At 41.1% G+C, this 576,716-nt stretch overlaps 4 protein-coding genes, 6 long non-coding RNA genes, 1 pseudogene and 2 gene segments (V, D, J or C); 7 read left to right on the top strand and 6 right to left on the bottom strand.

Moving 5' to 3' along the window:
* LOC103560896 (olfactory receptor 6E1-like) overlaps positions 1–998 on the bottom strand; it is a 1,221-nt gene extending 223 nt beyond the window's left edge. Inside the window, exon 1 of the mRNA XM_070586402.1 lies at positions 1–998. This exon is cut by the window's left edge and continues 223 nt beyond it. Coding sequence (XP_070442503.1) covers positions 1–884 — 884 coding nt within the window. The 5' untranslated portion in view covers positions 885–998.
* A 12,864-nt stretch (positions 999–13,862) lies between these two features.
* Positions 13,863–15,515, bottom strand: LOC103560895 (macrophage metalloelastase pseudogene; annotated as a pseudogene).
* Positions 15,516–44,369: 28,854 nt separating this feature from the next.
* OR6J1 (olfactory receptor family 6 subfamily J member 1) lies at positions 44,370–45,360 on the top strand. The gene is given in 3 exon segments (XM_008535234.2): positions 44,370–44,436; positions 44,439–45,026; positions 45,029–45,360. Coding segments are annotated over 3 exon segments (987 nt in total).
* A 3,801-nt stretch (positions 45,361–49,161) lies between these two features.
* On the bottom strand, positions 49,162–50,146 carry LOC139077765 (uncharacterized). The gene is made up of 2 exons (XR_011530217.1): positions 49,981–50,146; positions 49,162–49,446 (listed from the first exon to the last, which is right to left on the bottom strand). It is a non-coding gene; the product is annotated as an uncharacterized lncRNA (long non-coding RNA).
* A 6,605-nt stretch (positions 50,147–56,751) lies between these two features.
* On the bottom strand, positions 56,752–81,289 carry ABHD4 (abhydrolase domain containing 4, N-acyl phospholipase B). 5 transcript variants are annotated; one of them, XM_070586381.1, is made up of 8 exons: positions 81,171–81,289; positions 80,419–80,532; positions 65,438–65,526; positions 63,316–63,688; positions 63,006–63,160; positions 61,110–61,221; positions 58,958–59,144; positions 56,752–58,230 (listed from the first exon to the last, which is right to left on the bottom strand). In XM_070586381.1, exons 3-8 carry the CDS (start codon positions 65,475–65,477, stop codon positions 58,141–58,143), a joined length of 957 nt encoding a protein of 318 aa, XP_070442482.1. In that variant the 5' UTR covers positions 65,478–65,526; positions 80,419–80,532; positions 81,171–81,289; the 3' UTR covers positions 56,752–58,140. The 5 variants fall into 5 exon arrangements, with proteins under 5 accessions (XP_070442482.1, XP_070442493.1, XP_008533454.1 ...); XM_070586392.1 differs by lacking the exon at positions 81,171–81,289 and adding an exon at positions 80,972–81,147; XM_008535232.2 differs by lacking the exons at positions 80,419–80,532; positions 81,171–81,289 and adding an exon at positions 68,808–69,078.
* A 21-nt stretch (positions 81,290–81,310) lies between these two features.
* DAD1 (defender against cell death 1) lies at positions 81,311–99,910 on the top strand. Its single transcript, XM_008535231.2, has 3 exons — positions 81,311–81,667; positions 90,685–90,859; positions 99,671–99,910. Exons 1-2 carry the CDS (start codon positions 81,343–81,345, stop codon positions 90,813–90,815), a joined length of 456 nt encoding a protein of 151 aa, XP_008533453.2. The 5' UTR covers positions 81,311–81,342; the 3' UTR covers positions 90,816–90,859; positions 99,671–99,910.
* Positions 99,911–110,845: 10,935 nt separating this feature from the next.
* On the bottom strand, positions 110,846–550,952 carry LOC103543748 (T cell receptor alpha chain MC.7.G5-like). The segment is given in 7 exon segments: positions 110,846–111,400; positions 112,425–112,532; positions 113,434–113,478; positions 115,024–115,278; positions 183,958–184,022; positions 550,289–550,592; positions 550,684–550,952. Coding segments are annotated over 5 exon segments (735 nt in total).
* Positions 140,905–241,938, top strand: LOC139077692 (uncharacterized). Of its 2 annotated transcripts, none has more exons than XR_011530199.1 (3): positions 140,905–140,974; positions 232,424–232,582; positions 237,735–241,938. It is a non-coding gene; the product is annotated as an uncharacterized lncRNA (long non-coding RNA). The 2 variants fall into 2 exon arrangements; XR_011530198.1 differs by having other exon boundaries at positions 237,471–240,111.
* On the bottom strand, positions 195,469–202,754 carry LOC103560890 (T cell receptor delta constant-like). The segment is given in 5 exon segments: positions 195,469–196,441; positions 197,613–197,726; positions 198,089–198,154; positions 198,742–199,032; positions 202,380–202,754. Coding segments are annotated over 4 exon segments (534 nt in total).
* On the top strand, positions 259,918–268,366 carry LOC103560889 (uncharacterized). The gene is made up of 3 exons (XR_011530190.1): positions 259,918–260,550; positions 266,548–266,676; positions 267,437–268,366. It is a non-coding gene; the product is annotated as an uncharacterized lncRNA (long non-coding RNA).
* LOC139077633 (uncharacterized) lies at positions 351,595–368,773 on the top strand. Its single transcript, XR_011530192.1, has 2 exons — positions 351,595–351,726; positions 368,319–368,773. It is a non-coding gene; the product is annotated as an uncharacterized lncRNA (long non-coding RNA).
* LOC139084262 (uncharacterized) lies at positions 370,406–375,925 on the top strand. The gene is made up of 3 exons (XR_011541659.1): positions 370,406–370,545; positions 372,030–375,157; positions 375,728–375,925. It is a non-coding gene; the product is annotated as an uncharacterized lncRNA (long non-coding RNA).
* Positions 454,568–483,109, top strand: LOC139077740 (uncharacterized). The gene is made up of 3 exons (XR_011530203.1): positions 454,568–454,591; positions 482,825–482,892; positions 482,995–483,109. It is a non-coding gene; the product is annotated as an uncharacterized lncRNA (long non-coding RNA).
* Positions 550,953–576,716: the final 25,764 nt, after the last annotated feature.

Raw genomic sequence — 576,716 nt, 5'->3', positions numbered from 1 at the left:
ATGGTGTTGAGCAAAGCCACCACCTTGTTTCTATCTTCCCCCTGGTCACCCTTGTCTGACCGGATATACATGAAGATGCAGCTTCCGTAGAAGAGAGACACAACAGTGATGTGAGAGGAGCAGGTTGAGAAGGCTTTCTGTTTCTCCTTGGCTGAGGGGATGCACAGGATGGTGTGGAGGATGTGTCCATAGCAGGTGGCTGTCACGGACAGAGTGCCTAGTAAGCTGACATTGGCCACAATAAACCCAAGAAGCTCTATCAGACTTGTGTCTGCACATATGAGTTCCAGGAGTGGAAAGTTGTCACAGAAGAAATGATTAATGATATTGGGACCACAGAATGGCTGCTGTAATACGATGAAACTTGGAACAATGATGAGAAGGAATCCTGCCAACCACGAAGAAAGAACCAGCTGGACACAGACCCTTTTGCTCATGATGGTGGCATAACGCAAGGGATTACATATGGCCACATATCTGTCAAAGGACATCACTGCCAGTAAGAAAAACTCTGTGGTGCCCAGGAAGAAATAGAGGAAACTTTGTAAGAAACAGCCTGGGAGGGAGATGGTCTTGTACCCAGTCAGGATGTTGGTCAGCATCTTGGGGAAGATGACAGAGGTGAACCAGATCTCCAGGACAGCAAAATTGCGGAGGAAGTAGTACATGGGGGTGTGGAGGTGTCTGTCCATGAGGGTGATGACCACGATGAGGAGATTCCCCAGTAGAGTGAGGCTGTAGGTCAGGAGGAGCCCCAGGAAGATGAGCATCTGCAGCTCACAGGCATCTGAGAGCCCTAGCAGGACAAACTCTGTGACAGTGGTGTGGTTCTCCATGGCTCTTCTGATCTCTGCTGGAGATGGCCAATCAGAGGTGTGCAGCATCAGAAGTCATGATGTCTGGGGATCTGAGGACATTTGGAAGTGAAAGTCAAGAGGGATGAGGGTGGCATTTTGAGCTGAAGGAATCCTTTTTTTTCTGAAGGACATATCTTCCCCCCACTGACTACTCAAGCTTATATTTTTTTTTTAAAGATTTTATTCTTTTCCTTTTTCTCCCCAAAGCCCCCGGGTACATAGTTGTATATTCTTTGTTGTGGGTCCTTCTAGTTGTGGCATGTGGGACGCTGCCTCAGCGTGGCTTGATGAGCGGTGCCATGTCCGCGCCCAGGATTCGAACCAACGAAACACTGGGCCGCCTGCAGCGGAGCGCGCGAACTTAACCACTCGGCCACGGGGCCAGGCCCCCTACTCAAGCTTATTTTGCCGAGCTTCTGAGGGTGTCTGTCTCATGCTTGCTCCCGGGTGTGTCTGTATGTTAGAGGAGAAAGTGGTGATTTGGAGGTGGCCTTTGTAAGGTCTCAATCCAAAAATTATCCTGGCTTACTTTTTTAAATGAAACTTTTATTCCTAATTCCTTAATGCATTCTTTTGCCCCTAAGATTATCACTTCTTTCAATAGCTTTTACTTTTATCTCTACTCCAATATTGGGTCTTCTTTCATAAGTAGTTTATTTGAGGGTAGTAAACTTTTTGCTTAACTAAGCCATTCACTCCATGGATCTACATCATGAGGTAAACTGGCTAAAATAGACGCTATTTGCTGTTTCAAGATTACCTGAATCTTTGATGCCTTTTAGTAATATTTGGATTAATAAAAAGGAAAAATGAAATCTATGAGAGAAAAGAACAACACTCACTAATCAAAAAAAGAAAAATCCAAGTAATAGATGCATAAATAAAAATTCCTTAGTGGTAGTTTGGTATTCAAGGTTTTTAGTGATCTGTTCCCAAACGATATTTCCAGGTTCTTCTCTCATTACATCCTCCCATGGGCTCTAGATACAATAATATTACGACTCCTTGTGTTCTTTGGATTCTTTATCCATTTTATGCTCATGTTTTATGCACATGGTATTTTTTCAGCTTTGCATCATCAGCCTTTCAAATCCTATTTATCCTTTAAGTCTGTCTTCAATAAGTGCTATGATTTCTATGAAGATTTCTCTTCTGAGTGAGTGAGTCTTTCCTCTGTATCCCTCAATTTTATTATAGTTCATTTAATTTTTATCATATTTTATATTTGGTTTTCACTTGTTGCTCATTGAGTGAAAATTTTCTTTATTACTCATTGCATTTTCCACAGCCCTTAGAACAAGTTTTTTGAAAAACTTTGCTTTAATAAACATTTATTGAATGAGAATAACAACTCAAATGTCTGAGAGATGGATTTGATGGTGTTTGACACACAAGGTGAAAGGACATACTTAATGCAGTATTTCCTAGAGGACAGCAAACCTGCAGAGTCATATGCCAGTTAGTCTTAGGTTGATCCATCTGAAGATAGTTTGCTTTTCCTCATGAGAAGATGGAGATGGCTGACCACAAACATTCTCTAAAGGGAGACTCTCCATCTTTGAGAGTGTCTAGAGTTTGAGCTAGTAAATAGACAGAGGTCTGATTGGGTCTGCTAGAGTGCTCTCAGCAGCAAACCCCCCTAAACCCTTAAAAAGATCTTTTTAAAAGTGAGCATCCCTGAAAGTTTCCTTCCTTAAGCATCATCAACTACTACGTTAATTATCAGGCAGAGCTGTAGCAAGAATTATTTGCCAGTCGCTGGAGAATAAAGTTGGGACCCAGTTTAGGTATTTGAAATGAGGGAGATGCTGGAGGGTATTAGTGGGGAGAATGAAATGGTAAACTATATAAACTCTGCTTTTTCTTATGGTTTTACCTTCTTTTTGGTACAGCCTATACTATTCAAAGCCATTCCACAAGCTATCATTATATCTAAAATTTGTTGACAGTTACTAAGGTACACAAAATAGACAATCAGCCTCTGAGGATATAACGAGGGCTCTTCCCCTCAGGTTATTTCTAGGCTCAACATTGTCTAGATTCAACAGTAATTTGAAAAGGAAGTCTCTGCAGCCTAATCATTTGGTTCAAATGTGAGCCCAGGTGGCCAAGGAATTTACCTAACTCTTTCCACAACAGAAGCGGAATCCAACATGAATGTGATACCCGGAAACGTCATTAGGAGCAAATAGGATTGTATTATTTAGACAAAGTCCTGGGTTGGACACATTGGGAGAAAGATGGAATAGTGACTAAGATGAGGAAGAGTTGACTATGAGTGGGAGAGGAAGAAAAAGCTCTGGGTTCGTGCTGAATCATGAGCTTAGCTCTGAGAAAGCAATAAGAGACATTGTGACCAGCCCATGGATATAGCGCATAGACAGAGCTGCTGACAATCTTCTGTTTTTTTCCTGTTTCAAACCAGAGGTCAACAGCTGGGGGGCCTTCCAGATACAAAGGGAAGTGGGCCACTTCATGAATCCCAGGCATTTCTTTCTGTACCTCACATGCTTGATGAGTGAAAGGGGAGACTTGCTTGGCAGCCAGAGAGCCTGGACATGATTGCACTCCACCTCGATCATTCATTGCTTTAAGGGTCAGTCATGTAGTGCTCAGTGGGAAAGTCTCTATGGATGCCCTGGAGGTTTGTCCTGCCATGGCTAGAAATGCATAGCCTTCTGGGCAGTTCTAGTACACTTAGAAGGAGGGTGAGTTCTTCTCCATCTAAGGAAAAGCATTTAAAGTTTCACCCAGACTCGATGTTGTCCAGAGCTTTGGGTTTTCCAAGGGGAAAACAGAGCACAAGGTTGACAGGCAAAATTCCTCAATGTGAGTGAGTAACTTAATGGCTCTGACTGGATAAACGTTGACTTGCCTAACATGGACCCGGAGGGTGGGGCTAAAGTTAGGAATGAGACCCAGTGCGTGTGCTCAGTGTGCCATATTATAAAGGAATATATAAAACAGGTGCCAGGAAGAGGAGTGTTTGGGGAAGCCACTGCTGCTTTACCCTCCTGTGCAGTGACAAGGTAGAGATTACCCTAAAGGTCCAGGGTCAGGTGTCTAGCAGCCCCCTGGGAAGTCCCAGTCAGGCCATTCCAAATTACTCACAAGATTGCAGAAGATATTTGGTTCTCATGGATATTTCTTGAGGTTGCACTGTTGTCTGTGGGCTCTAAATGCAGATCTTATACTACTGGTGTGAGATGTCTCTCTCTCATGAATTTGATAGCATTCTTTAAAAACACCTCTCCTTTTCCATAGCGTCCTGAATGGTTAGCAGCATTCCCTGGGTAAGAGAATCGTTTCCTTGGACTTCGTCATCATTCAGCTCACAGGATCTGATGAGTCCAGAATGTTTTGAAATCTTCCATTTTCAGCAAGCTCATCCTGGAAAAAAACTTGAAAGAGTACAGTTGTCATTCAGCACAATCCTCCTTCATCCTCTTCTTGGACTAATGTGGGTGATTTTGACTGATAAAGACTTTTATTACATTCTCAAATTGGCCCCGTCTCTGTGAGGTGATATTTCTTCTGTAGACAGTATGGCTCTAAGAGACAGTAGGTGAGCTACTCCTGGAATAAACAGCTCTTTGTGGAGGTGACATCAGGGCTGAAAGATTTGGGTTGCAACTTTGTTTTCTTAAGGGAGCTACTGTTCTTCCAAATTTGATGGGGTTTGGGATCCCCGGAGAATTAGTATAATGAGCCTCACTCAGCCTCTTCCTAACTCTCTTGGCTGTTAACTTCCTACAACTTTGCAAACAAAAGTTTCTGTTGTTTGTTGAGATTAAGAATAACAGTTACTTTTAGTTAAAGTAATAAATCTAATTATGCCTCTGAAATTGGGGCTCATGTCTAATATTAGGCAGCTCTGTTGTTATATGGATGTAAGGAACCATCACAAGCAATATGGAACCTTGGCTAATCCTAGCCTGATCCCTACCTCATGATGGGGTCCTGGGGGGAAGGGACAAAAGAGAAGGAAAGGAAAAAGTTGAGATTAAAATTTTCTCCAGGTTTATTGACATATAATTGACAAATAATATATTTATTTAAAGTGTATGATTTAATATACGTATACATCGTGAAATGATTTACTTCAATGAAGTTAATTAACACATCCATCACCTCACACAGTTACCATTTTTTTTGTACGTGTGGTGAGAACGCTTAAGATCTACTCTCAGCAAATTTCAAGTGTACAATACAGTCTTATTAGCTAGGAACACCATGCTGTACCAAAGGACCCCAGAACTTATTTATCTTATAGCTAGAAGTTTGTAACCTTTGACCAACATCTCCCCATTTCCTCCACCCCTCAGCCCCTGGCAACCACCATTCTACTCTGTTTCTATGAGTTCAACTTTATATTTGTTTCTTTGTTTAGATTCCACATATAAGTGATAGCATACAGTATTTGTCTTTGTCTGGCTTATTTCACTTAGCATAATGCTTTGCAGGTTCATTCATGTCGTTGCAAATAGCAGAATTTTCTTCTTTTATATGGTTGAATAATATTCCATTATATATATATATATATATATATATATATAAACTATCTCTATATATACCACATTTCTTTATTTTTTTATTAAGTTAACATTGATCTTAACATTATATAAATTTCAGGTGCACATCATTATATTTCAATTTCTGTGTAGACTACATCATATTCACGTCCAAAGACTAGTTACCACCCATTACCATACACATATGCCCTGTCACCTCTTTTGCCCTTCTCCCTGCCCCTTTTCCCTCTGGTAATTGCCAATCTAATCTCTGCATGTATGTGTTTGTTGTTGTTGTTTTTATCTCCTACTTATGAGTGAGATCATACAGTATTTGACTTTCTCCATCTCCCTTATTTCACTTAGCATAATACCCTCAAGGTCCATCCATGTTGTCACAAATGGCAAGATTTCATCTTTTCTCTTATAGCTGAGTAGTAGGTCATGTTGGTTTATAACATTGTGTAAATTTTAGGTGTACATTATTATACATCCGTTTCTGTATAGATTGCATCGTGTTCACCACCAATAGTCTAGTTTTTATCTGTCACCATACATATGTGCCCCTTACCCCTTTCACCCTCCCACATCCTCTTCCCCTCTGGTAACCACTAATCTGTTCTCCTTATCCGTGTGTTTATCTTCCACTTATGAATGAAATCATGCCGTCTGGCTTATTTCGCTTAGCATAATACCCTCAAGGTCCATCCATGTTGTTGCAAATTGCACAATTTTGTCTTTTCTTGTGACTGAGTAGTATACCATTGTATATATACACCATATCTTCTTTATCCATTCATCTGTTGATTGGCACTTGGGTTGCTTCCACATCTTGGCTATTGTGAATAATGCTGCGATGAACACAGGCGTGCATAAATCTCTTTGAATTGTTGATTTCGTGTTCTTTGGATAAATATCCAGTAGCTGGATAGCTGTATCATATGGTATTTCTATTTTTAATTTTTTGAGAAATCTCCATGCTGTTTTCTATAGTGGCTGCACCAGTTTACATTCCCACCAGCAGTGTATGAGTGGTTCCTTTTCTCCACATCCTCTCCAACACTTGTTATTTCTTGTCTTGTTAATTATTATCACTCTGACTAGTGTGAGGGATATCTCATTGTAGTTTCGATTTACATTTCCCTAATAATTAGTGATGTTGAACATCCTTTCATGTGCCTGCAGGGTATCTGTATGTCTTCTTTGGAAAAATGTCTGTTCATATTCTCTGCCCATTTTTTGATCAGGTTGTTTGTTTTTTTCTTTTTGAGTTGTGTGAGTTCTTAATATATTTTGGAAATTAACCCCTTGCCAGATATATGATTTGCAAATATTTTCTCCCAATTGGTGGATTGTCTTTTCATTTTGTTCATGGTTTCCTTTGCCTTGCAGAAGCTTTTTAGTCTGATATAGTCTCATTTGTTTATTTTTTTCTTTTGTTTCCCTTGCCTGAGTAGACATGGTATTTGAAAAATTACTGCTAAGATTGATGTCAAAGAGTGTATTGCCTATATTTCCTTTTAGGAATTTTATGGTGTCAGGTCTTACATTTAAGTCTTTAATCCATTTTGAGTTAATTTTTGTGCATGGTGTAAGATAATGGTCTGCTTTCATTCTTTTGCATGTGGCTGTCCAGTTTTCCCGATACCAATTGTTGAAGAGACTTTCCTTTCTCTGTGTATGTTCTTGGGTCCTTTGTCAAAGATGAGCTGTCCATAGATGTGCGGTTTTATTTCTGGGTTTTCAATTCTGTTCCATTGATCTGTGTGTCTGTTTTTGTGCCAGTACCATGCTGCTTTGATTACTGTATCTTTGTAGTATATTTTAAAGTCTGGGATTGTGATATCTCCAGCTTTGTTCTTTTTTCTCAGGATTCCTTTGGCTATTTCAGGTCTTTTGCTGTTCCATATAAATTTTAGGATTCTTTGTTTCATTTCTGTGAAGAATGTCTTTGGGATTCTGATTGGGATTGCATTGAATCCGTAGATTGCTTTAGATAATATGGACATTTTAACTATGTTTATTCTTCCAATCCATGAGCATGGGATATCTTTCCAATTCCTTATGTCTTCTTTGATTTATTTCAATAATATCTTATAGTTTTCAGTGTATAAGTCTTTCACCTCCTTGGTTAAGTTTATTCCCAGACATTTTATTCGTTTTGTTGCTGTTGTAAATGGGATTGTATTCTTGAGTTCTCTTTCTGCTAGTTCTTTATCAGTATATAGAAAAGCAGCTGATTTTTGAATGTATCTCTTTGAGATACTGATTTTTTTCTTCTGATATATACCCAGAAGTTGGATTGCTGGATCATATGATATTTCTATTTTTAATTTTTAAGGAACCTCCGTACTGTTTCCCATAGTGGCTGTACCAACTTATATTACCACCAATGGTCAACAATGGTTCTCTTTTCTCCACATCCTCACCAACACTTACTACTTCTTGTCTTTTTTATAATAGCCATTGTAACAGGTGTGAGGCAATGTCTCATTGTGGTTTTGATTTGCATTTCCCTGATGATTAGTTGAGCAGCTTTTTGCGTACCTGTTGGTCATTTGCATGTCTTCTTTGGAAAGATGTCTACTCGGGTTCTTTGCCCATTTTTTTAAATCAGCTTATTTGATTTTTTGCTATTGAGTTGATTTTTCATGAGCCCAAGTATCTCTCTTGAACGCCAGAACCATCTATCCAACTATTTAGTGAGGATCTTTACCTGGACACCTTAAAGCCAATGTGTTAAAAGTGACTGGAAAATACACCAGAGATTAATAAAAGTGATCCTTGTTTCATGTGGTAGTTTGGGTGGATAGGGACAGGGTTGATGGCATGATTCCTTACCATATATATTTTTATGTATTAAAAAAATTGAATCAAGTGAATTTTTAAGAATATAATGATTGAGGGGCTGGCCCAGTGGTGCAGTGGTTAAGTTCACATGTTCTGCTTTGGGGGCTTGGGGGTTGCTGGTTGGGATCCCAGGTGCGGACCTATGCACCTCTTGTCCAGCCATGCTGTGACAGGCATCCCACATGTAAAATAGAGGAGGATGGGTACGGATGTTAGCTCAGGCCAATCTTCCTCAGCAAAAAGAGGAGGATTGGTGGCATATGTTAGCTCAGGGCTAATCTTTCTCAAAAAAAAATTTAAAAAGTTAAAAACGTTACTCAAAAAATAAAATAAAATGATTGATGAATGAAAATATGTGAATGCATCATCTCTCCCTCCCCCTATCCACTTCTACCCAAACTTTGCCTTCTTATGTAGTCTTGTTTATGTGAACAGTATCATCATTTCCTTGGTCACCCAAGCCAGAGTTTGAGAAGTGATCTTAGACTCTTTTCTCTCCTTCACCCTCTTACTGCAACTTCTGTAATCTTGCCTCAAAAATATCCTGTGAGTGAATTTCCTCCTTTTCCCCATCCTCACTGCCATTGCCTTAGTTTTGTCTCTTTTCTCTTTTATTTGGATTTTAATATCCTTCTCACTTTAGTTCTTCACATCCTGCTAGAGTGATCTTTTAAAAACACAAAACAGATTAGAATATTTTCTAGCCTAAAATCATTTGATGCCTCTAAATAACCTTCAGAATAAAACGTAAGCTTCCTAGTAAAGGAATATCCTTTTAGTCTTGGGTTCACCTACTGCTCTAGTTTCTTCTCTCATCTTCTTCTTACATAACCTAGTCTCCAACCACACTGCCTTTATCATGTTCTCTCTGGCTTCCATGCTTTTGCATATGCTGTTCTTCCTACTTGAAATGCCTTTCCAACCCTGGCAAAAATCATGTAGAGTTTTCCCTGGGAAAAGTTTTCTGAGTGGTTCCCCTCCTCCCCTGCCCAACCACATTCCTTTCATGTATAAATATGATTTCTGATATTCACTAAATACAATATTATCACTGTTGGGTTTTTCCTCTGTGTCTCCCTACTAGCTGGGTGACCCTGGAACAAATTCTAACATTAGGAATTAAATTGGATTTTTCTTTGTATTTCCAGTATCTGATGCAGTACCCATATGGTGGTATCACAATTTTAAAATGTTAACCATTGTTTTTATGGTAATTTCTTATGCTTCCTAGCTATTTCATTCCTCCCACTTGGGTGAGAAGACTGGGAAAGAAATGTTATTGCAGAAGGCAGAGTAAAGCCTTTTGAAGTTTAGGACTCAGGGCCTGGAACAAACCTGATGAATTACGTCTAGGCTTCTTATTTCCCGAGATCTGCAAAATAGTGGGAAGAGGAGACTTGAAGGGGAAGAAAGGATAGCTCTGAGCTGGAGGGTCCTTGGGAAGGAGCATTATACTCTGCCCTTTCCCAACCCGAGGCTGAGTCCAAGAGGGGAGATGACAGAACCCCACATAGGCTTGTGGGTCTTAAACAGAAAGCATTATGATTTGTTTTCTGGGGAGAGCTTGAGGCAGTGGCAATACCATAGAGGCAATACCATGCAGGCAATACCTGCACAAGGTTTCTAGGCAGGTGGGACCTTCGAGAGCATCAAAGAGTTTCCCAAAGCTCAGATAGGTACAGAAATAGAGTAACAAAGTCTATAGCACCAGAGAGGGGTACAGAAGTAGCAGGGAGAGCTGTCCAACCTGCAAGGGCCTCACTGATGAGAATGAGGAGTGATTCCCCAGCTACCTGTGGACTGATGACCTGGGGCAGGATGGGAGGATCCAGAAGAGACATGGGCAAAGGACTGGACACCTCCTTGCCTCCTCCCCTCCTCCTCAGAACTTAGACACAACACTGAAGAAAAGCGTACTGGCGGAGAACTCAGAATTGACTGAGATGTAATTTCCACTATCAGGTTAATGGGGCATCTAGGGAAATTAAGCTGAGTTTTAAAAATATCAAGAAAGTTAAATTTGGTGTACACATGAGTTCGTGAACTGAGATTAGTATTTGCTTTCCTTGGTATCAGATAGTGTTATAAATTAATTAACTAAATATTTATGTAAAATGTACAAGACATTTATGTAGAAGTACACATATCAAATTGCTATAAGTAAACTTTGCAATATAAGCGTAATTTAGATTATTAATCCTTTCTCAATAAAAATGTGGCAGTGTTCTCTTGCTCTGTGGGCTAGTGACTCTTGGTCCATTAACTATGTGGTATAGTGAAAAAGTCTCTGACCTTAGAGTCAGATAAACCTGGATGTGTATACCAGTTCTGCAGTCTGCTAGCTGGTGACCCTCATTCTCTAAGCCTCATTTTCCTCATATGTAATATGTATTCAATACGCATTAGCTTCCTTCCTTTCCCTTCTGATTTTTCCCACAATATCTCTGATGTGTAACTTGTGCATCTGTCATTACTATTATTATTAAATAATATTTATTATATTAATTAAATTATTATTAAATAAATTATCCATTTTTGTTTTAAATTTGTCTGTTGGTTACATCTACAACTCTAGAATAATATATTTACACTGCTGTTTTTTGATTTACCTACGTTAAGCAACATCTACTTATTTCCTTTTATGAAAGGTGAGTAATTTTGCTCACTTACAGTAACTCCTTTCCTTCTCAAACATCTCCTCCCAATTTTGTTATTTTTACTTTCAGTTCTTCTATTACTCTTGTATCTTCAATTGATATAAATCTCTGTCTTTTAACTCATCATCTCTGGACAGCATCTCTGGGCTTTCCAAGGAGAGGAGGAAATCCGCATCCCTCCCTTTTTCCCACCTCTCCAAGACTCTCTTTATGATGAGTTTTAGCAATATTTGTTGAGACTTGCTTTGTGATCCTGTCAGTGGTCAATTTTTGTAAATGATCTGTGCTGAAAGGAATGTATATTCTTTAATTTTTAGACATAGGGTTCTATATTCATGAGACCAAGCTTGCTAATTGTATTCAATTTTTTTACAGCCCAACAAACCTTTTGTCTGATTGATATACAGTAGTCCCGCCTTATCCACGGAGAATACATTCCAAGACTCCCAGAGGATTTCTGAAACCTCAGATAGTGCTCAACTGTATATATAGTATGTTTTTTCCTGTACATACATAGCTATGATAAAGTTTAATTTATAAATTAGGCATGGCGAGAGATTAACAACGATAACTAATACAAATAGTTATTATAGCAATATAGTGTAATAAAAATCATGTGAGTGTGGTCTTTCTCTCTCCCAAAATGCCTTACTGTACTGTACTCACCCTTCTTCTTGTGATGATGTGAGATGATACAATGCCCATGTGATAAGATGAAGTGAGGTGAATGCTGTAAGCATTGTGATGCAGTGTTCTGGGTGGGACAGTGGGCTGGCGAGATTTCATCACACTACTCAGAACGGTGTACAATTTAGAACTTATGAACTGCTTTTTTCTGGAATTTTCCATTTAATATTTTTTGGCCACAGTTGACCATGGGTAACTGAAACCATGGAAAGTGAAGCTGTGGATAAGGGGGACTACTACATCAGTTTCTGAAAGAAAAGTGTTAAAATCTATTATGATTGTGATTTATCAGTTACTCCTTGTAGTTCTGTCATGTTTTGTTTTATATCTTTTAGGGCTATGTGGATAGATGTGTACAGGTTCAAGTGTTTTATCTTCCTTCCTTTATCCTATGTAACAACCCTCCTATTCTTCATAATCCTTTTTTATGTTTTGCCTTAAATTCCGCTTAGTCTGATATTAATATAGCAATACCAGCTTTCTTCTGGTATATCTTTTTCCATCCCTTTATTTTATCAAACTTTTTGTGCTACTGTGTATTAGGTGTGTTTCCTTAAAAAGCTTATAGCTGAGTTATTTTGTATGTGTATCCATCTTGGGATCTCTATCTTTTAACTAGGGGTTTTAATATGTTTTATTTATTGCGATTATTTATGAATTGGAATCTATTTCTACTAAATTGTTTTGTACTTTATGTTTACCATGCTTTTCCTTTTTTTCTCCCATATTTTCTGTCCCCCTTTTCTTGTCTTCTATTGGATTGATCCAATTTTCTTTATTGTTTATCTCTGACCCTCATTTTTCCATTGCTATTTGGAAGTTATACATTTTGCTTATGTTCTTTTCGTAGGTACCTTAAGCTTTTAACATGCATTTTTGGCTTAACAACATCCTAAGTTAATAAATATCTTTCCTTTCTTCTAAACAATACAAGAACGTTAACACAGATCGACCCCTCCCCTATCTTCCATGTTATTATCAAGCCCCTTCTATCTTTCATGTCATTTTGTTTTAAACAATACCTACCAGATTAGTCAAAATAATTATTGCTTTTTATAGTTAATGTTTGTTTTGATTTACTCACATATTTACCAAATCGTTTGCTTATTATTACTTCTTGCATCTCTTTTCTTACGCCTAACTTCAGCTTTCTTCCTGAAGTAAATCCTTTAGCAGATTTTTCTGCAAGGATTTAAAAGTGATAAACTCTTAGTCTTTGTATGAAGATGTCTTTATTTCACATTCACTCTTGGGTGAGTGTTTTGCTGGATACAGACACAAAAGTTGGCAGTTATTTTCCCTTGGTTTTTTGAAGCTTTATTTTCATTGTATCTTGACCTCTCAGTTGTTGAGACTTCTGCTGTCAAATTGGTGTTCTTTTATCTTTTATCTCTGGTACTTTGTATCTTTAATGACCTGTAGTTTTACTGGCATAGGCCTAGTGAGGATTTATTTTTATTTATACTGCTTAGGATTCAGGGTGCTGTTAAAAAAATAAAATCTGGAAATTTATCAACTGTTATCTCTCTTTAAAAAGCTTATATATATATATATAAACTTTTTCAAAGATTTTATTTGAGCAAAATAATATATATATATACTTTACATAAGATATTAGAAAAGTCAACACAGACAACAGAATAAAATTACATTATCACCATAATTATATAATTTACTTATGTAGTACCCACATTTTTGTCATTTTTAAAGTTCTAGGTATAATGTATTTTTATTCCAAATGAATTAAAATGATATTCCTTTTTTTTGCTGAGGAAAATTAGACCTGAGCTAACATCTGTTGTTAATCTGCCTCTTTTTTTGCTTGAGGAAGATTAGCCTTGAGCTAACATCAGTGCCAATCTTCCTCTACTTTATATGTGGGTCACTGCCACAGCATGGCTGACAAGTGGCGTAGGTCTGTGCCTGGGATCCAAACCCGTGAACCTGGGCTGCGGAAGCAGAATGAGTCAAACTTAACCACCAGGCCATGGGGCTAGCCCCTAAAATGATATTCTTGCTGAAACATCTAATGGTCATACAAAATAATAATTTCTTAACTTTATTTAAGCCAGAGAAACTATTACAATTTCTCAGTTCAAGGATGTTAGGAATCAAGATATTCTCCTGGCCTTTTAAGATATCTATTTTCAAACTTAATAGTAGAGTTAAGTAAAACTTAAAAATGAAGGTTTTCAAAATCAAAAAATCTTATGTATTTTGTAGAATCACCTAGCTATATAATCATTTGTCTATGGCCTATAGATTTTACCTTATTTTATGATACATATAGCTATACGTGCTGGTATATATGCATGATACATATAGCTGTACATGCTGGTACACTGGACACACAGCAAGTATGCAATAAATACTTAATAAACTGAAATGAATTGACAAATACCATTAATTTATACCATTCCTAAGAACCAAACTTGATATTGCTTTTCAGCCTTTTGGTGACACAATGGGATAGGACATCATATTCAAGTATCTCAGACCCCTGGAAGAAATAGTCTTGTCAGTTATAATAGAAGATTGAATCAATTTATGCCCAATTTCTGGGAAGCACATGGTAATCAATTTGGAATAATTGGGGTCTATGTATTGTCTCTTCTCATCATACCTCCAGTATTGGTTATCTACAAAGAAGCAGGTCTTATAGAGAAGTGGGTTAAAAACAGCTCCATCAATTTTTTTCACAGAGTAGGGGAAGCCCAAAGAATGTATGCTCTTGAGATAGTTTGATTGTGATCTTAAATTGATGACTAACCAGTACTTAGCATCTTTAAAAAGAAAAACATCATTTCTGGCTCCAATTTCATAAGTGGCTTGAATGCCAGATGGTAAGATTGGCCATAAGAAAGAAATTAAACTAACACCATTCTATGGACTCTCAGAAAGCTTCCACCAGAAGAACTTGTTTTTAAAGAAAAAGATTTCATCTCCCTCTATAGTGACAGGATCAAAACTAAAATTGGGGTCACAGGTAGCTGAGTCTGTACTGTCAGGATTTGATGAGGGTTGCTAATTTTATGGGGCTCCATAGAGAGACTGAATGCCATGTATGTCATCAGCAAAGAGGTGAAATGTGTTGGGGTCAATATAACTGTGGGGGGGGGGGGAACATTATGGGCTTTGGATCATGGGAATAGCCAAGACCCAAGGGATGACCAAGCTCATGAACAGCAACTAGGAACAAGTTGTGTCTTTACAGCTTTCAGTCCAGATTTTAGCCTCATCAAAATGTGCGTCTCCTCCAATACCAGGTCCAAGTCCAAAAGCATGGGCTATGATTCCATTCCTATCATCAAAAGGACTATAGTGTCCATGAGCTCCAGGTGCAAATTATATCAATGTCAGCCTCGCCTACATTAATCTTTCTGAATTTCAGGGGGCCACATCACTCCATACTTGAAAAGCTTTCTGGAGACGTAGTCAACATCCTCAGGCTTCATATCCAGAATGTAATTGTTGATTCTATAGGTGGTAAAATGTTTCTTCCATACTGGCTTCCCTTGCATTATCCTGAAATTATAAACATCAGGCACTCCACATAAAGGTCTGTGCATCATGTCCAGAGTAGATGTGTCCAGTTGCCCCGTCACTTTTAGTCTCAAGAATTGCTGCATTTCCTGAATTTTATTCTCCATGAAGTTCCTATTGACTTTCATTTTTGTCATTGGAATTGTCTCCATCTTGAGGCCATAAAAGCTTATCAAGTACCTTTGAGCAAATACCACATAGCTTTCACTTGGGCTTGTATTGTTAGTCAGGGGAACAGCTCCAGAAGCAGCCACCTGCTGGACCAGTATCAATAGAAGAAACTTCATTCTAAACTTCTCCTGAAAGGTTTAACCCAATTTACTCTGTTCCTTTTCCTTTATTTGTTAACCTACGTTACATATATGCATTTTAAAAAGAATCACAAGGTCCTACAAGACTAATTATGAAAAGCAATAGTCTCTCTTTCTTCCAATGAATCCTTGTTTCACCTTTTCTAGTGGCAACCACTTTAAACTCTTTTAATATTTGTCTTCATGTCTCTAAATAATATGCTTATATTGCTACTTCTTGGTTTTTCAGTGTTAGGCATTATCTGTTGACTTTCTACCGTGGAAGATGAGAGTTTCACTCTTTCCTTCCCCTGCCTCCACCACACATATGTACCCTTCCCTTCCCTTGCACTTCCAATATATTTATATTGTAATTTTGGCTCAATTAATATTTGGTGTTTACATTATTGATGCAAATGCTATTCACAGTTTATTTCCTGCACTTTCTTTTGCTGTCCCTGGAATTAATACTTGTATTTTTTTTCATTTTCTTAGTTCATTATGTATTATCAGTAATTCAACCCTGAACTCTTTGCTAGTTGTCCAATTTTCTAGGACAAGTTATATAATTTGTCAAATATAAAACGTCAAATTTTATAAATTTCATCATCTTGAGTAAGCCCCTCCCATAGCCTTATGAACTGTTTCAATCTCCAGAGATTGCCTATATCTCTATATCTGGTTTATAGCTATCACCAACACCTGAGGATCTTCCTTTACCATTATTCTGTGGGTTCACTAAATCTGATTCCTGTCTCATGAAGTCCCATGACTTCATGTTTCTTGACTTCATTTGATGGAGCATATCGTCCAATAGCTGCTTGAGAAAGGGCACATGAAATGTAACTTTTTTTTTTGAGAATTTGTGTGAAAATATCTTTCCCTGGCACTGGATTGATAATTTGTCTGGGTAAAGAATTCTAGGTTGGTTCAATTCCTGCCAAGATGCTGAAGTAATATAACCGCAGCCTCCCTTCCTCAAGGTCAATAACAGAGGAATCAGAGAGGGAAAATACCAAGACTTGAAAAAGCCATAAGAAATTCCTGGCTTTCTGGGGATAAGGAGTGAGGGCAGTTTTGAACAGGTTTGGGTATGAGTCTGTGTGTGTGTGTATGTGTGTGGTGGTAGTGGCTTTGGCCTAGAGCAGGAGGCAGTCAGGCATGGTTGTGGGAGATTAAAACAGGAAAAGAAATACTTGAGTTGTGCTCTTTGCTTCTCCTTCACAATTATTCTGGTGGGCTCAGCACACTGGTCCAGATGGCGTCAAGAGTAAAATCAGGATAGTGCAGAAGCCCAGTGCTTATGAGGAGCTGAGAAAAACAGATGGAGACTCATCAACTTGAGGCAGTGGCTCTTTTACCTTTTCTACTCTAAATTCTCAAAGGAAGATCTCCCCTTAAAGCTGCTCATCACTGGAGTCAAGAGGACTCTATGATTTGAACACATGCTTTAAGGAGCAAGAAGGAAGTCCTAGAGCTTTTTAGATGCCTGGGGCTTTTCACTCTAGGTTTCTCCCACCTCCACCCTGAGCTTGTTGGGACTGACATAATCTGGGGTTCAGGCCTTCCTCCATATCGTTGCCTAACAGAGTAGACAACATCATTAGAGGACGATGAGCCAAAATATCAAGCCAAAATATCATTAGTTATCTAATGGTAGGTGACAAATTGCCCCAAACTTGCCAAGTTAAAACCATGATGCTAGTTGTTTCACATAATTTCTCGATGGTTCTGGCTCAGGGTTGTCTCATGATGCTGCAGCCAAGGTATCAGCAGGGGCTGCAGTCATCTGAAGGTCTGTCGAGCTGAAAGATCTTCTCTCATTTCCGGCAAGTTCATCCTGGCTGTTGGCTAGAGGCGTCAATTCCTTGCTGTGTGGATCTCTCCATAGGGCTGCTTGAATGTCCTTAGGACATGGTAGTTGGTTTCCTTCAGAGTGAGTGATCTAAGAAAAAGTAAGTTGGAAGCTGAAAAGACTTTTATGACCTATCTTTGAAAGACATACACCACCATTTCCTTGATATCCTATTGGTTATATGGATCAGCCTCATTCATTATAAAAGGAGACCATACAAGGGTATGAAGACTAGGAAGCAAAACTATACCAGGGAACTATAAAGCCGGTGGGATAGTCTAAACATGCAATTGGGCTTGTCAACTGTGAGCCTTCTTGGAGGTGGTCTGGCTGTTTTTTGTTTGAGGAATGGTCACTCAAGAGAAGATACTGAGTAGGTAACTGAATATGTGATTCTGAGCTGAGGGGGACAGATTGAGTCTGGAGACATAAATTTTAGAGTCATCAGTATAAAGGTGATTTTTAAAGCCATGGGACTGGATGAGTTCACCCAGAGAGTTAGTGGGAGATAAAGAAGAGGAAAGGTCTAGAAACTGAGCACTGATGCTCTTTCACGTTTTCTGCCCTCCAGTTCAGGTGGTGGTCTTCCCTGGAAAGATCCATACATAAAGACATCACACTGTGAGTATATGGTCATAGAGTATTTTCCGGTCCTTGAAATCTTGTCATATCTGAGGAAATTTTACTCCTCTGGCATGAGGAGAAATCTCTTTTGGTAATACTGTCCACTGTGTTGAATTTTTTTCAGAACATTAGGTGCCTTGATTGAGGTTGTTTTCTTTTTTTTTAATATGGTGGGTTTGTTGAGGAGTCCCAATTAACAGGGATAAAATCATAGGACAGTTTTATTTTTTCCAATAACTGCTTCCCAATTGAGATATGTATAACTCCTCTTTTCTAATAGGTCACAGGCTCTATAATATCTCATCCAGAGTCTATATGTTTCCAGTCACTTTTAGTTCTCAAATTTGGTGTTTAAGACTGAGTCTTGCTTAGTTTTAAATGCTCATCAGTTTAACCCTTTAATCTCAAACTCAATTCTGAGTTTTTTACTCGCAAAGGATCAGCCTGTTTTTGGCTCTAGCATCAATGAATTTAGAGTAGAGGGTGAGGAAAAGCAGTCCTGGCTTCAAACACCCCTCCTTCTTCATTCTTCTAGAAGCTAGATCCTTCTAGGGGAAGCAGAGAAGAGAGAGAAATCACTTGTTTAACCAGAGGGATTGCAGTCCTTTCTCTGTGGATTATCTTTGCTCTTCTAGCCAAGGCTGACTAGCTGTTGAAGGGCTCTATGTGGCAGGCATCTCATTGCGGACTCCTCAAAGGGTCCTGCAGCACAGATCTGACTCTGTTTTACCTCTTCCACCCTCCCTCAGTCCCCATCAAAGTCCATCCTTCTCATGGTCTCTTGCTGTTGAGTCCCCTTTGCTAGTTACCTTTCTTCTGGGTGGGATCCCACTACCTTCTTTGTATACTTGAACCATGAGAAACACATCCTTGCCCATCAAACAGCACTTGTGCAGGATGCCCCATGGCTGCACGCCCCCCAAGCCTTGCCTCTCTCCAAATCTCATTTCCCTTTAACACAGAGCAGATAAGTAAATTCACTGCGCAAGCAGAACTGGGGCATAGTGGGGTGGGGGTGGAGAAAAGGAATAAATTGCCTTTTTTAAGGTATCTCTTATGGTTTCAGGGAGAGCTAATACCCTTCCTTAAAGACCTAAAATCTGCTCTCTTCTCAGTACTTTCCTATTTAGACCTATGTATGTGTGCATGTGGATGTGGATGGGGTGATAGTCAGTGGTGAGACTTGTCTGCCCCAGTGCCTTCCAGTAAGCCCCAGGAGAAATCTGACGGGGCCCCAACTGTTGTTGCCTTCTTGAATTTAGAATATGGGGTACTTAGGGCATGTTTTAGTCAGCTTTTTTTCACAATTCTAAGACAATAGGAAAAATTCCACTGGACATCCTATTACACAACTAACAATAATCTATTACAAACTACTCTAAGCCAAAAGAAGTTATTCAAAGAGTATATACTAGTTACCTATTGCTGCATAATAAATAACCCAAAACTTAGTGCCTTAAAACAATAAACACATCTAAGAGTTGCTGTGGGTCAGGGATTCAGGAGTGGCTTAACTGGGTGGTTCTGGCTCAGGGTGTTTTGTGAGGTTGCAGTCAAGATGTTGCCTATAGCTACCATCATCTGGAAGCTTGACGGGATAGAGGATGCGCTTCCAAGATGGCTTACTCACCTACCTAGCAAGATAGTGCTGAATGTTGTCAAGAAACCTCCGTTACTCTCCATGTGGGCTTCATTCAGAGTGAGTAGTCCAAAAGAGAGCAAGTTGGAAGTTGTAATGACTTTTATGACCTAGCCTCGAAAGTTACCCATCATCATATTCTATTGGTTACATGGGCCAGCCCTATTCCGTGTGGTAGGGAAGTGCACAATGGCATGAATACTAGAGGCAAGAATCATTGGGGGCCATCTGGAGGCTGGCTACCACAGGGTACCAGACTATCTCCTGGATTCCATGGGGGGTTTCACAAAAGGCCCAAAAACTGAATTCTAGGGAAATAGAAAACCTATCTGCCTTTTTGCCTTTTTCTCTGTCTCTCCATCTCTCTCTGTCTTTCTCTCTCTCTCTCTTCCTTTGATTTCTTGGTCAACTGTCTCTACATCTGCTTTATTCTTTCCTCTGTGAATTGCCTTTTGCTGCTTTGGCTGCATCCCAGCAAACATGGCTGCCCGATTATGGCAGCCACATTCCCTGAGTGTTCATTCCAACTAATAAAATGAATAGCACAGAATAACTAGAATCAATGTCCTAGCTCCAAATTCTCAGAAGAGTCTGTTGTCTGTCCTGGTTGGATTAACCAGGGAAAGGAGGTCAAAAGGCATAAAATAAAAACATGGTCACAGCAGCCCATAGAATGGAGGATGGATTGTGAACTGGCAAACACCTCTAGTGTCCGCTATTGTGATGATGGACCACAGAGACCATGAGACCATGAGACCAAGAGACCATGAGAAGGATGGACTTTGGTGGGGACTGAGGGAGGGTGGAAGAGGTAAAGCAGAGTCAGATCTGTGCTGCAGGACCCTTTGAGGAGCCCACAGTTAGATGCCTGCTACAGAGATATCTTCTCAGGAGTATAAAATTGAACTGTGTCATAAAGTTCTGCAAAGATTCAGCTCTTACAAGGGTGACTTTACTATAAATTCTCTTATTAGATAGGTCTTTCATACAAGCATTTTAAATTCCTCAAAAACTTAGAATTTCACTCTTACTTCTCAATAATGTTTTGAGTAAATTCTATTCTTCAAACCAAGTTGTATAAAACCTGTTTTATGTTTATCTCTAAAATTCTATAAGACATTAGTCTTACAGTTCATACTTTGAGAAAATTCTGAAAGAATAGACCTCTGAAATGTCAACAGAGCCTGCTAGAAGTAATTTTAGAGAAAGATGTTAAGTTATCTCCTGGGACTATGTCTTGTTAGGACACTTGCATGTAGTAGGTTGGGACGCTCTACCTTGCTGTAATATCACAAGTAATTTGTAAGAGGTTTTCAACATTGTAGTTAACAGATCAATAGATGGAAACAGAGAAAACTGCTCAATCACAAAATTCAGTTAAATAAATTGTTTTCACTTCAATGAAGTCACAGTTTTTCTTCCACAGTGTGTTCTGCTGATGGATATGTTGAAATGAACTTGCAACTTGAAAAGGGTATCTTCTACGTGGTGCAAAACTTACCATCCCAACATTTGGCAGCAGGATAAAATGATGGTTAAGAGTTGGAGTCAATCATTCTTTAAGCTTCAGTTTCCTCATTTGCAAAATGGGGTGCCCTGGTTACAGTTACTGGGTAGCAAACCGCTCTAAACTTTGTGGTATGAAACATGGGTCAGGACTTCAGAAAGCCTTGCTGGGAAGTTCGCACTTAGAAGGTCTCATGCAGCGGCAGTTTTTTAAGTGGTGTTGGAACTTCCCCCAGAACAAACATCCTAAGAGAGTCTGGTGAAACTTGCAAGGTCTTTTCTGACCTAGCCTTCGAAATTATATAATATTCTGCCACATTCAATTGGTCAAAGCCTGCCCCAGTTCAAAGGGAGGGAACCTAGGCCCAACCTATTGATGGGAGGATTGGCAAGGTCACATTGGAGAAAAGCATTTGGGATGGGAGACAAGGTTGTGGCCATATTTATAAAATATAGTCTGCCACATGTAGATAATATTATTGCCTATTTCATAAGATTTTGTGAGTGTCAGAGGAGAAAAGTATTTAATATAGTACTTAATCAGCACGTAAGTACTAACTTAATTGCTTGATTTAATTAAGTGCTTGAGTACTGATTAAGTACTTAATCAACATGTAAGTACTTAATCAGTACTTAATATAGCACCTGAGACATTGGAAAAGTTCAATAAATGTTACCTTTATTATTACTCCAACACTGCCCTTTGGAGAATTTTTCAGTTTGAAGTAAACACGATTTTGATTTTCTGAATTATTTCTGGTTCTCAGATAAATCTGATTAAGATTAGACAGGTCAAGGCAAAAAGTACAAGTGGAATTGGATGGAAGTGTATTGTCGTTACCTTTGAAGTATCTTCCTGTCACTTTAAAAATTCTAAAGTACAAAGCAGCATTTAGCGTGGAACTAAAATGTCCCCAAATCAGGGGAAAATGCCCTGTGGCCTCTTGCTTGCTTCCAGATAATGGAAATACTTTGGATTGGAACTCACACTGGAGCGTTGGCCCCTATTGCCTCTGCCTTTGTTCCTTCACCATTAAATCGGTTGTAATGATGAAGTCAATGGAAACGTCCTTACAAGGTTTGCAGCACTGTTCTTCCTGTTCTTGAAGACTGGAAAAGTCACAGGTTTTCAGACGTGGTGAAATTTAGCAGCGGTAACTCTGCCTTCCCAAAGTGATTTGAAATGAGCATCCCAGACAATGAGCCTACCTCTGACAAACTCAGCTTGCGCTTTGTTGTCAGTCGTGATGATTTAGAATCTCCTCTTCTTGGCACAGAAATCGATGTCACAGCTGCACTAGTTTACCGGGCAAATGATGTTCTTTTTATCTGCCTTTAGCTTTGAAATTGTCTTCTTCTTATCATTGTGGGTTGAAGGACGTCTTTGTACCTGAACACTTTGATTTGAGGGTGATGTCAAACAGATTTTGACTCAAATAAATATTCAGTTGTGCCAAGAATTACAAATAGAATCTTGTGACCTTGCTCCAATCAGGAGAAGTGTGGAATGAATTAAGGAAAAATGTATTTAAAACAATATTTTTACTACAAAATAATTTATGTTCCTCATAGATTTTAGAAAATCCAAGCAAAAAGAGAAAAATAAAAATCACTTGCATTTTTATCACCTGGATGCAATAATTATTCACATTTTAGAATTGTGTCTTTTGCATACATATATTCATATACACCACAGATTTTTAAAAAATGGATCATGATGTACAGGTTATTTAGCATATGCATTTTTTTAAATAAAAAATACGATATAGTGTGGGGATATTTCCATGTCAGTAAATACAGAAAACCAATTTAAATTGTTTTAATCAGTCTCCTATTTGTCTCTCTGCAGGTATTTAGATTGTTTCCAGTTCCCACAATTATAAACAACATTATAAAGAATATCCTTGTACGCATATTTAAAAAAATTGTTTAAAAAATTATAGAAGTAGTATACAAATAAAAAAAAAATTCAAGGGCCCGCCCAGTGACGCAACAGTTAAGTTCGCACGTTCGGCTTCGGTGGCCCGGGGTTTGCTGGTTCGGATCCCCGGGTGCAGGCATGGCACTGCTTGGCAAGCCATGCTGTGGTAGGTGTCCCACATATAAAGTGGAGGAAGATGGGCATGGATGTTAGCTCAGGGCCAGTCTTCCTCAGCAAAAAGAGGAGGATTGGCGGATGTTAGCTCAGGGCTAATCTTCCTCAAAAAAAAAAAAAAAAAATTCACACGTTATAGATGGTTATAAAATGAAAAGTCTTTCGTCTTCCCCTAGTTCAATTCATCACAAGTATCTGATAATACTTTCTGACTGGGATTGTTCTCATGGGTATTATTTTATCTTTAATTAATATTCTTTAGTTCATTAAATCTTTAATTAACATTTCTGCCTTTATTAACATTTCTGCCTCATCCTTGGTTTATCATCCTTCAATAGTGTCTGTAGCTATATTTTGAAGGATGAGGAATTTATTGCTTTTACAGTAACTCCCAATTCCCTGACTCCTCCAACTCTAGACTGTAGTTAGTCACTTTTTGTTCGTGTAATTAACAATATACAATATAATTAAATTTCTACTCTTATTGCCAAATTTATATAGTGTTCCTAAATATCCAATTATCAAAGATTAATAGATTGGTATTCCTTCCATTTCTCCTCCTATGTCCTAATATTTTTAGCTATATTGTAATTTTGTATTGCCAAGATTTATAACATTTTTATTCTGCTCTATAACTCCAATTAAATTTTCATGTCTTGTCTGTAAGTTAATTTTAGAGATGGAAAATCAATAAACATTATTTCTCATATTACTGGATAAATATTATTATAGTTTGATCCCACCCAAGGAAAGAAATGTAATTCACGTCATTAAAACTTTGTTGCTTGAAGGAAAATCTTCCAAATGATAAGGTCTAATCAAAGATGAATCAAAGTTTTGTAGGTCTTGAATCTTATACAATTTGGGGGGCTGTCTTCAAGAGAAAAAATACAAAATTGCAAATACACACTGTTAGGGCCCATTCCCTTGGCCTTGGAAAGGTCTCAAGTGAGCTAGGGGCCCTGAAGCTTGTCTTCATTAGTTTCATAGTATATCTGCCTGTGGATCTCAACTCCATTTCAGCTTCTTTCACTTCTTACGGGTCATAGTCTGCTGCTGTCATGTACTGGTATCGTACGTCCTCTTTCTTGGTTCCCTTCTCGTTTCACTGGAATCCTTCTCTAGAATTTAATTTCAGTGAAACTCAATTGGTACTCCATACTCTGAGTGCTTGTGTGTCACATATGCATTTATTTTGCCCAAATCTGATTGATTGTTTGACTTGATTTGGCTTGATCGTTTAGAAATCTAAGTTCGAAACCACTTTCCAACTTGGAGGATAAACAAAAAACTAATAGAAATAGTTATTACCTTGGAGGCAGGTGAGTGGGGAAGGGGGCAAATAGGGGAGGAGGAGAGTGAGACTCTGAATACTTCTTTATGTAGTTTCTGTCTTTCACCAAGTAAAAGTATTCTTTATAAATGAAATAAATTAAATAAGTAAAAATACACAAACCTTTTCCCACCCTCAAAAGTTCGAAAATATTGCTCCATTGTCTTTGAGCGTTAAGTGTTGTTGAGAAGTTTGATGCCATCCTTATCCCTGTTTCTTCTGGTAACCTGTTTCCCACCTCCCCTCTGGGAGCTTTCAGGATTTCCTCTACTCTTGGAGTTCTGAAATTTCATTACATCAAGTCTAAGCGTGGCTCTTCTAAACATTAATTTTTGCCTCTACCTAGTCCATTTCCAAATGAAGACTCATGAAGTTCTGGGAGATTTTCTTTAACTATTTCTTAGAATATTTCTTTCCTGCCATGGTCTCAGTTTGGAACTTCTTTTAAACAGGTCTTTGACTTCCGGACCCATCTTCCCTGTATCTTAAATTTATTTTGGTGTTTTTGAATTATTTACTTTCTAGTCCTCATTATAGGAAATTAAATTTAATTCTGATTTCTAATTAAGTCTTCATGTTCATTTTATTATTCAGACAGTACAATGCCATTTTTTGACATTTGTATTTTTAGAGTCCAAGAACATTTTTGTTCTCTGACGACTCCTTTTTCCTCACAGACTGTATGCTTTTGTGGGTACCATATCTACTCAGTCATTTGCAGTACTGCATAAATTTAAAAAAATTTTTGGTTTCCTAATCATCTCAGATTTCTCCATGTTAGTTGCTTCTTTGTTCATCTTTTTGCCTCTATCTTCAGGATATTGATTTTTATTCAAATATCTGGGGGTACTTGAATTTCCAGTTATATTTATAGATAAAGGCTTTGTTAAATAAAGGTAGCTGGTGCAGGTTTTTCTCCCAAGTTGTTTAGGTTTGATTCCATAAAAGGGCCGTCCCTTGGATAAGGGGGTCAACCTTTGGCTCTGTAGCTTGGCTGGGTTTGTCGAGAGGTAGACTTCTCTCTAGGGTGGGAGGGTATGAAATAGGTAGGCCAGTGATCCACACATTACATTTGCCAAAGTGAAGATGTCTTTACCCTGGTGGTGATAGACTTCAGCGTATTTCACCCTCTGGCTGGAACTGCCTCTCTCTTGTCTTAACATTTTATTCTGGTTTGGAACTCAGCAGTTACCTGGACAGGGATACTGCTTTTCTCTCAGGTCTCACTATCCTCCCTAGTGGATCATGCATAGGTGATCCATAGATCATCCATTTCTATAGAGAACAGGCCTCCAGCTTCAGTGTAAGGGCGACAGCCTCAACTATTACCCTCTCTGTTCCTTGAGGAGGCAAAGGGAACAACCCAACTGCTCCAACTGTTCCAACTGTTCCCAGTGCCCTTTGTTTGTATGTCTGCCTAGGATTCAGGCAACTATGGGAAGGTAGTTTCTCCTACACCAGAGTGTGTTTGGGCAGCATTTTTTATTTTTAAAGATTGGCACCTGAGCTAACATCTGTTGCCAATCTTCCTCTGTTTTTTCCTTCTTCTTCTCCCTAAAGCCCCCCAGTACATAGTTGTATATTCCAGTTGTAGGTCCTGGTTGTGCTATGTGGGACACCACCTCAGCGTGGCTTGATGAGCCGTGCCATGTCTGCACCCAGGATCCCAACTGGCCAAACCCTGGACCTTGGAAGCAGAGTGCGTGAACTTAACCACTCTGCCCACCAGCCCTGAGCAGCATTGATTGACATTTATTGTATAACCAGTGAGAGTAAATATTTTAAATTTGTTTATTGACCATTTGTATTTCTTTTTTCTGTAAGTTACTCATACTTGATCATTGCCCATAGTATTTTGTTGTAGTATTTACCTGGGAGAAAATATTTTGTTTTAATTTGTAAGAACTCTTTATACAAGACTACGAATCAGAAATGAGATGTAGCTACAGATTCAAGGGAATTTAAAAGAATTATAAGAGCTTACATGGAATGCAGTGGCAAAAATATATAAGATTTTTTTAAAAAGATGTTTTTCTTACACAATATAAGTGATGAGTAACAGACATCAAGATGTGGCAGACTGAATATAGACCAATTAAATATTGAGGCTTGGAAAAGTGATTAAAGATTTAATATTGAAAAGGAGGCAGAACCAGATAGAGTCACGGCTATATTTTGTCTAATATTTTAAGACCAGATAATTTCAGTGTTATTTAAACTATTCTAGGTCATAGAAAAAGATGGAAATCTTCATGATTCATTTTGTGAAGCTTACATAACTTTAAGCTAAAACCTAAAAATAAAAGAAAAGGAGATAGAACAAGCTTGCTTTAGAATATAGGAGGAAAATTCCTAAATTAAATGCTAGTAAATAAAATCTGCTATTTATCAAAAGGATAATAAATCATGATCTAGAAAAATTTATTCCAGGAACACAAGTATGTTTGATATCAGGAAATCTAGCAACATGATCTATGACAATAACAAATTAAACGAAAAGTAATATGATCATATCAACAGATGCTGAAAAGTCATTTGATAAAATTTAGTGGCCATTCTTAATTTAAAAACTCTGTAAAAATAGGGATAGAATCAGACATCTTAAATATAACAAAAACCAATTACCAACGCACCAGTAAAGCTAATGGAAACATGGTTTCAATTAAAATTAGGAACCAGATAAGGATACTTGCTATCGACATTGTTATTTGATACTATCTTGCAGGCTTTCTAGGAAATACAATCACACAAAATGAAACAGCTGGTCAAGACATTGGAAAAGAAGAGACAAATACATTTCTTCAGGCTGGTAATATGATTGCATAAAACCCAAGAGATTGTAGTAAAATATCACTAGAGTTAATAAGGAATAAACAAATGGGAAAATAATATATTCACAAAAAGAATTATAGTAATAAGAATTATAAAATGCTTATTTTAAACAAGGAAAGTAATGTTTTTATGAAGAAAATTATTTTACACAAAACTTGGTCAAAGGGAAGGACATACCATGTCTTGGGAAATGTTAATATTAAAGCAGTTGATGCTCTCAAAAGTAAATCCAATGTAATTATAATTAGAATACTAACCTGTGTGTGTGTATATATGAATAGAGCAAACTTGACATTTAAATATAAGAAGAAATGCCTCAAAATAGACAAGGAATATTTTTTTGTGTGTAGAAACATTAAAAACTAGCAATGTTGTGGTCACCTCACATATCAGAAGGTACTTCAAAGCGACATAACAAATCAGGATGACAGTAACATAAAAATAGCGAGTAGATTGGTGGAATAGAATGGAGGATCCAAAACAGATCCCATTATGTATAATTTAATATACATGAAAAGTTGTATTGCAATCAAACGGGAAAATGAAGTCTTTTAATAATTGGCGATGGCATAGCTGGCTCTCCACCTGGCAGATACAGAGATATAAACTTCCTTTGTATAAACAAGGACTTTGTGGTTCTAGAGAGACAATTACCTTCTGTCTTGGTTATTTTGCTTTTAGTTGAGACTGGTGGAAATGAGACAGTTGTATTTTCTTTCAGCTTTTTCTTTTGATATAACTTCAGATTTACAGACAAGTTGTAAGGATAGTACAAAGAATTCTCACATATCCTTCACATGGATTCCCCATATGTTAACGTTGTGCCACATGTACTTTATCTTTTTCTCTCTTGACACATTTCTCTTAACATAGGTGACTTTCATATTTTAATTCCAAAATACAGTTTCTTTAAATATAAATAGGATCATATTACCCACATTTGGCAACTGATATTTTCAATCGGCAGTTTACATACATATGTGTGTATGTATATATATATACTTTATTTTTTAACATCATAAATGTTTCTTTTTAACTAAACAATTATCACATAAAATGATAAATGAATCTATTATGGCTGATAAAACCTTTATCTTATTGATAAAGCTATAATTTTACTTGAATACCACCTCCATTCCCAACTCTAAAAGCCTTTCTATGTGAATATATATTCATCTAACTCATTCTTTTTAATGGTTGCATAGTATTTCATAGGAAGATGTAACATGGTTTATCCAAATCCATTCAATGAATATGTTGGCTATTTCCTTTTTTTTTGGGTGAGGAACCTTCACCCTCAGCTAACATCTATTTACAATCTTCCCCTCCTTTTTTTTTTTTTTTGGCTTGAGGAAGATTAGCCCTGAGCTAACATCTGTGCCAATATTCCTCTATTTTGTGTATGTGGGATGCCTCCACAGCATGGCTGATGTGTGGAGTGGCTCTGCGCCTGGGATCCGAACCTGTGAACCCAGCCCACTGACGCAGAGTGCAGGGAACTTTAACCACACAGCCACAGGGCCAGCCTCCCATTTCCATTTTTAATGAAACCATTAACTATAATGTTGTAACATACATCTATCTTTGAGTACATATGAAGATATTTCTGTAAGAAAGGTTCTAGAAGTGGAACTATTGGATCAAAGTTATATACATTTTATTCTTTTCCATTTTTTTTTTTTGAGGAAGATTAGCCCTGAGCTAGCTACTGCCAGTCCTCCTCTTTTTTGCTGAGGAAGCCTGGCCCTGAGCTAACATCGTGCCCATCTTCCTCTACTTTATATGTGGGATGCCTACCACAGCATGGTGTGCCAAGTGGTGCTATGTCCGCACCCGGGACCCGAACAGGCGAACCCTGGGCCGCCGAGAAGTGGAATGTGCCAACTTAACCACTGGGCCACCGGCCGGCCCCTCTTTTTCATTTTTAAAGGTAACATACATGTACTATAAAACATCCAAGCAGTATTAAATGGTAAGTAGTGAAAAGTAAGCACATCTATTATTCCTGACACTGGTCACCCAGGAAACAGCTGTTAACAATTTCTGTGACTACTTTCAGAGGTATTCTGAGACAAGCATTTTATGCCATTGGTACCATATTATGAATGTTGTTCTGTGATTGTTACATATAAATAACAAAGATCTACATCATTCTTTTAACAGCTACATACTATTCCATTGATCTATATCTATATGTATATATCATAATTTATTTAACAAGTTCCTTACTGATGACATTATTTTTTCTATTCTTTACTATAGCAAATAATGTGGAACAGCACCTTTTTACATGAACATCTTGTAAATATGTGCAAGATAATCTGTAATATAAATTTCTCTAAATTAAATTGTTGAGTCAAGGAGTATCTAATTATATTTTGGATTTGTATAGATGTACCACAACCCGTTCTTAAACTGTTGTATCAAATGTACTCTCCAAAAGAGTATGAAAATAACCATTTCATCCAACCCTTGAGGGCACTGGATATACTCTGTTGGGGAGTACAATTTTAAATCTTGCTGTTCTAATAGGAAAAAATGCATCTTCTGTTTCAATATGTATTTCCTGGATTACTGGTCAGTTTGAGCATCTTTTCATACACTAATTGGTACTTTGCTTTTCTGTTTCTTTGAATTGCCTATTCTCATTTATTTATTTATTTGTTTGCCTACCAAAGTGATTAGCATGAAAAGTAAATCTTCCTGCCATGTTTGTCCCTTAGACACCCAATTCTCCTCTCCAGAGGCTTCCACAGTTAGCAATGTTTTGTGTATACTCTGGAAATACTCAATGCTTATATAAACATACATATTCTTTTTATTTAATAAACTTTACTGAGATATGATTTACATGCAATAAAGTCCATCCATTTTAACTATACAGTTGGATAAGTTTTGACAAATGTAACCATCATCATAATCAATATATAGAATATTTCTGTCACTCCAGAAAGTTCTCTCATGCCCCTTTGCATCAATCTCACCTCTTCTCCCTCTCATTCTCCCCACTCCCACTTCCACCCCACACCTGTCCATCCCTGAGCCCAGGCAACCACTAATCTGCTTTTCATCCCTGTGGACTACTTTTGCCTGTTCTAGAATATGATATAAATAGAATCACAGAACATGTACTCTTCCGTGTCTATTTCTTTTGCTCACCATAATGCTTTTGAAATGCATCTATGTTGTGAATATCAGCAGCTCATTCCTTTTTATTGTTGAATAGTATTTTATTGTATGTACATATCGCAATTTGTGCATCCATTCACCTGTTGATGGAAATTTGGGTTGCTTCTAGTTTTTGGCTATGATGGATAAAATGGCCATGAACATTCATGTATGTACAAGTCTGTTGGTAGACATTTGTTTTATTTCTCTTGGGTAATACCTAGGATTGGAATTGCTGGATTATATGGTAAGTGTTTGCTTAACTTTATAGGAAACTGACAAATTGTTTTCCAGAGTGGTTGTACCAGTTTACACTCCCATCTGCAACGTATGATATTTCTAGTTTTCCACATCTTCATCAACACTTGGTATTATCTGCCTTTTTCATTTTAGCTGTTCTAGTGAGTAGCAGTGATATCTCATTGTGGTTTTAATTTGCATTTCCTTGATGACTTATTTGCCTTCTGTATTTCTTTGTATGTGAAAAGTATATCCAGATTATTTGGCCATTTTAAATATTGAGTTATTTGTCTTTTTATTATTTAGCTGTAAGAGCTCTTCATATATTCTGAAAAAGCAGGAGTTTTAGATTTTGACAAAGTCAAATTTATCAATTTTTTATTTTATGGTTCATACTTTCTAGGTTCTATCCAAGAAATCTGCCTAACCTAAGATCATAAATATTTTCTTCTACATTTTCTGGCCTAAATGTGATGGTTTAAGATTTTATGTTTAGATCTATGATGCAGTTAAAGTTGTTAGTATTTATGTATGGTGTGAGGTAATGGTTGAGGATCATTTTTTAAAAACACTAATATCTAATTGTTGCAACACTGTTAAAAAGACTATTTTCCCACATTGAATTACCTTTGCATCTTTGTGAAAAATCAATGGGCCATATAAATGTGATGTATTTCTAGACTCTCCACCCTGTTCTATTGAATTATGTGTCTCTCTTTATGCCAATGGCAAACCGTCTTGATTACTGTTGCTTTATAGTAAGTCTTGAAATCAGATAGCGTAAGTCCTGAAACTTTCAAACATATATTCTTCAAGAATAAACAAAATTGCATAATAGTTTAAAAACTATTAGTAATCTTTTATTTTCAACTTAAGCTTGTTTTTGTTGTGAAATCTTATACAATGGAAAATTTCCATCACATATAAAAGTAGAGAAAATAGTCTGATGATTGCCCATGTACTCATTGCCAATCTTCAAAAATGATAAATTTTTGACTAAACTTGTTTCATCCATATGTTCTCCCCCACTGGATTATTTTGATGTGTATACCAGACATCATATAATTCCATCTATAAATATTCAGTGTGTATCTCTAAAAGCTAAGAACTTTTTTTCAAAAATCACAACCACCACACTATTATGACATCCGAAATTTAACAATAATTTCTTAATATTTATATTAATAACATATATTAATATGTGATAATAATACATATAATCTAATATAGCATGATAAGCTTAATATATTAAATAGGCTTTCATATTCCATATCCATATTTCCATGATTATCTTGAAAAAACTTTCAACAGTTTGTTTGGATCAAGATCCCAACATATACCATACTTTGAAACTTGTTGGTGTTCTCCTAAGACTTTTAAAATCTAGAGCCTCACTCTGTCCATCTCTCTCCTTTTCCCTTACAATGTATTTGTTGCGTGAACCAGGTCATTTGTCCTGCAGCATGCCCACCATCTCTGCTTACTGTTTGCATGCTTGTGATGCTGTGCAACCTGTTCCTCTGCCCCTCTGTATTCCCTGAGCACTGGGTGTTCCATGTAGAGGCTTACTCACATTCGGGTTTGATTTTTGTGGCAAGAATATTTCATAATGGTTGTATTCTAATTCTTTCATACCTTCTTTATTTAGTAGCTGCAATTACAAGGAGAATATTCATCAACTATTTGGTTATCCTATCAAGATTCTTCTAAACTTTGCAGAAAAGAGTCAATGAATTCTGGTACCCAGCTTAACAATTAAAAGCCCTTTGGGCTGTTTATAGCTTCTAAAGAACCACATCTGAACTCCAAGCAGGAATCTTTAGGGACTTCACTGGAAGATCAAATTTACTGGAAGTGATTCACAAATATCATTCATGAACTATAATTATCTTCTTCACTTAGCTGTGCCTCATGACTTCTCATATTTAACTAAACCCAGTTCACTATTCTTAACAAACTTTAAGGTATTCATTTAAAATGAGTAATGAAATAACAGTAATAATTTAACAGAATGAATTACGTTTACTTATTTATTTTTAGATTGAATAGCAGGAAAACAAGAGAGAAATCTGTCACTTCTATTTGAGAACACATTTAAATTTATTCTCATTTAAATCCTTCACCCTGGTTCATTAACCAGCTGTGTTTAATTTGAAAGCTTATAAAATTAAATTTCTTATCAGAACAGAACAAGGCGTTTATAATACAGCATCTGAATTTAAAAGTGTTTTTAGGTCCAAGGAGATTATGTTTAGTGTCTTTTCATTAGAGCTGAATTTCTATAGCTACAAACTGCATTTCTAAGACTACATAATAACTAATATTCTGGATGAAATTTAGATTTTTGTACGTGCAGGAAACTGAATCTGGAACTGTGTTGTGTGAGGAGAGTGGCAAGGCTTGAGATAGGCATGTTCCAACATAGCTCCTGGCAGACAGTGTGATTCTGGGGTCAGCCTCTTCCTGGCTCAGCAGCTTCCTGCAGCAGAAATGGCAGTGGGCCAGATCACAGCAGAGGCGCTCTGACTAAGTTCCTGCAAGTTCTCCCCAGGCCCTGTTCTTCCAGCTCTGCCAGTGACTTTGTAAACCACAAAAAATCACCTTCTGCTTATACCAACTTGAGAGATTTCCATTATCTGCAACCTATTTCTCACCAATAAGAAGATGATTGATTTTTGCATATTATTTTTGTACTCAGCTAACTTAATTTATCACTTGCAATAGTTTTTCAAATAATTTTTTGGCAGTTCCCAGTAAAAATTATATAAATTTCATCTCTTTTTGGTTAATTTCTTCCTCATTTCTTTTCAATTGCACCTCAGAGTGCAGATGATAGTGAAAGTTTTTGTGTTTTTTCTGACATTAATGGGAAAGCTTCTAGTCTTTCTGCCTTGAGAATAATTCTGGCTTTGGAGATTGGAGATATGTAATGTTAAGAAGATATTTGTATTTTCCCATTTTATTAAGGATTTTCTTTTTTTTAAAAAAAATTAAGAATGCAAGTTGGTTTCTATCAAAAATTTTTTTCAACATCTGTAGAAATGATCATAAGATGTTTCTCTTTTTGCTTATTCATGTGATGAATTATATTAACAGATTTCCTAATACTGAATCATTTTGCATCTGTCGAAAAATCACACTTGGTCATGGTATATATTTTTTTTAGTGCTTTACTGGATTCTTGTTGTTAATATTTTGTGATTTGTGTATTGATATTCATAAATGGGTAGTTTTCCTTTTTTGTACAATTTTTGCTTTCTATTGTTGATATAATGCTTGCTTTGTGAAAAGAACTGGAAAATTTTCCTATATTTTTTTGTGCTTGTACTCAGTTCTGTGAAATGATCTGGGTCTGGTGATTTTTGGAGGGGCCTATGTAGGGGGTAACTCTTTAACAACTTTCTTTCTTCTATGCGATTTCTGGGCTACTTGGTATATTTAAGTTTTCCATCTTTTCTAGGATCAGTTTTGATCCATTTCATACAAGTTTTCAAATGTATGTGGGTAGATGTGAGCAAAAAAATGAAAACATACATATATAAATAATTTCTGCCGTGTCAGGTTATTTCTTCCTTTACTGGTTGGTGTGTTTGTGTTTTCTTGTTTCCCAAAAATAAGCTCACTAATGGTTAATCTATTTAGTTGATTTTCAAAAATCAGTTCTAGAATTTGCTGTACTAGTTACAAAAATTCATTACTTTCTGCTTTTCTCTTTAATTCCTTCCTCCTAGTTTTCTTGGGCTTATCTCATTTTTCTTCTTATTTTTCTGTTGTTTCCTATCCTCGATTTGTTTATTTTTATTCTTTCTTGTTTATTAAAATAAGCATTTTAGGCTATGAATTTTTCCCTGAGCATTTATTTAGCTATATTGCATAGGTGAGGTAATAATAATAACAGTGGTGAATAAATCAGCCTCTGAGGAAAGTAGATTTTACAACTGTAAGTGAATGCACACAGTCTTCTGAAAACAAACATTTTAAACACATGGTTTCTTATAACGAATATTTTTAGTTTCAATGTTACAAGATAATTATCCTTGGAACTACTTAAAAATATCTTTTGATACTGTAGGAACGCTCTTTTGTTGATTGATTTAGACATATGCTCAATTCTGTAAGCACAAGGTACAGAAAAAGTACAGACTTAACTAAATTTTTGAGTAACTGATATTAAATATTTCTTCTAACTCTTTCCTTGTCTATCTAATACGATTAAATGGTTGGTTTAGGGCTTTGTTTCCTAAAGTATTTATGCAACAGTCTACCTTTCTTTCAAGGCACTTTGTTAAATTGTTAAGCAAGGCTTTCGGCTTTTGTCTTCAGTCACAATTTCTAACCAAGATCAAATTAATGAATATGGAGCTTACATTTTTCTGATTTCAAAGTTAGAATTATTTTAATATCTCACCATTGAGTATAATCATTAATTAGGTTTCTTGTGAATATTTGAAATTTCTTCCTATTTCCTGGATATTTCATCTATCCACAGAAGTATGGATGCTTACTTAGAGATTAAAAAATTGGATCAGGTAGTGGTTTTGGGTGTTCATTCTCTGGTATTCAAAGGTCACCATTCCCTTTGATGCTTAAAATCACAAGAGTTCAAGCCGGGATCCTGATCGACAACCGAAAGTTCAGTAGTTTACTGGATCCCCTCCTGTGAAATTCCCATAGGAATGCTTACATTTTCTGCCAATTTATGCTTTTCTATACATTTGAACATTTTCATAATTAAAAAATTGGAAAAACAGATCTATTTATATAATTATAGGAGACATCTAGGAATGCTACAGAAATGATGAAAGAAGAAAGGGAAGGATCCAGGAACCGTTTAAGGAAACATTCTGCTGCCTATTCTCTCCGATCAAAGGGAAGCCACCTCACCCCACTAGGTGGCCTCCACCGTGCTGGACAGAGAGTATCTATGAAGTTCTTAAAGACAATCAAGGCAAAGCAGCATGGTCTCCTACAGAAGACTATCTTTTGTTATATCTAACCTAAATATTTCCTGCTACACACCCAAGCACTTCTGCTCTCCATGAGGAAAAACTTAAGAAGGTAACACCTGTCTGCTTATAATTCAAATGGTTCCAGAGCACCCAGTGCAGTTTATCAGAATGGTGCTCCTTCTGAGAACAAGGCAGGGAGGGGCCCCAGAGTTCACAGAGCCCATCTCTTTACTTTTCTGGGAATAAAGAGTTCGTACCAACCTGGCACTTACTTACAAAACTATGGGGCTTTCCAAAAGAAACAGTCTTCATGACATTGGTTAGGCAAATTTCTCTGACAGTAAAAAGTCATTCACGTAAAAGATTAGTTGATGCCCACTATATCCAGAACCATACCGAGAATATTCAGGCTACTGGATAGTTTCCAGAGTGCCACGCACATAACACCTCGGGGTACAGGTTCTGGATTCTGAACTGGATTTAAAACCTGACTTTCCCATTAACTCGCTGTGTAACTTTAGAAGCAAGTGCCTTATCAGTCTCTATGCCTCAGACTCCGTGGTGGATTGGTTATCGTAATGACAGCACCTAGCTCATAGGATTTGCTTGGAGCATTAGAGACAACATATGTAAAGTGCTTGAAATGGCACATAGCGAGTGCTCAATAGGATTCATTCAGCTCAGCCATAGGAAGTCCCAGGGGTCCTGCTGGATTATCCTTCATCTACATTTAGGAGTAACATCCCTAACAAGGCATTGGTATAAGCCATTTTGAGAAGACTTTGTGACTCTATGTGCATCTAGTACAGGCCTGGTGTATTGGACTGTTTTCTGGTTTCTATGGAAATTTGAAACTTGGAGCCCCAACTATTGATCCATTGAGGGAAGCCGTCCCCTCTCTGGAGTGAAGTTGTGGGGTTTCTCTGGAGAATCGTTACAACACTGTGCTAACAAGGCCCCAGCCACTTCAAATCCCTTGACTGTTGATTGCCTTAACTTTAAAACTGGAAGTTTGCTCTTTTTTTCCCCAGTTGCAGAGCACAGTAAAACTTTGGAAAAGTTTAATGAGTCTGTTTGAGGGAGTCAGGGAAAAACAGCTGGGAAGGCCCTTCCAAGGGCTGGACCAGTGGGGTTATGACCATGGGCATTGTGTGGCTGTGATGGGCGGGAGTGGACCACGTTCCAGGAGCTGCAGGATAATTCCTCCTCTGTCCCTTTCCTAGAAGTCTCTGTCTGCCCCTGACCTCTTCACCCCCCCATGCTCAATGAGCTTTCTCCAGCCATAGTGGCCTCCTTGTTCCTCAACCATATCAACTCATGTCCACCTCAGGGCTTAGGCCCCATCCCTGTAGCCTCTGCTCGGTATCACCTCCTTACATAGGCTTTTCCTGTTCATCTTATGTAAAATAGACCTCCTTTGTCATACTCTGTTCCCTTACTCTGCTTTTTTACTTTTATTCATAACACTGCCTGATATTTTATTTACATATTTATATTTGTCTATCTTCTTATGAGAAGGGAAATTCTATGAGGGCAGAGACTGACCTGTTCATTGCTGTATCCCCTATGCTTAGAACAGTGCTTGACATAGAGTAGGTGCTGAATAAATATTTTTGGATGAAAATGAGAAAGCAACACACTTCTTGCCCAGAGGAGTCTGCATAAAGCTAAGTAGCCCTGGGGTAGGGGCAAAAGGAGAGATATGAGCATCATTTTGCAGGGGTTTCAGGCATAAGATGCAGGAGTGCCTTTTGAGAAGGGGTTGTGAGGCATGAGGAGAATGTGAGGCAAGGGTGAAACATCTACCAATTCCTGTCCTCTTGGGATGATTGGTCTCTCTCTGAGAACTAGCACCAGTTAACTCAAGATGTCTTCCGCATCTTTGACTGCTCCACTGAGATGAGCTTCACATGTTCTCATCCCTGGGTCTCAAGAATGGGACCTAAAGTGACATGAAGTATGGAGGATGGATACTCAAGAATATAGACTTGCTTCCAGCCAGACAGGACCAGTCCTTGTTTAAAGCACATCGTACACCTTTATGCTTTGGCTCTGGCCATTTCTCCTAACAGAAGTGTTCTCCCTTTCCAAGTGCTACCCCCTCTTCAAGACCTAGTTCAATTCTTCTTTTGTGAAGCCTTCCCAGCCATCATGGGGAAGAGCTAATTTTCCTTCCTCTAACTCCTTTAAGTCTTACTGCTCATACATTCATGACATTTGGCTATGAAAAAATGGGACAACTCTAGCAACTAGCTGACTAACTCTGAAGTCTTTGGTTTCTCTGGTGTTCAAAGGTCACCATTCCCTTTGATGCTTAAAATCACAAGAGTTCAAGCCGGGATCCTGATCGACAACTGAAAGTTCAGTAGTTTACTGGATCCCCTCCCATGAAATTCTCATAGCATTCGCTTACATTTTCTGCCAATTCCTACCAGTTCTGCAGTTCTGCTGGTCTTCTGGCTGTCTTGTGACCAGCTTCTCCAACTGCTACTGCTTTCCATATACCTCCTCACCCAAATGCAGACAAAGGCTCCTCTGTTATCTGTCCAACTACATCAGAGACCAGCTGTAGCACCTACTAAAGCTTCATCAAAAGCTTTGGGATAATAGGAGGGAATTCTAGTGTAGAAAAGAGGGGCAGAAATTCCATAGAATGAGATACAGGAAATTATTATTCTTAGAACCCACCAGTCATATACATACATAGGGTTTTTTTTTTTCTTTTATAGTTTCCTCATTCCTCATTCTACTGCCACATTGCCACAAAACCTACCTTCTACCATGTAGTGCCTTCCCCATATCTCTCTCTGCTCAGTCCCCTGCACAGTCCAGAATCCTGATCTGTGAGGCCCAGTGAGAAGGGAAAACCCCATTTTGGCCCCAGGTTCACATTCTGTTCTGCATAGATGGATCTCTTTCCACAGTATAAGTGATCTTAATGTCATGAAGGAGATCAGTGCAGTTCAGTATGGTCTTAGGCCACTGAGGACACTATTTTGGCTTTACTGACATAAAACCATCGAAGTGTTTTCCCCAAACAAACAAACGAAAAAGCACAATCTGTTCACAAAATTGAATCAGAAAATTGCTGGTAATTTAAAAATAACTTATCCTGGCTTCTAGATGTTACATTTTCAAAAGTATTGAGGTTTAAGCTCATTAGAACACTCCAGTACATATTATATTTTTTTCTCTAAATGTATTTTATGTCTTACAGAAATCAGCAGAATAGTGAAGCATCTAGGAGGAGAATGATGGTGTCATACAAGGGGAGGCCAGGAGACTCTGTTCAACCCCTTTGAAGAGGCAAGTTGTCTCTGGGGTTGGGTGGTCACATTTTGAGAGGGAGTCACACTAACAAAAATGTACTTGAATGATGGACATTTCAGAATGACATTATTAATTTGCATGAGAAATAGGACTGCTAGACCAGAAATGCTCAGCTCAGCGCATTCACTCCCTTTGCCCTCTTCCTCCTAGTCTGAACTACTTGCTGAGCTCTCTTTGACTTTTCGTAAAAGAAAAGTGTTTTTCCATCTTAGTCAGTGGATGTTTAGTCTGGAGAAGTCTTGGGAAGCAGATAGTACTTTGGAAAGATAAACATTCCTCTCTAGTCATTCTGCCTGTCAGGGGATAGGCAGTGATCTGCCAACCAGATGAGCTCAAAGTCATCCAAAAGAGCAGGGGTAGCCAATCCCTGGATAGAATCATCCTTCCTGGCACAGAGCTCCTGGAAGTAGGGACAATGGCAACCATGAGGTGTGCTTCCCTCCTCTGCCACCAGGAGTCTGCCATGAGCTGGAGAGGAAGGCAAGTCACCAACACAGCAAAGGTTCTGCAAGTGCTTGGGGCACTTGGCGACAACTTAGAAATGAGGGAAATGGATGGTCCCAAGTCAGTGATTCTTAACCTTTTTCGAGTCATAAAGTCATTTGAGAATTTGACTCTTCCCACCTCCCTCTCAATCTACATAGACGCACTCTTTTGCATATAACTTAAGGAATTTCCCAGAACACCCTGAAGTTCATCTATGAACCTTCTGCTTTAGACTATAAACTCCTGGAGAGCAAGGACTGGCCTTGTTCTCTGATGTGTGTCTAGTGCCTACTAAAAGCGTCTGAGATGTAAGTGTCAAGAGCAGAGGCAAACTTGCACTTGCCTGGCAGAGGCCAGGCCAGGTGTGCAAATGTCTGTGGCGTCAGTGTCTCAAGAGGCTTTGATAGTGACATCCCTATCACTATTCTTGGCATTTAAAGCCAGAGCTGATGCACTGTGAGCTCTTCACTTTTCTAACCCCCTGGTCCTGACCTAGTCTGGTGATCTGAGACATGTAGGGTCAATGGTAGTTGCAAGGAAGAGATGAGAAGTGACATTTTGAGGGTTCTCACATTGCTATCTAGTTTTTGCTGTGGATTTCCTATCAATTTATTCTAAATGCTTTTCTGAAGTCAATCATTTGGTTATTTACGTGAGTTGCATTTACTGAGCATTTTAGGGTCTACTGTGTTCCAGGAGGATACTTGATAGCTGCTAACATCCTTGAATCTAAATGAGGATCAGAATTCCAGTCCCTTTTTAACACCTGGTAAAGTCGTTATTTTAAATGCAAATTGGTATATGCAAATAGATATGAGGGGGCACTTCTCACCTTTGTTTGCTGCAGAATTCAAGGCACTAATGTGAGTGGATGCTGTGAGGAGTGCGCTCAGGGAGCATGCCAATGGTGCGAGGCTGGGGATTGGTGTTATCTACTCTTCCAAGCTGCACTGGATCCCCAACTCTTGCCCAGCCAAAATATGCTGCTGGTCTAGGTTAGTAATAGACATTTTGTCTTATTTTTTTTAATTGTCCAATGACTTTTTCTTCATTCTTATTCTTTATAACCTCTCCATAATATTTGGCACTGTTGACACTCCTACCGTCTTGGATTTCTCCTCCCCTGCATGATTCTGTTTCTGATGGTTTGCCTTCTGACTACTCCTCTTGTTCCCCATGGTGAATCCTTCTCCTGCCTTTTAACTGAAGGCCTTCGCTGAGGCTCATCCTTTTTTTCTCCTCCTTATACCCTTCTCCAGAGTATACGGTTCCACGTCCACTTGTTCACTCACTTCAAAATTAGACAGACATCTAGATGAGCTGGGAGGGGTTCATTCCACCTGTCAGATCCTGCAGGTCTAATGTGGAGCTCATTGTGGCTTTTGGTCAAGATAATTACTGCAGAAGATCCTAGGTGGCAGCAAAGCCCAGGTGAGCAGACCTGACATACAGAGGTGGCGCGAGGCATCCCCAGTTGAGGTGAGTGCAGAGCAGCCAGCCATTCAGCTTTTCTGGGCTCTCTAGAGGGGATGTATCTTTGCCTTCATTAAACTTCTTGATATTTCTGATACAAGGGAGTGATTTTCCACTGAGTGCGGTAAAAATTTCTGAAAAAACATATTTTGAGAGTTAAATGATTGTCTTGCACCCTCATCTTACCATTTCCAGATTTGGTGACGAAGCCCAGGTTCACCCTTTGTATCATTCTTCTTGCTTTCATAAACTTTGAGTGTATCTGCTCTTAGTAATTTTCATGTGTGTGCGTATATGTGTATGAGCAAGTGTGTCTGCCATGCCCAGGGGTCAGAGCTTCTCCCTCGGGCCATGACCTTTCCTCCTTCCACGTTCTTTCTTCAAGATCCTTGGCAACGATCCATGCAAAACATGGATGAAGCTTGAACACATTATGGTAAGTGAAAGAAGCCAGATGCAAAGGACCACATATTATATGATCCATTTATATGAAATGTCTAGAATAGGCAAATCCGCAGACACAGAAAGTAGATTAATAGCTGTCAGAGTTTGGAGGGGGTTGATAAAAAACGTTCTTAAATTGATTGTGGTGATGAATACACAACTCTGTGAATATACCAAAAGCTATTGATTTGTACACTTTAAATGAGTGGATAGTATGGTATGTGAATTATGTCTCAAGAAAGCTTTTAAAAAAGAAAAGGTCCTTGTGCAATACAGACAGAGTAAGTTGACTGGAATGGCATCCACATGACATAACTCCACTGAGGTGGGGGCAGGTCTGGGGACAGACTCCAGAATCTTTGGTTTGCTCTCTAGACTAATAGCCCAGAGCAAAGATCCTATGAAAGAAATTTTGCTCTCGTTTAATTTTTCCTCCATTTCTGTGATTTCCCTGAACTCAGGTTCCTTCATAATCTCTTTAAGATCAAGAGCTATTCAAGGGCAAGTACTTTCCTATTGTCTTCGAAGAAAATAAAGATTCCTTGGAGTCCTACCCTCAAGTAATAACCATTCTTAACAGTTTGGCATATTCCCTTTCTATCTTCTTTACATACACATGTTTATATTTTCTTTATTATCTTTTTAAGTATCAATTTTGATATATATCAAAGAATACATTTAAAATTTACCTAAATCTAGGGGCTGGCCCCGTGGCCGAGTGGTTAAGTTTGCGCGCTCTGCTGCAGGCGGCCCAGTGTTTCGTTGGTTCGAATCCTGGGCGAGGACACAGCACTGCTCATCAAACCACGCTGAGGCAGCGTCCCGTATGCCACAACTAGAAGGACTCACAACGAAGAATATACAACTATGTACCAGGGGGCTTCGGGGAGAAAAAGAAAAAAAAATAAAATCTTTAAAAAAAAAATTTACCTAAATCTAAATTATAAAGCTTGATAATATATTGAACACCATTAAGCCAATTACCCAAATCCAAAACTGATAATTTCTAATATGGATTCATCTCCTAGCCCACGCCCTGCCTTCTCACCCCAGAGGTAATTTTGCGGTTATCATTTCCTTCCCTTTTAAAATCATGTTTTATTGCACTTGTAAAATGCCTGTACAATATATTATTTAGTTTTGTTTGTTTTTAAGTTTAAATTTTATAAATCTTGTTGTGTGTAGTACTCTGGGAATGCCTTTTTTCTAACCTTTCTAAGATTCATCCTTACTGTTGATTGAGCTGTAGTTCATTTATCTTATTGCTGTAGAATATTCCATTCTGTGGTCATATCACTATTTATTTGTTCTTCTGCCTTTGGACATTGATCTGCCTTTCTTTCCTTCTTTCCTCCCTCCCTCCCTCTGTCTGTCTTTCTTTTTTTCGTGAACATTCTTGTTCGTCTTCTGGTGCATATGTGCAAGTTTCTCTACCTAGGAGTACAATTATTGGGTCACTGAACATATGAATGGTCACCTTTACAAGGTAATGACAAATTATTTTCCAAAGCAATTATATAAATTTACACTCCCACTGGCAGCATAGAAGAATTTCTATCAATCCACATTCTCTCCAACAATTCTTATTGCCGTATTTCTATTGTTTCACAATATAGTGTTTATAAAATATCTTGTTATTGTCTTAATTTGCATTTCCCTAATTACTAATGAGATCAAGCGCCTTTTTGTACATTTATTGGCTATATTTCTTTCCTCTTTAGTGGAATTCAGGTCAAATGTGTGGTCCATTTTTGTAGTGGATTGCTTATCTATTTCTTATGGCTTTTAAGACTCAATATATTACTTATATATTGTGATACTAAACATTTGTCCATTGTCTGTGTCACAGATATGTTCTCCCTGTTTGTGATTTGTCTTTAACTTTATTTGGGGGTTCTTTTAATAAACAGAAATTCTTAATTTTAATGTAGCTTAATTTATCAATATTTTCTTTTTCACTTAGCACTCTCCTGATCTTCTTTAATAAGTTCTTTTCTACCCTGAGGCCAAAAACAACATTCTCTTCTCTTTCCTTCTAAAAGTTTTGATTTTTACATTTAATTTTTTTGTCCATCTGGAATGGATCTTAGTGTCTGATATGAAGTAGGGAATCCAATTGTACTTTTTCCCCTTACACACAACCAGGAGGACCAGCTTCCTCTCGCCCCTGACATGTATCACCGTTCCGTATTTGTGTGGGTCTGTTTCTTGGCTCTCCATTTTGTTCCAAAGGTCATTTTGTGTATATTTGTGCCAATACCATCTTGCCTCAGTCACTGTAGTTTTATTAGTCTTGATATCTGCTATGGCAAGTCACCCCACTGTCTTCTTCTTCACCAATGTCTTGACTATTCTAGAACCTTGGCTAATTTACATTTTACCCCCAAATGGGGTCATATTACTACTAGTTTATAACTTGCTTTAAAAAACTTAATAATGTATCATGAATATATTGTCATCACATATTATTGTAAAATATAGTTTTTAACGACTGTATGATATGCTGTTGTTTAGATGTACCATAATTTATTTATTCCATCCTCCATTTTTGGGTATTTAGATATTGGATATTTTGCCAAATTTTCATTACTATAAGCAATTCTGTAGTGAATGTTCTTGTGGCAAAATCTTTTTAACATATCCATGACTATTTCCTCAGGATGGAAGTAGAATTTCTGAGTCTAAAGTTTTGCTCAACTTTAAGGTTTTTTGTAAAAATTGCTAAATTATTTTTTAGAAAACTCACAAGAACTGTGTGACAGCGTAGGTCTCAAGGCAGGCACCCTTGCTAACGGTAAACATTATAATTTAAAAAAAATTCTGACTTGATGGGCAAATAATTTAAAACAAGTTAAATTTGGATTACATATCTAATTTGGATTAACCCATTCTATGTTCATATTCTTCTAATGAACAGACATGGGGCTTCATACACTGAACACTCCTCGGTACTATCTCTCTTTGTTTTGTTGGGGGAACTGAGCCAGGTCCCCCAAGCCCATGGAGAGTCAGACTGCGATGGTGTCGGAGTTTATTTTGCTGGGATTTCCTCTCAGCAGGTGGGTGGAGTGCTGTTTCTGGTGCTGCTACTGCCCACGTTCCTGCTGACGCTCCTGGGGAGCCTGCTCATCATCTCCATTGTGTTGTCCTACTCCCGCCTCCACACCCCCATGTACTTCTTCCTGTGCAACCTCTCTGTCCTGGACATCCTCTTCACCTCAGTCATTTCTCCGCAAGTGTTGGCCAACTTAGTATCTGAAGATAAAACCATCTCTTTTGCAGGATGTGTCACCCAATGTTATTTCTATTTCTTTCTGGGCACTGTAGAGTTTCTTCTGCTGACAGTCATGTTGTATGATTGCTATGCTGCCATCTGCTACCTTCTATGGTACAGCATCATTATGAGACCTCCTGTCTGCATTGGGACCATTGTGTTCTCTTGGGTGGGAGGCTTCCTATCTGTGATCTTTCCAACCATCCTCATCTCCCAGCTGCCCTTCTGTGACTCCAACATCATTAACCACTTCTTTCGTGACAGCGGATCCTTGCTGGCCCTGTCCTGTGCAGACACCACTGCCATTGAGCTGATGGATTTTATACTTTCATCCACAGCCATCCTCTGCTGTATAGTTCTTGTAGCCTATTCCTATATGTTCGTCATTTGACAATAGTGTGTATTCCTCCTCCAATTGGAAGGAAGAAGGGTTTTAACACTTGTGCTTCTCACCTGACTATTGTCGTGATTTCTGATGGCATCACAGTGTTTATCTACGTGACTCCGTCCCAGAAAGAATATCTCGAGATCAACAAGGTCCCTTCAGTACTGAGCAGTGTTGTGGCTCCATTCCTTAACCCTTTTATATATACTCTGAGGAATGACGCAGCGTTGGGGGTCCTCAGGGATGTGTGGGTCAGGGTTCAAGAAGTTTTAGAAAAGAGGATGAGGACAGTGCTGAAGAGCAGATTGTCCTCTAACAAAGACCACTTATGAGAGGCCAGTCCCCCCCCTCTTCACCAACGTGTATCCATAATACAAATCCCCGGTATTAGAAAGAGAGGACTTGCCTTAGCACATGGGATCGTGAATGATCTACAGTGGAAAGAAGACTGAGCTTGGAGACAGGGTCATGGACTATGGCCTTGGTTCTAACTTTAACCCTGTGGCTACAGCTGTGTCACTGTGTCACCAGCGACTCTAGCCCTCAGTATTCTCATCTGAAGTGCGGCAGGGCTGGACGTGATGATCTCTGAGTCTCATCCGCACTGAATATTCTAATAATTGCAGAAGGGCTGTGCAGCATGTGTCTTATTGAATTCCCAACATGTTTGGCCCCATTTCCTCGTGGATCCGAACACAACTCTCCCATCAGCTTGGCACAAAGTCCTTCCTGGTCCCCTCTACATGGACCCTCTTTCCTTCCATCGTCCCTAGGGATCTTTCTAGGAATAATCTTCTTTATCCTCTGATCCACTGTCATATCGTATAATTCACTGTTTTTCTTCAGTGGACAAATGTAACGATTGTGGTGGATATATGTAGTCTGTGTTATTTAATAATACTGCTTCCTATAATAGAACACGTTCATAATATGCAAAATGCTCACATTTTTATGTAAGACATGGCCTTGTTCCTCAGCCTCCAACTGATGGATGCCTGGCCAGTGACCTATGACCTCTGTGGCTTTGCTGGTTTATATCTATAAACTATGCAAACAAATGTTTCATTTTTAAGAGTTTGAACTAAGAGATGCAGAGACTGTAGTAGACAATGGTGATGCTCCCCCTGGAAGCTCAAGTAGGCTTGATGGTTGGAATGGCCATTTTAGGGACTGTGTACAAGCTGCTGAGAAATGAGAGGAAACCAGTCTGTCTATCAAAAAGAATGAAGTTGGTGTATAGAGAAAAATAGAGAAGAGATAGATGAGTGCCACTCAGCTGCAGAGCCACACATGAAGGGCCCTCCTCTCTAGTGACTTCCCAGGCAGGAAGCTGGCAGTGTTTTATTTCCTATTCCTGCATTTGACGAGGTTTTTCTGTACCCATAAATCAAATCCTTTTTTATAGAGCTATTTTGAGAAGGCAGCCAGTCCTGGTGGTCTAGTGGTTAAGATTTGGCGCTCTCACTGCCAGAGCCCAGGTTCATTTCCTGGTCAGGGAACCACACCACCTCTCTGTCGGTTATCATACTGTGGCAGCTGTATGTTGCTGTGATGCTGAAAGCTATGCCACCAATATTTCGAATACCAGCAGGGTCACCTACAATAGAGAGCTTTCAGCAGAGCTTCCAGAGTAAGACATACTAGGAAAAAGGACCTGGCCACCCACCTCTGAAAAAATTGGCCATGAAAACCCTACGAATAGCAGAGGAGCATTGTCTGATATAGCGCTGGAAGATGAGAGGATGGTACAAAAAGATCGGGCAGGGTTCTGCTCTGCTGTACACAGGGTCACCAGGAGTAGGAGTCGACTAGAGGGTACTAATAATGACATATTTTGAGAAGGTGTTCATTTCTCATGACCTAAAAGCAGCTTGACTACAAAGCTCTCTCCCTGCACAAAGGGTAGCCCCTCCCCTTTTCTAGAAAGGGGAGGAACTAGAAAGATGTCTCTTTTCAACTGAACTCTTAGTCTGAGTTCTTGATACCCAAATACTGCCTGAGATCCTTGACTGGCACCATCTAGGCCTATGGTTCAGGTCAGTGCAAGCCAAACTTTTCAATGTCATCAGAAGGGCTGAGGTTTCCTTTCCTGTCCTCCTTGCCTCTAGCACTGCAGCATCCACTTTGCCTGAATTAACACCTGTGCTCCACTTGGAACTGGTCAGAAGGACATACACACACCTAAGGAAATTCTGTGGGTGCTGTGGAAGTAAACAAAGACCACCCAAATGAGAACGGAGGCTATTTATCCAGAGCTGGTGCTAGCAAGGGAGTCAGCCATCATCACTTGGGTTTGAGAGAGACTACAAAAGTAGGAAGGGATTTGGAAAGCTTTATACAAGAGAAGAAGGTAAGGTGCTGTGATAGGAGGTTTGAGGCATGAGGAAGCTGGAGGCAGGCTAACTAGAAGAGGGGCATCTATTGTGACTGGTTTGGGGAGCATATTTGGCTTTCTCTGATTAGTCCTGAGTTGGAAAGAAGTTGGTGAGGGGATGGGGGTGCAAAAACTAGGGAAGTTGGCAGGGCTGACCACGTCCTGACCGTCTGGGCTGACTGCTGCAGAGGTTGTGGGTTGGTTTCCCTGCCTGGTTGCCTCTGAGTTTGTGGGTCAGAGTTCTACTGCCATATATGGTCTGGCTGTTGTCCATTTGTCTATTCAGTGTCTCAGTTCTTATAGCATTGAAGGTTCTTATAACATTTAAAAATTTAAGCACATGGACAATCCTCCTAAAGCAGAGAACCAGAGTAATGGGTGGTGAAAGGTGAGCTCAGGTAAGCAGAGGTTAGTTGGGGGTTAGCAGACCAGGAGTGCGAGCTGCAGAAACCGAGGAGGTCTTGCATGTGCTGAAGACCCTGCTTCTTTGAGTGGACCCAAGCTCCAAGATTCAGGCCCTTTGACTGGTAGGGCCTGCCCAGGCACACTTGGTCCTAGAGGCAGCTTACTGTTGTGGTACATCTGGCAAAGCAGTTAAGGCTCTGAGGCCAGTCTTCCATGAGATTAAAGACACAGAGCAGGCGTGCAGGGGCAGGTTAGTGGAGAGAAGGAAGCCGGGGTTCCTCAGGTCGCTGAGGGGGCCTCAGAACCACATCCCCTCTGCTGGAAATGTTTCACTTAAAACATTTGGGGATTCACGACCCCTCGGTTGTCCTTTTCTTCTAGCCCCATGAATTCTTTAAACCACTCAGCAGAAGTTTCTGGGTTTGGATTTAAAAGCAGCAACACATTTCCAAGTTCCCACGGAGAACCTCGAACAAGCATTTCCATTCTCAGCCCACAGAAAACACTTCCTCCTTCTAGGCCTCTTCGTTCTTTGTGCGGTTGGTGTGCTTGTCTGTCTGTCTTCCCCAAGAGACAGCAAACACCGCAAAGGGCAGAACACTGGGGGTTGTTCATTGTTGGGTCCCCTACCCTTTTTCTCCCAGGAAACTGCATCAGTGTTTCTCACACTAGATACGCTCACTATTTACTAAATAAAGTGAAAATGTATGCAGTTTAGCAGTAGTCCTTTTTTAAAATGCAAATGTTAGCTTGGAGCTGGGTTGGGCCAATGTAACAGTTCAGCCCGTCAGTTAGGAGATGTGTAAAGAAAGGAGAGGGAGGAAGCCTGAGGGCACTGGGAGGGCCCCCTGGTGGTGGTGGTGGTGGAGGAGGTCAGGAAATGATAATGGGTTCAGATATGGGGATGAGGGCCAACAAATAGTTTTTCTGCCTGAAAACTTTGCCTTGACCGGTCTGTACTTGCTCCCACTTTTACACCCATTCCATTTCCAAGGCCAAATGGGAAGCGCTTTTCCCTTCCCTGAGAAGACAGAGCCTTAAAGGTGGCCCGTCGTCTGGTCCTAGAAAGCCTGGGGCTAGGGGAAGTGTGTCCAGTTGGTCTCAGCAGATTTCTCTGGTCTGTGATGTGACTTCCTTTTCCTAATGCATCTGTGGCCCCCACACCCCCATTTGCCTGCGGCCTCCGTTAACCCTCCCACAAGCCCCAGAGGGCTGCTCCAGGCTGCAGCAGGCAGAACCTGGGGGGTCCCCAGGCCTCCAAAGGTATATGAGGCCCTTGGACTCTCGGCAGCTGTTGGGGAGATATCATTGAAAACAAAATCCCCTGCCAACCCAAAATAGCTCTCCACAAAGGTAGAAGAGAAAGAAAACAACTTTACTACGGAGTAAGACTTAAATCAGAATGTGCTGGGGCCGGCCCTGTGGCTGAGTGGTTAAGTTGGCGCGCTCTGCTGAGGTGGCCCAGGGTTTCGCCAGTTCGGATTCTGGGCACAGACATGGCAGCGCTCATCAGGCCACGCTGAGGTGGCGTCCCACATGCCACAGCTAGAAGGACCCACAATTAAAATACACAGCTACTTATGGGGATTTGGGGAGAAAAAGCAAAAAAAAAAAGAATGTGATGAACAGCACAGCAGTCCTGTAAATAGATTACAAAGACAGAAAGAAGTCTCACCTTCTTATATAGCCAAACAGATACAACAAATTACATACATTTTGTCAAGATAAATAAGTAGTCCTCAAGTAAGAGGACTTGACAACACCATTTGTCACACATAGTTCATCATAGTTCATCACTTGGTAATTGGAGTGACCATTTGTTAGCTAACTGGCTTTATCCAAAGGAAAAATAAACTTCTCGAATCTTTATGAGAGAGGTAGTTTGGGAGCTAGGCGTCCACTCAAGTTAGATTCCCACCATCCTGCAGACACTGGGAGCTAGGAACGCTACCTGCCTTGGGGTTACATTTCAAAGAGATGGTTCGCAGGTTCTTAAGAAAGACCTCTGGGTCACAAAGCTGTCCAGAGGCTTAGTTAGCTTTTAAAAAGATTTATATGCATTTCAAAGAACTTACAGAGAAAGAATTTACAAGTTTTTCAAGTAAATGTCTAAGAAAAGGGAGACATAGAAGTCTCTTCCCTTATTTTCAACACAGAGAATTAAGCCTCTTACCTCTTTTTTTGTATCTGCTCTTGCACAGCTAGCCCTCTGGGAGCCCCGCCGGAAGTGCTGGTTGCTGCTACATGCTTTGTCAGTCAGAGGTAAATGTCTGTGCTGGACCACCCACGAAGCAAGGCAAGCAGACTTGATTCCTGCCTGAGGGAGCTCACCCCTAAAACTGACATCATGGACATAAATCAAAATTAGGATCACCTTTGACTGGAGAGCTTCTTGTTTTTAATCTTTAATTATAAAAATACACATTGGTTGTAAAATTTCAGCCAGGACAGAAGTGTATAAAATAAAACATGAGAGTCCTACCAGCCAATCCCACTCTCCAGCACCAAACATTTTTATGCTTATAAAACAGACATGTCTTGGGACCGGCCCGGTGGCGCAGCAGTTGAAGTTCGCACGTTCCGCTTCCACAGCCTGGGTTCGTGGGTTTGGATCCCAGGTGTGGACATAGCACCACTTGGCAGGCCATGCTGTGGTAGGCGTCCCACATATAAAGTAGAGGAAGATGTGCACGGATGTTAGCTCAGGGCCAGGCTTCCTCAGCAAAAACAGGAGGATTGGCGGCAGATGTTAGCTCAGGGCTAATCTTCCTCAAAAAACAAAACAAAGCAAAACATATATGTCTTTCTTCACATACACGTAGCTTTTGTTTTAGAAAAGTCGGATGGTATTATATGAGTTGTCTGCAACTTGATACTTTAAAATATCTTTCCATGTCACTACCTATAAACACAGTTTATTTTTAGATGTTGCTTTTATAACCAATGGACATTGAGATTTCTAGCATTTTGTTAACGGTGCTAAAATTTATTAGCATAAATTCTTACGATTAGGACTTATGGCTCATAGTATGTGCCCATTTTAAATTTCAGTACTAGATTATTTTGGTGGTCTGCCAGATTGCCTACAAAAATCTAGTAACAATTTCCTCTCCCACCAACATTGTGTGAAAATGTCCATCTTCCTCACCACTGGCATTACAAGATATTGCCAATCTTACAAATTTGTGTCAATTCTACATGTAAAAAATAGTATTGTTATTTTCCATTTCTTCTATAAGTAGTGAGATTGAGTATCTTCATATGTTCGTTGGTTATCTGTATATCTTCTGTAAATTGCTTATTCATATTTTTGGCCCTGTACGTCAAGATAAAACATTTATTTTTCTGCTGGATTGCTTCCCGTTTTCTGGTTGCTTGGTATAAGCTTTTTTTCATTTCTTATCAAAAGCCTTAATATTTTGCATACCCTTCGATGCTGGAATTTTACATCTGGGAAGGAAATCATTGGTTAAGTGGGCAAAAATGAATGTACAGAGTGCTTAACACACTGTTTATGATAGAAAAACATTTGAAGGGATTCTAAAGTCCAAAAATAGAAAATTGGATCAATATATTATGGCAAATCTACACAATGGAATACAGTTAAGAATAGTGATATATTTCTTATATTCTATATTTATTAATGTAGAAAGAGGTTTATAGCAATGAAGTTTTAAAAAAATTCATGAAGTGCTTTGTCAGTATGCTTTAATTCTGGTAAATATATATTTACCTGTAACAACATATATGTGTGTATCTTTATGTATGTACGTACGTGTCTATATATTCTGAGAATACATGTATACACATACATATATACATACATATGTATATATTAAAAATATTTAAGGTGGTTATTTTGGAGTAGTGTAAGTCTGGGTGGCTTTTAAAAAGTTCTTTGTCCTCCTTATTTTTTTATATTGAAAATATTTTGTTTACGTAAACAAAGGAGAAATGCCTCAGCATTGAACCTCCCGGAGCTCCGATCGGGGAGCAGTGGGACCAGTGAGTCGCGTCACCAATGCTGGGAGTCAGACCTAACATCGCGTTAGGTTTTTTGGCAGCTTCATCCTTTATTGCTTCAAACTGAGCTTCCGGTCCACCAAAACCTTCATATCGGTTTAACGTTTTCACAAGGACTGTCCTTGCTTTACTTGTTTGGTTCATTTTTTAGTGTAAGAGACTTGCTGTTCATCTCTGCTCGTAGTTTGATCCTGTCAGAAGGCAGCCGGTGAGCTGTGTTCTGATTGGTGAAGCCTCTTTTCTTCCTCAGCAGGAGCCTTTCGGATAAAACCAATGGAAATTCACCTTTGAGAACTCGCTGTCCCTTAAAAGCCCCGTAGGTAATTTTCCTTGGAACATTTTCAAATCTGACTTCTTGGAATCTATGAAAACTATGTCTGACCATCCTTCTGCAGTAATCTAGTAAGTGAAATTGTCAGCTGAGCAAGAATTTCCTAGGTGCTCTGCCTCCAGCAGAAGGAGACTTATCTTGCCTTGGATTAGTTTTGCAATCTGAATTTAAACAGCATCATCCATGTCCTCCACTTATCTTAGCATCTGTTCTCTACTCCTACCTGGTTTTATTTTCCTGTTTGTTTCTTCTTTCATCCCTATCCATATGCTTCCATTTTCAGTTTTTTTATTTTTGAATATATCTCTCCATTTATTTGTCTTTTTTTTTTTTTTTGAGGAAGATTAGCCCTGAGCTAACTACTGCCAATCCTCCTTTCTGCTGAGGAAGACTGGTCCTGAGCTAACATCCGTGCCCATCTTCCTCTACTTTATATGTAGGACGCCTATCACAGCATGGCTTGCCAAGCAGTGCCATGTCCGCACCCGGGATCCAAACTGGCGAACCCCAGACCACTGAGAAGCAGAACGCGCACACTTAGCCACTGTGCCACCGGGCTGGCCCCATTTTCAGTTTTGTGATTTCCTTTTTGACATATACACTACTGTTGAAACTTTAATTAGATCTGCTTCCTCTGAACTATCTTCCCACGGTCATACTCTAGTCATGAGTTCCACATCATTGATCTTCTTGTGATAAAATTCAAGATCCTGTCCCATTCTAGTCTTCTATAATGCATCATTTTCAGACTTTAGGGTTTTACTAAAATTAATTAAAATTACAAGGAAAAAAATCCCTGAAATTGATATGTTTGGCAATAAGAAATGATATTTCCTCCTACTCCCAAACAATCTTAGAATATCAGCATCTTTTCATAAAAGAACAATAGTTTAATCCTGAAAAAGTTAGAAAGGACATAATTTCAGAATTTGAAGATATTATTTATTTCATCATAGACCATGAATACTTAGTCTTGGACCACCTCCAGTTGCAGAGCTGTGTAGGAAACCATTGCTACCATACATGGTTTTGTAGTTTTTTTGAGGAAGATTAGCCCTGATCTAACATCTGCTGCCAATCCTCCTCTTCCTGCTGAAGACGACTGGCCCTGAGCTAACATCCATGCCCATCTTCCTCTCCTTTATATGTGGGACGCCTACCACAGCATGGCTTGCCAAGCAGTGCCATGTCTGCACCCGGGATCCGAACTGGTGAACCCCGGGCCACCGAAGCGGAACATCCGAACTTAACTGCTGTGCCACCAGGCCGGCCCCTGTTTTGTAGTTTTATTTGGAGGCTTTTCCTTGAAAATTTTAGAAGTACATGATGCCCATATTTTGTGTTAGTTACTTCATAGCTTATAGGAGACCCCAAAATCTTCTGTCACAAGTCACAAGCCCTCCCCCAAATCCTGTTCTTTGACACTACATTAGCTGTCAGATGTTCAGCCTCATGCTCTTTCTTTTCCAAAGTCAGACTCTTCAAACAGAGGAGATGAAGGATCACCTGCAACCCCAAGTCCTTCGGAGTCCTCTTCAGTCACTAGCATATCCCAGGTTTCTTCTGGTTGTATAATTTTAGTTGATGCTCATAGGTGTCAACTAAAATATGAGGTTGCCAAATTATAACAAACTCTACATCAGGCCTCAGAACACACTCAAGGAAGGAGCATCTAGACATTATCAAGACCAGGTCAACACAGGGCTCCTTGTATCCCTTTACAAAGAGCCACCAATCAAGAGAACCGGGTCTCATCTTCCTGGGTTTCAGGGAGGGCTCTGTGCATCTGTTGGCATCAGTGAATCCTCCTTAGTATTCTGTCTAGGAACATTTCATTCTCACAAAAGTGTCAGGCTGGGATTGTCTTTCCTCCTCAACCCTAGTGAAGAGCGATGTTTAGTAGGCTAAAGACAAAGACTTTTCTGGCATAATAATGCTGAACTTACGATGTGAAAAACAGTCATTATTAGCAAGTGAGGAGATGGTTTGTCTTGAGCTATTTCACCTGGATGGGGTTGGGACTAACCCTCAAAATCTCAAGTGTCTCGCTTGCTTCTGCAAGACAGACCAGGACCCTGAGGGAGGGGAGAGGAAGGGGGGCAGACCAGAGAAAGAGGACCCTGTATGAATTGAAATGTCATATGATGAGAAAAGTGAAGTTTTGCACAATTCATTGGACATTGTATTTGTTTTCAGCTAATATGATTATTTGCTATCTGGTCACAAACTGTACCTGCAGTTGTGGGCTTACAGCGTAATGTGTCAGAGTGGAGAGAGGTAGTCGTCAAGATTTCACCACCCTTTTGGCAGTGAATCCAGACTGCATTTTTAGCACACATATTTTGGTGTCTATTCCAAGGAGGAAGTTAAATTTAGCACATTTCCTGCTAGCCACTGAACAGCACAAGACCATCCCGGTCTTGGGTTATTCACAGCCCTTTATGTCTATCTGTGGAATCTCTCCTTGTAAACTGCTAGGACTTTGAGGAGCTTGAGTTTATGGTGTGAACTGTTATCACAAATCCTTAGAATTCACCAGGAACGATGTCAATTGGGTGGTATGTTCATAGTGATTTCTTAGTCCCGGCCCTGGGAATGTTAGGAATGTCCCAGTCAGATGGAGTGTGTGTAAGAGTGTGTGTGTGTGTGTGCCACCATGTGTCCATGTGGGCCTGGTAGTGTAAACAGAGCACTCTCTGTGACTTGCCTCAGATTCTTTTTGCATCTGCTCCTGAGGAAAGTGTTTGCATTGTGTGGGGTTTGGGAAAATCAGATCAGAATGTCGTGCAGCCTTCCAAAGAGAAGTGGTTCTGGAGCAAGCAGGAGATAAACTTTTGGGCCATAGGCCCTACTTCTCCACATGGGCCTTCTGGGTCAAGTGGCAGAGAGACAGGATCCCGTAGACGAGTGCCTGTAGACAGAGGGCATCAGAATCTTCTAGGGAATGTGTTTTAAATGCTGATGTCATGGTCAGACTCCATCCAGATTTACTGAATCAAACTCTGGGGAATACCACCCAGGAATCAGTATTTTAAAAATACCCCAGGTTGTTGTGTTATGTGAGCAGGTTTGGAGCCTTTCTCCAAGGGGGTGGTAGCGTCACTCAGTGTTGACATCAAGTCCTTTTGATTTTACCTCCTAAACATTTCTTGCATCTTTCTCCTCTGTGTGTCTACTAGCCACTGACCAAGTCCAAGCTACCAGTATCTCCGCCAGGACTGCTGCAGCAGCCTTAAAGTTCCCCTGCAAGGATTCATCCTCCTCCAATCTACTCTACAGAGCAGCCAGAGTGGTGGGTTCAAGTCTCAAATGAGTTTCTGTGACGCTCCCCACCCTACCCTGACCCTCACTCTAGATATTTCTTTCCATTGTTTTTAGGATGAACACAAGATTCTCCTCACGGCCAGAGGACCTGCAAGACCAGACCCCCACCTACCTCCTCAGCCTCATCTCAGAGCCACCGTCTCTGCTAATAGGCCTTTTCACCTGCTCCTCTCCACAGATGCTCCCCCAACCCCTTCACCTACCCTTCGTTCAGCCTCTGCTGTCATCACCTCTGCAGGAAGGCCCTCCTGACCTCTTCTGGGCAGCCCTTTTCAGTTGCAGTGTTATATCGATTTATAGCAATAATTTGATTAAGCATGTCTCTTCATGTAGAATGCAATTTCCCATGAAGGCAGGGACCCCATTTCTTCACAATTGTAACTCTGGTGTGTTGCATGCAGTAGGCTCTAAGTAATTACCAACTCCTCCATATGCCAGGGGTGGCAATCAAGCCATATCCAGTCCCAGAGAAGACGCAAGGTCCTGGGATGGGTCAGAGCTTTGTAATTATACCTAGGAATCCCATTCATTTGTTCATTCATTCATTCACCATGACAAACATAATATTCTGTGGAATTCTGGGCCTAGCTGGAGTCAGCCAGAGCACAGCAGGCCCCACTGGTAACGATCTGAGAACTTTTGAACACTTGGCAGATCTCATTTCTCTTTCAATCAAAACCAACATTCACTGAACATGAACTAGGTGCCCCTTGTCCTTAAGTAGCTTATGGTCTAGGGAGGAAAGACAGACGTTAAACAAGTGACCACAAGTTCATGAGTTTTACAAAGGGGCAGTTGAGTGTCCCATGGAGACACAGAAGAGGGGGAACAAGTCCAGTCTGGGGGGTCAGGGGAAGGCGTCCCTAACAAGGAATATTTGAGCTGAGACCCAGAGGATGAGTAGGAGTTAGGCTGTAGGGAACACTCCAAGTGGAAGCCCATGTAGAGTGAACTTCGGAAGAGAGGGTCATTTAATGGGCTACAGGGAGCACCCACTTCTGCCTAATTCTCCTCCTGTGAATTGGAGCTTGGCCCATCCACATTCCTCATCCACCCTCTGAGGGGGCTAGCTGAGATGGTCTGTGCTGACCTGGAGTCTGGGCTGGGTCTAGAGGGCAAATGCTGTGCTAAACGGGAGAGGGAGTGGCGAGGGAGCTGGTAGATCTCAGGGGCGCCTTGGGACTCAGGCATCACACGGGCTGTTGTGAATTCAGCACCACTCCCAGCTCTCCTGTCGGAGCAGTATTAAACAGCACCACCACCAGGTTTTTACTCATTTCTTTATTAATATAGAAAAGGAGCCCAAGGCAGCTAGACCAGTAGTACAAAGCACCAGGGGTTAATACTATTCTGGTGAAAGGGTTGGCTTTACAAAAGTGAAGGAACAGGCAGGAGCTGCCCTGGTTCTGGGGCCAGGCCCAGCCTATTGCCCAGAACCTCTGAGCAGCACCTGGAAACAGCCCCTGGGAGAGAGTGACAAGTAGGTTGGGGGCAGGATGAGCTGGAGACCAGGGGGACAGATGGCAGAGATGGAGGGCCAGGCAGTGAGAACCATCCTGTGGCTGCTGAGGACAGGAAACTGCTGGCTTGAGGTTCCCCACTAGACCGTGGGCAGGGGCTCACGGTGGACCTCAGCTCTGGGGGCAGGTAGAGAAACCCTGCAGATACTACATAGCATGGAGAATCCAGACCCAGCCCTGGGGCTGAAGGGCCTTTCCCTTCTCTCTCCACCAGGGGCCACCTTTGCTCCGTACTACAGGTGGGGCTTCAGGGCCCAAGGCACAGAGGGAGGCCCAGAGGCCTCCCAGTTGGGAAGAGGCAGAGAAGGAAGCGCTTGAGTGTCCCCAGCTTAGGCAGCCAGGACTGAGACACGGCAGAAAAACAGCACCCCTGTGAAATGGGGCTCCAGTCTGGGGCAGGGAGGGCTTACCCTCGGCCAGTGACCAGGGCCAGCCCCATGGCAATGGTGCCTGCCTTGAACCTTAGCAAATGGAGACTGCAGACCTGGGTTGCAGCCTTAGCTCTTCCTGGAACAGAGCTGTATCACCATGGGCCAGCCATGTGCTGTTCCTCCTCCATTAATAAGGGCTTTGGAGATGATCTCTCAGGTCATGGGAAGGACTCTGAAGGTCAAGGGAGCTCCAGGACCTGCTCTTGGTAGTTAAGTGGGTTCCCAGCAGACCCTGGATGGAACTGTCATGGCACAGAGGTCAGGGGGTGATGGAGGAAGATGTTCTTGCATGGAAACTACCCCCACAAACACTCCAGAGCTACGAAAGGCTGCTGAGAGTCTCTCCTGCACCCAGGGGAAGAGAGGCCACCGTCCCCTTGGCCCAGGGAGGGAACGTGGCTCAGTGCAATCTCTTCACAACTACCATCTGGGTAACAATTGGCATGAAGAGAATGGGGTGGCATTATGCAACCCTTTATATTCTTCTCTGGGGTGGGGAGCTCAAGGCCTCTTGTGGCTTCCGCCTACAGCCCTTAGTGTGGGGTGAGGAGTGCTCTTCTTCACTCTGGTCCTGCCCTGGGGACAGCCCAAGATTCTGCCTGGCTGGCACGTTAGTTGGTGAAGAAAGGACAGATGGGTGAGTAAGCAGACAGGGAGGTGAGAGCAACTCTCTGGCTTTCTCCTCTTCCTCTCGGGAGAGCAGCTCAATCAACGGAGTCACAGATCTCTTCTACCACAGCATTGAAGATGTGTGGCTGGTCTGCATAGACATGGTGCGAAGCACCCTCAATCTCCTGTAGAAAGAGGAACCCGCCAGTGGTGGGAACGCCCTTTACTCCAGGTACTGGAAAGCTGTTGCACCATTTCTTCTCCCTTAGACTTGCTTGCCTGTCACCCATGAGCATTTATCAGAAACAAGGGTGTACCTTTCTCCCCAGATCTTGGCTCTTTCCTGTGGGAGCCAATGAATCCCAATATCCCATTCTCCTTCCTCTATGGCCATTCACTGTATCTTGCCTTCCACAATAGCCCCACCACCAATCTGCTCATTTCATCCACAGGTCCGGTATACCAGGGCCCATTAGGCACCCAGCCTAATTAAGCACATTCATTAGCAAATGAGGGTGGAGGTGGGTAAGAAAAAAGGGAAGGTGGGAGTGTGGTAGGAAGGCTTCATGGTAGCCTCTACTATTCGCTCTCCTATTCATGACTCTGATTTTGGGTGAGAATTATAGGAGGGCTGGAGTAGCAGCATGATGTCTGGGCCTGGCTACTAGACAAGAACCTGGCTTTTAGCTGAACTGGGCAACACAGAAATAAGAAGCCCCTAATTATGATACTATAGGGAGCCAACCCTTTCAAACCCACTGCCTTATCCCAAACTGTCCATTCCTCTTTCCCCTCTGACTCTTCCAACACTCTTCTCTACCCCACGGCTCATCCATGCTGAGAGTCGATCAGCATGTGCTGGCATTCAAGGCACATTTCCACCCCAACCTGCTCCTCGGGTGGCCAACGTACCATGTCTCGGACATAGGAATCCGGCCGCTGCAGCTTCACCTTTTTCCCTGTGCTGGTATCTATCCAGGTGTTGGCCCCATAGATCATGGTGATGGGCACATCTTTTCGAATCAAGTGAATTCGCTCTAGCATGGGGCGCCGGGCCCAGCCAAAGGACTCCATCATGCTTTTGAATGCTGTCTCCCCACTGAAGAAGCAAAACAGGGTGAGGCAATTAATAGAAGAAACCTCGTGTCATAAAATGTCAACTTGCTGGTCTCTTCAGAGGCAGTATCTCTGTCAGCTTTGTATTCCTCTCAGAGCCCAACACCGGGCTCATTAAATGTTGGTAAGATTAGGAGATGGGACTGAATCGCCAGAGGCCTCTTGACACAGAAGAGTTAAGAGGGACGCACTTGTGAAAACTCCCATGACACTGAGCATTGCCCAAGAGTGCAATGGGTTAATGTTTATTCAACAAATATTTACGCGTCATACCCTGAGCTGAGTGCAGGGACACAGGAACAAGACAGAAGTGGGGCCTGCCCTCCTGTAGCTCACACTTTAGGCATTAAACAATGTAGCGTACACCTTAATTTTCTCATCTACAAATTGGAGAGGAGTTATAGCCACTTTATTAGGTCATTGTGAGGAAAATGAAAATATGCACAAAGATCCTAAGTGTAGGTGAAGCTAAGCAGGGTGGCTGCCAAATATTTTTCCCTGGCCAAATTCACGTTTTCCAAGGGAATAGTAAGAGTTACCACGAGCTTGTCAAGGTTACAGTTCAGAAACGCTCAGGGGTTATAACATCGTGTGATGGTGTTTGGTGGGAGGGGACTGGTTATCACTGATGTCATCTCTGCTTCTTCCAGCACATGATGACTTGCACGATGATATATTCTGTGGCTTAGTTTGGGAGGCCATTCACTATGCAGAACTACGTCTGGGGCTGGGGTACGTTCTGAGGAAAGGGCTAAGGTTGGGCCTGTGGGGCCTTAAGGGGGTATGAGACTGGCACTGAGCCCAGTGGGGGCTGAGGGACTAAGAACAGGAAGCAGGGGCCTCCCCGATTTGACTGCTGGCCGAGTTTCCATACCTCCGCCTAAGTGGGGCCCTTCGATAGCTGAGCTCATGAGGAATGTCGGTCGGATGGACAGTTCCCACACTGCCTGAAGGCTGTCTGGGTTTGAGGCTAATGCTCAGACAGCGCTGTTGGAATGCAAATCCCAGCCTTCTTCACAGCTCTGGGCTCAAACGGAGGAACTGGGCAGGCCTGGAATGAGGTAGGGCAGGGGTGCTGCTTCCTGTGACCTTGGCTCCCCTGAGATAACTCTCAGCAACTTGGGGCGAGGCCACTGCAGAGGCAGTGCCACCAAAGCGGCCTCATGGTATCAGTCACTGCCCGAGCGGAAGATTACCTCCCTGACTGCCCTGGCTCTCAGTTGCCAAGACTGCAGATCAGCAGGCTTGGTGGGCCTACTGTGAGCAGTCATAGATAAGAATGTCTCAAGATTCCGGGGACAGCCCGAAATCTCCAAAAGATAGGGAAGGAGTTCCTGTCCTAACAACAAGTATTTCAAGGTATGTATATTTAAATTTTAAAATGCATACTCTTTCAATCAGCAATTCTATTTGTAGGAATGCATTCTATAGATACAGTCATGTGTGTGCAAAGGAAGATGTGCAAGGAGCTTCTCTGAGGCACTGTCACATGACATCTCAGACAAGAAATAACAAGGAAATCTGGGAATTGCAGATCTGGGAAAGAGGAACACTTCAGAAGACTTCTTTCTTTCTTCCTTTGCTTTTATAAAAATGCCATGTTCGTTTCACTTTTTCAGTTAAAAAAAACACATTCTTTTCAAATATCTCCCAGACTCTTGCCCGTCAGGCTAACTGCATATCTCTGGGGAAGAGTAAGGGTCTCCTCTAGACACAGCGGCATGTTGAATGAATCTAGTATCTTCTCTATCCCTTTGTGCCTATCCCTGGGGAAGTCTCTGGAAATGATCAACTCTGCTAATGCCTGCGTTCCCCTAACTGAACGAGAGCTTTGTGGAAGAAGAAATACAGCACAGAATGATCCCGGGACAGTTCTGGAGTTTTCCAGCAGCTGGAGCTTTATCTCCAAACCCGTCCATCCTGAGCTGGCTCTGGGAGCTGCCCTCACCTGGGATTCTGTGCGTTGCAGTGGTAGATATACTCTGATATGGTATCGTCTTCAAAGAAGTCTGCAAACTTGCGCTTGAAGTCTGGTCGGAATCGCTGCACCAGGCCAGGCCCTGGGAGGGAACAGAAAAACATGCAGTGGCCAGTTTGGGTGGGGGAAGGACTCCTGCCTGTGTCTGCTTTTAACAACTTTAACCAAACATCATTTCTCCTAAGGGTTTGTTTGCTTTGTACGTTTAACATCATAGCGGCAGAAAGCGTGTGTGAGTCTTTTGGGAAATGCCAGATGATTACAAATGAGAGTCAGCTGGTGACCAAAGAATTTAGACAGTCTAATGTCACTGAGGAACCAGATTATGTTCAGCTCAATGAAGTCCCTAGATCTTTTCCTTCATAGATCACAAGCCCCACAGGAGTCCATGGTTGAGACGCTTTTCTTTTACAGTCTGAGCTATGTTCTCTTTCTCCCTAAGACCCTTATGGCCTATAATAGCTGAAGGTAGTGGATGAAACTCACACCTCCCGAGAGTCCTCTCATGTCCAGGCCTGTAAGAGAATATGAGTGAGAGGTAAACGTAACACTGGCATCTCTCACTTGGGGCACAGTTTTCGAGCAATCCGTTCGCTTCACCTTTCTCTATATAGTACATACACAAGCAGGAGGGCACTGAAAACAGACTGTAAAAATTGGGCCTATAGGTCAACTTCCGACCTCGCTCTCTCTTCTGGTCTTCTTTCTGTACGTGAGAAGCAAGGGGTGAGGGATGCACAGCTGGGATCCCGTGGGGCCTGGCCTCCTCCACAGCTGCCAGTCAACCTCCCCAACCATACTGGCTCTGATGCCCATGCATGAACCTGGCCAGATTCAGGTCCAGAAAAGGGACAGTGGTTAGAGAAGGGCCTCTCCCTGGAAAAGGATCAGAGAGACTCTGCTAGAGTTCCCAGTGCTGGGAGCTCTAAGAAGGTCAGCCCCCTGCACAGTTACTCTCCTTTGACACCTGTGTCTCTTGTTATCCTTCCTTTCTCCTAAAACTCCTAAACTTCTGCCTTCTACTCAAATGCTCATTTTTCTCTTTTATACAGAGCCATCTGTTTCTCTTGAAGGATGTAGAGAGACAACTCTTACTTAGGCATTAACAATTAAGTCATAATTGGCTACTGAACCTCTCTACGTATACATAAGTCATCAGTGCAAGATAGAGAGTCACCAGTCTTTTCCAGAAAGGGAATCTGCTTTTCACTTCATCAGAGTAAAAAGATCCCCAGAAAGGAAGGTGTGAAGGCAGAAGGCTGAGAACTACTCATTCTACTTACTCTGGCTTACTCTTCCCAAACTCCTTCCCTCCCTTCACCCACAGAATTTGTGACAGCCCCTAAGTGGTGAAGATGTGGTGTTTGACTGGAGCAGGGCACGGTTTAGAGGGGCCCGCCTGCCACTATGGGTTATGGCGGAGGCTCAGGTTCTGATATCTCCCTGCTGCAGGTGCTAGGTGAGCTGTGGAGTTAGGATCCAGGGGTGGCTTCCATGCTCAATCACCAACAGCTTGCCATAAACTGACACGAGCAGCACAAGAATTCAGTAGAGCAAGAGTCACCTGAAGGCCCCTTTCTCTCTCTCTCTGGGGGTCTAGCCAAGGCACAGAGTAATAGTTCTGCTCCGTCTGTCCCTTGCATAGGTAAGGTTTTCCCATGCAGCTGAAGGGGAAAAAAAGACCCTTGTGAAACTGCAGACCAAGAGATCTGGTCCAGATTAATAGCTTTAAATAACAACGCTAGGCCCTTTCTCACTTTTCATGAACAAGTAGGGTGGGGATGGTCGAGTCCAGATGCGGTGGGGCTTCTAGAAAGCGACAGCTTTGGTTTGAGGAGATAGTTTGTTTATCCGCAGGCTACTTACCCCAGGGCCCAGCTACTCGAAGAACAGCCAGTGGATTGGAACGCCCTAGGACAGAAGCCACAGCCTTTACCCAAGTTGGGGGTGCACGGATCTCACTGGGGTCAGTCGGTCGGAGGGGAAAGCCCCATGGGTCCACCAGGATGAGGTGTTTAACTCTAAAAAAGGAAAAATGAGAAGACAAGTTGCATTTTCTTAGAGATATCATAGTCCTTAAATCCCAGGAAGAAGAGAACTATTGGAAACTAATCCTGGAAGGTTCCCAGCAAGGCAAGGAATTAGGTCATGAGCGAGAGGGGTGGCTCCTCCTTACCTTTCAGGGTATTTGATAGAGTAAGAAGTGGCCAGGAATCCTCCCAAACTGTGCCCCAGGAGGATCATACTGGGGATCCCCATGGTCTCCCGCCATGTCTCTATTGAGGTCACAAACTCGTCCTCGGCCCCCTCTGGGTCCCTCGGGAATGCTGGCCTCGAGCTTCGTCCAAAGCCAAGCAGATCGAAGGTGTGCAGTGTGCGGCGGGCACTCAGTGAATCCATGTTGAGGATCCAGAGGCCCACGCCGCCCCCGAAACCGTGCACCATCACCAGGGGGGTGCGGTCCCTGAGCTCGGGGCTCACAGTCACCGTCCAGATCTTGTTCTGGTTGGGGAGGGACACATATCGGGCCAGGAAATTGTTCTGGAGACCTGGGGAGAGGGGAATCCAGGGCAGAGCAATAAGACTGTTTTCTGACAGCATCATCATTTTGCCTGGACTACCTTTCTCTGCATTTCCAAACCCTTCCTGACCTCCTTCACCCCTTTCCTTTCACAGCTCTCTGACTGTACACGCCAAGAGCTCAACTCCAAGCACAATTTGTAGATCACCTAGACTGTAGGTAACAAGAGGGACCATCTTATTCTTTGAGGCTCTTTGCCCAGCTCCCTGTGGACCCAGGGTGGCAGTGACGCTACTGATGCCAGAGTTCCTACATCCATCACCCTTGTGTCTGTGTGTACTTGAGGCTTAACAGATGGACAGAAATGGCCTCACTGAGGGTATGTGGGAGGGTAGTTTCTGACTAGAGTTGAGCCAGATGGAGCAGGTGAAGGGTGTGGACTGAACCACAGGCTTACTCCTCTTAGAGACAGGTTGAGGTGGGCAGTGGTTGCCCTGCTGGCATGAGAGCAGTCACGTGACAGAGCTGCCTGGGAGAAGTCCCCTGGATCCTGGATCCTGGACAGAGGCTTGAAAGCTGTGGCTGTCCTGCAGCTGTGCTAACTCAGGCCCATAGGAGAGAGGGCAGGGGCTGGCCCCATGGCCGAGTGGTTAAGTTCACATGCTCTGCTGTGATGGCCCAGGGTTTCACCAGTTTGGATCCTGGGCGTGGACCTAGCACTGTTCCTCAAGCCATGTTGAGGCAGTGTCCCATGTAGCACAACCAGAAGGACCTACATGTAGAGTACACAGCTATGCACTGAGGGGCTTTGGGGAGAAGAAGAAGAAAAAAAAACTGGCAACAGATGTTAGCTCAATCTTTTTTTTTTTATAATTTTTATTTTATTTTATTTTATTTTATTTTAGGAAGATTAGCCCTGAGCTAACATCTGCCACAAATCTTCCTCTTTTCACTGAGGAAGACTGGCCCTGAGCTAACATCTGTGCACATCTTCCTCTATTTTTATATGTGGGATGCCTACCACAGCATGGCTTGACAAGTGGTGTGTAGGTCTGCACCCAGGATCTAAAGCAGCAAACCCTGGGCTGCCAAAGCAGAGTGTGTAAACTTAACTGCTGTGCCACCTGGCAGGCCCCTAGCTCAATCTTAAAAAAAAAAAAGGGAGAGAGAGGGCAGCCATGGCTGGGGCAGTGGGTGCCAGGTAGGGAAGTTCATATGGGAAATAAGAGGAGACGTGGCCCAGGGGTCTTGTTTGAGCCATTGGCTGCTGCCGCTCATGGGGTGCCCTGCCCCAACATAATCCTGACATGAGAGCTGTTCTGTGGGAATCCCAAACTATTCTGGTAACCAGATAAGTGGGGGGCCTAAGTGAGTACAACACAAGGAATAGAATTATTAGAGAATACAGGACTGCTGGTCCTCGGATGGGAAGGTGGAAAATCTAAGAAGTGCTTTTGGGCTTGGAAGAAGAGGGAGGGAGAGAAGGTAGAAGGGCAGGAGAGAACGCGTATTTGCATGTGTTGTGTGTTAATAGCTGGTGTAGGGTTTGACGTGAGGTTGTGGGATGATGGACAGGGAGGGAGACACCGAGGAACCACTATCATAAAATATGGTGTTCTCTGTGCAAATATCGTCCCTCAAATCGCTGACCTCCCTTCCTCCCACCCCAAGCACTGTTAATCAGGAAACAGTGGGCTCAGTGTACCAGGCTCTGGGAAAATCCTGTATCCTCCTTGGGCCTCCTGAGGGAGGTGGACAAGTCGTCCCTTCTACTTACACTGGAGGATCCTGGCTTCCACATTCTTCAGCTGAGACATCGAAGTGGGTCGCCAAGTGGGCAGCCAGCTACTCAGCCAGCCTTGAGGCCTGGGACAAGGAGACACAGAGACTCATTGGCAACATTGATGCTCTCAGCCTTGCTGACAGTTACAAAAGAGCTATCAGGGTACAGGGTGTTTCCCAGGCCCAGAAGAACTGCCACTCTGGCAGTCAGCAATTCCCTTGCTGCCTGATAGACTGTTACTCTTCTCTGGTAAATGGCTACTAACAACAGCATGACATTTGTTTCAACAGATACTCAGAGCACCATATGCACAGCACTTTACAGTTTACAAAGCTCTTTCACATTTATTATCTCATTTGAGCTTTACAACCTCCCTTTGTTACTGGTTATCACATTGTTCAAGGAGATTACCGGGGGAAAAAGCCAACTTTTAACTACTATTTCAGGACTGGATGTTCCTTTAGGGTAGGACCAATTCCCATGCCACTTGCCTTTCTGGCAGGGCACTGGGTTTGTGAGTGTCATTTTCCAAGTCCTTGGAAGTACAGAGCACTGTGTCAGTGGCCAGTTGGGCTCTCAGGCAATCAATCAGTCCAGCCTTGAACAAAGAGGTAGGATAGGCAGGAAGCAGGAGGCAGAAGACCTGGGTTCAAGTCCTGCTATGATTTACTGACAGGACACAGGTTGCTTCTGGCCTTGTTTTCCAGATGATAAGATGAGTAGAAAGCTCACGTATGTCCTCACCTCCAATGGCATGCAGTAAAACAGATAAGAAAGTCCTCTTTTATATCCAGGGGACTTCAAGCCACTGCAGGTTAGAGGTTAAAAGAACGAGTTTGAGAATTTAAAAAAACCCTGGATCTGAGTCACAGTACTATAATTTATGAGCAGAATGGCTTTGGCCTGTTAAATAACCTGTCTTTGAGTGTCTAGATATGGAAGGGACCTCATTAGGTGCCTGGGACTAATGAGATGCTCAATGAATGAGTTTTTACTATGCCTTTTCTGTCCTATATGATATTTCTCTTTTCTTGAACTCTACCTGGATGAAGGGGATTACAAGATGGACACTACCAGCCATGGGAAGGGTCTGTGAACATCGGCATAGTCAAGCAGGGGCACAGTCAAGCAAGTGAGGGAATGAGGGGATCATCACCAACCCCTTTGGCACACACTGGGCATCCTGATACATCATTTGAAACACAGAATTTTAGATTAGGATGGTTCCTTAAAAATATCTAGTCCAGCCTCTTTATTTTACAGATGAGTAAACTGATGCCCAAAGAGGTCACACAGCTAGTTAGAAAAAGAAGCAGAACTAGAACCCAGATCTCAAATCCAGGTTTCTCTGTACCTCTCCTCGGGACATTCCAGCCTCAGCTTTTCAAGGCCATGCACAATATTCACAGCATATAAACACATTTTCACACTGGTCTCTGTTTTCTGAAAGGAGGTGTGACCGAAAGCCAGAAGGCCAGAGTTCTAATCCTGGCACTGCCACTGACCAGCAACATGACTTTGGGCCCATTATTTAGCCTTTCTGTGTTAGGGTTTCCTCATCTTTAAAAGGGAGGTGATAATAGTATCTAGCTCATAGGGTTGTTATAAAGATTAAATGAGTCAATGCATCTAAAACACCCAGCACATCTAAAATGCCCGGCTCAAGATAAACTCCCAATCAATGTTCTTTTTCTCCAGCTAAATCATAAGGGTCTATATTCCCAGTGTTTTGCAAGTAGCAACTCTCAATGACTGCTTGAGACTTGAAAGAAATACTGAGTTTGCAGCTGAGGGTGGTACGTCAATGGCTTTAGCCAGATGAGAGCTGTCAGTCTCAACCAATCCAATCCCAGACTCTGAACTCTGTAATGCTCTACTGGAATTTCTTGTAGGCTGGAAGCACGGGCACCAAGACCACGGAACTTTGCCCGTCTTAAGAGATAAACTTTCTCTCTAAATCATAGAGACTGTGACAAGTCAGACCATGACATCTGGACCCCAGATTGCCTTGTATCTGCCCAAAGCAGCACTCAGGAGAAATGCTGTCTCATGGAATAGCATCATGGGCTGCTCAGCAGCTACTCTTCAGGGAGAACTCTACATTGCCGATCTTCTTCACCAAAAATGCTACAGGTCAAGCACTGGAAATGGTGCCTGGCACCCCATCTGCTCAATACTATTGGGGAGGTGAGGGCTGTGGTGGGAAATTGAGACAAGGAGCAGAGAAGCCACTTAGCCATGCACTTAGCCTGGCCAGGGTGTTCTCTTTCATCTAGAGTGCTTTTATCCTGATGGGGGTAGAGGCAGAAGGGGTTCTGTGCTGAGTGAGAAGCCTGTCTGGACCTCTGTGATCTGGGACAGGCATCCCATGGGCACTGGCTTCTTCATTTGTAAAAAGGAGCTGAACTACCTGTATCTCTACCAGCGCTAATATTCTGTGTTTCCCTAAGTCATTGTAGCCATTGCAAATTTCCTCTTGGAGAAGTCATCTTAGAAAGCAAACCTCTCCTGGGCAGTTCCTTGAAGCCCAGGAAGCTATTACTGTCAATAATTGGTTTTCCAAGCTGCTGGTTCTGCAGCTCTGAAAAGAGGGAACATGGGATCCAGAAAAAGGCCCTGTTCTGGTGAAACCAAGGCTTGGCTGGGAGCTGAGTCATTCTCCAAGCAACTTTTCCTTGCTCCTATTAGACTCGGAACTGCTAGTCACACCACCTACAGGTGGCATCCCTAACCTGATGCCCTTGACAGAGTCGTAGCAAATCACCAAAGCCCTAATTCTGAAACCACAGCATTAAGGATATATTATGATGATGAAAAACATTACCAACTAGGATCGCAAGCTAAGTGTCTCGGTGGGCGAGAGCTAAAGAAACTTGCAAGCCCATTCCTCCAGACCAAGCCCAGCGCGGTGCAGCCCCCCCTTCGTCCCAGGCCCTCTTCTTGCCAGGCTAAGCGAGGCTCTTCCTGCACCCCCGACTACAGTCCTGGGGCGACTCCAGACTAGCAGACCTGGTTGCTACCCCCGCGCGTCCCACAAGCTTGCTTCGGGGGGATCTGAGCAATTACCACTAAATCCAAGCCCAGGGTAAAGCGACCAGAGGAGAACGAAGAGCGATCTGAAGACTAAAGTGGAAAGTCAGAATCACTGAGCTGCAGGCAAGCTTATCTTCCATCGCTCTCCTGGCTCTGCCGCTGCCTCTTCTGGGCAAAAGCAAAGCAAGCAAACGCAACCCCCAGCCCTCCCCTAAAGCCGACCTGAAAAAGGAAAGGCGGGAAGGTGTCTAAAACTGTTCCTCAGCCACAGACAGTCCCAGGATCATGGCCCAGAGAGAGAGACAGAAAGAAAGAGACAGGATTAACTCACTGCTGCTCCAGATCATCAGCCATAGTAAACAAGCCCTGCCGGGTCGAGCCAAACCAGCCCATCCCTCTGCCTGACGCCAGCACCAGCTGACCCAGAAGACGATAGGATAACAAAGTGGGGCGTGGCCAGCGCCGCCGGGCTGGGGGCGGGGCCCCAGGGCGCCCACGTGGGTTCTGAACCTTGGCCCGTGAGCAAGACGGGTATGAGCTGTGTCAGATGTGTGACATGAGTCCAGGAATGTCCCTGGGGTCTCAGGGTAGGACGGTAATCCTGGCCACACATTTGGGGGACAATGAGGGAGAGAAGTAGTACTGAAACAACCGAGTCCCTCACAGGAGCTCCATCAGCCTTCTGTTCTCTCATAATTAAAAAGTGACAGAACTACTCTTTGAGCCTCCTTATTATAGCTCACCTATAATTGATTCCGCCTCACCCCCACCCCGTGTCCCTTCTAATCAGATATTTAAGATATTTGTGGAGACAGCACCATTGGCTACAAAGGGCCTGGGGGCTTGTACCCCAAGTTGACTGCTGGATTTGGCAAATGAAAAACAGGACGCCTCAAGTTGAATTTCAGATAAACAACAAATACTTTTTTGGAATAAGTATGTCCCATGCAATATTTGTGACATAACTGGGCATCTCGTATTTTATCTGGCAACTGTAAACCTATGCGACATATGCCAACATGCAGTTCCTCTGTTCTGGAGATTTCCCAACCTAGTTCTCAGGGAAGATATGGCTCAACCCCAGGTCTGCCTCAGTTTGGAGAATCGCTGCCTCCCCTCCCCTCAGGAGGGGCAGCTGAAAGGCTAACCTACAAGGCTGGGTAGGCTTAGGTAGCTGGTATGGGCTGTGGGGGCATGGAGGCGGGTGGCTGGCTTAGTTCAGAGGTCCTGACTATACTTCGGGCTTGCTCAGCAGAGGAGCCAAATGTTGAGGCTGGATCCAGAATTTACCCGAACAGGTAAACAGGGCCTGTTGTCCAAGCAGCTGTCAGATTTTAGGTCATCCCCTTGGTTAGGTTAAAATGAGGCTGGGGGGTGATGGAGGGTGAGTGGGAGAATGCTGGTGCAGAAGGTTTGCCCAGGCATTTTTCTTTAGCCCTCCTGCAGAAATCAGGAGATTCTGAGGTTTCTTCTTTCTTGTAACATAGCATTAGGTGCCAGCCCCGTGGCTGAGTAGTTAAGTTCGTGTACTCTGCTTCAGTGGCCCAGGGTTTCGCCAGTTCAAATCCTGGGCAAGGACATGGGCACCACTCATCAGGCCATGCTGAGGCAGCATCCCACATGCCACAACTAGAAGGATCCACAACTAAAAATACACAACTATGTACCAGGGGGCTTTGGGGAGAAAAAAGAAAAATAAAATCTTTAAAAATATATATATAAACACAGCATTAAACTGATCTGATTGTCATTATGAGGGCTTAAGGTTTAAGAGAATGGGCATTTATAGAGCTTAGAGGTGTAGGAATTTATAAGATGTGGGGCAAAGTAGTAGAAATAGCAGAGGACCTGTCTCATTCATTCTTTCAACCAACTACAGTGGTCCTAAACTTCAGTGTGCATAAGAATCATCTGGAGGGCTTGTCAAAAATTCAGGTTTCCAATCCCTATGCTCTGAGATTCTAATTAATTTGGTTTGGCTTGATGCTAAAAGCTGCATTTTAAGGAAGCACTTCAGATGCTGGAGTTCAATGAGACTCACTGGTTAATAAGAAGCATGGTTTCTGGGGTCTGAAGTTTGGGTTAAGGTCAATCTTGGCTTTGCCACTTGTCCATTGTACGCCGTGAGTAAGTTATTTAGTGTCTTCTAATTTTCTTCCTCTGTCTTGTGTCTTGTGAGGATTAACCAAAATAAATTAACATTTAGTACATTTATTTATGCTAAAAATGTTACCTTTATTATTATTATCATCATCATTATTATTATATACCTATTCAAAGCCAAGCATTATGTTAGGCACTAAGAATACCATTATCAAAAGGAAAGAAATAGTCTGTTCTAGTGGTAAACATAGACTTTCTATCTGTTGCCACCCTAGGCTATTCGTCCCTTTGCAGAGCTGGCAACTTTGTACTTGAAGCTCAGCTCAAACCTCCCCCCTTCTGAGGCCTTTCCTGACCACAGGGTCTAAAAGAGAGCCCCCCACCCCAGTCACTCTTTCATTTTACTCTATCTTATTTTCTTCATAACACTTATGAAGTCATCATGCATATTTTTTTATTTATATATCATCAGTTTCCCTCCCCTGAAGCCTAAGTTTCGTGGGTGACCTTGTCTGTGTTTTTTTTTTTTGGAGGACGATTAGCCCTCAGCTAACTACTGCCAGTCCTCCTCTTTTTGCTGAGGAAGCCTGGCTCTGAGCTAACATCCGTGCCCATCTTCCTCTAGTTTATACGTGGGACGCCTACCACAGCATGGCTGCCAAGCAGTGCCATGACCGCACCCGGTATCCGAACCAGCGAACCCCGGGCCACGGAGAAGCGGAACGTGCGAACTTAACCGCTGCGCCACCGGGCCGGCCCCGACCTTGTCTGTTTTATTCTCTGCTTTGCTACCAGCACCTAGCACAGAGTAGATGCTCAGTACTTATTGGATAAATAAATGGATGAAAAGTCTAGTGAGGAGGCAGATATGTAAACAGTTACCTATAAAACAATATGCTGGGGCCGGCCTCGTGGCTGACTGGTTAAGTTTGTGTGCTCTGCTTTGGCAGCCCAGGGTCTCACTGGTTTGAATCCTGGGCACAGACATGGCACCGCTCATCAAGCCATGCCGAGGCAGCATCCCACATGCCACAACTAGAAGGACCCACAACTAAAAATACACAACTATGTACTGAGGGCTTTGGGAGAAAAAGGAAAAATAAAATCTTTAAAAAAAAAAAAAACCAAGCGAAAAACCAACATGCTAAGCGTCAAGGGTTTTGGGAGCTGTATTCTAAATTGTCCCATATAGGAAATTCCTGGCTATATCACTCTGAGACAGGGCAACAAAATCTCCCACTTTTCTGAAACCCTGTAAGATGGAGAACGTTTTGAGGAAAGGGTGACCTGGCTGGAACTGGTATTAGATAGATCTCCCTGGACCTCCCCTCAGGAGGCAGTGCAGAGAAGCATTTGTACTTTGTTTCTATGTGCCAAACCAGCTTTAGAGTAGAGGTTTCTTGCGTTGGGGAGGAAGATTTTTCCTCTACCTTTCAAAGGTTCTTTTGGCCAGTCTAATAATCTAATTGACATGAGACTGATTAACAGGAAAAAAACAAATTTATTTATTTATTTTGAGGAAGATTAGCCCTGAGCTAACATCTGTTGCTAATCCTCCTCTTTTCGCTGAGGAAGACTGGCCCTGAGCTAACATCCATGCCCATCTTCCTCCACTTTATATGTGGGACACCTGCCACAGCATGGCTTGCCAAGCAGTGCCAGTGCGCACTTGGGATCCGAACTGGTGAACCCTGGGCCACTGAAGCAGAATGTGTGCACTTAACTGCTGTGCCACTGGGCCAGCCCTGAGAAAAACAAATTTAATTTCTACATACGGGAACCCCATATACACGAGAGGTTCAAGGACAAAAAGGTAAAATGAGGTATATATGCCATCCTGAGCTAAGAAATGGGATGGGGGCGCTGGCCCCATGGCCGAGTGGTTAAGTTTGCTTGCTCCGCTCCTGCGGCCCAGGGTTTTGCCGGTTCAGATCTTGGGAGCAGACATGGCACCACTCATCAGGCCATGTTGAGGCGGCATCCCACATGCCACAACTAGAAGGACCCACAACTAAAAAAATATATACAACTATGCACTGGGGGGATTTGGGGAGAAAAGACAAAAAAACCCCACATTGGCAACAGTTGTTAGCTCAGGTGCCAATCTTTAAAAAAAAGAAAGAAAGAAAGAAAAAAGGAATGGGATAGGGTTCTGGGGCCTCAAAGGGGAGGAAGACAATTCACAGGATGATAAGAGGAAGAGCAGATGTTTGGTAATCAGATATTTGCCCTGCCATACAGATGGGTCACTCAGATAAAATTTATTTCTGGTAATAAGTTTCATTCTGGGAAAGACTCCCAATTTAAATTCTTCTAGGTAGCTAAGGGAGGGGCAAAAATTTCTCTTGAGCTTCCAGGGTCTCCATTGCCTTTAGCTCACAAAAATGCATATGCCAAAGTGGCACATTTTGGGGAGGCTTATTCTGAACCCCTTCACTTGGAAGTAGGAAACTTGAAGGTATGGAAAATGCCTTTTATAACCAAAGTTAACAGATCCCTTAAGGTGTCCCGAGAGCTGGGATATCTCAGGATTGGGCTGGATCTGCTAGAATTATAGAGTGGAGAAGACTCTCAGTGCCTGCTCTGGGCAGGCTTCTGGGGAGAAATGTAAGGTATTTTTTCCCCTTGTATTCAAGACAAGACACACTATGCACAAATATGAAAGAATACATCTTCCTTCTACCTACAACATGTGTGATTAAAGTATTAATATGGTCTTTATGGATGGAAACTAATTTTGACAAACTCTCTTTCCTGTACCTGTAAGTCACATTAAATATTCCAGAAGTAGGTGGAGCTGATAATCTGATAGCCCAGGCCTGGCAGGGATAGATCATTCTCTGGTTTCAAATGGGTGTTACTGACTTTTGAATGAACTATGAACAAGGTGTGACCTTTAGATTAAACACAGGAGCTGAGTGGAATAGTTCTAGAATTGTTCTATCCAATATGATAGCCACTAGCCACATGTAGCTAGATTTAAATTGATAAAAATTAAATAAAACTTCCTTAGTCACACTAGCTATATTTCAAGTGCTCAATAGCCACATGTGTCTAGTGGCTACCATGTAGTACCAAGTGCACAGAGACACTGTCATCATCACAGAAAATTCTGTTGGACAATGTTGCTCAAGCAGTGATGATTTAGGCTCCATGTTGTGGAGTGTTCTGCCCTCGGAAAGGACAATATGGTAGACTCTGTCTTGGGTGCAAGGGATGGCGTGAGACTGAGGAGTTCTCTTTATGGGACTCCCAAAGACTAGGAGGGAAGGAATTCAGAAAAACAAGCCTGCAAATTTGTTCTACTCCTTCAGGGAGTGCTAGGAGTTATGTTAGGATGAAAGGTTATGGACTCATTGAAAATATTTGTTGCTTTTGTGGGGGATCAGAATTGGCCACCCCAAAATGTGTCTCTTTCCCTTGCCTTATTTTTAAGAACAAAGACTCTGAAATAAACTTTGACCTCTCCCCTAACTGCCTAAAAGAAATTTGACTTAAAAGGGCTGTCTCCAAGAGAAGCCATCACCACAGATAACTCTAGGTATTGGTGGACTGTGAGGGTCCTTGCTAAGCCAATTCTTATCAAAGTTCTGTTTACCAATTATTTGCTTTTCCACTTCCATGTGAATTGCCTTCCTCTCCTTTGAAGTCTCAAACCACTACCCCCAACGCCCTCCTTTGTCTTTAGCTGAACATGATATTTAAAGTGACAGTTTCAGCCATTCTGGTGGCTTTTCATTCATTCATTCAGCTTTCCTGGGTTTCTCACATGTATACATGTTATAAAGCTTTGTTTGACATTCTCCTGTTATTCTGTCTCATGTCAATTTAACTCTTAGACCAGCCAGAAGGACCTAGAGGATAGAGGAATTCTCTTCCTCCCCTACAATTTAATAAGACTTAGGCCAGAAACTTGATACTTTAGAAATTTGACTTTGTGCTGTTTGCAATTTGATTTGTCTTAACATTTTCTTTCTGAAAATAATAACCTATTTAATCTGTTCTATTAGAAAACAATGTAGCTTTTCAACATAGGCTGGGTAGAATGGCTCCCGCGAAGAAGGGTGGCAAGAAGAAGGGCACTCAGAGATCCAGAAATTTGCCATAAAGGAGATTGATACTGAACCTCTTAATCTCAAGTACGTGTGCCTGATACACAGCAAACCAAACACTTAGACATCGATGCTTGGAGATGGAGAAAGATTTATTCGAATTGGCCAAAACGAGTAGGTGGGAGGCGGGTTCACTCAGATCCACCTCCCCAAGAACAGAAAGCAGGGGGTGTTGTAGAGCTAAGGGGCTTGGCAGGAGGAGCTTCGGGAAACAAAGAGGTCATTCCCTATAAGGCCCTGGGAAATTCAACGAGGGAGGGCTGAGGGCCACTGCAACCTCCCCAAAGGTGTGCTCTGTCTTCTACAAAACAATCTCACAAATCCTCTGGAAAATAAACTCGCCAATCCTTGAGACCCCTGAATCATCCCTCAAGTTAAACAGGAAAAACAGCAAATTGGTTTAATATCTACAGTAACCCTCAGACACCTGGCTTCAAGATGGGAACTCCAGATGTGCGAATTGACACCAGGTTCAACAAAGCTGTCTGGGCCAAGGGAACAAGGAATGTCCCACACCTATCCACGTACGGTTGTCCAGAAAACATAATGAGGATGAAGATCATCAAAAAAGCTCTATACTTTGGTTACCTATGTGCCTGTCACCTCTTTCAAAAACCTACAGTCAATGTGGATGAGAACTAACTGCTGATTGTCAAATAAAGTTAACTGCAAAAAAAAAACAACCAAGGTAAAAGAAAAAACGATTTCTTTTTCTGTACTCACACCAACAACACTTCTGACACCAAATATGTGAATTTTCCCACACCAAGCATTTTCTAATTCTCAGCAGACACCAACTGGATGCCTTACAGTTTAACTCAATTCTGATGCTAACTGCCTTGAGTTAGTGCAGATCCCACAGGTTAAGGGCTAAGTCCCACAAGACTGTCCCCTTCTCCCACTTCAGACACCATTTACAAGACCAGATTGTCACTTGTGCTTCTGACTGACTTGCTCTAAATTAGAGGTTCCCACAACCCCCTCCCCAGGTTTGAGAATTTGCTAGAATGGCTCACAGAACCCAGGAAAACAGTTTACTTACTAGATTACTGGTGTATTACAAAAGGATACAATTTAGGAACAACCACATGGAAGAGATGCATAAGGTAAGGTTTGGGGGAAGGGGCACAGAGCTTCCATGCCCTCTCTGGGTGTGTCACCCTCTCAGAACCTGGATATGTTCACCAATCTGTAAGTTCTCAGAACCCCTTTGGTTAGGGTAGGGTTTTTTTTTTTATGGAGGCTTCATTACATAGGCATGGTTGATTAAATAATTGGCCATTGGTGATTGATTTCAATCTCCAGCCCTTCTCCCCTTCCCAGAGATGGGGGTGGCGGGAGACTGAAAGTTCCAATCCTCACATTGCTTGGTGGACTCCTCTGGCAACCAACTCCCACCCTTAGAGGCTGTAGGGGAGGAAGACATTTCCTCTACCCTCTCTGGGTTCTTCTGGCCGGAGAATGAATTAAATTCACATGAGACAGAATAACAGGAGAAAATTAAACAAAGTTTTATAACATGTATACATGGGAGAGGCTCAGGCAAACTGAGCAACTCACCAAAATGGCTGAAGCCCCCATCTTAAATATCCTCCTCAGCTAAAGACAAAGGAGGATGTTGGCGGTGGGGGGAGTCAGTTACAGGAGGTTACCGGACAAGCAAAATAAACAGGAATAAGATTATTATGCAGATTTAAGTCCTCGCCTTCTGCATTGAGAAGAGTTTCTAGAGATAAGGTCATCCCCCCTTCTTCCTGGTACAGAGAAGAAGACACCTTTACAGATGGAGATTTCCTTTACAATGTAAATGTCTCTTACAAAGGGTAAGTAAATTCTACTTTTCAGTTGCTTTCCTGTCTGCAGTTATTAAAAGTAACTAGCCCCAAATAATCCTCATGCCAAAGAAACATATCTTGGGGTGGCCAATTCCAGGCCCCCACAAGGCTTTCCAGAAGTCACTTTATTAACATAAGCTCAAGTATGGCTGAAGGAGGCTTGTTATGAACAAAAGACTCTCCTTTCACCTTTATTGCTCTGGAGCTATTTCAGGAACAGGGGATAAGCCAAATATTATAAGAACAGATGCTCCTATTGCTCTTATCACTTAAGAAATTACAAGGATTTTAGGAGGTCTGTACCAGGAACCCAGGATGAAGACCAAATATATACTCCTTATTATATCATGATATGGAATTGAAAAAAGATGGAGTCTCTCCTGTTAAGGCACTAAAATGGAGCCAGGCGGACAGGATGAGAGGAGAGGAACAAATTCCTCCTTCAGGATGAACTCTTGAACTCCTTAGATGCCTGAAATGCATCAGCAAGTCTTCTCAAGGAAGATAAGATTATTGGGACCGAGATCTCATTCTTGTAAAGGTCATTTTCTACATTCCTAAGTTTTAATGGCTAGTTTCAACTGACCCTCATCCCATGACTACCTTGCACCTGAAATTTGTTAAAAAACATTGCTTTCTCTTTTTTTTTCTTTGCTTTTGTTAGCCACAACTATAAAACACTCCCTCTCCCTTCAATGGGGGGAACACAATTTGAGTGCTACTTGAATCTGTGTTCCTGGGCTGCAATCCTAATAAACCCTGAAGCAGCTTTTTGTTTAAGTTTCTCAGAGTCTACCTCAAAAGGTCAACAACAATGTCATATAAAGAGAGAAGGTTCTGGCCATGCTGGGGCCAAAGTTTAAAAAGTGGAACTGGCATAGGCTACAGTAGAGAGAAATAATAGGAAGGATCTAAAGGAGAAAGTGGAAATACAAGGGACAAGAATTGGAAGAGGGACTCTTCTTTCCCACGCAGAGATTTTCTTTAGAAGGGTCCTTTTCTTTGGAGGATTTGTGTTTCCTTTGATAAGGAATGTCATTTCTTACTGTAGAGAGACACACCGTAAAACCATGGCCTTTGCTCATGAGGGGTCCCCTTGTCTCTCCACTCTCCCATTGTTTTATGATGGTTGAGTTTTGAAGGATAGCAGAATATGCCACCCCTAAACATGCCACTTTAGCATAAGGATTATTTTGAGTTGAAGGCAAGTGAGAAGCAGATACAAGAAAAGCTCTCTGCCCTCCGCCTATTTGCCTAAAACCAGGACATAAATTTGTACAGGTGTCCCCCCATTCCTCTCTACCAGGAAAGACAGAACTCTAGATCCTTATCAGCCCAGAGAGAGCACCAGACATATTTACATAACAAAGTTTACTAACTAGCTCTTATTTTTCATTAGTTCTCTCATATATTTACCCTCCCACAATTATCTATGACAAGAGATTGTCACATTGAGGTATATGGGGTAACTATTCCAGTTCAAAACTGATTCAGCTTGAACTAGAAAGCCTGACTTATGGCCTATCAAACATACATTTTACATCTGCTTATCCATTAAAGAATGCCTCTCTTAAGATAAGAATGCACACTTCCCCTCCTATGCCCTATTGGTAATGCCCTATTGGTAATGCCCAGATTAGTCTCTTTCCTGACATCAGGATCATGTTGACTGCTAACTGGCAACTGCATACCTCTTTGAAATTTTGATGTAAATGTATCCTGGGTGTATTGAATGTATGTTCTTTGTTCTAAAAAGATAAGACTACCGAAACCTAGGCTTCTCCAGAATGCCTTCTAAGGCCTTCTTGGGTTATAATCCTCACTCTGGCTCATAATAAACTCACCTCAATTTTGATTTATAGGTTGGTTATGGATTATTTGTGTTGACAGCTGCCCTAGAAACTCAATGTCCTTTTCCTTTGTCTTGTCACTTCTCTAAAAATCTATTGCTTTTTTGTTAAGATGCTATATAAGCCCAAATTCTAACCACCCCTTTGAGTTACTCATAACTGAGTACTCCCGTGTGTGTGTGCGTGTGTGTGTGTGTGTCTGATGTATATGTTAATAAACCTCTGCTTGTTTTCTCTTGTTAATCTGTCTCTTGTCAGCTTAATTTACAGGGCCAGTGAACTTGAGGATAGAAGGAAATCAGTTTTTCCTCTCCATCAGTGTTTTAGTCATACAGCTCCTAAGATCTACTCTGACTTCAGCTTCAAATTATATATTTGATTTACCCTGAGAGCCATCTGCACTGCAGTCCCTCCATCTTTTGCATGCCCAAAATATTGAGGCTCTGAGGTTTGCCCAACTTTTAATTATTCAGAGTAACAGGGGAAGCAGACATAGAAATTACCAGGATTAATGAATCCTGGGCCAGCTGGTGGTGCAGCGGTTAAGTGCGCATGTTCTGCTTCTGTGGCCTGGGGTTCGCCGGTTGGAATCCTGGGTGTGGACATGGCACTGCTTGGCAAGCTGTGCTGTGATAGGCAGCCCACATATAAAGTAGAGGAAGATGGGCACGGATGTGAGCTCAAGGCCAGTCTTCCTCAGCAAAAAGAGGAGGATTGGCAGCAGATGTTAGCTCAGGGCTAATGTTCCTCAAAAAAAAAAAAAAAAGCAAACATTTACTATATGTCAAGTATTACGTTAGTGCTTAACGTTAACATTATCTCATTTAATCCTCACAGCTTTCCAATGATCCAGGTATTGTTAGTTATTTCCATTTTATAGAGAAGGAAATGAGGCTGTCAGACTAATTCATCATCTTGGATTAGTCAACTAATAAACAGCAGAATCAAGGTTCAAGCCTGCACTCTATCCACTCTGGACATGAATATATCATGTATACATTCATGGATATATCATACTCTGGACATGAATTTTTACATATATTAATATTCTGACAAACTATCGAAACTAAGGCTAGTATTAGCAATTTCCTATTGACACATCAGTCAAAAATGTTTCAATGATTATAGAATCATAAACTGAACACAGTACAAGGCCTTTTCTTGCTGTGTTAGTAGTCCAGACTAGGTGTTTGACTTTGCAGGTCTCAGAAAAAGATGCATTCAGTAAGTGAATCTGATGTTTTTCATCTCTTCTGCTTTCCCCCTTTGGGAGTTCCTGCTTAGATGCTAATGATGATAGTCGACCTCGATCAAAGACAGACAAAACAGAAGGGAGAAACTGCTGGAAAGAGCCTAGCTGACGGAATAGACTCCCCTAAGGAATCCACTCCTGAATGATTAAAAGGCATCAGCCCAGCTTTTAAAGTTTGAAGTTGAATACTGGTGAGGAAGCTACCCTCCTACTTGCTGATGAGGCAGGGAGAAAGGTTCAACTTGTCAGAGAAACTGATGCTTCTTGCCTTATTATATTCAGATAGGAACTGGCCTGGTTATTCGCTCTTTTTTTTTTTTCTCAGCAACATAAGAGTTTAGGCTGAACTTAAGTTCATATAGCAGAGCAAATCTCCATGGGTGTGAATATGAATACATCTCTTCAAATACATTGTAAATCTTTCTGAGGACATGGGTTATTCCTCTTCCTTCTAGAAGCTAAGCAAGGCTTTGCTCACCAGTACATTTGTTGAGGCTAATACAGCTTCCAGTTTAAACACAAATAAAAAGTGAAAATGAAGGAACGTTGTCGTTCACTTGCTGTTTCAGGAATTTTGCTTCAGTACCTAGGATGGTTCAAATTTATTAATAAACCTGGTTATGTGCAACTTGCAGCTAAAAGGTGACACGAACTAGGCCTGGAAGGTCAGATGCATGTGAAATTAAAAGGGTAGCAAAAGCCAGAAACTAAGGTGGACACTATTTTTTTAAAAAAGCTAAAATGCTAAATATAAGTAGCTAATCCTACTTTTAAATACAAAAGCTCAAACCTTCAGTTTCTTCTGCAAAATGAGTTGGAGGCGGTAGGGTTTGGACCAGGAATGCTCTTGCGGGCCTTTCAGCGCTGACATCCTGGATTATCACACCGGGTTCAAGATGTCAGCCTGGGAGTAGAAGCTTGCTAAATTTGATCACACACACTGTGCACTTTAATCGACTGTCCCTCTCCCCTTATTCTACCCTCCCCTTCCGTCATCTGCGGATCTTTTAAGACGGTATCTGATTCCCCTGAGAGCACCTACAATTTAGCACACCGTCGGTCCCGAGGACTTCAGGTGCTCAATAAACGTTTGCTGAATAAATAGAACACCTGAGGCCTTAAGTTCTACCGCGCTTACTCGTCAGCGCCCCTAGCGCCAGATCCCGAGTCCAGTTCAGGGCCCGGTAGTGGTCAAACTCCCTCCCCCTGCCCCGCTCCTCCCTCCCTCAATAACCAAGTCTGAACTGGAGCCTGCACAGTGATTGGCTGCTGTGGTTCTCACTGTGGGGGAACTTGATTTGCTCTAATGATCCGGGACAGGTATCTGCAGTCAGCGCCCTTACGAGAATTGGGGCCGAGCCAGTACTGAACCCCAGGAGCGCCAGGAATTGCCTCAAAGCAGATCCAAACAGTTAATCTTTGAAGATGCAGGCAGACCAAACAGAAACGGAACCCTCGGGTAGCTACGCTGTACGCTGTAAAACCTCTCCTCCTCTTCCTCCCAAAGTAGCTTGTTGCCAGAGCAACCGTGGGCGTACCAACCTGGTAGCGGAAACAGGACAAAAAAAAGTACACGTCTCCGGCCCAGGGACAAACCTTTTGCGCAGGCGCAATAGCTTTTTCGGGCTGTAGTTTGCATTCTGTAGATATATTCTGCGTCTGCGCATTAGTTGTTTCACCTTTGGCCTGCCTCTACGCCTGCGCAAAGTGGCAAATGGGAGGGCCGGAGCTGGGCTACAGCGGTGCGCATGCGCAAACACTACATCCGGTGTGGTGGTCGGGTCTGCTGGGAGTTTGGAGCGCCGGCCCGAGTACCGAACGAGTAGTCATGTCGGCGTCGGTAGTGTCGGTCATTTCGCGGTTCTTGGAAGAGTACTTGAGCTCCACTCCTCAGCGTCTGAAGTTGCTGGACGCGTACCTCCTGTATATACTGCTGACCGGGGCGCTGCAGTTCGGTTATTGTCTCCTCGTGGGGACCTTCCCGTTCAACTCTTTTCTCTCGGGCTTCATCTCTTGTGTGGGGAGCTTCATCCTAGCGGGTAATGACTCTAAGTAATCGCAATAATAATGTGTTACTTTGCGCTGCTTTTGTTCCCACAGTACTCTTCTCTTTTGTGTCACACCACCGCCTGGTGAAGTTATGAATGGAGCCTACGTTGCCCTCTTTCTGTGATGGGGAAATCGAGGCTCAGAAAAGGTTGTCACATGCCTAATGCCAAACATCGGCCTAGGACCTGGATTTAAATCTCTAAAGAAGCCACCTTCATGCTGCTGCTCAGCCTGGTGATCCACTTCACTTCATATGGGTCCAGGGGAAACTCCGTTCCGGCTTTCTCTTAGCTTTAACACACCTTTAAAGTTGGTAGACTTTTAAAACGGAAAACCCAACTCTGGAATATTTCTCTCACCTTGACCTAATCACTGCTGACCTTCAGTGAAGCATTTCAGTGAACAGTGTAGGAAATGTAAATATCGGTGCTTTGCTTGTTGAATCATCTTTTGCTTGACTTTGACTTTTATTTCTCCTATTATTTCTTGTGGATGAAGCTGTCTCACTATCCTGACCTCAGTTTTTCTTCACATAGTTCTGTTTTAGCTTTATTATTGTTTCTGATTCCCAGCATTTGATACCTTGTAGACTGCCATATTTAATGAGAACTGTCTCCACAAATTTTTGCCAAAATCCAACCTTTCTTGCTCAACAGGGAGTCAATGACTGCTGAGTCCAGGCTTGGCCCAGGGAGTGTTAGCCTGTCCAGTTTATAGGTGGCTGCCACAACACGGACCTTTCCAGGCGCTGGTATCACCTGCTCCATTGACTTTGAAAACATGCCAGAATTCATGTTTTTTTTCCAGCATGATCATCATCAGTCAGTCCATTAGTTATATTTTGAATCTAACACAAAGTATTACAGTAAAAGCTTTGGGAATACATCAGGTATATTGTGTTCCTTGTCCTCAGTGAATTTGCAGTCTAGTTGGGGCACAGACAAAATACGGCGTTAGAATTGTCTGGAGACTTCATTACAACTTTAAGTTATAGACCTATAGAATGCTTGTTACACATTCACATGACTACTTCAGATTCACACCAGAGATACTCTACCATCTCTCTTTCTCAGAACTTAAAATAAGCCTAAGGACTTAGTGGCTTGTGCACTAGGCTGGTCTGGAGTTGTAGAGTTAGCCTGTTGATTGGATGCTTTATTATCATCTTTGAAATTTGTCTTAGATGACCAAGATCTCGTTCTCTGTGGCGTCGTCCTGGCCTTCAGGAGTTGATATGTTACCATCATCAGACACACTCTGCTCTTTACTCTACACTCTCCCTCCCTCCCCTCAAATACTGCTCATGACTAAGAATTTTATTAGCAAGGCAGGAGAAGGAATCTTGAGAACCTCTGGTGAATTTTGTTTGATGATTTTTGTCTTCCAGATCTCGAAAGAGTAGGAGTAGGGCGGGGCCTGAAAGCTGATTAAGAAAAAGAAGGCTACTCCATGCTGAAGTCACCCTGGCTTCATAAGAATGACTCCTGAGGGCTACATGGGAGAGTGTAGTTGCTGAAGAGTGGCTGTGGACTTGAGTTGTAGATTATTAGTGTGATAAAGCCAGTTTTTTTTTTTTCAGGGGGAGATTCACCCTAAGCTAACATTCATGCCAATCTTCCTCTTTTTCTTCCTTTCCCCCCATCAAAGCCTCATTACATAGTTATGTATAGTTGTAAGTCCTTCTAGTTCTTCTACGGGAGCTACCACCACAGCAAGGCTACTGACAGAGGAGTGGCATGTTCTGCATTCAGGAACTGAACCCAGGTGGCTGAAGTGGAGCACACCAAACTTTAACCACTAGGCCATCAGGGCTAAAGCCAGAACGTTTTTTTGAGCAGATAGTTTTTCCTTATGCCAAATCCTGTTTTTGAGACAGTTGTGGCTAAAATTGAATTGGCAGACTCTTTCCCCTTCTCCCCAATGAGAAGCCAATGGCTTATCAATGAAGGGAATGCCTAGTGAAAGGGCGCTTTAATAGTGGAGTCAGTATGGGGGATTGGGATTTCCAAAACTGTTACATAACCAGTAATTAGGTCAGAGAAGTGAAAGTTACTTCTGGAAAAGAAAAGATTTATGACAGTTCATAGTTGTCACAGAAGGCACATTATCGTTTGCATTTCTTTGACAGCATCGACCTTCCTAAATCCTACTTCCTCTGCCATTTGTTAGCCCAGATCCTCACCTAGAGACTGGTTTTAATGGGAAATTTGAAATTTGGAGTTTATCCTTTGTTCAGATTCTTTGGAAGGGAAGCCTTGTACCTATTTATGGTGCTGGGGTTTCTAACTTCCCTGTGTTTTGTTTCCTATTGGAAAACCAGAGAGGAGGCCAGCTTGGCTGAGAAACGGTAGTGTAGGAGATTATGTTGAAGGATTAGGTGGTGCTGGATGCTAGAGTTTTGAGTGCCAGACCAAGGACTTTGAATTTTATACTTTAGGTAATAGGGAAACATCTAAGGATTTTTTTTTTTAAGATTTGAGTAAGGGAAAGACTTAAAATTGATGTTAGCATGTAGGATAAATTGGAGGGAAAAGTTCTTTAGTGTGGTTCCCTAATTTCTTTTTGGCAGTCTGTCTCCATTCCTTCTGCATGTGTTAATTTAGCATATGCTCTTTGGAAATTGATCAGTACATTTTAAACTAATGTAGAATGCACTACACTTTTAAAAAGCCTGGTGTTATTTTCTTCTATTCCCTCGTGGCTGGGACACTTGCCCATGGTTTCAAGAAGGAGCCAGAGGTAGAAAATAGCGGTTGAGAAATCTTTGGATCAACAGTGTACAGTATAGTAGGCTTTAAAAGGACGTCAGAGGTAGCGTATTTTTCTTCTTCCAGACAGATTTAATGTCCTCGGCAGCTGACTGTTTATCTTGTGGTTAGATGTCTCTAGAGGAGGACATCTGTCCCTTTTTCAGAGTGACATTCCAGGGTTGGCAGCCCTTCTAGTTTCCTTTTCTACCTAATGAAATACCTCTTTCTGCTCATTTAAAGTGCTGGTTAGGAGGGATAAGTGGAAAACATTAAGACTGTCTCTAGGGGCCGGTCCTGTGGCTGAGTGGTTAAGTTCGTGTGCTCCGCTGCGGTGGCCCAGGGCTTCGCTGGTTCAGATCCTGGGCGCGGACATGGCACCGCTCGTCAGGCCACGTTGAGGTGGCGTCCCATATGCCACAACTAGAAGGAGCTGCAACTAAGATAAACAACTATGTACCAGGGGGGATTTGGGGAGATAAAGCAAGAAAAAAAAAAAAAGATTGGCCACAGTTGTTAGCTCAGGTGCCAATCTTTAAAAAAAAAAAAGACTGTCTTTAAGTCTTTGATCTTGAAATCAGTTGTTAAGTCATTTCAGAACTTTGGTCTATTCTGTTCCCTAGCATGTACGAAACAATTTCGGATTAAAAAAAAAGTAGTTCTCCCTAGTTTACAAATCCAAAAGCAGTTTGAATTTGAAAGACAAGGAGGCCTAATCCAGAATGTTTTCTATCTCCTAGGAGCTATTAGGCTTGCAGACTGGGGTCCACAATTTCTTTGGGAATTATCTGTCAGATTTCTGGGCCTTTTTATCATCTCCCGTAACTGTGATCCAAGAGACTGGAAATTTGCCAACCATGTGCCGGAGAGTCCTGTTTCTAAATCTCTTTTTGTATCCATTGCTGCTACTTTATCCTCAGTGACTCCGGCTCTCAATATCTTTTATTTAGACTACTGTAATCTTCCTTACTGATCTTCCACCCTCTGGTCTCTCTCCTTCCAGTCCATCTTTCACTATATTTGTAGGTTTGATTTGACTTGCAAATCTGATTGCCACTACCCACATAAAATTTGTCTGTGGTTCCCAATGAAAAATTAAAATTTTTTTCATGGCATACATGCTCTTTCCTGATCTGGTCCTGTCCATATCTCCAGCTTCATCTCTTGCTTCTACCTGTTCTGTACTTTATACTCCAGCGTTATTGAGTTACTTGTTATTCTTTAAACATGCCATGTTGTCTCAAGCTGTTTTATCTTTGCTTGGCTGCCTGGAACATTCCTTCACTTCTTGGACAGCTCAAGTGCTGCTTCCCTTTGGAATCCTTCCTTGAGTCCCTAGCAGGTTTAGGTTGTTCTCCTATATTCCTGTTTCACCTCGTGTGTGTGTGTGTGTGTGTGTGTGTGTGTGTCTCGGAGAGCGAGAGATAGCACTTTGATATTGTGCTCTATTTGTTTGCATGTCTGTCTTCCCTCTGCAATGTGAAGCCCTTGAGGGTGGGGGCTGCCTTTCATCTCTGCATCCTTAGTGATTAACACTGTATGAGTTAAATTGTAAGCATGGCTATAATAATTTAAGGAATGCTGAGGAATTATGTTCCAGGTTCTCTGCCAGGGTACTGAGGATTCAACTGTGAAACACACAGACATAGTATCTAGTCTCTGTCTCTCTCTTTTTCTATCTAGGGAAAGATTTGCCCTGAGCTACCATCTGTTGCCAATCTTCCCCTTTTTCTTTTTTTCCCCTCCCCCAAGTCCCAGTGCATGGTTGTATATCCTAGTTGTATGCCCTTCTAGTTCTTCTGTGTGAGCTGCCACCACAGCATGGCAGCTGACAGATGGGTGGTATGGTTCCACAACTGGGAAACGAACCCAGGCTGCTGAAGCGCTGAGAGCGCTAAACTTTAACCACTAGGCCATCGGGGCTGGCCTGGTCTCTAGTCTCACAGAGTTTATAATCTAGTGGGAGATACAGACAAGTAAATATGGATATAGTGCTGTGATGGAGAAGTATTGGCAAGAATAGGAACACAGATGGGCAGTCATCCATGCCCAGTGGTCCTGTAATACTTTCCTGATACTTTTCCAAAATATACTTCATAACTTTTCTCTTCACTCTCTTCTATATTTCTTCTTTTCCTTTATTCTCACTCGATGATCTTGCTTTATCTTCTCACTAAAAAAGAGGTAGCCAGGAATCCTTTCATCCCACCAAGGAATCTCAGCAGCCCACCTGCACCTGTACCTGTGCTCTGACTTGCTTCCTGTGATGGTGGGTGATGTGTCATTCTCTTATTAAAAGTCAGTTCCTTCCCTTGTGCAGAGGATCCAGTCTTCTCTTGCTCACTCAGAGACTCAGCTTTTGCAGCCATCCCTCCATTCTCTGTCTCTACTGGATCATTCCCATCATACAAATATGCTCTAATAAGGTCCAATTAAAAAAAAAATTCGTTTGACCTCAGATACCCCTCCAGCTACCATTCCATTTCTTCTCTATCATCACAGAATTGCTTCAAAGAATAGTTGCTGTTTCTGCTTTCTTACTTTCCATCGATTCCTTAACTCACTCTTGGTGGTGGTCTATCCCCAGCAGTCCAGTGAAACTACTCTTGCCATCTTGCCAAGTCTAGTGGCCACTTGCTTCACCTTATCTGAATGCTCAGAACATTTAGCATTTAACATGGTTGGCTGCTTCCTTCTGCATAAAATACTTTCTTCTTGAGCACTACACTCTCTTGGTTGTTCCTTGTTCCTTCTCACCTTATTGGTTTTTCCTTCCTACTATTTGTGCTAGGTGCTTCTCTGTCTGAGAGCATGGTTCTAGATCCCTTTTCTTTGTATTTCTTCCATAGGTGAATTTAAATAATATCTATATAGCTACAGCTACAACATTTATATTTTTAGTTCTGACCTGTCCCCTGAATTCCAAATTAGTAAATCCAGTTGCCCACTTGACATCTTCACGTCATGTCTGATATGTGCACCTCTAGGTTGAAACTTCCTGCCCAGCTGTCCGCCTCTTCACCAGTCAGTACACAGTGCATTGGTTGAGTTGTTGAAGCCAAAAATTTAGGAGGTTTCCTTGTTCCCTTGGTTTCTCTCATCGCCCACATCCATTTCATCAGCAAGCCCTGTATTCTCCAAAATATAGCCTGATTCTCTTCACTTATTTCCATTTTTACTACCATTATCTGAGCTTTTGGGCTCCTGTGTGATTCTGCTCCTTTTTTTAACCCTGCACACCACTCTCCACATTTCAGTTCCAGCATCCTTAAAAAATATAAATTAGATTATTTTACTCATCTGCTCAAAACTCTGAAATGTTGTTCCATTGCACTTAGAGCTGCATCCATGCTCTTAACTGAGGCTTACAAAGCCCCACAGGATTTGGCCCTTGTCTCTCTTGCCCTTGATTGGTAGAGTTTGGTCAGTCTGATCTGTTATACCTACAACATGTCAAGATTGTTCTTGCTACCTGTATTTCTCTGCGCTCAGATCTTTGCATACTTGGCTCCTGTCTTTCAAATTTTGGTCTTACACAGCACCACCTTAGAGAGGCCTTCTGTGATCACTAAATAAAAAATAGCTTCCCAGTCACTTCTCTTGTTACTTTGATTTTTTTCATAACACATATTGCTAACTGATATTTCCTAGTTTTTTTTTTTAATAATTATATCCATTTTTTTTTCTTTTTTGGTGAGGAAGATTGGCCCTGAGCTAACATCTTTGCTAATCTGCTGTTTTGTATGTGAATGCCTCCACAGCATGGCTGGATAAGCAGTGTGTAGGTGCATGCTTCAGATACAAATGCACAAACCCTGGGGCCACTGAAGCAGAGTGTGCCAACTTAACCACTAGCAACAGGGCTGGCTGCTGTTTTTTTTTTTGTTTATTATATGTTTCCGTTAGATGTAAATTTCTTGGGAGCCAGACTTGTCTGTCTTGTTCTGTGCCATATTCGCAGCCCCTGAGTTGATGCGTGGCACATCATGAATGCTCAGTAAATATTTTGCTGGTGAAGGAACATTTAAGGAGATAGGTTAAATTAGAACTGCTAAAATGGAGGAGGGTGCCTCAGGAAGTAGTAGATGTTCATCTTTGGAAGTGCTCAGGGAGAGACTGAAGGATCATTTGTGGAGGAGCTGTTTGAACAGGTATTCTTTGCCTTTTTGGTAGCCCAGTGCATCTGAGGGATATGACACCCCTATCTATAACACAGCCTCTGGAACGTGTGTAATTCTCCACTGGGGATGGCTTACCAGATTCTGGAAGTAGTCTGTGTGCTTTGGAAACCTTCCCAGGTGACTCGTGGAGCCTCTCCAGCATGCCCACCCCCACTCCCTCTTGGGCATTTTGTGTATTGGTCTTTATGACCTCCAGACGACCTTTCCATCTCCATGGGACTCTGGTTCTTATGTCATCATTGAAATAACTTGGGGTACTATGATCATGATAATGAGAACACATCAATTCATTACCATATCTTCATGGGGAGCTTCTCTTTTCTTTTGTCCCCTCGAATTTCCCAAAACACTTCTCTACCCTCGTCCTCCACCCCAATAGCCACTGTTAATAGTTTAGTTTCTATTTCTCTCCATTTTTCCCTAGATCCAACTAAAACAAATGAGAAAATAATTGTTTTCTCATTAACTATATTTTAAGAGGAATATGGAGTGGAATCATTTTTTTGGCTTTTTTCACTTAATACATCTTGGATACCTTTACTCTCAGCCTATTGAGAATTTATCTCATTCTTTTGAGTAATTGCATGGGATTTCTTTGCATGTCTAGAATAATTTACTTAAATAATTCCTTTGATGACATTTGGTCTGTTTTCACTTTTTTTCAAGTTTATAAACATGCTGTTAGCATGTCTTTGTTCTGTAAGATAAATTCCTTAGTCAAAAGACCAAAACATTCTAAATATTAATAGCTATTGCCTGATGCTCTCCCAAATGGATGAACCAATCTGTACTCTCCACAGCGGGATTTTAGTTGGTTGCCCTTGCTTTAGTCAGTGTCCTTCATATTTTGAAGGGTCCAGGTGCCTGAAAAGATCAATGGTGCTTCCACTGTGTTTACATTTTAAGCATAATGAAAATTCTGTTGCCATGGTGATGGATTCTGGAGAAGTAGTTTGGTAGTTTACTGACTTTTGGGTTAGGTCTCAGTTTGTTGCCTTCTCTTGCTTAGTGATGGAATGGATACTAGCCCAACGTGAATTTGGGTTTTCTTAAGTAGTGTAATCATTATCACAGGCATAAAGATATTTCGGGAAAGTGTATTCCTGGAGCTTCCTTTTCATGTCAGATGGTGACTGTGGCTAATGTATCAGGTCGGATTCTTCAAGGGTATAGAATGTCACAGTGGAGAGTTCTCTGTCAAAGTTATATAGCTTAGGTCTCTTGCTTTTTTTGAGGCAAGCAGCTTTGAGATCAAAGATTATCTACAATTTTAGGTCCTTGTGGATAAGCATCTTATATTTATAATCTCTGCTACGTTATGCACATTCTGTTAGAAAGTAATTTTATAATGTTTTGTCATTCAGACCAGTTCCTTCATTACTGCCTCAGCTGCTTTCCAATCTAGGTACAATTATAAACTTAAATCGAGAGTTAAGAGAGTTCTGAAGATCTTTTGGTTATGTATATATTTTTCTCTGTGTAAGCCTTTGGTTTTTATCCTAACTCTGAGAAGTTGTATTTTTTTTCCTTTAACAAACAATTAAGAATGTAAAACTTTAGTGTACAACTTGATGAATTTTTAAATTCACCTATCTAGCCATCACCTAGACCAAGATATAAAACATTACCAGCACCCTAGAGGCCTGCTCCTGGCACCTTCCCACTCACCGCTCCTCCTGTGAAAGATAAAAACCACGATCTTGACTTGTATTAACATAGATTAGTTTTGCTTCATGGTAAGCTTTATATAAATGGACTTAGCATGTACTTTTTGTGTCTGGATTATGTTGTTCAACGTTCTATTTGTAGAATTCATGTTGTAAAGTTCTTTTTCATTGCTGTATCATATTCTATTGTACGCACATGCTGTAATTTCTCCATTTTACTGTTGATAGACATTTAGGTTGTTTCCAGTTAGGGGTTCTCGTGGGTATGGTTCCTGTGCATGCCTTTTGATGCACTTAGGCATCATTTCTCTTAGGGTAGAATTGTCAGGTCATAGGGTTGTCTGTGTTCTTTAGCAGTTCTATTTGTTTTTTACTTCTAGGTAATCATTTTTGTGTTTTGCTTCTTGTACAGTTTGCCTGAGAATACAGATCAACCCACAGAACAAAGCGGATTTCCAAGGCATCTCCCCAGAGCGAGCCTTTGCTGATTTTCTCTTTGCCAGCACCATCCTGCACCTTGTTGTCATGAACTTCGTTGGCTGAATCATTCCCATTTACTTACTTGAGGCTTTGGAGACTAGAAGAATGTAAGTGATGATCACAGCCCTTGTCCCATATATCGATTTTAGGAATGGAAATTGCATGGGGCTGGTTTTGATTATGGTTGGTAAGTTCCCACATTGCTGATAAGACGTTTGCAGAATTTTCCATTGGTCTGCAGGGTATGCATTAATATCATCATGATTCATCAGTGCTGCTGCTCTTGGTCGTTGCCTTCTCTTCTCACTGTTCTGCAAATCATTAAGATAACAGAAAATGAGAGTTTGCCTGTAGCTAATACATTAATTTCTGCACCAATAACTTCGTGAAAATAACTCCGAGATCTTGGAAGAGACATAAATTGTAGGTTTTGTCTTGAGATTTGCTGTATAATTTTTTTCTGATTTTGATCTCAGATGACTTAAATGCTGCACCGTTGTCCCCATAGTACCTAGTATAGTGCTTACACCTGATACACATGCAGTATATGCTGCATAAATGACTATGGCCATTTGCTAATAATATGTGCACTAAAGTGGAAATAAAACAGGCAAGTTGGATTAGCTTGGGAGAAGACTTTTAAAGTATAGGATGAGATGTTGTTTGGTTCATTTGCCATTTTTCCTTTTCTAGCAGTAGAGCTCATTTTTTCTAAGAAAAACTCATATAGAATCTCAGTAAATAAACACCAGTGGAGCTGGAGTTGTTTTGATTGACAGAAGTTCAAAAGCCCTCTCTGCTTGGTCTCTCCTTCATGTGTGGTATGACCTCCCCTCTGGCCCTCCCTCCCAAGCAGAATCCTGAAGCTCTAAGAAGTACGTGGTATTTTCCAAACTAGATAGCAATACTGTTATTTTATATGTGAGAAAACAGAGACCCAGAACAATCCACTGGCCTGCGCTGGCCACATAGCTGAGTGGTTGCAGAGTAGGGCCTCTGTCCAGTGGTGCTTTTGGCCCAGTGCTCTTCCAGGACCCCACGCAGCTTACTGATGAATGAATGCACTCTTTTCTTGGCTTTTCCACTACAAAATTTAGTGTTGCTGTTACTGGGTGGTAGAGAAAAGAGAATCTTAGGAATGTTATCCTGTTTTGGGGAAGCATATCCCAGGACCAACTGCCTTCTGTCACTTCTTGGAAAGCTGTCATTTTTGTACTAATCAGAAAGCTAATGCAAGAGTTAGAGCACTCATGTGCAAAGTGTATGCACTAGTGTAACAGTGACTATACACTCATGTGCAAAGTGTATGCAGTAGTGTGACAGTGACTATACTTCAGTTTCTGGCATGAATGAGTCAGTTACTTATAATGTTACATAAATCCTTTCCATTATTGATTCTGCCTCAAAAACAGATCTGTTAGTTCAGGTAAGGTTTCATTTCTGGTAGTGATAAGTTGACAGAGATGGTTTATTTCAGCGAAAAAGTTTGAGAACCACGTCTTTCTACTAGTCTAATATAACTGAACTCTTTAGAGCCCTGATCAGGACCTGAGTTGTCCCCCTACCCACTTGTGCATGCCGGTCAATGCCTTGTTACTGGGAATACAAAGAAAAGTAAAATGTGGCTCCTGCCCTCAAGAGTGAACAATCTCTAGGGGAGAAGGCATTTAAACATAGCGGTTAAAACACAGCGTAGTTAGAGGCACACTAAAGATCTGAACAGAGTGCTGTGGGAGTCCAGAGAAGGGAGCCCCTGTGTCATCTGGGAGCAGAGGCAGCAGACGACATGTCTGACCAATGATAACTCCTTGAGTACAGCTAGAAAACTGACTCACCATTGACCTTCTTACACTTGCAAATATCATGAGTACCTCTTTGCTCTCTCATAGTAACCTAGCTGGGAAGGTTGTAAGTCTTCTGATTGCCTTACTCTAGATTTCGGAAGTTATTTTTTCTAGATGAGTTATGTATACTTAAGAAGGGGACAGAGCAAACATTTCAAGAATATTGTCTAGGCTCAGGGAGATACCAATTCATGGGAAATTATTTTCTAGGGTTGTCATGATTGGAGGAGGAATCTGCTGCAGAGAGCTTCGTATTTCAAAATTATGACAAAAACAGAGACAAAAAAGCAGGCTCAGCAGAACCTGTGTACTGCAGACCATGTTAACAACCTAGGGCCACCTGTTCGGCTGCGAATTATGGGCCCAAGGTACAGCAAGATCTTCCAGTCCCAGATTGCAGTGTTAAATCATTCTATAGAGAGGATGTTCATAGAACAATCCTCTCTCTGGGGGACTGCCCAGGAGCTTTTTCACAGAGATCCTTCATTTGACATATACTATACTGTCCTGCTCTCAATTTTTTAATAAATGTCTATTTGCCCTTTTTATGTGATTCTAACTGAGTTTTATGTGCAGGGTGCCAAAACACTTTTAAAATAGTTTCCAAGTGAGTTCTCAATATTTATACCAACTCAGAGTAAAACAAAACACTGAATATTCTCCATACTTGCCAAGTATGTTGAGAGTTGGGTATAAAAAAAGAAGAAACTGTACTACTCTTGCATAATTTGGAGGTGACATTTAAAATCAGCAAAAAGCAAGTGGCATGGAGTTAAAAACATAAATTTATTCAAGGAGAAATATGGAAGTTAAGGATGGTGAGTGCTCACTGTGGGCCAGGTTAAGTGCTTCCTGTTCTGTGTTTTATTTTCAAAGTAATCTCATGAGGATAGCCTTGCTAATTCTATTTACAGATGAGAAACTGAAGTTCAGAGAGTCTTGCTAGAAATCTCATAACTAATAAATCTGATAATCCAGTCTGACTTGAAAAAAAATTTTTATACTCCATTTTTGCTTAAGATTGTTTACTATAAAGTATTTAACAATTGCAAAGTTAAAGAAATGTGTTTAAAAAGCTACCACAGTTATTTCATCACCGTCCTCCCCCTTATTACTTTCCTTTTTTTGCTTTTGTTGTGACGATTTAAAAAATACAGAAAAGTACAGAGAATAATACAACAAACACCGATATAGCCACCACCCGGAGTGAACAGATTAAACATCGTAGATTCAGCTGAAGTTCCTTTGAGTCCCTCTCCACTTCCTTCCCTCTGCTGTACGACTTGAGCTCCTTCGTGGCAAGTTTGTTCAGCCAGGACTATTGTAAAACCTAGATTTAGTAACACACCCTTTTCCAAACTTCAGACTTTGTGGTCTCCTGAAAACATGTCCAAAGATGGCAGTTTGAGAAACCCTGTGGTAAAGGGTAGCTGCTCAGTTGGTGGCACTGATTATAGGTGGCTCTCCCGGTGGTCAAGAATAGACTCATAATATTTTTTAGATTATCATAAACATGAAAATGCAGAAGTAAAAAATGCTGCTAGTGAGCTTCTGTGTTGGGAGAATCCATGCACACCTGAAATGATGATCAGCGTTTGGCGCTTAGGTGGCAGTAAATCTAATTTGAGTGAGTGCAGGGCACATACGGTCAGTAGATTTGAATATTTAAAAATTTACATACTATCTGTAAATATTTCCTGTTTTGTTTTTCTGCGTCTCTTTGTGAAATTCTTTTCAAAAGATGTCAGCTTATCTCAGGTGTTCTGAAGGGAAATGAAGAGAAGAGGGACCTAGCTATGATGGATCACAGTTTGGGATGGAAAATTCCTGATAACTTGGGCCCTGGATCCAGAGGGAAAGTGAACCCGGCACAAAGGGACACACTTGAGCTTGGAAGTGTGCTCTGCCTGGGGGAGATTGTTAGCCAAATGTTTGTGCTAAAGCCTTGTCAGTGTGCTTTGTTTTTATAATGGAAGCCACAGGTCTTTAATATTCATAGTGTTTAATCCTGGCTGGAGCAAGGGGGCTCTGGGGCCGGGCAGAACATAACTGACAAACAGTATTGTTCACAAACACGCAATTGCTGCTGGCATTTCGAATTCATCAAAGTACAGTGATCTAGAAAATTACCTCTGGAAGGGAATCTAAATATTATTCTTTAGGCTCTACTGCCACCTAGTGGACTGTACATTTCATAGGCTGAGAGAATGTGCTACAAAGCGTAGAGGTTGAGTTTGGGGGAAGAAACCACTGATACCTTTGTGATAAAACCTAGTTTCTTTCTAGTCACAGGAGGGCAGCAGAGGTCCAAGTGGGCTAAGAAGCTGGGTGGGGGTTGCTTTACATTCTGGCCAGAAGTGGGCAGTGTTGAGTTAGGCACCAAAGGGCACGCAACCTTCAAGTGTCCCCAGGGTTTTGTTACACAGGGAAGACTGTGCACAAAGACGCGGACTTTTCCCTTTATTTCCTTTTCTTGTCAGTTTAAGAGCTCCCCTTTTGGTTCACTCTAGACCTGTTTTTGCTCCCAACATGACCTCCCGTTGGCAGTAATCTTTAATTTTTGTTGAGGGGCTGTTTAGTTTTTATTTCATTTTCTCTTTGACCTTTCACTTTATATTGAGTTAGGTCTAGCCACCAAATGAGTTCTCAAAAAGGGAACTATTCTAAATTTGTAGAAAATATTTTCAGTTAAGCACGTTATAATCTTTTTTCAACACCCTTTCTCCCCGGTTAGAGGGCGAGATTAATTCTTTACCTATTACTCTTAAAATCTTGAATCTGCATATTTTATTTACTAAAAAAAACCCCAAAACGTGGCTCTCTAATTGGCGATTGATCTGTATTTTGTATTTGGTCTATTTAAAGCGATCAAAAAAAAGGAAAAAGAGAGATAATATCAAATAGATTTGTGTTTATGAAGTTCATTGCTGCCCTAACTCCCTCCCTTATTTTCTCCATCCTTGCCGTTTGGATGATTCCTGCTTCAAGCCATCTCTCCCCCAGGTTGCATAGGAGCGTCTTCTCAGGGCACCCGTGTCCTCTGTGCATGCCCTTAACATGGCACTTACCACATTGTTACGAAACTGTTCATTCACTTTCCTGTCTCTCCCACTGGACTCTTAAATTCCCTGAGGGGAGGGACCTCAGGGCTTAGCACAGAGCTAACAGTCACCGTGGGTGTTTATTAAATGAGTGTGTGAATAAATGGATCATTTTCAACTGCAAGAAAATGCTGTGTAAAATAGCTATGTCATTACTTAGGTGGATGCTAAGACATGGAAAGCGCTTTGGAAGAAAGAAGCCAAGGAAAAACTTCATACGAGGGGCTGTGGGGTGGGCACAAGCATGAGACTAGAAGTCGGATGACCTCCATTGTAGATATTGCTCTGGTGTTAACTGGTTGGATGGACAAATAAGCTTGCCTGTGAGGCCCAGTTTCCCCATCTACACGATGAGGGGATTGGCCTTGATGCTCGTGAGTCTCTTGCAGCTGTTAAAGCCTCTGATTAGTAGAATTCTTGATAGTTCCCATTGTGTTTGAGGAGGATCAGGCTGTTTGTGTGGATCCTCAGTTGAGCTTTGCTTTTTTCTTTTTTTCTTCAATTGTTGCCTTTTATACATATTATCAGATGCCCATCATCCATTCATAGGAAGTGGAAAGTTAAAGTGTGACTCTATAATAAATGCACAACGTTTGTATAAGCCCTTTTGCGAAACTAGACAACATTTGTGAAATGTTTTACAGTTGTCACCTTACCAGGCTTGCAGGACTCATACAGTCCATGTACACTTTGACACGCATTAATGCATGTGATCTTCATGGCCTGCCCTGTGATGGAGGGAGACAAATAGTGGCCTTCCCATTTTACACAGGAGGTAATGAAACCTTGGTGAAATTTAAGTCGACTTGTCTAGGCCCTGGAAGTAATAAGTGACTGAATAGGAACTTGATGACAGACATTTTTGACTCCAAAGTTTTATATTCCTTCCTCTTTATTATGTTCAAAGACTTTTGGATGATGAATATATGCATCTTCTTGTTAGAAAGTTTTCATTAAAAATATTAACGGGGCTGGCCTGGTGGCATAGTGGTTAAGTTCATGTGCTCCATTTCGGCAGCCTGAGGTTCACAGGTTCGGATCCTGGGCTCAGACCTGCACATTGCTCATCGAGCTATGCTGTGGAGGCGTCCCACATACAACATAGAGGAAGATTGGCACAGATCTTAGCATAGGGACAATCTTCCTCAAGCAAAAAGAGAAGACTGGCAACAGATCTTAGCTCAGGACCAGTCTTCCTCACCGAAAAACAAAACAAAACAAAACAAAACTTTTTTTTAATGGGCAAAACAAAAACTTAGGAGAGGTTGATAAGAAAGGTTGAAGACAGGTTATCTGAAATGTTTTTACAAAGTCAGTCATCTTTAATATGATCTGGAAGAAATGCAGGAGAATGCAGATCAGGAGACCTGACTTGATCCAGAGAGGGGGACCCCAGACCAGCAGTGTCCAGTAGAACTTTCTGTAACGTGGAAATGTTCGAAGTCTGCACTACCCAGTTCACTAGCCGTTAGCCACATGTGGTTGTTGAACATTTGAAATGTCACTAGATGACTAAGGAACTGAATTTTTAATTTTATTTAATTTTAACTAAGTTTAAATCGTCATCTCTGGCTAGTGGCTACAGTGTTGGACAGCACAGCTCTGGACAGAGCTGTCAGATTCTCAGGCTATAGTTTCCTCATCTGTAAAATGAGAGGACCAGACTAGCTGATCTTGAAAGCTCCTTCCATTTTTAGAAATATATGGTCCATGTCATCTAAAGTTGTATTGATTCAAATTGAGCTCTGAACGTAGAATTTCTGCAGAATGGTCTTTGATTCACATTTTCTCTATTTTCAGTTTTAATTTGGTGGCTAGGATCCAGGATGAGATGGATTTGAAGGAAAATCAGTAGTTGAGCATATCTGCTCAGTGCTAGTGTCTGAATAGAGACGGTGCTGGAGAAGAATACAGATTCCAAATAGAAATGACCCTGTCTGGCATTATCTTTTGTATCTATATGGAGAGTAATTATTTTTAACAGTTCTTTGTGTCGTGCCTTGCGTTCTTTTAAGATGATTAGAACAGACTGATCAAATGGTGCTGTCTTTTCTGCATGAGTGAGGTAGACTGAAGAAGTCATGCTAACTTTTCTCAGTAGGTGTCTTCCATTTTGCATGTCTCAGTATTGGGAGGAAATTTTATTAGTCAGTTTCCTGAAATCTTTAAACCCTGGTTAGCAGTTGAAACCATTCTTCTAAGCTGTTGAATAGTCCAATTTTGTTGAGCTAACATTTCAAAGAATCTTAGAGCCTCTGCTTTTAGAATACTGTCTGGTAAATATATTTTTGCTTTAAAAGAGGGGAGCAGATCTTTGTAAATAGAATTTTCTGAAAACCACTATCAAAGAGACTTTCTTTCATGAGTCATTTATGTTTCTAGATGGACCAGCCCCAATGTCTTAGTTTTTTTTTTTTTTTTTTTTTTTTTGCTGAGGAAGATTGGCCCTGAGCTAATATCCGTGCTTATCTTCCTCTAGTTTATATGTGGGATGCCTGCCACAGCATAGCTTGGTAAGTGGTGCGTGAGTTCGCATCTGGGATCCGAACTGGCAAACCCCAGGCTGCCGAAGTGGAGCATGTGAACTTAACCCCTGCACCACTGGGCCGGTCCGCATGTCTTAGATTTAAATATTTTAATATCATAGAATGTCAAAACTTGGCTTTTGTACTAAACTAAGATTTCTTTATAATTCTAAATGCGTCAAGGCTCTTCACTGAACTGGCCTTGTGCTGTAGTCCTCTCTCACCTTGGCCATTAGAACTGATGTGTTACAGTAGTTCATAGGCTTTTGTCAGTGTGCTTTAAGAAATTTGATGGAGTGAATAGATGTGTTTTAGTAGGTCTGTTTGTTCTTGTTTGGCACTGTGAACACTTTTTCTTCCCTGTTTTTGCTCTTTTACACATTTCTCACAATCCCACTGATGCAGGAATGTTCTGCAATTATGTGGCGTTTCTCTAAATACCATTGTTAGGGAAATAAAAGCACTCTGGCTGGAAGGCTAAGATCTTTCCTTTAAGCTCTGATGCTGGAATCTCCAGTCACTTGAACCAATGCACAGACTAGGGTGGTGCCCTTTCACCTGAAGGCCTAACTCAGCTCTTCCGAAAGCTAATGTTTCTCTACCTTTTTCAAGTCCTGACTCACAGAGAAGATTACAGCATTTCTATGGCACAGGGCAGGAAAATTGGCTGCTAATGGCTAGAGATGGAGGCCCTAGGGCCAAGGGGTCACTGTTTGGCCGCACCTATACTGGAGCACACCAGGTGAGCAGCTTTCCTGGGGGGCCTGGAAAGGAAGGCTGTGTTTGCGGGGCAGGGCTCCCCCTCACTACTCACAGCTCCCAGTCCCCTCTGACTCTAGCAGCAACGTGGCCACTTCTCTTGGAGTTATTCTCCACCTTCTTCTTGCCAAAAATAACCTTATCTTTACATGAGGATGAAATTATTTTCTGGTTCGCTCCTTTGTTAAATTTGAGATTGGGAATTTTTCCCTATTTTTTCTCTTGAATTCTTCCTTCCTCCATCCCCCACAGAACTGGAATTTAGTGCTTTATGAGCTCTCTAAATCCCGAAAAGCTCTTTAGGCTAAACTGCAACCCCCTTACCTCAAAGAGTTTGTGGGCCAGAGAGCTCAGAGTGACTGGTGTGAAGTCACGCAGCTAATTAATTGCAGAGCTACAGTTAGAACCCAGGTCTACAATTCCTACTCAGTTTTGCTGTGCTGTGCTTAGAATTCAGATTTGAACATTAATTTTTATGGATACCTCTATAAAATGTTCTGTGAAAAATACTTGCTTTATTCTGGTTGTTCTAGCCTGACTTAAATACTGTCCAGAATTTGGGAACCCCCTGTCTTTGTCTTTGTGGGTTTAGAATTTAGATTGAAGGATCTGGGGCCCTGTCTGTAGTATCATGAGACATTTTTAAAACCTTGGATATCTTTTCTTACGTTTCTGCTGCTTTCTTTTAGGTTCACTTTTTGATTTCCCCTGGAGAAGAGCTCTTGAGATGGCAGCTTGTTGGACACATGGATGTTCTTCAGATTTACGCTTGCTGCCGCCTCTGATTTGGTGTGCAGGTGGGGAGCCCAGAGAAGTTCCCTGGCTTCCGTGTCAGAACAACTTTGTATTGAGCATCTGTTAACACGACCTCTGCCTTCATTAATTGTAACCTTTTTCCCTCCACATTAAAAAGCTCCATGCCACTCCTTCCTATGCCTCTGGCTCTGTTTTTTGTTTTTATTCTTTATTGGTATTAAAAATCCTTTTTTTCCTTCAGTCCTCCGTGCAAAGCTCTTTAGGAGTTGATAATTTGCAACTATGAATCTGCTGCCGTGTTCTCATTAAGTGTATTTGGAGTTAATGACAAGGCAGTGCTGACAACCCTGGGAAACAGACAGTCTTTTGTCTTTTCCCTGGAGCTGGTAGTAATCCCTTAACTAATCCTTCAATTGTTACAGGTGGTTCCACTCTCATGACACAATGCATTCCTGGAACTGCATCATTAAGCACTTTGTTAGAAATGGAACTAAGTGTGTGCTTCCACATTTACATCTGTCTCAATATGCTTTAGTGGTGAAAAGTGAAATATGTATCTCTTAGGCAGTGTAAGCAGAGTGCAAAAAGTGAGGGTTTATTTATAGAATACAGTACTCTCCAAACCACCTTCACAAATATTCTCTCATTTTGTTCTTGCAATTATCTTAGGCGTTCCATTCCTCATTAGGTGAAAGAACGGAAGCTCAGATTTATAACCTGCTTAGTTAAGAACAGAGTGTGTGACGCAGCTTGGGTAGCACAAGAGGTCTGCTGGCTGAGGTCTAGGCACATTTATGTGTGTCATGCTGGCAGCCCCATTTCCATCTTGGGTGCTCTCTGAGAGAGAAGCTCTGTTGAGAATTCCACTCTTTAGGTTTAGCTGACTACTGAGGTGTGAGTTGTGCTCTAGAGCTTCTCCAGCTTGGCTGCACATCAGAATCACTTGGGCAACTTAAAAAGGAAATCTCAATGCCCAGGTCATACCCAGACCAATTAAATAAAAATCTTTGGAGGTGGCATCTATACTTTGTACAGCTACCCAGGTGACTAATGTGCAGCCAAATTGGAGAAGCACTGCTCTGGATTCTTACTACTGAAAATGTGGTCCATTGACCAGCGGTATTGGCGCCACCTGGGAGCTTATTTGAAAAGGAGGGTCTCAAGCCTCACCCCAGGCCCTACTGAAGCAGAATCTTTGTTTTAGCACAGTCCCTGGGTCATCCACAGGCATATTAAAGTTTGAGAAGCACTGATCTAGAGCAGTGGTTCTCAAATTTTGGTATATCTCACAGTTACCGGGGAACTTGGTAAAAATCTTGGGCCTCTGTGTTTGTCAGCTCTCTGTGTAACTGATACACCCTAAAGTTTGAGGACAGCTCTCGACCGGGAGTTGGCAAGCTTTTTCTTAAATGAATGGGCGTGGCTGTGTTCCAACAAAATGTCTTTTTACAAAAACAGGCTGTTGGTCCGTGGGCCGTGGTTTGCTATTCCTGGGGTTGCTAGGTCACTAAAATTATTGAGCAATTTAATTTGCTTTAAAACTTATATACAGGTATAGCTTTGTTAGGAGGCTTCTGGATTATTTTTAGTCTAGATAATAAACAGATATTTTGAATATAAAAACATCTGAACTTCAAGACAAATGGGTTGAAAACTGGGAATCAATAGTAATTTATCAAGGAAAACATTACAATTTTCAGAACCTTTAGTACGGGTTTTATTTAATGTCTCCCAATGATCTTGAGATTCATGAGGCAGATACTAAGTGACCATATATTGGATTGGTGGTTGTCTCGGAGGTGGTTGACCCAAGCCAGAGACTGTCAACAGAAACATTCATCTTTGGTGTGTCTTTTCACCATTTGCAATAGGGCAAATGCCTGTAGACTGTTTGGGGAGTCTTGAGTTTAAATTTAGTTAAAAGCTCATTACAAGTGACTCTTGCTTTTGTTGATTTGCTCAGTGGTTCTCAACTCTGTATATACAAAAGAATTAGCAGTGGAAATACTTCAAGTTTAAAAAAATGCATTGTCCCCCTCCCCCGCATTGAGTGTGTGATTTTCCCTGTGTATTTTTTTTAGCTGAAGTAGGTAAAGACATGGTAGATGGGAGGCACTGAAGCAGGATAGGTAGTGTTTTCATTAGATGCCTCTTCCTGCCTCTGGAACTTTCTTAATGCTCCCCGGCTGTGTTGTGATGATGCCTCCTCAGGGGCCTTACACGTGGGTGCTCAGTGCAGCGTGTTGAACCAGTGGATTTTGAGCCCTACAGTGTAGAGAGTGAGGTATATCCTAGCATTTCCTGCTGCCTCTAGCTCAACACCTTTATGGGGTGGGTTTATTTTTATTTTCTGTGCTCTTTTGTGGGGCCGGAAGCCATTTGCTGCAACCACTGTACATAGTCTTTTCCCTGCCATTCTTTGCAGTGGTGGGAAGCCCAGCCCTGAGCGCCTCCTGCCCACACATTTCCTGTCCCCTATCACATGGAAACCATCTCTTCTGTTTTCTTCTCTCAGCAGCCTATTCCTTTGGCCTCTTTGATCACATCCTTTCATCTTAGGCTTCAAAACACTTTTGTTATGATACTTGGGGAGGTCAGAGAGGCCTGCCCCCTGGTTTTGGGGGCTCAGCAAGCTAGCACTAGCTGGTTACCAGGGGCAGGGGTGCTTGTGCACAAACTTAGCGTGACCCGAGCATGATCTTGGTGGCTTGCAGCTCTGGGCGTCTAGACTAAAGTTTGAGTGCTCTATAACTTTCTAACTACTTTTGATTTAAAAAAATTTAACAAATATAAAACATGGATTGCTCCTGTGGGGGAAAACAACACTTCTCAGAACTAGGATCTCAGATGAGGGAATGAGAGAAAAGCAGGGGGAAGCTTATTAAGAAAGAAAGAAAAAAATGTTTGCTTCCATTGAGTTAATAGGTGGGTCTAAGCTTATTGCAAAACTTCTGTCAATGGGGTGAAAAAGAGGTGGATTTCCAAGCCACCAGAGAGGCCTGGTGTTGGAGAGAGCACTTGGCTTGATCGGAATGAAGGTGTTGATTCAAGAACCTGTTCTGCCACTCACTCTCTGTTAACCTTTTGTTTTGTCTCTAAAATTTAGCAAATAAATTAGGCACCTAAGCACTGTGCTACATATTGCATGGGATTGTAAAAGATACAAAAGGTAAGACGCAGCCCTTGCTGTCCAGGAGCAAGTGAGCTCACACTGAGTGTCTCCCATGTGTCTGGCGTGGTGTTAAGCGCTCGCCTGGTATTCACATTTCCTATCATCCCGAGAGGGCGGGAGGTGGTATTCTCCTTTTCCAGATGAGGAAATGAAAACGCAGTTTGCAAGTGTTAGGGTTTGAATCTTATTTCTGTCTGATTCCAAAGCATTTGGATTAGGCTTTGAATGAGATAAATACAGTAGTAAGCATGGGAATAATAATACTTCACATGTTGTCCCAACAAAATGTCAGTGAAAGTGCCTTGTTAATGTACCTGCTCTACAAATGCCCAGAACTGGTCCACACACGCTGCTCTTCTCCCTCGGCTGCTGGTCCAGTTTCACTGGCTTCCAGCTAGAGGACTGGTGGCCAGTGGCAGGTCTTCCTCTTTCCCTGGAGGAGAGAGACCTCCCTGGGAGCCCCCATTAGGGTCTGCTCTTCAGGCCTGCTCTGCCTTTTTAAATCCCAGGGATGACCAGCTTTGTTGTTGACTTTTTATTATTGACATTTTCACACACAACACATGTAGCAAGAGACTAGTAAAATCAATTCCCAGATACCTAATGTTCAACATTTTCCCCCAATCTAGTTGCAGGGTATTAATTAATAAGAGACATCTGGTAGGAGAGCTCCTTCTTGCTATTACTCCATTTAGTTAAAAAATAAATAGTTGAGTGCCCACTCTGTGCCACGTACTAGAGATACAGAGGGGATCAGAACAGACAAGTTGCCTTCCTTTCTGAGCCTGAAATTCTAGTTGGGAAGAGAGCCAAATTAGCACATAAATAGAATCCTGTTGTTGTAAGTGGAGCCAAGGAAGTAAAACTGCACAAGGTGACTGGAAATGGGCATGGGGAGGGAGCTGCTTCCACACAGTGGTCAGGAAAGACAGCTCTGAGCGGGTGGCATTTAGGCTGAGGTCAGACAGGTGTGGTGGAGTCAGCCATGGGACCAGCCAGCCGGGGCGCGTCTAGATATTACTTTACTAACTCTCACGGCCATATGATTGAGCAGTGGAGTTTGCTTGTGCAGAAAGTATTGCCTCAGGAGACTATTGGCATCAACAGCATTTATTGATGGAGAACCCCCTAAATGTAAGGGCTTTGTTGTGCATTCTGATCTAGTCCTAAAGAGGGATCAAATAGGTCAAACGGAGCCACAGAAGAGGAAAAGGAGGTCCAGGCAGAATACAAGACACTGGTCTTGGGGCGCCCTGAGACCCCAGTCTTTTCCTGCTCCTGCCTCCGTGATGGCTGTGTCTGGGACCACCAGGGACTTGGGTGTCCACAGTGCTTGATGGAAAGCCTGGGATCTGATTCTAGTGCCTATGTGGGCCCAGTTCACTGTGATCTGGAGCGAACCACCTCGCCTGCTTCCTCATTTGTGAAAGGTGGGGGGCAGCCCTCTGCCTCCTGCTTAGGTTTACCGTGAAGATCAGAGGAGATAATGTTTGTTCTGGTGGCTACAGACACAGGATATTGTTCATAAAGATCCTAGATAAGGATGTCGCCCTACCCATATCCCTCGGCAAATCACTGGAATAACTTGGGTCAGCAAGGAGAAGCGAGGCCGCCCTAGAGGTTGCTAAAAATAGCATCTTGAAGTCTCCACTGGAAAGAAGTCCTTTTTAAGGTTAACCCAGTTTCCTTTCATCAAGGCTGGAAGCATGAAATGGAGAACAGTTGCTCACCACTCTCTAAACCACATTCCTTCATCTACTTAAACTCTCTTAAGTCCTGCCAGCCTTGTCTTACATTTATATGCTCTTCCCCTAATATTTTCCTTTTTTCTTTTTGGCTGAATTTTATGTGGGTGGTTCAGGGAAAGGAGTGGACAGGCGCTCTCCTTTGCTTTTCAGTGGTAGTTTTGAAAGACTTTGAAAATGGGAGGGATCTCTCTCCTGGATCCTCTTGTGTTTGGAATGGGATCATGCCCACTTTTCCAAAGCAAACAGGGAGACGGGGCTCCCCTCTTCTCAAAGATGGTGAATCCCCCCCGGGAATGATTTAGGGTATCCTGGCCTGAGAGAAGATGGCTGCCCAGAGAAGCTGCCCACTGGAGGATGGAGCAGAAATCTGGGTTCATGCTTTCAGACCTTGTGTTCTGTGGGGGGCTCAAGGGGACCCTTCTGAGGGCAGAGAGGCTCCCAGAGGGTGAGAGGGGAGAGAAGAAAAGAGGGTGTTTGGGGATGATGCACTGAGAGGAGTCAGGGAGGCCTTGAGTGCTCTGGGGCCAGAAGTGTTGGCTTTTGTGAGAAACTTGGCGGCAGCCTTGCCAGTGCCTCCTGGTCTGTAATTTCCCCTCCGTCTTGCTCTCCCGGAAGCTGGAAGCAACAAAATGCACATGATGGTGTAACAAGAAGCTCTTGGGGCCTCAGGGAAGGGAGAAGTCGCCATCCACCTTGGGAAATAGCGACACCCTGGCGGGGGCCCGGAGCCCTGAGCTCACGTGGGCACTGACTTGGCTCAGCAGCAGCCCCACATTTATCTCAGCGTGCAGGGCCAGTCTGACCGAGCCCAACTGATCCGCGCGCCAGACCTCTGTTCATCTTGCTGGACATTCCCATATACGTTGCATTTCAGTTTACTGAGCTTTTTCACACCCATTATCACTTTCCATTCCTTCAACAACATTGAGAAGTAGGTGGGCTGTTTTTCTTTTATCCATGTGATTGATGAAAAATTTGGACTCAGAAAAGTTAAAAGCCCTAGGAGAGAAGGGGGGTGAAGCTCACAGATAACAACCCGTTCTCCTGACTCCTACCGGAGGACTCATCCCCAAAATATGATAATGAAATCTCCGTTGTGCAGTTACAGTCATTGATGCATCAATTCCATGCCCATGTACTCTCTGGACTGTTAGCAACTCGAGGACAGAAACCATGTGTGTATTTAATGGGAACAGCACTTTATTGAGATATATGTATATATAATCTACATTCACTAAAATGCACAAATCTTAGGTGTACAGTTTGATGCATGCTGACATGCCTGTGTAACCACCCAGACCACGATCCAGAATATTCTGCCATCTGGAAGTTGTCCTCATGCCCCTTTCCTGTCAATCCTTCCATGCAGAGGCATCTACTGTTCCCAATTCTATCACTGGTGAATAGTTTTGCCTGTTCTTGAACTTCATCTGTGTGGAGTCATACAGTTTGTACAGAGACGATTCCCCGAGAACCTGGTACAGTGTCTGGCACGTGGCAGGTATGCCATGTGAAAAAAAGCCTTGGTTCTTAAACCACCCCATGAGAGACCACTGATCCCATTGGGAAACTGAGGCTGAGAGTGGTTAGCGACCTGCCCAGGGCACAAAGCCAATGAAGTGGTGGATCCTGAACACCAGCCCGGGCTCCCCGATTCTGAATCCAAAGTTCTCTCCTGGCCCCCAGCCAGGCTCTCCCTCCCCTCCCTCTGGGCTCCCTTCTAGTGCTCCGTGTGAGGGAGCATGATGATCCTGGGCAGGTAGTGCCCCCTGCTGCCGGTGGGGCCTGACCCAGACCTCTCTCTTCCGTGGGATGTGACAGGATCACGCGGCCTGGAGCCCAGTGCAGTGACTAGCAAAGGGCTGGGGCTCCGCTCCAAGAATGAAAGTCCCCTGTCCTTTTATTTTCCTCTACAATGAGATTTTCCAAAGCTTTGGCGGCTTGCTTTCCCCCAGAATAAAGGGACAGGGAGATGAGGCCTCTTTGGTGGAGTGTTGCTGCCCCCAGGTGGCTGGCTGGGGACACCACCACAGAACAGGATTCCCTGCTGGGCATTTTTCTGGTCTCCCTTCTGTGGCTCCTCATACCCTGGTCTTCTGAATCCTGGTCTCCTTGGTCTCTGAGAGGCAGAGGTCCATCAGGGCCATCACCCAGCACTTCAGCCTCAACCTGGAGAGGGAATCTCCCTCAGAGAACCAGCCCCAGCTGTGTGTGGGGCAGATGTGGCCCCCACACCTCCTGGGGTGGTTGGTCTAGACATAAGCCTCAAGGGCCTGTCCTGCTCAAGAAGCGTTTAATCAGCTGAGATCAAGGTTTGATCGTAGGGCTTCGTTCAGAGAGGGCAGAGGCAGGCAGGGGAGGCTTCTCTGCATGGGGTGTGCACCACCTTCCGGGCCTGCTGCTGGGGCCCGCCAGCCCCTCCCAGCTTGGTGGCCTTCCTGTTGCACCTGTGGTCTGCGGTGTAACGGCCCAGCTGGCCTGGCCCCGGCACGTGGCCCAGGGTGATGCTATCTCGTACTCAGTATTTTTAACTCTTCTTGCAGAGGATGTGGCTTCTGCGGGAGAGCTTCAAAGGGTGCCCTATTTGCCCTTCTCAGCAACCCTGACGTCATGGAAATGAGGAGGGGCGGCCCCAAGCCCCCAGACACCTGGAGGGAAGTGGGAGACTTTTTCCACTTCCTGTCCTACTTCTGGCTACTGACTCAATGTCTGACCTGTTTATTAATTTCAAAATGTAGCTCTGCGTGTGATTTCAGAGGAAACCTATGCAAGTGTTTGTCTGGGTGAAAAGACGCCTGAAAAAACCAGGTCCCCTGACACAGAGGCAGGGCCCTGGCGGTCCGTAGCCCCCTCACCCATCATTGTGCTTATTAACAGAATGACAGCACTGGGTCCCCGTGCTGCTGGCTCCCCCAGGCCCACCCCTCAGTCAGAAGCTCTTCTTCCCACTCACTGCTCCAGGAGTAGACTGGAGAAGGGGTTTTAAGATAGGACTTGTGAAGAAAGTGAGGTGGGACATAACGTGACCTTTTGCCCTGGACCTTGTTTGGTTCCATGGAGTTGGGAGCTCTGAGTCCCGGGCACCCTGGGTGTTTTCCTAGAGTAACCATCCTCCAGGCCTTTTGGGTGAGTGCCTGCCTGGGACTGCGCTGGCCAAGGGGCCATCACTCAGATTTTGCTTTTCCTGACAGTTCTTGACAGGTTACCCTTAGCTCTTGGCGAAACTGAAATAGTGACTCACCTGGCCCCCTCCTCTATTAATCCACAGTTTCCTTTCTCTTGTGCTTCCCATCCCTCCACTCCCAATTTGGCTCCCTCCCCAGTGCCTAATTGCACTAACCATTGATTGTTTGCTTGTTGGTCAAGTGGATATTAACATCTGTTGTGTGTCAGGCACTGTGCTTGGCATTGCAGACACATGGAGGGACAAGGTACACTTCCCATCTCGAGGAGCGCATAGCTGAGTGGCCTTTCTTGCAAAGATGTTACCTGATAACTAAGGTGATGTCTGTGAAGGGCTTCACATGTGACACCAGGGGAGATGGATTTTATGGACAAACCAAGAAGATAAATGATTCTTCAAGACTCAGATGGCTGCCTCTCCAGTGGTGGGTCATGGCAGAGGGTCATGCTGTTGGAGCTGAAGACCCCACCCAGGCATTCCTGGAGTACATACTTGCTTGGCCTGCCCTTCTCTTGACTGGACTGTGATTCCAGTTATACTCAGAGGGCAGGTCTCTGGGCGAAGTGTCAGAGAATCCTCTAGAATCTTAGGCCTGGAGTCATGAGAAGTCATTTGGTCCCTTCTTCTGCCTCCAGGGCAGGCCTATGCTTAAGCCTTTTGGGGCAGGAGGGCGTCTGTCCAGAGAAATCTCTTCTACAACCGGTCCTGGAGATGTGTACCCCCTGGGATGGTGGGCTTTGCTCTTGAGGCCGGTCCCTACTCATGGAGATGGGGGCTCTTCAGGGCTCAGCCTTCCTATGGACTTGATGACTATGTCTCCAGGTTTCCTCAGCAGCCTCTTCCCTCCAGGCTGGAAAATCTCTGGTCCCTTACTTCCCCGAGGGGCTCTGCTGCTGTGGCCCAAGGCCAAGCACTGACCCTCCTAGTGGTCACTGGAACCCTTCCCCTGGGCCTCCTCACAAGGCCACTTTAATTCCCTCGGACACCCCAGGTGGGCTGGGGCCAGATGTGAGAACAGAGTGGACAAAGATGAGTGGAGTCTCTGCACCGCCCCTCAGCACTCCCACTTGCTCCTGGTCTGCCCTCCGACTCGACCCTGCTTGGCTTTAGGCTTAACAGCCTCAGACTTGAGGAAAGGTTCTTGCTGAGATGGAAGCACCTTTTCAGGCCTTCCTCCCTCCTTGGGTCTGGGTGGATCCCCAGCCGCCGTCACCACATCACCCCATATGTCCTCAGGCAGCCTTAGGGGTCCAGTGACCATGGGCCCTGCCCTCTGAGGGCCCCGGGCTGGCACGACTCCATAGCCTCCCTTGGCCTCCTTTGGTTTGGGCCTCCTTCAAGGTTCTTGGAGGTGTCTGTCTTTGGCCCCTTCACTGCCTTCCAGGGTCCCTGCTCGTGTCCCCTGCCCTCAGCCCCCATGTCCGCTTCAGCCTCAGCATCTTTGCAGGCAACTCTCAGGAACAGACCTGCCTCCCTGGCCACCCATATGTCCCTTGCCTGATCTTTTGTATACAGACCAGAGTAAATCACCAATTTAGGAGAAAAAGAGACAAACTAACTTTCCCTAAGTTTTTAACAGTTGATAAAAGCTTTCTCTATTAACCCTCTCTGGGGCATTTTCATTTATTATGGGGAAGAGAATGCTTTAATTAAAAGAAATTCTCAGTGGTGGCGTCTCTGGCATTGTGTCAGACTAATGAGGATGGAGTTGTGAGTTCTGTGCAGATGGCAGATCCCACCTTTGGGAAGGTGGTACCTGTCCTCCAATGTGGAGAGTGACCTACTGTGATGGGATTTCCTCTGAGACCTTTCCCTTTAGCGGTCTTTAAAGGGACTCATATTCAGGCTGCAGATGAGGTGGCTCAGAGAGAACTGGGGATCCTGTGACTGCCCTTGGTAGGGCTGGCCAGGAGATGGGCAGTTGTTTTTGGTTCTACAGAGGTCATAGAACCAGAGATGCATGGAGCTGGAGGCAGCCCCCAGTCCTACCTGACATTTTATAGGTGGTGAGTGTGCAGCTCATGGGAGGGAAGAACATGCCTAGGTCACCTATTGAGCTCGTGGCTCCATCCCTGTGAAAAGGAGCCAGAATTGTAGCTGGAAGGATTTGCATATTTCTGGCTGGTGTGGTCAGAGACACACAGGTGAACCGTAGAGGTGTTTGGGGATAGAATGCCCTCCCATCCCTGGGGAATTGGTAAGCAGTGGGCTTCGGTCTTGATTGTGATAATTGTGAGGTGGATGGCTGAGTGGTTTCTGAGGGGTGTTCCCATCGGTGTCCGTGACCCCAGGAAAGGTGCTCAGGCAGCAGGAGGTTCAAGAGAATCCTAGGGTCCCTGGGGAATCCCACCTCCGTCCTATGGGTGAGGACTGGAGACATCTACTCTCCTTGGCCGAGTCCCTGGGCTTGAGGGGAGAGAGCGCATCTCTTCTTTCCTCATCCTCACATCCAGGATGTTGGGAGCAGAAAGGCTGGCTAGGGTCACAATCTTCTCCCCCCTCCCCCACTCTTAGACTGGACGCCTCAAGGGGCTGGGCACTGGTTGGGACTCAGGCAGTGGAGGGGTGGGTGGTCCCCAGCTGTGAAATTGTGGGGCGATGCACAGTTTCAACAGGAATCTAGTCTGAAAGGAAATGTTCCTGAAGGGCCAGAGACAGTGGGTGGCATTTTGGGGACACTTGCTGTGTGGTCCCTGTCTGCCAACTACGGATCATTTCCAACCATGTACAAGGGCCTCCTGCTACGGGTGGCCCAGCAGTGTGGCATGAAAATGGAAGAGCAGGGACCCAAGTTTTTAAGTAGATTTGCCTGGCTCCCAGCACAGCCTTCAGAGTGGAATTTTTCAGAGGTTATTCCGGGAAGAGGTTGACTTAAGCAGCTTGTCGAGTTAGGCTCCCTCAGTGTCATCATGGACAAATGCCTTGGTTTCTTTCTGCCCAGCTAGTGACCAATGGCAAACTGAAAATGACCCCACGAAACCCAGTCAAACAGGAGCACAGTCTCTGCTCTTCCAAATCGCTTTTAATGAAGCCATGGGCAGCAGAATATACAATGTGGTTCACATACACAGCATAGCAGGGCCTAGATAATGAGATAATTTTCCCCACATCTTGGGAAAAAGGGTGATATGTATTTCTTTATGAACACTATTGAAAAAAATATAAACTTCTCACAACATTCTCCGGGAGCTAGAGCTCAAGAGAAACCATGGGGGATCCATCATCCAGTGGGAACAGAGGCGGTCTCTGGGGAGGGGCAGGAGTTCCTCCACAGCCAGGAGAGGCTGCAGCAGCCCCGACCTTTGCTGGGAATGTCAGGCAGTGACAAGCAGCAGTGAGGGAACAGAGGGGGTGGCAGCAGTGTTTGGCAGCTCTTCAGCATCTTGATCACAGATATCCTGTAGGATCCAGTTGGTGGCATTGCCAGTGGGGCCAGAGAGGCGGAGGGAGCCTTTTCCCCCTTGGGGGCAGAGGGTGCGCCTCTTTGCTTAAAGAGGGAAAGGAGGGGTGGCGAGGAGCAAGGAGTGAGGGAGCACTGGGCTCTCACATTCTTGGCGACCTGGGATGAGGAAGAACAAAAATCAGGCTGGTTACAGAGGAGCCCCAGGACGGTTAGGGATGTGATGGAGACACCTCTGTTTGTAGAGTTCTAGGAGCAAATGGACCCTGGGGTTCTTTTTTTCTTTCTTTTTTTTTTTTGAGGAAGATTAGCCCTGAGGTAACATCTGTGTCCAATCCTCCTCTTTTTGTTGAGGAAGACTGCCCCTGAGCTAACATCCGTGCCCATCTTCCTCTACTTTATATGTGGGATGCCTGCCACAGCATGGCTTGCCAAGCGGTGCCATGTCCACACCCGGGATCTGAACTGGTGAACCCTGGGCCGCCGAATTGGAATGTGCGCACTTAACCACTGTGCCACCCAGCCGGCCCCCTGGGTTCTTTTTGATGGTGGTGGAATGGGAGGCATTTGTCAGCAGGATGACCAGGGACACTGGGGGAGAAGGATGTGGAGGCTCCAGCCAGTAATATGAGTATAATATCTTCTTACTTGAGTGTAATGTCTCCTTAATATGAGTATAATATCTTCATATTACACCAGGTAGGACGTAATATGAGTATAACAACTTCTCGCCATATTGGGGGCAGAGGACATGAGGGAAGGAATTGGGGGCCCCTTTAGGTTTTGCAGTGAAAGGGATACAACAGAAGGCTTGGGTTTGAATGAGTCAGGGCCTGAGTCTTTCATCTTCTGCTCATTAGTGTGGGGCCCTTGCTGTTACTTGGCCTGTTTCTTCATTTTCAAAATGAGGATGATAACAACTGTTCTTCATACTTCGAAGGGGAGACATGGCTCAACTGAGGTGACCATTGTTCCCTGAGGCGTGTATTGTGTTACACAAATGTTGTAAACCACTGTTATTAACAAGAGGAACTCGTCACAGGGAAAAAAGGAGTTTGGTGGGCCGAGACTCAGGACCGAAAGCAAGATCCTGGGGGGAGGTTTGCTTTCAGAGCTTGGGGACCCACCCCAAGAACTTCACCGCCCCCCACCTTCCCGCCCCCTGGCTGAGATGCCTACTCACCTCAGCTAGACCACAGCCGCAGTGTCATGAACAGGTTAAAGCCGACCACTTTCAGGAGGAGGATGCGGAACCCAATCAGTGACAGGTTTTGGAGGTTGAGATCCATATCTGCAAAACGAAGGGGCCAGAGTGGGTTATGGATATACACACTTAGGGTCTGCACAGTCCCCTATGACACACCAGTGGCTTTCCCAAAAGCAGGGTGGGGCAGGTGGGGGTGGGCTTCAGCTCCTCGATCACCTCTCCCTTTGAACTTCTGTGCACATCTCCTCGTAAACATATGTATACATTCCTCCGGGGTCAACAGTATTTCATTTCAAAAGGAAAACCCCTGATATATTTAGTCCTTATTTTATTTCTGAGCCCCTCAGGAGATGGGGATGGGTGGGTGCTCAGAACTTAATGCACGCAATCCCTGGGGTCTGGGCCCCTTGGTGAGAATCTAGTGGCTGAGCCACAAGAGGGATGACTCAGTGAAAATGTCTCAAATGGAAATGAGTATGGGCCCAGAGTAGGTGGTGAGGAGTGGTGGGAATCCTTGAGAGGCAGGATCGCCACCTACATGAGTTCTGCTGCTTTTCTTGAAACAAGGCAAAGCCCTGGGCTCTGGAGGGAACACGTCCTCAGGACAACTTGGTTCATTTAGAGCTACAGTAAGCCAGTCAGAAATTTTGCAGCTGGGCCACCCAGAAGCTGTCTCTGGCTCTCCTGCCAGTGGAGCAATTGAAAGGAATACAGAGGCCTAGGAGTGAGTCATTGGTCTAGTAAAACCAGAGACTCATTCTTGAAATACTCAGAATGGAAAAGAAAATTAGAGATGGTGAGAGGAACCTGGGGATTCAAGAATGATCCCAGGCAGTTCTGAGCAGGGCTCGAACTGCTGTTCCGTTCCTCATTATTTCATTCCTAGATCCACAAATTCCTTCCCACCTCCCCAGTCCTGTCAGGGCTATTGTGGGTTCATTGCCTCCCCAAACCTGTGCCAAGCTGGGATAGACCCTTCTCTTACCTGTTTCAAAGCCTTTCTCTGTCAACTGGGCATCACAGGAATAGTCTAAAAGGAGAAACAAAGAAATTTTCTTAGAGTCCGAAGCGTGCTGACTTTCCCATGCCAGAGCTCCTAGGAGTTGGGCAGGTGAATGTCTACAACCTTTCCATGCTTCCTGTGGGAGAGATCTGGAAGGAACTTGTCACATATGGGCACCTGCTGGGGAGAGCTGCTGGCCCTGGCAGGACCAACACTCTGGCTTCTGGGCACCATTGCATGCAGTTGACAAAGACTGGTTGTACAAAGCACATGTTATGTGACCTGAGGCCATAAGGAGCCTGCAGACAGAGACCCTGCCCCGGGGCAGTTCCAGTCTGGAGTCCAATAGAAGCAGTAAGACACACGCAGTGACAAGTGCCATAAGGAGGAGGGATGCTTTCGTGTATTCCACAAAGGTTTGATCCTTGCACTCCAAATTTGTTCCTTTGTTTCCTCCATCTCAGTAAGTGGCACCATCATTGACTCAGCTGCTCAGGCATAAAATCCAGCCACCTTCCTTGATCTCCTCTTTTCCTTCCCATCCCTGCATGGTTCTACTGTTGAATCTCAAATAGTGTTGGCCACTCAACTCCCCAGCCACCACCCTGGCCAGGCTCCATCATCTCTCTGCTGCAAGAGGTTCCTTTCTGTTTCCTCTCTTGGCTTCTACAATCCATTCTCCACTCAGCAGTCAGAATGTCTTTTAAAAAAGTAAATTAGATGTCATTCCCTGCTTAAAGCCAGTCGAAATCTTCTCACTGTACTAGCATAGTAACTGCCCTCTCATGACCTACGAAGCCCTGTGATCTACTCTTGCTACTTCTTCCCTCCCATTTCCGACTGTTCTTCTCCCATTGTACTCCTGTCTCAGGCCTCCACAGGGTCCTCTCTCTGCCCTTGGCATGGCTGGTAGCTTCCTATCCTTCAAATCTCAGCTCACATACCATTTCCCCAGAGAGAACTTCCTTGACTTTTGTCCCTAACATGGCCGTTTCCTCAACTCCAAGTGAAAGCACATAGTACAGTCTGAAGTTCTCTAGATTTCTGCTTGCTGATGAATGGCTCCCCCCTCCCCCACCCCACCGGAATGGACCTTCCTCAGGGCAGACCCCTCATCTGACTTGTTTCCTCCTCTACTCTAGCATCTGGCATGTTGTACGTGCACAGTCCATGGCTGTGAATGAATGAATGAGTGACTGAGTGAGGTTAAGAGCTGGGAAAGATATCTGACAGAGAGAGAGAAACAAGGGGAGATATCTTGAAGAAGCACATTATAATGGGGCCTGGAAGAGGAGCAAAGGTCAAACAGCCCTGAGCAGAGGCAGGGAGGGGGGAACAGAGGTAGGTGAGACTAAGGGCCAATGCACTTTCCAGCTGCCTGAGCCTTGTCTGCTTTTTGCCTACGACATTCTGTGGCTTTCGAGGATGGGGGTGCCTGGTGATCAGTAACAAGAAGGGGCTTTGCTGGCAATTGATGAAGCTGAGAGTCAGAGCAGCTTTTAGATACTATTGACTTGGGCCCTGGGCACAACGAGGTCTCTGGAAGTGAGGAGACACCAAGGCTGCACTCACTTGAGCTGGAGTAGAACTTTATCTTGTTGAAGGTGTCATTGCATGTAAAGTCAGATGTCTTGCTCCAGGCCAGCATCCCATTGCTCTTGAAATTCATGACCTTCATGTCCAGCGTAGTACTGTTGAAGAAGAACACTCCTTCTTTTCTGAAATTCTCTTTATCTTCAGAATTAAAATCGGTGAATAGGCAGATGGAAGTATCGCTGGATTTAGGGTTTCTCAGCTGGTATACGGAGGGCTTCGGGTCCGTGATATCTGTGGGCCAAGAGGACCAGGGTTAGGAGATGATAATTTTCCATCTTTCCCCAACCCAGGCCTGAGTCCAGATGCCAGTGATGGGCAAGAGCAGCTGGCAAGTCACATTCTCAGGTTTTAGATGGGAAAGAACATTCTAGAAACCAGCTGCTCACAATGGACTGGGACTGAGGGACAGGCACAAGCCACAAGTCCTGGCCAAGAAGCCAGGTTGTCAGTGAATGCTCTTTGCCGGGCTCTGCCTGCCATTCAAGGAAACCAGAAATGCAAGGCCACTTAATGATAATGATAACTGGTTATTCTTCTACTTAACAGGAACTTCTTCAGAACCTCAGCAGGCCTAATAAACAAAAACATAGATTTGGCAGGCAAAGCAAGCATAGAAAAGTGGCCCAGCCCAGCAAACCATACATCTTGGAATCTGGGGTGGTCTCCCCGACTTAGTCTGGGTATTGACAGGAATTGGAGGTTTATGACAGGCTATCATTAAGTCGGAAAATGGCTCACGTGACCAGGAGATTTCTCTCATCGGTAAAAGTTTTGGATTAACAATCTGAATACCGGCGTCCAAGCCTGGCTCTACCGTTTACTAGGTACAAGGCCTTGAGCAAGCCACACCAGCTCCCTAAGTCTCAGGAATTTCATCTGTGAAATGGCGATATTGCCTTGTCCACCTTCCTAACCAGGATACTTTGAGAAACAAATGAGTTTCTCCATATAAAATTATATTTAATGAACTGTAAAGTACCAAACAAATGTAAGTAATTGTAGCTATGTGACTACCAGGATATTGCCATGATAATGTGCTACTGAGTAATAGAGTCAGTTTCTACTCTACCCCAGGAAGCAGGAGTTACTGGAGGCTCTTCCTTAGTGCTGAGAATCACTCTTCAGTGTTTCTGTAGGACTTTGTGTTTTTAATGTGACTTTCATTGTTTATTCGTTTAGACCTCCTGCCTTTAGAAGAGGAAGCGGAGGTTTGCTGGGAGGATTAACACATTGGGGCCACCCAGAGAGTTTACAGCGGGGCTGAGAGGAGAGCTTCCTGCCCCTGTGGTTCTCTGCTCCCACAGCTCCTCACCATGCATGCAAGGCTTCTCAGACCAGCCATGCACCCCACTTGCTGAGCCAGCCAGGGTGACCTTGGCAACGCAGACACTGAGCTGGACCTGAAACCAGGGAAATCAGCCCTTGGCATGGCCTTGAGATGCTGGGTCAAGGCAGAGTCGCCTGCGGGGTGGGGCTGCCCTTGGAACAGCAGAGCTAGGGTGGGTCTATGGTCACATGGGAGGGACATCCAAAGTTCTGGCCCCAAAGGATTCTGTCTGCTCCCCTCCAATCTCCACATACCTGGAGAGCTGACATCATGTGGGTTAAGGTCCTACAGCATAAATAGTTTTTTACTGGGAAGGGAGAGACGGGAAGCCATTTTGTGTCACCCAAATGCCCCAACGGATTTGTTAGTCATCTGTAGGAGTGGGGAGTGTGACATGGCTGCGTGTGGAGATGCTGAGAGAATGTGGCCTCAAGAAGAAGGCAAAGGATAAGGTGCCACCAGATGCAGTTTGGCCTTAGAGGGGAAAGGGAGTTGCTGTTGGGGCCAGATGCCCAACTTTGAGTCCTGGTTAAACATTTACTCAAGTCCTAGAGCCACTGGGTGCCAGACTGGAGGTCTTGACCACACTGTCCTGTATGATAGTCTTTAGCTACATGTGGCTATTTAAATTAAAACTAACCAAAATTAAATACAATTAAAAATTCAATTAAAAATTCAAACCTTTTTTTAAGAGCTCAATAGCCACATGTGGCTGCTGGCTACTGTATCAGACACTGCACATTAATCAAGCATTTCCACTGTCACAGAAAGTTCTATGGGGAAGCGTTGGTCTGGAGAGAGCAATGCCATGGAACACAAGGAAAGGGAAGGGGCTGAGTGTGCGACTTAAAATCCATCTTTAAGTTTGTAAGGGTGACTACCAGTGGCAGGCCAATTGTGGCTCAACTTTGCTAGTGAGAGATCAAAACGAAGTAGCAGTAAATGAAGTCAGAAGACTTGAGGTGATTTTTTAGCCTCTCTCAAGTCTCATTTTTACCAGTTGATACACTTTGGGCTTCCCCATCTGCATTTTTGCTATTGTTTCTCCCACCCAGCTTCCTTGCCTCTGATTTCTGCTCTTGCTCACCCTCTCCCTCTCACCCCACCTCAATCTATTCTTTGAGCTCTTCCTGTGAAGTAGTTGTCTAAAACATGGAGCTGATTGGATCACTTTTTGTTCAAAATAATTCAGGGACTCCTATTGCCTATAGAATGATGCTCAAACTTCCTGGCATGACATCCAGGGGCTGCCATGATGTGGAGAGCTGGGATTTCCTCTCTCAAGTCCTTTATATGCCCTATATGAGTACAGCTGCACCAGGCTCTTCATATTGGCTCCCTGGAATGTAAGCTCTTTCACAACAAAATCCTGTCTCTGGTTACTGCTGTATCCTTAGTATCTGCCACATAGTAGGTGCTCAAGAAACAATTGTTGAATAAATAAATGGGCTAGTGACTATAGATTTGCAAAATTTCTGCTTATTAGAATTTTTGGTCAAAACAGCTGGGTACTGAACCCTAAACTATTTTTTTTTGTCTGAAAATATGAAATGAGTCACTTTTAATTTGGAGGTCTTTAGGGATCCACTGCTAGAGCCCTGGGAGAAGAGACATCCTCTCCCACCTTAGCAAGATAAACACATGTTACCACTGATGATGTCTTAGAACGTAGCCTTAGAAAGACTGGATCAACTTTTTGATGTGGAACTTCAGCTGTTCTAGATCCTAACCTTTCATTTTAACTTAAAACCAACCACAGAAGGACATGTCCAAATGGTCTAGTGCTTCAGATCCCCAGGGGCGCAGCAGTGATTGAAAGCTTCCTTACCACTAAATCTGTGCTTTGTTGTTAAGTACTAGGAACCCAGAAATGTGACTCTGGGTCCCGCTGAAGCTCCAGTGAGTGTCAGGAAGCAGTGAGCCTGGGCTGACTTACCAGGAGTAATGGAAACTCTGGTTCCTTTGCCAAATTGAAACTGGGAGGCAGCATCTTCATACCACTCTCATTGTCTCCATTTTAAAAACCTTTAGGTGTCTCCTCCTCTGAGGGATGGGGTAACCTCTTTCAGAGCCCTCTGAGGAAGGAGAGGGGAGGTCCCTAGGCCATGAGCCATCCATGGAAAGAGCTGGCCCCTCTCACCTTCACATCTGGTCTGCATTTCTACGTTGGATTCCCAGTTTCCCAAGGCCTGGCCCTGGCCCTAATTGTCTGTATTTTGTTGAAGGCTCTAGCATTCCTTTTCTCTTCTGTCTAAGAAGACATCTTCTTTGTCTTTCTCTCCATCTGACTTTATTATCAGATGTGTTTACTTAGGTCGAAATGTACCTGCCTTGTTCATTCCCAAGATCATGCCTTCTTTCTTGTTGTTCCTTATTCCTGGAAGTCCCCTTCTCTCCTTTCTTTGCCCATAAAGATCTTACCTATCCTTCAGGCTCAATGAATCCTTTCTAGTGCGTGGAACCTTCTCCATCTAGGCCAACTTTCCAGCCAGGACCCTACTCCTCTGAATCTCTAATGTACCTATTGACAGCATCAATTAGGTAATGCTAAAGTAGTTTTCAGGTAGCTAAATTTACGTTAGCTCTGTCCCTTTGGCTGGTTGTTATAGTATTTGGGGACAGGTCAGACATTTATCTTAGCCTTCATACTCAGTCTAACATTTTATAGTGATGGCCACATAGAAGGCATTTAAAAATATCCATTGAATGATTAAAGTCAAATTTTAATGTATTTGATCTAGAGAAACACAGATTTTCAAAACTGATAGTGATGGTTTTTCCCTTCACAGAGCCCTCTGTAAGACAATTAGTTATAACACCCACAGTTAGCCTTATCATTAGTAATACTGATATCCCCAGGGAAAGGAATAGTGACACTGGCCAATGGGGTTACAAATGGTGCCACCCAGGGTGACTTACCAGCTATTATGGACACTTGAGTTCCTTTCCCAAATATGGGTTTCCCAGACATTCCTCCGGTACTCACACTGCAGGTGGCACCATTACAGAAACTCACTGGACCTACCTCCTACATCAATAGGAGAAGCGCTGATCTCCCAAGGACAGGAGAATGACACTGTCTAGAGTTAGACTTTCTGCTCTTTCGTGTTGAGACTTTGTCTCTGGTGTGTTCAATCCTTTTCCTCTTTCCCCATCCTACTGTAGTGCCCTGGGTTGGATGTTGTGATTTCAATAAACTAAGAATTCAGTAGAGCAAAAAGCCTTGTTCAGGGTAGCAGTATGTTGGATCCTCTTGTGGTAGATTCAGGACTACTTGCTCATCACCTGACTTGTGATCCTTAAGATCCCAGCCTAAGGATGTTTTGGAGCATTGAATAAAGAATGCGAGGATTTTCTGGGGATGAGTGGAAAAAACTGTTTGGGATCCTGCAGAAGCAAATACCTAGTTTTAATTCAGCATCTTGGACAAAGAAGAATTACCCATCAATGTTCACCTTGCCCTACTCTACTTACTTGGCTGGACTCTCAGTCTGGTCCCTGCTCCAAAGATTAACTTGTACCACTGTTGAATCCCACTGCAGGTAAGGTCTGTGCAATAGCCTTCCTGACATTAATGTGCTGGAAACCACCAGGCTCTGAGACCAGCATCCTAAAAGGCTCCCTGGGTCTTTGTTTCTTAGATCTTCTATTTCCCAGGTAAGCTGGTCCCCTGTCCCTTTATAGTAATATAAGCCTTAGTGTTGTAAAGCCTTGATACTAGTAATACTATTTTAGAAAGCTACCATTTATTGATTACTTGCTATATGCTGGGCATTGTCTCATATTACAGTGTGGTTATTGTCATTTTGCTGATGAGAAAGTGGAGATTTTATTAGCAGGAGAGGGTAGAACCAGACTTTTCTCAGATCTGCCAGCCTCCCAAGTCGTGCTATAAACCCCATTCTATCCTGCCTCCATACCTTGTTATTTCACATGGTGTAATTGCCATTCAGATAGGGGTCTCGGCCACTTTTACCCTGGGAGAAGTTCAAAACTCTACCAAACTACAGAGAGGAAGATGCTGGCGCAGGTATCCCCATACCATGCTCATTAGCCAAGCCAGGGAACTTAGCGACCTGCTGCAATAAAAGAGAATTTGTGTTTGCCATTAACTCATCTCTTTCCCTCAAGGACACTTAGCTAATTTCCTGAATGTTCAGATTATCTGGTGCTGATATTATTGGCTTCACTTGAAAGCACCGAGTATCTGTAACTCTTTTCATGTTTCCATAAATTATCCTGCTCAGATTTTCATTAACCCAACTGGCCCTTGGCACTTCTGTCTTTAATATGAGAAATGGGAACATTTTAAGTCAGCAAGAGAGCTTGTAGAAATAGAAAACAAGAGTTTCATAGGTCTGTGAATTTGCCATAAATCATTGCCCGTTTTCTCATCAACAAGCCATCAATTACTTTTGCCCTGGTCGTTTGTGTGGTCATACTCACACGGGTGGATGGCCAGCCTGGTCCCAGCTCCAAAGATCAGCTTACTGTAGCCACCAGATGACACACAATAGGAGGGCACTTTACAAGAACGCTAACTCTGGCAGGGTCAGCCTTGCCAGGGCAGCAATATCTTCTGTCCCTGCTTTACAGGCCCCTCCAAATCACACTTTCTCTTTCATGAGAGAAATGGCTGGCCCAATGAGTCCTAATTCCTGAGCTTCCTGTGTAATAACGCCGTGGACGTTTCCCTCATAGCCAGCCTTGAGCTGGTCAGGCTTTCCTGGAGGGTGGATGCTTATTTCAATTCCACGTGAAAGTGAAGGAGGAAAATTGGAAGAGTCTGGAGATGATCCAGGGATCAATTGAGAAATGAATCTTTAGGGAAAATTCATAGCACTGACAAGAGATGGAAAACCTTGGGTAGAGCTTAGTAATGGAATGGAGGCCTATGAAAGGCTCTCCTTCTAGAAAGTTGTTCTGTAATTCCTTGAGGGAAGAGAAAGAGAAAGACTAAAACTGCCCTAGGAATATTCACATAAAATTCACAAGGAGGACTGCTTAACTACGAAGGTTGTGAGAATCAGGACTGAGTTACATATGGGGCCCAAGAATCTCTTTCTCTGGAGGGTTCTAAGATTAGGTTTACACCCTTATGCGGAAAAAATTCCTCCAAAGTTTGAGAGTGGTTTAGACAAGTACTTCTTGGTGAGAATTTCACAAAACTCTAGTCCTTCTAAATTGCCCTGGAAAAAAGATTCTAAGCTCAAATAAGTTTGGAAAATTCTATATACTATATTTCAGTCTTGAAGAGTGACAGTGCATATTAGCATTTCAAATAAGGCTCTGAGAAGTCTTGTAGTAAAGAAATCCAGAGCTTCTCAAACTTATTTGATTCAATAATCTTTTTTTTCTTAAAACACCCATTGGAACCTATGCAGGTTTAGATATATATTCCTGGGAAGTCCCTTCTCTAGTGCCAAGAATTTAAAATTCTGTCCTAAATTTTAGCCTAATTTTATCCTTCAGTTTTCTGTGTTCTGAATGTATTTTTTCTCCTACCTGTCCTTGTGGACACAATTAGGGGCCCCACTAATGCTGATTATTTCTTTCTAATCATCATGAAACAGCTTCATTCTATTTGGGCAATTGCTGAACACATGGTCAGCTGTATAGCAAATTCTCCCACCACTACCAGGAATAGCTCTGGGGCAGATAATGGAGGCAGTCAGCATGCAGAACCACATCATCCCAATGCTTTGCAGGATTTACCTTTGAGAAACAATGGCAACTTTAAAAGCCTTTCCCAAATGTGAATTTATTGGTTTTCCTTCCACACCGCTTCCTACGCACCCTGGAGCTGTGTACTTCTAGAAGATTCTAGTCCTAATGGAGAAAAGTTTCTTGGGTGGTCTGTCAAATGGAGACATAGACCTCACATATTTATTATCAGACCTCTTTCCTTTTTGCTGCTAAAAACCCATTTGTGCTGATTTCCTATCCCAGGTATTGTAGTTCTTATGCCTCTACACTCTGGTTCTTGAGAAATATGATGGGTTTCAGGCTGTCTAAATGCAGCCTGAGCTGACCATGGCAGGGAAGAGACTTAGTGAAGTGCACAATAGATAAATACAGAGAACGTCTTCCCCGGAGAGATGGGTTTTCTCCCACCCACGCACATTTGGATGGATTCTAATCTCCCTGTTTTGAAGTCTAACAACTCTCTCTGTTGGAGAACACTTGCTACTGTCTAAACCAATATGTTCTAAACAGTTACTACCCCTCTACTCAAGCCTTCTCTGACCCTCCTAGCCAGAAGGCATTTTTTTCAACAATCATTTGTTCAGTGACACCTGTGTGCCAGACATTGTGCTGGGCTGTGGAGATGTAAGGATGGAGGAGAGAGGGTCCTGGCCTCACAGAGCTTATGGTGCAGTGTAGGATGCATGTAAGTACCAGGCAACTAGAAGAGGTAGGGCTTGTCATCCTTTCCGCTCCCATCGCAACTTGTCTGAACCTCCACTACAACATGGTGACACTGGGTGTAACTGTCTGTTTATAGGGATGTTTACCCACTGCGAGATCCTGGATGGCAGAGAATTGGCATTTTTCTTTCTTTCTTCCTCCCTCCGTCTCTCCCTCCTTTCCTTCCTCACATCTAGCATAGTGCTTAGAAGGTAATAGTTGCTTAGTAAATATTTGTTTAATGCAAAAGTCCTCTAAATATTTTAATTCATTTTTAATGCAGTCCTGCTCTCTATCTTCTTTTATTAGGACTCTTTCAGTTCTGTATGGTTCCATTCTCTAAAGTTTTTATTGTTTTAGTGCATTATTTAGGCTTTAAGTTCTTCCCTTATCTCTTGATTAGACGGGAGTTTACTGAGAGTTTGTCCAATGCCCAGGGTCTTTGGGAAGTTTAATTCATCACCTTTCCTGAAAACCAGATGGTAACAAAAATAAATGTTTTGGCATAATCAGTCACAATTTCTTTTCTGATAAACATCTTTAGTCTCAAATGAATCTAGAAACAGCAAAAGAGTCTGTCTCTGTAATGATGAAAAGGCCATTTCCCATTGGCAGTTATTACCACTAGGAAACAAACCACTATTGAGCCAGTGGCTGGGAATTCAAATTTCAAAACATTCAAACCTCATGAAGAAACATGAGAAATTAGCTCAGGAAGTGCAGATTCATCATCTAAGAAAGCAGAGTGGGGACTTTCTGTGTCTTTGGCTAGAGTCGAAGGTCAGGCACTTACTTGGATGCACTCGGAGTCTTGTTCCGCTCCCGAAAGTGAGTGCTCTGCTGCCTGTGTTCACACCCTGGTACAACGCAGTACAAATACTGCCCTCTGTGCCCGGGGCGGCTGCCCGGCCCCCTCACACGTTTGGGAAGAGAGCTTTTAAACAGCCTGCTCTATGGTTTTCATGATAAATTTTCTCTCTCTGGGTCACTTCATGCCCAGTAAACAGTCCCCCTAGGTTTCTCCTTCCCTCCCTGCCATACCTGCATCCTGCCAGCCCAAATCAATGACTTGACCCATCTCTTCAGAAAGGCAGAGTCCTATACCAAGGCTGCTATGGGCACCATGGCAAGAAGGCTCAGTATAGGCAAACCAAGGACCACACAGGTGGCCTTCGAGGTCTGGGGTCTTCCTTCACAGACTGCAGGAGGGATGGTGGTAGCAGTACAGTTGCATGGTTAACAATAAGGCCCTAGAGTCAAACAGATTAGAGTTAAACTCTGTCATTCCTAGCTGTCTGATCTTGGGAAAGTTACTTGCCCCAAGCCTCTGTTTCCTCATCTGTAAAATGGGAAGCTACCTAACATTAGGACGGAGGTGAGCAGTGAATGAGAACTCAGGTGAAGGACAGAGTCTAGTCACTGGTCCATGTCAGGCATTCAGTAAATAGTAGCTAATAATATGATGATTCCAAGCAATGCTTTACACTAAGGGAAAGAGATGAGGCTTCCTGCAGCCAGAGGAGAGTCGTCCCCACCCTGAGACCCCCTCAAGCACCCCTGCATGACTCAGCACCCTGGCTGGGATGCTCTCACTGGGACAGCCATCTCGTGGATCCAAGTGGAGGTGGTGAGAAAGAGTCTCAGCCATCGGCTTGTGGGGAAGGGCACACTCCTTTGCTGCCAAGAAGAAAGTCCTGCTTCAGGAACCTAACCAAGAGTGACGTCTTTTTTCTCAAAACTTGGGGACTTGTCCTCTGATAGCACTGTGCAAAACCCTTGTCCAGCACAGCCCCAATCATTTCATCGGACCCAACACACTAAGTTATTTCCAGACAACATGAATTCCTTTCACGACGGAGCGGACCACATCACAGTCTCCCTCATTATTGCATATCTTTCCAAAATATATTCTCTGTCTACAAAATATCCCTTGATCATTTCTATAATACTCACATGGATGAACAACAAGCCTGGTCCCTCTTCCAAATGTAAGGCCGTAGCTTCCTCCTAATCCACACAGTGAGGAAAGCCTTTGATAAAACCTGTCTCATGTGACCTCTACCGATTGCCCTGGTGGTTTTGGGGCAACAATCCAGGGAAACACTGGCTGATGCTCTCGGAGTTGTGGGAAATCTCCCACAGCTGTCCTTGAGCCCCTGAGCCTTGGCGTTGAGGGGTGAGAGGCAGTGATGGGAGCCAGGGGTTGGGGACTCACCCCCTTGGCCCAGAAGGGAACACACGTTCCTGTCAGCAGAGCAGTTGGGCAGCAACTCCCCAGTGCCACCACCACCAACCTGCCTGCTTGGGTAACGCCAAGGGTCTGACTCCATCCTCTTTTGTCAGATACAAGGGGCTTCTGAAAGGGCTGGGAGGATGAAGGGCAGAGATTTGATGTTACATTGTGCTAAAGCCATCCTGACCTCCTTTCCTTGAAGCTCTCCTGTTCTGTCTTTACCTTTCTTTAGCTCTTTGAAGCCGCCTGTTCCCAGCCTTCTTCCTGCCTGAGTCCCAGGGTTGGTTTGGTGCCTGCATATCCTTGTCTGAGGCCAGAATCCAGGCAGGATTCAGGCCCTTCCTGAGATTGGTGCATTTGTCCTTCCCTCTTTACTGCCCAGAAATAGGCCAGGGCACCCAAAGCTCTTTGATTCTTTTATTTCTAATTCTCTTGAATCAGACAGGGCCCTGCTTTTTACAAAAGCCTAGGACAGAGAAAAAAGTCACAACAGTTTCCATAAAATTTTGGAAAGATGGGAGGAACCAGAGATCACGACCCCTACTGCAGCGATGCAGAAGCTGAAGCTCACAGAAGTCATGGCCTGCGTTGCGGTCTTGAGCTGAGCTGGGAACTTAGTCCTCAGTTCCTTGGCCCGTGTGTGCTGCTAGCCCTCAGCTTACTTCACACTGGGCTTGAGGGCCACGTTAGCAAAGAGCTGTGTGGCTGTGCCAAGCTCAGGGTGGAAGTGGGGCTGGAGCCCTGACACTGCCCTGCACTACCTGCCCAGCATGGCCTTGGACAGATGCTTAGACCCTGGACCTCTGGCTCCCCCAGCAGCAGAAGCAAATGCTCCCAAGGTCCCTTCTAGCTCTCATTTCTCCTTCCAGCCTTTACGGTTGTGGTCCTCTGCTCAGTTTGAAACCCAGCCTCAGGGAAGAGTAGGGGCAGCTTTTCACAGAGGGCAGGAGTGTGGTCAGTAGAGACGCTGAGAGAAGGGAAGGGTGAAAGAAACAAGGGACAGGCAAAGATTTGGGACAGTGACCTTCTAAGAACCTTAGGTGTGGCATTGATGAATGACATGTCCTCCCCCTCCCGTGGAAATAAGAAGTTGTCCAGCACCAGGGATAGGAACGGGGTGGGGAGGGGTGGAGGAGGAGGGGGGGAGGGTCATTGTACAGAAGGGTCCCTGCTCACTTACTTGGTATGACCACCACCTGGGTCCCCTTCCCAAAAGTGAATGTTCCATAGTCACACTCTGGCTAAGTGCATTACAAAAACGTCCTGACTTTGCCCACCCTCTCATGGAGGACACACACCCTTCACTTTAAAAGCTGGGAACTGGAAAGGCTGATCCTATCATTTTCCCTATAATGGGTGCTATGAGGACTTGAAGGAGCCTCCCTAATGGGCATAACAGCACCAGCCCCCAATGCTACCCATTGGCCTCCATTTTCCTGATCACAGCTATCAACAAACATAGCCTCTGGCTATTGCTCTTCTGGGAGAAACAGAGTCTTTACAAAACTTTGTGAAAAACCTACCTCCTACATAGGCTGGGTGGGTGTGAGTGTTTCTAAAGATACCAGGCAGCAGGCGGGCATTTTCCCATCTCTGCTGCCACGCCTGAGAAGAAGGCACCATTTTCTTGGGGACAAAAGCAAAAACGTATTTTTCATTTTGCCAGAATGAGTAGGAGCAAGATCATTTCTAGCACGTCGTGCTGGGGCACACGCTAAAAACATGCCTCGGCGTGACTCAGAGTCACCGTGTCCTTTCTGGGGCTGAGCGAGAGTTCTGGTGACTCACACCTGACTCATTCCTGTTCCTCACCTCACTCAAGGATGCTTACTGCCCAGGGGGTCTTTTGTCCTCAGGAAAGTCAAACATCTCAGCAGTCTACCTGGGGAAAATACAGACAAATCCTTTTCCAGAAACTCAGGGGTGGAATTGTGCTTGATCTCTGCCAGGGAATACGGACTGCTCATCGTCACCGCTCCCTGTCTCCAGCCTGCAGGTCTCCCTGCTGGGTGCCAGGTCCTGGGCATGACCACACACAGCACCCATCTTGGCACATTCATATATAAATTGTTACTAGACTTTTAATATATGAGTGTTTTGTTTTTCTGTTAAGGCTGAAAGTTCTTGAGAGCAGGGGTCATATGTTACGCTTCTTTTTTTTTGTTCAAACCAACTATGGCCCTTGGCTTATTGATGATACTCAATAATCACTTACGAGTTGAACTGACTTTTACTGTGCGTGATTATTGGGACAAGGAGGCCAGTTTTGGGAGAGATTGAGGGCTAAGTATACTTTGGGTAAATGTAAGCTGCAAATTTTAAGTGCCTGGGCAAGGAAAAACCAAGAAATCTTTTCTAAAAGAGACACTCAGGAGGCAGTGTAAAATCAAAACATTGTGAGGTTCATATTGACCCTCAGCAGAGAGGTAGCAACTGAATGAACAAGTAAGGTACTTGACTCTAAAGGAAACTCAAACACTTTTCTCCTGTTGTCTTGACATTGATTCTCCTTAAAGGGCAAAAAGAATAATATGGCAGAAAATATATATTCCAAGTTAGCAGCATTGTTATGACCAATAATAACAAAATAGTAATAACAATAATATTCTATTATAGACCAGGCTAAATGCTACATATATAAATCTAAACCCAATATTGGAGGTAGGGCTACACATTTCTGAAGATCTTACTTACTTGGGCTGATCAAAAGTTGGGTGCCAGTTCCAAAGACAAGTTTATAGCCTGTGTTCACACACTGACATAACTCTATACAAAATGGTACCCTGTAACTGGGCCATAGCCTGGGATTCCTAAGTCACACCTGAGGTAGTTACTAAGCTGTTCTTGTGTCCACGTGCATACAGCAAAGGAGGAGGAGGCATATAATTTTTCAGTTTAGACTTCATTTTCCCAAGATGACAAGAAATAAGGCAGAACCCAATAGGAGAGCCTGCTTTATATACAGTGGATTATATAAAAAATGTCATGAATATTCAAGTTAAAAAAGTCATTCATATAATTACAGAGTTTCAGTTCTAAACAGGACCTAGAGTAGTTATATCCATCCACACTTAGTAAGTGTTCGGTGTATGTTTCCTGCATGAATGATGCTCCTGGATACTATCTAATGCAACGTTATCATTGCCAACTTATCTTCTCATTTAAATAGCAGACAAAACCATGCAAAAAAAAAAAAAAAAAAAAGAATGAAAACAGATGTCCCTTAACTGTAATACAAATCAGGTTATTTCACAGAACTTACTTGCTTCAACAAATAGTCTTGTTCCTGTCCCAAAGACAACTTTGAAGCCTCCAGTATTTCCCACAGTGATTTGTGCTTTCACAAAATAGGCCATTTCCTCCTCCTTCAATTTTTAGACCACAGCTGGAGAGCAGGTCCAGGGAGCTGATGGGAAGATGCTAATAATAAGGAGGACTTTTTTATACTCCCCTAGAAAATCCCATTTGTCTTTTTCCTGTTCATGAACATATCTCACGCCTCCTACTCACTAGAAGGTAAGTTCACCAAGCAGTAGTCACTGTTCTGTGAGATCCAGGGACCAGGATCCCCAGGTTTTAGTCCCAGCTCTAGTTCTCACTGACTTCATGATATTGAAGAATTCAACCAACATCCTTGGGTCTTATTTTCCTTATTGGAAAAATAAAGAAGTCTGAATTCGATGATTTCTAAGCTCTCTTTCAGAGCTAAAGTTCTATGATCTGGCCATGTCCAAAGTGCCCTCAACGTTGCATTTTTCTGTAACTCACAAATGAGTTAGGCAATTGCAGATCAGTTACTCTGGTGACTGGTCTACCCGGGGAAAATACAGACATAGGGAGGGAAAGGGAGAGTCAGAACCACCACGGAGTGGCTGCTGCCAGCTCCTCTCTTTCCTCTCCATTGCTCCCAGTAGCCCTTATACTTTTTGTTTCTTCATTAAAGGTGGAAGAGGATCCTTTGGACATTCAAGTCAAGATTTCCCAAAGCTCCGTCTCTAAGTCATGGCAGTATCTAAGAATAGAAAAGATAAATTCCACGTATTTCCTTCCTCATTGTGATTGGCATCATCTTTCATTTCTAAGTGAGCCCTGGCACAGGGTCTGTGATATAATGTAGGTGAAAGAGCAAGGCTTTGAGATCATGCAGGAAGATCCTCATTTGAATTTAGACCCTTCTATTCACTCACCCAGGATCTTGGGCAATAACTTCTCTGAGCCTCAGTTTCCTCTTCTGTGAAATAGCAATACTGCTCTCTGCCCCACAGAGCTGTTTGAGAATAAGCAATACCATACATCATGCACCTAGCATTGTACTCACACATCATAGGCGCTGAGAAGGCGGTTATTATTTCTAGGTTAGGTTAGATTATTGATTAACAAGGTTATTTCCTTAGGGTTACAGAATTTGTTTATGAAACAGCCATGAGTCCGTACTCTAGAGTCATGTAAACTCTAGGGTGGCATAGGAGTGAAATCACAGAACCACAGATTTTGAGTGCTTTGGCCCTCTCGGCTCACACTGGAGGAGTCTGAGGCACAGAGAGGGGCAATGACTTGTTCAATGTCACACTGCTAGCTGGGGCCAAGTCAAATCTAGAACTCTAGACTGAAACCAGAAGACCTGGCTCCTTTTTCTGCACTTCACTGACTCTTCATGAACCATGTTTAGTGTCCAAGGGACACAGTCTCCGGAGTGAACTCGGTATGGCTCACTTGGGGCACGGATAAAATGACCTTGAATATCCTCCCGCCAGTTTGTCTCTGAGTCAATGGCAGCGGAAGTAGAAAGGATCTATTAGATCATGGCCATGCAATTTTCTGCTCTTCTAGCTTTTTCCCTCTATCAGGCTCCATTTAGCTCAATTCTAGTGCTAAAAACTCTGATATTAGACAGAGCTTCTGTTAGCCTCATCTGTTGGGAAAAGTTTGCTAAATTCCACCCCAAAGAAAATATGCTTATATAGTCTTTGAATACTTTGACTAATTTATCTGGGTGCCACAATTCTTAATACTTCAGCACTAGATTGTAGTTAATTCTAAATAAGATACAAATGACAGCAGCCGGCCTGGTTGCATAGTGGTTAAGTTCACACTCTCCGCTTCAGCGGCCCAGCGTTCGCAGATTTGGATCCCAGGTGCCGACCTACACACCGCTCATCAAGCCATGCTGTGGCCATGCTGTAGATGTGTCCCACATACAAAATAGAGGAAGATTGGCATAGATGTCAGCTCAGTGACAATCTTCCTCAAGTAAAAAGAGGAAGATTGGCAAGAGATGTTAGCTCAGGACCAATCTTCCTCACCAAAAAAACAAACAAAAAAAATACAAAAATTACATCTCTATTTCTCCCATTTACCGTCACCAGAATATATTTTGTAACTACCATCGACTCTCACACTTACTCAGCTCCACTTTTAGCCAGGTGCCTGTCCCGAAGATGAATTTGTTTCCTCCTTCCCATGAGTCCCACAGTGTCTGATGCCTCACAATAAAGTCCCTTCTGTCACTTCACCCCTTTTCCTGGCTTACTCTAAGGAGTTAGAAAACACTCAAGATTTAAGATAGCTTTCCGACTTATTCATATGAGAAAAAATCTCCCCTTACCCCAAATGGAATAAATCCATAGGTTGCTGGTGCTAGGAGGCCAGAGGTCATCCAGACCTACTTTCCCATTTACAGATGAGAAAACTGAGGCCCAGAGGCAAGAGATCTGCTCTAAGTTACACTGCTAGTTGGTAGCAGAGACCAAAACATGGGTCTAGGGCCAGCCTGGTGGCGCAGCGGTTGAGTTCGCATGTTCTGCTTCTCGGCGGCCCAGGGTTTGCCGGTTCGGATCCCAGATGTGGACATGGCACTGCTTGGCAAAAGCCATGCTGTGGTAGGCGTCCCACATATAAAGTAGAGGAAGATGGGCATGGATGTTAGCTCAGGGCCAGTCTTCCTCAGCAAAAAGAGGGGGATTGGCAGTTGTTAGTTCAGGGCTAATCTTCCTCAAAAAACAAACAAACAAACAAACAACAAAGAAACCAAAAAAAAAACCATGGGTCTTTTTGATCCTCAAACCTCATGTTTTTCCCTCACCACATACTGAAGGTAGTGGGTCATTTGCTTTATTCTCTTCTTCCCTTTGGTCTGAAAACTTGATTTCTTCGGGTGTTTGATTTCAATTAAACAAGCATTTATCAGCACTTGCTTTGTAAAAGGCCCATATTAGACACTTCATGGGATATAAGAAGAGTCTCTGCTGTCAAGGATCTTTCAGTTTTAATAAGCAGAGCTTCTCAGTGATGAAAGATTTCTGGAGCTGTGTGTGTCACAGGTTGTCCAAGATCCCACAGCTAAGTTCAGGATATAGAGGGTACCAGGGGTGGGAGGGACGTCTGGGGAGAGACTGCAGTCCAGGCCTTAAACAGGAAGCCAGGCTATTTCTGAAGAAACCAGGTTTGTCCTAATCATCTTGGCAATCGTCTCTACTCCATTCTGACCTAGGGACTTAATTCTACTCTTATTTCCAACTCTTCTGTTGGCTATTTTTACTTTTAAAAGTCCTCCATGAAGGCTCAACCTTAAATTTATAGATCAACTAATAACACAAGGATGATGCATCCACAAGGCTAAAACACAGTAAGTACCTGTAGAAGCCTTAAACCAGATAAGGGGAAAATAAGGGCGGGATGGGGTCACCATTTACCTGGAGAGACTAGAAGCATGGTCCCCTTTCCAAAGGTGAGTTGGTTGTATCCTGTATTCACACTATAGTAAACGCCCATACACAAATGGCCTGCAGTGTTGGGCTTTTCAACCTCTGATCTACTGAGGGAAGGGGAAGGGAAATCATCATTTATGGAGAACCTGTTTCATGCCAAGCAGGTCAATAATCTACATGTATTATTCAGGCCACAGCTGCGCAATGAGCTTAGATATTATCCTTATCTTACAGATAAAGAACAAATGATCTGAGGCTAAGCAGGTTGAAGCAGAACTGCTACCAAAGGCATAAATAGCCTGGATGCACGAGACTTTTTAGTATAAGACAGATAAATCTTAGAGGAGCTACAAGAGAAGAACCCCCTTCCCTGTTTGTACCAGAGTGAGACTGCAGCTGTGTTGGGGTTAATTCTTTTGCCAGAACCAGACATCAGAACTCTAGTAAGAGTGATCCCCCAAACTCCAGCTCATCCTCCATTACACGATCATTTCTCGAGACAAGAAGACATTTTATCCTTAATCTTTCCATTATTTCTCCAATATTCCACTTACCAGGCCTGACCAGCACTCTAGTCCCACTCCCGAAGATCCATTTATAGCCTCCATCCTTCCCACAGTGTTTCCTAGTCAGCCAAAAACACCCACAAGTCCACACAGCCTTTTCATACCCAAGACAGGAAGGATATGGCCCTTTCTCTTACAAAGGGGCTACACCTTAACTTTCTTTTTACATTCCACATAACTCACAGGCCATTTGACTCAAATTTGGGCATTTATTGTGCAGCACTTAAAATGAGGTCTCTGTCTACCTGCATCTCTAGGTCTATCACCATCTAACTCATGATTTGCAACTCTATGTATCCAATCGTCCTTCTTTTGTCTCCACTACAGTTATCAAGTTTGAGATTCCTGCATAGTGTCTCTCCTAATTTTAAATTCAATCAGTCTGAAACTTCATGGAATAGCATCCAGATCACTATGAGTGACAGCTTCCTGCTCCCTCTAGTCAACTCATTTTGCAACCTCAGCGGCTCGGTGGTAGCCTTATTAGTTACTGGAGTGGCAACCTTGTTACTTACTCCTGCTCTACCCCCAAAGCTAGGTGTCCCTCTGATTAAGGGACACTCAGTCTGCTTCAGGTCTGGTAAAAAACACCACTTGTCTTCTTTTTAGTTCTTATCCTTTGCAGATCTACAGTTTTCTATTGACATAATAGGTAATGACTTTGCTTTCTTTTCTGTTAAGAAAGAACATGACTTGGATGGAACCATACTATTAGAATGTTAAAGGATAGATGAGGGATCCTTCTACGATCTCTTTATTTAAATATCCTGGAAATAGCCAAAAAAGACCTATTATAACCTTGTGTGATCCTAATGTTACAATCTGAGAGGAGACAACATAAGGAAGGAGAAATACTTGGGAATTTAGACTTACTTGGGGTGACTTGGAGCTTTGTTCCAGTTCCGAAGACAAGATTTTGGCTACCCCCAAATTCACACTGTAATGTAGGCCTTTACAAAATGGCATCCTTTCTCCTGCCATTTTCATTTGGGTAGCATTCAAGTCACTGTACTTCAGTAAAAGAGAGAGTGGTTTTTAACAACGCCTATGGCTATAGATTCACATATAAACAGCTATTTTACTAAGATCCTACATATATTGAAATAATTATATTACCACTCCTAGCCTTTTCTTTTTGTTCTGAAGACAAATAACATCTTACACGTGTATAGTATTCAACGATTTATAAAATACTTTACATATATTAGTTTATTTTATCTTTAAAGTAACCTATGAGGTGATATTAAACATTTTCTTTTTACAGATGAAGAAATTGTGGCCCAGATGCACTAATCAAGCCAGTCTTGGAGGAACTGGAAGTATTCAGCCAAACTTTCTGCCTTTTTCTTTAGGATCAGCTCTCTGACCGGGCTGTTTCAGTCTGTTATTTTTGGCTCATCCACATGCCTATTTTTCTCCACAACTAGATTCTTTTATCCTCTGTACCATTACTTTAACATTTCTTTCTACATCAGAATGCACTTAAGTCTGCATAAACCATTAACTTCTTGACACTTGGGCCCTACAAATACTGTAGTAAGTTCAATGGGCCTCAGTAGCCACATTAAGCCTCCGACTTTAGTGACATATTGTCTGCTTACTGGGTTTTACTGATAATCTTGTCCCACTCCCAAAGATGAATGTGTTATAAATCACAGCACGGTGCTGCCTGACAATAGTGCTCCAGCTACCTTGATAACAGATTAATGTGATTAGCATGCATCTATCCTCCCTCCTAGGAGCTCTGGCTGGGATTCCCCCTCTTTTATTACTGGAATAAAGACTAAGCCATGGAATTAAGCCTGTGAAATCTCATTTCAGGGCATAATAGTAGTGATGTAGGGGAAAGCCTGGGAAGAGTCCAAGTGATATTCTCTAGACAATTCTGACGGAGACAACTGTCAAGACAACTCTCTAGACAACACTTACATTCTTCAAAAAGATTTGCGAAATTTCACCAAGTAATCTTGTTTTACTAGCCAAAAGATATCAGCTCTGATCCTCATTTTTACTTAGGAATCAATACTTGTATACAATCTCATTTTATCAGTGTTTTTCAAATTGCTCTTATCACTGTAGGTAATCTTTCTTTCTTTTATCACTTTAATGTATTTTAAAAAATTTTGTGAGCATGGAGTGGAACATGGGATATAGTTGGAGTATTTGGGATGGGGGACAGCATCCATCTTTTTCATTTTGTTTTAGTGGCTTTCATCACTAAACCCCAATACTTCTTGAGTTAAGGAATGAGGACACATTTAGTCACCTGTGCAATATAAGGCTGCAGGATAAGTATAGGCATTATAATCAATAATAACCAGGTACTTACTAGGACTCACTGATACGGTGGTTCCTTTCCCAAAGATCAATGCATTTCCTCCCTGATAGGCACAGTGAAATGAGCCCCTGCAAATACTTCACGCACTTGCCCACTCACTTTACCTTGTATATCATTGTAAACAATGGAAACTTGTATTCTGTCCTTGCCCTTGGCAAAGAACTCAATGAGCTTTTGGTGTTTGGGTATGCAATGACAAAGCTCCGTTACTTTGTGAGAAGGAGGGTAGATGGTGGTAGGTCCTCCACTCACTCAATAACTGTTCACTGAACACCTCCAGGTGCAAGGCACTGTGCTAGGCACTGGGGATAAGGTGGAGAGCTGTTTGGACACTGTCCCTGTCTCATGGTGCTTACAGTCTAGGGAGAGGCACACATAAACAAATACACAGATAATACAATGTCAAGTGATGAGAGTGCATGAATAAAATCAGGCTGGATATTGGGACAGAGAACAACCAGGTGGTAGCTGTTTTTGGTGGCTTGTTACATTGGTTGGGCAGGAAAGGGCTCTCTGAGAAGGTGATGTCTTAAGTGGGGTCCAGGCATTGAGAAATTAATCATTGCTTCTATTTACAGATAAGCAAATTGAAGGCCTGAAGGATCAAAGCCTGGCTCCAAATCGCACAGTGTCAACCACAGACATGGACACTTAGATCATGCCTTCTCCCTGCTGAAATACTACATCTAGTTCTACCATGTAAATTCCTGGTCAGAAAAGATAATGTGAAACAGAGGGTTTTCCCAAGTGGCTTTGGGATGTTATCTGGGTAGTTGGAAACTGTGGAACTGGCTGTTAAGGGCATCAAGGTTATAAGAGGATGCCAACTGGAAGAGAAGGTGCTGGCATCTCAGAATAAGTTTTTCTGATGGAGCTGGCCACTGAGATGAAGAGACCGCTTCCATCCTCCTTCCCTATTAAGTTGGCAAATGATGCAAACTGTTACCTAGCAAAATGAGGCCTTATAATTAGGATGGAGTGGGCTTGGAGGGTGCTCTGCACCCCATTAAATCTGAATAAATTGAGAACATTTGGCAGTCTACTTAGATTTCCAAAAAAGGTTGTTACATGTCTCAATAACTAATCAAGTCCAGAATTCATAGCAATACTTACTAAGATTCACCTTTAAGATGGTCCCCCTTCCAAAAACCAGCTTCTGGGCGCTTGAAGACCCCACAGTGATCCATTTTACCACAAAAACCAAAGGGTGCTTCATTTTCAAACATAAGAATTCTCCCAGGGTTCTCTCACTTGGTTGAAACCCAATTCAACACTAAGCACATATTTAGGTAAACTCAAGAAAAGTCTTAAACTCACACACTCTTCAGAATGGTAGGGAACCTCAGAAACTATTTACTACAAGCTCCCAACCTCACACATTTATCTCCTAAGTAGTCTCAGGTTCTTGAAGATTTTCAGGGACAGTCTTGCTCACCAAATCTCATCTTCTATTTTCTCATAATTAGAAGGGTTCATTGTATATCCAAGTTCAATCCATTCTCTGCCATAGTCAAAGTCCATGAAGCTTGCTCACTCTCAGTGGAATTCATTCCAATTCTCCAATGGAATTTTTCATAAAATCTGACTTTTTAAAAATCATGAATCATGTGACTGCCCATACTTTTCAAGGAGATTTCATATATATTATCTTGTTTGACTCTTACAAAATCCTTTGAGCTAGGCAGAGCTGGAATCATAAGCTCCATACTGTAGATGAACTGAGGCTTAGAGATCTTGAGTGGTCTCCCCAGGCCCACAAGTTGGTGAGTAGCTAGACTAGGTTCACATTGTCTTTGGCCCCTAGATGAACACCTTAATGACTTATTTTGTACATGTTCCTATACTGATCATATCATCTTGCCTTTCAAGTATCCTTCCTTTCCTTATTCACTTCCCCAGTGAAAAAGACAATTTCATCACCAACAAAAACAATACTTCTCTCTTTCCTCCCACCCAAAACCCCAAAACTCCAAACAAGCCTCCAGCTTAACTCCTTTTCAGAGCAATGTCTTTTTAATCCTCACATGCTTTCTGTGAACCAGGAGATAAGAGTTACCAATATTTCACTTGCATTAATTGGGAAAAATGAGAGCCAGAGGAGATAAATCATAATGCTGGTTATAGAGGGTGCAGCCTGGTACGGACAGCAATATACTGAACCTTAGAAAATGTGGGTTGTTGCCCTGCTATTGTGACTGTGTTCAAATCACTTAACCACTCTGAATAAAATCACCCCTTTCCACCTTCCTCTGCCTCTCAAGACAATTAGATAAGAGATGTGAAGAAATAAGGAAAGTACCTTATTTTCCTTCTCTCTTTTTTTGTTTTTTTGAGGAAGATTAGCCCTGAGCTAACATCTGCTGCCAATCCTCCTCTTTTTGCTGAGGAAGACTGGCCCTGAGCTAACATCTGTACCCATCTTCCTCTACTTTTTATATGTGGGATGCCTACCACAGCATGGTGTGCCAAGCGGTGCCATGTCCGCACTCGGGACCCGAGCTGGCAAACCCTGGGCCGTGGAAGCAGAACATGCACACTTAACCGCTGTGCCACTGGGCTGGCCCCTGTTTTCCTTCTCTTAAGAAGGCAGACCCTAGAAAATATCAAGATAGCAATATCCTATATCCACACTAAATTCGTACATACATATGTGCTTATGCATAACAGCAAGAGTAAACATTTTTAAGGCAAGTTTGAGACAGATTAATTTAGACTAACACAACACATTCAATTTAAAACTGATAACTGGGCTCCTGCTTCAATGTTGGAAACAGACTTGTGGCTCAAGCGCCGGTACTTACTTGGCTTGACTAATACCCTGGTTCCTCCTCCAAAAGTTAGCTTGTTCCCCATAGCATTGGTCACACAGTGATTTGAGACCCAGCAAAAACCACAGGGACCCAGGACATCACACTCTGTAGATACCTGACAAAAGATATGTCCTATGGCCTTGGCAAAGTGGAGGGGTTATGATGTTTAGGGTAATCCTGTCTCCTAGCGCTGTCCCCACTTTATAGAGCTGGAATACTTTTAACCCGGCACTTATTTGGGTCTAGCACTTTCATCTATTTACTTACTTCTCTGCTTTGGCTGTTTGGACCTGGATCTGTGAGTAAGGATAGTAGCTCTCATCCACAATCTCATTCAGGGGCCTGTTTGGTCATTTTTAACCCACAAAGGAACCTGAGAATGGGAAGCCCAATAAGCTCAGGGAACCTTCAGCGTCGGGCTATTCATACATCCAGAGTGGAAATGCTGATGAACACACTCATATGCAGGTGTGCACTGTTAGGGTCTCTATATTCAATTTAGTGCCCAAGGAAGACCCCAAAGAGGAGGAGAATACTTTAGTCTTGGGTCCACCCAGACACTCTGAGCTGCTGTGTACTGTGGACCAGCACTGCTTTTCTTGGTCCAAGTTTCAGACCCTGATTCCCTATTCTGGAGCCCATCCATTGGTGAGGTTAGTATTAAGAAAGGGAGTGAGAAGGCTTCTTGCAGAAAGTTTACAGAGTATGATGGAGAGGTCATTCATGATAAGAAAGGAGCACGATAGTCAATGGAGCTTCTAACAAGGAAATGGCCAAGACTTATAAGACTCAAGAAAAATAAACCTTGTATACCTATCCTCCAATTTGGCATGCCCATTCTGGGTTGAAGGCCATATCCTTCCCCAAGTGTTGTGTGTGGCCCAGAGTGGGTGTTTTAGGATGTGGTTGCCCTTCTCCTTTGCCTTTGGTGGGATGAACACAGTCTCCTCTCAGATTTCAGGGTTCCTAAATGGGACCCTAGGTTATCCTGAAACTTCCTTCCACTTCCCCATTCCAGTCTACCTAAGGAGGGAGGGTCTCTTAGGAGGGGCAATACATATGTTCCCTTAGTTGCAAGTCTAATGGAATTCATTCATCTTCCTTTTCAATTTCTTCACAGTAATGTTTTCCCGGAGTAGAAAATAACCCACTCACCAGGCCACACAGTTAGCTGAGTTCCTCTTCCAAAGTACAGCTTCCCCACGCTTGAGCCTCTGTCGACACAGTGCTGGCCCCCTTTACATGAACCTGGCTCTAATGTTCTCCAAACACTTTCTCCCTTGCCCTAGGGGATAGGGTTGAAAATTCACCTCCATCCTCTTTAAGTGGCTTTAAATCTTTTTCTTGTGTAGCTGCCAGTCTAAGCTGGACAGCCAGTCCTCAGAGGCTATCTCTTAGGGGACAAACGGTCTGCAGTAACAATGGGCTTCCCACCTTCAGAGGCCCTTCCCATCAGAAAGCAATTACGCATCCTTTTGAGAGTGTTTAAATTGGAAGGAACTTTGCTTCCCTCGCCGTATTTCCCAGGATAAAAGGCCGCTCACTTACGTGGATTGTCATTATGTTCACATCCCTTTACAAAGCCGAACTTGTGAAAACTTGATAGACTAGATCTGTCCTCTGCAAAATCACCTCATTTCCCTCCTTCAACCTCTAGTCCTCCCTCCAGGCATTCCCCTTTTCTCTTCTTTCTTTATTTCTTCCTTATATCCTCCTTTATTTTCCCATTTACTGCACTGGGAAATCATACACCACCATCTTCTAGGCATAAAAATCCCAAATAACTGTTAGCTCATGAATAATTTGATGACCTATTTCTTTGGCTATCAAAATAATAAAAATAGAAGCATAGGTATGAGCTCACCTTTTCATCCTCTAAGCTTGAGTCATGGGATCTTAGCACTTAGAGTTGAAAGGGAGCCCAGAGATGAGTCAGTCCAATATCAAAAACGGCATAGAAATCCCTTCTATAACATCTCCTGGTTAGCCTTAAGGACTCAGCATGAAGATCTCCAAGGAAGAAGAGTTCTGCACTTCACAAAGCAGCCTTTCCACTGCAAGACAGTCTACTTGTTCAAAAAGATTCCATAGGAGGCTGAGACACGTCTTCTTTCAACTATTGGTTTTGATTTTTGCCTTCCATAGTAACCCCTTCCTCTTCTACACGGAGGAATATTTGAAATATTTGAAAAGCTCTTCAAATATTTGAAAAGAGTTATATCTCACCTTAATATAGTCCATTGACACCCCCTCTTATTTTTTTTAGGGATCTGAGATAATTTCAGGTAGTTAGCTTGGTTTTTATCTGACCATGAAGCCCATGCCCTCAATAAATTTATCATTGCGAAGGCATACCTGAGGAGGAGAGCTATTCTAGGGTGGAAGAGGGGGTGAGGGAGACAAGTAGAAAGTGTATAAAAGGATGTGATCCTAATGCAAACTGGGAAAGCTTTTTAGAATTTAGTTACCGACTATTGCACCTCCCAGGTGAAATTGCTCGTAATCGCACCCACCATTTTGTTTTAAAATTATTCTGACTTTCCTTTTTACTTACTTGCTCTTACAGTTACTGTGGTTCCTGCTCCAAAGGTCAACTTGTAGTTATATGCACAGTGGTATGTCTTCCTACACAAACCTCGTCAAGACCACAGTTAAGAGAGTGGGCTGAGGGGAAAGGCAGGCTGCCTCCTGGTCTAGCTCTATCCCCATGTGCTCTGAGCCCTTGGGTAACTATTTTAACCTCTTTCTGTTTTTTATCTTCACAGTTTCCTCATCCGTGAAAGTGAGGATGATAACATCTATCCCAGGGGATTATTAGGAAGGTTAAATGAGTTAAAGAATGAGAGGCATTTACACACATAGCAAGTATCCAATAAATGTTAGTTATTAGATTATCAGCAGGCCTATCTAATTCTTTTCATCTTTTAAAAATACATGTAATTTTAATCTGTCGTATCTCCTGTCTGAAATCCTAGACATTCATAGGTACTTTAAATTACATCCAAATGCTCTTTTGTCAACTAGTAAAAGTAGCAATAGTTAAAATTTGGGAATTTTCCTTATATAGGATACTATCCCAAGAGTGTGGTTGGTGGTTTCAGAATATTTACTGAATCATAGGATTTATTTACTACATTTAAATCTGTTTAAGAGACATGAGAAAAAGGAATGATAAAATGTTATGGGTGGGGACCCAAAACACGAAATAAAAGAACTCAAAACAATCCAGACTGGTAAGAGGGATTTAGATAATATGCTGGTAACTTTTTCTTCTAGACAATTACAACTTACTTGGCTTTACTCTGAGTTGGGTCCCAGATCCGAAGTAAAGTCTGTTATAGTTGTACACCATGTTTACTACCATTACAAAAAGTCTCCTGAGACTTCCTGAAAGGGAGGTGTGTTATCCAGAGATGATTAACCAAGTTAGGCCACTACTAACCCAACCTCACCAATTTTTTGCTCTTTCCCTAGAAAATTCAGGAACCAAAGTGAGGAATGAGCCAAGAGGACACATTCATTATCAGAGACAGGCAAGGTAAGGGCAACTGATTTTCTTCAGTGGTTTTATCAATTTAGTTTTCTGCTTGGGTTCATTCTTGTGTCTTCTGTGCTCCATACACACGATATTTGAATAAGGACTCTGCAAGTAAATGCTCTTTACCTTTTTCTTTTCCTAATTATAAATGAAAATTCTCCTCAAGTGGATGGGGTTGTGAGGAAAATCCTTATTCTGCCTTTGTTCCAGGGCTATCTGGAAGTTTCTTTCTCTGAGTCTGTACCTGGATCTGTGCTATGCTTGACAACATGACCTGAGCTTCTCTTAATGACATCCTGAACCACTTCAACTAGTTAGCTGTATTCTGTTTGCATGATCCAACAAGATCACTATATCCTATCTGTCAGAGTGTCTACATCATATAACCAAATGTACTTTAACATCCACATTGACACCCCCCACCCCTAGCCCCCACAATGAAACTGTACATTTTGGCTTTCTTTTTGCTTTCTGCCTGCATGTTCTCTGTAACAAGGGGGGGAAAAAGAGGACTTAGTGTTGGCTGTCGTTTGCAAGTCTAGATGAAACATTATTTATGGGCAAAATATTTTGCTGACAATTTCAAGAGAAAGGAAACCTCAGTGTCAACAGTTAGACACCCACACAGTTTGGATTTCAACAAATCTCAACAAATGAACACAGTTATGAGAAATAGAATAGAGGTGACTTCAGTTTAAGCCAAGTAATTATAATATTTATGCAGTTTTGGAGGGCAAGGGGCTTGCTTGTTCTTACTTGTAGAAATGATAATCAGTGTGTTACAGGAATGCATTGCTGGAAGGGCACCAGAGAGCTAAAGAAATAGAGCTTCATTTAAATACCTTAAATAAGCACCTTTGTGTTTGCCGACTTATGAAGAAATAAGCTAGAACAGGCTAGAAATGCAGCTGGCCAACTAGACTTGGTTTAAAATAGTTCCTGGTAAAACCATCTTGCAGCATTTTGTCTGGTTCTAGTGAAAATATTATGAGAAACAGAGGTTCCCTTTATGGGATCTATTATTCAGCAATGCTTCTAGGTTAGTGTAGCTTCTGTACTCATTTTCATCAACTCCTATTCCAACCTTAGCGAAAAGGTTTCTCCTTCCCTTTGGTGTTTGATAAATAATTCTCTTCTTACATAACCCTTTCAAATATGTGCTGTTAGTGTCTCTCCCCAACCCTCAACCCCAGGCCTAAGTTACATATAAGTACAGTGTACATTTATAGATTAATAAGTCAGTGAAAATAGTATTTAATCGTGGCAGCCTACCAGGTACAACAGTCAACTGGGTCCCGGATCCAAAGGTCAGTTGCCAGCCTGAACCAGAATAAGCACTGTGATATGCCCAACAACAAAAACCAGATCAAATAGGCCAGGTTGGCAGAGCATAGAGTAAAGAGTTGGCAATTACTTTATGAATTTGGCCTAAGTTATTGTCAATCTAGGTTTGATCTAGACTAACCAAATTGCCTGTCTACAAATCCTAAATAAATCCTTCTTTGTCTTTACAGTTCCATTTTCTTTTAGGGAAATCTTTGCTTTCCACTTTCTGCTGTAGAGTCTAAGCATCAAATGTATGCTTTCAATAGATATGTAGAGTAAGTGCTCTCTGATTTTAGATGTCAAACCAGCACTCACATCTTTTCATCTAAGAAGACTCACAAAGCTCAGGACAGAGAATATTTCTCCTCCACTCTGGGTGTCACTGTGTTATGCCACCAGGAAACTGCCCAGATCCTGAGTCCTCCTTAGACTGAGTCTACAGGATCTAAATGAGGTATAGAGTTGGTGCTATCCAGTTAATTTAGCCACTAGTTTGATATATTGATAAAATGATTTCATAATGACCAAATTATGAGGGAAATTGATAGTTTTCCACTTCACTTTTGGTCCATTTCTTTTCTCATGACTAAGGTGGTATCTATTGTTGATTTAGCTGCTAAAAGACTTTAAAACTGCAACAAAAATTAGTTTAAATATTTCCTAAGTTAGTAAGGATGGTCTAAAAGTGTCATGTCCAAGAAGGATCAGGATATGGATTGTCATATCCGAGGGAACAAATGGGATCCAATTCCAAGATGTAAGTTCCCTGAGGGCAATATCATGTTGAGTTTGTTCCCTGATCGGTCCCTGGTCTGAGCACCGAGCTTGGCATAGGGTAGGTGCACAAAAATATGTCAGATGAGTCCTGCAGACTCCTTATACTTCAGGCCAGGAGAATTAATGATAGAGACAGTTTTGGCAAACTGGAGACTTAAGTTTTAGTCTTAGCTGAGCCATACACACTCTGTGGGGCCATGTCAGCCTCTTCCCTGGGCCTCAGTTTTCCATAAATGGGGATAATCAGAAAGAATGATTTTAAGGGTTCTCTCTGCTCCATGAGGCTATGTTGTACACATTTTGGGCCTAAAGTTTCAGAAACAGAAAGTATCCCACAGTACTTATGAATAAAATTTTTTAAGTGATTTTCACACTTTGGGAGAGGCTAATCACAGTTATTTTGGTCAATGATCATTATTTACAAGGTTTTTCCTGTAAGTCGACATAATCTTAGCCAAAAAAGAACAGTACCTTAGAGGTTTGTTAGTCTTGTCACTAATTATTGTACAAATCCAGAGCTGCAGATTGTAGCCAATACCACAAGTAATCAGTCACACATCTTTAGTTCCACTGCATATATTCTGGGAGCCATTCCCAGAGACTCTCCTACACGGCCCGTTTTGCACCAAGATGTCAGATCCTAGCCAAAGAAACTTTTGTCCTCCTTCTATGTGATGCTCATACATACTTTCTAAACATTTTTCATATAGTATACAATTGGGGGCTAAATCAGCCCTTAATCCACAGACATTGTTTAATCCTGGGATACACTTTTATACTTACTGGGCTTCACAGATAACTCGGTTCCCTGCCCGAAGATAAGCTTTCCTCCCTGGTTATAATTTACACTGTGTTACACATCCTGTCAAAAACACATCCAATCTTCCCGAACACATTTCTCATCCTCCATCCACAGCAGCTCTCTCCCACGCCACAGCATGAATCATGGCTATACTTCTTATTGTAACTTTTTTCCTTATAAGGGGAATAAAGGACTTACACACGGGACTGATAGAGAATAATGAGAATTCCTATTTATACAAAAATATTTCTGTCCGAACTGATCTCTCATGTTTTCTTAATGGCTCTGGGTATTGCTGTTCAGGGAAATGACTTCCTTTCAAATATGTTTCTCACAGTCTCACCTAGAAATACTTGGCGCATGGGGGTTAAAATTAAGAGCAGGTGAGGCTCAAGGGAACGAGGCTTACCTGGGGTGACCACAACCTGGGTCCCAGCTCCAAAATTCAATTTCCCCCAGCTGTCAGTTGTCACACTGTGACAAACGCCTCTACAAAATGGCTTCCTCAGAGAAGACAGCTGCTAAATGAAGACAAACTGCTCATGGGGAAACAATCTTGCTACAAAATGAGGTAACTGTGTGATATGAGATATAAGCTTTTTTCCCCCCTTCTCTTCTAATTTCTCTTTTTTCAAGACATCAAGGATGATGTGTGCCAAGAGCTGCACTTCCTGGGCAGCAGAGCCAGAGGGTGGCACCACTGGGGTTAATGGAGCCTGGCTTCTGGCTCTCGACTCTGCAGTGATAAAAACCCACCACATCTAGGAGTTGACCTAAGGCCAAACCCAGTCCTCAGCACCACTGGAGCTCAGATTACAGCTGATTGCCCCTGCTACCCTCTCATTTAAATAACCTGGTGCTTTGAATTCATGAGTCTACTGGAAAAACTGTTCCAGGATCCCTGAGTTCTGTTCTACATCAATCACTGGCCTCTACTTGCCTCAGTTTTTAAGTCTATGCAATGGGGATAACTCTAGTGGAATCTCCTTCTGAGGAAGACTTGCCATCAGATGGTTTTACTTATTGGAAGTTTGAGAGGATGGACGGGCCCCAAGGCTGGGTTATTGGTGAGCTCCTAGTGGATTTCTTCCCCTCCACACTTCCCAGGGCTCCTTCAAGGATGAGGAAGATGACAAGGTACTGGGCCTTGCTGGGCTCAGCCTCTTTAATGTCCTCTTGACCCAAAGAGGCCCCCGTGGAAAAGAGAGCAGGTCTTTCTTTTGGAGATAATCATATTCAGTGCACACTTCAAATTATATGCCACTTACTTGGCTTGACAAGCAGCCGTGTCCCCTTCCCAAAGATCAAGGTGAAGCCTTGTCCTTCCCCACAGTGATTATCTCAGCATCAGAAACCTGCCAAGTCAGCTTTCCCTGACAAAGAGCCCTCCTGAGAAGGGAAAGCTCCAGTGTATTCCTCCACTGTTATTCACATAGGTCCATGATTTTCCTCCCTGAATAAGCCATCCCTCCCACTCCTTACTGTCCTCAGGTTCTACTTTCCTCTCCAACCCTGCTGCTGAGGTCACAATGGACCCAGGCCTCAAGCCCTTCTGGGTCACTCCCACGCTGAGCTCTGGGCTCATCTCTCCCACCTAACTGTACTTACAGGGCAGCACCGACAATCTGGTTCCATTACCGAAGATCAAACTCTGGCCATAGGTATTCCCACAGTGCCTCTGGGCTCTGCAAAAACTGTGTAGAGCTCCCCCCGACCTCCAACACACCCTACACATCTCAACACCACAAACAACCCAGGACCCAGAACCTGTGTTTTGGCTTTAGGGTGAAAAAGCCAGCCCATTTGTCCTGTCTAGTCCTGAGAACAAAGGGAGTTTGGGACACGCTAAGCAAAGGGGTTCCAAAACTTAACCCAACAACCCTGGTGTCCAAGAGGATGCAGCTCTGCATTAATGAGCCAGAGTTTTTTTTCACAGGGAGAGGCTCTGGGGGCTGGGAAGTGGTTTGGAGAGGTTCTCTCATTTCTCCTCCTGCCTCGAGGCGGGGCCGCGCTTCCATCACCCCTGATAGGAGGGTGTCTATCTCCTTTCAAAAACCCTCTAGAGAAAGTGCTCTGGCAACTACTCCTGACAGTTCATTTTCACTGTTCAAAAAGCTATTAGGAAGGTTTTAACCACTAACCTCACTCCTTTCTTCTTGCAGTATTAGCCACATCCTGTGATTTCAATCCTGGTGGAGCTGGAGAACACAGCCCTTCTAGCTTTTGTTTAACACATCCTTTCCCAGATTTAGATATATGACTCAATACCCACCTGACCCTCAACCTCTTTTCTTCAATATTAACTGCCTCAATTTGGCCCTATAGACTTTACTGATCCTCCATCTCTGGTCTGAGGCTATTTTCATTTAGGGGCTATTTTCAGGTGCCATATTTCTCATGAGCTTCACCACCCAGAGGAGTAGGACAATTTTAGGACAAGCTGCTCTTCCTTGTGAAGCTTCCGTCCTCTCTCTGTGCCTCTCCCTTCACATGGGGGAGCCCGCGTCTTGGGGTACTTTGGAGGAAGTCACACTGGGATCAGCTTGATGAGAGGGTGGTGCAAGGTTTCAGTTTCTGCTCCAAGGGCTTGTGTATAGCCTCAGGAGCTCCAGCCACACAGCTCTCTGCAGAAACATCTCTCCTGCCTCTGACACTTGGATGATTTTGTATTTAAATTAGCCAGGATTCTTTCTATTTCCACGTAGACACTTTCAAATCCCAGGTGAAGAATTTCATAGAACAGGCTGACATTCTCCACCCTCTCCACATGCCAGCTCTTTTCCTGATGCATGACAGAGCCTTGACAGAAGAGCCTGAGGGGCGAAACAAAAGCTCTCCTGTGTGTTGGAGACTATGTTTATCATTATTATTAATAGCTAGGGTTTAATGAGCTTTTTCTATGTTTTGAGCACTATACCAAATACTTTAGCTGTGTTATTTCATTTGATCCTTACAATAACTCAACAGGGCAGGTTTATTTTTATCCTCATCTTATGGATGGGGAAACTGAGGCTCAGAGACGTTAATTAATTTGCCCAAGGTCACACAGTTAGTAAACTTGTGGAGCCGGGATTCAAATCTAGATTTTTCTGTCTCCAAATCTCATGCGTAATCACTTGGGTTCAAAATGTCCAGAGATGACACATGGCATCTCAGAGATGCTGCGGAAGTAACTCAATGCTAAGTCTCACATTCAATGGCAGAAATTTTGTTCTCAAACTAGATACCAAAAATTCTAGTGGTTCTTTTCAGAGATCTAAATTGCAGTGTAGTGGGGGAGTGAAAGCCAGATGCAAGAAAGTACTTTCTGGCAGCAAGGGTTGCTCAGTTTTAGAATTAATTACAGAGAGAAGCTGAGGAATTCCCTGTCCTAGACCATCAGACGGAGCCAAAGTACATCCCATATGGCCAGGGAGTGTGCAGGGAAGCCTAGTCAGGGGTGGTGGGGGAGGACACTGGGTCCCCTCTGGAGGTCCTTCCTGACATTCTCATTGGCTCAATTATTGTTTATATCTCTCTTTCTTTGAAAAATGTTGTATATGCTCCTGAGAGCCCCTCACCATGAGCTAGAGCAAGGGGGTGTGTGCATTTGCACGCACATCTCATTTTAAAGCAGAGAAGGGAACCAATTCTCTTTGGCCTGGGGAAAGAATGTTAATAAAGAGCCCAAGCAGATCCTCAGGATTAAAGTATTTTTCAAACTAATGATTTGATCGACTGCCCCTAACGGCCCAGCCAAAGAAGAACACAACTTACTTGGCTTCACGGTGAGCGTGGTCCCGTCCCCAAAGGTTAATTTGCCTGCATTGGTGTTACACAGTGTTCAGTGCTATTGCAATAACCTTGACTGGGCCCTCTAGGAAGACAGGTGGAGGTGGAGGAGGCAAGCAGAAAAACAAAACCTAAAATGACTGCCCATGGCCAAAACAATCTCCTTGTGATTAGGTTAGAATGTGGGATGAATACTAATAACTAGCAACTTCTCAGCCCGATTCTATTTGCGGGATTTTTCTTGAAAGAATGGGCCTTGGCAGGAGCACCTCCTGGGAAATTCACTCAAAGTGGCTCCCGCTCAGTCTCCTGGGATCCTGTCTTGTTTGTTATTCCTGTAGGCTCTTTGTCTATTTTCATCCAATTCCTGCCTTTTTTCCCTCTACTTTCCCCGGACCTTCCTCCTCGTGGTGGTTCACATATTTTCTCAGGGAGAGACTACATGGATATGAAAAGCCAAGTACAATGCCCCAGGGAGTATATGCATTAATAACCTTGTTTTCCAACTGGTATCACGAACCACCCAACACAAACCAAGCAAAGAAAACACCACCTGTGTTTTGACAGCTTCTGCATGATGGAAGAAGGGTTTCTTGGGAAGAATAATTAGCCAGAAAGAAGAACTTACTTGGTGTGACCGAGAGTTTGGTGCCCTTCCCAAAAGTGAGCTGGGAACTCCCGACCCCAGAGTATGCACAGAGTTTCCTCTCTTTGCAAAAACCCCAAAGATGCTGAGAAAATCAAACCCCTCACAGCATAGGAGCAGCACTGACAAAAGCTCAGACTGTAACAATACCCAGATGACAGGCAAACGAGAAAGGCTGTTACAGAGGCTTGCCACGGGTGGACCATCCTGGAGTCCTACAGAGACCTGGCTGGATTTCAGAGGTCATCTAGTCCATCCTCCTGTCTTCAGCCAAGGTGTTCTCTGACCAAAGGCCTATCTCATCTTTAAGAAGTCTTGGGAAGGTGGCTTTCCTTTGCCAATAGCCTTTGCATTCAAGCAACTATTCCTTACATCTAATTGAAATCCTGCAAACTGCAGTCTGAGTTCTTTATGTCTGGAGCATCCTGCCTTGAAGACAGGAGAATTCATGTCAACATACTCCAAACAGAAAGTCATCACAACACACCTAACCAGTCCCAGTGGTCACCTTTGGGGAGGAAACTGATATTGAAGGAAGGGATCAAGGTGAATGTTGGCTTCATCCGTAATTTGAATCTCTTTTTGTTTTGGTGAGGAAGGTTGGTCCTGAGCTAACATCTGTTGCCAATCTTCCTCTTTTTTTTTTCCTTCCCAAAGCCCCAGCACATAGTTGCATATCCTAGTTGTAGGTCGTTCTAATTCTTCTATGTGGGATGCCACTACAGCATGGCTTGATGAGTGGTTCTAGGTCTGCGTCCAGGACCCAAACCAGTGAACCCCAGGCTGCCGAAGTGGAACGTGCAAACTTAACCACTCAGCCATGGGGCTGGCCTCTGAATTGTTTTTATAATGAGAAATTTTTATGTATTACTAAGACAGATTAAAAATAATAAAATTAAAGAGAAACCCACAATGTATTTAAAAATGGCTCTTGGATCTCAGACAAGCCTTCCTGTGCTTCCCCAGGCTAAGGAGTCTCAGGTTCTTTGTCCTAGGGTTTTGGTCTCCTGGGATCTGGGAAGGGAACTGGGTCAGGATGTGTGGTCAGAGCAAGCTGGACGCACAGGGCTAGGGTGAGGTACGTGCCTGCTCATGATTGTCTGGTTGGCTTTCGAATTATGTCGGAGTAACCTGCCCATCATCCTGCTTAGCACTAACTTCTCAGCTCCCAACTCAACTTTCTTGGCAGCACAAGCATTCCTAGGTACACTGAAAAATCATTTAAGGGAAGAAGCCATTGCTGATCAAAACTAGGGATGGCCAGGGATACTTACTTGCAATCACAGAGAGTCTTGTGCCCTTTCCAAAGACAAGTGGACTGTTTCCTGAATTCCCACAGTGATAGCCTCCATAACAAAAACTGAATGCCTGGCCCCAGTATTTTTCTGGATGTTTCTTCTCGTTAAATTTTATCCCTGGTAGAATCACCCAGAAACCTCCCCACTTAACTGTAGTTTTTGTTTTCCCTTAGCATATCTTTGCCTCCGTCTCCCTGATCCCCTATAGAATGTGGAATAATTAAGATGCTTCTGGCTTTGACTGTCTATTCTGCTGATAAGAACTTCCATACACGGAGATGTGGCCTAAGAATGTGCTTCTGAACCGACTGCAAACTTCCAGCTTATTGTTAGCCTGTGAAAAATATTCCAGAGGAAACCCCTCTCTGTGACCTTCCAATGAACTCTTATCTGTGCTAGAAATAAAAAGGAGGGGTTACTTTTCCTAAATGAAAAAAAGGATTCGGAAAATGACGCAGAATGAGAAAGCTCAACACAAGATGTTGCTCTTGGCTGACATGCCGTCTTTGTTGCCTCTGGCATTAAAGTAGCTCTTAAAGAAGTTATTTGCCACCCGTCCCTGGAACAAGAGAGGTGAGAAGCCCTGGGCGTCAGAGCCAGGAGTCTTAGCAGAGGCCAAACAGAGAAAAGTAGGTCTATTCTGAAGGCTAGAAGGAGAGGGGTCGTAAGGTAGGCTGTGGTCATCACCAAAACCAATCTCGTTGGAGCCAGAAATCACACCTGGTTTAACAATGTATCCAAACAAAGTCCACTGGGGACAAGCCTGGGGGAGACTTGAAAATGGACTTTGGACAAAGTTTCATGAATTTTTACTCTTCATAATACATAAATAATGAAAAAGATAATTGATATTTAAGCAGCAGAACACTGGCAGCAACTTTCCCAGCTCTAGGGGGGAGAGAATTTGGTTTTTGGCTGAGCTGTGGAAGGGCCAAGGACTGGGCCTCAGCGACGGCAGAAGGGCCCAGGACCTGGAGGCTACCCACAGTCTGAGACCCTAAGAAACTTTCCCCATCCAACACCAAAAACACTTTCAATTCAATGAGAGTCAATATCAGAAAATCACATGAACAACACTTACTGGGGAGAACATGAAGCTGAGTTCCTTTTCCAAAGATGATTTTGTTAGAACTTTGTTCACACTGTGATTGGAGCCACAACAAAAACTCCTAGTGACTCTTTTCCAGAAAGCAACACGTCCCTTGATGCATATTTCACCTTCATGGGACTTAGCAGATTCCCACACTGTCTCCTTTACTATAATAAACAGGCCTCATTATCTCTTCAGCCATCTTTCTCTGTGTCTCCTGGCTTTTTTGCTTGAATTTTATGCTGCTTATTGCAAAAGCACAGAGAGGAAATTGGATGACCTCATTTGACACTGGGAGTGAATTATAAAAGCAGCAATTCAACAAACTCCTTTGTGATATCAAACACAATTCTGTTACTGCAGGCAAAAAATGGCTGGGCAGCCAGCCACTGAGCTAGAAATCCATTCTTCAGAGCTCAAAGAAAGATGAGGGCAGTAACAGGCCATGTCAGACACACATCTGAATTTCCACCCGAGATAGAACTGCAATACAGAGCCCTCACTTCACCCTCAGTTCTGCTAGAGGAGTCATATCACCAGACCCCGAAGATATCTCACCTTAGGCCAAGCACAGGTTTGCTGCACTCATTATAGCCCTGCCCTAGCTGGGAGCTGTGGGATCATTCATTTTGGCCCAGAGGGATCCCAGTCCGGAAATGTTCTCTTATCACGGTCTATGGATATGATCTCTCACCATCAAGTGACGGAAACCTGATGCCATTACCAGCAGCCCAGGTCCTTGTTTGGCTCATAAAGAACTGAGCCCCACTGTCTTCTCATTGTCTACTTGACCCCCAAAATGCTCTTTGTCACAGTTGTTAAAAAAAGATTAACGTGAGTTGGTCACGTTTACTACATCTAAAGCAAATTTAGGGAGTAATCCAGCTTGTTTCTTTGACTTTGGGCATTTTCCACAGCTAAACCATTCAAAACTAGGCTACCTATTTCAGAGCTCCTTGGGTTGGTCATTCCACAGTCTCAATTATAACCTGTTGTGCTGTCTAATAACTCAGTCAGTCAACCTGACAACACCTATCTCTTAATATTATTTTTTTGACTGACGTTTGGATGGGTCCCTTTGTTCCCAAAATGGCACTGCAGAGGAACTGATGTCCCAGGTGCACCCCCAGGAATGCCAGGCTCCTGAATTCCTTATTTCCCTCCTTCCCAATGAGTATATTTAAAAAGTATTTACTCCCCATGGAGAATTGATCATTAAACAAAAATCTTGTCATCAAGCCTGCCATTTTATTTTACTCTTTCTTTTCAGGTATTTATAAAGCCATCTGGGATCGTCAATTCATCTCTGTATTGTTTCCTTCCCCCATTGCATTTGAATAGTAAAGCTGTGTTTTAGTGAAATTTGACATTTAAGGGACTAGATGTTAACATTTGTCAAAATGGGACGAGGCTTGGGTTTCCTATTCGATCTTTTAGAGTAAATACATATGCAGGCAAGAGAAACAAAGAAGATGTCTTATACATATTAGTAGCATTTAAAATGAGATAGATTGTCATTTTTAATAGAATAGAAGACAAGTTCTGTGGGCAAAATCACAGTAAACACACAAATCATTGCAGAATATCATTTAAGAGATGCTGTGGCTGTAAATAACTCATGGTCCCAATATCTCTTGAAAGAAGGAGAGCTGAGCTACTATATTAAAGGCAATTTGGGATGGTCTCATTTTGCATCTATTTATCATTATTGCTCTATTCTCAGCAATCATGAATGTTTCATGCATTTGCAAAAGTCATTTTTCAAAAAGTACATTTGTCTACATATTAAATTAAATCTCCACTAACTTCACAGGATTTATTTGTTTGATCAAATATAAATAGAACATGACCACTTACTGGGCTTTACCATCAGCTGGGTTCCAGTTCCAAAGAAGATTCTGGCATTGTTATTCTCACAGTATTTCCTGCCTTTACTGAAACCCCGAGTAAAACCCCACCAAAAACATGGCCTGGTGATGAGGGGGTAATTGGACTCTTGTGAATTTTTTTTGCTGTTTCTCTGGAAATTGGCCTTTTATCATGGGGAAAAGAATTGATTTTTCTAAATAAAGAAAACCATTTTTACTTTAAAAGACCAAACTTATGAACTTTTAAGACTCTTTTGCATTTCTAGGCTTAAATCTGCCCAAAGAATCAAACAATTTAACGACACTTGCTATCACACGTGTGAGCTCAGACTCAGACGCACAGGTCTGACAGGATGACGCATTCCTGGATCCATGGGGATGTTTTCCAGCTGCAGAGCCATCTGAACTCACATTCAGGCTCCACACAAACTCCACGGTCCTGTCCCCTACTCGCTGGTCAAGTTATTCCAAAGCTTTCTCATTGAGTAATAGTATCTATGTGGTAGCCTAGGAAGACATTTCACCAGGGGAGAGTAACAAAGGCAAATGGTCCTATCATTTCCCAAAGAAGTTCCATCATGGACTCATGATGTTTCAGACAGGCAAAGGTGGGGAGTTAGGACACACCATCTCCTACACTTTAAAAAAGTCCAATCCCGAAATAAATGGAAGAAGTGAACATTTTGTGTTATAAAAATGGTTGTATCCTAAAGGCAAGGATAAGAGCACATGAGAGGCCCTTTATCACAAAGCTGAGCACTGGCTGGGTTTCCATATACTCTAAGCACTGAAGAACAGAGAGAGGAGTGAGCATCCAAGATAGTGTGATACCAGGTCTTGGTTCAAAGCAGAGCTTGAGTGACAGAGTTTTAAGCTTGGAGAGAGAAGGAGGCTTGATCTCATCTCCAACATGACTGTGACTTTTTGATTCTTCAGATTTGAAGAGAAAGAGTTCTAAACAGATGTATGGGAGCAGTAGGTGTCCAGAAAAAACCAAAAGGACATATTCTAGGGAAAATGAAAGGGGAAGCATATGTAGGAAATATAGGGAAGGTGTTACTTGGGTCACAGTTTTAACACTGAACTAACCTACCTGAAGCCCCCTCCTTGCCCTCCTCTAGCCCCGGGCCAGTTTTTCCTGCCTTCTCAGTAATCTCTCCAAGTATAGCTCTGGAGTCTCATTTGGAGAAAAAGGAGATATGCCCTGTAGAAGAATGTTCTTGGACCACACAATTGTGAGAACAGGTTAGCAGAGGTTGTATCTGTACAGGTACAGGTAGGACCAGAGCTGATAAATGCCCTGGAAACAGGGTCATAGAGCAGAACACCTGCAGCATTGAGATGGGAATAATTTTCCCACAGTTTTTCTTCCTGGGATTTATCTTAACATAGCTCATTTCCCCTTCTCTGACCGTGGGGGCCCATCCAGGAGAATGGGAAAATTTGAGAGCCTGCCATGTTGTGGTAGATAAGGGATGACCATAGGGTACCAAGTCTACCTTCGGCTCTTCTTTTCACCAGAGTGGTTGTTACTTCCCACTTGCTATGGACACACAATCTCATTACTCACGTACTTGGCTTGACAGAAAGCAGGGTGCCAGTCCCAAAGACGAGCTTGTTTGCAGCACTCCCATAATTCACACAGCCCTTCAGAGCCTTACAATAACCTCAGGAAGGGGCATGGTGGGATGCGTGAGTATGGGCTTAGTTTTTCCAGGCTAAGAACACCTTGGTCCCACCACTGCAAAGGCATCCCTCCAGCCTCCATGTTCCCCTGACATGCCCTGATGCTGTCTTTTACGTTATGTCCTTGTGGGGCTTGTGCTAAGGCCCAGAACACTTGGTGATTCACCAGCAAGTGACTGGGAACTTTGCGGACATCTGCTCCCCACACGGCGCAGCAGCCGGAGGCAAGGATGTGGGAGAGCTGCAGACAAGCTACTTTTGACCCACTGGTATCTGACTGTGGCCCTTTCCCTTTTCTCTGAATTCGCTGTTCCAATGGAATGAGGCTGGTTCTATCTTAGGGAAAGAATTCCAAACATATCAGAGGGAATTAGACACTCCTTAGCAACCCACCTCTGCTTTCTTAGAAGGCTAGTTAAGCATTATTCATTCTGGAATCAACTAGACCAAACGAGAGTTAGTGGCTGACATTGCCTCTCCCTGGGAGTGAAAATCCCATTTGGGTCAACTGCATTGTCTCCGGCAGGCTGGATTATTCTTAAAAGTATAGTTTGCATGGGATGCTTCGTATATTATTCAACTCGTCTTCTCTCCCTCACAGTCACATCTCTAAAACTTACCTGGCTTTACGATTAGCTTGGTCCCAGAGCCCCAGATCAACAAATAGTTGCTATTCACACAGACACAAAGACCTTAACAAAAACCTTCACTGTCCTTCTGGGGAGCTTATTAGAGATAAAGCCCAGATAAGAAGTCCAGAGCAAAGCACATAAAACAATGTAGGAATATTGACTATTGAAGATTATTTGCTCATTTAATTACATTTGTTCCCTTGCGCATTATAGATTCCAGACACAGAGGATGAGATCGAATGACTAAACATCCAAAGTCAAGCCAGGTCTCTCTGCACATAAGGGAAGCATAATTCATCAACAGTTTTCAAATCGGAGAAGTTGAACTTGCTTCACCTTCCCTGATATTTTACATAAAAATGCAAAAGAGAGAAACAGATCATTTGTTTGGCGTCATTATGCATCTGAATCTCTAGTGTCATTTTCACTGCTGATAAGATTCTAGTCAGAACCATGATATTCACATCCAGGTTAAACTGATTTGGTTTACAGAGAGTTCTATGTGTGAGAAATGGCATCCTGAGGGAACATGGACCCAGGCAGTGAGAGGCGTGCACGACCCGTAAAGAGCCACAAGTTGGCACGAGTGGTCTGCAGTCCTGTGAGAACGTACAAAAATGAGGTGGCTGTTTATAGAAAACACCTTTTCAAAATCACTCCTTGGTTTCTAGTACTTACTTGGAAAGACTTGTAATCTGGTTCCAGCCCCAAAGATCAGTTTGTTGGTATTGGAGTACACAGTGATACTAAGGCTTACAAAAACCCCGTGAACCCAACAGGGCCCTCTGCCTTTATGTCTGATCCCTCTGCCCTTTCCTGTCACTGGCACCAAATAACTACCAGCAGCAAAGAAGATCTGGGGATACATTTAAAACACCGATGCAATGACACAGTTTTTGTTTTGGTTAAGTTTCATTTTCTGCAAATGTCTATGGTCTGTGCTTATTATGTTTTCAATTCACAAAGGTGACAGCTGAAGATAATTCACTCTGAGCAAATGGAGAATCTTAGCTCTAATCCCAGTTCTGATTTTTTTGACTTAAATTATCTAACTTGTCTGTGCTTTGACTTTTCTGTCTGTGTAATGTGTTTGATGATGTGAGACCCTGTTTACCTTATGAGAGAATGTTGTGAAGATAAAGGGCTGGTGGTGGTACCGTGGGTTACAACATAGAAATGCATTTTGAATAATGTAGGGAAAATATACTGGTTCAAGCCAAGATGTTAGTAACATGAATAGGAGGGAACATGTTGGCTGAAGTGTATTGTCAAAAAAACTAACAGACAGCTTTTTTAGTAAAAACTGAAGGAGAATATATCTGTCTTGTGTGTTTCTCCACAAGAAAGTTAGTGGACACAATCACTTAATCTGCAAGAAGAGTCAGGCCTGGAAAAGCTCAGCTGAATTTTGAGGGCTAAATGCCGGGGGATAGGAAGAAATGACTGTCCTTCCACAGCACTGCATGAGCATAGATTAGGTCCCCATCACATGCTAATTGCCCTTTGCTGTTGGCAGCATTAAATGAAACCAGTCAAAATTATTTTTAAAAATAAATTTGACCATCCTAATGGTCAAACTGGCAGTGTAGCTAGATCCAGAAATTGCACCACATCAGTGACTAGCCAAGAAATGGGGGGAAAAAGAATTCCTGTATATGATTTAAATACATACAAGCCCACAGAAATGAGAAAAGACACACTTACGTGGTGTAACAATCACTTGAGTGCCGGACCCGAAATGCAGCACACCCCCAAAGCCTGTCTGCCCACAATGGCTGACTCTACTACAAAAACACTGCCACCTCTTTGTGGCCACACGTCTTGAGTCCCAAGGTGGAAGCTACAGTTTCCAACGTAGGAGAGGATTCAGACACATGTATCATGAAAGCCATGGTATTCCTTATTCTGTGGCAGAACTTCCTCCAGAAGCTTTTCCTCATCCTGGCCCCAGCTCCAGCCTTCATGAAGGCATTTGGTGGCCCATGGTGGCCACCTCTGTGGGGGCTCTGTTAGAGCCCACCCTCAGGGAAGTTTCCCTCAGTTGCTGAAGCCACTTGAGGATCACTCAAGGAGCTAAGAAACTCCTCAGAAATACAACTGACAGTCTGAAGAGGCAAGTGGCAGTATATGGCGGGGATGGTGTTGAAGTGGGCATGGTCATCAGGAATCAAAGGAGAGAGAAAGGAGATAGACAGAGAAGGTAGAGATGGAAGGAAGAGACCTGGAGTGGAAGAGTCTAGAAACAGAAGTAAAAAGAGTAGACACACACACCAACAGCTGATGTTAAAATCTGTCATTCTCTGCTTTGTGAGAACCCCTGAATTCTAGGGGAAAGAACTGTTCCTGACACTGTCACTTGCCCTGACCTATTTAGTACTGTTTTACCTCTTATAATAACCTCTTACCTGCAGCCGAGAAGGCCAACACTACCAATGAAGACTATCTCCCTTCCTTATTTCTGTCTTGCAGAGCAATCTGATGAAATGTTTTACATGAGGAGGCACAAACCGCAGCCACAAAAAGATACTCAGAATCTGTTTCTCTCTTTCTAATTAGGCTGTCAATCTGTTAAACTAATAAGTCGCATGAAGCGTCTTAATCTCTTCCAAGGAAAGGAGTCATATAAATGCAAAATAGCAGCAGCAATAAGTCAAATGGCTTGCTGGGTATGTTTTCTTTGTGTGAAGTGATGCTGTTGAAGAGAAGGAAAAGATTTTGTGTGGAGAGGACACAGACTGGGGAAAAACACAACAGCATTTGTTTTTATTAGGCTGAGTCTATATAGCACAAAGTAAAACAGATCTGGCAATTATTTAGGTAATGTGACAGTCAATTCAGGCAATTTTGAACACAAAGACGCTTTCTCAAGGAAGTGCCTAAATATCTGGATCAGCTACAGACATTAATCAAATTAACTGGACAATCGTGCTGTGTAGAAACAAACTAACAAATGTGCCTCGAATCGCTTCTTCTGAAAGGGTTACATTTTATAAACGTAGCATTAAAACTGGTGCAATATTTATACCCACTCTCTGCATTTTGGCACTGCAATTGACATTTCCCATTTCTTCTTACAACACATCTTACATTTAGAGGCAGGAAAGTTAAGGGTGACCTTCTCCCTGGAGAGTCTTATCAGGTTAACACACGGAAGCTCATTTAGAAATGCATTAGGTGTCTGGGATGTGAGAGCTGGTCATTATAGATTAAGGGCTTTTTCTCAAGAGGTAAAAGACTTACGGGGAAGGATGGTGAGTCTTGTTCCAGTTCCAAAGACAAGCTGGTTTGCCCCATAATTAGCACAGTGTTTCTGCCCAGTACAAAAACACTTCGCTAAATTTTCTTCCTCTTTTTCCTCTATAAAGCTCACCAGGGGTGTGCTATACACCTTTCGACTCCTACTTAGTGATAACCTTTTAAAAACCATCCTATGGAAAAGGCTGTCTTCCATTTTTCTTAACAAAAAATCCAAATCACCAACATTCTCCCTTCTCTCCTCCTCACTTCTTTTTTTTAAACAAAAGTTTTCTTTCCCATGCTTGAAAGACAGTTTTCTCCCTGAAAGACAGTTCTGAGAATTCTACTCTAGTATATTATTATGTAAAACCATCTTTATTTTTTGTGACCCTCTCACATTTGATGTTGTTATTTCTTGAATGTCAGCCAAGCTTATATTCTCTCTGTCTTAGCCTAGAAATTCCAGACCCAACTCACCTCAAGTCTTGCCCCCCTTTTTGCCTCTAGCTTTTCTAACCCAAATGGGTTAGAAAAGACTCTATTAGCCAGGCTTTACACACATTCTACTAACATTTATAAAAGGAAAATAAAACCTACAAATAAGAGTCTTTGGTTAGAAGTTGAAAAAGCAGAGAATAGTACCCAAAAAACGAACACAGTGGGCAGCTGTAGCTCACACGGGGACACTCAGACCTACCTGGTTTTACTTGTAAGGTTGTCCCCTGCCCAAAGATGAGTTTTCCTGTGCTGCTAGAGTGACACTCTGATGCTGCACTTTACAAAAACTTTTACAGGAGATTTTTCCCCCTTCCTTCCCTCCAGTGACCTGACCTAGTAATGATAACTAGTATTTGTGGAGATTCATTATGTGCCAGCCACGATGCAAAGCCCTTTATAGCTATTAGCTCTTTTAATCTCATAACAATTCAGTAAGGTAGGTACTACTATTACCTCATTGTACAGATGACAAAAATGAGGCATAAAGAGATGGGGTAACCCGCCTGAGGTCTCACATCCAGGAAACAGCAGAGTTACGGTTTGCCCAGGCAGTTTGATTCCAAAATTCATGTTCTTAACCACTACACTATATCTTTCATTAGCCTTTTTTTTTTTTTTTTCTATTTTGGGTTCTTCTTAAAAGTGTGCACACTGGTAACACTGACAAAATAGATCCTTGATCCTGATAAACGTACCCTGAGCTGGTTCTCCTGAAAAGCTTACATTTCATAAACTTAACATCAAAACTGGTTCAATATTTATATCCAATCTCTTCATTTTGGCACTGCAATTGACATTTCTCATTTTTTCTTGCAACACATGTCTTACATTTAGAGCTGCAAAGGTAAGGGTGACCTTCTCCCTGGAGAGTCTTATCAGGTTAACACACAGAAACTCATTTAGAAATTCATTAATGCATATATCAAAGATATCTTTCCTGAAGCCCCTTGGCTCCACTACACAACTTTCCTTCCTCCCGCTGAGCTTTGCCAAGCCTGGAGCTCCACAACTGCCCTGGGAGCTAGCCCCAGCCAAAGCCACAGCAAACACTGCTGGGAACACAGTCTGGTTGTACAAAGCACAATTCTGAACAGGGTAGGTGGTCTCTAGGATGCTTCTGAAGATTCTTGGAGACAAGCATTTCTCAGGGGAGGGCAGAATTAGGATGAAACCAACTCCTCTCCTGTTATTCTAGCAAATCCACCATAAAGCTGTAAGCTAACAAGGACTGAGAGATGCAGGAATTATATGGCACGTTTGAGTCATTCTGGATAATCCATTGTGGGTCGAGATGTTCTCCAGGTCACTGGGATGGCCCTAAGTCCTGGTAGTTTCCAGCAGCACTTGACTTATCTTTGGCTGGGGGAAACAGTATTTACCAATGTCCCATGGTGAAGCTGGCACAGTAGGGACTAAGGAGGCCATGACACCTGATGTATAGTCTCATCTTCTCTAACTCTTAATGCTCCCTGACAGCTCTTTCTGCAAAAAACCAGTCTTAATATTCCAACTGCTTTGCTAGCATGCACTTCTGGACCCTTTATCTAGTTCTTTTGATTGAAGGGTAGGCAAGGGCTCAGCTTGGGTGGACAGGAGAAAAACACTAGCCATAACTGCACATTTTAAACATTAGGACTAAAAAAGAAGACAGTATCCGAGCTATTTCAAACTGCACAGACAGGTTTGAGAGAGTTAATTTGAAGACTTACTTGGATTTACTGCCAGACTTGTCCCCAATCCCCAAATCAGTTTACGGTTGTTGCCAATATTACACAGTCATAGAAAGCTTTACAGAAACCGACCAGGCTAATGTGTACTAGGAAATCCCTTTCAATTCCCAAATCCGGCTGGTGTGCTCCTCCAGCTGGGATCCTGGCCAAAGAGGCAGCTGAGAAGACTGTTTATTATCATGGTCAATTCACAGCATCGTGGGGATGGAAAGGCTCTTCTGAGGTTAAGCAGTTCATTCCTCCACCTCCAGACCTAGCTGCCCCCTGACCAGGCCAGTAAGGGGTGGTGCAACCCTGACCAAGGCGCTGGAGAAGGATTCTCCCACTCCAGTGCTCATCCATCCCCACGTTCAACATAATCACAATTGTTGACCCAAATGGATAAGACAGAAGGACAAGGAATCGATTATTCTCTGGTTCATTCGTTTCTGTGCCAGACAATTACATATGTGCCCGTTTTCACATGTACATATGACACATATGTACTGTATAATGGTTAGGATTAATGATTAGAATTAACATAAAAAATAAAATTGGGTAGAGAAAACAGCCCCCAAAAGAAGCTCAGAGCTATAGTTTCCTTTAGAAATTAGAGCATACATTATGGATTCAGGAGAGATACTCACAGGGTTTGACCATTAACCTTGTTCCCCCTCCAAATGTGAGCGTGTTGCTTGAATAAGCATTCACACAGTGATCTTCAGCTCAGCAAAAACCTCCTAGAAACTAAACTAAGTTTTCCCTAAAGATCTTCTGGAAGGAGCGATACCGTGAGCACAGAGAATATTAAGTAATTGTCACAGTAATAACCTGGCACAGAATCCTAGCACCAGCTTGGATTTCAGGACTGTTTCCACATTGGATAAACGAAGGATATTCTTTCTAAATGTTCTAAAGAAGGAGTTTTCCTACACAAGCCCAGAATACCCACTGCCAAAATCCTAGCTTATCCTCTGGTGTTTTAGATAACAATTCTCCAGGGATGCTGAAGATCCTATACCTCATTTGGACAACCTAGGAACAGTTCACGTCCAGGCAGCAAAGCCAAAGCAGGTAGAGATGTTGTCATCACAGTGGGAGAGATTGAGGGCAGCTGCCACTGCCTGCCTGGCAAAAGGGGTCAGCATATTGGTCCACTCCTTCAGGGTACTGAAGCCAGACACCCCTGGCCGAGGTCCAGCTCCTGGAACATCTAAGGGGAATCCCATCTTTTCTCATTCCACAAAGAGATAGCCACAGGCACTGGTCAGCCCTGGAATTCACCCTGACTCTAACTCCAGACCTTTTCACCCCCTGCTCAGACGGTCACCAGGAAAAGGACTTTTACCACTTTCTACCTTTGTCCTTGTGGAGACTTTTCCATTCTCTCTGTCCCTTTCTGGGGAGATAACACAACTCAAGGACTAAACTGAAATCACTCTGTTACGGGTGGCTTCTCCTATCCTAAGTGAGCAGTTTGAGCTTCTCTCAATTTTGAGGTAACTTGAAGGAAAATCTGAGACGGAAACTCCATGCACACTACTGCTGAGTGTACAGTGTGATCTCCTCCCTCTTTGCCCACTTCTGGAGACCTGGAGGACCAGGGGCTTAACAACCAATAATTAGGAATGGACCACTCAAGAGGGGAAACAAGAAACACGTAGGTAATATGGCAGCCCATGAGTTTCCTACTTGGATTTAGTCAGTGTTGTTTCTCCTCCAGAGAATATCTTCCCATAAGAGATCCCTCCTTCCCACACCCATTACAGAAGCAACTCCTTCCTGCCTACTTTGCTATTTGCCTGCTGGATCTCTTACCCAAGGATCCTTAATTTTTAAAAAAGGATATAATTTCTCAAATTCTCCCTATGAAATTAAGCCTGGTGACACCTGTGCTGGGTCTCCTGGCTAAAAAACAATTTCTTTCATGTATGCAACTGTTTTCAGTGGTGGGTTCATGGTGTCTGATTTATGGACACGAGGTACAGGTGTGGCATGCGCAAGCATTCAGCGGAAGTAGGTGTCCAGTTTGCCTGGAGCAGAACATTTGTGGAAGGGAATAGCTGGAAATAAGCTTGGAGAATGGAAAGGCTCAGATTTTAGAGAGCCTTAAGTGACGGGCTAAGAAGTGGACATGATGGTTCTTAAAATATGAATGCCCAGCTGAAGCATTGAATTGGATGGGGGAGCGAGACATAAAGAGGGTAGGAAAAGCGAGTGAAAAAAGTGGAATGAGAATACAGTTTTAAAAGAGCAAAGAACACAGAATTCCTATGTTTAGAGGAGTCTCTCAGGGTCTTAGGCTAATACGTTTCTAATGATAAATATGCTTTTTATGAAATCGGTGGTAAGTCCATCCTGGTGAGCCTCAGAGCTCTCCCTCACCCCCTGGTCCAGAGGAGAGGGACCCAGAATTGCCACTTCAGACAGCAGTAATTTTTGCTTCCATAGTTTATAATGAGTATTTTTAGCATCCCTTGCCCCTCAAACACCAACAACTTTTAAAATAAAGTCTATCTTGTCTGTAAAACTCACTTGCTAAAACCTGTAGGCTGGTGCCTGCTCCAAAGACGTATTTGTAGCTTCCTGAGGTTGTCACAGTGTTAGGTGGCTCTACATAAACCAATGTAAGGTTACTATTTCTTGGAATAGCTTTGCTGTCAACTAGTAGGATACCATATGTGCTTTTCCTGTTGGATGGTCTTGACCTCATGTTTTTCTAAAAGGAATTTACTTGGGATAACATCTCAGTTTACACAGAAAGTCTTCACTGCTTCAGTCAGGTCTGAGTTTGAAAACTTCCTCAATCTCAGGTGATGTTTATCTTAAGTGTGTTTATTAAGTAAAGAGGCTGTTTTAACAAACATATCAGGATTTAAGCATTTAAATGATTGTTGAACCCTTCAAGGTACTCCCTTTAGGACACTCAATGAGAGTCAGTTTACGAGCCATACAAACGCACCCATGACATTATTTTATAGTCATGCCTCACTTTAGAATCAAAATAGTACCAGTAACTAGCTTAAGTCCCTCCTTTATTCATAAGTCATGGCTCCGAAAGCCTTTTGATTATTAACAAAAATGAAGTCCACTTTCAAAAGATAAAGCCAACATGGATGCTACAAAAAGAATGTGCTGTGGCCTTTAATTAAGGGCAGGTTCAAAAGAGGAGGTGAGCAATGAACAGCGGGTTGAACTAAAGTGTGTGCCACTTCAAGCTGCGTGGTTTGACTGGGCCACTTATTTAAATGTATAAACTCTATTTGTTAACAAATCAGCCCCATTACCTTATTGTCATACCTGGTTCAGGCACAGAGGATTGTTGACACAATACTCCTGAAATGTGAGATGGCAGGCGTTTCTGCAAACAGTGTGCCTGCACGGAAAGCACCCCAGTTTCTATAATTCTAACAGAAAAAACCCAAAACCCAAACCCCACAACACTGAACTCTGCAAGTGTGGAGACAGCTTGTAAATTTTCAATATTGCTTTCTATAATCCATCTCTATTACCCGCTCCCTGACAGCTTCACAGCTCAGATAAACCTTCTGGTTTATCACAGATAATCCGGGGGAGGTGGGGACCTTCCAGGCACTGGGATTCTCTGTTCGTCCCGTGTGGTTGACTCAGGCAGCCTAGGAAAAGGGGTGAAGTCTGTGTAGGGAACTGGTCTGTCCCCGGGGTGAAGAATGGGGCTACTACTGCACTGTGTCTACTGCACTGACACATCAAATGCTGTCCTCTCTCCAGAGAAAGTTTTATGTTCTGCTACACTCCCAGAAGAGGACAACCATGAGAAGCCTGCAACTCCTGCTGCCCTCCCCTCACCCGAGTCCTCAGTCCACTTGCTGGATTTTTCAGTTCTACCAGGTGACAGGGGCATAAACTCGAGTGGGTCCTCATCACTTATCTGTTAAGGACACGCTTCCTCGGCTATACACTGCAGCTTTGGGAGCCTCCCTTTTCATCGGTTTGTTTCTGTCTCTATCACAAAGCTTTTCTTCCTCTTATCTCTGCCTCTTTCCCAAGCCTCAGCATGCTTTGTGGACCTTCGAGAAGCACTGACTGCGGTATTAATACAATTTATCAAACTGCTCATCGACCTGATAACCGAATCCAGCCTCCAGGGAAACATGTATTCATATCTTGCTCACACATCCGACATAGTTAACAACTGCACGCTAAATGAAGCAATTAAATTCAGCTTTGTTTCAACAGGTCCCACGGGATTTCTTTCCAGAAAGGATAATTAGTTAACCACAAGAGCTCACCGGGTGTGACCAGCAGCGAGGTGCCTTTGCCAAAGTTGAGTGCATACCCGGAGGTTGAGTCCCACAGTGCATTTTCCCTAAACAAAAAACCCCTTGCTGTAGCCACTCTGCCTCTCCTCCTCATGTGATCCACTATTAAATCTAATGTCTAAAAACTAATCACACAGCAGTCACACAGACTGTGGGTCATCCAGGGCTCTCTTCTATGAGGCCATTGCTGAGAAGGTCACCCACTCACCACAGTGAGGTGGGTGATCACTCCTGAGAAGTGCCATCCTGGGGAGGGGACCATCTTACATGTTATGAAGCCCAGAGTTTTCCTATGTCCAACCGTGGCAAGTGCCCATATGGGTTAGGACAGCCAAGGGCCTGGACCAGGAGCCAAGGGCCTGTGGGCTCATGGCTGAAAAGCAGAAAGATACCACTGAGAAAGGGGTTGGTAACTTTCTCCTCATTCACTCTGGGTCGTGCTTTGGTTGCACTCACTGATTTAGTCTTCGAGACCCCCAGCACTTACTTGGTTTAACAGACAGTTTAGTGCCTTTTCCAAAGATGAGCTTTGCTTGGCTGCCTCCGTAATTCACACAGTCAGATGGGGCCTTACAATAATCAGTGGGTGCGAAGGATGAGGGGAGACCGAACAAGTGAGATCACTTTCCCCTCTAGTGGAAGTCTCACCACCTTGCAGCCTCAGCGCCCAGCTCCTTGGCAGGGTTAAGACATTTCTCTAAAAATAGCAGCTGGCTGTGAAGATAGATCTGAATTTGATCTTAAACTACCAGTTTTGGTCCCAGAACACCAGGTTCTGATGGCCTGCTCATGCCTGAGTCACATGGGTCAATCGCAAGGTCAGGTAGAAACATACCGCCTAGCACAGGTGGTCAACATTGGGGTCAAAGAGCGGCTATTTTAAGAGCAGAGACCATGCCACTTTCAGAGCCATAGTTCTTACAAAGAATTACAGCAACAACAAAAATCCAATAAAAAACAAACAACAAAACACAACAAAAGAGCTGATTACACTCCTCTTGGAGAGGAGGGGTTCTTATGAGGAAAACCTGATTTCTGAGTTATTACATCTTTTTATTTTGTCTTATCATAGAATATGGTTTTGCATATTATTGTTAGCATTTCTATATATCTAGAGCCAATGAAGAAGCCAGTGAAAATTTCTACTCCTTCATGAGCTAATTCTCAGGATTGCCAGAATTCATCAACTAACAGACTTCCAACCAGCTCAGGCACAAAGAGACGAGGTGCGTCAATCCTCTTGGGAGTGTGAGTGTCTTAATCCCACTAACCCGAACAGAACAGCACTGCCACTCATTCAGGTCAGCTTTGAGATTGACCTGTTGCCCTCACTTACTTGGTTTTACGGTCAGCCTGGTTCCTGCTCCAAAGCGTAGGTCGTTGTTATTATTGCCACAGTAATACACACTCTAACAAAAACCTCCTGGGGAAACCTTGCAGCTAGGCTTCCAGCATGGCAGGGACAAGGAGGAGACACTGACTAGTACAAACAACACAACAATCCCATTCTCCTTTTCCTACAGGAGTGGGGCCATTTTGTCACGCTTCTAGGCTGTATAAGTAGACACTTCTCAGTGCACTGAGCACAGCTAATCTAGACCCCAAATTGGTACTCCAAGATATCTAATCACCTTTCAAGCAGGTTCCTGAACAGTGTATAAACCCATGCCACAAACAAACCATGCCCAAACACACTGTTTGTCTTCAAGGACCACCACGTATGAGGTATTGCCTGGTGGCATACTCCAGGACTTGTATATTTTGCATCTTAATTATGGGTTCAAAATACTCAAACTACTCATCTATATAATTTCATGCCAATTATCATGTAGTCATTCTGTAATTGGTAAATAATGAGACACGGCAGTGCTTCAGGGGAGAGGGATGGTATTTGATTGTGTTTTTGGAGGGTCAAGGATTTTGCTTTTACACCACTAGGGTCTCACACAATGCTTCCTCTTAGAAGTTGATTATGCAGGATGTTGAGCAAGTGTCCATGGAGTTATTCTCAAACAGTCCTCAGAAGGTCATGCTAGCCCTCTTCCTTCCATTTACACATATCATCCCCAAAAAGTTATCAGGACAAGCAGGACTGTCTATTTTCTATTTGAGAGCCTTTTCATTCTGTTGCCCAGAGTGACAAAGTCCTGACGATATATTAATTCCCAAACCCACTGTTCCAAAGGAAACACACAGAATAATGAAGACTGAAGGAAGCTCGAATCGGGGAGAATTCTGTTTTTACAGGTGGAAAGGGAAGCTTTAGTAATAGAAATAAAAATAACACAAATTCTGATTGAATGCAGGTATCCTCAGTGAGATAGTCTCCACTGAAGGAAGGAAGGACCATATCCAGCCAGGATATCCCCTCCATAGTACCTCCTATTTTAAAGGAACACACAGTTAAGTTACCTCATATCTCCAATTACGTACCAAGGGTGACCTTAAGTCTTGTTCCCATCCCAAAGATGAGTTTCCTGGCACTGCTAGTGGTTACACTGTGAGATGCTCCATAACAGAAACCTGCTGCTTGAGTTTCCATCTGCTCTCCACCCTCCACTCCTTACTCAGAGTTCTTACCATGACCTCTTCCCAGATGGGCAGCCTGAGTGAGCCCCCAGGGATCCATTTCCATTTCCAAACTCTCAGTATTAACCCCTATGAGGGCAGCAGGGCCCTGGCCAGATCCTTACTTGGCTGACACTACCTGCCTGTGGCCCTCTTTGGCCTCGACTGATCATGGGATGCTGTCTAGTTGACCAAGGACGATGAATTGTCAAGTTCAACTCCACAGGCATTGGGAATTGAACTCTTTGTCCTTTCTCTTTCTGGGCTTTATGTTAATGGAAATTTCCTGTCAGACTTGATGAGTGATGGGGCTCGGAATTCAAATGATTAATAACTGTTCTAATTTAAGGTCAGGCAGAGAAGAGGGCATGAAGACAGAAAAGGAGAAACAACCACACTTCTCTCTACACAGCCTTTTCCAACATTTCTATGAAAGTAATTTTCATTGCCAAGGTTCTGCTAACAAAGTGGCTGCACGTGTTCATGCCTGAGGGGTATCCTTTGTTTGCTGGAGCTCAGAATTCCCAATAATGGCCTTGTAGCCAAATGCAGTTAGAAAAGCACCCAGGAGTCCTCCAAAGCACAAACTGTATCACCTCCTTCATCTACACAGCTCAAAACCTCCTATGTGCTTAGGATGACGCCAACGATGGCGGTGGCACCAGAGGCTCATTAGCAGGGTTTAGAAACGTCCCCATGGAGACTGCATTTAGATGCCCATCTCCCAGGCAGAAACACTTACGGGGCTGGATGGTGAGCTGGGTGCCTTTCCCAAAGGTGAGTTTGTTAGTACTTCCTCCTGTATTCACACCGTGGGCCAACCCTTTACATAAATCTCTCTGCCAGAGACCCATGCCCTGAACCTCTGAGAACCTCTCCAGCTACTCTGAAGCCCACAAACACCAGGGAGAGCTTATAGCCCTGGCTGGTGCTACTGGTCACTTCTTCTCCTCCCTTGTTGCTGTTGTGAAAGTTCAGAACACACATAACCGAGGTAACTGGCCTGGAGATGAGGACTGACTGGGGATGCCATCACACAGCTACCAACTACCTCACTGTTGACTTCTTCATGAGAGTGGACATGACCACAAAAGTCTCACCATGTAGGAGAGGATGGGTAGGGTGGAGGCCCTTAGTCACAAATATTTAAAGGGCACGAAAAGATGCTACGGTTTGTCAATCTGGAATCTTAGATTCCAGGATGACTCAAATGTCAGGTAGAACGAATAATAGGAAAAGACATAAAGATCTCAATTTCCAAACCTCTAGTTATAAAATAAAGAAGTCATGGGGTGTAATGTACAGCAGGGCAACTATAGTTAATAATACTGTATTGCATATTTAAAAGTTTTTAAGAGTAAATCATAAAAATTCTCAACAAAAGAAACATTTTGCAACTGCATATATGATGGATGTTAGCTAGACTTACTGAGCCGTCATTTCCCAATATATACAAATATCAAATCATTATGTTGTGCGCCTGAAACTGATATAATGTTATATGTCAATTACACCTCAATTAAAAAAAAATCTCACATTTCTCTCATACTTACTGGGCCTAACTGATAAACGAGTCCCAGTCCCAAAAGTCAGCTTGTCTCCGCTGCCACTCTTCTCACTATTGTCAGCAGCTTTACAGAAACAGGGCAGACACCTGTCACAAGTGTCACCTCGCCAGCCTGCCTGCCCAGGCTTTCTCCTGACACTGATCCAGAAATCCCCTATGAGCCAAGCAGTGTACATCTTTTCTCACACCTCCCTCAGTCACAGTCTCAGGATCAATTTCTAAATTCCAAAACAGACTAAGGTTACCATTTTGCAAGTCTAGACACCCAAACAGCAAGCAGTGTGGTCCACAGAGAGGCTGACATCTTTTCAAAAATTTAAATTCTTTTTTAAAGCTTTGGTCACACTAGTTAGCTGGTGTGATTACCTCTCTCAAAGGCAGCATATGGAAACTCTTAAGTGAATCACGCTAATAAAGTGCTCGAGTTGCATCTGAAATTGCACTTTTTCTTTGTTTATAATCAAAGGCTTCTAAACCAGAAAGAGTCTATTCAATATGTCATGAAACTCAGGCTGGGATTGGGGTGGATGTGTTTTATACTCACAAGGCTTGACTCTCAGAATGGTTCCTGAGCCAAAGACTGGCTGGTTTCTGGAGTCACACAGCACCAAATTCCTTTACAAAAACAGCGCGTGGGCGTGGGTGTGTGTGGGGTGGGGTGGCAGCGAGCCAATTGGCCCTGGAAACAGAAGACTGTTCCATTTTGCATTTAGGACCTGCTGGTAATTGGCCAAGAAGCCAAAGACATTGGAATAATTGTGGAAACTTCTCAATGTGAGGTCAATTTTGTATAGAAATTGGCTTGTGTTTGCTCTTTGCTTCTTGGACTGGGATAAATGCTGCAACTCCTCTCTAGAGGGAACTCTCCAGAGGTTTGATGTATCTTTTCTCTCAGGACTTTTCTAGCCCTCTAACCAGAATTTTCTTTCATCTCATTAATCCTAACCATACCCCTTGTTCTAAACAATTCTACCCTGCTGTGATGTTCTCCAAATTCAAAATCCATAGCAACTACCAACCACTAAAAATTTCTAGAAGCATTGCTTGGAAACGAACTCATTAAGCTGGCTTCCACACAAAGTTTTCAAATATTTGGGGTTCTGAGTTGGTTTGGAGCCACTGACTGTCTCCTGCTGGTACAGCATTCTTACACTGAGTTACTCTTAGTGGCACAGGGGAGCCTGGCATTTTCCCCGGAAAAGGAACTGTAATACAGTTCCCTCAACACTTCCCGCTACTACGGCATCTGAGGCAGGAAGCTGACTGACCATCACCGGGTGCCCAGATCCTACAGCTCAGCTCTGCCACCGTCTTGCTTCGTAACCAGAGGACACTCTGAGCTCCCTGTCCCTGGATCCAGCGTGAGCAGAGCACCACTTTCCTATCCTATCCAGAGAGAGGAGAAGAAAAAGACTTTGATGTTTAAAGGTGCTTTATCCAGCCTAGCTGGAGGCGCTTTATCACGTAATTTGCGCTATAAAAGTCTGAGCCATCCAAATCCTCAATACACCCGCCTTTAATTTCTAACCCAGAAAAAAGAAAAGAAAAAAAGATTCCTCTCGGTGACGGGGTGGTTAAGGCAGTTGGGAAATGCAGACTTGGAAAGCTTCCATGCCTCTCGTTCTTGCTCTTTCAGGTGCTTTTCTTTCCATGTTGTGAGGTTGTCTTTGGTTACAAAGCGAATATTTTCAAATTTCCCACAGCTTTTAATTTCAGGTGCAAGAAATGTATTTGCCCCATGTTTTTTCACATTACCCTCTGTCTATATACTCAGTATATTTCTATATCTACCTATCCATTTATCTATCAATCATCTCTCTCTCTCTCTATCATCTATCTATGACATACTTGTTTTTAACAGTTAATTCTGTGCCTTGCCTAAACTGTAATTTACTAAATGCACATATGCTGCCATACTGATGAACTCCACTGAAAAAAACCCCTGAATTTTCCAAGTTTAAACTTTCCCCTTGATCAATGCTTAGTCTTCCCCTTGGTAAGCCTGCCCCACCCAGAACATCAGCTCTTAGCACCTTTCCAAATGCCACGGCCATCTGCAAAGAGAGATACACACTGGACTAATTTTGTAACATGATACTGCCTGGCATTCTGTCTGCCTGCCTCTCTGGGTCTCCTGGTTGACTTGTCTCTTTGATAGCCTATGTTTCTACCATTTCTTCCAGACACTTGCAGTACTCAAAGTTAAAATTTTCATACAAGATAAAAGCGAAGATGCAATCATTCTGTCTGAGTTCTCTCCACATGTCACATTAGCACATGACAGAATTTTGAATCATATTTTCTAGTTTTAAATTAAATATTCAAGACTAGAGTTCCCTGAGAAAACTCAGATATTTGGCTGACACCTATCTCTATCAGTTATGAAAAAGGACAGATGAAAATTCTCCTGTCTAAGCCTGCATGGTCTAGTATGACCTCCAGAATCTTACACAGGAGACCTGGAAATTAAAGAATAATGGATTTCCTGACCAAGGATGAAGCACTCACTGGGTGTAATAGCAAATCTAGTTCCCGTCGAGAAGGTTAATTTTTGGTTCCGTACTCAGACACACGGTGCTCTAAATCATGACAAAAATCATTGCTCCAAATTCTCCAAACTCTACTGCAAGACCCCCCACCCCCTAGTTCTCGTGAAGCCCCTGCTCACAATGCTTCTACAACATCAAAGCCACCAGTGGCCCTCTCCTATTTCCTGCTGGAACAACTGAGAGAAACTGAGATAAAAGACTATAATTAGGAGAAGTTTGACATGTGAAATCGGTTTTGATTTTTCTGCCAAATTTTACTTCAGAGAGAAGAACAGAAATCCTCTCTGTCTCTCCAGGTGCTCTCAAGGAATGGCTTGGGTCTCAACCCCTCTGGCATCTTTCTCGTCCTTTTATACTGTACCACATTTCCGTTTTCTCTGAAGTTGCCTCATCTCCCTTCTCTAGCCTTCTGATCCATTTTCTCTCTGTTGAGAGTTGTCCTTCCATTCTCTGCTCCTGTGGCCTGTGCCACCAAGGGCCAGACCTCCCCGCTCAGTGCAGATGTGAGCGGCAAGCTAGGGGACGGCCATGGCTGCAGACAATGCTGTCTGTCCCCCTCCCCCAGGGATTTTTGGGCAGAGACATAAAGACCTGTCATGGCATAAATCATTCTTGGGGTGGAGGGCAGGGGCGCTTTGCTATGTTCCAGATAAGTTACACCTGGAAACAGAGAAATAGAGTAGCAGACTTTTGGTGATTCTTTCTGGGGTTTAAAGGGTTGGCTCAAGACAGTGGTGGTGGAAAATCTTTTCGACTTACTTGGAATGACTGTCAAACGTGTTCCTCTCCCAAAATAGAAGTTCTGGTTACCAGTGTTCCACTGTGATAGGAAGCTCAACAAAAACCAGGCGGAACAGAGAGCCAGCGCTACACCTGGGGCCCACCCGACCCACCGACAGACAGGCAGACAGACTCTCTCTTTCCCGTGCAGGCGCAGGAATAGGGCATTAGTGGGAAGGAGGTTCAGGGCTTAGAGCAGCTGCAACCATGGTCACAGCTGTGACCGGCTGGAGGGCTGGAGGGAAGGAGTCCTCCTGAGAGGGGATTAAAGGGAAAGCTAATGTGCATCTCGTGCTGCTCGCTGTCTAATTAAAGGTATAGGCCCATTTGTTTTATGCGTGGGCATTTAAAACATTCTTTTTCTTTTAAGATTTAATTTCTCTCCTGATGATCATATGATTCTGAAGTGCATTTTAATTAAGTCTCTTTATTACATCTTTTGATTCTGGGAAGGATTTTATTTCTTTGTGAAATTTCTCGAACAATTCATTTTCTCTGGATTTACCCAGTGTGAGGCTCTGATCACCCCACTCCTTTCCAACCTGCCTCATTTCCCTACATCCCATTAAGCAGTGTCCATTGTCCATTGCCCCATCCCACCTTGTCCCCTCAGGTGCAGGGGGAGAACACAGGTTCGTGACTTGTTTTTCAAATTGCCACTTTCAAGTCTCAAGTTCCCTGTGCTACCTTTTAAGGACTAAACCTACATTTGTCATTCTTTGACCTTTTTTTCTGACCAGAGTTAAACTATCTTGATTCCAGCTTTGTGTCCTCAACCACCATGCCACCTGCACAGCCATTTAAGCCCCATACATGTGACTATAACTCCACCAAACTCCACAGGCAAAGTCACGGGCAGACTTACTTGGAATAACTGATAAGCTGGTCCCCTGCCCAAACGTCAGCTTGTTGTTGGCGGTTATCGCACAGTCATCCAACCCTTTGCAATAACTGACAGGTGGCGCTTAGAGATCTTAGGCCACAGTCTTTTTCTCTGTCACTTCAAGAGGCATCTCAGGGATTTGTGAGTGTGGAACCACAGTTGGGCCAGATTCTGTAGGGGACGTTGGAAGCTTGCTAGGAATGCGTGCTTCTCCACCTTGTTGTCACTATAATTTCTGACATGCTGCAGGTTTTTAAAAGCATCGCTGAGCTCCCTTCTTTCCTCCTCCCTCCTCTGTTATTCTCTTGTCCACACAACATCCCAATCTGTATCTCATTTCTGTCTTCAAGCCCAGCTTGGTGACACCAGGTCCTCTGGCACCATTGATCCGCCTTCTCTGAGACAGCATATGTTCGCAGGCACGCCATGATTAAAGGACCGGAAATGCCAGGCTTTCAGAAGCTGAGATCTGGGCTCCTTGCTCCTTATCGCTGGTCAATATGTTGTTCTCATTTGTCTGGCTAATGAAGAGCTGACCTTTCTAAGTGGATGCATTTTGCTGAAATCACAACTGCCAGAGAGCTAACAGCAAAAGCAGAGCTCTGAAGGCAGTTTTGGCCTTTCAGACCCCTCTGGCATATTTCAGTCAAAAGGATCCCAGACTCAAATGTCAATCTCTCAGCTTTGGCTCCCACATTACTGGACTTGAGGGAGCTCAACAAAAACTGGGCAATTTTGGTCCAACCTTCCCCCTGCTCATTAGAACCAGGTTTTCTTTGGAGGCATCTTGCACATTCAAGATACTAACAGCCTAACATTCAGCCTTATAGCAGCACTGGCACATTCTATCTTCACAACCCCCTGGTGTGAATTGATGCTGCCACTCAGTGGAGCAGGTACAGAAAGCGAGGTCAGATGACCTCCGCACACCCAGAACGGGGACTATCTGCCTGATGGCCTCTGCCTGCACAAAAATACGTGGACTGGACTCTCATCCCTTTGGCATGGGAGGACACTGCCCTCAATGAAGAGCCTAGGAAACAGTGCTCTGCAATAACAGTTGGAGTTATGACACCCTTCTCTCTGATGCTCAGCTCCCCATCTCAGTGTTATCAAGCTGCAGTGGAAGACATATTCCTACTTATTTATTTTTCCCCCTCCTGTCTCTCAGTCCTTTTATTTCTCATTTCTGAGCACACAAGGGGCTCCAGACTCTCCTTGATCCATTTCCATTTGACTCCATTAGAATCTCTGCAAGAAAGAGCCAAAAGGCCTAAAATGCAAAAATGCATGGGGACACTGTGGTTTGGGTCTCTCCAGCCTGCTTCAGGATTAGCCACCTCCCCTTTCCAAATATCGGCTTCTCAGAGCTGTCACGCTTCTCCCTGCAGCAGGAGCTTTACAACGACTGACAGAAGGAACTTTATGAATCTTAAAAAAAAACAGCCTGAGTTTCTCTCTCTTCCCGGCGGGGAGCAGCAACAAACTCACCAAAGGCAAATCTTTCTATCCGCTCTAATTATCAGCCAGGATGCAAGTTACCACGAGGAGAAAGGTATTAAGCCTGGAATCTGAAAGGCTTTGGAATTGATTGTAATCCCTTGCCTGGTGGTTTCAGCGATAGGAATGGACACAGTGGATGCGTAGTTCTTTCCATCCTTTTTTCCGTCTCTCTTTTTGCAGTTTTGCATCTAGAGAAGCAGTAGGAGACATGCAGGGAACATAGAGGGATTTGAAATAAGACCTCAGATTCCCATTCAGTTTTCATTTTTTCCCTCTCTGCTTTCATTTAAAACCCATTCTGAATGATTGCCACATACCTATTCAAGCTCTGCTCTCAGTTATCCCTCTCCACTGTGGCTGATACCAGCGGAAATGGACTCAGCTGCACCAAGAAGAATTCAAGACTGATGTTAGGAAGAACTTTCTGACAGGGAATGTACTGTTAGAAGGGGTTATTCACGGGAGTCACTTGGAAAGGGTGACCCCATGCCCCAAAGTTGGGCATCATCTCTTGAGAAGGCCCTGAAAGCAGCAAAGATTCATTTCTGTCTTTCCAGGGTCAAGGTCAGCAGAGGGCTAGACCTAATGGCTCAGGTTCCAAAAGAGAATTCATTAATATTGAGATTAAAGAAGAGAAAGGACCTTGGAGGCCACTAGTTAACCACAAGCAAGATCTGGTGTCCAGGCAACATACATTTCTCTCAAAGCTGATACCAGGGGTGAAATTCCAGAATTTCCGGTATGCTGCTGGGTCCTGTTACACTTACTTGGATAGACAGTCAAGATGGTTCCTTGTCCAAATGTCAGCTTTCCATAGCTGCTACCAGTGTTAGCACTGTAATGGAGACCTTTACAAAAACCCCGGGGAGACTGCTGAGGCTCACAGACACCTTCCTCTTTATTCTGGGGAGAAGAAACTCACGCAAAGGGGCCTGAATCTGTGAAGCTGAGTTTCTTCCCACCAAAGGTCAGAGGACCATTTCCACATCTGGTCCTGGGACACTGGCTTGCTGCCTCCTCCCGAGGGCCTGCCTCCCATCTTTCTCCATTTCTTTTGGTTTCCATCCTGAGGCTTACTGATTTCTCCTGTTCAGCATCTCTCTTTCTAAAGGTCTCATTTCCATTTTATAGCATCATTTTCAGGACAATTTCTCTGATCAGTTTTCAAGACATGTCCTCCCCTCCCTTCGAGGTGTCACACATTTCTGATGACAATGAATTGATTACAAGGAGACGGGAGGAGAGCATTCAGCTTTTTAGAGGCTGACTAGAATTAGATGAGGTTTAGTCTCTAGCTTCATGAAACATTCACTCTGAGCTTCCCTTCATGACCCAGCATAAGAAATGAAAATGATGGGCACATTTAATTGCGGCTTTCTTCACATACATGGCTTTTCTGTCAGTCTTGAACCTGGTGGAATGTTAGTAGGATCTCACAGAGAGTTTACACCAGGGCTTTGTTATGGTGATTAACTATCCTGGGCATTGTTCTGGGTTTAGCAAGAAAAACCTTTGTCCTGGGAAACCCCTCAATCCCAAGCAGACTGGGACAGCTGATCACCCCAGAGTCTCACTCGGGATGTCCTGGTCTCGCAGAGCAGCGCAACAGTCGTAGTGGCAGAGCTAACTGAGTCCCTGCTGGAGGCAGGCTTTTGCATATTTACTTGGAATTGCTGTAAATTTCATCCTTTGACCAAACATAGCTTCCACTGCTGACAGTCACAACCACAGGAAGCTGGGGGATTTCCTTGGCTTTGTCTGGTGGAGACCATGAAAGGTGTAAGGAGCAAGATTCAGGCGGTCTCCTTATTTGGCACAATGGCGATCAAACTCTATCTCCGAAGAAGATAAAAAACACGTATTTTAGCACTTCAACTGTTTTCACTGAATTTGTGCTAGTCTGTCTAGTCATCTCTTCAAGCAACCACTTATTAGCGAAGGGTCATAGCTTTAGCTGGCTCATCAACATGAAAAGGGTGAGAAAAAAAGGCTATTATTTAGCCATGATGTGTTCTTCTGCTGTAAAGACAGCAGTCAGGGATTCAAATGACCCTTCTCATCTCTTTCCTGTTTCACAGCATCATGGTTCAAAGAGCTCCCCATATCCTACTTCAGTCTCCATGGCATTAGGACATAAAATCAGATGCCTGCCCTCAGCTGAAGCCCTCAAATAGATGGCGCCAAAGTGTTGCTGTGGCAATAATCCCTGTGCTTTGCTGATTGAAGGAAAACAGAATTTAGTCATAGGTCTCTTGGACTTTAGCCTTGCCTTGTAGCCCCTGAAAATAAAGAATCCATTGAATGGAAAATCTGGCATACAATTACTGTCCAGAGCTGTGGAAGGATGCTTGCCCTGCACAGATATTTTCTTTGCATGGTTAGGCTGTCAAACTCCCTAGCCTCTTCAACACTATAAAGTATACGGGCTACAGCCCTCAGTCCCCTAAGAGGCCGACCACATGCTGAGAGGGGGTCCCAGCTTCTCCGTGCATTCTGGAAAACCCACCGAAGAGCCCTGTCCTAGTATATTTCCAGCGAGACATCAAAGATAAAATCTCCTGTCTGGTCCCTAGCTAGCCTCAGCTGTCCACCCTCTGAAAAGTGACATCCTTGAGTCTCCCAGGATGTTCATATGAATCCCATCAAAGCTTTAATTAACTATGGCCTCAGAGGCAACTGGATGCATGGGATTTAACAATATCATGTATTATTCATTGTTTCTGTTCTTGCAGTCACGTGCTGGTTCTGTCCCTGCTGAGCAAGGCACGTGTGTGCATGACAACCTCATGGCTAACCACACTGCATGTTCTTCAGACAGGGCCTATCCCAGAACATTCTGAGCTGTCTGTTACCAGGGCTGCATTAACTCCTTCAACACTGCATGCATTGTGTCCCTTAATCATTTACACCCCGCCCCCCCCCCCCCAGTCAATCTTTTCAAGAGCTTTCACTGGGCTGTGTTTCGCAATACCCTTCTCCCAGCGCTGCATCCTCTCCTAATCACAGAAAGCAGATTTGAATAAAGGAAACTCAACAACCAGGATACTAAGCTTATGTCAAAAGGAGTCTGGGGCCCTTCAACAGGTTTTTCCCATTTCCACTTCACCCAAATTTTATAACAAGTCAGTCTTCCCAGCATTAGTTTATAAGCACCACTCTCGGAAGCCCACAGCTTTTCACTTTTATATACAGCATTTTAAAACTTTTCCAAGTACTCACACACACATTGTTACCATTGTGGAAGGGTGGGTGTAGACTTGAAGGAGAGAATGTACTGCTCTGTTCTCATGACTCAGAGGACACGTGAATTTTTCCCCCTCTCCTCAGCTGAACTAAGCGAAGTGGCAGCTCAATCAATGAATTTGGTAACCGAGGAAAAAGGGGGGTTAAACCCACTGCCTGAGTTAACCAGTCCCACCCACGGAGACCTCAGTTACTGGACTGGGAACAGTTCCTTTAAGAGAGAGAAAGTCGAGGTAGAAGAAGGCAGGAAATCTAACTGTAGAATTTCCAGCATTCGTTAATGAAATTTCAGGGTCCCATTATTTCAGGAGATAAATTTAGGGGAGTTTTAGTATCTCCATCAGGAAGATTTATATTTGGTCTCCTGAATTTGCATAGTCACAATATGCCAACTTCCTCTCTATCTTTTTGGCAAACATTTCCTGGCTTTAGCTGAATCCCTCAGGATCCTGTATTCAATTTTTCTCCCTGTACCAATAATCTCGTTGAAGATGGATGATAGGAATGTTTTTGGCTGAAGGTAATTTAGCCTTTGTACAACGGACTTCTAATCTCTCTGATGGGGACCACATCCTCCGAGCACAAGCATTAGATTTGGAAACTAACCTGAGATGTTTTCGGGGGACAAGTTAATTTAAATCAGAAGAAGGAAGTGTTTTGAATCCATCCCCCACTCCCCTCAGGCCCTCAAACTTACTTGCATTCACAGTTAAGAGAGTTCCTTTTCCAAATGTCGGTTTGTAGCTGCTTCCTGCGCTATTCTCACAGTCAGGGGAGGCTTTACAAAAACACGACCAGGAGCCGCTCTTTGCAGAAGGGCCCTGGGGGTCAATATGGTCTTGATCCCACAACCCTGTACTAAACTACAGGTTATTTGATTACAAGCCCAGAAGGCAGCTGCTGCAGGTGGGAGCTGGGCTTCCACAGGGCGATGGAGCCCTGATAAATAAATGTTATTCATTTAAAATTTTTTTTATTGTTTTTCTTCTTTTTATGTCTATGATGCTGCCTTAGTTTTGGTAATCCATTTCTTTTTCTTCTTCCCTCCTCGTCTACCCCTGGCTGGCACTCACATAAGTTTCGACTCTATTGTACTTCAGGGCTGCTTCTCTGCATTTTATTGAAATTGCTTACATCAACTCACTAGATTCTGGTTTACAGGAAAATGATTGCAGAAGGAGAGGACAGGGAGGGAGTTTTTACAGGGACATGTTCAAAAGTAGAAGTTGGAGGGCTTTTTGGTCTTTCCCGGTCTGCTTCCCTCTGATGGACTAGGCAAAACCAGTACGTGCCCCTCCAGAGAGCTCATAGGACATGGCCCAGAAAGGAGAAGGCCCCATGTAGCTTCACCCTTTCATACTTACTGGGATTGACGGTCAGCCTGGTTCCTTGGCCAAACACCAGCTTCTGGCTGCCACCCCCTGAGTTACACCACAGCAAACCACTTTACACAAACTGCACTCAGGTCCTCTCTCTCGCCCCCTTGAGGAGGAAGCCTGATCTGCTCTCCTAGCACCCAAGCCTGCTGTGGACAACGGCCTGAATCTCCCAAGCCAGAGGGGTTTAGGACAGTGTCTCTTTGGGGCCGCCTGTTTGCTCCTCGACTGACTCTTTTAGATGTATACCAGATTTTCAATCTCTTTGCCAGTCAAATATTAAACATCTTTATTTCCACTTCACAGAATTTTAACTTTTTTTTTGTGGCTTTTTTTTTAAGATTTTATTTTTTCCCCAAAGCCCCCGGGTACATAGCTGTATATTCTTTGTTGTGGGTCCTTTTAGCTGTGGCATGTGGGACGCTGCCTCAGCGTGGTCTGATGAGCAGTGCCATGTCCGCGCCCAGGATTCGAACCAACGAGACACTGAGCCGCCTGCAGCGGAGCGCGTGGACTTAACCACTCGGCCACGGGGCCAGCCCCCAGAATTTTAACTTTTTAAAAAATTTCCTTTCTTTCAGCCTTTGTAGAGCTCTCCCTAAAAACAGATGGCTTTAAAGCATTTTTAAAGTCAGAATACACTAGGTCTCCTGAGGGAGGTTAAGCTGGCTTCCTCCTTAAAATTTCTCGTTTGCATCCTCGGGCTTCTTCTCAGGGGCCTAACCCATTGGGCTAAGATGGGAAAGGTTAGGGGGCAAGGCAGACAGTCCAGGGGCAATCCTGCCCTTTGAGACCTTGTCCCACACACTGACTTGGACTTATTTTGTGCTCACCTCCTTCCCCTCAACAAAGACATTATTGGCACTTGTCACCAACAGGGAGCCCTTCTCAGAATCAGTTCTAAAAGACCCCCACACATGTGCCCTTTAGTTTGAAAACAGACATGATTTCTTTCCTCTGCTCAGGGAAATTTGATTGAAAAACAATTTCCAATTTTGCAAAGTGAAGAGGGTTAGGAGAAAATCTCTTTGCCTCTGTTCTCCTCCCCTCTCCTCTTCAATAGTTTTAAACTATTTATAGAAACAGCCCCTTTAGGGTTAGAGAAATGTGGCATGTTTCTAATCTCTTCATCTTTTTTCTTGCTATCTATTTATTGCAGTCGTATATTTACAATCTAAATTTACATTTCATTTCCTTTGCAGAAGCTACTAATGTACTTTTCTATTACTTCCAGAACACTGTGTGCAATGATAAACTCTATTGAAATAAACCAATTTACAAAGAGTTTTTAGGGCTAGAGGTTGACATTTCTTTCTTCCCAAGATGGGTCTGGGGTGAACGAGTTATTATTATTCTTCAGGCAAGCCCAAGCTAGGGGCAGTCCAGCCAACTGAGCACCGAGGCTTGCCAAGCTGACACGCTAATGTCTAAATAACTATCTACTGAGCATTGCTCCTTGGGATTAATTTGGATTTTCTTTTTAATCTAGTTCCCAAATGTCATCTTCCCATCTTTTTAGCTCTTAGAATCTGTCAGGCAAAGCTTAAGGTAAATCTCAGGGATGTTTTTTGAATTTCAACCAGTATTTCATCTCTGTACACATCACGAAAAAAGTGCCAAAAGAAAGATGAAATATAACACTTTTGGGAGAAAATTTATAACATTTCTCTGGGAGAGATGAGAATTACAAATAAAAATGGAATTGCGTGTGCTTTTTCTAATGATCATTTCTAATATCTGGATGACTCTAAATGTCCAGCCCAATTTGGAAACATAGCATCTGACCCACCTCCTCTTTGGACTATAGTTAGCAACTGGACACACAAGTCAGCATGGAAATGCTTTTTTATCTCATGCTGTTTTAGGCATAAGGGTCGTTAGGAAGATCATTGGAGCTAGCATAATACTCACCAGGACATCTTGATTCTAGCCTTTCTAATGTGGATAATAATTTGACCATGAAAATAGAAGTTTTACTGTGAAAAACCCATTGGGAGTTGGTATCTGTTAGGAATTGTAAGCAAAAGTTAAACCCCAAACAATTGTCTGGAATGAGCTTCTGTTGTAGTAAAAAGAGACTTCCTCATGGAGCAAAAATTCAGCTACATTCAAGTTAGTTGAAATTGTTTTGAGAATGGTGGGCAGCACTCAGAATATGCCTCTGGGTATTACAAAATGGAGAGAAGGACCGTTATTGCACTTGGATTAGGGAATCCTTCTCTCACACTTCCCAGCTTAGTTGCCGTTTTTCGCTGAGGGGCACTGAAATGAGTGGGTATCAAAAGGGGCTTCTCTAATGCAGAGCTCAGCCAAGGCAAGGATGAAAATGTCCCAATTAGAAACGCAGCGCTTAATGGCGCCCTAGGGCGTGTTTTCAGAAGTTCATGGTCTTACTGTTTGGAATATCTGCTTTCAATCTTACCCTTTCCCTAAATATCAGCTTGAATCAATGTCAGCATCAGAAAATCTTACAGGGCTTTACTCAACTAGCTTGGCTTCAAGATTTTGAGAGATTAGACAATTCTTCTCCCAATTGTACCAATATGGAGGCTTAGGAAGACAAGGTAGGTGATATGAGAGTGGTCGTTCGGTTGTTTATGTCAGTAGGCTGCATCTCACTGTCTCCTTTTGGATCAGGTTGCATTATGTACCTCCTGCCTTGGCTATGGACTTTAGTCTAATTTGTTTTTCTTTTTCTCCCTTTCTTTTTAAATGCTTTCTGCCTCTACACCCTAAAACTTCAATTTCGATTCCATTTGTCACGCACACGCATCTCCACCAATAACAAAAACAAGCTTAACATTTCCAAGAGCTTAAAGGTGTTGAAGAAGCAGTCCTAAAGGGGCTCCCTCAGAGGCTGCCCTCATTATCATTTTCACCAGAAAGACCCAAGGCACCAAGCCTTCAAAGATGCTAATAACTGGGGTAATTCAGTGATCTCTCACTGAATTTCTAAGAGTAATGGATTATGTTTAGAAACAAGTAATCTTTAAAACATACCTGGTCGAACACTCAGAGTCGTTCCTTTTCCAAATGTCACTTTATTACCAGTTCCTATATCACACAATGACACGAGACTCTACAAAAACTCACCTGCCCAAACTCCCCTAGCTATCTACTTAAATGTTTACTTGTTATTCCCGATAAAACCAGCTCTTTATAATGAGGGTCTGGTGGTAGAGTTTATGGACCACCTGGGGGCCTTCGTTTTTTTTCTCCTTGCACTACTGTCACTTCACTGGAAATGTGCTGACATTCTCTCACAGCACGTCTGCTTTGATAAAACAGGAGTAGGAATTGCCTCCTCTATCTTACGGAGGAAGAAAATAGAGGCTCAGAGAGTTAATTGATTTTGATTTTCTCTTAGTTCCATGGAAAATTCCACCAATTATATTACGAAATTAAGCTTTCTAACAATCTGACTCCTTAGTCCAATGCTCCACTAGCACTGCCTTCTCAACTATTAGATAAAATAGCGTGTGAGAGTGAACGGCAGTGTCCCTTGTGAGGTGGGTACACACCAGCGGTTGTTTGAATTGGAATCCATCAACGGGGCTGCTGTGGTTTGGACCCGGGTTATAGAACAGAATGGACAATTTAGGAATCAGGGTTCCAGAGAGAAAATTAAAAGCATTAGTTATTCAGACTTACTTGGGTTAACTGTCAGTTTTGTTCCTTTTCCAAAGAAGAGTCTTTCAGATCCGCCTGAGTTACACCGCCACAGACTGCTTTACAAATACCGCCAAGACCCTTCCACTAGGAGCCAGGGCTCTTCACTCCCCCAGGGGAAGCACAGAGGTAGAAACACAATGCTGTGCGATTATACAACTGTATGATTGTTCCAGAAAAGGGAGAGGAACTATGGAAAAAATTTAATCAATCTTTACCTAATAGCCGGTTAGAATGTTGCCATTAATTAATTAGTTAATTACTTAACTAGCTCGTGGGCAGTTGTAGTTAATTTGAAACGGCTTAGGCTTGGGGTCAGACAGACTTGGCTTTGAAACCCAGGGCAAGTTCATTAACGTTCTGTGCCTCAGTTTCCCCACCTGTAAAGTAGGAGAATGCTGACTGCTTGGTGATGCTGTTGTAAGAATTAGGATATGTAAGTGGCTTGCAGTGGTCCTGTTGATCAATCCTTGCTTTCATTGCCGACAGCACACTTCTATAGGGATTCTTTTTAACAGCTTTAGAGACCAAAGCATCCATAACTTTTCCTCCAAACATAATCTCCCCATTAATAACCATTTAGCTCTGGAATCTGAGTTCTAAGAATTAAATTCCCAGTCCTCTTTCTTACTGAATCAATTCGAACAAGTTACTCTACCTTTCTGTGCTTCTATGAAAATGTAAGATATAAAAGCATAAAAAGTTTTCCTTTATAAAATAAAGTGGTGTTAGCACCTAAGCCACAGAGCAGGTATGAGGATTGAAAGTGATAACGGGTGGAAAGCAGGCAACACTTGGCCGAGCATATAGTAAGCAATTAATAAATCATCATTATTTTCCTTTCAAGAAGCCAAACACATTGTCAACATTTCTCTTATCACAATGACCTGAAAATCTAAAGATCCCTGGGCACTTCTCTTCCTTTAACTGATGAACGAGCAGGGCTTTGAGGGCAATAGAAGAGCTACCAAGTGGTTGGATGAGGGGGTTAAGTGATTTTGTGAGAATTTAGCAAAACTGTATTCAGCTGCATGGGTGCAGCTTCACCGTCGCACTGTCTCGAGCGGTGTGGAGAGGGTATCTTTTAGCCAGGCAGGACTTGAATATTAGCAGAGATGAGTCAAGAAGCCGCATCCACATTAGTTGGAGTAAAAACGATCTCAAATCACATTCAAGAAGAGGTTCAGTGCTCTCCTCTACTTACCAGGATTCACTGTGAGCTGAGTTCCCTTCCCAAACGTGAGCTTAGAACCACTGCTTTGTTGAACACTGTGCTGAGGGGCTTTGCAAAAACCTGTGGTGTCAACTTAATGAACCCAGCTTTGCAAAGCTTCCCAAGAACTAAAATTTTTCTTCAATCTCCAAGCCTCTAAGACAGGCTAAGTGATGTTGTCTTTTTTCCTGGTAGCCCAGAGCTTCAAGGCTGAGAGGTATGTCCAGAGACATAATTGCCACTTTGAGACACCAGAAGGTTCAGCAAGCCAATTCTGTCTATTCTGTGGTCCAAAGCAATTGCATATCTGATGCAATCTATCAAAGAATATAAACTCCCACTGGGAAAGAAATTAGCTCTGTAGAATTTATAGGTAGTGTTTGATGGTCAAGACATTGTGTGAAGACAAGACCAGCATTTTCACTGTGGCTTTTTCATCCCTGCCTCAGTCTGGAGATGGCTGTACCTTTCTCCTAATACCAAGTTCAGCTATTGTTCCTACTTGAGCTAGCTCCGACCCCTCCCAACAGGCATGCAATGATTTTATCTCCCCTTGGAACCCTGGGTTCTGTTTTGACTTCACTAAGTCTTGGATAAAGAGTGTTTAAGGTGCCTATGAAACTGCATGGCCAAGGACCATGATGTTCTCTGCCTTGGGTCTGGCCTGGTCAGAGCTATGAGCTGTCTTGGCTTTGCCCTGGGCCAGGCTCAGCTGTGTGGCCTTGAGCCGGTCATAACCTCTCTTCAGTTTCACTGTCCTCATTTGCAAAATTAAAGAGGTGACTTAGGTGGTCTTTAAGGACTTACTGAGTTGATGGTCTTTGATTTGATTCTCTGGATCTAATTTATCCAAAAATGCTGTACAAATCTTTTCCCCCAAGGTGTCTAATCCTCCTCCCCAATTCCTAAACAAAATGAAACAAATAAGCAAACAAAAGAAAAGTGGGTCTCTACTTATTATTTAGGGAAATAGAGCTTTCCAAGCCTACCGTTTGCCTTAACACTTGATCTTTTTAGAAGTTTGAAGTGAGAATTTTGGAACCAAATCCTCAGGGAGAAGTCTTCTTTCTCTGAAAAGAATTAAAAAACTAATCCAAATAAACCAACACCTTTGGCTGAAAGCTCATACTTACTAAGTTTCACTCTCACTTGAGTCCCGGTTCCAAATGTCAATTTCCTATTTCCTTCCTTCCCACAGGAGCTGATGCCTTTACATAAACTACCCACAGGAAAGGTGGTTTGATCTTTCAACCTCTTCCCACCTGACAAGGGAATTCATCATCTAGCTAGGAGTCTCAGCCCTCTGATTACCAGGTGTTAGATATGGAAGGGGTTCTGCTAACACTATGTCTAAAATGGAGATACTCACCCAAGCTTACAGTCAACTGGGTCCCCTTCCCAAAGGTGAGTTTCTCAGTGCCCTTCACACAGTGCCTGGGCTCTTTACCAAAAGCCCCTCTTAGTGCTGGGCTGAGACTTCCTCTTCTCAGACTGCAGGGGTCTCTAGTGTGATCAGGGGCGCAAGAAGGGGCAGCTTCGTGGGAAAGGTCATTTAGGGTTGCCTCTCTCCTACTAATGTAACTCAGGACACAGGCCATGAGGAGAGCAGGGCCAACCCTGTTAGGATGGTCCGAAGTTCTTCTCTGGCTTCAAAGGCATCTGAGACCTCCAAACTCCAAACACCTAGCAGGCTGTTTCTTGATGTCCACCCTGTTGTACAGATCTATAAGAACCATGGTATCTGGGGGTTTTACCACTGGTTCTGACCTATGGCAGGGAAGGAGAGCCCGTTGGGCATCAAGTCTATGAGGGATGCCAGGCTCTCTTTTCTATTATTAGAAGGACAAAATGTGCCACTTCTCCACTGTTGACTGCCGGGAACCTAATTTCAGAAATATCTGATTCTTGAAAAGCTTTCCCCCTATAGACTTTACAGATCAGGTCAAGAAAACTTGCAACTGGGAAGATAAACCTTCCCCACAAAGTAATGAAACCCATGCTAAAGCCAATCATAAAATAACATTTTTGATTACCTCGTGTTTTAGATTATCCATGTTGCTGTGCGCATTTTTTTCTGAAGCTAAGCTACATCCTCAGGGCCACAGTTATGTGTCTAGGTCTCAAACGTAAACCTGTTGTCACTGTTAATCAGTCTCTGGCCCATTGACAAACCTCCTCCTTCCTTAGGGCAATGGTGATGTCTTCTCAGAAACTGGCCCAGAGGATCTCTCAGAAAAACTGTAGGCACTTAGTAAATATTTGTTAAATTGAACTGCATTAAACATTTGTCTTTTGTTCCTATTCCTTAAGGAACACTCGACTATCCTCTGACAATTTTCAGATGAAAAAAAAATTAACTCTGCCAGATACTACTTGCTGAGTTTCATGATTCCTCTAGTCTTGGCTCCAAACGTCAGTTTCCTATTAACCCCATTCCCACAGGAGTGAGCACCTTTACAAAAACCAGAAGCGTCAGCATCGTTGAAAGGGATGTGGCGTCAACTTTGTTCTCTTTCCTCACTAGACTGAGACACTTCTCTGTTCCCCACAGGTGCCCCATCTTCCCTGGGAAAGCTTTGCCCTCCTTCTCACTTTCAGAGCCGAGATAGGCAGGGGCAGAGTAGATTTCAGGGATGAAGATGATAAATAAGATATCAAAATGTTATCACACTATGCAGAGCCTTCTTTTTTTTTTTTCTCTTGGCCAAATTGATGTTTTTTTCCAAAGGCTGTTTTTAGCACTCTCTCCCAGATGCAATAATAACTGGATTCCAAATTGGCATCTGGGCACGAACCTCCAGGCGCTGATGAGTCACACACATTGAATCAAAAAATTATGCTACTCCCCAATGAAGAAGTATGCTTTGTTTCTTCCCCTTGCTGGGCAATAAGGAGTTCAAGCAAAATACGCAGGGGAATACAAACTAATAACTTTCTCAGGTCAGATCTGTAGCTTTACACATTAGCATCCTAGAAGACCTGGAAGGGAACTTAGCAAGTGCCGGGGCCAGTGCTGTCATTTTAAAGATGAAGAAGCTGAAACCTCAGGGGGTAAATTTGCTCAAGGTCATGTAGGCAGGTAGAGGCAGAGCTGGGGCTAGAACTCAAGACACTTGAGTCCCAGTCCTGCTTTCTATTGCTTCCTTCCTGTGAGTCAGGAGAACAAGGATCTTCCTTGGGTAATCTCTATCCTTTGTGGCCCTACAGGCCAGCCCAGGTGGGATTATCTCTGTTAAACAGTGGGGAAGCCATACAAGGGAGATGTTTGATTTCAGTGCATAGCTTATGATTTTAGACAGAGATATAGAGCATCTTAATTTATTTTTAAAATTTCTTTCTTAGGCTGCAGGCAACAGCAATTGATAGTCGGGGAACTGGCCCATGAGATCCCAGGGAAGCCAAGAGAAAGAGAGAGATTTACAAATTTGCCCTTTACCAAAAGGATAATCCAACAGAGAGTTGGCTCTGATTACGTTTTCTCTGCAGGACTCATTATAGGAATGACATCTAGAGCAGGGATGGTGAATACAAAATGGTGTGGTGTTAGCTCCTGTTCTTGCTCCTGTGGCAGACCTTGGTAAAAGACACATCACTCTTTTCCTCTGAGTCTAGACGTGGCCTCAGGATCTTTCTTAACAGTGTACTCAAGAGCCATTACCGATTGCTAGCCCTTGGTAATTGAGATATAGCCTGTTTGCCCCCCACACCCTGGGGAGTAATTGGAGAGAAGACCCTACAGATGGCTTGAGAAATCTGGTTGACAAGAGTCAGGCCAGGCCCCACACAGCCCCGTCACGAAAGGGATCACTGACCTGGTTGGACCAAGACTGTTCTTTCCACAGGCTGCTCCAGAGGTGGCAACAGCAACACCATGGAGTATCCCTTCTTCCTCACAGCTTTCCTCAGATGCTGGCTCTGTAGAGGGCATTGGGCAACAAACCACCTTAGCGTTCTTCATACTTGTTCTTGCCCAAAGGGCGTTCAGCAAGATCTTTCCTCAAAACAGAGGTCCTGGGGGTGGAAGATGTCTGCCAGACCTTGGTCCCTCCCTGGCATGCTTCCTGTTATCCATCACCCCAGGTATGTCCTGGAGAGTCTTGGAATCGAATGTGGCACAGCAAGAAAGTGATGCAGAAACTCTTTCTCTAGACTACTCACTCCCATTACCACACACTCAGATGTTTCCAAGCTTTTCTCTTTTAATCACGTTGCTATTCTTTTATAAAAAAGGGATGCGTTTGTCCATATCCATCCAAAGAAAGTTCCCTACGTCTTTTACTATTACATTAGGCTTTTTGTTGACAGGAAAAATGCCCATTTACCCTTTAAGGGTGCTAACTCATATTTTCAAAGACAGTCCTCTGAGTGACTGGGGAGGATGGGCCCTTTGAGCCAACAGAGAAGCAGCTGTCATTCTCAGGGTTGAAAGGGGAATGGGAGCAGATGCAGCAGCTTTGACTTAAGTTGTGAACAAAGAATATTTTCCTCCCCTGACCTATTTTCTGTCAACATCCAGTGTGACCTATTTATGGAGATGGTCTAATTAGAGCAGCAGAGGGCGCTGCAAGGTCAAAAACAAAGCTGCCCATCTCCAAGGAGACTGGGAGAAAAGTTCCTTTTTTGAGTAATAGTGATCAAGATCCAAGCTGTGGGACAAAAGTGGCCTTGTTTATCAAATCCCTCAGATCCCACCATGCCCGGGAGCCCCTCTTAGTGGTAATTCCAGTCTAATGAAAGGCAGTCCAGGGCACTCTCTGCCTTGGGGAGCTGCTCAGGCTGCAGGAGCTAGAAGGTTTAAGGGAGATGGGGTAGAGAAATTCAAGGGCAATCCATCTATAATAGGTTATTAAATACTGAGAGTCTTTCTTATCCCTAAACTTTTGGGGTTACTTGGTCACACGTCGTAGTCTCTGATGAACAGGCCTGTTGCAGCTTTTGGAAGACATAGGACGGTGGGCTAGAAGCCTCATTTCTCATGTGCCTAATGCTCTTAGGGCCTTGGGAAGAGCTCAGCTGGCTCAGGTCTTCAAGGAGTGCAGAGCTCTACAACATACTTGCACATTGACAGCAAATTAAAGTGTGAGTCACTTTTTTTTTTTTTTTTGCCATTGATTGGTACATGGTACAACATGTCTTTTGCCAGATTTCACAACTTTGTTCTTTAGATTTACTCAGCATCTTTTTTCTGAACATCTTTGATGAGAAGAAAGTGCTCAGGAACTATATTCATCAGTTTATTTAATAAAAATGACAATAGCGACAGCGATACCTAACACTCCTAGATCATTCGCTGGGTGTGTGGCTTGTGTTAGTGCATCTAATTTTCCCACAGTCCTGTGAAAAAAACTACTATGATTATTTCCATTTTACAGATGGAGAAACTGAGGCTTGGAGGGTTTTAGGTTGTGTTCAAGGTCGCATGGCAAGTAAATACTGGAGCTGATATGAACCCTGGCAGTCTGGCCTCAGATCCCCACTCATTTATTTTTTTAATCCTCACAGTATTTTCTTAGGATGAAGGATCAATTTCTACTTTTAAGGAAATCTTCTGTGCTGGTATGATTTTTCTTCTAATTCTACAACAGTTTAGAGAGATGGAGTTTGGCACCCAGGATATACATAAAACAGTGGTTCCCAAACTTGAGCAGGCTTATTATTTTAAAAATTATTTTTATTTTATTTTTTTTCAATTATCCTATTCAGGTCATAATGGTTTACCACGCTGTATAATTTCAGGTGTACATTATTATTTATCAGTGTCTGTATAGACTGCATCATGCTCACCACCAATAGTCTAATTTTTATCCATCACTATATATATATATATGCCCCTTTACCCCTTTCACCCACTCCCCAGCCCCCTTTCCCTCTGGTAACCACTAATCTGTTCTCTTTATCCACATTTTTTTTTTATCTTCCACATATGAGTGAGATCATGTGGTGTTTAGTCTCTGTCTGGCTTATTTCTCTTGACATAATATCCTCAAGGTCCATCAATATTGTTGCAAATGAGACAATTTTGTCTTTTTTATGGCTGAGTAGTATTCCATTGTATATATATATACCACATCTTCTTTATCCAGTCATCTGTTGATGGGCACTTGGGTTGCTTCCACATCTTGGCTGTTGTGATTAATGCTGCAATGAACATAGGGTCTAGAATACCACTCTTAACCATGAAACTCTGCTGCTGTTCTGAGAACTGCCCTTCCTCAAGGGAGGTCTTTAACAAAATGTTGGAAGGACACCATGGTGGGGAGAGTCCTGACTACACCACCCCAAAGCAATCTCAGTGTCTGAACTTTCCATGTGAAGCATGAGGGAGAGGGTGGGTCCCTCTTTGTGAGGGCCTCTGAAACCCTCTTCTCGGTTCTTGAGTGTGGTCAGATGTAATTGAGGCTGTGCAGTCAGAAGAGGGGTAGCAGTTTAATTTGAAAACTGTTATTGCCTAGTTCAGGAAGGGAGCATTCAGGGAATACTTGATATATAAATGTCAAGCCTGGGTGACAGACAGGTTTAGAACAGGAACAGACACCCAGAGACTGAGTGCGGTCTTGCAGAGCCCATGGACATGGAAGACCAGGAAGTGCTGAAGTGGCCTTCCTCCCGCAGAGGGGCTGGGTTCCATTCAGAGGGGACCCCTGCCAGCAGGTGGCAGTGCAGGCCTGGGCAGCAGCTGCACAGGCGGGGCCGCCCCAGTTGCTGAACCTTCCTCTTCCACATCCAGGGGCCTAGGGATGCTCACGGTGGGACTTTGGACTGCCTGATGCTCACTTTTGGTATTCTTCATGACTAGGGTTGCCGGATAAAACAGAAGATGTCCAGTGAAATATGAATTTCAGATAAACAACGAATACCTTTTAAGTATAAATATATCTCAAATATGGCATGTTCCAAATATTCCTAAAATATTTTTTGTTGTTCATTTGAAATGCAAAGTTAACTGGGTGCTCTGTATTTTTATTTGCTAAATCTGGCAAACTTATCCAGGGCAATGATGAGTTTTTAAAAGTGGATAAAGTTGTATTTCTTTGTTCACAAATATTTATTGAGTGTCAGTTATGTACAGACATAATCCTAGGGGCTGGGACATATCATTGAAAAGATAAACCAGGTCCCTGCCTTCATGGAGACTCCATGATGGTGTGTGTCCATGTGGGATGGGAAGGGAAAGACAAATAACAAATGAAATGAAATAAATGAAATCTAATGATCTCAAGTAGTGATGTGAGGGAAAACAAGACAGATGTAATCAAGGATGACCCTGGGTGGGTGGGTGACTAATTCACCTGGAGTGGCCCGAGAAAGCCTCCTTGAGCTGAGATTTGTGAAAACCTGGAATCAGGTTTCAGGTAGCTAGAAAAGCAAGGTAGACAGAGGACCAGAAGGAAAGCCAGCTGGAGGGGAGTGAAAGAGGGAGGAGAGGATATGTGGGAGGCTGGACAGGAGGCAGTAGCCAGAACTTTTGTAGGTATCACAGGCCCAGGAAAGGAGGTCCAGCTGGCATCATCTGATTTAGATTTTATAATGACCTGGACTAGAGATTGTCCAGGGCCAAGAGCTGAGGAAAGGGGACCAGTTAGTGGGTTATTGCAGTAGTCCTGACAAGAGGTGGTGTTTGCAGGGGTTGGTGGCAATGGAGATGGATAGAAGTGGTGGACTAGAAGTGTATTTCCTGTAGTACTGACAGGACTTACTGATGAGTTGGATATAAGGGAAACCAAGGACTCCTGGAAACACTCCTCAATTTGGGGGAATGAGTTAGTCAGCCTTCTGTTTCTTAGCGGGTAGTGCCTCCCAAATGTTGTCATGTCCTGGCTTACACAGAAGACAATATTTGCAGGGCATGTGGCTGGGAGGGCCTGGCATCAGGGGCTCCAGCCACCCCAGGCTCCAGTGGCCACTCTGAGCACCATGTCAGCCAGCCTATAACCCACTCATAGCAGTTCTCCCATTGGGGAGCTCTGCCTTGGGGGAGAATTTTCCAGCTGGAGCCACGTATGAACTGCAAAGGGCCCAAGGAGAGAGGGAAAGTCATGTCACGTGAAGTGCAGGAAGCACTCTCAGGATCAGGGTATTCCCTCAAGCAGCAGAAATAGAAGATTCCTAGAATTTGGGGCTGGGAGAGATTTTAGGAATGATCTTGTCCAACTCTCTTCCCTGCCTCTTTACACGGAGGAGTAAGAAAGCAGTCTAAAGTTCTCATTCGTTTCTTCAGTATGACAAGTGCCTGCAGAGTGCTAGGTGCTATGCAATAGTGCCACTTGAGTGTGACCGTGGACTGGTACCCTGGTCTGTGACCAGAGGCTATGAAAATGGAGGGTAAGCCACTCTTATAGCAATTTGCTATCTAAGCACGTGATTGTTGGGCTTGCAGTTTCTATTTCTGTTTATTAAAGTAATTCATTTTCATTGTGTTTTACAAACGGATTAGTTCAAAATAGATTGAGGACTAAAATAACAATAGCAGCAACCATTTCTTGGCTGAAAACACTTGCCTCAGAGTCACAGGCAGGCCAGTCACGTGACTGTCAAGCCGCCCATATCCTCTCATTTCCCTCCTCCTCCATCCTGTCAGAGGTCCTGAGAGGGTCTCAGAGATCTCAGGAACTGGGGTTATTCTATATCCTCTGCTCTGATAAAAAAGATGATTCTTCTTCTAGGCTTCAGCTTTTTGCTCTTCTGTGAGTAGATTCTTAGTCTCCATTCTTCTTGTTCTGTAACCCCATTTCCCTTTCTCTGATCTTCAAAGTTTGGCCTCTTTTTCTTTCATACTTGGCTTTCCAGTTGTTCTCTGCCTTTGACTTTCACGTCTGTGTCCTTCTGCTGCCTCTGCCCACTGAGCTCCCTGGTGAGCCTGTGCCGGACCCAGTGCTGGGGCGAGCAGGGCTTCACTATTTTCTCGTTTCTTCTCTCCACAGCCAAGGATGTGATATGTAACGAAGTGACCCAGAGTCCCCCAGAACTGACAGTGGCCAGCGGCAATAAGGTGACGCTGTTCTGCACTTACAAAACAGCATACTCAAATCCAGATTTATACTGGTACAGAATCAGGCCGGATTATTCCTTTCAGTTTATCCTTTACAGAGATAACGCTCGCTCCCATGATGCCGATTTTACTCAGGGTCGGTTTTCTGTGCAGCACGGTAAGACCCAGAAAACCTTCCACTTGGTGATCTCCTCAGTGAGGACTGAAGACAGTGCCGTTTACTACTGTGCCATCCTTCCCACTGTGATGCAGGTGCTAAGGAAGTCTGTGCACAAACCCCTGGGCACAGCCTGACAGAGCTATCTTTCAGGGCAGCTCCTGTCCTTGGACATGTCATCTTTCTTCCCAGTCATTTTGTGTTCCAGCCTGGCCTTTAGAGGTGCCCTAACATGTCTGCTGAATAATAAAATGCCTGATCACATCCAGGGATGCACCCTGGCTTCAGATGGAGCGGACCGTTTCCCTACTCAGTGGGCTCTTGCTACCTGAGTGCCTCATAGCAGGAAAAGGAGAGCTGCATGTCTGAGGGATTATGGGCTTTGTGTCCCCAGCATCCAGGTGGCACCTGATACAGAGAGGGATGTGACCAGTATGTGTGGCGTGTGCTGTGAGGGTATCAGAATGGTGCCGGTGAAGAGCCGATCTAAGGAGAGACCATCAGAAGTAGCTTTATTTCAGTCTCTGTCATTTATCCATCATTGTGAACTGGTCTGTTTTCTTTTTTAAGAATCAAATTAGACACAAAGTTATTTACTTAAACAAAAATTTACCTAATTTACCTTTCTTCTGCTTCTTGTTGTGCAGGCACTTTATTTCTCCTGGATTCTCTTTGACACCTCCATTTTAGTTATTTTACTTGCAGAACTGGTTTTCTTTCACTAAAGAGCATTGAGATATTCCCAGAAAGTTGTCTGTCAATCTCAAAATCCTAGCTTCAAAATTGCTGCGTTTGGACTCAGTGATGTCTCCAGGGGAGATAATTACCTCCAGGGAGACCAGCTATGTGATGTCAAAATAGATACACCCTCAGCCCCTGGAATCGGCCCCTCCTTCGTCTACTTCTATTGAATCCTCTGTCATACAACGGATATTAGAGTGAGTAGATGTAATCTTAGAAAAAGTAGAAGGATTAGGCATTATTTTATAGGGAATAAACTGAAGCCCAGAGAAGTGAGAGGTGTTTCCAAGGTCAGATAGCTGGTGAACGACAGAGCCAGGGGTGCTGCGCTGCCCTTCTAGGGCTCTCTCCTGCAGCTGCCCCCAGGAGGCTTTATCAGGAGGCGGTTTGGGCAGCAGTTCACCTGGGCTTCAGAACAGGTGGTGAAGAGCAGTCACGATAGAGAGGATGGAAAGAACTGGGCGAGGGAACAAAAGGCCTTGGACAAATGACTCAGCCTCCCGGGCCTTCTGTTGTGCTGCCTTCTGAATGTGCAACAGTCTCCCCGAGACTTAAATGAGATGCTGCAGGTGAAAGCTCTGGAAAACTATCCACAGCAGGGGAGTCCCCAGACTTGAAGGCAGCTGCAATCCCCTCTGGCTCCTACCTTAAATCTTTTCTGGAAGCTCCTTTCTGTAGAAGAAATTCACGGTCCTGTAAAATGCTAGGATGTCTTTTTCTGATGAGCAAGGTGGGCCAGAGGGAGGCTCGTTCACATGCTAAACATAGGACAATCCTGAAGTTTAGTCCAGCTGAACTTCCATGCACCACCTTGCCTTCTTTTGAGGATGCAATCAGCTCTAGTAGAAGGAATTTGGGGCTGGCATTCTTTGATAACTTGGTTCCGCTCTAAGCGATATCCCTGCCTCGTTAAATGACTTTGGACAAAGTACGTATCTTTTGTGTGTGTGGGGCGGGGGATACATTTTTTTCCATCTGAAAAATGAGGATGTGATCTTTTTGTTCTTAGCAACTTCAGAGAAACATTCTAATGTGGCCCAAGGTAACAGATATGAATGTTTTAGGAACACAAGGTGAAGTTGTATGAAATCTTTTAATGATTTTTCCATGGATGGACCTGGCTTACCCATTTAGAATGTTCTAAAGCAGTTGACTCATAGTGTTACTGCCTCCTTTCTTTGGTTTGTGCTGTGAAGACATCATGTGGGAATTTGCAGATGGCAAAGGCAGGGGGAGCTGTTGGTGATGGCTGCTCTTTCACTTGTAACTTCATAATGCCCCACTTGACACCCCATGTTAGGTGCCGAGGAAACCACAATCCTGGGTTGCTAGAGCCCTGCTACCTGCATGGGTGCACCTGGGAAAAGCTGTGGCCTTGCTGAGGTGGAGTGGCAGAACTTACTGGCCACATTTGGGGCACTGCTGTTGTTACTGCTGTATCAGCCACAGCAACAGCAGGAAATGAGTGCTGAGTCCCAAGGCAGGAGCCTGTGGGCTGGGGGCTCAGGAAGCGGCCGTGTGACCTTTAAGCTCAGTATGGCTTTTGTCTGACTAACATTGAGCTTATGGGGCCCACTTTACCCTTGCGGTGGCCTACAATGAGTAAAGCCAGAGGTGAGGCACATACAATGCACTTTAATAAACGCAACAGGCAGCATTGGAGAAGAACAGCCAGAAAACTGTCAACACCAGAGGCCCAGGCAAAAGTCAATGTCCAGTGACTTCAAACTCCCAGTTCACAGACTGGTAGGCAAAAGATAGAAAGATATTGTTTTTACAGGGGAAATCTAGAAGTCTCACTCCTATCTCTCCCTCCGTAAACACTTGCACAGTGAGTTCTTGAAAGCAAGGCCCATGTCTTATCTATCTTTGCATCCTCAGCACAGTGCCTGGAACATAGAGGCAGTAATTCGTGTTTGTTAAATCAATTAAGAGAAAGGAGTGCATTTCCTCTGTGTTTTACTCTGCTCTCTGCTAACAGCTTGGGGAGTTAATTTAGATGAGAATTTAGAAACTCCATTCCCTACTTGGAGAGTATCAGGGAAGTCAAAGGTAATTTTGTTATAAAGTACTAAGACAGAAAGTGCTTTTGTGGACAAGATGCCAATTTGGGGCAAATCTAGTGCTGGATTGAGCAGAGCCTTTCATATTTAGGTAAAGGACACCTGCTCTCCTTCCTCCAGGGTCTGTTTTCCTCTTGGAGAATGGAGCTGGGAACCCGTTGGCTCCCACTTTCTACTTCTAGAGGCAAAAGAAAGTCAAAGGAACAAAACATAACTTTCAAAGCATATCAGTTGTAGGAACAAAAAAATGAGCCCCATATCCCTTTATATCTCTATATCCCTTTTTAAAGCAGCATAGAAAGCAGTTAGGACTATTAACCTCACTCCCCTGGACTTTGTCTCTCCACTAGGCTGCAGGATGAGCTGGGTTTGTTGCCTTCACAGGAAAACTGGTTTGGGTAGCAGTCTTTTAAGCAAGGCCGAGACAGGTCCACTTGAATCCCCAAGAAATTGGAAGCCTAGGAGACAGCACTTCTGTAGCTTTTGGTTTCTTTCAGGGAGTATAATCTTCTCATGCCAGTTAGCCTGCAAGTGAAGGAAAATTGTCAGAGTTGTTATAGAATCATAGTCCGTCAGTGCTGGAGGAAATCATCGCAGTCGTGTAGTCTGGGATGGCCAGTGCATACTGTGGCTGTACCATTGCAGACGTCACTAATCTATCGTGGCATGTTTCCCTTCTACACACGGCAATAGTTCAGCCGGTCAATATCAGGTTATCAATGTTGGCACAAATCATGAAACCCATTTGCTCTCCTTTAGTTATTCTTAACTCCTTTGTTTTACAGATGCAAAAACCTAGACCCAGAGAGGTGAAGCAACCTGGCTAAGGTAACACAGTGAGTTAGTGACAAAGTCAGGACCAAAACCCAGATCTTCGGACTCCTACTGTCATGCTCCTTTAATACAGCCATACTGCCTGTGTCCTTAGGACGGTTAGTAAAGAGTCACTTGTTGGGGAATGACTAGGTGTGCTTGCAGACTGGGTTGGATCAGTCCAACACTCCAAATCTAAGGCTGTACCCAGATCATGAGCTGGAACTGAGGAGTATTTAGGGTATTGGAGAAGGAGCTTCATAGGCAACCCTAGGCTCTGGTTTGAATTTCATGTCTAAGATTACCTGAAGAGGGAATGCAAGTAACAGGCAAATAACTAATGTCTCAACCTCTACTTCATATTCACCCTGAGTAGCTAGTAGTGGGCTGTTCACTACTAATGGGGGCATAGGTTCAACCCAAAGATAGGCTATCTACACATGGAGTCCTATGATAAAGGATTGGGAGCTGGCATCCTCTTTGTCTGGGCCAAGACAGATTCTGCTCCCAGTGAATATTCTTCAGATGAAGCTTTACTGATGGCCTTGCAAATAACCCATGGCCCCTTGGCCAGATAAACAACATATCAAGTAAAGAAAACTATTTCTCCTTATTTATCTCCCATTATTTTAGCTCATGGGGTGGAGGTGGGTTATTGGCTGGTATTACATTACACTACATAATGGGTTATGAGTCTGGCTTGAAATAAAAGGATAACAGGAGATGAGATGTTACCCTGAGTATCTGAAACGGCCCACCCCATTAAATCGCAATATGTCTTTCCTTCTCAGTGCTTCTTGGTCTCTTCCCATTCCTAAACTCCTTCTCTTCATGTATAGCATAGTTTGGGTGGAGGGAGAAATAAAAAACAGCTAATTCTTACCTTAAAAGAGAAATAACTTGGCAGTCAAGAGAAAATTGATGGCAACACTTTTGGCAAACAGCATTCGGAGCCCCAGCACTGTGAGGGACAGCATGTTCACCTTCTCGGCGTGAACTGTGGTGGGATGAGAGTGAAGATGTTGGCTTCAGCGAGAACCTAAATTCCCTTCCAGAAACTGGGCCCACAATACTGACAACAGCCTGCCCTGGATCACCACTATTCTTCTGGTCTGAAGCCCAGCTTGGTGGCAGACAGTCCTCAGAGACCTAAGGCTCCTGCTCACACCCAAATAGGCAAGCTTTGGAAAACTGTGCTTACAGCCAGGCAAGCTCTGCTAGGAGATTCAGAAGGAACCAACTGGGCTCAGATATGTTTTTCATTTTCTTTTGAAATCTGATGATTTTTGGCCCTAGCCGACAATTACAGAGTTTGCTTAAACTCTCAATTCTGAAGTTGGCCCTTTGATTTCAACTAACCTTTGGGTTCGTGGCAGATCTCTGAAGTTTTATTTGAGTTTTCATGTTTCATTGGTTCGGGATCACCTGGAGCAAACAGCAGTGGTCAGGGTTACACAGGCAACCAAGAGGCTCAAAGGATTTCAGGTTTTAACACTAGAGGAGACTTTAAGTAAGTAAACTGAGGATCAGAGGTGTGATTTGGTTAAGGTCATATAGCTATTTGCATAGTCAACATACTTCCTCTCCTGGGCTTTTTTCCTTATACCATGAGACCCACTTCCAGCTATGCCTCTAATTTGTAGGAAGAACTAGGATTCCTAACCCCATGATAGGGTGGGCTGACCTTTGTTTTGGCATCCACACTAGATTAGACTGCACATGGATTTTCGACTCCAGAATATAGTAGTAGGATAGTCATTAGTATGAAGGAGACATTGGTTGGTGAAGAGGCGAGATGAGGATGAAGTGCAGTGGGTTTCATCTTAGATTCCAGCTCAGGGATGCAGAGAATTCAATTCCCAGCCAATGACAGGCTATCGTTGGGCCTAAGTCTTGTGTCCAGCATGATGCCATATTGAGAATGATCTGTCAAGAGTTTACATGTCCAACTTCCCTTTCCCTCAACTTTTCTTCCCCACAATTCCAGACCATTGAGCCCATATATGACGTACCTGAACTTCTCTTTGACCTTCTTTGACTTTTTTCAAAGTACGTGGAGTTAAACCTTTCATTCTCATGTTGAACTAAACATGTCACTGAATTTGGATCTTCAAACTGACCAAGCTTGACAGCACTGTACTTCCCACTGGGAGAGACGACGATAGCAGGCTCAAATTCTTTTATTGTCTTGGGTGAGTCAAAGCTTATTTTTATATTCTTGGGGTAGAAATCCTTTACCAGACAAGCGACATTCGTCTCATTTTTCATGATGAAAACAGATGGTTTGGCAACAGGCTGACTCCCTGCAAATATAATCAGTTTATTTCTTGAGATGATTATTCATAACATGGGAGAGTTAAACAATGGTGTTTACCTCAATTCCCCTGGGGCCAAACATTACAATCCAGACTTTCCTGCATCCTGTTAGTGACATGGGCTTGTTAGCACCTTCATGAATGGATGGCCAAGGGGTGAAGAAATGAAAGGCAGTCAGTTTGGCTTCTAGTTAGGAGCTGCTAAGAGATATAGCTGGGAGCAGAGATGGAAAGTAACAACTACAAAGAAGCTTCTGGATCACCTGAGTTTCAGGTGTCTATGTTTTATTAGTGAATTCTCTGGACAATCGAGGTCAGGTTGAATATCTGTCTGCATTGGTTGGTTTATTTTGAATGCATGAGCCCTTGGAGGGAGATCAGGGCAGGTGCTCATGCTTTGTATTATGTCAGTTAAAGAATCAAGGGTCTGAGAAGGGCTACTATAACTGGCTCAAATGCTCTGAGGATGGCAGTGTTGGGGTCACTTCAGGGTGTCACGCCCATTTTATGGACTGGAAGCAATCTGCTGAAGTTAAGTGGTACATCTCTCTGCCTTTAGGTGAATCCTTATTCTTTTGTAAGGGCTTCCTACAGTTTCCTTTGAGTCTTTAATCAAAGAATAACCACTATCAAACTCAGGAAGTCCTCATTGACATAAAACTAGTTTAAGCCCATTTCTTGTTTTATTTTAAGCAGAAATGTGGAATGTTGGTCCCAATAATTGGGTCTCCTCCTGGCCTTTTTTCCTTTCACACCTCACCATGGACTGCCTCTGTCGGCTACTCTGTGTATGCATCTCTTTCTTTCCTTAAAACCACAAGTCTTCAAGTTTTGAGGGAAATAGTAATGATTCTTTCCCATTGCACCTTATTGAAGTTTCTAAACTGTGATAAATTTTGTGTCCACAGAGACTTTGATTCTCAGGCTACCTTTAGATACCCGCCGAGAAAAGAGCCCTGAAAACACCTGAAATCAGGAAAGAGAACCAACATGTGAATGGTGATGTGGATATATTTCCAATCAGAAGTTAAACTGGTGATTTTTCAATATTAATTGCTCGTGTGAATATGGCTCTTAGTATTTAAAAACTTAGGTGAGTTTGGCTTTTTGGCATCAAATTAAAAATGTTGAATTCCAGCGTACTTTTATTTACTATGGTCTACCATCAAGACATAAGGTATTGCTAAACAAAAAGTCTTGGTAATGAAAGTGTAAACAGAGTGATTTTTCTAGTGCTCTATCTTGAATCTGGATTTGGGCTTCAGCTGTGAAGCTAGTGGTAGTAAAGCTGGAGGCAGATCAGTTGGTATATCTGACTGAGAGGGAGGGATTTCTGGTGAGGAAGTTCCTGCTGGTCAGCACTTTGTAAATGGAACTTGGCCCACCAGGACTTTCCTGGGGAATTGGCTGTTCAGAGAAGCTCCCTCAGCATTACCGTGTTAATTCTCCATTTTTTTTCTTTGCTGGGAAACTCAGCTAAAAGACTGAATTCTGTTCCAGTCACTCAGGGTAGAAAACTCATTCCTTAGAATCTGGTTCCTTATGTTTTTGACCATAGCTCTAGACAAAGAGGAAGACTGGGGATTTTTCAAAGGGCTCTCCTGGAACCTGCTTTCAACTGATGTGAGAAAACCTTCATTGTTTTGTTTCCTGGCATAGCTGAAGCCACTGATAACAGACGCTGATAACCCCAGCAGTAACGGCTTGGAAACCACATGTTTTGCTCATTCACCTCCCTTCAGAACTGCCTCATTTCTTGCTTACTATACTGACTTTGGTTTGAGATGTATTCCAGTTGATTTTCAAGAGTGTTATGAATTTTAAAGAAATGAAACCAGTCCATTAAAGAACAAAAACAAAACAGTCCTATCTCCTTGGCTACTTAAGAGTATGACCCAATCCTAGTCTGATTTAGTTAGATAATTAAGGCTTGCTTGGGATTTTAAAATCTAAAATCAAAGGCAGTTGTCAATGATCACTTTGCTCTAGAGAGACTTGTTTTGAAGAAGTTGAACAATATAATATAGCTGACACGGCAGATGTCTAACGAAGGTCATAGCACACTTATGCTATTGAGCTCCGAATCTGTTAGTCAGCATTTCAGATAGAGCAGAATGCACTAATTTGGTAAGTAATTTTTCTCAGACCCTCTTTCTCAATTCATGTCTATCTGTTCAAAACAATTTTTTGAAAGCACAGTGTTTTATCAAATCCATTTTTTTTTAAACATTATACTTCATTTATTCATCCAAATCTCCTTCTTTTTCACAGCCCCGGCTCCCCCATTATCATTGTCATGAGGACTCAATAGTCATCCTCCTTTCTCTATGGTCAAATCCATTTTTTAGATATCATAGTAACCAAAGAAAAGGCTGTCTGACTCAACTGAACATTTTTCAATATAGTTGCCATATGCAACCTAGTCTATTTTATATTTGATTTAAACCAAAATTTGAAGTTGTATAAAATTTGCGCTATTGTAGTCCCAAATTTAAATTAAAGATATAATTGTTTATCTTTTGAGAATTTCCAGTCTTTCTTCTTGGTCCACAAAAGTAATTACATTTCAACATATATTTCAAAGTGCTGTTTGTATGGACAATTATTTTATTTTCAGACTTTCTCTTTTTATGGCTACCAATCCAATACTAAGGTTATGTGCTGGTAAACAATACAAAAGGAAGTGTCTACCTTTCCTGAACAGTCTTTCTTAATTCATAAACTTGGAAATGGTCTATGTTTTAGATTTTCATAGAGAGTCCTACTGGTTCCCTAAAAATTGCAACAACTATAACCCATGTCACTCACAATTTCAAGGATCTCTGCCAATATGGGATTTAATTTGAACACTGAAATATAAGTTTGCTTGATTACTCTGACCGGGTTAACCACCTCTCTCCTGAGTCTTCCAAGCTGCAGGAAGTTTGGTTTCAGGTTGCAGTGAGGCAGGCACACTAACAGTCAGCTTAGCCAAAGATATGCGCAAGGATGAAGCAACTTCCTGGAGCATTTGAGCCAAAGTGACCCTGCCACTGCCTGTCCTGCACCCATATACTCCAACTTTTAGTATAATTATTCCAGACCTCTCTGTGTTTTCTGAGTTGCTCTGAAGATTTCAGAAATGTGTGAGCTTTAGTTTTAATATATGTTTTTTAAAAATAAAAATAGTTACAGAGCTACTTCAGCGACTCAGCCTGATGTCTACTCTGACCCACACTACATCTATACTATTCCATCTCCTAGTTATACTTTCTCAAGTAACATAAACTGGATGGCAACCCCAGTCCCAGGACTCAGTTTATCCCTAGAAATATAGGGAAAAAAAATCAACTCACGGGACTCCACGAAGAGTTTGATGCCAGCTCCGAAAAATATCTGTCTGGTGTCCCAGGAGCACATTGTGATGATGCCTCACAGGTAACCATCCTGGGGCTGGCTCTGGGGCCTGGGCTAGAACATCTGTGCTCTGCCACCCCAGTCTGCATCCCAGCCTAGAGACCCCACAGCTCAGAGAACTACAAAGCTGCCCTTGATAAGATCAGGGGGCCGAGTGCATGGGGTCTCAGTGCCCTTTGAAGCTAATAATAGTTTAACTGTTGAATAAGGATGTGAGCATGAAATCTCCAGCTGAGGAGCACTGGGACAGGGGACAGGGCTGAGACAGAGCAAGAGAGAGGGTGACGGGTGACAGTTGACCAATAACTGCCTTCAAGATGGAAAATTTAACTCCCAGTTTCTTGGGAGGGCTCTCCAAGAAGAACACAATAGCTTGGGAGTAGGGATGGGGCACTGAACATTAACATTTTTTATAATGAATGTTAGGCCAAGGAGGGTTTAGATACAGGTCTTGTTCTCATATTCTGGTTCCCTTCTCTTGGGTCATATACTACTTTTTGATTAGAAATCTAATTTCTCCCCCATCACTCAGACTGAGTATCACAATAATAATGAATCTGCTTTCTAATTCCCTGAGACCAGTGAAAGACTTTCTAAGAACCTGAGTGTTGAACAAGAAATTGGTAGCTGACAGGGGGTCCCAGGGGTGCCATGTGTCATGGATTCAGGTCAGAGAAGCCAGTGCTTGCTTTGGATCACTTATTTTTGTTTTATAATTTATCCTGACTCTGGATCTAGATACAAGTCTCAGGAGGATAGAGTAATCATGTGAAATAGAATTTAAAGACTATATAGATTACTCTGTCTCATCACCAAAAATCAAGAGTCTAGGCCTAGAACTAGGCAAAAGGGAATGACGGTTGTATACGGCCATTATTTGCTGCCCAAACTTTATGGATCGGGGCCCTGATTTGAAATTCTCACTCCCCCTGCCTGAGCTTTGCATCATCATAGTACACTCCATCACTGCAGGAAGAGAAAACCAGAGAAGCAAGCGGAGTATGACGGGGGAGCGTGGGTCAGTGTCCCGGCAGAGAGGCCAAGCATCAATGTCATCTCTTTCTTTCTCTCCTAAGACTTTCAAAGGCACAACCTCAGAGATTCAATTCTAACACTGCAGATAATTCTGAATTTCAAGTGGAAATGATTTGAACGGAAAATGAAACACAGTACTTTTTGCTCAGATGCAATTTGCCCAACATCCATCAGGCTGCAATCAGCTATAAGATGATCCTGTTTCCCTCCTTCTTTTCATTGGTCTAGTCTCTCTCCCCTCAAAGATAATAAAACTCACCAAATTCCTCTATTTCCCTGGAAGCAACAGGCAATCAAGAACCCCTGTAAATTCATATTACCCCCTGAGAGGCAGAGACCATTTGATACCACCAGTCACTTTAAGGACTGTCAGATAGCCTGGCCACATTCACATACCTTTCTCTACTTCTTTATATTCTCTGAAATAAACAAAATCAAAATCTAACCATGTAAGGGGTCCTGCCTGCCCATTGGACTTGGCATTTTGGGAAGCTTCTGAAACACTATTCTCAGGACTGGTCCCAGTGACTGACTATTGGCAGCTACCCAAACTACCTGAATATAGCCCCTGGATCTCCAAATACTGGAACAGATTATCAGTGGACAATGTCTCCAGTAGAACACCAATAATTCTCTAGTGTCCTGAATGTATTTCTAAATTGGGTGTAGGCTCCTGAACCCCCTGCAGAGCCCTCAGAGTTACATCTAAAGGGGAGGAGAGCACACAGCTGCCCTTGGCAGACTTGGACGAGGATGGGACCTCGGGCTTCATTTAGCCTGAACCAGGCCTGTTGGTTTAATGCAAGATCTCAGCAAAAAGAGACAAAGGCTTGATTGGCTTTTGTCATCGGAGGGAGAGAAGACTGTCTTTTGTCTAACTCCTTCTTCAGTACATTTTTCTTCTTTCTATTCTTCCCTCTTCCCACACCCTGGCCATGACTCTCTTCCCTCATAAACAGTGGAGACACTCTCCTCACCTAGAGCTTGCCTTTTCCCTGGTCCCAGTCCCTGATGAGGGAGCCAGAAACCTGACTAAGGGTTTTATTTAGGCAGTTGTAGAAGACTTATCAATACTAGTCCTCAGAACAGAGTTTCCAAGCATACATAGAACATTTTCTTAAGAAAAATCTAATGGATTTGTCCCCAAGTTTTACCCTGACTGTTTGCAACAGCAACAACAACAACAAAGACACTGGATTTCCAATTTTGCCCCTCCTGACTGCCCAAGAAGCCCCATTCATTCAGGACAATGCTACAAAAACTCCAAGGCAATACACACGCTGGAGTAAAATGGTAAAATGCATCACTTACTTGCTTCCACGATGAGTTGAGTGCCTCTTCCGAAGATGAGCTTTTCTGTTGGACACCACCTTACACGTCATTACAAAAACCTTTGCCACCTATGTGCCCCCTGTCTAGTCCTTCTCTTTGGAAGGGGGTGGGTGGAGCAGAACAAGTGTAACTGGAGACACAGAACTTTGTAAGGGTTTCTGAGATCTAAGATCTATTTTGGCAGCTTGTTTGATGTGTGTTATCTTCTAAGTGTTGACATTTAAGGAAGTCCCTAGGTTTTCTGCTATTTTCTCCTCAACACACCATTACTTACTCCCAGATCTTGCTTCAGGATCATATTTTCTCAGGGAGAAAGGAATCATTTTCGCTTTGCTGAGACTTGCCAAATGGCTATTGTCAGCATAAATGTAATTATACGGCTCAAGTCAATCATAATGGACTATGCCTCAGTAGAGGTGGAAGGACATGATGGTTGGAGCAAGAGCCATTGATGCAAAAGACTTAGAGTCTATCCAAAGGATCATAACAATCGTAGATGACTATGATTTGTATAAGTACTTTACTGCTTACAAACAGCTTGTGTTTATGCTATCTCAAGAAACATTGTAACAAACTCCATGAGGTGATATTAGGTCCATCTTACAGATGAAGTCCCTGAAGCTAAGAGTGGTTAAGACACTGAGTGGCTGAGCTAGGCCTCACTTGCATGTCTCTGTACTCCAATTTCCATCCATTGAACCAGAGCAATAGATGATAGGACTGGAAGGCGCTTCGGCTGTCACTTGTCAAAATCTCTGTGGTCACACAAGGGCTAATTAATGGATGCATAGGGAGACTTTGGACTCTTTTCCAGTGTTTTTTTTTTCATTAAATCATAGCATTCCTACTGGGTTGTGGGACACTCACACCATTGGACTTTCTCGCTTTTCCTACTGAATTGCACCTAAAAATTGGTCTGGATGATAATCAAGATTGCAGTGTGTTAAGTTGGAAGCCACCTTGGAAATCATTCAGTCTAGTTAGGGGGAAACTAGAGTTCATGAAGTTAAGTCAAAGAGCTTGTCAGTCAGAGAGAAAGACTGGAATTTGGTCTCTGAATTCTTGGTCTAACATGCTCCCTACGACCCCTCACATTTACTAGATGTACTGTAGTGCAGGTCTGGTCATAGCCTAGATCTGTAAATGGGGAGCACACTGGTGTTCCGGAAGCTGGTTCTCTAAAGTTAGTCAGGGAGGCAGAAGACGATGGAAACTCTCCAGGAAGGACAGTGGATTGCGAAGACTACTGCAGCACTCACCCCACGCTGGATCTTATCAGAAACTCAGTTTCTGTTCCTTCAACCATCCCTTGCTAAATTACATGCTGAAGGGATTTTTCAACAACTTGAAAAGTGTTTCCCAAGCTAGTGACGTGGGAAAATATTTAACAGAGATAATTGCCAAATATAGTGGTCAAAAGAATGAAAAACGGGTCACTTATGTGGTTCTACCTCCAGATAGAGTCCTTTGCCAAAAATAAATAGATTTGGCATAGCTGATAAACCTAATCTAAAAATCGCCTTTCTTTCTTTGTACAGCAGCCCTTGTCCCGGTTGCTAAGTCACCTGATGCCAGCGGACGGGAGTTTCTGTCTCATCTGGCCTAACTTCTTTTCTCCTCAGTCTTGGGGCCATCCTTCAGGACAAAGCAGGTGACTCGTGTCAAACAGAAATCTAGGCTTTTGCCATGTTAAAATGGAATTTGTGCTCCGAAGGAGAGAGACTGGAAAGGAGTTCCTCAGTTTGATCAGGAGAAAAGAAAGGTGGAGTGTTGGTCATAGAGGAGTGGTTTGCAATCTTTGGGCTGCACTCAGGTGGGGCAAAGATCTAGTGCATTACGTACCCCACTCATTTCCACCTTCTCGAGGAATTCTGCTTCATATCCAGTCAGAGCTTTGCATCCTGGCCAAGGAAGGTGCAGCAGCCAGACTTCTTAGTATAAAATAGAATTAGAGTCTTGAGCACATTTTAATAACATATTCATGAATTTCAAATTTTAGCAAGCTTTAATGATGCACACTGAGAAGTGACAGGTAAGTTTGCCTCTGTCATATGTAAAAAATCAGGGTCTATGAGATGGCCTGTGGGTCACTCAGAAAAACCAGGGAGAAAATAGGTGTTTCCAGATCAGTTCACAGCCTATAAAGTTCTGCAGATCATACTCTGAGCATCACTAAAATGGACTGTGCTCCTCAGAGAGGTGAAGCAGAAAGAAAACCTGAAATGTAGTTCCCCTCTGTCCCTCACTGGCTGTGTAATTGTGGCCAAAGTCCTGAAGTTCCCTGGGCTTCCCTTGCCTCTTTTATAAAATGAGGGTAATATCTTCAGACCGGGAGGTTGCAAGATTAAGCAAAAGGGTGTAGATGAAGCAATCTGTAAACTAGAAAACTGTGGTGTGATTATTAGAATGTTTATCAGCCTTAGACTCAGAGAAAATCAGTTTTACTTGAAGCAGGAGGACTGTCACGACAGTAAGCTGAGCTCCCTGGGGCAGGATTGTGGGGAGGGGTTGCTGAGGGAGGGGGAATCCTGTTCCCTCCATCTTCTTAGGGCTCTGTGTGAGGCCTGGAATCAGGTTTCTGTCTCCCTTGGTCTTTTCTCTAGGTCAGGGGTGACCTCCACTCCATTCTCCAATCTTCCTGTTCGAAGCCAAAAGCTCAGGGCCTTACAGTGGCCTACAAGCCACCCACTCTGTAGCCCCATTACCAATCTGACCTCATTTTCAAATTCTCTCCCCATCACTCACTTTCCTGCAGCCACACAGTCCTCCTCACTGTCCTTCACACACCCCAGGCAGCACTTATGTCCCCTCTGCCTGGAAGTGCTCTCCCTCCGGAGAACTGCATGGCTCACTCTGTCACCCCCTCAGACCTCTGCCCAAATGTCACCTTTCCAATGAGGCCTTCTCTGACTCCTCTGTTAAAAATTGCACGCTGCTCCCTCCCACCAGTTCTCTTTATTCCCTGTCTCTGCTTTATTTTCCTTCACAGGGCTTATTACTGCCTAAAATACTATATATTTTATTTGTTTATTTAGCTTACCATCTGTCTTTTGCCATTACAGTGTAGGCTTCAGTAAGGCATGAATTTCTGTCTGTTTTGTTCACACTGATTCCCCCAACAGCAAGAAGAGTGCCTGACATATAGTGACAGCGACTTGCTACAGGTTACAGAGCTGGGACACAGGCTTGGCTCTGTAGGTTCCTAGCTTGCTCTCATTTCTATTTCCTTTTGCCCTATACCACAGCTGACTTGTCTTGTTATTCATTTATTCAGTCGTTTGTTCACTCATTCATTCATTCATTCATTCAACAAACATTCCTATAGTGCATTCAATGTATTTGGAGATACAGTAAGGAACAACTCAGAGTCGTGCCCTCATGGATCAAGGAAGACAGATGGCAAATGAGCATTTAGGTGGAGATGAGGGCTTTAAAAAGTAAATCAGGCTGAGGGGACTGCACAATGACAGAGGAGGAATGAGGAAGGCTTCACTAGAAGTGCCATTTGAGCAAAGACCTGCAGAAGGAGAGGGAGAAAGCTGCGTGAATGCCTGGGAGAAAATGGTTTCAGTCAGAGGGAACTGCAGGTCAAAGGCTCCGTTCCGGGAGATGCTCATCCTGAGTGAGAGGGAATGCCACAGATGGGAAAGCAAACGTTCTCTCATGGAATTTCAGAAACACGCTGATGATCCTGGGATGTTGTGGACTCTCTTTCTTGGGGTGATGCTCTGATCACTTCTGGACCCTCCTGAGTTTAGGGTCCCTCAGTGAGGGATGGGCCTTGCCTGGCTCCCCCCAGGGAAGGAAAATGCCTCTTTGGGCAAGTGATTTTGGTCTGTGGGCAGGAGCCCTTCCTTGGTGAAGGACGGTGGTGAGGCTGGAGGCTGGAAGGGAAACAGCCTAACTATTGCTTCAGACTCTGCAGGCAGCTTGGAAAGGAGCTCATTAGAGGCCTGAGGGGGAGGCTGGGCCAGGCAGGAAAACCACCATGCATGCCCCAAACTGTAATTCAGATAGAAGAGCAGAATGCTTAAGAACACTGATTCTGGAATCAGACGGATAACACAAATTTTGACTTTGCTAAGCTGTGTGATCTTGGGGAGCTCCTCTCAATCTGTAAAAATGCAGGTAACAGTGCCTAATTCCCCATGATCATTGCGAGAACTGAATAAAATGACATTCGTGAATAAAATGCTGAGTCCAGTGGCCTGATACAGAGTAGGCGCTCAAACAGTGCTAATTGATATGATGGTGCTATATCCTGGTACACATTATCCTAAGTCCACTTCATGGCTACTTTCATAAAGATGCTCCTGACAACTGTGACCCTTTTCTGAGCTCCTGTCATTGTCACAGTCAGTAGCACACATTTAGATTGTGGCACCTTATTCACCCTGTTTTGTCTTGCTTTCTGATTCTGTTTTATGAAGTTAAGTGGCATCCCCAGGTTTTCTCTATCCAGAGGGCTAAAAGGTGTGGTGCATTTAGGGCTGTGGGTTTGTGTAGATCTGTCTTGTTAGTTTTGTGCTACCTGGGAGCCCTGCAAGGAAGAACTTGAAAGAAGCTCCTGAGGAAAGAAAGCATCAAAAGGAAGAAGGCTTCTGAGAGATAAAGGCCCTGGGTTTGCAGCAATGCCTCTTCAACTCAATAATGGTAGGCTAAAAAAGAAGCCGCCGTTGAGAGATATTCTGGATCCTGACCTCTCTGGATTCTCCTTTACTTTCCATTTCAAAGGATTTTGGAAATGCACCAGCTCAACGTTTCCCACCTTCAATTAATCACATCTCCTTTTCGTTTTTTTGGTCATATCCATGTGTCATATAATTTGCTTAATAATTTTCTTTAAATTTGCTCACTTTTTAACTTAAAACATAATTAAAAGGAAACTTTAAATCCAATGGGTTTGACAACCTAGTTGTACTATTCTGATATCCATTAAAAGATAGTACAATTAAAACGAAAAGATAGTCTATCCACATACCATCTAAAACTGTGTGTTGACGCATTCCACACTTGGGGAAACACTGGAGTGAGAAATTTTAAAACCAATGAGGTCTAAAGGCAAGGGCCTGAATTAACAGATTTTTCAAAATGTTACTATGATTAAAAAAAAGTCTGAATTTCTCTGCCCTGACTCTGCTAACACACCTCTGGATCTCTATCTCTTTCTGGAAGCAAAGCCCCTGCCCCACTTCTCCCCATGGTGTATGAGATCTGACAATGCCTGGTATGTGTTCCTTTTTTTCCCTTCCCGCGCCTTCAGTTCCACGCCTCCTTCACATCATACACCTAGGACTGTCCTGTCCCCTGTTATTCTGAGAGGAGCCCACCCCATCACACTCTTCCACCCCACCTCTCTGGAGCCTTCTCTTATGTTGGAAAACACAAGCTGAATGCCAAGGTGTCTGGCCAGAGCGTGCTGTTACTTTTCTAGTAGCCAGCTCAGCAGATTGGGACCACTGACCCCATTGCTAGACTTCCCTAGGACCTCTGAAATGGAGTTTTGTATTTGTTTATTACATTCACTGGCTTAATACTAATACACACTATCTAACTGGAAGCTACTGCCACGTGGAGATTGCTCTTCTCTTTTAGCAAGGCACGGTTGATTTCACATGTCACTTAAATGGCACGCAAAGATGCATCTGTGTTGAGCACAATCCTTTGACACTTTAGCATTGATTCCTTTATCGGAGTTAATTAGTGAGAGGCACTATATCTCTGACTGAGGAGGAGGAACACATGATTCCATAGGGAACTATTCCTGGCTGTGTCCCACAGACTCAAGCATTTCTTAGCTGGAAGCCTCACACATTCACTTTGTTCTGCTTGGAATATGGTCTCACTGGGAACCAGAATGTTCCAGCTTCCTCGCTAGTAACCTAGGCTCCATTTGCAGCTCAAACAATTAGAAACAGATGTCTGGAACTGGTTCCCTTCTTCTGAAGAGAAATATAGCGACACCAGGGCCCACTTACTCTGGCCTCGCCATCTCTGTCCAGGAGGCTGGTTCAGTTTTGAGCTCTCCCAAGAGCGTGTGTTTGGCCCAAGGAAGGTCAGAGTTATGTATATCTGCAGACACCTTGGTAGAATTCCCTGGAATCTGATCAACATTGTTCCTGGTGAGTCCTGACCCTCCTCTGAGAGTGGAGCCAGTGACTCTGTGGTCACTAAAGCCTCCCCTGAATCCCATGGATTGGGCAGAATTTTCTGTTTCTCCTGAGCTGTGTGGGTTCTTTCACAGCCCCTAAGGTCTATTTTTTTACAGTCAACCCTGCTCCCAGTTTCTTTGGAGGGGATTAACCATAGTTCACATCTTCCCCAAAGTCCTCCTAGACACTATATTTGTGCTATTATGACTCATTTCACTTTCCTGACATTTCTGCCCCCTTAGATGGAGGATGCCTTAACATCAAAAAGCAGAAAAGTGAGTTACTTACTTGGTTCCACAGTCAGACGGGTTCCTTTTCCAAAGAAGAGTTTGGTTTCGTCACAGTACTTGGGGGCCTTACAAAAACCTCAGCACCACTCCCACGTTTGTTCTTCCTAATAGCTTTAGGACTGGAGGATCTTTCGGGCTCAGCTCCTGGAAGGATGGCACTTGTTGCTTGTCCAACTGGTTCCTGATGATTTAATCAGCAGCAGATAGGGGTGGATTTGCTTTTGGGAGGCTGTTTTCAGAGGAGTAGGTTGGAGCACATATTCCTATGGTGAACATTTCCAGTCCAGAACACTTCAGGATGTTCTTGAATGGTTGCTTCCTATTGTTTTAGACTGTTCTCACTGCCTATACCCACAGGTAACTCTCAGTCTTGGAAAACTGGCATCACCAAGGGGATGGGTCTTGGATCCATGACTATCCCAGAGTCAAGGCCCTCACAGTTACCAGTGCTACTTTAAGGGCAGGTAATGTGTGCATAACAAGAGGCGACAGGAGGATGTGAAGTACTGGTCTGGTATCACTGACTTGGGGTAGAGTCAGCATTAGAATGAACAGTTACGGCTGGTGATCGCCTAAAAACAAATCAATGTGTCTTTGAGTTCATCTTCCCAACTGCAAAGTGAAGCATTCAGGCAAATGTCTCTAGAGATTTGGATTCAGGAATTCTGTATGAGATGGCACATACAACTCTCTTTTGCAACAGAATCAACCTGAATCAAGCCAAAGAATGGTTTTTGAAGAAATGTCTTTTTGTAGTCCCCAAATGTGGTTATTGAAATGCCAGTTTCACCCGAGGGCAGCAGCTAGGTGTCACCTCTTCTGGTCACCTGCTGTGTTCATCCCCTGGGGCACGGTAGCCAGGTTGAGGATTTTCAAGGGAAATGCCACTTCACCCTTGCAGTTTTTGTACAGGGCTCTGTGGGTTTTGTAGCACTGTGATATCTACTCTCAGCCACAGTGCTGCTGAGTTTTACAAAAACCTCCCCTTTGTTTTGCCTTATGTGGGCTTTGAGAATCCCTGGGGCCGGATGTTTTCTCCAAGTCAAGCAGCAGCAAGATCAAAGGGTTTCCGCAGTTAGGTCAGGATAGACTCGCCCAGGTGCTTCTATCTCAGGCTCTTCCCCACTGGCTAGATCTGCCCTGCATTTTGCCACTAGAATGAACTTTCATAAATCATCACACCCACTCCCATCTGTGCTGTCTGGCTAGTCCACTCTCACATGGTTTCCACAGAGGAGTTCATCAGCTATCTGAATATGTCAGGTGGATGCTACATGCTGTGGGTCAGGCAGAAAATGTTTGTGGTCAGTGTAATTTCTCCTGTCACCTGCTCAGCTGCTGAATCACCTCTGCCTGCCCCACCTTACACCTGATGAGTGTTATGCAGTTTCCAAAGAACTTTCACATAAATTTAAAATGCTATTCTCTCCATTTACTCCCTGGTGGCTAAATTCAGGGCCAGCGGCCCATATGGTGCTTTGTGCTGTTCGGGAAACGCAACCCCACTGGGGGTGTGCAGAGACAGCCCCTTGGGTTCAAGCTTGGCAATCAGAGGCATCTTTGTGTGCTTTATAAACAGCTTCCCCTTTTCCACTTGGTGCAGCTCTGCATCAGGGCCTGGTCTCTGCCAGCGGAGCGCAGGCTGAATTTTAGCCCCACTGTCCTCTTGGCTGAGCACCCTGTATAAGGCACAACCTATGCAGCTAGACACAACGGCTCTGTGCAAATTCAACTGAAGCTTTTTATTTATATACTTGTTGGACCTTTGACTTTTCTTTTTGAATTACAAAAATTTTTTTGAGGTCATATTTTGTAATTTCTGGTATACATTATTATATGTTAGTTTCTGTATAAACTGCATCGTGTTCACCCCCAGTAGTCTAGGTTTTATCCATCACCATACATATGTGCCCCTTTACCCCTTTTGCCCTCCATCTACCCCTTCCCCTCTGGTAACCACTAATCTGTTCCCCTTATCCACATGTTTGTTTTTCTTCCACATATGGGTGAAATCATACAGTGTTTGTCTTTCTCTATCTGGCTTATTTTGCTTAGTGTAATACCCTCAAGGTCCATCCATGTTGTGCAAATGGGATAATTTTGTCTTTTTTATGGCTGAGTAGTACTCCATTGTGCATATATACCACATCTTCTTTATCCATTCATCCACTGATGGGCACTTGGGTTGCTTCCATGTCTTGGTTATTATGGATAACGCTGCGGTGAACATAGGGTTGCATAAATCTCTTTGTATTGTTGATTTCTTGTTCTTCAGATAAATACCCAGTAGTGGGACAGCTGGATTGTATCGTATTTCTATTTTTAGTTCTTTGAGAATTCCCCATCTATGTTCATCAGCGATATCAGCCTGTAATTTTCCTTTTTTTGTGTTGTCCTTGTCTGGTTTTCATATCAGGGTAACATTGATCTTCTAGAACGAGTTAGCAAGTGTCCTGTCTTCTTCAATAATCAGCAATAGTTTGAGAAGGATAAGTATTAAATCTTCTTTGAATGTTTGGTAGAATTCTCCAGAGAAGCCATCTGGTCTTGGACTTTTGTTTTTTGGTAGGTTTTTGGTTACAGTTTCAAGCTCTCTGGTTGTGATTGGTCTATTCAGATTCTTGATTTCTTCTTGATTCAGTTTTGGGAAGTTGTATGAGTCTAAGAATTATCCGTTTCTTCTAGGTTATCCAATTTGTTGGCATATAGTTTTTCACAGCAATCTCTTATAATTCTTTGTATTTCTTTGGTATCTGTTGCTATTTCTAATTTTATTTATTTGAGCCTTCTCTCTTCTTTTCTTAGCGAATATGGCTAAGAGTTTGTCAATTTTGCTTATCTTCTCAAAGAACTAGGTCTTAGTTTCGTTCATCCTTTCTGTTTTTTTTTTAGTGTCTATTTCATTTATTTCTGCTCTAATTTTTATTATTTTTCTCCTGCCTACTTTTGGCTTTGTTTGTTCTTCTTTTTCTAGTTCTGTTAGGTGTAAAGATTACTTATTTGGGATTTTTTGTGTTTGTTGAGGTAGACCTGTATTGCTATAAATTTCCCTCTTGGTACTGCCATTGCTGCATGCTGTAAGAGTTGGTATGTTATGTTTTCAATTTCATTTGCCTCTGGGTATTTTTTGATTTCTCGTTTGATTTCTTCATTGATCCAATGGTTGTTCAGTAGCATGATGTTTGGTCTTCACATGTTTGTGACTTTCCAAGATTTTTCCTTGTACTGGATTTCTAGTTTCATAGCATTGTGGTTGGAAAAGATGTTTGATAGGATTTCAATCTTATTAAATTTATTGAGACTTACCTTATTTCCCAACCTGTGTTCTATCTTTGAGAACATTCCATGTGCAGTTGAGAAGAATGTGTACTCTGCTATTTTTGGATGGACTGTTCTCTCTATATATCTATCAAGTCCATCTGCTCTAGTGTTTCGTCTAACGCCACTGTTTCCTTTTGGGATTTTGTCTGGATGATATATCCATAGATTTAAGTGAGATGTTGAAGTCCCCTACTATTATTGTATTGCTGCCAATTTCTCTCTTTAGGTCTGTTAATAGTTGCTTTATATACTTTGATGCTCCTGTATTAGGTGCATATATATTCATTAGTGTTATGTCTTCTTCGTGGAGTGTCCCTTTTATCATTATATACTGCCCCTCTTTGTCTCTCATTACCTCTTTTATCTTGAAGTCTGCTTTGTCAGATATAAGTATGGCAACATCTGCTTTCTTTTGCTTGCCATTTGCTTGGAGTATCATCTTCCAACCCTTCACTCTGAGTCTATGTTTTTTAGAGCTGAGATGTGTTTCCTAGAGCTCACATATTCTTGGGTCTTCTTTTTTTAATCCATCCAGCCACTTTTCACCTTTTCATTGAAGAATTTAATTCAATTACGTTTAAAGTGATTATTGATATAAGGGCCTAATACTGCCATTTTATCTCTTGTTTTCCAGTTTTTCTACATTTCTGTTGTTTCTTTTTTTTTTTTAAGATTTTATTTTTTTCCTTTTTCTCCCCAAAGCCCCCTGGTACATAGTTGTATATTCTTCGTTGTAGGTTCTTCTAGTTGTGGCATGTGGGACGCTGCCTCAGTGTGGCCCGATGAGCAGTGCCATGTCCGCGCCCAGGACTCGAATCAACGAAACACTGGGCCGCCTGCAGCAGAGCGCGTGAACTTAACCACTCGGCCATGGGGCCAGCCCCCATTTCTGTTGTTTCTTTTCCCTTGTATTTCTTTGTTTTCAGATTTTCACCTGAGCTAACCTGAGTTGCCAATCGTCTTTTTTGTTTCTTCTTCTCCTCCCCAAAGCCCCCCAGTACATAGTTGTATATTCTAATTGTAGGTCCTTCTGCCTCTGCTATGTGGGACGCTGTCTCAGTGCGGCTTAATGAGCAGTGTTAGGTCCATGTCCATGATCCAAACTGGTGAGACCCTGGGCTGCTGAAGTGGAGCGTGTGAACTTAACCACTTGGCTATGGGGCCAGCCAAGTATATCTTGGCTGTATATCCCTTGTATATCTGACTGCCATATCAGTTTGGTAGTTTTCTGTGATGTTTTCTCTCTATGAATTGTGGCTCTGCTTTGATTTTCTGTTTAGTGGTTACCATGAGGTTTGTATAAAAGGTCTCATGAATGAGATAGTCCATTTTCTGGTAGCCTCTTGTCTCCATTAGCCTAAGCAGATTGCACCTCTTTTCTCTTCCCCTTCTGAGTCATTGTCACAAATTATTCTTTTTTGTGTGTGAATTTTTTGACTACATTGAAATGTGTACAGTTATTTTTGATGCTTTCATTCCCTTTATATTTTATGTTATAATTGTTTGCTAGCCTATTCTGATAGAGAGATTCAATTTTCTGATTTTTTCTGTCTATTTATTTCCTTGCTCAAAGCTTTGTAAACCTTTGCCTTTTTGTTTCAGGTAGAAGGGCTCCTTTTTTCATTTCTTGTAAGGCAAGTCCGGTGGTAATTAACTCCCTCAGCTTTTGTTTGTCTGGGAAAGCTTTTATTTCTCCATCAAATCTGAAGGATAATTTCACTTGACAGTATTGTTGGCTCAAAGTTTTTGTCTTTCCATATTTTGAATGTATCATTCCATTCTCTCTTAGCCCGTAAGGTTTCTGCTGAGAAATCTGCCAAAAGCCTGATAAGGGTTCCTTTGTAGGTTATTTTTATCTCTCTTGCTGCCCTTAATATTTTTTCTCTGTCATTGACTTTTGACAGTTTTAATATTAGAAGCCTTGGAGAAGGTCTTTTTGCATTGATGTAATTAGGAGTTCTATTGGCTTCATGTACTTGGAAGTCTTGGACTTTCCTAGGTTTGAGAAAGTCTCAGCTATTATTGCTTTGATCAAGCTTTCTGTTCCTTTCTCCCTCGCTTCTCCCTCTGAAATATGTATAATCCTTATCTTACTTTTCTTAATTGAGTTGGAAATTTCTTCACTTGTTAAAAATCTTTGTTCTCTCTGCTCCTCCACCTGAAGCATTTCCATATTTCTATCTTTTAATTCACTAATTCTGCCCTCCATAAGACCTCTTCTATTTTTTATGGTTTCTACATTATTTTTTATCTCATGAATTGTGTTCTTCATATCCAGAATTTCTGTACAGTCTTTTAAGGGCTTCAATCTCCTTGGCAAAGTATTCCTTTTCTTCTTTAATTTTATCCCTGAGCTCATTGAACTGTCTTTCTGTGTTTTCTTGTAACTCGTTGAGTTTCTTGATAACTACTTTGAATTCTCATTAAGATTGTAATCTTCTGTTACTTCAGGTTTGGTTTCAGGAGACATCATTTTCTTTGCGCTCTGTAGTGTTATTCATGGTGTTTGATAAATTGATCCTCTGCCAGTGCATTTGTGGTAGTATCAGGTCACAGATTTCACCCACCACTGCTTGGGTGGGGCAGGACCTAACTTTTCTGATCCTGCATCCCTGCTGCTAGTTGTGTTGGTTGAGCTGCTCTTCATTTGTGCAAGCAAGGTATCAGGATAATGTTGGCTTCATAGAATGAGTTAGGAAGCCGCCCCTCCACTTCAATTTTTTGGAAGAGTTTGACAAGGATAGGTATTAAGTCTTCTTTGAATGTTTGGTAGAATTCACCAGGGAAGCCATCTGGTCCTGGACTTTTATTTTTTGGGAGGTTTTTGATTGCTGTTTCAATCTCCTCACTGGTGATCAGTCTATTCAAATTTTCTACTTCTTGGTCCAGTTTTGGAAGGTTATATGTTTCTAAGAATTTATCCATTTCTGCTGGATTATCCAATTTCTTGGTGTATAGCTTTTCATAGTATTCTCTTATAATCTTTTGTATTTCTGAGGTGTCTATTGTAATCTCTCCTCTTTCATTTCTGATTTTATTTATTTGACCCTTCTCTCTTTTTTTCTTGGTGAGTCTAGCTAAGGGTTTGTCAATTTTGTTCATCTTTTCAAAGAACCAGCTCTTGGTTTCATTAATGTTTTCCTATTGATTTTTTTAGTCTTTATTTCATTTATTTCTGCTCTGATTTTTATTATTTCCTTCCTTCTGCTGATTTTGGGCTTTGTTTGTTGTTCTTTTTCTAGTACCTTTAGATGTGATTTTGGATAGTCTATTTGGGATTTTTATTCTTTGTTGAGGTAGGCCTGAATTGCTTCCCTCTTAGAACCGCTTTTGCTGTATCCCACAGATTTTGGCATGTCGTATTTTCATTTTCATTTGTCTCCAGGAATTTTTTGATTTCTCCTTTGATTTCTTCATTGATCCAATCGTTGTTCAGTAGCATTTTGTTTAATCTCCACATTTTTGTGGCTTTTCTGGTTTTCTTCCTGTAGTTGAGTTCTGGTTTCATACCTCTGTGGTCAGAAAAGATGCATGGTATTATTTTGATCTTAAATTTATTGAGACTTGTTTTGTGGTCTAACATGTGATCAATTCTGGAGAATGTTCCATGGGCATTTGAAAAGAATGTGGATTCTGTGGTTTTTGGATGGAATGTTCTGTACATATCTACTAAGTCCATCTGGTCTAATGTGTCCTTTAAGGCCAGTGTTTCCTTATTGGTCTTCTGTTTGGATGATCTATCCATTAGTGTAAGTGGAGTGTTAAAATTCCATACTATTATTGTGTTATTGTCTATTTCTCCTTTTATGTCTGTTAATAATTGCTTTGTATATTTAGGTGCTCCTATGTTGGGTGCGTAGATATTTACAAGGGTTATATTTTCTTGTTGGATTATTCCCTTTATCATTATGTAGTGCCCGTCTTTGTCTCTTGTTACAGTTTTTGTTTTAAAGTCTATTTTGTCTGATATAAGTATTGCCACCCCCGCTTTCTTTTCTTTGCCATTTGCATGGGATATCTTTTTCCATCCATTCATTTTCAGTTTGTGGGTGTCTTTAGGTCTGAAGTGTGTCTCTTGTATGCAGCATATACATGGGTCTTGTTTTTTATCCAACTGGCCACCTATGGCATTTGATTGGAGCATTGAGTCCATTGACATTTAAAGTAGCTATTGATAAATATGTATTTATTGCCATTTTGTCACTTTTTTTTCTGGATGTTTTAGTAGTTCTTCTCATTCCTTTCTTTTTCTCTTCCTCTCTTCCCTTGTGGTTTGATGGCTATCTTTAGTAATATGTTTGATTTCTTTTGTCTTACTTTTTTCTTGCTTGTTATAGGTTTCTGGTTTGTTGTTACCATGAGGATCCTATTTAATATATCATGCATACAACAGTCTATATTGAGTTGATAGACTCTTCAGCTTGACCTCTTTCTAAAAGCTCTCCTTTTCACTCCCCTCCTTCCACATTATATGTTTTCCAAATCATGCATAGTCTCCTGTTTAGTGTGTGTCTATCCATTACCTTCTTATCATTGAAATATGTGATTTTAGTACATTTGTCTTTTAACCTTCATATTATCTTCACAGGTAGTTGATCTGCTGCCTTTACTATATTTTTACCTTACAAGTGATTTTATTGTCTGGTTTCTTGTTGTTTTGTTGTTTGATAAATTTTTTTTATCTCTATTTGTGGTCATTGCTTTCTCACTTAAATAAGTCCCTTCAGCATTTCTTGCAGATCTGGTTTCTTGGTGATAAACTCCTTTAATTTTTGCTTGTCTGGGAAGCTCTTTATCTCTCCTTCCATTCTGAATGACAACCTTGATGGACAGAGTATTCTTGGCTGTAGGTTTTTTCCTTTCAGCACTTTAAATATGTCGTGCCATTCTCTTCTCGCCTGTATGGTCTCGACTGAGAAGTCTGCTGATAGCCTGATGGGCTTCCCTTTATATGTCACCTGTGGCCTTTCTTTTGCTGCTTTTAGGATTCTCTCTTTGTCTTTAATTTTAGACATTTTGATTATAATATGTCTTGGTGTGGGCCTCTTTGGACTTATCTTGTTTGGAGCTCTCTGTGCTTCTTGAAACTTGGATGTCTGTTTCCTTCATCAGGTTAGGAAAATTTTTGCCTTTTATTTTTACGAATAAATTTTCTGCCCCTTTGTCTCTCTCTTCTCCTTCTGGGACCCCTATAATCCGAATGTTAGCACACTTGATATTGTCCCAGAGTTCCCTTAGACTGTTCTCATTCTGTCTAATTCTTTTTTCTCTTTTCTCTTCTGCTTGGGTGATTTCCTCTAGTCTTTCCTCTAGCTTGATGATCCGTTCTTCTGCACCCTCTACTCTGCTATTGAGTCCCTCTAGTGAATTTCTCATTTCCAGTATTGTATTCTTCATTTCTGATTGGCTTTTTAAAAAATATCTTCCAGTTCTTTGCTGATGTGCTCACTGTGTTCATCCATTCTTCTTCCCATATCTGTGACCATTGTCATGATATTTTATTTGAACCCTTTGTCGAGTAGGTTGCTAGTTTCTGTTTCATTTAGTCCTTTTTCTGGGGTTTTGTACTGTTCCCTTGCTTGGAAAGTACTCCTTTGCCTCCTCATTATGCCTCTTTCTCTGTGTTTATTTCTATGTATTAGATGAGTTGGCTATGTCTCCTGATCTTGGAGAAGTGGCCTTATGTATGAGATGCTTTATGAGGCCCAGCAATGTGCTTCCTTCTTGTCACCAGTCCATAAGAACCAGGAATGACCCCTTTGTGAGCTACTTGTGTCCTTCTGCTGTGGCAGGGTTGTTCCCACTTCAGGTACCCAGGGAGTCTAATCTTTCCTTCCCTGGCCAGTTGTTTGTAAATCTGGTTTGGGGAGCCTCATCACTGTTTGCTACAAAGTCTATCAGCACACTCCTATTGCAATTTTCCTTTTAATTGGGTTGGTACCCAGTGTAGCTGGTTGCTAGGTTCAGGGGCATACAGTTGTGATAGGCCTCAGGCCTACAAGGGAGCAGCAGAGGTTCTCAGCTGGGGTCAGTTCTCTTAGGAGTGCAGCTGAGTGGGGCTTGCCCTAGGCAGGGGGCACGCAATTGTTTCAGGCTTTGGAAGGTGGGGCTGATCCTTTTTATGGCTCTTTGTGAAGCACAGGTCTTCTGTCACTGATAAACCTCACCCCCAACAGGACCACATACACTGTCAACACAGTCCTGGTCCATGCATACTTCTCAACCCCCTGGAGCATACCCTGACGCTGCACTGCAGGGGCCCCCACTTCTCCACCAATACCCCCCACAGTTCATCTGGTCCACACGTCCTCACACAGGCCTTACCTTACAGAGGCAGACACCCTTACCTGCCTGTAGAGGATCAAGGCACCCAGTCAATGCAGGATGAAAAGTAGCCTGAGGGCTTGTTGTTAGGTGGGACCGGTCCCTAGGGTGGGTTGCCTGCCCTGGCTGAACTGGATTAAATCTGTGCTCTAGTGGGTGTGGCAGACCCCTGGGCTAACAGGCCAAGGGATGAACCTCAATGGCACCCACGAGTCTGTGTCAGCACACCTGGACCTGCTCAGAGCAATGGTCCCCACCAATGTCTCAGTCTCTGGAGAGGTCCCTCCTCTCACCAAGATGCCCCTAGAGCCCACCAGGTGAGTCTCGTTTCACCAAAGTACTGTCAGCCTTCTCTCTGGTGATTTTAGGTTGCTGCAGTGAGAGAGTTTGTATGTGGGCCCTTTAAGACCCGGGTCTTTTCGGCTTTCTGCTGATAGTTTTTCTGGGGGTATCCTTGCTGCAGTTAAAAGCCAACAAAGCCAGACAGTAAGACCCCCATCTCAGTTGGGCTGAGTCTGAAGAATGCTTACAGCAGTATCACCCCCACTCGGGACCTCACTCCTCCAGGGAGGGCTGCGTACCTTAGGGTGGCTCCTGCCTGGCCAGCTGAGAACCTCTGCTGCTCCCAAAGGTGGCTTTTTCCTCTCTAGCAGGAACTACTGCCTCTTCTTCCTTCATCAGGACTGTCCCTTGTTGGGGGGGTTCTTTTTATCCAGTTTTCAGTTTTCAATCCAGGTTAATTTTTCCAAAAATTGTTGTAAGTTGGTTCATGAGAGGAGGCGAGTTCAACGTCTGCTCACACCGCCATCTTGATGAGATCTCCTTATGTTTCTTTAATCTTTAATAGTTCCCTGTTCACTACTTTCCCTCCACTGTACCTTTTTTTTTTTCTTTTCATTGCTTGTTGAAGGGACTGGGTCTGTTGTCCTGCAGAATGTCTCACCTGGGTTTGTCTAGTTGTTTCTTTGTGAAATACTTTAACTTGTTCTTCTAGCTTCCTTGTATCCTGTTAGAACTAGAGGTTTGTTTAGGTTTAGTTTATTTATGTATTTTTTAGCAAGAACACTGTGTAGGTGATCTTGTGTCCTGCATCCTGCATCATGATGGACATGAAGACTTGATGAGGTTAAGATTGACTACTAGGATAAGACAGTGACAGAAAAATCTATCTTTTGTAAGTTACATGTCCCCATTGCAACCAGCAAGTAATCTTAGACCTTGAAATGTCTTAAAACATTTTTTTGGTTTGGAATTTTTTTCTGCATGATTTCTTGTGTGAAGCAAGAAGCTAGTCATATTTCTTCTTTCTGTAACTGTGAATGCATTCAGTCTAGTATACCAAAAAGAAATGCTATAAACTCATCATTATATGCTAAAAAATTAATATCAGAGAGAGTCTGATCTTTTAGAAAATAAGCAATCTGAGGATTGTATGCTACATTTCTGCACTAAAAATGAGACTTTCATTAAAAGAGCTATCTCTGGGTATTATTTATATTCCCTGAAAATAGGCTCTTCTGATTTTATTTTGAATGAATTGATGTATTCTGTCCTTTAAATCATAAGCCCAGTTATTATGGACACCCTGGGAGGAAGCTTAGGTATAGTTTTCTTCTCCTGTGTATTGCTTTGGTCTTCTAGATTTAAAAAGAGCAATTGGACTTGGTGTGCCAACTGGTGATTGTAATCCCTGGATGAAGGATTGATCCCTGTGCTCTTGGACCAAAATGTGCAGGGTCAAGAGAAGAGAGAAGGTGAGCCCAGGATGCATAAGCTCTCAGATTTATGGTATTAACATTGATTGATCCTCTGAAGTGAACAAAAATATTGCTTAGTTCCTGGAAATATCTTTCAAAAACGCATAGTTTGAGTGGGTAGGGATGAATTATGCCTTTTCTGTGGGATGAGGAGACTGCTTGGTGGCATTAAGTCAGAGAGGGAGATTCCTGACTGAAATAATATTCTCATTCATGCTAGGTCTTCCACCATCTTCAAGGACCAACTCAAGATTCATCTCCAAGAGCTCTTCCCAACTATCTCTACCCAACAATATTCTCCCTGCCACCATTGATTTACTTGCTTGTGACTTTCTGATAACTCAGGTTTTCTTTGTGAGGATCCGTACTCTTCATCACATCTTGGGGGCCATTTGTCCAGTGCTACCTAATAACAGCCTTATTGCCATCTCTACCCCCTCACTGGATAGTTTTCTCCTCAGAACCAAGACACATGAATTGTTAGAATTTTGGAATTCAGTGACAGTTTCACCTCATGGATTTGCTTCAAGTTATGACCTTTACAAAGACATTATTTAAAAAACTTGGACTCTAAGCATTTCACATTCCAAGGAGATGGAATTCAATTCACAACCACCACTTTCCAAGGGTTTGTTTTGTTTTATACTAGGCTTGAGCTCTTTGAAGGGAGGGATTATGAATATTTGACAGATGCGGGTTTCACTTCTTGTTCACCATGCAGTAGTGTGTGACTGAGTATGCAGGATCACAGGATCATTGTTTGTTCCATCCTCTTTACTTCTTCTGTGATATTCTCTTTTATATTGCACTGGCATGTTTAAGAAGTGTTATTAAAGTGCGTGGTTGGGATTATTTATTATTGATGACTTCGGTGATACTCGTTCACATTCTGAAACCATTGCGATAGACAATATGGAGTAAATCCCTAAAAGGAGGAGTCAATGGGCAAGAAAGCTCATGTATTACTTGTCCATGACACTCAGAGGACTCCTCCTGATGCTGAGACACACAGGGTGGATCACAGCTGGGTGATTTTGATCAAAGGCTTAATGCACTTCAACCTCTGTGGTACCGTATATCGTAGTCACGGTGAAACAGAGCAGTACAATAACTCTCTTCTTCTTTTTTCCCCTTCCTTGGCATTTAGCCATCACCACCCTCTGCCATCCGGAATACCTCAGAAATCTCCTTTCACCAATGCTGTTGTTGTGGTTAACTGCTATAAAACTCAGAGGCGTGAAATTATTACAATCACACAATCAGGAAGTAAACACTAAAAACCGAAAAAATTAATGGGCAAAGGGCAAAAAAAGAAAGTCACTCATTGATTAACAAACTTTGAAAAATGTTCAACACTCTAATAATAAAAAATGTAAATAAAACATTAACAACCATTTTTTTGGACAGATATTCAAGCAATCCTTTTGTTAAAAAGGGTGATGCTCCCAACGCTGGCAAGATGTTGGTAACAGTATAAATTGTTATGTTTTTATTGGAAGCCAATTAGTTAATATCAAGATGGTGAAAATATTTATACTAGTTTGAACAAATATTTCCAATTTGGCGAATTGACTGTGAGCAAATACTACACGTGTTTGAATATAAAGTGAGGTTTATTATTGTCAGAGAAGCCAGAGCCCCTGTAAACTTGGTTCCTTACAAAAATTACAAGAAACCATATTACAATACTTTCATGCAATTATTTTATTTTGCACAATTAAGCACAGTTTACTGAAGACATATTAACCTGGGATGATCTCAATCAATGCTAGCTCATGGATACTTGTGGAAGTCAGCTGATGAGATGAGTGAAAAATGACTAAGTAATTTAACAAAAACTTAGCAACCATTCTTGGAGTATGTCTTTGAAATTACAAGTATCCAATGTTTTTTAGACAAATATTTAAAAGAAATGTGGAGATCAAGAATATTCACTTACAGGGTAAATGTCAAAACAACAGTTCTAATGTTTTGTGAACGGATATTATGGTTCAAAAATGCTGTAGTGACAGCTTCACATGTGGTTTCATAACGTGCTATAATTCAGACAACTTAGACACAAGTGAGTTTTATATGCTCTGGAAAAACGTGTGATGATTTTAAAAAACAGCTCTATTGATGACAAATACATTGATTGGAGATGCCTGTGAAGAATTTGAATAAAATTTATGAACTATGAGAATGGAAAAAAGCAGCATATCAAAATTAATATACTATTTTATACAATATGTGATTTTAAATATGTGTGTGCAGCTCAATTAATATATAAAACAATTTTGAAGTAGAATTTGACAATTTCATCTACAATCCTAAGGATTGATGTGTTCAAGTTGGCCAACAATTTTATTTTTAAGTTTCTATTTGAGGAAATGGGTGCTTATTTTCAATTTTATATACGTATATGTAAAAATATATAAAGCTTTTATATATATAATTTCCTCATATACATATATGATAATTTTAAATAATGAAAAATTTATAAGCACAGACATGGATCACAGCAATTTTATAATAGAAAAAATGTAGAATCTGCCTAAATTTTCAGTGATAAGTGAACTGATTAAGTAAACTACAATACGTTCCTAGATACAATATTAATGAAGGTGTTAAAAATAATGATTAGCAAAAGTTTCTAATAGCATAGATAATTGATTGATTAATGTTAAAAAAGATATGAAGGTATATATGGAGTATTATTACATATACAGAGTATATAATAATCTATACATTGAAGAAGAAAACCAGGAAGGAATATTCCAAAATAATAACTGTGCTGCTTTTTGGTGGCAATGTTGATATCCTTTCAGAATAGAATTCTGTAGTGAGTTCCAGGGAGGAAAAGAGCTCAGGTCACTGAGTTCTAGCTCCCTGTCAATGTCAACAACCTTCCCAGTGGAGTCATCCACCTGAATGCACTCTCTGACAAGGATGTTTGTTTCACTGCTGAGCGGCTTTCAGCTATTACAAAGCTATTCCTGCTATTGTAATGAAATCTTTTTCCAGTTATCTTTTTCTTCCCCCTTTGGCCCCAGTTCGGCCCTCTGCTGCAGGCCTCTTTCCACATGCAGGTTAACGTTCTCTTCAGCTCTGTCCTCCAGCTGGGCCTCTTCCTGGACATGGCAAGAGAAGCGACTGCTCTGGAAGACTCCAGACTCTCCTTGTATGATCCACATTGAGCCTCCAAATTTAAGAGAGAACAAAGTTCTGTCTTTCATTTTTGGCACTATTCTTCAATCTTTGGAAATTCTGTCCTGGTTGCTTTAGTCTCTAGCTTATGGCATCATCTCTGTTAAAATACCATGCCCCTCCCTCCCACCCCAATCTCAGGAAAGCTAAAGCCTTCACCTATTTTCATGACTGACAAATTAGTATGAATTGGTTTCATGTCATTTCTTGATGTCAGGTTTTGACGAAAATAGAATGAAAGCAGACGAGGGATGTGATGGGGAGGGGGGTCCAAGGAGAGGGCACAGAAAGATGAGAATGGGGAGCCCGGATGACCCAGTTTACAGTTTGCAGAGGGCTGGCAGCTGGCAGCCTCCCTGAGCTATTACCAAGAGTTTGGATTATTCTATCCACAGCTAAGCACTTTTTTTGAGGACTCTGCAGGATTCAAGAATTCTGAACTCCTTGAATTCTCATATTTTCTTTCAGAGACTCTAAGAAAGCATACATCCTCATGCTGGCCTTTATGTTTTCTGGGGGGATCATTTAATATCAATTCAAGTGATAAATACTCTGAGTCCACATACGATCTTCCTTGGTACAAATGTCTTTGTTTCTCTCTTAGCGTTTTGTCGCTGCCTTTCCTATCTTTCTTATCTTTACTAAGTAGGCAGTGCACAGTAAGAGTCATTTTCTTGGGGCAAAAATATTGAAAGAAATCTACAGACTTAGGGAAAGCCAGGGTAAAATCTCTCACAGACAGTTGCAGTACCAGGATGTCTTTACAAGCCCTGACACAAAGTAGCAATGATATTTTGATCAGCAGAACCCCCATCACCATTGTCCTACTTGCGGAGAGAGGAAAGGTCCTTCTGCTCATGGCTTTGAATGTCTATTCAGTGTATGATCACCATGTGGGATTCAGAGATGGGCAAGGCAAGTGATATAGGAAGTCATTATGTCAAAGCTTTGGGTAGATTTGCACATTTTCCTAGAGTGCATGTAAAGTTGTAATACCTACTGTCCGTTAATTCACTTAACTCTCAGGCTTCTTAAATCTTAGCGGTAAAGTCAACCTTCTTACTTCCCAATAGGAAGCATTAAATCCTTGAAGACGCTCTGGAGAAAGTCTCTCATCTCTCTCTTTCAGCATGTGTTAGATGATTGATGGATCACAAGTACTGAAATTTCTAAGAAGCTGATTCTCATGCCCTTGCCTTGGTGGATGCTTCCTGGGTCGTTGGCGGTTGTGACCCACGTCTGCTGAGAACTGGCCCAAAGCCAGCAGCTTTTGTGTTCTGAATTGGAAATCAAATGTGGGGTGTTAAGGGAACAGGAAACACAGGATGTGAAGATTCTTGGTCTCTGGTGCCTCATAAGAAAGATGCATCTGTTGGATTAGGCAGCTGGCGAAGAGACTGAGTCAACAGCGTACATGAGCAGTTTCCCAGCACCCAGCTCCCACTCATCTCATCACTTTCCATCTCTGTTTTAGAACATGGGTCTTCCAGGTTAATTCGCCAATATATAGTCAGGTCTGGCTACTGGGATCAGTATGATGGCATAAACAATGTTGAACAAGGAGGCCCCTCCCCCAGATGTGGTGGAGATCATATGGCTTGTGGTATGGAAGCCAAAGAGCCATGGCAGAACCATCCTAAGCCCTCCTGGCAAACAATATATCCAGAGAGAAAGTCATTGTAGGAAGAGAGTCTCTCTCTTGTTTTTCTCATTGAAATAGAGGTGAATAAATCCTGGTGCAAAATTGTTTCCTTTCCATACAATCAATCTGCACTGATAGTTGAGTTTATTTGTGTGTGTAGGATAGAGTTTCAATTTTCATCACTGAATTCTCTATGCAGAAACAATGTACAGGAACTGGGAGAAATACATCCAAATGGAAATATGGGGTGATTAGAGACCTGTTTATACATAGCCCTTTGAGTCTTTGCATTGGAGACAGGGGAAAATTTTACTTTGGAGTCAGATTCACTTACTTTATCTAGAGCCTCCAAACTGACATGAGACTCTGTTGACTTGTGTCAGGTTGTGAGTAGACTAGGTCTGCCATAAATACATGGTAGAATGAGATGTGGTATCAGGAGAAAAAAGGAAACCAGAGAGTTGGAGTTGTCTAAGGTGACAGTTTCTTTCTTTCATCAAATGCATGTGATCTGGATAGCTTCCATTACAGTCGATTCCCTTGAATGCAAAGGCATTCAAGCATTTGTTCTGGGACTTCATAGGATCCATCTATCTTGTAGAATCAAAGATTCAGTTGTCAGTTTTTACAGGAGTGATATGTAGATAGCCCAACCTTTTCCAATGGAAAATTACAGTGATGAAGTAGCTGGACCTGGATTTAGGTAGAAACTTTTGAGTCTTTCTGAGTGAGGCACCTTCAAGTGGCATATTATCAGTGGAGCTCAGGCTCAGTCCCAAAATTCTGCTCATGGGACAGATCTCCAAGAAAAATGCCCAGAAATAGTGCAGGGGGTTTACAGGTCAGCATGTTTGGGTTAGGACTGAGAAGCAAAAAACAGGAATAGGAACAGAACTGCTTTACATCATTTCTTTGTTGAGATGCAAATAGTCTCAGAAAATAATTTTGGGAAGGTGTAGGGCTCAGTGCGATGGAGGCTTGGAGGAAGAACTGAGAGGTGGAAAGTTTGTAGAGTATCAACACTGTGAGTAGATTTCAAAGAGGAAAGTATGATTTTATAAAGTGGAGGCCAAATAATCAAGATTGGAGAAAAATATGTAGAAATAAATTCTGCAGAAGACACTAAGTGATGACTAGCTATGGAGTAATATGTCTGAGTTCAATTAGGGATACACAGGGGATAATCAGTCTGTCCTTAGCAAGTGGACACTTGTTTTTATCCATCTGGTCCATGGTGATTTAATCAGTTGCTGATAGAGATGGATTTGCTTCTGGGAGGTTGTTGTCCTAGGAGTAGTTTGGAGCACATATTCCTGTGGTGAGCGTTTCGAGTCCAGTACATTTCACAAAGTTTTCTGAATTGTTGTTTTCTATGGTTTTAGCTTGTTCTCCCCTCCTAGACCCCACACCTAACTCCTAGTCTTGGAAAACTGGCATCACCAAGGGGATGGGTCTTGGATCCATGACTATCCTAGAGTCAAGGCCCTCGCAGTTAACCAGTGCTGCCTTAAGGGCAGTTAACATGTGGATAACAGGAGGCGACAGGGGGATGTGAAGCACCGATCAGGTATGGGTGATTCACAGTATAGTCAGCATTAGAATGAACCATTATGGCTTGTGATTGCGTAAAAACCAATGAATCTGTCTTTAAGTTCATCTACCCAACAGCAAAGCGAAGCATTCAGGCAAATGTCTCTAGAGATTTGGATTCAGGAATTCCAAATGAGATCACACATACAACTCTCTTTTACAACAGAATCAAGATGAAGCAAGTTAAAGAATGATTTTTAAAGAAACATCTTTTTGTAGTCCTCAAATGTGTCTATAACATGTTGAATTGCCAGTTTCACACATGGGCGAGCCGCTAGAGGTCACTTCTTCTGCTTGGGTCAACTTCCTGGCACCCTTTCTGGACCACTGAGGAAGGAGGAATGGCTACCTGCTATGTTCATCCCCTGGGGCATGGTAGCCAGGCTGAGAATTTCCCAGGGAAATGCCACTTCATCCTTACAGTTTTTGTATAGGTCTCTGTGGGTTTTGTAACACTGTGCTCTCGTATACCCCAGTCACAGTGCTAGTGAGTTTTACAAAAACCTCCCCTTCATTTTTTCCTGTATGGGCTTTGAGAACCCCTGGGGCCGGATGTTTTCTCCAAGTCAAGCTGCAGCAAGATCAAAGGGTTTCCGCAGTTAGGTCAGGATAGACTCGCCCAGGTGCTTCTGTCTGAAGCTCTTCCCCACTGGCTAGATCTACCCTGCATTTTGTGACTAGAATGAACTTTCAGAAATCATCACATCCACTCCCATCTGTCTTTCTGGCCAGTCTACTCTCACATGGTTTCCATAGAGGAGTTTGTCAGCTATCCAAATGTCTCAAGGGGATTCTACATGCTGTGGGTTAGGCAGAAAATGTTTGTGGTCAGTGTAGCTTCTCCTGTCACCTGCTCATCTTCAGAATCACCTCTGCCTGCCCCACTTTACACCTGAGCAGTGTTATGTAGTTCACAAAGGTTTTCACATAAGTTAAAATTTTATCCTCTCCATTGACTCCCTTGTTGCTAAATTCAGGGCCAGTAGCCCATATGGTGCTTTGTGTGGTTTAGAAAAGGCCACTCTGCTGGGGGAAAGCAGAGGCAGCCCTAAGGGTTCAAGCTTGGCAATGAGGTGGCATCTTTGTGTGCCCAATAATGCTCTTCCTTCTCCTGTTGAGACTCCTCCACACTAGGGCTTCAGCTTGGTAGGCAAAGAACAGGCTACACTTTAGCCCCACTGTCCCCTTGGCCGAGCACCCATGTGCAAGGTGCAATCTGTGCAACTAGAGACAGTGGCTCCTGACAAATTCTACTGATGCTTTTTCATTTATGTTCTTGTTTGACCTCTAAATTTTGACATAGGCATCCCCTTTTTGAAAACTCTCCTCTGAGAGAACCAAGACACTGGTGTTGATTCGCCTTTGATTTTTGTGTTTATCACCGTGAAAACAAAGTCATACACAAGGCTCACGGAAAGTGACCTTATTAAATGTTAATCCTTAGAGTGTGAATTTTGTTGTTGTTATCCGAAGGGAGCAGGATTGAAAAAAGATTGAACTTCACACTTTCTCTGGAGGATCTTATCCAAATCCATGGCTTAATGGATCACAATTTTATCATAATTTTACTTATAATCTTTGTGATGATTCATTCCCACCCTACATACAACTGCATGCCTGCCCCCAAAACTCTAAGAAACTTCATCTCCATGTAGACTCTAACACTCTTTTGCTGATTAAAAAACCAAAAGACAAATAGGAAAAGAGGAGAAGAAGAAACGCTATGGTCTCAGTAACAAACAATGTAACAGGGGATGGCTTAGGGAGGAAAGCAGGACAATGTAGGCCTCATGGGGAGGGTGGGATGAGAATGAAGAATTGTAACTTGGTCTCTTGAGTATAGCTGGTTTTAGGTGCTAGTCTTTGAAATGGCAAGAGGTGGGTGGTTACTGTGTTGAATAATAAATTAAGCTTCTGATTAACCCCTGTAAGACTCATTGACTCCCTCTTGGCGCTGGTGTACAGATCTACACCATCAGATGTACATCAGATGGCAGCCATCAGAAACTGGTTTGAATAGAACAAGTTTTAGGAACACAAAGTTGGGAATGAAAAGGCAATTAAAATCTTGGGTAATACCAAAACTTAAACTACGCAATCCTGTGGATGTGGGACAGTGAATCTTACAATCCTGTGGCTGTGTTAGAGAGTTGGGATGATGAATCCTGATGAGAATACAGCTGCTGTGGTTCCCAAATTTCACTCTCTCTCTGCAACAGGAGTGCACCTCCACGTGCTTTGTCACATGACTTTGCAGGGCCTCCTACTACAGGAAGAGTATTCAGCCCACTCCATTGACTTTGGGGTTTGGCCATTCTTTGATCCAGAGAATGTGGTTAGAAGTCACAGTGTGCCAGATCCAAGCTAAGGCTCCAAGAGGAATCCCATAATGGATTTCCACCAACATTCTTGAAGCCAAGTCCAGCTGGCCTGTAGACCAATGAGCAAAAATAATATATGTTTGATGTTGTAAGCAACTGAAATTTTGAGATTGTTTGTTATAGATCATAATCATTGCAGAAATAGCCGATTCATATTCATGCTAACCCTAGGAGGGACTACAAGTATGAAATTATATGCTTAAAATTTTTGGTGGCTCCCATTGTCTTCAAGATAAAATGATATGGAACATGGTCTTTCACATACCTCCCATGCCTACATCTTGTACTTTTCCACTTGTTCCCTTAAACTCAGCTGCATCGAACTACTTGCTTCCTGAAGGCTCCATGTTCTTTCAAACCTCTTTGCCTTTGCTGTGTGATTGTTTTGTCTGAGATGCCCTTTACTTCTTCTATCTCCCAATTTGGTCTTAACCACCTCCTAAGATCCTGTTAATTTTCTGGTCTTAGCTTAGCTGTTGACTTCCCTGGGACGTCCTTAATGATGGTGTGGGGGATCAGAATTGGCTGCCCCAAAATGTGTCTCTTTGGCTTGATTATTTTTAAAAACAAGATTCTGAAAAATCTTTGACTTTCCCCCTAACTTCCTGAAAGAATTTAAGATAGGCCTGTTCCAGAAAGGAACTGATACCATAAGATAACCATAGTATAATGTAAAGTAGATGTGATAGGCACCAACAAGCCTATTTTTATCAAAGTTTTGCCTATTGGTTGCCCTGAAAGCTCTTGTTTAACAAACGTTTGTATTTTTATCTTCATGTAAATTGTCTTCCTCCCTTTTGAAGACCCAAACCACTACCCCCAACATCCTCCTTTGTCTTTCATTAAACATAGTATTTAAGGTGGTGGTTTTAGACATTCTGGCCGTTACTCAGTTTTCCTGGTTTCTCCCTTGTATACAGATTATTATACCTTGTTTGACTTTCTCCTCCTATTCTGTTTCATGTCAATTTAGTTCTTGGACCAGCCAGAAGAACCCAGAGGGTAGAGGAATTGTCTTCCTTCCCTTCACTTTCCTGATGAAGGTGGGATAAAACTTAACTGGCTGGATGCTGCTCACTCCTGGACTACTGCAACTGAGAGATCCTGGACCTCTGACAAGAGCTAACAGAAGGTAAGAGTTCTTACCACAGCAGTCTTCCAAACCTCTGCCTACAGAGTCTGGTGGATGCAAGGGTGGTGAATTTTCTTCCCTTTTCTAAATTTAGATTAACAGGAGGAAATATTGGTGATGCTAGGTTCTTGGACTCAGCAACTCTGGGAAATTAGGTTTGAGTGCTCATAAAAAGGAAAAACCACAGGGCAAGATGCAGGCATCTCTATAAGCCTGTTGTGTGAGAATATGTGCACAAAGTGAAAGCTGCTGCTAAGGGCATGTTGGAAGCCAAAGACTGCATAAATTTTATGGGCCTGGGTCAAGTAGTTAAGAGCCATTGGGGCACTTGCCACATCAGGAATACTCCCATGATAGGATAAGTTGGTCATGGAATGGGGTAGATGACACAGGTCCCCCAATAGTGTCAAGAAAATTTCCATGCAATGAGATACTCTATAAAACAACGCATAACCCTCTCCCCATTACACCTCTCTCCTAGGTATTAGTCTGCCTCAAAGAGACCCAAAGTTTAGCTAAAACTGTTAGGGTGCATATAAGGTCAAGTTTTTTGTTTTGTCTTGTTCTACATCTTGAGTGTTTGGCCTTGTGGCCTTTCTGGTCTCCCATCTGGAGGATGCCTATACAAGTGTGCACCTTGGCAGCCAGTCAAGTAGACTGGGGTTCTGAGATGTATTCTCTTTGTCTGGCTCTGTCAGCAATCAGGAGAGTTTGTCTTAAGGGGTCCCAGGTGCTTTCAGTAGGGGCCTTTGTTGCCTCACACTTTGTTGCTTGTTAATGCTGGTACTAACTATCTGTTCAATGAAGGTCTTTACCTTCTTAGACTATTTTTGGGAGTGAACTTTCTGGATCTTGTGATGGCTGCTTCTTTTGCACTCTCTTTTGTGTATGCCTCTCGTGTCCGTAGTTAAGCTATCAAGTCTTATTGGTTTGAGTCACTATTAAGATCCTACTGATCAATGTGGCCAGACAATGGATCATTTAAATTAAAAAACCTTCTAAATTGAAAAAAATTTTTTTAGAAAGCTCTCATCTTAATCATTTTATTGGTACCTATGGAAAGACCCAATTAAAAAGGAAGTACAAAAAAAAATGACTAGCCTTAAGACACTGACTCAAAATACAATTAAATTGAGAAAATGTAAAAGTGTAAGTGTTGATAAAATTATAAAGTTAGAAATTTTTAGGCTAATATCATATGAAGTGGTTATATCAACTTTTTGAGCATGCTTTGGAAATGGACTTTATGTCTGGCTGGGAAAGCTTCCCCTATCCAAAATTATAAGACCAAGACCTATTGATAAAGTCCTAATGAAAGCTATGATTAGAGATATAGGAGTTGATGAAATTCAGATGCAATTTTGTAGGAAAATTGTTACATTGATGGGCTTTATGTGAAGTGACTGCATCTCTTTTGCATGATTGTATTAGAAATGGTGTTGTGGGGATACACTTGGTGTCTCACTGGGGAATGTTTCCCTTCCCTGATTGTAAGACAGCATACAAATCTGCCCTTCAGACAATGTTAATTAAACATGCTAAAGGACATAGATAGAGTTGCCCAAGTGCACAGCATACGAGATAAAAACTAGAGGCTGTTATCAGGTGCTAAAAAAAACGACAATAAACCTCCTCCACACTCCAAAGTAAATTGGTCCAGAGTTAACTTTTACACTTAGAAAGAGGGCCTCCATTAAATGCTTTGTGAGGAATTTTAAAGGTGTGGCACATTACTCTGAAATTTTAAACAGTAGTTGTGGAGTCTTTGTGTAAATGTGTCGATATGTATGTTATATATATGTGATATTTTGCCTCTGGAGGGTATGGCCAAAATTAAGAGCTCTGCTTAATTGGCTTAAAGTAAGCATTTATATAAATTATTTCTAAATGTGATAGAAAATAATCCAAACGTCTTTCATGTTACCATGATATAAAATAATCTTTGGTAAATGAAAGCTTGTTTAAGTTTGTTGGTTTGATTGAAGTACATATGTCCTCAGAGTTGTCAGTATTTGGCTTTGATGCAGACATGCAGCCTGGTTTTACTAGTCAAAAAAGCTCATGTTATCCCTGTGACAAATTTGTCAGCAAAATAATAGCTTTAAAACTAACTGATTTTGTCTAATGTCTCATAAAGTTTTGATGGGTAATCTAAACATATTGTTGGGAGCAAGTGATATAGATGTAAGTGAGATAAAAGTTTACAGATAAACTTTTAGCAACGATTATAGTTTGTGGCATGTGTATTTAAAATAACTTCCAAATTCTCTTTGGTAACTTGAAAACTTGGAAGTTTCGTTTAGTTAAATTAAATCAGAAAAATTCATTGATTATCTAGATCATCTCTAAATGAGATAAAATATTAGACATTAATTATTAAATACAAGTTTACCTACTTTTGGCTTCTTATAACAGAAAAACCAAAAAACTGTGTGAGTCTATTAGTAAACATGCCTTGTATTTTATTAAAGGTTGTACTGTGAAGCAGCATGTTTCTAGAAATTATAAAAAGTGCTTATAAGCTTGTGAAGCCACAGAATGCTAATGTAAGAAAAGTTCATAATTGGGGCCAGCCCAGTGGTGTAGTGGTTAAGTTCATACGCTCTCTTTCATTGATCTAGGGTTCGCAGGTTCTGATCCCGAGCATGGATCTGACACTGCCTGTTAAGTTACACTGTGGTGGCATCACACATAAAATGGAAGGATATTGGCACAGATTTTAGCCCAGGGCCAACCTTCCTCTCAACAACAACAAAAAGTTCATAATTGCTTACTTCTTAGTTTTCACTAAAATTTGATAAGGAAAACATCTTAGCACTAAAGAAGAGTAAGATGTATGTTTTCAATAAAAAAGGTATAAAAAATACAGATATTTTTATTTGTTAAAAAGATTAAAAAATTTTTGAAAATGAAAATTCTAAGAGTTTTGTGCATGGTCAAGTTGAGTAAGATTAAAATGAATTTACTTAAGTAGATGAGTATTTGTTTTTGTTTTTGCTTGGAAGATTGGCCCCAAGCTGACTTCCCCCTGGTTCTCAATATAGGATGCCCCCATAGCATGATTTGATGAGTGGCAGGTAGGTCAATGCCCAGGATCTGAACTGACGAACCCTGGGCCACTGAAGCAGACTGCAAACTTAACCACTATGCCACTGGGCAGACTCCTGATGAGTTTTATTATCAAAGTAAACTGGTGCAAAATTAGAATTTGCTTTTTTCTCACTCTTAAAAGGATAATTTTCTTAAACTTCTAGTCTACTCTTGGAAAAGAGGTTATAAAATGTTTTCTTTATTTTTGAGTAAATCTACATAAAAGACAAATAAATCTATGTTTTGTCAAAATAATTTCCTCTCTTCAAAAAAGCTGAGGTCTCTCTGTTAAGGACTTTTCTCTATGTTTGCCTTTAACATCTTCTGTTGTCACTTTGGTTAAGTGGATAACTAAGTGCTATTTCATAGGGACCTATGATATTGTATGGGTAAATGTTATTGATGTGTTTTAAAAATTACATAACATTCCTAAAATTCTGATCTGTCTTGGTTATCAGTCATAATTCTACTTATTATCTTAAAGTGTTGTATCTCATAGACATAACTAAATTTCTTTGTTGATTGCCATTTTTAAGTTGTTTGTAATTTACAGATATTTATTGTCTTACTCTGATGCTTTTGCAAGTGTTTCATCTTCAAAAAGATTTGTGGAAAGGACACTGATGCTTACTCTAGAATACAGGTTTCTGATCAACTTTCAGATAACAAAACTAAACTGGATCTGAAATTGCAGAACTCTAATGTAAAAACTAATAACTTCATGACTCAGCTAACATAAGATCAAGATGAAGAGATGATTACATGGGACTAAATGAACTGATGAGGATGATTATAAATTTTATGACTTTTAATTTACAATATTGATAATTTTTTAAATGTTTTGTTTCTTCAGATTTAAGGAAAACTTTTTCTCTTTTCTCTGAAGCTAACTATGACTTATAGCAATTTGGTAAATTATTATTTTGCAAGCAGAATTGAAACATTTATCTTTTTCTCCCTACCTGATCCCTCCAGAATTTGGGAACTCCTAGTGAATAAATATTCATATTTTCATGACAATACAGTTATTTGTTTAAGTTCAATAAGCGTCCATTCTCCTTATAGCAGGACACAATTGGAAACATTGGTTATATTCCCAAAGCTTTGACTGGAATGTCATATTTGAGAGAAACATACACAGACTCAGATATGACCAGACAGCTTTTGAGGAATAAAGGTTGACTTTGTGAATTCAAGCCACTTGGAAAGCCACTTGGTGAAATAAAGCACAGGGTTCCCAACAAACTTACTAGGTGAGTAAAGAAGGTCGCCTTTCAGGTAGATACAAAAAAACCCCAGGATATTTTGGGGGAACCTTAAGAGAAGAGAGGAATTCACCCAAATCTAAGATATTACAGCCAGTCTGATGATAAGTTCTTGGGTTTGCTGTCCTGGCCTTGAGAGGCCTATAAAGTTCAATCTGAGATTCCTTATGAAAAGTTCTAGCAAAGCATACTTAACAGAGCCTAGATAATCAATTGCTATTCTTGCTGTCCTTGTGTAAATAATTGGGCCAAGTTGATTGAAACTAGACATTTTACAAACCAGTTAGTCTTAATTTAGCTATCTTAGTTAAAAATGAAGGTGATTTTAAAGTGAAAAGTTATGTTTCAGTAGAAGCTATCACACACATTTATGAATATTCGATTCTAGTTCTGTAAATTGTCCTTGAGGTTTTGTTTCATATCTGCAAACTGCACTGGGTCCTAAATTCTTCTAGTCTCCTGAAATATCTGGTTAAAAATCTCCAAACTAATGTTTTCAATTTTTTCCATCATTTTCATTTGGAATTGTTAAGAACTGAAAATACCCTTGTTCCTGAAGCTCTACAAGCTGAAGCTGGAGAACATGATGTAAACTTAAGAGATTCATGTCTGCTACTGTGTAAGCCGCTCAAAAGGATGCCTGAACACCCGATGACATCATCAGAGACATTTCAAAATGCAAAAGATGCTTCAAAACTGACATCTAGAAATCTTCTTGACTGACTGTCCCCTGGACTCAGAAACAGGTTTATAATTTGCTCCAACCATTAACCTTATTTTTCTTTTTTTTCCCATAGAAATGCTTTTTATTAAATACCTGATTGCTTGCTTACACAATATAAGCCCAGCTTTGAGAGCCTACCTGCATCACCACCTTCTGAAATGAATTTAACTGAATTATTATCAGCACTAAAAGACCTATTCAGTGACATGGAACAATCTATCAACTCAGCTTCTGGACTGTGAAACCTCTTAAAGTTTCAAAGGTGGGAGTGTGGGGGATCAGAATTGGTCACCCCAAAATGTGTCTCCTTGGCTTGATTATTTTTAAGAACAAAAAACTCTGAAAGAAATTTTGGCTTTCCTCCTAGCTGCCTGAAAGAATTAGTCCAGGAAGAAGCTGATACCATGAGATAACCATAGTATAATTTAAAGTAGGTGTGATACAAAGGCACCAACAAGCGCTTTTTTTAATCAAAGCTTTGCCTATATATGGCTGTGCAAACACTTGTTTATCAAACATTTGCATTTTGTCTCCATGTAAATTGTCTTCTTCCTCTTTGAAGACCCAAACCACTACCCACCACACTCCATTGTCTTTAGCTGAAGATGGTATTTAAGGTGGTGGCTTTGGCTTTTCTGGTGAGTTACTCAGTTTTCCTATGTATGCATGTTATTATACATGGGGTTTCTCCCATGTGTACAGGTTACTAAATTTTGTTTCATATCTATCATTATTCTGTCTCATGTTAATTTAATTCTTGGACCAGCCAGAAGGGCCTAGAGGGCAGAGGAATTGTCTTCCTCCCTTACAATGGCTCAAGTCTAGACTGGGTTAGGTGCCCACCCCGTCCCTGAATGTCTTGGCTTCCAGGGCTCACCTCTTTCATTGCACTCAAATCCCTTTTTCTCTCTTCTTCAGTAGGCAGAGACCCTTGAGAGAAGGGATTTCTCTTGTTCATCTCTGTAAATCATACAGCACAGTGCCTGACTTGGTGAATACTCAGAAATTGTCTTCTGATTCCATTTTAAAGATGTGGTATCTTATGTTCAGAGAGGATAAGCTAGAAACTGAGAGAGCATTGGCCAGAACTCACATCTTCTCAACTCCTAGTCCCATGCTCTTTCTCTGGCACCAGGCTGCTTTATGGAATACTACCTCTCATTGGTTTAGTGGAGCACAGCACCAGCAGTTGCAAACAAATTGATTTTTAACATTAGCCTGAGTTAGGCATGGTTGGGAAGATAAATTTGTTGTGATTTGCTTCATACCACGAAATGTATTCTAAAGCTGAGTAGAAATGAGTCTCATGTTGCCTACTTATTTGGAGTATTCAAATCACATTCTTTTCACGAACATGAGTAATCAAGGATCAATTGTGCCTCTGCAGAGGAGTTCTAGAATTCCCAGGCTGGGAGAGACTCCAAGGATCATATATTCACTCCCTTGGGTGTTCAGATGAAAGAGTCTAGAAAGATCCAGAGAGATTTCACAACTTGGCCAAGGCAACATACTTCAAAGGGACATACAAGAAATCAAGCATCCTAATCCTAGGCCAGTGATATTATTTAATACACTGGGCAAATACTCAGTCTTCTTTTGCTTTTTATTCTGACATTTATTATTTGAAAGTGTCTCTGGGTATCCTCTCAGTCCCACCATGAAGAGTGACCTCCTTTCCTGAGGTGGCCATAGAGTGGCCTGAGCAGCCTGGAATTTTTTCTCTGTATGGATTTCCACTGTTGTGTGAGATCCTCCTCTGTGGGAAGGGGGAGGGACAAGCACAGGGCAGGCGTGTCCTGAAGTTCAGTTCTTCCTGGAAGGAGGCCAGGCCATGTTCTCAGTGCCAGGTAAGCTCATTCTCAGGGAGGAACAGAGGTAGGAACAGTGTGTGGGGACTGGGTTTACCATGGTTTTGTACAGTCCTGTCTGGGTCCAGGTCTCATGTTTGGAGGCTCAGAGTACCTTGAGAAAATTTATGGGATACAAAGCCAAGAAATGAAATTGAAATTAGACAAGAGTATCTTCCAGGATTGGAATATTTTGGATTTCAACTTTGAGCTAGCTTTATTTATTTCCACTCCATGAACCTTGTATTGATATGTATTTTTTGTGAGTTACACCTAAATTGTAGAGTATTCAAAGGAGAATGCCACTCTTGGAGAAACTCAAATCATGCACAGGTAGGAGCATCTAAAAATCATCAGGTAGTGGAGACAAGGAAGGGAGATACTGGGGGTGTTTGATCATAGCCTTCAGACATCTTTTAGGAAAGAGCTTGATTATTAGAATACAACTGAATTCTCATGTCTGTTTATGCATTGTATCTATGGCAATATGTTGGTTTGATTGAAATATATGACAAAAACCTGGTCTTACATAGATATGGAGTTCATAAAGAGATGTTAGTTGCAATGTAAGATGTTAATAAACTTTTCATATTCTGTGACATTAAAATCCATTGGTCTTTGTTGAATTTTGGATGGAAGTTTTACCCAAGCATGGTTTTGCAACATTATTCTTTGGTCACTTGGGAAATAATTGGTTCACTGAGTTAGGCAACTTCCACGTGTTGACACATTTCATTATACTATATCAAAATATCACAGTAGTTAATATCACCACCAATATTTTGAAGTCAGAAAAGTATTTAAATACTGGGGAGCTATCCAGCTCATGGGGGAAGATATAAGTTTTCTTAAACTCTAATTTTTGCCTAAAGCTTAGATTTTTGTCTTTAGCAACAACTATGAGTTGTTTTTCTTCATGTGGCAGGCTCAGTTCATTCACTTTCAAGAAGATGCCTTCGAAACACACAAGCATGAATAACCATGGTTTGTCTGTCAGTCATTCTTCCAAGCAAAACTGGTGTTTCATGTAAAAAGTGGCTAGTTCAGCTTGCAACTCAAACAATTGCACAAATGTTTTCCTTGAGATAACTACCATAATTTGGAAGGCAGCACAAGTTCTTTAAGTTTATTTCCCCTTTTGTCATACAGAATATTAAAAAGACATATACGTAAGAGTTGAGATTTAATAACATTAATAGTTTTTACTGCTTTGTCAATGTTATGGACTGAATTGTGTCCTCCCCAAATTTGTACTTCGAATTCCTCACCCCAAGGACCTCAGAATGTGACTATATTTGAAGATAGCACCTTTAGAGAGATAATTCAGTTAAAATGAGGTCTTTTGGATTAGATTAGGATCCACCCTTAGGGTGAATACTATCCAGTTGGACTGAAATCCTCATAAGAAGAGGAACTTTTTACACACAAAGATAAGAGACACCAGGGTTGTGCAAGCGCAAAGGAAAGATCATGTGTGGACACAGTGAGAAGGTGGTAATCTGCAAGCCATGGAGAGAGGCCTCAGGAGAAACCAATTTTGTGGGCACCTTGATCTTGGACTTCCAGCCTCAGAACTAGGAGAAAATCAATTTCTGTTGTTTGTCACCTAGTATGTGGTATTTTGTTATGACAGTGCACACAAACTAATATAGTCAATAGCATGTTTTAGTGAACGTGCTTTTTTTTCCCCTGGAAATATGTGGCAGTGAATAATGCAATGATTATTAATACAGAATTGATGCCACTGCCTTGATTCATGCTAAGGTGCCAGCAGTTTAACCCATCATTGCTTTTGTACCATCAGTGCAAATGTCAACACAATGCAAAAGGCAAATAACATTTTGGCATTACTGAGAAAATGGTTTTGACTTCATCAACTCCCTGAAAATATCTTGGAGCCCCTAGAGGTCCATGGACCATCATTTGAGAACTATTGTTTTAAATCTATGTTATTTGTGAGGCTGAAGCTGCAATGGCTGCAGTGAAGCCCAGGCTCTCCCCACTGCTTCACCACTTTCTACTTGTTTCCTAGTGATTAACAGATCATTTGTATCATATTCTTGACTGATGAAAGAATAAGTGGTCAGGAGCCTTTATGAGCAGCAGCCTCCATTTCTGTAAACATTATGATATTGGCCCGCAGGCTTTGGTTGGAGTCTCTAGAGTCAAGGACCATGGTCGTGTTCCTCTGGTGTCTTGTTCTTGGTTGTACTCTGGGGGTCAGATGCTGGATCCATGATGACTGTGCTTTGGTGACAGAGCAAGGGCTCAGTGAAGGCCATGAGTCTGACTACATCACCTTCAGTACCCATACTACATTTCTGTGGCAATACTTCCACCTGTCCATTAAACATAATGTTTACTTGTTTAAGTGACAGGTAGTTGGTATGGTAACTTGAGGTTTTGACAAAACCATAAAGAGAAATAAAAGAACAATATGACTTGATATGTTAATGGGTCAAATAACATACTAAGCAACTGGACAGGAATTAAAAGAGACCAGGCTTTTGAACTGAGACCCATATAAGGCCCCAAGAATGGATAAACTTGATAAGTTCTCCACATTTATGGGACCCTGACACACTTTGACTTTTGTCAAAACCTTCTCGTACCTTCTCTATGATGCTCACCCACCTGAGGGAGAAGAGAGCTTGACAATCAACTGATGGGAGTTCATTGGAGCATCCATGGAAGTCTGGAACCACCTCCCCTGCCCCACAAGTGGAAGGCTTGATTTTGAACTACTATCATTATGTCAGATCTTGAAAGGTAGTGATTTTAAGATACCTCTCTTATGCCTATGTCTTGAATAAGAATAATACAAAATGTGCAACATCACCATTAGTGGTTTTCTTATTTATTTCACCATATAGTTAGCATCAGTGTTCACTGTGGTCTTGGAAGTATGTCCTATGAACGCACAGTTTTCATTTGTTTACATGCCTTCAGATGCAGGGAGTTCTTTGAGTGGAGCAGTAGTCTTTAGGAAAGTATGCTAATTTTCCAGGAAGATATTACATTTAACTTTTTCACTGTTTAGACTTGATTAAGTCTTCTTGGCCACTTAAAAATGAAAACTTTACAAAACATTTTAGTATAAAGTTTTGGGACATTCCAAAAAAAGAAATTAATAGAATCAGTATCTGTAGACTCATCATGTAGATTTAACCATCATTAATGTTTACCATATTTGCTGCTTATTTTGGTCGGGTACTTAACAATAAATTGCAAACATTATGATTATTCATTCCTAAACACCTTGGCATGCATTTTTAAAAGATAAAAATATTTTTCTACGTAACTATAATACTGCTTCCCACCTAACGAAATTAACAATTCCCTAAAATCATTTAATAACCAGTCTACAGTCAAATTTTCCTGATTCTTTCAAAAGTGTCTTTTACAGATGGTTCTTACAACAAGAATCCAATTAAAGACTATATATTTAATTTGGCTGCTATATCATTTAAGTTTCTTTAATGTGTAATAGTTCTCTTCCACTGCATTTTTTTTTCTTCTTTTCATCACGTTTATTACTGAAGGGACTGCTCTGTTGTCCTGTAGAATGTCTCACCTTCTGGATTTGTCTAGATGTTTCTTTGTAGTATCCTTAAGTTGTTCTTCCGGCTCCCTTGTCTCCTATTAGAACTGGAGATCTGATTAGGTTATTTATTTATTTATTTTTGGCAGGAACACTGTATGTGGTGCTGTGTCCTGCATCCTGCATTGTGTTAAGATGGACATAATGACTAGATGAGGCTAAGACCAATCATTAGGATAAGACAGTGACAGAAACATCTTTCTTTTGAAAAGTTACATCTTTCTATTGCAACTTGCAAGTAATCCGAGACCTTAAAATGCTTAATTAAAACTTTTTAAAATGGCTTTGAATTTTTTTCTTCATGATCTCTTGTGAGAAGCAGGAAGTTGGTTATATTTCCTCTTTCTGTAACTGTGAGTGCCTCCAGTCTGCTATACGAGAAAGAAATGTTATGAACTCATCACCACATGCTGAAACGTTTATTCCTAAAAGAGTCTGCTCTTTTAGAAAATACGCAATTCAAGGATGATATGCTCCATTTCTGCACTAAAAATGAGAATTTCATTAGAAGTGTTATCTATGAGAATTGTTTATATTCCCTGAAAATGGAATTTTCTGATTTTATTGTGAATGAGTTAATGTATTCTATCCTTTAATCCAGAAGCCTAGTTATTTTGAACACCCTGCGAGGAAGCCTGTGCATTTCTTCCCCTGTACATTGCTTTTGCCTTTCTGTACTTAAAAAGCGCAACTGGACTTGGTGTGGTAACTGGGGATTGTAATCCCAGGATGAAGGGATTAATCCCTGTGCTCTTGGATCAACATACGCAGGGTCAAGAGAAAAACGAAAGAGAACCCAGGACACATAAGTTCTCAGGTCGATGGTATTAATATTGATTGATCCTCTGAAGTGAACAGAAATATTGCTTAGTTCCCAGGAAATATCTTTCAAAAAACACGTAGAGTAAGTGGGAAGGGATAAACTATGCCTTTGCTCTGGATGAGGAGACTGCTTGGTGACATTAGGTCAGAGAGGGAGATTCCTGACTCTGACATAATATTCCCAGTCATGCTAGGTCTTCACCATCTTCAAGGACCAACTCAAGATTCACATCTAGGAGCTCTTCCCAGCTATCTCTACCCGACAATATTTTCCCTGCCACCATCTGTTTACTTACTTGTGACTTTCTGATAACTCAGGTTTTCTCTGTGAAGAGTCTGTACTCTTCATCACGTCTCAGGGCATTTGTCCAGTGCTACTTAACAATGGCCTTCTTGCCATCTCTACTCCCTAATTGGATAGTTTTATCATCAGAACAAGACACATGAACTGTTAGAATTTGGGGATTCAGTGACACAGTTTCACCTTGTAAATCTGTTTCTAGTTACGGCCTTTAGAAAGATATTATTTTAAAAAAAAGAACTCTGTAAGCATGTCATACTCCAATGAGATGGAATTCAATTCACAGCAACCGCTTTCCAAACACTTGTTTTGTTTTGTACTAGGCACTGAGCTCTTTGAAAGGAGCAATTAATTAAACTAGACAGACGTTGGTTTCCCTACTTGGTTCACCATATACTAGTGTGTGACCCATTACACAGGTTCACAGTCATTTTTAGTTTCATCCCCTTTACTTCTGCCGCGATATTTCCTTTTACATTGCCCTTGGCATATTTGCATTATTAAAATGTGTGGTTGGGATTATTTATTTCTGATGACTTTAGTGATCCTTGTTCACTTTCTGAAACCATTGCCATAGACAACATGGAATAAATCCCGAAAGGGAGGAGTCAGGGGGCAAGAAAGCTCATGTATTACTTGTCCATGACACTCAGAAGACTCCTCCTGATGCTGAGACACACAGAGTGGATCACAGCTGCGTGTCTTTCAAAAAAGGTTTAATGCACTTCCACCTACGTGATACTGTAGTCACGGTGAAACACAGCAGTAGGAAAATCCCTCTTCTTTTTTCCCCTTCCTTGGCATTTAGCCATCACCACCCTCTGCCATCAGAATACCTCAGAAATCTCCTCTCACCAATGCTGTTATTGTGGTTAAATGCTATAAAACTCAGAGGTATGAAATTATTACAATCACACAAATCACTACGTAAAATGCTAAAAACCTAAAAAATTAATAGACAATGGGAAAACAAATGAATTCACTTATTGATCAACAAACTTGAAAAAATGTTTTAACCCTCTGGTAATAAAAAATGTAAATAAAGCATTAACAAACTATTTTTTTGAGATATATTTAGGCACTGCTTTTGTCAGAAAAAGTGATGTTCCTAGTGCTGGCAAGATATTGGTAACAATATAAATTGCTATACTTTTATTGGGAGTCAATTAGTTAATAGCAAGAGGTTGAAACTATTTACATTAGTTATGGCAAATATCTCTCCTTTGGTGAATTGACTGTGAGAAAATACTACTGATGTTTGAATATAAAGCAAAGTTTATTATCCTCAGAGAAGACAGTGTCCCCTTACATTTGATTCCTTACAAAAATTACAAGAAGCAATATTACAATGCTTTCATGCAGTCTTATTTTGCACAATTAAGCACAGTTTATTGAAGACCCAGTAACCTGGGATGATCTCAATCAATGCTAGTTCACAGATACTTATGGAAGTCAGCTGATGAGATTAGTGAAGAAGAGGACTAAGGAATTTAACAAAAATGTGGTAACTACTCTTGGGAGCACGCCTTCGAAATTATAACTGTTCAAATTTGTTTAAATAAATCTTTTAAAGGAAATGTCTTGTTGTGGACATCATGAATATTCACTTACAAGATAAAAGTCAAAACAACAGTTTAATATTTTGTGAATGGGTATTGTGGTTCAAAAATGCTTTAGTGACAGCTTCATATATGGATTCATAATGTGCTATAATTCAGACAACGGAGACACAAGTGAGTTTGATATGCTCCAGGAACATTTGTGAAGATTAAAAAAAGCAGCTCTATTGATGACAAATACATTGATTTGAAATGCTTGTGCAGAATTTGAATAAAATTTATGAACTATTAGAATGGAAAAAGGCAGCATTTCAGAATTAATGTACTATTTTATATAATATGTGATTTTAAATATGTATGTGTAACTAAATTAAAATATAAAACAATTTTGAAGTAGAATTTGACTATTTCATGTACAATCTTAAGGGTTTACGTGTTCAAGTTGGCCAAAAACTTTAATTTAAGCTTCTATTTGAGGAAACGAGGGCTTACGTCAGGTTATATACATATATTAAGTATATATAAAGCTTTTATATATATAATTTCCTCATATACATATGTGATAACTTTAAATAATGAAAAATTTATAAGCACAGCTATGTTGATAATAGCAATTTTCCTTTCTTTTTTTTCTTTTTGAGGAAGATTAGCCCTGAGCTAACTGCTGCTAATCCTCCTCTTTTTGCTGAGGAAGACTGGCCCTGAGCTAGCATCCATCCCCGTCTTCCTCTACTTTATATGTGGGATGCCTGCCGCAGAATGGCTTGCCAAGTGGTGCCATGTCTGCACCAGGGATCCGAACCAGCGAACCCCGGGCTGCCAAATCGGAATGTGTGCACTTAACTGCTGCACCACCAGGCCGGCCTGCAATTTTTCTTTTTTGAGGAAGCCTAGCCATGAGCTAACATCTGCCGCCAATCCTCCTCTTTTTTTGTTGAGAAAGACTGACCCTGAGCTAACATCCGTGCCCATCTTTCTCTGCTTTGTATGTAGGACGCCTGCCACAGCATGGTTTATGACAAGCAGTGTTTAGGTCCGCACTTGGGATCCGAACTGGTGAACCCTGGGCTGCCGAAGTGGAAAGTGTGAACTTAACCTCTGTGCCACTGGGCAGCCCCCACAGCAATTTTTATAATAGGAAAAATGTAGAAGATGCCTCAATTCTAAGTCATAAGAGAACTGATTAGGTATAGTATGGTATGTTCCTGGATACAGTATTACTGTAGCTCATTAAAAATACTAATTAAGAGGGCCAGCCCTGGTGGCCTAGTGGTTAAGTTCAGTGCCCCAGTTTGATTCCTGTGAGCAGACTCACACTGCTAGGCTGTTAGTGGCCATGCTATGGTGGCAGCTTACATGAAAAAAAGAGGAAGATTGGCAACAGATGTTAGCTCAGTTTGAATCTTCCTCAGCAAAAAAAAAAAAAAAAAAAAAGGATTAAAAAAATACTAGTTAGGAAAAGTATCAAATAACGTAGAGAATTTATTGCATAATGTTAAAAAAGATACACACGTATATAGAATTTAATAATGATTACATATACAGAGTATGTGATAATCTATACATTAGAAAAGAAAACTAGGAAGGAATATGGAAAATAACTGGGTTGCTTTATTGTGGAAATCCTGATTTCCTTTCAACACAGAATTTTATAATTAATTTCAGGGAGGAAAAGAGCTGAAGTCATTGAGTTCTAGCTTCCGTACAATGTACACAACCTTTCCAGTGTGGTCATCTACCTGAACTTCTCTGACAGGGATGTTTATGTCACTGCTCAATGACTTTCACTGTTACAAATCTATTCCTGGTATTGAAACGAAATCTTTTTTCTCAGGTATCAGGGTTTTTTTTTTTTTTTTTTTTCCCCCATTGTCCCTGTTTCTTCCCTTTGCTGCAGGCCTCTCTTCACATGCAGGTTAACGATCTCTTTGGCTCTGAGCTCCAGCTGGGCCTCTTCCTGGACACAGGAAGAGAAGTGACTTCTCTGGAAGACTCCAGACTCTCCTTGAATGATCCACATTGAACCTCCAAATTAAGAGAGAACAAAGCTCCATCTTTCATTTTGGGTAAAATTCCTTAAGCTTTGGTAATTCTGCCCTGGCTTTAGTCTTTAGCTTATGGCATCATCTCTATTAAATTACAATGTCCCTCCCTCCCACCCCAACCTCAGAAAAGCTAAAGTATCCATCTATTTTCACTCAGTAAATACTATGAATTGGTTTCACATAATTTCTTGATGTCAGGTTTTGTTGGGAAGAGAACAAAAGAATATGAAGGCTGTGATGGGGAGGGGGTCCAAGGAATGGGCACAGAAAGATGAGAATGGGAGCCCCGGACGACCTAGTTTATGGTTTGCAGAGGGCTGGCAGCTGGCAGCCTCCCTGAGCTATTACCAAGAGTTTGGATTATTCTAGGCACAGTGAACCACTTTTTTTTTTTTTTTTTTTGGAGGATTCTGCAGGATTCAAGGATTCTTAACTCCTTAAATTTTCACACTTTCTTTCAAAGACCCAAAGAAAACACACATCCAAATACTGGTCTTTATATTTTCTGAGAGATCAGGTTAATATCAATTCAAGTGATAAATACTCTGAGGCCACAACAGGATTTTCTCTGGTGTGACTGCCTTCGTTTCTCTCTTCACACTTTGTCCCTGCCCTTCCTATCTTTCTTAACTTTACTAAGTAGGCAGTACACAGTAAGGAGGATTTTCTTGGGGCAGAAAATAGTAAAATAAATCTATAGACTTAGGGAAAGCCAGGGTACAATCTCTTATAGACAATGTCTGTATGAGAACATCCTTGCAAGGCCTGGCATAAACTAGCAATGATATATATACATTTTTTTTTAATTAATGATGGGCACCTGAGCTAACATGGGTTGCTAATCTTCATTTTTTTCCTTCTTTTCCCCCAAGCCCTCTAGTACATAGCTGTACATTCTAGCTGTGAGTGCCTCTGGTTGTGCTATGTGGGACACCTCCTCAGCATGGCTTGATGAGCAGTGCCATGTCCACACCCAGGATCCGAACAGGTGAAACCCTGGGCTGCCGAAGCGGAGCACACAAACTTAACCACTCAGCCATGGGGCTGGCCCCAGCAATGATATTCTCATCAGCAGAAATCCCCATTGCCATTGCCCTCCATGTGCAGGGAGAAAGGGTCCTGCTGCTCATGGCTTTGAAAGCTTTTCCAGTGTATGATCACCACGTGGGATTCAGAGATGGGCAAGGTCAGTGACATAGGGAGGCATTACGTCAAAGCTTTGAATAGATTTGCAAGTTTTCCTAAGTACACGTAAAGTTGTAATACCTACTTTCAATTAATTCCCTTCATTCTCAGCCTTCTTAAATCTTATTGATGAACTCAGCCTTTTTTTTTTTTTAAGATTGGCACCTGAGCTAACATCTGTTGCCAATATATACATATTTTCTTCTTCTTCCAAAAGCCCCCAGTACGTAGTTGTATATTCTATTTGTAGGTCCTTCTGGCTCTGCTATGTGTGATGCTGCCGCAGCATGGCTTGATGAGCGGTGCTAGGTCTGCGCCCAGGATCTGCACAGGCAAAAACACGGGTGGCCAAAGTGGAGCATGTGAACTTAACCATTCGGCCATGGGGCTGGCCCCAAACTCAGCCTTCTTAATTCCCAGCAGGAAGCATTAAATCCTGGAAGATTCTCAGGAGAAGGTCACCCAGTCTCTCTCTTTGAGCATTTGTTAGATGATTGATGGATCACAAATACGAGAATTTCTAAGAAGTTGATTCTCATGCCCTGTCTTGGTGGATGCTTCCTGGGTTGTTGGCGGTTGTGACCCACATCTGCTGTGAACTGGCCCAAAGCCAGAATCTTTTGTTTTCAAAATTGGAAATCAAATGTGGGGTGTTCGGGGTTCAGAAACCACAGGATGTGGACATATGAGTCTCTGATGCCTCCTAAGAAAGATGTATCTGTTGGGTTAGGCAGCTGGTGAGAAGACTGAGTAGCGGACATGAGCAGTTTCCCAGCACCCAAGTCCCATGCATCTCATCACTTTCCACCTTTGCCTTAGAACACAGGCTCTTCAAGGTTTATTAGCCAATCTGTATAGTCAGGTCTGGCTATTGGGATCAGTGTGATGGCATAAACAATGCTGAACAAGGAAATCCTTCCTCCAAGTGTGATGGAGACCAGATGGCTTGGCATATAGAAGCCAAGGAGTCGTGTCAGACCCATCCCAATCCCACCAGGAAAACAATATATCCAGAGAGAAAGTCACTATAGGAATAAAGTCTTTCTCTTGTTTTTCTCTTTAAAATAGAGATGAATAAATCCTGGTGCAAAATTGTCTACTTTGCATGTAATCAATCTACACTGTGCTGATCTTCCTTTATTTTGTATGTGGGTCACTGCCACAGCATGGCTGATGAATGTTGTAGGTCCACACTTGGGATCTGAACCCACAAGCCTGGGCCTTCAAAGTAGAGTGCACTGAACCCATCCACCATGCCACGGGGCTGGCCCCTAGAGTTTCATATTTCATCATTTAATTCTCTAGCAGCAGATGTATGTACAGGAACTTGGAGAAATACATCCAAATGGAAATATGGAGTGATTAGAGACCTGTTTATACATAGCCCTTCAAGTCTTCGCATTGGAGAGAGGTGAATATTTTACTCTGGAGTCAGATTCACTTACTTTACCTCGAGCCTCCAGACTAACACAAGACTCTATTGACTTGTCCCAGGTTGTGAGTAGACTAGGTTTGCCATAAATACATGGTAGAATGAGGTGTGGTATTAGAAGAACAAAAGTAGACCAGAGAGGTGGAGTTGTCTAAGGTGACAATGGTTCATTCTTTCATGGAAGGTGTGTGATCTGGATATCTCTAATTACAGTCCATTCCCTTGAATACAGAGGCATCCCTGGAGCTTCACAGGATCCATATATCCTGTGGAATTGAAGATTTAGTTGTGAGCCTTTACAGGAGTGATATGTAGCTAGGCCAACCTTTTCCAATGGAAAGTTACAGTGATGAAGTAGGTGGAGCTGGATTTAGGTAGAAAATTTTGAGTCTTTCTAAGTCAGGCACCTTCCAGTGTCATAATCTCAATGGAGTTCAGGCACAGTCCCACAGTCCTACTTAGGGGACAGCTCTGTGAGAAAAATGCCCACGAATGGCACAAAGGGGTGCTAACTTTCTAGATCTGCATGAGTTGGGTTAGGACTGAATAGCCAAAAACAGGAATAGGAAGGGCATTGTTTTGTATCATTTCCTTGTTGAGATGCAAATGGTCTTGGAACATCATTTTGGGATGGTGTATCTCTCAGCATCAGAGTCTGGGAGGAAGAACAGAGAGATGGAAAATTTGTAGAGTATCAACACCATGTGAGTAGATTTCAAAGAGGGTAATATGAAATTATAAGACGGAGGCCTAAGGATCAAGATTAGAGAAAGATATTTAGAAATAAATTCTGCAGAAGAGGCTAAGTGAATGATTGGGTATGGAGCAATCACATTGAGAGCATTTTTTTTACTGATGTTGTACTGCCTCAAGATAGTCCAAGCTTGAGGACTTTGCTCTCAATAGTTGCCTGGAATAGCAGAGGAATGGAAGAGAAAATCTCTCTGTAGAATTTTCTTAAGAAATTCAAAATTTAACTTGTGCATTGACCTTATAAGGGAAATGAAAATGCACAGAAAAGCCCTTTGGGTGCTAGTTTCAGAAGGGAAATACTAGAAAATAGAAAAAAGCCACAGAATTTACAGAAAAAATAGGAAATTCCATGCTTAGTGGATAGTCGTATTTAACGAAGTTTGGAACATATGATTTTCCATCAGAATGTCAGTAACAACATTTAAGTGAACTTAGGTCTGGATGTCCTGTATTGAGTAAAAACGGCAGCTGCTAATTTCTGTGAGTTCAATTAGGGAGACACAGGGGACAATTAGCTTGATCTTAGAAAGATGGCACTTGTTGCTTATCCAACTGGTTCAGGATGATTTAATCAATAGCAGATAGGGATGGATTTGCTTTTGGGAGATTGTTGTCTGAAGACTAGGTTGGAGCACATATTCCTATGGTGAATATTTCCAGTCCAGTACACTTCACAAAGTTCTCTGGATTGTTGTTTTCTATTGTTTTAGATTGTTCTCTTTTCCTATACCCACAGCTAACTCTCAGTCTTGGAAACTGGCATCGCCAAGAGGATGGGTCTTGGATCCATGGCTATTCCAGAGTCAAGGCCCTGACAGTCACCAGTGCTGCTTTAAGGGCAGATAACGTGTGGATAACAAGAAGTGACAGGGTGATGTGAAGTACTGATCAGGTATCACTGACATACAGTAGAGTCAGCATTAGAACGAACAATTATGGCTGATGAAGGCCTAAAAACCAATCAATCTGTCTTTAAGTTCATCTTCCCAAACTGCAAAGTGAAGCATTTAGACAAATGTCTGTAGAGATTTGAATTCAGAAATTCGATATGGAATGGCTCCGATAACTCTCTTTGCAACAGAATCAACCCAAAGAATGCTGTTTAAAGAAATATCTTTTGTAGTCCCCAAATGTGGCTACAAGAGCATGAGGAAAGGCCAGTTTAACCCAAGGATGAATAGCAGTGAGTGAGAGGCCAGCAGCTAGGGATCACCTCTTCTGGTCTGGTCAACTTCCTGGCATCCTTTCAGGGTCACTGAAAAAGGAGGGGTGGCTACCTGTTGTGTTCATCACTGGGGGTACAGTAGGCAGGCTGAGGATTTCCCTGGGAAATGACACTTTACCTAGACGGTTTTTGTACAGGTCTCTGTGGGTTTTGTATCACTGTGGTATCCCACTCCTCACAGTGTTACTGAGTTTTACAAAAACCACCCCTTGGTTTCTCCCTATGTGGCCTTTGAGAACTCCTGGGGCTTGATGCTTTCTCCAAGTCAAGCAAGATCAAAGGGTTTTGGCGGTTAGGTGCTGGCAGCCTCACCCAGGTGCTTCTGTCTGAAGCTCTACCAGCTGGCTAGATCTGCCCTGCATTTTGCCACTAGAATGGACTTTCAGAAATCATCCTGCCCACTCCCATCTGTGCTTTCTTGCCAGTCTACTCTCACATGGCTTCCCACAGAGGAATTCGTCATATATCTGAATGTCTCAAGTGAATTCTATGTCCTCTATATTAGGTGGAAAATGTTTGTAGTTAGTGTAATATCTCCTGTTACCTACTCATCTTCAGAATCACCTCTGCCTACCCCACTTTACACCTGAGCAGGGTTATACAGTTTACAAAGGGCTTTCACATAAATTGAAAATGTTCTCCTCTCCATGGACTCTCTGGTTGCTAAATTCATGGCCTGCAGCCCATATGGTGCTTTGTGTGGTTTACAAAAGATAAGCCCTGCTGTGTGAGTGCAGAGGCAGCCCTGAGAGTTCAAGCTTGGCAATGAGATGGCACCTTTGTGTGCCTTATAAACATTCTCCTTTATCCAGTTGATGCTGCTCTGCACCAGGGCCTTGGCTCGGCAGGCAGAAAATGGGAGGAATTTTAGCCCCACTGTCCTCTTGGCTGAGCACCCATGTGCAAGGCACAATCTGTGCAACTAGAGACAGTGGCTCCTGACAAATTCTATTGATGCTTTTTACTTATATTCTTGTTTGACCTCTGAGCTTTGACATAGGCATTCTCATTTTGAAAACTGTCCTCTGGTGCTCTTAAGAAACCTGTCTTGGTTCGCCTTTGATCTCTGTGTCTATCACTGTGAAAATAAAGTCGTATGCTAGGCTTACTGAGAGTGATCTTACTAAATGTTAATTTAATAAGGAGAGTGTGAATTTTGCTGTTGTTGTTATCAAAAGGGAGCACGATTGAAAAAAGATTGACTCCACACTTCCCGTGGTGGATCTTACCTAAATCCATGGATTAATGGATAACATTTTTATCACAATTCCACTTACAATCATTGTGACAATTCCTTCCCACCTTACATTAGACCCTGCATGCCTGTCCCATAAACTCAAAGCAACTTCATCTGCATATACAGAGTCTAACACTCATTTGCTAGTTAAAAACCCAAAAAACAAAGGAGAAGAGGAAAAGAAGAAATGCTATGTTCTTGGTAACAAACAATGTAATAGAGGATGGCTTAGGGCAGAAAGAAGGACAATGTGGGCCTCGTGGGGAGGGCCAGGTGAGAAAGAAGAATTGTAATTTGCACTCTTGAGTATAGCTGGTTTTATGTGCTGGTCTCTGAAATGGCAAAAGGTGGGTGGTTACTGTGTTGAATAATAAATTAAGCTTCTGATTAATCCCTGTGAGACTCATTGACTCCCTCCTGGCGCTGGTGTACAGATGTTCCCAAGCAACCCTCAGAAAGTGGTTTGAATAGAACAAGTTATAGGCAACACAAAGTTGGGAATGAAAGGCAATTAAAATCTTGAGTAATACCAAAACTTAAACTATGAAACCTGTGGGTCTGGGCCAGTGAATTTTATAATCCTGTGGCTGTGGCAGAGAATTTGAGGATGATGCATCCAGATGAAAATACAGAAGTTATGGGTCCCAATTTTCACTCTCTCTCTGCAACAGAAGTACACCTTCATGTACTTTGTCACCTGACTTTACAGGGCATCCTACTACAGGGAGAGTACAAATCCCACTCCATTGACTTTGGGCCTTGGCCATTCTTTGATCCAGAGAATGTGGTTGGAAGTCACAGTGTGCCAGTTCTAAGCTAAGGCTCTAAGAAGCATCCCATCATGGATTTCCATGAGCACTCTTGAAGCCAAGTTCTGCTGGCTTGCAGACCAATGAGCAAAAACAACATACATTTGATGTTGTAAGCAACTGAAATTTTGGGGTTGTTTTTTATAGATTGTAATCATAGCAGAAATAGATGATTCATACTGATGCTAACCATGGGGGGGACCCCAAGTATGAAATTATATGCTTAAAATTTCTGGTGGCTCCCCTTGTCTTCAAGATAAAATGGTACAAAACATGGTTTTTTGCTTACCTCCTGGGCCTACATCTTGTACTTTTCCACTTGCTCCCTTACTCAGCTGCATTCAACGACTTGCTTTCAGAAGGCTCCATGTTCTTTCAAACCTCTTTGCCTATGCTGTGTGATTGTTTTGCCTGAGATGCCCTTTCCTTCTTCTATTCTCCAATTTGGTTCTTAACCAACCTCCTTAGATCCTGTTCATTTTCTGGTCTTAGCTTATCTGTTGACTTCCCTGGGAAGTCCTTAATGGTGGTGTGAGGGATCAGAATTGGCCACCCCAAAATCTGTCTCTTTGGCTTGATTATTTTTAAGAACAAAAGACTCTGAAAAAACTTTGACCTTTCCCCTAACTGCCTGAAAGAATTTAAGATAGAAGGCCTGTCCCAGGAAGGAACTGATACCATAAGATAACTATAGTATAATGTAAAGTCAGTGTGATAGGAAGGTACCAACAAGCCCATTTTTATCAAAGTTTTGCCTACAGGTGGCTCTGCAAACACTTGTTTAACAAACACTTGCATTTGCATCTCCATGTAAATTGTCTTCCTCCCTTTTGAAGACCCAAACCACTACCACAACACCCTCCTTTTCTTTAGCCGAACATGGTATTTAAGGTGGCAGCTTTGGCTTTCCTGGGTTTCTCCCATGTATACATGTTATTATATTTTGTTTTATTTTTTCCTGTTCTTCTGTCTCATGTCGATTTAATTTTTGGACCAGCCCGAAGTATCTAGAGGAGAGAGGAATTGTCTTCCTCCTCTCCAGTTTGGTGATGAAGGTGGAATAAAACTTCACTGGCTGGACACTGCTTGCTCCTGGACTACTGCAACTAAGAGATCCTGGATCCCTGACAAGAGCTGGCAAGAGGTAAGAGTTCTCATTCCATCTGTCTCCCAGATCTCTGCCTGCAGCATCCAATGGAAGCAAGAGTGTTGAGGTTTTTCCCTTTTCTAAATTCAGGTTAGCGGGAGAAAATATTGGTGATGCTAGCTTCTTGGACTCAGTGACTCTGGGAAATTTGGCTTGAATACTCATTGGTTTATGGATCCTTCTCCTCCAAGAGATGGCCACTCTGTCATTTGTTCCTTTTGTCATAAAAACAAAAAACCACAGGGCAAGATGCAGGCACCTCTATAAGCCTGTTGTCTGGGAATATGTGCATGAAGAGGAAACTGTTGCTAAGAGCATCTCGGAAGACAAAGAGGGCACAAACTTGGTGGCCCCCAGTCAAGCACTTAAGAGCTATTAGGGCACTCGCCACCTCAAGGAGACTCCCATGATCAGATAAGTTGGTCACAGAATGGGGTAGATGACACAGGTCCCCCATCAACATCAAGGAAATTTCTGTGCAACTAGGTGCTCTATAAAACAACACACAATCCCCAACCCCATGGCACCTCACTTCTAAGTATTAGTCTGGTTCCAAGAGATCCAAAGTTTAGCTAAAGCTGTTAATGTTCATATAAGGTGAGGGTTTTTCTTTTGTTTTGTTCTATGTCTTGAGAGCTTGCTTTGTGACCTTCCGGTCTCCACCTTATGGAGGATGCAAATACCAGTGTGTATCTTGGTGGCCAGTTGAGTAGACTGCGGTTCTGAGATGGACTACTCTCTTCATCTAGCTGTGTCAGCTCTCAGGGGAGTTTGTTTTAAGGAGTCTCCATTGCTTTCATTAGGGGCCTTTGTTGTCTCACTCTTTGTTGCTTGTTAATGCTGGTACAAACTGCCTGTGCAATGAAGTTCTTTACTTTCTTAGACCATCTTTGGGAGTGAACTTTTGCACTTCTTTTGGGGATGGCTTTCGTGCCCATGGCTAATCCATAAAGACTTATTGGTTTGAGTAATTATTAAGATCCTACTCATCAATTTGATGAGATGATGGATCATTAATTGGAAAAACTTCTAAATTGAAAAAAAATTTTTAGAGAGCTCTCATCACATTTGTTTTATTGGTAATTATGAAAAGACAAAATTAAAAAGGAAATACAAAAAAAAAATGACTAGCCTTAAGAACCTGACTCAGGCTACAATAAAATTGAAAAAAAGTAAAAGTCTTGATAAGATTGTAAGTGTTGTAATGTTTGAGCTAATATTATATGAAGAGATTATATCAACTTTTCGAGTGTGCTTTGGAAATGCACGTTATGCCTGGCTGTGGAATGCTTCCTCTATCCAAAATTATAAGACCAAGACCTATTGATAAATTCCTAATGAAAGCTATGATTAGAGGTATAAGAGTTATTCTTATGAATTCAGATGGAATTTTGCAGGAAAATTGATACACTGATGGGCTTTATGTGAAGTGATTGCATCTCTTTTGCATGATTGTATTAGAAATGGTATTGTGGGGATAGACATTGTGTCTCATGGGGAATGTTTCCCCTGCTTGATTGTAAGACAGCATATAAATCTGCCCTTCAGACAATGTTAATTAAATATGCTAAAGGACATTGATAGGGTTGTCTGAGCCCACTCTGTATGAGATAAAAACTAGAGGTTACTATCAGGTGATAAGAAAAAAGATAATAAACCTCCCCCACACCCCAAAGTAAATTGGTGTATAATTAAATTGTACATGTAGAAAGAGGGCCTCTATTAAATGCTTTGTGCAGACTTTTAAAGGTGCAGTACATTGTCCTGAAGTTTTAAAAAATAGTTGTGGAGTCTTTGTGTAAATATGTCTATATGTATGTTATATATGTGTGATATTTTACCTCCAGATGGTATGGCCAAAATTAAGAGCTCTGTTTAATTGGCTTAAAGTAAGCATTTATATAAGTTATTTCTAAATGTATTAGAAAATAACTCAAATATCTTTCATGTTAAGATGATATTAAATAATCTTTGGTAAATGAAAGCTTGCTTATATTTGTTGGTTTGATTGAGATAGGCATGTCCTCAGAGTTGTCAATATTTGGCTATGATGCAGACATGCAGCATGGGTTTACTACTCATAAGCTGATATTATCCCTGCCACAAATTTCTCAGCAAAATGATAGCTTTAAATAACTGATTTTGTCTAATGTCTCATAAAGTTTTAATGGGTAATTTAAACATATTGTTGGTAGCAATGATATAGATGTAAGTGAGATAAAAGTTTATAGGTAAACTTTTAGCAATAATTATAGTTTATGGATGTGTACTTAAAATAACTTCCAAATTCTCCTTGGTAACTTGAAAGTCTGAAGTTTTGCTCAGTTAAATTAAGTGATAAAAATTCAATGAATATCTAGATCATCTCTAAATGAGATAAAATATTAGACATTAATTATTAAAGACAGGTTTACCTACTTTTGGCTTCTTATTACAGAAAAACTAAAACGTCTTGTATTTATTGAAGATTGTACTATGCAGTAGCATGTCTCTAGATATTATAAAAAGTGTTTATAAATTTGCCAAGCCACAGAACTCTAATGTAAAAAACGTTCATAATTGCTTACTTCTCAGTTCTCACTAAAATTTAATAATGAAAACATCTTAGCATTCAACAAAAGTAAGATGTATGTTTTCAATAAAAAAGGGGATAAAAATATAGAGATATTTTTGTTTGTTAAGAAGCTTTAAAAAGTCTGTAAAGAAAAATAAATATCAAAAGTAAGCTGATGCAAAATTAGAGTTTGTTTTTTTCCCTCTCTTAAAAGGATAATTTACTTAAACTTTTAGTCTGCTCTTGGTAAAGAGATTATAAATGGTTTTTCTTCACCTTTGAGTAAATCTACATAAAAGAGAAAAAAATCTATGTTTAGTCAAAATAATTTCCTCTCTTCAAAAAGGCTGAGGTCTCTCAAGGCCTTTTCCCTACGTTTGCCATTAACATCTTCTGTTATCACTTTGGTTAAGTGGATAACTAGGCAATGTTTCATAGGGACCTATGATATTGTGTGGGTAAATGTTATTGATGTGCATCTTTAAAAAATTATATAAGATTCTTAAAATGCTGATCTGTTCTGGTTATCAGTCATATTTCTACTTATTATATTAAAGTGTTGTATGTCACAGACATAACCAAATATCTTTGTTGATTGCCATTTTTAAGACTTTTGTTGTTTACTGATATTTATTGTTTTACTCTGAGGCTTTTGTGAATGTTTCATCTTCAAAAAGATATGTGGAATGGACTCTGATGCTTACTCTAGAATACAGGTTTCTGATCAACTTTCAGATAACAAAACTAAACTGAGTCTGAAATTACAGAACTCTAACATAGAAACTAATGACTTCATGACACTGCTAACAGAAGATCAAGATCAAGAGATGATTACCTGAGACTAAATGAACTGATGAGGATGATTATATTTTTTATGACTTTTCATTTAAAATATTGCTAATTTTTTAAATGTTCTGTTTTTTCAGATTTAAGGAAAACTTTTTCTCTTTTCTCTTAAGCTAACTATGACTTATAGCAATTTGGTAAATTATTATTTTGTAAGCAGAATTGAAACATTTATCTTTTTCTCTCTACCTGATCTCTCCAGAATTTGGAAACTCCTAGTGAATAAATATTTCTATTTTTATGACGATACAGTTATTTGCATAAGTTCAATAAGGACCTGTTCTCCTTATAACAGGACACAATTGTAAACATTGGTTATATTCCCAAAAGCTTTGACTGGAATGTCATATTTGAGAGAAACATACACAGACTCAGGTATAACCAGACAGCTTTTGAGGAATAAAGGTTGACTTTGTGAAATCAAGCCACTTGGAAAGCCACTTGGTGAAATAAAGCCACAGGGTTTCCAACAACCTTACCAGGTGAGTAAAGAAGGTCACTGTCCTGGTAGATATAAAAAAACCCCTCAGGATACTTTGGGGAAACTTGAGAGAAGAGAGGAATTCACCCAAATCTAAGGTATTGCATCAAGTCTTATGATATGTCCTTGGCTTTGCTGTCCTGGCCTTGAGAGGCCTATACAGTTCAACCTGAGATTCCTTATGAAAAGTTCCAGCAAAGCAGATTTAAAAGAGCCTAGATAATCAATTGCTATTCTTGCTGTCCTTATGTAACTAATTCGGCCAAGTTGATTGAAACTAGACATTTTACAAACCAATTACTCTTAATTTGGTTATCTTAGTTAAAAATGAAGGTGATTTTAAAGTGAAAAGTTATGTTTCAGTAGAAACTATAATACACTTTGTGAATATTAGATTCTAGTTCTATAAATTGTCCTTGAGGTTTTGTTTCATATGTGCATGCTGCAGTAGATCCTGAATTCTTCTAGTCTCCTGAAATATCTGACTAAAAATCTCCAAACTAATGTTTTCAATTTTTTCCCATCATTTTCAATTGGAATTATTGAGAACTGAAAATACCCTTGTTCCTGAAGCTCTACAGACTCAAGTTGGATGACTTGATGTAAACTTCAGAGAGACTCATGCCTGTTACTGTGTAAGCCACTCAAAAGGATGCCTGAACACCCAATGACACTATCAGAGACATTTCAAACTGCAAAAGATGCTTCAACACTGACATCTAGAAATCTTCTTGACTGACTGTCCCCTGGACTCAGAAACTGGTTTATAATTTGCTCCAACCATTAACTTTGTTTTTCTTTTTGTTTCCATAGAAATGCTTTTTATTAAATACCTGATTGCTTGCTTATACAACATAGGCTTAGCTTTTCGAGCCCACCTGCATCACTGCTTTTTGAAGTGAATTTAGCTGAAGTCATCTATTATCAGCACTAAGAGACCTGTTCAGTGACATGGAAAATCTACCAACTTAGATTCTGGACTGTGAACCTTCTTAAAAATGTCAAAGTTGGGACTGTAGGGGAAGAGGACTGGCCACCCCAAAATGTATGTATTTGGCTTGATTATTTTTAGGAACAGAAGACTCTGAAAGAAACAGACCTTCCCTTTAATTGCCTAAAAGAATTTAAGATAGAAGTACTGTTTCAGGAAGGAACTAATACCATAAGATAACTATAGTGTAATTTAAACTAAGTGTGATATAAACACACTAACAAGCCCATTTTTTTAATCAAATTTCTGCCTATTGGTTGCCCAGCACACATTTATTTAAGAAACATTTGCATTTCCATCTCCATGTAAGTTGTCTTCCTCCCTTTGAAGATCCAACCATTACCTGCAACACTCTCATTTGTCTTTAGCTGAGGATGGTATTTAAGGTTGTGGCTTTGGACATTCTGGCAAGTTACTCAATTTTCCTGGGTTTCTCCCGTGTATTCATGTTATAAACTTTCTTTGATTTTCTCCTGCTATTCTGTCTCATGTCAATTTAATTCTTGGACGAGCCAGAAGAGCCTAGAGGGCAAACAAATGGTCTTCCTCCTCTACAATGGCTCAAGACTGGACTGGGTTAGGCGCCCACCCCTTCCCTGAATTTTCATGGCTTCTACTGCTCATGTCTGTCATTGCACTCAAAACTCTTTTGCTCTCTTGTTCATTAGGTAGAGACCCTTGAGAGAAGGGATTTGTCTTGTTCATCTCTGTATACCCTGTGCCAGCACGGTGCCTGACTCAGTGAATGCTCATAAAGTGTCTTCTGAATTCATTTTTCTTTTTTAAAGATTTTATTTTTTCCTTTTTCTCCCCAAACCCCCCCCGGTACATAGTTGCGTATTCTTCGTTGTGGGTTCTTCTAGTTGTGGCATGTGGGACGCCGCCTCAGCATGGTCTGATGAGCAGCGCTATGTCCGCACCCAGGATTTGAACCAACGAAACACTGGACCGCCTGCAGCGGAGCGCGCGAACTTAACCACTCGGCCACGGGGCCAGCCCCTCTTCTGAATCCATTTTAAGGATGCAGTATCTCATGTTCAGAGAGGATAAGCTCGGAAGTGACAGAGCCACGACCAGAACTCACATCTTCCCAATTCTGAGTCCCCTGCTCTCTCTCTGGCACCACACCACTTTAAGCAATACTACCTAACATTGGTTTAGTGGAGCGCAACACCATTAGTTGCAAACAAATTGATTTTTAACATTAGCCTGAGTTAGGTGTCATTGGGGAGATAAATTTGTTTTGATTTCCTTCACACCAAGAAATATATTCTAACACCAAACAGAAATGAGTTTCATGCTGTGTACTTGGAGTATTCAAATCACATTCTTTCCACCAACATGGGTGACCAAGGATCAATTGTGACTCTGCAGAGGAATCATAGAATGTCACAGCTGAGAGACACCTCGAGGATCATATATTCACTCCCTTGGGTGTTCAGATGAAAGAGTCTAGAATGGTCGAGGGAAGTTTCAAAACTTGGCCAAGGGACCCAACTTTGAAGGAACATACAAGAAATCAAATAAGTCAATCCTAGCTCAGTGATATTATTTGGCTCACTAGGCAAATACTCAGTCTTCTTTGGTTTATTCTGGCATTTATTATTTGAAAGTTTCTCAAGGTACTCCCTCAGCACCACTGTGAGGGGTGATTTTCCCAGAAGTGGCCATAGAGTGGCCTGGCAAATCTGGCATTTTCTTTCTCTGTATGGATTTTCACTGCTGTATGAGATGGTCTTCTGCGTGAAGGGGGAAAGGCAGACACAGGGCAGGTGTGTCCTGAATTTCAGTTCTTCCTGGAAGGAGGCTGGGCCATGTTCTCAGTGTCAGGAAAACTCATTCTCAGGGGGAATAGAGGAAAGGGACAATGTGTGGGGACTAGGTTTACCACGGTAATGTCCAGTCTTAGCTGAGACCAAGCTTCATGCTTGGAGACTCAGTGAACCTTGAGAAAATTCATGGGATACCAAGCCCAGAAATGAAATTGAGATTAGACAGGGGTATCTTCCAGGCTTGGAATATTTGGGATGTGAACATTGCTTTATTTATTTCCACTCCTTGCTCTCGGTATTGATATGTAGTTTTTGAGAGTTACAGAAAAATTGCAGTGAATTAAAAGGAGAATATCAGGCTGTCAGAGAGACTTCAAATCACATACAGGGAGGAACAGCTAAAAAACATGGGAGAATAGAGACAAGGAAGGGAGATTCTGGGGGTGTTTGATTATAGTCTTCATATATCTGTCCGAAAGGAGCTGGCTTATCAGAAGACAGCTGGATTCTCATGTCTGTTTATGTATTGTATCTATGACAATATGTTGATTTTATTGAAATATATGAGAAAAACCTGGCAGTATACAGGTATGTAGGTCAAAAAGGTTAGTTGCAATGTGGGATGTTAATGAACTTTTCATATTCTATTACCAAAAAATCTATTGGTCTATATTGCACTTTACATGGATATTTCACTCATGCTTGGTTTTATAACATTATTCATTTATCATTGGGGAAATAATTGGTTCACTGATTTAGGCAACTTCCACATGTTGACACATTTCATTATACTATATCATTGTAATTAATATTACCATCAATATCTTGGTATCAGAGAAGTATTTAAACATTGGAGAGTCATCCAGCTCACTGTGACAGATACAAGTTTTCTTAAAGTCTAATTTTTGCCTGAAAGCTTAGATTTTTGTCATCAGCAACAGCTATGAGCTGTTTTTCTTGATGTGACAGGCTCCGTTCATTCTCTTTGAAGAAGATGCCTACCAAACACACAAGTCCGAGCAACCATAGGTTGGTCTGTGAGTCATTCTTTCAAGCAAAAATGGTGTTCTTCTGGAAAAAGTGGCTAGTTCAGCCTGCAACTCAAACAATCACACAAATGCCTTTCTTGAGATAACTACCATAATTTGGAATGCAGCAGAAGTGCTTTATGTTTACTTCCCCTTTTGTCACACAGAATACTGAAAAGACATATAGTTAAGAGTTAAGATTTAATAAAATTAATATTTTTACTGTTTCACCAATATTATGGACTGAATTGTGTTCTCTCAAAATTTTTATGCTGAAGTCCTCACCACCTCAGAATGTGACTGTATTGAAGACAGGGACTTTAAAGAGATAATTAAGCTAAAAGAGATCTTTTGGATTGGATTATGGTGGCACCCTAGGGGGGATCCTAATCAAAACTGACTGGTCTGCTTAAGAAGAAATTTGGACACACACAGATAAGAGACACCAGGGATGTACATGCACAGAGGAAAGATCATGTGTGGACCCAGTGAGAAGGTGGCCATCCACAAGCCAAGGAGAGAGACATCAAGAGAAACCAAATCTGGGCACCTTGATCTTGGATTTCCAGCCTCAGAACTATGAGAAAATCAATTTCTGTTTTTTAAGTCACTCAGTCTGTGGTATTTTGATATGGCAGCCCTCACAATCTAATACAGTCAATAGCATTTTTAAGTGAAATTACCTTTTTTCCCCTGTGAATATGTGGCAGTGAAGAAGACAATGACTACTAACACAGAATTGATGCAGCTGCCTTGATTCATGGTAAGGTACCGGCACTTTACCCACCATTGCTTTTGCACCATCATTGCAAATGTCAACACAATGGAAAAGGAAAATAATGTTTTGGTATCATTATGAAAAGAGTTCTGACTTCATGAACTCCCTGAAAACCTCTTGGGGCCCCTAGAGGTCAATGACCATCCTTTGAGAACTATTGAAATCTACGTTATTTGTGATGCTGAAGCTGCAATGGCAGCAGTAAAACCCAGGCTGTCCTTATTGCTTCACCACTCTCTACCCGTTTGCTAGTGATTAGCACATCAATTATATCATATGCTTTGACTGATGAATGAATAAGTGGTCAGAAGCCATTTTGAGCATTAGCCTCCAGTTCTGTAACAATGATAAAATTGACCCAAATACTTACTTGGAGTCTCTATAATGAAGGACCATGATCATGCGCCTCTGGTTTCTTCTTGGTGGTGCTCTGGGGGTCAGATGCCGGATTCATGATGATTGTGCTTTGATGACAGAGGAAGGGCTCAGTGAAGGCCAAGAGACTGACTACATCACCTTCAGTACCCATACTACATTTCTGTGGCAATACTTCAGCCTTTCCATTAAAAATAATGTTTACTTGTTTAAGGGACAGAGAATTGGAATGGTAACTTGAATTTTTGGCAAAATCATAAAGAGGAGAAAAAGAACAACATGACTTGCAGAGCTAAAGGGTCAAATAATATACTTAGCAACTGGACAGAAATTAGAAGAGATCAGGGTTTAGTAGTGACACCCACATAAGTTCCAAAAATAGAGTCCTAGTTATGCCCCCTCATTCATGGGCCCTCTGACATACTTTGACTTTTGTCAAAACCATCTCTTACTTTCTGTATGATGCTCACCCACCTGAGGGCAAAGTGATCTTGACAATCAACTAATGGGAGTTCATTGGAGCATCTGTGGAAGTCTGGAACCACCTCCCCTTCCCCACAACTGGAAGGCTTGGTTTTGAACTATTATCATGTCAGATCTTGAAAATCAGTGATTTTAACATACCTCACTTACGCCTGTGTCTTGAATAAGAATAATACAAAATGTGCAACATTACCATTAGTGGTTTTCTTATTTACTTCACAATATAGTCAGCAACAGTCTTCATTGTCGCCTTAGAAATATGTCCTTTGAAATATGTTCTCTGAACAGAGCCGCAGTCTTTAAGAAAATATGCTAATTCTCATGCAGCATATTGCATTTTACTTTTTCACTGTTTAAATATTCTGAAGACTTCTTGGATATTTAAAAATGAAAACTTTAGAAAAAATTTTAGTGAAAGGTTCTGAAACATTCCAAAAAAGGAATTAATAGAATCAATATCTGTGGACTCATCACCTAGATTTAGATTTAACCGTCATGCATGTTTGCCACATTTGCCATTTACTTTGGTCAAGTACTTAACAATAAATTATGAACATCATGACTATTCATTCCTAAACATTTCAGCATACATTTTTTAAAAAAATATTTTTCTACATAACCATAATACCAATTCCCACTTGACAAAATTAGCAATTCCCTGAAATCATTTAGTAGCCAGCCCACAGTAAATTTTCCTAATTCTTTCCACAATGTCTTTTACAGATGGGTTTTTTAAAGCAAGAATCCAGTTAATGACTATGTATTTAATTTGGTTGCTATATCTTTTAACTTTCTTTAATGTGTAATAGTCTTCTTCCACTGCACCTTTTCTCTTTTCCTCCCTTTCATCTCATTTATTACTGAAGGGCCTGGTCTGTTGTTCTGTAGAATGTCTCACCTCCTGGATTTGTCTAACTATTTCTTTGTGAAATCCTTTAATTTGTTCTTCTTGCTCCCTTGTCTCCTATTAGAACTAGAGGTTTGATTAGCTCAGTTTATTTATTTATTTTTGGTAAGAACACTGGGTAGGTGATGTTGTGTCCTGAATCCTGCATCATGTCAAGATGCACATCATGACTTAATGAGGCTAAGATGGATCATTAGGATAAGATGATGACATAAATATCTATCTTCTGTAAAGTTACATGTTGCTATTGCAACTAGCATTAATATGAGATCTTAAAATGTTTTAAACTTTGTTTTTTGGCTTTGAATATTCTTTTCTTCATGATTTATTGTGAGAAGCAGGAAGTTGGTTATATTTCTACTTTCTGTAATTGTGAATGCCTCCAGTCTGCTATAACAGAAAGAAATGTTACAAACCCATCATTATATGCTGAAACATTATCTAAAAGAGTCTATTCTTTTAGGAAATAAGCAATCCAAGAATAATATGCTCAATTTCTGCACTAAAAATAAGAATTTCATTAAAAGTGTTATTTCTGGGAATTGTATATATTCCCTGAAAATGGGAATCAAAATGTGCCCTTTTGATTTTGTTTTGAGTGAGTTGACGTATTCTATCCTTTAAGCCATAAGCCTACTTGTTTTGGACACTCTGTGGGGAAGCGTAGGTATAGTTTTCTTACCATGTGCATTGCTTTTGGTCTCATAGATTTAAAAAGAGCAATTCGACTTGGTGTGTCAACTGGTGATGGAAATCCCAGGATGAGGGGATTAATCCCTGTGCTCTTGGATCAAAATATGCAGGGTCAAGAGAAAAACGAAAGAGAGCCCAGGATGTGTAAGTTTTCAGATCTATGGTATTAATGTTGATTGGTCCTCTGAAGTGAATAGAAATATGTCTTAGTTCCCAGTAAATATCTTTCAAAAACACATAGTTTAAATGGGTTTTCTTTGTGAAGACTCTGTACTCTTCATCACATCGGGGGGCCATTTGTCCAGGGCTACCTAAAAATGGTGTTCTTGCCATCTCTACTCCCTCAGTCAGCACTTTTCTCATCAGAACAAGACACATGAACTGTTAGAATTTGGGGATTCAGTGACACAGTTTCACCTTGTAAATCTGTTTCTAGTTATGGCCTTCAGAAAGACAATATTAAAAAAAATTTGGACTCTGAAAGCATGTCCTATTCCAATGAGATGGAATGCAATTCACAACAACCACTTTCCACGCACTTGTTTTGTTTTGCACTAGGCATTGAGCTCTTTGAAAGGAGCAATTGTGTAAATTAGACAGATGTGGGTTCCACTTCTTGACTCACCATATACTAGTGTGTGACCCAGTGCACAGGTTCACAGTCATTGTTAGTTCCATTCCCTTTATTTCTCCCATGATATTTTCTTTTATGTTGCCATGGGCATATTTAATAAATATAATTAAAATGTGTCGTTGGGATTATTTATTATTGATGACTTTGGTGATCCCTGTTCATATTCTGAAACCACTGCCCTAGACAATATGGAGTAAATCACTAAAGGGAGGAGATAGGGGGAAAAGATGAAGAAACTCATGTATTATTACTCTCCCTTGACACTCACAGGACTCTTCCCAATGCTGAGACATACAGAGTGGATTACAGCTGAGTGTTTTTGAACAAAGGCTTAATAAACTTCAACCTCCGTGGTACCGAGTACTGAAGTCACAGTGAAATACAGCAGTACAAAAACCCTCTTCTTCTTTTTCACTGTTTCTTGGCATTTTGCCATCACCAACCTCTGCCATCGGAATACCTCAAAAATCTTTCACCAATGCTGATATTGTGGTTAAATGCTATAAAACTCAGAGGCACAGAATGATTACAATCATACAAATCAATGAGTAAAACACTAAAAACCTAAAAAATTAATGGGCAAAGGGCAAATGCAGAAATTCACTTATTGATCAACAAACTTTGAAAAATGTTTTAACTCTCTGGTAAGGAAAATGCAAATAAAGAATTAAGAAACCATTTTTTTTTGTACAGATATCTAAGCAATTCTTTTAGAAAAAAGTGATGTTCTCAATGCCGGCAAGATGTTGGTAACAATATAAATTGTTGTATTTTTATTGGAAACCAATTAGTTTATACCAACAGGGTGAAAATATTTATACTAGTTTGAGCAAATAGTTCCACTTTGGCAAATTGACTTTAAGAACATACTATACCTGTTTGAATATAAAGTGAGGTTTATCATTGTCAGAGAAAAGAGAATCCCCATAAAATGGATTCCTTATAAAAATTACAAAAAGCAATATTACAATGCTTTCACGCAATTATTTTATTTTGCACAATTAAGTAGAGTTTAGCGAAGACACATTAACCTGGGATGATCTCATTCAATGCTGGTTCATAGATACTCACGCAAGTCAGCTGATGAGGTTAGTAAAAAGGTGACTAAGTAATTTAACAAAAACTTAGTAACTATTCTTGCAAATATGTCTTTGAAATTACAAATATTCAATCTTGTTTAAATAAATCTTTTAAAGGAAATGTTTTCTTGTGGACATCATGATTATTTCCTTACAGGATAAATGTCAAAACAACTGTTCTAATGTTTTGTGAACAGGTATTGCGGTTCAAAGATGTTTAGTGATAGCTTCATATATGGATTCATAATGTGCTATAATTCAGACAACTTAGACTCAAGTAAGTTTGATATGCTCTGGAAAAATGTGTGAGTATTAAAAAAAGCAGCTTTATTGGTGACAAATACAATGATTTGAGATGCTTGTGAAGAATTTGAATAAAATTTATGAACTATTCGTATGGAAAAAAGCATTTCAAAATTAATATACTATTTTATATAATACATTATTTTAAATATGTATGTATGGCTAAATTAATTTGTTAAAAAGTTTTGAAGTAGAATTTGACAATTTTGTCTCCAATCCTAAGGGTTTATGTATCCAAGTTGGCCAACAGCCCTATTTTGAAGCTTCTTTTTGAGGAAATAGGGGTTTCAGATTTTATATGTATGTATTAAATATATGTATAGTTTATATATATAGTTTCCTCACATACATATACAATAATTTTAAATAACAAAAAGTATTTAAGTACAGATATGTTCATCACAGCAATTTTTGTAACAGGAAAAATGTAGAAGCTGCCTAAATTCTCAGTCATAAGAGAACTGATTGAGTAAACTATAGTTTGTTCTAAGACACAAATTAATGTTGCTCGTTAAAATCACTGATTAGGGAAAGTATCTAATAACATAGAGAATTTATTATATAATGTTAAAAAACCAAATGTGTATATGGAGTATGACTACATATACATAGTATGTAATAATCTAAACATTGGAAAACAAAACTGGGAAAGAATATACCAAAATAATAACTGTGTTGCTTTTTGGTGGAAATCTCGATATTGCTACAACATAGAATATCCTGTAATGATTCCAAGAAGAAACAGAGCTCAGGTCATTGAGTTCTGACCTCCAGCCAATGTAGCCAACCTTCCCAGTGTAGTCATCCACCGGAACTCACTCAGTGACAAGGACTTTTGTTTCACTGTTGATCAAGCTTTCAACTATTATAAAGCTATTCCCACTATTGAAATGAAATCTTTTCTAGGTATCCTTTTTATTTTTTTTTCCCTGTTGGCCCCAATTCTGCCCTCTGCTGCAGACCTGTCTCCACATGCAGGTTAATATTCTCTTTGGCTCTGTGCTCCAGCTGGGCCTCTTCCTGGACATGAGAAGAGTAGTGCCCACTCTGGAAGACTCCAGACTCTCCTTGTATGATCCACACCGAGCCTTTAAATGAAGGGAGAACAAATTTCTGTCTTTCATTTGGGCCTGTTGAAAATTTTGCCCTGGTTGCTTTAGTCTTTAGCTCATGGCATCATCTCTATTAAAATACAATGCCCCTCCCTCCCACTCAACCTCAGAAAAGCAAAGCCTCCATCTGTTTTTATCACTCACAAATTAGTATGAATTGATTTCACATAATTTCTTCATCATGTTTTGATGGAAGAAACCATTTGAAGGATGTGATGGAGGGGAGGTCCAAGGAGAGGGCACAGAAAGAGGAGATTGGAGCCCCGGATGACCTAGTTTACAGTTTGCAGAGGGCTGGCAGCTGGAAGCCTCCGGTAGCAATTGTCAGGACTTTGGATTATTCTAGGCACAGCTAAGCATTTTTTGTTTTGGAGGATTCAAGGATTTTGCACTCCGTGAAATCTCATATTTTCTTTCAGAGACCAAAAGACAACACACATTGTAATACTGGCTTTTATATTTTCTGGGGAGACCATTTTCATATCAATTCAGGTGATAAATACTCTGAGTCCACAACAGGATGTTCTCTGGTACGAACATCTTTCTTTCTCTATTTGCACTTTGTCCCTGCCCTTCCTATCTTTCTTAGCTTTACTAAGTAGGTAGTGCACAGTAAGGACAATTTTATTGGGGCAAAAACATTAAAAGAAACCTATAGACAGGGAAAGCCAAGGTACAATCTCTCACAGACAGTTGCAGTACAAGTACATCCTTACAAGGCCTTGCACACACTAGTAATGGTACTCTGATCAGCAGAATCACCATTGCCATTGCCGTACATGCAGAGAAAGGAAAAGCGCTGCTCCTCATGGCTTTGAAAGCTTATCCAGTGTATGATCATCATGTGGGATTTAGAGATGGGCAAGGCCATTGATATAGGAAGGCATTACGTCAAAGCTGTGAATAGATTTGCAGATTTTCCTAAAGTACATATAAAGTTGTAATACCTACTTTCCATTAATTCCCTTAACTCTCCACCTTCTTAAATCTTAGTAGCAAACCCAGCATTTTAATTCCCAGCAGGAAGCATTAAATCCTGGAAGATACTCAGGAGAAAGTCTCCCATCTCTCTCTTTGAGCATGTGTTAGATGTTTGATGGATCATAAGTATGGGAATTTCTAAGAAGCTGGTTCTCATGCCCTGTCTTGGTAGACGCTTCCTGGGTAGTTGGCGGTTGTGACCCACATCTGTTTTTGAACTGGCCCAAAGCCAGGAGCTTTTGTTCTCTGAATTGGAAATCAAATGTGAGGTGTTAGGGGTACAGGAACCACAGGATGTGGGCATTCCGGATCTCTGGTGTGTCCTAACAAAGATGCAACTGTTGGATTAGGAAGGTGGTGAGAAGACTGAGTAGCAGACATGAGTCAGCAGTGGACATGAACAGTTTCCCAGCACCAAAGTCCCATCTGTCCCACCACTTTCCACCTCTGTCTTACAACATGAGCTCTTCCAGGTTTGTTAGCCAATCTCTATAGTCAGGTCTGACTACTGGGATCAGTGTGATGGCATAAACAATGCTGAACAAGGAGATGCTACCTCCAAATGTGATGGAAACCAGATGGCTTGGGGTAATGGAAGCCAAAGAGCAGTGGCAGAACCATCTTAACCCCTGCTGGCGAGCAAATATCCAGACGGAAAGTCATTGTAGGCAGAGACTTTCTCTCTTGCTTTTCTCATTAAAATAGAGGTGGGTAAATCCTGGTGCAAAACTGCCTTCTGGGGCTGGCCCAGTGGTGTAGTGATTAAGTTTGCACTCCTCTTTGTTGGCCAGGTTTCACAGGTTCTGATCTTGGTGGCAGACCTACACACCACTCATTAAGCCATGCTGTGGTGGTGTCCTGTATAAGAAATAGAGGAAGATTGGTAGAAGTGTTAGCTCAGGGACAAGCTTCCTCATGCAAAAAGAGGACGATTGGCAACAGATGTTAGCTCAGGGACATTCTTCCTCACCAAAAACAAATAAACAAAAACTGTCTCCTTTCTACACAATCAATCTGCACTGATAGTTGAGTTTATTTGTGTATGTAGGATAGAGTCTCAATTTGCATCACTGAATTCTCTATGCAGAAACTATGTACAGGAACTTTGAGAAACATATCCAAACAGAAATATGGGGTGATTAGAGACCTATTTACACATAGCCCTTTAAGTCTTTCATTGGAAACAGGGGAAAATTTTACTCTGGAGTCATATTCACTTACTTTACCTAGAGCCTCCAGACTGACACGAGACTCTATTGACTTGTGCCAGGTTGTGAGTAGACTAGGTCTGCCATAAATACGTAGTAGAATGAGGTGTGGTATTAGGAGCACAAAAGTAGACCAGAGAGTTGGAGTTGTCTAAGGTGACAATGCTTCTTTCTTCCATCTAAGGCATGTGATCTGGATAGCTCCCATTACAGTCCATTCCCTTGATGCGAAGGCATTGAAGCCCTTTCCCTGGAGCTTCACAGGTTTCATCTATCCTACAGAATTGAAGATTTGGTTGTGAGCCTTTACGGCAGTGATATGTAGATAGCCCAACATTTTCCAGTGGCAAATTACAGTGATGAAGTAGCTGGATCTGGATTTAGGTACAAACTTTCAAGTCTTTCTGAGTCAGGTACCTTCAAGGGTCATAATATCAATGGAGCTCAGGCTCAGTCTCCAAATGCTGCTCAGGGGACAGATCTCTGAGAAAAATGCCCACAAATGACACTAGGTGGTGCTAACTTTCCAGATCTGCATGGGTGGGATTAAGACTGAGAAGCCAAAAACAGGAATAGGAAAAGAACTGTTCTGTATCATTGCCTTGTTAAGGTGCAAAAGATCTCGGAACATCATTTTGGGAGGGTGTAAGTCTCAGCATGAGGGAAGCTGGGAGGAAGAACTGAGAGGTGGAAAGTTTGTAGAGTATCATCACTGTGTGAGTAGATTTCAAAGAGGAAAGTATGATTTTAGAAGGTGGATGCCCAAGGCTTAAGATTATAGAGTGACAGAAAAAAATTCTGCAGAAGACATTAAGTGAATGACTGCGTGTGGAGCAATCACATTCAGAGCATGTTTTACTGATGTTACAGTGCCTCAACATAGTCCAAGCTTGAGCTCTTTGCTCCCAATAGTTGCCCGAGATAGCAGAGGAATGGAAGAGGAAATCACTCTCTAGAAGCTTCTGAAGAAATTCAAAATTTAACTTGTGCATTGACCCTGTAATGGAAATGAGGATGCACAGAAAAGCCCTTTGGGAGCTAGCTTCAGAAGGGGAATACTAGAAAATAGAAAAAAGTCAGAGCATTTAAAGAAGAATAGGAAATTCCCTGCTCAGTGAATGGTCAGTTTTAACATAGTTTGGAACATACAATTTTCCATCAAAATATCAGTAACAACATCTCAATGAACTTGGGTCTGGATGCCACACAGACACAAAGGGCTATTAGTCTGGTCTTAGAAAGATGGCACTTGTTGCTTATCCAACTGGCTCACGATGATATTATTCAATAGCAGATGGGGTGGATTTGCTTCTGGGAGGTTGCTTGTCTGAGGAGTGGGTAGGAGCATATATTCCCCTGGTGAACAATTCCAGTCCTGTACATTTCATGAAGTTCCTGAATTGTTGCTTTCTATTGTTTTAGACTGTTCTCACGTCCTAGACCCACACCTAACTCTCAGTCTTGGAAAACGGGCAATGCCAAGGGAATGGGTCTCGGATCCATGACCATCCCAGATCCATGCCCTCACAGTCACCAGTGCTGCTTTAAGGGCAGATAATGTGTGGCATGACAAGATGTGAAAGGGCGATGTGAAGCCCGCATCAGGTATCAGTGATTTATAGTATATTCAGCATCAGAATGAACAATTATGGCTTGTGATGGCCTAAAAATAAATTACTCTGTCTTTAAGTTCATCTTCTCAAACTGCAAAGCAATGCATTCAGACAAATACCTCTACTGATTTGGATTCAGAAATTCCATATGAGATGGCACATATAACTCTCTTTTGCAACAGAATCAACATGACCAAAGCCAAAGAAAGGTTCTAAAGAAACGCCTTTTCAAAGTCCTCAAATGTGGCTATAAGAACATGTTGAAATGCCAGTTTCACCCAAAGGTGAACAGCAGTGAGCGAGAGGCCAGCAGCTACAGATTGTCTCTTCTGGTCTGGTCAACTTCCTGGCATGCTTTCTGGGTCACTGATATAGGGGGGATGGCTGCCTGTGTGTTCAACCCTGGGGCATGGTAGCCAGGCTGAAAATTTCCCAGGGAAATGTCACTTCACTCCTGCAATTTCTATACACATCTCTGTGGGTTTAGTAGCATTGTGTTCTGTACATCCTGAAGCTTAAAATAGTGGCCAGTTCACCTACCACTACAGAGCTTTACAAAACCATCCCCTTGTTTTACCCTATGTGGTTTGGAGAACCCCTGGGGCCAGATGTTTTATCTAAGTCAAGCTGCAGCAAGATCAAAGAGTTTCAGTGGTTAGGTCAGGTTAGGCTGACCCAGGTGCTTTTGTCTGAGGCTCTTCCCCGTTGGCTAGATCTCCCCTGGAGTTTGCCACTAGAATGGACTCAGAAATCATCACATCCACTTCCATCTGTGCTATTTGGCCAGTCCACACTAAAATGACCTCCCACAGAGGAGTTCAGCAGAATCTGAATGTCTCAAGTGGATTCTACATGCTGTGGATTAGGCAGAAAATGTTTGTGGTCGGTGTAATTTCTCCTGTCCCCTCTCAGCTTCTGAATCATCTGCCTGACTTTACACCTGAGCAGTGTTATACAGTTGACAAAGGGCTTTGACACAATTCAAAATGCTGTCCTCTCCATGGGCTCCCTGGTTGCTAAATTCAGGGCCTGTAGCCCGTTGGTGCTTTGTGCAGTTTAGAAAAGGCAACCCCACTGGGCGAAGGCAGGGACAACCCCTTGGGTTCAAGCTTGGCAATCAGATGACACCTTTGTGTGCTTTATAAACAGCTCTCCTTTCTCCTGTTGATGCTGCTCCACACCAGGGCCTCGGCTCAGCAGGCAGAACACAGGCTGAATTTTAGCTCCAATGTTACCTCAGCCAAGCACCCTTGAGCAAGGTACAACCTGTGCAACTAGACACAGTGGCTCTGGCCAAATTGAATTGATGCTTTCTATTTATATTCGTGTTTGACCTCTGATTTTTGACATAGGCATTCCCTTTTTGAAAACTCTCCTCTGGAGCTCTTGAGACACTGATCTTGGTTTGCCTTTGATCTCTTGTCTATCTCTGTGAAAATAAAGTTATACACTAGGCTCATCGAAAGTGACCTTATTAAATGTTATTCATCAAAGGAGAGTGTGAATTTTGTTGTTGTTATCAAAAAGGAGCAGGACTGAGAAAAGATTGAACTTCACACTTTCCCTCAAGGATCTTATCCAAATCCGTGGCTTGATGGATCAAAATTTTAAGAGAATTTTACTTGTAATCTTTGTGACAATTCCTTCCAACCCTAGATACAAGTGCCTGCCTGTCTCATAAACTCCACGCACCTTCATCTCTATAAGGAGAGTCTAACACTCTTCTGCTGATTAAAAAACCCAAAAAACAAATAGGAAAAGAGGAAAAGAGGAAAAGAAGAAATGCTGTGGTCTCAGTTACAGGCAATGTAATAGGGGATGGTTTACAGAAGAAAGCAGGACAATGTGGGTCAGATGAGAATGAAGAATTGTAACTTGGACTCTTGAGTATACCTGGTTTTAAGTGCTTGTCTCTGAAATGGCAAGAAGTGGATGATTACTGTGTTGAATAATAAATTAAACTTCTTTTTAATTCCTGTAAATTAAGTTTTAGGAAACTAATAGTGAGGAATAATAAGGCAATTAAAATCTTGAGTAATATCAAAACTTAAACTATGCAAGACTGTGGATTTGGGCCACTGAAAGTTCTACTTCTTTGGCCATGGCAGAGAGTGGGGGTGTTGAATCCCATTGAGAATACAGCTGTTCTGGTTTCCAACTTTTCACTCTCTCTCTGGAACAGAAGCACATCTCCATGTGCTTTGCCACATGACTTTACAGGGCCTCCTACTACAGGCAGAGTGTACATCCCACTCCACTGACTTTCGGGCTTGGTCATGCTTTGATCCAGAGAATATGGGTGGAAGTCACAGTGTGCCAGTTCCAAGCCAAAGCTCCAGGAGACATCCCATCATGGATTTCCACCAGCGCTCTTGAAGCCAAATCTTGTTGGCTTATAGACCAATGAGCTAAAACAACATATATTTGATGTTGTAAGCAACTGAAATTTTGGGATTGTTTGTTATAGATCATCATCATAGCATAAATAGCTGATTAATAGTGATGCTAAGCCTTGGGGGGACCCCAACTATAAAATTAAATGCTTAAAATTTTTGATGACTCCTGTTATCTTAGGATAAAATTGTATGAAACATGGACTTTTGCTTACTTCCCAGGCCTACTTCTTAGACTTTTCCACTTGCTCCCTCAAGCTCAGCTGCATTGAAATACTTGCTTTCTGAAGGCCCCAAGTTCTTTCATACTTCTTTGCCTTTGCCATGTGATTGCTTTTGCCTGAAATGCCCTTTCCTTCTTCAGTTCCCCAATTTGCTCCTTAACTGAGCTTCTTAGATCCTACTCATTTTCTGGTCTTAGCTTAGCTGTTGACTTCCCTGGAAAGTTCTAAACGATGGCTCAAGACTGGACTGGGTTAGATGCCCATCCATTCCCTGAATTCTCATGGCTTCCAGTGCTCATCTCTATCATTGCACTTAAACCCTTTTTCTCTCTTGTTTGTTAGGTAGAGACCCTTGAGAGAAGGGATTTGTCTTGTTCATCTCTGTATGTCCTGTGCCAGCACAGTGCCTGACTCGATGAATGCTCAGAAAGTATCTTAGGACTCCATTTTAAGGATGCAGTATCTCATATTCAGAGAGGATAAGCTACAAAATGACAGAGCCATGGGACAAGCTCACATCTTCCCAAGTCTGAGTCTCCTGCTATCTCTCTGGCACCAGGGAGATTTATGGAACACTACCTCGCCTTTTTTTAGTGGAGCATAGCACCAGTAGTTGCAAAGAAATTGATTTTTAATGTCAGCCTGAGTTAAGCATCAATGGGAACATAAATTTGTTGTGATTTGCTTCACATCATGAAATGTATTCTAAAGTCAAATAGAAATGTTTCACATTTCTACATATTTGGAGGATTCAAATCACATTCTTTAGACTAACATGAGTGATCAAAGATGAATTGTGCTTCTGCAGAGGAGTCCTAGAATGTCCCAGCAGGGAGAGACTTCAAGGATCATATATTCATTCCCTTCCGTGTTCAGATGAGTCTAGAAAGATCCAGGGGGATTTCACAACTTGGCCAAGGCTCTTCGAAGGAACACACAATAAATCAAGTATCCTGTTACTGAAAAGTGTATTTTTTGCCGCACTAGGCAAATACTCAGTCTTCTTTGTTTTTTTAATCTGGTATTTATTATTTGAAAGTGTTTCTGGGTATCTTCTCAGTGCCACAGTTGATCTCTTTTCCTGAAGTAGTCACAGAGCAGCCTGAACAACCTGGCATTTCTTTCTCTGTATGGATTTTCACTGTTGTGTGAGATCCTCTTCTGTGAGAAGGGGATGGGGTAGGCACAGGGCAGGTGTGTCTGGAAGTTCAGTTCTTTCCTGAAGGAGGCTGGGCCATGTTCTCACTGCCAGGCAAACTTATTCTCAGTGGGGAACAGAGGAAAGGGACAGTGTCAGGACTGGGTTTACCATGGTATTGTCCAGTCCTGACTGAGAGCAGACCTCATGCTTAGAGACTCAGAAACTTTGAAAAAATTTATGTGATACAAAGCCAAGAAATGAAATAGGAATCAGGCAGGAGTATCCTCCAGGCTTGGAATATTTGGGATGTGAACATTAAACTTATTTATCTCCACTCCCTACTCCTGGTATTGACATGTACTCTTTGAGGGTCATAGACAAACTTCAGGATATTCAAAGGAGAATACCAGGCTATAGAAGAGATTTCAAGTCCTGTACAGGGAGGAACAGCTAAGAAACATGGAGGAGTATAGAAGAGGAATGGAGATACTAGGGGTGTTTGATCACAGTCTTCAGATATCTGTCAGGAAAGAGCTGGCTTATTAGAAGTCAGCTGGATTCTCACATCTGCTTATGCATTATCTCTATGGCAATATGTTGATTTAGTTGAAATATATGAGAATGCCCTGGCCTTATATAGGTATGTAGGTTGAAAAGAAGATTAGTTTCAACGTGGGATGTTAATGAACTTTTCATATTCTGTTATATGAAAATCCAGTGGTCTATGTGCTTTTTTGATGGAACTTTCACCCACGCATGGTTTTGTAACAGTATTCATTGGTCATTGGGGAAATTATTTGTTCACTGAGTTAGGCAACTTCTACATCTTAACAAATTTCATTATGCAATATCAAAACATCATAGTAGTTAATATCACCACCAATATCTTGGAATCAGAGAAGTATTTAAATATTGGAGAGCCATCCAGCTCCTGGTGGCAGGTACAAGTTTTCTTAAATTTAAATTTTTGTCCAAAAGCTTAAATTTTTATCATTAGCAACAACTATGAGCTGTTTCTCTTGGTGTGACTGGCTCAGTTCATTCACTTTCAAGAAGATGCCAACCAAACACCCCAATCTGAATAACCATAGTTTGTCTGTCAGTCATTCTTTCAAGAAAACTGGTGTTTTCTGGAAAAACTGGCTAGTTCAGCTTGCAATTGAACAATTATTTATTTCACCATATAGTCAGCAACAGTGTTCATTGTTGTCTTAGAAATATGTCACATGAATATTCAATTTAAATTTGTTCACATGCCTAAAGATTCAGGGAGTTCCTTGACCAGAGCAGTATTCTTTAAGAAAATGTTAATTTTCAAGAAGCATATTGCAGTTTACTTTTAAAATTTGCTGCAGACTTTTTGGCCACTTAAAAATGAAAACTTTAGGAAACATTTTATTATAAAGCTTTTGAAACATTGGAAGAAAAGTAATTAATAGAATCAATATCTGACTGATCACTTAGAGTCAATCATCATTAATGTTTGTCATATTTGCTCTTTATTATGGTCAATTATTTAAAAATAAATCACAAACATCATTACTATTCATTCCTATACACTTCAACATGTATTTTTAAAAAATAAAAGTATTTTTCTACATAACCATAATACTACCTCCCACCTAAGAAAATCTTCAATTCCCTAAAATCATTTAATAGCCAGTCAACAGTCAAATTTTCCTAATTCTTTCCAAAAAGTCTTTTACTGACATTTTTTAAAAACAAGAATCCAGAATCCAGCCCTGTGGCCTGGTAGTTAAGTTTGACACGCTCTGCTTCAGTGCCCCATCTTTGCTCCCCTGGCATGGACCTACACCACTCATCAGTGCCATGCTGTAGTAGCAACTCACATACTTAATAGAGGAAGGTTGTAACAGATGTTAGCTCAGGGTGAATCTTCCTCAGCAAAAAAAGCATGCAAAAAAGCGAACAAGAATTCGGTTAAAGACTGTGTAGTTAATTTGCTTGCCAAATCTTTTAAGTTTCTTTTTTAAAAAAATTATTTTATTGAGGTCTTGTGGGTTTATAACATTGTATAAATTTTAGGTGAACATTATTATATATCAGTTTCTGTATAGACTGCATTGTGTTTATCCCCAATAGTCTAGATTTGTTTTTTGGTGGGGAAGATTGGCCCTGAGCTAACATCTGTTGCCAATCCTCCTCTTTTTGCTTAAGGAAGATTGTTGCTGAGCTAACATTTGTGCCAATCTTCCTCCACCTTATATGTGGGACACTGCCCCAGCATGGCTTGATGAGTGGTGTGTAGGTCTGCGCCCGGGATCTGAACCTATGAACCTGGTTCTGCCCAAGCAGAGCATGTGAACTTAACCACTAGTGAGAGTGGGCTTTTTTTAGGTGGGGTTGATTGGCCCTGACCTAACATCTGTTGCCAATCTTCCTATTTTTGCTTGAGGAAAACTGTCATTGAGCTATCATCTCTGCCAATCTTCCTCTATTTTTGCGTGTGGGACACCACCACAGCATGGCATGATGAGTGGTTTGTAGGTCAATGCCTGAGATCCAAACCCATGAACTCTGGGCCACTGAAGCAGAGTGTATGAATTTAAATACTATGCCCCTGGGCTGGCCCCAATCAAACTTCTTTTTGCACTTGAGTTGCTGCTATAGCATGGCCACTAATAGACAAGTGGTTTAGGTTTATGCTGGGGAAGTGAACCCAGGCTACACTGCCTTTGCTGCATCCTGTAAGAGTTGGTATGTTGCATTTTCATTTTCATTTGTCTCTAGCTATTTTTTGATTTCTCCTTTGATTTCTTCATTGATCCAGTTTTTGTTCCATAGCACGTTGTTTAGTCTCCACCTATTTGTGACTTTCTCAGTTTTTTTTTCTTGTAGTTCTTTTCTGGTTTCATAACATTGTGGTTGGAAAAGATGCTTGACAGGATTTCAATCTTTTTAAAGTTATTGAGGCTTGCCTTATTTCCCTACATATGGTCTATCTTTGAGTATGTACGATGTGCACCTGAGAAGAATGTGCATTCTATTAGGGATGGCACGTTCTATATATGTCTATTAAGTCTGTATGGTCTAGTATTCATTTAAGGCCACTGTTTCCTTGTTGACTTTCTGTCTGGATGATGTATCTATCCATTGACGTAAGTGGAATGTTGAGGTCCCCTACTATTATTGTGGTGCTGTCAATGTCTCCCTTTAGATCTATTAATAGTTGCTTTATATACTTGGGTGCTCTTGTCTTAGGTAAATATACATTCATAAGTGTTATGACCTTTTGGTGGAATGTCCCTTTTGTCATTATATACTGCCCTTCTTTGTTTGTCATTGTCTTTTTTATCTTGAAGTCTGCTTTGTCTGATATAAATATGGGAATACCTGCTTTCTTTTGCTTGCCATTTGCTTTGAGTATCATCTTCCATCCCTTCACTCTGAGTCCAAGTTTGTCTTTAGAGCTGAGATGTGTTTCCTGCAGGTGGCATATTGTTGGGTCTTCTTTTTTAATCCATCCAGCCACTCTCTGTCTTTTGATTAGAGAATTCAATCTATTTACATTTAGAGTGATTATTGATATATGAGGGCCTAACACTGCCATTTTATCTCATTTTCCAGTTATTCTGTATTTCCATTGTTTCTTTTCCCATGTCTTTCTGACTGCCATTTCGGTTTGGTGGTTTTCTCAGTTTTCATGATTTATGGCTCTGCTCTGATTTTTTGTTTACTGGTACCTGAGGTTTTATAAGAGTTCTCATAGATGAGATAGTCCATTTTCTGACAGCCTCTTGTCTCCATTAGCCTAAGCAGGTTCCATCCCTTTCCTCTTCTCCTTCTGAGCTATTGTTGTCACAAATTATTTTTTTTGTACTATGAGTTTGTGACTAAATTGAAGTGTTTATAGTTATTTTTGATGCTTTCTTTTCCTTTATCTTTTATGTTATAATTAAGTGTTTGCTAGCCTATTCTGATAGAGAGCTACAATTTTCTGATTTTGTCTGTCTGTTTATCTCCTTGGTCAAATCTGTGTAAGTCTTTGCCTTTTTGTTTAAGGTAGGAGGGCTCCTTTCATCATTTCTCCTTTGGCAGGTCCAGTGGTGATGAACTCCCTCAGGTTTTTCTTATCTGGGAAAGCTTTTAAGTTTCTCCATCAAATCTGAAGGATAATTTTTCTTGGATAGATTATTCTTGGCTGAAAGATTTGTGTTTCAGTATTTTGAATATATCATTCAATTCTCTCCTAGCCTGTTATGTTTCTGCTGAGAAATATGCCAAAAGCCTGATAGGGGTTTCTTTGTAGGTTATTTTCTTCTGCCTTGCTGACCTTAACACTTTTTCTTTGTTGTTTCCTGTTGTCAGTTTTAGTTGTATATGTGTTGGAGAAGGTCTTTTTGCTTTGATGTAATTAAAAGTTCTATGGGTTTCATATACTTGTAAGTCCAGTTTTTCTCCAGCTTTGGGAAATTTTCAGCTATTATTTCTTTGAACAAGCTCTCTGTTCCTTTCTCCCTCTCTACTCCCTCTGGAATATGTATAATCCTTATGTTACTTTTCCTAATTGAGTTGGATATTTCTAGAAGAGTTTCTTTATTTCTCAAAAACCTTAGTTCTCACTCCTCTTTCACCTGAAACATTTTCGTATTTCTATCTCCTAATTCACTAATTCTGTTCTCTATAAGATCTGCTGTATTTTTTGTGGTTTCTACATTGTTTTTTACCTCATGAATTGTGTTCTTCATATCCAGAATTTCTGTATAGTGTTTTTAAGCATTTCAATCTCTTTGGTGAAGTATTCCTTCTGTTCATTAATTTTATTCCTAAGCTTATTAAACTTCTTTTGGTGTTTTCTTGTAACTTGTTGAGTTTCTTATTGAACAACTGTTTTGAATTCTCTGTCATTTAGTTTGTAATAATCTATGACTTCAGGCTTGGTTTCTTGAGACTTGTCATTTTTCTTCAGCTTTGCAGTATTATTTTAGTTCTTCATGGTGTTTGATGAATAGATCTTCTACTGGCCCATTTGTGTAATATCAGATCACAGATTCCACCTGCCACTGCTGTGGGGGTGTGGGAGCTGTGTTTTCTGATCCTGCCCCATCTGCTGGCAGTTGTGTAAGTTGAACCACTCTGAGTTTGTGTGGATAGGTCCACAAGGTTTTTGCTGAGTTGATGTGCTAGGTGGGGTGGTGGGGGCTTTTCTGCAGACCAGCACTGCACTCATGGGTGTGTCTCCCCAGCTGCTGCGTTGGTGTGGGGGGCACTTTCACATGAGCTGAGTCACCTCCACTTATCAGGACGTGCTTGCACAGGCAGGTGCCTTCTTATGGGCTGGCACTTTGTTCAGTGGGCAGATCCTGCAGGCTGCTGTGCTTGGCAAGGCAGGGACCCTTCCCGTAGGTCTGGCTGCACTTGGAAGTTGGGGTACCTTTGCAGGGGCTGAACCACTGCCACTTGGTGGGGGCCACTTGTATGGGTTGGCTGAAGCAGATCGGATTACCACTCCAAAAGTGTTTGTGCGTTGGGCTGGCTGCCCCTGCTTCCACTGATAGTCATGCTGACCACTGTCTGAGGATCTGGGACCTGGGTCCTTTACTCAGGGAGTAGAAGGAGGCTGCTTCCCTAGTTCCACCACTCCCTGGGGATCCAGTCCTCCCGTCTTCAGATGTATAGCTGCATGGATGTCTGTTGTGTGGTGTAGAGAATCCTCTGTTGGTAAATGAATGTTTGTTTAGTGGTAACTTAGAATGGAGAGACAAAAGGAACAACTCACTCCACCATGATGCTGACATCACTTTTTTTCTGTAATTTTCCCCCTTATGCTGTTTTGCCTCCACTGTACACTTTTGTTCATCACATTGATTATTGAAGGGACTAGATCTGCTGTTCTTTAGAATGTCTCACCTTCTGGATTTGTCTAGTCATTTCTTTGTGGAATCCTTTAACTTGTTCTTCTAGCTCCCTTTTCTCACATTAGTACTAGAAGTTTGATTAGGTTAGTTTATTTATTTTCTATTAGGTGTGTACATGATGCTGTGTCCTGCATCCTGCATCATGTCAAGATGGACATAACGACTTGATGAGGCTGTGGTCAATCACTAGGATAAGATAGTGACAGAGAAATCTATCTTTTGTAAAGTTACATGTTCCTATTGGACTAGCAAGTAACCTGAGACTATAAAATGTTTTTAAAACTTTTTGTTTGGCTTGGAATATCTTTTTCACACAATTTCTTGTGTGAAGTAGAAAGCTAGTCATATTTCTTCCTTCTGTAAATGTGAATGCCCAGAGTCTGCTATACCAGAGAGAAACGTTATAAACTCATCAGTATATGCTGAAAAATTAATATCTGAAAGACTCTGCTCTTTTAGAAAATATGGAAACCAAGGATGATATACTCCATTTCTGCACTAAAAATGAGAATTTCATAAACATTTAATCTATGAGAATTGTTTATATTCCCTGAACGTGGGCTCGTCTGATTTTATTTTGAATGAGTTGATGTATTCTATCCTTTAAGCCATAAACCCAGTTATTTTGTACACCATGGGATGAAGCCTATGTATCGTTTTCTTCCCCTGGGCATTGATTTTTATCTTCTAGATTTAAAAAGAGAAATTGGGGGGTCAGCCTCATGGTGTAGCAGCTAAGCTTGTGTACTCTGCTTTGGAATTTCCATAGTGGTTGTACCAGTTTGCACTCTCACCAGCAGTGTATGAGGGTTCCCTTCTCTCCACATCCTCTTCAATACTTATTGTTTCCTGTCTTGCTAATTAGAGGCATTCTGATGGGAGTGAGGTGATACTTCATTGTAGTTTTGATTTGTATTTCCCTGATACTTAATGATGTTGAGCATCTTTTCATGTGCCTGTTGGCCATGTGTATATCTTCTTTGGAGAAATGTCTGTTCAGATCTTTTGCCCATCTTTTAATTGGGCTGTTAGTTTTTTTGTTGTTGAGATGTATGTGTCCTTTGTATATTTTGGATATTAACCACTTATCAGATATATGGATTGCAAATATCTTCTCCCAATTGTTAGGTTGTCTTTTAGCCTTGTTGATGGTTTCCTTTGCTGTGCAGAAGCTTTTTAGTCTGATATAGTCCCATTTGTTTATTTTTTCTATTGTTTCCCTTGCCCAGTCAGACATGGTATTTGAAAATATGCTGCTAAGACAGATGTCAAAGAGCGTACTGCTTATGTTTTCTTCTAGAAGTTTCATGGTTTCAGGTCTTACATTCAAGTCTTTATTCCATTTTGAGTTAATTTTTGTGAATGGTGTGAGATACTGGTCTACTTTCATTCTTTTACACATGGCTGTCCAGTGTTACCAACACCATTTATTGAAGAGACTTTCCTTTCTCCATTGTATGTTCTTGGATTCCTCATCAAAAATTAGCAGTCCATAGATATGAGGGGTGGTCTCTGGGCTCTTAATTCTGCTCCATTGATCTTTGTGTCTGTTTTTGTGCCAGTCTCATGCTGTTTTGGTTACTATAGCTTTGCAGTATATTTTGAAATCAGGGAGTGTGATACCTCCAGCTTTGTTCTTTTTTCTCAGGATTCCTTTGGCTATTCAGGGTCTTTTGTTACTCCATATAAATTTTAGAGTTCTTTGCTATATTTCTGTGAAAAAATGTTGTTGGAATTTTGATAGGGATTGCATTGAATCTGTAGATTGTTTACAAAGTATGGATATTGTAACTGTGTTAATTCTTCCAATCCAGGAGCACAGAATATCTTTCCATTTCTTTGTGTCTTAATTTCTTTCAACAATGTTCTATAGTTTTCAGTGTACAGATCTTTCACCTCTTTGGTTAAGTTTATCTCTAGATACTTTACTGTTTTTGCTGCAGTTGTAAATGAGATTGTATTCTTAATTTCTCTTTCTGTTACTTTGTTGTTAGTGCATAAAAACACAACGGATTTTTGTATGTTGATTTTGTATAGCGAAAATAGAACATATTCATTTATTATTTCTAAAAGTTTTTTTGTGTGGATTCTTTAGGATTTTCTATATACAAAATCATGTCATCTGCAAATAGTGACAGTTTCATTTTTTCCTTTCCAATTTGGATCCCTTTTATTTCTTTTTCTTGCCTGACTGCTCTGGCTAAGACTTCCAAAACTATATTAAGTAAGAGTGGTGACAGTGGGCATCTTTGTCTAGTTCCTGTTCATAGAGGGATAGTTTTCAGTTCCTCTCCATTGAGAATGATATTAGCTCTGGGTTTGTTATATATGACCTTTCTTATGTTGAGGTAGTTTCCTTCTATACCCAAATTATTCTGAGTTTTTATCATAAGTGGATGCTGTATCTTGTCAAATGCTTTCTCTGCATCTATTGAGATGATTATGTGATTTTTTTCTTCATTTTGTTAATGTGGTGTATCACATTGATTAATTTGCAGATGTTGAACCACCCCTGTGTCTCTGCAATGAATGCCACTTGATCATGGTGTATGATCTTTTTAATCTATTGTTGTATTCAATTTGCTAGTATTTTGTTGAGGATTTTTGCATCGATGTTCATCAGTGATATTGACCTGTGATTTTCTTTTTTGGGGGATATCCATGTCCGATTTTGGTATCAGGGTAATGTTGGCTTCATAGAATCAGTTAGAAAGTTTCCCCTCCTCTTCAATTTTTGGAAGATTTTGAGGTGGATAGGTATTAAGTCTTCGAATGTTTGGTATAATTCACCAGGGAAGCCATCTGGTCCTGGACTTTATTTTTGGGGAGGTTTTTGATTACTGTTTTGATCTCCTTACTGGTGATTAGTCTATTCAAATTCTCTATTTCTTCTTGATTCAGTTTTAGAAGTTTGTATGTTTATAAGCACTTCTCCATTTCTTCTAGATTATCCAATTTGTTGATGTATATCTTTTCATAGTATTGTCTTAAAATCTTTTGTATTTCTGAGGTGTCTATTGTAATTTCTCCTCTTTAAGTTCTGATTTTACTTATTTGAGCCTTCTCTCTTTTTTTTCAGTGAGTCTTTCTAAAGGTTTGCCAATTTTGTTTATCTTTTCAAAGAACCGGCTCTTGGTTTCATTGATTCTTTTCTATTTTTTAAGTCTCTATTTCATTTACTTCTGCTCTGTTCTTTATTATTTCCTTCCTTCTATTGATTTTGGGCTTTGTTTGTACTTCTTTTTCCAGTTCCTTTAGGTGCACTGTTAGATTGTGTATTTGGGATTTTTCTTGATTGTTGAGGTAGGCCTGAATTGCTAGAAACTTCCGTCCTAGAAATGCTTTTGCCTTCTCCCACAGATTTTGGCATGTCAAGTTTTCATTTTCATTTGTCTCCAGGTAATTTTTGATTTCTCCTTTGATATCTTCATTGACTCAATTGTTGTTCAGTAGCATTTTATTTAATCTCCATATATTTGTGGCTTTTCTGATTTTCTTCCTGTAGTTGATTTCTAATTTCTTACCTCTGGGGTCAGAAAAGATGCTTGGCATTACTTCAATCTTCTTAAATTTATTGAAACTTGTTTTGTGGCCTAATATGTGACCAATTCTGATGAATGTTCCATCTGCATTTGAAAAGAATGTGTATCCTGTGGCTTTTGGATGGAATGTGCTATATATACCTTCTAAGCCTTCTTGTCTAATGTGTCATTTAAGGGCAATATTTCCATATTGATCTTCTGATTGAGTGATCTATCCTTTGGTGTAAGTGGAGTGTTAAAGTCCCCTACTATGTTCTCAGTGCCAGGCAAGCTCATTCTCAGGGAGGAAGAGAGGAAAGGGTCAGTCTGTGGGGACTGGGTCTACCATTGTATTGTCCAGTCCCGCCTGGGACCAGGCTTCATGCTTGGAAACTCAGAGCACTTTGAGAAAACTTATGGGATACCAAGACAAGAATTGAAATAAGGATTAAACAGGGATATCCTCCAGGCTTGGAATATTAGGGATGTGAACATTGAACTAGATTTATGTATTCCGCACCCTGCTACTGGTATTGACATGCAGTTTTTGAGAGTTACAAACAAATTACAGTGTATTTAAAGGAGGATACCAGCCTGTTGAGGAGACCTCAAATCATGGACAGGGAGGAACAGCTAAAAAATGTGAGGGAATGTCGAAAAGAAAGGGAGATACTAGGGGTGTTTGATCATAGTCTTTAGATATCTGTCAGGAAAGAGGTGGCTTATTTAAAGGCAGCTGACTTCTTATGTCTGCTTATGCATACTGTCTATGGCAATATGTTGGTTTGGTTAAAATATATGAGGAAAACCTGGCCTTACACAGATATGTATTGTGAAAAGAGAGATTAGTTGCAATGTGAGATGTTAACGAACTTTTCATATTCCATGACATTAAAATCTATTGGTGTATGTTGCATTTTGGATGGAACTTTCACCCATGTATGGTTTGATAACATTATTCGTTGGTCATTTGGGAAATAATTGGTTCACGGAGTTAGGCAACTTCCACATGTTGACAGATTTCATTAAACAATATCAAAACATCATGCTAGTTAATATCACCAGCAATATCTTGAAAATAGGAAGGTATTTAAACATTGGAGAACCATCCAGGTCATGGCAGCAGATACAAGCTTTCCTAAACTCTAATTTTCATCTAAAAGCTTAGATTTTAATCATTAGCAACAGCTATCATTTGTTTTTGTTGATGTGACAGCCTCAGTTACTTCACTTTGAAGAAGGTGCCTGCCAAACACCCAAATCTGAATAACCATAGTTTGTCAGTCATTCTTTCAAGCAAAACTGGTGTTTTCTGTAAAAAGTGGCTAGTTCAGGTTGCCACTCACACCAGTTACACCAATGTTTTCCCTGGAGATAACTATCACGATTTGGGATGAAGCACAAGTGCTTTATGTCTACTTCCCCTTTTGTCACACAGAATACTAAAAAGAAATGTAATTAAGAGTAGAGATTTTATAACATTAATAGTTTTTACTGCTTTGTCAATGTTACGGACTGAACTGTGTTCTCCCAACATTTGTATCTTGAGCCCCTAACCACCAGGACCTCAGAATATGACTGTATTTGGGAAGACAGGGACTTTAAAGAGATAATTAAGTTAAAATGAGATCTTTGCAATTGGATTAGGGTGGGACCTTAGGGTGAACCCTAACCCAGTTAGATGGGTGTCCTTATAAGAACAGGAAATTTGGACACAAAAACAAGAGACATCAGAGATGTGCATGCACAGAGGAAGGAACATGTGTTGACATGGTAAGAAGGTGGCCATCTGCAAGCCAAGGAGAGAGGCCTCAGGAGAAACCAACTCTGTGGGCACCTTGATCTTTGACTTATAGCCTCAGAACTGTGAGAAAATCAGTTTCTTTGGTTTAAGTCACCTAGTCTCTGGCGTTTTGTTATGGCAGCCCCCACGAACTAATACAGTCAGTAGCATCTTTAACTGGAACTGCCTTTTTTTTTTTACTGCAAATATGTGGCAGTGAATAATACAATGACTACTAATACATAATTGATGTCACTGCCTTGATTCAGGTTAAGGTACAGGCAGTTTAACCCACCATTGCTTTTGCACCATCAGTGCAAATGTCAACAGAATGAAAAAGGCAAATAATGTTTTGGTATTATGATGAAAAGGGTTCTGACTTCATGAACTCCCTGAAAAGATCTTGGTTCTGCTACAGGTCCATGGACCATGCTTTGAGAACTATTGTTTTAAATCTGTTATGTGAAATGCTGAAGCTGCAATGGCAGCAGTGAAGCCCAGGCTCTTCCGACTGCTTCACCACTCTCTACTTGTTTGCTAGTGATTAGCAGATCAATTGCATCATATGCTTTGACTGACGATTGAATCCATTTTGAGCAGCAGCCTCCAGTTCTGTAAAAATGATGAAATTGATCCAAATACTTTGGTTGGAGTCTCTAGAGTCAAGGACCATGGTCATGTGCCTCTGGTTTCTTCCTCTTGGTGGTACTCCAGGGGTCTGACGCTGGATCCATACTTCAGTACCCATGCTACAGTTCTGTGGCAATACTTCAGCCTTTCCAACAAAAATAATGTTTACTTGTTTAAGTGACATGTTGTTGGGATGGTAACCTGAGTTTTTTGCAAAACCATGAAGAAGAGGGATAGAACAACATGTCTTGCAGGGTTAATGGGTAAATAATACACTTAGCAACTGGACAGAAATTAAAATAAGCCAAGCTTTTGAACTGAGACCCATATAATGCCCCAAGAATGGATAAACCTACTCACTTTCCCCTTGTTTGTGGGACCCCTGTCATACTTTGGCTTTTGTCAAAACTGTCTCTTATCTTCTCTGTGATGCTCACCCACCTGAAGGAGAAGTGAGCTTGACAGTGAACTGGTGGGAGTTCATTGGAGCACCAGTAGAAGTCTGGAACCGCCTCCCCTCCTCCACAAGTGGAAGGCCTGATTTTGAGCTATTATCATTATGTCAGATCTTGAAAGGCAGTGGTTTTAAGATACCGTGCTTATGCCTATGTCTTGAAGAATAATCCAAAATGTGCAACATCATCCTTTGCAGTTTTGTTATTCATTTTACCTATACAGTCAGTGACATCATTCATTGTTGTCTTAGAAATATGTCATATGAACACAGAGTTTTAACTTGTTTGCCTGCCCTCTTATGCACGGAGTTCTTTGAGCAGAGCAGTAGTTTTTATGTAGTAGTCTTTCTTTAATTTTCAAGAAACATACTACATTTTTCTTTTTCTGCAGACTTCTTGGCCACTTAAAAATGAAAACCTTAGGGTGGAAGATCCAAGATGGCGCCGTGAGTAGTCCCCTTTGTCTCTCCCCCTTCGAGTCTACAATTATTTGGACACTTATCGCTTGACAAAGGATATCCAGACAGCATCTCAGGACGTCTGAGATACCCACGCGACTATACATCAGAAGGCGGACGGACTTTCCTCCGGGAGGATGTGGAAATAGGTGAAAACTCTCCGACCCTGACGAGCAGCCTAGTACCCGCAAGCGGCTTTCTTCCAATGGACACCCCCAGAGGATCTACACACATCTAGGGCAGGAGCGAGCACACAACAGAGGAGCGACGGTGGAAACAGGTGACCAGAACCCTACCTAAACCCCCTGCAATTACTCCTAAACGCAGAGGGAAACTTTGGAGTTGCACACCTGAGCCTGCGGGGAGAGTCTCTTCCCGCCATTGGCGGGGAGACCCCGCCTGGTGTTCGCAGCGCCCGGAGGATCCCAGAGAGAGTCGCTGAGGGTACGGAGGTCTCCCAGCTGCCGTTGCCCACCCCGTGGGAGTAGGGATTGCCGGAGATCTCGGAGTGGACTGGGGCTGGGGGAAGTTTCAAAGGCCAGCTCTGCGACCTGGAGGGGAAGCGCCGGAGTTCCACCCGGGCAGCAGACAAAACTCTCTGTCTGCCATTAGCAGAGGGGCCACGCCCAGCATTCACGGCTCCGGGAGAGTCCCGGAGAGAATCCCAGAGGGCGGGGCAACCCCCAGCTGCCGTTGCCCACCCTGTGGGACTAGGGATTGCTGGAGATCTTGGAGAGGACTGGGGCTGGGGGAAGTTTCAAAGGCCGGCTCTGCGACCCGGAGGGGAAGCGCCGGAGTTCCGCCCGGGCAGCAGACAAAACTCTCTGTCTGCCATTAGCAGAGGGGCCACGCCCAGCATTCACGGCTCCGGGAGAGTCCCGGAGAGAATCCCAGAGGGTGGGGCGACCCCCAGCTGCCGTTGCCCACCCCGTGGGACTAGGGATAGCTGGAGATCTCGGAGAGGACTGGGGCTGGGGGGAGTTCCAGAGACCCAGCTCCGTAGCCTAGGGGGAAACCCTACAGGCTCACAGCAGCCTTAGGGAAAGCCTCTGCACAGCACCAGTAGCCACAAGGCTGGAAGACCCCAGGGCAAAAGCAGCATAGCTAGGTGAACTAACCACAGACTGTAGAAGATGCCAATAGCTCTCCTGCGACCCATAGAGGACAAGTGAGATTTTGTGGGTGCCAACAGCAACGGAGCAACAAATATAAGTGATCCCACCCCTGGCCGCTGGAAAAGCCCATAACACCATTGCAGACCCCAAGGAGGGAGCACATCTAGGTGGGCTGCAACAGTAGGCACCAGCAGCCTGAAGCCCCCCTGTGACGGCCCCCACGGCAGAGGAGGGAATCCAAAGGACCACTGTGGCTACGAGGAGGGGCCCAGGCCCGGTTAGCAGCTGCGGACAGGGTTCCTGGTTGGTGCAATATAAACAGCTGCTCCCCCACCGCAGCAGCTGAAACAAGTGAAAGGAGCAACTAAACTCTATCTCCATGCGGAGGCACAAATCAACAACATCAAGCAATATGAAAAAATACATTAAATCTCCAGAACAGAAAGAAAGTAACAAATACACAGAAAACAATCCCAAAGAAAATGAGATATATAACCTAAATGATGATGACTTCAAAACAGCCATCATTAAAATACTCAATGAGTTAAGAGAGAATTCTGATCGACAACTCAACGAGTTCAGGAGCTATGTCACAAAAGAGTTTGATACGATAAAGAAGAACCAAACAGAAATATTGGAAATGAAGAACACAATAGAGGAGATTAAGAAAAATCTAGATGCTCTGAACAGTAGGGCCGATAATATGGAGGAAAGAATTAGCAATTTGGAAGATGGCAATATAGAATTGCTGCAGGCAGAGGAGGAGAGAGAAGCAAGACTAAAAAGAAATGAAGAAACTCTCCGAGAATTATCAGACACAATTAGGAGATGCAACGTAAGGATTATAGGTATACCAGAGGGAGAAGAGAAGGAGAAAGGGGCAGAAAGCCTATTCAAAGAAATAATGGCTGAGAACTTCCCAAATCTGGTGAGAGAGATGGATCTTCAGGTGACAGAAGCCAATAGATCTCCAAACTTTATCAATGCAAGAAGACCAACTCCACAGCATATAGTAGTGAAGCTAGCAAAAGTCAATGACAAGGAGAAAATACTAAGGACAGCCAGGCAAAAGAAACTAACCTACAAAGGAACCCCCATCAGGCTATCAGCAGATTTCTCAGCAGAAACTTTACAGGCTAGAAGAGAGTGGAATGATATATTCAAAAATCTGAAGGACAAAAATCTACAGCCGAGAATTCTCTACCCAGCGAAAATATCCTTCAAATACGATGGAGAAATAAAAACTTTCCCAGATAAACAAAAATTAAGGGAGTTCATTGCCACAAAACCTCCTCTTCAGGAAATCCTCAGGAAAACCCTCATTCCTGAAAAATCCAAAAAAGGAAAGGGGCTACAAAACCAAGAGCAGAGGAGATAAGTAGAAGGACAACAACAGAGAGTAGCAGCTCTACGTCAGAACAGACTAAACCACGGGACGAGAAACAAAGGAAATTGAAGAAAACCGGAAAACAAGACACAAAATGGTAGTGGTATGCCCCCACATCTCAATAATCACTCTAAATGTAAATTGATTGAACTCCCCAATCAAAAGACACAGAGTGGCAGGATGGATCAAAGAACGAGATCCAACAATATGCTGCCTCCAGGAAACACACCTCAGCCCCAAAGACAAACACAGACTCAGAGTGAAGGGATGGAGAACAATACTCCAAGCTAATAATGAACAAAAGAAAGCAGGTGTCACTATACTAATATCAGACAAGGTAGATTTCAAAGCAAAACAGATAAAGAAAGATAAAGAGGGACAGTATATAATGATAAAAGGGACTCTCCACCAAGAAGACATAACACTTATAAATATATACGCACCCAACACAGGAGCACCAAAATTTGTAAAGCAACTCTTAATAGAACTAAAAGAAGACATCAACAACAATACGATAATAGTAGGGGACCTCAACACACCATTAACACCAATGGACAGAACATCCAGACAGAAAATCAACAAGGAAATAATAGAATTAAATGAAAAATTAGACCAGATGGACTTAATAGATATATATAGAACACTTCATCCAAAAACAGCAGGTTACACATTCTTCTCAAGTGCACATGGAACATTCTCAAGGATTGACCATATTTTGGGAACCAAAGCAAACATCAATAAATACAAGAGAGTTGAAATAATATCAAGCATCTTTTCTGATCATAATGCTATTAAACTAGAAATCAACTACAAGAAAAAAGCAGAGAAAGGTGCAAAAATGTGGAGACTAAACAACACGCTTCTCAACAAACAATGGATCATTGAAGAAATTAAAGAAGAAATCAAATTTTATCTGGAGACTAATGAAAATGAGAACACAACATACCAAATCATTTGGGATGCAGCAAAAGCAGTCCTAAGAGGGAAATTCATCGCAATACAGGCTCACCTCACTAAACAAGAAAAAGCTCACATAAGCAACCTCAAACGACACCTAACAGAACTAGAAAAAGAAGAACAAACAAAGCCCAGAGTCAGTAGAAGGAGGGAAATAATAAAAATAAGAGCAGAAATAAACGATATTGAAACAAAAAAGACAGTAGAAAGGATCAATGAAACAAAGAGTTGGTTCTTCGAAAGAATTAACAAAATTGACAAACCCCTAGCCAGACTCACCAAGAAAAGAAGAGAGAAATCGCAAATTAATAAAATTAGGAATGACAGAGGAGAAATCACAACAGATACCAATGAAATACAAGAGATCATAAGAGAATACTATGAAAAACTATATGCCAACAAATTGAACAACCTGGAAGAAATGGACAAATTCCTAGACTCCTACAATCTCCCCAAACTGAATCAGGAAGAAATGGAGAATCTGAATAGGCCAATCACAAGTAAGGAAATAGAAACGGTAATCAAAAACCTCCCCAAAAATAAGAGTCCAGGACCAGACGGCTTCTCTGGAGAATTCTACCAAACATTCAAAGAAGACTTAATACCTATTCTCCTCAAACTGTTCCAGAAAATTGAGAAAGATGGAGAACTCCCTAACACATTCTATGAAGCCAACATCATTCTGATCCCCAAACCTGACAAGGACAACACAAAGAAGGAGAACTACAGGCCGATATCACTGATGAACATAGATGCAAAAATCCTCAACAAAATTTTGGCAAACCGAATACAGCAATACATCAAAAAGATTATACACCATGATCAAGTGGGATTTATACCAGGGACACAGGGATGGTTCAACATCCGCAAGTCAATCAACGTGATACACTACATCAACAAAATGAAAAACAAAAACCACATGATCATCTCAATAGATGCAGAGAAAGCATTCGACAAGATCCAACACCCATTTATGATAAAAACCCTCAGTAAAATGGGTATAGAAGGAAAGTACCTCAACATAATAAAGGCCATATATGATAGACCCACAGCCAACATCATACTCAATGGACAAAAACTGAAAGCCATCCCTCTGAGGACAGGAACAAGACAAGGGTGCCCACTTTCACCACTCCTATTCAACATAGTACTGGAGGTGCTGGCCAGAGCAATTCGGCAGGAAAAAGAAATAAAAGGAATCCAAATAGGTAATGAAGAAGTAAAACTCTCGCTGTTTGCAGACGACATGATCTTATATATAGAAAACCCCAAAGAATCCATAGAAAAACTATTAGAAATAATCAACAACTACAGCAAAGTAGCAGGGTATAAAATTAACGTGCATAAATCAGTAGCATTTCTATACACTAACAATGAACTAACAGAAAAAGAACTCAAGAACTCAATCCCATTCACAATCGCAACGAAAAGAATAAAATACCTTGGGATAAACTTAACCAAGGAAGTGAAGGATCTATACAATGAAAACTACAAGACTTTCTTGAAAGAAATTGACGATGACATAAAGAGATGGAAAGACATTCCTTGCACATGGATTGGAAGAATAAACATAGTTAAAATGTCCATACTACCTAAAGCAATATACAGATTCAATGCTATCCCAATCAGAATCCCAAGAACATTCTTCACAGAAATTGAACAAACAATCCTAAAATTCATATGGGGCAACAAAAGACAGCGAATTGCTAAAGCAATCCTGAGCAAAAACAAAGCCGGTGGAATCACAATCCCTGATTTCAAAACATACTACAAAGCTACAGTGATCAAAACAGCATGGTACTGGTACAAAAACAGGTCCACAGATCAATGGAACAGAATTGAAAGCCCAGAGATAAAACCACACATCTATGGACAGCTAATCTTCGACAAAGGAGCAGAGGGCCTACAATGGAGAAAAGAAAGTCTCTTCAACAAATGGTGCTGGGAAAACTGGACAGCCACATGCAAAAGATTGAAAATTGACCATTCTTTTTCACCACACACCAAAATAAACTCAAAATGGATCAAAGACCTAAAGATTAGGCCTGAGACAATAGGTCTTTTGGAAGAGAATATAGGCAGTACACTCTTTGACATCAGTTTCAAAAGAATCTTTTCGGACACTGTAACTCCTCAGTTGAGGGAAACAATAGAAAGAATAAACAAATGGGACTTCATCAGACTAAAGAGCTTCTTCAAGGCAAGGGAAAACAGGATTGAAACAAGAAAACAGCCCACTAATTGGGAAAAAATATTTACACGCCACTTATCCGACAAAGGGTTAATCTCCATAATATACAAAGAACTCACACTGATTTGCAACAAAAAAACAAACAACCCGATTAAAAAATGGGCAGAGGACATGAACAGACATTTCTCAAAAGAAGATATGAATATGGCCAATAGACACATGAAAAGATGTTCATCATCGCTAATCATCAGGGAAATGCAAATCAAAACTACACTAAGATATCACCTTACACCCGTTAGATTGGCAAAAACATCCAAAACCAAGAGTGACAAATGTTGGAGAGGATGTGGAGAAAAAGGAACCCTCATACACTGTTGGTGGGAATGCAAACTGGTACAGCCACTATGGAAAACAGTATGGAGATTTCTCAAAAAGTTAAAAATAGAAATACCCTATGACCCAGCCATCCCATTACTGGGTATCTATCCTAAGAACCTGATATCAGAAATCTCAAGAGTCCGTTGCACCCCTATGTTCATCGCAGCATTATTTACAATAGCCAAGACGTGGAACCAGCCTACATGCCCAGAAACTGATGATTGGATAAAGAAGATGTGGTATATATACACAATGGAATACTACTCAGCCATAAAAAAAGACAAAATTGGCCCATTCACAACAACGTGGATGGACCTCGAGGGTATTATGTTAAGCGAAATAAGCCAGTCAGAGAAAGACGAACTCTATATGACTCCACTCATAGGTGGAAGTTAGTATATTGATAAGGAGATCTGATCGGTGGTTACCAGGGAAAAGGGGGGGTGGGGGGAGGGCACAAAGGGGGAAGTGGTGTACCCACAACATGACTAACAAAAATGTACAACTGAAATCTCACAAGGTTGTAATCTATCATAACATTAATAAAAAAAAAATGAAAACCTTAGAAAATATTTTATTTGTTTATTTTGAGGAATATCAGCCCTGAGCTAACATCTGTGCCCATCCTCCTCCACTTTATATGTGGGATGCCTGTCACAGCATGGCTTGATGAACAGTACCATGTCCGCACCCGGGATCTGAACCGGCAAACCCTGAGCAGCCGAAGTGGAATGTGTGAACCTAACCGCTGCGCCATCGGGATGGCCCCAGAAAATATTTTAGTAGAAAGTTTTTGAAACATTTCAAAAAAAGAAATTAATAGAATCAATACCTGTTGACTCATCCCCTAGATTTTATCATCATTAATGTTTGGCATATTTGCTATTTATTTGGTCCACTATTTAACAATAAATTATAAACATGATGACTCCTCATCCATAAACATTTTAGCATGCATTTTTAAAAAATAAAAATCTTTTTTCTACATAACCATAATACTACTTCCCACCTAACAAAATTAACAGCTCCCTGATATAATTTGATAGGCAGTCCACAGTCAAATTTTCCTAATTCTTTCCAAAAAGTCTTTACAGATATTTTACAAAAAAGAGCCAGTTAACGACTATGCATTTTATTTGGCTGGCAAATCTTCTAAGTTTCTTTAATCTGTAATAGTCCCCTTCAGTTGCTCTCCCTCCACTGTATCATTTTTCTCTTTTCATCATATGGGTGGTTGAAGGGGCTGGGCCTCTAGTCCCACAGAATGTTTCAGCTTCTGGATTTGTCTAGTTAGCTCTTTGTGGAATCCTTTAACTTGTTCTTCTGGCTCCCTTGTCTCTTGTTAGAATTAGAAGCTTGATTAGGTTAGTTTATTGATTTGTTTTTGGCAGGAACACTGTGTAGGTGATGTGTCCTGCATCCTCCATCATGTCAAGATGGGCATAATGACTTGATGAGGCTAAGATCGATCATCAGGATAAGATTGTGACAGAAAAATCTATCTTTTGTAAAGTATACATGTTTCTGTTGCAACAGCAAGTAATCTGAGACTTTAAAATGTTTTAAGACTTTTTTGGCTTGGAATAGTTTTTTCTGCATGATTCCTTGTGAGAAACAGGAAACTAGTCATATTTCTTCTTTCTGTAGCTGTGAAAGCCTCGAGTCTGCTATGCCAGAGAGAAATGTTATAAACTCATCACTATATGCTGAAAAATTAATATCTGAAGGAGTCTGATCTTTTAGAAAATAAGCAATCCAAGGACTATGTGCTCCATTTCTGAATTAAAAATGAGAATTTCATTAAAAGCGTTATCTCTGTGAATTGCTTATATTCCCTGAACATGGCCTCTTCTGATTTTATTTTGAACGAGTTGATGTACTCCATCCTTTAAGCCATAAGCCTAGTTATTTTGGACACCCTGGGAGGAAGCCTAGGTATCGTTTTCCTTCCCTGGGCATTGATTTTGCTCTTCTGTACTTAAAAGGAGCACTTGGACTTGGTGGGATCACTGGTTATTGTAATCCCAGGATGAAGTGATTAATCCCTGCACTCTTGGATCAAAATATGCACGGTCAAGAGAAGAGTGAAAGAGAGCAGGATGCTTAAGCTCCCAGATCTATGGTATTAATGTTGATTGATCCTCTGCAGTTAATAGAAATATTACTTAGTTCCCAGTAAATATCTTTCCAAAACACATAGTTTGAGTGGGTAGGGATAAATTATGCCTTTGCTGTGGGATGAGGAGACTTGGTGGCGTTAGGTCAGAGAGGGAGATTCCTGACTCTGAAATAATCTTCCCGGTCGTGCTAGGTCTTCACCATCTTCAAGGACCAACTCAAGATTCATCTCCAAGAGCTCTTCACAGCTAACTCTACCCAACAATATTCTCCCTGCCACCATCTGTTTACTTACTTGTGACTTTCCAGTAACTCAGATTTTTTTCGTGAAGAGTCTGTACTCTTCATCACATCTCTGGGCCATTTGTCCAGGGCTGCCTACTAATGACCTTCTTGCCATCTCTACTCATTCATTCAATAGTTTTCTCATCAGAACAAGGCACATGAACTGTTAGAATTTGGGAATTCAGTGACAGAGTTTCACCTTGTAAATCTGTTTCTAGTTATGGCCCTTAAAATGACGTTAAGAAAAATTTGGTCTCTTGTAAGGATGTGATATTAAAATGAGATGGAATTCAGTTTACAATAACTACTTTCCAAGCACTTGTTTTGTTTTGTACTAGGCATTGAGCTCTTTGAAGGGAGGAATTATATAAATTAGACAGATGTGGGTTCCTCTTCTTAGTTCACCATATACTAGTGTGTGACCCAGTGCACAGCTTCACAATCATTGTCAGTTCCATACCCATTACTTCTTCCATAATATTTTCTTTTACATTGCCATGGGCGTATTCAATAAAAGTTATTAAAATGTGTGGTTGGGATTATTTATAACTGATACTTTGGTGATCCTCATTAACTTTCTGAAACCATTGCAGTGTACAATATGGAGTAAATCCCTAAAGGGAGCAGTCAGGGGCAAAGTAGGCAAGAAGCCCATTACTTCCCCATGACACTCAGAGGACTCCTCCCAATGATGACACACAGAGTGGATCACAGCTGGGTGTTTTTGAACAAAGGCTTAATACAATTCAACCTCCATGGTACCGCAGCCACAGTGAAACATAGCAGCACAAAAATCCTCCTCCTTTTTTTCCTATCCTTGGCATTTTGCCATCACCATCCTCTGCCATCCGGAATACCTCATAAATATCCTTTCACCAATGCTGTTATTGTGGTTAAATGCTACAAAACTCAGAGGCACAAAATCATTACAATCACGCAAATCAGTGATAAAACCTAAAAACCTAAAAAAGTAATGGGAAAAGGGCAAGTGAAGAAATTAATTTATTGATTAACAAACTTCAAAAGATGTTTTAACTCTCTACTAATAAAAATTGTAAATAAAGCGCTAACAAACTATCTTTTTTGACAGATATTTCAGCAATGCTTTTATCAGGAAAAGTGAAGTTCCTAATGCCGGTAAGAGGTTGGTAACAATATAAACTGTTACATTTTTATTGGAACCAATTAGATAATATCAAGAGGGTGAAAATATTTATAACAGTTTGAGCAAATATTTCTGCTTTGAAAAATTGATGGTGAGAAAATGCTACACGTGTTTGAATCTAAAGTGAGATTTATTATCCTCAGAGAAGAGAGAGTCTCTGTAAATTTGATTCCTTACAAAAATTACAAAAAGCAATATTACAATGCTTTCATGCAATTATTTTATTTTGCATAATTAAGTACAGTTTAGTGAGGACACATAACCTGGGATGATCTCAATCAATGCTAGTTCACAGATACTTATGGAAGTCAGCTGATGAGATTAGTGAAAAAGATGACTAATTTAACAAAAACGTGATAACTATTCTTGGGAGTATGCTTTTGAAATTATAAGTATTCAAATTTGTTTAAACAAATCTTTTAAAGGAAATTTTTGGTTGTGGACGTCACGAATACTCACAAGATAAATGTCAAAACAACAGTTCTAACGTTTTGTGAATAGGAATTGTAGTTCAAAATGCTTTAGTGACAGCTTCATATATGGATTCATAACGTGCTATAATTCAGACAACGGAGACACAAGTGAGTTTGATATGCTCAGGAAAAACGTGTGAGGATTAAAAAAAGCAGCTCTATTGATGACAAATCCACTCATTTGAGATGCTTGTGAAGAATTTGAATAAAATTTATGAACTACAAGAACAGAAAAAAGCAGTATTTGAAAATTAACATACTATTTTATATAATGTGTGACTTTAAATGTGTTTGTGTAAATAAATTAATATATAAAAAAATTTAAAGTAGATTTTGACAATTTCATTTAGAACCCTCAGTGTTCATATATTTATATTGGCCAAAAACCTTATTTTGAAATTTTTATTTGAGAAAATGGGAGCCTACTTCAGAATTTATATATATATATATAATATATATAAAGCTTTTATATTTGTTTCCTCATATACACATATGATAAGTTTAAATAATGAAAAATTTATAAGTACTGATATATTGATGATACTAATTTTTATTATAAGGAAAATGTAGAAGCTGCCTAAATTCTTAGTAGTAAGAGAATTGATTAAGTAAACTATAGCTTGTCCCTAGGTACAATATTAATGTAGCTCATTAAAAATACTGATCTGGAAAAGTATCTAATAACATAGAGAATTGATTATATATGACGTTAAGATACAAACGCGTATATGGAGCATGATTACATATACAGAGTATGTAATAATCTATACATTGAAAAAGCAAACTGGGACAGAATATGCTATAATAATAACCGTGTTGCTTTTAGGTGGAAATACTGATTTCCTTTCAACATAGAATATTCTGTAATGAATTCCAGGGAGGAAAAGAGGTCATCTCATTGAGCTCTAGCTCCCCCAGGTAGCCAACCTTCCCAGTGTAGCCATCTGCCTGAACTCAGTCTCTGATGAGGATGTTTGTTTCATGCCTGAGTGGCTTTCAAATTCTAGAAAGCTATTCCTGCTATTGAAATGAAATCTCTTTTTCCAGGTATCTTTTTTTTTCCTCCTGTTGACCCCAATTCTGCCCTCTGCTGCAGGCCTCTATCTACCAGCAGGTTAATGTTCTCTTCGGCTCTGAACTCCAGCCGGGCCCCTTCCTGGACACGGAAAGAGAAGTCACTGCTCTGGAAGACTCCAGACTCTCCTTGTATGTTCCACACTGAGCCTCCAAACAAAGAGAGAACGAAGTTCCATCTTTCATTTTGGGTAGTGTCCCTCAAGTTTTAAAAGTTCTGCCCTGGTTGCTTTAGTCTTTAGCTTATGGCATCATCTCTATTAAAATACAATGCCCCTCCCTCCCACCCAACCCCAGAAAAGCTAAAGCCTCCATCTATTTTCGTCACTCACAAATTAGTATGAGTTGGTTTCATGTCATTTCTGGATGTCAAGTTTTGAGGGAAATAGAACCCAAGCGTATGAGGGATGTGATCAGGGGAAGGTCCTAGGAGACGGCAAAGAAAGATGATGATGGGGAGCCCTGCATGACCTAGTTTACGGTTTGCAGAATGCTGGCAGCTGGCAACCTCCTGTAGCAATTGCCAAGATTTTGGATGATTCTAGCCAAAGCTAAGCACTTTTCTTTCTTTGGAGGATTCTGCAGGATTCAAGAATTCTGCACTCCTTAAATTCTCTTATTTTCTTTCACAGACGCAAAGAAAACACACATCCTAATACTAGCCTTTATATTTCCTGGCGAGATCAGGTTAATATCAATTCAAGTGATAAATACTCTGAGTCCACAACAGGGTTTTCCTTGGTACAAACCTCATTGTTTCTCTCTTTCCACATTGACCCTGCCCTTCCTATCTTTCTTAGCAGTACTAAGTAGGCAGTACACAGTAATGATGAATTTCTTGGGGGCAATAAATATTAAAAGAAATCTACAGACTTAGGGAATGCCAGGGTACAATCTCTCACAGACTGTTGCAGTACAAGAACATCCTTGCGAGGCCCGGGCCAAAGTAGCAATGATATTCTGAGCAGCAGAATCCTCATCACCATTGCCCTACATGTGGAGTGAGGAAAGGTCCCACTGCTCATGGCTTTGAATGTCTATGCAGTGTATGATCACCATGTGGGATTCAGAGAGTGAAATGAGCAAGGTCAGTGATACAGGAAGGCATCAGGTCAAAGCTGTGGATAGCTTTGCAGGTTTTCCTAAAGTACATGTAAAGTTGTAATACCTACTTTGCATTAATTCCCTTAACTCTCAGCCTTCTTAAAACTTAGTAGCAAACTCAGCCTTTTTAATTCCCAGCAGGAAGCATTAAATCCCTCAAGATGCTCAGGGGAAAGTCTCCTGGTCTCTCTCATTGAGCAGGTCTTAGATGATTGATGGATCACAAGTATGGGAATTTCTAAGAAGCTGATTCTCAGGCCTGCTTTGGTGGATGCTTCCTGGGTAGTTGGTGGTTTTGACCCACGTCTGTTGTGACCTGGCCCAAATCAACAGTTTTTGTTCTCTGAGTTGGAAATAAAACGTGAGGAGTTAGGGGTACGGGAACCACAGGATGTGGATATTCTGTGTTTCTGTGCCTCCTACGAAAGATGAATCCGTTGGATTAAGCAGCTGGTGAGAAGACTGAGTCAGCAGTGGACATGAGCAGTTTCCCAGCACCCAGTTCTCATCTGTCCCACCACTTTCCACCTCTCTCTTAGAACATGGGCTCTTCCAGGTTTATTAGCCAATCTGTGCAGTCAGTTCTGACTACTGGGATCAGTGTGATACATAAACAATGCTGAACAAGAAAATCCTTCCTCTAGATGTGATGGAGACCAGATGGGTTGGGGTGTGGCAGCCAAAGAGCCATGGCAGAACCATCCTAACCCCTCCTGTCAAACAGTATATCTAGAGAGAAAGTCATTGTGGGAAGAGAGTCTCTCTCTTGTTTTCCTTATTAAAATAGAGGTGACGTAATCTTGGTGAAAAATTGTTTCCTTTCTATACAATTAATCAGCACTCATAGCTGAGTTAATTAGTATATGTAGGATATACTTTTAATTGTCTTCACTGAAGTTTCTATATGCAGAAACAATGTACAAGAACTGGGAGAAATATATCCAAATGGAAATATGGGGTGAATAGAGACCTGTTTATACATAGTACTTTGAGGCTTCGCATTGGAGAGATGGGAAAATTTTACTCTGGATTCAGATTCACTTCCTCTACCTCGAGCCTCCAGACTAGCACAAGAGTATGTTGACTTGTGCCAGGTTGTAAGTAGACTAGGTCTGCCATAAATACATGGTAGAATGAGGTGTGGTATCAGGAGAGCAAAAGTAGACCAGAGAGTTGGAGTTGTCTAAGGTGACAATGCTTCTTCTTCCATGGAAGGCATGTGATCTGGATAGCTCCCATTACAGTCCATTCCCTTGAATGCAAAGGCAGTCCAGCCTTTTCCCTGGAGCTTCATAAGATCCATATATCCTGTAGAATCAAAGATTCAATTGTGACATTCGGGAGTGACATGTAGATAGCCCAACCTGTTCCAATGATGAGTTACAGTGATGAAATAGCTGGACCTGGTTTTAGATAGAAACTTTTGAGTCTTTATGAGTTAGGCCCTTTCAAGAGTCATAATATCAGTGGAGCTCAGGCTCAGTCCCATCATGCTGCTCAGGGGGACCATTCTGTGAGAAAAATGCCCACAAATGGTACAAAGGGTGATAACTTTGCAGATCTGCATGGGTTGGGTTAGGACTGAGTAGCAAATAACATGAATAAGAAGGGAACCATTTCATATCATTTCCTTACTGAGATGCAAATGGTCTTTGAACATCTTTTTGGAGGGTGTAAGTCTCAGGATGAGGGAGGCTCAGAGGAAGAACTGAGAGGTGGAAAGTTTCTAAAGTATCAACACTGTGAGTAGATTTCAAAGAGGAAAGTATGACTTCATAAAGTGGAGACCCAAGGATTAAGATTTTAGAAAGATATTGGAAATAAATTCTGCAGGAGCCACTAAGTGAATGACTGGATATGGAGCAATCACCTTGAGAGCATTTTTTACTGATGTTATACTGCTTCAAGATAGTTCAAACTTAAGCTTTTTGCTCCCCATAGCTTAGTAGGATAGCAGAGAAATAGAACAGGAAGTGTGGCTGTAGAGGTTTCTGAAAAAATTCAAAATTTAACTTGTGCATTGACCTTGTAATGGAAATGAGAACGCACAGGAAAGACGTTTGGGAACAAGCTTCAGAAGGGAAATACCAGAAGACACAAAAAAGCCAGAGCATTAAGAGAAAAGGACGAAATTCCCATGATTGGTGAAAGGTCAGCTTTAACATAGTTTGGAACATATAATTTTCCATCAGAATGTCAGTAACAACATTCCTGCGAACTTGCGTCTGGATGCCTTGTGATGAGTAAAAATGGCCTCTGCTAATTTGTGTGAATTGAATTGGGGATACACAGGGCATAATCAGTCCGATCTTAGAAAGATGACACTTGATGCTTATCCAACTGGTTCATGAGGAGATTATTCAATTGCAGATAGGGGTGCATTTGTTTTTGGGAGGTTGTTGTCGGAAAGTGGGTAGGAGCACATATTCCTACAGTGAACATTTCTGGTCCAGTATACTTCATGAAGTTTTCTGAATTGTTGTTTTCTATTGTTTGATACTGTTCTCACAACCTAGAACCACAGCTCACTCTCAGTTTGGAAATTGGCATCGCCAACAGGACGGGTCTTGGATCCATGACTATTCCAGAGTCAAGGCCTTCATAGTCACCAGTGCCGCTTTAAGGGCAGATAATGTGTGGACAACAAGAGGTGACGGGGCGATGTGAAGCAGTGATCGGGTATCAGTGATTCACAGTGTATCAGCATTAGAATGAATAATTATGGCTGGTGATTGCCTAAAAGCAAATCAATGTATCTTTAAATTCGTCTTTCCAACTGAAAAGTGAAGCATTCAGGCAAATGTCTCTAGAGATTTGGATTCAGGAATTCCATGTGAGATGGCACATATAACTTTCTTTGTAACAGAATCAACATGAACCAAGCCAAAGAATGCTATTTAAAAAAATTGTCTTTTTTAAACCCCAAATGTGGCTATAAGAATTTGAGGACAGGTCAGTTTCACCCAAGGGTGAATAGCAGTGAGTGAGAGGCCAGCAGCTAGGGGTCACCTCTTCTGAGCTGGTCAACTTCCCAGCGTCCTTGCTGGGGCACTGAGCCAGGAGGTGTGGCTACCTGCTATGTTCACCCCTGGGGCATGGTAGCCAGGCTGAGGGTTTCCCAGGGAAATGCCACTTCGCCCCTGTGGTTTTTGTGCAGTTCTCTGTGGGGTTTGTAGCACCGTGCTGCTCCAATAAGTCACAGTGCTACAGAGCTGTACAAAAACCTCCCCTTGTTTCCCCCATGTGGCCTTTGAGAATCCCTGGGGCTGATGTTTTCTCCAAGTCGAGCTGCAGCAAGATCAAAGGGTTTTGTCAGTTGTGTCAGGGCATGCTTGTCCCGGTGCTTCTATATGTGCCTCTTTCCCGCTGGCTAGATCAGCCCTGGAGTTTGCCACTAGAATGGACTTTCAGAAATACTCACATGCACTCCAATCTGTGCTTTCTGGCTAGTCTACTCTCACCTGGTTTCCGCAGAGGAGTTCGTCAGCTGTTTGAACGTCTCAAGTGGATTCCACATGCTGTGGGTTAGGCAGAGAATGTTTGTGGTCAGCGTACTTTCTCCTGATACTGGCTCATCTTCTGAATCACCTCTGCCTGCCCCACTTTACCCCTGAGCAGTGTCATACAGTTTACAAAGGGCTTTCACATAAATTTAAAATGTTATCCTCTTCATGGACTGCCTGGTCACTAAATTCAGGGCCAGTGGCCCATATGGTGCTTTGAGTGGTTTTGAAAAGCCAACTCCCCTGGGTGAGTGCAGAGGCAGCTCCAAGGGTTCAAGCTTGGCAATGAGATGGCACCTTTGTTTGCCTTATAAACACTCTCTTTTCTCCTGTTGTTGCTGGTCCATACAGGGCCTTGGCTGGGGCGGCAGGCAGATTTAGCCCCACTGCCCTCTTGGCTGAGCACCCATGTGCAAGGCACGGCATGGGCTGATACTTTTTATTTATATTTTCGTTTGACCTCTGAGTTTTGACATAAACATTCCCTTTTTGAAAATTTTCCTCTCAGAGAACCAAGACACTTGTCTTGGTTTGCCTTTGATCTCTGTGTTTATTGTGAAAGTAAAGTCATACACTAGGCTCATCGAAAGTGAGCTTATTAAATGTTAATTGTTAAAGGAGAGTGTGAATTTTGTTGTTGTTGTTATCAAAAGAGAGCAGGATTGAAAAAAGATTGAACTTCACACTTTCCCTGGAGGATCTTATCCAAATTAGTGGCTTAATGAATCACAATTTTATAAGAATTTTACTTATAATCTTTGTGACAATTCCTTCCCACTGTGCATACAACTACATGCCTGCCCCATAAACTCCAAACAACTTCATCTCCACATACAGAGTCTAACACTCTTTTGCTGATTAAAAAACTGAAAAACAAATAGGAAAAGAAGAAATGCTGTGGTCTCAGTATCAAATTATGTACTAGGGGATGGCTTATGGTGGAAAGCAGGACAATGTGGGCCTTGTGGAGAGGGCCAGATGAGAATGAAGAATTGTAACTTATACACTTAAATATTGCTGGTTTGAGGTGCTAGTCTTTGAAATGGCAAGTGGTTGGTAGTTACTGTGTTGAATAACAAATTCACTTCTGATTAACTACTACGAGACTCATTGACACCCTCCTAGTGCTCATGTACAGATGTTCTCATGCAGCCATCAGAAATTGGCTTGAATAGAACCAGTTATAGGAAACAAGAAGTTGGGAGGGAAAAGGCAGTGAAAATCTTGAGTAATACCAAAACTTAAAGTATGCAGCCTCGTGAGTCTGGGCCAGTGAATCTTAACAATCCTGTGGCCGTGACAGTGAGTATTGGGGTGATGGATCTCAATGAGAATACGGCTGTCATGGTTCCCAACTTTTTATTCTCTCTCTGTGAGAGAATTGTGCCTCCATGGGCTTTGCCACAGGAGTTTTCAGGGCCTCCTACTACAGGCAGAGTATACATCCCATTCCATAGACTTTGTGGCTTGGCCATACTTTGATCCAAGAGAATATGGGTGGAAGTCACAACGTGCCAATTCCAAGCTAAGGATCCAAGAGACAGCCCATCATGGATTTCCACCAGCCCACTTGAAGGCAAGTCCAGCCTGCCTGCAGACCAATGAGCTAAAACAACATATGTTTGATATTGTAAGCAACTGAAATTTTGGGATTGTTTGTTATAGGTCATAATCATAGCAGTAATACCTGATTAGTGCTGATGCTAATCCTGGAGGGGACCTCAACTATGAAATTAGATGCTTAAAATTTTTGGTGGCTCCTGATGTCGTCAAGATAAAATGGTACAGAACACAGTCTTTTGCTTACCTCTGAGGCCTACATCTTGTACTTTTCCACTTGCTTCCTTAAACTCAGCTGCATTAACTACTTGGTTCCTGAAGTCTCCATGTTCTTTCACACCTCTTTGCTTTTGCCATGTGATTCTTTTGCCTGAGATGCCCTTTCTTTCTTCTATTCCCCAATTTGGTTCTTAACCAACAGCCTTAGATCCTGTTCATTTTCTGGTCTTAGCTTAGCTGTTGAGTTCCCTGGGAAGTCCTAAATGATGGTGCGAGGGATCCGAATTGGCCACCCCAAAATGCGTCTCCTTGGCTTGATTATTTTTAAGAACAAAAGACTCTGAAAGAAACTTTGACCTTCCCCTTAATTGACTAAAAAAATTTAAGATAGAAGGCCTGTTCCAGGAAGGAACTAATATCATAAGATAACTATACTGTAACGTAAATTAGGTGTGATAGAAAGGCACCACCAAGCCCTTTTTAATCAACGTTTTACCTATAGGTGGCCCCCGTAAACACTTCTTTAACAAACGTCTCCATTTCCATCTCCATGTAAATTGTCTTCCTTCTCTTTGAAGACCCAAACCACTACCCCCAACACCCTCCACTATGCTTAGCTGAAGATGGTATTTAAGGTTGCTGCTATGGCCATTATGGTGAGTTACTCATTTTCATGAGTTTCTCCCATGTATATATGTTATTAAACTGTTTGATTTCCTCCTGTTATTCTGTCTCATGTCAATTTAATTCTTGGACCAGCCAGAAGTGCCTAGAGGGTAGAGGAATGCTCTTCCTCCCCTACAATGGCTCAAGACTGGACTGGGTTAGGTGTCCACCCCTTCCCTGAATTTTCATGGCTTCTAGTGCTCATGTTTGTCATTGCGCTCAAAACTCTTTTGCTCTCTTCTTCATTAGGTAGAGACCCTTGAGAGAAAGGATTTGTCATGTTCATCTCTGTATACCCAGTGCCCGCAAGGTGCCTAACTCAGTGAATGCTCATAAATTGTCTTCTGAATCCATTTTAAGGGTGCAGTATTTCATGTTCAGAGAGGATAAGCTAGAAATTGACAGAGCCATGGCCAGAACTCACATCTACCCAATTCTTAGTCCCTTGCTTTCTCTCTGGCACCACGCTGCTTTATGGAACACTATCTCACATTTGCTTAGCGGAGCACAGCACCAGTAGTTGCAAACAAATTGATTTTTAACATTTGCCTGAATTCAGCATCATTTGGAAGATGAATTTGTTGTGATTGCTTCACATGATGAAATACATTCTAAAGCCAAATAGAAATGAGTTTCATGTTGTCTACATATTTGGAGTATTCAAGTCATATTCTTTCCATTAACAAGAGTAATCAAGAATCAATTGTGCCTGTGCAGAGCAGTCCTTGAGTGTCACAGCTGAGAGAGACTTCAAGGATCGTATACTCACTCCCTTGGGTGTTCAGATGAAAGAGTCTAGAAAGATCCAGAGAGGTTTCATAACTTGACCAAGGCAACCAACTTCCAAGGAACATACAAGAAATCAAGTATCTCAATCCTAGCCAAGTAGTATTATTTGGTATACTAGGAGAACGCTTAGTCTTCTTTGTTTTTTATTCTAGCATTTATTATTTGAAAGTGTCTGTGGATATCCTCTCAGTCCTATAGCTGATCTCATTCCCTGAAGTGGCCATTGATTGGCCTGGGAAATCTGGCATTTTCTTTTACTTTGTGGATTTTCTTAGTTGTATGAGATGGTCTTCTGTGGGAAGAGGAAGGGGCAGACACAGAGCAGATGTATCCTGAAGCTCATTTCTTCATGGAAGGAGGTTGGTCCATATTCTCAGTGCCAGGCAAGCTCATTCTTAGGCAGAAACAGAGGAAAGAGACAACATGTGGGGACTGCATTTATCATGGTTTTGTCCAGTCCTGTCTGGGTCCAGGCCTCATGCTTGGAGACTCGGAGCACCTTGAGAAAATTTATGGGATACCAAGCTGAGAAGTGAAATTGAGATTAGACAGGTGTATCTTCCAGGCTCGGAATATTTGGGATGTGAACACTGAGCCAGCTTTATTTATTTTCATTCCATGCTCCTGGTATTGATATGTAGTTTTTGAGAGTTACCAACAAATTTCAATGTATTCAAAGGAGAATGCCAGGCTATTGGAGAGAATTCAAATCATGTACCAGGAGGAACAGCTAAAAATCATGGAGTAGTATAGCAAAGGAAGGGAGATACCGGGGGTTTTTGATCATAGTCTTCAGATATCTGTCTGGAAAGAGCTGGCTAACTGGAAGACAGCTGTATTCTCATGTCTGTTTATTCATTCTACCTATAGCAATATATTGATTTGGTTGAAATATATGAGAAAAACCTGGCCTTACGCAGGTGTATAGGTTCAAAAGAGAGGTTAACTGCAATGTGGAATGTGAACGAACTTTTAATATTCTGTTACACAAAATTCTATTGGTCTATATTGCATTTTGGATGGAACTTTCACCCATGCATAGTTTTGTAACATTATTCATTGGTCATTTGGGAAATAATTGGTTCACTGAGTTAGGCAACTTCCACATGTTGACACATTTCAACATCAAAATATCACAGTAGTTGATATCACCACAAATATCTTGAAATCAGAGAAGCATTTAAATACTGGAGAGCCATCCAGCTCACAGGGGTAGATGTAAGTTTCTTAAACTCTAATTTTTGCCCAAAAGCTTAGATTTTTGTCGTTAGCAACAGCTATGAGTTGTTTTTCTTGACATGACAGCCTCAGTTTATGTATTTTCAAGAAGATGCCTGGCAAACACCCAAATGTGAATAACTATAGTTTGTCTATTATTCATTCTTTTAAGCAAAAATGATATTTTCTGGAAAAAGTGGCTAGTTCAGCTTGCAACTCAAACAATTTCACAAACTTTTTCCCTAGAGATAACTATCATAATTTGGAATGCAGCAGAAGTGCTTTACGTCTGCTTCCCCTTTTGTCACACAGAAATACTAAAAGGACATATACTTAAGAGTTGAGATTTAATAAAATTAATAGTTGTTACTGCTTCATCCATGGACAGAACTGTGTCCTCCCAAAATTTGTATGCTGAAGTCTTCAACCCCAGTACCTCAGAATGTGACCGCATTTGAAGACAGGGCCCTAAAGAGATAATTAAGTTAAAATGAGATCATTTGGACTGGATTAGTGTGGGCAATTAGGGTGTATCCTATTCCAGACTTAGTGGCATACTTACAAAAAGAGAAAATTTGGACACATAAAGAGAAGAGATGCCAGGGAAGTGCAAGCACAGAGGAAGGTCCATGTGTGGACACAGTGAGAAGGTGGCCATCTGCAAGCCAAGGAGAGAGGCCTCAGGAGAAATCAACTCTGTGGGCACCTTGATCTTGGACTTCCAGCCTCAGAACTATGAGAAAATCCATTTCTTTTGTTGAAGTCACCTAGTCTGTGGTATTTTCTTATGGTAGCCCTTGCAAACTGTTACAGTCAATAGCATTTTTAAGAGAAGCTGGCTTTTTTTTTTAACTTGTTTTTCCTGCTTTGTTTCTCCCCAAATCCCCCCAGTACACAGTTGTATATTTTAGTTGTGGGTCCTTCTAGTTGTGGCATGTGGGACACCACCTCAGCATGGCCTAATGAGCGGTGCCATGTCCATGCCCAGGATCCGAACTGGCGAAACCCATGGCAGCCGAAGCAGAGGGTGCAAACTTAACCACTGGGCCACGGAGCCGGCACCAAAGCTGGCTTTTTTCCCCCTGTAAATATGTGGCAGTGAAGAATACAATGACTACTAATACAGAACTGATGCCACTGCCTTGATTCAGGCTAAGGTATCAGCAGTTTTACCCACCATTGCTTTTGCATCATCAGTGCAAATGTCAACACAATGGAAAAGGCAAATAATGTTTTGGTATTATTATGAAAATAATTCTGACTTCATGAACTCTGTGAAATGGTCTTGGGACCCTAGAGGTCCATGGACCATCCTTTGAGAACCATTGTTTTAAAACTATGTTATTTGTGATGCTGAAGCTGCAGTGGCAGCGGTAAAGCCCAGACTCTCCTGACTGCTTCACCACTCTCTACCTGTTTGCTAGTGATTAGCAGATCAATTCTATCATATGCCTTGACTGAGGAATGAATAAGTGGTCAGAAGCCATTGTGAGCAGCAACCTCCAGTTCTGCAAAAATGATGAAATTGACCCAAATAATTTGGTTGGAAGCTCTAGAGTCAAGGACCATGGTCACACACCTCTGGTTTCTTTTTCTTGGTGGTACTTCAGGGGTCTGTTACTGCAGCCATGATGACTGTGCTTTGGTGACAATGGAAGGGCTCAGTGAAGGCAAAGAATCTGACTACATCACCTTCAGTACCCACATTATATTTCTGTGGCAATACTTCAGCCTTTCCATTAAAAATAATGTTTACTTGTTTAAGTGACAAGTGGTTGGGACAGTAACTTGAGATTCTGGCAAAACCATAAAGAGGAGGCATAGAACAACGTGACTTACAGGCCCAATGGGTCAAGTAATATACTAAGCAACTAGGCAGGAATTAAAAGAGTCTGGGCTTCTGAACTGAGACTCATATAAGGCCCTAAGAATGGATAAACCTAGTCAAGCTCCCTGCATTCAGGGGACCCCCGATGTACTTTGACTTTTGTCAAAAATCTACTTTTATCTTCTCTATGATGCTTACTCATCTGGGGGCAAAGTGAGCTTGACAATCAATCAATTGGAGATCATTGGAGCATCTGTGGAAGCCTGAGACCACCTCCCCTCCCTCCAAGTGGAAGGCTTGATTTTTGAGCTATTATCATTGTGTCAGAACTTGAAAAGCAGTGGTTTTAAGACACCTCACATATGCCTATGTCTTGAATAAGAATAATACAAAATGTGCAACATCACCATTACCAATTTTATTATTTATTTTACCACACAGTCAGCAACAGTCTTCATTGTTGTCTTAGAAATATGTCCTACGAACACACAGTTTTAATTTGTTTGCATGCCTTCAGATGCAGGGAGTTCTTTGAGCAGAGCAGTAGTCTTTAAAAAGCTATGCTAATTTTCAAGAAGCATATTGCCTTTCATTTTTTCATTGTTTAAACTTGATGCAGATTTCTTGGCCACTTAAAAATGAAAACTTTAGAAAACATTTTAGTATAAAGTTTTTGAATCATTCCAAAAAAGATATTAATAGAATCAATATCTATGTACATCACCTAGATTTAAACATCATTAATGTTTGCCATATTTGCCACTTAATTTGGTCAAGTATTTAACAGTAAATTATGAACATCAGGATTATTCATTCCTAAACACTTCAGCATGAATTTTTAAAAAATAAAAATAATGGGGGCCTGCCGCGTGGCCGAGTGGTTAAGTTTGCATGCTCCGCTTTGGCGGCCCAGGGTTTTGCTGGTTCAGATCCTGGGTGTGGACATGGCACCGCTCATCAGGTCATGTTGAGGCGGTCCCACATGCCACAGCTAGAAGGACCCACAACTAAAATATACAACTATGTACTGGGGGGATTTGGGGATAAAAAGCAATAAAAAATTTTTTTTCTACGTAACCATAACACTGCTTCCCATGTAACAAGATGAACTCCCTGAAATCATTTAGTAGCCAGGCCATGGTCAAATTTTCCTAGTTCTTTCCAAAATGTCTTTTACAGATGGTTTTTTAAAACAAGAATCTAGTTAAAGACTACATATTTAATTTGGTTGCTATATCTTTCAAGTTTCTTTAATGTGTAATAGTTCTCTTCCACTGCACTGTTTTTTTTTTCTTCTTTTCATCACATTTATTACTGAAGTTACTGGTCTGTTGTCCTGTGGAATGGCTCACCTTCCAGATTTGTCTGGTCGTTTCTCTGTGAAATCCTTTAGCTTGTTCTACTCCCTTTTCTCCTTTTAGAACCAGAGGTTTGATTAAGTTAATTAATTAATTTATTTTTGGCAGGAGGACTGTGTAGGTGATGTCATGTCCCGCATCCTGCATTATGTCCAGATGGGCATAATGACTTGATGAGACTCAGATCAATCATCAGGATAAGATAGTGACAGAAAAATCTATCTTTTTTAAAGTTACATGTTCCTATGGCAAATAGTAGGTAACCAGAGACCTTAAAATGTTTTAAACCTTTGTTTTTTGGCTTGGAATATTTTTTTCTTCATGATTTATTGTGAGAAGCCGGTTATATTTCTACTTTCTGTAACTGTGAGTGCCTCCAGTCTGCTTTATCAGAAGGAAATGTTATAAACTCATCACTATATGCTTAAAAATTATCTAAAAAGGTCTGCTCTTTTAGAAAATAAGCAATCCAAGGATGATATACTCTATTTCTGCAATAAAAATGAGAATTTATTAAAAGTGTTATCTCTGAGCATTATATATATTCCCTGAAAGTGGGCTCTTTTGATTTTACTTTGAATGAGTTAATGTAGTCTATCTTTTAAGCCATAAGCCCAGTTATTTTGATACCCTTGGAGGAAGCCTAGGTATTGTTTTCTTCCCCTATGCATTGTTTTTGGTCTCCACAACTTAAAGAGAGCAATAGGTGGGCTATCTGGTGTTTGTAACCTCAGCATGAAGGGATTAATCCCTGTCCTCTTGGATCAAAATGTTCATGGTCAAGAGAAGAGCAAAAGAAAGTCCAGGATGCGTAAACTCTCAGGTCTATGGTATTAACATTGATTGATCCTCTGAAGTGAATAGAAATATTTCTTAGTTCCCAGTAAATATCTTTCCAAAACACATAGTTTAAGTGGGGATGGATGAATTATGCCTTTGCTGTGGGATGAGAAGACTCCTTGGTGGCATTAGTTTAGAGAGGGAGAATCCTGACTCTGAAATAATATTCCTTGTCTTGCTAGTCTTCCACCATCTTCAAGGACCAGGTCAAGATTCATCTCCAAGAGCTCTTCCCAGCTAACTCTACCCAACAGCATTTTCCCTGCCACCATCTGTTTACTGACTTGTGAATTTCTGATAACTCAGGCTTTCTTTGTGTAGAGTCTGTCCTTTTCATCATATCTCAGGGCCATTTGCCCAGTGCTACCTACTAATGGCCTTCTTGCCATCTCTGCTCCCTCATTTGACAGTTGTCTCAGAACAAGACACACGAACTGTTATAAGTTGGGGATTCTGTGATATAGTTTCCCCTCGCAAATCTGTTTCTAGTTATGGTCTTCAGAAAGAGATTATTTAAAAAACATTTGGACTCTGTAAGCATGTCGTATTCTAATGAGAAGGAATTCAATTCACAAGAACCACTTTCCAAGTACTTGTCTTGTTTTGTACCAGGCACTGAGCTCTTTAAAGGGAACAATTGTGTAAATTAGACAGACGCGAGCTCCCCTTTTTGATTCACCATACACTAGAGTGTGATCCAGTTCACAGGCTCACAGGCACTGTTAACTCCATCCCCTTTACTTCTGCCATGATATTTTCTTTCATGTTGCCATGGGCATATTCAACAATGTTATTTTTTTTCCCTATTGTCCCCTGCCCTCTGCTGCAGGCCTCTCTCCAGATGCAGGTTAATGTTCTCTTCAGCTGTGTGCTCCAGCTGGGCCTCATCCTGGACACAGGACAGAAGTGACTTCCTTGGGAGACTCCAGGCTCTCCTTGTGTGATTCACACTGAGCTTCCAAATGAAGAAAGAACAAAGCTCCACCTTTCATTTTGGGGCAGTGTTCCTCAAACTTTGGTAATTCTGCCCTGGTTGCTGTAGTCTTTAGTTTACAGCATCATCTCTATTAAAATACAATGCCCCTTCCTCCAACCCAAGCTCAGAAAAGCTAAAACCTCCATCTATTTTTATCACTCACAAATTGGTATGAATTGGTTTCATGTTATTTCTTGATGTCAGGTCTTAATGGGAATAGAAGCAAATCAAACGAAGGATGTGATGGGAAGGAGGGTCCAAGGAAAGGGAACAGAGAGATGAGAATGGGGAGCCCCGGATGACCCAGTTTACAGTTTGCAGAGGGCTGGCAGCTGGCAGCCTCCCTGAGCTATTACCGATTTTGGATTATTCTATCCACAGCTAAGCAATTTTTTTGAGGACTCTGCAGGATTCAAGAATTCTGCACTCCTTGAATTCTCATATTTTCTTTCAGAGACTCTAAGAAAGCAGACATCTTAATGCTGGCCTTTGTATTTTCTAGGGAGATCAGGTTAATATCAATTCAAGTGACAAATACCTTGAGTCCACAACAGGATTTTCCCTGGTACGAATGTCTTTGCTTCTCTCTTTGCACTTCGTCCTTACTCTTCCTATTTTTCTTAGCTTTGCTAAGTAGGCAGTGCACAGTAAGGACCATTTCTTGGGGAAAATAATAGTAAAAGAAATTTACAGGCTTAGGGAAAGCTAGGGTACAATCTCTTATAGATAGTGTCAGTATAAGGACATCCTTCCAAGGCCTGGCACAGACTGGAAATGATATTCTAATCAGCAGAATCCCCATCGCCATTGCCCTACATGTGGAGAGAGGAAAGATCTTGCTGCTCATGGCTTTGAATGCCTATTCAATGTATGATTACCATGTGGGATTTAGAGGTGGGCAAGGTCAGTAATAGACGAAGGCAATATGTCAAAGCTTTGGATAGATTTGCAGGTTTTCCTAAAGTACGTGTAAAGTTGTAATATCTACTTTCCTTTAATTCCCTTAACTCTCAGCCTTCTTAAATCTTAGTATCAAACTCAGCCTTCTTACTTCCCAGCAGGAAGCATTAAATCCCTGAAGATGCTCAGGAGAAAGTCTCCCATCTTTCTCCTTGAGAATGTGTTGGATGATTGATGGATCACAAGTATGAGAATTTCTAAGAAGCTCATGCTCATGCCCTGCCTTGATGGATGTTTCCTGGGTAGTTGGTGGTGGTGACCCACAACAGTTGTGAACTGGCCCAAAGCCAGCAGCTTTCGTTCTAATATTGGCAATCAAATGTAGGGTGTTTGGGGTATAAGAACCACAGGATGTGGACATCTGGGTCTAGGATGCCTCCTAAGAAATATCCATCTGTTAGATAAGGCAGCTGGTGAGAAGACTGAGTCAGCAGCAGATATGAGCAGTTTTCCAGCACCTAGGTCCCATCCATCCCACCACTTTCCGTGTCTGTCTTAGAACACGGTCTCTTCCAGGTTTGTTGGCCAATTTGTATAGTCATGTCTGACGACTGGGATCAGTGTGATGACATAAACCATAGTGAACAGGAGAACCTTCCTCCAGATGTGATGGAGACCAGATGGCTCAGGGTGTGGAAGCCAAAGAGCCATGGCAGAATCATCCTAACCCCTCCTGGCCCACTATCTATCCAGAAAGAAATCATTGTAGGAAAAGAGTTTCTCTCATGAAAATAGAGGTGAATAAATCCTGGTGCTAAACTGTCCTCTGGGCCCAGCCTGGTGACATACTGGTTAAGTTGCATCTCTGCTTTGGCAGCCCAGGTTTCAAGGGTATGGATCCCAGGCATGGACATACACACTACTCATCAAGCTATGCTATGGTGGCATCCCTCATACAAAATAGAGGAAGATTGGGTGAGATGTTAGCTCAGGGACAATCTTCCCCAAGCAAAAAGAGGAAGAATGACAACAAACGTTAGCTCAGGGCCCATCTTCCTCACCAAAAAACAAACAAACAAAAAATAAAGCTGTCTTCTTTCCATACAATCTGCACTAATAGTTGAGCTAACTAGTGTATGTAGGATAGAGTTTCAATTTTCATTACTGAATTCTTGCTGCAGAAACAGTGTACAGGAACTGGGAGAAACATATCCAAATGGAAAGACGGGATGATTAGAAACCTGTTTATACATAGCCCTTTGAGCCTTTCCATTGGAGAGAGGGGAAAGTTTTACTCTGGAGTCAGATTCACTTATTTTACCTTGAGCCTCCAGACTAATACAAGAATATGCTGACTTGTGCTAGGTTGTGAGGAGACTAGTAGTAGACATGGTAGAATGAGGTGCGGTATTAGGAGAACAAAAGTAGACCAGAGAGTTGGAGTTGTCTAAGGTGACAATACTTCTTTCTTCCACGGAAGTCATGTGATCTGGATAGTTCCCATTACACTCTATTCCCTTGCATACTAAGGCATTCAAGCCTTTGCCCTGGAGCTTCACAGGATCCATATATCCTGTAGAATCAAAGATTCAGTTGTGAGCCTTTACAGGAGTGATATGTAGATAGCCCAACCTTTTCCAATATAAATTACAGTGATGGAGTAGCTGGACCTGGATTTAGGTAGAAACTTTGGAGTCTTTCTGTTTCAGGCACCTTCAAGGGTCATAATATCACTGGAGTTCAGGCTCAATTCTATAATGCTGCTCAAGGGAGTGATCTCTGAGAAAAATGCCCACTAACAACACAAGGTGGTGCTGGCTTTCCAGCTCAGCATGGGTTGGGTTAGGACTGAGAAACAAAAAACAGGAATAGGAAGAGAACTGCTTTGTATTATTTCTTTGTTGAGATGCAAATGGTCTCAGAGAATCATTTTGGGAGGGTGTAAGGCTCAGCGTGAGGGAGGCTCGGAGGAAGAACTGGGAGGTGGAAAGTATGTAGAGTATCAACACTCTGTAAGTAGATTTCAAAGGAGAAAGTATGATTTTATAAGGTGGAGACCTAAGCATCAAGGTTAGAGAAAGACATTTAGAAATAAATTAGGCAGAAGACACTAAGTGAATGATTGGTTGTGGAGCAGTGACATGGAGAGCAATTTTTCCTGATGTTATATTTCCTCAAGAGAGTTCAAACTTAAGTTCTTTGCTCCCAAGAGCTGCCTGGGATGGGAGAGAAATAGAAGAGGACATCTCTCCGTAGTGGTTTCTGAAGAAATTCAAAATTTTACTTGTGCATTGACCTTGTAATGGAAATGAGAATGCACAGGAAAGCCCTTTAGGTGCTAGCTTCAGAAAGGAAATACTAGAAAATCCAAAAACCAGGAGAATTTAGAGGAAAAGAAGAAATCCCATGCTTAGTGAATGGTCAGATTTAACATAGTTTGGAACATATAATTTTCCTTCAGAATATCAGTAACAAAATTTCAGTGAACTTGGGTCCAGATGCCTTGTGTTGATTAAAAGTGGCAGCTGCTATTTTGTGTAAGTTGAATGAAGGATACAAAGGGGACAAAGAATCTTATCTTAGAAAGATGACATTTGATGCTTATCCAATTGGTTCATGATGATTTAACCAATCGCAGAAGGGATGGATTTGCTTTTGGGAGGTTGTCGGAGGAGGAGTCTGTAGGAGCACCTATTTCTATTGTGAAGATTTCCAGTCCAGTATGCTTCATGAATCTCTCTGAACTGCTGTGCTCCATTGTTTTAGATTGTTCTCTCTTCCTAGACCCATACCTAACTCTGTCTTGGAAAACTGGCATCCCAAGGGATTTGGGTCTTGGATCCATGACTTTTCCAGGGTCAAGCCCCTCACAATGACCAGTGCTGTTTTAAGGGCACATAACGTGTGGATAACAAGAGGTGATAGGACGATGTCAAGCACTAATCAGGTATGGGTGATTTACAGTACATCAGCATTAGAATGAACAATTATGGCCAGTGATTGTCTAAAAATCAATCAATCTCCCCTTATGTTTATCTTCCAAAACTGCAAAGAAAAGCATTCAGGCAAATATCTCTAGTGATTTTGATTCAGGAATTCTATAACTCTCTTTGCAACAGAATCAACATGAACCAAGCCAAAGAATGGTTTTAAAGAAATGCCTTTTCGTAGTCCCCAAATGCGGCTAAAAGAACACGTGGAAATGCCAGTTTCACCCGAGGATGAATAGCAGTGAGAAGCCAGCAGCTAGGGATCAACTCTTCTGGTCTGGTCAACTTCCTGGCATCCTTTCTGGGTCACTGAGTAAGGAGGGTTGACTACCTGCTGTGTTCATCCCCTGAGGCATGGTAGCCAGGCTGAGGATTTCCCAGGGAAATGTCACTTTGCCTCTGCAGTTTTCATACAGGTCTCTGTGGGTTTAGCATCATTGTGTAGCGGCTAATCCCAAGGTTAGTATACTGACTGCAACAGCACCTGCTACTTTACCAGCATCTACTTTCTTTCACAGTGCTACAGAGCTTTGCAAAAACCTCCCCTTGCTTCACCTTATGTGGCCTTTGAGAACCCCTGGGGCCGGATGTTTTCTCCAAGTCAAGCTCCAGGAAGATCAAAGAGTGTTGGCAGTTAGGTCAGGGCAGGCTCCGCCAGGTGCTTCTGTCTGAGGCTCTTCCCCACTGGGTAGATCTTCCCTGCATTTTGCCACTAGAGTGGACTCAGAAATCCTCACATCCATCTGTGCTTTCTGGCCCATCTACACTTAAATGATTTCCCACAGAAGAGTTCGTCAGATATCTGAATGTCTCAAATGGATTCTACATGCTGTGGGTTAGGCAGAAAAATGTTTATGGTCAGTCTAATTTCTCTTGTAAACGGCTCAGCTTCTGAAGCACCTCTGCCTGCCCCAGTTTACACCTGAGCAGTGGTATACAGTTTACCAAGGGCTTAAACAAAGATGTAAAACGTTATCCTCTCCATGGACTCCCTAGTCACTAAATTCAGGGCCAGTAGCCCGTATGGTGTTTCACGTGGTTTAGAAAAGGCTACTCCTCTGGGCGAGTGCAGAGGCAACCCCTAGGGTTCAAGCTTGGAAATCAGATGGTATCTTTGCATTCTTCACAAATGGCTCCTCTTTCCCCTCTTCATGCACCTCTGCACCAGGGCCTTGGCTTGGCAGGCAGAGCATGGGTTGTATTTTAGCCCCACTGTTCTCCTCAGCTGAGCACCCATGTGGAAGGCACAACTTGTGCAACTAGATACAGGGGCTCTGGCCAAATTCAGTTGATGATTTTTGTTTATATTCTTGTTTGACCCCTGATTTTTGACATAGACATCCCTTTTTGAAAACTCCTCTCTGGAGCTCTTAAGACGCTGGTCTCAGAGTGCCTTTGATCTCTCTATCACTGTGAAAATAAAATCATATAATAGGCTCATGGAAAATGACTGTATTAAATGCTAATTATTAAAGGAGAGTGTGTATTTTGATGTTGTTGTTGTCAAAAGGGAGCAGGATTGAAAAAAGGTTGAGCTTCACATTTTCTCTGGAGGATTTTATGAAAATCCATGGCTTAACAAATCGCAATTTTATCACACTTCTACTTGTAATCTTTATAACAACTCCTTCCCACCCTACATACAACTATCTTCCAGTCCCATAAACTCCAAGCAATTTCGTATCCATAAAGAGAGTCTAACACTCATTTGCTGAATAAAAAACCCAAAAAACAAATAGGAAAAGAAGAAATGCTATGGTCTCCATTACAGACAATGTAACAGGGGATGGTCTATAGCAGAAAGGAGGACAGTGTGGGCCTCATGGGCAGGGCCAGCAGAGAGTGAAGACTTGTAACTTGGGCTCTTGAGCATAGCTGGTTTTAGGCACTAGTCTTTGGAATGGCAACAGGTGGTGGTTACTGGGTTGAATAATAAATTAAGCTTCTTTTTAATTCCTATAAATTGATTTATAGGAAACAAGAAGTTAGGAATGAAAAGGCAATTAAAATCTTGAGAAATACCCAAACTTAAACTATGCAAACCTCTGGGTTTGGGTCAATGTAGCTTACAATCCTATGGCCATGGCAGAATGTTGGGGTACCAGCTAGGTAACCCCTAGCTGCTGGCCTCTCACTCACGGCTATTCTCCTGATGAGAATAGAGCTGTTGTGGTTCCCAACGTTTCCCACTCTCTCTGTGATGGAAGCAGACCTCCATGAGCTTTGCCACATGCTTTGCAGGGCCTCCTACCACAGGCAGAGTATACATCCCACTTCATTGACTTTGGGCCTTTGATCTACAGAATGTGGTGGAAGTCACAGTGTGCCAGTTCCAAGCCGAGGCTCCAAAAAGCATCCCATCATGGATTTCCACCAGCGCCCTTGAAGCCAACTCCAGCTGGCCGGCAGACCAATGAGCAAAAGCAACATATGTTTGATGTTGTAAGCAACTGAAATTTTGGGATTATGTGTTATAAATCATAATCATAGCAGAAATAGCTGACTAATACTGATGCTAACCTTGGGGGGACCCCAACTATGAAATTACATACGTAAAAGTTTTGAAATGACCATTATGTTCAAGATTAAATAGTACAGTACATGGGCTTTTGCTCACATCCCAGTCCTACATCTTATACTTTTCCACTTGCTTCTTTACTCTCAACTGCATTGAACTAATTGCTTCCTGAAGGCTCCATTTTATTTCATACCTCTTTGCCTTTGCCATTGATTGCTTTTGCCTGAAATGCCATTTCCTTCTCCTATTCCCCTATTTGGTCTTTAACTCATCTGCTTAGATCCTGTTCATTTTCTTGTCTTAGCTTAGGAGTTGACTTCCTAGGATGTCCTAAATGATGGCTCAAGACTGGACTGGGTTAGATGCCCATCCCTTCCCTGAATTTGCATGGCTCCCAGTGCTCATCTCTGTCATTGTGCTCAAAACCCTTTTGCTGTCTTCTTCAGTGGGTAGAGACCCTTGAGACAAGGGATTTGTCTTGTTCATCTCTGTATACCATGTATGAGCACAGTGTCTGAGTCGGTGAGTGCTCAGAAAGTATCTTTGGACTCCATTTTAAGGATGTGCTGTCTCATGTTCAGAGAGGATAAGCTAGGAAGGGACAGAGCCATGAGGCCAACTCACATCTTCCCAACTCCTAGTCCCCTGCTTTCTCTCTGGCACCAGGCTGCTTTATGGAATACTACCTCACATTTGCTTAGTGGAGCATAGCACCAGTATTTGCAAACAAATTGATTTTTAACATTAGCCTGAGTTCGGCATCATTTGGAAGATAAATGTGTTGTGATTTGCCTCACACCATTAATATATATTCTAAAGCCAAATAGAAATGAGTTTCATGTTGTCTGAATATTTGGAGTATTCAGATCACATTCTTTCCACTAACATGAGTAATCAAGGATCATTTGTGTCTCTGGAGAGGAATTTGGGAATGTCATCTCTGGGAGAGACTTCAAGGATCATATATATTCACTCCTTTGGGTGTTCAGATGCAGGAGTATCTAGTAAGATACAGAGAGGTTTCACAAGTTGGCCAAGGCATCCAACTTTGAAGGAACATACAAGAAACTAAGTAACCCAATCCTAGCCCAGTGATAGTTTTTGCTATACACAGCAAATTCTTTGTTTTTTTAATCTGACATTTATGATTTGAAAGTGTCTGTGGGTATCCTCTCAGTCCTACAGCTGATTTCCTTCCCTGAAGTGGCCATAAAGTGGCCTATGCAACCTAGCATTTTCTTTCACTTTATAAATTTTTCACTGTTGTATGAGATGGTCTTCTGTGGGAAGGGGGAGCGTCAGGCACAGGGGAGGTGTGTCCAGAAGTTCAGTTTTTCCTGGAAGGAGGCTGTGCCATGTTCTCAGTGCCAGGCAAGCTCATTCTCAGGAGAGAACAGAGGACAGGGACAGTGTGCAAGGACTGAGTTTTCCATGTTTTGTCCAGTCCTGGCTGAGACCAGGCCTCATGCTTGGAAACAGAACAACTTGAGAAAATTTATGAGATAACAAGCCTTGAAATAAAATAGGGATTAGACAGGAGTATCCCCCAGGCTTGGAATTTTTGGGATGTGAATGGTGAACTAGCTTTATTTATTTCCACACCCTACTCCTGGTATTTATACGTAGTTTTTGAGAGTTACAGAGAAACTTCAGTATATTCAAAGGAGAATACCATGCTGTTGAGGAGACTTCAAATCATGTACAGGGGAGCAGCTAAAAACATGGGGAGTGTTGAAAAGGAAGGGAGTGTTGAAAAGGAAGGGAGATACTAGGGGTGTTTGATCACAATCTTCAGATATAAGTCAGGAAGGAGCTGGCTTATTAGAAGACATCTGGATTCCCATGTCTGCTTATGCATTGTATATATGGCAATATGTTGGTTTGGTTGAAACATGAGAAAAACCTGGCCTTACATGGATATGTAGCTTGAAAAGAGAGATTGGTTGCAATGTGGGATGTTAATGAACTTTTCATATTCTGTTACATTAAAATTCATTGATATGTTGCATTCTGGATGGAACTTTCACCTACGAATGGTTTTGTAACATTATTCATTCGTCATTTGGGAAATAATTGGTTCATGGAGTTAGGCAACTTCCGCATGTTGACATATTTCATTCTACAATATCAAAAATCACAGTAGCTAATATCACCAGCAATATCTTGAAAACAGAAAGGTATTTAAACATTGTAGAGCCATCAAACTCATGGTGACAGATACGAGCTTTCCTATACTCTAATTTTTGCCCAAAAGCTTAAATTTTTATCATGAGCCACAACAATGAGCTGTTTTTCTTGACATGACAGGCTCAGTTCATTCACTTTCAAGAAGATGCCTACCAAACACCGAGGTCTGAATAACTATAGTTTGTCTGTCATTCTTTCAAGAAAAAATGGTATTTTCTGGAAAAAGTGGCTAGTTCAGCTTGCAACTGAACAGTTCCTCAAATGTTTTCCCTCAAGTTGACTATCCTGATTTGGAATGCAGCACAAGTGCTATGTATTACATCCCCTTTTTCACACAGAATACTAAGAAGACATATACTTAAAAGTTGAGATTTAATAAAATTAGAATTTTTACTGTTTCATCAATGTCATGGACTGAATTATGTCCTCCAAAAATTTGTATGTTGGAGTCCTTACCCCCAGTAGCTCAGAATGTGATTGAAGATAGGGCCTTTAAAGAGATAATTAAGTTAAAATAAGGTGATTTGGATTGGATTAGGATGTTCCCTTAGGGTGGATCCTAATCTAGTTTGACTGGTACCCTTACAAAAAGAGGAAATTTGGACACACAAAGAGAAGAGACACAAAGAATGTGCATGCACAGAGGAAAGAGCATATGTGGACACGGTGAGAAGGTGGCATCTGCAAGCCAAGGAAGGCCTCAGGAGAAACCAACTCTGTGGGCACCTCAATCTTGGACTTCCGGCCTGAGAACTATGCGAAAATCCATTTCTGTTGTTTAAGTCACCTAGTCTGTGGTGTTTTGTTATGGCAGCCCTCGCAAACTAATACAGTCAATAGAATGTTTAAGTGAAATGGCAGGTTTTTTTCCTGCAAATATACGTCACTGAAGAATACAATAACTACTAATACAGAATTGATGCCCCTGCCTTGATTCAGGCTAAGGTACCAGCAGTTTTACCCACCATTGTTTTTGTACCATCTGTGCAAATATCAACACAATGAAAAAGGCAAATAGTGTTTTGGACTTATTATGAAAATAGTTCTGACTTCCTGAACTCCCTGTAAAGTTCTTGGGGCCTCTAGAGGTCCATGGACCATCCTTTGAGAACTATTGTTTAAATCTGTTATTAGTGATGCTGAAGCTGCAGTGGCAGCGGTAAAGCCCAGACTCTCCCGACTGCTTCACCACTCTCTACCTGTTTGCTAGTGATTAGCAGATCAATTGTATCATATGCCTTGACTGACGAATGTATAAGTGGTCAGAAGCCATTGTGAGCAGCAACCTCAAGCTCTGTAAAAATGGTGAAATTGACCCACATACTTTGGTTGGAGTCTCTAGAGTCAAGGACCATGGTCATGTGCCTCTGGTTTCTTCTTCTTGATGGGACTCCGGGGGTCTGATGCTGGATCCATGATGCTTGTGCTTTGGTGACAAAGGAAGGGCTCAGTGAAAGCAAAGAATCTGACTACATCACCTTCAGTACCCACATTATATTTCTGTGGCAGTACTTCAGCCTTTCCATGAAAAATAATGTTCACTTGTTTAGTGAGAGGTGATTGGGACAATAACTTGAGTTTTTAGCCAAACCATAAAGAGCAGTAAGAGCAACATGGCTTTCAGGGTTAATGGGTCAAATAATATCCTTAGCAACTGGACAGAAATGAAAAGAGGCCAAGCTTTTGAAGTGAGACTCACATAAGTTCTTAGGAATAGCTAAACCTAGTCACATTCCCTCATTTAGGGGCCCCCTGACATACTTGACTTTTGTCAAAACCATCTCTTACCTTCTCTATGATGCTCATCCGTCTCAGGGAGAAGAGAGCTTGACAATCAACTGATGGGATTTCATTGGAACATCTGAGGAAGTCTGGAACCACCTCCCCTGCCCCACAAATGAAGGCTTGATTTGGAGCTACTATCATTATGTCAGATCTTGAAAGGCAGTGGTTTTAAGATGCCTCACTTATGCCTATGTCTTGAATAAGAATAATGCAAAATGTGCAACATCGCCGTTAGCAGTTTTCTTATTTATTTTACCTATATAGTCAGTGACATCCATCACTGTTGTCTTAGAAATGTGTCATATGAACACACAGTTTTAATTTGTTTGCATGCCTACAGATGAAGGGAGTTCTTTGAGCAGAGAAGTATTCTTTAAGAAAGTATGGTAATTTTCAAGAGGCATATTGCATTTTACTTTTTCACTGTTTAAATTTGTTGCAGACTTCTTGGCCATATAAAAATGACAACTTTAGAAAATATTTTAGTGTAAATTCTTGAAACATTCCAAAAAAATTAATAAATCAACATCTATAGTTTCATCACCTACATTTAACCATCATTGTTTGCTGTATTTGCTCTTTAATTTGGTCAAGTATTTAAAAATAAATTTCAAACATCATGGCTATCCATTCCTAAACACTTTAGCATGCATTTTATAAAATAAATATATTTTTCTACATAACCATAATAGTATTTCTCACCTAACAAAAGTAACAATTGCCTAAATCATCTAATAGTCAGTCTGTGGTCACATTTCCCTAATTCTTTCTAACATGTCTTTTACAGATGGTATTTTAAAACAAGAATCCAGTTAAAGACTGTGTAGTTAATTTGGTTTCAAAATCTTTTAAGCTTTTTAAAAAATTATTTGGAGGTCATATTGGTTTATAACATTGTATAAATTTCAGCTGTAAATTATTCTATTTCAGTTTCTTTATAGACTGCATTGTGGTCACCCCTCAGTAGTCTAGTTTTTATCCATCGTCATACATTTGCGCCCCTTTCCCCCTTTCACTCTCCCTTCCAACCCCTTCCCCTCTGGTAACCACTGATCTGTTCTCCTTATCCGTGTGTTTATCTTCTACATATGAGGGAATTCATATAGTGTTTGTCTTTCTCTGTCTGGTTTATTTCACTTAACATAATACCTTCAAGGTCCATCCGTGTTGTTGCAAATGGGACATTTTTGTCTTTTTTTATGGCTGTGTAGTATTCCGTTGTATACGTATACCACATCTTCTTTATCCATTGATCAGTTTGTGGGCACTTGGGTTGCTTCCATGTCTTGACATTTGTGAATAATGCTGCAATGAACCTAGGGGTATATAAATATCTTTGTATTGTTGATTTCATGTTCTTTGGATAAATATCCAGTAGTGAGATAGCTGGATCATATGGTATTTCTATTTTTAATTTTCTGAGAAATCTCCATAATGTTTTCTGCAGAGGCTACACCAGTTTGCATTCCCACCAGCAGTATATGAGGGTTCCCTTTTCTCCACATCCTTTCCAACATTTTATTTTTATTTATTTATTTATTTTGAGGAGGACTAGCCCTGAGATAACATCTGCCACCAATCCTCCTGTTTTACTGAGGAAGATTAGACCTGAGCTAACATCCATGTCCATCTTCCTCTACTTTATATGTGGGATGCCTGCCACAGCATGGCTTGATGAGTGGTGCACAGGTCTGTGCTGGGGATCCAAACCAGTAGATCTTGGGCTGCTGAAGCAGGGTACATGAACTTAACCACTATGCCACCAGGCCAGCCCCTCCTTTCCAACATTTGTTATTTTTTGTCTTGGTAATTCTAGCTGTTCTGACGGGTGTAAGGTGATATCTCATTGTGGCTTTAATTTGCATTTCCCTAATAATTAGTGACATTTAACATATTTTCAAGTGGCTATTGGTCATCTGTATATCTTCTTTGGAAAAATATCTGTTCAGATCCTCTGCCCAGTTTTTGATTGGGTTGTTTTTTTGTTGTTGAGTTGTATAAGTTCTTTACATATTTTGGAAATTAACCCCTAGTCGGATGTATGATTTTCAAATATTATCTCCCAATTAGGAGGCTGTCTTTTTGTTTTGTTGATCATTTCCTTTGCCTTGCAGAACCGTTTTAGTCTGATGTAGTCCCATTTGTTTATTTTTTCTTTTATTTCCCTGCCTGAGTAGACACGGCAGTTGAAAAGATACTATTAAGACCAATGCCTATATTTTCATCTAGGAGTTTTATGGTTTAGGGTCTTTCTTACATTCAGGTCTTTAATCCATCTTGAGTTAATTTTTGTGTATGATGCAAGACAATGGTCTAGTCTTATTCTTTTGCATGTGGCTGTCCAGTTTTCCAACCATTTATTCAAGAGACTTTCCTCTCTCCATTGTATGTTCTTGGCTCCTCTGTCAAAGATTAGCTGTCCAAAGATGTGTGGTTTTATATCTGGGTTTTCATTTATATTCCATTGATCTGTGTGTGTCTGTTTTTGCGCCAGTGCCATGCTGTTTTGATTACTACAGCTTTGTAGTATATTTTGAAGTCAGGGATTGTGAGGTCTCCAGCTTTGTTCTTTCTTTCTCAGGATTGCTTTGGCTTTTTGGGATCTTTTGTTATTCCATATAAATTTTAGGATTCTTTGTTTTATGTGTGTGAAAAATGTCATTGAGGTTCTCATTGGAATTGCATTGAATCTGTAGATGCTTTAGGTAATATGGATATTTTAACTATGTTTATTAATCCATTCATGAGCGTGGACTATCTTTCCATTTCTTATACTTCTTCAATTTCTTTCAGTATCATCTTATGGTTTTCAGTGTGTAGGTCTCTCACCTCCTTGGTTAAATTTATGCTCAGATATTTCATTCTTTTTGTTCTGATTGTAAGTAAGATTGCATTCTTGAGTTCTCTTTCTGCTAGTTTGTTACTAGTGTACAGAAATGCAGCTGATTTTGATACTGAACCTGAAGTGAGTTCACTCATCCATTGCACAGCAAGCTAATTTCTGACACTGGGTGTAGTGGAAGAAAGTAGGAATTTTATTACTGCACAGTGCTTAGCAAGGAGACAGGGCAGCTAATGTTAAAATCTTTCAGTTTTTCACCATTAAGTGTGATGTTGACTGTGAGTTTGTCATATGTGGCCTCTATTATGTTGAGATAGTTTCCTTCTATACCCATTTTATTGAGAGTTTTTATCATATATGGGTGTGGAATCTTGTCAAATGCTTTCTCTGCATCTATGGAAATGATCATGTGACTTTTAGTCCTCATTTTGTTAATGTGGTCTAAAACATTGGTTGATTTGCCAATGTCGAACTATTCCTGCATCCTTGGTATAAATTCCACTTGATCATGGTGTATGATCTCTTTAATATATTGTTGTATTTTATATGCTAATATTTTGCTGAGGATGTTTATGTCTATGTTCATCAGTGACATTGGCCTGTAATTTTACTTTTTTGTCTTGTCCTTGTCTGGTTTTGGTATCAGGGCAATGTTGGCCTTACAGAATGTTAGAAAGTGTCTTTTCTTCAATTTTTTGGAATAGTTTGAAAAGGAAAGGTATTAATTTTTCTTGGAATGTTTGATAGAAGTCTCTAGAGAGAAGCTACTGGGTCCTGGACTTTTGTTTTTTGGGAGGTTTTTGATTACTGTTTCAATCTCTTTACTTGTGGTTCGTCCATTCTGATTCTCTATTTCTTCTGATTCAGTTTTGGGAGGTTGTATGAGTCTAAGAATGTATCCATTTCTTCTGGGCTATCCAATTTGTTGGCAAAAAGTTTTTCGTAGTATTCTCTTATAATCCTTTGTATTTCTGTGGTATCTGTTGTAATTTCTCTTCTTTCAATTTTAGTTTTATTTATTTGAGACTTCTCTATTTTTTTCTTAGTGAGACTGGCAAAGAGTTTGTCAATTTTGTTTATCTTCTCAGAGAACCAGATCTTTGTTTTATGTATTCTTTCTATTATTTTTACAGTCTCTATTTTATTTATTTCTGCTCCAATTTTTATCATTTCCCTCCGTCTTTTGACTTTGGCCTTGTTTATTTCTATTTTTCTAGTTCTGTTAGGTATAATTTAATATTATTTATTTGAGATTTTGCATGTTTTTTGAGGTAGGCCTGTATTGCTATAAATTTCCCTCTTAGTATTGCTTTTGCTGTATCCAGTAAGAGTTGGTATGTTGTGTTTTCCTTTTTATTTGTCTCCAGTTACTTTATTATTTCTCCTTTGATTCAATGGCTGTTCAGTAGCATATTGTTTAGTCTCCACGTATTTGTGACTTTCCAAGATTTTTCCTTGTACTGGATTTCTAGTTTCATTGCATTGTGGTAGGGAAAGATGCTTGATATGATTTCAATCTTCTTAACCTTATTGAGGCTTGCCTTGTTTTCCAACATATGGTCTATATTTGAGAATATTCCATGTGCATCTGAGAAGAATGTGCATTCTGCTGGTTTTGGATGGAATGTTCTCTATATTTCTAAGTCATCCATCTGGTCTAGTGTTTCATTCAAGGCCATGGTTTCCTCGCTGTCTTTCTGTCTGGATTGTCTATCCATTGATGTAAGTGGAATGTTGAGGTCCAGTACTATTGTTGTGTTGCTGTCAATGTCTCCCTTTAGATCTATTAACAGTTGCTTTATATACTTTGGTACTCTCGTGTTAGGTGCATATATATTCATAAATGTTATGTCCTTTTGGTGGAATGCCCCTTTTATCATTATATACTGCTTTCTTTGTTTGTCATTGTCTTTTTTATCTTGAAGTCTGCTTTGTCTGATATAAGTATGGCAACACCTGCTTTCTTTTGCTTGCCATTTGCTTTGAGTATCATCTTCCATCCCTTCACTCTGAGTCTAAGTTTGTCTTTAGAGCTGAGATGTGTTTCCTGCAGGTGGCATATTGTTGGGTCTTCTTTTTAAATCCATCCATCCACTCTGTGTCTTTTGATTGGAGAAATCAATCCTTTTACATTTAGAGTGAGTATTGATATATGAGGGCCTAACACTGCCATTTTAGCTCATTTTCCAGTTGTTCTATATTTTCATTGTTCCTTTTCCCATGTCTTTCTGACTGCCTTTCAGTTTGGTGGTTTTCTGTGGTGGTTTTCTCAGTTTTTTTCTTATTTATGATTTGTGGCTCTGCTCTGATTTTTTGTTTACTGGTACCATGAGGTTTTATAAAAGTTCTCATAGATGAGATAGCCCTTTTTCCGACAGCTTCTTATTCTCCATTAGCCTAAGCAGATTCCATCACTTTCATCTTTCCCTTCTGAGCTTTTGTTGTCATAAATTATTCTTTTTTGTGCTGTGAGCTTGTGACTAAATTGAAATGTCTCTAGTTATTTTTGATGCTTTCTTTTCCTTTATCTTTCATGTTATCATTAAGTGTTTGCTAGCCTATTCTGATAGAGAGCTACAATTTTCTGATTTTTGTCTGTCTATTTATCTCCTTGGTCAAACCTTTGTAAGGTTTTGCCTTTTTGTTTAAGGTAGGAGGGCTCCTTTCCTCATTTCTTCTTTGGCAGGTCCAGTGGTGATGAACTCCTTCAGGTTTTCTTTATCTTGGAAAGCTTTTATTCCTCCATCAAATCTGAAGGATAATTTCTCTTGGATAGATTATTCCTGGCTGAAAGTTTTTGTGTGTCAGTATTTTGAATATATCATTCCATTCTCTTCCAGCCTGTTATGTTGCTGCTGAGAAATCTGGAAAAAGCTTGATAGGGGTTTCTTTGTAGGTTATTTTCTTCTGTCTTGCTTCCCTTAACATTTTTTCTTTGTTTACTTTTGTCAGTTTAGTAGTATATGCGTTGGAGAAGATCTTTTTGCCTTGATGTAATTAGGAGTTCTATTGGCTTAATATACTTGTAAGCCCAGTTTTACCCCCAGCTTTGGGAAATTTTCAGGTATTATTATTATTATTCTTTTTTTTAAAGATTGGCACCTGGGCTAACAACTGTTGCCAATCTTCCTTTTTTTCTTTTTTCTTTTTTTTTTAAGGATTGGCACCTGGGCTAACAATTGTTTCCAATCTTTTTTTTTTCCTGCTTTTTTTCCCCCAACCCCCCACCCCCACCCCCATACACAGTTGTATATCTTAGTTGCAGGTCCTGCTAGTTGTAGGATGTGGGATGCTGCCTCAACGTGGCCTGATGAGCAGTGCCATGTCTGCGCCCAGGATCCGAACCCTGGGCCGCTGCAGCGGAGTGTGCAAACTTAACCACTCGGCCACGGAGCCGGCCCCTCAGGTATTATTTCTTTGAACAAGCTCCCTGCTCCTTTCTCCCTCTCTACTCCCTCTGGAATATGTATAATCCTTATGTTACATTTCTTAATTGAGTTGGATATTTCTAGAAGAGTTTCTTCATTTCTTAAAAATCTTAGTTCTCTCTCCTCCCTCACCTGAAACATTTTTGTATTTCTATCTTCTATTTCACTAATTCTTTCCTTCATAAGATTTGCTCAATTTTTTATAGTTTCTAAACTGTTCTTTACCTCATGAATTGTGTTCTTCATATCCAGAATTTCTGTATAGTGTTTTTAAGGGCTTTAATCTCTTTGGTGAAGTATTCCTTCTGTTCATTAATTTTATTCCTGGGCTTATTAAACTTCTTTCAGTGTTTTCTTGTAAATCTTTGACATTCCTTTTGAAAACTATTTTGATTCTCTGTCATTTAGTTTGTAATAATCTGTGACTTCAGTATGGTTTCTTGAGACTTGTCATTTTCCTTCTGCTCTGCAGTGTTACTGTAGTTCTTCATGGTGTTTGAAGAATTGATCTTCTGCTGGCCTATTTGTGTAATATCAGGTCACAGATTACACCTGCTACTGCTGTGCGGGTTTGGGAGCTGTGTTTTCTGATCCCGCCCCATTTGGTGGCAGTTGTGTCAGTGGAGCCAATGTATGTTTGTGTGGATAGATCCACTGCACTAGGCAAGCAGTTTTGACTGAGTTGATGTGCTAGGCGGGGTGGTGGGGGCTTTTGTGCAGGTCAGCACTGAACTCATGGGTAGGTCCCTGCTGAACTTGGTGGGGGACACCTTCACATGGGCTGAGTCACCTCCACTCGTCAGGACATGCTTACACAGGAGGGCTCCTTCTTATTAGCTGGCACTTTGTTTAGCGGGTAGGCCCCACAGGCTGCTGTGCTTGGCAGGCACAGAGCCTTCCTGCAGGCCTGCACTGCACTTGGCTGTTGGGGCACCTTCACAGGTGCTGAACTACTGCTACTTGGTGGGGAGCATTTGCATGGGCAGGGCCGCTGCAGGCCAGGCCACCACTCTAAAAACATTTGCTTGCAGGCCTAGTTGCCCTTGCTTCCACTCACAGCCACGCTGACCAGTGTGTGAGGATCCGGGACCTGGATCATTGACTCAGGGAGAGGGAGGGGGTTGCTTCCTTAGTTCCACCGCTTCCCAAGGATCCAGTCTACCCACCTTCAGACATATAGTTGCATGGATCTCTCAGGCATCTTGTGCTATGCAGGGAATCCTCTACTGGTGAATGAATGTTGATTTAGTTGTAACTTAGAGTGGAGAGACAAAGGAACAACTCATTCCACCATGATATTGACATCACCTTTAAGTTTCTTTAATCTGTAATAGTTCCCTTTCCACTGTAACTTCTTTTTCTTTTCATCACATTGATTATTGAAGGGACTGGGTCTGTTGTCCTGTAGAATATCTTACCTTCTGGATTTTTCTAGTTGTTTCTTTGTGGAATCCTTTAACTTGTCCTTTTACCTCCCTTTTCTCGTGTTAGAAATGGAGGTTTGATTAGGTTAGCTTATTTATCTATTTTTGGAAGGAACACTGTGTACATGATGTTGTGCCCTGTATCCTGCATCATGTCAAGATAGACATAATGACTTGATGAGGATAAGATCAATCACTAGGATATGATGGTAACAGAAATATCTATCTTTGCAAAGTTACATGTTCCTACTGCAATAGCAAATAATATGAAACCGTAAAATGTTTTGAAACTTTTTGTTTGGCTTGGAATATTTTTGCTTCACGATTTCTTGTGTGAAGCAGGAAGCTGGCCACTTTTCTTCTTTTTCTTACCATGAATGCTTCTGTCTGCTATACCAGAAAGAATGCCATAAACTCATCATTATATGCTGAAAAATTAATGTCTTAAAGATTCTGCTCTTTTAGAAAATAAGCAAGCCAAGGATGATATGCTCCTTTTTGGCGTTAAAAATGAGAATTTCATTAAAAGTATTATCTCTGGGAATTGTTTATATACCCTGAAAATAGGTTCTTCTGAGTTTACTTTGAATGTATTGATGTATTCTATCATTTAAGCCATAAACTCAGTTATTGTAGACACCCTGGGAAGGAGTCTAGATATAGTTTTCTTCCTTTGTGCATTTCTTTTGATCTTCTAGATTTAAAAAGAGCAATGGGTTTGGTGTGCCAACTGGTGAATGTCATCCCAGGATGAGGGGAGTAATCCCTGTGCTTTGGATAAAATTGTCCAGAGTCAGGAGAAGAGCAAGGGAAAGCCCAGGACTTGCAAGCTCTCATATCTATGGTATTAATGTTGATTAATTCTCTGAAGTGAATAGAAATATTGGTTAGTTTCTTGGAAATATTTTTCAAAAACACTTAATTTAAGTGTGTAGGGATAAATTATGCCTTTGCTGTGGGATGAGGAGACTGCTTGGTGCCATTAGTTTAGAGAGGGAGAATCCTGACTCTGAAATAATATTCCTTGTCTTGCTAGGTCTTCTACCATTTTCAAGGACCAAGTCAAGATTCATCTCCAAGAGCTCTTTCCAGCTAACTCTACCCAACAATATTTTCCCTGCCACCATCTGTTTACTTACTGGTGTCTTTCTGGTAACTCAGGTTTCCTTTGTGAGAATCTGTACTCTTCATCACATCTACGGCCATTTGTCCAGTTCTACCTAATAACAACCTTCTTGCCATGTCTACTCCCTCATTCAACAGTTTTCTCCTCAGGACAAGACATGCGAACTTTTAGAACTTGGGGATTCAGTGACAGAGTTTCACCTTGTGGATCTTCTTGAAGTTATGCTCTTAGAAATACATTATTAAAAAAAAATTGGACTCTGAAAGCATGCCATATTCCAATGAGATGGAAATCAATTCACAACAACCACTTTCCAAGCACTTGTCTTGTTTTGTACTAGGCATTGAGCTCTTTGAAGGGAGGAATTATGTAAATTAGACAGATGTGGGTTCCACTTCTTGGTTCGCCATATGCTAGTGTGTGACCCAGTACACAGGCTCACAGTCATTGTTGTTCAATCCCCTTTACTTTTTTCATGATATTCTCTTTTGCATTGCTATGGGCATATTTAGTAAACATTATTAAAATGTGTGGTTGGGGTTATTTATCACTGATGACTTTAGTGATCCTTGTTCACATTCTCAAACCATTGGAGTAAGTCCCTAAAGGAAGGAGTTAGGAGGTATGAAAGCTCGTATATTACTTGACAAGTAAAACACTAAAAACTGAAAAGTTAATGGGCAAAGGGCAAATGAAAGTCACTCATCGATTAACGAACTTCAAAACAGGTTTCTATCATCTGGTAATAAAATATCTGAAGCATTAACCAATCGTTTTTAGGATAGATATTTAAGCAATGCTTTTATCAGAAAAAGCGATGTTCCCAATGCTGTCAAGATGTTGGTAACAATATAAATTGTTATATTTTTATTGGAAGCCAATTAGTTAATATTAAGAGGGTGAAAATACTTATACTAGTTTGAACCAATATTTCCACTTTGGTGAATTGACTGTGAGAAAATACTACTCATGTTTGGATATAATGTGAGGGTTACTATCATCAGAGAAGACAAAGTCCCCTTATATTTGATTCCTTACAAAAATTACAAAAAGCCATATTATAATGCTTTCACACAATTATTTTATTTTGCACAGTTAAGTGCAGTTTAGTGAAGACACATAACCCGGGATGATCTCAATCAATGCTAGTTCACAAATACTTATGGAAGTCAGCTGATGAGATTAGTGAAAAAGATGACTAAGTAATTTAACGAAAACTTGGGAACTATTCTTGGGAGTATGACTTCCAAATTATAAGTGTTCAAATTTGTTTAAACAAATCTTTTAAGTAAATGATTTTTGTGGAGATCATTAATATTCACTTACAGGATAAATGTCAAAACAACAGTTCTAATGTTTTGTGAATGGATATTGTGGTTTAAAAATGTTTTAATGATAGCTTCATATATGGATCCATAGTGTGCTATAATTCAGACAACTTAGACACATGTGAACTGGATATGCTCTGGAAGACTGCGTGAAGATTTTAAAAAGCAGGTTTACTGATGACAAATATTTTGGTTTAAGATGCTTGTGAGAAATTGGAATAAAATTTATGAACTATGAGAATGGAAAAAAGCAGTATCAAAATTAATATATTATTTTTATAATATGTGATGTTAAATATGTATGTGCAACTAAATTAATATATAAAAAAATTTTAAACTAGAATTTGAAAGTTTCATCTTCAACCCAAAGTGTTTATGTGGTCAGGTTGGCAAAATAAGGAAAAACCTTATTTTGAATCATTATTTGAGGAAATGTGGGCTTATTTCAGATTTTATATATATATATAGATATATATTAAATATATAAAGCTTTTATATATATAGTTTCCTCTTATACATATACAATAATTTTCAATAATGAAAAATTTATACAGATAGATATGTTGATCATAGCAATTTTTGTAATAGGTAAAATGTAGAAGCTGCCTAAATATTCAGTCATCAGAGAACTGAATAAGTAAGCTATAGTATGGTCCTAGATACAATATTAATGTAGCTCATTAAAAATACTGATTAGGGGATCTGCCCGGTGTTGCAACAGTTTAAGTTGGTATGTTCCAGTTCGGTGGTCCTGGGTTCTCCAGTTCAGATCCTGGGTGCAGACCTACGCACTGCTTGTCAAGCCATGCTGTAGCAGGCATCCCACATATAAAGTAGAGGAAGATGGGCACGGATGTTAGCTCAGGGCCAGTCTTCCTTAGCAAAAAGAGGAGGATTGGAAGCAGACGTTAGTGCAGGGTTAATCTTCCTCAAAAGAAAAAAATACTGATTAGGAGGAGTATGTAATAACACGGCAAATTGGCTATATAATGTTAACAAAGATACAAATTTGTATATGGAATATGATTACATACACAGAGTATGCAATAATCTATACATTGGAAAAGAAAACTGGGAAGGAATATGCCATAATAATAACCGTAGTTGTTATTTGGTGGCAGTCCTGATTTCCTTTCAACATAGAATATTCTGTAATGAGTTCCAGGGATGAAAAAAGCTTAAGTCATTGAGTTCTAGCTCCCCCAGGTAGACAACCTTGAACTTACTCTCTGACAAGGATGTTTGTTTCACTGCTGAATGGCTTTCAACTATTACAAAGCTATTCCTGATATTGAAATGAAATATCCTTTTCCAAGTACCGTTTTTCTTTTCCTGTTGTCCCCAGTTTCACACTCTGCTGCAGGCCTCTCTCCACTAGCAGGTTAATGTTCTCTTTGGCTCTGAGCTCCAGCTGGGCTTCTCCCTGGACACAGGAAGAGAAGTGACTGCTCTGGAAGACTCCAGACTCTCCTTGGATGATCTACAGTAAGCCTACAAATGAAGGGAGAACAAACTTCCATCTTTCATTTTGGGCACTGTTCATCCAGCTTTGGAAATTCTGCCCTGGTTGCTTCAGTCTTTAGCTTACGGCATCATCTCTATTAAAATACAATGCCCCTCCCTCCCACCCAACCTCAGAAAAGATAAAGCCTCCATCTATTTTCATCACTCAAAAATTAGTATGATTGGTTTCATGTCATTTCTTGAGGTCAGGTTTTGATGGGAATAAAGCAAAATGATATGAGGGATGCGATGGGGAGGAGGGCCCAAGGAAAGGACAAAGCTGTTGTAGGAAGAGAGTTTTCTCTTGTTTTTCTCCTTACAATAGAGGTGAACAAATCCTGGTGCAAAATTGTCTCCTTTCCATGCAATCAATCTGCACTGATAGTTGAGGTAATTAGTGTCTGTAAGATAGAGTTTGAGTTTTCATCATCGAATTCCCTATATGCAGAAACAATGTACAGGAACTGGGAGAAATACATCCAAATGGAAATATAGGGTGATTCGAGACCTATTTATACATGGTTGTTTGAGGCTTTGCATTGGAGAGAGGGAAAATTTTACCCTGGAGTCAGATTCACTTCCTTTACCTCGAGCCTCCAGACTAACACAAGACTGTTGACTTGTGCCAGGTTGTGAGTAGACTAGGTCTGCCATGAATACATGGTACAATGAGGTGTGGTATTAGGAGAACAAAAGTAGACCAGAGAGTTGTAGTTTTCTAAGGTGACAATGCTTTTTTCTTCCACGGAAGTCGTGTGATCTGGATAGCTTCCATTACAGCCCCTTCCCTTGAATGCAAAGGGATTCAAGCCTTTGTCCTGGAGGTTCATAGGACCCATCTAGCCTGTAGAATTGAAGATTCAGTTGTGAGTCTTTACAGGAATGATGCGTAGCTAGCTCAACCTTTTCCAAAGGCAAATTACAGCGATGAAGTAGCTGGACTTGGATTGAGGTGGAAACTTTTGAGTCTTTCTGAGTGAGGCACCCTCAAGGGTCATGTGATATCAATGGAGCTCAGACGTGGTCCAAAATGCTGCTCTGGGCACAGATCTTTGAGAAAAATGCTCACAAATGGCGCAGAGGGGTGCTAACTTTCCAGATCAGCATGGATTGGGTTAAGACTGAGAAGCAAAAAACAGGAATAGGAATGGGAAATGTTTTGTATCATTCCCTTGTTGAGATGCAAATGTTTGCGGAACATTATTTTCACAGGGTTTAAGTCTCCGGGTTTGTGACAAGGGAGGAAGAACTTAGATGTGGAGAGTTTGTCGAGTATCAATACTTTGTGAGTAGATTTTAAAGAGGAAAGTATGATTTTAAAAGGTGGAGGCCCAAGGATCAAGGGTAGAGAAAGACACTTAGAAATAAGTTTGGCAGAAAACACTGAGTGAACGATTGGGTACGGAGCAATCACATGCAGAGCATGTTTGACTCATGATAAACTGAATCAAGATAGTTTAAGCTTGAGCTTTTTGCTCTGAGTAGCTCTCTAGGATAGAAGAGAAATAAAAGAGGAAACTTATCCACAGAGGTTTCTGAAGAAATTCAAAACTTAACTTGCAAATAGACCCTGTAATGGAAATGAGAATGCAGAGGAAAGCCCTTTGGATGCTAGCTTCAGAAGCGAAATGCTGGAAAATGCAAAAAAGCTCGAGCATTAAGAGGAAAAGAGGAAATTCCATGCTTAGTGAATGGTCAGATTTAACACAGTTTGGAACATTTAATTCTCCATCAGAATATCAGTAACAACATTTCAGTGAACTTGGGTCTGGAGGCTTAGTGTTGAGTAAAAATGGCAGCTTACTATTTTGTGTGAGTCCAGTTATGGACACACAGGGGACAATTATTCTGATCTTAGAAAGATGGTACTTGTTGCTGATCCATCTGGTTCATTATGATTTAATCAACTGCAGATAGTTGTGGGTTTGCCTTTGGGAGGATGTTTTCTGGGGAGTAGGTAGGAGCGCATATTCCTATGGTGAACATTTCCAGTCTAGCACACTTCATGAAGTTCTCTAAATTGTTGTTTTCTATTTTTTTAGATGGCTCTCTCTTCCTAGACCTATAGCTAACTCTCTGTCTTGGAAATCTGGCATCATCAAGGGGATGGGTCTCAGATCCATGACTATTCCAGAGTCAAGGCCCTCACAGTCACCAGTGCTGCTTTAAGGGCAGATAACGTGTGGATAACAAGAGCTGACAGGGCAATAGAAAGCACTGATTAAGTATCAGTAATTTACAGTGTATCAGCATTAGAATGAATAATTATGACTGGTGATGGCCTAAAAGCAAATCAATCTTTCTTTAAGTTCATCTTCCAATACTGCAAAGCAAAACATTCAGGCAAATGTCTCTAGAGATTTGAATTCAGGAATTCCATATGAGATGGCACATATAACTCTCTTTTGCAACAGAATCGATATGAACCAAGTCAAAGATTTGTTTTAAAGAAATGCCTTTTCATAGTCCCCAAATGTGGCTATAATAACATGTTGAAATGCCAGTTCCCCCCAAAGGTGAATAGCAGTGAGTGAGAAGTTAGCAGTTAGGGGTCACCTCTTCTGGTCTGGTCAACTTCTCGGCATCCTTTCTGGGTCACTGAGTTAGGAGGGATGAACCTGTTGTGTTTATCCCTGGGGCATAGTAGCCACCCTGAGGGTTTCCCAGGGAAATGCACTTTGCCCCTGCAGTTTTTATACAGGTCTCTGTGGGTTTAGTGTCACTGTGTTCCGGACATCCCAAAGTTTAGTATAGTCACCCGTACACCCACTGATTCAGAGCTTAACAACAACCTCTCTTTGTTTCACCCTTTGTGGTTTCGCAAACTCCTGGGCCGGATGTTTTCTCCAGGTCAAGCTGCAGCAAGATCAAAGAGTTCTGTCAGTTAGGTCAGGGCAGGCTTGCCCAGGTGCTTCTGTCTGTGGCTCTTCTTGGCTGGCTAGATCTGTGTTGGAGTTTGCCACTCGAATGTACTTTCAGAAATCATCACGTCCACTCCCATCTGTGCTTTCTGGCTAGTCTATACTCAAATGGCATCCCACAGAGGAGTTCGTCAGTTACCTGAACGTCTCAAGTGGATTCGGCGGAAAATGTTTGTGATCAGTGTAATTTCTCCTGTCCCCTCTCAGCTTCTGAATCATCTGCCCCGCCTTACACCTAAGCAGTGTTATGGTTTACACAGATCTTTCACATACATTTAAAATGTTATCCTTTCCATGGACTCCCTGGTTGCTAAATTCAGGGCCAGTAGCCCATATGGTGCTTTGTGAGGTTTAGAAAAGGCCACTGTGCTGGGTGAATGCAGAGGCAGCCCCTTGACTTCAAGCTTGGCAATCAAATGGCACCTTTGTGTGCTTTATAACCGACTTCCCTTTCTCCCATTGATGCTGCTCAACACCAGGGCCTTGGCTCGGCAGGAAGAACACAGGCTGAATTTTAGCTCCACCATCCCCTCAGCAGAGCACCTTTGCGCGAGGCACAACCTGTGCAACTAGACACAGTAGCTCTGCCAAATTCAATTGATGCTTTTTATTTACATTCTTGTTTGACCTCTGATGTTTGACATAGGCATTACCTTTTGGAAACCTTCCTCTGATCTCTCAAGACACTGATCTCAGCTCATCTTTGATCTGTGTGTCTATCACTGAGAAAATAAAGTCATACACTGGAGTCATTGAAAGTGAACTTACTAAATGCTAGTCATTAAAGGAGAATGTGAATTTTGTTGTTGTTATTATCAAAAGGGAGGGGCCAGCCCGGTGGCGCAGTTCGCAAGTTCCACTTCTCGGTGGCCTGGGGTTTGCTGGTTTTGATCCCAGGTGTGGACATGGCACCGCTTGGCAAGCCATGCAGTGGTAGGCATCCCACATATAAACTAGAGGAAGATGGGCACAGATGTTAGCTCAGGGCCAGTCTTCCTCAGCAAAAAGAGGAGGACTGGCAGTAGTTAGCTAAGGGCTAATCTTCCTCAAAAAAAAAAAAAAAAAAAGGGAACAGGATTGCAGAAAGATTGAACTTCACACTTTCCCTGGAGGATCTTATCCAAATCCATGGCTTAAAGGATCGCATCTTTATAAGAATTACTTGTAATCATTGTCACAATTCCTTCCAACTCTACATACAACTGCCTGCCTATCTCGTAAACTGCAAGCAACCTCATCTCCATATGTAGAGTTTAACAGTCTTTCAAAGATCAAAAAACCCAAAAAACAAATAGGAAAAGAAGAAATGCTATGGTTTCAGTTACAGACAATGTAATAGGGGATGGCTTCACGGAAGAAAATAGGACAATGTGGGCCCCATGGAGAGGTCCAGATGAGAATAAAGAATTATAATTTGGACTCTTGAGTATAGCTGGTTTTAGGTGCTAGTCTTTGAAATGGCAAGAGCTGGGTAATTACTGTGTTGAGTAATAAATTAAGGTTCTTTTTAATTCCTATATATTAAGTCATAGGAAATAAGAAGTTGGGAATGAAAAGGCAATTGAAATCTTGAATAATACCAAAACTTAATATATGTGACCCTATGGGTCTGGGCCAGTGCATCTTGCAATCCTGTGGCTGTGGCAGAGAGTTTTGGGGTGATGCACCTGATGGGAATACAGCTGTTGTGGTTCCCATATTTCCCTCTCTCTGCAGCAGAAGCACACCTCCATGAGCTTTGCCACATGACATTTCAGGGCCTCCTACTACAGGCAGAGTATATATTCCACTCCATTGGCTTCGGGCCTTTGATCCAGAGAATATGGGTGGAAGTCGCAGTGTGCCAGTTCCGAGCTGAGGCTCCAGGAGGCATCCCATCATGGATTTCCACCAGTGCCCTTGAAGCCAACTTCAGCTGGCCTGCAGACCAATGAGAAAAACAACATATCTTTGATGCTATAAGAAACTAAAATTTTGAGATTCTTTGTTATAGATCATCATCATAGCAGAAATAGCTGATTAATACTGATGCTAAGCCTTGGGGGGACCCCAACTATAAAATTACATACTTAAAATTTTTGATGACTCCTGTTATTTGCACGATAAAATGTTATGGAACATGCACTTTTGCCTACTTCCCGGTCTTCCATCATCAGCAGATCAATTGTATCATATGATTTGACTGAGGAATGAATAAGTGGTCAGAAGCCATTGTGAGCAGCAGCCTCCAGTTCTGCAAAAATGAGAAAATTGGCCCAAATATTTTGGTTGGAGTCTCTAGAGTCAAGGATCATGGTCATCTGCCTCTGGCTTCTTTTCCTTCATGGTGCTCCAGGATTCTGATGCTGGATCCATGATGATTTCGCTGTGGTGACAGAGGAAGTGTTCAGTGAAGGTAAAGAATCTGACTATAACACCTTCAGTACCCATGCTATATTTCTATGGCAATCCTTCAGCCTTTCCATTAAAAATAATGTTTACTTGTTTAAGTGACAGGTGGTTGGAACAGCAACCTGAGTTTTTAGCAAAACCATAGAGAGGAGGAAAAGAACAATGGGGCTTGCAGGGTTAATGGGTCAAGTAACACACTTAGCAGCAGGAAAGAAATTAAAAGAGGCCTTACTTTTGAACTGAGACCCATGCAATGTCCCAAGAATGGATAAACCTAGTTACATTCCCCTCATTTAGGGGACTCCTGACATACTTTGACTTTTGTCAAAACAGCCTCTTACCTTCTCTATGATGCTCACACATCTGATGGAGAAGTGAGCTTGATGACCAACTGATGGAAGTTCATTGGAGCATCTGTGGAAGTCTGGAACCGCCTCCCCTCCCCACAAGTGAAGACTTGATTTTGAGATATTATCATTATGTCGATCTTGAAAATCAGTGATTTTTAAGATACTTAATTTGTGTCTGCATCTCGAATAAGAATAATCCAATTGTGCAGCATCACCGTTAGTGGTTTTCTCATTCATTTTACCTATATAGTCAGCAACAGTGTTCATTGTTGTCATTAGAAATATGTCCCATGAACACAGTTTTAATTTGTTTGCAAGCCTACAGATGCAAGGAGTTCTTTGAGCAGAGCAGTGGTCTTTATGAAAGTACATTAATTTTCAAGAAACATGTTGCATTTCACTTTTTCACTGTTTAAATTTGCTATATACTTCTTGGCCACTTAAAAATGAAAACTTTAGAAAACATTTTATTATAAAGTCTTTGAAACATTCCAAAAAAAGAAATTAATAGGATCAATATCTGTAGATTCATCACCTAGATTTAATCATCATTAATGTTTGCCATATTTGCGATTTATTTTGGTCAATTATTTAACAAGAAATTATGACCATCATGACTATTCATTCCTAAACACTTTAGCGTGCATTTTTACAAAATAAAAATCTTTTTTCTACATAACTATAATACTACTTCTCACCTAACAAAATTAGCAATTCTCTGAAATCATTTAATAGCCAGTCCACAGTCAAATTTTCCTAATTCTTTCCAAAAAGTCTTTTAAAGACATTTTTTTAAAAAAAGGATCCAATTAAAGACTATGCATTTAATTTGGTTGCCAAATCTTTTAAGTTTGTTTAATCTGTAATAGTCCCCTTCTGTTGCTCTCCCTCCACTGTGTCATTTTTTTCTTCTCGTCATATGGATGGTTGAAGGGACTGGGCCTGTAGTCCTGTAGAATGTTTCAGCTTCTGGATTTGTCCAGTTGATTCTTTGTGGAATCCTTTAACTGGTCCTTCTAGATCCCTAGTCTCTTGTTAGAATTAGAAGTTTGGTTAGTTTATTAGTTTGTTTTTGGCAGGAATAGTGTGTAGGTGATGTTGTGTCCTGCATTCTGTATCATTTCAAGGTAGACATAACGACTTGCTGAAGCTGAGATCGAGCACTAGGATAAGACAGTGAGAGAAAAATCTATCTTTCGCAAAGTTACATGTTCATATTGCAACAGGAAGTAATCTGAGACGTTATAACACTAAAACAATTTTTTTTTGGCTTGGAATATTTTTTTCTTCATGATTTGTGGTGAGGAGCAGGAAACTAGGTATATTTCTTCTTTCTGTAGCTGTGAATGCCTCCAGTCTGCTATGCCAGAGAGAAATGTTATAAACTCATCATTATATGCTGAAATTTAATATTTGAAAGAGTCTGTGCTTTTAGAAAATAAGCAACCCAAGGATGATAGGCTCCATTTCTGAGCTAAAAAATGAGAATTTTATTAAAAGTGTAATCTCTGTGAATTGTTTATATTCCCTGAAAATGGGCTCTTCTGATTTTGTCTTGAATGAGTTGACGTATTCTACCCTTTAAGCCATAAGCCCAGTTATTTTGGACACCGTGGGTATCCACCTTGGAAGGTATATACACCTTGGAAGCCTAGGTATCATTTTCTCCCCTGGACTTGGTGTGCTAACGGGTGATTGTAATCCCAGCATGGAGGGACTAATCCCTGTGCTCTTGGATCAAAATACACAGGGTCAAGAGAAGAGCGAAAGAGAGCCCAGGGTGCGTAAGCTCTCAGGCATATGGTATTAACAGTAATTGATCCTCTGAAGTGAACAAAAATATTGCTTAGTTCCCAGGACATAGCTTTCAAAAACACATAGTTTAAGTGGGTAGGGATGAATTATGCCTTTGCTGTGGGATGAGGAGACTGCTTGGTGGCGTTAGGTCAGTGAGGGAGATTCCTGACTGAAATAACATTCCCAGTCATGCTAGGTCTTCCACCATCTTCAAGGACCAACTCAAGATTCACATCCAAGAGCTCTTTCCAGCTAACTCTACCTAATAATATTTTCCCTGCCACCATCTGTTTACTTACTTGTGACTTTCTGATAACACAAGTTTTCTTTGTGAAGACTCCGTACTCTTCATCACATCTCTGGGCCATTTGTCCAGTGCTACCTAAAAACAGCCTTCTTGCCATCTCCACTCCCTCATTCGACAGTTTTCTCTCATCAGAAAGACATGTGAACTGTTAGAATTTGGGGGATGCAGTGACACAGTTTCACCTTGCAAATCTATTTCTAGTTATGGCCTTCAGAAAGACATTAGTTAAAAAACATTTGGACTCTGTAAGCATGTCATATTCCAATGATATGGAATTCAATTCACAGCAACCACTTTCCAAGCAGGTGTCCTGTTTTGTACTAGGCATTGGGTTCTCTGAAGGGAGGAATTGTGTAAATCAGAGAGATGTGGGTTCCACATCTTGGTTCACCATATACTAGCGTGTGACCCAGTATGCAGGTTCACAGTCATTGTTAGTTCCATCCCCTTTACTTCTTTCTTGATGTTCTCTCTGACGTTGCCCTGGGCATATTTAATAAGTGTTATTAAAATGTGTGGTTGGGATTATTTATTACTGATACTTTGGTGATCCTCATTTACTTTCTGAAACCATTGCAGCAGACAAAACAGAGTAAATCCCTAAAGGGAGGAGTTAGGGGGCAAGCAGGTGAGAAGCTCATTACTTCCCCATGACACTCAGAGGACTCCTCCCAATGCTGAGGCACACAGAGTGGATCACAGCTGGGTGTTTTTGCACAAAGGCTTATTACATTTCAACCTCTGTGGTACTGTAGCCACAGTGAAACACAGCAGTACAAAAACAAGCTTCTTTTTTTCCTATCCTTGGCATTTTGCCATCACCACCCTCTGCCATCTGGAACACTTCATAAATCTCCTTTCACCAATGCTGTTATTGTGGTTAAATGCTACAAAACTCAGAGGCACAAAATTACTACAATCACACAAATCAATAAGTAAAACACTAAAAACCTAAAAAATTAATGGGGAAAGGGCAAGTGAAGAAATTCACTTATTGATTAACAAACTTCAAAAAAGATTTCAACCTTCTGGTAATAAAAAATGCAAATAAAGCATTAACAAACCTTTTTTTGACAGATATTTAAGCAATACTTTTATCAGAAAAAGTGATGTTCCCAGTGCTGTCACGATGTTGGTAACAATATGAATTGTTATATTTTTATTGGAAGCCAATTAGTTAATATAAAGAGGATGAAAATATTTATACTATTTTGAGCAAATATTTCCACTTTGGTGAATTGACTATGAGAAACTGCTACATATGTTTGAATAAAGTTAGGTTTATTATTCTCAGAGAAGAGAGAGTCCCCATAAATTTGATTCCTTACAAAAATTACCAAAATAAATATTACAATGCTTTCATGCAATTATTTTATTTTGCACAAGTAACTACAGTTTAGCAAAGACACATTAACCTGGGATGATGTCAGTCAATGCTCGTTCATGGATACTTATGGAAGTCAGCTGAAGAGATTAGTAAAAAAGATGACTAAATAATTTAACAAAAACTTAGGAACTATTCTTGAGAGTACTCCTTCAAATTACAAGTGTGCAATATTGTTTAAAAAAAGTCTTTTAAAGGAAATTTTTTGTTGTGGACATCACGAATACTCACTTGCAGAATAAATGTCAAAACCACAGTTCTAATATTTTGTGAATAGGAATTGTGGTTCAAAATGCTTTAGTGACAGCTTCATATATGGATTCATAATGTGCTATAATTCAGACAACTGAGACACAAGTGAGTTTGATATGCTCTGGAAAAACATGTGAAGATTAAAAAAAGCAGCTTTATTGAAGACAAATACATTGATTTGAGATGCTTATGAAGAATTTGGATAAAATTTATGAACTATGAGAATGGAAAAAGCAGTATTTGAAAATTAATATACTGTTTTGAATAACGTAACTTTAAATATGTTTCTGTAACTAAATTAATATATTAAAAAGTTTTAAAGCAGAATTTGACAATTTCATTTATACCTGTAAGTGTTTATATATTCATTTTGGCCACAAACCTTATTTTGAATTCTTTATTTGAGGAAGTGGGGGCATACTTCAGAGTTTGTATACTTATATATATATATAGCTTTTCTATATGTTTCTTCATATACACATATGATAATTTGAAATAACAAAAAGTTTATAAGTACAGATATATTGATCATACCAATTTTTATAATAGCAAAAATGTGGAAGCTGCCTAAATTCTCAGTCATATGAGAACTGAATAAGTAAACTATAGTTTGTTCCTAGGTACAATATTAATGTACCTTATTAAAAATACTGATTAGGAAAAGTATCTAATAGGATAGAGAATTGATTACATAATGTTAAAAAGGATACAAACTGTATATGGAGTATGATTACGTATACAGAGTATGTAATAATCTATACAATGAAAAAGAAAATTGGGATGGAATATGCCAAAATAATAACTGTGTTGCTTTTTGGTGGCAGTCCTGATTTTCTTTCAACATAGAATATTCTGTAATGAGTTTCAGGGAGGAAAAGAGCTTAAGTCATTTAGTTCTCGCTCCCCCAGTTGACAACCTTCCCAGTGGAGTCATCCACCTGAACTCTCTCTCTGACAAGGGTGTTTGTTTCACTGCTGAGTGGCTTTCAACTATTACAAAGCTATTCCTGCTATTGAAATGAAATCTCTTTTTTCAGATATCCTTTTTTCCCCCCTTCTGTCCCCAAAGTTGTCCTCTGCTTCAGGCCTCTCTCCACCAGCAGGTTAATGTTCTCTTTGGCTCTGTGCTCCAGCTGGGCTTCTTCCTGGACACGGAAAGAGGAGTGACTGCTCTGGAAGACTCCAGACTCTCCTTGTATGATCCACACTGAGCCAACAAATGAAGGGAGAACAAATGTTTGTCATTCATTTTGGGCAGTGTTCCTCCAGCTTTGGAAATTCTGTCTTGGTCACTTTAGTCTTTAGCTTATGGCATCCTCTCTATTAAAATACACTGCCCCTCCCTCCCACCCAACCTCAGAAAAGCTAAAGCCTCCATCTATTTTCATCACTTACTAAATAGTATGAATTGGTTTCACGTCATTTCTTGACGTCAGGTTTTGAGGGAAATAGAATGAAAGCATATGAGAAACATTATGGGGAGGAGGGTACAAGGAAATGGCACAGAAAGATGAGAATGGGGTTCCCTGGAGGGCCTAGTTTACAGTCGGCAGAGGGCTGGCAGCTGGCAGCCTCCCTTAGCAATTGCCAAGATTCTCCATTATTCTAGCCACAGCTAAGGACTTTTTGGTTTTTTGAGGGTTCTGCAGGATTCAAGAATTCTGCACTCCTTAAATTCTCACTTTCTTTCACAGACTCAAAGAAAACACACATCCTAAAAGCGGACTTTATACTCTCTGGGAGATTAGGTTACTATCAATTCAAGTGATAAATACTCTGAGTCCACAACAGGATTTTCCCTGGTATGTACGTCTTTGTTTCTCTCTTTGCACTTTGTCCCTGCCCTTCCTATCTTTCTTAGCTTTACTAAGTAGTCAGTGCACAGTAAGGACCCTTCTTGAGGCAAAAAATAGTAAAAGAAATCTACAGACTTAGGGAAAGCCAGGGTACACTCTCTCACAGACCGTTGCGGTACCAGAACATCGTTGCGAGACGTGGCACAAACTAGCAATGATATTCCGATCAGCACAATCCCCATCACCATTGCCCTACATGTGGAGAGAGGAAAGGTCCTGCTGCTCATGGCTTTCAATGCCTTTCCAGTGTATGATTATCATGTGAGATTCAGAGATGGGCAAGGTCAGTGATAAAGGAAAGCATAACGTCAAAGCTTTGGATAAATCTGCAGGATTTCCTAAATTACAAGTAAAGTTGTAATATCTACTTTCCATTAATTCCCTTAACTCTCAGTCTTCTTAAATCTTGGTGGCAGACTCAGCCTTCTACCTCCCAGCAGGAAACATTAAATCCCTGAAGACGCTCAGGAGAAAGTCTCTGAGTCTCTCTCTTTGAGCAGGTGTTAAATGACTAATGGATTACAAGTATGGGAATTTCTAAGAAGCCAATTCTTACGCCCTGCCTAGGTAGATGCTTCCTGGGTAGTTCGTGGTTGTGACTCCCATCCTTTGTGACCTGGCTAAAAGTCAACAGCTTTTGTTCTCTGAATTGGAAATCAAATGTGAGATGTGCAGGGGTACAGAAACCGTAGGATGTGGACATCGGGATCCAGGGTACCTCCTAAGAAAGATGCATCCCTTGGCTTAGGCAGCTAGTGAGAAGAGTGAGTCAGCAGAAGATATGAGCAGTTTTCCACCACGCAAGCCCCATCCATCGCACCACTTTCCACGCCTGTCTTAGAACACAGTCTCTTCCAGGTCTATTCACCAATCTGTATATTCAGGTCTGACTACTGGGATCAGTCTGATGGCACAAACAATGCTGAACAAGGAGATCCTTCCTCCAGATGTGATGGAGACCAGATGGCTTGGGGTGTGGAAGCCAAAGAGCCATGGCAGAACCATCCTAACCCCTCCTGGCAAACTATCTATCCAGAGAGAAATCATTGTAGAAAGAGAATATCTCTTGCTTCTTTCATTATAATAGAGGTGAACAAATCCTGGTGCAAAATTGTCTTCTTTCCATACAATCAATCTGCACTGATAGTTGTTGTTTAACGTATGTAGGATAGAGTTTCAATTTTAATCAGTGAATTCTCTATATGCAGAAATAGTGTACAGGTACTGGCAGAAATACATCCAGATGGAAATATGGGGTGATTAGAGACCTGTTTATACATAGCCCTTTGAGGCTTTGTATTGGAGAGACGGGAAACTTTTACTCTGGAGTCAGATTCACTTACTTTACCTCGAGCCTCCAGACTAACACAAGCCTATGTTGATTTGTGCCAGGTTGTGAGTAGATTAGGTCTGCCATAAATACATGATGCAATGAGGTGTGGTATTAGGAGCACAAAAGTAAACCAGAGAGTTGGGGTTTTCTAAGGTGACAATGCTTCTCTCGTCCATCAAAGGCGTGTGATCTGGATAGCTCCCATTACTCTCTATTCCCTCGCATGCTAAGGCATTGAAGCCTTTGGAGCTTCACAGGTTTCATATATCCTATAGAATTGAAGATTCAGTTGTGAGCCTTTACAGGGGTGATATGTAGTGAGCCCAACCTTTTCCAATGGCAAATTACAGTGATGAAATAGCTGGACCTGGAGTTAGGTAGAATCTTTTGAGTCTTTCTGAGTCAGACACCTTTAAGGGTCATAATATCAATGAAGTACAGGCTCGGTCCCAAAATGCTGCTCAGGAGACAGGTCTGTGAGAAAAACACCCACAAATGGCACAAGGGGGTGCTAACTTTTCAGATCTGCATGGGTTGGATTAGGACTGAGAAGCAAAGAACAGGAACCGGAAAGGAACTGTTTTGTATCATTTTACTTGTTGAGATGCAAATGGTCTCAGGACATCATTTTGGAAGGTGTAAGGCTCAGGGTGAGTGAGACTTGGAGGAAGAACTGAGAGGTGGAAAGTTTGTAGAGTATCAACAGCGTGTGTGTAGATTTCAAAGAGGAAAGTATGATTTTAGAAGGTCGAGGCCCAAGGATCAAGATTGGAGAAGATATTTAGAAATAAATTTGGCATAAGACACTAAGTGAATGACTGGGTATGGAGCAATCACATTGGGAGCATGTTTTCTGAGTATACTGCCTCAAGCTAGTTCAAGCTTGAGCTCTTTGCTCCCAATAGCTGCTGGGATAGCAGAGAAGTGGAAGAGGAAATCTCTCCATAGAGTTTTCTGAAGATATCAAAATTTAACTTGTAAATTGACCTTGTAATGGAAATGAGAATGCACAGGAAAGTCTTTTGGAAGCTAGCTTCAGAAGGGAAATACTAGAAAATAAAAAAAACCCAGAAGATTTAGAGAAAAAGAGGAAATTCCAAGCTTAGTGAATGGTCAGATTTAACATAGTTTGGGACATATAATTTTCCATCAGAATATTAGTAACAACGTTTCAGTCAACTTGAGTCTGGATGTGATGTTTTTACTCAACTTGTGTTGAGTGAAAATGGCAGCTGCTATTTTGTGTGAGTTCAGTTAGCGATTCATAGGGGACGGTTAGTCTGAACCTCGCTTCTGTTTGACAGATCCTCTGGCTCAGAAACACATTGAGGGTCTCGTTTTTTTTCAGGTCTTTTGTTTTTTAGATTCTGTTCAGGGTTGTTGTTATAGCTCAGGTCCTCTCCTTTTTCATCCTGTGTATATATGATGCGGGACTCCCCGTATCAGCGACACAGATGACTTATTTGCAAGCCTTTCCTAAGATCTAGTTTATATCAGTACCTCAAGTAGCTTAAAGATTGGATTCTGAGGCTATAATATTGGAATATAGACTTCCTAGTCTTTTTCTTACTGTCCCAAAATATAACCAGATAATCTTGAGTCTAGTTATTTGGGAGCCAAATTACTTTCTTGCAGAAACATTCTAAAGAGTTACTTTAGAAAACCTAGGAAAGTATAAGACTAAAGGCAAGCCACAGCCTGAAGCCCAAGCTGCTGACTTGAGCACAGATGGAAGAATAACAGCCAAGAAATACGAGGTCTTTGGCTCCATTCCCAGAACTGCCAGGCTAAGACCTTGGCAGAGACTCAACAGGAAACTGAACTCTATTTGCATATCCTTTTATACATGGGAGATTAAAAGCTTCAACCTTGAGTGATCACAGTTTTTGAGAATCAGGATGAGGCATTAAAGAGGAGGAGTGTCCCAAGGGAGGTAAACTGGAGGCAAAGCAAGGTAGGTGTGAGGTTAGCAATGATTTTCAATTCCCTTTGATTCATCATGAGTGTATGTCATTTAGTTCTTATTTTGACTTTATCTTTATTGGGTCAAATAAAGGAATCAGCTAGGCAGGAATGTGTGCTTCCCAATCTTGGGAATCTGTCAAATTGATCTCCTTTGTCCCACAGCTACTTCCTTCTCTTTCTTGCTGGACAGAGACCTATAGCTTGTTAGTGCTGAAGGAATCTTAGAGATTGTCTAATATAAACTCTATTGTACAGATGAGAATCTGAGGCTCATAGTGGTTACTTGGCTTATCTAAAGTCAAACAAAAAAGAGGTAAGAATTCTGACTCCCCAAATAATTCTTTTTCACCTGGCTGCTACCTCTTCTTAGCAGGTGGAAGTCTCCTCAGATCTCAGAAAGCTTCTTTCCAGCATGTGATTTGGCTCAGATAAACTTCACTATCTTCTCCCATGGAGTATGCATTTCTAGCATAGGACAGCTCTGATTACCTGGCTTTTCTTCCCAGTTCCGATAGATAAGATCCCAACAGTTCTTTAATAGAAGAAGCCAGAGGACTAAAATGGGGATGTTCATCTTCAGGATTCATTTAGGGGAACTTGGTTTTCTTGGCCAGGTTCTAGAGTGAAAACTAATCTCATGTAGAAAGCTTAGGCAGCATAAGGATGGACAAATGTCACCCTCACAGGTTAGACTCTAAACTTTATAGCTTCCTTTTTAAGGTTGGGAAAAGATCCCTCTATTCCTAAAAGGGTACATTAATTAAATGTGTCCTAAGCCTGAGGAGGCCCCACAGGAGAACAGTCTCAAAGCTGGATGAGGCAGAGCTTTCTGAAAATTGAGACACCACTTTGTCCAGCTGTTGTTTTAGATATCTGAACTAAATCTGTTGGAAAAAAGTTTGGCTTGAAAAATTCATTCTTCTTGTTACTTCTGGTAAAGCTGAGACTGAATTAGGCCACTTTCATGTGGTACAGACAAAGGGCGATGAAGATGCAGTGTGTTATTGGGGACCCAGATACTCACAATAATGGACTTCTCTTTGTGACTTTCACCATTATTAGTAGAGAAAGAGTTTAGAGAGCTTGTGCAGGAAGAACTTTCCTGATGAGTTATTTTTATGAAAAATGTGCTGGCAGCATGATTGGATTTCTTGGTTTGCAAAAATTCTAGTGGTCATTGTCAATGTTCCCTCCCATACTAGATCCTTGATAACTTTCTCTTCTGTGTAAAAACTACTCTCCTTCAGGTGATTAAGAGTTGAGAGGGAGGGAGCATTAGCATTATTCAGCACCTGTGGTGTGCCAGTCACCCAACCATGCCAGGTGCATTCTAGCAATTATTTCCTTTAATCCTTGCAAGAACTCTATGAAATAGATGCTTTTATTTGTGTTTTATGCATCAGGAAATAGAGGTTTAGAAAAGTTAAGCAATCTTGTTCAAGGTCACACATGAGTAAATGAAGGGTTGTCATTCTCGTCCATTTTTGTCCAATTTGAGAGCCCATACTCTTTTTTACTATTAAAAGAGCTCACATATGAAAACGTATATGCAGGTTAGAGACCAAATTTTTAAACTTGTTCGTTTTAAGACAAGTAAAGAAAGCTTGCTAAAGTTTGGGATAATTTTCAGATTATTGTTTTTAAGTTCAACACACAGTAACATTTTTTGTGAATGAGCATATTTATTTTTGTATATCACTTTACCCATCTGCCTTGTATTGCCGCCTATTTAAGAGAGGAAAATACTTCTACTTAAACTGTGCCATGAAACTTTTTGTTAACACAATAAGGATGTTTTCATAGATATGCAAATGTGGGTTGGATTATTAAAGGTAGTTACCTGGAACTCAGGGGAAATCTCATTCTCATCTTTCCTTCGCTTCAGCGTCATTACATGTTTTGCTCTTTCTGTCTCTTTCCTCCAATGTCCTGAAAGTCAAGGGCTAAGAAAAGCGACTACGATGGGTGGCCAGCCCCACCTGAGAGGCAAGTGTAAGTTAGACTTTCTGACCACTCAGTCATTATTCAGAACAATCCCTTTGGCCAACAGGGCTTCTGGAAGAGTCTCTCAGGACAGATTCCATAGGGCCCCCATCACATCTCTCCTCACATTTCTGGATGCAGTACGTTGGAAGGTGAAAAGAGTGGGAAAATTCAAAGCAGCAAAGTGAAGCAGTGGTGTTTCACATGAGAATAAGAGAGTAGTACCAAGTATGATCAAGATGGAGATGTAGATCAGGGAGAGGGAGATCCAGTCAGAGAAAGATCCCTGATCGTACACGCAGATTCTCCTTTAGTTCTGCCTACCAGGGAGATGTCCATCCCCCTCAGTTTCTCTATGGTTCACTGAAGTGAAAGCACAATAATACTCAGCTGGATACTATGGTTTCAGTGTGTTGGTTTGTAGATATAACTGATTGTTGATGTTATTCCGAGAGATAAATTTTGCCTCCATGGAAGATGTGTCATGCTTAATCTCCCCTGAAGGACTAATTCTGGAAACATATTCACGTGGTCTCTCTGGAACTTGGTGGTAGTTGTTCATCCAGCAGAGTCTAAAGTTAGACCCAGAGGTATTGCAGATGACCACTAAGGGTCCCCAGCATTTCTCATGATCCTCCCCAAAGCCACCAGCTGATTCAGTGATTGGACCTCTGGAAAAAAGAACGCACTGATAAGAATTGTAAGAGACAGACATCGTACTACCTCAAAAATGATGACTGTTGCATCACCATAGAGGAACATCACAAGGACGGTCTTCCTAGGAAGATACCGTATGTTGGAGACTGCAGGTTGAAGAGTGCCCATAGCCATACCATGAAGCTTTCAGTCTGCTTGGATGCAAAATGTAAGGGCAGGATCATTGGAATCCAATAGGAAATAGCTCTGCCCTCCTTGCATGGTTTCCTTTTATAGAATAGAGCCTACTACAGTTAGAAAAGACTCTGGGAAGGTATTGAACCCACTCTTTTGCCCATAGACATGATTAAAAATCTAGCTTTTAATAAGTTCCAGAAAAAGGAGACTCTTGAGTTGTGTGGTACAGTACCTCTGCAGGCAGGCTGCCTGGGCTTGTGTCCAGGCTCAGCTACTCACCAGCAGTATGCCCTGGGAAATGCCTTAAACTCTCCTTGCTTCAGTGTTTTCATCTGTAAAATAAGGATAATATTTCCTCTGTACTATAAGGGTAATCAGGATCATCTGTAAAATAAGGATAATAGCAATGGGTTGCTGTGAGGATGAAACAAATTAAATTGTAAACTACTCTGAAGAGTCACTTGAATATAGAAAAGCACCCCATGACTTAGGCCATCAATTATTATTATTACTAGCACTTCTTTACAGTTGTTGGTAATTTTATTTTCAAGGATATTTTCATTTTTAATTTCTTCTTGCTGAAATTTCAGAATGTTTTCTGTTTTTCTCAACTCACAGGAAGTGAGGATGACTCATCATAGAGTCAGAGAAGGTGAGAACTGGAAGGGACCTCAGGCTGTATCAGTTCCAGCTTCTTCACCTTATAAATGAATCTGGGCAGATGAAATGATGGGCTCAAGATCTCACAGGGCAGAACTAGATTTTTGAACACATGTTCCAGTCTAGTGGGTTTCTTTTCCATTGTATAAAAACTCTTAATATGCCACAATTCAACAGTCTAATTTCTCCAAAACTTACTCAGGGTGACTCAGGAATGTGCCAGACTTGTGACTCTGGGGGAGGAGCTGGCATTAGATATTATCTATATTATATTATGTTGAATATAACAATATTGTTATTCTTATAACCTTATAGCATCTCATTGGCTTTCTTTTCCTTAACAGCGTTGTCGTATTGTTGACTTGCACTTATTTTGAGAAAGAAAGGAAGGGAGATTTTATCTCCTAATGGAAGGCAGGCTCTGGCCATTGATCCATCCATTCCTCAGCAGAGGAGATCAGAGGCATTGATGTGGGGACAAGGGGCAAGGAGTGAAAAACAGGGTCCCTAATGAGTGGAGTTTATTTAGGTTGAGATGAAAGACAGGGAAACGGGCTTTCTTCTTTCACCCTGGAACATGTACTGAACACCTGCTATGTGCTCAGCATGATGCTAGGTACCCATAGGAATGCAAAAGGACCCAGGTCAGGTTTTGAGGTTTCAAGGGCTTTCTTTAGAAAGAAGTATAAAGCGAAGACTGAACTGTGGTCAAGTCCTCTGGGGTTCCTTGAGGGCTCTGTACTCCCACAACACCAATGAGATTTCTTATTCTTCAAGCCGCAAAGGTACTATAAGGGGCTCAGCTTGGCTGGGAGGAGAAAGATTTTCCAGCTGACTGGAGAGGAAACTAGCATAGCAGGGATGTGGACTGGAAGTACCTGGGTAATAGGGGGCTTCCCTGTGGCAACCAGGTGCCAGGGTGTGGTAGAAGGAGTTCTTGACCAGGAGTTGGGAGACCTGCGCTCTTTTGGCTTTGCCGCTAGCTAGTTGTGTGATGGTGGAAAAGTCACTTAATTTCTCCATTCCTCAGTTGCTGCATATTCAATTGAAGAGGTTGAACCAGGAGGTGATTAAAGTTTCTCCCTGTTCTAACACTTTGTGTGTGTGTGTGTGTGTGTGTGTGTGAGGGGTGGGGAGGTGGTAGCAGTAGGGCTGTAGGGGTGAGGAGGATATCTTTTGTATGGAAAACATAATGATGGTTTGGATGCTGAGAAATGGATGAGCTGTGAACTCAGAGATTTTTAAGTTGATTCTTACTACAGAGGAGGGTTATTGCTACTGTGCCACCTCTCTGACTTCAATTTACAGTGACTGTTTTACTGATCCCTTCGTGGTTCTTTGTGTCTTTATTTCTAAACTTGGTGCATGAAACCTGTCTTCACCTCTTTAAATGACAGAGGCAGTTAGTCCTCTATCAATCACTCATGACTATAACCTGTGCTATGTAAACACAGTCGAGGTCTATACGTATGAGGAAGCCCAGGACATGACAGAGCTTCTGACAACGTACGCTCGGCTGTGTCCCCTCGGTATTGTCTCTGTGGATGCTGACTTTACTTCTCAGTGCATCTGAGTGTTACTGCTCACTTCTGTCAGGTGGCAAGTGAAGATGGAATCTACCTGTAGGGCCTACCCTGGGCAGATCCAGAAGTCCTAGAGGGTGAATCCCCAAAGCTTTGCTAAGAATTGTGAAGACACCCCAGGTTTCTCCCCAGGTACTCCAAATTCCTCAGGTTTATCTGTGGCTGGCTTCCTGGAGATGAGGAAAAGCCCAGAACAACACTGAGTTGAAACCACGTTTTATTTCAGATTTTCAGTCTATTGGGACAGTTTTTGGGAGGTATGTCGATTTGCAAGTGTGGATGAGGCTGCAGATTCTCTCCTGGGGCTGCTGGAGTAGAGTCATCTTGTGGACCATGAAGAGAACTGCATCATCCCATTTGTATACTCTCCTTTATGGTTGGGAAGAAACACTCATCGATCCGTAGAATGTGGTCACTTAAGAAGAGAGAGAAGGACAAAGGCTTAATGTTACATGTCCCATATTCCATTTGGCAATAATCCGATTCTACCATCTTTCTTTTCATGTTTCTACATTTTGACCTTTTCAGGACTGCTTCCTTCCCACTTTGTGCTATATAATGGAATTCTAACACTGGTCTGGAATAATGAAAGTCTGAACTATAGGTGAACGAGCTCTTAGCAAGAGAAGAAAGGAAAATTGTTGCCTATTCCTCTAGGCTACAGAAAAGCTGATATTATTATGTGTCATAAAACTGAACATGAAAATGTTATGTCCAATAGAAAAGTCTGGGAAACACTCAGACCCCAAATATTGCTCTCCCTGTTCACCCCCGGGCCTTTGCTAAGTTGTGACCTCCCTGTGGTCTTTCTTGACCACCTGTTTTAAAATAGTATCTCCCTCAGCCACCTGATCACATACCTTATCTCTCTCCCTGCAAGTCTTCTCCATGGCAATTATCACCATATAATGTATATTTTACTTATTTTATTTCGTATTTATTTTCACTAAAATAAACTCAGGAGCTTCTGAGTACTGTATTCCCAGTGTGTCTAGAAAAGTACCTGGCACATAGTAGGTACTTAATCAATTGTTATTGAATGATTAAATGAATCTTTATATGTTATATTGTTATATTCTATGAAAGCAATTTTAATCTCCAAAAGTCTACACTTTGGATTGGTTTTCTTTCTTAATAATTTATTGCCCTAGTAATGTATTTATACTGACATTTCTTTTTCTGAAAGTTATAAATATTCTTGAGGTTTTGTCCTTAGGCCAGAAAAGGATAATTTAAACTTTTGTATTCTCCCACATGTATGTGGGTAAATAGAAAATTTATGGCTTTTAGATTTCTTATTCAAACACAGAGTTTGAGAACCTGCCTTATTTGAATTAATACAAGCAGCTGCATTTTGGCTTGGTTTCCCTTATCCTGTCTCCAGGTCTTTTTCCTATTGAGTATGTTGTGCTGAGCGGCACACTGCTCCACAGGCCGACTGCTGCCTTGGGAGCCCTTGAGCATCCAGGATGTGCCTTCAGAGAATTCCTCCAGTATTTGATACGCGCTACTGTACACCGTTACCATTCATAATGTATGAGTTTGTGTGAATTGCTAAAAACATAAGACCACAAGGGCTTCTGGTTCTTGGAGAACATCAAAATCACTTGGTGGTGGTGGTTGTGGTGGTGATGGTAAAATGAGGGCTAGTTAGGAATTGCTCTTTTATTTAGGAAATGTGTGACTGTGGCTTTTAGTTACAAATTTGTATATCCCAGCAAGTCTGGAGAGAAAGTTTGCAAAATTCCTTTGTGAAATAAAGTAGAAATGTTCAGCTTTTTCAGTGACAGTCCAAGACTCAGGGCCTGGAGCCTTGGGATGAAAAGGAGAGAAAAGGTGGCAAAAGGAAGAAGGCTGCCATCCTCCCCATTTTACCCCTGCCGTGGGGGGATGTCCAAGGAGCATAGGAGCATTGATGTCTGTTCTGCAGGAGTAAGTTCTTTGGTGTTCTACAGTACTCTATCAGCAACCCTTCAGAGAACCTTCCACAGTCCCCAGCATTTTGTTAGTGGATAGACAAGGCTTGGAGAAAGCATCTCAGAGGACAAAGTCAGCCCCAGTCTTGTGCACCATTGCATCTCCAGCATCCAGCACAGTGTGGGGTGCATGGGCCTCACTTACTTGTTCCTTCAGTGCCCGCTTTGTGCCAGACTTATTCTAAGTGCTGGAGTGAAGGCAATGAATGAAACAGGCAAAATCCCGTCCATCATGAAGCTTGTACGCCACTGGGAAGCTAGATGACAAATAAATAAGCAAGTAAAATATACAGCACATCAAATGGTGATAGATGCTATGGAGAAAAATTAAGCAGAGAGGAGAGATGGTATTTGCTTGAGGAATGAATGAATTACTCTGGCAAAAAAGTATTAGAGATGCATAAGCCTATCATTTAAATTAATATTTGGGGAGCAATACGTTGAACTGAAGAGTAGGAAAGAAGCCTCTATTCTGAAGTTTCTTCACTTGTCAGTGTGGAAAATTTATTAGCCAGCACTTCCTGTCTGAGACACTGCAGCAGGCTAAGATTCTACCTAAAGTGGAGAAAGTTTGATTTGGACTCAATTCTCTTCTTTGCACAGTGGCTCCTGCACCTTAATTCACTGCAGTGCTTTCAGGTGTCAACTTGCTCATTTTGAATGCAGAGAACTGTGAATGATGGATCTTGAGCCCTTTTGCTGCCTCGCTATAAGTGATAACAAGTCAGTGAAAATGGAAGAGGCGCACCTGGATGCCTTGCCTCACAGTACAGATTTATATGGATGGTAGTGTTAGCAATTCTACGGACCTGCCAGAGCCTGTGGAATTTCTCCAGCTCCCGTCACACTAGCCCCAGACCCCTGTAGGTCTGTAGCTGCCATTCCAGGTATGCCTCTGAGAAAGAAAGGAGAAGGCAGTGAATGCATAGCATCCCAGAGAATCTAAGGGAGTCCAACAAGGTATTAACATTGACAAGCTCCAGAAGGGAGGAATACGTGGGTCCATTTCCCACGTTGTGACCTGGGAGAAAAGCTGCTGACTTCAAAGTGGTGTTCAGGTGTGTGAGTGGCAGAGGGTTGGGTAGCAGCTGTCCTCTCTCAGCCAGGGGAGTGCAGCATCATGGGAGAACAACATGGATGCTGAAATTGCAACTGGTGTTTTAAAGCAAGTGAGGGAGAGGAGGGATATGGGAAGAGTTAGATGCTTCCACCCTCAGCCCCTCTTCTGGGGACCGGCCTAGGAGTCAAAGGCAACCTCTGCATCACACAGATGACTGGACTTCACACAACTCTTCCCAGCTGTTCTTTAATTCGGGTATAGTAGAGGTGATATCTTTCTTTAGTCTATCCCACAGCCCCGAGCCCAGCGCCAGGACCATCAATCTTTGACTCAGACCAAGATCCTGGCTCTGTTTCTGTGACCTTAGCCAAGCTATCCAGTTTCTCTGAGGCTCAATATCCCCATCTATCAAACAAGACTGACCATAATGACCACATGGGGTTGCCATAAGGGTGAAGTGAGTCCACACCAGCAAAGTGGCTGCGTCTTGTTGGCACTCAGTAATTTAGTTCACTTTCTCCTCAATTATTCCACTTTATAGTTTACTTTTTCTTACGATAAATAACATTTGTTGAATAGCTACTGTGTGCAATGCAATGTACTTACTTTCTATGATTAACTTTTTATAACAACACTGTGAAGTTAGAAATCTTATTTACCCCATTTCAAAGATAAAGAGATACAGATGATTTTAGAAGATGGTGTGAAGCTTATGTCAGGATCACAAAATCTCAGTTAGAAAACATTTGAGATGTCATCTGGGACCACTGCTGCATTATCTCAGCCTCTTGACAGATGGTCACAGAGCATCAGTTTGAACAGGTCTGGTGGAAAAGGCACAGCCCCTGATGTTCCTTATTTCTGACACATCTGGAGATGGCATTCTCTATGGTCTCTCCTCCCCCGCTCCAATCACATACTGTGTCCTCTAGGATAGATTCCCGACGTCTGAAACCTGTTGCTCCCCTTTGCCAGCTGTGGTAACTTGGGCAAGTGTTTTAGCTTTTCTGTGCCTTAGCGTTCTCATTTGTAAACTGGGGATAATAGAAAGTGCATCATAGGGTCGTGGAGAGGTTTAAATGGTATAACACAGGTAAAGTGCTCAGAAGAGTGCCTGGCACATAGTAAGAACCCAACAGATGTTAGTTATTATACAGCTAACATACAGTTTTATGGATTTGTCCAGATATTTTTCATCCTCCTTCTCGTCAAAGACATTCTTCCTAGTCTCTGTCAGAGGGAACCAATGGGTCTCTTCCCAGGGATCTATCTTGCAGGCTTTATAAAACCATGGTTCCAAAACTTTCAAAACAACTGCGTAACTAATATCCAAATGTCATTCTTTTTCCAACGTCATGATTTCAAACTTGGAGAAGAATTGTACCTTTTTAGTCTTGGAGATGCACTCCACCTTTGTTTTTATTCATTAAAAAAAGAATAACTGGATATGAGTAGCAGGCAGTGGGCTTAGTGAGTTGTGAGAGGGCCTGTGTGGTAACTTGGATACATCCTAGGAAGTTTGGGTCCAAACTCCTTTCTCAGAATGTGGAGCTCAGGGTGCCCCATCTGGATGGGGATCTGGGAACCCGATTTCATCCAAGGGCAGAGTCAATATCCAGAGCCTTGCAGACAGTCCAACCAAATAAGTAATCCAACAGAGTGAAGCAGAGAGGTAGAAGCCAGGTACAGGCCTATGTTGAACCCAGGACACTAGGACAGAGTCAGTCGGTTTGGAATGGAGAGTAGAAAATAGAGATTTTCTGAAGGCTTGGAAGGTAGTTGTTTGGGGAGATAAATGATGAGAGCTCATGGGGAGTCATGGATGAAATGCACAGAACAGTTATACTTTATAACTATATGTATTATATATATTATGTGTATATATATATATGTGCATATATAGTTATATATATGGATATATATAGTTTTATATCTATCTATCTATCTAACCATCTCTCTCTCTCTGTGTATATATATACTTATGAAAGGTCAGGCAGAATCATGAGAGATGAAGGATTGGGAAGATCCTTGGTGGAACATGAAGAGTCCTGACTGGAGCCCACTATGTGTCTGGCAAACACTCGTCAGCCTCTTTGTACCTCTATGGAGGGTAGGATGTTTGATTAGAAGGGTTAGTTAAAGAAAGTTTTCCCTACACATTGCCTGAGTTAGTCCAATGAGGCTTTAAAAAATTTTTATTTTAAATAAAAAAATATTTTTACAACTTTATCAAGATATTCTCAATGTACAATAAACTGTACACATTTATAGTGCACAATCTGGAGAATTTTGATATACCTATACATCCATGAAACCATCACCATAATCAAGTTACTGAACACATCCATCACCACCAAAAGTTCCAGTGAGATATTTAATAAGGTGAATGGTAGATTTTCTAGACAGTGCCAGAAGGAAGGCCACAGGTTCAGCCTCAGAATAGGCTGTCAATCATCTAAGTCTGGAAAAGTATATTGTTCAAGATAAAAGTGGAGTTTAAATTAAGCTATCCAAAGAAGTATAAGGAAGTGCCAGTGGAAGAAATTTTCAATGTTTTGTTTCTAGCACATATGGAAGAAGAAGTATAGAGGTAGAGATGGAAGGGAGGGCAAAAGGTTATATTCAGTCAGCAATCATCCAAACAATACAGAACGCTAGAGATAGAATCTTGCCCTACACGTTGGGCAAGATGATAGGCAGTGCATGCTATTGATGTTGAAGGAGGGAGGAGTCTTTCCACTTTCCCACCTCCTCCCCTAGAGCAGCTAGATTCCTGGTGTATACAATGGAGCAGAAACTGGACATCACCCATAGTTACTTTGGAAAGCGCCCCTTTAATCTATGTCGTAGCCAAAGCACTTGGGGTGTGTGGCCAAATCTTTTATGAAGCTCCAAGAAAACTGCTAAGAGTGTACAATAAATGCTACAATTCCTGACTTTGGCTTTGTCTCTCTTCTCTCCTGCTCCACACTGGACCACACCCCGCTGGAAGTTGGCTATCTGAGTACCAGGGGAGTGCACGGGCAGAAGAGTGACCGAGGCTGAAGGAAAGGGCAGGAATGTCAACTTTCTCTGGCACCATTTCTTAAACTACTTATTCAAGGGAAAATCATGTCCTTGTTGGAAATGCTGTTCTACATATGTCTTCATGGTTTCGGAGCTGCTCAGAAGTGGACCTGCCGCAGGGTGGTAGTCGATGGCCCAGTAGTAAGATCCTTCATCTCTCTCTGATGCCTTAAGGATCTTAAGTAGAACCTGGTTGTTTGAAACATCAGTTTCACCTTGGAATCTGTTCTGGAAACCAGGGCCATACAAGTTCACTTCTCGGTATATGAAAGTCATCGTGTTACCCTGGGTCTTTCTGTACCGGTTGACATAGTGGTTACTGATTATTTCTCCTTCCATGGAGCACCTGAGGGTGGCAGACCCCCCGAGAGACACAGTCACTACTTGTTCTTGAGGCACAACACAACAGCCGATAAGACTCCTAAGATAAAAGACACAGGAAGGGCTCAGTGAGGACTGGGGCTGAGATCACTGAGGAAGGGGCATTGTTCATGAGCGCCAGGCCCTGAGAGCCTTGATGTCTCATTTTTGTTCAGTCTTGCTTGGTTGAGGTTCCAGAATCTGCCTTACCTTCCCACAAGAGGGTGAGATGGATGAGGGAGCAGATCCTTTGCATGGTTCCACTCAGGGACAGCTCTGCCTCTCAACTCACCCTCTGCCTGGTCCCTCCTCTGAGTCAACAACTTCTCTGTGTTGCACTTGTGCCTGAGGAAAACCACCCCTGTTGGCTGCTGTTTTGTTCCCCAAGAGGGCGTTTGCCAATCACAGGAGGCTCATGGAGACTGTTGACTGTTAATGGGATGAAAGGCAACCTTTAAGATTGGTGATGTGGTCTAGATAAGTAAGATCAATTGAGAGGAGGTGAAGGCAGCTTATTTGATTGATGACAAAGTTTCTGCTTCTCACCCTAGAAGTTGTTTGAGGTTGTTGCTCCATTTTCATGTTAGATGTACACGTTGTATGCTCTGTTATTGACGTTTACAGCTGTAATTGAAGGAACCATCAAATGAGGAGATCAATAGTATGTGCACAAAGACCGGGTGTTGTAATCATTGTTGTGTTTACTGTAAACTCCCTCCAGGCCAAATTGGGTAAGAGTGATTCACTCAAGTGTAAAAGAGCAATCCAGTGAGGTACTGTCTCCAAATTTGAGCCAGAGTTTCCTGATCTTTATTGAGCCACTATCTTCTTTTCTGAAGGGTTCTTAAGTCACCAATGTTGAATTACACAAAACAAAATATTGTAAAAAACTTAGAAACTATCACAATATCCCAGAAGCCTAAATTTATATGTACTTCAGAAGAGAGGCACTTTTGAATTCTTGGGACTTACACTTTTGAACATCAAGACCAATAATCTATGAAATTTTAAAATCCAGCAGGTAAATTAATAATGGAAACTGGAGGGTGCAGCAGAAGCTTGGAAGGGGTCACTTGGTATGCAAAGTGGCGGAAGCTAAGGTGGCATCGAATATCTGAGAACGAGTGCAGGACCTAAATACCCATGCTAGTGGAGGACAGACTCGCCTAAGCTCTCTTGTTTTCCCTGGTATGACTGGAACCAGACTGCCTGAGGAAATTCAGATAGAAGCTCCAGTTTGCTTGACCTCATGGTAATTTGCTTTTCCTACCCTTGTGTCTTCTCTTTTTGTAAACTGCACATCTCACCTCTGTTTCTAGAGGACCATTAGCAAATACTCAAGGTGGTCACATTCTTTGAAATTACAAATTACACCATCAGTACCCACCTGTAGGACACAATGGTGCCAATTCTTCACAGTTCTTTGAAAGTTGCAAGGACAGTTTCTCTGGATTTGCACACTTGGTCTTTTTATATCAAGTTGACTAGCTCCTGGCACATCCCATAAATCTAGTCATTTTTACTGTGCACCAGACCCTGAGAATTCATTGATGATTGACAGATGTGGTCTCTTCTCTCTTCTGTAGCATGAGAGTCAGTCATCACTTAATGATTTGCATAATGAATCCTCCACTGCAGCTGTGGTAAGTACTCTGCAGAAGAAGGATTACGAGAGCATGTTAGAGGGGTCGGGATCTGATCAGACGGTCAGGGAAGGCTTCCCTAAAGAAGTGACTTTGCAGTTGAGATTCAAAAGCAGAAGTTACCCAGGTGTGCTAGATCGTGTCTGTTTGTCCCTCCAGACCCACTCTACTTCCTCCTCTAGGAGGCTAAGCTTAATGTACAGCATCCACGTGGGTCCCTCGCCCTTTGGCATCCCATTTAGTTTGGCCAATGGGATACACCATCAGGAGATTAGAGAGAAGGAGAAGAGTGAGGTGGGGTGTTAGTACCCAGATTCCTTCCTTCCAGGCTATGGATTGGCAGTGGCTGCTTTCCTCTGCTGGAGACCACCACTCCTCTCCTACAGCTGCAGGTTCCCGTAAAGGCTCCTGCACTCCACGCTTCAGGCCTAGGGTAGTAGTGGCTTCTCTGTTGCCAGCCCCAGGTGTTTTCCCATCTTTTTCAGTTTCCTATAACCCGGCTGTATTAGTTTCCTATGGCTGCCTTAACAAACTACCACAAACTGTGTGGCTTAAAACAGTAGAAATTTATTGTCTCATTGGTTCTGGATGCTTGAGTCTCCAGAGACCAAGGTGTCAGCAGGCCCATCTTCCCTCTGAAACCTGTAGGGAAATCCTTCCTTGCCTCTTCCTAGCTGCTGGTGGCTTGCTGGCCATCTTTGGTGTTCTTTGGTTTGGCTTGTAGCTGCATCACTTCAATCTCTGCCTTCATTGTTGCATGGTGTTCTTGTGTCTCTGTCTTCACGTACTCATCCTCTTATAAAGACTCAGTCATATTGGATTGGGGCCCACCCTACTCAAGTATGAAATCATTTAACTAATTACATCAATTGCAATGATCTTATTTCCAAATAAGGTCACTTTCTGAGGTACTGGGACGTAGGCTTTCAATGTTTTTTTCTTTTTTTTTTTTGGTGAGGAAGATTGGCCCTAAGTTAACATCTGTTGCCAATTTTCCTCTTTTTGCTTGAGGAAGATTGTCACTGAGCTAACATCTGTGCCAATCTTCCTCTATTTTGTACATGGGACTCCATAGCATGGTTTGATGAGTGGTGTGTAGGTCTGCTCCGGGGATCCGAACCTGCATACCCTGGGCCACTGATGTGGAGCGTGCAAACTTAACCACTATGCCACTGGGCTGGCCCCTGAATGTATCTTTTTTTGAGGGACTCAGTTCAATCCATGACGCTTGCCCATCCCTTTGTAAACGTCCCTTTCTTTAGATTCTGTCCAATCATTCTCTTGAGAATAACCTCTGTCTCCTGCTGGAACTCTGCCTGATGCACCAGGTTTAGGGGGCATGTACAGGGAAAGAGCATTCTATGTAAGAAATGAGGCCTTTAAAAAAAAAAAGTCCTGAGGCAGGAGGAAGTGCAGTAGGCTTAAAGCCACATTAATATCAAAAGAGCAGTTAGCAGGGCTCAAGTAGGCCCATCTTCCTAGATAATTACTGTTGAATTATCCCAAATGATTCAGCAAGTTGTTCTGAAAATTCACAAGAATGTACTTATGTTTATGACTGTGATTTATATCTGCCACAGGTTAGAGGTAATTTTAAGAGGTTATTGCCAATGGACAATGGCAACCTTCCTCTAGGCCTGACTGGGGGAGAGTTAGTATGAACAATAAATCAAAGCCAGAGGTGGAAGATGGTGGGGGTAGACACAAGTGATGATCTGGTGGAAGCTTGGGGCAGAGCGTGCCTAGGAGACATGCTATATCCAGTCAGGGAGAGCCAGGACCTGCCACAGACAGCTTTGCCTGGGCCTGTGCAGGAGCAAGATGGAGCTTGAACACAAACATAGCCTATCTCCTGGTAGAAGGCAGAAAAGTATGCCAGAGGCTTGCCCTTAGACTCCACCTTTCTCAGGTTCTGTGCGGGCAGTGTTCCTTGTGCTTAGTCTTTCTTTCTGTGTCAAGGCCAGCAACGCCCCAGGCCCTGGGGGATATCTGTCCCTTTGTGTGACTTCCAAGGAGTATTAATGTTTCTTTACAGTCTGTGAGGAATAAATGAAAGTATATTTGCAAACACTGGGCTCATTGCTTGACTATTTGTCAGTTTCTTCTTTCCTTGATGTTATCGATGAGGATTATTTTGGGCTGGTTACTTTTAAAAACTGCAGACAGGAAAGAAACTCTGAAAAGTAGAGTTTACTTACCCTTTGTTAAGAGACATTTACATTTGTAAAGGAAATCTCCATCTGTAAAGGTGTCTCCCTCTCTGTACCAGGAAGAAGGGGGAATGACCTTATCTCTAGACACTCTTAATGGGGAAGGCAAGGACTTAAATATGCATAATAATCTTACTCTTGTTTACTCTACTTGTCTGGTAACCTCCTATAACTGACTCCCCCCACCACCAACATCCTCCTTTGTCTTTAGCTGAAGATGATATTTAAGATGGTGGCTTCAACCATTTTGGCGAGTTGCTCAGGTTGCCTGAGCCTCTCCCATATATACATGTTATAAAGCTTTGTTTAATTTTCTCCTGTTATTATGTCTCATGTGAATTTAATTCGTTCTCCAGCCAGAAGAACCCAGAGTGGGTAGAGGAAATGTCTTGGGAGTTGCATGGGATAAAATTTCACTGGCTGTGATGAGGATCAAGCTTGTCCCAGGGAGAGAAGCCCAAGGTGACCTGCCCTACATACCAATCTATATCATCCTCTGGAAGCACAGGACATCCTGACTTAATCCGATCTGATTCTTACCTAGTTATAGGACCACCCAACAACCAGACCCCACCTGCACTGATACCATTTTAACCACTTTTTTTTTTAGCATAATCTTTCCTTTGTCTTGTAAAGAGATAACTCACATACCTATGCCTTAAATTTAGCCCTACCTTCAATCCACGTTTGCAGCTCCTTACTGCCCATGGGTCCTATCCCTATGCTATTCCATACTATTCTGTGAATAAAAGAGCACTACTGCCAGACCTTGAGAGTCCAAGAAAATGTTCTTTTGACTCCTTGACTCACTGAGCATGCATCATTATTGCATAAAAATAAGGATATCTGAGACTTGAACAGTTAGTAGGAGAAGCAAGAGTGGTTTAGGGGGCTTTATCTGTCCTACCCTATTATCTCCATCAGGCTCCTATCTTTGACATCTTTCCCAATCTTGTGTGCTATGAAAATATAGCTGTAACGTAAGTTCCTGAGGCATCTGCCTACCAGATTGCCACCTCTTAGCCCTTCATTTGTGGAAATTTTGAAGTTGCCTCTGAATATAGTGCTTCACAAAGTATAAGTGCTGCCTCACACTTCTTATTTGGTCTGTCTTTACCTCCTGTGCAATCCCCCCAAAGCACTCATTGACTTGCTACTGGTCTTCAAAAATGCTGACTGGAGTGAAATGACTTCTTCTGCCCACAGGATGTCTGACTTGAAAGTGAGTTGCTGTCTACAATATACAAGAAGAGCCAAGGAAGAGCAGTGAGGAGCTCATTCCCAAGATCATGGTCACAGGAGGTGTCACCAACCAACTGCCTCGAGGAACTCAAAGGAGGTTTTGGAAGCACTTAATTGTTTATTCAGTTATGTTAAGAGATGCAATTACCAACTGCTCTGACATAGTCCAAATACTGCTGCGAGTGATGCCTGAGCAGAAGGGCTGAGAAGTGTCCAAGAGTTACCTTTGTGTCATTTTAATGTTAAGATCTCCACCCCAGGAGGAGCTTAAGCCTTATTAGCATAACATGTAATGTATGTGAAAGCACATTTTCAGACTACACCCGCACGAGCTGATTCCCACCTCTACATGTGATGAAGAAACTTCCCTTTTGAATATTCACTCCCCATCCGAAATAAATGGTATCTGTTTTGCCTTGCTTGGGTGCCACAGCTTTGGAAGTGATTGCTCATGGTCTCTTTATTTGCTGCAAATAAATTTTACTTTGTGTGACAGCTACTTCTAGTGAAGGCTTTGATTTCAACTCACCAAGAAGTGAACCCACTTTGGTTCTGTAACAGAGGGACTCCAGGTCTTTGGGTTGTGGCTCTAAAGATAGGCCATATCATTACAGGAACTTCTGCTCCCTTCAGCCTTAACAGACAGAGGAGGGTTAAGAAAGGCATTGCTGACCCTAATACCAAATTGCCACAAGTGCTCCCTGCTTTTCTGTTAGTGTAAGGTGGCGAGAGATGGCTGTAAGGCTGAGGTAGATAATATTTCATTTTCAGGGCCAGGGTGCTGCTTGGGGGTCCCAGGAAAATCAATCAACAGATTACGCAGTGATGGAGGGAGATCTGTTTATTGGTCTCATTGAAAACAGAGGGAAAAATAAAAGATTTGAGGGTGGTGGGGACCTTGGCAAGCCTTCAAATCCCTGTCTCAGCCTTCACTTCTCCATAATCTCAAGCAGAGAGCTGCTTTTCCTGTTTGTCAAGTGGGTTCCTTGAACTCATACTCATTTCTCTGAATTTGCACAAACTGTTGAAAGCAGGCAGCTGGGTAACCCTAGGTCTGCTCAGACAAACCTGATAGAATACTATATATAAGTCTGGGCTGGATGGGGTCCTGGAACTTAGGGGTCCTTTTTTTCACTGCCTGTTCTAGTTCTCAAGAGGCAGCTGTGCTGTAGTGGAGAGACCACTTGATTTCAGCTTGGAAGGTCTGGATTTGCATCTGATACCACCACTTATTGGAAATCACTTAACTTCTCCAGCTCTCAGTTTTCTGGACAATAAAATGGGGATAACATTGTCTCATGTGGTCATGAAATAATGGCATGAGTACAACTTGTGACTGATCTACAGTTAGACCAGCACTGGGGTCAGCTGACCAGTGTGGAAGGTGGGAGGGACAGGCTTTGGTTTGTGACTTGCCTGGAAGCAGAGGAGCAACACCATGGTAGGACAGCACAGTGGTAAGTCCCCTCCTTTCTCACTGCGGTTTCAAGAGTCTCCAGGGAGAACTGGCCTCCCTTGTTGGTATATAAAGTTCAGGGAGCTATCCAGGTTCCTTTTATGCTAGTATATATTACAATTATTTATCCCTGCTCCTCATCCCTTCATCATTTGACTCTGCAAAATTTTGCTTCTTCTAAAAGGAACAAACATCTCTTATTGCTCCAACAAGGCATGTGGCTTAATTCCTGAAAAACAAAAGCAAGATAAAGGGAAGATAGAGAAATTGAGGAGCCGTATCTGAGTATCAAGGGACTGAGGTTCCAGTGTGGGATTACAGAGCTATCTTCCATTTCAGTCTTCCCATGAACTCTCCAGGAGTAATTTCAGCAGGAGAATCAATTATTCATTCAATCAATTATTGGGCAAAAATCCACTGGCTTCTATGGTGGTGTCAGTGCTGGGTTGGGCTCTGTGGGAGTGACAATGTTTTGGGCTCTCCAGGGCTCACCTGGCCCCGGAAGCTGCAGGGCCTGTGGTTCTGAGGCTCCAAGTCCACTCTCACCTGTGCAGCTGTGCAGCAGGGGGAGAAGAGGAGGGCAGTTCCACTGCATAGCTTCCCCTGAAGACTGAGGACTTTGCTTCTGGGGCTGTCTCCTGGCCCTGTCTTCGTCATCTCAGCTCTCAACATCTTAGGGACTCTCCAGGTACTCTTTGACTTGTCTGCAGATAACGAAGAAATGAGCCTGAATCGGTAGGTGTTCTGCCCCCAGAGAACAGCCTCACCAGTTGTACAGACAGTCTGGGGACTTTTTCTTCCCACGGTATCTCCCTCCTGGACTGAGGCCAAGATTTTGGCAGAGGAGCTGTTGATATTTAGCTTGGGACGACTTTTAATGCTTCTTTCCTCCCTATTTGTGACATTCCCTTTTTCTTTGGTCAAAATATATTTATTTTGGATCTTTTATTTGTATACCAAGGGAGCTGCTTCCTAGGAAGAGAGAGAGACTTTGCCAAAATGCCAATCTTCCTTAGGACAAGAGCCTATAACTGTCTCGCGGAATTTAACAGAAAATATTATTGCACTGGATTTAATTTTTAGTAGCATTTAAGTGCCTACTATAGTACTCTGCCATATCTAGTGCCCTGTAAATGTTGATGCTGGACTAAAGAAAACACAAAACAAACATAATGGGAAGATGGAGAAAGTGGAGCAAGCAATGAAAATTAAATGGGAAAAAGCAAAGTTAATGCATGATAAAAGGTTTAATGGGGTATTATAGAATTATCTACTGAAAGGACAAAGCAGAACAAACTAAAAATAAAAAGGAAATATAACAGCTTAGGTAAGAGGAACGTGGAGGCAGAGAAAAGCTGGAGAAGTAATTAGGACCATTACCTCCATGCGGTGGTTCTCAATCTTGGCCACACGTCAGGATCACCTGGGAAGTTTTAAAAAATGCTGAATCCTGGGTGCTACCCCCAGAGATTCTGATTTAATTAGTCTGGGTAGGATGTGGGCATCAGGATTTTAAATGGCTCCCTAGGTAATTCCAACGTGCAGCCAGAGTTGAAAACCATGGTGTAAGAGAATCTTTTAGTCCAACAAAGGCTAAACCTTGTAGTGCAGTAAAGGCTTATTACAGTGTTGTCCTTAGGGGACAAGCAAAGCCTGTGGCCAGGTGTCACCTGGGACCAGGAGGGTCTGCCAGTCCTCTGATCCTTGTCCTTTGTCCAGGACCATCATGGATCCTGAATAGCTCTCCTCTCTGGTGATTGCTCACCGTTGGCCTCTTATGAATCAGAGGGCATGAGGGCCTGCTTAGGTCAGCATCTGCCATCTCCTTGCTCCCCTGACCTCCTACAACAATGTGTGGGCACTTAGAGGGTGCTTAGTAAATATTTGCTAGGTGCTGTGGTCCTTGTCCTTCCGAGTCCTTTGGTGCTAATTGAAACGGGCTAAGTCTGTGGTTTTGGGTTCCCCCTCTTAATCCTGTCCTGACTTACAAGATCCAAATTCTGCCCTGCCCAGCTTCCTTCTGAGAGGTAGACTTAAGCCAGGGGAGCCTGCTAGTTGTGATTCCTTACGTTGTACAACACTCTGCTGTGTGTGTGTGAAATGGAACACAGCTTGTAGCACACCAGACCCATAGAGTACTGGGTTCTCCTTGTATTTCAATCTTGCGTTCTCTTTTCCTTCCCTCTCTCCCTTTCGTGTTTTTGTTCTGTAATTCCCAGGCTCACAGCACACCACAGTCATCCAAAGAGACCTGCTATTAAGAGTGAAAATGTGTCCAGTGCCCTGAAGTGGCCACCTGTGTTTGGAGGGAGCGAATTACCTTCTGCTCTCCTGGAATTGATGATTTCACAGTGAAGATTTGCTGCCACGGAGAGAGCTGTGGGTGGAATGCAAAGTTATTGGTGTCTCTGGAAATCCTCTTTGATTTCCTCTGCTTGTTGGAAGAACCAGGGGGGCCTGGAGGTCCTCAGGTAGAACATGGAGAAGCCAGAAGAGAGGTTTTCATGCTCATAAGAGACTAATCTTATGTCTTTGTTGGTAGAAGTCCATTTATAAAAAAGTGAAAACAAAAGAACAGTAATTTTGTACTTCCATCTAAACATATCGCAACAGAGAGGAAAAAGCTGGAAAACCCTGGAGTGGAGGCAATGGGTTATTGGTGTAAAAGGACCTGAATAGAAACCCTTGACTCTTTGTAGTATTTCTCTTCATATAAGAAAAAGCATTCCCTACTTTCTTTCTCTAAAATGGAGAAAAATATTTTGCTCAAGGTTCTTGATTGGGAGTGGGGCTGGGGACAGGTCAAGGATAGGCGGAAGATAATTTTCTTTTTTCTCCTTTGGTAGTGGGAGCTTATGAAAAAGTAGACTGTAGATGCTTCAGTGATTACGGGGAGCTCAAAGTCTGTAGCTCCGGAACTAGACAACTGTGGATAAGATCTTATCATGTAGATCTTGTATTCTTCAACCTGCCAGTTGTTCCCCAGGGTAGAGGGAGGTGACATAAGTGGGGTCCCCCAGAACCCTAGCGAAACTCCCTGCCTCATCTCCCACAGGAAGCAAATAAAGACCTTTATCCTTCAGTCAAAGGGAAAGGAGAGAGCTGTAGGAGGCCTCCCTGAGAGTGAGACCCTCCCACTCTACCCCAGGTGGGAGACAGTGAGATGACTCTATCCTCTGGGTTGGGTCTATGCTGCCAGAGGAGGGGAAATGCCAAGATGGAGAGGACTTGCTCTCTTTCCCTTGGGGCAAGGATGTGGTGGGTCAGACCTCCAGGAAGTCTGGCCCTCTGTGCCATCAGCTCACACAGCCACCAGCAAAAACTTGTATCATCTGTGCTTTTTCTGGGTGGCCTTCTAGCCCAGACACAGCTCCATAGGTACCTCCACGTTCTTGGGCTCTGAGCTAACACACCTACTACTTTGGCTTAGTTTTACCACAGGTTGGGAGGAAGAAAGAAATGAGTCTGAAAGAATGCCAAAACATGGGATCAGCTCTAAAGATACAGAGCTAACTGAGGGAATAGTGAAAGAGAAATGTGAACTCACTCTGGGCAGTTGTGTAGACAAACAGAATGGCCATGAGATAGCTTTGGGGGATAGAAAAAGAGACTTTCTGACCCACCGAAGTGGGAAAGTTATATTTGAGCGGATGTTGGTCCCACAGCAGCTTGGGTCACCATAACCCAGTGCCCTCGTCATATCCCAGGGACCTCACCCTCTGCTTCTGCTGCTGGCCCATTGCCACACCCTGGGCATCTTTGATGTTCTCATACATGACAAGGGCACAGGGTTTGTGGTGAAACTTTGGTGAAAAGTGAGGGTGGGTATAAGGGCAAGGACTGTACAAGGTAAGTACTATATTATTTGTCATACTCACCATGGCCAGAGACGCCATAGATAAGAGTGGTTGTTTTATGATCACCATAGTACTGCTTTGTTAAAGCCTAGTTTAGAATGCAAGAGCTGTTATATACATCATAGATGTGACAAGTTAAAGGACTGTTAACACTGAGCTGTGTAATGAACACTTAGTATGAGTGAATGAGAAGATTATTGAATAGAAATATAAGCTATCCAGCTGGCAGGGCTTTAATTGCCAAGTAGTCTGAGAGTTTGCTCATGTGCATGACTGAGTAGTGACTGGGAACTTGGGGAATTACCAAAGGAGGGCAAAGGAGACACTATGTGCAGCAAGACTGCCCTCTGATGAACAACCTCAGCATCTATCAAGCAGGAGTAACATTGATTGTGAAATCACAGTACATGACAAAGCAGATGGTGTCAATCTAAACCGACACTGGTGTTCAGGCCTTGGTGAGAAATCAGGGATGTGGGATTACAGTGATGCATAGGGAATGGCACATGCCAAGAAGATGGAATAGGAGAGTGCAAGAAAAGAGGATTGTTTTGCAAGACTCAACTGATGATGATCTCTCTCTGTCAGAGCACTTTATTTTTAAAAAGGCCAGCTCACATCCCAGATTGGTGGCCCAGAGGTTGAGCCAAGGGTCATGGCTGCAGAGTGCTAGGAGGAGAACCATTGCCCCTGCTCACGATCAGCTGTATTTGTGTTGACTCACAACGTGGCTGGGGACTCAGCTGGACAGCATGCCAAATGCCTGGTAGAATTTCTAAAGCCCCTGTTGACCGAGAGGGCTCCTGTTAATAAATATTATAGCACAAAATCCATGTTTATCTAGGGAAGTGTGATTAAGAAGGGATACTGGCGGAAAAATAAGATATAGTTGAAAATGCTATGGCAGTTGAAAAATGTTTATTTTTGCAAAAGAGATGTAATCCAGACCATTTTCCTCTTATTTTGATAGACTAAGCCCTAAGCTTTAAGCATATGGAGGCCAAGGACAAAATTTTTTTAGGGCAACCAAGATGAGAAAAAGCAGTCTCTGTACACACACGAAGGAGCTGTGCCACAGGGACCGATTATAATCAGGGCCCCCTTGTGTGGTCACCAGGGACCCTGACTCATTTAGGCAGATCATCAAGTACAAAAAGGCTCTTAGCTTTTCTCTAGACAATACTTAGGTTGTTTACAACAGTCCTCTTTTCTTCTAAAGGTGTATGAAACTTAGGTAATTTTTTTCATTGTTGAGGAAGATTTGCCCTGAGCTAACATCTGTTGCCAATCTTCCTCTTTTTGCTTTAGGAAGATTGTTGCTGAGCTAACATCTGTGCCAATCTTCTTCTATTTTGTATGTAGGTCACTGCCACAGCATGCTGATGAGTGGTGTAGGTCTACAGTCAGGATCTGAACCTGTAAACCCAGGCCACCAAAGCAGAACACCCTGAACTTAACCACTACACCATGGGACTGGCCCATAAACCTAGGTAATTTTGACTCATGGAAGAGGGCTTGCAAGAGGTTGGGAAAAGAACAGGATCAAAATGCAGATGAAGGACCAGAGCTGCAATTGCCACTGGCTATTATTAGAGCTGCTGGTGAAATCTTTCTGCAATCCAGCGAGTCTTCCTCTTTTCACCTCCTCTTTGGCACTGAATCCAAATCAAGGAGTCAGCATTATGTGGTTGAATTGCTGCTCTGGTTGAATGGGAGAGTTTTAGGCAAGCCTTTGCTGTTTTCCTTCCACTTTTCATTTTAAAGTAGGGAGTAGATCCAAGTGGGAACTATTGTGAAGATTAAGTCATCCATGGCTGTAGCAACCCAGCATCACCAGATGGGATGCAGGAATGTAGGCAATTTATAAAACCTTTGTTGTGGGTTCTGTGACCACAAGGGATGATATTGGCTTGATTTAGCATTTTTAAATTTAAGTATTCACCTCATGCCAATGTTTATAGCTGTGTTCTCTCATTGTAGATCGTTCATTTGGAAGTACAGAACAATGAAACATTATTTCTTTAAATAAAATATTTCCTTTCATTACATCTGTGTCTCAGTGATCCCTAGGGCAGAAATTCAGTTCAAACATTAAATTCGATAACCATATAGGGAACAATTACGATGCAACGCAGTATGGAAACTGAAGATGAAACAGACTAAGGATCCCTGCCCTCAAGGGGTTTATAAGTTAGGAGGAGCATGAAAGAAGGATCCAAACAAGCATGGAAAAAGAGAGAACACATGAAATGATTCAAGACAGGTAAGTGCAAGGTGGCTCAATGCGAGGAGATTATATCCTCAGAGGGGAGTTTTCACTGGAGGGAGAAATTAGGGTGTCATGAGCACATACATGGAATTTATCGCCATGAGCATGAATGATATCACCTGGGAAGAGATACAGAAGGGAAGGGAGACCCAGGCAAGGGTGCTGGGTGCTCTATATTTAGAAGACAGATAGAGGAAGAGGAGCCAGCAAAGGCGACTGAGAAGCAGATGCCAAGGATGTAGAAGAAAATCAAGAACAGGCAGCATCTCAGAAGCTAAGAGTGGAAAGCGTTTCAAGAAGGAATGGGTGACCAACTGTGTAGTGCGCCGCTGAGAGGCTATATGATCATTGGTTATTTATTCCTGTGTCTGTCTCCTCTTGTCTTCAACTGGCAAGTCCATAAAGGCAGGGCCCATGTTGGTTTTGCTCACACAATGTACTCAATATCTGGCATAGTACTTGGCATAGAGTAGGACTCAAAATATATTTATTGCATAAAGGAACAAAGAAATAAAAGCCAGTCTGAGATGTTTATATTTAATTCAGTAGGCAAGAAGTAGTATCTGAATTAGCATTTTCAGATTCCTAGCATAGAGTTTGATCTTAGTGAAAAATGCAATCCTCTTTTTTCAGGCAGATCCGTTGGCCTCATGCACACCTCCTCTCAACATCACTAGGTGTCCTTCAGTCTGGATGCATAGAAATGAGGAAATAGCAAGAATCCGTCTGAGTGATTCTCTCCTAATCTTTAGGGTAGGGTTAGCCACTAGAATCTCATGAAGTATTAATGGTTATGCCATTATAAAAAGAATTCTGTGATCTCAATCCTGAGTTAAGCAAGTATCTTTACAGCAGGAATTCTCAGAGCGTTTAATATGATAATAAGGAATTGTGAATATTAAGAGATGGCTATTAATACAGAGTATTTGTCAAACTTATTTAACCATGGAATACTTTTTGTTTAACAACTGTTGACATCTTAAAGGACATCTGAAGAACAATTTGGCAAATGTTGACCCGAGTTTTGAAACAATTTAAGAAGAAAAAAAAGTAATATCAAACTCCTTTTCAGTTGACATGGGGAGAAACTCCCCGTGTTGGATACAAATTGCATGAGTGGAGTTGAAGTTTATGGTAGGTTGTATTATTATTCTGAAGTTATTGACACCCCTTTCATTGAGAGGATTAACAATTCCTGCCTCTTGCTATGTGTCTTGCAGTGCCTTCTGTGGGAAGGGTGTAAGTCCCTGACCAGTTGGTTTGGGGTTTGGCCATGGAAGGGCTTTAGTCAATAGATGTGAGTGGACATGCTGTATGTCATGCCTGAGCAGATGCTTTAAGGAGCATCTGGAGTTTCTGCCAGCAGTTCTCTTGCTCTTTCTTCTCTGCCATGAGAACGGTGTATCCCAAATAGTGAGTTATCTTTCAGTCTGGGTTCTGGAATGGGAAGACACAGGGAGCAGAGCTTAGCAGCCACCTTGTAGCCACCAACTTTTAGTAAAAGCAAGAGCAAAAAGTAAATGTTAATTGTTTTAAGCCACTGAGAGATTGATGCTGTTTGTTACCACAGTAGAGCTGACTAATTCAAAGAGAAAAATGTGGAAGGCTGATATTAATATGACAGCTGTTTCTTTCCAGAGCTCCTAGAAGAGAGACAGCTCCAGAGGAGAAGCAGGAACCTGAATGGTTCAGTTTATAGCTGAATTTTTAATACTTCACAGGAGAAAAGTTGCATTCTTGCTCTGACTAAAAACAACTCTATGAACTGAAACAACTTGATTAGCCTAGATAAAGATTTATAGATTTAGTGTAGGCTATAACGTGCTGGTATAGCTGAGAATAAATCTCAATATTTCAAACTGAATGAAATCAAAGAACATACAGAAACGGAAGTTCATGGCCAGTCCCATAGGCATTATTTGCCTTTCGTAGAGCACATTACTTTCTTAATAGCCTCTCCAGATTTACTCACAGTTCTCATTGGCAGACTGGGGAGAAGGTTAGTGCCCAGAAGCACCAAATTCTGGGAACTCCCAGTTTTGGGAGGGCTCCTTACCAAAGACGAAAAGTTAAAGGGAGTGATCAGTACCCAGGGAACTAATGTCCTTCTTTCCCTCTCCCCTTCCTTTTTGCTTTTCTTAATTCCTTATTTTCTCAACCCATACCATTACACTTTAGCTGGTCTGTTTTGTGGCGTGTACAATAGCAGCATTTTGGTAATCTCTAAGCTTTACTTGGCAGGGACTTTGCTACATCTGTGGTTAAGGAGCCCCCATGAAAGCTCTGATAGACATTAGCTTCCCCATAAAAAGAGACTGGTTGTGTCTAGTCTAGGTTCAGGATTTTTCTGTTAGTTTTCAGTTTATTTATTTATTTAATTAAACTCAAAGCATCATAGCCAAAGGAGTATTTGTGTGTGTGTGTGTGCGTGCACGTGTGTGTGCACATGCATGTGTATAACTGTTGAGGAGGCTCCTCTTCCTTCTTGGGTCATCCTAAGGTACCTCCAAGCAGACGTTACCTCAGGGAAGCAAGTGTTTTCTCTGTTATGAGTTCATGTCACCTCCTCTGAGAGACCTCTCCCAGCTCTAGGCCATCACTTCCTTCATGATGTTCTCACAGCTGTTTCCTCCTCCTTCTGTTAATGTCTCTATTTCTCCCACTAGAAAGAGAACCTTGAGGACGGGGTTGAGAGTTGGTCCCTTGTGTAACTCAGCATGCGGCACAGCACCAGGAATATTGTACATGCTCAGGACATATTTGAGGGATGAGGATATGCATCTCATAATTATAGACTTGTGTATTTTAATAACATGTCTACTGGAAATATCCACACCAAAAGGCTCGTCATAAGCCTAGCCAGGAGTCACTGAGAAAATAATAATCATGTCAGCCCCTCTGATTTCCTCATAGATGGCCAGCCTCTCTGGGTGGGTTTTGCTTACCCGTCCCAGTCCCTTATGTGGGAATTGGCTCAGAAATATGGAGAACACTCTGACCTCAGCTATCCTATGTGCCCCCAGATGGGCTCTCGAGTATGTCAGACAGCTAAAGAATGGGTGGAAATCATTAGTCTCTGAGAAAACCCTTGGCCTCTAGCTCAGGGTGATTCTGGGGTGTCCAACATCACTCAAAAGTGAGCATATGGTAAGGCTTGGGACCCTGCTGCAGCCGAGAGTCAGTCATGATCACCAAATTCTGGGAAATCCTAGAATCTAGGAGAGTCATTCATTTATTCATACAAATATATTTATGCAATTTGTCAGATTCAATGATAAACAAAAGCAGATATAGTCTTTGATCTCCCAGAGTTTATAAACTAGTGAGAAAATGGACATTAATCAAATTAATTAGATATTATTAAAAGCTGATATAGTAAAGCATATTAAAAAACAAAACCCCCAAATCTGGACTTACTGGGAGATCTCAAGACATCTCTGAGGAATTAATGTGTCAACTTTGATCCAAAAGATGAGGAGGAGTTAAACTGGTGACAAGGAGATAGGAAAAGTGTTCCATAGGGAGGGAATAATATGTGCAAAGCCTCTGGGGTGGGAGGGCACGTGGGACATTCAGGTGACTGGAAGAAGGCCTGTTTGACAGGAGCATGGAAAATGCAAGAGAGAGGGGTGAAGTATAGGCAGTGGAAGTGAGAAGGGGTCACACTGTACAGGGTCTTAGAGGCCACTTTCAGGATTTTGGTCTTTTGCCTATAAGCAAGGTGAAGTCATTGAAGGATTTTTAATTAGGGGTTTGGCATGATCATATTTGTATTTTGAAGAGATCACTCTGGCTCCTGTGGGGAAGAAATATTGCATGGTCCCAGAGATCATCTGGCTCATTCAAAAGGCTAATGAAATGATTCAAAGGAGAAAAGGGTAGTTTGGACCAAGGTGTTCATAGTTGAAGATGGAGAGAAGTGTGTGGATTTGAGATGATGATGTTACGAACTGAGATAGGGAACCTTAGGAAAGGACCATATTTGGAAGGAAGGTCTTGATTTGAGTCTTGGAGTTGAGCTGAAGTAGTTTTGTGACATCTAAGTGGACATGTTGAACAGTCAAGTGGACATATAAATATTAACTCATGTATTCAATTCATCTTTATTGACTTCCCACTACATACTAGTTGCAGCATTGAGAATTGTATGGAACAGAAAAAGATATTGAACTTAGATTCTTCTCTTGAGGAGTTTAAAATGTATAAGACAGTCATGAGGAATGGCTGAGGGTACTGGGTAGAGAGATGAGGGCTTGGGAGGTGGACATGATAACTGTCTTCAAATATTTGAAAATATGAAGGTAGAATTTAGTCTGTGTTGCTCCACATAATGAATATCAACATATGAAACATACGAACATGTGAAATTATGGAGAAGCAGACTTCTATTTAGTATAAAAAAGTAATTTTTAAAATAAGAACTGTCATTGGAAATATTTGAAATGAGACTGAATGATCATTTATTCAATCAATATTAAATGAACTTGTTAATTGAACGGAGGGATTCCTGCTTGACCTTTAAGATCCCTTCTGGCTTTCAAATTCAATGATTCTAATTTTCTGTTTAATGGCTTAATTGTTCAGAAGGAAGGTCACGACTTAGATTTCCTTGAGTTCATTTCCTTACTTGAACTCTGACTATATACTTTCTGGACACTTTCAGGATGCTGTCATGAATATCTTCTTCAAGGTTGTGACACCTTCAGAATGAAAAATGTATGATAAAAATTACATTCTCTTCCATGGCTATCCGTGGCCTGCTCTGATGTAGAGGAAGAGGTCTACTCCAATTCTCTTTTTTCTCTTGCCTCTCACTCCATACTATGGTTCCATGATGTTGGATGACCTGGCTGTGCAGCCAGTCGATGGCACTATTCCTGGAAACAAGGTACCACCTTCTTGCTGCCTAGGAGCAATCATGTCTTCTGTTTCCAGCCACACAGGATATCTAAGGACTCCTCTGCTTGGGAACCTGGTGGAAGTGTCATGCCTGTTACCACACCATGACAGCTGAACTCAAGGACTTTTTTTGGAGGATGGGCACTCTGGGATTTCTCTTCACTGCTCTGAACTCTTCCAAGTGAGCCCTTTTCATGATGGATAAAAATCATAGAAAGCAGGATCATGAGGACAACAATAAGATGAGTTTAGTCAACTCTCAATTGCCTTTACCAAGTATAGTGGGGAAGAAGATGGACAATACAAAAATATTAGCTGACATTCATGTGATTCATTTTGCTGTGAGATTTCCACAGAAACACTTGGTCCATGTCCATACTGTGCCATGGATCTATCTTTACATAAGTCTGAGGCTTCAGATATTATATAAAAGATTTTCTTTATTACCCCCTGGTAAGCTCAGAGAATTTCTCCAGGTCTTTAATTTTAATTCTTGTCTGGTTTCTTTTTTCATTGTTTTGTGCCCAGCCTCTCTCAGATCGTAATTGGGAAGTCTGGTTGTTTTCCCCCAAGGTGTCTATCTTCCGTGGCTCCAGGCACTATTTTTCATGCTCACTCCATGCCCATCTCAGGTTCTGAGTTGCCCCACCCCAACATGGGCCAGAACTTCATGTTCTCATTCATCCTGCAAGAGGAAGAGACAACTAGAGACACATGCTTTTATCTCATTTCCATTTTTTTCCCAGGCAGACTTAATCAGATACTAATGATTCATGTTCATTTTTCTGGCTTGATCTTGAGTTGAAGGTGTGTGGCACAAGGTCCTGGGTTGCGGTGGATAATCTATAAAGGTCACATAGTATGATAAAAAGTACATTGATTCAATAAATATTAATTCATTTCCTAATCGGCTTGTGGATGAATGAGAAATGGTCATACCTAGAATTTATGTAATGCCTTCTTACAAGGAGCATACAAGGACACAATAGCCCCACAAGGAGAATATTTATTATATTGTAACACAAATAACCTGTAACCCGATTTGGGGAAGACAGATTGCTTATTGTGAGTCTCACACCTGGCTGCACATCAGAATCCCTTCAGGAACTTTTTACAAATATGGATTCTAGGGGGGCATTTGGGGAAAACTGATTTATATTTCTCTACCTCCATGAAATTTTTCAATAATGATTGGTTCCCTAGACTTTAATATGCATATAACTCACTTGGGGAATCTTGTTAAAATACAGATTCTGATTCACAGATGTAGGATGGTGCATGAGATTCTGCATTCTGACAAACTTCCAGGTGATGCTGATGCTGTCTATCTGGAGATCACACATGGAATAGCAAGGTTTTAGACTCAAGAGGGGAAGAGGAGAGAGCAGGGGATGGAGGTTGAATTACCTAGGAAGCCAGAGCTCCATGCCACACCAATTCAATCAAAATGTCTGGGGATTTACTTTGGGGGAATACTCCAGATATGGGTATTTTCAAAGAATTTCCCCAAGTGATTCAAATGTGCAGTTGGAATTGAGAACTATTGTTCAAGAGATGCCTTGATCACATCTAATGCCTATTTCTCTGTAGTCTGGGCACATCTTTCTTGTATTAAAAAAATAGTAGTTCTTCCGCTGCTTGCAGCAGAATTTCTCAAAGCATGTCCTTGGACCATCTGCACCAGAATCACTCAGGTACTTGCTATAAATACATATTCCCAGGCCTGACCCCAGATAGACTGAAATAAAATCTTTGTAGCCCGGGCTCAAGAATCTGATAGGAAACCATCTCTCCAGGTGCTTTGCATGCACAATGAATTTGAGAAATATTGACTTAAAAGATAAAATAAAATCTCTTTAGCCTTGCAGCCAGAGGTCTCTAAACAAGTTCATCCTAACCAGAGTTTTTAAGTTCTCTCTTCCCTTGCTCTTCTGCATTAATCCCCTGTGGTAGGCAGCCTCTAAGATGGCCCACAATGATCCCCACCTCCTGGCATTTATGGTCTCATGTAACCCTCTCCCCTTGGGTGTGGGCTGCGGTTACTGACTCACTTTTACTGAAGAGAATATGGTAGAAATGATGGGATGTCACTTCCAAGATTAGGTTACAAAAAGACCGTGCCTTCTATCTTGGAAGCCCTCTCTCCCTCAAAGTTCTTGCTGTTGGGAAGCATACTGCCGTGTTACAGGGAGCCCCATGAGATGCCTACATGAGAACTCAAGATCTGTCAACATCCACACGAGTGAGCTTGGAAGTGGATCCACTTCTCCTCAATGTCTGAGATGACTGCAACCCCAGCCGACATCTTGATTGCAGCCTGATGAGACATCCTAAACCAGGGGATGCAGCTAAACCACACCTGGATTCTAGACCTATAGAAACTATGAGATAACAAATCTTTAGAGCCTCCAAATTTTGTGGTAACTTGTTATATAACAACAGATAACTGTTACACTCACCTTGAAATAGCCTTCCTCCTCCTTCCCACTCATCCAAGCCCCACTTCTTTCAAGCCTTAGCTGTTCTAAGAAATTTTTCTCATGGTTATTGTCCTTTCATGAACTCCTAGAGTACTGCATACGGCGTTAGTAGCACTCACTGTTAGGTGGTATAGGCTTTCTTGTATTTTCGTATTCCTTTGTCATCTTTAATTATAATTTCTAATGCTGTCTTTGAAATAAATTGTAAACACGTTGATGAGAATAGAACGTAGAATAGAATTTGACTTAGAACTTTTTCTATTCCGTGACCTATTCCAATATTATAAATACAATAAGTGCCCTATAAATAAATGTGTCATGAAGAGGCTAGTGCATTGGAAGGGATACTGACTAGAAGGCATCAGGAGAGCTTCTGCTCTCATACTCATGTCTGCTCTGCAGCCTAATGCCTGAGTTTTAACCACTTGTGGAGAGAAGATTTCAGATGATAGATACTTGAGCAGAAAAACAAAGAGTTGGCTACTAGAGCCAACAGGATAAAGGTGCTCCTTTGATGATGATTAAATGTTTGTATCTTCAAGCCTTCCTGTTTCTCATCCTCCTCAGTAGGTTCCTCTAGGCCTTGGCTCTCTATAGTCTCAGACACTTCTGGCTCATCTATTTCAGCTTTGAACTTGGGGATCTATTTTTTTTTGATTCTGTTCATTCATGGCCATCTCAGAAATCCCACATTGCCACAAGTATTTTTCTCCGAGATCTCTCTCAGCAACTGGCACGAAGGAAGCCTGTGTATTACCCCTCCCTGCCCATCCCCATGGATGCATGGGACTCCTCTGTAGCTAAAGGAGGATATTAAGCATTCAATTCCTGAACTAGTTATAGGAGCATTTCAGAAAATGGCTCTGTTCATCCTTCTTCACACAGTAAGAGTTCAAGCTATCTCTAATAGCTTTGGAAATTTTGATTGGGATGGTAATGGAAAACCATCCTTGCTTTATCTAGTTTATACACACGAGCGCGTTCACACTAATGACTCTGGGAATGAGCTATGGCACTCACTATAGTAGAAATTCTGTTCATCTCAGCCTGCCTCCACAACGAGAGGCCTCCTCAGCACTGAAGGTTGTTTTTTCAACCTTTTCTCAGGAGTCTGGAGAGACAGGTGCAGGGCCCCCTTGGTCTTTCCACATAAGCCCTAACAGCCTTTTCTGCCCCCTCCGACTGATAAAGAAGGCCCCTCTCAACCAACTGCAAAGATAAGGCCCTTGCCCCAACTCAGTTCCTGTTTCTCTTATCAGATGTTACTGGTGAGGTTATCAGGGCGTCTCATCTCAGGTGGGGTGCACATTTTAGCTAAATATGGTCTCCAGTTGGACTTGCTGCCTCGGTTTGACCCTGGGGATTCTGAGGCGATCAGAAGCAGAACTGTAGCACTGTGGGTATCGGACCCACAGTAGTAAGTTCCAACATCTTTGGTTGTTGCTTTTTGAATGTCAAGTATATATTGATTTTTTAAAATATTGATTTCCCCTTTGAAACTTTTCCTTAAATCATCGTTAGAATTGTTCCTTGGTCCGTATACTAAAGTCAGAGAGTTATCTTCATTCTTCTTATACCAGCTCATTCGATAGTTCTTCAAGTCCCCTCCTGTTATGTTGCAACGGAAGGTGGCAGTTTCCCCAGCTAGGACAATCAGAGTTTTGGTGACTGGTTCCAAAATTATATCCACTGAAACTCCTGAAAGGGAAAGCCCAAAGTTAAAGAGACTGTGAGGAAATCTATCCACCCCAAGGGTATGGAGGTCCGAGCCTTACTCAGTAATAGGTCCCCATTTGGCCTCCCAGCAGATTGTTCCTGCTGCACATTTCTGTAAAAGGCCCAGTGGCTTGTCCTTACCTGCACAGAAGACGGCCAAGTGGAAAAGGGGACAGATCCATAGCATGGCTTCACAGGGGGCAGCTCTGTGGTACGCTGGTGCTCCCTGGCTGCCCCTGCCTGGATCAGCTGCTGTCTGCCCATGAGAAGTTTTGCCCATTGTAAAGGTGGTTTGATGTTAGTCACTTCCTCAGAAAGAGGTGTGACAGGCCTGCAAGGTCACAGGTTAAGCTGTTTATTCAAGAAACATGGACTAACTGTCTATTGCAGGACAGATACTATTTGGAAGACATAAAGGGGAACAAGACTCTGGGGGACAGGCTCTGCCTTCAAAGAACTCAGTTTTTGGGGGACACAAATATAGAGCAATTACAAAGGAGTGTTAAGTGCTATAAATGAGGTAGATGCAAAGTGTTCTAGGAGCATGGAGGAAAGAGCTGCTTCTGCTTGGGATGCTCAGAAGAGGTAACCCTGAACTGAGCAGTGAGAGTTGGGTAGGACTTTGTCAGACTACACATCTGATGGAGCATGCCCAGGAGAGAGAACTGCAAGAGTAAAGGCACGAGGACAGTCAGGAGCAACCCAGCCTCCAAATTATGCTCATTTTGCCTCCATGTCACTCCTGTGCTGGTCCCTTCCCCACTGGCCTCTGCCACCCTGCTTCAGTCTGAGCACTTTACCCCTGCTGCCAGCTATTGGTCTACTATTCCAAGAGGTCTTCCTGCTTCCAGACTCTCCTCCTTTTCATCCATTCTCCAAGCAGCCATCATACTGATTCTTCTTCAGAACAAAGGGGATCAGGTCACTGCCTCTGCTGAAACTCTTTTCATAGCTCTCCTTGTCCTTTAGGGGAACCTGAAGATCTTTTGTCAAGGGTCATATGATCTCCTGATCTGCGTCCTTCTCCAGTCTCACTTTTGGCCACTTCCCCACTTGCACTCAGTATTTCAGCTGCACAAAAATAGTTGCAATTTCAAAGATGTTTTATAGTCCCCATATATGCAGTTTTTGCACTGGCTATTCCTTCTTCTTGGGAAAACCACCCCTTCCTTCCCCTCTCCTCCCCTCACCCACCTGAAGGAGGTGTTCCCCTGGGACTCCCTGAACTTGTTAGATCATGGCACTTATCACCTCTATTATAATTATCTCATAATTTGCTTTTTTTCTGTATTGGACTTTACGATTCTTTAGAATAGAGACTGCTATCTTATTTATATTTGCATTCTCAGTGCCCAGCACAGAGCTTGTCAATATTAGGCACTCAGCAGATATTTGCTAATCCAAGCAGGATTTGCCTGGAGGCTTCTGACTGTCAAATTGCCTTGAGTTGCTCATCTAGTGAAGGTTGGGATTAGGAAAGGATTTGCCAGCAACCTAAAACCAAACCTGGGAATCCAGGTCTGTTACCCATTGTTGTAGGTATAGGGAGAGGCAGGTACTCTGAAGCAGGAGGATAGTGCCTACCTGGCTAGAACCTGCTTGGAATTGCTTGTGGCTAACATTCTGACATCATCCATTGGTGCTTAGGTGGTATCACCACCCACATCATCTATATGCAAAAGGAGCATTGCTTAGCAGGTCTAATAGCTTTGGGTTTTGAATATTACTTTGTAACTTACCAGCAGCTGGGCAAGTTCCATCTCTGAGTCTTGATTTCCTCATCTGCAAATAGGGTAATTCTAGTTGCCTTGCAGGGATGTTGTGAGTTGAAATGAGAGAACACACGTGAAGCACTTGCCCTTGTGCCTGGCACACATTTGCAAGCCCACCACAGATGTTGGTGTCTTTTCCTCATCCCTTCTGCTTTGTCCTGCTTAGGTTAGGGACCTAGTCATAGCTCCCTACCTGAGCCATAGTCATCAGGGGAGACACAGAGCTTGTAATTTCAAGCCTGGTGTCGAACATTTCTCTGAGGGAATGAAGTGTCAGCTGAGAACGTTAGGCTGTCTGTAGGACTTTCGGCAGGTGAATGGATGAGCTGAGTGGAGCCGTGTCTGAGAAGAATGAGCAGTGTCTATCACTTCTAAGCCCTTAGGCGAAGGACTGTCTCTGGTAGCTAAGGATGCAGGTCACATATGAGTTAGAGGCCCAGTCTTCTTTGTCCATCTGGGATGAAGAAAGAATAGGAGGACTTGAAGAAGCGAAAAGACCTCAAGGTCAAATCAAATTAACCCACACCGGCTACCAGCTGCCCAAGCCTAATACCATTTTCTCTGATGGTCTCTGTTGCTGTGGGTCCTTGGTATGAAACATCTATCCACAGGATCACTCAAGCATCAGTGAGAGAGAGTGCCAGAACTTAGGAATTTCTTCTAATTGGAAGTTTCAGGACCTATTTTGCCTTTGATTTGAGAATACATCTACTCTCTCGCCATCCTCTTTGAGTTCTTTGGGTGAAAAAAGAAATAAATTTGGTGAAGGAAAGCCCTTTATTTACTTTATCTCTGACTCACAAACATCTCACATCAAGCTATAGTGACAGTGAGGTCAGACTCTGACGTGTGCCCATGGTTTACCTCTGTTTAGGCATGGCCCTTATCAGCTGTTTGCTCTCTTTCTAGTTGCTGCCTTGCTCTCTGGGTTCTCTGCTCTGGCACCAGCTGGTTGGACAAGCAACTGAAGAGCAGAAATGGAGGTGAATAGAAAGAAAAGACACCATGTTTCGATTTCCCTTGGTCAGGATCTCAGCTGCCTAGTGTCCCAGGATGGCCTTTAGTAAGTAAGTGGTACTTCTTGGTCTGACTGATTTGGGCTCAGAACACTCAGACGTCTGGGATTACTTTGTTTCTCTGATTTGTTTTTACTGAAATGTCTGGGCCCCACTGATTGTTTTAAAGCAAACAAGATATTTTTGGAAATTAGTGAGGAATTTCAATGGGTGTCAAGGAAAATCACAGTGTCATTTGTCTCTAAAAAGATTTTGGCTGCCAATATTCCATCTGTGACTCACTTACCCAGCTGTGTGGCACTGAATGAAGCAGCTGCCAGGCAAAACATCAGAGAGGCAAGTTGGGACTTTTTGAGTTGTAATTCTGCTTCTGTTACTGACTTGGGACTTTGGGATGCAAATAAATAAACTGTCCCATATTTAGTCTCAGCTCAGTTCTTTTAGGATATTTGCCTGGCTCCCATCACCCAATTCATCCTGAAATATAAAGGTTCTGATTCCAGTCTGTCTTTTCCTCCTGGAACACTCCCATATTATTGCAACCAAGTACTTTTCTTGATCCCACACGTGTCTGATTTGGTTTGTCTGCTAGGCTATAAGCCCCATTATGGTGTGAACTCCAGAAGAGTGGAAAACTTGTATTACTTGCCTTACTATCCTTGGCTCTTGGCATGGTGTCTGGTACATAGTAGACATTCAATATATACTGTTGAATAAAACATGAACCACGCCAATTCTATACTCTTAGATTTATGGACACCTGATGAGCACTTGTTAAATAGTTTAACTTTCCTCCTCACCTTTTCTTCTGTGACTGTCCTTCAAGGATCACATGGGGGGATTGAAGGGCTTCCAGTCAGATGGTGAGGTGGTTGGGACAGATACTCTCAAATACACCGTCAGCTCCACCACAGTTTTCCTTTCGGTTCCCACAGATCACTACCAGGAAGCCTGTCCTTAGGCAGTGCTCTCCAGTCAATGCACAGTTCTCTAACGACTGTTCTTTTTTATCCAAACTTTCCTTTACCTTTGATGGTAGTGGGTTTTGAAAAGGAAGAAAGATTATTTCTCTTACTGAGACTGTTAGCATGACAGAATCAGAATCCTAGGTAGCAGGTAGAGTCACATAAAATCTCCTATTTCCCTATTGTGTGTGACATAGCACTGGTCTTTGAACTTTGGCTCTGGGGAGGAATTACTGCATAGTTTCTTGTTGGCGGAGGATACAGCAGAGCTGCCAGAGTTGTAAGAGTCTTTTAGGAAACCTGAATCTTCCACTTTAACATTCAGTAATTCTGGGGTTACGTCACAAACAACCCCCAGGTGCCCTGGGGAAGAGAAAACCCCTGAAGAAGTTGGCTCACTGGCTCACCAAACACTCTCTGGGTCTGTGCGTGTCCCATCAGGGTTAAGAGTTTGAAATCTGATCCCCAAAGCCAAATTTTGCAAAAGGTCTTTCAGCAGTTCTTTATCCCAAGAAAAGCCTCTTGTTTTGTGTGATTCTGTGCCCTTGAAGGGCTGCTCTTAGGGGGCACTGGTGCTGATGAGCCCATATGTTGGCTGCAAATGAGAAAGCCAGCCAGACAGCAGGGGATTAGCATTTCCACTGATGAATAAACACAGAATCTGAAGCTGCAGGAGACCTTGCATCTTCAGAAGAGAGAATAGAGAAGCCAGTCCTACTTACTCCCCGTTCTCAGCTCAGCAGTTCACACCAAGGAGTTTCCATGGGTGGTTCCTTGAATAAACAGAGGCCATGTGGATGTGTCTTTGTAGAACCTATGCGCTTCCGGAATCTTGGAATGATCTTCATTTGACAGTTTTTAGGATGCCATAAGGTCAGGTGTACTTTGACTTAATTTGTAATCTTCTTGGAGGTGAGAACTTTTTCAAGAAAGTGGTATGCCTATTATGTTGATAGAACAAATTCCTTATTGATAATTATGTTCATAAACAACTTTAATTTTATTTCTGCCTCTAATTGATAAGTTATTCCACTATCTATTTAATGAGTGGGGTTGCCGTTGTATTTTAATATCTCATAAAGTTATACTTGCTTGTTTTATGAGGGTCAAGGAAAAATTACTTTCCCTTGGTTTTATTTTTTTCTATGTAGGAAACCCTTAATAATTTATCAGCATTCAGGGAAAAAGGTCTTAAAGGTCTTTTGAATTGTATTTCTCTGAATTTCCATTGATATTTAGTTCTCACTGCATGGGATACTAAAGTATAAAGGAATGTTTAATTGTCCAAGAGATTGACTTATTTCTTATCAACAAGTTCCTAAAAGCCAAACCCAGTCCAATGGTAAGGATGTGGATATATGGTAGTAATCATCATGATATCATCACCATCAACAACAACATGAGTAGCTAATACTTACTGAGTACCTCCTATGTGCCAAGCATCACTCTAAGTGCATTACACAAAATAGTTCACTTAATTCTTGCAACAATCCTCTAAGGTACATATGATTGTTATTACTGTTTGATATATAAGAAAAGCAGGGAATAAAGTCACTTACCCAAGATCATATGCTAGTGACTCAGTACGTGGAAGATCTGGGATTCAAAATTCAAGAAGTCTGGCTTCCAAGTCAAATGTTTGGCTCAATCATTGGTACTATACCACCTACTCTACATCTATCTCCTGTCTGTCTGTCTGTCTATCTATCTATCCAATTTACTAGGCTTTTATATATGTATATAGAGATATTTAGTATTTTTTTAGGCTTTTAGAAATGCTGGTAGGTTTTCAAGGGTCTGTGATTAAGATGTTAATTGTTGGCTTTGATTTTGCATCTGTGTCCAATTCATTTGTCACTCTGGGTATCAGGGGCTGTGCTTTTATTTGTCAGGTCAAAGATTCAAGTAATCAGCAGGATTTAATTTTCACTTCTCATGGTTTAGCAAGACGAAGGTGAGGCAGGGCTGCTTGCTGAATACATTTTATTATTTGAGAAGTGCTTGTTTCATATTTTCATATGCCGACAGCACTTAGTATATCAGTTTGTAAACCACAAGTTCCCCTTAGTTTTGAATGAATGAATTGAGGAGTGTGTGGGGGAAGTTCAAGATGATGCTGAACACCCTCTGTCTTATTGGATGACCCTCTGAATTACCTGTGTTGAGCTTGCTTGAGGCTTACAGTTTTTGTTCTGTGTGGTATACAGCATGCATCATGGTGCCCGTAGTGCACAGTAGTAAATGGCTTTGTATCTTGGCTGCACATGTTTAATGGTTAAGGTACTGGAGGACAACTCTCTATCCATAGACAACAGGTAATGCTCTGATTCCATGGTGCCTCGAAAGGCATGGTAGATGTAGGTGAGCCTTTGGTTAGCTCTCTGCAAATACCAGTACACAGAGTCATAATTCCCATCAGGAGTGTTATATTAGCATTGGAACTTCACATCTATCCCAATCATGGTAACCATGTCAGAAGACTGTGTAATTTTAGATGCACAGGAGCTATCTGGTAAAGAAAAAAGGACAGGAAATGAGAAAGGAGAAGTGGTGGGAAACTTTTCCCATTTACCTGAGAACCACTTACAAAGGAAGGGCAGCACAATGCAGAGAAGTCGGTACGTGGCACATCCGCAGTTCTTCTCAGTGCTGTTTACCATGAAGCCTACTTTGCATGCACAATGCACTCGGGCCACCTTATCTAAAACAGCCATGTGGCTCTTTCATTGCTGCAGCAATAAAGGAAAAAGGTCCTTGGAGGTGGTTGGTGCTTGCGCTATCGAAGGCACACTCAGATTTGTTCAAAGGCAGTAATCCAACAGGCCCCTTCAGAGGAGGCTGTGCTGCCACTCCGCCCCTAGGGGCCTCTGTCTTCATCATTTGGTGCCATTCCCTTATCAGCCCCAGGAGGCTTATTCTCTGAAAGGAAACAACTAGGGAGATAGTCTTTTGTTGAAAGACATTTGCTCGGTCATGATCTCTTGGGCCTTTGTTTCTGTTTCAGCAATCTAACGTGCACAAAAGAATGAGAAATGTAGGAACAGTCATTTTCCTGAATGGGCTATGGCTTCTGTTGCTCACTGGGCAGTTTCTGTTTCTGAGATTCACTCTTCAGAAGCCAAACAAGCAGCAAATAATTCGTTCATATTTATTTAATTAATTAATCAATCAACCATCCATCCACCAAATATTTATTGAGTGCCAACTATATACGAGCTTTCTGCTGAGTGCTGAGGATACAATAGAAGCAAAAACTAGGCAAAATTACTGCCATTGTGGAGTTTGAAGTCTGGTGACGATGTTTAACTTCAGTCAAGAGAAGGAGGTACAGCCCACAAGATAATATATACAAAGCTGGGCAGGGGTGGCGGGGAGGGGCTTCTGGGGTCTGTACATATCCAGGCAGGGCTTTCTCTCAGTTAGTACAGCTGGTTGTGAGCTGACCATGGAGGAGCTCAGACTGGAATTTTCCCTGGCAACCCACGCCTGATCCAAGACTCAGAGGCTTCCTTTTCTGCTTACCTTTCTTTATAACCACTCTCCCATCAAGAAATTATTCTATTTGTTGACAATCCAAAGTTTTGGAGTTCCTGACTTAGCACTGTTATCATTCTATTCTTGGAGCAGAATGAGCTTGGCTGCGATTGTTCCAACTGTGAGGACAGCTGCATCTTTTGTGTGATGATTCCCTTTTCATTGTGTACACAATGACTGCAAAGTCAGGAAATTTTAATTTGGGATAAATAATAAGATATCTTTAGGATCAATCTTATTTTGAGAGTCGGGCTGATGGAGGTCAAGAATTTTTCCTCTTTTATTGCCTTTCTCAAAGTCTTCACTCCCACCTCTGCTTCTACCTTACCTCATCTCTTTCCTTCTCTCTTTTCCAATACTACTTGTCTTTCTGCAAGACACTCTCAAAACAACTTTAGGGGATAAGAGGACAATGGGCAAATAAATAAGGAAAAACTCATTCCAAAATGCCTGAACTTAGAATTACACAGAAGAGAACTGAGGACAGCTGTGGCCACATAGACACACATGCAGACGTGCGGAGGTGGAGGGCTGGTGGCATGGCTGAAGGTGTACCTGCACCAGAGTGGGCAGTGTGACAGGGGCATCCAGGAGTCCTCCAGAGGCTTGGCCACAGCAGTGAGAATGATGTTTGGGATAGTGGAACTGGGAAGACGTATGTGTTCTGCATGGTGGCCCTAGGCAGGCTCACCAGGGAAGGCTGTGCTTGGTCATGGTGGGAATATCTTACCCAAAGCCATTTTACTGGAAAGGAGTCTAACTGGATGGGGAGGTCAAGAACTTACGGCACAATTTCTCTGGATCTGAGTCTCCTTACACCAACCTGAAGAGAGAGGAGAAAAGATAATTCAGAGAAAAAAAAAAGTATAGAAGATATTCAGCTTAGATTTCAAATTCAAACAGTAATCAAATGGTTTTAGGCACAGTTGTTGGGTGCTGATTCACATGACTGAATTTATAAATAAAAGGATTTAATTTATAAATTTATTTATTTATATTTATTTATAAATTTATTTATAAATTAATTTATAAATTGTGAATAATGGGCAATTATGTAGTGAGTTTCAAGAGACCCATGAAAACCCCTGTCCCCAGATATCCTTCATTAGTACCTGAAATTCTGCCTTTGGAGATTAATTCTTTGGGCCATAGAAACATAAAAATATTCCTAGGAGGATTGACACCTTAGGCCTTAATATACTAAAAAATGAGTAAGGATTAATTTCTGATGGCAAGGCCTTGGAAAATGGGAACTACAGAATCTTCTAGCACAGTCAGGATGCCAGGAAGAGGCCATCTCTCCCTTGTCCTTCATGCCAATATATCATTCACTGTATTTGCAGTGTCTCCTGAATCTGTTTCCTTTTTACAGGTCCCTATTTCTTCTTTTTAAAGATTGGCACCTGAGCTAACAACTGTTGCTAATCTTCTTCTTTTTTCTTTTTTTCTTATTCTTCTCCCCAAAGCCCCCCAGTACCCAGCTGTATATTCTCGTTGTGAGTGCCTCTGGTTGTGCTATGTGGGATGCCACCTCAGCATGGCCTGAGGAGTGGTGCCATGTCTATGCCCAGGATCCGAATTGGTGAACCCTGGGCCACCGAAGTGGACTGCACGAACTTAACCACTCGGCCATGGGGCTGGCCCAGGTCCTTATTTCTGATCTTGCTCATTGTCTACTCAGTTTTTGCATTAACTTTATATCTGGTCTCACTGTTTTCAGTCTCAGAACCATTATTCCTATCCATAGTGATCATTCTAAAACACTTTCCAAGCGCATTTACCCTTAGATACCTCTGATTTCTTCCCATTTCTCACAGGACAAAATCCAAACCCCTTAGCCTGGTTCACAAGACCCTTCTCAATCAGGCCACACCCTGCTACTCCACACTCTTCTGCCACAGTCAATGTAGATTCATTTCCAAGCATGGTTCTATCTACCTTCCTGACTTGCTCCAGCTGTGCTCCCTCGGCTTGCCAGGCCTTGCTCTGGTCCCTTAATTGGTCTAAATCCTTCATTCTTTAAGTCAGTTCAACTATAACTTGCACCAGGGAGCCTTTCCCAGTCTTTCTGAACCAAACTAATCTTTCCCTACTTTGAGCACCTGTGCAGTGTGCTATGACCAACAATCAAGGTCTGACTTTAGAAATTAGTGATATGAGTTGTATACATATATCTCCCTTTGGAAAATACATGTCCCTCACATTCTCTCACTGCCTTCAGGAAGGTCCATATGCCTGAGGAAAAGGTAGATATCCAGGAAATTGATTTTCAAGGGGCTGCCAATGTGCTCTGTCCAAGATACTGTTGATATGAAGCAGTCTCCCTTAAACTCCTGAGCAGAACTTGAAAGAAAACTTGTCTGGTTGGATCACTTCTGGTGAATGTACTATATGACTTGGGTCCCACACTGGCAATATTTGGGGTCCGTAGTCCTTAGTGGGGTCTTTGGTGTTCAACAAGGTAGTGTGGTGTTATCATCTCCCCAGGGAGAAATCCAATGTGTGTGGTTTGGAGGGACTGACCAAGATTTCCCGCATGCTACTGTCGCATGAAAATTCAAACCTACCGGTTAAACAACTAGGGATGCTTAGAATTGGAGTTGTAATAAAGGACTATGTTTTCAAGGGAAACAATCTCAGATGCTCTTCACCTGGGACAAAGTTAGTGTCAGTAGGTTTAAAACTCAGGAAAAATTCTGGGTTTTTCAAAATCACAAGGCAGGAGGGTCAGTGGCCTGCCATCAGTGGACATCAGACCTACTATCAAGGCCTCAGGCATTATCCACCCACTGGAGACCTGGGCCTGTAAATCAGAGCCCCGAGGCAGGTCTGCATTTAATACAGTGAGCTAAGCCTGGGACTTTCCCTGCTTCTCGAGTCTTTTGTATTGACTGTCAGTCTCCTCTTTTATGAACATTTCCTCATGTTTTTTTTTCCAGGTATAGAATAGAGATACTACCCTGGAGGCCTGTCCCTTAATCACACTGAAGGCATCTTGAGGAAGAACATAATATAGGACACGCTTAACATGTGATCAACTCAACTCCCATGGACAGGGATAGAAAAATGCTATTTTAGAATGAATTTTATTCAATTTCTCTTTGCTCTCAGGAAAAACATCCTTTGATTGACAGCATTTTTATGAGAAGGATGAGGACCATGTATTTTGAGGACCTAGATTTGAACTGTAGAGGTAAATTTAATTTAGAAATTTTTATAAAAAGGTATCTATGAAAAGAGTACTTTTTCTTTCCTTTTCCTTTAGCGGGAGAACTGCTCCGTGAAGACTGCTGAGAGTGTTGGGTTTCCATCAGTAGAGCAGAAACTCTAAGTGAACTTTAGAGCACTCTCCTTCTGTTAAGAAAACTAGAGTATGGTTGAGAATGAGTTTATTCACATATAAAACAAATATCCACTCATTGTGGAGATTAGGTGGTCATCATAAAACTAAACACAGATATTATACACTAAGATGGTAGATGTTCTGTTAAGAAAAATTAATTGGTGTCTGTCTAGTTAGAATTAGGGGCACATTTTCCTCCCAATGTGAATCTAATCAGGGCTATTGGTGTTCTACACATGGTATTCTAAGATCTAATAACACTATATTTGCCTTCTTGGGCCCTGAAAGCTAGACTCCACCTGAGATAGTGGAGGGCAGATAGAGAGCTTCCCAGGAGGAATGATTTTTCCCACTGTGAGTCATCCCAGGGCAGGAAAGGGCTGTGGACTCTACACTTGGAGATATGGGGACACCTGCAGATTTTTACTGGGGATACTGACTGATCCCTGCTATGTGGAATCCTTTGGGGAGACGGAGAGAGCCTCATGTTGGATTTGGGGTCTCAAAATGTGCACTTCTTTCTCTCCTTGAGTATTTAGCTGTGCTCCGAGTGATTAAGGGGGCAGGCTGTACCTACACTGACATGAGATCCATTGGGGGTGGGTAGAGAGGAGAGCAGCCTAGAGAAAAGTCTCAGGAGATGACACAAGGTGGTCTGAAGAGGAGCTCTGGTTCAGTGGAGTTGTGGAGTCCCATGGGGTGAAATTACCACAAATCCCCTAGGGGGCAGAAAGGATGCTTCATATTCCTACAACAAAGGCTGCAGGTTATTGTAAGTTGTATATTAATGAAACAATGTCTGTATTTTTTAATCCACATACTGGTGAGGTCTAAGAACACATGAGTGACATAATGAAGGGATTCTTCAAAAGAAGAGATCTGAAACTCCTGAAGTGGCGTTTGAAATAACATTTGTATAATGACAACCACTGCTGTAATTAATAACCTGACTAACCTTAGCTGTCTTCAAGACTCAGAATGCTCAGCAAATTGATGGCTTAAACTTTAGATGCTGTAAGAGCTGGAAAACAGCAGCAAATCTGAAAATGGCCATTTCCAATTTGTAGATATGCATGCATCCATTCATTCAACAAACATTTATTGCCAAGCGCTGTGCTTACTGCCAGGAATACAGAACTTACTAAGACGTGACCTTCAAGGAGCTTATAGCTGAGTGGGTAGAGACAGGTAGGACTGTATCTCCTAGTTAGAGAGACAGATTGTTTTTCGTTAATGACATAATCAGGTAAATTCTCCTCTCAGTCTCTTTCCAAGGGGATTGTGTCACCAGTGGAGCCAAATCCACTTTCCAGTGAACTGTCCCTTCCTATGATCCCAGGTGCAGGGAAGTCATTGTAATAGGCCTGGCTGTACTGCTGGTCTTGGGGTGTTTCAATGGTCCTTGGTTTTGGCTTCCAACCAGAGGCTGCATCCTGCAATGACAGGGCAAAGTGGGGACAAAGATGGAGCAGAGCACTTACAGAGATTTGGCCAGTCCAGCATTGCCCTCCAGTGGTCAAATGCAGGCATGTGAGAAAAAACGAATTCCTAGAGTGAGGTTCTGAGCTGGGTGTGTGTGGATTAATGAGGGGGCTCAGGAGTGGTTCCCCCAGATGAGGTTGGGAAAGCAGGAATGGGGAACCATAGCCGAGAATTAAAATGAGGATTAGGATTCATCAATGACCAAGGCACCTGAAGCACTATGTGTAGAGAGAACCAGAAACAAAGACCATGTCAGTTTCCCAATTTGGATTTTGTCAGGAGAAATAATAACTGGTTGGCAAGATGACCAGGCTGCGTAGGGAACCAGAAAGAGGGGTGGTAGTGATGGTGGGGTGACCAGAGCTGTAGCCCTGGTCCTCTCAGTCTACTCTTGTCAAGGTTCTAGGAAGACTTTGATCTATAATCATTATCTCCAGATTGATGAGCAGTCCAGGAATGAGCACAAATCTCCTGAAATTAAATCAGTTGTAAATTTGTGTTTAAAGAATTTTTTGAAAATTAGATTTGCAAAGGGGTCTAGTCCATAGGAAAGTCAGTCTGCTCTCAGCATTCCTCCCGGGACTCACCCCATCTTACATGCAGATGGTTCAGTAACTAAGCTTTGGAGGGCAGTTTTTCTTTCTTAGCATCAAGAAGTCTTCCCCTCAACCTCTCATTGAGTCAATGTCACTGGAAGATGCCCAGCATAGTAGGACACTGTTCTGTCTCCCAGATCGTGGGTCTGTGAGTCAAGGCTGAAGTAGCCTTGGCAGCCAGTCTGCTCTTGGCAAAATCTGCAGTCATTGCAATATCTGCTTCCTTCTTTCTGTTTCACCTTAGCACGCAGTGTCCTCCAGATATATCATCACTTCCCTTCCGAGGTCATGGAGGCAGTGAAGTCTCACCCCCACCCTCAATCTTCCTTACTTGATTTCTTCTAGTTGATCTATGACTTGGCTTCCTGAACCTTCAACAAGCTTTAAATCCTTTCATCCCTGCCCCTGTTGCTTTCCTACCCTGCTTCCCTGAAAAGATAGAGAAATGGGTTAGAGAAACTTCCTGATTGAATTAAAAAAATACAAAACGGTGACTCAGGAGCTGGGTAACTGTAACATAATGCATCAATGCATCAATGGTCAAATTACTCACATTCTTGCCTATAAAATTCAAGCATCCAAAGCCTTCTCATAGAAGACCCAAATCTTTACGGTCTGAATGATTTTCAAACTGTGAATCAAGGGCAGGAGGTCTGAGAGTAGGATAACGAGGAGGGAGGGAACACGGATGCCGTGGGTGTAGGAATCTTGGAAGACACTGTAAGTCATAGTAACTCCGTGTATGTGAGTGTTGCTCTGTGTGCACTGGTGTGTATGGTTAAAATGAAGCTTTCTGAAGCCAAGAACTCTGCCTTTCCCGCTCTCCCTCACAATTCTAGTGTCTCACATACAGTAAGCTCTTGATAACAAGCATATTGCCTCATAGCACAGTGGTTAAGAGATGATGCTTTGGAATCCAACAATCCAGAATCGAAGCTCTTTTACTTTAGTTTTTCAATCTTGGGAAAGTTTCCTCGACTTTCTGAGCCTTAGGTTCGTCATCTGTAAAACAGGGGTAATAACACCTGATGTCACTCCTCCCCCATCCCCCACACAGAGCGTCTGTGAGGATCAGAAGAGCTGGTGCATGTAAAGCCCCGGGCATTGTACCTGGCACATGGTCAGTGCTCAATAAAGGGTAGCTGTTTTATTATTTCCATGTGCATGTGTGCAGATCTCTGTGGGTACGTGAGAGTTTTTCAGTCAAAGCCCAACTTAACAACAAAATAAAATCAGCCTCATTTCAGAAAACAACAATGTACAGGCATGGAGTTGAACAGATTCTCTCCCTACACACCCTTCGTCACTTCCTTCTATAAGTATAAAGACTTTGCACAAGTTTCCAGGGACCAACGTGCTCTTGAATCCTGTCTAGAATAGGAGAACTCTCCACATATAAATAAGCTTTAAGTTGATTCAAGCAAGAGGTAGCAATGGCTGACCCTCCCTTCTGCTTTGAGCCTGGGCGCTCACCATACAGTCAGCACGGGTCCGTCCTCTACTCTGGACGGTTGTGATTGACCCAGTCTTAGGAGCTGTCAACACAAGAGAGACTTGGAGGTTTTGTATTCAATCATCATTGAGAGCCTATTAGGAGAACAAGGTACCATGCGGCCACTCGAAAGCCTGAGTGTCTAGAATTGGCCATTACAGAAAGGAAAATCCTTCCGCTTGGCTGACTGGGGCCAGGTCTATGGCTTTAAAGCAATTGGCGCAGATGCTGAGTGAGGGGGTGCATTCATTTTGTGCTCAATAAAACCAGTTTTATTCAGGCGAGTGAATTGTTATCCCCTTGGGAAAGGTGAAGGTATAAAAACTGCTTGTAATTTTTGGAGAATCTAATTCTTCTCTAGCTGGAGACAGAAAGAGAAAGAGAGGGAGAGAGGCGAATGAAAGAGAGCTCTGTTATCCTAGGAAGTCCTGGGGTAATTACCCTGCCTGGATTTCTCCTGGAGCTTCGGGATGCCAGATGTATCCAGGCGCTCTGTGTACCACCCCACAGAGCCAGCATCCAGAGCCCACCTTCTCCCCCCCGTGGCTGTTCCTCATGTCTGGGAACACATCAAAGGAGGTTTGATATTCATAACTGCTGTGAGTCATTTTCACAGGGAGCTGCGGGGAGCCGGCTGTACCACTGCTTGCTGTATTCAGCCCTTTGTAAGAGCAGCTGAGCTGAACCAATCCCCCATTATGGGCGAGACTAGATTCCTCCTGGGAGATCTGGATTTGTCCCTAGGCCCCTGTGCAGAATAAAATGGGTCTTTTTATTGAGAAATAGTTATTAAAATATCCTCCAGTCTTGGCTGTGCATCTCCACCACCCACAGGCACAGCTCTGAGTGGTCCTTTCACAAGAGTGTGGCCACCTCCAGGCCCTGCTGTTAGTGTCAATAACATCTAAAACTTCACTGTTTCCCTCACTCTGAGGACGAAGGACTTCAGCAAGACTCCAACCACAACCACATTTCTTCTCAAGTGAAGGCAGAAATTCTGCTGGCTTCTGTTGAGTGTGGCTGTTGTTGGAAAACGCATTGTGTGTGACAGTCTTTGAGGGCTGGCAGACGCTTGTGAAATTAAAGCCGCAGAATTGTAGAGCTGGAAGGGGCCTTAGTCATCAGCCAATTCTAATCCTTCAAATTACAGATGAGAAAATGAAGCACAGAGAGGTTAAGTGACTTGTCCTAGGTCACACAGCCAAGTGAGGATTTCTAGCACATAGAATCATTTTCTAAAAGAGGGAGGAAAACAGTGGCAGAGTGAATCTTGCTATGACTTTTCCATTGGAGGCTGCTTCAGAGGTTCAAGCCTATGGGAAAGGGAGGGAACCAGGAGACCTGAAGCTGTAGCTCCGTTTTGCACCTCAGTTTCTCCTTATGAAAAATGGCTTTATTATTGGCCTTTGTTTCAGGATTGTTGAGGGGCTTTGTGAGTGACTGAGAAGTCCTGAGAGCTTTGGGTTTTGGGGTGGCTAGGGGAACAGTCTCTTACTGGGCTCTGGGAGGGGGGCTGCTTGCCTGGGCTGACTAACCCGTTCTTGGTTCTTCAGTCACCACTGAGGCCTTTAGAAGCCCCTGGGTTTGGAAGTGTGGGATAATTAAATAAGAATTAAATAATGATCAGACTGAGTGGTTGGAGGTAGGGAAAAGTGTGGGCAGGTGGGTGGAATATAGCAACAAAATACAGCAACACCTGCCTGCTCTCGGTCCTGGTAACAGTCTCTCAGGAGAACCGGCCTCCAAGCAAAAATGTTCCCCAGTCAGCAGGACCTGACCCCCTCCTTTGTCTGGGACAGCATGGAAAAAGTGTTCCCCTATCTATGTGCATTTCAATGCATTTTCATTACACTATATGTCTTCAGTTCTGCCAGAAAAGCAAGCATAGCTTGTTCTTTAAAATGTCCGGAGCTCCCTTTTCCATTTGGGATTTGTGGCGAAAGGTCAGACTCTGGAGCTGTCTAGTGGTAACAGGCTCTGAATAAATGAGACCTCAGGGACTGCCAGGGAAACCAGAGAGCAGCCGACGCTGTGCCTCGACTGAGTCTGGCAGCAGAAGCCCTATAATATCCCTTGGTCACGTGGCCCCCGCTGGTCTGGGCTTCTTGTGTCTACTGGCAATCTGCCTAGCACCCTGGCCTGGCGATGCTGTGAAAGTCTGGAGGCCCACATCCCTACATCTATCTTCTCCACTGCTTTCTCCTGTTATTACCTTGTCAACGCAGTGTCTGAGATACAAAGGACAACTCTGCACGATGATGCAGTGAATGACTGGTTAGGTGCCTCCTGTTTAATAACCAGAGAAATATTGCTGTGCGGCATCTCTCCATATGCTGTGGCATCTGTGTCTGGCATGTAAGGGACTAATTTTCTTCGCATATCTCATTAAAGATGTAAAGCAAAATGGAAGGGCTGCAAACCTCTCTCCCTGAGCCTCTTGCAACACACTTTTCTTACCCTCTGCTGCCATCTACTGGTCACTCGCCTCTTCCTGCGTTGTCATTTTCATAGTAGAGCTGAAGTCTTAGTCCCTGTGAAACAGGACTAAGACCCTTACATAAACCACACAATCATAGATCTCCTTAGATTCCTTGTTGTATCCGACAGTCGGTACCCACCTCCTGACATCTGCCTGGACCACCCTGGGACTGCCTCCTGGAGCCTGAGAAGGCCCTTTCCCCTCTGGAAAGAGATTGTCCATTGACTTTCTCACAAATCTGTCCACTTTCCAGACTCTAAATGTAAATCGTGAAAACCTGACACACTGGACATGTCTGGCCAAAAGCCAAGGTGAATCATGTGATCTGGGAGCAGACACCTCATGCTGAAATTTCCCTTAATATCTTGAGGAATCCCCAGAGGTTGGGATGGAGAAAGGCACAGAGCAGAAGGGCAATTCCATGAGTCTTTTCAGCTGCCCACTCACTACTTCCATACAAAGTCCTCATGAGTGGAAGCTCGCTCCAGACTAGTCCCACTATTTCAGCTTAGGACCCACACTGCCCAAGGCTGACTGAGTTTGACATCTGCTCCACCGCCTGTGATGGCATCGGAGTGTATTTTCAGCCCTTATCCATCAGCCCGGGGCTTGGGGAGGTGTGCTGGGGTGTGTGGATAGGTGTGAATGCTCCCCAGGATGGAAGACACAATGCAACACAAACCAACTTGTTATTACAACTGACGAGAGCAGCGAGTGAAGAGCATACAGGGCAGGAGCCAGCTGCAGGGTTTAGGCCCGGGCTGCAGGTGCCTGTGCATCGTTGTGGGCTCCCGACACAGGAGAACCAATGGTACCTCTAGGCTGGGGGACTGGAATACAAAGAGCAATGTCGCTTTTTGTCATCAAACCAAGCAGTTAATGCCCTTCTCTTTAAGTCTCAGCATGTGTTCATTCACTTCATTAATTGGTTCATTCTTCTGAGCGTAGTCAGCTCTAGCATATGCAGTGAAGTAGACACAAGGAGCAGCAGATGACACAGGCTCGATCTTTAAGGACCTTATTATCTAGAGAAGGAAGGAAGGCGGAGGCACGACAGTCTGGGCAGTATCGATTAATTCTCCAAATAAGGAAAACTTCTAATGTAGGAAGTAGGGGTTCTGAGAAGAGCGAGATCACCAGAGGTTACAACAGCTGGGGAGCGTATCACGGAAGTAAATGATTCAAACTGCGCACAGAATGGCAGTTGATGGTGACATGCTCTCTGAGATGTGGGGCGTCCCGGGTCCCCACAGCCTTGGGACTCTGCTCTGGCTCTCGGTCCCTCTCATGACATCAAAAGACAAAAGGGAGACAGAGGAGAGTCTTCCAGGGCCCATTTATTGATCTGTAATAGATTTCTTCCTCTTTTCAATATTACTGTTCATTCATTCATTGACATGTGATTCATTTATTCATTCCAGAAACATATACTGTTCCAGCACTGGGGTTTTAGAGATAAATCCACAAAAATTTCTCTTTTCACACCAGCTTGGCACTGGACTAGAGCTTCAGAGACCAGGCACAGGCTATGGTCATTGTCACTTTTGTTTCCATCCTCGGTCACTTCATTTGTTGAGTACCTGTTGATTCTTTATAGCTTTTAGATATCCATCCACGGGGTCCTCCCGTTTTCCCACTCCCCTGAGAACACTTCAGACAGAGACGCAGCCCCGTTGTCCTGCTGTGTCTTCGCACAGTCCTTCATACCCTTGTCTCTGGAGGTGATGGGCTAGCCCCAGGGCTCTCGGTTGGGATGAACAGAGAGAACACTTTATTGGTCACGTGGAAACAGAAGGTGTAAAAGCAAAGAAAAGACCCTTTGGTTTAGTCTTGGTTAAAAGTAAAATAGACTTCAGCTTGCAATGGAGTTTGATATGCTTTGTGAGGAAGAAATCCTATGATGTCAAATTTTCGAAAGTCTGTGCTGCTAAGATAAAGATATTTACATTCCACGACCACAGAGCTCCGTGAAAAGGGGCTGTTAGAAGACAGACAGTTGGGGGAAAAGTTTTGTGTAATTTAAATTTACGCAGGCTTGGCCTTTTCTTATTTCCAGACAAGGAACAAGAAGCTTCATATCAACTCCCCAGGAATGTAACTCTTAACAGCAAAGCATTTGATCATAAAGAGCTTAAAGAAAGTATCGTATTGTTCATTTAATCCTCAAAATGTTTGTGTCAGAACTATAATTTGTTTAGTGAGTTGTAAATAGACTTACAACCCTTTTATTACTTTAACTTATCGCTTTCTCCCCCCGCTCCCCATCTTTTAGTTTTTCTCCCAGTGAACCATATGAAATAAAGGGCTGTAACAGACATACCCTTAGAGCCTAGTTTCTTTGCTGGTCCTGTCGGTTTGGGGTTTATTTTCTGGAGACAGAGACGGCAAGGAGAGAGTGGGTACCAGGTAATGCGTGCATTTCCATAGGTGCTGAGACACGGGGCACAGCTGCTTTCTGGCTTCAGCTGTGTCCTGGAGATGGGCCGGGTCACCCTGGTATTATTCACACGACCTGCACAAACGGACAGCCTTCCAGACTCCATCAGCTCCTGGTTCTTGGAACCAAAATGGGACTAAAGATCAGCCTCCATACCTCTGTTCCCTCTCTTTTCATTTCTGAAAATGTCTCGAACAAGGAGAGTTCTGCCGAATTTCATGGGATTGTAGGGGTCTTGTGTCACCTACAGCCTAATGTGGATTCATGGGAACCACAACTCCTGAGTTTCACCTCCTCCCTTTGTCCCCCATTGCATCTTCTCTGGGGTTAAATGACTGTAACCCAAAATTCACAAGCCAGCAAGTGGGGAAGGGAATTTCAGTGTCATTGAGCATCAACTGTCTGCCTTCAACTTTACTACAACTCTGAGTCACTTAATTTTCACAATCAGCTGAGGTATTCATTATATTCCCATTTTATGAGCAAGGAGGCCCTGAGAGGTTAAGTAACTTTCCCAAAGTTTTAGAGCTAATAAGGGCCAGAGACAGAATTTGAATCTAGGCCCAAAGTCCTGGAAGTTTCCACGACCATATACAGGAAGTTGAAAAGGGCAGGGCACTTCTCCTTCCTCCTTTTCCCACCATTGTCTTTGTTAAAGGGCTGAGGATTGTTTGGAGGCGGAAGATTCTTCAGCTGTGTCCCATGGCCATGAGTCCCACTCCTAAGACCCCAGGCCTCCACCAAGGGCCAGCTTCAAGTTCCAGCAGGAGCTGGGACCCTGGGCCTGCAGCTGCACCCTATAGAGCAGGATGCAGGGAACAGCACAGTTACTGTGACAGTCCTAAGAAGCCAGCTGTCACTCTGAGTGTCCTGAGAACCAGCACTAGCCAGTATCAGGGCAGTTCCTTGATGGAATGTCTCTTCCAGGGACCCCCAAACCCCTGAGGAGGAGAATGGGGGAAGAACCAGATACCCAGACCCACTGCTGCTCTTATCCTCTGACAGGCTGGACCTGAGTGAAGAAAATCAATGGTAGAGTGACCTCCACCCAGGCTCCGTCTTCCTTTGCTTTCCACAGGGGGCAGAGCGGTCCCAGCTTGCTCTGTGTGTCTCTCACGGGCTCCTCTGAAGTGGGTCCTCACTGTTGTAGGAATCGCCAAAATCACAGGGCACCATCAGAGGAGGGAGGTAACAAGCATGGCTGAGACCCCAGATTCTTCAGCCTCAGCTATACCCCAGGGCTCAGTGGGGGGCTTGCTCACTGATTACAGGCTCTGTTTGTTTTGGAACAAGTTGGAAGAATTGACATTAATGTTTTTGAGGCAGAATGAGGCCACAGAACTGAAACCACACAGCCAGGTATCATCAGGTAGAGCTGGTCAAGGGTGAAACCTCCAAGGGCAGGAAGTGCAGGGGCTTCCGGTTAGAAGACAGGTTAAACCCTGTCCAGAGGACTAAGACCACCCAGGAGCTAATCATAGGTATTTATTCACCTTTCTTCTGCCTATAGTCCCTCAGCCTGATTTGATTTTCCCTGTGTAAATTGTGGGGGCATCACAGAGGGGTTTCCTCCCGGGCTCTGGGGCCTTGGAATCACCTGGCTGACAGGCAGGATTTAGTCTCCAGGGCAGTGTGCCTCGGTTCCCTTGTGGTGGTGGTGCCTGCAGTTTGATTTTGTTTTTATGGGATAAGGGAGTTATTGATCCAGTGGGAAAGGGAGGTGTCTCTTTTGTAAGAAATCTCCTTTACTGTCATAGCATCACAATCGTGATATTGATGATTTATCCCTGACTTGAGTGTGGTTGTCTATTGGGCACCATCCTTAGGCCATTAAATGGAAAGAAACCCTGCCCTCCTGAAACTTCCAGTCTGAATCAACAACTTGGTTCTTATAAGCAAGGCAGACAGACACACGGACTAGTGCAAAAGCATCAAAGGTTATCCTTTCTACCCAGGGAGTAATTGTATCATTGATGTTGTGAACAAGCACCAGCAGGCAGGTGAGTAAGGAATTAAGCATGGGAGTGGCCTGCCTGTCCCAAATTCAGAGCAACGACAGCTCAGGGACGGGTCAGCTGAGGGTCCTTGGCTGGCACCATCCCTGATGGGTCTGAATGGAGGAAGGAGGGAGAGATTGTGTAGTACAGTATTACTGATGAAGAATTTTACAAGGAGTTCTGTTTTCCATGTCCAAGTTTTACAGATGAAGAAACTGAGGCTTACATTGCTTAGGTGGCTTGACAAAGGTCATGAACCTTGTAAGTAGTGGAGGCAGAGTCAAAACCAGATCATTCTGTTCTCTCTAACATATACACCATACTGCTTACTGAATTAGAAATGGAATCTGATCCATGGGGAATTCATGCTAAAGTTCTGCTTCTGATGTGGGCTGCAGGGGAGGTAGCGCTCCTCCTTGTCGTTAATCTAAAGGTTAAACTATATCCTCAAAGTAACTTCCCTTAATAGAGTATCAAGAACCTGTCTTGCATTCTTTGCTCCAAAGTTATCTTCCATCTATCTATATTTTGGTACCACTTTTTAGTGTTACCATTTTCATAAATTAAATATACATTATATAAAGTCAGTCTTCATTTATTGGTATGTTGATTTTAACCCAAACTTCTTAGTCTAACATTCCAGCAATACTGGGGCATTGATAGTTGATAAAGGTTCTATGTGCTACTTCTCTAAGTAACAAGTTTGCATTTTAACCGGCACCTTCAATGGCTGAACTCCAAAGGGTGATGAATGGATAATGATTTCAGATATCACAGCACAGTGGTGGGGATAGAATTCTTTCAGTGGAGGGATTTTTATGTGTGTGTCAAGTCCTACCACATAAATGACTAACTTATAGTTCAGGCCAATCCTGACCTAAAATGAGGATTTCTAGAAAATTTCAAAAGGAAACCATGCTCAGTTTTTTTTTGAGGAAGACCAGCCCTGAGCTAACATGTGTGCTCACCTTCCTCTACTTTATGTGTGGGATGCCTACCACAGCATGGCTTGGCAAATGGTGCATAGGTCTGCTCGCAGGATCTGAAACAGGGATCTCTGGGCCGCGAAAGCGTAAGGTGTGAACTTAACTGCTGCACCACCCGGCCAGCCCCCATACTCAGTTTTGATGTTAGAGAAAATGTCAAACTAGAACAGCAATGTTGTCCCTCTGGCCATTTCCTGGAACCACAGAGGAGCAACTTCCTTTTCATCTTGGGTAGGTGGTGCTCGCCCTCGGCTGTGGGCCCTGTCGATGGACCTGCCCTCAGAGCTCAGAAGTACAGAGCAGAATTGTCCCTTGGAGGAGAATGCCATTTGGTGTAAGAAGTTCTTATAGGATTAATCCTCAAAAATCTTTGCTGGGCTTTGCCAGGTTGTTCCCTGGTGTATATTTCAGAAGGATCCACAGACCTCAGGTGGAACGCAATGTGCCAGAAGGGATAAAGGAACATGATGTGCCAGAAGGAATGATAGATACACCAAACACGTGAAGGTGCCCCTTTTAGCAACAGCACTTACTTCAAGCCCAGTCACTAATTGTGCCCCTAACCGTCCATAAGTTCACAGCTGATCCAGGGAGGTGAGAGCTCACACCCGTCTACTGAAATGTGCCTTTGGGTGGATTCTAAGTGGATCTGTGCCATACTCCACCGGGAATGAAGTGGAAGAGATCATAAACTCCCATGGGAGGGTGCTCCCTTTTGGGATATTCATCAAAGTTGGAGAGAATACGTCTTAAGGGGGACCTGGGCTCTTGAAGAATTAGGAATTTGGAAGAGATCTTTGCTGCTATTATTTGCCCCGCCCCCTCCCTGCCATCACTTCCTATCTCTCTGATGGTCTTGTGTTTGGAGAATGAGTTGCTTGGGCACCTGTAGGAGCTGTGGGCAGCTCTCGGCTGAACCAAGTCAGGGGCATGTCAGAAGTCACTTATTTGGATCTCGCTCTCTGGAGACTGGATATAAGAACAAATTTCTCACAATGTCCCATGCTAGTGCTTTTCAAATTTATTTCCATCTGAGATCCACTTTGGCTAGGCAAATATCCCATGGGCCTCTACCTGTCCAGCTCCTTTTTGCTAATGGAAAATAAGCTCACTGGAATGAATAAAGAGAATGGTATTGCTTTGGCTCAAACACTAATGAGCACTTTCACTTTGTCATAGTGTAAATATTAAAGTTACAAGACAGAGCCCAGGGACCAACTAATTATTTTAAAGGCTCAGAATGGTTGCAGAGAGTCCAAAACTCTATGCTGAGGAACTAAGTCTTGAATCAGTGCTGAGACTCCTGGGTTCCTTAAAACCAAAGTCTCTGGGTGCCTCCAGAGGCCAACAAAGAGGGAGCTCCTCGTAGACCCAGAGAATGTTACAGCTGGAAAACTCAGGAGTGTTTTAGTCCACCTCTCATTTTATTGGTGGGAAACTGAGACCAGGGGGTGCCACTATCTCATAACTAGCTCTGGAGGGTCACAATTAGAACACAGGTCTGCTGCTGGCCAGTCGGGTCCTCTTGTCACTCTTCGTCTTTCTGGGGAAAGGATAGTGATTTCTTGATTGTCAGAGCTGGAGGTATTTGTACAGTTTTTAGGATGATTTTATTCCTGAAGATGTTCATCTTTGTACCTCTTCTTGTCCTTCCTGCTTTTAGGGAGTATACAGTGTTTGCCTATCAGTAGATTTGTTCCAGTGGATTTTTTGCTTATAGAAATGTCTGCAATCATCCCATTTTTTGGAAATTATTGGTAAAGCAATTCTTCTCTTTTATTGGTCACTTTTTAGAGAGGCAGGAATCTAAGATGAATGTTTATGGCTATATGTCTTGCTCATCTTTTTTTTAAAAAAATATTTATTTATTTATTTATTTATTTATTATTGAGATAATGTTGGTTTATAACAGTATATAAATTTAAGGTATATTTCGTATGTCGATTTCTGTGTAGATTACATCACGTTCACCACCCAAAGACTAATACAATCCATCACCATACACATGTGCCATCCTCCTCCCTCTGCCCTTCCCCTCTGGTATCCACCAATCCAATCTCTGTCTCTATGTATTCATTTGTTGTTGTTTTTATCTTCTATTTATGAGTGAGATCATACGGTATTTGACTTTTTCCCTCTGACTTATTTCACTGAGCACAATACCCTCAAAGTCCATCCATGTTGTCACAAAAGCCAAGATTTCATCTTTTTTATGACCGAGTAGTATTCCATTGTGTATGTATACCACATCTTCTTTATCCATTCGTCCTTTGATCAGCACGTAGGTTGCTTCCAAGTCTTTGCTATTGTGAATAATGCTGCAATGAACATAGGGGTTCATGTATCTTTACGCATTTGTGTTTTCATGTCCTTTGGATAAATACCCATCAGTAGAATAGCTGGATCATATGGTAATTCTATTCTTAATTTTTTGAAGAATCTCCATACTGTTTTCCATAGTGGCTGCACCAATTTGCCCTCCCACCGCAGTGTATGAGAGTTCCCTTCTCTCCACATCCTCTCCAACACTGGTTATTTCTTGTCTTGTTAATGATGGCCATTCTGATGGATGTGAGGTGATATATCATTGTAGTTTTGATTTGCGTTTCCCTAACAATTAGTGATGTTGAACATCTTTTCATGTGCCTGTTGGCCATCTGTCTGTCTTCTTTGGCGAAATGTCTGATCAGATCTTTGCCCATCTTTTAACTGGGTTGTTAGTTTTTTTGGAGTTGAGATGTATGAGTTCTTTATATATTTTGGATATTAACCTCTTTTTTTTTTTTTTAAAGATTTTATTTTTTCCTTTTTCTCCCCAAAGCCCCCTGGTAGATAGTTGTGTATTCTTCGTTGTGGGTTCCTCTAGTTGTGGCATGTGGGGCGCTGCCCCAGCGTGGTCTGACGAGCAGTGCCATGTCCGCACCCAGGATTCGAACCGACGAAACACTGGGCCGCCTGCAGCAGAGCGGGCGAACTTAACCACTCGGCCACGGGGCCAGCCCCTGGATATTAACCTCTTATCAGATATATTGTTTGCAAATATCTTCTCCCAATTGTTAGGTTGTCTTTTCATTTTGCTGATGGTTTCCTTTGCTATGCAGAAGTTTTTAGCTTGATGCAGTCCCATTTGTTTATTTTTTCTTTTGTTTCCCTTGCCTGGTCAGACATGGGACTTGAAAATATGCTGCTAAGACCAATGTTGAAGAGCATACTGCCTATGTTTTCTTCTAGGAGTTTAACAGTTTCAGGTCTTATATTCAAGGCTTTAATCCATTTTGAGTTAATTTTTGTGTATGGTGTAAGATTATGGTCTACTTTCATTCATTTGCATGTGGCTGTCCCATTCTCCCAGCACCATTTATTTAAGAAATTTTCCTTTCCCCATTGTATGTTCCTGGCTCCCTTGTCAAAAATTAGCTGTCCATAGATGTATGGGTTTATTTCTGGGCTCTTGATTCTCTTCCATTGATCTGTGTGTCTGTTTTTGTGCTGTTTTGATTACTATAGCTTTTTAGCATATTTTGAAATCAGGGAGTGTGATACCTGGAGCTTTATTCTTTTTTCTCATGATTTCTTTTACTATTCGGGGTCTTTTATTGTTCGATATTAATTTGAGGATTCTTTGTTCTATTTCTGTGAAGAATGTTGTTGGAACTTTGATACGGATTGCACTGAATCTGTAGATTGCTTACGAAGTGTGGACATTTTAACTATGTTAATTCTTCCAATCCAGGAGCACAGAATATCTTTCCATTTCTTTGTATATATTCCTGGTAATTTCATTTACCACTTTTATACCAGAAGTTCCTTTTCAACCCTGTTTCAAAGGAGGGGACAAAATTTGGGAATGGGAGGACTAGCTTGGGTTGGGGAGGACTGCGTCTGGGACTGGATTAGAGGTGATCATATTAACTGCTTTAATAGCCAGATATCTCCTCACTGCTAACAGGCTGCGGAATCCCCTCAGAGTACAGCATATGGTTCCATTTTTCTCAGTGTGATAAGGCTTGTCACAGGGTTGAGAAGGTAGAGAGAATGTAGGCTGATGGTGAAAGACTGTGAAAGTTTGCCTAATTAAATTAATGTAAGAAAGGAGGAGACAGTGCCTCCCACTTCCACAAGAAAAATGGTATAGGTTCCAACTTGACTCTAGCATTATATCTCTAAGGAAATAATAATCCACAGGAGGGCAGTAGTCAGCACTGTCCAGAGGAAAGAGATGTTGAAATTATGAATTCATGTAAAATCCAACTGCCAGAGAGGTGTTTTGTGGGAGGTGGGTTGTTCATGACAGTTTGTTAAAGCTTAGATAGAACACCCCTTCTCCCAAGCCATTTAACTTCCCATGTTCTCAGCAAGCAAATTTATTATCAATAATTCAGCTTCCAAAGTACAACAATAAGCAGGGGAAGGAGTGCCTGGGAAAGGGACTAAAAGAGCAAATACAGGGGCCGGCCCAGTGGTGTAGTGGTTAAGATTGCATGGTCCGCTTCAGTGGCCTGTGGTTTGCAGTTTAGGGTCCCAGGCACAGACCTAGCACCACTTGTCAAGACATGCTGTGGCAGCGTCACACATAATATTTTATGTTTGGAAGTTTGACACAGATGTTAGCTCAGCGACAATCTTCCTCACACACAGACAAAAAAAGAGTAAATACAGAGACATTAGGTTTAAGTCTGAATCTCCTCCCAATTAGGTAGTTTAAGTTTTCCACTGTTGGGCTGATCACCTCTGTGTCTACTAAGAACAATCACTTTCTTGATCACGTAGACTGAGGACCAATTACTCAACCATAAGATTCTTCTAGTCATCATCAGACCCTACCACCACCCAAAGCCATTAGGAAAACAAGTGCTTTTTCTTCGTAAGTGAAGGGAAAATATGTTAATAAATTTGGAAAAGATCTAGTAGAATTTACCAATCTCAATGAAGATACGCTGAGCAGACAGGGAAGAAGTGGATCTGGGTGCCAACTTGCAAAACCTTAAAGGGAGAAGTGTGACCAGGAAAACAAAATACAAAACAATTCACGTTGCAAGTTCTTCACCTCCATTCCTCCCATGAGCAAGCACGTTTCTGTGGACGGTGGAAAGTTATGGAGAGAAGAACTAGTGGCCTGTGCACTCCAGAGAGCCAGATATGGAAGAGGCTGGACAGCAGAGATGTGTGTGCACACATGTGCACTCTTGCGTGTGGATATACACACTTCTACAAGGGAACGTGCAGAATAGTATTTTGGTTAAGATTGTGGCTCTGAGCCAGCTGCCTGAATTCAAATTCTGGTTGTAGCCCCTTTGGGCTTGGTGAAACTGGCAATTTATTTAATCCCTTTGAGACTTGGTTCCATCATCTGTGAAATGGGCATGATAACATTAGCACCATAAGGTTAATGGTAAGTTTAAGTGACATAATGCATGTAAAGTGCTGAGAGAAGTGTCAGTCATGTTACAAATCCCTGATAAAGGTGGATTTTATTATTTGCATATATATATATGAATGCAGATGTATGGGGGTAGGAATGCAAACAAGAAATTTGAAATTAAAGTTTAATTACTCAAGTGATATACTAATATATCCTTATTATAAAAATTAAAGAGTTGCAATTAAAACCAAAACCTCCATTGCCTGGTCTCCTCTTCCTCCTGTGCAATTCCCCTTTCCAGAGGTTGCTATTAATAGAGATTCCATCACTGTACTTATAATTCTTTCACTGTGCAATGTTTAGGATTTACATTGTACAAGTATTTTTCACTAACATAAATGGCATCATACTTTACATATTGTTCTGCAACTTGCTTTTCCCACTCTTATCTTTTGCTGTTGCTATACATAGATTCGCTTCATTATTTTTGACTGCATGGAATATAGACATAATTTATTACACTATTTTTTGCTATATGATTATGTCATTTTCAGCTTTTTCTGTTCCCATATTGCTACACTGAACTCCTTGTATAGGCTTTCTTTCACAATAAGGGTCATACTAACACTGGTGCCTGGTAATTGCTGAGTATAGAGTCTGCTCATTTTCAATATTAACATTTACTAACATACACTTTTATGTTGTGGTAGGAAAGATACTTCAGTCTCTCCTATTTTCCTCACTACCAGGGAAAAATGGTACATTAATTTCCTTTTATTGTATATTGTGCTCTAAATAGGTAATTTTGTTGTTACTCTTCAAAAATGAGCATTTATTCTTTTACAAATTTTATTTTTCATCATAAAATTAGCATATACTTATTAAATTGAAAATTTGGAAAATATGAAAGTAGAAGGAAAACAGTAATCATCCTATTCCCATGAGCTGAGATATTTAATACTCAATAATGCGATACCGTCCCTAGGGAATTTTAAAAAATTAAAATTTGGTAACAATTAATTTTAACGATCAGGCTACATTGTGTGGTTTTAAATTAACAGGGTAATAAATTATGGCTTAAATATATCAAGAATTTAGATTATTTAAATTTCTGATTGAAGGATTTAGAAAACAAAGAACTTATAAATTTTATATGTTAATGATAAAGGCAGTATTCCACATTTTATTTTGTCTCTTCTTTGAATAGTGTTCTTTTTACAGAGACAAAGTCATCGTTACTTTTAAGACATTTCCAAGACCTGTATGGAAATAATAATAGTAAAAAGGATTATTCTAAAATTGGGCTTAAAAGGTTGTTTATGCTTTGCACTTATCATATTTGGAATATGTGTATATCTGGAATTTGTATGGATCTTCCTGTTTTTATGAGAATTAAAAATGTGTTTTCCATAGAATGATAGTCTAAAACATGCAGTTGGGTCCCATAAATTATGTGAAATTTAAGTGGTGTGATATAAAAATTAATGCATATGTTATAAGTAAAATTTGTAGTATTGTGGTTCTCACCAAACTTAAGTTATGATTTGCATAATTTCAGTTGGTGGACTAAGAAAATTGTAAATTGTTTTTCCTCCTGCCACATGATGGCGCCACTTTAGCTTGTAACGGAAATAATGGGACGTTAGTATGCTGTGTTCCACATTCTGCTTTATCAGAATATCTGTAAGAGATATTGGTTTCTTTTATGCTATTATTTTTAACAGTCACTTAAAATTTTCAAATTGTTTTGTCTTTTTGTATTAGCATTTATTAAGAGTTGGTACCAAAGCTCATGCTGAAAAATGGATGCACAAAAGCATAACTTTTAAACAGGTGTTAGCTACAGTTCATAGCCATGAAGAAAGCCAGACAACTGCCTTGATATGCTTTATGATTAATTTAAAGAACAATAATTGCTAAATATATAGATAATGCTAAGAAAATAAAGATCAGCATAAAACAGAAGTATGCTACAAAGTTGTAGATATATGGGCTCTGTAAACCAATTCTCCATTTTTTCCCACGGGAAAATCAGCCTTGAATTATGCAAGAGTGTAAAGAATACATATTTCTTATAAAACGCAGTTGATTCATGTTGGGGCTTAGCTTAATGATGATTTTATAAGCAAATACTGCCATAAGCCTCCGATGCCCTCCTTTAGTTTATTAGAGCTATTAGTAAATGAATATAACTGAATGAACGTCAAATGATGTCAGGTAATTTGAATAGAAAACAGTTATAGGAAAATGGGATCATCACAAATTAGATAAGCATGTAAAAATGTATGATCAGACCTATATTCACCACACATGTGGCTATACTGTGTGAAGCTCATCCTTTGTATAAATCATTTAGCTAGAGTTGATTATTAATATGTATAGTAGTAATAATGTAATGATGTTTCATTAAAAGTTAAAAACATTTCTTTCAATATTGTACTCTTGGTGCATAGTTAGTTGACTGGCTCATCAAATGAATGGATTAACAATTCAATATGAATTTATTTATTTATTTATTTATTTACTTTTAAAGTGAATGGATTCTTTTTTTTTTTTTAAAGATTTTTTTATTTTTTCCTTTTTCTCCCCAAGCCCCCCCGGTACATAGTTGTGTATTCTTCGTTGTGGGTTCTTCTAGTTGTGGCATGTGGGACGCTGCCTCAGCGTGGTCTGATGAGCAGTGCCATGTCTGCGCCCAGGATTCGAACCAACGAAACACTGGGCCGCCTGCAGCGGAGCGCGCGAACTTAACCACTCGGCCACGGGGCCAGCCCCAATATGAATTTATTTTTGAACAAAGAAAAAATTAAAATGAAAGTCATGCACAAAACCAGAAGAATCAAGTTCATATGTAAAACTCAATACCACACATATATTTTTCATCTATTCAATTAAAAATTGATGATTTAGTTTCAGAAAAACATCATTATTTATATTAAATTAAAATCATTTAAGTTTTATTGGTCTTGAAGTTTTGAACCTGTTTAACTTGTATTTTTTAAAAGTTGGCATAAGAGCAGTAAGCACATAGAGTTTAAACACTGTTTTATGTTTCTACACTTTCCAATAACATTATGTTATTTCTATTTTTAGTTCTCTGAGAAATATCCATACTGTTTTCCATAGTGGCAGCACCAGTTTGCATTCCCAACAGCAGTGTTTGAGGGTTCCCCTTTCTCTATATCCTCTGCAACATTTGTTATTTTTTGTCTTATTGATTATAGCCATTCTGATGGGTGTAAGGTGATATCTCATTTTAGTTTTGATTTGTATTTCCCTAATAATTAGTGATGTTGAACACCTTTCCACATGCCTGTTGGCCATCTGTATATCTTCTTTTGAAAAATATCTGTTCACATCCTCTGTCCAGTTTTTCATGGGGTTGTGTGTGTTTTTGTTGCTGAGTTGTACGAGTTGTCTACATATTTTGGAAATTAACCTCTTGCCGGATAAAAGATTTGCAAATATTTTCTCCCATTTGGTGAGTTGTCTTTTCGTTTTGTTGATCATTTCCTTTGCCTTGCAGAAGCTTTTTAATCTTATGTAGTCCCATTTGTTGATTTTTTCTTTTGTTTCCCTTGTGCGAGTAGACATCGTATTCAAAAAGATACTGCTAAGAACAATGTCAAAGAGTGTACTGCCTATATTTTCTTCTAGGAATTTGATGGTTTCAGGTCTTACCTTCAAGTATTTAATCCATTTTGAGTTAAGTTTTGTGTGTGGTGAAGATAATGGTCTACTTTCGTTCTTTTGCATGTGGCTGTCCAGTTTCCCAACACCATTTATGAAGAGACTTTCCTTTCTCCATTATATGTTCTTGGCTCCTCTGTTGAAATTAGCTGTCCATAGATGTGTAGTTTTATTTCTGGGCTTTCATTTCTATTCCATTGATCTCTGCGTGTGTCTGTTTTTGTGCCAGTACCATGCTGTTTTGATTACTGTAGCTTTGTAGTATGTTTTGAAGTCAGGGATTGTGATGCCTCCAGTTTTATTCTTTTTTCTCAGGATAGCTTTGGCTATTCATGGTCTTTTGTTGTTTCCTATAAATTTTAGAATTCTTTGCTCTATTTCTGTGAAGAATGTCATTGAGATTCTGATTGGGATTGCATTGAATCTGTAGATTGCCTTAGGTAATATGCACATTTTAACTATGTTTATTCTTCCAACCATGAGTATGGACTATCTTTCCACGTCTTATGTCTTCTTCAATTTCTTTCAATAGTATCTTGTGGTTTTCGATATACAGATCTTTCATCTCCTTGGCAAAATTTATTACCAGATATTTTATTCTTTTTCTTGTGATTGTGAAAGGGATTGTTTTCTCGACTTCTCTTGCTGCTAGTTTATTATGAGTCTGTAGAAATGCAACTGATTTTTGTAAGTTGATTTTGTACCCTGCAACTTTGCTGCAGTTGTTGATTACTTCTAGTAGTTTTCTGGTGGATTCTTTAGAGTTTTTTTTTTTTTTCCAACATATAATCGTGTCATCTCCAAACAGCAAGAGTGTTACTTCTTCCTTTCCAATTTGGACCCCCTTAATTTCTTTTTCTTGCCTAATTGTTCTGGCCAATACCTCCAGTATTATGTTGAAAAAGAGTGGTGAGAGTGGGCACTCTTGTCATGTTCCTGTTCTCGGAGGGATGGCTTTCAGTTTTTCACCTTTAAGTATGATATTGACTGTGAGTTTTTCATATACGGCCTTTATTATGTTGAGATACATTCCTTCTATACCTATTTTATTGAGATTTTCATCATAAATGGATGTTGAATCTTGTCAATTTTTTTCTCTGCATCTATGGAGATGATCATGTGATTTTTATCCCTTTCTTTGTTAATATGGTGTATCACATTGATTGATTTGCATATGTTGAGCCATTCCTGCATCTGATATAAATCCCACTTGATCATGGTGTATGATCTTTTTTATATATTGTTGTATTTGACATGCTAATATTTTGTTGAGGATTTTTGCATCTAGGTTCATCAGTGATGTTGGGCTGTAATTTTCCTGTTTTTTGTTGTCCTTGTCTTGTTTTGGTATCAGGGTTATTTTGGCCTCATAGAATGAGTTAGGAAGTGTTCTATATTCTTCAATTTTTCAGAATAGATTGAGAGGAATAGGTATTAATTGCTCTTTGAATGTTTGGTAAAATTCTCCAGAGAGAAGCCACCTAGTCCTGGAGTTTTGTTTTTTGGAGATTTTTTTTTTTTTTTAAAGATTTTATTTTTTCCTTTTTCTCCCCAAAGCCCCCCAGTACATAGTTGTATATTTCTCGTTGTGGGTTCCTCTAGTTGTGGTATGTGGGACGCTGCCTCAGCGTGGTTTGATGAGCAGTGCCATGTCCGCGCCCAGGATTCGAACCAACGAAACACTGGGCCACCTGCAGCAGAGCGCGCGAACTTAACCACTCGGCCACGGGGCCAGCCCCCGATGTTTTTGGAGATTTTTGATTATGGTTTCATTCTCTTTACTTGTGATTGTTCTATTCAGATCCTTGATTTCTTCTTGATTCAGTTTTGGGAGGTTGTATGAGTCTGAGAATTTATCCATTTCTTCTAGATTAACCCATTTGTTGGCATATAGCTTGTCGTAGTATCTTCTTACAATCCATTTTAATTCTTTGGTATCTGTTGTAATTTCTCCTATTTCATTTTTAACTTTACTTATTCAAGCCTTCTCTCTTTTTTTCTTAGTGGGTCTCACTAAGGGTTTGTCAGTTTTGTTTATCTTCTCAAAGAACCAGGTTTTAGTTTCATTGATCCTTTCTATTGTTTTTTCAGTCTCTATTTCATTTATTTCTGCTCTAATTTTTATTATTTCCCTCCTCCTTCTCACTTTGTCTCTGTTTGTTCTTTTTCTAGTTCTGTTAGGTGTAGGTTAAGATTACTTATTTGAGATTTTTCTTGTTTTATTGAGGTTCTCCTGTATTGCTGTGAATTTCCCTCTTAGTACCACTTTTGCTGCATCCCGTAAGAGTTGGTATGTTGTATTTTCATTCGTCTCTAGATATTTTCTGATTTCTCCTTTGTTTTCTTCATTGATCCAATGGTTGTTCAGTAGCCTGTTGTTAGTGTCCACATATTTGTGATTTTTCCAGCTTTTTCCTTGTAGTTGATTTCAAGTTTCATAGCATTGTGCTCAGAAAAGATGCTTAATATGATTTAAATTTTCTTAAATTTATTAAAGTTTCCCTTGTTTCCCTACATAAAGTCTATTTTTGAGAATGTTCCATGTGCACCTGAGAAGAATGTATATTCTATTGTTTTTCAGTGGAATATTATCTATATATCTACTAAGTCCATCTAGTCTAGTGTTTTAACATAGCACTGTTTTCTTTTTGATTTTCTGTCTGGATGATACACACATTTATGTAAGTATGGTGGTGAGGTCCCCTGCTATTCTTATGTTATTGTCAATTTCTCCCTTTAGATCTGTTAGTAGTTGCTTTATGTGCTTTGGTACTCCTGTGTTGGGTTCATATATATTCATTAGTTTTATGTCCTCTTCATGGAATGTCCCTTTGATCATTATATTCTGCTCCTCTTTGTCTCTCATTGTCTTTTTAATCTTTAAGCCTGCCCAGTCAGATGTAAGTATGGCAACACTTGCTTTCTTTTGCCTGCCGTTTGCTTGTAGCATTGTCTTCCATCCCTTCACTCTGAGGTCATGTTTGTCTTTAGAGCTGAGATGTGTTTCGTGGAGGCAGCATATTGTTGGGTCTTGTTTTTTAATCTATCCAGCCAGTCTGTGTCTTTTAATTGTAAAATTCAACCCGTGTACATTTAGAGTGATTATTGATATATGAGGGCCTAATACAGCCATTTTGTCTCATGTTTTCCAGTGTTTCTATATTTCCATTGTTTCTTTTCCCTTGTCTTTCTGACTCCCATTTTGCTTTTGTTTTCTCCTGTAATGCTTTTCTCATTATTTATGAGTTGTCTTTCTACTCTGATTTTTTTATTTAGTGGTTACCATGAATCTTGTATAAAATTTCTCATAGATGGGATAGTCCATTTTCTGATAGCCTCTTATTCCCATGGCCGAGTGGTTAAGTTGATGTGCTGTGCTTCAGTAGCCTGGGATTTCACTGGTTCAGATCCTGGGTGCGGACATGGTACTGCTCATCAGGCCATGCTGAGGCAGCAACCCACATAGCACAACCAGAGGCACTCACAACTAGAATATATAACTATGTACTGGGGGGCTTTGGAGAGAAGAAGAAGGAAGAAAAAAAATGGCAGCAGATGTTAGCTCAGGTGAAAATCTTTAAAAAAATTTTCTCATAGATGAGATAGTCCATTTTCTCATAGCCTCTTATCTCTGTTAGCCTACAAGGGTTCTATTTCCCCTTCTAGAGTCATTGTCGTCACAAATTATTCTTTTTAGTCTTGTGAGTTTGTGACTCAATTGAAGTATTTATGATTATTTTTGATGCTTTCCTTCCCTTTATCTTTTACGTTATAATTAAGGATTTTTTTAGCCTATTCTTGTAGGAGCTGTAATTTTCTGATTCTGTCTGCCTATCTCCTTGCTCATATCTTTGCAAAGCTTTGCCTTTTTGTCTCAGGTAGGAGGGCTCCTTTCATCATTTCTTCTATGGCAGGTCCAGTGGCAATGAACTCCCTCAGGTTTTGTTTATCTTGGAAAGCTTTTATTTCTCCATCAAATCTGAATTATAATTTAGCTTGGATAGAGTATTGTTGGCTGAAAGATTTGTATTTCAGTATTTTGAGTATATCTTTTGATTCTTTCCTAGCCTGTAACGTTTCTGCTGCAAAATCTGCTGAAAGCCTGATATGTATTCCTTTGTAGGTTACTTTCTTCTACCTTACTCTCTTACCTATGTTTTAACATCTTACCTATGTTTTCTTTGTCACTTATTTTTGCCAATTTTAATATTATATGCCTTAGAGAAGGTCTTTTTGCATTGATATCATTAGGAGTTCTATTGACTTGTAAGTCCAGTTTCTTCCCCAGCTTTAGGAAGTTTTCAGCTATTATTTCTTTGAGCAAGCTTTCAGTTCCTTTCTCCTCTCCTCTCTCTCTGGTATATGTGTAACCGTTATGTTACTTTTCCTAATTGAGTCAGATATTTCTGGAAAAATTTCTTCATTTTTTAAAATCTTATTTCTCTCTCTTCCTCCATCTGAAGCATTTTCGTATTTCTATCTTCTAACTCAGGAATTCTGTCCTCCATAAGATCTGCTTTACTTTTTATCATTCACACCATGAAATGTATTCTAAGGCCAAACAGAAATGAGTTTCATGTTGTCTACATATTTGGAATAATCCAATCACAATCTTTCCACTAATTTGAGTAATCAAGGATCAGTTGTGCCTCTGGAGAGGAGTCTTAGAATGTCCCAGCTGGGAGAGACTTCAATGACCATATATTCACTCCCTTGGGTGTTCAGACGAAAGAGTCTAGTAAGATCCAGAGAGGTCTCACAACTTGGCCAAGGCACCTAACTTCAAGGGAACATACAAGAAATCAAGTATTCAACAACCAAAAAGTGTATTTTTGGTACTCTAGAGAAATCCTTAGTTTTCTTTGGATTTCTATTCTTGCGTTTCTTATTTGAAAGTGTCTCTGGGTAGCCTTTCAGTCCCATAGCTGATTTCCTTTCCCAAAGTGGACATGGAGTGGTCTGGGCAACCTGGCATTTTCTTTCTCTATATAGATTTTCACTGTTTTATGAGGTGGTCTTCTGTGGGAAGGAGGAGAGGCAGGCACAGGGCTGATGTGTTCTGAAATTTAGTTCTTCCTGGAAGGTGGCTGGGCCATGTTCTCAGTGCCAGGCAACCACATTCTCAGGGGGAAACAGAGGACAGGGTCAGTGTGTAGGGACTGGGTTTACCATAGTTTTGGCCAGTCCTGGCTGGGACCAGGCCTTGTGCTTGGAGACTCAGAGCACTTTGAGAAAGTTATAGCATACAAGCCAAGAAATGGAATAGGGATTGGACAGGGGTATCCTCCAGGCTTAGAATATTTGGGATGTGAACATTGAACTAGCTTTATTTATCTCCAATCCCTGCTCTTGGTATTGACATGTACTATTTGGGGTCATAGACAAACTTCAGGATATTCAAAGGAGAATACCAGGCTGTTGAGGAGACTTCAAATCATGTACAGGGAGGAACAGCTAAGAAATGTGGACGAGTGTAGAACTGGAAGACAGATATGGGGGGTACTTGGCCATATTCTTCAGATATCTGTCAAGAAAGAGCTGGCTTATGGGAAGACAGCTGGATTCTCATATCTGCTTATGCATTCTATCTATGGCAATATGTTGATTTGGTTAAAATATATGAGAAAAACCTGACCTTAAACAGATATGTAGTAAAAAGGGGAGGTTAGTTTCAGTATGGAATGTTAATGAACTTTTCACATTCTGTTATTTTTCATCCAGTGATCTATCTTCATGTTGAATGGAAATTTCACCCATGCATGGTTTTGTAACATTATATGTTGATCATTTGGGAAACAATTCACCGAGTCAGGCAACTTCCACATGTTGACACATTTCATTATACAGTATCAAAAATCACAGTAGTTAACATCACCACCAATGTCTTCAAATCAGAGAAGTATTTAAATAATGGGGAGCCATCCAGCTCACGGTGGCGGGTACCATTTTCCTTAAACTCTGATTTTTGTCACAAAGCTTAGATTTTTGTCATTAGCAAGAACTCTGAGTTGTTTTTCTTGATGTTAGAGGCTCAGTTCCTTCACTATTAAGAAGATGCCTGCCAAACACCTAAGTCTGAATAACCATAGTTTGTCATTCAGTCATTATTTTCAGCAAAAACTGTGTTTGCTGGAAATAGTGACTACTTCAGCTCACAACTCAAACACGCAATTGTTTTCCCTCGAGATGACTATCACCAATGGAATGCAACAGAAATGTTTTATGTTTCCATCTCTTTTTGTCACATAGAATACTAAAAAGACATATACTTAAGAGTTGAAGTTTAGTAAAATTAATATTGTTACTGCTTCATCAATGTTTTGGATGGAAATGTGTCATTCCCAAATTTGTATGCTGAAGTCCTCACCCTCAGTCCCTCAGAATGTGACTGTATTTGAAGACAGGGCTTTTAAAGAGATCATTAAGTTAAAATGAGGTCCTTTGGATTGGATTTGGGTGGGCCCTTAGGGTGGTTCCTAATCCAGTCTGACTGGTGTCCTTATAAGAAGAAGAAATTTGGACACAAAAACAGAAGAGACATCAGGGACATGCATGCATAGAGGAAGCACCATGTGTCCACACAGCGAGAAGCTGGCCATCTGCAAGGCAAAGAGAGAGGCCTCAGGAGAAACCATCTTCAGACACCATGATCTTGGACCTCCAACCTCAGAACTATCAGAAAATCAATTTCAGTTGTTTAAGTTGCCTCAACTGTGGTATTCCTTCATGGCAGCCCTTGCAAACTAATGCAGTCAATAGAATTTTTAAGTGAAACTGGATTTTTTTTTTTTTGCTGTGAATATGTGGCAGTGAAGGACGCAATGACCACTAAGACAGAATTGATGCTACTGCCTTGATTCAGGCTAAGTTATCAGCAGTTTTACTCAGCATTGCTTTTGCACCATCAGTGCAAACATCAACATCAAAAAACATACACAATGCAACAAGCAAATAATATTTACGTATTACTGAGAAAATAGTTCTGACTTAATAAATCCCTGAAAACACCTTAGAGCCCCTAGTGGTCCATGGACCAAACTTTGAGAACCAGTGTTTTAAATCTACTTTATTTGACATGCTGAAACTGCAATGGCAGCAGTGAAGCCCAGGTTTTCTCCACTGCTTCACCACTCTACTTGTTCACCAGTGATTAGCAGATCAATTGTATCGTATACTTTGACTGACGAATGAATAAGTGGTCAGAAGCCGTTGTAAGTAGCATCTAGTTCTGCAAAAATGATAAAATTGACCTGAATGCTTTGGTTGGAGCCTCTAGAGTGAAGAACCATGGTCATGTGCCTCCGTTTTCTTCTTCTTGGTGGTACTCTAGGGATCAGATGCTGGATCCATGATGATTGTGCTTTGGTGACAGAGGAAGAGCTCAGTGAAGGCCAAGAGTCTAACTACATCACGTTCAGTACCTATAATACATTTCTGTGGCAACACTTCAGCCTTGCCATTAAACATATTGTTTACTTGTTTAAGTGACCAGTGGTTGGGACGGTAGCTTGACTTTTTGGCAAAACCATAAAGGGGAGAAATAGAACAACATGGCTTGCAGAATTAATGGGTCAAATAATATACTTAGCAACTGAACAGAAACGAAAAGAGGCCAGGATTTTGAACTTAGACTCATATAAGGCTCCAGGAATGGATAAATTTAGTCATGTTCCCCTGATACACTTTGACTTTTGTGAAAACTTCCTCTTTTTTGCTTGAGGAAGATTGTCACTGAGCTAGTATCTGTGCCAATCTTCCTCTAGTTTTGTATGTGGGACATCAGCATAGCATGTCTTGATGAGCGGATGAGTTGTGTAGGTCCATGCCTGGGATCCGAACCCATGAACCCTGGGCTGCTGAAGCAGAGTGTGCAAACTTAACCACAATGCCACTGGGCTTGCCTCAGCCAATCTTCATTTTTTTTGTATGTGAGCTGCTGTGACAGCATGACCAGTGACGGACGAGTGGTATAGGTCCATGCCTGGAAACTAGGCCTCAGCCTCCAAAGTAGAGTGCACCAAAGGTAACCACTAGGCTGCTGGGGTTCACACCCAATAATCTATATTTTATCCATCACCATACGCATGTGTTCCTTTACCCCTTTCACCCTCCCCTGACCCTGTTCACCCCTTGGAACCACTAATCTGTTCTCCTCATCCATGTGTTTATGCTCCACATATGAGTGAAATCATACTGTGTTTGTCTTTCTCTGTCTGGCTTATTTCACTTAGCATACCACCCTCAAGGTCCATCCATGTTGCTGCAAATGGGACAATTTTGTCCTTCTTTATGGCTGAGTAGTATTCCATTGTACATATATATCACATCTTCTTTATCCATTCATCAGTTGGTGGGCACTTGGGTTGCTTCCACATGAATGATGCTACAATGAACATAGGGGTATAGAAATCTCTTTGTATTGTTGATTTCATGTTCTTTAGATAAATACCCAGTAGTGAGACAGCTGGATCATATGATATTTCTATTCTTAGTTCTCTGAGAACTCTCCATACTGTTTTCCATAGTGGCTGCACCAGTGTGCATTCCCAACAGCATTGTATAAGGACACCCTTTTCACCACACTCTCTCCAACATTTTTTATTTTTTTTCTTGTTAATTGCAGCTATTCTGACAGTTGTAAAGTGATATCGCATTGTGGTTTTGATTTGCATTTCCCTAGTAATTAGTGATGTTGAACATATTTCTCAGGCCTGTTGACTATCTGTGTACCTTCTTTTGATAAATATCTGTTCATACACTCTGCCCAGTTTGTGATCAGGTTGTGTGTGTTTTGTTGTTGAGTTGTATGAGTTCGCTACATATTTTGGAAATTGACCTCTTGATGGTTACACTATTTGCAAATATTTTCTCCCAGTTGATGGGTTGTCTTTTTGTTTTGTTGATTGTTTCCTTTCCTTTGCAGAACCTTTTTAATCTGATGTAATCCCATTTGTTTATTTTTTATTTTGTTTCCCTTACCTGAGTACACATGGTATTATAAAAGATACTGCTAAGAGCAATGTTAAAGAGTCTACTGCCTATGTTTTCTTCTAGGAGTTTTATGGTTTCAGGTCTTACATTCAAGAATTTAATCCACTTGGAGTTAATTTTTGCATATGGTGTATGATAATAGTCTACTTTCATTCTTTTGCATGTGGCTGTCAGTTTTCCCAACATCATTTATTGAAGCGAATTTCCTTTCTCCTTTGTATGTTCTTGGCTCCCATGTTAGGATTAGCATCCACAGATGTGTGGTTTTATTTCTGGGCTTTCATTTTTATTCCATTGATCTGTGTGTGTGTCTGTTTTTGTGCCACTACCATGCCATTTTGATTACTATAGCTTTGTAGTATATTTTGAAGTCGGGAATTGTGATGTCTCTAGCTTTGTTCTTTTCTCTCAGGATGGCTTTGGCTATTCACGGACTTTTGTTGTTCCCTATAAATTTTAGAATTCTTTGTTCTTTTTCCTTGAAGAATGTCATCAAGGTTCTGATTGGGATTGCATTGAATCTTTAGATTGCTTTAGGAAATATGGACACTATTCTTCCAATCCATGAGCATGAAATATCTTTTCATTTCTTTATGTCTTCTTCAGTGTCTTTCAACAATGTCTTATGGTTTTCAGTGTATAAGTCTCTCACATCCTAGGTTAAATTTATTCCTAGGTATTTTCTTCTTTTTGTTGCAGTTGTAAACACGATTGCATTCTTGACTTCCTTTCTGCTAGTTCATCATTAGTGTATAGAAATGCAACATTTTTTTCTTTTGAGGAAGATTAGCCCTGAGCTAATTGCTGCTAATCCTCCTCTTTTTGCTGAGGAAGACTGGCCCTGAGCTAACATCAGTGCCCATATTCCTCTGCTTTATATGTCGGATGCCTACCACAGCATTGCGTGCCAAACAGTGCCATGTCCGCACCCGGGATCCGAACCGGCGAACCCAGAGCTGCTGAGAAGTGGAACGTGCGAACTTAAACACTGTGCCACTGGGCCGGCCCTGATTTTTTTTTTTTTTTTGAGGAAGATTAGCCCTGAGCTAACATCTGCTGCCAATGCTCCTCTCTTTTTGCTGAGAAAGACTGGCCCTGAGCTCACATCCGTGCCCATCTTCCTCTACTTTTATATGTGGGATGCCTATCACAGCATGGCTTGCCAAGTGGTGCCATGCGCACACCTGGGATCTGAACCCAGTGAAGCGCAGGCAGCCAAAGCAGAACGTGTGCACTTAACTGCTGTTCCACCGGGCCAGCCCCACAATGCAACTGATTTTTGTAATTTGATTTTATATCCTGCAACTTTGCCATAGTTATTGATTATTTCTTAAAGTGTTTTGGTGATTCTTAAGCATTTTCTCTCTATATAATCATGTCATCCACGAAAAGTGGGAGTTTTACTTCTTCCTTTCCAATTTGGATACTTTGTTTTTCTTTGTCTTGCCTAATTGCTCTGGCCCAAACTTCCATTACTATGTTGAATAAGAGTGGTGAGAGTGGGCACCCTTGTCTTGTTCCTATTCTCAGAGGAAGAGCCTTCAGTTTTTCACTAAGTGTGATGTTGGCCATGTTTTTGTCATGTATAGCCTTTATTATGTTGAGATACCTTCCTTCTATACCCATTTTATTGAGAGTTTTTATCATAAATGGATGTTGAATCTTTTCAAATGCTTTTTCTGCATCTGTGGAGATGATCATGTGATATTTATTCCTTATTTTGTTAATGTGATGTATCACATTGATTGATTAGCAGATGTTAAACCATGTCTACATCCTTGGTAAAAATCTCACTTAATCATGGTGCATGATCTTTTTAATATACTGTTGTATTTGATATGCTAATATTTTGTTCAGGAGTTTTGCATCTATGTTCCTCAGTGATATTGGGCTGTAATTTCCCTTTTTGGTGTTGTTCTTGTCTGGTTCTGGTATCAGGGTAATATTGGCCTAGTGGAATGAGATGAAAGTATCCTATCTTCTTCAATTTTTTAGAATAGTTTTAGAAGGACAGATATTAAGTTTTCTTTGAATGTTTGGTAGAAGCCTCCAGAGAGAAGCCACATGGTCCTGGGCTTCTGTTTTCTGGGGGTTTTGATTCCTGTTTCATTCACTTTACTTGTGATTGATCTATTCAGATTCTCGATTTCTTCTTGCTTCAGTTTTTGGAGGGTGTATGAGTCTAAGAATTTATCCATTGCTTCTATGTTATCCAATTTCTTGGCATATAGTTTTTCATAGCATTCTCTCATAATCCTTTGTATTTCTTTGATATCCAGTGTAATTTCAAATCTTTCATCTTTAATTTTATTTATTTGAGGCTTCTCTCTTTTTTTCTTAGTGAGTCTGGCTAAGGGTTTGTCAATTTTGCTTATCTTCTCAAAGAACCAGCGTTTAGTTTCATTGATTTTTCCTATTGTTTTTCAGTCTCTGTTTCAGTTACTTCTGGTCTAATTTTTATTCTTTCCCTCCATCTGATTCTTTAGGCTGTGTTTTTTCTTCTTTTTCTAGCTCTGTTAGGTGTAGTTTAGTGTTACTTATTTGATGTGTTTCTTGGTTTTTGGGGTAGGCCTGTTTGGCTAAAATTTCCCTCTTAGTACAACTTTTGCCTCATCCTATAAAAGTTGGTATTGTTGTATTTTCATTTCCATTTGTCTCCAGGTATTTTTTGATTTCTCCTTTGATTCCTCCTTGATCCAATGGTTGTACAGTAGCATATTGTTTAGTGTCCACATATTTGTGACATTACCAGCTTTTTTTTTTGTAGTTTTTTTCCTAGTACCATAGCATTGTGGTTGGAAAAGATGCTTGATATGATTACATTCTTCTTAAATTTATTGAAGGTTGCCTTATTTCCCTACATATGGTCTATCTTTGAAAATGTTCCATACGTACCTGAGAAGAATGTATATTCTGCTGTTTTGGATGGAATGTTCTCTATATATCTATTAAGTCCATCTGGTCTCGTGTTTCATTTAAGGCCACTGTTTCTTTGTTGACTTTCTGTCTGGATGACCTATCCATTGATGTAAATGGAATGTTGAGGTCCCCTACTATTTCTTTGTTCCTTCCAACATCTGCCTTTAGGTCTGTTAATAGTTGCTTTATATACTTCAGTGTTCCTGTGCTAGCTGCATACATATTCATAAATGTTATATCCTCTTGGTGGAATGTCCCTTTTGTCATTATATACTGCCTCTCTTTGTGTGTCTTTGCCTTTTTATCTTGAAGTCTACCCAGTCTGATGTACGTATGGCAGCACTTGCTTTCTTTTGCTTGCCATTTGCTTGGACTATCATCTTCCATCCCATCACTCTGAGCCTATGTTTGTCTTTAGAGCTGAAATGTGTTTCCTGGAGGCAGCATATTGTTGAGTCTTGTTTTTTAATCCTTCCACCCACTCTGCATCTATTTTTGTTTTTATTTTATTTCACAAGGCATATTGGCGCTGAGCTAACACCTGTTGCCAATCTTCATCTTTTTACTTGAGGAAGAGTGGCCCTGTGCTAACATCTGTTCACATCTTCTTCTCTTTTGTATGTGGGTCACCACCGTAGTGTGGCTTGATGAGTTGTGTAGGTCTGTGCCAGGCATCCTAACCTGCAGATCCAGGCTACTGAAGCAGACTGTGTCGAACTTAGCCACTACATCCCTGACCCCACCCCCACTCTGTGACTTTTGATTGAAGAATTCCATCAATTTACATTTAGAGTGGTTATTGATATATGAGGGTGTAATACTGCCATTTAATCTCTCATTTTTCAGTTCTATATTTCTATTGTTTCTTTTCCCTTGTCTTTCTGACTGCCATGTCAGTTTGGTGGTTTTCTCAGTTTTCTCTTTCTTTATGATTTGTGGCTCTGCTCTGATTTATTGTTTAGTGGTTACCATAAGCTTTGTATAAAAGTTCTCAGAGATGAGATAGTCCATTTTCTGATGACCTCTTATCTGCATCAGCCTAAGCAGGTTCCATCCCTATCCTTTTCTCTTTCTGAGTCATAGTTGTCACAAATTGTTCTTTTTTGTGTTGTGAGTTTGTGACTAAATTGACATGTTCACAGTTATTTTTGATGCTTTCTTTCCCTTTATCTTTTATGTTTGAATTGTGTTTGCTAGCCTATTCTGATAGAGAGCTACAATGTTCTGATTTTGTCTATTTATCTTCTTGCTCAAAGCTTTGTAAACTTTTGCCTTTTTATTTCAGGTAGAAGGGTTCCTTTCATCATTTCTTGTAAAGCAGATCTAGTGGTGATGAACTCTCTCAGCTTTTGTTTTCTGGGAAAGCTTTTATTTCTCCAAGAAATCTGAAGGTCAATTTCGTTGGATAGAGTATTCTTGGCTGAAAGTGTATTTCAGTATTTTTAATATATAATTCTATTCTCTCCTAGCCTGTTATGTTTCTGCTAAGAAATCTGCTGAAAGCCTTAGAGGGGTTTCTTTGTAGGTTATTTTCTTCCACCTTACTGTCCTTAACATTTTTTCTTTGTCATGTCCTTCTGCCAGTCATAGCATTATATGCCTTGGAGAAGGTCTTTTTGCATTAATGTAATAAAGAGTTCTATTGGCTTCATGTATTTGTAAGTTCAGTTTTTCCCCAGCTTTAGGAAGTTCTCAGCTATTATTTCTTTGAGCAAGTTTTCTTCTCCCTTCTCCCTCCCTCCTCTCTCTGGAATACGTATAATCCTTATGTTACTTTTCCTCATTGAGTTGGATATTTCTAGAAGGGTTTCATCATTTTTTAAAAATCTTAGCTCTCTTTCTTCCCCCATCCAAAGCATTTTTATATTTCCATCTTCTAATTCAGTAATTCTGTCCTCCATAAGATCTGTTCTATTTTTTATGGTTTCTACACTATTTTTTATGTCATGAATTATGTTCTTCATATCCCAAATTTCTGTATAGTTTTTTAAGGGCTTCAATCTCTTTGGTGACATATTTTTTATGTTCATTAATTTTATTCCTGAGCTCATTGAACTGTCTTTATGAGGTTTCTTGTAACTCATTGAGTGTCTTTATGATAACTCATTTGAATTCTCTGTCATTTAGTTTGTAACAATCTGTGACTTCAGGTTTGGTTTCTGGAGACTTGTCATTTCCTTTTGCTCTGCAGCATTACTATGTTTTTTCATGTTTGAAGAGTTCATCCTCTGCTGGCCCATTTGTGGTGGTATCAGGTCACAGATTCCACCTGCCACCACGGTGGGGGTGCACCGGGTGTTTTTTCTGAGCCTGCCCCATCTGCTAGTAGTTGTGTCAGTCGAGCCACTCTGAGTTTGCATGGGCAGGACCACTGTACTAGGCAGATGGTTTTGGCTGAGTTGGTGTGCTATGTGGGAGGGGTGCTTTTGTGCAGGCCAATGCTGTGCACATGGGCAGGCACCATTGGCTGCTGTGCTCAGTGTACAGGGTGCCTTCAGGTGGGCTGAGCTGTGTCCACTTGATGGGATAAGCTTGCATAGGCAAGATACATTCTTGAGGGCCCATGCTTTGCTTAGCGTTCTGGTCCTTCAGGCTGCTGTGTTTGCTGAGTGGGGGGCCTTCCTGGAGGCCTGTGCTGTGCTTGGTGGGTGTGGCACCTTCATGGAGGCTAGGCTGCTGCCACCTGGTAGGGAGTGTTCACGTGGCTGGGGATGCCATAGGCTGGACTACCACACCAAAAACGTTTGTGTGTGGGCCAGGCTGCCCCTGCTTCCACTCACATTCATGCTGGCCACTGTTTGAGGATGTAGGACCTAGACTGCTGACTCGGGGAGAGAGAGGGGGCCACCTCCCTAGTTCTACTGCTTCCCTAGGATCCAGTCCAAACAGCCTTGGATGTATAGTTGCATGGATCTCTCAGGCATCTTTTTGTGCAGTGTAGGGAATCCTTTGTTGGTGACTGAATATGTTTAGTTGTAACATAGAGTGGAGAGACAAAAGGAACAATTTACTCTGCCATGAGGCTGACTTCATTCTTAAATTTCTTTAATCTGTAACAGTTCCCCTTCCACTGCTTTCCCTCTCTCCATTATACCTTTGTTTTTCTTCTCACAACATTGATTATCTAAGGGACTGGGTCTTTTGTCCAGTAGAATGTCTCAAATTCTGCATTTTTCTAGTATTTTCTTTGTGTAATCCTTTAACTTGTTCTTCTAGCTCCTGTGTCTCCTGCTAGAACCAGAGGTTTGATTAAGTTAGTTTATTTATTTACGTTTGGCAGGAACACTGTGTAGATGATGTTGTGTCTTGCAACCTGCATCATATCAAGATAGACATAATGACTTGATGAGACTAAAATCAATCACTAGCATATGACAGTGACAGAGAAATCTGTTTTGTAAAGTTACTTGGTTCCCTTGCAACAAGCAAGTAATCTGAGACTTTGAAATATTTTAAAACTTTCTGTTTGGCTTGTAATATTTCTTTCTTCATGATTTCTTGTGTGAAGCTTGAACCTAGTCATATTTCTCCTTTCTGTAACTGTGAATGCATGCAGTTTGCTATACCAGGAAGAAATGTTATGGACTCATCTCTAAATGCTGAAAAATAGAAATTAAAATCTGAAAGAAGCTGCTCTTTTAGAAAGTAAGCAATCCAAGGATGTTATGCTCCATTTCTGCACTAAAAATGAGAATATCATTAAAAGTGTTATCTCTAGGAATTGTTTATATTCTCTGAAAATGGGCTCTTATTATTTTATTTTGCATCAATGGATGTATTCTATCCTTTAAACCATAAGCCCAATTATTTTGGACACCCTGGGAGGGACCCTAAGTGTAGTTTTCTTCCCTTGTGCCTTACTTTTGCTATTCCACATTTAAAATACAAATTAGGCTTGGTGTGCCAACTGGTGATTGTAAGCCCAGGATGAATGGATTAAGTCCTGTGTTCTTGGATCAAAATATGCAGGATGAAGAGAAGAACAAAAGAGAGCCCAGGATGTGTAAGCTCTCAGGTATATGGTATTAAAATTGATTAATCTTCTGAAGTGAACAGAAATATTACTTCATTCCCAGGATATCTTTCAAAAACACATAGTTTAAGTGGGTAGGGATAAACTGTGCCTTTGCTGTGGAATGAGGAGACTGCTTGGTGGTGTTAGGTCAGAGAGGGAGATTCCTGACTCTGAAATAACTTTTCCATTCACGATACATCTTCCACTATCTTGAAGAACCAACTCAAGATTCATCTCCAAGGGCTCTGCCAAGCTAACTCTACCCAACAAAACTTTCCCTGTCACCATCTGTTTACTTGTGACTTTCTGATAACTCGGTTTTTACTTGGGAAGAGTATGTTCTCTTCATCACATCTCTGGGCCATTAGTCCAGTGCTACCTAATAATGGCCTTCTTGCCATCTCTACTCTGTCATTCAACAGTTTTCTCATCAGAACAAGACACATGAACTATTAAAATTTGGGGATTCATGAAAGAGTTTCAACTTGTGGATTTGTTTGAAGTTTTGACCTTAGAAGTACGTTATTTAAAAAAAAAAATTGGACTGTGTGAGCATGTCACATTCCAGTGAGATGGAATTCAATTCACAGCAACCACTTTCCAAACACTTGTTTTGTCTAGTACTAGGCACTGTACTCTTTGAAGGGAGGAATTGTGTAAATTAGACAGATGTGGATTCCACTTCTTGGTTCACTGTATCCTAGTTTGTGACCCAGTGCACAGGCTCACTCACAGTCCTTGTTAGTTCCATCCCCTTTACTTCTTCCATGATTTTCTCTTTTACATCACCCTGGGCATATTTAATGAGTGTTATTAAAATATGCATTTGGGATTATTTGTTACCAATGACTTTGGTGATCCTAGGTCACATACTGAAACCATTGCCATAGACAAATGGAATAAATCACTAAAAGGAGTCACGAGGCAAGAAAGCTCATGTAACATTACTTCCCCATGACACTCAGAAGACTCCTCCTGAGGCTGAGACACACAGAGTTTATCACAGCTGGGTGTTTTTGAATAAAGGATAATACACTTCAGTCTCCATGGTACAGTTGTCACAGTGAAACACAGCAGTACAGAAACCATGTTCTTTTTTCCTATTCTTGGCATTTTTCCATCACCACCCTCTGCCATCCGGAATACCTTGGAAATCTGCTTTCACCAATGCTGAAGCTGTGGTTAAATTCTATGAAACTCAGAGGCACAAAATTATTACAGTCACAAAAATCTATAAGTTAAACACTAAATTCTGAAAAATTAATGGGCAAAGGTCAAAATCACTTATTAATTAATAAACTTCAAAAAAGTTTCTACCCTCTGGTAATAAAAAAATTGTAAATAGAGCATTAATAAGTCATTTTTTTGACAGATATTTACAAAATGCTTTCTTAGAAAAGGTGATTCTCCCAGTGTTGGCAAGACGTTGATAACAATATAGATTGTTATATTTTTACTGGAAGTTAATTTGTTAATACCAAGACAGGGAAAATATTTATACTAGTTTGAGGAAATATTTCCACTTTGGTGATTTGACTCTGAGAAAATACCACACATGTTTGAATATAAAGCGAGGTTTATTATCTCGGAGAAGAGAGAGTCCCCATAAAATTGACTCCTTACAAAAATTAAAAAAAGCAATTTACAGCTCTTTCATGCGATTATTTTATTTTGCACAACTAAGTACAGTTTAGTGAAGACACTTTAATGAACGATGATCTCGATCAATGCTAGTTTGTGGATATTTATGGAAGTCAGCTGATGGGATTAGGGAAAAAGATGACTAAGTAATTTAACAAAAACTAAGTAACAATTCTTGGCAGTATGCCTTTAAAATTATAGGTGTTCAACGTTGTTTAAACAAATCTTTTAAAGGAAATGTCTTGGTGTGGACATCATGAATTTTCACTTACAGGATAAATGTCAAAACAACAGTCCTAGTATTTTGTGAATGGGTATTGGTGGTTCAAAAATGTTTTAGTGATAGCTTCATATATTGATTCACAATGTGCTATAATTCAGAGAAGGTAGACACAAGTGAGTTAGACATGCTCAGGAAAAATGTGTGAAGATTAAAAAAAGCAGCTCTAGTGATGACAGATACGTTGAATTGAGATCCTTGTGAAGAAGTTGAATAAAATTTATGAACTATCACAATGGAAAATAATCAGTATTTCAAAATTAATGTACTATTCCTAATAGTATGTGATGTTAAATATGTATGTGCAGCTAACTTAATATATAAAAAAATTTTTAAGTAGAATTTGACAATTTTTTCAACAACCCAAAGGCTTTTTGTATTCAAGTTGGCCTAAAACCTTATTTCGAATCTTTTATTTGAGGAAACGGGGACTTACTTCAGATTTTTTACATACATACATATATATATATATAAAATATATATAAATCTTTTATATATATAGTTTCCCCAATCAATATATGACAATTTTAAATAAGGAAACATTTACAAGTACAGATATGTTCATCACAGTAAATTTTTATTTATTTATTTTTTGCTGAGGAAGTCTGGCTCTGAGCTAACATCTGTGCTCATCTTCAACTACTTTATATGTGGGACGCCTACCACAGCATGGCTTGCCCAGTGGTGCCATGTCCGTACCAGGGATCCGAACAGGCAAACCCCAGGCCATCGAAGTGGAATATGTGCACTTAACTGCTGTGCCACCAGGCTGGCCCTCCATTGCCGGGAGCCGTGGCTACATCATTTGATCGGCTGTTTGACAGGGTCCAGCCGATTAATGTCTAGGGGTGCAGGGTCGCCCCTTGGTGAAGAATAACTGGCCAGCCCCTCACATAGTTCTGAAACCTATGCTGCTTCTAATTGCCCTTCATTCCTTTTCCTTTCTTAACCTCCAGTTTTCACTCCTTTGGGTGGCTGATTGGGAGGCACTACCTCCTGGGAAAATTAGATATAGTAAGAGAATGTGACCACCTGCAGGTAACTATCAAGATATTTTTCAGTTAGTTATTGGAGGAGCACACAGTCCCATTTGAGACAAGCAGAAAGGAATCCTGCCCAGATAAGATGTCGAATTAGGTTTATGGCCTCTGTCTGGTTAATGTTTCCTTCTCCCTCCAGTTCTTTGTCTAAATATATATATGCATCGTCCTTCTAAGTTTGCTGGTTAATTGGATGATCAAGAAGTATCTATATATTATTCTTGACCTTCTGCTTTCTGTTAAAATGTTATAGAGGTTTTCTCCTAAAAGCAATAAATAATAAATAATTGATGAGTAGAAGGGCCGAGGGGTGCAGGGATGAGTGAAGAATAAGAATGGTCGGTGAAGAATGGCTGGCCGATACCCCTGATATTTTCTGAATTATATGCATGCTTTCTAGCAAGGTTATGTCTATACTTATTTCTGTTTTTCATTCTTGAAGATATATAGTGTAGCTTAGCTTTTCAGCCCTTTGGGGGGCTTTGGGGAGAAAAAGGAAAAAATAAAATCTTAAAAGAAAATAATAAAGTCTTTAAAAAAATAATGTCAGTCATAAGATAACTGATTAAGTAAAGTATAACATTTTCCTAGATAAAAAAATAATGTAGCTCATCAAAAATACTGATTATGAAAAGCATCTAATAACATGGAGAATTGACTTTACAATATTAAAAATGATACAAAGGTGTGCATAGAATATGATTACGTATACAGAGTATGTAATAGACTATACATTGAAAAAGAAAACTGGGAAGGAATAAGTCATAATAATAACTGTAGTTGCTTTTGAGTGGAAGTCCTGATTTCCTTTCAATACAGAATATTCTGTAATGAATTCCAGGAGAAAAAAGAGCTCAGGTTCTTGAGTTCTAGCTCCGAGCCAATGTAGACAACCTTCCCAGTGGAGTCATCCAACTGAACTCACTCTCTGACAAGGATGTTTGTTTCACTGCGGAGTGGCTTTCGACTATCACAAAGCTATTCCTGCTATTGAAATGAAATCTTGTTCCAGGCATCTTTCTTTTTTTCCCCTATTCGCCCCAGTTCCACCCTCTGCTGCAGGCTTCTCTCCACAGGCAGGTTAATGTTCTTTCGGCTCTGTGTTCCAGCTGGGCCTCTTCCCGGATATGGCAAGAGAAGTGCCTGTTCTGGAAGGTTCCAGACTCTTCTTGTATGATCCACACAGAGCCTCCAAACAAAGAGAGAACAAACTTCCATCTTTCATTTTGGGCAATCTTCCTCAAGCTTTGAAAATTCTGCCCTGGTTGCTTCAGTCTTTAGCTTATGGCATCATCCTTATTAAAATACATTGCCCCTCCCTCCCACCCAACCTCAGAAAACCTAAAGCCTCCATCTATTTTCATCACTCACAAATTAGTATGATTGGTTTCACGTCATTTCTTGACGTTGGGTTTTGATGGGAATAGAACAAAAGCAAACGAGGGATGTGATGGGGAGGAGCATCAAAGGAAAGGGCACAGAAAGATGAGAATGGAGAGCCCTGGATGACCTAGTTTACAGTTTGCAGAGGGCTGGCAGCTGGCAGCCTCCCTTACCTATTGCCAAGGCTTTGGATTATTCTAGCCACAGTGAACCACTTTTTTCTTTTGGAGGATTCTACAGGATTCAAGAATTCTGTGACTCTTTGAATTCTCATATTTTCTTTCACAGACCCTAAGAAAGCACACATCCAAATACTGATCTTTATATTTCCTGGGGAGATCAGGTTAATATCAGTTCAAGTGATTAATATTCTGAGCCCACAATAGGGTTTTTCCTGGTACGAATGTCTTTGTTTCTCTCTTTGCACTTTGTCCCTGCCTTTCTTATTTTTCTTTGATTTACTGAGTAGGCAGTGCACGTTAAGGACAATTTTCTTGATCAAAAAATAGTAAAAGAAATCTACAGACTTAGGGAAAGCCAGGGTATAATCTCTCACAGACAGTTGCAGTACAAGAACATCCTTGTGACGCCTGGCACAAACTAGCAATGATGTTTGATAGCAGAATCCCCATCGCCATTGCCCTACGTGCAGAGAAAAGAAAGCTCCAGCTGCTCATGGCCTTGAATTCTTATCCAGTGTATGATCCTCACGTGGGATTCAGAAAAGGGCAAGGTCAGTGATACAGGAAGTCATAATGTCAAAGCCTTGGATAGATTTACAGGTTTTCCTAAAGTACATGTAAAGTTCTAATACCTAATTTCAATTAATTCCCTTAACTTTCAACATTCTTACACCTTAGTCAAAAATTTAGCCTTCTTAATTCCCAGCAGGAAGCATTAAATCCCTGAAGATGTCCCGGGGAAATTCTCCCAGTCTGTCTCTTTAGGCAAGTGTTAGATGAATGATGGATCACAAGTATTGAAATTTCTGAGAAGCTGATTCTCATGCCCTGTCTTGGTGTATCCTTCCTGTGTAGCTGGTGGTTGTGACTCACATCTGATGTGAACTGGTCTAAAGCCAGCAGCCTTTGTTCTCTGAATTGGAAATCAAATTTGGGATGTCAGGGGTACAGGAACCACAAGGTATGGACATTCTTGGTGTCTGGTGCCTCCTAAGAAAGATGGATCTGTTGGATTAGGTTGCTGGTGAGAAGATTGAATCAGCAGCAGACATGAGAGGTTTCCCCTAATCCAAATCCCATCCATCCCACTACCTTCCACCTCTCTCTTAGAAGACGGGAGCTTCCAGCTTTATTTGCCATTCTGTTGTGGCCAGTCTATAGTCATTGATCAGCGTGATGCATAAACAATGCTGTATAAGGAGATTCTTCCTCCAGATGTGATCGAAAACAAATGGCTTGGGGTGTGGAAGCCAAGGAGCCATGGCAGAACCATCCTAACCCCTCCTGGAAAACAATCTATTCAGAGAGAAAGTCATTGCAGGAAGAGAGCTTTATCTCATTTTTGTCATTAAAATAAAGGTGAACAAATCCTGGTGCAAAATTGTCTCCTTTGCATACAATCAATCTGCACTGATAGTTGAGTTAATTAGTATATGTAGGATAGAGTTTCAATTTTCGTCACTGAAATCTCTATGGAGAAACAATGTACAGGAACTGGGAGAAATACATCCAAATGGAAATATAGGGTGATTAGAGACCTGTTGATACATTGCTTTCAGAGTCTTTGCATTGGAGAGAGGAGACTATTTTACTCTGGAGTCAGATTCTGTCACTTTACCTTGAACCTCCAGACTAACAGAAGACTATGTTGACTTGTGCCTGGTTGTGAGTTGACTAAGTCAGCCATAAATACGTGGTAGAAAGAGGTGCAGTATTAGAGAGTTGACGTTGTCTAAGTGATGATGATTCTCTCTTCCATGGAAGGCATGTAATCTGGATAGCTCCCATTACAGACCATTCCCTTGAATGCAAAGACATTCAAGCCTTTCCCCTGGAGCTTCCTAGGATCCATATACCCTGTAGAATTAAAGATTCAGTTGTGAGCCATTAGAGGAGTGATAATGTAGATAGCCCAACCTTTCTAATGGCAAATTACAGTGATGAAGTAGCTGGACCTGGATTTAGGTAGAAACATTTGAGCCTTTCTGAGACAGGCACCTTCAAGGGTCCTAATATCAATGGAGTTCAGGCTCAGTCCCCAAATGCTTCTGAGGGAACAGATCTCTGAGGAAAATGCCCATGAATGGCACCAGGGGGTGCTAACTCTCCAGACGTTCAGGGTTTGGGTTAGGACTGAGAAGCAAAAAACAGCAAAAGAAAGGGCACACTTTTGCATCATTTCCTTGTTGAGATGCAAATGGTCTCGGAACATCATTTTTGGAGGGTGTAAGGCTGAGGATGGGGGAGGCTGGGAGGGAGAACTGAGAGGGGGAAAGTTTGTAGAGTATCAACATTTTGAAACGATTTCAAAGAGGAAAGTATGATTTTACAAGGTGGAGGCCCAAGGATCAATATTGGAGAAGGATATTTAGAATTAAATTCTGCAGAAGACACTAAATGAATGATGGGACATGGAACAATCACATTGAGAGCATTTTGTGCTGATCTTACACTGCATCAAGATAGTTCATGCTTGAGCTCTTTGCTCCCAATAGCTTCTGGGAAAGCAGAGAAACTGAAGAGGAAATCTCTCCATAGAAGTTTCTGAAGAAATTCAAAATTTAACTTGTATGCTAACCTTATAAGGGAAATGAGAATGCAGAGGGAAGCCCTTTGGGAGCTAGCTTCAGAAGGGAAATACTAGAAAATACAAGAAAGCAAGAGCATTTAGAAAAAAAGAGGAAATTTCATGCTCAGAATGGTGAATGGTCAGATTTACATAATTTGGAACATATAAGTCTCCATTAGAATATCAGTAACAACATTTCAGTGAACTTGGATCTGGATGCCTTGTGTTGAGTAAAAACGGCAGCTGTTTTTTTGTGTGAGCTCAATTAGGGAGATACGGGGGACAATTAGTCTGATCTTAGAAAGGCAGCACTTGTTTATCCAACTGGTTCCTGATGATTTAATCAATTTCCAATAAGAGTGGATTTGCTTTTGGGGGGTTGTTGTCTGGTGAGTAAGTAGAAGCACATATTCTTATGGTTAACATTTCTAGTCAGTACACTTCAGGAAGGACTCTGAATTGTTGCTTTCTATTGTTTTAGATTGTTCTCACTTTCTAGCCACACAGCTAATTCTCATCTTGGAAAACTGGTGTCACAAAGGGGATGGGTCTTGGATCCATGACTATTCTAGAGTCAAGGCCCTCATGGTCACCAGTGCTGCTTTAAGGGCAGACTACATGTGGATAACAAGAGGCGACAGTGTGATGTGAAGCAGTGAGCAGGTATGGGCGATTTACAGTGTAGCAGCGTTGGAATGAACAATTGTGGCTGGTGATGGCCTAAAATCAAATCATTCTGTCTTTAAGTTCATCTTCCCAAACTGCAAAGAAAGGCATTCAAGGAAATGTCACTAGAAATGTGGATTCAGAAATTCCATGAGACGGCTCTTTTGAAACCCCTTTTGAAGTCAAAAAACATGAACTAAACCAAGAATGGTTTCTAAGAAATGCCTTTTTGTAGTTCCCAAGTGTGACTATAAGAACATGTTGAACCACAAGCAGTGAGTGAGAGGCCAGCAGCTAGGGGTCACCTCTTCTGGTCTGGTCAACTTCCTGGCATCCTTTCTGGGTCACTGAGCAAGGAGGGATGGCTGCCTGCTGTGTTCATCTCCTGGGTCATGGTAGCCAGGCTGAGGATTTCCCAGGGAAATGGCACTTTGTCCCTATAGTTTTTGTACAGGTCTCTGTGGGTTTTGTAGCACTGTGCCTATACTCGCGTTTCTCCTTCGTCTCCTTCCTATCACCATGCTTCGTAGTATTAAAAAAACCTCCCTTTGTTTCACCCTATGTGGCTTTTGAGAACTCCTGGGGCAGGACGTTTTCTCGAAGTCAAGCTGCAGCAAGATCAAAGAGTTTTGTCGGTTAGGTCAGGGCAGGTTCACCCAGGTGCTTCTGTCTGTGGCTTTTCTCCACTGGCTAGATCTGCTCTGGAGTTTGCTACCTAGTGGACTTTCAGAAATGATTACATCCGCTCCCATCTGTGTTTTCTGGCCAGTCTACTCTCAAATACTTTCCCACAGAGGAGTTCACCAGATTTCTGAATGTCTCAAGTGGATTCTACATGCTGTGGGTTAGGCAGCAAATGTTTGTGGTCAGTGTAATTTCTCCTGTCACCTGCTCAGATTCTGAATCACCTTTGCCTGCCCCACTTTACACCTGAGCAGTGTTATGCTTTACCAAGGGTTTTCACGTAAATTTCAAGTGCTATCCTCTCCATGGACTACCAGGTTGCTGAATTCAGGGCCCATAGCCCATATGGTGCTTTGCGTGGTTTAGAAAAGGCAACCCTGCTGGGCAAATGCAGAGGCGGCCCCTAGGGTTCAAGCTTGGCAATCAGATGGCACCTTTGTGTGCTTTATAATGGGCTCCCCTTTGTCCTGTTAATGCAGCTTTGCACCAGGGCCTTGGCTCCGCAGGCAAAGCCTGGGCTGAATTTTAGCCCCACTGTCCCCTTGGCCAAGCACTCCTGTAAAGGCACAACCTGTGCAACTTGACACAGTGGCTCTGGCCAATTCAGTTGATGCTTTTTTACATATTTTTGGTTGACCTCTAATTTTTGACATAGGCATTTCCTTTTGAAACCTCTCCCTGGGGATCTCAAGACACTGGTCTTTGTTTGCCTTTGATCTCTCCATCTATCACTGTCAAAATAAAGTCATACTAGGCTCATCAAAAGTGACCTTATTGGGCTAGCCCAATGACATAGTGCTTGGGTTAATGCACTCTGCTTCAGCAGCCCGGGGTTCACTGGTTTTGATCCCAGGCACAGACCTAGCACAGCTTGTCAAGCCACACTGTAGCAACATCCCACATGAAATGGAGGAAGATTGCCATAGACGTTAGCTCAATGACACCCTTCCGCACACAGACAAAAAAAGAGCAAACACTGGGGCTGGCCCCGTGGCCCAGTGGTTAGGTTCGCGCGCTCCACTGCAGGCGGCCCGGTGTTTCGTTAGTTCGAATCCTGGGCGCGGACATGGCACTGCTCGTCGGACCACGCGGAGGCAGCGTCCCACATGCCACAACTAGAAGAACCCACAACGAAGAATACACAACTATGTACCGGGGGGCTTTGGGGAGAAAAAGGAAAAAAAAAAAAATCTTTAAAAAAAAAAAATCTTTAAAAAAAAAAAAAAAAAGAGCAAACACTGAGGCATTTGGGTTTAAGTCTCACTCTCATCCCAAATACATAGTTTGTTTGCCACTGTTGGGCTGATCACCTCTGTGTCTACTAAGAACATTCACTTTCTTGGTCATGTAGACTGAGGACCAATTACTCAACCGTAAGATTCTTCTAGTCATCAACAAACCCTACCACCACCTCAAATCCATTTGAAATACAAGTGCTTTTTTGTATTTTAAGTGAAGGGATAATATATTAATAAATTGGGAAAAGATTGAATACAATTTACCAATCCTAATGAAGATACCAAACTGAGCAGACAGGGAAAAAATGGATCTGTGTGCCGTCTTGCAAAACCTTAAAGGGAGAAGTGTGACCAGGAAAACAAAATACACAACAATTCACTTTGCAAGTTTTTCACCTCCACTCCTCCTATGAGCAAGCACATTTCTGTGGACGGTGGAAAGTCATGGAGAGAAGATACTAGTGGCCTGTGCACTCCAGAGAGCCAGATATAGGAGAAGCTGGACAACAGAGATGTGTGTGCACACATGCACGCTTGCATGTGGCTATATGCACTTCTACAAGGGAACGTGCAGAATAGTATTTTGGTTAAGATTGTGGCTCTGAGCCAGCTGCCTGAATTCAAATTCTGGTTGTAGCCCCTTTGGGCTTGGTGAAACTGGCAATTTATCTAATCCGTTTGAGGCTTGGTTTCATCATCTGTGAAATGGGCATGATAAAATTATCACCATAAGGTTAATGGTAAGTTTAAATGACACATTGAATGGAAAGTGCTTAGAGAAGAGTCACTCACATTAAAAATCCTTAGTAAAGGTGGGTTTTGTTATTTCTATATGTATATGAACTCAAATGTATGGAGATAGAGAAGAAAACAAAAAATTTGAAATTAAGGCTTAATTATTCAATTAATATGCTAATATATCCTTATTATAAAAATTAAAGAGTTGCAATTAAAACCAAAACCACCATTGCCTGTTTTCCTCTTCTTCCTGTGCAATTCTCCTTTCCAGAGGTTGCTGTTAATAGAGAACCCATCATTGTACTTAGAATTTTCACTGTGCAATATGCAGGATTTACATTGTGCAAGTATTTTTTATTAACGTAAGTGGTGTCATACTTTATATATTGTTCTGCAACTTGCTTTTCCCACTCAAATCTTTTCCTGTTATTATATATAGATTCAGTTCACTATTTTCAACTGCATGGAATAAAGACATCATGATTTATTACTATGTGATTATGTCATTTTCAGCCTCTCCTGACCCCATATTGCTGCACTGAACTCCTTGTACACTTTCTTTTACAATAGGGGTGATACTAAGATGGGGGCCTGGTAATGGCTGGGTCATACAGTGTGCTCATTTTCAATATTAACATTTTCCAACATACTTTCATGTTGCTATAGGAAAGATACTTCAGTCTCTCCTAGTTTCCTCACTACTAGGGTAAAACGATACATTATTTTCCTTTTATTGTATATTGTACTCTAAATAGGTAATTTTGTTGTTTATCTTCTAAAATGAGCATTTATTCTTTTGCAAATTTTATTTTTCACCATAATATTAGTATATACTTATCAAATTGAAAATTTGGAAAATACAAAAGAGTAGAAGGAAAACAGTAATCATTCTATTCCCATGAGCTGAGATATTTAATACTCAATAATGACATACCTCCCTAGGGAATTAAAAACATTATATTTGGTAACAACTAATTTTAATGATCAGGTTACATTATGTGGTTTTGAAATTAACAAGGTAATAAATTATGGCTTAAATATATTTAAGATTATTTAAATTTCTTATTCAATTATATTTTAATTAATTATAGTTAAATAATAATTTAGTTAAATTTAAATTAAATTTAAATTTAATTTAATTTTAATTAAACATATTTTAATTAAATTTAATTATATTTTAATTATAATTTAATCTTGCTAAATTATATTTAATTAAATATAATTAGTCAACATTATTTAAACTTCTGATTGAAGGATTTAGAAAGCAAAGAAGTTATAAATTTTATATGTTAATGATAAAGGCAGCATTCCACATTTCGTTAAGTTTTTGTTTCTTCTTTGAATAGTGTTCTTTTTACAAAGACAAAGTCATCATTACTTTTTTTTTTTTTGAGGAAGATTAGCCCTGAGCTAACATCTGCTGCCAATCCTCCTCTTTTTTGCTGAGGAAGACTTGCCCTGAGCTCATATCTGTGCCCATTTTCCTCTACTTTATATGTGGGATGCCTACCACAGCATGGCTTGACAAGTGGTGCATGGGTCCACACTTGGGATCCGAAACGGTGAATCATGGTTCGCTGAAGCGGAACGTGTGAAATTAACCACTGAACCACCAGGCTGGTCTCATCATTATTACTTTTAAGGCGTTTCCAGGACCTGCATGGAAATTATAGTAGTAAAAAGGACTATTTTAAAATTGGGCTTAAAAAGTTATTTATGCTTTGTATTTATCATATTTGGAATGTGTGTATCTCTGGAATTTTTATGGATCTTCATGTTTTTATGAGAATTAAAAATATATTTTCCATATGGGGGCTGGCCCCGTGGCCGAGTGGTTAAGTTCGCGCGCTCCGCTGCAGGCGGCCCAGTGTTTCGTTAGTTCGAATCCTGGGCGCGGACATGGCACTGCTCATCAGACCACGCTGAGGCAGCGTCCCACATGCCACAAGTAGAAGAACCCACAACGAAGAATACACAACTATGTACCGGGGGACTTTGGGGAGAAAAAGGAAAAAATAAAAAATCTTAAAAAAAAAAAAATATATATATTTTCCATAGAATGATAGCATAAAACATGCAGTTGGGTCCCATAAATTACGTGAAATTTAAGTGATGTGATGTAAAAATTAATGCATATATTAAAAGCAAAATTTGTAGTATTGTGGTTCTCACCAAACTTCAATCAGGATTTGCATAATTTGAGTTGGTGAACTAAAAGAATTGTAAATTGTTTTTCCTCCTGCCACATGAGGGCGCCACTTTAGCTTGTAACAGAAATAGGACATTGTTATTATGTTGTGTTCCACCTTCTGCTTTATGAGAATATTTATGAGATATTGGGTTTTTTTAATTCTGTGATTTTTAACAGTTACTTAATAACTTTCAACTTGTTTTATGTCTTTTTATATTAGCATTTATTAAGAGCTGGTACCAAAGCTCATGCTGAAAAATGGGCACCCAAATGCATAACTTTTAAACAGATGTTGCTATAGTTCATTGCCATGAAAACAGCCAGACAACGGCCTTGATATGCTTTATCATTAATTTAACAAACAGCAATTGCTAAATATTGTAGATAATGCTAAGAAAATAAAGATTAGCATCAAAACAGAAATATGCTACAAAGTTGTAGATATATGAGCTATGTAAACCAATTCCACATTTTTTCCCATGGGAAAATCAGCCTTAAATTATGCAAGATTGTAAGGAATACATATTTCTTATAAAATGCAACTGACTCATGTTGGGGCTTAGCTTAATGATGATCTTATAAGCAAATACTGCCATAAGCCTTCAATGTCCTCCTTTACCTTTTAGAGATATTAGTAAATGAAAATAACTGAATAAATGTCAAATGATGTCAGGTAGTTTGAATAGAAAGCAATTATGGGAAAATGAAATCATCACAAATTAGATGCTATAAGCATGTAAAACTCGGTGTATGATCAGACCTATCTTCACCATTCACATGGCTATTCTGTGTGGAGTTCATCTTTTGTATAGATCATTTAATTACAGTTGATTAGCTAAATGATTGTGTACAGTGTAATAATGTAATAAATATGTATAGTAGCCATGTATAGTAGTAATGATGTAATAATTTAAAATATTAAAAATATTTCTTTAAATATTTTACATAGTTAATAGTTAACTGATTGGCCCATCAAGTGAATGGGTTAACAATTCAATATGAATTTATTTTTGAACAAAGAAAAAGTTAAAATGATGAAAGTTAATGCACAAAACCAGAAGAATCAAGTTCATAAGTAAAATTCAATACCACACATAATTTTTCATCTATTCAATTCAAAATTGATGATTTATCTTCAGCAAAATGTCATTTATTCTATTAGATTTAAATCATTAAAACTTCCTAGGCTTTATCATATCAGCCTATGACATATTTACAGTAGGTATAGACATTGACACACTAGCGTACTTTACATCAGCCACTATAATCGTTGCCATTCCTACTGGTGTAAAAGTTTTCAGCTGACAAGCAACCCTCTATGGAGGGAAGAACAAATGATCACCAGCCATACTACTAGCTCTAGGTTTTATCTTCTTGTTCATGGTAGGAGGAGGATTGTCTTAGCAAATTCGTCCCTAGATAGTGTACTTTATACTTACTATGTAGTAGCCCACTTTCACTATGTCTTCTCTATAGGACCGGTTTTTGCTATTACAGAAGGAGTCATCCACTGATTCCCTCTGTTCTCAGGATATACGCTGAGCAAAAATCCACTTTACAATTATATCTGTCTGTGTTAATATAACCTTCTTCCCTCAGCAATTCCTTTGGCCTTTCAGGAATACCACGATGTTATTCCGACTACCCAGATGCATGTACAACATTAAATACCGTCTCATCTATAACATCTTTCATCTCACTTACAGCAGTAATGCTAATAATTTTTATAATCTTAGAAGCATTTGCATCCAAACGAGAAGTATCAATAGTAGAACTAACTACTACCAATCTCGAATGATTCACGGATGCCCTCCACCATATCACACGTTCAAAGAACCTACCTACGTGAACTCAAAATAAGAAAGGAAGGGGGGCCGGCCAGGTGGCACAGCAGTTAAGTGTGCATGTTCCCGCTTCGGTGGCCCAGGGTTTGCCAGTTCGAATCCCGGATGTGGACATGGTACCGCTTGTCAAGCCATGCTGTGGTAGGCATCCCACATATAAAATAGAGGAAGATGGGCATGGATGTTAGCTCACGGCCAGTCTTCCTCAGCAAAAAGAGGAGGATTGGCAGATGTTTCTCAGGGCTAATCTTCCTCAAAAAAAAAAAAAAGAAGAAGAAAGGAAGGAATCGAATCCCCTCTTACTAGTTTCAAGCCAATACGTCTTTCTCCATAAGTGAGATATTAGTAAACATTACATAACTTTGTTAAAGTTAAGTTATAGGTTAAACTCCTATATATTTCCATGGCTTACCCATTCCAACTAGGATTTCAAGATGCAACATCCCCTATTATAGAATTCCTTTGCTTCCATGACCACATACTAATAATTGTATTCTTAATCAGTTCTTTAGTACCATATATTATTTCATCGATATTAACAAGTAAACTAACCCAAACAAGTACTATAGATGCCCAGGAAGTAGAGAACTATTTGAACTAGCCTACCAGCTGTTATTCTGATTCTGATCGCCCTACCATCACTACAAATCCTTTACATGACAGACGAAATTAATAACCCTTCTCTAACCATGAACACAATAGGCCATCAATGCTACTGAAGTTATGAGTATACAGATTACAAAGACCTAAGTTTTGATTCCTACATGATCCTCACATCAGACCTAAAACCAGGAAAACTACGACTTCTAGAAGCTGATAATCTGGTAGTCCAGCCTATAGAAATAATCCAAATATTAATTTCATCTGAAGACATCCTGCACTCATGAGCATCCCCTTCTTAGGCCTAAAAACAGACGCTATCCCAGCATGCCTAAACCAAACAACCTTGCGTCTTCACGACCAGGACTATATTATGGACAGTGCTCAGAAATTTGCTGATCAAACCGTAGCTTTATACCCATTGTTCTTGAATTAGTCCCACTGAAGTATTTTGATAAATGATCTGCATCAATACTATAAAATCATTAAGAAGCTATACAGCATTAACCTTTAAAGGTGAAGATCGAGAGTTTGAATCTCTCCTTAACGATATGCCACAACTGGATACATCAACATGATTTACTATCATTATATTAATAATTGTAACACTAGTTATTGTATTTCAACTAAAAATTTCAAAACACGCTTACCCCTCAAACCCAGAAATAAAAACGACTAAATCATCAAAGATTACCATCCCTTGAGAATCAAAATGAATGAAAATCTGTTCACCTCTTTGCTACCCCAACAATAATCATTTTACCTATTGTTATCCTAATTCTCATGTTTCCAAGTATCATGTTTCCTTCATCTAAACAACTAATTAACAACCTTCTAATCTCTATCCAGCAATGACTGATCCAACTCACATCAAAATAAATAATATCTACCTGCAATCATAAAGGACAAACTTGAACCCTAATACTTGTATCCCTCATCCTGTTCATTGGCTCAACTAACTCCCTAGGCCTGTTAGCTCACTCATTTACACCCACCATGCAACTATCAATAAATCTGGGTATAGCCACCCTCCTGTGAGCAGGGACAGTATTCATAGGCTTTTGCCACAAAACAAAAGCATCTTTAGCCCACTTCCTAGCCCAAGGAACACCCATTTTCCTCATCCCTATACTGATCATTATCAAAACCATTAGTCTACGTATTGAAACAATAGCCCTAGCCGTATGGCTGACAGCCAACATTACCGCTGGACACCTCCTAATTCACCTAATCAGAAGAGCAACAATAGCCCTAATAAATATTAGCCCTACAACAGCTCTCATCACGTTTATTATTCTTATTCTACTCACTATTCTTGAATTTGGAATGGCCTTAATCCAGGCCTATATATTTGCTCTCTTAGTAAGCCTTTACTTACATGATGATGACCCACCGAACCCACGCCTATCACATAGTTAATCCCAGTCCCTTACCACCACTTACAGGAGCCCTGTAAGCCCTCCTTATAATGTCAGGGTTAGTAATATGATTCCACTTTAATTCAACATTACTATTATCCCTAGGACTACAAACTAGCATCTTAACTATATACCAATGATGATGAGACATTGTCTGAGAAAGCACATGCCACCATACACCAATTGTCCAAAAAGGACTCCGATATGACATAATCCTCTTCATCATTTCAGAAGTTTTCTTCTTTTCTGGTTTCTTCTGAACCTTCTACCACTCAAGCCTAGCCCGAGCTAGGTGGTCACTGACCACCCACAGGCATTCACCCCCTAAACCCTTTAGAAGTGCCTCTTATCAACACCTCAGTACTTTTAGCATCTGGAGTCTCCATTATTTGGGAACATCACAGCCTAACAGAAGGGAGCAGCAAACGTATACTCTAAGCCCTATTCATAACAATTTCACTAGGTGTCTACTTTACCCTACTTCAAGCTTCATAATATTATGAAACATCATTTACGATTTCAGACAGTGTTTATGGATCAATATTCTTCATAGCCACAGGTTTCCATGGACTACCTATGATTATTGGCTCTACCTTCCTTGTTGTCTGTTTCCTACACCAACTAAAATTTCACTTTACATCCAATCACTGCTTCAGATTTAAAGCGGCTGCTTGATACTGACATTTTGTCGATGTGGTATGGCTATTCCTATACGTATCCATCTATTGATGAGGATCCTATTCTTTTTGCAATAAATAGTACAATTGACTTCCAATCACTCAGTTTCAGCGCAACCTGAAAAAGAATAATTAACCTAATATTAACACTATCTACTAATACACTTCTAGCCTTACTACTCATATTTATCACATTCTGACTGCCCCAATTGAATATTTACACAGAAAAATCCAGCCCCTATGATTGCGAATTTGACCTTATAAGATCAGCATGCCTGCCTTTCTCTATGAAGTTCTTTCTAGTAGCCATCATTGTCCTGCTCTTCTATGTAGAAATTGCACTCCTCTTACCCCTACCATGAGCATCCCAAACAACTAACCTAAAGACCATACTTGCAATAGCACTAGTCCTAATCTCACTATTAGCCATTATCTTAGCCTACAAATGGACCCACAAAGGATTAGAATGAACTGAACATAATAATTAGTTTAGACCAAAACAAATGACTTCAAATCATTAAACTATGATTTACTTCATAATTATCAAATGTCACTGGTCTATATTAATATTTTCCTGGCATTCACTGTGTCTTTTATAGGCTTACTGATATATCAGTCCCACCTGATATCCTCACTATTATGTGTAGAAGGAATAATGTTATCATTATTTATTATAGCAACTGTACTAATCCTAAATACCCACTTCACACTAGCTAGCATAAAGCCCATTATCTTATTAGCATTCACAGCCTATAAAGCAGTGTTAGGATTATCCCTACTAGTTTGGTCTACAACACCTACAGAGTAGATTATGTACCAAACCTCAACTTCCTTCAATGCTAAAAATTATTATTCCAACCGTGATACGGATACCACTTACATGACTATCAAAAAAGAACATAATCTTAATTAATACCACAGCCTACGGCCTACTAATTAGCCTTATCAGCCTATCCTTTCTAAATCAACTCAACAAAAATAGCCTTAACTTCTCACTGATATTTTTCTCTGACTTCCTATCAGCACCCCTACTAGCACTAACAACATGACTACCCTGACTGATACCCGTGGCCAGCCAACATCATCTATCTAAAGAACCCCAGCCCAGAAAAAATTATCTATCACAATACTAATTATACTCCAAATGTTCCTAATCGTAACTTTCACTGCCACAGAACTAATATCCTTCTATATTCTATTCAAAGCAACATTGGTTCCAACACTAATTATTATCACCTGTTGGAGTAACCAAACAGAATGTTTAAATGCGGGCAACTATTTCTTATTCTACACTAGTAGGATCACTCCCACTTCTGGTCGCACTGATCTTTATCCAAAACCTCATAGGTTCATGAAATTTACTATTAATCCAATACTGAACCCAAATACTACCCAACTCTCGATCCAATGTTTTCTTATGATTGGCATGCATGATAGCATTTATAGCAAAAATACCCCTATGTGGTCTTCACCTTAGACTACCAAAAGTGCATGTAGAAGCTCCCATTGCCAGCTCCATAGTACTTGCAGCCATCCTAGTAAAACTAGATGGCTACAAACTATTATGTATCACAACAGGATACAACCCTCTGACAAGTTATATAGCTTACTCCTTCCTCAAGCTATCCCTATGAGGAATAATTATAACAAGCTTTATTTACTTACAACAAACAGACCTAGAATCAGTCATCACATACTCCTCTGTCAGCCGCATAGCCCTAGTAATCATAGCTATCCTTATTCAAACACCACTGAGTTACATAGGAGCCACAGCTTTGATAGCTGCACACATCATCAATACTATTCTCTCTGGCAAACTCAAACTATGAAAGAATCCACAGTCGAACTATAATTCTAGCTTGCAGCCTACAAATACTGCTCCCACTCATAGCAGCATGATGATTACTAGCTAACCTGATCAACCTAGCCCTGCCCCCTACAATCAACCACAGTGGAGAACTATTTGTAGTCATATGATCATTTCCATGATGTAACATCACCATTATATTAATAGGAATTAATATTATTATTACTGCTTTATACTCCCTCTACATATTAATCACAGCACAACAAGGCCGGTACACCTACCACATCAATGATGTCAAACCATCATTTACACGAGAAAACATGCTCATAACCCTTCATCTACTACCCTTCTACTTCTATCACTCAATCCTGAAGTCATTTCGGGCCTGTATACTGTAGATATAGTTTAACAAAAACTTTAGATTGTAGATCTGATAATAGAAACTCAAAATTTCTTATTTACTGAAAAAGTACACAAGACTGCTAATCCATGCCCCCAAGCCTAACAGTATGACTTTTTCAAACTTTTAGAGGATGAGAGCTATTAGTTGGTCTTAGGCAGCAAAAATTGGTGCAACTCCAAATAAAAATAATAAACCTATTCTCCTCCCTCATATCAGTCTGTTTATATTAACACTGCCAATCGTAGCAACTGTCTTCAACAGCCACAAAAATTACATATATCCATACTACATGAAAAACATCATTTCATACACTTTCATTACTAGCCTGATCCCTACAATAATATTCCTTTATTTGGTCCAAGAAACAATGATTTCCAACTGACAGTGAATGACCATCCAAACCCTAAAATTATCTATCAGCTTTAAATCAGACTACTCCTCAATAATCTTCATGCCAGTAGCACACTTCATCACATGATCTGTTATAGAATTCTCAACGTGATATATACCTTCAGACCCCTATATTACCTGATTCTTCAAATACCTACTCATATTCCTTATCACTATAATAATTCTAGTCACAGATAACAACCTCTTTCAACTATTTATTGGATAAGAAGGAGTAGGTATTGTATCATTCCTATTAATGGGATGATGATATGGCTGAAGAGATGCAAATACTGTTGTCCTTCAAGCAATTCTATATAATGGTATTTGGGATGTTGGCTTCATCATATCTCTAGCGTGATTCTTATTCAATATAAACTCATGAGATTTTCAACAGATCTTCATGCTTAATCTCAACCACATCAACCTTCTGCTAATCAGACTCCTCTTAACTGTAACTGGTAAATCTGCCCAGTTTGTCTTACACCCATCACTCCCCTCAGCCATAGAAGGTCCCACACCAGTCTCAGCCCTACTTCACTCAAGCACAATAGTCATAGCAGGCACATTCCTACTAATCCACTTCCACTCATTAATAGAAAATAATAAGACTATCCAAACACTCACACGGTGCTTAGGAGTTATCACCATACTATTTACAGCAATCTGTGCACTTACTCAAAATGATATTAAAAAAATTGTTACCTTCTCCACTTCAAGCTGACTAGGCCTGATAATCGTAAGCATAAGCTTTAAGCAACCACACCTGGCGTTTCTTCCCATCTGTACCCATGCATTTTTCAAGGCCATGTTAATTCATATGCTCTGGATCCATTATTCATAATCTAAACAGCAAACAACGCATCCGAAAAATAGGCAGCCTGTTCAAAGCAATACCCTTTACCAAACTTCACTTATCATCAGAAGTCTTGCACTAACCAGCTTGCCTTTCCTTATAGATTTTTGCTCTAAAGACCTAATCATTGAAACTGCCAGTACGTCGCATACCAGTGCCTGAGCCCTACTAATCACTCTCGTTGCCACATCCCTAACAGCTGTCCATAGTACTCAAATTATTTTCTTTGCACATCTAGGACAACCTCCTTTTCCTACCCTAATTATAATTAATGAAAACAACCCCTTCCTAGTCAACTCTGTTAAATGCCTTCTGATCGGGAGCATTTTTACGAGGTTCTTTATTTCTAACAACATCTACCCAACAACCATTTCAGAGACCATCTCATTCTCTAAAACTAACAGCCCTTACCGTAACTATCTTAGGCTTCTCTCTGGCACTAGAATTCAGCCTCACAACATATAACCTAAAACCCCAACATCCTTCTAACCTGTTCAAATTCTCAAACCTTCTCAGATATTTTCCAACTATTATGCACCAACTCACACCATTCATAAACTTATCAACAAGTCAAAAATCAGCGTAACTGTTACTAGACTCAATCTGGCTAGAAAGCATCCTATCAAAATCCATCTCCTACTCCCAAATAAAAACCTCAACATTAGTCTCCAACCAAAAAAGCTTTAACCAAACTATACTTCTTCTCATTCCATATTACCATAACCCTAAGCCTATTGTTGCTTAATCTCTACAAAAGTAATCTCTACAATAACCAGAACACAAATAAGCAATGACCAACCAGTCACAATCACAATCACAGTGACCAACCAGTCACAATCACAACCCAGGTTCCACAGCTACACAACGCAGCAACTCCTATAGGCTCTTCACTGAAAAACCCAGAATCCCCACTCATCCCTCTGTGCTGCTGCTTCAGACAAGCAGGTTAATGACTGTTTTTTTTGATGCTCTGACTCCCTCTTCCAGACCTTCACTTCTTCAGCTCCTCCTGCATTTGTAAGGTCTAATTCCTATAGTGAATCCATCAATAGGCCTGAAAGAAATATCCCCAGAATAGTCGTATTAGACACTCACACCCCAGGATACTGCTCAGTAGCTACAGCTGTTGTATAACCAAAAACTACCAACATATCCCTCAAGTAAATTAAGAATACCTTTAACCCTAGAAAAGCTCTACCAAAATTTATCACAATACTACAACCAATCCCACCACGCATAGTCAACACCAAATCCCTGTAAATAGGTGAAGGTATTCAAGGAAAACCTACGAAACTAATTACAAAAGTGGTGCTTAAAATAAATACAATATATGTCATCATTATTCTCACATGGAATTTAACCAAAACTATTGCTTTTGAAGTTTTGTACCTGTTTAACTTGTATTTTTTTTTTTATAGTAGGCATAGGAGCAGTAAGTACATAGAGTTTAAACACCATTTTATGTTTCTACATGTTTCTATAACGTTATGTTAAAAGTAATGTAGTTAACACTGGGGTCTGTGAACATTATTTGTCCTTTAAAGGAGACACGTCTGACTCAAGTTGAGACACATTGCTGAGGCGCTGAGAACTCTGAGTTTCCTTTTGCAAAGAATTTTCCTCCTCTTTCTCTGGCTCTACCACTGTGGCAGTCACTAGCAGGGTACATGGCTGGAGCCCCCATCATAGAATTTGGGTGCAGGAGGCAGGTGTTGGGGAGCACTGTGTAACCATTGCACAGAGGTGGGAGACTGGGACCTCGAGCTGGGAAATCATGATGTGCGAGGACGGGAGGGAAGCATCTTAACTGAGCTGCATTAGGAATCTTTACTCCATTTCTCCTTCTCTCATTTGACAGGTCCTGCCTGAATCACTGAAAGGTGAGTACTATCTGCGTAAATCAGTTCACAATAAAGTTCTCTATATTTTAGAATGTATGGGTCCCAAGGACACTAGTAGTCCTTGGCATCAGGTGCCTATAGAAGGAAAGGTGTTAGGTTACCAGGCAGCTGTTGCCCTTGAACAATTTAGTAGAAATAAGGGGTATCAGGACTGTGGGTTGCTTCTAAGTGCCTCAGGGGAACCAGAGAAAGAAAATAATGAACTCAGGGCACTATATTCTTAGCCTAAGGTCTTGGAAGGAACTGGCAAATTTGTGTGACTACCCTGAAAGAAATCCTTATTTCTTGTAGCTGCAGGGCCTGATATTTGTGAAAAACAAACCCAAGGATTAACTCTGTGGGTAGCTGGATTACAATATCGTTAATTCAAGGTCTCTTATGGTCAAAATTAGGACATTGATTGGGATAGAGTTAGGATCCTGAAAACTGAGATGGCAACACGTGGGCAGATTCTGATGAAACTGAGGCCTTGAAGCCCCTCAATCTCTTTTGCCTGAAGAAGATGACTTCCTTTCTCTATCTGAGGAGTTTAGTCTTCCCTTGCTTGAAGAATCTGTGATGACCTATCCCGTGGGGAAACGCTGAGACTCCTCAAGATCTGCCCCAAAACCTTTCATTGCCTCGATATCTGTAACTGGACTCAAGTCTCGGCAGGGACCCTGGAGACAGGTACAAAATAATGAGGTATCATAGATGCGAAAAGAATTACAAGATTTTTATAATCTATATTTACATGGCCAAAATTTTACACTGTATCTTTTCCTTCTTCCCTTCCCCCAAAAGACCTGCAGCCATTTACCAAGGTAATAGTGCATTGAGGAAGGGGAAATAACCAGACTTTTGGTGATTTCTGAACACTGGCTGTGACGTGATACTAAGTCTTGGACACCCAATATGCTACTTTTGTCTACTCATCAGAGTAAGGGGTTTATTGAAGCTGAATGATTAATGGTATTTTGGCTTAGGTCCATCTCACAGTGCATCACAGCTGGGCTCCGAACTCACTCCATGGTTATTTCCCAAATTCTAGAATGCCTGATTGAAAGAGACACACTCAGTAAATGGCAGAATCACTATATTGCTTATCTTATCTGTGGACTGAGGACAAGTAGGAGACATTAGAACTGCCTGTATACTCCAAAATAACAAATCCAAAATAATACTGCATACCTGCAGAAATTGTAGAGATTAGTGCCTCCATAAAGGACTTAAAAGATGTTTGGCTGGTGATTTCCAACATATCTCCATTGAACTCGTCTGTTTGGCCTGAGCAGAAGATAGATGGCTCTTGAAGAATGACGAAGGATCATTGTAAACTTAATCAGATGGTAAGTACAAGTGAAGTTCCAGTTCAAGATGTGGTTTCTTTGCTGGAGTAAATCAAAAAATTCCTTGACATTTGATTTGGGTATTGAGATGGAAAATCATTTTTCCCTCTATATACCTGTTAGCAGAGACTACCTGAAGTATTTTTTTTCCCCATCTGGAAGAGCCAGCAATATGCCTTCATTGTTTCACCTCAGAGATATATCTACTCTCCACCCCTGTCTTATTCTATTCCTCAGGGAATTGATTGCCTCTCCATTCCGTAAGACGTCACATGGATCCATTACTTTGATGGATGAGAGGAGCATGAAATAGTAACTACTTTAGACTTCTTAGTAAGAACCATATATGCCAGAGGGTGGGAAACAAATCCTCTCAAAATTTATAGATTTGTTCCTTCAATGAACTTTCTTGGGCTTTTGTGGCCTGGGATAAGGTGAAATATCTTTTCCACAGTGAAGGTCAACTTGCTATATCCGGTCCCTCTTACCGTTAAGAAAGAATCACAATGCCTGGTATGCCTCACTGGATTTTGGAGGCAACACATATCTTATGTGGGTGTGTTGTGATAGGTTAGGCCTGTTTACTGAGTAAGACAAAAGGTTTCCAATTTTGAACAGGACCTGAAAAAGTGAGAGTTCTGCAACAGGTCCAGGCTGCTATGCAAGCTTCCCTCCACTTTGGTCATATGACACAGCCAATCCAATGGTGTTTAACATGTCTGTTGAGCCTTTGGCAGGTAGACCTCTTTGATGAATTACAGAGAAGACATTTAGGATCTGGGAACAAAGCCATACCATACTCTGCAGATATGCTCCTTTTGAGAAGCAGCTCTTGGCTTTTTACTCAGACTTAGTAGAGACTGAGAATTTGACTGTGGGCCAACAAGTTACTATGTGACCTGAAGTGCCCATCATGAAGTGGGTGTTGATTCACAAAACCATAAATTTGGGTATGCATAGGAGTGGGAGAGGTGTATATAAGATCAGGCTTGAGTATTTCTTGAAGGCACATGTCAATGGCATTACTAAGTGGCTCAGATTACCACGGCTCCTAATTCTGCTAGACTTCCTCATCTTTTTCAGTTTGCACCTGCAGCCTCATCAAGAGTTTCTTATGACCAGTTGACCAAGGGAAAAATGTTAGGCCTGGTTTATAGACTGTTCTGTATAATATGATAGCACCACCCAAGGTAGATATCTGTAACACTACAGTCCCACTCATGGGTGGGCTTGAAGGACAGTGATGAAAAGAAATCCTACTCTTATTGAACACAATTGGATGACTGGTGACATAGAAATCTGTGGAAGAAGTACATGAATAGATGTCTCAGAATGGTTATAGAGTATAAAAATATTTGTGTCACACGTAAATTCTCACCAAAAAGCAAATCAGCAGAGGAAGACATTAATAGTTAGGTGGACAGAATGATCTGTTCTGTAGATGCCAACCTCTTTTACCGGACACACTTGTCATTGCCCAATGGGTTGACAGACTAAGTGGCATGGCAAAGGGTTATGTGTGGCCTCAAAAACATGGACTTCCACTAATCAAGGCCTATCTGGCTACAGCCACTATTGTGTGTTCAACCTGCCAAGAGCAGAGACTATGACTGCACTCCTGATGTGCCACTTGTGGCATCCATGGAAATGTGCCACTCAGGTCTCCTTCGAGAGAAACTACATGGGGACATAGTTGGTTGATAGCTTCATGTATCATCCCTCTGGATCTACCATTGCATTTGCACTGGGACCTCAAAGTGCAAGCAGCTCTCTGCCAATGATTGAGTGCTAGAGTTGCTCAAGCTAGTCCATTCCTGCAGGAATGGGCCACTTTGGCATAAGTACTCCACATCAGCCTGGTGGAAACTTTCCTAGAACCATGCTGCAGACTGAGACTCTTTGTTTCCAACGCTCCTTTCTTGCTCCTCTCTTTTTACGGGAGTCACATCTTCATCAGAGTCTGAAGGTCCTCGCAGTCCACTCCAGATCTTATCCCTTTATTCTTCATAGATGTTTCCTCCACTAAGCCTCTTGCATGTCTAATCCTGTCTTAGCATATGTTTATTTTTGGAGGAATCAAGCTAATACAGTTGGCATCAAGATTTGTTAGAGAACACAGGTAGAACTTGGAAATGACATACCACCCCACAGACAAAGGGGATCCCCACAGGCAAAAACTCATCCCTAGTGATATTTGGGGCATCGAGAGTCCCTAGCACAGGGCAGAAACCCAACTGCTGAAGATTTCACTAGTGGTTATGGTGATGAGGAAAACCTGGTGGAAGAGAATCCCCTTGCAGGTGCCATTATTCAGGCATTTGAAAGATATGGGGTGAACAATGTCTACAAAGAGAATAAGTTCACCTGTTATTGCTAAATTATGTTAAAACTCTGAAAAGGGACAATGATAAACTGAGAGCCTGATGGCCTCTTTGATAGCTTACTATGAGGTCCTTATCTCCTGTATAAGAAGGGCAGACACAGCTGAGAAGACAGGATTTGATAAGAGTCTCAGAGCTTCAGATGAGTTTAAATGCCCAGTCAAGGATGATCTGTTATGCTATAGTAACAGGGCCCTGACTGGGAAAATCTGGAACCCTGAAACGTGGGATGGAGATATCTGGATGGATGCCCTTGTAGATTTTTGCTCTGAACCATTATGAGCTAAGATTTTGGACCTACTAAGTCATAAAATTGAGTGGGCTTATCACCAGTCCATTGTAAAATGGAAATAATACATCTGGAATTGAACCCAGCTTGAACCAAAGTTCATCAGTAAATTATGTGAGCAGGTAGCCCAGAACCTCCAGGGTATGCACCACAATTGCACCAGTGCCCCTCCCACATCTTTTATCTTTGGTCACATTGGGCAGGGCACATGACTAGCTGAAGGAGGAAGAAAAAGCCTGAGCTTGATTTATAGATAGATTTGCTTGGTACGTGTGTCCAAGTCAAAAATGTACAGCAAGTGCATTCTAACAATATTCGGGGATGACCTTAAAGGACAGGGAAGAGAAAATCTTCCCAATTGGGAGCTGTGAGCAGTGCACTGGTAATCCAAATTTTGTGTGGAAAGAAAAGTGGCCTGAGGTAAGAACAAAATATATATATATATATATATATATTTTCCTGGACAATGACCAGTGACTGGCTGCTCATGAACCTGGAAGGAAAAGAGTTGGAAGATTAAAGTCAAGCATGTGTGGAATACACACACGTGGATGGATGGACGGGAGTGGACAGGGAATGTGAAGATTTTTGTATTACATCCTAACACCCACCAGAAAGCATCCACTGTGGAAGTGGTACAAAATAAGTAAGTAGTAAAATAACTTCCGCACTGAATAACCAAGTAGGCAAAAAGACTCCACCAACTGCTACTAGCTGGATTTCCTCATCAGCCCACTGGAACTGGAATGATGAGCATATGAATAACATGTCTATGCCATGAATGGCTATGGAGTCTATGAGACCAAGAGAATGGTCTCTCACTTACCAAGGCTGATATAACCACTGCCGCCTCTGAATTTCCAACCTCACAGCAACAGAGATCAATGCTGAAGCTTGATATGGCACTATCTCCCCAGTACCTTACTATCCACTTGGAGGCAAATCAACTATATAGGTTTCCTTTCATCCTGGAAGGATCAGTAGTTCCTTGCTATAGTGTAAGATATCCATTCCAGGTATAGGTTTGCCTTTTCTGCCTGCAAAGTCTCAGCCAACATTACTGCCCATGGAAAGCCTGGTCCACAAACATAGAATCCCACACAGCATAGCACCCAACCAGGGGACTCACTTTTTAGCAAAGGAGGTGCAGGAGTGGGTCTATGACTATTTTTGGATCAGATACCACACTTTCTGGAAGCAGCCAACTTCATAGAGTGTTGGAATAGCCTAATAAAGCTGAAATGATAACCAAGGGCAATACTTTACAAAGATGGGGTGCTATCTTTCTAGATGCAGTATATGTATTAAATCAGAGTCCTCTATAGCCCTGTGCCCCCAATAGGAAGACTACATGGGTCTGGGAAACAAGAAATGGAAGGAGGAGTGGCCTCAATTACTTTCACGCCCAATGACCAATAAGGGATTCTGTGCTTCCTGGTCCCACAGCTTTGGACTTTCCAGGATTGGAGGTCCTGGACCCCAAAACAGATCCTTTCTTCCCAGGAAACACAACAAGTTTCCCATAAAACTATAAGTTACAGTTGCTGTCCAACAAGCCAGCGCAAACTTGTGTTCCTTAAAATAACACTATATTATCATTTCTTAAAGTTCTTGGGTTGAGTGAGCTCAGCCAAGTGGTTCTTGTTTAGAGTCTCTAATGTGTTTACATCAGATGTTAGCAGGACTGAAGCCATCTGAACACTCAGTTGGACATGACATCCTCTAAGGCTTCATCACTCACACGATGGAACTTGGGATGGGGTGGCTGGAACAGCTGAAGGCTGACTAGGCATCTCCCTCTTCATTTGGCTTGCCTGGGCTCCCTCACAGCCTGGTGGTAGAGGAATACAACAGTTTACAGGGCACCTGCCTTCCCCCGGAGCGAGTATTCCAAGAGACCAACAGAGAAACTGCAAAGCTGCTGCTGACAGAGCATCAGAAGTCACATACCCTCACTTCTGCCACATTCTACTGGTTACAATCAACCACAGAGCCAGTGTAGATTCAAGGAGAGGGGACCACAGGAGTTCGAATACTGAGAGGCATGGGTCTTGGGGGGCCATCTTTGGAGACTAGTTGTCTCAGTTGCCTTGAATACTTTCTGAATAGAGAGATTCTTACATTAATAACTATTCTCCTTACTAATAAATATTTATGGAGAACTCATGGTATGTGCAGAGCTTTAATATAAGTAGAAGAAAAAGAGAGGACGGTACACCTATCCTCAAAGTTCGTACATTCTACTGTGATATATTCATGTTTTACACTGAAGCTAAGAGCAGGCTGGGGATCCCCAAACAAGAATTAATGTACTAGTACTGATGCACAATGTGTGTATTATAACTCTCTGAGGTAAAATAGATACATCGATAATGGGCTTCTGTACATAGTTGTATCAACAATAAAATGATGGGATAGTTTCCTAGCTCAAAATGTTCACAACTCAATGATCTTTAATCTGGCAACCAACTCATTCCTCACAAGACTTGCTTACCTCTAAGAATTGTTTATGAGGACACATTGAAATAAGTATCAGAAAGTATAAACCTGTAAATTATAGACAGTGATGCAATAAGAGAAAGCTTTTCACTTTTCGAAAAGAACTCATGATAAATGTGATATAAATATTTGTTGAATAAATGAATTAGAAGATAAAAATGGATAACTGAAACAAATTTAATATAGAGTTAGCTGAATTGTTGCTCCTTTTTAAGCTATAATATTGTTGCTTACTCACCCTTATTATACCTGGCAATTCTTGGAATTTTGTGTCAATTATTTTTTTATCCCAGATTTATAGCTTGATGAGAATAAAAGCAGATGAAGGGGAAAAAGTCAGAGAGACAGTGTCATGTCTAGGTGATAAATAATATCACTAATTTGTACATGTGTCAGATCTTTATTTCATTTTTTGAATAATTCAGACAAAGTCCTAGGGTACTTGATGCTTATATTCTGGTGGCTAGACGGATAAGAAACACACTGACAAATATATAAGGTAATGTCTGCTAATGATGATTGACATGAAAAAAATGAAACACGGTAAGGAGAAAGAGAGGTGGGTTGGGTAAGTACTAACTTATATAGGATTGAAGGAAAGGCCTCTCGATGAGGTGGCATTTGAGCAGTGACCTGAAGGATGTGATGAAGGGAGCCATCTGAATATTCAAGTACAAAGACCCAGGCGTGGAAGCCTGCTTGGGGCATTCAAGGAACACCTGGACTGTTCCTAGGAGGCAAGCATAACCACAACAGAGTGAGAAAGTGGAGAAAGATAGGAAATAGTCAGTAAACAGGAGTCTTCTGTTTGTCATGTTCTCTGTAACGCTGGGATATGAAGGTGAATAAAACCTAATCCTTGCCCTCGAGGAAGAGTATCCTAGAGGAGGCAGGCATTGTCAGACAAAGAGACGGTTGCTATTCTGGAGGTGTGTGCAAAGTTCAAGGGGGAGCCAGAGGAGAGAGACCTTAAATTTGCCTGAAAGATCAAGGAAGACTGCAGAGAGGAGATGTCAGGGAACCATGAGGAGGAGGTGGTGATGAGGTTGGAAAGTCCAAGAAAAGGGAAGGGCAAAGGGAAGGATAAAGGCAAGAGGGGTGATAACTCATGACATTTCCTGAGTTTAGTAGTTTGGTATTTGTAGAAAGTAAATGCTGATGAGAAATGTGTCAGGAGAGGAGGTTGGATTGGTAGCTTAAGGACTTTCATATGTGGGCTTGTGTCACGCCAAGTCTGAAGAATATTGAGAAGTGAAGTAAAATACTTAAATTTCCCTTTTACACAGAGCCATGAGGCAAGGTGTTGCTGTTAACTAAGACAAGAAATACAGAGGTAGACGGGCTTGGAGTAGGGGAGGTGAAGTGATGATGGGTTTTAGGCTTGTACAGTTTAGGTTGCCCACGGGTCATCTGACCAAAAGGCAGTTGGATACTTATAGATCTGAAGCAAAATCAAGGTTAGAGGCAGAACAGTCATTAGCATATAGGCATCAGTTGCAATCATGCTGTGAGAAGAGAAGTAGACTAAGGTTAGAGCCAGAAAATCAGCAGCATTTAAAGCAGAAAGGAGAAGAGAGTTGAATGTATAGGAATCGCCATAGTATCACTGGCCGCATTGTGTTGTCATTTTTATTTATGAGTCTAACTTTCCAAATAGACTGTGAGCTCTTTGAAGGAAATCATTTCAGTTCATCTTTTTTGTGCTTGTATTCCTAGAAACTGTCCCAGTGCTTTGCACATGGGATACTTATTATATATATTCAAATGAATGAATAATTAGTCAATGAAAAGACTCCATGGCTTGACATTTCTGCTTGGCCCTTTCACCATTTAGCATGACATTTCGCAGTAGTAGTTCTTGTATCTTTTTATTTTTATTACTTTTTTATTATACAAGGAATACAAATTTATTGAGGAAAGATTAGAAAAAAGGAAAGCTAAAACAGTTACCCTGAATTCCACTACCAGGAATAACTATTGTTAACATTTCATGTCTATCTTTTTAGACCACTATCAATCAAAATACAATGTGAACTACTTAAATAATTTTAAATTTTTTAGTAGCCACAGCAAAAGAAAGTATAAGGACATACATAAAATGAATTTTAATGATATATTTTATTTAACTCAATAAACTTCAAAATTCATTTCAAGATACAGTCAATATAAAAATATTAGTGAGATTGTTTACATTCTTTTCTTCATACTATGTCTTTGAAACCTGGTGTGTATTTTACACTTACAGCACGTCTCAATTTGGACTAGCTACAATCTAAGTGTTCAGTAGCCACATGTACGTAGTGGCTATGTACTGACCAACACAACTGAAGACTCTTTTTTTTTTTTTTTTTTCCTTTTTCTCCCCAAAGCCCCCCAGTACATAGTTGTATATTCTTCGTTGTGGGTCCTCCTAGTTGTGGCATGTGGGACGCTGCCTCAGCGTGGTTTGATGAGCAGTGCCATGTCCGCGCCCAGAATTCGAACCAACGAAACACTGGGCCACCTGCAGCGGAGCGCGCGAACTTAACCACTCGGCCATGGGACCAGCCCCAACTGAAGACTCTTTTTGATGTATAGTCACTAACTGATAACAATGTTTCCCTTAATGACAGACCATGTAGATGACGGTGGTCCCCTAAGATTAGCACCATATAACCTAGGTGTGTAGTAGGCTATACCATCTAGGTTTATGTACGCACACTCTATAATGTTCACACAACGAAGAAATCTCCTAACAATGCATTTCTTAGAATGTGTCCCCATCATTAAGCGACACGTGCCTGTATATATAATGATATAGCTATACATAAAAATTATAGTTCTCCCTCCACAAAAATTAGGTCATATGACAATTTCAGTTTTATAAGCTTTTAAAATAACCTTTTTATTTTAGAATAATTTGTGGTTTATAGAAAAGTTGTGAAGATAGTACACAGTTTCCGTATGCCCCACATCCAGTTTCCCTTCTTATTAACATTTTACAAGAGTACATTTGCCACAATTAATAAACCAATACTGATACATTGTAATTAACGAAAATTCATATTTTACTAGATTTACTTAGATTTTACCTAACATCCTTTCTCTGTTGCAGAGTCCCACCACGTTACACTTAGTCATCATGTCTCCTTAGGCATCTCATGGCTGTGACTATATCTCAGACATTTCTCATTTTTGATGATCTTGACAGTTTTAAAGAGTACTAGTCAGATATTTCGCAGAATGTCCCTCAATTGGGATTTCTCTGATGATTTCCTCATGATTAGACTGGGGTTATGGGTTTTGGGAGGAAGACCACGGAGGCAAAGTGCCACTTCTCATCACATCATATCAAGGGGACGTGCTGTCAACATGACTTATCTCTTTCGGTGCTGACTGTGGTCGTCTGGCTGGGGTAGTGTTTGTCAGATTTCTCCATTGTCACGTTACTCTTTTTTCACCCTTTTCACGCTGTCCTCTTTGGAAGGAAGTCACTATGCACAGCCCACACTTAAGGAGTGGGGAGTTGTGCTCCACTCCCTTGAATGTGGAGTGTCTACATAAATTGTTTAGAATTCTTCAGCATGGGAGGTTTGTCTATTCTCCTCCATGTACTTATTCAATTATTTATTTATATCAGTGACTCATGGATATTTATTTTATACTTTGGATTATTACTCAATACTACTACTTTATTTTACTGTTCAAATTGTTCCAGCTTTGGTCACAGGGAGATTTTGATTTGGCTCCTATGTCCCTTTGACATAGCCCTATTTTTTTTTTTTTTTTGAGCCCTATAGGGTGCTCCAGGCTTATCTTGCATATTCACTGCCCCAGCTCGAGAATCAGCCATTTCTCCAAGGAACTCTGGTTCCTTTTATTGGAAAATGGAATTAGAAACTAAGTATATGGGATTTAGGCATGCTCCTGAGGTACCCTCAAAAGCATCAAGGGAGAGAAAGATGTGAAATAGGTTTTGAAAGACAATGAGCTTCCAAAGGTAGAAATGGGGAGGAAACATATTGCAAGAGAAGCAAACAGCAGGAGCAGAATTTTGGAATTGGGAAAAGCATAGTCTCACAGGGAACCCAGAGTTTTGAGAAGGTGAGATTCTTTGGAGGGACACATTAGGGCCAGTAATCTGGTAGCACTAAGCAGGGTGAACTTGAGCAGGAAGATTCTGAAAGGGGAGAGAACAGCTAACTGCTCAGTCTAGTAACGAAGGTACAAGTGTTAAACTTGTCCTTCCTCCTTATCACACTGGCTGATGTGGGAGGAAAGAGTTGAACAACTTCTCTAATCTGAACAGTTTGAGGAGTTGTGTCCTTTCTGAACAGCAGCAAGCCAGAAATAAACAAGTAATTTTAAATTATTTTGTTTGGTTAGTTCATTTTACCCAATGTTACTTTTATTAGTGTTTTTACTTAGGTCTCTTTTGATTGCAAGTGATAAAAAACTCAACTCAAAATAGCTTAAGAAAAAAAGAAATTGATTGTGTTGCCTCGTTGGTGTCCCACCTAGATCCCCTTGGGCATCACTTCTCTTCAGTGCACCCTGCAGACTTCCTCCTGCCAGCACTTAAGCTTCTTTGCCTAAGGGCCTTCTCTTACTGCTACAGTCCACTAAGTGCTGGGGAATTAACACAGCCAGAGGCTGTCCTTGACCAATGACACACAGGACTTGGGAGATCAATGCCTTAGCTCCTCTGGCCCTCAGGTGGGATAATGAGGCAAGTGTTCACGCTGGTTCCCAGAGATTCCCTGGCAGAATTAAGCTCCGGGTGCCCACAGTGGCAGCTGGCTTGATAACACACTCTTGTTGGCTGACTTCCCTTCCTGTCACTCTCCTGTGCCCCTGCCATGCATCCGTGGGATCACCTCCCAACTAAACCACTTGTACCTGAATCCCTGTCTGCTTCTGGAGGAAACCAAGCTAAGGCAGCTGGGGTGTACAACTGAAAATTCCAGGTAGATCTCCTCTAATCAGAGCGGGGGCCAGGGTTTCAAACAATTTTAAGGGAACTCAGTTTTACTCTCTCTTTTCAGGGTCGTGCTGTTCCCTTGCAGTGGGTAAAAGGCTCTGGCAGCTCTAGGTTTATATCCTAGCCTCTTACATCCACAACAGCATTCCCAGTAGTTCCATATTAAGTTTTGGGACATGAACTTGGGCCATGTACCTTTTCTCGAACCAATCATTGCGGTCAGAGAGATGAACTCTGCTAATTTGCTAGGGGTCCAACAGTGGAGTCAGCCTCATCCTAACCCAAACATGAGGGTAGGAGGAGAGGAGGCTTGGTCATCCAGGGACAATCAAGGTGTGGTCACCAAAAGGCGGGGATGGTGCTTGGGCAGGTAGAAAAGAGATGCACATCTCGATCGGCTTTACTATCGTCCTGAGGCACCAGATTCAGAGATGAAATGCTCTTGAAGTTGACGTCTTATAACCACAATTCTTTATTTGATGCCAAATGTGGGAAGATTGTTGCTAGAACATTCATTAGCTTCCTCTCTATATCCACCATGCCTTCTGTCTTCCTTCTTCCTGTCCTGTGGGTTGTTTGACACTCCTGGAGCAGCTGCCTGGCTTGTGCTCAGCCCTGAGGGTTTTTGGAAAGCTCTTCCCATCACTACCCTCACTGTGGCAGCATTCTGCGACAGCACAGAAATAGACGCCTGAGTCTCTATGCATCAAGTTTGAGATGGTGAACTTTACGTCTGATTTCTGAAACACCATAGAATATCGTCCTTCTGCAGTGTTCTTGTTATCAGAACGTAGATGAATGAGGTGAGTCATTTCTCCACTGGAAAGCTGTCGATACCAGTACACCACATAGACGCTAAAACTGACAGTGATTTTGCAGTCGAAGGTCACAGATTCTCCCTCTTGGGTATATACGACATTTATAGGTTGATTGACGCTCTGGGTATTGCTGGAACCTGTGGAAAAGAAGAAAAAAAATGACTTATCTGATGACATTGCTTACAAATAACCAGATTTTGACTCAGAAAATAAAGTGGAGAAAAGCACAGTCCTGTTCTATTCCAACTTCTCTCCCCACCCTCCTTCCTCACGCCCCGGCTGCAGGGTTGGCGGGCTCCCTACCAAAGCAGATGAAGGCCAAGACTGTGTTCAAGAGAACAAGCCGTCCACGCTGCATCCTTGGGGCTCCTCCCATGGTGCAATGGCTTTTATTCTGTCTGCCACCTAACAGGCTTTTGAAATGTCACTGGAGCTGGGTGGTCCTGTGGCCTTGCTGCTGCAGAGCCGGAAATGGGGTTTCTGCATACGCAAGCTTAGTCATGTCAAACTGCTGTCTGTGTTAGCACTCCTGCCTCTCTTCTTCTAAGTCTATTACTTTTCTCAAATAAATATATAACTTTTAAGATATTTTTTGATTATGAAAGAAAACTTACTCAACGTAGACATAACCAAAAAATATAAAGGAGATAATAAAAATCCAACTATAATGTTGTTACCCAGAGATAAATGCTATTAGCATTTTGTTGTGTTTCTTTCAGTATTTTTAAAATAAATATGCATATTTTAAAGGAATTAGGGTCATATTGAAAATCTTTTTCTGTTTAACATTATGTGTATGAGTATGCCATCATGTCATTCAATCATATGTGAAAATGTGATTTATAGCTTCATACTACTCTGTTGTGTAACTGTACCTTAATTTATTTAAACATCATCATTTGACATCGTTTCCTGTTTTGACTATTTTAAATAAGATTCAGTGGACATTGTAAATATAAGTCTTTGCATTTCTGATGATTTATTTGTACATTAACTAGGCTCTTTTAAACTTTTTTACTATGGAAAATTCAAATATCTACAAAAGAAGAGAGAATAGTGTACTGAAATAACATTTACCCATCATCCAGCTTCCACAATTATCAGCTCTTAGCCAATCTTGTTAATTGACACCCCCACCACCCTAAATCTCTGCACCCCCCCCCCCCCAAATCCTGATTAGTTTGAAGCAAATCCCAGACATCATGGTGTTGTGTACTTTATTCAGGAGACTCATAACGTCAGGTTCTTTTAGTCTGTGTGTGTGTGTGTATGTGTGTTGTTAGTGACTGATGATAAGCAATGACTAGATCTATTGTTTGGTGGAGAGTTGGCTTGCAAAATGATATTTTAATTATATCGTTTCTACTTCATTTATTAGCTGAAATATTTCCATAAAGATAATTTATTCCTTTTCAATCATTTGGTTACTCTCTGAGGTTAAGTGTAGGATTCCTTCCATTTATCAGTTTTCAGGATAATGAACTGGTTCCCCTGTAGGGTGACCACCATCCCTTTTGCCTGAGATGGAGGGTTTCCCAGGACCTGAGGCTTTCAGTGCTGAAACCTGGATGGTCCCAGGCAAATCCCCAGGCAAATCAGGACAAATCTCCAAAAGTCACTGAGGAGAATTCTTTTATGAACCCAGGGATTTAAAGATACTTGGTGTGTTTCAATCTATTAGATTCACTATCTTGTTGATGTGGGAATTGTCCCATCCGTACTCAGTGGAAATCTTTTCAGGTTGGCTCTTGAGTCCTTTCAACATGGCCTTGTCATCTTTGATAGCTTCCTAGTTGTCTGGTATGACCAGATATTCTAGGCTCATTCGTACATTTCCTCCCCTAGAAATGGAATCAGACATTTATGATTGATGATAGTCATGGTTTTTCCTTTCTAGTCCTAATGTTATTCTTATTCTACTGTACTTGTTAAGACCTTTAGTGCAATGTAGAATAGAAAGGATAATATTGGAAGTCTTTGTTTTTTCAAGTTTTTAAAGAAATGCTTTTAAAATTTTACTTTAAAAACAAATTCCAAGATTCCCTTTGTCAGGTTAAGGAAGTTGCCTTTTCTTCTTCATTTGCAAAGAGATTTTAATCATAAATACATGTTAAACTTGACCAAATCACTTTTCGGCATTTAGTGAGAGAATTGAGCTGTGTACTCATGTGGTGTGTTGCACTCATATTAACCCTTCCTCATACCCTGGGATAAATCCTAGTTGATCACGGCATATCAGTATTAACTTCTAATATTCAATGCTAGTATGATAATACTTTTAGGAGCTGTCCTGCTTTTTATAAGTAATATTGGTCTGTAATTTTCATTTTTCATCTATTTTTGTTTGTTTTTGTCATTATCCTCTTGGTCTCATAAAATGTGTTAAATAGCTTTCCTGTTTTTTTTATTCTCAGGACTTAGGTATGGTTTGTATAACATGGAAATTGTTGGTCTTGGGTTTGATGTAACTTGCCTGTAAAACTGTATGTATGTACAGAGTTTTAAATTTCTTGAATTTATATGTGAATTCAAAATTTTTAATTTTTCTTGTCAGTTTTACTAGATTATAATTTTTAGAAAGTTTTACATTTTGTCCAAGTTTCAAATTTATTTGTGTGAATTTGTTCCTTGCATTTTCTTGTAATTATTTAAATTTTTGCTGTGCCTATAGTTATTATCTTCTTTGACACAATAGTTTTTGTCTTCTTTTTTTGACAAATCTCATGAAAGATTTGTCCATTTTCTAATTTTTTTCAAAGGACCATTTAAAATTGATCCTTTCCATTGCTTCTTTGTCCTATTAATTTAACTCTTATTCTTACTATTCTCTTACTTCTACTTTTGTTGTTTACTCTTACTCTCTTTTAAAACTTTTTGATTGAATGTTTAGCCCATTATGTTTAGTTTTTTATTTTGAATATAAAGATTTAGTGTATGTGATTTAAAAACTAATAATAATACTTTTTTATTGAGGTATAATTGACATAAACATTATGACAGTTTCAGAAAAAATTGTTAACAGAGTAAATCTTAAAAGTTCTCCTTACAAGAAGAAACATTTTGTAACTGTGTATGGTGACTTATTAACTAGACTTATTGTGGTGATCATTTCACAATATTTAAAAATATCAAATCATTATGTTTAATATATTTTTAAGGCTATAAAATTTTATCTGAGTACTATTTTAGGTTCATCTCATAAGTATTAAAATGTTGACCTTTTATTATTGCTCATTTGTAAATATTTTAGCAATTCTATTATGATCTCCTCTGTAGTTAATGAATTATTTGAGTGCATTTCTTTGTATTTGAAGTTGGCTTTTTATTAATAGTGTCTAACTTTGTTCATTGAGGTAAAAGAACATGAACTGTATGATATTGATTCTTTAGTAATTGTTGAGATTTGCTTGTGGTCAATTTTTGATTATTTCTTTAAGGTAAATTTCTAGATGTAGAATTGTCAAGTGAAATAATTTTATATATATTAACAAATTACCCTCTAAAATGATTGTACAAATGGATATTTCCATAGCATTACTCTAAGAGTTTTTGTTTCATAACATCTTTAGATCCACCAGAGAGTCTAATGCTTAAAAATTGTTTAACAATTTGTAGAGAAAAACATATTTCCTTGTAATTTTAATGTGCATTTGTTTATCACTGAGGTTACATTCTTTTCACATATTTATTGTTATTTTTTATTTTTTGGTGAGGAAGATTGGCCCTGAGCCAACATCTGTTGCCGATCTTTCTCTACTTTATGTAGGATGCTGTCACAACATGGCTTGAGGAGCCCTGCTAGGTCCTTGCACAGGATCCAAACCTGCAAACCCCGAGCTGCTGAAGCAGAGTGCATGAACTTAACCACTACACTACAGGGCTGGCCCCTTTATTGTTATTTTTATTTCTTAATTTGGAAATTATTTGTTCATACTCATGCTATTTCTAATTTCTTTGTAGTAATACTATATTTTTTAAGGATATTAAACGATTTGTTTATAAAAGCTCATTGTCTGAGTTCACTATTGACTCTTAACAAGATAGGTAGGCAGGTGAATTTTTATTATGACTGTTCTGAGCTCCTTGAACTAACCATGTACCTGGGCCCTCCCAACCCCAGAACTCACCATTACCCTGATATACCTTTACATGTAAACCACAGAACTTCTGCGGCCTTTATCTAGCTTTTTGTTCTGAGAAACATTTCAGAAGAGCTTGAGATCCTGGCTGCTGTAATTGTCATTCCAGAAGAGACAAGGATGACATGAGTACCAATGGGTGCTTGTAAAGTTTAGGCTGACCTGTTCAGAAAAATGAGAAAACTTCTTCTACCCAAGTCATTCTTCTGAGAGGAGTTTGTTATAAAGGTTGAATTTGTTATAAAGAGAATTCTATCCAAAGAAACGATAATGAAATGGGGAGGTACTCAGAATGAAGGGGTTCATAAGCCTGGAGTTGGGTATAAAGCAGGGGTTGGGAAATTTGCAGTCGTAGGAGAAGAAAACAGTTGGTCACAGAATTTCCTAAAGTTCAGGAGGATTTTAAAGATGATCTGCCTTCAGTGACCTCAATATTCTTCAGGTTTCTAATTCTCAGGCCTATCATTTTCTGTCCCAAATTTGGGCCTCTCACCAGTCCCCAGGGAGTGTCAGCGTGGTCTCATTGTTCTCAGTCATGTTAAAGGACAGAATTGCCCCCTGGAGGCCAGACAGAGGAGCAGCCTCCTTACAATGTTCTAGGACAGCGATTCTCAGACTGCCTGCACATTCGAATAAATTGGGAGCTTTAAAAAAAAGTGCTGATTCCTGAGCCCTAGACCAATGTGGGGACATGTTCCCGCATCACTATATGAAAGTTTACACTTAAGCAAAAAATAAGATAGAAATGAAACCTGCTGCTCTGCAATAAATCTAAACGTGAACAGAAAGAGAATGACTAATAGCAGGAAGATGAATTAAAGAAGATGCTGGGAGAGGGAAAAAGGAGACACTTTATCTGTAGGTTTCCCAGTCTGGGAGGGAACCGCTTTTACAAAATCTAACGAGACTTGAAATTTGAGTATGGCAAATTTTTGGTGTATATTTATGATGTTTTCATGAAGGTGCTCATTTTTGTACATATAAGTTGACTGTTAATTACCCAAGTTTGGCCTCCTAATTCTCAAACCTTTACTTTTCACTCAGCTTTCCCTGGGCTCTGAATGACTGTAGTGTTACTGGGGTCAACAAATCTGGGCTACCAACTAAACCTCATCAAGGGCTTGGCATCTGTGCCAAGACTAGCATTTTCAGAGTTGTACTCCCAAGTCAACAATAATTGACATTTTATCTTTTGGAATCATAGAATCACCAAATATTAGAATTGAAAGGCTTTTTGAGGCTACCCAGCCTAACTTCCTTAAAAACATGAAGAAAGCCATCAGAACATTTTAGTTTGGCAGACAATCAAGCATAAAGGATAGCTACCATATACTGTATCTTCTCTATAACTATTACCTGGTCCACTCATACTCTGTACTGATGGAGTACAGAAACTCTAAAAGTTTCAGCCTGCACTACGTAAGAACTCTTCCTGTTTCTAGTGGTATGTAAATGCAATATTTTCCTTTCACTGCCTCTATCTAAAAGAGGTAAAGCACTGATAATGGTTCCTATCCACTTTCTCTAAGTTGTTTCTGGCAGTTTCTGTTTCTGGATTTAGAAATATGGTGCACGTAGAACAGTTGGGAACAGGTGGAGAGAGGAGAAAAACAGACCTCAGATCACCTCTCAGTTCAGGGTTCATCAGCCAGTCTTTAAGTTTATGAAGTGACATTCTAGATGGTTCAGGCTTCCAGAGATAAACCCTGGGGCATCAAGGAAGGGATGGGAAGTTTTTTCTAAATACAGCACTATCTGTATTATGCTAAGGGGAGATGCCTCTTAGATTCTGGTATTAGGTTTCTGACAGTGTTGCTTTTCAGTGTTTTTGTCAGTCTTCATGACTTTCTGCATTTTCTTGTGTCAGTAAGGAGAAAATTTTTTTAAAAAATTGCCAGCTGCTGCTCTTTGTCATATGGATTTTTCCAGCAAGGCTGCTAACTTCATCAAGCCCGCAAGGAGAGTCTCTGGAGCATGGTTTCCTGACAGAAACTAGTGAGAACAGAAACTAGTGGCTTAACTGTTTCCTGACAGAAACAGTGAGAACAGAAACACAATGCAGTCGTAGGAGAAGAAAACAGTTGGTTTTCTAACTTGTGTTGTGTTAAGCCACTAGTTTCTGGTAATTTGTTAAGTAGCAATCGAAAATCAACACAGATCTTGGCACTTGGAAGTGGGTGCTTCTGTAAAAAAAATATCTAAGGGGGCCTGAGGGGCTGACCTCGTGGCCAAGTGGTTATGTTCATGCACTCCACTTTGGTGGCCCAGGGTCTCACCACTTTGGATCCTGGGAGTGGACATGGCACCACTCATCAGGCCAGGCTGAGGCAGCATCCCACATAGCACAACTAGAAGGACCTACAACTAGAATAAACAACTATGTACTGGGGGTGCTTTGGGGAGAAGAAGAAGAAGGAAATAAAAGATTAGCAACAGATATTAGCTAAGGTGCCAATCTTTAAAATAAAATAAAATAAAAGAGGCTGAAAGAATTTTGAGGAACATGATAGAAAAAAGCCTAAATTACCTTAAACAAACTGTTAGTAGAAATATGGACTTTAAGGACACTGCTGATGAAGACTCAAAAAGAAATAAGGAACACCTTATTGGGAACTGGAGAAAGGGGAATGCTTTTTAGGTAGAGGTAGAAAACATTGTGAAATTGTCTCCTGCAGTTATGTGGCAGTTCTGTGGAAGTTATGCTGAACTTGGTTGTAGAGTTGAAGAGGTTTCTAAGCAAAGTGTGAAGGTGCCACTGGGTTTCTTCTTGCTGCTTATAATGAAATGCAAAAGAGCAATAAATTAAGGAAAGATCTGTGGGTGTGGCTTTTCTCTAAGCGGGTGAACTTCATTGAAATCCACAGGAGACCCACGAAGTTCTTGAGAAAATGATTTCAGCAGAAACATTGCCAGCTTGGACTGAAAGGGACAGAGAGTAAAAAATAAAAGGAGGCTGTCAGACCCCTAAAATTATATCAGCAGGAAGCAGACTGATAAAACTACTCAACTGCAAACATGTGCTACCTTTCATGAAAGAGGAAGGATGACTCAGAGAGTGGAACTAAAAGCCAAGAAGGCACAGTCGAGACTTATTTCCAGGCCTTAAAATCTAAATCAAGGAATTCCCCAGTGTTTGCTCAGCTAGAATTCACTGACTCCTTTTATCTTTTGTTTCCTCCCTTTTTGAACCAGATTGTCTATAGCTGTTATTCGATGTCTTTCCCAGTTATGTCTACTCCAATATTGTATGGGGTTTTGGGGGCAGATCACTCGTCTCTTTAGTTTCACAGGTTGACAGATGGAGAGAAATTGTGCCCCAGGAGTTGTACTTAACAGATTACACCCAGGAGCTTCATTTGAAACTGTTCATGATTTAGACAATGAGATTTTCACTATGTGCTGATGCTCTATGGGATGACACTCTTGAGAGCTTTGTGGTATGTGTGTGTGTGAAGGTATTTCACAAGTGAGAATGAATCATTGGGGCCAGATGGTAGACTGTGATAGACAAATGCCTGCCTCCTATTGTCCTTATCCCATTGTCCTCTCCTGAGTGTGGGAGGGAACTATGACTTGCTTCTAATCAATACAATATGCAAAAGTGATGGGCTGTCACTCTGTTATTATGTTACATTAGAGAAGACTCCATCTTAGCAGACCAGAATGAGAGATTCTCCTTGCTGGCTTGATGATGTAAGCAGTCATGTTGAGCAAGACCATGTGGCAAAGGACCTGCAGGAGACCTCTAGGAACAGTGGGCACCCTCTAGGAAATAAGGGTGGCCTCTAGGTGACAGCTGGCAAACAGCTGGGATCCTCAGTCATATAGCTTCAAGAAAATGAATCTGCCAACAACCTGAATGAGCATGGAAGTGGATTCTTCCATAGTCAAGCTTTCAGATGAAAAATGCAGCCCAGCCAACACCTTGATTACAGCCTTGTGACACCCTGAGCAGGGGACCCAGCTAAGCTGTGCCCAGACACCTGATCCATGGAAAGTGTGAAATAATAAATGTGTATTGTTTTCAGCCACTAAGTTTGTGGTAATTTGCTGCTCAGCGATAGAGAGCTAGTACAGCGTGTGTCATTTATTTTAAGAATTTAAAGGATATGTAACTGTGTATATGTCCCATACCAGCCAAAATGGGACCTATTGGTTGACCATTGGTTAGAAGAAGTATTCCCTTGTAGTTTTTTGAAGAGGTTACAACAGGGATTGCTGATCAGGCACAATTTTAAACTGCAATTTTCTAATGGGAAGTGTCTGAGTAGGGGAAGAATATGACCACCCATGTGAACACAAAGATTAAGTAATAATTTTTTATGACAGGCAAGTGTAGCAGGAGAGACGAGAGCTCTGGTTTTTGACCTGTTTGTAGGTGAGGGATCCTTTTGAACAACTGATCACAATTATGAGCCCATTCCCTCTCATATACATGAAACAAGTTGCGCAAAATGTGGGGTGAAGGATTCTAGAGCTCTTGAAATTACATGGGTTCTATATTAGGAGCTCCCAAACTAAAGGCATGCAGAGAGTTAGGTGGCTTCTATAGTCATCTTCATGAAAAGTAATAAGAGCTGAATTAGGTTACTGAAGGATGTGAATAGTCAGGAGAGTGTTTATGTACAACTGGGAAATTTATGGTTGAATCTGGAGGCAAGGGAGGGAGGAGAATCAGCTATGACATGAAGATTTCATTTTTGTTTTCTGGAAGAATAATGGTGTCATTAATTGAAACACTGTATAAACACAGAATAACAGAAAGATGTGGAGAAACCATAAGTAAATCTCTTAGCATTTCTAGATACTAGACTCAGGGATGATTTAAAGATTCTTTCTCATTTAGTGGCTGCAGTAACTCCAGGGCCTCTGAGCTTTCAGTCAATAAAACTGGGAGTTCGTTTATCTCTCTGTGAATGGCCCTAAGGGAGGACTGTCTCTGAGAAGAGAATGGCCCTCTCCTTACCTATTATGGACATAAATTCCCCCTCCCCCCCCCCACCATTCCTATGTAGAAACCCTAACTTCCAATATGACTGCATTTGGAGATAGAGTCTTTAAAGAGATAATTAATGTTAAACGAGGTCTTAAGGGTGGGGTCCTAATCCAATAGACCTTGTGTCCTTATAAGAAGAGCAAAAGATACCAACATTGTGTATACACAGAGCAAAGGCCATGAAACAACACAGCAAGAAAGCTGCAGTCTGCAAGCCAAGGAGAGAGGCCTCAGGAGAAACCAAATCTGCTGACACCTTGATCTTGGACTTCCAGCCTCCAGAACTGGGAAAAATAAATTTCTGTTGTGTTTCAGCCACCCAGTCTGTGATATTTTGTTGTGGCAGCCCTAGCTGACTAAGACACCACCCATTTAGGGAAGCCCAAACTTAGGGCCCTCTTCAGTTTCCCAGGTTTTATGTTCAGTTTCCATGTGTTCCTGAAGTCCTCTGAGTATAAGAATTTATCTGAGACAGAGATTGATGAGGATCAAGGCTGCCCCAGGGAGAAGCCCAAGGCGTCCTGCCCTACATACTGATCTATATCATCCTCTGGGAAGCATAGGACGTCCTGACTTAATCCCATCTGATTCCTATCCAAAGTTATAGGACCACCCAATAGCCAGACCCCACCTGCACTGATACCACTTTAACAACTTTTTTTCATGATCTGTCCTCTGTCTTGTAAAGAAATAACTCACATGCTTATGCCTTATAAATTCAGCTCTAACCCTCAACACTTTGCAGCTCTTACTGCCCATGGGTCCTGTCCCCATGCCTGCAGCTCGTACTGCCCATGGGTCCTGTCCCCATGCTGCTCCATGATGTTCTCTGAATAAAGGAGCACTACTGCCAGACCTTGAGAGTCCAAGAAATCGTTCTTTCGACTCTTTAACTCACCCAGCCCGCATCAGAGATCACAGACGGTGGGTCCTCTTTTTTGGCATTGGGGGAGACTGCGGTACTCAGAGTCTGGAAGATTCTGTACAGCACATCTATTTTAGGAAATATCTATCATCTATATGAAACTGAAAAAATCTCTGTCCATGTTTCCTTGATCCTGCTCACCTGTTTTCTGGTGACTGTGCCTTTTAACCCACTTTGTTCAATATAAGGATATAAGAGGAATAGGTATCATGCTTGTTACAATTTAAGATATTTTAAGAGGCTTAAATGATAGCAGCATTTTGCACCTCTAACTTCATGGTATTTTATGATTGAAGGATTTTTTTTTTCATCCCACAGTGAAGATGTGCTGGAAGACCAGCTATCTCTGGGGAGGGCAACACCTTTGAAAGGAACAAGGCAGCCCCTTTTCTCTGCTCCTGTAATGCCCCATCCATATCTTCTTCTTGATACATTTTATTATAATTTTATTTTTGTGCCTGACGTGTCAAGAAGTTTGTGAGTTCCTTGAGGGAAAGGACTATGCCTTTTTCAAGTTTATATCACTGCCGCTGACCATAGTATTTGTCACATGGTAGAGGTTCAATAAAGGTGTTTTGAGTGAATGGTTGAAAGGTTCTCTTAGCTCAATATTGTCTCCTATCCTCAAAGGTAGTGCCAATGCATAAAAATTCCCATTACAGAGGCCCCTATTAGAGATTCCTAGTAACACTTCCAATTAAATGTTCTCAGAGGAGGCTGTGGTAATTTTGCTGAGAAAGTGTTGATGAAAGTAACAGCTGCTAGAAAATGGTGCTTCCTAGGAGCCACTATTGCATTAGTGCAACTCATTCCTCCTGCAGTGCTCTTTTTTTCTGGAATAGTCCTCATGCTCTGGATCTGCATTGTAGCTCAGTTGCACTCTTAGAACACCCTTTATTCAGCAACTGATGATAGAGATATTTTAGCATGGATGTGGTATCACACAGATTTCCAAAGAATTTCCTAGAAGCTTGACAAGTTGCATAAGAAAAACAAGATTACTTAACTTCATATCATCTCACACTATATCAGTTACTGTCCCCAGATTGTACTTCCATTGACCATCCAGGAATTTTATTAAAAATTCCCAGGAAAGGTTAGAGAAAATGACCTGGAATTTTTGGATTTACACTCTGAAGGTCCATAAGAGCTTTGCTTAAAAAGTGTTGATTTTAGATGGAGATGCTGTCCCTTGTGTTGGAGTTCTAACCCTAGGAACACAATGATGAGCTATGGAGGTGAACAGAAATTTAAAACCTGGTTGGTCATGAGAGATTCAACTGCTAACTAGTGATCTGCTCGTATGTATCCTGATCTCTGGCCAGTTAGCACAGCTCTCTAGAGTACCTAAAAATAACCTTGATGTTCATGAAAATAAACTAACTGTGCTTTATTCTGCAGAGAGCACAACTGTCCCAGACAGACACTGTGAAAATGAACGTCATTTTATCTCAGGGAGAGTGAAACTGGAGGTGTGGTGGATTGGAGCCATTCCCTGTGGAGTAGCATCTACAAGTTGTGCAGGGGTCACCTTTTGTGGACCATGTGATTGATGTGTTTATAGCCTCTGTTGGGTGGAACCTCATTTCCCCATGTTTTGTGTTTCCAAGCAGTAGAATGTTCGTTAGTCTAACAATTCTGACTTCTCTCCACCCCGTCACTCACTTCTCCCAGAGGAGGAAAAACCATCTCCTGATCAGCCTATTGAAATTGAGCTATGCAATTTCTCTCAGCCTGCTGTTTATTGCTTTCATGACACTTGTCCTAAGTTGCATACATGTTGTTTATGTATCTGTTTCTCCTCTCTCTCTCATTAGACTATTAGGAACCTGTAGTTGGGTATACTTTTTCCTTTGCATTATATTTTTGGGATTTAACATGGTGCCTGAAACCTATCCACAAATAAATGTATCTAGAGCAACATGATTGCTATAAGGTTTTAGAGTTGGCAAGGGTGAGAGAGATTGCCTTCAGGTAGGTGTGAATCCAGGGTAGGGTTTCCATCCAAAAAAACGGAGAGTAGAGAGTCTTTGAGGCAAATGGAATGGCCTGAGTAAGAGAGTGGAAGTGGGAAAGCACACTGTGTTTTCAGGGAAAGCACAGTTTCAAGAGGATCCTGGGATGGTTCTGAGCAGGAGAAGGGCAGTTGGGAAGACTGGTCTAGTCGCACTGGGCAGGATGGGTTAGACTAAGGAGGCAGAGTCTTAGGGTGTGTGTGAGGGGCCCGGGGGTCTGCAATAAAACCAGCTGTGGGAACAGCTGTCTTAACTGCTTGTCCTGGCCATGAAGTCTGAAATGTTCCATCTGCCCCATGTAGCCAGTGTGTACAGCTAGAGGAGTTGGCTTGGTTTCTGAGTTCTACTGGGAGACAAAGCTCAGATGGCAGGCTATTTTTAAAGTGATTTCCTTTGTTTTGAGCAAATAATATTATTTTTATCTGATGCCCAATTACCTCAGGTACTGGATTCAGGAAAGCGAATGCTTCTGAGCAGGAAGTCTGGACACCATTACTCTTTCTATTTTCTGAGAGAAAATAGAGACATTTTAGAGACAAACAGAAAAACATTCCCAGGGGTGGCAATGTTTTTCCAAAAATAATCAGCAGTTTCCTTCCCAAACCCCAGAGGACCAACCACCAGCAGTTCCTATTTCCCAGCATCTTCCTGAGTGTGGGTGTGGGTGTCTCTAGGCTTCTGCGGCCTGGGGTGTTTTTTGCTGGCTCCTGTGTTTAGGGTTGGTTTTTGCCATCATTCTGCTCTCTGGGCCCTCTCTGAAGAGAGAGCATAGTGATACAGATCCCTGGCTATAATTGTGAGTTGATGAGGCTAATGAATTTAGCCTCTCCATAGAAGCTCACTGAATAGCATCCATTTGTAGAGTAATCGTTCTAATTATGCAGAACAATGAAATACATCGTCTCGGGTGGGCCCCATGGCCGAGTGGTTAAGTTTCATGCTCTACTTCGGTGGCCTGGGGTTCGTCAGTTTGGATCCCGGGTATGGACCTGCACACTGCTCATCAAGCCATACTGTGGTGGCATCCCACATTGAGGAACTAGAATGACCTACATCTAGGACATACAACTATGCACTGTGGCTTTGGGGAAAGAAAGAAAGAAAAAAAAAAGCGGAAGATTGGTAATAGATGTTAGCTCATTAGCTCAGGGCCAATCTTAACAAAAAATGAGATACATCTTCCTCCACTAGAGGCTATTTATAACCCTTGAATACTAATCAATAACACAGATACTGATCTTTCAGACTAGAATCATAGCTCCTCACTCCTGGAATTGATGGACCTCAGAATCTTGCTGGAACCTACAGAAAAGGGAAGAGAAAGGAGGTCGTTTCCTAATGGGCTTCCTAGGGGATGATCAGGAACTCCAGGTGTCAGGGACCTTAGTTCTATTTCCCATGCTGCCCTCTGAATCACCCTGCAATAAGTTCTGATCCCAACTACTTGGAATTATGCCAAACTTCACAGAGCAAGGGTGCAGTTATCTGCAAGACTGCTTCGCTTCAGACGCCAATTGAAAGTTCAGAGGTCCCCAGGCCACCCTCACTTTTGACTGGTTGGCTATAAATTTGGGGGGTCTCACACCCCTTCAAGTTTAATAGTTCAATAGAATGACTCATAGAATTCAGAAAGTGTTACACTTATGATTAGTTTTATTATATTAAAAGGATATGAATCAGAATCAGCCAAAGGGAGAGATGCATAGGGTGATGTAGGGCAGGAAGACAATTTCTCTACCCTCTAGGTCCTTCTGGCTGGTCTAATATTCTTAAATTGACATGAGACAGAATAACAGGAGAAAATCAAACAAAGCTTTATAACATGAACAAGTGGGAGAAACCCAGGAAATCTGAGTAACTCAGCCAGAATGGCCAAAGTTGCCACCTTAAATACTGTCTTCAGCTAAACACAAAGGAGGATGTTTGGAGCTTCAGAGGGGAGGAAGGCAATTCACATGGAAATGGAAAAGTGAATGTTTGGTAAAGAGAATTTTGATAAGAATGTGCTTGGCAAGAACCCTCACAGTCTATTGAGATCCAGAGTTATCTATGGTAATGGCCTGTCCTGGGAACAGGCCTTCTATCTTAAATTCTTTTAGGCAGTTAGGGGGAAGGTCAAAGTTTTTTCAGAGCTTTTTGTCTTTAACCAAAGAGACACATTTTGGGATGGCCAATTCTGATGCCACACGGTGACATGTGGGACAGTGCTTAATGTGAAACTTCTGGTCATCCTCTCCCTGTGGAGATGTGGGAGGTGTTTTCTTCTCCTGGCCATGATATGTGACCATATGCACAGAGTATTGCTAACCAAGGAAGCTCACTTGAACCTCTAGGGATCAGAGGTTCAGAGTTTTTATTGGGGCTTGATCACACATACTGCTAATGTGGCTGACCTTTAGCTGCCAGCCCCTCCATGAGGTTCTGGGTAGTACTTTTAGTCTCTGGTTCCTCTGGAGGTTGAAACTCACATGACATGTTCCAAAGACCCCATCATAAATCACATTAGTAGGCTGACAGTGGCCCAAACCCTCAGGCAAACAAAGACTCACCTGTCAGACAGGACATTCCAGGGGCCTAGAGATCATCACTGAGTAGCTGAGGGTAAAGGCAAGACCTGTCTCTGGGAAAGTTAGTTTTTCACTATAAAGACCCCAAACCACTGGCAGATATAACCTCCTCCATTCCCAAGGCTGTGGAGCCTGGGAGGCGACAAAGTCCCATGTTGGGACCCTCCCTGACTAGGAAGATGAACACTATCACAGTCCAGACTACGGCAAGCAGGCTGGGCCTCCACTCTTAAAAGGCCTCCCCTCTGCCTTGGATCCCAGTGGGTCACATGCAGAGTCCCTGAAACTATTTGGCACTACTGCCCCAGAACAGGAAGTGGGGTTTCTGGGAGGACCAGCTAACAGCACATCTTTCGAAACCTCTTCCTGTTGACCTTGTTTCCTTGCTTCCTCCTTTATCCCTTCAGGTCTGTTTCTAAAATGACAGTCGCATGTTCTCCAGATCAAGGCTTAATTGTGTTGCAGGACAGCTGAGAACTAAGATTCATTCATTCAATAAGTACTTTTGGACCGCCCACTATGTGCAGATATTGTGCTAAGTGCTAGAGAAAATCAAAGTAAGAGAAATATGGTCACTGGTCTCACACAGCTTACATCTGGTATGGTAGGTAGAGAGCAACATAAGAGGATCTTCACCAGAAAAGGCTTCCCAGAAAAAGTAAAATCTAGGTAAAGATCTGATGGATGATTATGAGTAAATGGTGTGCGTATCTTAGTGGGGGTCAGGGAGTGGCAGGATGCTGGTTGAGAGAGAAAGTACCAGGCAAAGGAAATAAATGTGAGAAGGGTCAGAGGTGATTTGTGGGCTCTGCCCACACCCTGAATGCCTGATCCTTTCTGACAAAGATCTTCCTGGAGGAGGCCCTTGAGGAGTGACCTGGCTCTTTCCTCACAGGCTGACTTAGTGCCTCTTTCTGTTTCTAGATATGGGTGTCACTCCACCATCATTAATTTATTGTCCTGCATGCTGGCCCCAAGCTTGCACCCACTCTGACTAATATTTTACCTGTATAAACTCTTCTTCTTTTCTCCCATTTAAAGGTTCTTCCATGGAGGCTTTCAGAAGAACTATAGACAATAGAAATATGCCCACTCCTTTAGGGTACTATTATTGGTATCATAAATGGTGCACCTATTTTATTTAGCAAGTCTCATGATTGAAAATCATTTCCTTGTTGGCTGAATTATTTCCTTATTATCTCATATGTGTTTTATTTCATCAACAAAAATGAAAGCTCAGTACAACCAGGAACCTTATTCCACAACCCCATTTCACCATTTTTTTTTTTTTACAGGGATAGAAAACCGTTAAAAGTGTTTCAAAGATGTTTCTCGAATATGGGATTTTTCACCACTCTGCAAGGTGAGAAAGGTGGAGGTGAGAAAGAGGAAAAACCAGGCAGTATTAGACTATTTCACATCTCCTTCATACTCAACTAATAATCTCACTTCTCATTTCACTAAGAAAATAGAAGCAATCAGAGTGCAGCTTCATCTTCTCACTCCAAATCTGACAACACTACTGCATCTGTATCCATGTTCTCTGCCCTTTCATCTGTCTAATGGATGAACCCTCCCTGCTCATCTGAAGGTCAGCTCCTGTATTCAGGTACCGGACCCCACCACCTTTGCCAACTAAAGGGCTTCATAATGTTAGATTCTCTGCTCTGCATTATCAATTTCTGTCTCTCTGCCAGTTCACTCCAGTGAATATATATAAGTATTCCATACTATCATCTATGCTGTCTCATACCCCTGAGAAAATGTCTCTTGCTTGACAGTTTTTAACTCAGTATCACTGGGAGGTAAGAAAATGTGGATTTTCTTGTGTTTTCTCACTGATTTCTCTGCTATGCCCCTCTCTTCCCTCTTCCAGGATTCTTTAAAATATTCACAGTATGTTTTTTTTTCTGACTTCAGAGGAATGGATATTCATTACATATAATGGGAAAATAGAGAATATATGAAGAAAATAAAAATCACCTTTTAAATCAAACATGCAGAGATAAGCTTTGTTAACAACTTGGTGAATTAGCTTTATATATGTACATTTACAAAATTGTAACGATGTGGTTTATTTGGTTTTATTTATTGTATTTTTTCCCTTAACAGCAAGAGTATTTTCAGATCATTAGTGTGGTTTTAATGGCTGCATTCGTACAGAAATGGCCATTATTTATTTAACCATTCTACTACTGGTGGACATTTATATTTTCCCCAATTTTTGATATAATAGAAGTGTACAATGAAATACGTCTGTGTAGTTATTTATGCACATGTATGATTATTTCCTATGAATTAAATTTGTAGGAACAGAATTAATGGGGCAAGCACTTAACTCTCTCTCTCTTTCTCTCTTTCTTCCTGTAGTAGCAAAGCTCAGAATCCAAAGTGCATGTTCTTTCCACTGCTGGACCTTTGTGTCTTCAACTGCAAGCCTTCAGGTGTTCCAGAGCACTCCTCAGATCTTCACATTGGCAATGGCCATTATAAATTTTCTTTAAAAGCAAAATCTCTAAATTACAAAAATGATTCAAGCTGGCTGTTGCGATCGTATAAACCAGAGATGGGTAAAGGAAAAGGCTGATCTCTTCTGTTCCTCTGCTTCCTCTCCCACACTCCCCTCTCTTTTGCCAGGCTCACCCTCCTGAGGAACCAGGGACATGTCCATACATGCCTTACTATAAGCTTTTATATGTATAGGTTTTATTTTGTTTTGCTCTTGTAGAAAATTAAATCTTACTATAAGCAATATTTTTCATCTTTTTTTCTCCAATATATGATAAACATCCTTCTAGGCCAGTGCACAAAGTTATAATATGTTCTTTCTAGTGTTAGTATAATAATCATGATATTCTAGATTACTTGCTATTTCTGGGTCAGCAATTTTAGTGGGACTCAACTGGGTATTTCTTCTGGTCTTGGTTAGACTCCCTCACACATCTGAGGTCCAGTGTGATCAGCTGCAGGTCAACTTTGTTGATCTTAGCTGGGCTCTCTCACATGTCCAGGGCCTCAGCTGGGTCTGGGCTGACTTGGCTCTGGTCTGCGTGGTCTCTCATCCTCTAGGAGGCTAGCCTGGGCTTATCCACGTAGTAAAAGCAGAGGTCTCAAGAGAGCAGGTAGGAGAGTGCAAGGTCTCATGAGGTGTAAGCTCAGAACTTGCACACTGTCATTTCTGCCACATTCTGTTGGCCAAAGCAAATCACAAAGTCAGCTCAGATTCAGAGGATGGGGACATAGAGTCTACCGCTTCATGGAAGAGCTGCAAAGTTACAAAGTGCATGGATTCAGGGAGGCACATGCGATTGTGCCCATTTTTGCATTCTATCACATATGGATGTTCCATGATTTGGCCCACCAGTCTTGATGAGCATTCAAGTTATTAATATTAATCTTCTTAAGGGCTTTAGTAAATATTGCCACATTCGCATTTAAAAAGTTTGCACTAGCTTACATGTTGATCAGCAGTGTATGACAGTGTTTCACCAATCTCCGTTATTCCACGAAGGACCTTTCTCCCCCAAACCCTATCAATTTATTATACAAATATGCTATATCTTGTTATTTTATTTGCTATTTTGATAATTATTTGTGAGATTGAATTTATTTTCAAATGCTTATTAGCCATTTTAATTTTTTCTTTTGTGAACTGCCTTTTCATAACATTTGTCCACTTTTCTATTGACGTGTTAAATTTTCTGTATTTTTTTAGGACATAAACCAATCTATTATAAAAGAACAAGAACTTAGATTATTCTAGAGGCAAACAGCCCAATTTTGTTTATTATCTAGAGTGGACAGAAGCTGAGTCTTTCTTAGACAGTACCCTAGTTCCTTCAGTAAAATTATGCTCAGGTCATATCAAGAAAAAATTCTGGCAGAACTCCGCCCTACATTCTCCTTGCCAAGAAGACTTTTCTTCATTTTCATGTATAACATTATATCAATGTTCTTATTTTTTTTGTTGTTTTTAAGAAGTATAAACTTGTAAAACCTTAAAAAACAATGGAAAAGTTTAAAAATGCTAAGGAGCAAAACCAAGGCACTTCATCTGTTTATGAAATTTGAGGGAAATAGATTCAATTCAATTAGTTTATCAAGAATCATCTATAAGCAAGAGACAGCGTTAGATGCTGCTGGTTTTGAAATATGAATCAGACAAAGTTACTGCTATCAAAAATTTAGAGTCTAGAACAGCTCTTGTGTTGTTGAGGAACTATAAGGATTCTGAGAATCCATATGTGCACCAGGCATGGTCTACGGATTGAATAGACATCAACCACAGCAGTGATTATAGCTAATCTTAACTGAGTGCTTTCACTGTGTCAGGTACTCTGACAAGTTTGTTTTATATATACTCGTCCTTCTAGGTTAAAAATATACATGGATGTATTGTGATTAGTAAAAAACCAATGAACAACTTTATTTAAAAGTGTTACTGTATTCATAATACTACTTTTCAATCAGAGGATATTAAAAATCTATTACCATCTCCAAAATTTTCGCCTTTAAAAAGGAGGTCTCCATGTTTAAAAAAGGTTGACACCCACCCACCAAGAGATGTGACAGAACATCTCTGACTGAAGATTGACACAAGATTAAAAGCAGGATGTGTCATCAACCGCACGATAAGGTTCAGAAATTCAGCTGTTTGAATATCAATCTTAATCTCAGTTTCTGAGCTGTAATCTGAATCTATCTCATGGTCCTCACTTTTTGTGCCCATTTTGAGTTCCCAGGCCTGGTGAGAGGAGTGGGGCTCCTGTTGGGAGACCATGGATCTTCTCTGGAGACGGCTTGTGGGGTAGCTGGCTGCTCACTCAGTTTGTGTGGGTTCTTCTGGACATTTATTTTCAGGGTTTAGTGAGAGATGGGTAGGAGTCAGGAGCCAAGCCAAATGTGAGCATGAGGAAGAAGGAACACACCTGGGCGTCTGCTAACCGCTTAGTCCCAAAGGCCTGGTCCTCGGCATTGGTCCTCCATCTTTTTCTCCTCCCCTATTTACTTGCCACAAACTTAGGACTCCAGGCCACAGGAAACTGATCAAGGAGACCCAGGCCTGGGAACTCCTAATCCCTTGGTCCTGAGCCACATCCTCCACATTTCCTCATCCTGGTGGACTCAGAGTTTAGGAAAAGGACACATTACATTGTTCCACACAGTTAAAGACAAGAAGGGAACGGTGTTGATTTTTATTCATCATCGCTATCATACTCTTAGAGTATTATGAGTTACTTGTTGAAGGCATGATAAATATGAAAAACTTTAGAAAAGTATCCTGGTGTAACTATTGAAAATGAAAAAAGACATTTTTTCCCCTCCTTTATGGGTTTGAAGTGCTTTTGAAGTTGAGGAAATACTGAATAAATCTGAAAGTGAGATGACTGCTGTCAGCTGAAGATATTGTTGTCATTTCAAATAGAGATATTGCATTGCGATTTAAGGTAAATCTCTCGGAATCATTTTATTGTTTTAAAATTCATTTTTACACTGAGGAATGCCTTTAGCTATGTTCCCAAATTTAGGAGAATCTGCACAGTCCTTTTATACTGGTTGAATAAATTAGACCTAGATCAGCAATGCTGCATTTAGCTATTTACTAGTCACAAGGTTGGTGAGTCAGAACAGCTTCCCATGGTAAACACAGTTTACAATCACAATAATCAGTGTTTTCTAGCAAACATCTAACACGCCAGGTTTCTGTAACAAACATTCTTAGGTAATAGCTCTTGGAATCATTAGGATACAATTTTCAATGTTATAGGAAAGCTCTTTGCTTTTATGCCAGGCACTGGCATTTCTATGAGGTACCTATTATTTACTATGCCAATTTTTCAAAAAGACTGAAGTGTGGAAAAGTGGAGTAATTTGTTCAAGGTCACAGAGCTAAAATACGAAGGATCTGAATGCGCACAGCCTGTATCTGGAGCCTATGCTTTTTGCCTCTGCCCTGTACTGTTACTTCGTTTCATTAAACAAAGGCTTATTGTTAGCTTAGTGCTTTTCAGTTTCAGACGTCCTTGTGTCAATAACTCCCTAAAATTTCTCTCCAATTTCTTTCACAGAAATGGTATTTAGTTTTAACTTGACTTTTAATTGTGGCCAAATCAAACATGTTTTGGGTTCATAAAAACTCAGTTCCACAATGAGCTGCTGGGAGAAAATATTCATCTGTTCACTGAGCCTTTGTTTCAAAACTTCACGAATGTGTGCAGCCTGGGTCTTTTCAACACTTCACTAAAGCGCAAGTCAGTGTGATAAGATCAACAAGCAGCTTACATTTTAGTAGAACAATAGAGAATTTTTAAAAAGACTCCATTTTTCTGTTAAGCCATTCTGTGCTTGTGCTTGGTGACACCTGCTGATGGATGACCTCCTGCCGGCGTGGCCAATTCAATGAGAGGACCAACACAGAAGTCTACAAATGATGTGGGAACCGGGGGCGTCTGTTCTCTTTTTGAAGTGATGAAGTCTTTGGGTTAGATTTATGATGTTTTTTATTGCCAACAATGGCTGCTATGAGATTTCTAAGAAGGTGGGGAACGAATGAATGTTAGGCCTTGAAAGTCAATTGTTCAGAATTTCTGAAACATGTGCTGGTCAATGGGTTTGCTGTCAAAACAGAAAAGATTGATAGAGAAGAGGACATTTCTTTAGAGAGCAGCATGCCATCCTCTGCCTTTGAGTGCCCTTAAGGGAGACCAATTTGCAAGGCTGGTATTTACTCTTACATTTCACTTAGTTGTGGCATTTGCATAGTAATGTTTTCAGTTTAACTTGGGATGTTATTTTAAATCCCGTACATGCTGCATATAAAAGTGTCCAAGTGAATTATCTTATGTGTCTACTGTTTCTCAATGTTTGTTTATGTGCCTTTTGAAATAGCTGTTTCCCAGTCACTGCCTTCATTAGAATAAACTGTCAGCAGGGTCCCCCAACAGGAATATGACTTCCTCTGGTGCCTCTAGTATCAAGTTCCTGTATTACACCAAATTCCATACTAACCCAAGCTATTTCTTTTAGTGAGTAACCAGATTAGTGATTTTCAGTTGTGATGTTTCGATTTCCTGGTCTTAGAAAGAGCACATCACCCTTGGTAGGCCCGAGAGGGTTATGTAATACACAGGAAAGCCATTTGTGATTTGTGTAGGAGCAGAGAAGACTCTGAATATGGCTGATCCGGTGAATAGAGATGTAGAAGGTAAACATTTTGCAATTTACTCAGATGTACAAACCAAGACAGCTTTATTTTCTATAACAACTTAATTTCGAACTCCAATAACCATTTTGCCTGGAATCCAAAAACTTACTTTAATATAGGATTTTCTCAGTTAAAGCATGACTTTTTAAGTCAATTCAAGATTTTCTCCACCAGTTCAGGTTTCCCCCTCCCCCTCCTTGGGATGACATCTAAGTTCTAGAGGGCTTCAATGGTGTCCTGGCATTGTTTGGCGGCACCTGGCCTGTGCTGGCCCCTGTTGGGATCCTGTGCTTTGGGTCTGGTCTGCAGGATTACTGTTTCTGTGTCCACATGTCTGAGTCCCTGTAAATTTCTGGTTGTTGACTTGCATATTCTATGTTCTTTTTATCAAAAAACTGAGAGCCCTCCAGGTTCACCAAGGCTCTCCCAGTTGATTCCTCAGTTTTCGTGTGCATGTGAAAATTCGTCTGCTCTAACATCAGTCTGACAGAACAGGGCTGTCTTGAGCTCTCCAGGCCCATTGGCAATGCTGCACAGCTATCTCTGCCCTGGTGGAAATTTGCAAGAGCATTGTCGCCTGGCTTTCTGACAGAATTGTTAGTAAGTCCCCTAATCTTAGATTCCTCCAAACCTCTCTGGGCTCCAATATTGTCCCTCTCACCCCATTGGTGGGAGAGGGTATGGAGGTGGGGCGCAGAGGTCTTCTTCAACATCTTACTTTTGTCTCCATTGCCCCTGGGAATTCCCACAGACCAAGAAATTTACATTAAATCTAGGGCTGCATAATTGGTCTTTGTATCAATCTATATTCTCAGAGATCTTGTTTTTTTCTGCTTTTTCTCCCCAAATCCCCCCAGTATATGGTTGTATATATATATTTTTTAGTTGTGGTCCTCAGAGATCTTTTTTAAGGCATAGATTTTTCTAAAACTCAAAAGTTATAACCCAAACTCAAAACCTTTTTCTTTCATTCTACTGTTTCTAGAGGAAGTTTCCTAATTTTATTTTGAAGCTTGAAAGCAAAGGTTTTATTTATTCTTTTTTCTTTTGTGTTCATTGTGTCCTTCCTCCTCCAGTAAAAGAAGTCAGGACTTCTTGCCTGACATAACAAGGGTTGAAGGGTGAAGGGAAAGTATCAGAAATAAATACATATCAGCTCATATAAAAATGTTACTTTCTCGGGCTGGCCTGGTGGTGCAGCGGTTAAGTTTGCATGTTCTGTTTCAGCATCCCGGGTTCCCTGGTTCTGATCCCTGGTGCGGACATCGCACTGCTTGGCAAGCCATGCTGTGGCAGGCGTCCCACGTAAAGCAGAGAGCTTTAGATGGGCACGGATGTTAGCTCAGGGCCAGTCTTCCTCAGCAAAAAGAGGAGGATTGGCAGCAGATGTTAGCTCACGGCTAATCTTCCTCAAAAAAAAAAAAAAAGTTACTTCCTCAAAAAGACAAATAGAATTGGGGATGAAGATAACTGGTTTGCTAACACTTTTCTATAAGACCAGAGAAAATTAGGTGATCACCTTCCGAGAAGTCATATGGGGCACTGTTAAGAGCATGAACTGTGGAGTCAGAGGGTCTGGATTCAGATCCTGGGAGTGTGTGACCTAGGGCAAATTATTTAACCTCCTTGTGGCTCAGTTTCTATAAACTGGGCTAATAACTGGCTTGTTATGAGAATTAAATGAGTTAATATACATAGAACACTTAGAACAGAAACTGTTCAACAGCAAGCACTTAATAAATACTGTTATTATTGGATGTTGCCAACCCATGTGTTGAAAACATTTAAAAGTGATAATCTCACATATACATGTGTTCCAAACAACACATGTAGTCATCAAAATTGAGACATTTAGTTCCCTTTCTAGTTGTTTTGCTCATGTTATCTATTTTTAATTGTTTTTTTCATTCTCTCGATATAATTGATTAGCTGCTTAGGCATCACACAGATAAAACTTATTTTATCCATATGGAATTGCTCAACACAAAATGTAGCTACCTAGAAGTTGGCCAAACTGTGAGGTTAAGGGCATAGTCCTCCCGACTGCCCAGTCTACCCCAAACTTCTGACTCCAATCGCAGGGAGTTAGGAATGAACTACAAAGTTAAAGGGAAGAGTCTGCACAACACTATCTTCACTTCTGACAACTGCAAGTTTAGGGGTTTCCCCAAACCACCCTTAGTTTCAGTATTTGCTAGAAAGACTCACAGAACTCTTTGAAACCTATTATAATCATGGCTTCTATGATTACAAGAAAAATACATTTAAATTAGTCAACGTAAGAGATGCATAGGACAGTCTGGGAGGGTTTCAGTCTCGAAGCTTCCATTGTCCTCAGGAATGGGGTACCCTCTCAGCATTGATGTGATTGATGTGTGACAATACTCACAAGGCATTGCCAACCCAGGAAGCTCACCTAAGCTTTGGTGTCCAGAGGTTTTATTGGGGCTTCATTATGGAGGCATCATTGATTGATTGTCCACTTGGTTACACTCAGTCTCAGGGTTCATTGATGTCATGTAACCCAAAGCCCCCACCATAAATGATATGGTTGGTCTTTCTGGCATGGCCAACTTCCCACCCTAAGGCTATTAGTTGTGGCCAGCCCCATGCTGAGTCATCTTGTTAGCAGAAATCGTCAGGTGTGGTCCAAGGGGCCCGTCATCCATAACAAAGACACTCCTATGATTCAGGAGATTCCAAAGATTTAGAGGTTACCTCCCAGGAACTGAGTGGGAAAAAGGCCTGTCTTTGGGCAAGGCTAAGTTCCTTACTATGCATGAGTAGAAGAGTAAGCAAATCACACTGTCAGTAATCCAAATTTTCCCATTGTCTCTCAGGGCCTGGCTCACTATGATCTCTCACATCAGCCTGGTTCAAGTTTGGAGATGATTAGTCTAACGTTATTTCTGTGTCCACTCTGCATACAAGCATGCTTTCTGCAGTTTTCCACACTGATGACTATCTTGTTGTGAATTCTCTGTAAAGTCTTTATTTTTTTTGTCTTCAATCATATTGAGCTACAGCCCCACTCCCAGAAGCCCTGGTTCATGTACTTCCAATCCTCTTCAGGCAGTATTTGAGTTAATGTGTCACTGGGTGTAAACACACTTAAGGAACAGTTCAGCACAGAGTGAGATAGACGCCTGGTTGTTCAGATTCATTCATTCGTCAACTATTTATCTCATTCCTTTGTGCCAGGCACTATTCTCTACACAGGGCATTCAATATGGCTTAGAGGGTAATGGGAAGGGAAGATATTTATTATACAGATAACCACACAGAAATACATAGAAATTGTGATAAGGCCTACAAAGTAAAAACTGTTTTACTGTTTCAAAGAAATTACAGCATTCTTTGAAACAACATAGCAGAGGGAACAAATTTAGATTGAGAGGCAAGAAAGTGCTCATTGAGGAAGTGACATTTAATCCAAGATTTAAAAAATGGATAAGGACTGGCCAAGGGACTGTAAACTCTGATTTGATAAGAGCTGGTAAGAATGGCTTCACATAAGCTCTAAATTTAGTCTTTGAACTGCCTGCCAACTCCCACCAAATGAGGAAAATCTTCCTTAATCGAACTTAAAATTCAAAGGTCCTTTGTATCTAAGGGCCTAACTGGCTCTGGGGATTAAAAATGAGACAAAATTCAGTTTGTCTCATTTCCACATCTGTAGCAATTGAAGGCCCTTTTTTATTCTTCGGGAGGTTGTTGCCTGTGGAGTCTGGCTTCTGAGAGCCACTGTGCTTTCATTCCATGATACGTCTTGGTCCAGTCATCAAAATCGACTCTGTTCTTTTGCACACTCACGGTTTTGCTAGGCAAAGGAAACATAAATCATGGTGAAACATTGCAAACTATTCCTTGTTAAAATGAGCCAAGCGTGCTGCAATGAAAAGTTTCAGCAGCTCTAACACCCAGCTTAAAGTGTATTGGAATGAAAGCCATGGTGGGCCTTAGACTAAACGTTGTCAGATGTCTGTGTGATAAATGACAGGAAAGAAAGAGTAATTGGCTTTATATTTAAAAAGACAGGGATCTGGGGAGAGATATTAGATGACTCACAGACTCATTAGACAGGCTGGAGAAACAGACTCTGGGCCTGACTTCAAGGAACAATGACCAGAGCCACTCATGCAACTGTCCTGGTATGGAGGTCACTGCCTCTATCCCAATCACAGGACCATTTGATGGTGCTGCTGAATGGTGTGGACAGGAAGCTGCCCCAGTGTCACCAGGCACAGAACACGCAGCTAAACTGGCCCTACCAAGAAGTTACTGCTTCTGGTTCAATCAAGGAGCTGTTGTAGCTGTCAACACTAGAGCCATGCAGCCTCTACTGCCCCCCACGAAGAAAAGGGAGGTCCCTGCCTAGACTGTTCTTCATGTAGCTCATCTCCCAATTAAAGGCTCAGATCTGCACCATAGCTGCAAGGGATCCTGGGAAACATAGTTGTCAAAAAAATTTCTTCCTTGGGAAAGTAGGATTCACAGTGTGTGGAACTATCAATGTAAAGATCATGTTTGAAACATTCCAGAAGCCATTAATGATAGCGGTTCTTTAAAGTAAAAAAGAATGCCCAGAAAGATACAACCACAAAGGTAATTATAGGGATAATAGGAAGATCTCAAAGAATTAGGAATCCTCGGTTGAAGCAGATGAAGAATGAGAGGAAATATAGAAAGCATTTAATAGTTTAACAATTTCACAATAGATAGTGTAGTGAATTTGATCATCAAAAACTGAGTAAAACTGCGATTTGAAGTACTTTTAAGTAAAAAGGCTTTACATTATACAAAGCCACATTCTTACAACGAGTAAACATGGTTTGAATTTATCCTAACCTGACATTATGTGTCAATGAATTCAGGGGTGAGAAATGAAAGGTAGTTTTTAAAGATCATTGATATTGGAAAAAAAAATTAAGGGGCTGGCCCGATGGCGCAGTGGTTAAATTCACATGTTCCACTTTGGCAGCCTGGGGTTCGCTGGTTCGGATTGTGGGTACAGACAGGGCACTGTTTGGCAAGTCATGCTGTGCCAGGCATCCCACATATAAAGTAGTTTGAAGATGAGCACGGATGTTGGCTCAGGGCCAGTCTTCCTCAGCAAAAAGAGGAAGATTGGCAGCAGATGTTAGCTCAGGGCTAATCTTACTTAAAGAAAAAAAAAGAAAAAAATATTCGATTTACTGGTAACTGTTTTGCTACTGCCATAAATGGGTGACTTTTATTTTTGTCTTTATTTTATTTATTTATTTTTTTTGAGAGGAGATTAGCCCTAAGCTAACATCTGCTGCCAATCCTCCTCTGTTTCTTTTGCCAAGGAAGACTGGCCCTGAGCTAACATCTGTGCCCATTTTCCTCTACTTTATATGTGGGATGCTTGCCACAGCATGGTTTGACAAGTGGTGTGTAGGTCCGCACCTGAGATCCGAACCAGTGAACCCTGGGCCACTGAAGCGGAGCATGTGACCTTAACCACTGCGACACCGGGTCGGCCCCTCTCTTTATTCTTAATCTCAATCACACAGGGTGGTTTCCTAAATATTTATATGAAATGATTTCTTGTTTGAAAATGACCAACAATCATTAGTGATTAGAGCCAGAAAAAATGAAAGGTATAAAATTATTATTTAAAGAATTAAGGAATATATGATCAAGCAATAAACTCCTTTTTAAATTCTAGATACATGTGAAGAGGCACTATCATCTCTCATCTTTTTGGATGGTGCTTTCCCTGGCCTGGGTATTTTTCAGGTGCCTGTTGAGTGCTCTGCTTAATACTTGAAGGGATTCTCTGCAATTTCTAGGATTCTATCTCTGTGCACCTTTCTTTTCCCTGCTATTCTGTCCTATAATCTCAGCTCTGCCTCTTCAACTTGGAGAAGCCACTGGGCTCTGCCTCAATTTCCCCTCCCTGTGCCATGGTCTGGACACTCTCCCAAGGCAATAATCTGGGGCAAGATTAGGGCTCACCTCATTTGTTTCCCAGCTCTCGGGGATTGCTGTCATTCATTGCCTGGGGTACAGTGTCTTGAAACTATTGTTTCATATAATTTATCTTGGGCATTTTTATTTTTGGTTGTTTCAAATGGAAGAGTGAATCTGGCCTCTGTTATTCCATCTTGGCTGGAAGCAGAAATCCAGATAATGTGATTTTTAATGGTTGTATCCATTATGCAGATGTGCCAAAACCATTTAAATCAATTTCTCTATTGTTAAACATTTAGATTTCTCCTTCCCCTCCTATGTTCTTTTGAACAAAGTTCTCATGAACATTTTAAAAACATAAATCTTTGTGCACATTTGATTTTTTTTTAATAAAACAAAGGGAATCTCTCGAAGTGGAATTGCAGGATCAGGGGCCGTGGATTCTCTGATATATAGTGCCGTATTAATTTTCAGGCTCCGTGAAGTAGCTTTCTGCTTGATGCGGCACTCTATCACAGGAGAGAACTCTGGCGCCAGCCTTTGCCACTACTGGGATCCAAGGAGATAAATCCTCCAATGGCCCTGTGGTTTATACTTGCTTCTAGGTCTTGATCTGCCAAGTTAGCGTATATTAGTAGGTCCTTGTCTCTAAAGGTCTTTCTCTACTTGTCTCCTGGACTCACGGTTCTTTCACAGGCAATGATGCGGGGCGACCAGCAGGGATGCTGCTTGCCTTTCTATGCTTGCCTTGAATCGCGCGGTATCTGCACTGCATCTAGCAGAAAGTTTCTGGCAGACATTCAAGTTTTTTTTCTGTCAAGCTCCTTTGGACAAGCAGCTTTACCTGCTCAAGTCCATTTTGGTTCTGATGCCCTATGGGGGGACTATCCCTTCCTTGACCCCAAATTCCATGCCACATTACTGAATAGGTTTAGTGCCTGGCCTCAGCCCCATCCCTGTCTTGTATTACTGAGCTTTAATGCCTCAACTATGAGTTAAGAACAGAACTTTAAAATACATCTTTGTAGAAACACAAATCGACATTTTATCAGCATATGCCTTAAATTAAGTTTTGAACTAATTATGTCATCTATTAAGACACCTACTGGTAGTACCTAAAACAGCAGCTCTGTTCTTAACCATTGCAAATACCCAACCCACCCCAAAGGAAAATGAATAAGAAGAAACTAAATCTGAGAATTCAAAAACTGGGAAATGTAATGTCATCATGTTTTATGGGTAGTGAGGGGAAGTGATGGTGGATATTTAATCTGAGGTTGAGGGAGTACTTTTTACTTCTGAGCACTTCAAAGAAATGTAAAAGTATAGCTGTAATCAAGTATTAAGATTTACCTTCACAGTAACACGACATCACTGGGTTGGTCGTTCCCTGAGACTTTCTTTTTCAACTGTTGGAGGAAAACTTTCTTCTACAGATCTTTAATTTTATAGTAAAATCACCTAGAAATCTTGATTGCTTTCGAGAACTTTCATCACTTCAGAGTTGCTGGAGAGCATCTATTTTTTAGACTGTGTATACTGAATGGTTAATGATATCACTGACATTTCTGATGCAAAGATATTGCCAAATTAGAATGAAAAATTCAAATAAAATTCAAATCCAAACACAAAGTTTGGCCAGTGGTGAAAATAGCATTAACTGAAGTGAGTAGCAGAACATAAAGTACATTTTGAGAAACAGGCAGCTGAGAAAAATGTCAGCTGCCGACTAAATAAATCAAAACCTTCCTGTGGGGCAGAGGGCTATCATGGTGGGATAGCTCGGCTCAGCGAGTTGAGGAATGTATGTCTCTGAGGAAATGATGAAAAATGAGCTCTTCGCTGGCTCTAAATACTGGTTTTGCATACAGGAGGATACCTTGATAAGCTGAGGGGTAGGAAGGTTGCAAGGTCAGAATAAGGACAACTGGGTATGAGAGGGTAGTAATTTGGTGCTGGCTGAATTGCATGGCAGTGCATATAAATTCGGGAGAGAAAAAGTTGTGTCGTGAAGCATATTTGGAAAATATTTCTTGTTCATTTAATTCCTTGATAATGACATTAATTTCTGTTTTTTTTCAAACTTTCCACTTTTAAAAAGATACTTATCTTCATGATCTGACTTGGTACTACCAATTTCTGGTAAAGGTAGAGTGTGTATTATTGTCCTGGGTTTCTAGGTGACGAACTGAAGCTGAAAGTGGTGACGGTGCTTATTTAAAGTTATGCTACCAGGTTAGTGGTAAAACTGGGAGTAACACTCCAGTGCTTTGCCTGCTAAACTCTGCAAAGAGATCTTTTAACAGAAGCCTAGAAATAACTATCGTATTCACTTATTCTTAAAATCACTTAGTGGGCTCCTTCTAGATATCAGACGCTGGGCTAGTTACAGGAGAAAGCTCAGTGAGCAAGAAACACAGGGCTGTGTCCTCAGAGACAGGCATGAGGTGCAAGAGGCATCTGATATAAGGCACGTGGCACTTGTGGTCTTTTTATCTTCTTTCCAATGTAATTGCTCCTATTTGGCCCCAATTCATGGGACTTAGTTGTTACTTATTTTCCTGCAGTTTAGGACTCAGAACCATTTTTGATACAACAAAAAACAAAGTGACAGCTTCTTCTTCAACTTCAACTCCAGCCTGAGAAAGAATTATTTACTCACCAAGACATCATTGGCTACATCTCATTGCTTCTGCTTACCACCGTTTCAACTATAAGTAAAAGGAAAGATGTTCTAAAACTTCATTTATACCTCATGGAATTTCAGCATTGGTTCCTCAACAGGAAATGGGGACTTGAAATTAATATTGCCTTGATATGGCAATATCATAAGGCTTTGGAAATGGAGTCATGTCTGAGGATAGTAGAGACTGTTAGGCTTTTGGAGAACTCTGTTGGGTCTCAAGGACAAACAGAAGAGAAGGAAAGAGAGATGAAGAAATAAGAGAAAGGAAAGAGAAAAAGTTATTGGAGTGTGGTGGTTGGTGCTAATAAGCCTTGACTGGATTCCTCCAGGCCACCATTGATCCTCTCACTCCCATTGGGATCCTATTTTGAAAATTGCCTGCTTGTTTAGAGCTGATCTTCTTTTGTGTCTTTTCCCCAGTTGGAATCCATGCAGCACAGCCTCAGGGCCAGCTTTGTGCCTTACCACTTGTGTCTGAAAAACTTGCTACAAAATGGCCTCTTCATCAGCAGAAATCCACGTAAGATTCATTACCTTAAGACTTCACTGAAGAGATTTAAATATTTTACTGACAGTTGCAATGGTGGAAGATTTAAACAAATGAAATAAAAACATGTCTGATGAGTGACTGATGGATGTTTGTTACGACATGGAAATGAGATTTCAAAGACGAGTCTCACATCTTTCTTTAATTGAAGAAGGGAGCAATGTTTTAGGACTCAAGAAGACCTGGAGAGTTTAAAGAGGAAATGGAGAATCAATTCACATGAGAGGGCAGAATAAGACAGATAGCCAAAACAGCTCCTGGAAGCAAGAAAATAATGAAGCACCTAGAAACTACATGGCCTCTCTAAGCGGTATGTGGGGCAGAATATGAGCCTTTAGAGTTGAGCAGTTGATGGATATCTTCTTACCATTGACTAGCCTGCATCTGTGGATGGAATTGTGCTATAGTTAACTGACTTTAACCTCTGATTCTTCCAGCTTCCAATCCACGAAATATAAAAGTTTCATGTTCGTGATTGAATTCAGAGCAATCAGGAGAAAATCAGGGGCACCTAGTAGCATATAGTTCTTCAGACTGCTGGATGGGAGGGTCTTCCAGCTGGTCCTTCTGACCTTGGCTTCCTGTCTATTTCCTCCCTGCTCCATGTGCTCCCTCTGGGATAGATTTGCTTGGTTAATAAGGTCTTCACAAAGAAAGGAGGACCATATAATTAAGAAAATATATATTGTCCTCCCTAATAGCAGAAAATGTCCATGATCTCCAGGATGCTGGATGCAATAGTGTTCTGGGACTTTTTTCCAAAACCTTAAACCTCTTTGGAAGATGTTTTTATTTACTGCCTGACAGAACCCATTTATCTGAGGTATAGTCTGAATAAATGGAGTTATAACACTTATTCATTCTTTTTTCTTTTCTTCTGACTTTAGATCTTGAGCAAACAACATTTTTGAGTTGAGGGAGGGAAGAGAACCATACTATCTATATGCTTTCATAAATTCCATAATCTTCCTTGACTAAATGAAATACATTGCTTGTTCATTTGTGTTTTGAAGTTTATTCCAAGTCCCAGGGGCTACGGAATCCTTGGTCTGATCCTTAAATGATTTATTTTTAAGTGTTCAGCACTTAAGGCCAAATGTAGATCTCTCAGGCTGGGAGAGGTTGTTAGGGATCATCTAGAATTTCCCTTCATATACAGACTCTACTACTGGGATGTGTGTGTAATGTATGAAGTCTCTGACTCACTACTAACAGATGAATTTAAGTGTCACGCCGTCCATTCTGTAGTTTCCGAGCAGCAATGTTGCTAAACTTTACAATGATAAGGCAATCTTATAAGTGAATTTTTATATCCTCTGGTATCCTGATCTTTCTGTACAAGGGTACATTGCGACTTCTAAGAGAAGGACACAATTAATATACTTCATTAGTAAAATCTATTTCCTGATCTGAACCTTTTTTTTTTTATCAGAATAGAGTGGGAATTTGGTCATCATGAAATATTATTAAATTTCACATACATATGCACACAGACACTTTTCAGGTCATCACAAAGCTCTGTTTTGAAAGAATCCTTTTTAAAATAAGCATCTGATTTAATAGTAGTGAATCCAAACCTGGACAGGAGTCAGAGGGAAGAAAAACCACAAGCTAAAATCGGTGAGTACACACCCATGCCATGGAAGTTAAGGATCTTTTGTGGTAAATATAATTCTGAAGTGCTACCTTGAATTTATTTAGAACTAAGAGGAATGCCATGAGATTTATTGGGAAATGATTAAAAATTTTTCCTTTCCCCTCAGATCTTACTTTGGCTGACACGATATTAGTCTTTCCACATCATCGTTTAGGTTTTCACACATTTGTCACCCTGCAAGAGATGTAGGTGCTGCCTTAATGAGGAATGGAACCAGGACATATGCTAATTCAATTCAAAAATTTTAAACCTGAGTTACTCAAACCTCAGGGCTGATGCAGAAAAACATATTTAAATAATGAGTAAGAATGTGAGGCAATCCCCCAGAGGTCATTTTTCTTCAAGCGAATTATTTGCATTTATTTAGTGATTTAATCCTGTAAATTTATGGTTTTATAAATTAGATATGAGTTTCTATCAACAGTAACAATAAATAGCACCTTAAAGTAGCTCTCTATTCTGAAAGCACAGTGTATTGTCTCCTTTTTTTCAAAATCAACCAACCAACAGGGTAACAAATTATTCCCTTACTTCTGTTTCTTTCTCAGCAATTGCTCCATTTCTCTGTTCCCTTTCCCAACAAAATTTCTCAAATGATTTTTCCTCCTTCTGTTTCCTTACTTCCCATTAGCTCATTAGTCAGTTTCCATTTGTCTTCCATTTCCACCATTCACTGAAACTGTTCTTGTCTAACCTCCTTGTTGCAAATCCAGTGGTCACCTTTCTGTTGTCATCTTACTCAACCCCTCAGTAGACCAGTACCCTCTCTCAGTTATGGATTCCCCTCTCTTGGTGCTTCTGGTTTTCTCCTGCCTTATGGCCTCTCCTCCTCAGTCCTCTTTGCTGCATTCTTTCCCTTCTCTGCTTACCTTCTTCATGTTGGAGTGTCCAAGACTGACTCAAGCTCTCATCTCTTCACTAACTCTATTTTTTTCCCTAGAAAATCTGTCTCACCATGCCCCTTGACCTTAAATACCATCTATGTGTCAAGGAAACCTAAAATTTTATCTCTATTCCTGACCTCCCTATTAAGTTCCAAACCCATTTATCTAACTTCCTCCAGGACATATTTACTTGGATTTCTAATGGGCATCATAAACCCATCATGGTTAAGACACCAATCTTGATTTCCCCTCACACCTGTTCCTCTTCAGTCTTTCCTATGTCAGGAACTCACTCAAGAGGTACCCAGTTGCTTAGGCCACGTATCAAGGAGTCATTGTTGGTTCCACTCCTTTTTCTCTGCTTTCCCCCTCATTTTATCCATGAGCAAAATTCTGTTAATTTCATTGTCAACTATATCTCATATTTGAATATTTCTCTTCTTCTCCACTGTTTCCATCCTCATCCAAACCACCGTGATTTTAGAATGGCTTATTTCAATAGTCTACTAATGTTCTAGTTTTCTTTTTTTCTTTCTTTTTTTCCTCCCCTCGTCTTTCCTTATCTACTTTCCACACTGGAGCCAAGTAATGTTGTTAAAAAAGGTAAGTCAAACCTTGTCACTGGCCTATTTGTGATTCTCCAGTTGCTTCTCATTATACTTAGTATAAATCCCAAATCCAACGCACCACGGCTTTTGTAAGGCCTACATGACACCTCTAGGAGTCATTGCGCACCAGCCTCTGTCCCATTCACTATGCCTTGGCTCTGCTCATCTTATTCCTGTTCCTGGAATATGCCAAGCTTTCCTCTATTTTACAGCTTTGGTATTTGCTCTCTCTATGCCTAGAATGCTTTCTCTCCATAAAACAGCAAGACCTGCTCTTTCTTTTCAATTGAGTTTCAACCCAAATATCATCTCAGAGAAGTTTTTTCCCTGACTACTCAATGAAAGTATTTCCACTCTCACTCTATTATATCACCCTCTTTAATTTTCCTCTGAACATTATAATATCTGGTTTATCTTGTTCATTTATTCACTAGAATAATAATTCCGCATGAGCATATTTTTTTTTATTTTGTTCACTGCTATATTCTCAGGACTTAAAACATACCTGGCAAATAGCAGGTGCTCAATAAATATTTGTGGAATGATTGATTTATTTGTTTGCTCTGTATTTTTATGTCTCTCTCTGCACCCTTGATAGAAGCTTCATGGTAGGAGGGACTTCGTCCTGCTCATTGCTGTGTACTCAGTGTCTAGAATAGTGTCTGGACCATAATAGTCCCTCAATAAATATTTGTTAAATAAACAAATGAATAAAACAGTATGATTAATGTGCCCATATCTTTGAAAAAAGTATGTTCCCACTCCCATTCAGGAAAGATGGTTCAACGTCACTTTTCGTGGGTCCTTAATGAAGAAGACTCTCTTTTAATGCTGAGGAAATATTTTATTCTTATGAATTGCTCACAAATGTGATAGATTCAGAACAGCAAGTTGTGCCTGCCTACTTCCCTGGGCGATACTCTTATCCAGGGCAAGGAATGTGGACACATAGGAAGTGAATGTAACTACAGCATGATCATAACCAGGCGATAAGCTCCTTGACACCAGAGTGGCTCAGGCCTGTTACAGGAATGGAGACTAGAAGTGGTTTCTACTCAGTTTACTCACACATACTTGCTGAGTTGAAATTTTAGAATATCAGGGAAAATGACAGAATCCTAAACCTGTCCAGAGAGAATAAAGAGGTCATAAAAGAGAATGATTCAAAATGGCATCACCCTTCTTAACTGGATATTACGAAATAACGGAACGATATCTTCAAAATACAGAGGGAGCCTCCATGAGATGCCACTGAGTGCTCTGCACCTTCTTCTCATAAAAAAAATCAATGAAAAACAGTTTTTCTTCTCAAATACTGGAAATACTGAAGAAATTTCAACCTGTAATTTTATATCCAGTCAATCAAGTGTGAGGATAGAATGAAGATGTTTTCAGACATGCAAAGAGTGACTGAAAAAAGAATCCCATGCATCCTTTTGGTTTTGGAGAATGCGTTTCAGCAAAAAGAGGGACTAATCCCAGAAATGAAGATATTTGAGGTTTAAGATCCAAGATAACCAACGTGGTGAGTGATGCTAAAAAGTCCTAGAGTGACATTTGTGCACCAGGGCTGAAGAGCAATCAGTTCACACAGGGCAAAGGATAGAGGTCAAAGGACAAGAAATCTCTAAGGAAAAAAGAAAATAATGATAATCTACTTGATATACTTGAAGCATTTGGTGAAAATTACTAACAAGTATTTAAAAAAATCTATTGAAGTACTTGGAAAAAATAGGAAATTGATAAAGAACAAATGAAAAAAATGAGGCTATTATTAACTAAAAACGAGTTGTACCAGAAATGAAATGTAACCATAGTACTCATTGTGGCTGGACAGTGACAATATTTATATGGTTGTAATCATATATATACTATTGATTTAACCCCATAGTGCGATATAATGATGTTAGGAAGGTGAGAGTGGTGGTGTGTTACCATAAAAAAAAGTAAATAGGTAATGTCTAATATTCATAAGTCCAAGGTGAAGCATATAATTTAGAAATGGCTAAAATGGAATTGGATTGGAAGGTAGGAGTAGAGCATGGTATTGCTGTGTTTTGGGGGGGAAAATGGGAGAACTGGCCTTTGAAACTCTATTGATGTTTTACATGTGTGCAGGTAGTACTTCAGTAAAAAAAAGGACTTAGTTATGTTAATATGTGCAATCAATTTTGTTGAGTAACAATAATGGTAACAATAATACTTATCTTTCGACTTAAGCCTTCCAGTGGAGTAGGGAGTAACAATGTGAGGAATCCTTGGTAATATAAAGGTAGAGAACCAATGATTGAGATGTATTGAGTTTGATATTGTATTTCATGAATTTTCATAAATGCATTTCCATTAGGGATCTCTACGTGAGAAACTTAGAATCTGCATTTTTTCCAAAGAAGTCACTGCACTTCCCCAGGACCACTCTTACCGGTCTTTCATATCCACCCACACAGCAAACCATAGAGTCATCCTTCCACCAGATTTTCTAAAGCCACTCCATGTTTTTCCTACATGTTTTGAAAGGCCAATGGCTGCTGGGCATCATTAGGAAAATATTTGGAAACTAAAATTATTTTTAGGTGCTTGTTATTTATATCCCATTTATTTCCCCAAAGATTTGAGGTATTAACACACCAGTGAGTACAGGCAACTAACGGGGCATCTAAATCTAGTACTAATAATAGCTACAACTTATCTAACACTAGCTATTTGCTGGGGACTGTTTTAAGAATTTTGCACATATGACCTCATGTAATCTTCACAAATAGGAGCTAGGTTCTATGATTTACACTGTTTCCTTTTTTTTATAGTTGTGGAAAAACCCAGGCACAGAGAAAGAAAAAGTTAGCCAAGATCATCCATAAGTAAGTGGCAGCACCAGTATTTTTGTATCCTGGTAATTTAGCTCCAGAGTCTGCTTATTCTTCTTCCAATCTAACACATCAGGTATTGTTCTGATTGACATACTTGGTGGTGATGCTTTAGAGATTAGAGATGATCTAGAGGGGAAAAATCTTAAATTTTAAAAATCTAAAAAACTTGCATGATCTGTCCAGGGAGAGAGACAGACAAGTCTGGAAAGACAAGAATGAGAAGAAATGATGCCTTTCAGCTTTGGGGTTTGGGTACGGGCTCCAGATGCATGTGGAGCACTGTGACTCCACAGCACAGAGGTAGGCGGCAGAGTCTCTGGGCTGGGAGGCTGTGATGTGCAGGGGGCTGTGACGTTCTTTTGTGTTGATTGTGGCAGTTACTCTTCCTTTCTTCTTCATCTCTAAGCTCAGTATAGACACGGAGACAATACCTCCTCCCGGGTTCTGTTGCAACCAGTGTAAAGTGGCCATTCCTATCGAGTAACTGCAGTTGATTTGACAAAATCTCCTTCCTGGACACTCAGGTACTGGGGACTCTGCTGTACTCCATTTTTGCCACTTACCCCGTTCTCAAGGACATTGTCAAACATCGAATATCACCATCGGTGCAACATTTCCACAAATTTCTTTCCTTTACACACTTCCTAGAGGGCACTCCAGATTAGCCACTTGGAGTCCCTTATCTGCCTCCTCAGAATTTTGAAAAAAATATCCATTTAGTCTTTCTGTTCCTATATACAGAAACTCTCCAACTCACAGCTTAACTGAAGGCACAAAAGAGCCAACCAAACTTGCTGGTCTTCATCATTTTTACTGCAGCTGAGGCTCACACAGGTCTTTGTTATAGGATTTGAAATGTGTGTTAGTTGGTCAAAGGATCGTTTTCTTATTATAACTTCTCTACATTTACTTTAGAAATCAAATGGGATTCCCAGCCCATCAGAGGCAGCACAAACGTGCGTTTGCACTTTTATAGGGCTACTTGCACACGGAACCAGCTATGATCTTTTCAATAAAATGCCCACACTGCCACCTAGTGGCAAGACGCACAGTGAATAAAAGACAAAGCCAGAACCAAAGTTAGCATCACCCAATTAGGAGTCCAGGAGTGGGGGTTAGGTGAGGAATAGAAGTCCAACGATTCTTGGGCTTCAGCCAGCTATGCTGGATCAAGTGGAACAGGTGACAATCTGTGCATTTCACATTGTATCTTCCTGAAAATGTAAGGACTGTTCTGTTTTCTAAGGTGTTCCTTTAAATATCTCTGGTTTCTTCATATACATCCCTGTTTCTCCACATGATGTTATTTCAGACCCTTTTCCTAGTCTTGTCTTTCTTTTTTGGACTTGTTACAGGTTGTCCATGTCTCTTAAAATATATTTCAAATGTTGCTGTCCTGCCAGAGTATTACCTTATTCATCTGGTTTCCGCTCATCTATGATTGTTATCTATGATTGTTTCAGTAGTTTTTATCACACTGTTGAATTATTTTGTAGCCATTTCCCATTTTGGGGACTCCTTTCCAGCCCATATCACCTCCATGGGAAGTGCTTCTTAAAGGATGAATCGAGAGGTCGTGTTTGTACCAGGTGACTTCCTTTCCCTGCCTGTAGCTTATTGGATCTGGGTAAATACCAGGCTTATTTACTTTGACTAGAGGTATAAAAGCAGTAGTTAGACAATATTTGTCCCTAGAGCTATAAATCCCCGTGGGGTTTGAACTAGAGTTATCCTTTGGCAAGTGAAAGTCGGGTGTGTTCAAATTGAGGGTATCATGGTGTGGAAACTAAGAGGCTTGCAGTGGCATCTGGTCTCCCAAGAGGGGAACAGATTATACATTCAGAGAGAAGTGAGTTCAGAAAGAATAGCCAATTGATGATTTTCTTCTTCCTGTGAGGCCCAGCTGTATTTTTTGCAAATAGATTTTATGAGATTCACCTCTATTCTGTCAGCAAATCTCCTTTTCTTTGATCTAGTTTCAGTGGATTACACAGCCAGATCATTTTCACAAAAAATACTATTTATCTAGGTTCCCTTGTTCTATATACCACAATTGATTTTTATAAAAATGCATGCGGAAGTATATGATTATCCCCTTTAAATTTTCTTTTGGCTGTTTCAGTTCATCTAATATGATCTAACATATTAGCCACCTACCTCAACATTGTGTTATTTGCACATTTGATGGACATCCCTTTATATGCATTCACATAGATGGATATGAACATGTCCAGATGAAGGATAAATCATGTGATACGACAATGGAGACAGTTCTCTAAATTGAATCTCTACATGTGGTCGTTCTTTCAGCTGAGGAGCCATGGACTGTAGCAGTATGCAGAAGGGCAAAGTGAAAAGTTAATACAATTTGGGGCTAAATAGACTTAAGTTTGAGTCTTGGCCCTGCCACTTACTAGACGCTGGGTTTTGAGAAGTTAGCACAACACTCCGGTCCCCAGTTTGGGGGTATAACAATATCAAAATGGGGATAACAATATCAAACTTGTGGATTCGTGGTGAGGATTCCAGATGACATTGGGAGTTAACAAAGCACAGTGGTTAAGAATGCAGGCTCTGGGTTATTATACCTGTGCTTGAATGCCAGCTCTCCTCTTGCTGACTCTGTGCTCTTGGGCAAATTAGTTCATTTCTCTGGACCTCAGCTTCCTTGGGGCTAATAATTGTACCTACTTCATGGGGTTCTAGAGAAGATTAAATGAATTAATGTTATGTGATGCAGTTAGAACAATACTGCATACACAGTAAGCATTTGATAAATGTTCACCGTAATTATCTACAGTACAATAGGGTCTGTGACAAATACATCACTCAACAAATGATATGTGATATTATGTTATTATTTTCCTAATGATATAATGAGACACAAAATAGTCAAATGTCTTGCAAACATTTGAGACACTTTAAGTTTACAGAAGTGCCTTGAATTTAGCAGCCTTGTTTAAAAAATATCTTTAGAGAATTCAGTCTCGCTCATACTGATCACTGTATTATTCTCTGAGAGTGCACACATTATCCATTAATAATATGCTCTAAACCTTTACTGGGTATCAATCCATTTCTTCTGTGTTTATGAGTTTGGGATTTCCTTCATCCCTCTTAGGTTTTCAAAGATTTTGCCCAATACCTCTCAAATCATGCCGCAAATTCTTTTTGTATTTTGGAAATTAACTGCAATGATCCAGAAGGCGATTATAGTGAAAGCATCTGTCTTCTCTCAGTATTTCTTCACCTACAATTTTCCATTTCCTCATTTTTTTCTTTTCCAGGTAGAAAATTATGCTGCTTGGTGGAGAATAGGGAATGAAACCAGGAGTTGAGACATTATCTTTTCTCTATCTGCCAACATTATTCAATTTTCCTTAATATGTGAGTCAACCTTCTCCCCCACCCCACCCTCCTATTTTCTCCAAACTGTTCTAAAATGCCCTTTACGTTGTACTTCGTATTTTCTTCAAGCTTTAGCTTCATTCCGGGTTTTCACTTTTTAATGCTTTCCATAAAGGCCCATGCTATCTTTGTTATTTCCCTTGGTCTACGAGTCAGACAGTGAATGTTTTTATAATTTTTGGGTAGAATCTGAGTTAGTGTACTTCCCTGTGCTGATACAGGTTTCCTTAGATGAATCTGTCTTTCCTATTCTTACTGGAATTGTTTACACTGGAACAGTAAGAATTTAATTTGTTTTAGAGCTTCTCATTCCATTAACTATAATCAGACTTAGATTTTTTGGTTGTCTTTTTTTTTTGAGTTAAAATTCACAAAATATAAAATTCATTATTTCAACTATTCAGAGTATACAATTTGATAGCTTTCAGTACATTCACAATGTTCTGCAACCATCACCACTATCTAGTTCCAGAACATTTTCATCATCCCCCAAAAGAAACTCCATACTATTAAGCAATCCCTCCTCATTCCTCCCTCTTCCCAGCCCCTGGCAACTACCTATCTGCTTTCTGACTGTGAATTTTCCTATTGTGGGAATTTTTAATAAACAGAATATGCAATATGGGCATTTTGTGTCTAGCTTCTTTCACTTAGCATAATGTTTTAAGGTTCATCCATGTTGTAATGTGTAGCAGTACTCTATTCCTTTTCATGGCTGAATAATATTTCACAGAATGGACATACTATGTTTTGTTTATCCATTTGGCTTGTTACCACTTTCTGGCTATTATAAACATTCATGTACAAGATTTTGTGTGGGCATATGTGTCTGGGGTAGATACATAGGACTGGGATTGCTGGGTCATATGGTAATTCTACGTTCAACACTTTGAGGTGCTGCCCAACTGCTTTCCAAAGTGGCAGCATCATTTTACATTCCTACCAGCAATGAATGAGGGTTCTAATTTCTCCCTTGATAACGCTTGTTATTGTCTTTTATTTTTTAAATTACAGCATTCTAGTGGGTGTGAAGTTAATATCTCACTGTGATTTTGATTTGCATTTCTTTATTGACTAATGATGAATACCTTTCATATGCTTATTAGCCATTCATATATCTTCTTTGGAGAAACAACTATTCAAGTCTTTGCTTGTTGTTTAATCAGATTATTCATTTTCTTTTATTGAATTGTAAGAGTTCTTTATATATTTTGGATACAATCTCTTATTAGCTATATGATGTATATGATTTGCAAATGTTTTCTCCCATTCTGTGAGCTGGCTTTTCCTCTTCTTGAGTGTGCCCTTTGAGGCACAAATGATTTTACTTTAGCTGAAGTGCAACTTATCAATGTTCTATTTTATTGCTTGTGCTTTTCACATCACATCTAAGAAGTGATTGCCTAACCCAATATCATGAAAATTTACTCCTGTATTTTCTTCTAGGGTTTTGTAGTTTCAGTTCTTACATTTAGGTCTATGACCCACTTTGAGTTAGCCTTTGTGTGAGGTGTGAGATAGAAGTCTAAATGCAATCTTTTGTACATGGATATCCAGCTGTCCCAGCACCATTTGTGTCGTGGCTCTGAGGGCACAACCTTTAAAAGTCCAATTCTAAATTTTAGCTTAAAGTCATTTTTAAAATATTCTTTATTTTTAGGGTAAATGCTAAAATTCCTAAAATGACCGATAAATCCCTGCATTATCTGACCCTAATCACTCTATCTCTCTGGCTCCCTGAGCTCCAGCCAGCCTACCTCCTTTCAGTGCTTAAAATCTCCACCCTGGGGCTGGTCTGGTAGCATAGTGGGTAAGTTCATGCACTTCACTTCGTGGCCCAGGGTTTGCAGGTTCACATCCCGGGTGTGGACATACACACCACTTATCAAGCCATGCTGGGGTGGCATCCCACATACAGAATAGAGGAAGATTGGTACCTATGTTAGCTCAGGGCCAATCTTCCTCATCAAAAAAAGAAAATAATCCCTACCGTACTTTTCCTTCCAAGGTTCTCATGAGTACTTGCCCAGGATGCTGTCTCCAAACTCTAGCCTGGGGTGATCACTCTGCAGAGCATTTTCACAATTATCTGCAAGTCTCCTTCATAGCACTCATTACGCTTGTAATTCATTTAGTATCCGATTTATAATATATTATATATTATATACAGTATACATGTCATTATACTTTTTATAAGTTTAAAAATCATTTTTATAAATATAACTATTTATAATTTTATAACAGTTTCATTGATAAGCATAACTCGATAGGGTGTAATCAAAAAGCACTTTCATTTTTCTCACATTTGTCCATGCAAATCTGCCATGAAAGCTCCTTTCTTCCTGCCCTCGATACAGGTGTCTGTGCACACCCTAATTTCTCTCGGAAGTCTGTCGTAGGAGTTATCCCATAGCAATTAAAATGTTCAGATTGTGTAATTGTGAAAACTCCGAAATCCATTTTAAGTACAAGCATTAGGCACCCTCACCCCCATCCCCAGTCCGGTCTGCTCCAGGCAGGGCCCGCAGTGAGTGAGTGACATGGTCTCTTCCTTGTTCAGTTGCCCTCCTGATGCTTCCTCCCCTTCTCTCCTAGTCTCGGGGGTCTTTCTCCTCCAGGCTTGGGATGGAGGAAGGGGAGGTAAGAGGGCAAGAAAGGTTTTACCTAAATGGCATCCTATGGTACTGGGGTGTCTTCAGATCTAACTCTCCAATATTTTTCAGGGGGTGTTAGGCTGGAGGGAGCTCACCAGACTGTTGCTAATGTCTCCTTCAAGTTGGAATATGGGAGTACTTGCCATCATTTGTTTGGTTTTGCTTTTGTGAGGCCTCAACCAAGCCTGAGACATAAAGTGTCTCATTTTAATTTCTGATATAATTGATTAATGTTGACCTCTCCCAATAGACGACAACGTCCAGTAGGGCAGGGGTAACGTCTGCCTTGTTCTCTTCTGTGCTCCAGTGTCAAAAACACTACCGAGAATGTGTCGGGGCTCGATCAATATTTATTGAGTTGAAAAAAACCCAAAATAAACAGTTGCCAAAAAAAGTCATGACAGTCTAGAACCTCAGCTCCTTATTGTGCTCTTAATTGTAAGCGGGCTTGTGGAAGCTACTTTATTTCTCTACGCCTCAGTGTTCTCATGTTTGAAATGGGGACCAAAAGTACTCAGTTCTTAGAAATGTAGCAAAGATTAAATGAGTTAATGTATATAAAGTTTCAGGGCTTATAGTGAATGCTTAATGAATGTTGTCAATGAGGATGACGATTATGATATGATGGTGAAAAATACTCTGGGGTACTTGATTTGGAAAATACTTAACCTTATAAGACACAAGTCAGCATGGTATATCATACTATAATGAAGAAACTGGACTATTGTCATTGCTGGCACTCCAAGTTGTCCCTCGTGTCATCTCTGGAGATGGTCATCACCACAGTACAGGCTTAACTGCGGGATTTGTGCAATTCCTATCAGTGCTCAGTTGTGTGACATGCCTGCTTAGCTATTATTTTCACTTTCCTATGCTCCTCCAGCCTCAGTAGGAAGAAATAAAGGGACGTGTTAAATTTCCTGCTTAAATCAAGAGATTGGCAAGTCTTTTCTTCTCTCTCTCTCTCTGTCTCTTTTTTTAAATTAAAAGCTGTCATTTATTTAGTACTGGGAACTGCACCTTTGCTTTTAACTGTCACAGCAACCCTCTGGGTAGGTTCGATTATTATTCGTTTTTTCTTCATATATTTTTAAATAAAAATTGTATATATTTAAAGTGTGCAACATGATGATGTGATACACATATTCATAGTGAAATGATTACTACAGTCAAGCAAATTAACATATCATCTCCTCACAAAGTTACGAGTTTTTGCGTATGATGAGTGTACCCGAAATCTACACTCTTGGCCTGTTTCAAGAGTTTAGTAGAATATTATTAATTATAGTCCTCACGCCTGTGCATTAGATCTCTAGACATTCATCTTACATAAGTGCAACACAGCCTGCTAAGTCTTTTCTCAAGAGGACATAATACATCTTTGTTTTCTAATTCTCCTATCAAAGTGTTGGTCCTGGCTAAATCCCTTTGTTTTTGGCTGATGAAATAAGTTTGGAGAATGACTACTAAATAGCTTATGCTAAATTTTTCTAATATTGTATAAATTTCTTCTTCTTATTTTTTTTTTCCTCTTTCTCTCTTTTTTTTTGTGTGAGAAAGACTGGCCCTGAGCTAACATCTATGCCAATCCTCCTCTACTTTATGTGGCATGCTGCCACAGCATGGCTTGATGAGGGGTACTAGTTTTGCACCTGGGATCCAAACTGTGAATCCAGGTGGTGGAAGTGGAGCGCAGAAACCTAACCACTATGCCACCAGGCCGACCCCTACTTTTGTTGTTTTATCCCCATATGGAGGTGGAAGAAAAGAAAACAAATGTCAGCCTGTACCTGAGAGAACATGGAATATTGATGTTTATATTGCCTTGAAAAACAAAAGGTAAACACCATGCTGAACATTTTAATTACAAATGTTCTATTTTGAGTATATAAATCAGAGATAACTTCACAAGGATTAGTGACATCAGGTCATAAATATTGTAATTTCTGTGAACTACCAAATTCTTCCACTCTAAGGAAGAGAGTGTTGTTCATGCTCTCTCCCTCTCTCTCTGATATCATTCCACTCAGTTTTTTAACTGGGTCCTTAGGAAAGGAGTCAATGAGAGAGAAAACGACACACTGACCCTAAAGGGCTTGGGCAGGGTGGGGTGGGTGAGGTCAGGTGATAAACTAGTGGTTAGCAAGTCAGGACTAGGCAGAGAGATTGCTGTAGAAAGGCAGAACGGCTATTGCAGGAGTGGCTAGTTCCAATGATGCTTTGAGACCTAATCTGTCCCTTCTAACTTACCTTTTCTCACTTTATCCCCATGTTGTATTAGTGTGATTTTTTTTTTTCGGTTTATTTTTGTTTGGTGAGGGAGATTGGCCCCAAGCTAACATCTGTTGTCAATCTTCCTCTTTTTGCTTGAGAAAGATTGTCCCTGAGCTAACATCCATACCAATCTTCCTCTATTTTGTATGTAGGATGCAGCCACAGCATGGCTTGATGAGCAGTGTGTAGGTGTGTGGGTCCACTCCTGGGATCTGAAGCTGTGAACCCCGGGCTTGCGAAGCAGAGCACACGCACTTAACCGCTATGCCACTGGGCCGGCCCCTGTGTGATTGTTTTATTTCTACTTCACAGATGAAAAAAACTAAAGCTCTGAGACATTAATTAGCTTGGCCAAATTTGCAGAGCTAATAAGTAGTAGTGCCAGGACAGGCACCCAAGTCATTAGAATCTAATTCCTAAACCTCATGCAAGGAAGCCTTGAGGGCAGGAGAGAGACCACCTAATTGAGAGCAGGTACATTATCTGAGACCCTTTCCCCTCACCCCATTTTCAGTGAAAGAACCCCTGGGTCCCTGGTGTAGAGGCAGTTGCAGCCCCTTTTGCTTCTCCCTGTCTTCTCACAATGTCCCAGCAGGACTGTCTATGAGAGAGAACAACGTTCTTCAGCTTGAGGTTACTGGCCTCACTACATACCCCATCTGGGCCCTCGAGGTTTTTGCACAGCTTCCTCCAGTGCCCTTGGCATTGTGTCTCTCAGGAGACAGTAGTACACAGCTGAGTCTGATACCTGGACTGAGTATTTCACAATGGGGGAGATTCTATCTTTAATATCTCTGGCTGCAAACTCCTTGCTGTTTTCCACTGTGTCTCTTTGAAGAAACTGCAGAGCTTTGTTGGGGTGCTGGACACACCAGAAAAGGGTAGGGTACCCTGTGGATGTGTACACACAATTCAGAGTCACAGATGCTCCTGCCAAGACGGTAATTTGGTCTGACCGTTTGACCGAATTGCCACTGCTTCCTCCTGTAGAGGAAAAAAATGCTTGTTTCATGGATTTGACCAAAGTCATATGTTTTGGAGAAAGTTTTTATTATTTTGAAATAATAAAAATCATTTAAGTAAAATGTACTTACCAAACATTAAGATCAGAATTAGAGAGCCCAGGGAAGAGTTCAATGTTAGTGTCTCTGGTCTACATGAGGGAGGGTTCGCTCTTGAAATGAAGATACAAAGGGATCTCAGCTGTGCTCAGAAGTCAGGCAGAAATTACAGCTATGGTGGTAAACAGCACCCCCACGTGACAGATGAGTGAACAGGTTATAAACTAGTCCTCTGCTTTTCAAAAATGTACTCCAAGTCCTCACCACAGTCCTCATTCTTAAGGGACACGTTGTGTGTAAGTTTGTCCTTTGGTGCAAAGGAGTTACTACATCCCTCATAAGTCTGTTGTCTCTAGGACACATTTTCTAAGAGAAAGGACCTCCCACTACAACGTAGACGTCACAACCACGTCAGTATTTTATATAGGTAAGTCATTTCCATTTTTCCCAGACTTTATGAATAATGCCATGATGGATATACACTTACATAAAGCTTGTTCATACATCTAGAAACACTAGAAACACACTTTGACCAAATATTCAATGTTAAGGTGTTAAAATCAATATTTGTTCAAAGCTAGAGCTGAATCTGAGTATTAACAAAATAGAATTAACTTCAGGAATACAAGAATAAATCTGAAATTTTATCCAAAAGTTAATTATTATTATAATGTATTATTAAATGTTTTAGAGCTCAATTTTTGAAAGTGTACCATTACAGTACAGGAATAATAACTTCTCAGGACTGTCCATTTTTTGATTGCTTCTGGTATCACTATGTTTCACATTTGCAAAACTTTCTACTGAAAATGATGGTGAAGCAAGATATATTCTGGCTCTCTCTTCTAGGAGAGGGTTGTGCCGATGGTATATTTATCCCCTTTTCACTTGGACTTGAAGATTCGGTCAATGGTGATGGTGCAATTTCTTGGAAGTCGTCCTTCCTGCAAACTGGAGTTTTGTTCTCTGAGCATTGTGCTGGCTTTCTTGACTGCTTGTTTTCACCCCTTCCCTTCTTCCCCAGCCCTGGCGTCATTTTATCCAGTTTCTCAGAACTGGAAAAATTGTTCTTTAGGTATATAAGCTTGCCCTTTGACTAGTTGTGATTGGGCTTCAGAGTTGCATATTTCCAGTCTTTATTTCTGTTTACATAGTGAGGGGCTCGCGATTAGTGGTGCCCATTTGGAAAGAGGTTGGGGAGGTCCTCCGAATAACAGAAAAGGAATGAGAAGGAATTCCATGATCGTGTGTGTGTGTGTAATCTTCGCTATTTTAATAGGTGGAAAATGAATCATTGATATTTTTTATGTTTCTTTGATTGCAGAAGAATTTGCACACCTCTTTATAAATTTACTGACCATTTACACTTCTTTTTGTGAATTGCGCATTTTTCCCTGAAGGATATCAGTGATTTCATTGTTGATTTATAAGACATTTTAATTATAAGGGTATTATCAGAAAATCACATGGTACATATGTTAAAATAACTGATAGCAAAGAACATTCTTTTACTGCATTACTTGGCTTATAGGTTCAATCAATGACCTATAATTAGAGGACAATTTGTTCCCTGCCTGGTATGGGCAGGGTTTTGAAGAATCTTTCCTCTTCCCATTTCCAAGACTCAGTCTCTCAGTTCTTCTTAACCCTGGGACAGCAGATCATGAAGTTTGCCCACCTTCCCAGAAATGCCCCCACACTACAGGGCTCCGTCCCAGGGGGAGAAGGAAACAGCTTACCCACAACTGCTCACACCCAACCCCTCCTGTGTCCCGTGGGGTTTGTACTCAGCTCCTCCTTCAGTCTCTCTCACGTGTCACTAGGAACAGCAACTACACAGTTGTGCCTGGTGCTTGGGTAGAGGAGTTCTGTAGCTGGAAGGAGGTTTTACTCCTAACCTGATGGGCCTGAAAACCTTCATGATCTTTCTTTTCACTTTTCCTCATGTCTCAAAGAGAAGACACTCTAAAGCCTCTTTGGGGTATTGGACAGATCAAAAGAAGGACCCACTGGTCTTGCATGTGTAGTTCCATGTCAGGTGCACCCCTAAGAGAAAGTCACAAGGCCTTCTGTCTGGGTCACTGAGTCTCAATAGTTCTTCCTGAAAAACCAAGGCTTTTGTTCGAAGGAATAAAAATAGCATTGAATTCAATTAATAAAGTGAGAGGTAAGAGAAATAACAAAACCAGCCAGATTTTAAACTGTCATTTTGCTCATCAGAGAGTAACAGGATCCCAGGCATTTGTGCTGCAGGCCTGGGACTACGGTGAGCCTGCACTTTCTCCTGGCTTGGACCGGTTGGCTTCCACACAGCACACATGAGGGTTGAGGCTGCTAATGTGTACCAGTGGTTGCATCCTCCCTTTGGCTTTGGGAGGTTGTTCTTTTTAGTGGTTTCTCCTTTAGATGTGAAACTGCCAGATCAACATACCTACTGGGTCCTCAGAGGTGCATCAAAGTACTATGATTCCATACAGGAATCTTTCTCATCTTAGATATGCCAACACACACAGGTGCTTCTGCACTGGAGGAAGAAATAAAATAAAACACAGTAGAACCCCACCTTGGGCTAAAGAGTGAACTTTGAGCATTTCTCATAATTTGTTTTGAATTAGTGACTGGAAGAGGGAAACTCTGGTTTGTGAGACACCTGCTGCCCTTTATGTGTCTAGTTAAATCAATAGAAATTAATAATAATGGTGATAATGATGATAGGTAGTATTTACTGAGGTGTACTAAGTGCTAGGATTGAACCAGAGGCTTTGCATGCATTAATGTACATGACAATGAAAGGTAGGTGTTAGTACTATTATCATCCCCATTTTACAGATGAGGGAACTGATGGTCAGAGAGGCTAACTAAATTGTGCAAGGTCACACACTGCTCCAAAGTGGTGAAGCCAGCATTCAACACCAGAACTGTCTCTCCATTCCGTGAGTCCACAGCTCTTGTGTATCTGTTCAGAGCTTATTCATTAGATATTCACTAGACTTCAGACAGTATACAAGTTTGTCAAATAACAGGAGTTCAATATTTATTGAATAAATGAGTGAGTGAATCAATGAGTGAATGAAGCGTTTGATTTCAGAGCCTGGGAGTTTAACTAGGACATATGCCCTTCTAACGGTTACTTCTCTTCGGCTTTGCTCCTTGCCTTAGAAGAGAAGGCAACCAAGGTTCTCAGCAAAAAACCCTCAGATTCGCTATGCTAAATGATTTGTAATGATGACGCAGTTTCTCTTATGAAGGGAGAACTCTGAAATGTTATCAGGAGAGTTAAAGTTGGGGATCCTGCTATTGGTTTGTAAACTGGCCCTCATACATGGAGGACAAGGAGAGGCTGAAGAAAGAGACAGACCACTCCAGATTGGTAGATGGCAAGTTTAATGAGTAAGGGGGCCTACCTGTGAGACTTGTTTTGGTTGGCCACAAGACAAGTAGATCTCTATATGACCCCAGCCAGAATTTTAAGAGTTTATATAGAGGCCTTGACTGGATTCAGTCACATATACCATCCAGATGGTCTCAGCAACACCTTACTCTCTCAAAGCTTCATCCTTGAAAATGACTCCGTCTGTGAGACGGCGGGCAGAGTGTACATTCCAAGGACAGAGGAGGTGGTGAGGAGCCTCCAGTTACCTGGGTCCAGCTCACAGTCAACAGGCGGTCATGTCCTCTTGATGACCTCCTCCGACATGTGCCCAGACAGCACCTATGGGAAAAGGTAATGAATGCTTCTCCCTTTGAAGTTGCAAAAAAGCTCATGGTAAAATTCAGCTTTTTGTTTGGTTTGACTAATAACCCCTTTATATATTTATTTTCCTCTGCAGATAGATCTCTCTTAGTACTTGGATCTCTGCCACTGCTGGGGTCCAAGTTAAAAGGTTTACATTCAGTCTTCAGATGCCAAGAGAACAGGGCATCTCACTAGCTGAGATGTAGCTGGAGGAGGTGACATACCACCCCAAATGGCACAGTTGTTTCTGCCCTCACTCTGTACTCCATGAGGTTGAACTATTACCAAATTAATGCAAAGTTTTTCCCCTGCTTCTGTCTATAACATCTATATCTGGAATATTTGTTTGAGTGATGGCAGTTCAAGCTAAAGGCCAGGGCCAGCTTCATGGGTGTTAAACCTGTGCAGTCTCTTAGGGGCCCATGCTCAGAAAGCTCCATGCTTAGTTTAATGCTCTGCTGTCACTGTCTTAAAATTCTTAAGTTTTGAGCAAGAGCCCCTGTATTTGCAGTTTGCACTGGGCCCTGCAAATTATGTAGACAGAACTGCTCAAGGCGTATATCTCCTGGAAGCTCAGGGACTGAGCATTCTTCTTCATCTGTGGATCGCTCAACCCTGTTCAGAATAATGAGACAGCAGAGATTCTTATTACATAGCCATTCACTGAGGCATCTGGAATTTTCATTTTCCTCTGCTCTAAGTTTCACATTACCCTTATCTCCACGGGACCATCTTCAAAGATCCTCGACATGCCTAATTTTGAGTAGGGAGTCTTCTGAAATAGAAGAAAGCTCTGATATTTTCCTTAGGGAGATGCCTTCACAACAAACTTTCATGTATCTGAAATGAGGACTCCTTTCTATCATTTTTCCCCAAACTCACAGATAATTTGCAGTCAGAGGATTCCCCAGAAAAGTTATCAAATGCGTCTCCACCTCTCCATCAGGAGGAGTAGAAATGACAGCTGCTCTTGAATAGGCTTTGATTGTGGAAGAAGCCTCCGAGCTCAGAGGAGCATCAGACAACATTGGTTCTGATATTTTTTTAATTTAATTTTTATTTTTATTTATAATCACCGGTTGCACATTACATCCCCAGAACTTCCTCTTCTTCTAACTGGAGATCTGTAACTTTTTGACAGCTTTTTGGTTCTGATGTTAATATAGCAATCTTCCCTGCTTTCGTCTTGCCTGACTTAGTCTATTCTCAACACAGCAGCCAAAGTGAGACTTTGAAATGGAAGTCATATCGTATCATTCCTTTCTCAAAATGCTCCCGGGGCTCTTCATTTCACCCAGTCCTTGAACATGTTGGACTCTTCCTCACTGAGGACTGGACTCTTCTGTCTGCCTGAAAAGCTCTTGCTCCAGATGTCCTCAAGACTCGCTCCCTTATCTTCTTCAAATGTTTGCTCACATGTTATCCTGTCAGCGAGCTGACTCTGACCACCTTACCTAAAACTACAAGGGGAGCTGCCCTCCTGTGACCTACCCAGCACTCCCCATCCCCTTTACCCTTCTTGAGTCTTATCTCCACACATTTATCTTCTAATATATGATATAATGTACTTACTATGTTTAATGCTTATTAGAATGGAATCTCCATAAAATTTGATCGCTGTGCATTTTGTTAACAGGTATATCTCAAGTGCCTAGAAGAGAGCTTGGCACAGAGTGGACATTCAATAAACACTTGTTGAATACATTATTTAATCTGAGAACAAACATACTTTCTGCATTACAGAGTGACTGGACACATCGTCTCCCCATGGCCACACAGATTCATTCTACATTTACACCAACTACGTGCCAGGCACTGTGCTTGTGGATTTTTCACAGACTGAGAGGTAAGGGGAACTAATTCCTTGCAGACCAGACTTCAGAAAGGGAGTTGGCTTCCTGTAAAGCTTCAGCCTGGTGCTTAAGTCAATCAATTTTGGAAGAGTGCCGAGGTGACGGATCAGGACTGGAGGCCATAGTTTCCATTATTTTCTATTGCTATGATCGCATAGTTTGGAGCCCAGCCCCTATGTTGAGGTAAAGCCTGGTGATTCCCAATAATGCAGCTTAAAATCTTTATGGCTGAAGCCTGGGATCTCTTTCTTAGGGTCTGACATTGGCTCTGCTAGATTGCGGTGTGGTTCCCCAGAATGCGGGGGTGTGTGCTGCCCCTGGGGAAACCACACACCTGCTCCTTCTTGTGTCTTTGTGAATTTCCTCCAATAAATGCTGTTCTAGAAGGTCTGGTATTTGTGTTGTTTACTTGACATATATTCTATCTTATTTTAAATGTCATGAAAACTTTGCCAAGTGGTTTTTATTTTTCCACATTTTTTGATGGGAAAAATGAGGCTTAGGTATATTATGTAACATGCCTAAGGGCATTGAACTCATAGCAGAAGAGTTTGAACACCAAGAAATTCCTTCTGACATCAAGTCTGGCATTCACGCTATTGTATCATTAGAGTCTCCAATTCTATATGCAGCAGGATAATAGTTTCAAATTTCATCTCACATATTTTCCTCCTTTAAAATTCGTTTTTTCCCTGTAACCCTTTTTACCATGAATTCTGGAGAGGAATCTTATTGATCCAGGAAAGAGAGATTGCCAAATAATTCAGTGAGACGCAAGATTCAAATTCTTGACTTTGTGTTTTGAAATAGACTTCAAAAGTCTTAAGAGGAAAAGATATTCTAAAAATGAAAGCATTTTTGAGTTGCAGGAACCAGGTATCTGACTATTTTTCCTTTTGATAATTTACAGGTCAAGAGAAGACCCTGAAGTTTCAGGGCAGTTTTTACTCCAAATCCTGAGTCTAAAACCCTTGGCTAGTAATGATGATAAGAAACACAAGATAGGTTGGCTATCCCAATGCACAGGAAACTTTGGTCTGTTTTCTGTCTGGAACTTTGAGAGTATCCAGCTTTGCAAAATGATATACTCCAACATATTTCAGCCACAGTAGAGTAGAAACAGCACTATGGTCTATTTAAATACTGTTTTCCAAAAATTTCTGAAAATATTTTGCTTGCCTGAAGGAGGTCATGGAAGGCAGGGAATTGAGAACTGCTGTGCCAACCAAAGAGACTTCATCAAGGAAGGTACATAGTTCATGGACCAAATGAAGGATACCGTTGAATCTCAGAAGACCAATAACTCCAGCAAGAAAGGAGTTGGCAGTCAAGATAGCTGGGAGAGACTGAAAAGCTTGCATACTGAGTCTCAGAGAAATTTCTAGAAGCTGCCACATGGCATTTACACTTACATTTCATTGACCAGAACTTAGTTCATGGCCATACCTAGCTGCAAGGAAGTCTAGGCAATACAGGTTTTATTCTGAGGCAGAATAAAGGAGGAAAAGAGAGCATAATAAATTTTGAGGGAAAAGTAGAAGGTTTCACCCACACAGGATGAAGAAGAAATGGATGATTTTCTGGACATTATGCTAAAAAGACAGACTTTAGGGAGAGCTATATCTCATAATCCATATTCATCAAAGACATTGAAGGTAAATAAACAAAAAAAAGCAATTTTCAAGAAGAACTTGATAAAATAAGTGGAAGATTTTAAGAGTCTTCTTTCAGATTTAATAGAAAACAAAGCAAAGACATAGAATTTAATGATACAATCAAAAAAGTTGAGTACATAGATACATGCACATACATAAATTCATATCTTTCAAATAAAGTTAATTATGATTATACACTTGGTCTTGATTATTTAAGTGGACTTGGTAGCTAGTGCATCTGATCAGGATGAAACTCTGAGTGGTTTTTGGAACTTCTTGTTAGAAGCAGCTCTGGTCATCCGCAGCAACTGCTGGAAGCTAGGATTAACCGGCAGCCTTCGTGCAGGTCCCACCAGGGTGAACATACTTGTTTTAACATGATCTAGTGTGTTGGAAATTGTCACCTCTAATGATATTTTCTTATTACACCATCATACCCTTAAAATTAACTGGTTCAGTTTTGAACGCGTGGATTCTATCTTTTAGGGTAACATGCAATGATACATTTTCAGTGAAAGTAAGCGATTCTAGAAAGAGAAAATAAAAATCTATGTGCTCATAAATTGTGAAGGGGTTGGTAAGGGAGGTAGGAGGAACTTAGGTTTTTATATTTTAAATTTTATTTTAATGGATTTCTTTAAAATCTCTGAGTCATATTCATCCGTTTTGGAGTTTGCTTATATTCTTGACCTTAGGAAGACCCAAAAGTTAATCTTCAGAATCCAAGTCCTCTATACTAGGGAAAAGACTTGGAGATTCAAGTGGATACTTGTTCTTTCAGTAAATTCAACTGGATTGAGCAATGATTTTTTTCCCATCATGAATTGTTTCCTTGTGAAACTGTTTTCAACATTGAAATCAGGGTGCGGTGATATGATGTTAAATGCTACAGAAAGGTTATAGGAAATCTGATATAAAACACTGTTGTCTGATTATGTAACAATACAGGGATTGAATTCGTAAATGCAAAATAAAAATTTCCTGACAAGCAGTCATTAACCAGGAAGCTTGCTTTGGTAAATTCAGGAAACTTGAAATTCAAGATACATTAAGCATATTTACAAATACAAGGTCAAAGTTCTTTCAGCCTAATCTATTCAAGTGGAGCCTCTGCTTGACTCAGAGGAAGATGGAACTAAGTCAGGTTTTCATTTTGTCAAGTTTCATTTTGTCTGACTCTGGAAATTATTACAGTCAGTGTTGTAGGTTCTGAGTGGTATCAGGAGCTTTTGGTCTGTACACACTGCTGCTGACCCTTCTTAACCTGCCATCAAATGGCTGTGGGTCCTGATTAGCCTGTGAAGATTCTGGGGCAACTTGGAGAAATGTTTTTTTGGTGTGTTTTTTTTAATGTGTTTTTGCTTAGGAGAGCACAAATGTTGAAATGTTAAGATCAATTTTTATATTGTACAGTAATTTCTGGAATATTTTCACTTAAAAGCCTTAGCAAATCAAGATGATTATTTTTCTAGAAGTTTGGGAGGAAAATCGGATAAAACTGGTATCTGAGGGTCCTGATTAGGGCTTGTCCATTTCACTGATAAAACAGGAAAAACGTTTTTCAATTATTTTGTATAAAGCTCAATTTGAGTATTTCTTAAAAGATGATTTTCCTGACAGTGAAATTTGTTCTTATCTAGCTTGAAAAGGGCAAAGATTCAGTAAATCTCACAATTTAGCAAAATAAAAACAAACAAAAATGGAGGGATAGGAAGAGGGAACTGGCAGACAATATAGAAAAAATATTGTATTCTTCTGACTGGCAAGGACACTCAATCTTGAGGTAAATTCAGTTAAGACCCAAAGATTAAATTTTCCTGAGATTCCAGCCCAAAACTTCTTTAGGAGGCATTCCTGTGTAGTAGGGAGCTTGTGACTGTGTGAACAAGGCCTCAGGAGGATGTGAAGTGACAATTCCTAGTGATCGAGTGGCAAAGAAACAGCCAAATTTAGACAGTGTTCTATTTTTTTTTTTAAATATTCATCACAGCATTGTTTATTTTTATTTATTTATTTTTTAATTTTTATTTTTTCCGGATATTCATCATATTTCAAATTCTGGATACATTACATCACGTTCACCACCCGAACACTAATTATAGTGCATCCCCTCACATGTGACCCTAATCATCCCTTTTTCCCTCCCCCCTCCCCCCTTCCCCAATGGTAACCACCAGTCCAATCTCCAATGCTATGTGTTTTTTTTTTTTTTGGTCATTTTTATCTTCTACTTATGAGTGAGATCATATGGTATTTGACTTTCTTTTTAGCACAGTTTTGTTGACTGGTAGCATCTTATTTTCCAAATTCATTCCTGGGACTGAGAAAGCTGCTCAGTTGTTGACCCCATCCTAAAAATGCGGAAACAGTGGAGGAGAAAAACAATAAATTCCATGTTCAAACACAGTCACTGCTGATGTTTGCACAGAACTTCTTCCTCTTCCTCAGCTTCAACTGGTCTGAGGTGAGATGCCACCATGCTCAAAACTCTTATACACCTTTTGTTTTTCTTATTCCCCAAAAAATTAGAAAGGGGAAAAGCCATTAAAAATCTGTTTTGCTATAATAAGAGAAGCTTCATTATGGCCCTCTCTTTCAATTCCTTCATTTAAAAGGTTACCAAATTAGCCTTTAGGGCTCTCTCTTGACTCTATTTCATGGAAGTCTATTTAAAATGCTGGTTGAGTCATTGTGGCAGATAATAGTGTTCTTTCTGTTTCCTGTTGTATCTTCACTCTTGCTCCAATAGCCACACTAAAATGTGCAAAATAAGTAATTTGTGCATCAATCTCTCACCTTATTTCTTTCTTCACAGTATCTGTAAGATTCTTGAGCTGAATGGGACTGACCCCTGTATCTTTTTGCAACTCACAGCACAGTTGAAATATCATTTATGAGACTTCCACAGCTATGAATTTGGGGAGACAAGGGAAGTTTTTAGTCAAAAGTTCCTTCTCTTGTAGCATATTTTGTCCTATTTACCCAGTCAGTAAGCTGGGTCCACTACTCTCTATTGACTAACCAGGTGGAGACTTTCATTCACAAGAGGGAATCATGTCCTTTTGCTATGAAGTTTAAATGAGAAAATATAAGGAAAGAACAGAAAGATGGAAGAACTGATGCCTTTTGACCAAGTAGTCCTGCTGTGTTGGACACTCCATCTTAACATTTCTATCCAAAGTGCTGATTTCAAATTAAATGTACAATGTAAATAAATCTATACTTTTACTATTTGTCACTATACATTGCTCGTTATATATTTTGGAATGATGAAGAAAAAGGATTGCAGGTTACAGATATAAACACTATTGCATATGCAATGGCCAAGAAACAAACCCCTTGACCTTTTGTGGCCTGTCAGGATTTTCCTGATGTTCACAAAAGTCTCATGGGATTTATGATTCTGCACAGTGGAGGGATCTGATTTGAGTGTGGATTTCGATTAGTAAGTAACCCAGCCCACTAACAAGCATTACCACAACAGAGAAGAGAGGAGCAAATAAACCGCCAGACTGAGGACACAGTCTGTGCTGACAGAGGAAGAAGCAGAGACGTGGAACAGTGCCACTGCTCCTGGGCAGTAAGAAATGCAGGCATGGATATTTTGCAGAGCAATTAGAGGAAAGCAAAGCCTCAAAACAATAAAGAATTGATGTTATGACTTTTGAGAAAGTGTGTAAGCAAACATCAGAAACATTTTGGAGTTTCATAAGGGTCCTTGAACTAGGAGGTGACCGCTCATTGTAAACTGTTTAGGGACAAGAGTATTACAGGGCAAGTAGAGGCACAGCAGGACCTAGAAGAAGATAAACCTACATTACATCAAAGTAGATACTACTTTATTTGCCATTAAACTAAGGGTATTCCCCAATGCCTTAGCGGGGAGATTAGAACTTAATATGTAATTTCATTTCATTGTATTAAATTGTGCTTAATTTACTTGTTTCAGAAAATCATGTGGCAAGGTGCCTCTCAGTGATAAAGTTTGGGTTAGTTTTATTATTCAGTAAGAAAATCCCAGAAAACCATTGTATATTCACTGTGGCCAGCATCCCTTAGAAAAGGAAGTGTTGACACTGTGGAATCATTATGGGTGACCTCACTTGGAAAACAGGAAAAAGTCACCTTAGGGAGTCTCATTTGAGGGATAAATACCCTCGAGTCATTGAAGGTGGCCAGGGTTAGAAAGGAGCTGCAGGATCCTAAGGGGTTGCTAAGAGTATTCGTCCTTAAGAGGGTTGGCATATAACCCTACTGTCACTCTAGAGAAAGTGAGTGTAATCAGACCCTTTGGGTCTGAGACATGCAAAACAAAAGATATTTATCGCTTAGGAAGAGCCACAAAAGGGGATGCTGTTTTGTCCCCACAATATGAAGGCCAGAACCACTCTGAACCCAGAATTCTTTGGTTGTTGGGGTCTCAAGCGGTGGCCATGTGTCCATGAGGGAGATGAGTACAGAGTTCTGCAATCTTGAGCCCAGGCATGAGGCACCATTGGCTAAGCTGACACTGAAAGAGTGGGGTCACCCTCCAGGGGCAGGATCAGCATGGTCCAGCACTCTCTCTCAGACCCTGAGGGAGAATGTGTATCAGCAAGAAACAAGGCAGGAGTCAACTGGGGTCCACTGCTTGGCGTGGAAGCTTGACGAATCCTTTCCAAGCTGCCCACCTCTCCCCGCTTCTTAGACAGGTCAGGGGTGGGTGCGGGCAAGGGCCCAAGAAGGAGATAAGGAACTCCCTGCTTATTTGGCCGGTTTTCGCTCTAAAAACTACTTGGAAAAATGAGAGACGTGAAAGCATTTGTATCCTGGGTTTGTAGACCAGGTATATGCATAATACTTTCATGCAACAGTGTGGGTTCAGGTTTTTTCAATTAGCCTTTTATTTATTTATTTTTTAAAGTCCTACAACAAGAATCTCTCTACACATTGTGATAACTTGATACCTAGATCTCACGGACATCACTTGACCAGTGCAGTCAATAATTTAGCAGGAAAAACTAGGTAAGGAGCCTCTCACAGAATATTCTTTTATAAAGCATTTATTCTTTTTTCCCCTCCATTGGTAAATGCTATAGGCTACACTCACATATAAACAAATAATGGCTCTGTATTTCATAGGAATTATTTGTGACAGTTGTGCTAAATGTAAAATCATTCTGTAATGGAAGACTAATGGATTTTGACTATGAGGCAGTAAAAGATGAGAGCTCATATTCTCAGGAAAGACATGTTTAGGACATTTTCCCCCCGAATCCATTTACCTTTAAAGAAAATTTCCATAGTGAAGAAAATAAAGGTTAAAAACACCATCTTTTCTCATTCATTTCAGAATTTCCTTGCAGGAAGAGAGGCAGAGACGATGCACTAAGCCTCCGACTGTAGTCCCGCAGCAGCGGGGGCGGGGGCCGAGGCTGCAGCTTTGGGTACGGACTGAAAGCCTCGGGGGAGCGCTGTCCGTCCACCGGGCAGATGTAGCAGGCAGAGAGGCCACCCTGGGTGGCCGTGATGTGCAGGGCGCTGCGACAGGCTTTGGTGTCAAGACAGGCTGTGAATAGTCCCTCCTGCTTCACTATTCCGTTTGACACCAACGAAAACAGGTGTCCCAGGCTTTTCCCCAGCTCCTGTCTGTACCAGTACAGTCGAGCTGTAGTCGTTCCTGAATAATTGCAGTAGATGGTACAGTTTTCTCCCTCCTGGGGGCTCAGGGCCGGAGGGCTTTGCTCCACTCTCACCTCTCCATTTAACCCTGTCCAAAGCGAACATTTCACAAGGAGGAGTTCACTGGTTGTCCCTGGAATCCAGTTGCCCACTGGGAACCTCACAGGAGTCACACTGAGCCTTGTCTCCACCCCTGAACATTGTGTGACAATTCCCTTTCCAATAACCCTCAACTCACGGTCTAGCTGAAGCCACGGAATGGCTGCTAGTAGATGCTTCATTCTTTTTTTCTCTGTCCGCTTCACTTAAGACTGAGATTTAGGTGCCTTAAAAGCTAGCCAGAGATCTCCGAAGATGGTAGTTTTTTCTTTCTTTACAGAAACACAATTTCAACAGATGTTCCAGCCAATTAGAATCTCCTCATACAGTTCACTCAGTTCCTCCCTTTTGTTTAAAAAAAAAATGCTTTGGACAGAAGTTGATTTTTTTTTTTTGTGCGTGGAAACATTGCCCCCCTCAGGATATTTTGAGAAAGTAACCTATAGAATTGTGTACACGAGGAGAATTTGCTTTTTGTAAGTCAGCCAGATGTTTCTAAAAATTTCTTAGCAGCTTAATCTTTAAAAATCTGATTGATTTAGTCAGGACATTAGTCAAGTGGCAGAAACGTAATTCAAATAAGCTTAGGCAAGAAGAAGAATGCATTGATTCCTATAACCTTGGCAAATGCAGAAGTGTATGTGGACTTTGGGTATCCAGGGTGCCAGGGAACTGAATCCTGCAAAGATTCTCCTTTCATCCCACTTCTGCCTATATATCAGCTTTATGTACACAGAACACAAAGCAGGAGACATGACTGCAAACATTTTCTAGCTGGAGTTCATCTCACAGTGTAGCCACCAAAGAAGGCCCGAGGATCTCTCTTTCCTATCCAAAATTTAAAAATTCTGGGGTAGGGCTTTATTTACTCTAGTCTGAGTCAGGTTTTCCTCCAGGGGATCAATTTGTCACTACAGCAGGGTGTAAGTGATATGATTGGCTCAGCTGGATCAGGCGTCCACCTTTGGTCATTCAGGAATGTCTGAGGTGCCTGTGTAAGTAAGATGGCGGCCTCCATTCAGGCTAGAGTTTATCTTTTGCCAGGAGGGAGTTGCTGTTCTGAGTGGACAAAACAGTAGATGCCCCCCACAACAGTATTATCTGAACTATGTGGACTATTGGTAGGGGGACATTAGGAGAGTGGGAAGGCTTTCATTTTTTTAGGACTCCCCTAAACATGAGTAACTACTTCTGATGAACTAGGTTAGTTTATGAATCATCTTACCTTCCTTGCCTGCAGGGAACCATGCATGTACCATGTTAACTCTTGGAGAGCACCATCACATCTTCTTCAGGTCCTCAAATACCTCTTAAGCAAAGTTGTGGAAAAAAGAACAAAATATGATAATAACAACTAATGTGTATTGAGCAGCCCTATACCCGAGGCACTATGCTAAGTGAATGAATAATCTCATTTAATCCCAGAACATCTATATTTTGCAGAAGAGGAAACTGGGGCTTATAGGGGTTAAATAATAAGCTTATGATCATGCAGCTGGTATGAGATGAAATGGATTCAACCTGACTGTCTAATTACTGGGCTAGTGCCTAGTCCTGTGCATTTCTGTGTGTGTGTAACAGGCTTCTATTTAGGATTTGGAGGCAGTCGTTTTTTACCCATTATACTCTCTGCAGTTAACGTGCAACAGTCCCATACATTTAATTTCTCTATCTTTAAAGTGCTAAACTCAGTCCTCTACTGTCTCAAGCAAGTTCCCGCTGAAATTCCCTTTCCTGCATGGACACTCCATAGCTGATAGAACCATCCAACACTGATTTTTCTCCTTGAGGAGAACACTTGAGGAGGAAATAAAAGACATTAGAGGAAATAAAAGACATTATAGTGAAAAGTACATACCAAGCACTCACCAAGTATCAAGTAATGTGATAAATGATGGGATGGGAGTATAAAATAATTTCACCGGCTCTAGTCTTGGTCTTAATGGAGTTGTAATTTAGGATAAAAATAACATGCACAGAGCAAGTTAACAGTGAAAGGGGTGCATTTTCGGGGGGAGAGTACAGGCTTTATATAAATTCAGAAGAGACAGATTATAGAAGGTTGAAGGAACTTAGCTCAGCCTCTTTGGAGGAGCTGAGACTTGAAGAATACATAATAGTTAGATATATATATAGAGAGAGAGAGTTAAAGACCATTTCAGGAAACGTAGGGAGGTAGGGGTGAGGATGACATGCTTGTGAGAAAGTGTTAAGAATCATCTGAGTAACAGAAAACACAGGTTGGGACACAGCCTCTGGGAATGGGGGTGGATTGGTAAAATGACGGTGGATTGGTAAAATGAAGAGCGGATTATGGAGGTCACTGAAAGCTAGTCAAAGGGGCTTACATTTGTGAAAAAATAAGAACTATTATGGGATTTTTGAATGGTGGAGTGATATAATGCAAAGATATTTTAAGAAGAAGGGCCTGGCAGCAGTACAGAGGGTGGTTGGGAGTTGGTGGGATAGGAGAGAAGGGCAGAAAAGAGATCTCAGAAACGGAGAGCAAGGAGAATGTTTCTTTCAGCTTAGAGGAATTGAGAGGAATTGAACGACTTAAATAAGGTGGTAGTCATGGGAAACAAAAAAACTGACAGGGGTTGGTCCCTGACCATAAACACTAACGTTCCAAGCCTGAATAAGGAAATGATGTGGTGCTATTTACAGAAACTAAGTTCGGAGAGGGATGGGAATTGGGAAGGTGTTTTGAAATTGAGATAATAGAGAAGTATTAAGTGAAAATGGCCAAGTGAGAGCTGGAGATGGACAGAATTTTAAATAAGTATAAAGAGCTTGAAACAGGGCAGAAATTCAGTAAGTGACAGATGCTATTCTGCATTGTCACATGCATCACGTAGCATTATTATCAGGGTGCATATGTGTTTATTCCTCTAGACTGTGAACTCCTGGAAAACAGCTACTTTCTCTGAGTCTTGATTTCCCAGAGTCTAGCATAGTGACTGGCACATGGTAGGTATATTTAAAAGGAGGGCTTGCATATCACAGACTGGGGGACTTAAACAACAGAAATCTATTTTCTCACAGTTCTGGAGGCCAGAAATCCAAGATGAAGGTGTCGGAAGGTTTGTTTTCTACTCCAGCCTCTCCGCTTGGCTTGCCGATGGCCATCTTCTCACTGTGCCCTCACACGGTCCTTCCTCTGTGCTGGGCACCCTGGGTGTGTTTCTGTGTCCTAATCTTTTTTATAACGACACCAGTCGGATTGAATAAAGGCGTCACTTTAACTTGATCACTCTTTTCAAGGCCCTATCTTCAAATGTAGTCACCTCTGAGGTACTGGGCGGTAGGGCTTCAACACATGAATTTTGGGGACACAATTCAGGCCATGACAGTAGGGACATAATTTTTTTTTTTTTTAAGGTGGGAACATAGGAGAGTTGAGACATGGCGCTTGGTATATGTGTAGTATTCGTGTGCTGGGTATGTGGGGAAAGTGGAAGAGGCAGAATTCAGGAATTTTTTCCTTATGATTTGATGCAGATGTGGGAATTATAAAATAAGTTTTTAGAAACTTCAGAAATTTAAATGAAAAGGTTATATATTTCTAAAAATCATTCATTTCATCAAGATCTATTTACAGAAAGTATTAACTGATGATTTTAGAAATTCCTTTCCTAGGTGAGATTATATAACCTTTCTCATTCCTGATGTTTATTTGTGCTTTCTTTTTTTCCTTCTCACTTTTCTCAATCTTGATGTTGGGTATTTGTGTTTTCTCAACAAATTTTCTAGGACTCTTTGCTTCATTTATAAATTTTAATTTTTATTTGGCTTTTAAATTAATTCCTACTTCTATTATTAGACTTTTCCCTTCTTTATTTTGGCTTATTTTGCCTATTATTATTATTTTTTTATTTCCTTGAATTGAATATTTGGCTCTTTTATTTGACTCCTTACTTTATTAATAAATGTACTCATGGCTATGTATTTTCTTTTGAGTATTGCTTTAAATAAATCCATAGATTTTTTTTTTTTTAAGGAAGATTAGCCCTAAGCTAACATCTGCTGCCAATCCTTCTCTTTTAGCTGAGGAAGACTGGCCCTGAGCTAAGATTCATGCCCATCTTCCTCTACTTTATATGTGGGATGCCTACCACAGCGTGGCTTGCCAAGCGGTGACATGACCACACGTGGGATCCGAACTGGTGAACCCCGGGCCGCTGAAACGGAACATATGAATTTAACCGCTGTGCCACCGGGCTGGCCCAAATCCATAGATTTTTATGTTAAGTGCTACCATTAGTGTTAATTTTTAATGACCTATAGTTTTAACTTTTAGTTCTTTCACTCAGAAGTTATTTAGAATATCATAAGTGGTTAATTTCCTTTCAACTCATTTATTGGCTGTCTTTTAATTATTAATTTCTAGCTATTGTTTTATTTTCACAGAATGTGGATTTTATGAATCTTCCCTATTCCTTCTTTGAGTCATAATACATGCTTGTGTTTTGGTAAATGTTTCATACCTGTGTATATATTTATAGAACAGCGCTCTCTCTCCATATATATAACAAGGTTATTTTTCATCTTTCTTTTTCTCTCTCTGAGAAAGTATATTAAAGGATCTTAAAGTATTGTAAAATTAATATCTTGTCAAATCATTCTTGTATTTCCAACAAATTTTGGTTTATACATTTCTGATGCAATATTGTTTTTGAATAAAATTAGGCTCATTCACTCATCAATCCACCCATTTATGAATTCAACAAATTACTATTGAGAATACCCTGTGCTCCAGATCCCAGGCTGAACTCTTAGGCTATGACAATGAGCAAGGCAGACTCAGTCACTGATGTCGTCGAATGTGCAGCCTATTAGAGAAGGCAACATTAACACTCATTCAATGATTGCCACTGAGTGGAGGATGTTGTGACAGGAGAAGCACAGGGTGCTGTAGTGGGTTTAACAGGTGGTTATACCTGAATCAAGGGGGCTAGGAAAGGCTTCCCTGAAGAAGTAACATTTAAGTTGAAATAGGCACATTTTAGGATCTGAAAGCAGACAATATTAGCCAGGGTTCTAGAAGGAAACTGGTGCACACAAAAATTGCAAAATTTGAGGAGTGTTTACTATGACACTAGTTATAAAACTATAAGCAGGGTGTAGGGCACGTATAAGGGATGACGCTGTACTCTGGGACTAACATCACTCCAGCCTTAAACAGAAGGGTGAGGGGGATTACTGGAACCTAGAGATAGAGAGGCTGTTTGGAGAGGCTGTCTTAGAGAGCTGGCCTTGTGATAGAGGGTCAGTGACAGCCTATGTCAATCCAACAAAGAGGAAGCTGGGGGAATACGTACTCCTTCCCTCTGATGTCTATGGGTGCTTCCCTTGAGCCAAAACCAACTGAAGACCGGAAAGCAAGAGAGCCCAATGATGCAATCCCTACAGGTCAGCCACATGGGGCACAGAGCAGGGTGAAGAAGGACAGACAGAGGACCTGTAAGGGCAAACAGGAGATATTAAGCATGCAGTCTAATACGGTTAAAATGAGAGATGGGAGATAAGGCCAGAGAAGTAAGTCAGAGCAAGGAAGGCTTTGTGAACCTTGGTGATGATTTTAGGTTTTGTCCTATGGGAAATGGGAAGTCATTGATTAATTTTAAGCAACAGAGTGAAATGATCACATTTGCATTTTTAAATGATGACTCTGGCAATAGTGAAGAACATACCTTGGATGGGATGAGGATTTCCCTCATTAGGATGAGGACACTCGAGGAGGAGGACCTGTAGAGTGGTGACATATTGAGCTAAATTTTGCGCATACTGAGGTTGAAGCACCTAGGTGGGGTTGGGCTGAGAAGGGTCTGGGGTAGAGATAAATATTTGTCAGTATAGAATAGTTAAATGGTGTTTGAGGTTTAAGAGTTGATGAGATCACCTAGAATTTGTGTGTAGCATGAAAGCAGAATTAGGAACCCCAGAATTCAAGAAATTGGTAGAAGAGTATAACGTTCAAAGGAAGAAGAAAGTAGGGATGGCTAGGAAAGTAAGAGAAAAACCTGGAGAATTTTGAGAGGAACAAGTCATGTCTTTGAATTATTTAATGACAAGTACATTCCTGGCATGCCCTAGATGAGTCAAGATGGGCTTGTGTATCCAAGATTTTAGGATGAGATTAGTGAGGTCATTTCAAGTAAGAAAGAACCTCATGCTGACATTTGATAGACGTTCTTCATCCCCAGAAGTGACTCTGACCTAGAAATCTGAAATCCTTCTAGGAAGATGTGGACTAGAGTGACTTTCCTTCTTGCAAGATCTCAGCATCTACAGATTCTGTTTTTGTGAAGTTGATGTTCACAGCCAGAATGTGCCATGTGGTTGTGGAGAACGGTACACAATGTGTAGAATTTGACACTCTTACATTCGTTATAAATGAATGACCTATTTTTGTTTGCCTCATGGGTAAATTCAGGCTATTAATAATAATTAGGAATGTTTCAAGACGTTTGGTTCATTAGATTTCCTCTTACTAGCAAATCTTTAAATGTCAGGATATCAAATTAAATAAATAACAGCCATCTATCTTTCTGTACAAACTAAATGTATATGGTACCAGGATTTTATAGTTTAGTTATCAGGGAGTAATTATCTGACTCAGACCCGGAATGGCCAAAATGTGCTAAAAAACAAAATTTTAATACAAATAAGGAGTGAGCCTGTGTCCATGGTTTATTAAAGTTCTTAGTGAAAGAATCATTAATAAAAAGAACTGACTCCATGCGTGCTTACAGGTAAAAGATATAAATGTACTGATAGCAAAATAAAATATTGGTAGAATTGATACAACAATTTGGGGTTAATTTTTCTTCTCAGGCTATGAACTCATAATACCTCTTCCATTTCTGTAGTTTAATCTCCAACACAAAGGAGTGTAAATCATATGAGCCTTTTCTCAGTTATGGATGGCTAGCTAGATATGCTGTGACAACAAAGTTACATTCCCCAAGAGTGTCAGATAAGTGCTTACTAGAAAATGCTCAAGTGATAGAGAAAAAAGATCCAGCAATCATCATTTTTTTCCCCAAGATTGGGACAACTTTCTCTTTTACAGTGTTATTAATGAATGACCATGGCATTTAAAACTGCCTTTCTGAAAATAATGATACATGTGCAAATGACTTTGTGTCATGCAAGAGCTCAATCTGTATTGTTTTCTATCTCATCAGTAGCTATTCTTCCAAGCTAGAAACGTCAAACAGGCTTTAGGAAATTTATCAGGTTTTTTGAAACTTACCACTCTTTTCTTCAAATTTCCTGCTGATTTTCCTCAAACCTCATTACTAAATGAAGACTGGCTGAGACTGAATCAGTAATATTCAGAGCAGTCTAATACAATCTTCTTCAAACTAGGGAACAGATACTTATTTTAAGGGAATCAATTTCCCGATCTTCAAGTTCTCTATGTACCCTTTTCCTAAAAATGATCTGCCTGAGAAGTTGACTGTGGTTTTCATTTCCTATCCTTTCAAATCTGTCCTTTTCCAACTTTACACCAGAAGGAATCTTTCTTTATAGCATCGCTCTGCGGTTTATAAACCTCTAGTGCATTAAGGAAAAGAGTACTTCTTTTTATTGGTGTCAGGGAAGCCTCCTTTAATCAAAGCATTGTAGATCTGACCCCAGCCACGTTACGGCCCAAGGAGAGGATCATTTGCCCACTACAAGATATGCCAATAGTCAAGAGGCAAGGTGGTAGGAGAGAAAGGGTTTTATTACAGCTTGCTAGTAAGTGGGAAGATGGCCAACTAACCTCTGAAAGAACCATCTCATAGAACAAATACTACAAGTCAGTTATATAGGGGCCTTGTCTCCGGGTTGGGGAGGAAGCTGGTCTCTGGGTGTGCAGACATCTGGTCTTAGTTCCTGATAATCTTTTGTTTTGCTAGACATGCATCAGAGACTGGAGAAATGCCCTATATCCAGATCTTTCAGTTGTCATTGATGATGGCTAGCAGCATAGACTTTCTGTCTGGGGGGGGGCGGTCATCCCATTCCTAAGGAACTCAAAAGAACAAAGTTATCAACTTATTGCAGGTGAGAGGGGCCACAAAATCTGCAGAGCATGTGTATCTCCTGGAGGATGCATATCCAACTGAGTTAATCAGAGGTCATTCAAAGTTACAATATGTTTTTTTCCTACAAAATGGCTTCCCTTATGTCAACCTTGTGTTGAGCCGGTATCAGTCATTTTATTAAGAAATGCTTTTCCAAAAAACTTTTGACTTTCCATGTTAAAAACCTTTAAAAAATTGTAATATATATTTATTTTCATCAAATGTGCATTATTAATAATTATATTTACAATTCAATCCAGAAAAAAATTCTTCAGAAGTTGAATGGAAATATGATTTTAAGGAAAGAAAGGAACAATATAAAATGTTCAATTGTTAATGAAGTGTTTGTTCATGAATTTTAATTAGATGTTGACGGGTAGCAAATCACTTTGGTATTAAGATTTCATTGAATATATTTAAAAGTTATTATATGAGTTTTATTTGAAAATGTCAATATTTATAATACAGTGTAATTATTACCTTTACAGTATTCAAACATTTAAAGTAGTGATAAAATATTTTAGAAGTCATCTTAAAAATGTGTAAAAGTTTTACAGTTTTCCAAAGTCTGACTGACACTAATCTAATGTACTAGTTAGCCTATCATCATGAATATACTTTGATGACAATGCAGAATTACCATCAATGTTTGTTTATGTTTAATCCTCTAGCTATTCTTTATATTTGTGTCTTCTACAGACTGATTGAAAATAGTCATTGAAATTCATGCAGCTTCATGACTGACTGTTTCCCCTTAAATTTGAATCCAAAGGAAGCAAGACAGAACAAGGGGCTTTTAAATCTGACATCACTCACCTTTCTGAATTTGCATATGTTCTGTGCAAGAAAATATTGAACAGTATAATTCCAAGATACTATAGAGAAGGTTATGTGCCTCAGCCTACCCATTAAGCAGAAAGTGTTTCCTCCTGTTAAAAGATGTTTAAATTTCTATTGCTGTAGTCAATGGAAAGTGCTGATTCCTGGTGTTGCAGAGAGAATGAACCTGCCAGAAGAGTGAGACGAAGAGCTCAAGTTCAAAGAGAGAGAGTGCATTAAAGCTACATGCTGCCGGTTTTGTTAACAACCAAGGCAGGCTGCAAGTGTTAGAAAATCATCTTAGTAGGAAGCAAAATGTCCATGAGGATTAACTAATAAGGTCTGAATACCCAAAGGTTCTACTTTGGCCAAGTTCTTAAGCAAAGACTAAGAGTAATATAGGCACATGTTGTATTGCAATTTGTAATGAGAAATATGTATTTAGTCTTCATTCCTGTTTCTGGCACAGAACACCTAAAACTCTTGGAATTTCCTGTGATGAGCATGGGAAAGGTGCCTTTTGTTAATAAGATGACTTTTGCAACACACCCAAGATGGAGGTTGTTGCTAGAGGAGGGTTGGAGTCTTCAGCCCCACCCCCTGACCTCTGGAGAGGGGAGAAGGGCTGGAGGTTGAGTCAATTGCCAATGACCAATGATTTAATCAATCATGCTTATGTAATAAAGCCTCCATAAAAAACTCCAAAGGACAAGGCTCAGAGAGCTTCCAGGTTGGTGAACATATGTAGATTTGGGACAGTGGTGCGCTGGGAGAGAGCCTGGAAGCTCTACGCCCTTTCCCCATAACTTGCCCTATGTTATCTCTTCCATCTGGCTGTTCTTGAGTTATATCCTTTTATAATAAACCAGTGATCTAGTGAGTAAATAAGTTTCCTGAGTTCTGTGACTGCTCTAGCAAATTAATTAAGCCCAAGGAAGAGATCATGGGAACCTCTGATTTGTAGCTGGTCATTCAGAAGTACAGATAACAACCCAGATTTGCCACTGGCATCTGAAATGTGGGGGATACAGTCTTGTAGGACTGAGCCCTTAACCTGTAGGATTTGATGCCAGGCAGATAGTGTCAGAACTGAGTGGGTTTGCAGGACGCCCAGTTGATGTCCAGAGAATTATGATGTGGGAACCCTCCATACATTGGAAATCGGGATTAGGAACATCCATCCATTATCCATTCACATAAGAAGGATTGAATATTCCAGACCAGAGAGTGGTTAGAAAAATAATTTGAAGTAGGGATAAGGATAAGAATAGCTCATACCTGCTTATCTACCATACTTGTATTTTATGAATACCTCTGGATGTCAAAATTTTAAAAATCCTTTTTTCTTGTTTCTCCCTTAGCCTGCGTCAGCTGTCTTACCTAGGTTAGAATGATATGAAAAGCTTTTAGCCCAATATTTAATAACCTATTTGGTGCCTGGTACAGATGTCAGAACAGATGCAGGTTGGGAGGAGAGAATCATAGTGTTAGAACAGAATCCTGGTGGGGATCCCCTACTATGCCAAGCATTTAATCTTTAGTTTGTTGATGAAAATAATCCATAACCAATCTATAAATGAAAATTTGGGAGAGTTTATACTGAGCCAAAATGTGAGGACCGTGGCTCAGGGCCTTTCTTCCCAAAGGAAGAAAGGGCACTGAAGAAGTGGGGTGCACAGAGTGGTTATATACCCCCAAACAGGATGTTTCACCTATGATTGAATTGTCCCTTTTACAGTAGTCGCGAGACTGCTCTGTCGGCACAGCGATTGATGGACACAGCAGGGAGGTCTGCTGTCTCAGTGGACACAGCAGGGTGGCAGGTCTGTTGTCTTGAGCTCAGTGGTCACAGGTGAGCACAGCAATCAGTTCCTAGCCTAAGGAAAGATACTTATCCCTAAGGAAATGCCAATGTCGGGGGAAGTTGCACCTTTATCTTAAGGCCATTTGTTCTTGCCATAGTAAATGTTTAAAGCAGATATACAATGCATGCTCAATGGCCATGTCAGGCTCTTTTGGAAAAAACAAAGTCAGGCCGAATTAGGTTTACACCAAATGGCTTCCTCATATACTCCAATATATCCTATTGCTTGCCATTACTATTTGTCAGAATCTTACACTGAGATAATCAGGATGAAGATTAATTTATAGCCATTGAGCATGTCTCTGGAAGAGAATTCCTGGGAAATTCAGGGCTAGATCTAATAGGATGGGAGGGAGTGGGGAATTGCCAAGAGATCACCTCTCTGAGAGGATCAGAAATACAAATATAAATGTAAATAAACTACGTATAGTATAAATATAAGCAGTATTTCTTGGGGGACCTTTACATGAGTTTAGTTTTTTCTTTTAAATTTCAAGAATATGCTGAATATTGCAATGCCAGTGGGCTCTTTACAACTGACTGACATTTAGTCTACATTTTGGTTATTTCTCTCTTTTTCTATACTGAGGTACTTAACTCTACTTTTCCTGAATTATGTCCAGAATTGTTTTATAGATAATTTGCAGTTCGTTTAATATATATTGGACAGCAAAGCTCCATGATCATCATAGAATCTTAAAAATTCTCATACATTTATGTGTGGCTGTCATAATCTTTCTTACCTTGTGCTTGAACGTTAAGAGTTTATAACACTTTGGTAAATCTTTTCCAGGACATTCTACTTTACACCCTGCAGCTTGTTTTTGCCAGCATTTCATAACTTGTGTAAACGTTTGTCCTCCTCCTTCAGCATTCCTGCTACATTTATTTCTGCCTCAATTCTTCATCTTTGAATTTCTCTGCTGCTCTAACCAACTTTTCTTTTGGTTTTTCTTTCCCTTTGATTGTTTTTTCACTAAGTGCTGATCACATTCTTGTATTTTCTAACCTGTCTTAATTCTTCAATGTGTTTTCAAATCTTTTTGGATACCTCCACAATGAGTAGTTTTAATCAAAATAAAATCTTCGCTTGGCTCTTATTGTCTGCCAGGCTCCTTTTTCCCTACCCTTAGCTTTCTTTGTTTTAAGAGACATCCAAATGAACCAGTCTCATAGAGTGTGAGGATCTGTGTGAGCTGGATAAGCAAAACTTTCATCTGCAACTGAAATGCTCAAAATTATGCCTAAACAGTTTATGTGATTTAGAATGATTCTGTCCTGACTTCTCCGTATTTGCTGCCTTTGAACTTTTTCTGGAGTGTTAGGTTTAGAATATAACACTAGCATTGGCATAGCTTGTGATATATATCAAGCTGACTCTTCTTTTATTCTTCAGTTTCAGTTTATCAAACATACAATTTAACACATCTCTCAGCTAAACTTACCATTAAACATTGCTTACTCATCCTTTTATCTACCGAGAAACACGTTGAAATAATCTTGAATAATTGTTTACGCTGAATTTCTGGTCAACAGAACTTGTACCTCTTTGTGAAGCAATTGTACTCATTGCTTTTTGCTTGCTCTGTTCAGATGTAAATTTTGGTAATTAAAAAAATTACTTTATAGGAATTAATATGTGGATTTATCACTCCTTTTCTGATGACAAGAGGAGTTTGTAAGCTAATTAATAGTATAGGGGTCATCTGTTATTTTGCCTATGTATTATTCATTCTTCTTCTAATAGTATCTTGCCTTTGCCTTGGGGAACCACCTCTTTCCATTTCCCAGATCAGAACAAGTCAGTCTAGGCAAAGTCAGCCCCAGGATGGTTTTTGGAATCATCAGGAAAGAAACCTGCTCCTTTTGCTTGAGTTGTTAAGTTGGCAGGTATGATAGTCAGAATAAGGGTTCCCCAATGATGTCCACATCCTAACTCCTAGAACCTGTGGACATGTCATCTTACGGGGCCAAAGGGATCTTGCAGATGTGCTTAAGCTGAGGATATTGAGATTATTCTGAAATGTCTGGTTGAGGCCAATGTAATCACAAAGGCCTTTGTAAGAGGAAAGTGGGATGGTCAAGAGAGTCAGAGAAGGAGATGTGACAATGGTATCAGAGGTCAGAGCTGGTTTTGAAGATGGAAGAGGGCCATGAGCCAAGGAGTGCAGCAGCCTTCAGAAGTTAGAAAAGGCTCAGGGTTTCAGCTGGACTCCCCTGGAGACTCCAGAAGGAATGCAGCCCTGCCAACACCTTGATTAGTTCAGTGAGACTTCTGACCTCCAGAAGATAGTAAATCTGTATTGTTTAAACTGCTAAATTTGTGGTTGTGTTATAGCAGCAAGAGGAAAGTAATACAGCAGGAGATAAGTCTGAGCCTCCTGGTGGCTGTGTTTGCCATCACTTTGGCCACAGCCTGATTCAGAATAAAGCCAAAATGGAGTAAAGCACAGCCAAGTGAGAGATGTATTACTGGTGACATTATTCGAACACCTGGATCCAGCCCTTCCTGAAAGGATAGTTAACCTGGATTTTTCACTTTTTTCTGCCAACAGTTTTTTTGTTTTTTCCTTCAGTTACTTTCATCTGGGCTCTTTCTTACTTGCATATAGATTTATGTACATGTATTTGTTTGTAATGCCTCAATTTTACTTATAATAGCCTCAGTTTGGTAGCCAAGCTCACCTTATCATGCACACCTGCAAAAGTTACTGATTGAGTAAACTAAGGTATATTCCAAAGATGTAAAATTTTATAGCCAAGGAACTCATGCTATGGAAAATCTGTTTATTTATGTGGGAAAATATTCAGAGTATATTAGTTTTTCACTGAAGGGAAAAAAGTGCAAAGGAGCATTCACAGCAACACCCAGCCGTATGAAAAAAAAGTTACAAAAAATGATTTTTTTATAATAATTTGGAAAAGTTAGAAATTCCTTTTAAACCTTTGCATTCTTCATTGAGCTGCACAATGTGACACTTGGAACATTTATTAACACTTCTACCAAAACTTTTTTTCGAGGAAGGTTAGCCCTGAGCTAACATCTGTGCCCATCTTCCTCTACTTTATATGTGGGACGCCTGCCACAGCATGGCTTGATAAGTAGTGCATAGGTCTGCACCTGGGATCTGAACCAGTGAACCCTGGGCCGGCAATGCGGAGTGTGCAAACTTAACTGCTGCGCCACTGGGCTGGTCCCCAAAGACTGTATTTTAAATTTAAAATTCTATTGAAAAATACATTTCAGGAGTTGAAATTCTTGAAAATTTACAAGCCAAATAATTATAAACTAACACTAAAAAGGCACAAATTTCCTGTGTAAAAACACAATAATGGCAATATGATTAATTTTACTTTAACTTCTCTAACAAAGATGAAATCCGGCAGTATGCAGTTACTATCCTAGAAAAAGTGAAAACAGACTACAAGTGTATGCATGGTTCAGCACTATTTTCATGCATTTCCTTCATTCTTGTAATCTATGTGTCTATCAAATTAATGAGACTGAGAGACTAACATTTTGTGACACTTTGGGGAGGCAAAGGGTCATTGATTAATGAGCCATGCATACAATGTGCGATTCTAGGCAAGTTCACCTGTTTGAGCTTTAATTTCCTCATATAAAATTGGGATATATTAGTATCTACAGCATAGTTTTGTTGAAGCTACTAAATGAAATAATACATACTATGCACATATCAGAATGTGGGGCACATATTCATATTCAGTAAGAGTTAGCTACCACAAATATTATTATTATTAATATAATATTGTCATTAATATTAATTTTCTAAGCACCTTATAGTCTCTGTTTCCTCTGAGTTAGCCCAGAATCTATGGTTGACACAGCTGTAGAGGAGATGGCAAAATAAAAAAGTTATCAATTTTTATTTTATCACATTTAATGAGGAAAATGCCATTAATTAACTTCATTCAAAAAAGCTTTAAAAAATTATATCTGTGAATTATGGAATGTTGAAGGCACTTTTCCTATTGAAATGAATAAAATTCAGCCCCTGGCAACTAAAGCTTGCATTTTAATGGAGATACAGTAAAAAATACTTATAAGTTCCAGAAAATGTTAGGTTTGCTACATAAGAAATATGCTTAGAGTTTCAGTTAGGGCCATAAAGAGGAAGCAGTTGGTTGTTCCTGGGCAAGGGTGTTAGGACAAGGATTCAGAGAAGAGGGGAAAGTTGACAACATCTTGAACAATAGTGAAGTGGTTGAACAGGGATGGGTGTTCCATGGTGCGGGAGCTGTGACCATAAAGGCATAGAGACAGGAAACAATTTCATGTGCTGAGATGACGAGAGCATATGGTGGGGCTAACTAATCCATTCAGTAGATAGGTCTTGATCCTTTACCCTCTGAGGCATGGTAGATGCTGGGGATACAGTAGCGGTCTCTGCTCAGCTGGGACTTAAATTCTGAATCATCACAGGTTCTTTCTGTGGGAAACGGGGCTTTACTGAAAGAGGAATAGACATGATCTGATTTTTCTTGTAGGAAGGTCGCACGAGGGGCTGTGTGAGGTAGTGTTTGAAGGGAGGCACAATTAAGGACAGAGGGACTAGATAGATGACTATTTACTAATTCAAAGAAGATAAGTTATATGAAGGCACTAGAAGCAAGGATGGAAAGAAGCAGCAAGCTTTGATATGAAACTTCATCACTAGGGCTGAAGTTGTAAGCCTTGGTGACTTGGACTTGAGGGGAAAGAAGAGGGTAAAATGTGAATGGCCCGGGGTTATCTGATTTGCGTGAGAGGTGATACTTTCACTGAGTTTGATGTCGGACCCACTTTTCCAGACCAGCAAGAGCCTGGACTACTGAGCCTGGGCTGGGGCATGGTGTTCTAGGAGCTGAAGGGGTGCGTTTCAAGTGAATGGTGGGAGTGAGTGGGATTTGGGGAACAGGGTTGGTGTAACACATGAAGCTAAAGGGGAGTGCTCGATGGCCCCGAGCTGTTCAAGGGGACTAAGGGGCCCTTAGCTGTGAGGCCCTAGGGCAGGAAGGAGAGGAGCTCTCAGGAAAACTGTGGAGAAGCCACAGGAAATCCAAAATGTCCTCTGTATTTCACCAGCTCTGGTTCTAGTTCTAGTCTGGGTACTGAATCCCTCTTGCCAGTACTGATACTAAAGATGACAGGTATTCCTGCGAGTGCTTATTTTTAGTTATTATTTAGCAGTCTGGCTTTGGCTCCCTTGGCCTCTCCTAGCTCCAGTAACTTCCAGTGCTCCTTCTAAACATACCTCTAAGCTCAGCTCTGGAACCCACTCATTGAACTTAACTATTGCAGCCGTAGAGTGTCTTATCCAACTCTATCACTCACTCAAAGTGGGCAGATGAAATTAAATGTTCCACAAGCGGTCTCAATGGTAAAAACTATGTGTTGGGGGAATTATGAACATAAAAAGAAAGGTTGACACTTGTTTTTCCCAATTTATTATTATTTTTTTCCCTTAGCATAAGCAGGCTGGAAGCCTCTCCAGGTCCAGACATCCCCCAACTCTCAGGGATGGGATTCTGGCCACAGCAGCTGCTTGGAGCCACTTTAGATTGGGTTCTTCTAAATGGTTCACCTCCTCCTTGGTTGCCTCATCAGAAGCATTGATAGCATTACCAGAAATCAATCTTTTTTTAGCATTTGCTGATGAGTACTAGCAGCACACGAAATCCTGTTTGACAATTGTTTTTTCTCTTTCCTCATCTTCTTAGGTCAGGCAAATGGTACATTAAAGAAACTTAAGAAGTGCAGGGTGAAATTAGGGTAAAGTCAGGAAGAATGACTGATCAACTGGGAAACAATGAGACAGACATGACGTAGGTTTTTGCACTGTTTTGTAGTTAGAAAGAAATAAGATGTGCACACATAAAAAATCAGATGGTCTATGGTAGAAGGTAGAGGGTGAAGAAATTCTCCAAACCCAGCAACAGCAGATTTTTATTGTGTGCTTGAATCCTGAGTGAGGCTGAGGAGGGGAAAATAAAGAAAAAATAAGATTTATGGGGAGGATAAGAAATTCAATTTGGGATATGTTGGCTTTGATATTACCATGGGACATGCAGATGACTAGTCATTAGAGTAATTCACACTGTAAAAAGCTTAAGGCATGATTCCAGAATATAGTTTCACTTAGAGCTATGAGAGTCACTGGATAGCAGTGACACTTAGAATATCTGACTTGTCCTCTACAACACACAGTGTTGTGAGTTAAATGAAATGGATACATTGAAGGTACTTCACGAACTTGATGATTTTCTATGTTCCTCTTTCCTCAACCACTTCCCCCGCCCTTTGCATAGACACCGAGGCCTGAGGTTTCTGTAAGCCTCTCCCTGTTGCATGTTTCACTGTGCCCTCATGAAAGCACAGAAGTACATTGCAGCATCCTCCAGCTGGGAGTCTGAGATCCTGAGACTGAAGGATTTGTCTGCTTTCTGGAAGTTCACGGAGAAGCGGTTATTTGTTGCGTTCTGTTGCTTATAAGCTTCTTGGCGAATAATGAGAATCATCTCCCCGCTGGGAGGCTGTTTGTACCAGAATAAATAATAATCACTGTCACTAGTGTCATACATGCAGTTCAGGGTCGCAGTCTCTGCCTCGTGCACAGACATTTCTGGTTGAGGCTGAGTGACCGTCTGGGCCATGCTGGATCCTGTGTGAAAGAGGAGAGAAAGACTACACTGGGGTATCACACTAGAGAGAGAAAGCAGGTGGACTCACAAGCTGGTTCATGCCCACCCACCTTTCTCCTTCTTGATCCAAGCTTCAGGCAAAGTCCATCAACTTTCTTGCCCCCAATAACAGGGACCAATGAGGAGGTATGATCCCTGCGTTATTGATTTTTCTTCCCCCTTCTCAGTCCTATTGTATACTGGTAAAAGCAAATACATGTGCCTTCCTTACCGAGACAGGTGGAGACCACGAACGCCCACAGCAAACCAGGGCAAACCATGCTGGCAGCTCTCCCGCAGGTGAAAAAAAGTCTCTCGTTCTGATCTGAAGCTTGGGTATCAGCTGTACTTGGTGACATCACTGCTTCAGAACAGGAAATCACATGTCATGTGGGCCGTTCATTATGTTTTGCTTAGAAAGTTTATCAATGCCTTTTGTTTTTTGCTTCAGAGAATAAATCTTAGGCTATAGTGCCAAATGAAAAAAGATGTCTGAAGTGTAATTTATTTTGGAATAAAAGTCAAGAGGAGAAGTTGCTTGTAAATTGTTTTTGTGAAGTCGTATCTTGGAGAGGAAAATGGGATGAGTGGGGAAAAGACAGGCAAGGCTAACGTAATGACTTCAATTTTCTGTCAGCTTTCTCTTCCTTCCTTCCTTTCTTCCTTCTTTCCTTTGTTTCTTTCTTTATCATAACGGTCTCTGGGTAGCCATAACACAGGTTTTGGTTATATTATTCTTTGATTAATACTGTATCTTAATCATTTCTTAAAACTCAAAACAATGATAAAGAAAACTGCAACACTCAGACAGTCTAGAGAAAATTGGAACCAGGATTCTGATGTCTAATGGCACTGCCATTTGCTTGATGCCTTTTTTATTAAGAATATCTGGCTTTGGCTGTGTCAAGAAGTTCTAGAACTCTGCAATACCAGTGGTAAATGTGCCTGTAAGGACTTTTGTGCACATCTATTCATGGCTTTGTGAATGAAGAATCAGAACAATTAATACATAATTTACTTGGAAACATCCTGTGTTGCACATCTGGAAGCTTTATATCGCCATCTCATGTTTTCTCATACATGCATTCTTTCAGAGGAGAAAGGTCAGGAATTATAGTCCTCAATTTATAGAAGAGGCAACTGAGCAAAAATGAAAACTCACAATGGAAGGAACTGCTAGTCTCATTTGCATTTCTTTTCTCTTCCTACGGAGTTTGTGTCATCCAGTCTTAGATAAGGCCACCTCGATGGTCCAGCTTTATGTGAACTTTTTTCCCCCTGCATAAAAGAAGGAGAAGAAAAGACTAAATTAAAAGCTGACTTGCTGTATAGGGACCAGTGGCCTTAACTCTCCCAACCTGCTTATTAATTCCATTTGGGAAATGTGGTAAACAGTGGGCATTTTGCCATGGATGTTCTTAACTCCAGAGGACTTCTTAAAGTACAACTTGGTGAGTCTCTGTAGATGGCACAGTTCTTTCTGCCATGCCTACCGTTTTCTGGTCAGAGTCACTGACATTGGTAAAAATGTCGTTACTTTATGATTTTTCCCTTCTCCTCTTCAGTCTTTATAGGAAACTTTAGATGATCAGGCTGTCTTTTCTCTGGCCCTCAGTCTAGCTGAAGCTATGAGTTCACTAACGAGGCTCTCAGGATAAATGTTTTCTGCCTGTTGTTTGCATTCACTGCGCCTGTAGTGCTGGTTGGGGATCTCAAACCAGAAGGTCTATCCTGTTGTTTTAGATCTTTTCTTGATCCTCTGGGCCCAGCCTATCAGAACTTTAGTATCTTATATCCATCATCCATTCAGTCCCTAGCTTCCACAGGTAGGTAATCACAGTGTTGAACTCTGAGGATCAAATGAGATGATGTATATGAAATGTGTATGAAAGAACTTTCAAGTGGGCAAATATGGGGGTGGACAAAAGCTGTCTTTTCATTTCGTTTTTTTAAAAATATATATTTTGCCCAGATGATCATTGTCTTTTGTGTTTTTGTTTGTTTTAAGTAAGGATAGTTTATTGGGTTGGGTTATTTAGGAAGTCCATAGAAGGTGGTGAGCAAAGCCAGATTACAAAATATTAAGCAGAAAAGAAGGGTGAAGAAGGAAAAGGAAAGAGAGGAAAAGGTTAAAAAAGAAAAGTAGTACCCTTTCTGGGCAGTCTGAGAAATTCCACTGTGTACCCCTGGGAATCAACAGCATCTGGCAACTGCTGTCACAGGATTTATCATAAGGGTTATCTAGTTAGACTATAAAAGGTAAAAACTAGGAGAAAAATATGTGAACATCTCATGCCTACTCCCATGTTCTCATACGGGAAATTTTATAGAGGCAGAAACAAAGGCACATCAACAATTAATGGCACAAGTTGGAGAAGCTGCTCCAGAGGTCAAGACATTCCCTCTTAGTTGGGTGGATCTTGCCTAGAGAACACTGAGGGTCCCCACTCCTAAACACCTCAGACATCTCGGGTTTAGTGTTCTCATGACTCTCAATTTCTTATCTGAAAATAGAGTGAACAAAAAATTTGTTGAAAGTCTTTTCAACAAAGTTTTATTTTTATTCATTTACAATTTTCTTTTGTCAGAGGAGATGATTACTAACCCCTGAGTGGCGGTCCCAATGCAGGGAGTGGGGCCCAGTGTATTTGGCGCTCTCTGGGGAGCAAGGATTTCCTTTGGCACAGAGGAAGGTGCCTTAGTCTCCTGACTGTGTGGTATTGATGTGCAGGGAGTGGAGGAGCTGGGACTAACACCGAAGGAGGCTGCTAATCCACTCTTGTGCTGCAAAGCCCTAAAAAACCAGAACAGAAACAAAGACACCAGATTCATTATAGATCCTTTCCATCCTGTATCCATGGATCTGAAACACTGTTCAAATAATTACAGCAGCTAATAAAATTGTTTCCTTCTTGGATGGTCAGTTAAGAAGAACTTTCTTCATCTGATGGTTACTTTTCTTAAAAGATAATATTAAAGGATGGATTTTAAAAATTCATTTCTGGGGCTGGCCCGGTGGTGTAGTGGTTAACTTCTTACACTCCACTTCAGCAGCCCAGGGGTTGCAGGTTCGGATCCCAGGTGTGAACCTGGCACCACTCATCAAGTCACACTGTGGCAGAAGCCCACATAAAATAGAGGAAGACTGGCACAGATGTTAGCCCAGCAACAATCTTCCTCAAGCAAAAGGAGGAAGATTGGCAACAGATGTTAGCTCGGGCCCAGTCTTCCTCATATACACACACACACTCACACACACTCACACACACACAAAAGAATTCATTTGTTCTTCGAGTACCTTCTATAAAAGATAGAGACTAGATCTCAGAACCTTCTGGGTCCTTTGGGTTCCTGATGACATAAATTCTCCCAGCTCACATCCTGACTGAAGCCATCAGATCATAAATCTGACTCCTAGAAGCTACTCCATGGTTTGGCCTTCCCAGGCCCATGGAGGATTCGATTCTGTAATGTGGAAATCTGACCTAGACTCTTTATATAAAGGATCGTTTGTTTCAGGTTTTTCGTATGTATTAGGAACATAGCAGGTTTTTGACCATGAGACGGGCTTTTCAAATGACTGTTGTCAATGGATGCATGCAGTGCCCTCTTCAGGTCAAACAAATAATTACTGAGGTAATTCCTAGGATTTGCTCCTCTACACAGAAATAACTTGGTTTAGTGAAGAGATCTTTTCTGGAAGTAATCTGTTTATATGAGTTTCAGGTTTCTATTTACACTCAATGAAGAGAACTTGATATTTAAAATATACCCATTCTTCCCTTTATTATTGCTTTAAAAAATCCTACCTTTTATCATGTCTTACCTTCTCAAAGAAACTTTCTGTGACTATGTTAAAACATACCAAATTTTCCCCTTAATATTCTTTCATGAACACTTGATGATTATAAGATAAATTTTAAGCATAATCTTCAGGCTTTATCAAGTACTTATTACGTGCCTGAGCCTGTGCCAAGAGCACCGAGGAATGCTGAAGTATGCAGAGCAGAGTTCTGTCCTCATAGAGACTGTAAAGTTCAGTACCTTGACACAACAGCAAATAATTTAAAAAGGTAAGTCACTAAGAGTCAAATTGCTTTGTTCAGGTTCAGGTCTGTATGACATTAGAAGAGACGGAATTCAAGGATTCTCTGTTAGAGATGAACCGTGAGTTGTACTCAAAAGACTAATAAGATTTGACCAGCCTGAAATATACACAAAAGCTAAATTGGGGGAATGGAACAACCCAAAAAGAAATTCAAGAGCTTGAAGTGCCTGTGCACCAGGAAGGAGAACAGACTGACTGGAATAGAGGTATATTTTGGGAAGAAGTAGGAATGAGGTTTAAATAGTACAGGGTGAGCAGATTCACGGATAGGGATAATGATAAAAGAGTTCAGATTTGGAAAGCAAAGTTTTTGTGCAGTGAAAAGACGTGATCCCACATCTGCAGAGACTGGAATTTCATCAACGTGATCTGTTTCACCGTCTTTTGAAAAAATAAAGTGACATCTTCTATTTTTCCAATTAGTCACTAAAGCAACCACCTGCTCTTATTAGCAATCAGCCCAGTACAGTTTACCTTGAACTCTCTTCTGTTCTTTATTAAATTTTTAAAGAAACTCTGCTTTAATTTTGTTATAATAGAGCCTGAAGCAAGGACTCAGGGGAAGGTGGTTTATTTAGGAAGGGACCTTAGGAAGTAGGAGTGAGACAGTAGGTAGTATGAGATTGGGGCTTCATTCTGCCAGGATCTTCTGAGAAGCATTACGGGATGCCGTTCAGGATTGTCTGCTGGAAGGCATGAACTAGTGCATTCATCAGTCCTCTTTTCTCACTGGTTGGTGCTTGCCAGCAGGGGTGGTAATCCCCTTATACTTTCAGGCTGTGCTTGCCCATGGGCTGAGTGACCTCCTGAGGAGTCAGAGGAGGCCCTGGGGTAAGAAGTGAAAAATACACAGTGGGTGTTTAATGTGGATGTTATCAGCTTGAGATAAGTCCAAGAGTCCACAGAATTGTCCACCATAGCTATTGATAAAATCAGAGCTAGGCATTGGACGTGATCACGAGGCACCTGAGATATTTGTTACAGGGCTCTCTTTGGACAACTCAGATGCATGCTTGCCCTATATTATTTTCACTGTGTCACTAAGTCTTCAAGTTTGTGGCTGGCTGAAATCTATGTTAAACACTTAATACAGGGGCGAGGGCGGGGGGGGGTTGCATGACATGAGCTTCAGGCTCCACTTCTTTAACCAGTACCAAGACTATAATTGATACTCATCTTCTCCTTCCTCCGCCATACTCTCCAGATTCCTTACCAATGTATAGCACTTTAGCAGACCTACGTTGCTTGCCTGATGGGATGACCTAGACCTTCATTGCTGAGGGGTCTCAGTGACATTGTCCTTTTTAGGTCTTGTTTCTGCAACTGCCATCTGCTATTTTTACTGGGCATGGAAATACCCAATGTGAAACACTTAAATTCCAGATATATTCCTCCTTGCCCTCACTGTATAATAACAACCTGGTGCTTCATGATAATCAGGGTCAACTACCTCTCCAAGTCTACTTACTTCTCTCTTTGCCTACTGAACCATTGGCACAAGGAGTTCAAAATGACCTAGGTGTCAGTCATAGCTGCAGTAAGGAACCCTTACTGAATCCTCCAGTGGAAGCATTCTTCTCTGGGAACTAGGGCCTCTAATCCAACAGAGCCTAGGGTTGTGGGAAAGGGAAACACAAATTCTGAAAATAAGTTACAGGGAGTGATAGGAGAGGTCTATTCTATTTCCATTTCTTGGTTTCTAACCTTGTGTATTTTAGCTAGGGTGCCACAGCACCATATATCAGCTACTGGTTTCACAAACAGTATCACTTCCCGGAGTTTATCATCCCAATTACTAAGGGTGTTGCTCCTGAGCTGGCTTCTTAGCTGAGCCTTTAACAGGCCATTCCATCATTCTTAGAAGTCAGCTGACTGAAGTATCAAGAACTAGGTCATCTTTTAGGTCCATGGTAGGACCAGGGGAGCCCCTCCCTAGTTATGCCCCCTTATCACACCTGTTGTGTTCTAATATAGATAACTTGTTCTGAGGAGATTCAGTTTCAGATGTGGATGGACAATTAAAAGAACAAGCACCAATTAACAAAATTGGAAAGGTGACGATTCTTAGCGGTATGAGCTCCCAGGAAAACTATAAAGCTGGACAGAGGAAATGCTAGGAAATCTGACCTGTCACATGTGCCATACAAAGTTATGAGAGTTACACATGACAGTATGTGTGAAGACACTTTGTAAAACTGGAAAGCACTACACACATCATGATTATTACTACTATTTTAAGGGTTACAACTTATAGACATCCATCTCTCTGTATTTCTGATGTTCAATAGGAGAAGCTTTTATTCTGCAGAGAAATCGATGATTTTTCTATGTTCCTCTTACCTCAACCACTTCCCCCAACCTTTGCATAGACACTAAGGTCTGAGGTTTCTGTAAGCCTCTCCCTGTTGCTTGCTTCACTGTGCCCTCATGAAAGCACAGAAATACACTGCAGCATCCTCCAGCTGGGAGTCTGAGATCCTGAGACTGAAGGATTTGTCTGCTTTCTGGAAGTTCACGGAGAAGCGGTTATTTGTTGCATTCTGTTGCTTATAAGCTTCTTGGCGAATAATGAGAATCATCTCCCCGCTGGGAGGCTGTTTGTACCAGAACAAATAATAATTACTCTCACTAGTGTCATACACGCAGTTCAGGGTCGCAGTCTCTGCCTCGTGCACAGACATTTCTGGTTGAGGCTGAGTGACCGTCTCGGCCGTGCTGGATCCTGTGTGAAAGAGAAGAGAAAGAACTACACTGGGGTATCACACTAGAGAGAGAAAGCAGGTGGACTCACAAGCTGGTTCATGCCCACCCACCTTTCTCCTTCTTGATTCAAGCTTCAGGCAGAACATACCAGCTTCTGCCTCCGTGTAGCTGGGCTCTATGAGACAGTGCAATTTCTGTTCTATTAATCTTCTGTCTTGTTTCACAGCCCAGTTAGAAAGCATTACAAATAAAGACCTTCACCTCCCTTACCAAGACAGGTGGAGACCACGACCGCCCACAGCAAGCTAACAAGTGCCATGCTGATAGCTCTCCCCTGCAGGGTGAGAAGTCTCTTGCTCTGGCCTGGGCTCTCCTCTGTGCTCGGTGATGCTTCTGCTTCAGAACAGGAAATGGCTTGACAGGTGGGTGGGTGGCTATGTCTCATTGACGAAAGTTTTCCCAGTACTTTTGGTCTCTCTTTTAGAAAATAGGCCTTAGGTTATAATTTCAAATGAAAGTGAGAAATGTTTTCTGAGTTCTTTTATTCTAGGATGAAAATAAAGAGGAAGTGGAGCTGGGAAATTTATTCTGAGAAGACTTACTCTTGGAGAGAAGAATGGGACCTGGAATGGTGTGCAGCAGTGGCAGGGTTTCATTCATAACAACGGCATAATTTTTTTCTTTTTTTTAAAATAAAAATGACAAAGCAGATGTGATAAATATGAACAAAGTAATTATGGGTGGTAGAATATACCTTTTATATTAACATATTCAATTTTTTATATTTTTATAATTTCTCAAAATAATGAATGTGAAAAAAAGATATATGTTTGTGACTGAAAAGAGCAGTAACTAAACTCAGACAGATCCCTGACAGCAGTAAGTAAACTAAACTAAACTCAGACATAAGTGGAAGCACAACATGTGGCATCTGTGCTTATATTTTCCACAGATACTTTTTTTAAAATAAGACCTAGTTTGTCCAGTATCGAGAAGTTCTGAAATAACTATTGTAGGAGTTCTCATCAGCACTAAATTGCCTCAAACATCTCGTATTAAGAATTGCTCTGGGCCGGCCCCGTAGCCAAGTGATTAAGTTCACATCCTCTGCTTCAGCAGCCCAGGGTTTTGCCGGTTTGGATCCTGGGAGTGGACATGGCACTGCTCATCAGGCCATGCTGAGCTGGTGTCCCACACAGCACAACCAGAAGGACCTAAAACTAGAATATACAACTAGGTACTGGGGGGCTTTGGGGAGAAGAAGAGAAAAAGAAGATTGACAACAGATGTTAGCTCAGGTGCCAATCTTTAAAAAAGAAAAAAAAGGTGCTCTCACCTAGGTGCCCATAAAGGGATGTTTGGATAAAGAAGATGTGGTATGTATACACAATAGAATTCAACTCAGCCATAAAAAACAAGGAAATCTGGTCATTTGCGACAATATGGACAGAACTTGAGGGTATTATGCTAAGCGAAATAAATCAGAGGGAGAAAATTAAATACTGTATGATCTCACCCATAAATAGAAGACAAAATCAACAACAAACAATCACACAGAGACAGAGATTGGACTGGTGGTTACCAGAGGAGAATGGAGGAGGGAGGAAGATGAAAGGGGTGGTTAGGCACACGTGTATGGTGATGGATTGTTACTAGTCTTTGGGTGGTAAACATGATGTAATCTACACAGAAATCGAAATATAATGATGTGCACCTGAAATTTATATAATGTTATAAACCAATGTTACCGCAATAAAAAAATAAAGAGTTGTTCTCATCATTCTCATTCCATTTTGAGAAAGTATCGTGAACAAGGAACTTTTAAAAATCCATACTATGATTTATTAGAATTTGGCATTTCCAGAGGGAGTGACAGGTATATTTATGTAGTTTCAGAGTTGCAGTCCCCAAGCTGGGTGTATGAATGGGGCCTGATTACATCCTGGGTGGTGTCTGAGGAGCACAGATTCTCTGTAACACAGACGTAGGCAGCTGAGTCTCCCCACTCAGAGAGATGTTCATGGAGTGATTAGAATTGGGACCAGCCCTGAATGTGTCTGCTAGAATCCCTTGTGCTCCAAAACCCAGTCTTGGGTTTTCCCAAGTCTTCAGTCTTCTCAGCAATGGAAGAAAGGGCGCTGGACCTTATTCCAGATCATCTCCAACCTTGTGCATGATTTGAATCCTCTATCTTGGTTTTGGATCCCTGACAGTCAGCTCCAATATGAAGATTTATGTGTAAGTAGTTTATTTGCAGAAGATTCTAGGAAGCTGGTAGGAAGTGAATCAGAGAAGGGAAGGAAGACAGTATAGTGTGTTGTCATCAAGCCAGTTACTACCATGGGCAACTGGAACTTAGTCCAGCTGGGTAACTCCGTGAGACAGTATAGCCTACACTTTGGAGTTATCCCAAACGAGGCATAAAGGAGCTGTACTAATCCCTAAACTCATTGTCTATCACTGATTTAGGGTTGCTTTGGGGGAATTAACTCTCTGACACATTTGACTTGCCCCACACGCTGGCCACATGTGTTTCCGTGGCCAGGAAATAGTCCTCAGAGATGCTGGGCTCTTCAGTGTGCAGAGGTGACTGTCAAGGGGATGTGAGTGGAGCATGAACTTCTCTACAGCTCATCTCTCGAACTGCTGAAATCCACTTGTGCTCTATGTTAGAGCCACTCAGATCACTAGTTCTTTAAAAAAAAAAAGATCAGCAGGAAGCCTAGTGGGACAAGTTACAATCACTATTGTAATTGTTGATTATGGTGGTGGTTGATTCCATAACTGTAATTCATATTTATTATCTCCCTCCATCTACCTCCTATACGGTTCATTCTTGATTCTCCTCACCTTTGACTAACACTTCTACTGGTCTAGAATTTATTCTCACTGAGGTAATCTAGACCTTCATCCCTGGGGGTCTAAGCACTTGGTTATTCTGCCCTTGTGAGGCTATAGTTGCTACAATTGCCTGTTTACTGTAATCACTGTCATGAAAGTGCTAAGTCATCCTGGAAAATCCTGAGTTTTAGCCATTTTTCCAGATCCCAATAGGTAGCAACAACTCTGTCTCCTCAAGATAATCAAGAACAACTGCCTTTGCCAGTCTTGTAACTCCTTCCTTGGTCTTCTGGTCTTCAGGCATGAGAATCTCCAAATGACCAGGTGGTATAAGTAACTTTAGGTTTGGTGAAAACCTTTCTGTTTCTCCATTAGAAGTAGCCTCCTCTCCCTTCCCTGCAAAGGGAAACAGGACCTCTAGTCCAGATGAACCTAGAGCTATGAGAACAGGAAGCACACAATATCCAAGTGAGTCACTGAAAGTGGAAGTTTATGGAGAGATAGTCCTACCTCCACCCCTTGGTTCCCAGGTCCATGTATCCTATTCAACTTCTAGGAACACAGCACCATCTTGAAGAATAGTTCTCCAATGTCTCAGAGCACTATCTCTGAGCTGGTGCTTTAGCTAAGCCTTTAAGGGGTCATTCCAATGTTAAATTAGCCTAGCGGTTTGTGGATAATGCCATATGTAGTAGGATCATTATACCCAATGGTCACATGTCCATTGTCACACCTCCTTGCTATAAAGTGAGTGTGTTGATGCAAAGGGGTGTGAAATCCCTTGATGATCATGATGAGCAATCAGACACTCTGAGGTCCAGTTCATGCTGCTTTGTGTGGCACTGTGGAAGGGACAGCAAAATTAGACCCAGAGTATGTATTAACCCCAATAAGAAAAGATTTCTGCCACCTCCAGGGTGGAAGTGGTCCAGTGTAATCAACCTGCCAACAAGCGGCTCGTTGATCTCCTGGAGGCTCAGTGTTGTAGCTGCTGCTGACAGGTTGGATATTTGGCAGCAGAAGTAGCTAAATCCAACTTGGTGAGAGAAAACTCATGTTTCTGGGCTCGCGGAGAACCTCTATTCTGTGACCTTGGAGAATCTGTTCACAGGTTTATTGTTCCAGCACCGACATGGACGAGGACAGAGGCTGGTGACATCCTCTGGATGGATCATCTTGTCCACATGGTCACTCAGCGCTTCCTCATAGTGGATGCTTTCAGGTGGGTATTGATGTGAGACACACTGATCTGAACATTTTGTGCCTGCACTCACTGCCGCTCCGTTCATGGTCTCCCCTAAATGTGACTCATCCTGCTCCCACCCACCTGCTCAGAGTTCTGACCCTAGAAAAGATCAGGATGCTGGGCACTTTTCAAAGACCCACTACTTATAACCTCTTGTCACCCCTCTTTTGATTCTTCTCCCACCGGCTGGTTGAATTTTTATCCTCTTTTAAGGAAGAAACAGATTTTCCATCATATTGTGATCTCTTTTCACTCCATCCTTCAAAAACTTTATACCATTTTCCCTCAGGTTTTGGTACTTGATCTTCTAAGCCAGTCTTTTAGGGATATAAAAATTAATATTCTTTCACTACTGAATTTGGTGGTCATGGCTTTTAAGATTTTGTATTTTCGATGTATTTGTAAAAGTCTGCAAAGGAGCTCAAAGGAAAGAATTTTACTCTGTTCTCTCTTTGTTCTTTAGTGCTCTCTCTTTTCTTATATTAAGCCTCAGGTTTTCTGATGAGTTTTAACAGAGTACCGACTTCACACTGAGAAACAAAACAAACTAGATGGTATTTTAAAACATTATCCCTCTGCACTTGGTCTTCAAATGAAATATTTGACACTGTGTTATAAAACGCCCCTCACGTTTCCCTCTGCTCAGAGCGAAGTTAAAGTCAGCCCTGTAGCCCTCCTAGAAGAAAGGGCAGGGCTTAGAAGGGTTCAGGTGCAGGGTGCAGGTGCCTGAGCCTCACTGTGCTCGCCGCGCACAAAAACGTGGTTGAGTCCCAGAGCCCGGAATCCTCCACGTGCGGGGAGAAGTGCCGGCGCTCTTTGCTAAGCCTGGCTGTGAATCTTCCGCTGGTCTCCTCTTTCTTATTTGAAAACATTTGTATCACAGAGCGGGGGCCTTCCCCACGATCCTGCCTAAACCATTGAAAGAAATCGGAGTTGCTGTCTTGGTACGTGCAGTTCAGTGCAAAGCTCTCGCCTTCCTTGACTTCCAGGGAAGGAGGGCTCTGCTCCACCGGCAGTTTTGCGTTTGACCCTGTTCAGGAGTTAAAATATTTTCATTCATAAGAAACTGGTCTTTTCTTTGTTTTGAAAATTTTCCGTATTTCTTTTACATTCCTTAGCATAAACCCCAAATTGTCCCTGGGGACCCAATAGAATTAATTGCCACAGATGCCCCATTTCCTTGCCGGCCCTTCCCCTCTTCCTCACTCACAGGCGAGCTGCACACACAGGAGCATCACGGAAGCTCGGAGGGGAGTCTCCATTCTTGCTTCTCGCTGGCGTCTCTGAGGACTCAGTTTGGAGGCCTGGAACTGACCATGTTCAATGGGCCTAGTTCACTGTTCTAGATTCTTCTGTTTCTTTTGGTTTGGAAACTCTGGTTATCTTCATTCTGTTTTCACAACCAATGAAAATCTCACTTGTCACAGAGAACACATCATTGAACGTGCTCTTTCCTGCTGCTCGGTTCACTTAATTCTAGTTTCCAGCCTGTCACTTCTGTCAGGGGAAGCACTGCCCTCATGTGGCTGGACTTTGTTATTGATTTTTTTTCCCCATTTTCCTCTTAATGCAAAGTAATTTGTTAAGTTAAATTAAAGGAGGATAGAGCATGCAGAGAGGGAAAAAGCAAACAAAAAGGAAAGAAAACAAAGCATGGAACATGGTGTCAACATGTTCTCCAGCGATGACTGTTTGAATAGCCTTAGTTCCTGGAACTCCTCTCCTCACTCTCCTCACCTTTAGTGGAAATCTATGCAGTTTCTTTGCCTGTTTGACTCTGTACTATGGTCTGAGGTGTATAAATAAAAGGTTGAGGAAGACCTGATTCTTCCCCTCAATTGGTTAGCGTCTACCATGGCTTTGTTAGATCTCGCAATCTGAACAGTTTTAAAATAGTTACAAGAGTTAGACCTTTTCCAAATTCTCTCTAAAAATATAAAGGAGAGAAATATAATATCCTTTCTTTCAATATGTTCTCAGATGTGAGAGAGCAGCCTGGTATCTGGCTAACTCTGAAAATGCTAGCGCTTTTGCAAAAATCTGTTTCTTATATTTAGATCCAGGCGCCTGTGCAGACTTGGGTAATTTCTTGTATTTTACATCTTAGTTATCTGAAACTGTGTTTTATGGTCTCATATTTACAGTAAGGATTAGGACTCAAGAAGAGGAGAAGTTAAGGAAGAAAGTTCTCTTCTATGCTTTGCAACCACTCCTCACTTGCAGATTCTAGGAACCTACCACTGACCCACATTTTCTCAGCTACATTCCCTGGATAAAGCCCCGTCCTTGGCCAACCTCTCCCCATCCTTCCCTTCCTTCCTTTCTTATTGCGGGCCTGAGGCAAGTGGCTGAGTCTGTGATGAGTAAAGAGCTATGATCTTCTTTGATGTTAATTGTGGATAGTAGTCTTCCATTCTTCTTTATGTATGAAATTATGTAAATAGGGAGACTGCTTTTTCTAGCATTTTCCTGAAGCACAGTGCGGCTGTACCTCAGATCGGAGTTAGCTCCCTCCTAGGGAGCAGGGACGGAGGTGAACTGTGCTCTGCCTTCCCCTGTCCTCTCATTTCTGCTTGAGAAGAAAACAACATACATGTGGGGTGGTCACTGGAGAATCTGGCTATTTGTAAATTGGTACACTTTCTCAGAACAGGATCAGATTTTTTCCCAACCAGAGCACTGTCAGATCACATCCTCTGGAACCACAGAAATGCTTGCAAAACTTCTAAGTGTCTTCCTAAGATTTTCTTTCTACCAGTGCAGACACTTACCAGGAATGTTTCCAAAGAACAGAATTTTAATCTGGGAAGAATAGATGGAGTCGTTCCCGTTGTTTGGAAGAAGTAATATTTACGTGAGTCTCCCTTGGAATTTTCTTCTCTCCTGTCTCAGGTACGGTGATGTCAACATTCCAGGTAAGTACCAGCAGGCATGTATCTTGTTAAAGGTGATTAATGATTTTCCTGAGCAATGATAGACAGGGGTTGTGGCAGGTCAACAATACATGCTGAGTGTCTGTACCTAAAGTTCATTCAACTTAACCCTGTGAGGATGTTTAATAAAATGTACAAAATAGAATAGGCTAATTATACAGTTGAGGAGACTAGAAAAACAAATATAAAGTTAACTAACTGTAGGTGGCAGTGCGTGACTGGCATCAGCATTTACTGCAACAGGAGCAAAGTATGGGAGCGAAGTCTCTGCAGTTAAGAGTGAGTAGCTTAATAACTGGCATAAGGGTTAAGAAGAAACATCATGTTATCATCCACATCGATGCAGGAAAGGCATGTGACAAAATACAACACATGTTCATATTAAAAACACTAAAAAAATAGGAATAAGTAAATTCCTTAACATAAAAAATGCATATGCCATAACCCTAACCCAGCACCTACTTAGGCAGAAATACTGGAAGCTTTCCTGTGAAAGTTAGGGGGAAGACAAAGACGTCCGCTACCTTTACTACTAGTCAGCATTGTGTGGGAACTCCGAGATAGTGCAGTCGGCCCGGAGAAAAACAATTAGACGCGTAAGAATTGGAAAGAAAGCGGTAAAATATCATCTGCATGTTTGGAGATGAAATAATTATATATCAGAAAATCTGAAAGAGAAGAAAAACCACTACCAAAAGACAAGTTATAATACAAACAGTAATTTAAAAACAGCATTCGTACCATTTATATGCAAAAACAAAAAAACAGTTAAAAGAAAATGTGGACAAAAAGAGCCCATTTTCTATTTCATAAAAGTAAAAAGAAAGAGAAAAGAAGGAAAATTCTTAAGTGCAAATTAAGCCTAGGCATGCAGGTCAATTAAATTCAGTAGCAAATCAATAATTAAGCCCAATCATATATAGCAATTTAGTATATGATAAGAGCAGCATCTCAAATCAGTAAGTATGTTGTAGTAACTTGGATCTCTTCTGGACATGAGGTGACAAATGTGATTTTGACAGTGTCCCATTTTAGACCAGCAGTCTTCAAACTGGGGCTCCTGTACTCTTGGAATTAACTGAAGAGTTTCCAAGTGTTCTGCAGGGATAGATTATTCTAATAGAATCCAATATATTTTTATATTTATATGCAAATTAGAATTTTTTCCCCTAGAACTGATCTGCTCTAGAACATGCTAGAGGTCCAGATGCCATGCTGCTTCTTCTTTCCCATTTCCCTTTCCACCCTTACAATTCCTTTAAAAAAAAAGAGCATACATGTCAACCATCCTGAATCTTACTATAGTGCATTGCCCCAGAATGCTAAAATCTCGAGGGTACCCAACATGGACACAATTCATTGGCTCCTGGCTTCTGAAGGAGAGTCCTTACCAGCTGAGCAAGAACTGTTGCAAGACAGGGAAGTATTTCAACTAGGCAACAAGCTCAAGTCAAGATTCCTTGCCTCTATCTATCTATTATTTTCTCTCTCTGTCTCTTTATCTATCTATTGTCTTAGAATTTGAATTCAGAAATGAATGCTTATCACTGGAACCCATTATGTAACATCATTATTTGAATTGAAAAATGAAGTCAGACTTTTTCTGACAGAAGATAAATCTTTGTGGCCTATTTGTTTGACAACGTGGGATATGGGAAAAAGAGAAGAGTTAAAGAAAACTCCAAGACTTTTGGTTCCAGTAACTGGGTGAATTATATTGTCTTTTTTTTTTTGAGATGGAGAAGAGTGAGGGAAGAACCTACAGGAGGGAGTCAAACATTCGGTTTTGGACATGTTAAATATTAGATGCCAACTAAACATCCAGGTTAGATGTTAGGTAGATTATAGTATATGTGAGCCTGGCTTAAAATGGAGAGGGCTAGGATAGAGATGTAAATTTGTGAGTCATCAATGTATAAATTGTAATTAAAGCCATATTTCTAGATGAGATTGTAGGGGAGATAAAGTTTTACTTCTTTTCTCTCAGGGTCTCCAGGTGGCCAGAAAATTAAGATGATGTAAAACTGATTAACAGCAGAAAAGCATACAGATTTTATTTAATAATTTTTGTATGTACATGGGAGCCCTCCTATTAAAATGAAGACCCAAAGAAGTGGTAAGGCCTAAATGCTTGTATGTTAGATTAACAGAGAGTAGCAATTGTGAAAAAGTAACTAAAACATATGGGTAGGTTAAAGGAAGGTAAGAATTACTTTAACAAGGTCTGTTTGCACAGACTTCTTTCAATCTCAACTCCCATCTCTGGTGGTCAGAATGTTTCTTTTCTAGAATAGGGAGGGCATCTTTCAGTGAGGGGTTTCATCTCCTGCTTTCAGAAAGAAAAAGAGGCAGTGGTGGTGGGGGAGTGTCAGAGTGCAAGAAGGGCCTGTTTTTCAAGTGACTTCAGTTCAAAATAATCAGTATGCCAAAGTGACATATCTTGGGGTGGCATGTCCTGACGCTCTTCACGATCATTTGAAGAGAATGAATGTAGACAAAGAATATGTTTGAGAACTGAATCCTGAGACAGCATGACATGTAGAGGTCAGCAAGAGGAGGTGGATCTAGAAAAGGAGACTGAGCAGGAGTGGTTTGTGAGGTAGAAGGCAAAGCAGGAGAATTTGGAGTCAGAATTCAGGCAGAAATGGGTTTCCAGGAGAGAGTAGCCATAATGCCGCATTCTTCTGGGAGATTCAATGAGATAAGGAATGGTTATGGGTCACTGGATTTGTTGATATGAAACTCATTGGTGACCTCAGCAAGAGTGATTTCAATGAAATGGTGGGGATGAAATCCGACTGGAATGGGTTCAAGTAAGAAAGAGGTTAGGGAGTGGAGAAAGTGAATTTAGAAAAATTTTTAAAAGAGTTTTATTATTAAGAGAGACAAGGAACAAAAAGACTGTAAACTCTTTTTACCCACTGAACCACTAATTCCAATTCTAGGATGCTGTCCTAGTGACGTGATGAGAAACTGAAATTCAAATTTGTGTTTAAGATGTTTGCCATAATGCTATTTAAGATGATTACAAATTGGAAATAATCAAAATATCCCAAACCAGGAAAATTATAAAGTGTGGAAGCTCTATGGTGTAGAATGGCAGATAATCAATTCAAATTATGAATGCAATGTTTTTAATGATAAAAATGAGGCTGTTAATAAAAGAACATAAAATTTTTCCTAAAATATGATGTAACAATGTACAAAAATGTAAAGAAGAGAGAAACACGTAAAAATAATGAGTGCTTGTCTATGTGGCAGAGTTGTGGATGTTTTTAGTATTTTTCGAATTGGAAATTCATATAACGTACATTTGATTATCTGCCTTTACATAACTCTAATTATTTTGACTAAAAAATACTTCTATGCACCATGAATTCAGCTCATAAAATAGTACAAAACCAAAAATCTCCCCTCACCTTTGGCTGTATTAATTATGGATCTACTGGTTGACAATGACAGAATCTCAACTCATGTTGGCTTGTTCCCCAAAGACAGTCTTTTGATCTTTGCAGCTCTAGGCAGAGCTGGATCTACAGACTCCACTGATGCTCTCAGAAATCTTTCTTTCTTCATTTCTCAGTATTGTCTTTCTCTGTCTCTTAGACTAAGATGTGACTGATGCTCCCAAAGCTGTCCAGTGAATAACTTGTACAACTCACAATAAGACGGCAGCTCTACGCCGCAGAAAAAGCATGAAAACCACAGATGTCCACTTGAAGGAAGCTGTCTGCAAAGCTGTTATACTCATTTGTTTTTTGCATCTTTGTGCTCACCCTCTTTTCCGAAATGGTTTCTGGTTTTGAGATGCTGTGAGCCTTTTCTAATAACTCTTTCAAATTTCAATTTTAATGATAGATTAAAGCAAACCTTGAAGGCGCCCTTCTCTGTCCACGCCTATTCCTGTTTCTCCTCTCTTTCTCCCAAATTGTTTTTGGTCTCTTCCACTATTCAAGATCCTAAATGAGTCTACAGCATTACCCAACATTCTGCACCAAGAAAATCTTTCCTTGACAGGGACAATGGTGAGTGGGATTGTTCTAACTCTATTGGTTGCATTTCCTGGATGGATCACAGATATTTGGTGAAAATAAAAAGTATGAACTTTGGAAATTTCCACATCTCTCTCTTTATCTATCACTGAATAATGTTACAGAAAGTTTTTTATTTGATAAAATAGATTTCTCTTCCTCATTCTTCTCAGTTCCTAGTTTTAAAGAATGTCTTTTTCTTTCTGAATGATGTGGAAATAAGACTAAATCACCAAAAGGCAGAATAACTGTTCCAGTTTTATTATAGTGTCGGTCTACTTTTTATGCGCTTACTTGATTCTCAAAACCTGCACCAATTAATAGAGAAATGGAGCTAGAAGATCCCTAAAAGCTTAGCATATTGCTGCCTGAAGAAGCATTCTGTTTTATGTCTACCAAACTGTGCTTTTCTAAGAGTAAACGAAATTAGACACTAAACATGTTTGAGATGATAAAAGAAAGACACAGGGGGGTAAATTAGAAATTAGCCTTAATGTCTAAGGACTGTCTGCCTGCCTTGTCCTTATGACAACTCAGTGCCCTGCGGAGCAGGGAAGTAGATGGGAACTTATTTAAGCCACACCAGCACAGGTTCTGAGGAGGGTAAAATCTCACATAAATTCAGTTATTTTCAGTAAAAATCATACAAAGTTTTTCAATAGCTATTTTTTTTCTTTTTGAGGAAGATTAGCCCTGAGCTAACATCTGCCACCAATTCTCCTCTTTTTTGCTAAGGAAGACTGGCCCTGAGCTAACATCCATGCCCATCTTCCTCCACTTTATACGTGGGACACCTGCCACAGTATGGCTTGACAAGCAGTGTGTAGGTCCACATTGGGATCCAAACAGGTGAACTCCAGGCTGCTGAAGCGGAGTGTGTGAACTTAACTGCTGCGCCACTGGCCCGGCCCGCATGCAAGATTTTTTGCAGCCAGACAAGGAAGAGAAAAAAGTGCAAAGCAAAGCAGAATGTAGCTCTGTCTTATTTGTTTGGTCTGCATTTGATTTAGAAGTTTGTCCTTGATGAGGTTACTGAATGCAGAGAAGCTATTGGTACCCCCTACCCCCAAGCAAAACTCATGCTGGAAAGTGATTGTAAAATTGCAACGTATTTTGGAAAGTGTTTAGATTTTTCCTTTCCTGTAATATGGGCTATTAGTTTGTCATTGAATTGCTTAGGGAAAAGGAAATTTATCTGTTCATGAAATCAATTATTATGGAAATCCAGTATTTCCATACATTTAGAAATGTGCTTATAAAAGTAAGTTTTTGACATTATTTAGCAGTTTAAATTTAGATTAATAGCTCGTTCTGAAAAACAATTTCAAGAAATTTCTGAATGTTTCTTATAAGTGAAGATGGATAACGTCATGACGGTTTCTCATTGTCGGGAAGGAAATCCAATTCTGGGCTATATACAGCCCTATTGCACTAAAAGTTGCCTCACGCTAACATTCTGTATCATCTCACAGTACTACCCAATAAAAATTGTCCCTTTCAGTCCCATTTAAAAACTTTTAATTTCCTAAACCCTTCTGGCTTATTGTTTCTTGATCTTTGCCCTTACTAAGTTTATCCTGCCTGGAACGTCTTCTCTGACCATTGCTGTCATTTAAAATCCTACACAGGCTTCAAGTACAAATTCAAAATCCAATTTCCATGAATCTGGAAGTGATTTTTTTTAATCCGTGGTGAATTTTACAAGCTCTTTGATTATTTAGTTCTTTTATGGCACTTTCTCCATTCAAAACTTAAAATTCTTAGTTTGGTGAAAAATCAGATCGTTTTGTAATCCTTTCTGAAATACCACTGGAAATTGGACATTCCATTTCTCTTTGAATATTTCCTGTAATGAGGAATACTTTACACCTGAAAGGAGTCTGTTTTGTTTGGGAAAACCTCTAATTGTTAGTCCTTCCTTATAGTGAGCTGAAATTTGTCTCCATATAAATTCTAACCATTGGCTATAACTTGGCCTTTACACGTGGTGTAAATATAGCCAATCATTCATTTATACTACCATGGTTCAGTGAGTGCTTATCGGTACGAAAAAATTGATGTCTTCATAAAGTTTAAATCTAGTGAGAGATTCTCATGTCTGTTAGATAGTAAGCTCTTTGTGTGCAAGCGTTATGCCTAAATTATTTTTATATTGCCTAACAAAGTGTGTAGAGAAGTGGAAACAAAAAAGCCTTAGAAATGAACTATGAGCAACATCATTTTGTGCTGATTAGAAGTGGAAGTGAAATGGACCCTCTTGTGGGGTTGTGTACAGACTGAAGGTGCCGGGGGTCCCCATGATTTTAGGGCAGAAGTTAGTGGCTGAGTCTCTGACCTGCAGAGACCCAAATTCTTCTTAATGATTGGGCCTCTTACTCCTGCTTTCTGCTTGATCTCTGAAATGCTGAAAACTACAAGGACAAGGTCTTTCCTAGCATTCTCTCTGGGATATAAAAACCAATGGGTGTGTAACTGCAGTTAAAAACAAGAACCTCTCTCCTCTCCCTCTTGGGCCTTTGTGGGTGGGGCTTCTGCTCTGCTCCTGTTGGGTCTTTTCCCTGTTCAGAGAGAGAAACAGACACAGAAGACCAGATGTCAGCTCTCCACTTATTCAATGACTCTTTTCATTTTCCCAAATTTTATAGAAACAGACAAACAAAACTTACTTTTAAAGGACTAAAATAAAACCTGAATAAATGGACAAGAATATAACATTCCTATGTAGAAAAACATACTGTCCTAAAATGTCAAACTTTCCAATGTGACTCCAGTCAGAGTCCCATTTGTCTGAAACAGACAAAATGAATAAGCAAGAACCGATATCTTGGAATTGTCAGCTATATTTTGACAAAAGAATGTTAAAATTGGATTTTATTTTTTATAACATGAAAACTTACGCTAAACAAAACAATACGATATAGGCACAGGGTTAAGCAAGTAAGTGGAGTATAGTAAAATCCAGAGGGGAACCAAATACTACTGGTTTAATGGGAATGTTGCAAGTCGTGGGGTATAAACATGAAATGGTTTTAATTTTCCTCAGTATTTGCTAATACTCCGCTTTGTCAAACCTCTCTTTTCCAGTGGGAAACAAGTATTCTTTTCTTTCTTTTAGTTATTAAAGCAGTTTTGTTCTAACTATTTGTTCATTCATATTCATTTTGAACCTTAATTGCCATTTTAGAGTCAAAGCTCTGCCCCCCACCTCCTCCCAGCAGGAAGGCTCCAGGGCTCCAGTGACATGTGGATGATACTATTTCACACTTCATTCCTCTTTACCTTTCAGAGGTTGAGCAGAGAGGTGGGAGAGAATAAAGAACTCTCCTTTCACTTTCTCCTGAGCTGAGTGGCCTTGTCTCCTTGGTTGTTCAGACTGCTCTTCCTCTATGAATAATCCCGTGTTGTGGAGAGGTTCCTTCCCCTCTCTGTTGCTTCTTATCTCCACCTGGCCATCTTGGTGTTGGCAGAGATCCAAATGCTTGCTTTCTCTTGATAGTGTGTTAGTGGTTTTTTCATGGGCTACAGAGCCCTCCACCAGAAGTTTCCTGGAAGGAGCGATCAGCCTCAGGTGCAAACTCTGCCTCCTCACCAAGCCCACACGTGGACCAATCCACAGCCTCTAGCTGCCAGGACCCCCTACCAAGTGGCAGGTCTCTGGAGTCAGGGCTAGGTTCAGGCAAGTTGGTTTAGAATCTAGACAGAGGCATTAAACTCACAGGAAATTCGTGGAAAATTGCTTCAATAAAAGGTGGGAATGTAGGCCAGTGTGCCTTCTCTTAGCTCTGCTGTCTTTCTCCTGCCTTTTTTCTTTTTGCCACAAGAACCTGACGTGCTCTGCCAGTTCAGGGTCTCATAATATTCCTGCTCTCAGCAGGAACAGAGATATGTTTCTTTGGTTGGAGAGAAAGGAGTGAAGGAAAAAATTGACAATATTGACCTTAGTGTTGCATTTTTGGAAAGTTTTCAAATATGAGGGAGAGGGCTTTTTGCTATCTCTTTTGCCCAATAACCATAAGAAAAAGGCCAAATGAGAGGTAATTTACATAAGAATCCATATACTCAGAATTACTTGGGAAATTAGGTTTCTGTGAAGAAAGCCTTCCTCTTGGTCACTAAGTTTGTTGGAAATGAGACACAAGGAAAACCTAGATTGAAGTTAGAAGAACATTCTAATTAAAGCCAGGAGACTTACTTTGTGCTCCATTCTCCCACTTATTAGTTGTGTGACATTGGTAAGTAAATTTTTCTGAACCTTTCTTCTCTACTGTATAGACAGAGAGTATTGTTACTATTAATTTTATTAAATAAAATATAGAATATCGATACAATGATTTACTTTGCCTGAATAAGATGATCTCTATCTGTCAACATGGCTAGTCTTCAAGTTCATTTGTTGAATGAAATAAAAGGAAATTGCTGAGTAAAATATAGTGTGTTAACATTTATGTAAATATGCCACAAAATAATATATATATTTTCCATGAGCACACGCATACATGTGTCCATATTAATTATGATAAAAGGCCTAAACATATATTACAAACGCAAAGCAGCATTTACCTTTGGGAAAAGAGACCAGATGAAGGCTTGGGCAAAGTGGACTTAAGCTTTATCTGTGAGGTTTCAACTTTTTAAAAATGGCAAGGTATTCATCTCTTGCATGTATAGATTAAATTAGCTTAAATATATGCATAAGTGTCTTTAAACAATTGTAAGACAAAACTCAATATGAGGATGTAGATTTACCTAATCTTCCTTCTTTGAAACTGGAGATGTTTCCCATGAGATGTCAATGGAGATTTCTGAGTTTTTAGTACAATCAGTTCAACCTTTCACTGATTGGGTCTGCTACAGAGAAAAGAGAAAAGAGCTGAATGTGGCACTTTCTTATTTGCTCATATCAAGGATGAGTTTGAGACACAAAGAATATTTCAGTAGAGGCTCTATCAGTGAGTCTGGGAGAAGAACTAAGGAAGAGGAGTTAGGGGGGCAGTGAACCAAAAGCTAGTGCTCCCCAGTTAAAGAAAGGAGGAAAGACCCAGGGCACTGTTTAATGAATCTTAAAATTGCTTTCCAAGTCATTCACTATGTGAAGGCTTGTACCAATGCACTGTATTGCTACCAAAAGGGTATGAAAAGAACATTTTGCACAAACTGAAGGTAAAACAGGTTACATATTACTCTCCTTCACTTATTTTATACCGTTGCAAACAACCATCTTCCCTCGTTCAATTTTTTAAAAAGTTAGCTTTAAACACGTCTTTGAAAATTATTTTCTAAGCACAGGATTTTTCAAGCTTTTTTTTTTTCATCAGAATTAATTTTTCTAAAAGAAAACATTGTTAAACATCTGATTTTCCATCTTATTTCCAAGGCCCTCTTAATGGCTGGTCCTGATATTCAGCAGGCAGTGGGGTTGGTGCAGGCTTCACCAACAATGCAGAAGCCTGGAAACCATAAGGTGCTGGTTCTGCTGCAGACTTTGTATTGAATAAGGCTCTAAACCTTCCTCTTTAGACTCCATCCCACATCAGAACAAACAGAGACACTAGGCTTTGCACAGATCCAGATTGGACAGTAGTAGTCATTTAGCGTGGCTTGAATCATTGCAGTAGGTGGCAGGTACCCTCTGGCTCAAGAAGTCGGTCTGAGGATTCCACCCACCTCTCATGGCCACTCATCTCCACCTGGAAAGGTAAAAGCTGACACAAGACCGTGGTAATAGTCATCCAAACCATTTCTCTCTCCTCACTCACCACCTAATGCCGAACCGCTTCCTCTTCCCTTTAGTCTTAGGAAGAACTAGCCCCTCTTCCTGCTCACATCATGAGAAATGCCCAACTGCCTGCGGCCATGAGCTCAGGAATGAGTGCCTCAGGGTGTCTTTGTCCTCTAATGGTTGGACTTGCTGAGCAAACACTTCAGTGCCTGTTCAATGCCTGGCATGGTGACCAGGGGTCCCTGGGTGAAGAAGCCTTCTCTGCGTCCTGGATGTGTGATTTGGGGGCTTTAATTATTATTATTATTTACAAGTGTGGTGTAAAAGAGTTGCTCGGTTGTTGATAGAAAGGACCTTTGAGGCTAAAGTAGCTATTGAGAAAGAGAAAAAGATCGCTACCATTTGCTGAGCACATAGGACATGCCAGACATTTAACCCAAGTGTTAAAGCCGTATCTCATAACTGCTTATAAAACAGAGCTATTATCTTTTATTTCAGGAAGTGAAAATTCCAAAAGCTTAAGCTGTTTGCCCAAAATTAAATAGCTATTGTATAGTTAAAGCAGAATTTTCCTGATCCGTTATCTCCTAATTACCATAACATATCCTGCAAAATAAAAAATCATTGTGGTTATGTGTGCCACATTCTCCTTCCTCCAGTGCACTGGTGTTCTTGTACAGCTGCCCTATGTGATGGTCTCTTTGTGCCTCTCAGCGCACAATAATACACGGCAGTATCTGCAGGCTCCAGATTTCCGATGTACAAATCTGTTGAATTTGCTGTAGTCTTTGAATAAAACCTTTCTGTGGCAAAACTGGCATCTCCTTTTCCAGAGTACCCCCACCCTCTGTAGAGAATGTATTCCAGCACCTGGTTTGGATACTGTCGATACCAGAAGAGATCAACGAAGCCTCTAGATGAAGTACCATAATTACAAAGGAGGTTCACAGTCTTCCCCTCTGTTCCAGACAGTTCTGTCTCCCGGGGTCTGATCCAATCTGCCCTCCCAGGGCCTGCAACATAAAACACATGTCAGCCAAGTGTCATTCTAGCTGCCTCATCCAGGAGGCAGCTCAGCCTGCAGGACTGGACTCAGTTACCTGGAAGGATCAGTGCCAGAAGTGAGGTTAAGACAATTTTAATATTCATCGTTTCTTCTGGATTCCTCCTTAATGAACTTATATTATTCCGTGGATGCTTACTGATACTGTCTCGTAACCAAGTCACTGGGAGAGGATATCTGGAGGATTCTTACCATGACTCACAGGTCAGAAATGGGAGGAGCTCAATTTAACTACGTAAAGAGACATTTTTGAAAGGACAGAAATACCTCCTTTTGCAGTGACTTTAAGAAACACTTATTCTTTGAAATAATGTGAATTCCCCACGTCTCTCTAGACTTATTTTTTCATGTTCATGAACACAGGTGAAATGGAAAGTGTAAATGTCAGGCAGTTAACAGTGGTAATTTCTGTAGGTTAAGGTTATAGATGTTCCTTTAACTCACTTTTTTTCTTTTACAGCAAACAGACATTAGTCTTGCAGTTAGAATTATAGTATTTATTTTGGTGAGAGGTTACTCTTTTGAGATGTAAGCTGTGTTTGGTTCTTGTCACAGTAGGAACAGGAAAGTGAAAAAGAAACTGTCCCTCTTCCAGCTGCATCACCTCCTCTAGGACAGCTAAGCCTCTGGTGTCTAAATTGTAAGCTCTTCATATCCCTGAGCAAGCTTGGGCCAGCTATGGGAGGACTTAATAGCCTCTCTTTGTGTCTCACAGCTCTTCTTGAAAAAACAAATGGTTAAACAAGCAAATAAAAAAGTCTTCCACTGAGATAAACAGATCGCCAACAGGCACGTGAAAAGATGTTCAACATTGTTAATCATCAGGGAAATGCAAATCAAAACTACAATGAAATATCACCTGACACCTGTTAGAATGGCTATAATTACTAAGACAAAAACAACAAATGTTTGCAAGGATGTGGAAAAGAAGGAACCCTTATACACTGCTGGCGGGAATGCAAACTGGTGCAGCCACTATGGAAAACAGTATGGAGACTCCTCAAAAAATCAAAAATAGAAATACCATATGACACAGCTATCCCACTACTGAGTATTTGTCCAAAGAATTTGAAATCAACAATTCAAAGAGATATATGCACCCCTACGTTCATTGCAGCGTTATTCACAATAGCCAAGACGTGGAAGCAACCCAAGTGCCCATTGACTGATGAATGGATAAAGAAGATGTGGTGTATAAACACAATGAAATACTACTCAGCCATAAAAAAGACAAAATCTTACCATTTGCAGCAACATGTATGGAACTTGAGGGCATTATGTTAAGTAAAATAAACCAGAAAGAGAAGGACAAACACCGTATGATTTCAGTCATATGTGGAAGATAACACATTCATGGACAAAGAGAACACATTAGTGGTTATCAGAGGGGAAGGGGGTTGGGGGTCGGCATAAGGGGCAAAGTGGCACATGTATATGGTGACTGACAAATAATAATGTACAACTGAAATTTCACAATCTGATAAACTATTATGACCGCAATAAAATAAAATTTAAAAAAGAAATTAAGAAAATATTTTCCTTTGAAAGTATAGACCCATCAAAGTAAAGGGAAAAAAAAAAAGAAAATAAAAAGAAAAACAGAAAGTTAGAGGTTACAGTCTAAGACAGAGTAGTTTCCTTGAGTCCAGAAAGGTGAGAGGAGCACTTTTGGTCTGACCAGCTGTGGGTAGGAGGATCTGTGGTCATGGATACCTGTGTTGTAAGTGGCATCAATGCCTGGAACGGAGTTTGTGGAAAAAGCCCATTAGGTACAATATAGTTACTGTTAAAGAGCTAACTGGTTCTAAGTACCCTTTGTTGAATATCTACTACGTGCAGGATGGCTGGGAATGGGTCTCAGCAGGCTTTCCTTTTGGTGTAGTCACTTAGGAGTCTTGGTCAAGATCCCTTTATGGCATCTCAGGATTTGGCTCCTTATCCACCTGAAGTAGGCAGTATCGGGATTTGTAAATACTCCCCTTGTGCAGCTCTCACTAGTGCAAGGAAAAGTGCTCAAACTCTCCAATGGGGTTTGGGGCGTGAGAGACGCGTTTCCATCACAGTGCCAGACACGTGTTTTGAGATACAAGCTCAGGCCAGTGGGAGTTTGTAAAAATAAGTACTTTATATTTTGAGCATATCTCCTGAGGACTTCCAGGTGATACTGTGAAGAGATATGGGATATTCTGGACCCAGGTGTGTCAGACAAGGACAAAAAGAGGGAGGTGGTGAGGAAAGTCGTAAAAACCTTGTTGAATAAGAAATGTAATTGTCTAGAGGGAAGCTTAAAGAAAACAACACAGTTGATTAGCAGGAGTCAGACTAAGGACACTAGAGGAAGAGGGAGATGGCATTATGTTTCTCTAACCTAATATTACACTATGAACACTTGTTATATCACTTTATAATCTTTATATTTTAGAGCTTAAACATCCTCTAACAAGTTGATGGCTCAATTCTATGTCTGAATATTTAAGTTGCTCTACAATTTGGGATACAGCGCCTCAAGTTTCATGTTTCTTATTGTTGTTTATCTCAGAGGATTTTCTCCTTAGGAAAAATTCAGTGGGATTCACGGGTCAAAACTCATGACTGTTTACACCGCCATCTGCTAAGGGAGGAAAGGGCCCATTTTATCCTTATGAGTTGTAGCCAAGAGTGATAGCTTGGCCACTAAAAGCCATGTCCCAGTTTGTCATGGACAGGGCATTGCATTCAGCCTGTATGTGGCAATTCTCACAAGGCACAGGCCTCAGCTGCTGTGAGCACCGCGTTGTTTCCTCCTGGGGGGACCCTCTGCAAGGCCACCTCCCTACCATGCATGAACGAGACATCTAACATTATGAAATATTTGAAACAGATTGGAATACAGATAAAATAATAGACTTCCTTTACCTACTACATAAATGCTAATTTTTTTTTTTACTATTTAGAGCAAGCCATAAGGGAGGCACTCATGTCTGGATGTGTATTTAATACATTGGAGATGAAGTCTTTAACAGGTATTGTGCACGGGAAAATTTTAGGGCGTGTAGACTGTAAATTGCTGAGGATAGGATGATTTTTACAGTGGGCAACAAGAGTTGGAACTGTGATTTTTGTTTTTCACTTTTACCTCTGTACAAATCTTGAGGATTAAGGGTGGGGGAGGGTGATAAGATAGAAATCCAGTTTATATATAACTTTTGAGGAACACACCTAGTGCACTCAATCACCCATGGGAGTCATTCAAAATAGAGCACTGCCATCTTGTGAGGTGGTGCAGAATAGCAGACAACTTGTATCCACATGTTTTACCAATGATGATAGATTCTTCCAAAATTGTCTCACCGTTGAAGGACAGACTATTCAATGCTACCCAGAGCTCTAACAGTCAGGGGTTCTATGTCTCAGGGAAGGCAGAGAGGAACAGTACACCGGGAGGTGGAAAATGCTGTTAGTTCGTGTAGGAACCTACGCTGTGAGGTGAAGGATTGAAGCACTCTGCAGAGTTGTAACTGAGGAAAAGGTGGGGACGGAGGCAGAGGGTCTTCCCAAGAGATCTTTTGGAGGTTCACTATTGATCTTATTATCTTGGAACATATATTTAGAAAGCAGTGTTTCTGTTGGACAGTGGGATCTCTGATAATTCACAGGGTACACTTGGATAAACTGCAGACGTTTGAGAGTTTTCTTTCTGGTTTTATCATGACTTGGTCAAAACAAATATCAAGTCATCATGTCAATAACCTCATTTCTAAATGCACTGAGACCCTCTCCTCCTACTAAATAAAACTGATTATTGTTTTCCACTGAGGGGTCCATTGCTCATTTCTTTCACCCTTTCTATAGACTTCTATTTTATTTAAATTCCTGAACTAAATTAATTTTCTTTTCAGACTATGACAACTCAACACTTTGGAATACATTAGTACATTGCTAAGGTGTATTCATTCACATGTTTTTGGTTAAGTATTCCTACATTAAATTGTATGTGAGTCTTTCCTCTTTTTAAGCTAAATAAGCTCAATTTCTACTTATTCTTTGCAAATAAATGTTTCTGATTATAAAAAAATATATAGACACTGTAGAACATTCGGAAAATATAAGGAAGCACCAAGAAGAAAATATAAATCATCAACAATCCTAACCCCCATCCCTGTGTCTCCATCCAGAACTTTTATTGTTTTTTGTTAATAAAACATATCAAATATTTGTTCAAAAATAAAGTTAGTTTCTTTTCTCATTTTCTAAAAATATTTTTTCTAAAGCATTGTAAACTTTTAGCAGCGGTGAGGGGCGTGGCTGATAACATCTTATCTCCATTAGCTCATGCATGTTCTTTCCCTTTCCTTTTCCCCTTCTATGTTTTTGTTGTTACAAACTATCTTTTTTGTGTGTTTTTAGCTTGTTCCCAAATTGGTGTGGTTATGGTTATTTTTGATGCTTTCTTTACCTTTAACCTTTATGTTATAGACAAGTGTCTACTAACTATTCTGATATGAAGTTGCAATTTTCTGATTCTGACTATCTGTTTATCACATTGCTCAAAGCTTTGTAAACCTTTGCCTTTTTGTTTCAGGTCAGAGGGCTCTTTTCAATGCAGATATTATTTTTTTACATAAGCTCTCTGCCCCTTTCTTCCTCTCTTATCCTTCTGGGATAGTCATTATTCTTATGTTGATTTTCCTAATTCAGTCAGATATATTTCTCATAGAATTTCTTCATTTTTTTTCAAAATCTTAGTTTTCTCTCCCCTTCCACCAGAATCATTTCTAGATTTCTGTCTTCAAGCTCACTACTTCTCTCTTCCACATTGTCTACCTTATTTCCAATGTTTTCTACTCTATTTTTCATCTCATTAATTGTGTTCTTCATCTCCACAGTTTCTCTTTGCTTATTTTTTAGAGTTTCACATACTTGGTGAAGAATTCCTCTGTTTATTACTTTTATTCTGAGCTCATTGAACTGTCTTTCGGAGGTTTCTTGTGGCTCACTGGGTTTCTTATGACAACTATTTTGAATTCTCTGTCAGTTACATCACAGTCTTCTGTGACTCCAAGTTTGGTTTCAGGAGAGTTGTCATTTCTTTTCTATTCTACTATGTTTCTGTAGTTCTTCATGGTGCTTGATGAGTTGATCCTCTGCTGGTGAATTTTTGGTAGTAAACAACTTTCTTACTTGGGTAAGGCTTTGGTTATTTTGATTCTGAGCTCTTCTGGTTGTATTTGAGAGCCTCTCAGTTTCCACCCTCCACTGCCTCTGCCAGATGCATCATCAGTGCACTCCTTGTGCTACTTGTGCCTCCAAGGTTCCTGGTGCCTTGCTGCTTATGGTGTTGCTGCCATCACAGGTGTCACCACTGGGGTCACCAGGCTATTAGCATCTCTGCTGCTTCTGGGGTTGCCTGGGTATTGTTTTCCCCCAGTGGTTCTCTATGGGCTCTCTGCCTGCTCAAATGCTGCTGCCCCATGTGCCACCTATGATCTTATTCCTGGGTTATATACTGCCACGGGTGCTGGGTTCATGAGTGTTGCTGTTGCTGCCAGGGACCTGGTGTCTTATATGCAGCTCTGCTGCTGGTAGAGCTTGTGTTGGGGGTCCACCCACTGAGGGCTGGGTCATGAGTTCTGCTGTGGCTCCTGAAGACTCAGGTCACCGATGCCACCTGTCACTGCTAGGGGTGGGCTAGGGGCTGAGCTGTGAGAACTGCTGCTGCTCCTGCAGACTCTGAACTCTGGGTCTGGTGCACTTCTTTGAAATCTCAGGTCAGGGCACCACTGCCACAGCAAGGGGTATCTGCATTTTGGTTTCTGCTGCTAGGGGAGGGGGAGGGCCTACTCCCTTAGTTCCACTGCCTCCCACAGGTCCAGTCCACTGATCTGCAGATGTATCAATGTATGGGTCTCTCAGGCATTCTCAGTGTTGTTCAGGGAGTCCTTTGCTGGTCATGGATGTCCTACTCATTGTAACTTAGAAGGGTGAGACAAAGGGAACAACTCACTCTGCCATGATGCTGATGTCACTGTCCTAATTCTTATATCTCTCTGAATACTTAGCTTTATGGGATATGTGACTAATTTCCACTCTTCAGCCAGCTCCATCCTATAAATTCTTAAATTTCAGGTTTCATTAACAATAAACAATTCTAATGTAGCACAGCAGAGTAAGTTCATAGGAGCCCCTAAAAACTCTCATTTATATTCCATCTAGTAAATTGCATTGGATACTTACCAGGAGGATGTTTGTAATCAACACTAGCTCAGGTCTCATTAAAAAGAAGTCACATAATGAACTACACTCACCTGCTATTAATCCTTTACTTCTGAATGGATACGTAGCTATTTTGCTAGTTAAATGTGTCAAAATGTATTTTCCCATTCATGGCTTTCCTTTTCATTCTCTTTAAATATGTATTTTTCTTAAGCTTCTTGCTTAATTCTTTTCATGTCTTGTTTAAGAATTTCTCCCTGTTCTATATTATATATACCACTCATTATTTTCTCTAATCTTTAGAATTTTGATTTTGCATTTATGAATGCAATACATCTAGAATTGGATGTTATTAGGGCATGAAGTAGTTATAGGATATTCAATTGAACCAGCATCATTTATTGAAAAGGTCTTATTTTTCTCATTTGTTTTCAGTTCTACTTTTTTCTTTGTCATATATATGAGTCTATTCTCATCTCTCTATAATGTTCTTGTTCTACTTGCCTACTCTTGGACCAATATGTATTATTAATTGCTACATCTTCATTCTATTCTTAACTTTAAAAATGTTTAAAATTTATCAAATATTTATTTTGCCATGTATTGAAATTATCTCATGTGCTTTTCCCTTAATTTAATTAATTATTTAATTAATTAAAATCCTTTAATTTATTTTTTCTTTAATTTTTAAATTACTCAATTTATGTATTATTTTAACACTGAATTTGATATACTAGCATTTTATTTTGGATTTTTGCATTTTGGATTTCATAATTGAAATCAGCATATAATTTGTATGTGTGTGAGTGTGTGTTGGATGTGTATGTGTGCCACTCTTTGTAGGTTTTGATGTAAAGGTAGTACTAACTTTTTGGAATGAGCTTGAGATTTTATAGCTTTCTATGTTCTAGAACATGTAAAATAATATAGGAATCACACATTACTAGAAAGTCTTATCAATTCCAGCCATAAATCCCTCTGCACTTGGTGTCATTTTTTGGGTTACTTTTATTTTATGGTATTAGCCTATTTAATTTTTCTATTTCTTCTTAAGTAGAGTTTAGCAATTAACATTTTCATAGAAAATTAGCCACTTAATGTATACTTTAACATTTGTTGGCATAGTGTTGATTATTGTGCTTTTATGTTCTCAAAAGTCTTCTCTATATTGCAGTTATATCTCCATTTTCATTTGTAATGTAGATTTTGTTTTTACTCTCTGCCTTCCTCACAACTTTCAGACGAGTTCAAAGAACTCTTCAATTTATTAATTGAATCATTTAGATTTTTTCCATTTTTTGATTCCTTTATTTCTACTGATGTCTTTATTAATTCCAAACAGTCTTTATTTGTACTTTACTTTTTAACCTGCAAGCTAGCATGTTTAGTATATTAGTTTTCATTATGTTAATACATATTATAACTTTTCCTTTGTGTAGTGGAGACTGTTAATTACTCACTAAAATTCATTTTCCCCCTTTTTCACAGTGATAAGAGTTTCACATGGCACATGACCACCTAGCAGGGATTACATTTCCCAGTTCTCCCTTGCAGTTGTGACATGTGCCACTTTTGGTTCAGGGTTCTTAAGAGAGTAGGTATGCCTGCTCCATGCTCCCTCATTCCTCTTCTTGCTAACTGGAACCTAGCATGGTGGTGACCACACTATGCCCATGCACATGATGGCAAGGCCTTGGGGGATAGCAGGGTCTGAATATGGAAATAATTTAGGTCCCTCAAAGATGGATCTTGACCTGCTTGGAACTGCATGTAACGAAGTCAGTGGCAGTAGATCAGTCTCTTTTCAGAAACCTCAGGTGATTGCTCTTGAGAGAACTTGATTTCCCCTAGGACACTTGCAAAGAAGAAAACTACAATACATTTTTAGAAGCAAAACCGCTGAAATGCCTTGCCCCATTTAGTGTAAACTTCTACTGCATGTGGTGAACTCTATATAACTCCTTACAGACTTCAGCTTTCCTTAGTGCATGCTGTTAGGGTTAGAAGGTGCTTGGTCTTATCTTTACAGAACATAGAATAATAATAAGGATATTCAGAAATATTATCAGTTTCTTTTGGAGAATGAGGACCTGATATGATGTGGCAGATATTTTTGGA

This window comes from Equus przewalskii, chromosome 1 (genome assembly GCF_037783145.1).
Source record: "Equus przewalskii isolate Varuska chromosome 1, EquPr2, whole genome shotgun sequence".
In the NCBI taxonomy this organism is placed as follows: domain Eukaryota; kingdom Metazoa; phylum Chordata; class Mammalia; order Perissodactyla; family Equidae; genus Equus; species Equus przewalskii.
This window is presented reverse-complemented; position numbering and strand designations above follow the sequence as displayed.

Coding starts and splice junctions, on each gene's coding strand:
- ABHD4 (XM_008535232.2), bottom strand. CDS start 68,869: ATGGGCTGGTTTGGCTCGACCCGGCAGGGCTTGTTTACTATGGCTGAT. Junction 63,689..65,437: donor GGAAGCCAGGATCCTCCAGT/GTAAGTAGAAGG, acceptor CCCTCTCCCCAG/GTCTCCAGAACAATTTCCTG. Junction 59,145..61,109: donor TGCAACGCACAGAATCCCAG/GTGAGGGCAGCT, acceptor TTGCTTCTTCAG/TGGGGAGACAGCATTCAAAA.
- DAD1 (XM_008535231.2), top strand. CDS start 81,343: ATGGGAGGGCCGGAGCTGGGCTACAGCGGTGCGCATGCGCAAACACTA. Junction 81,668..90,684: donor GGGGAGCTTCATCCTAGCGG/GTAATGACTCTA, acceptor CTTCTTGTACAG/TTTGCCTGAGAATACAGATC.